The 576,716-nt window shown below is 44.7% G+C and overlaps 3 protein-coding genes across 9 annotated transcripts; 2 read left to right on the forward strand and 1 right to left on the reverse strand.

Moving 5' to 3' along the window:
• The first annotated feature begins 24,934 nt into the window (after positions 1 to 24,934).
• avl9 (AVL9 homolog (S. cerevisiase)) lies at positions 24,935 to 311,831 on the forward strand. Of its 2 annotated transcripts, XR_011885036.1 has the most exons (17): positions 24,935 to 25,039; positions 35,849 to 35,969; positions 69,315 to 69,400; positions 79,457 to 79,528; positions 97,093 to 97,182; positions 99,903 to 99,969; positions 124,572 to 124,612; positions 142,878 to 142,916; positions 160,633 to 160,702; positions 166,428 to 166,963; positions 183,254 to 183,388; positions 203,426 to 203,645; positions 224,662 to 224,779; positions 255,849 to 255,902; positions 270,351 to 270,423; positions 297,240 to 297,328; positions 310,691 to 310,780. XR_011885036.1 is itself a non-coding variant. In XM_072251628.1 (16 exons), the coding sequence occupies exons 1-16, from the start codon at positions 24,965 to 24,967 to the stop codon at positions 310,804 to 310,806; spliced, it is 1,929 nt and encodes a 642-aa protein (XP_072107729.1). In that variant the 5' UTR covers positions 24,935 to 24,964; the 3' UTR covers positions 310,807 to 311,831. The 2 variants fall into 2 exon arrangements, 1 of the variants encoding a protein (XP_072107729.1); XM_072251628.1 differs by lacking the exon at positions 270,351 to 270,423 and having other exon boundaries at positions 310,691 to 311,831.
• Positions 311,832 to 317,552: 5,721 nt separating this feature from the next.
• On the reverse strand, positions 317,553 to 395,570 carry kbtbd2 (kelch repeat and BTB (POZ) domain containing 2). Of its 2 annotated transcripts, XM_072251654.1 has the most exons (5): positions 395,418 to 395,570; positions 376,892 to 377,135; positions 348,455 to 348,918; positions 338,509 to 338,674; positions 317,553 to 320,004 (listed from the first exon to the last, which is right to left on the reverse strand). In XM_072251654.1, the coding sequence occupies exons 3-5, from the start codon at positions 348,622 to 348,624 to the stop codon at positions 318,466 to 318,468; spliced, it is 1,875 nt and encodes a 624-aa protein (XP_072107755.1). In that variant the 5' UTR covers positions 348,625 to 348,918; positions 376,892 to 377,135; positions 395,418 to 395,570; the 3' UTR covers positions 317,553 to 318,465. The 2 variants fall into 2 exon arrangements, with proteins under 2 accessions (XP_072107755.1, XP_072107745.1); XM_072251644.1 differs by lacking the exon at positions 376,892 to 377,135.
• A 30,531-nt stretch (positions 395,571 to 426,101) lies between these two features.
• Positions 426,102 to 518,445, forward strand: gpr141 (G protein-coupled receptor 141). 5 transcript variants are annotated; one of them, XM_072268764.1, is made up of 7 exons: positions 426,102 to 426,294; positions 426,541 to 426,780; positions 428,844 to 430,408; positions 452,763 to 453,063; positions 473,831 to 473,926; positions 482,755 to 482,865; positions 483,122 to 483,285. In XM_072268764.1, the coding sequence occupies exons 2-7, from the start codon at positions 426,552 to 426,554 to the stop codon at positions 483,250 to 483,252; spliced, it is 2,433 nt and encodes an 810-aa protein (XP_072124865.1). In that variant the 5' UTR covers positions 426,102 to 426,294; positions 426,541 to 426,551; the 3' UTR covers positions 483,253 to 483,285. The 5 variants fall into 5 exon arrangements, 4 of the variants coding, with proteins under 4 accessions (XP_072124865.1, XP_072123993.1, XP_072126286.1 ...); XM_072267892.1 differs by lacking the exon at positions 426,102 to 426,294 and adding an exon at positions 426,338 to 426,445; XR_011887596.1 differs by lacking the exons at positions 426,102 to 426,294; positions 426,541 to 426,780; positions 428,844 to 430,408; positions 452,763 to 453,063 and adding exons at positions 467,845 to 467,962; positions 516,948 to 516,995; positions 517,082 to 517,330.
• Positions 518,446 to 576,716: the final 58,271 nt, after the last annotated feature.

The raw sequence follows: 576,716 nt of genomic DNA on the forward strand, positions 1-576,716 counted from the left end.
TTTCAGTGCAGGAGTTTCAGAGGTCGAGTTTCAGTGCAGGATATTCAGTGGTTGAGTTTTGGGGCAGGAGTTTCAGGGGTCGGGTTTCAGGACTGTATTTTCAGGTGTCGAGTTTTAGGATGGGTTTCAGGGCAGGAGTTTTTGAGCTGGAGTTTCAGTGGTCGATTTTCAGGTCTGTATTTTCAGGGGTCGAATTTCAGGGCAGGAGTTTCAGTGGTCGGGGTATCAGGGAAGAAGTTTCAATGCAGGAGATTCAGGGCAGAAATTTCAGGGCTGGTGTTTAAGGACAGGAGTATCAGGCGTCGAGTTTCAGGGCTGCTGTTTCAAGGCAGGAGATTCAGGGCAGGAGTTTCAGGGGTCGAGTTCCAAGGCAGGAGTTTCAGAGGTCGAGTTTCAGAGTAGGAGTTTCAGTGGTCGGGTTTCAGGGCAGGAGCATCAGGACAGGAGTTTCAGTGCAGGAGTTTCACAGCAGACGTTATAGGGCAGGAGTTTCATGGCAGGCGTTTCATTGCAGGAGTGTCAGGGCAGGAGTTTTAGGTGTCGTGTTTCAGGGCAGGAGTTTCAGTGCTGGAGTTACAGGGGACCAGTTTCAGGGCAGAGTTTCAGGGGACCAGTTTCAGGGTAGGAGTTTCAGGGGACCAGTTTCAGGGCAGGAGTTTCCGAGGTCGAGTTTCAGGGCAGGAGTTTCAGGGGTCCAGTTTAAGGGCAGGAGTATCAGGGAAGGAGTTTCAATGCAGGTGATTTAGGGCAGGAGTTCCAGGGGACAAATTTCAGGACTGGCGTTTCAGGGCAGTGTATTCAGGTCAGGAGTTTCAGGACAGGAGTTTCAGGAGTCGAGTTCCAAGCAAGGAGTTTCAGAGGTCGAGTATCAGGGCAGGTGTTTCAGGTACGGTGTTTCACGGCAGTTGTTACAGGGCAGGAGATTCAGGGGTCGAGTTTCAGGGCAGGCGATTCAATGGTCGAGCTGCAGGCCAGGGGTTTCTGGGCAGGAAATTCAGGGCAGGGGATTCAGGGCAGGAGTTTCAGGAAAGGAGTTTCAGGGGTCGAGATTCAAGCAAGGAGCTTCAGAGGTCGAGTATCAGGGCAGGCGTTTCAGGTACGATGTTTCAGGACAGTTGTTACAGGGCAGGAGATTCAGGAGTCGAGTTTCAGGGCAGGCGATTCAATGATCGAGCTGCAGGCCAGGGGTTTCTGAGCAGGATATTCAGTGGTTGGATTTCAGTGCAGGAGTTTCATGGCAGGCGTTGCAGGGCAGGAGTTTCAGGGCAGGAGTTTTATGGCAGGAGTTTCAAGGCAGGGCTTTCAGTGGAGGAATTTCAGGCATGGGTTTCAGTGCGGGAGTTTCAGGGCAGGATTTTCAGAGCAGGAGATTCAAGGCAGGATTTTCAGGGGTCGAGTTTCAGTGCAGGAGTTTCAAGGCAGGGGTTTCAGTGCATGAGTTTCAGTGTAGGAGCTTACGGCACGTGTTTCAGGGGTCGAGTTTCAGTGCAGGAGTTTTAGCGCAGCAGTTACAGGGTTGGTGTTTCAGGGCAGGAGATTCAGGGAAGGAGTTACATTGCAGGGGTTTCAGGGCAGCTGTTTCAGGGGTCGAGTTTCAGGGAAGGAGTTTCAGGGCAGGGGTTTCAGGGTGGAGATTATGTGCAGCAGATTCATGGCAGGAGTTACAGGGCAGGATTTTCAGGTGTTGAGTTCCAGCGCAGGAGTTTCAGGAGTCGAGTTTCAGGGCAGGAGTTTCAGAGTAGGAATTTCAGTGGTCGACTTTGAGGGCAGGAGATTCAGGACAGAAGTATCAGGGAAGGAGTTTCAATGCAGGAGATTCAGGGCTGGTGTATAAGGAAAGGAGTTTCAGCGATCGAGTTTCAGGGCTGGTGTTTCAAGGCAGAAGATGCAGGGCAGGAGTAACAGGACAGGAGTTTCAGGGGTTGTTGTCTAAGGCAGGAGTTTCAGGGTTCGAGTATCAGGGCAGGAGTTTCAGGTGAGACGTTTCAGGGCAGGTGGTTCAGGGCAAGAGATTCAATGGTCAAGTTTCAGGCCTGGAATTTCTGGGCAGGAGTTTCAGGGCAGGAGTTTCAGTGCAGGAGTTTCAGAGTAGGAGTTTCAGAGTAGGAGTTACACTGCATGAGTTTTATGGCAGGCGTTTTGTTGCAGGAGTGTCAGGGCAGGAGTTTTAGGATTCGAGTTTCAGGGCAGGAGTTTCAGTGCTGGAGTTTCAGGGGATCAGTTTCAGGGCAGGAGTTTCAGAGGTCGAGGTTCAGGGCAGGTGTTTCAGGGCAGGAGCTTCAGGGTGGAAGATTCAGTGCAGGAGTTGCATGGCAGGAGTTTCATGGGTCCAGTTTCAGGGCAGGAGTATCAGGGAAGGAGTTTCAATGCAGGTGATTCAGGGCTGGAGTTTCAGGCGACCAGTTTCAGGGCTGGTGTTTCAGTGCAGGGGATTCAGAGGAGTTTCAGGACAGGAGTTTCAGGGGTTGAGTTCCAAGCAAGGAGTTTCAGAGGTCGAGTATCAGGGCAGGCGATTCAATAGTCGAGCTGCAGGCCAGGGGCTTTAGGGCAGGAGTATCAGGACAGGTGTTTCAGAGTAGGAGTTTCAGGGCAGGAGTTTCACGGCAGGCGTTGCAGGGCAGGAGTTTCAGGGCAGGTGTTTTAGGGCAGGAGTTTCAAGGCAGGACTTTCAGTGCAGGAATTTTAGGCATGGGTTTCAGTGCAGGAGTTTCAGGGCATGAGTTTCAGGGCAGGAATTTCAGTGCAGGAGTTTCAGGGGTTGAGTTTCATGGCAGAAGTTTCCTGGGTCGAGTTTCAAGGCGGAAGTTTCAAGGCAGAGGTTTCAGGGAAGGAGTTTCAGGGTAGGACTTTAGGTATCGAGTTTCAGGGCAGGATTTTCAGAGCAGGAGATTCAAGGCAGAATTTTTAGGGGTTGAGTTTCAGCGCAGGAGTTTCAAAGCAGGGGTTTCAGTGCATGAGTTTCAGTGTAGGAGTTTAGGGCAGCAGTTACAGGGATGGTGTTTCAGGGGTTGAGTTTCAGGTTAGGAGGTTCAGGGAAGGAGTTTCAGGGCAGGAGTTTCAGGGCTGGAGATTATGGGCAGCAGATTCACGGCAGGAGTTACAGGGCAGGATTTTCAGGTGTTGAGTTCCAGCGCAGGAGTTTCAGAAGTCGTGTTTCAGGGCAGGAGTTTCAGGGTAGGAGTTTCAGTGGTCGACTTTGAGAGCAGGAGATTCAGGTCAGAAGCATCAGGGAAGGAGTTTCAATGTAGGAGATTCAGGGCAGAAATTTCAGGGCTGGTGTTTAAGGACAGGAGTTTCAGGGGTCGAGTTTCAGGGCAAGTGTTTCAATGCAGGAGATGCAGGGCAGGAGTATCAGGACAGGATTTTCAGGGGTCGTTTTCCAAGGCAGGAGTTTTGAGACGTCGAGTTTCAGGGCAGGAGTTTCAGGGTTCTACTTTCAGGACAGGATTTTCAGGGGTCGAGTTTCAGGGTTCTACTTTCAGGGCAGGATTTTCAGGGGTCGAGTTTCAGGGCAGGAGCTTCAGTGTAGGCGTTTCAGGGCAGGAATTTCAGGGCAGGAGTCTTAGTGGTCGAGTTTCAGTGCAGGAGTTTCAGAGGTGCAGTGTCAGGGAAGGTGTTTCAGTGCAGGAGTTTCAGGGGTCGGGTTTCAGGGCAGGAGTTTCAGGGGTCGAATTTCAGGACTGTATTTTCAGGTATCGAGTTTTAGGGCAGGGGTTTCAGGGCAGGAACTTCAGGGCTGGAGTTTTCGAGCTGTAGTTTCAGTGGTCGATTTTCTGGTGTGTATTTTCAGGGGTCGAATTTCAGGTCAGGAGTATCAGGGGTCGAGATTCAGGGCTGTTGTTTCAAGGCAGGAGATTCAGCGCAAGAGTATCAGGACAGGAGTTTCAGGGGTCGAGTTCTAAGGCAGGAGTTTCAGAGGTCGAGTTTCAGGGCAGGAGCTTCAGTGGTCAGGTTTCAAGGCAGGAGTATCAGGACAGGAGATTCAGAGTAGGAGTTTCAGTGCAGGAGTTTCACGGCAGGCGTTTCAGGGCAGGAGTTTCAGGGCATGAGTTTCAGGGCAGGAATTTCAGTGTAGGAATTTCATGGGTCGGGTTTCATGGCGGGAGTTTCATGGGTGGAGTTTCAGGGCAGGAGTCCTGTCCTTAAACACCAGCCCTGAAACTTCTGCCCTGAATCTCCTCCATTGAAACTCATTCCCTGATACTCCTGAGCTGAACCTCCTGCCCTCAAACTCCAGCCCTCAAAGTCGACCACTGAAACTCCTACCCTGAAACTTCTGGCCTGAAATTCGACCCCTGAAAATACAGACCTGAAACTCGATCATTGATACTCCAGATCGCAAACTCTGCCGTGAAACTCTTGCAGTCTAACTCCTACTCTGAAACTCCTACTCTGAAACTCCTGCCCTGAAACTCCTACCCTGAAACTTCTGCCCTGAAATTCCAGGCCTGAAGCTCGACCATTGAATCTCTTGCCCTGAATCACCTGCCCTGAAGCATCTTACCTGAAACTCGTTCCCTGATACTCGAACACTGAAACTGCTGCCCTGGAACTCGACCTGTGAAACTCCTGGCTTGGAACTCGACCCTTGAAACACCAGCCCTGAAACTTCTGCCCTGAATCTCCTGTATTGAAACTCCTTCCCTGATACTCGAACCCTGAAACTCGACCTCTGAAACTCCTGACCAGAAACTTGACCCCTGAAACTCCAGCCCTGATAATAGATGCTTGAAACTCATTCCCTATCTGCTGTCCTGAATCTCCTGCTCAGAAACTCCTGGCCTGAAACTCGTCCATCGAAACTCCTGCCTTGAAACTCCTGCCCTAAAACTCCTGCCCTGAAACTCCTGCCCTGCAACGCCTGCCATGAAACTCCTGCACTGAAACTCCTACTCTGAAACTCCTGTCCTGATACTCCTGCCCTGAAACCCCTGGCCTGCAGCTCGACCATTGAATCACCTGCCCTGAAACTTGACCCCTGAACCTCCTGCCCTGCAACAACTGCCCTGAAATGCCTGCCTTGACACTGGACCTCTGAAACTGCTTGCTTGGAACTCGATCCCTGAAAATCCTATCCTGAAACTCCTGCCCTGAATCCCCTGCCCTGAAACACCAGCCCTGAAACCCTACCCCTGAAACTCCTGCCCTGAAACTCCTTCCCTGAAACTCGACCCCTGAAACAGCTGTCCTGAAACCCCTGCAATGAAACTCTTTCCTTGAATCTCCTGCTCTGAAACTCAACCTCTGAAACACCAACCCCGTAACTGCTGCCTTAAAACTCCTGCACTGAAACTCAACCTCTGAAACACGTGCCCTAAACTCCTACTCTGAAACTCATGCACTGAAACCCCTGCCTTGAAACTCCTGTGCTGAAACTCGACCCCTGAAACTCCTGCCTTGAATCTCCTGCTCTGAAAATCCTGCCCTAAAACTCAATATCTGAAAGTCCTACCCTGAACCTCCTTCCCTGAAACCCCAGCCTTGAAACTTCTGCCTTGAAACTCCTGCCCTGAAATTCGACTCATGAAACTTCTACTCGGAAACTCATACCCTGAAGCCCTTGCCTTGAAACTCCTGCCCTGAAACTCGACCCCTGAAACTCCTACACTGAAATTCCTGCCCTGGAACTCATGTCCCGAAACTCCTGCACTGAAACTCCTGGCCTGAATCTCGACCATTGAATCTCCTGCCCTGAAACTCGACCCATGAAACTCCTACACTGAAATTCCTGCCCTGAAACTCATGCCCTGAAACTCCTGCAGTGAAACCCATGCCTGAAATCCCTGCACTGAAAGTCCTGCCTTGAAACTCCTGCACTAAAACTCCTGCCCTGGAACTCCTGCCCTGCAATGCCTGCCCTGAAACTCCTGTCTTGAAAGTCGACCCCTGAAACTCCTGCCTTGAAACTCGACCACTGAAACTCCTACACTGAAACTCATGCCCTGAAACCCGTGACTTGAAACTCCTGCACTGAAACGCCACCCATGAAACCCCTCCCCTGAATCTCCTTCCCTGAAACCCCTGACCTGTAACTCGACACCAAAAACGCCTGCCATGAAACTCGACCTCTGAAACTCGTAGACTTAAATTTCAGCCCTATAAGTCCTAACCTGAAACTCCTGCATATAACTCCTGCCCTCAATATCCTGCCCTCAATCTCCTGCGCTGAAACTCGACCCCTGAAACTCCTGCACTGAAATGCCTGCCCTGAAACTCGACCCCTGAAACTCCAGCCCTGAAACTCCGGCCCAGAAATTCGACACCTGCAACTCCTGCCCTTAACCGCCAACCCTGAAACTGCTACCCTGAATCACCTGCATTGAAACTCCTTCCCTGATACTCCTGCCATGAAACTGGATGCCTGAAACTCCTGCCGTGCAACTCCTGCACTGAAACTCCTACTCTGAAGGTCCTGCCCTGAAATGGGTCCCCTGAAACTCCTGCCCAGAAATTCCAGGCCTGAAGCTCGACCGTTGAATCTCTTGCCCTGAACCCCTGCCCTGAAGCATCTTGCCTGAAACTCCTTCCCTGATACTCGAACCCTGAAACTGCTGCCCTGAAACTCGACCTGTGAATCTCCTGCCTTGGAACTCGACCCCTGAAACTCCTGTCCTGAAACTCCTGCCCTGAATCTCCTGCGTTGAAACAATAGCCCTGAAACTCGACCCCTGAAACTCCTGTCCTTAAACACCAGCCCTGAAACTTCTTCCCTGAACCTCCAGTATTGAAACTCATTCCCTGATACTCTTGAGCTGAACCTCCTGCCCTCAAACTCCAGCCCTCAAAGTCGACCATTGAAACTCCTACCCTGAAAATCCTGCCATGAAATTCGACCCCTGAAAATACAGACCTGAACTCAACCCCTGATACTCCAGCTTGCAAACTCTGCCCTGAAACACCTGTTCCCTGAAACTGGTCCCCTGAAGCTCCTGCCCTGAATCTCCTGCGTTGAAACACCAGCCCTGAAACTCTACCCCTGAAACTCCTGCATTGGAACTCGACCCCTGAAACTCCTGCCTTGGACCTCGACCCCTGAAACTCCTGCCTTGAATCTCCTGCCTGGACACACCAGCCCTGAAACTCGACACCTCTGAACTCCTGTCCTTAATCACCAACCCAGAAACTTCTGCTCAGATTCTCCTGCAATGAAACTCATTCCCTGATTCTCCTGAGCTGAACCTCCTGCCCTCAAAGTCGACCACTGAAACTGCTACCCTGAAACTCCTGCCCTAAAATTCGACCCCTGAAAATACAGACCTGAAACTCGACCCCTGATACTCCAGTTCGAAAACTCCTGCCCTGAAATTCCTGCAATGAAACTAGACCCCTGAATCCCCTGCCCTCAAACTCGATCCCTGAAACCCCTGCCCTGAGCCCCGTGCCCTGAAATCTCTGCACTGAAATGCCTGCCCTGAAACTCGACCCCTGAAACTCCAGCCCTGATACTAGAACCTTGAAACTCATTCCTGAATCTGCTGTCCTGAATCTCCTGCTCAGAAACTCCTGCCCTGAAATTCAACCCTGAAAATACAGACCTGAAACTCGACCCCTGATACTCCAGCTCGCAAACTCTGCCCTGAAACACCTGTGCCCTGAAACTGGTACCCTGAAATTCCTGCACTGAAACTCCAGCCCTGAAACTCGACACTCAAAACTCCTGACCTGAGACTCCTGCAATAAAACGTCTGCCGTGAAACTCCTGCAGTCTAACTCCTACTCTGAAACTCCTACTCTGAAACTCCTGCCCTGAAACTCCTACCCTGAAACTCCTGCCCAGAAATTCCAGGCCTGAAGCTCGACCATTGAATCTCTTGCCCTGAATCACCTGCCCTGAAGCGTCTTACCTGAAACTCGTTCCCTAATACTCGAACACTGAAACTGCTGCCCTGAAACTCGACCTGTGAAACTCCTGGCTTGGAACTCGACCCCTGAAACCCCTGTCCTGAAACTCCTGCCCTGCATCTCCTGCATTGAAACACGAGCCCTGAAACTCGACCCCTGAAACTCCTGTCCTTAAACACCAGCCTTGAAGCTTCTGCCCTGAATCTCCTGTATTGAAACTCATTTCCTGATACTCCTGATCTGTACCTCCTGCCCTCAAACTCCAGCCCTCAAAGTCGACCATTGAAACTCCTACCCTGAAACTCCTGGCCTGAAATTCGACCCCTGAAAATACAGACCTGAAACTCGACCCCTGATACTCCAGCTCGCAAACTCTGCCCTGAAACACCTGCCCTGAAACTGGTCCCCTGAAACTCCTGCACTGAAACTCCTGCCCTGAAACTCGACCTCTGAAACTCCTGCCTTGGAACTCGACCACTGAAACCCCTGTTCTGAAACTCCTGCCCTGAATCTGCTGCATTAAAACACTAGCCCTGAAACTCGACCCCTGAAACTCCTGTCCTTAAACACTAGCCCTGAAACTTCTACCTGAATCTCCTGTATTGAAACTCATTCCCTGATACTCCTGAGCTGAACATCCTGCCCTCAAACTCCAGCCCTCAAAGTCGACCATTGAAACTCCTACCCTGAAACTCCTGCCCTGAAATTCGACCCCTGAAAATACAGACCTGAAAGTCGACTTCTGATACTCCAGCTCGCAAACTCTGCCCTGAAACTGGTCCCCTGAAACTCCTGCCCTGAAACTCGACACCCAAAACTCCTGACCTGACACTCCTGCAATAAAACGACTGCCGTGAAACTCCTGCAGTCTAACTCCTTCACTAAAACTCCTACTCTGAAATTCCTGCACTGAAACTCCTACCCTGAAACTCCTGCCCTGAAATTCCAGGCCTGAAGCTCGACCATTGAATCTCTTGCCCTGAACCACCTGCCCTGAAGCGTCTTACCTGAAACTCGTTACCTGATACTCGAACGCTGAAACTGCTGCCCTGAAACTCGACCTCTGAAACTCCTGCCTTGGAACTCGACCCCTGAAACTCCTGTCCTGAAACTCCTGCCCTGAATCTCCTGCGTTGAAACACTAGCCCTGAAACTCGACCCCTGAAACTCCTGTCCTTAAACACCAGCCCTGAAACTTCTGCCCTGAATCTCATGTATTGAAACTCATTCCCTGATACTCCTGAGCTGAACCTCCTGCCATCAAACTCCAGCCCTCAAAGTCGACCATTGAAACTCCTACCCTAAAACTCCTGCCCTGAAATTTGACCCCTGAAAATACAGACCTGAAACTCGACCCCTGATACTCCAGCTCAAAAACTCTGCCCTGAAACACCTGTTCCCTGAAACTGGTCCCCTGAAACTCCTGCACTGAAAGTCCTGCCCTGAAACTCAACACCCAAAACTCCTGACCTGACACTCCTGCAATAAAACGACTGCTGTGAAACTCCTGCAGTCTAACTCCTACTCTGAAACTCCTACTCTGAAACTCCTGCCCTGAAACTCCTACCCTGAAACTTCTGCCCTGAAATTCCAGGCTTGAAGCTCGACCATTGAATCTCTTGCCCTGAACCACCTGCCTTGAAGCGTCTTGCCTGAAACTCCTTCCCTGATACTCGAACCCTGAAACTGCTGCCCTGAAACTCCTGCCCTGAATCTCCTCCCTCGACACACCAGCCCTGAAACTCGACTCCTGACACTCCTGTCCTTAATCACCAGCCCAGAAACTTCTGCCCTGAATCTCCTGCATTGAAACTCATTCCCTGATTCTCCTGAGCTGAACCTCCTGCCCTCAAAGTCGACCACTGAAACTCCTACGCTGAAACTCCTGCCCTGAAATTCGACCCCTGAAAATACAGACCTGTAAGTCGACTTCTGATACTCCAGCTCGCAAACTCTGCCCTGAAACTGTTCCCCTGAAACTCCTGCCCTGAAACTCGACCCCTGAAACTCCTGTCCTTAAACACCAGCCTTGAAGCTTCTGCCCTGAATCTCCTGTATTGAAACTCATTTCCTGATACTCCTGATCTGTACCTCCTGCCCTCAAACTCCAGCCCTCAAAGTCGACCATTGAAACTCCTACCCTGAAACTCCTGGCCTGAAATTCGACCCCTGAAAATACAGACCTGAAACTCGACCCCTGATACTCCAGCTCGCAAACTCTGCCCTGAAACACCTGCCCTGAAACTGGTCCCCTGAAACTCCTGCACTGAAACTCCTGCCCTGAAACTCGACACCCAAAACTCCTGACCTGACACTCCTGCAATAAAACGACTGCCGTGAAACTCCTGCAGTCTAACTCCTACTCTGAAACTCCTACTCTGAAACTCCTGCCCTGAAACTCCTACCCTGAAACTCTTGCCCAGAAATTCCAGGCCTGAAGCTCAACCATTGAATATCTTGCCTTGAACCACCTGCCCTGAAACGTCTTACCTGAAACTCCTTCCCTGATACTCGAACCCTGAAACTCCTGCCCTGAAACTCGACCTCTGAAACTCCTGCCTTGGAACTCGACCACTGAAACCCCTGTTCTGAAACTCCTGCCCTGAATCTGCTGCATTAAAACACTAGCCCTGAAACTCGACCCCTGAAACTCCTGTCCTTAAACACTAGCCCTGAAACTTCTACCTGAATCTCCTGTATTGAAACTCATTCCCTGATACTCTTGAGCTGAACCTCCTGCCCTCAAACTCCAGCCCTCAAAGTCAACCATTGGAACTCCTACCCTGAAACTCCTGGCCTGAAAATACAGACCTGAACTCAACCCCTGATACTCCAGCTTGAAAACTCTGCCCTGAAACACCTGTGCCCTGAAACTGGTCCCCTGAAACTCCTGCACTGAAACTCTTGCCCTAAATCTCATGCGTTGAAACACCAGCCCTGAAACTCGATCCCTGAAACTCCTGCCTTGGAACTCGACCCCTGAAACTCCTGCCTTGGACCTCGACGCCTGAAACTCCTGTCCTGAAACTCCTGCCTGGACACACCAGCCCTGAAACTCGACTCCTGAAACTCCTGTCCTTAATCACCAGCCCAGAAACTTCTGCCCTGAATCTCCTGCAGTGAAACTCATTCCCTGATTCTCCTGAGCTGAACCTCCTGCCCTCAAAGTTGACCACTGAAACTCCTACCCTGAAACTCCTGCCCTAAAATTCGACCCCTGAAAATACAGACCTGAAACTCGACCCCTGATACTCCAGTTCGGAAACTCCTGCCCTGAAATTCCTGCCATGAAACTAGACCCCTGAATCCCCTGCCCTCAAACTCGACCCCTGAAACTCAAGCCCTGAGCCCTGTGCCCTGAAATCTCTGCACTGAAACGCCCGCCTTGAAACTCGACCCCTGAAACTCCAGCCCTGATACTAGAACCTTGAAACTCATTCCTGAATCTGCTGTCCTGAATTCTCCTGCTCAGAAACTCCTGCCCTGAAATTCGACCCTGAAAATACAGACCTGAAACTCGACCCCTGATACTCCAGCTTGCAAACTCTGCCCTGAAACTGGTCCCCAGAAACTCCTGCACTGAAACTCCTGCCCTGAAACTCGACACCCAAAACTCCTGACCTGACACTCCTGCAATGAAACAACTGCCGTAAAACTCCTGCAGTCTAACTCCTACTCTGAAACATCTGTGCCCTGAAACTGGTCCCCAGAAACTCCTGCACTGAAACTCCTGCCCTGAAACTCGACACCCAAAACTCCTGACCTGACACTCCTGCAATAAAATGACTGCCGTGAAACTCCTGCAGTCTAACTCCTTCTCTAAAACTCCTACTCTGAAACTCCTGCCCTGAAACTCCTACCCTGAAACTCCTGCCCAGAAATTCCGGGCCTGAAGCTCGACCATTGAATCTCTTGCCCTGAACCACCTGCCCTGAAGCGTCTTACCTGAAACTCCTTCCCTGATACTCGAATGCTGAAACTGCTGCCCTGGAACTCGACCTGTGAAACTCCTCCCCTGAAACTCCAGCCCTGATACTAGATGCTTGAAACTTATTCCCTATCTGCTGTCCTGAATCTCCTGCTCAGAAACTCCTGGCCTGAAACTCGTCCACCGAAACTCCTGCCTTGAAACTCCTGCCCCAAATCTCCTGCCCTGAAACCCCTGCCCTGCAACGCCTGCCGTGAAACTCCTGCACTGAAACTCCTACTCTGAAACTCCTGTCCTGATACTCCTGCCCTAAAACCTCTGGCCTGCAGCTCGACCATTGAATCGCCTGCCCTGAAACTTGACCCCCGAACCTCCTGCCCTGTAACAACTGCCCTGAAACGCCTGCCTTGACACTGGACCTCTGAAACTGCTTGCTTGGAACTCGACCCCTGAAAATCCTGTCCTGAAACTCCTGCCCTGAATCCCCTGCTCTGAAACACCAGCCCTGAAAGTCCTGCCCTGAAACTCGACACCCAAAACTCCTGACCTGACACTCCTGCAATAAAACGACTGCCGTGAAACTCCTGCAGTCTAACTCCTACTCTGAAACTCCTGCCCTGAAACTCCTACCCTAAAACTCCTGCCCAGAAATTCCGGGCCTGAAGCTCGACCATTGAACCTCTTGCCCTGAACCACCTGCCCTGAAGCGTCTTACCTGAAACTCCTTCCCTGATACTCGAACCCTGAAACTGCTGCCCTGAAACTCGACCTCTGAAACTCGACCCCTGAAACTCCAGCCCTGATACTAGATGCTTGAAACTCATTCCCTATCTGCTGTCCTGAATCTCCTGCTCAGAAACTCCTGGCCTGAAACTCGTCCACCGAAACTCCTGCCTTGAAACTCCTGCCCTAAATCTCCTGCCCTGAAACTCCTGCCCTGCAACGCCTGCCGTGAAACTCCTGCACTGAAACTCCTACTCTGAAACTCCTGCCCTGAAACCTCTGGCCTGCAGCTCAACCATTGAATCGCCTGCCCTAAAACTTGACCCCTGAACCTCCTGCCCTGTAACAACTGCCCTGAAACGCCTGCCTTGACACTCGACCTCTGAAACTGCTTGCTTGGAACTCGACCCCTGAAAATCCTGTCCTGAAACTCCTGCCCTGAATCACCTGCATTGAAACTCCTTCCCTGATGCTCCTGACCTGAATCTCCTGCCCTCAAAGTCGACCACTGAAACTCCTACCCTGAAACTCCTGCCCTGAAACTCAACACCTGAAAATCCTGTCCTGTAACTCCTGCCCTGAATCTGCTGCCCATTATCTCCAGTCCTGAAACCCTACCCCTGAAACTCCTGCCCTGAAACTCCTTCCCTGAAACTCGACCCCTGAAACAGCTGCACTGAAACCCCTGCAATGAAACTTTTTCCTTGAATTTCCTGCTCTGAAACTCAACCTCTGAAACACCAACCCCGTAACTGCTGCCCTAAAACTCCTGCACTGAAACTTGACCTCTGAAACACGTGCCCTAAACTCCTACTCTGAAACTCATGCACTGAAACCCCTGCCTTGAAACTCCTGCGCTGAAACCCGACCCCTGAAACTCCTGCCTTGAATCTCCTGCTCTGAAAATCCTGCCCTGAAACTCATGTCCCGAAACTCCTGCACTGAAACTCCTGGCCTGAATCTCGACCATTGAATCTCCTGCCCTGAAACTCGACCCAGGAAACCCCTGCCATGAAACTCAACCCCTGAAACTCCTACACTGAAATTCCTGCCCTGGAACTCATGTCCCGAAACTCCTGCACTGAAACTCCTGGCCTGAATCTCGACCATTGAATCTCCTGCCCTGAAACTCGGCCCATGAAACTCCTACACTGAAATTCCTGCCCTGAAACTCATGCCCTGAAACTCCTGCAGTGAAACCCATGCCTGAAATCCCTGCACTGAAAGTCCTGCCTTGAAACTCCTGCACTAAAACTCCTGCCCTGCAATGCCTGCCCTGAAACTCCTGTCTTGAAAGTCGACCCCTGAAACTCCTGCCTTGAAACTCGACCACTGAAACTCCTACACTGAAACTCATGCCCTGAAACCCGTGACTTGAAACTCCTGCACTGAAACGCCACCCATGAAACCCCTCCCCTGAATCTCCTTCCCTGAAACCCCTGACCTGTAACTCGACACCAACAATGCCTGTCATGAAACTCGATCTCTGAAACACCCACACTTAAATTACAGCCCGATAAGTCCTAACCTGAAACTCCTGCACTAAATATCTTGCCTTCAATCTCCTGCCCTGAAACTCGACCCCTGAAACTCCTGCCCAGAAATTCGACCCCTGAAACTCGTGCCCTTAATCGCCAGCCCTGAAACTCCTACCCTGAATCACCTGCATTGAAACTCCGTCCCTGATACTCCTGCCATGAAACTGGACGCCGGAAACTCCTGCGGTGCAACTCCTGCACTTAAACTCCTACTCTGAAGCTCCTGCCCTGAAACACCTGCCCTGAAACGGGTCCCGTGAAACTCCTACTCTGAAGCTCCTGCCCTGAAACACCTGCCATGAAATTCCAGGCCTGAAGCTCGACCATTATATCTCTTGCCCTGAACCACCTGCCCTGAAACGTCTTACCTGAAACACCTGCCCTGATACTCGAACCCTGAAACTCGACCCTTGAAACTCCTGCCTTGGAATTCGACCTCTGAAACTCCTGTCCTGAAACTCCTGCCCTGAATCACCTGCATTGAAACTCCTTCCCTGATACTCCTGCCCTGAAACTCGACCCCTGAAACTCCTGTCCTGAAACTCCTGCCCTGCATCTCCTGCATTGAAACAGCAGCCCTGAAACTCGACCCCTGAAACTCCTGTCCTTAAACACCAGCCCTGAAACTTCTGCCCTGAATCTGCTGTATTGAAACTCATTCCCTGAAACTCCTGAGCTGAACCTCCTGCCCTCAAACTCCAGCCCTCAAAGTCCACCACTGAAACTCCTACCCTGAAACTCCTGCCCTGAAATTCGACCCCTGAAAATACAGACCTGTAAGTCGACTTCTGATACTCCAGCTCGCAAACTCTGCCCTGAAACTGTTCCCCTGAAACTCCTGCCCTGAAACTCGACACCCAAAACGCCTGACCTGACACTCCTGCAATAAAACGACTGCCGTGAAACTCCTGCAGTCTAACACCTACTCTGAAACTCCTACTCTGAAACTCCTGCCCTGAAACTCCTACCCTGAAACTCCTGCCCAGAAATTCCAGGCCTGAAGCTCGACCATTGAATCTCTTGCCCTGAACCACCTGCCCTGAAGCGTCTTGCCTGAAACTCTTTCCCTGATACTCGAACCCTGAAACTGCTGCCTTGAAACTCGACCTCTGAAACTCCTGCCTTGGAACTCGACCCCTGAAACTCCTGTCCTGAAACTCCTGCCCTGAATCTCCTGCGTTGAAACACCAGCCCTGAAACTCGACCCTTGAAAATCCTGCCTTGGAACTCGACCCCTGAAACTCCTGTCCTGAAACTCCTGCCCTGAATCTCCTGCGTTGAAACACCAGCCCTGAAACTCGACCCTTGAAAATCCTGCCTTGGAACTCGACCCCTGAAACTCCTGTCCTGAAACTCCTGCCTTGGAACTCGACCCCTGAAACTCCTGCCCAGAAACTTCTGCCCTGAATCTCCTGCATTGAAACTCATTCCCTGATTCTCCTGAGCTGAACCTCCTGCCCTCAAAGTCTACCACTGAAACTCCTACCCTGAAAATCCTGCCCTGAAATTCGACCCCTGAAAATACAGACCTGAAACTCGACCCCTGATACTCCAGCTCGAAAACTCCTGCTCTGAAATTCCTGCCATGAAACTAGACCCCTGAAACCCTGCCCTCAAACTCGACCCCTGAAAATCCTGACCTGAATCACCTGCCCTTAAACTTCTGCCCTGAAACTCCTGCTCTGAAAATCCAGACCTGAAACTCGACCACTGAATTTCCAGCCCTGAAACTTCTGACCTGACGTTCCTGCTCTGAAACTCCTGACCTAAAACTCGACCCCTGAAACTCCTGCCCTGAGCCCCGTGCCCTGAAATCTCTGTACTGAAACGCCTGCCCTGAAACTCCACCCCTGAAACTCCAGCCCTGATACTAGAACCTTGATACTCATTCCTGAATCTGCTGTCCTGAATCTCCTGCTCAGAAACTCCTGGCCTGAAACTCAACACCCAAAACTCCTGACCTGACACTCCTGCAATAAAACGCCTGTCGTGAAACTCCTGCACTCTAACCCCTATTCTGAAACTCCTACTCTGAAACTCCTGCCCAGAAATTCCAGGCCTGAAGCTCGACCATTGAGTCCCTTGCCCTGAACCACCTGCCCTGAAATGTTTTACCTAAAACTCCTGCCCTGATACTCGAACCCTGAAACTCCTGCATTGAAACAAGAGCCCTGAAACTCGACCCCTGAAACTCCTGTCCTTAAACAACAGCCCTGAATCTTCTGCCCTGTATCTCCTGCTTTGAAACTCATTCCCTGATACTCCTGAGCTGAACCTCATGCCCTCAAACTCGACCACTGAAAAGCCTACCCTGAAACTCCTGCCCTGTATCTCCTGCCCCTAAACTCCTGTCCTGAAACTCCTGCCCGGAAACTCCTGCCCTGAAACACCTGCCCTAAATCGCCTGCCCTGAAAATCATGCCCTGAATCCCATGCCCTGAAACTCGACCCCTGAAACTCCTGCCCTGAAGCTTGAAACCTGAACCTCCTGCCCTTAACCTCCAGCCCTGAAACTCATGCCCAGAATCTCCTGCCCTGAAACTCATTCCTGAATCTGCTGTCCTGCATCTCCTGCCCAGAAGCTCTTGACCTGAAGCTCGACCACTGAAACTCCTGCCCTGAAACTCGACCCATGAAACTCCTGCCCTGAAACACGACCCCTGAAAGACCTACCCGCAAACTCATGCCCTGAATCTCCTGCCCTTAAACGCCAGCCCTGAAACTGCTGTCCTGATACTAGAACCCTGAAACTCCTGCCCTGAATCTTGACCGCTGAAAAGCCAGACCTAAAACTCGACCCCTGAAACTACAGTCCTGAAACTCCTGCCCTGAAACTGGACCACAGTATCTCCTTCCCTGAAACTCAACCGCTGTATCTCCTGCCCTGAAACTTGACCCACGAAGCTCCTGCCCTGAAACTCATGGCCTGAAACTCCTGCCCTGAATCCGGTACCCTGAAACTCCTGCTCTGAAACTCCTGCCCTTAAATTCCTGCCCTGAAACTCCTGCCCGGAAAATCCTGCCCTGAAAATCCTGCCCTGAAATCCATGCCCTGAAATCTTTGCCCTGAAAGTCCTGCCCTGAAACTCCTGCCCAAAAACTCGACCCCTGAAACCCCTGCCTTGAAACTCCTGCACTGAAATTCGACCCTTGAAACCTCTGTCCTGAAAGTTCTTCCCAGAAACCCCTGACCTGTGACTCGAACCCAAAAATGCCTGCCATGAAACTCGACCCCTGAAACTCCTGCACTTAAATTACAGCCCTATAACTCGTAACCTGAAACTCCCGCCATAAAATTCCTGCCCTGAAACACCACCCCTGAAACTTGACCACTGAAACTCCTGCCCTGAAACACCTGCACTGAAACTCCAGCCCTGAAACTGCTGCGCTGAATCTCCTGCCCTGAAACTCCTGCCCAAGAACTCCTGCCCTGAAACACCTGACCTGAAACAGGTCCCCTGAAACTGCTGCCCTGAAACTCGACAGCTAAAACTCCTGCCCTGAAACGCCTGCCGTGAAACTCCTGCACTGTAACTCCTACTCTGAAACTCCTGCCCTGAAACTCCCGCCCTGAAACTGCTGCTCTGAAACTCGACCACTGAAACTCCTGCCCTGAAACTCCTGCCCAGAAACTCCTGGCCTGAAACTCGACCATTAAATCTCCTGCCCTGAAACTTGGCCCCCGAATATCCTGCCCTGAAACACCTTACCTGAAAATCCTGCCCTGATACTCGAACCCTGAAACTCCAACCCTGAAACTCGACTTCTGAAACTCCTGCCTTGGAACTCGACCCCTGAAACTCCTGTCCTGAAACTCCTGCCCTGAATCTCCTGCATTAAAACTCCTTCCCTGATACTCCTGCCCTGAATCTCCTGCCCTCAAACTCCTGCCCTGAAACTCGACCCCTGAAACTCCAACCCTGAAACTCGACTTCTGAAACTCCTGCCTTGGAACTCGACCCCTGAAACTCCTGTCCTGAAACTCCTGCCCTGAATCTCCTGCCCTGAAACTAAACCTCTGAAACTCCTGTCCTTAAACACTAGCCATGAAACTTCTGCCCTGAATCTCCTGCATTGAAACTCCTTCCCTGATACTCCTGCCCTGAATCTCCTGCCCTGAAACTCGACCCCTGAAACTCCTGCCCTAAAACTCCTGCCATGAAAGTCCTACCTTGAAACCCCTGCCCTGAAACTCGACCCCTGAAAATACAGCCCCGAAACTTGACCCCTGAAACTCCTGCCCTGAAGCTCGACTGCTGAAACTCCTGCACTGAAACTCCAGCCCTGAAACTCCTGCCCTGAAACCCGTGGCCTGAAAGTCCTGCCTTGAAACTCCTGCCCTGAAACACCTGACCTGAAACAGGTCCCCTGAAACTGCTGCCCTGAAACTCGACACCTAAAACTCCTGCCCTGAAACGCCTGCCATGAAACTCCTGCCATGAAACTCCTGCACTGTAACTCCTGCCCTGAAACTCCCGCCCTGAAACTCCTGCTCTGGAACTCGACCACTGAAACTCCTGCCCAGAAACTCCTGGCCTGAATCTCGACCATTAAATCTCCTGCCCTGAAACTCGGCCCCTGAATATCCTGCCCTGAAACACCTTACCTGAAAATCCTGCCCTGATACTGGGAGAAATTCAGAGTTCAGCAGAGGAGGACAAAGGGCTTAATTAGGAAGAGGGAAAAAAGATTATGAGAGAAAACTGGCAGGGAACATAAAAACTGACTGTAAAAGCTTCTATAGATATGTAAAAAGGAAAAGACTGGTAAAGACAAATGTAGGTCCCCTACAGACAGAAACAAGTGAATTGATTATGGGGAGCAAGGACATGGCAGACCAATTGAATAATTACTTTGGTTCTGTCTTCACTAAGGAGGACATAAATAATCTTCCAGAAATAGTAAGGGACAGAGGGTCCAGTGAAATGGAGAAACTGAGCGGAATACATGTTAGTAGGGAAGTGGTGTTAGGTAAATTGAAGGGATTAAAGGCAGATAAATCCCCAGGGCCAGATGGTCTGCATCCCAGAGTGCTTAAGGAAGTAGCCCAAGAAATAGTGGATGCATTAGTGATAATTTTTCAAAACTCATTAGATTCTGGACTAGTTCCTGAGGATTGGAGGGTGGCTATTGTAACCCCACTTTTTAAAAAAGGAGGGAGAGAGAAACCGGGGAATTATAGATCGGTTAGCCTAACGTCGGTGGTGGGGAAACTGCTGGAGTCAGTTATCAAAGATGTGATAACAGCACATTTGGAAAGCGGTGAAATCATCGGACAAAGTCAGCATGGATTTGTGAAAGGAAAATCATGTCTGACAAATCTCATAGAATTTTTTGAGGATGTAACTAGTAGAGTGGATAGGGGAGAACCAGTGGATGTGGTATATTTGGATTTTCAAAAGGCTTTTGACAAGGTCCCACACAGGAGATTAGTGTGCAAACTTAAAGCACACGGTATTGGGGGTAAGGTATTGATGTGGATAGAGAATTGGTTAGCAGACTGGAAGCAAAGAGTGGGAATAAACGAGACCTTTTCAGAATGGCAGGCAGTGACTAGTGGGGTACCGCAAGGCTCAGTGCTGGGACCCCAGTTGTTTACAAGATATATTAATGACTTGGATGAGGGAATTAACTGCAGCATCTCCAAGTTTGCGGATGACACGAAGCTGGGTGGCAGTGTTAGCTGTGAGGAGAATGCTAAGAGGATGCAGGGTGACTTGGATAGGTTGGGTGAGTAGGCAAATTCATGGCAGATGCAATTTGATGTGGATAAATGTGAAGTTATCCACTTTGGTGGCAAAAATAGGAAAACAGATTATTATCTGAATGGTGGCCGATTAGGAAAAGGGGAGGTGCAACGAGACCTGGGTGTCATTATACACCAGTCATTGAAAGTGGGCATGCGGGTACAGCAGGCGGTGAAAAAGGCGAATGGTATGCTGGCATTTATAGCAAGAGGATTCAAGTACAGGAGCAGAGAGGTACTACTGCAGTTGTACAAGGCCTTGGTGAGACCACACCTGGAGTATTGTGTGCAGTTTTGGTCCCCTAATCTGAGGAAAGACATCCTTCCCATAGAGGGAGTACAAAGAAGGTTCACCAGATTGATTCCTGGGATGGCAGGACTTTCATATGAAGAAAGACTAGATGAACTAGGCTTGTACTCGTTGGAATTTAGAAGATTGAAACATATAAAATCCTAAGGGGATTGGACAGGCTAGATGCAGGAAGATTGTTCCCGATGTTGGGGAAGTCCAGAACGAGGGGTCACAGTTTGAGGATAAAGGTGAAGCCTTTTAGGACTGAGATTAGGAAAAACTTCTTCACACAGAGAGTGGTGAATCTGTGGAACTCTCTGCCACAGGAAACAGTTGAGGCCAGTTCATTGGCTATATTTAAGAGGGAGTTAGATATGGCCCTTGTGGCTAGGGGGATCAGAGGGTATGGAGGGAAGGCTGGTACAGGGTTCTGAGTTGGATGATCAGCCATGATCATAATAAATGGCGGTGCAGGCTTGAAGGGCCGAATGGCCTACTCCTGCCCCTATTTTCTATGTTTTCTATAATACTAGAACCCTGAAACTCCAACCCTGAAACTCGACTTCTGAAACTCCTGCCTTGGAACTCGACCCCTGAAACTCCTGTCCTGAAACTCCTGCCCTGAATCTCCTGCCCTGAAACTAAACCCCTGAAACTCCTGTCCTTAAACACCAGCCATGAAACTTCTGCCATGAATCTCCTGCATTGAAACTCCTTCCCTGATACTCCTGCCCTCAAACTCGACCCCTGAAACTCCTGCCCTAGAACTCCTGCCATGAAAGTCGTACCTTGAAACTCCTCCCCTGAAATTCATACCCTATGCAAGGCTTATTGAGAAAGTAAGGAGGGATGGGATCCAAGGGGACCTTGCTTTGTGGATCCAGAATTGGCATGCCCACAGAAAGCAAAGAGTGGTTGTAGATGGGTCACATTCTGCAAGGAGGTCGGTGACCAGTGGTGTGCTTCAGGTATTTGTTCTGGGATCCCTTCTCCTCATGATTTTTATAAATGACCTGGATGAGGAAGTGAATGGTTGGGTTAGTAAATTTGTTGATGACACAAAGGTAAGGGGTGTTGTGGATTGTGTGGAGGGCTGTCAGAATTTAAAGTGGGACATTGATAGGATGCAAAGCTGGGCTGAGAAGTGATAGATGGAGTTCAACCCAGATAAGTGTGAAGTAGTTCATTGTGGTAGGTCACATATGATGGCAGAATATAGTATTAATGGTAAGACTCTTGGCAGAGTGAAGGATCAGAGGGATCTTGGGGTCCGAGTCCTTAGGCCACTCAAAGCTGCTGCGCAGATTGACCGTGTGGTTAAGAAGGCATATGGTGTATTGGCCCACATCAACCATGGGATTGAATTCAAGAGCTGAGTGGTAATGTTGCGGCTATATAGGACCCTGGTCAGACCTCACTTGGAGTACCGTGCTCATTTCTGGTCACCTCTCTATATAGAGGATGTGGAAACTCTAGAAAGGGTACAGAGGAGACTGACAAGGATGTTGCCTGAATTGGGGAGTCTGCCTTCTGAGAATAGGTTGAGTGAACTTGGCCTTTTCTCCTTGGAGCGATGGAGTATGAGTGGTGACCTGATAGAAGTGTATAAAATGATGAGAGGCATTGATCATGTGTGTAGTCAGAGGCTTTTCCCCAGGGCTGAAATGGCTAACACGAGAGGGCACAGTTTTAAGGTGCTTGGAAGTAGGTACAGAGGAAATATCAGGAGTGAGTGTTTTTCACAGAGAGTGGCGAGTGCGTGGAATGGGCTGCTGGTGACGATGGTGGAGGCGGTTAATAGGGTCTCAGAGACTCTTGGACAGGTAAAAGAGCTTAGAAAAATAGAGAACTATGGGTAACCCTAGGTAATTTCTAAAGTACAGCACAGCACTGGGCAGACATCACACCTCTCCGGGAAGTTCCGGGCATCTCCCACATATTGATAGCGGCTCCCTGACGCCCTAAATTGTATACAATATCCCGGAAATCGATTTTTTTGAGAGAGAGAGAGAGAGAGAGTGAGCATCCTGATTGGTCTCTCTTCTTGCTCAGTAGATGTGAGGTTGATGTTTTGGAGCATGTTGATATTAAGGGAGAGGAGGTGTTGGAGTTGTTAAAATACATTAAGACAGTTAAGTCCCCGGGACCTGACAGAATATTCCCCAGGCTGCTCCACGAGGCGAGAGAAGAGATTGCTGAGCCTCTGGCTAGGATCTTTATGACCTCGTTGTCCATGGGAATGGTACCGGAGGATTGGAGGGAGGCGAATGTTGTCCCCTTGTTCAAAAAAGGCAGTAGGGATAGTCTGGGTAATTATAGACCAGTGAGCCTTACGTCTGTGGTGGGAAAGCTGTTGGAAAAGATTCTTAGAGATAGGATCTATAGACATTTAGAGAATCATGGTCTGATCAGGGACAGTCAGCATGGCTTTGTGAAGGGCAGATCATGTCTAACAAGCCTGATAGAGTTCTTTGAGGAGCTGACCAGGCATATAGATGAGGGTAGTGCAGTGGATGTGATCTATATGGATTTTAGTAAGGCATTTGACAAGGTTCCACATGGTAGGCTTATTCAGAAAGTTAGAAGGCATGGGATCCAGGGAAGTTTGGCCAGGTGGATTCAGAATTGGCTTGTCTGCAGAAGGCAGAAGGTGGTGGTGGAGGGAGTAACTTCAGATTGGAGGATTGTGACTAGTGGTGTCCCACAAGGATCTGTTCTGGGACCTCTACTTTTCGTGATTTTTATTAACGACCTGGATGTTGGGGTAGAAGGGTGGGTTGGCAAGTTTGCAGACGACACAAAGGTTGGTGGTGTTGTAGATAGTGTAGAGGATTGTCAAAGATTGCAGAGAGACATCGATAGGATGCAGAAGTGGGCTGAGAAGTGGCAGATGGAGTTCAACCCGGAGAAGTGTGAGGTGGTACACTTTGGAAGGACAAACTCCAAGGCAGAGTACAAAGTAAATGGCAGGATACTTGGTAGTGTGGAGGAGCAGAGGGATCTCGGGGTACATGTCCACAGATCGCTGAAAGTTGCCTCACAGGTGGATAGGGTAGTTAAGAAAGCTTATGGGGTGTTAGCTTTCATAAGTCGAGGGATAGAGTTTAAGAGTCGTGATATAATGATGCAGCTCTATAAAACTCTGGTTAGGCCACACTTGGAGTACTGTGTCCAGTTCTGGTCACCTCACTATAGGAAGGATGTGGAAGCATTAGAAGGGGTACAGAGGAGATTTACCAGGATGCTGCCTGGTTTAGAAAGTATGCATTATGATCAGAGATTAAGGGAGCTAGGGCTTTAGTCTTTGGAGAGAAGGAGGATGAGAGGAGACATGATAGAGGTGTACAAGATAATAAGAGGAATACATAGAGTGGATAGTCAGCGCCTCTTCACCAGGGCACCACTGCTCAATCCAAGAGGACATGGCTTTAAGGTAAAGGGTGGGAAGTTCAAGGGGGATATTAGAGGAAGGTTTTTTACTCAGAGAGTGGTTGGTGCATGGAATGCACTGCCTGAGTCACTGGTGGAGGCAGATACACTAGTGAAGTTTAAGAGACTACTAGACAGGTATATTTAGGAATTTAAGGTGGGGGCTTATATGGGAGGCAGGGTTTGAGGGTCGGCACAACATTGTGGGCCGAAGGGCCTATACTGTCTGTACTATTCTAAGTTCTATGTTCTAGACCTATCAGTTTTCTCTGTGGGCGGGCTTTACAGTCAACCTCAAAAATAATGACAGTGTTGCTCGCTGCACTGTTTACAGCAGTGACTTTTCTATTGCCCATGGTGGGTTAAAATGTAAAAGACATGTTGAGGTGAGTTTAACAGGTGTCATTCGTTCATTGACATAGCTAACATTATTTAAACTGGCTGGGTAGCTGCCAAGGAGCTACACTGTTGATGTCCTATGTGATGAGGCCAAACTACCTGTAGACTTGCTTAAAGTTGTAATAGCATAAACATGATAATATAAGTACATATTTTAATGTCACATTTTCTGCATATACCCAACTTGGTTTACAGATTAGACAAAATCACTGAACAAAGTACTACATACACCCTTGCAGGTTGACTGGGTGGGGGGGGGGGTACAGTATAGGGTTGCAGGGGGTGGGGGTGCTACCTCCCTGAAATGAGTTTTTGTGGGGTGGGGTGGCATTGTGGGCCCAAGGGCCTGTATTGTACTGAGGATTTTCTATGTTTCCAGACAAGATGCAGATCTAGGCTAAGAAATGGTGATAAAGTTGAATTTGGAGAAGTGTGAAGTAATTCAGTTTGAAAAAGGTTAAATTTGAAGGCACAATACAGGGCTAATTGCAGAATTCGTATAAGTGTGGTGGAACAGAGGGAGCTAGGGATCCAAGTCCATAAATTCTATAGCCTCTGCCCTCCATTTCGTCCTGTCCTAACTGCAAAATGGTGCCTCGTATCCCAGGACGCTATTTATTGATTTCAGATCCGCGTTTAATACGAACATCCCTCAGTAGCTGGTCAGTAAATTGTCCTCAACAAATCTTTCTGTAATTGGATCCTGGTATTGACAGAAAGGCCACAGTCAGTCCATGTTGGCAGAAACATCCCACGCTCCGTCACGGCTCGACAGATATTGCAAACTCAAGAAAATCTGCAGTTGCTGTAAATCTAAATCAACACACACAAAATACAGAAGGAACTCAGCAGCATCTGTGGAAAAGAGTAAACGGTCGACTGCTCACTCCGTTCCATGACTGCTTCGTAAACTGCTGAGTCGGTCCAGCACTTTCTGCGCGCCGCCTTCCACAAACAAACATTGCTCCGGAGTCCGGACGCATTATGGAACGGACCACGTTTCCGGTAAGACGTGTGGACGCGATGACGCACTGACGCTCGGCCGGAGGAGGAAGCGGCTGCTGGGAATGGAGGAGTGCCCGGCCAAGCTGGTCGTGTTACACATTGTGGTGGTTGGCTTCCACCACAAGAAGGGCTGCCAGGTGGGTGCAGGCGGTGTTCACTGAGGCAACGGAGCAGTGTGGAGCAGAGGAGAGAGACAGGCGTCGGTGGGGAAGTCAGGAGCAGAGAGAGGAGGAGGAAAGGGAAAGTGGAGACGGAGGAGAGAGAGTAGAGGAGGTGGGACGTAGGTAGGGGAGAGTGAGAGAGTGGAGGCAGGTGAGGGGAGAGTGGATGGGGCGGGGCAAGGAGGGGGAGGATAGGCGGAATGGGAGGTGTGCAGGGAGAAGGAGGGGGAAGTTGGAGACGGAGGGGGAGTGGTGGCGGGGGAAGTGGGCGGGGCGAGAAGACCACAAGAAAACTATGCTGGTGAGGTAATAATGGGGGACCTAGAAATGGCAGATGAACTTAATGGTACTTTGTGGTAAAGAAGGCGAATGCAATGTTGGCATTTATTTCAAGATGATTAGAACTTATAAGCAAGAAGATAATACTGAGGCTTTATAGAACACTCGTCAAACCACACTTGGAGTATTGTCAACAGTTTAGGCCCTATATCTCAGGAAGTATGTGTTGTCATTGAAGGGAGTCCAGTGGAGGTTTAAGAGGATGATTCTGGGAAGGAAAGGGTTAACATGTGACTAAACACATTGATAAAGGTAGAGCAGTAGATGTAGTGTATATGGATTTCAGCAAGGCATTTGATAAGGTACCCCATGCAAGGCTTATTGAGAAAGTAAGGAGGCATGGGATCCAAGGGGACATTGCTTTGTGGATCCAGAATTGGCTGCTCACAGAAGGCAAAGAGTGGTTGTAGATAGGTCATATTTGCATGGAGGTCGGTCACCAGTGATATGCCTCAGGGATCTGTCCTGGGTCCCCTTCTCTTCGTGGTTCTTATAAATGACCTTAATGAGGATGTAGAGGGATGGGTTAGTAAATTTGCTGATGATACAAAGGTGTAAGGGATGGGTTAAGGTTCGGGGTGTTGTGGATAGTGTGGAGGGCTGTCAGAGGTTACAGCGGGACATCGATAGGATGCAAAACTGGGCTGAGAAGTGGCAGATGGAGTTCATCCCAGATAAGCGTGAGGTGGTTCATTTTGGTAGATCAAGTATGATGGCAGAATATAGTATTAATGGTGAGCCTCTTGGCAATGTGGAGGATCTGAGGGATCTTGGGGTCCAAGTCCATAGGACACTCATAGTCAACCTACGTAGCAGCTTTGTGGTTAGGAAGGCATATGGTGGGATTGAGTTTAAGAGCCGAGAGGTAATGTTAAAGCTATATAGGACCCTGGTCAGACCTCATTTGGAGTACTGTGCTCAGTTCTGGTCACCTCACTCAGGAAGGATGTGGAAACCACAGGAAGGGTGCAGAGGAGATTTACAAGGATACTTCCTGGATTGGGGAGCTTGCCTTCTGAGAATAGGTTGAGTGAACTCAGCTTTTCTCCTTGGAGCGGCGGAGGATGAGAGGTGACCTGATAGAGGTGTATAAGATGTGAGAGGCATTGCTTATGTGTATAGTCAGAGGCTTTTTCCCAGGGCTGAATTGGCTAACAGTCTTTAGGTGCTTGGAAGTAGGTACAGAGGAGATGTGAGGCCTCGCCAGTGCTTTTACAAAGCCTCAGCATTACATCCTTGCTTTTATCATCTCATCCTCTTGAAATTAATGCTAACATGTCATTGCTTTCCTCACCACAACCTGGAAATTAACCTTCAGGGAATCCTGCACAAGGGCTCCCAATTTCACCTCAGATTTTTGTATTGTCTCTCTATTTGGAAAATAGTCTACCCTTTTATTTCTTCTACCCAAGTGCATGACCACACACTTCTTGACACTGTATTCCATCTGCTACTTCTTTGCACATTCTCCAAATCTAAGTTCTCCTGTAGCGCCTCTACATCCACAAAGATGCCTGCCCCTCCACCTATTTTTGTATCATTTGCAAACTTTGCAACAAAGCCATCAATTGCGTCAATGAAATTATTGATATATAACGTAACAAGAATTTGTCGAAACACAGATCCCTGTGGAAAAGCCTCCCTTCATTCCCATCCATCAGGTAAAATCTTGCCTGACAAAGCTGTTGGAATTCTTTGAGGAGGTTACTCGTAGGATAGATAAAGGGCATGCAGTGGATGTTCTATTTTTGGACTTTCAGAAGGTCTTCGACAAGCTGCCACACGCGAGGCTGCTTACTAAGTTAAGGGCCCATGGTATTACTGGAAGGTTACTGGTATGGTTAGAGCATTGGATGATTGGTAGGACACAGTGAGTGTGAATAAAAGGATCCTTTTCTGATTGGCTGCCAGCAGGAGTTGGTATTGGGTCTACTTTTTCTGCTGTATATCATGATTTAAATGATAGATAAGAACATAAGAAATAAGAATGGTAGTAGGCCATCTGTCCTGTCAAGCCTGCTCCACCATTCAATAAGGTCACGGCTGCTCTTGCCATGGACTCATCTCCACGTACCTTCCTTTTCCCCATAAACCGTTAATTCCCCTACTATGCAAAAATCTATCCAACCTTGTCTTAAATATATTTACTGAGGTAACCTCCACTGCTTCATTGGACAGAGAATTCCACAGATTCAGCACTTCTCTGGGGAAAGCAGTTCCACTTCATCTCTGCCCAAATCTACTCCCCTGAATTTTGAGGCTATGTCCCCTAGTTCTAGTATGACCTACCAGTGGAAACAACTTTTCTGCCTATTATTTTACCTACCCCTTTCATGATTTTATATGTTTCTATAAGATCTCCTCTCATTCTTCTGAATTCCAGCAAATACAGTCCCAGGTGATTCAATCTCTCCTCATAGTCTAACCCCTCATCTCTGGAATCAACCCGGTGAACCCCCTCTGCACCACCTCCAAAGTCAGTATATCCTTCCTCAGTTAAGGAGACCAGAACTGTTTGCAGTACTCCAGGTGTAGCCTCACCAGTACCCTGTATAGTTGCAGCACAACCTTCCTTCTCTTAAATTCAATCCCTCTGCAATGAAGGCTAACATTGGATTTGCCTTCTTGATAGCCTGCTGCAGTTGTAAACCAACCTTTTGTGATTTATCCACAAGCACTCCCAAGTCCCTCTACACAGCAACATGATACAATTTTTACCATTTAAATAATAATCTGCTCTTCTATTTTTCCTTCTAAAATGTTCCTTGCATTTACCAACATTGTACACCATCTGCCAGACCCTTGCCCACTCACTTAACCTATCTATATCTCTCTGCAGACTCTCAGTACTTTCTGCACAATCTGGTTTTCCACTCAATTTTGTATCATCAGCAAACTTCAATATATTAGCTTGGTCCCCTCTTCCAGATAAGTAATATATATCATGAATAGTTGCAGGCCCAGCACTGACCCATAAGACCATAAAATATAGGAGCAGAAGCAGTTCGTTAGACCCATTGCGTCTGCTCTGCCATTCAATCATGGGCTGATCCAATTCTTCCAGTCATCCCCACTACCCTGCCTTCTCCCCATACCCTTTGATGCTCTGGCTAATCAAGAAACTATCTATCTCTGCCTTAAATACACCCAATGACTTGGCCTCCACAGCCGCTCCTGGCAACAAATTCCACAGATTTACCACCCTCTGACTAAAGTAATTTCTCCACATCTCAGTTCTAAATGGATGTCCTTCAATCCTGAAGTCGTGCCCTCTTGGCCTAGAATCCCCTACCATGGGAAATAACTTTGCCATATCTAATCTGTTCAGACCTTTTAATGGTTGGAATATTTCTATGAGATCCTCCCTCATTCTCCTGAACTCCAGGGAATACAGCCCAAGAGCTGCCAGATGTTCTTCATACGGTAACCCTCTCACTCCTGGAGTTATTCTTGTGAATCTTCTCTGAAACCTCTCCAATGTCAGTTAGGTATTAATATTGAAGCAGTAAAATGGATTCAGCAGTGGTTGGATGGGAGACGCCAGAGAGTAGTGGTGGATAACTGTTTGTCAGATTGGAGGCCGGCGACCAGTGGTGTGCCTCAGGGATCTGTACGGGGTCCAATGTTGTTTGTCATATACATTAATGATCTGGATGATGGAGTGGTAAATTGGATTAGTAAGTATGCAGATGATACTAAGATAGGTGGAGTTGTGGATAATGAAGTAGGTTTTCAAAGCTTGCATTGAGATTTAGGCCAGTTAGAAGAGTGGGATGAAAGATGGCAGATGGAGTTTAATGCTGATAAATGTGAGGTGCTACATTTTGGTAGGACTAATCAAAATAGGACATACATGGTAAATGGTAGGACATTGAAGAATGCAGTAGAAGAGAGGGAACTAGGAATAATGGTGCCTAGTTTCCTGAAGGTGGAATTTCATGTGGATAGGGTGGTGAAGAAAGCTTTTGGTATGCTGGCCTTTATAAATCAGAGCATTGAGTATAGGAGTTGGGATGTAATGTTGAAATTGTACAAGGCAGTGGTAAGGCCAAATTTGGAATATTGTATACAGTTCTGGTCACCGAATTATAGGAAAGATGTCAACAAAATAGAGAGAGTACAGAGAAGATTTACTAGAATGTTGCCTGGGTTTCATCACTTAAATTACAGAGAAAGGTTGAACAAGTTGGGTCTTTATTCTTTGGAGCATAGAAGGTTGAGGGGGGACTTGATAGAGGTATTTAAAATTATGAGGGGGATAGATAGAGTTGACACGGATAGGCTTTTTCCATTGAGAGTGGGGGAGATTCAAACAAGAGGACATGAGTTGAGAGTGAAAGGGCAAAAGTTTAGGGGTAACATGAGGGGGAACTTCTTTACTCAGAGAGTGGTAGCTGTGTGGAATGAGCTTCCAACAGAAGTGGTTAAGGCAGGTTCGATGTTGTCATTTAAAGTTAAATTGGATAGATATATGGACAGGAAAGGAATGGAGGATTATGGGCTGAGTGTAGGCCAGTGGGACTAGGTGAGAGTAAGAGTTCGGCACGAACTAGAAGGGCGGAGATGGCCTGTTTCCATGCTGTAATTGTTATACGGTTATATGATTGTCCTTTCTAAAATAAGGAGCCCAAAACTGCACACAATACTCCAGGTGTGGTCTCACGAGTGCCTTATAGAGGCTCAGCATCACATCCCGGCTCTTACGTTCTATACCTCTAGAAGTGAATGCGAACATTGCATTCTCCTTCTTCACCACCGACTTAACCTGGAGGTTAACCTTTAGGGCAGGGATTTCAAACTACCGGCCTGTGAAAGGGGTCCAACCTGGCCCGTGGGATGATTTGGGGAAAAAAATGTATATTCATGACTATTTATTATGTATCTGTACGGCAGCCGCTCTCTCTCCCACTGCTGTCTGTGCTGCCTGCTGCGCCAGCAGCTTGCTGTGTGTACTTAGAAAACAATAGGCGGCAGTTAACCACCCGCTGTGCATAAGCACCTACCACCCCGCACTGAAGACCACTAGGGTCCCACTTATGTCATCAGACACAGGGTACTCTGACAGAGTACTCAGGTAAGTAACACCTGTAGCAAGGCTGAGACTGTTTGCTGCTGTTGTTCAAAATGCTTTCCAAGAAAAGAAAAGTTGACATCGAAGGTCAGATATTCAACGATAATTGGAAAGATCGTTTTTTTTTCTGTGAGGTCAACGGCAAATCTGTGTGTCTGATATGCTGGCAACAAGTGGCTGTGGCAAAAGAATACAATATCAAACGACACTATGAGACGTCACACGGAGAAAAATATGACAAGTACACAGGATGACTCAGAATGCAAAAGGTAAACGAGCTTGAAGCAGCTCTGAAAAAACAGCAATCAGTGTTCACCAAAAGTTGAGAGACTCATGATGGAGCTGTCAAAGCCAGCTATATTATTGCCAACAAAATAGCTGCTGCGTCGAAGCCATACTCAGAGGGGGAATTCATCAAAGCATGCATGCTGACGGTGGCTGAGGTGGTGTGCCCTGAGAAGAGCCAGGCTTTTGGTAATATCAGCTTGTCAAGAAATACTGTGGCAGAGAGAATCGGGGACCTTGCAGGAGATTTGAACTGTCAACTAAAAGACAAAGTGAAGTCATTTATTGCCTTCTCTATTGCAATTGATAAGAGCTCCGATGTGACTAATGTTGCTCAAATGGGAATATTTATTCGTGGTGTTGATGCATCTTTGACCGTCACCGAGGAGTTTGTGGAGATGGTGCTCATGACAAATACCACAACGGCAAACGACGTTTTCTCCAGCCTAGTCGAGGTCTTGGACAGACTGGAGGCTGACTGGGGTCACACTGTCAGCGTGGCAACAGATGGCGCACCGTCCATGGTTGGGAAAAAGGCAGGTGTTGTTGTGAAACTCAGAGAGAAAGTTCAGACAGGGAATCCAGAGCAGGAATTCTGGAATTTTCATTGTATTGTACACCAAGAGGCGTTATGTAGCAGGAGCCTGAAAATGGACAATGTCATGGATGTGTGATCAAAACGGTTAATTTTATTAGAGCCAAGGGACTCAACCATCAGCAATTTGACACTGTTTTGTCCAAAAGTAATACTGGACATGGCCTACACTACCACTCTGAAGTCCGCTGGTTGAGCAGAGGGGTTGTGCTCATTTTCCATTTATGTGCGGAAATTGGACTATTCATGAATGAGAAAGGGAAGCCAGTGGCAGAGTGGCCACTGGCTTCATGATCTTGCATTTTTGGTGGATATAACAGAGCACTTAAATGTGCTTAATGTTAACATGCAAGGCTGCAGCAAACTTGTTACTGAATACTACAACAGCATTTGTGCCGTTCAGATTAAATTAGGAGATGCAGCTATCCCCGAGCAACCCAACTCATTTCCCCTCTTTGCAGTCTGTGCGTGTTGCTCGTGGGAATAATGACAACATGGACAGGTACAAGGACAAAATATCACAGCTGAAAAGTGAGTTTCAGAATCATTTCCAAGTCTTCACTCAGCTTGAGAAGGAATTCTCACTATTTTGCTCGCCGTTTGCCGTCAACGCAGCATCAGATGTGCCAGAGGAACTCCAAATGGAACTAACTGAAATTCAGTGTAACTCGGCTTTGAAATATAAATTTGAGACTGTGGGTCTGGACTCATTTTATCAATACCTGGGACCGATGTACCCCAAGATGGCAGACTTTGCCTCAAAGATCCTTTGCATGTTCGGGACAACATATCTCTGTGAGCAGGCATTCTCCATAATGAACATTAACAAATCCAAACTGCGCTCACAGCTGACACACAGACATCTAAATGACATTATGAAAATCACAACTGCCCAGCAACTGGTCCCTGATGTTGACAGGCTGGTTAAAGCCAAGAGATGTCAGGTGTCTGGAAGCAGCAAGTGAAAAATGAGTGACACTGTTCGATGCACTGCGTCATGTAAGCAAAATGCATTATGAAATATTGAAACCATAGAAACCATAGAAAAACTACAGCACAGAAACAGGCCTTTTGGCCCTTTTTGGCTGTGCCGAACCATTTTCTGCCTAGTCCCACTAACCTGCACACGGACCATATCCCTCCATACACCTCCCATCCATGTATCTGTCCAATTTATTCTTAAATGTTAAAAAAGAACCCGCATTTACCACCTAGTCTGGCAGCTCATTCCACACTCCCACCACTCTCTGTGTGAAGAAGCCCCCCGCTAATGTTCCCTTTAAACTCCCCCCCCCCCCCACCCTTAACCCACGTCCTCTGGTTTTTTTCTCCTCTTACCTCAGTGGAAAAAGCCTGCTTGCATTCACTCTATCTATACCCATCATAATTTTATGTACCTCTATCAAATCTCCCCTCATTCTTCTGTGCTCCAGGGAATAAAGTCCTAACCTATTCAACCTTTCTCTGTAACTGAGTTTCTCAAGTCCCGGCAACATCCTTGTAAACCTTCTCTGTACCCTTTCAACCTTATTTATATCCTTCCTGTAATTCAGTGACCAAAACTGAACACAATACTCCAGATTTGGCCTCACCAATACCTTATACAACCTCATCATAACATTCCAGCTCTTATACTCAATACTTTGATTAATAAAGGCCAATGTACCAAAAGCTCTCTTTACGACCCTATCTACCTGTGACGCCACTTTTAGGGAATTTTGTATCTATTCCCAGATCCCTCTGTTCTACTGCACTCCTCAGTGCCTTACCATTTACCCTGTTTGTTCTACCTTGGTTTGTCCTTCCAAAGTGCAAAACCTCACACTTGTCTGTATTAAACTCCATCTGCCATTTTTCAGCCCATTTTTTCAGCTGGTCCAATCCAAGTCCCTCTGCAGGCTCTGAAAACCTTCCTCACTGTCTACTACACCTCCAATCTTTGTATTATCAGCAAATTTGCTGATCCAATTCACCACATTATCATCCAAATCATTGATATAGATGACAAATAACAATGGACCCAGCACTGATCCCTGTGGCACACCACTAATCACAGGCCTCCACTCTGAGAAGCAATTCTCTACTACCACTCTTTGGCTTCTTTCATTGAGCCAATGTCTAATCCAATTTACCACCTCTCCATGTATACCTAGTGACTGAATTTTCCTAACTAACCTCCCATGTGGGACCTTGCCAAAGGCCTTACTGAAGTCCATGTAGACAACATCCACTGCCTTCCCTTCATCCACTTTCCTGGTAACCTCCTCGAAAAACTCCAATAGATTGGTCAAACATGACCTACCGTGCACAAAGCCATGTTGACTCTCCCTAATAAGTCCTTGTCTCTCCAAATGCTTGTAGATTCTGTCTCTTAGTACTCCCTCCAATAACTTATCCACTACCGACGTCAAATTTACCGGCCTATAGTTTCCCGGATTACTTTTCGATCCTTTTTTAAACAACGAAACAACATGAGCCACTCTCCAATCCTCCGGCACCTCACCCGTAGACACCGACATTTTAAATATTTCTGCCAGGGCCCCTGCAATTTCAACACTAGTTCCGTCAAAGTCTGAGAGAACACCCTGTCAGGTCCTGGCAATTTATCCACTTTAATTTTCCTCAAGATAGCAAACACCTCCTCCTTTTCAATCTGTACAGTTTCCATGATCTCACTACTTGTTTCCCTTAATTCCATAGACTTCATGCCAGTTTCCTTAGTAAATTCGGACGCAAAAAACCCATTTAAGATCTCCGCCATTTCTTTTGGTTCCACACATAGTCGACCACTCTGATCTTGAAGAGGACCAATTTTAGATAGATAGATAGATATACTTTATTGATCCCGAGGGAAATTGGGTTTTGTTACAGCCGCACCAACCAAGAATAGAGCATAAATATAGCAATACAAAAACCACAAACAATCAAACAACAAAGTGCAAACTATGCCAGATGGAAAATAAGTCCAGGCCCAGCCTATTGGCTCAGGGTGTCTGACCCTTCACGGGAGGAGCTGCAAAGTTCGATGGCCACAGGCAGAAACAACCTCCCGTGCCGCCCAGTGTTGTATCTCGGTGGAATATGGCCAAAGTCCAACAGCAAAAAGTTCAATATCCAGTCTACAAACACGTTCCTCGATCGTAATATCCCTCAATTTTATCCCTTACAATCCTTTTACTCTTAACATACCTGTAAAAGCTCTTTGGATTGTCCTTCACTTTGACTGCCAAGGCAACCTCATGTCTTCTTTTAGCCTGGTTTCCTTCTTAAGTATTTTCTTGCACTTTTTATACTCCTCAAGCACATTATTTACTCCCTGTTTCCTATACATGTTGTACAACTCTCTCTTCTTTATCAGAGTTGCAATATCCCTTGAGAACCAAGGTTCCTTATTCCTATTCACTTTGCCTTTAGTCCTGACAGTGTCATAATATTGTGATTCATTTTCTGACTATTCTATTATTGTAAATGTGATCACTTCAATAAGAATTAGAGGCTAACTGTGTTCATTGTCTGAGTTTGATTGCTGGAAGCAGGCTAATAAAAATTAGGTGTAGTTGTGTAGCCTACATTTACAATTTGTTTTGTTAGGTCTACATTTGTGTCTACTAATGTTCGATTTCAAATGGTTTATTAATGGAAAGGGTGTGGCTCCTAAAACAATCTTAGCCAAAATAGCATCGATTTTTCTCTCTCTCATCACAACTTTTTTGTAGCCTACGACTGTAAGTTAATACCAATCATAAAAATAATGCTTGCTTGGCAATCTTCTTCATAAGAAATGAAATTCGTAAAGGGAAACACTTTGTAGTTATAGCAGAGACTGAGATACATGAGAGCAGGTTGAAAAAACGAAGGCAATGAAAGCTGTGGGAGCACGCGTGCACAACTGATCCAGCCTGCGTGAAGTCGCATTTTGCCCAATCCGGCCCGTGACCTAAAATGAGTTTGACGCCCCTGCTTTAGAGTATCCTGCACGAGGACTCCCAAGTCTCTTTGCATCACTGCATTTTGATTTCTCTCCCCATCTAAATAATAGTCTACTTGTTTATTTTTTCCACCAAAGTGCATGACCATATGCTTTCCAACATTGTATTTCATTTGCCACTTTTTTGCCCATTCTGCTAAACTATCTAAGTCTCTTTGCAGGTTCTCTGTTTCCTCAACACTACCCATTCCTCCACCTATGACAAAGGAAGATATTCTCAATAATATCGGTGCACTAACCCAGCCAGTAATGAACCAAGAATACTGAAGAAATGGCAACTTTATTTTACAATTTCCTTTCTCACCTATTTAAGATTTTGAAAGGATCTGAAAAATTCTGTGGACTGGTGAGAGGCCCTCGTGACAAAATTCAAAGTGGTCACTAATTTCCAAACCAGGGAATTTTGTACTTGGCTTAATGGCAAGATAGCTTCTAATAGTGATCTTTACAAATACTTTGCAAATTATTCTTGATTCCATATTACTGTTCCATTATGAAATCCTGCAGGTTGAATTTTCATATCCACCGTTGGTTTCCGAAAAAGGACATGATGGTCACAGCTTACCTGAGGAATGGAAATACCTTCCATTTCTTGCTTTGCCGGATGGAGCACATAACTACCAGGAGGGTGAGATAATTCAGGAATCTATTCATATTTATGCATTGGGCAATTGTGATTATGCAGTAATTAATATTATTGATGGGAGCCAGGATGATATTGCTGAGGATGACCTAACAAGTTTACAAGTAGATGATGGGTGTAACATAAATATGAGGAAAGACAAGCCAATGATTGGGTACAAATGCAGGCAGAGCACTCACCACTCTGTGTGAAAAACTTGCCCCTGACATCCCATCGGTACCTATTTCCAAGCACCTTAAAACTATGCCCCCTTGTGTCAGCCATTTCAGCCCAGAGAAAAAGCCTCTGGTTATCCACATGATCAATACCCCTCATCATCTTATACACCTCTATGAGGTCACTTCTCATCCTCCATTGCTCCAAGAAGAAAACATAGAACGTAGAATAGTACAGCACAGTACAGGCCCTTTAGCCCACAATGTTGTGACGACCCTCTCACCCTGCCTCCCATATAACCCCCCACCTTAAATTCCTCCATATACCTGTCTAGTAATCTCTTAAACTTCACTGGTGTATCTGCCTCCACCACTGACTCAGGCAGTGCATTCCACACACCAACCACTCTCTGAGTAAAAAAAACCTTCCTCTAATATCCCCATTGAACTTCCCACCCCTTACCTTAAAGCCATGCCCTCTTGTATTGAGCAGTGGTGCCCTGGGGAAGAGGCGCTGGCTATCCACGCTATCTATTCCCCTTATTATCTTGTACACTTCTATCATGTCTCCTTTCATCCTCCTCCTCTCCAATGAGTAAAGCCCTAGCTTCCTTAATCCCTGATCATAATGCATACTCTCTAAACCAGGCAGCATCCTGGTAAATCTCTGTACCCTTTCCAATGCTTCCACATCCTTCCTATAGTGAGGCGACCAGAACTGGACACAGTACTCCAAGTGTGGCCTAACCGGAGTTTTATAGAGCTGCGTCATTACATCGCAACTCTTAAACTCTATCCCTCGACTTATGAAAGCCAACACCCCATAAGCTTTCTTAACTTCCCTATCTACCTGTGAGGCAACTTTCAGGGATCTGTGGACATGTACCCCGAGATCCCTCTGCTCCTCCACACTACCAAGTATCCTGCCATTTACTTTGTACTCCAAAGTGTACCACCTCACACTTCTCCGGGTTGAACTCCATCTGCCACTTCTCAGCCCACTTCTGCATCCTATCAATGTCTCTCTGCAATCTTCGACAATTCTCTACACTATCTACATCACCACCAACCTTTGTGTCGTATGCAAACTTGCCAACCCACCCTTCTACCCCCATATCCAGGTCGTTAATAAAAATCATGAAAAATAGCGGTCCCAGAACAGATCCTTGTGGGACACCACTAGTCATAATCCTCCAATCCGAAGGTACTCCCTCCACCACGACCCTCTGCCTTCTGCAGGCAAGCCAATTCTGAATCCACCTGGCCAAACTTCCCTGGATCCCATGCCTTCTGACTTTCTGAATAAAACTACCGTGTGGAACCTTGTCAAATGCCTTACTAAAATCCATATAGATCACATCCACTGCACTACCCTCATCTGTCTGCTTGGTCACCTCCTCAAAGAACTCTTATCAGGCTTGTTAGACACAATCTGCCCTTCACAAAACCATGCTGACTGTCCCTGATCAGACCATGATTCTCTAAATGTCCATAGATGCTATCTCAAAGAATCTTTTCCAGCAGCTTTCCCACCACAGATGTAAGGCTTACTGGTCTATAATTACCCGGACTATCCCTACTATCTTTTTTGAACAGGGGGACACCATTCACCTCCCTCCAATCCTCCGGTACCATTTCCGTGGACAGCGAGGACATAAAGATCCTAGCCAGAGGCTCAGCAAACTCTTCCCTCGCTTCGTGGAGCAGCCTGGGGAATATTCCGTCAGGTCCCGGGGACTTATCCGTCCTAATGTATTTTAACAACTCTAATACCTCCTCTCTCTTAATATCAACATGCTCCAGAACATCAACCTCACTCATATTGTCCTCACCATCATCAAGTTCCCTCTCATTGGTGAATACCGAAGAGAAGTATTCATTGAGGACCTCGCTCACTTCCACAGCCTCCAGGCACATCTTCCCACCTTTATCTCTAATCGGTCCTACCTTCACTCCTGTCATCCTTTTTTTCTTCTCATAATTGAAGAATGCCTTGCGGTTTTCCTTTACCATACTCACCAAAGCCTTCTCATGCCCCTTTCTTGCTCTTCTCAGCCCCTTCTTAAGCTCTAAATTTTCCTGTCCTCTCTGATTCGATCCTTTTCCATGATGATGCCAAAGGCCAGGGAACAGTGGTCACTGTCCTCCAGATGCTCACCCACTGAGATATGTGTGACCTGACCCGGTTCATTACCTGGTACTAGATCTAGTATGGCATTCCCCCTAGTTGGCCTGTCCACATACTGTGACAGGAATCCATCCTGGACACACTTAACAAAAAGGGCAAGTACACTCAACTTCTCATAGGGTATGCCCTTTAATCCAAGCAATATCCTTGTAAATCTCCTCTGCACTCTCTCTATAATATCCACATCTTTCCTGTAGTGAGGTGACCAGAACTGAACACAGGACTCCAAGTGGGGTCTGACCAAGGTCTTTCTTGTACAGCTGTAACATTACCTCACGGCTCTTGAACTCAATCCCACAGTTGATGAATGCCAATACACCATACGGCTTCTTAACAACACTATCAACCTGCACAGCAGCTTTGAGTGTCCTATCGACACGAACCCCAAGATCTCTCAGATCCTCCACACTGCCAGGAGTCATACCATTTATATTATATTCTAACTATGGTGCAATCCGTGGTATATTACGATCGAGGAACGTGTTTGCAGAATGGATATTGAACTTTTTACTGTTGGACTTCGGCCACATTCCACCGTGATACAACACTTGGCGGCACAGGAGGTCGTTCCTGCCTGTGGCCATCGAACGTGCAGCTCCTCCCATGGAGGGTCAGGCACCCTGAGCCATAGACTGGTCATGGACTTATTTTCCATCTGGCATAGTTTACATTTTGGTGTTTGATCGTTGGGGTTTTTTGTATTGCTATATTTACGCTCTATTCTTGGTTGGTGCGGCTGTAACGAAACCAAATTTCCCTCGGGATTAATAAAGTATATTTATCTATCTATCTATCTTCAAATTGGACCTATCAAAATGAACCACTTCACGCTTAACTGTGTTGAAGTCCATCTGTCACTTCTCAGCCCAGTTAGGCAGCCTATCGATGTCCCGCTAATCTCTGACAACCCTCCAGACTATCCACAACACTCCCAACCCTCTTGTGTCATCAGCAAACTTACTAACCACCCTTCTACTTCCTCATCCAAGTCATTTATAAAAATCACAAGGAGGAGGAATCCCTGCAAAACACCACTGGTCACCGACCTCTATGCAGAATGTGAACCACCTATAACCACTCTTTGCCTTCTGTGGGCAAGCCAGTTCTAGACCCACAAAGGAAGGTCTGCTTGGATCCCATGCCTCCTTACTTTCTAAAGGAGCCTCGCATGGGGTGCCTTATCAAATGCCTTACTAAAATCCATATACTCTACAGCCACTGCTCTACCTTCATCAATGTGTTTTATTACATCCTCAAAGAATTCAATCAGGCTCGTAAGGCATGACATGCCCTTGACAAAGCCATGCTGACTATCCCAAATCAGATTATGTCTTTCCAAATGCTCATAATTCCTGCCTCTCAGGACCTTCTCCAACGACTTGCCCACTACTGAAGTCAGACTCACTGGTCTATAATTTCCTGGGTTATCTCTACTCACTTTCTCGAACAAGGGAATAGCATTTGCAACCCTCCAATCCTCCGGTATTTCTCCTGTCTCTATTGATGATGCAAAAATCATCACAAGAAGCTCAGCAATCTCCTCCCTCGCTTCCCACAGTAGCCTGAGGTCATCCAGTCCCAGTGACTTATCTAATTTAATGCTTTTCAAAAGCTCCAGCACATCCTCTTCCTTAATTGTCTATATGCTCAAGCGTTTCAGTACGCTGTAAGTCATTCCCACAATTGCCAACGTCTTTTTCCCTTGTGAATACTGAAGCAAAGTATTAAGAACCTCCGCTACCTCCTCCGGCTGTATGCACACATTTCCACTATCGCACCTATTCTCACATGGCTCATCCTCTTGCTCTTCACATACTTGTAGAATGCTTTGGGGTTTTCCTTAATCCTACTCACCAAGGCCTTCTCATGGCCCCTTCGAGCTCTCTTGATTCCATTCTTAAGCTCCTTCCTAGCAACCTTGTAATTTTCTAGAGCTCTAACAGTACCTAGTTTCTGAACCTTTCGTAAGCTTTTCTTTCTTCTTAACTAGATTTTCTACATACTTTGTACACCATGGTAATTTAACTCTACCATCCTTTCCCAGCCTCAATGGAACATGCCTATGCAGAACTCTATGCAAATGTTCCCTGAGCATTTGCCACATTTCTGCCATGCATTTTCTTGAGAACATCTGCTCCCAATTTATATTCCCAAGTTCCTGCCTAATAGTACCATATTTCCCCCTACCCCAATTAAATGTTTTTCCAGATTGTCTGCTCCTATCCCTCTCCATTGCTATGGTGAAGGAGATAGAGTTGTGCTTGAACCTACTCAGGGAAAGGCTATCTTAGGAACCCTTCGGAGGCAGTGAGCGTAATATTGAATTCATACTGCAACTTGAGAGGGAGAAGCATAAGTCACATGTATTAGTATTGTAATGGAATAAAGGGAATTATGGAGGCATGAGAGAGGAGCTTGCCCAGGTGGATTGGAGGAGGATACTGGCGGGGATGATGGCAGAGCAGAGATGGCTGAAGCTTCTGGGAACAGATCACAAGGCGCATGGTAGGTATGTCCCACAGACGAAGCAGTTCTCAAGCGGCAGGGGTAGGCAACCGTGGCTGACAAGAAGTTAAGGACTGCATAAAAGCCAAATCAACGGGCATATAAGGTTGCAAAAGTGAGTGGGAAGTTGGATGATTGGGAAGCTTTTAAAATCCAACAAATGGCAACTAAAAAAGCTATAAGAAGGGAAAAGGTGAAATATGAAGGCAGACTAGCCAATGATCTAAAGCAGGATACCAAAAGTTTGTTCAGTTGTCTAAAGAGTTAAAGGGAGGTGAGAGTTGATATTGGACCACTGGAAAATGTTGCTGGTGAAGGTAGTAATGGGGGACAAAGAAATGGCAGATGAACGTAATGGGTACTTTACGTCTGTGCTTTGAGAGGTTGGTTATGACTAGACTGAACTCCTGCCTCAACAAAGACCTGGACCCATTGCAATTTGCCTATCGCCACAATAGGTCAATGGCAGATGCAATCTCAATGGCTCTCGACCACCTGGACAACACAAACACCTATGTCAGGATGCTGTTCATTGACTATAGCTCCGCATTTAGATTAGATTAGATTATGAGGACACTGAGTCCTCGTTTATTGTCATTTAGAAATGCATTAAAAAATGATACAATGTTTCTCCAAAATGATATCACAAGAAACACAGGACAAACCAAGACTAAAACTGACAAAACCACATAATTATAACACATAGTTACAACAGTGCAAAGCAATACCGTAATTTGATAAAGAGCAGACCATGGGCACAGTAAAAAAAAAAGTCTTAAAGTCCCGATAGCCTCATCATCTCATGCAGACGGTAGAAGGGAGAAACTCTGTCTGCTATGAACCTCCAAGCGCTACAAACTTGCCGATGCAGCACCATTGAGAGCACCCGACCGCAGCGGACTCTGAGTCCGTCCGAAAACTTTGAGCCTCTGACCAGCCCTTCGACACCGAGCACCATCCTCTGCCAAGAGCTTCGATCCTGCCCCGGCTGCCGAGCAACAAGCAAAACCGAGGACGTGAGGCCTTCCCCTCCGGAGATTTCGGACCACACAGTAGCAGCAGCAGTGAAGCAGGCATTTCAGAAGTTTCTCCAGATGTTCCTCCGTGCTGTTATGTCCGGCTCCATCAAATCAGGATTGTGCATGGCATCGTACTTGACAAATAACAGACATCACCACCGGAGTGGCCGCTGCAAACTACGTCGCGCCGCCATCTTCTCTCCTCCTACCATCATTCCCATAATCCTGATTGAGAAGTTACAGAACCTGGCCTCTGTACCTCCCTCTGCAATTGGATCCTTGACTTTGTAAGCGGGAGACCACAAGATAACATCTCCTTCTCGTTGATGATTAACACTAGTGCACCTCAGGGGTGTGTGCTTCGCTCACTGCTCTACTCTCTATATGCACGTGACTGTATGAGTAGACATAGCTCAAGTACCATCTATAAATTTGCTGATGTTACAACCATTGTTGGTAGAATCTCTGATGGTGATGAGAGAGGGTGTACAGGAACAAGGTATGCTGAGTGGTGTCGCAGCAACAACCTGGCACTCACTGTAAGTAAGATGAAAGAACTGAATGTGGACTTCAGGAAGGGTAAGATGAAGGAACACATACCAATCCTCATACAGGGATCAGAAGTGGAGAGAGTGAGCAGTTTCAAGTTCTTGGGTGTCAAGATCTTTGAGGAGCTAACCTGGTCCCAACATATTGATGCAGTTATAAAGAAGGCAAGACAGCAACTATACTTCATTAAGAGTTTGAAGAGATTTGGTATGTCAACAAATACACTCAAAAACTTCCATAGATGTACCCATGGAGAGCATTCTGACAGGCTGTGTCACTGTCTGGTATGGGGAGTGGGGGCTAATGCACAGTACTGAAAGAAGGTGCAGAAGGTTGTAAATTTAGTCAGCTCCATCCTGGGTACTAGTCTACAAAGTTAAGGAGTTCCAGCACCCAGGGCATGCCCTTTTCTCACTGTTACCATCAGGTAAGAGGTACAGAAGCCTGAAGGTACATACTCAACGATTCAGGAACAGTTTCTTCCCCTCTGCCATCCGATTCCTAAATGGACATTGAATGCTTGGACACTACCTCACTTTTTAAATATATATTATTTCTGGCTTTTTTTGCATGATTTTTAATCTATTACATATATAATATACTGTTGTTTATTTAATATTATTTTGTTTATTTTTTCCTATATTATGTATTGCATTGAACTACTGCTGCTGCTAAGTTAACAAATTTCATGACACGTGCCGGTGATAATAGACACTAGCTGTATGCCAGAGGTCCTTGAGTGTCAGGGAGCAGGAGTGAGTGCCAATGCTGATATAAAGGAAAAAGTGCAAGGCATCTCAAAGGTCGTAAGGTGAATAAGTCACCTAGACTAGATGGACTACATCCCAGAGTCCTTTGAAAGGTTGTTGAAGAGATAGTGGATGCATTGATCATGACGTTTCAAGAATCACATGATTCTGGCATGGTCCCAGAGGACTATAAGATGAAAAATGTCACTCCATTCTTTAAGAAGGCAGGAAGGCAAAAGAAAATAACTTATAGGCCAGTTAGCCTAAACTCAGTATGGTTTCTGTGAAGGGAAGTCTTGCCTGACAAATCTGTAGAGCCCATTGAGTCTGCTCCGCCATTCCATCATGGATGATCCCAGATCCCACTCAAACCCATATACCTGCCTTCTCGCCATATCCTTTGATGCCCTGACCATTTGGGAAACGATCAACCGCCTTCAGTATACCCATGGAATTGGCTTCCAATGTAGTCTGTGTCAGCATTCCATTATCTAAATCACTGACAAACAATGTGAAAAGCAGTGGTCCCAGTACTGACTGCTGAGCAACGCCACTAGTCACCAGCAGCCAACCAGAAAAGGCCTTGTTTATTCCCACTCGCGGCCTCCTGCCTGTCAGCAATTATATCCATGCCAGTATTTCCTGTAACGTCATAGGATTTTATCTTGTTGAGAAGCCTCGTGTGTGGCACCTTATCCAACACCTTCTAAAAATCCGAGAAAATGATATCCACACATTTGGTTGGAGGAATAACACCTTATATTCCGTTTAGGTAGACTCCAACCTGATGGCATGAACATCGACTTCTCAAACTTCCAGTAATGTCTCCCCACCCCCTTCACCATTTCCCATTCACTTGTCCTTCTCTCATGTTATCTCCTTGCCCGCCCATCTCCTCCCTCTGGTGCTGCTCTCCCCCCCCCCACCTGTTTTTTTTTCTTTCTTCCATGGCATTTTGTCTCTTTCATCAATCAACTTCCTTGCTCTTTGTTTCATCCCTCCCCCCTCCAAGTTTCACCTGTCAACTGGCGTTTCTCTCTCCCCTCCCCCCCCCCCCCCCCCCCCCCCCATCTTTCAAATCTACTCCTCAGCTTTTTTTCTCCAGTCCTGCTGGAGGGTTTTGGCCCGAAACGTCGACTGTACTTTTTTTTCCATAGATGCTACCTGGCCTGCTGAAATGACATCCACTCTGCTGTTACTTCCTCGAAGAACTCTTAACAGATTTGTCAGGCTAGATTTCCCGTCACAGAAACCATGCTGACCTTGACTTATTTTATCATTAGTCCCTAAGTATCTCGAAAACTCATCCTTATTAATAGACTCCAACACTTTCCCAACCACTGAGTTTGGGCTGACTAGCCTATAATTTCCTTTCTTTTGCTTTTCTCCCTTCTTAAAGAGTGATATTTGCAATCTTCCAGTCCTCCGGGACCATGCCTAATCAAGTGATTCTTGAAAGATCATGACCAATGCATCCATTATCTCTTCAGCAACCTCTCTCAAGACTCTGGGATGTGGTCCACCTGTCCCAGGTGACTTATCCACACTAAGACCTTTCAGTCTGCCTTGCACTTTTTCCTTTGTAATAGCAATAGTGCTCACTCCTGCTCCCTGACATTCACGGACCTCTGCCTTCCTGTTTCTAACTTCCACCCACAGACACTCCATAGATAACCCCTCCATTACTTCCTCCCTTTCTGCAGCAGTGACACTATGAGCAGTGCCTTGCTCCCACCTCTTGCCTCCCTCCCTGTCCTTCCTGAAACATCTAAAGCCTGGCACTGTAAGTAGCTATTCCCGCCCCTGAGCCATCCAAGTCTCTGTAATGGCCACAACATCATAGCTCCAAGTACTGATCTATGCTCTAAGCTCATCCGCTTTGTTCATGATACTCGTTGCATTAAAATAGACACATCTCAAACCATCAGTCTGAGCGCATCTCTTCTCTATCACCTGCCTGTCCTCCCTCTCACACTGTTTACAAGCTTTCTCGATTTGTGAGTCAACCACCCCTTCCTCCATCTCTTCAGGTCGGTTCCCCCCCCCCCCACCCCCAGCCCGCCGCAAATCTGGATTACTACCCTTGTGGTCCTACTTCTCGGCTTCTTTCCTAACTCCCTGTAGTCTGTTTTCAGGACAATATAATAGACAATAGTCAGTAGGTGCAGGAGTAGGCCATTTGGCCCTTCAAGCCAGCACCGCCATTCACTGTGATCATGGCTGATCATCCACAATCAGTATCCAGTTCCTGCCTTATCCCCATAACCTTTGATTCCACCATCTTTAAGAGCTCTATCCATCTCTTTCTTGAAAACATCCAGAGACTTAGCCTCCACTGCCTTCTGGGGCAGAGCATTCCACATATCCACCACTCTCTCGGTGAAAAAGTTTTTCCTCAATTCTGTTCTAAATGGCTACCCCTTATTCTTAAACTGTGGCCTCTGAGTCTGGACTCACCCATCAGCGGGAACATGCTTCCTGCCTGCAGCGTGTCCAATCCCTTAATAATCTTATATGTTTCAATCAGATCCCCTCTCATCCTTCTAAATTCCAGTGTATACAAGCCCAGTTGCTTCAATCTTTCAACATATAACAGTCCCGCCATCCCGGGAATTAACCTTGTGAACCTACGCTGCACTCCCTCAATAGCAAGAATATCCTTCCTCAAATTTGGAGACCAAAACTGCACACAATACTCCAGGTGTGGTCTCACCAGGGCCCTATACAGCTGCAGAAGGACCTGTTTGCTCTTAAACTCAATTCCCCTTGTTATGAAGGCCAGCATGCCATTAGCTTTCTTCACTGTCTGCTGTACCTGCATGCTTGCTTTCAGTGGCTGATGTACAAGAACACGTAGATCTCGTTGTGCTTCCCCTTTTCCTAACTTGACTTCATTTAGATAATAATCTGCCTTCCTGTTCTTACCACCAAAGTGGACCTCACATTTATCCACATTAAACTGCATCTGCCATGCGTCCACCCACTCACCCAGCCTGTCCAAGTCACCCTGCATTCTCATAACATCCTCCTCACATTTCACACTGCCACCCAGCTTTGTGTCATCTGCAAATTTGCTAATGTTACTTTTAATCCCTTCATCTAAATCACTAATGTATATTGTAAACAGCTGTGGTCCCAGCACTAAACCCTGCGGTACCCCACTGGTCACCGCCTGCCATTCTGAAAGGGACCCGTTAATCGCTACTCTTTGTTTCCTGTCAGCCAGCCAATTTTCAATCCATGTCAGTACTCTGCCCCCAATACCATGTGCCCTAATTATGCCCACTAATCTCCTATGTGGAACTTTATCAAAGGCTTTCTGAAAGGCTCTCCCTTGTCCATTTTCATAGTTACATCCTCAAAAAATTCCAGAAGATTAGTCAAGCATGATTTCCCCTTCGTAAATCCATGCTGACTCGGACCTATCCTGTTGCTGCCATCTAAATGTGTCGTAATTTCATCTTTTATAATTGACTCCAGTATCTTTCCCACCACTGACGTCAGGCGAACCAGTCTATAATTCCCTGTTTTCTCTCTCCCTCCTTTCTTGAAAAGTGGGACAACATTAGCCACCCTCCAATCCACAGGAACTGATCCTGAATCTATAGAACATTGAAAAATGATTGCCAATGCATCTACGATTTCTAAAGCCACCTACTTAAGTACCCTGGGATGCAGACCATCAGGTCCTGGGGACTTATCAGCCTTCAGACCCAACAGTCTATCCAACACCATTTCCTGCCTAATATAAATTTCCTTCAGTTCATCCATTACCCTAGGTCCTTTGGCCACTATTATATCTGGGAGATTGTTTGTGTCTTCCCTAGTGAAGACAGTTCCAAAGTACCTGTTCAACTCGACTGCTATTTCCTTGTTCCCCATAATAAATTCACCCTTTTCTGTCTTCAAAGGCCCAATTTTGGTCTTAACTATTTTTTTCCTTTTCACATACCTAAAGAAGCTTTTACTATCCTTATTTATATTCTTGGCTAGTTTACCTTCGTACCTAATTTTTTCTCCGCATATTACCTTTTTAGTTATCTTCTGTTGCTCTTTAAAAGTTTCCCAATCCTCCAGCTTCCCACTCATATTTGCTATGTTATACTTCTTCTCTTTTATCTTTATACTGTCCTTTACTTCCCTTGTCAGCCATGGTCTCCCCCTTACTCCCCTTAGGATCTTTCTTCCTCTTTAGAATGATCTGATTGTACACCTTCTGCATTATTCTAGAAATACCTGCCATTATTGTTCCACTGTTATCCCTGCTAGGGTATTGTTCCATTGAACTTTGGCCAGCTCCTCCCTCATAGCTCCATAGTTCCCTTTGTTCGACTGTAATACTGACACTTCCAATTTTCAAAGTCATAGCCATACTTTATTGATCCTGGGGGATATTGGTTTTCATTACAGTTGCACCATAAATAATTAAATAGTAATAAAACCATAAATAGTTAAATATTAATATGTAAATTATGCCAGGAATTAAGTCCAGGACCAGCCTATTGGCTCAGGGTGTCTGACCCTCCAAGGGAGGAGTTGTAAAGTTTGATGGCCACAGGCAGGAATGACTTCCTATGATGCTCTGTGTTGCATCTCGGTGGAATGAGTCTCTGGCTGAATGTACTCCTGTGCCCGACCAGTACATTATGTATTGGATGGGAGACATTGTCCAAGATGGCATGCAACTTAGACAGCATCCTCTTTTCAGACACCACCGTCAGAGAGTCCAGTTCCATCCCCACAACATCACTGGCCTTACGAATGAGTTTGTTGATTCTGTTGGTGTCTGCTACCCTCAGCCTGCTGCCCCAGCACACAACAGCAAACATGATCGCACTGGCCACCACAGACTCGTAGAACATCCTCAGCATCGTCCAGCAGATGCTAAAGGACCTCAGTCTCCTCAGGAAATAGAGACGGCTCTGACCCTTCTTGTAGACAGCCTTGTTGTTCCTTGACCAGTCCAGTTTATTGTCAATTCGTATCCCCAGGAATTTGTAATCCTCCACCATGTCCACACTGACCCCCGGATGGAAACAGGGGTCACCGGTACCTTAGCTCTCCTCAGGTCTACCACCAGCACCTTCGTCTTTTTCACATTAAGCCGCAGATAATTCTGCTCACACCATGTGACAAAGTTTCCTACCGCAGCCCTGTACTCAGCCTCATCTCCCTTGCTGATACATCCAACTATGGCAGAGTCATCAGAAAACTTCTGAAGATGACAAGACTCTGTGCAGTAGTTGAAGTCTGAGGTGTAAATGGTGAAGAGAAAGGAAGACAAGACAGTCCCCTGTGGAGCCCCAGTGCTGGAAGGACAAACTCCAAGGCAGAGTACAAAGTAAAGGGCAGGATACTTGGTAGTGTGGAGGAGCAGAGGGATCTGGGGGTACATATCCATAGATCCCTGAAAGTTGCCTCACAGGTGGATAGGGTAGTTAAGAAAGCTTATGGGGTGTTAGCTTTCATAAGTCGAGGGATGGAGTTTAAGAGTCGCAATGTAATGATGCATTTCTATAAAACTCTGGTTAGGCCACACTTGGAGTACTGTGTCCAGTTCTGGTCACCTCACTATAGGAAGGATGTGGAAGCATTGGAAAGGGTACAGAGGAGATTTACCAGAATGTTGCCTGGTTTAGAGAGTATGCATTATGATCAGAGATTAAGGGAGCTAGGGCTTTACTCTTTGGAGAGAAGGAGGATGAGAGGAGACGTGATAGAGGTGTACAAGATAATAAGAGGAATAGATAGAGTGGATAGCCAGCGCCTCTTCCCTAGGGCACCACTGCTCAATACAAGAGGACATGGCTTTAAGGTAAGGGGTGGGAAGTTCAAGGGGGATATTAGAGGAAGGTTTTTCACTCAGAAAGTGGTTGGTGCGTGGAATACACTGCCTGAGTCAGCGGTGGAGGCAGTTACACTAGTGAAGTTTAAGAGACTGCTAGACAGGTATATGGAGGAATTTATGGTGGGGTGTTATATGGGAGGCAGGGTTTGAGGGTTGGCACAACATTGTGGGCCGAAGGGCCTGTACTGTGCAGTACTATTCTATGTTCTATGTTTGCTGTCTTGAGGAAAATTAGTTGGATAAATCCCCAGGGCCTGACAATGTGTTTCTTTGGACCCTGTGGGAGGTTAGTGCAGGAATTGCAGGGGCCCCAGCAGAGATATTAAAATGTCTCAAATACCCTATTTGGTATTGTTGGAAGGAAAGATATCATTTTGAAGACTTCTGATTTGCACATTTTGGCTTTTATCTCTGTTATGGCTAGGAGGGCGCTTTTGTTTAAATGGAAGGATGCTGTTCCACCTAATCATGCTCAGTGGTTACGGGATGTTATGGCATGCCTAAATTTAGAAATGATTTGTTGTTCAATTTCTGAATCTAACCAAGATTCTCAAAATTTTTGAGGGCCGTTTTAAAATTATTTTCATAATCTTTGACTTCTTGTTAAAGTACAAAAGTTGGTTAATAGCATATTTTATTAACTGATAGGTTTTTTTTCCCCAAACAGCTTTGACTTTGGTAGTGGGTGTAGATTTTTTATAATAAAATTGTTTATATTCTAATACATAAATTAATCTAATATAGAGTAAGGAGTTCGTTAATGTGATTCAATATACTGTATCTGGTATTATTATATTTTTTCTTTTTTATAATATGTATTCTCTTGGACTCTGTACTCTTCTATATAAAAATCAAAAAAAAATATTGGAAAAGAAAAGAAAATGTTCTTAGCCACGGGTGAGGTGCTAGAGGATTGGAGGATAGTTAATGTTATTCTCAGTTGCTTGGCATTCAGATTTGATAATAAATTGGATTAGATATTGGCTTCGTGGAAGAAGCCAAAGAGTGGTAGTAGATGGTTGCTCCTGTGACTAGAGGCATACAATATTAAAAGCCAAAACGAGTTACTCAGAGAGTGGTAGCTGTGTGGAACGAGCTTCCAGCAGAAGTGGTTGAGGCAGGTTCGACGTTGTCGTTTAAAGTTAAATTGGACAGCTATATGGACAGGAAAGGAATGGAGGGTTGTGGGCTGAGTGCAGGTCGGTGGGACTAGATGAGAGTAAGAGTTTGGCATGGACTAGAAGGGCTGAGATGGCCTGTTTCTGTGCTGTAATTGTTATATGGTTATATGGATAAGGTAAATGCAATCAGCCTTTTTCCACTGAGGTTAGGTGAAACTAGATTCGAAATCATGGATTAAGGGTGAAAGGGGAAATGTTTAAGGGGAGCTTCACTCAGAAGGTGGTGAGAGTGTAGAATGAGCTGCCAGCAGATGCAGGGTCAATTTCATAGAAACATAGAAAACCTGCAGCACAATTACAGGACCTTTGGCCCACAAAGCTGTGCCAAGCATGTCCTTACTTTAGAACAACCTGGCTTATCCTTAACCCTCGAGTTTTCTAAGCTCCATGTACCCATCCAGGAGTCTTGTAAAAGACGCTTTCGTTTCCGCCTCCACCACCGCCATCGGCAGCCCATTCTACTCACCCTGACATCTCCTCTGTACCTACTTCCAAGCACCTTAAAACTATGCCCTCTCATGCTAGCCATTTCAGCCCTGGAGAAAAGCCTCTGACTATCCACACAATCAATGCCTCTCATCATCTTATACACCTCTATCAGGTCACCTCTCATTCTCTGTCGCTCCAAGGAGACAAGGCCGAGTTCACGCAACCTGTTCTCATAAGGCATACTCCCCAATCCAGGCAACATCCTTATAAATCTCCTCTGCACTCTTTCTATGGTTTCCATGTCCTTCTTGTAGTGAGGCGACCAGAATTGAGCATCACCCTCCACTTCCTCATCCAGGCATTGATAAGATACCCCATGCAAGGCTTATTGAGAAACTAAGGAGGAATGGGATCCAGGGGGACCGTGCTTTGTGGATCCAGAATTGGTTTGCCCACAGAAGGCAAAAGTGGTTGTACGTGGGCCATATTCTGCATGGAGGTAGGTGACTAGTGGTGTGCCTCAGGGATCTGTTCTGGGACTCCTTCTCTTCGTGATTTTTATAAGTGACCTGGATGAGGAAGCGGAGGGATTTGCTGATGACACAAAGGTTGGGGGTGTTGTGGATAGTGTGGGGGGCTGTCAGAGCTTACAGCGGGTCATTGATAGGATATAAAACTGGGCTGAGAAGTGGCAGATGGAGTTCAACCCAGATAAGTGCGGAGGTGGTTCATTTTGGTAGGAACTGATATGGGAGGTCAGGGGAGTAATGAATTAAAAGTATTGTATATGAATGCACGGAGTATAAGAAATAGAGTGGATGAGCTTGAGGCACAGTTGGAAATTGGTAAGTATGATGTTGTGGGAATAACAGAGACATGGCTTCAAGTGGACAGGGCCTGGGAAATGAATATTCAAGGGTATACGTCCTCTCAAAAGGACAGACTGATGGGCAGAGGGGTTGGGGTGGCTCTGTTGGTGAGGAATGATATTCAGTCCCTTGCGAGGGATGACATAGAATCAGGAGACGTAGAGTCAGTATGGATAGAACTGAGAAATTCTAAGGGTAGAAAGACTGTAATGGGAATTATCTACAGGCCCCTAAACAGTAGTCTGGATGTAGGGTGTAAGTTGAATCAAGAGTTAAAATTGGCATGTCGCAAAGGTAATGCTACAGATGGTATGGGGGACTTCAACATGCAGGTAGACTGGAGGAATCAGGTTCATGCTGGACCCCAAGAAAGGGAGTTTGTGGAGTCCCTCCGAGATGGATTCTTAGAACAGCTTGTACTGGAGCCTACCAGAGAGAATGCAATTCTAGATTTAGTGTTGTGCAATGAACCGGATTTGATCAGGGACCTCGAGGTAAAGTAGCCATTAGGAGGCAGTGACCATAATATGATAAGTTTTAATCTACAAGTTGAGAGGGAGAAGGGAAACTGGGAAGTGTCAGTATTACAGTTGAACAAAGGGAACTATGGTGCTATGAGGGAAGAGCTGGCCAAAGTTCAATGGAACAATACCCTAGCAGGGATGACAGTGGAACAGCAATGGCAAGTGTTTCTGGGAATAATGCAGAAGGTGCAGGATCGGTTCGTTCCAAAGAGGAAGAAAGATCCTAAGGGGAGTAAGGGGAGGCCATGGCTGACTAGGGAAGTAATGGACAGCATAAAAATAAAAGAGAAGTATAACATAGCAAAGACGAGGGGGAAGCCGGAGGATTGGGAAACTTTTAAAGAGCAACAGAAGGTAACTAAAAGGGCAATACGTGGAGAAAAAATGAGGTACGAAGGTAAACTAGCCAAGAATATAAAGGAGGATAGTAAAAGCTTCTTTAGGTATGTGAAAAGGAAAAAAAATAGTTAAGACCAAAATTGGGCCCTTGAAGACAGAAGCCGGTGAATTTATTATGGGGAACAAGGAAATGGCTGATGAGTTGAACAGGTACTTTGGATCTGTCTTCACTAGGGAAGACACAAACAATCTCCCAGATGTAATAGTGGCCAAAAGACTAGGGTAATGGATGAATTGAAGGAAATTTATATTAGGCAGGAAATGGTGTTGGATAGGCTGTTGGGTCTGAAGGCTGATAAGTCCCTGGGACCTAATGGTCTGCATCCCAGGGTACTTAAGGAGGTGGGTTTAGAAATCGTGGATGCATTGGTAATCATTTTCCAATATTCTATAGATTCAGGATCAGTTCCTGTGGATTGGAGGGTGGCTAATGTTGTCCCTCTCTTCAAGAAGGGAGGAAGAGAGAAAACAGGGAATTACAGACCGGTTAGCCTGACTTCGGTGGTGGGAAAGATGCTGGAGTCAATTATAAAAGATGAAATTACGACACATCTGGATAGCAGTAACAGGATTGGTTCGAGTCAGCATGGATTTACGAAGGGGAAATCATGCTTGACTAATCTGGAATTTTTTGAGAATGTAACTATGAAAATGGACAAGGGAGAGCCAGTGGATGTAGTGTACCTGGACTTTCAGAAAGCCTTTGATAAAGTCCCACATAGGAGATTAGTGGGCAAAATTAGGGCACATGGTATTGGGGGCAGAGTACTGACAAGGAAAACAAAGAGTAGCGATTAACGGGTCCCTTTCAGAATGGCAGGTGGTGACCAGTGGGGTACCGCAGGGTTCAGTGCTGGGACCGCAGCTGTTTACAATATATATTAATGATTTAGATGGGGGAATTGAAAGTAACATTAGCAAATTTGCTGATGACACAAAGCTGGAAGGCAGTGTGAAATGTGAGGAGGATGTTATGAGAATGCAGGGTTACTTGGACAGGCTGGGTGAGTGGGCAGATGCATGGCAGATGCAGTTTAATGTGGATAAGTGTGAGGTTATCCACTTTGGTGGTAAGAACGGGAAGGCAGATTATTATCTAAATGGAGTCAAGTTAGGAAAAGGGGAAGCACTACGAGATCTGGGTGTTCTTGTACATCAGTCACTGAAAGCAAGTATGCAAGTACAGCAGGCAGTGAAAAAAGCGAATGGCATGCTGGCCTTCATAACAAGGGGAATTGAGTATAAGAGCAAAGAGGTCCTTCTGCAGCTGTACAGGGCCCTGGTGAGACCATACCTGGAGTACTGTGTGCCGTTTTGGTCTCCAAATTTGAGGAAGGACATTCTTGCTATTGAGGGAGTGCAGCGTAGGTTCACAAAGTTAATTCCTGGGATGGCGGGACTGTCATATGTCGAAAGATTGGAACGACTGGGCTTGTATACTCTGGAATTTAGAAGGCTGAGAGGGGATCTTATTGAAACATATAAGATTATTAAGGGATTGGGCACGCTGCAGCAGGAAGCATGTTCCTGCTGATGGATGAGTCCAGAACCAGAGGCCACAGTTTAAGAATTAGGGGTAGGCCATTTAGAACGGAGTTGAGGAAAAACTTTTTCACCCAGAGAGTGGTGGAAATATGGAATGCTCTGCCCCAGAAGGCTGTGGAGGCCAAGTCTCTGGATGCTTTCAAAAAAGAGATGGATAGAGCTCTTAAAGATAGTGGAATCAAAAGTTATGGGGATAAGGCAGGAACTGGATACTGATAGTAGATGATCAGCAATGATCACAGTGAATGGCGGTGCTGGTTGGAAGGGCCAGATGGCCTACTCCTGCACCTATTGTCTATTGTCTATTGTCAAATATGATGGCAGAATATAGTATTAATGGTAAGGCTCTTGTCAGTGTGGAGGATCAGAGGGATCTTGGAGCCCTAGTCCATAGGACACTCAAAACAGCTGCGCAGGTTGACTGTGTGGTTAAGAAGGCATATGGTGTATTGGCCCTCATCAACCGTGGGATTAAGTGTAAGAGCCGAGAGGTAATGTTACAGCTCTTTAGGACCCTGGTCAAACCCCACTTGGAGTACTGTGCTCAGTTCTGGTCACCTCACTGCAGGAAGGACAAGGAAACCATAGAAAGGGTGCAGAGGAGATTTACAAGGATGTTGCCGATATTAGGGGGCATGCCCTATGAGAATAGGTTGAGTGAACTTGATCTTTTCTCCTTGGAGCGACGGAGGATGAGAGGTGACCTGATAGAGGTGTATGAGATGATAAGACTGTGGACTTCAGGAAGTGTAGGATGAAGGAACACATACCAATCCTTATAGAAGGATCAGAAGTGGAGAGAGTGAGCAGCTTCAAGTTCTTCGATGTCAAGATCTTTGAGAATCTAACCTGGTCCCAACATATCGATATAGTTATAAAGAGGCAAAATATCGGCTGTACTTCATTAGGAATTTGAAGAGATTTGGCATGTCAACAATTACACTCAAAAACTTCTATAGTTGTTCCGTGGAAAGCATTCTGACAGGCTGCATCACTGGTATGGAGGGGCTACTGCATAGGACTGAAAGAAGCTGCAGAAGGTTGTAAGACTAGTCAGCTCCATCTTGGGCACTAGCCTACAAAGTACCCAGGACATCTTTAGGGAGCGGTGCCTCAGAAAGGCAGTGTCCATTATTAAGGACCTCCAGCACCCAGGACATGCCCTTTTCTCACTGTTACCATCGGGCAGGACATACAGAAGCCTGAAGGCACACACTCAGTGATTCAGGAACAGCTTCTTCCCCTCTGCCATCCGATTCCTAAATAGATATTGAAGCTTTGGACACTACCTCACTTTTTTAATATACAATATTTCTGTTTTTGCACATTTTAAAAAATCTATTCAATATACGTCATTAATTTATGTGTTTATGTATTATGTTTTATTTTATTTATTATCATTATTTTTTTCTCTCGCTGCTAGATTACGTATTGCATTGAACTGCTGCTGCTAAGTTAACAAATTTCACGTCACATGCCGGTGGTGATAAACCTGATTCTGATTCTCAGAGGCATTGATCATGTGGATAGTCAGGGGCTTTTTTCCCAGGGCTGAAATGGCTAAGACAAGAGAACACAGTTTTAATGTGCTTGGAAGTAGGTACAGAGGAGATGTCAGGGGCAAGTATTTTACAGAGAGAGCATCACTCAGAACACGCTGGAGGAACTCAGCAGGTCGGGCAGCATCCGTGGAAACGGTGAGTCGACATTTTGGGCCAGAACCCTTCGTCAGGACTCCAGCATGTTGTGAGTGTTGCTTTGACCCCAGCAGCTGCAGATTATTTTATGGAGAGGGTGGTGAGTACGTGGTTGCGGGCAATGGTGGTGGAGGCGTATACGATAGGGTCTTTTAAGAGACTCCTCGATAGGTACATGGAGCTTAGAAAAATAGAGGGCTATGGGTAACCCTAGGTAATTTCTAATGTAAGTACATGTTTGGCACAGCATCTTGGGCCGAAGGGCCTGTATTGTGCTGTAGATTTTCTCTGTTTCTATTGGTCACACCATACTTAACCTTTTGATTCCTGATTTTGTTGGGGTCTTAATAACATTTGTCTCCACAACCTCTCCACTAACTGTTCTGGTTAGAATTTTCTCCCCAAGGTGCAAGTATCAATATACGAGACAGTAGAGGGGTGATTGATAAGTTCATGGCCTAAGGTAGAAGGACTCAATTTTAGAAAACCTAGCACATTTTATTTTTCGACATAGTCCCCTCCTACATGTACACATTTAGTCCAGCGGTTGTGGAGCATACAGATCCCTTCTTTGTAGAAGTGGTCCACAGCAGGGGTGATTGATAAGTTCGTGGCCTACGGTAGAAGGAGATGAATTATTAACTTCAAACTTTCCGCATAATAACTGAAAGCGTTGAACTGCACGTGCATGTAACGAGAGCATCTTGGACCTCCAGGTGGTCCACAGCAGGGGTGATTGATAAGTTTGTGGTCTAAGGTAGAAGGGGATGAATTATACAGCTCTCGTTACATGCACATGCAATTCAACTCTTTGAGTGAAAATGCAGAAAGTTTGAAGTTAATAAGTCATCTTCTACCTTCGGCCACAAACTTATCAACCCCCCTGCTGTGGACCACTTCTGGAGGTCCAAGACGCCGATTTCTACAAAGAAGGGATCCGTATGCTTCATGACCACTGGACTAAGTGTGTAAATGTAGGAAAAAATACATGTGCTAAGTTTTCTAAAATTGACATCCTTCTACCTTAGACCATGAACTTATCAATCACCCCTTGTAAGGTGAATGGGAAATTTTATAGTAGATTTACTAGTTGTAGAATGGAACTAACCTGGAATACAAAGGTTCATTTATTATCAAAGAATATAACTCTGAAATTCGTCTTTTCCAGATAGCCACAAAACTAAGAAAGAAAAGAACTGCAACCCAATCATCAACCCAAAAATCCCCACTCCCCTGCACAAAAAAACCAGAAAGATTGGGTGAAAAACACAGAATTTGAAAAAAAATATTAGACTGAATAATAAAGTCCATAGTCCAAGTCCACAATATGGAAAATGTCCGTAACAACCTGCAGGCACAGCAGCTGGCCACACCGTCTCCCTTCTCCGGCAGCAGAGCAATCCCACTAGCGATCAAAGGGCAGGGAGCCGGTGCTCACCTTCATGTCTTATGGTCTTATTCCATCTGCTACTTTGCCTATTCTCCTCATCTGTCTGAAGACTTTCTGCAGATGCTCTGCTTCCTCAAAACCACGTGTAATGTATAGATCTATTTCTTTTAGAACAATGACTTTTAGCACTATGTATGTAGTTTAGCTGTATGAACTAAATAAAAGTAGAAAAGGGATAAGTGAGGCAGCCATTGTCGGGAGTAGGCCAGTGGCGAGAGTAGAAGCGATAGGCTTTGGCTCAAAAGAGGCGTCGGCTCTGAAAAGTGTCTGTTAAGGTTTCCTTTATTATCTTTTTTCCCTCTCTTACTGTACCATTTAAGTGGCTGTGGTGTGTTCTTTGTGCCAGATGTTACGTGGGGAATTACATCTGTGTGAAGTGCATCTGCCTGCTCCTTGAAGACCGAGTTAGGAATTTGGATCAGCAACTGGATGACCATTGGCTTGTACGGGACAGTGAGGACATAATTGATCAAAGTTACAGGGAAGTAGTCACCCCAAAGTTACAGGAGGCGAGCAGCTGGGAAAGTAATCAGGAGAAATGGAAATAGGCAGTTAGAGCAGAGCACCCCCTGTGGCCATCCCCTCAAAAATGAGTATACTGCTTTGGAAACTGTTGTGGGGGATGACCTTCCCGGAGAATGCCATGGCGACCAGGTTACATGCACTGAGTATTGGTCTGTCATGATGAAGGGAAAGAGAAAGAAGGGAGCAGTAGTAATATAGTGAGGGAAACAGGAGACTTTGTGGATGTGCATGGGACAACCGGGTGGTATGTTGCCTCCCAGGTGCCAGGGTCAGGGTCAGGGATGTCTCAGATCACACGCACAACATTTTGGAGGTGGGGGGAGCAGCCAGATGTCTTGGTAAATATTGGTACCAATGAAATAGGAAGGAAAAGCAATGACGTCCTGAAAAGAGAATTTAGAAAGCTGAGAAGCAGGACTTCCAGGGTAATAACTTCTGGATTGCTGCCTGTGCCACATGCCATTGAGGGTAGAAACAGGATGATTTGGCAGATAAATGTGTGGCTGAGAAGCTGGTGCAGGGGGCAGGGCTTCGGGTTCTTGGATCATTGGGATCTCTTCTGGGGGAGGTATGACCGGTTCAAGAGTGACGGATTGCACCTGAACCTGAGGGGGACCAATATTCTCACGGGCAGGTTTGTTTGAGCTGTTGGGGAGGGTTTAAACTAACTTGGCAGAGGGACTGGGAACCGGAGTGAAGGGACTCAGGATAGAACGGATGGTAAAAAAAAATGTAGAGATAGCATGCAGTCAGACTGTCAGGAATGGCAGGCAGGTGATGGGATATAGCTGCAGCCAGTAGGCTGTGTATCAAAACATTAGCGGTGCAAAATCAGAAAGGATAGCAAATACGATACTCAAGGTGTTGTATCTCAATGCGCTTAGTATAAGAGATAAGGTGGATGATCTTGTTACATTATTACGGATTGCCAGGTATGAGGTTGTGGCCATCACTGAATCATAGCTGAAGTAGGGTTGTAGTTGGGAGCTGAATGTCTCTGACCGGGTGCACAACATCCTGGTACGAGAGGGAAAGCAACCAGAAGTCGCGATACATGTTGGTACCAACGACGTAGGCAGGAAGAGGGATGAGGTCCTGAAGTGTGAGTTTCGAGAACTAGGCAGAAGGCTGAAGAACAGGACCTCAAAGGTGGCGTTCTCAGGATTGCTGCCAGCGCTACGTGATAGTGATGGTAAGAATTGGAGGAGATGGCAGTTGAATGTGTGGCTGAGGAGTTGGTGCAGGGAGCAGGGCTTTAGATTTTTGGATCATTGGGATCTCTTCTGGGGAAGGTGTGACCTGTACAGATTGGGTGGGTTGCACCTGAACTCGAGGGGGAGCAGTATCCTTGCAGGTAGGTTTGCTAGCATGGTTCGAGAGGGTTTAAACTAATTTACAAGGGGGATGGGACCCGGAGCGATAAAGCAGTGAAAGAAGTGCATGGAGTAAAGCCAGATCTAACATATAGAGAGACTTTGAGGAAAGAGAAGCAGAATAAAGGGTGTAAAGGTAGTAAGGTAGAAGGGCTAAAGTGTGTGTACTTCAATGCAAGAAGCATCAGGAACAAAGGTGATGAACTGAGAGCTTGGATACATACATGGAATTATGATGTAGTGGCCATTACAGAGACTTGGCTGGCACCAGGGCAGGAATGAATTCTCAATATTCCTGGATTTCAGTGCTTTGAAAGGGGTGGGGGGTGGGGGGAAGGGGAGGGGGTGGCATTACTGATCAGGGATACTATTACAGCTACAAAAAGGGTGGGTAATGTAGCAGGATCCTCTTTTGAGTCAGTATGGGTGGAAGTCAAGGAACCGGAAGGGAGCAGTTACTCTATTGGGAGTATTCTGTAGGCCCCCTGGTAACAGCAGAGATACCGAGGAGCAGATTGGGAGGCAGATTTTGGAAAGGTGCAAAAATAACAGGGTTATTATCATGGGTGACGTTAACTTCCCTAATATTGATTGGCACCTGATTAGTTCCAAGGGTTTAGATGGGGCAGAGTTTAAGTGTGTCCAGGACGGATCCCTGTCACAGTATGTTGACAGGCTGACTAGGGGGAATACCATACTAGATTAGGTAACGAACTGGGTCAGGTCACAGATGTCTCAGTAGGTGAGCATCTGGGGGACAGTGACCACCGCTCCCTGGGCTTTAGCATTATCATGGAAAAGGATCGAATCAGAGAGGACAGGAAAATTTTTAATTGGGGAAGGGCAAATTATGAGGCTATAAGGCTAGAACTTGCGGGTGTGATTTGGGATGATGTTTTTGCAGGGAAATGTACTATGGACATGTGGTTGATGTTTAGAGATCTCTTGCAGGATGTTAGGGATAAATTTGTCCCGGTGAGGAAGATAAAGAATGGTCGGGTGAAGGGACCATGGGTGTCAAGTGAGGTGGAAAATCTAGTCAGGTGGAAGAAGGCAGTATACATGAGGTTTAGGAAGCAAGGATCAGATGGGTCTATTGAGGAATATAGGATAGCAAGAAAGGAGCTGAGAAGAGCAAGAAGGGGGCATGAGAAGGCCTTGGCAAGTAGGGTAAAGAAAAACCCCAAGGTATTCTTCAATTATGTGAAGAACAAAAGGATGACAGGGTTGAAGGTAGGACTGATTAGAGATAAAGGTGGGAAGATGTGCCTGGAGGCTGTGGAAGTGAGCGAGGTCCTCAATGAATACTTCTCTTCGGTATTCACTAATGAGAGGGAACTTGATGATGGTGAGGACAATATGAGTGAGGTTGATGTTCTGGAGCATGTTGATATTAAGGGAGAGGAGGTGTTGGAGTTGTTAAAATACATTAGGACGGATAAGTCCCCGGGGCCTGATGGAATATTCCCCAGGCTGCTCTACGAGGCGAGGGAAGAGATTGCTGAGCCTCTGGCTAGGACCTTTTATGTCCTCGTTGTCCACGGGAATGGTACCGGAGGATTGGAGGGAGGCGAATGTTGTCCCATTGTTCAAAAAAGGTAGTAGGGATAGTCTGGGTAATTATAGACCAGTGAGCCTTACGTCTGTGGTGGGAAAGCTGTTGGAAAAGATTCTAAGAGATAGGATCGATAGGCATTTAGAGAATCATGGTCTGATCAGGGACAGTCAGCTTGGCTTTGTGAAGGGCAGATCGTGTCTAACAAGGCTGATAGGGTTCTTTGAGGAGGTGACCAGGCATATAGATGAGGGTAGTGCAGTGGATGTGATCTATCTGGAGGACATTTGTAAGGCATTTGACAAGGTTCCACACGATAGGCTTATTCAGAAAGTTAGAAGGCATGGGATCCAGGGAAGTTTGGCCAGGTGGATTCAAAATTGGCTTGCCTGTGGAAAGCAGAGGGTGGTGGTGGAGGGAGTACATTCAGATTGGAGGGCTATGACTAGTGGTGTCCCACAAGGATCTGTTCTGGGACCTCTACTTTTCGTGATTTTTATTAACGACCTGGATGTGGGGGTAGAAGGGTGGGTTGGCAAGTTTGCAGATGACACAAATATTGGTAGTGGTGTAGATAGTGTAGAGGATTGTCGAAGATTGCAGAGAGACATTGATAGATTGCAGAAGTGGGCTGAGAAGTGGCAGATGGAGTTCAACCCAGAGAAGTGTGAGGTGGTACACTTTGGAAGGACAAACTCCAAGGCAGAGTACAAAGTAAATGGCAGGATACTTGGTAGTGTGGAGGAACAGAGGGATCTGGGGGTACATATCCACAGATCCCTGAAAGTTGCCTCACAGGTAGATAGGGTAGTTAAGAAAGCTTATGGAGTATTAGCTTTCATAAGTCGAGGGATGGAGTTTAAGAGTCGCGAAGTAATGATGCAGCTCTATCAAACTCTGGTTAGGCCACACTTGGAGTACTGTGTCCAGTTCTGGTTGCCACACTATAGGAAGAATGTGGAAGCATTGGAAAGGGTACAGAGGAAATTTACCAGGATGCTGCCTGGTTTAGAGAGTATGCATTATGATCAGAGATTAAGGGAGCTAGGGCTTTACTCTTTGGAGAGAAGGAGGATGAGAGGAGACATGATAGAGGTATACAAGATATTAAGAGGAATAGATAGAGCGGACAGCCAGCGCCTCTCTCCAGGGCACCACTGCTCAATACAAGAGGGCATGGCTTTAAGGTAAGGGGTGGGAAGTTCAAGGGGGATATTAGAGGAAGGTTTTTTACTCAGAGAGTCGTTGGTGCGTGGAATGCACTGCCTGAGTCAGTGGTGGAGGCAGATACACCAGTGAAATTTAAGAGACTACTAGACAGGTATATGGAGGAATTGAGGGTGGGGGGTTATATGGGACGCAGGGTTTGAGGGTCGGCACAGCATTGTGGGCCGAAGGGCCTGTACTGTGCTGTACTATTCTATGTTCTATGAATTTCCAAGGTTAAATATTATATTGGAGGAATAGGAAGGTAGGCAGAAGGGGTGATGTGGTTCTACTGGTAAAGAAACTGCAAGGGTAAAAGAATGTTGATTGCAGTAAAATACAGGCCTCCAAACAGTGGCTGGGAGGTGGACCACAGATTACAACAGGAAAGAGAAAAGGCGAATCAGAAAGGCAATGCTATGGTAGTCATGCGAGATTTTAACATGCAGGTCGATTGGGAAAATCAGGTTGGTAATGGATTTCAAGAGAGTGGGTTTGTTGAATGCCTAAGAGGTGGCTTTTTAGAGCAGTTTGTCGTTGAGCCTACTAGAATTTCAGCTATACTGGATTGGATGTTATGTAATGAACCGAAGGCGATTAGTGAGCTTAAGGTAAAAGAACCCTTAGGAGCCAGTGATCACAATATGATTGAGTTTATCTTGGAAATGTGATAGGGAAAAAGTAAAGTCTGATGTAGCAGTATTTCAGTGGAGTCAAGGAAATTACGGTGGTATGAGAGAGGAGTTGACCAAAGTAAATTGGAAGGAGCTGCTGGCAGGGATGTCAGCAGAGCAGCAATGGCGTGCGTTTCTGGGAAAAATGAGGAAGGTGCAGGACATGTGTATTCCAAAAATGCAGAAATACTCAAATGGTAAAATAGTACAACCGTGGCTGACAAGGGAAGTCAAAGCTATTGTCAAAGCAAAAGAAGGGCATACAACAAAGCAAAAATTGTGGAGATAGAGTATTGGGAGGTTTTAAAAAACCTGCAGAGATCATCTAAATAATCATTAGAAGGGAAAAGATGAAATATGAAAGCAAGCTAGCAAATAATATCAAAGTGGACAGTAAAAGTTTTTTCAAGTATGTTAAAAATAAAATAGAAATGAGAGTGGACATAGGACTGCTGGAAAATGAGGCAACCAATTTCCCCCGGGATCAATAAAGTATGACTATAAGAGAAATAATAACAAGGGACAAAGAGGTGGCTGATGAACTAAATGAGTACTTTGCATCAGTCTTCACTGTGGAAGACACTAGCAGTATGCCTGATGTTGTAGTGTATGAAGGAAGAGAAGTGGGTGCAGTTACTATTACAAGAGAGAATGTGCTCAAAAAGCTAGACCTAAAAGTACATAAGTAGCATGGATCAGATGAACTGCACCTCAGGGTTCTGAAAGAGGTAGCATTAGAGATTGTGGTGGCATTAGAAATAATCTTTCAAAAATCATTGAACTCCGGCATGGTGCCAGAGGACTGGAAAATCGCAAATGTTACTCCAGTGCTTATGAAAGGAGAAAGGCAAGCAGAAAGGAAATTGTCGACCAGTTAGCCTAACCTCAGTGGTTGGGAAGATGTTGGAGCCAATTGTTAACGATGAGTTGATGGAGTACTTGGTGACCCAGGACAAAGTCAGCATGGATAGATAAAAGGGATGCAGTGGATGTTGTATATTTAGACTTTCAGAAAACCTTTGACAAGGTTCCACACATGAGGCTGCTTGCCAAGTTCAGTGCTAATGGTATTGCAGTAAGGTTGCCAATTGTTGTTGTTGTTCGTCCATCGTTGACGTCAATGAGGACCACGACACCGTAATGATGGTGTCAAGACTAGCGCGTGATTTGGATTTAAGTGAGGGAGAGTTGCGCACCGTCAGCCTCACTCTCTCTTCCCAATTCCCATCTGGGTCCAGTGGCAAGACAGAGTCTAGACGGCTGGAGATGGGACTAGGCGCAGCGGATGACCAGGATGTCTTCTGTGTCTTGTCTTGCTCTACACGTTCCACAACGCTTGCAGAGACCGCCTTCTTGACCGTTGGTCCTTCCATTGGTCTCGTCCGCTCAATCCGCCGGAGTCTGTCTTCACGTGCTGGGATAGACAACTCCCTATCTCACCGTCGGCTACCCTCACTTGGTTTAGCCGGCTTGTCGAAGCCGTTACCCGGGGTGTGGCCGCTGTCGTATGCAAACAGCTACGAGGAGCCACAGGTGAGAGCTGAGTGCCAGGGGGGGACCAAAGGTGGACTAACCGCCCTGAAAAGGACGCGACATGTTCCCCCACCAGAGGTGCTACCCCTCCCTGACACCCCATATACCCCAAAGTTGCTAATATGGTTAGAGCATGGGCTGATTGGTAGGAGGCAGCGAGTGGGAATAAAAGGATTCTTTTCTGGTTGGCTGCCAGTGATTCGTGATGTTCCGCGGGGGCTGTTGTTGGGACCACTTCTTTTTATGCTGTACGTAAATGATTTAGATGAAGGAATAGATGGCTTTGTTGCTAAATTTACAGATGATACGAAGGTTGGTGCCCGGTCGTGTTGAGGGAATAAGTAGGATGCAGAATTTTTGAATTTTTTTTTGAATTGAATTGAATGATCTTTATTGTCATTATACATAGGTACAATGAAACTAGCTTCCTCTCAGGCAATTAAATAAAGTGGTAGATAAAAACAAGAGAGTAATAGAAAGACAGTATTAAATAGCAGAAAATAAGTTGTAACAGCACCAGAATATCACAGTAATGTACAAAGTGCTGTTAGTGCAAGTATTTGAGTCCTTGCGTATGCATGTGTGTGCTCACAGTTTCAGTCATTGTTCTGTGGGAGTGGTGTGATGGAGGCCACAGCTCTGGGATAGAAGCTGTTCCTCAGTCTATTTGTTCTGGCTTTTAGTGTCCTGAACCTGTTGCTGGACGGCAGCGGGTCAAACAGGGAGTGGCTAGGGTGTGTGGTCAGATTAGGAGAATGAGCAAGAGAGTAGCAAATGAAATACAATGTTGGAAAATGCATGGTCATGCTCTGGTAATAGAAATAAATGTGTGGACTATTTTCTAAACGGGGAGAAAATCCAAAAATCTGAGGTGCAAAGCAATTTTGGAGACCTTGTGCAGAAGACCCCGTAGGTTAACTTGCAGGCTGAGTCGACGCTGAGGAAGGCAAATGCCATGTTAGCATTCATTTCAAGGGGTCTAGAATATAAAAGCAAGGATGTGATGCTGAGGTTTTAAAAAGCACTGGTGAGGCCTCCCCTTGCGTATTGTGAACAGTTTTGGGCCCCTCATCTTAGGAAAGATGTGCTGGCATTGGAGAGGGTCCAGAGGAGGTTCACAAGAATGATTCCAGGAATGAAAGGGTTATCATAACCATAGGAACCATAGAAACTACAGCACAGAAACAGGCCTTTTGGCCCTTCTTGGCTGTGCCGAACCATCTTCTGCCTAGTCCCACTGACCTGCACACGGACCATATCCCTCCATACACCTCCCATCCATGTATCTGTCCAATTTATTCTTAAATGTTAAAAAAAACCCGCATTTACCACCTCGTCTGGCAGCTCATTCCATACTCCCACCACTCTCTGTGTGAAGAAGCCTCCCCCTAATGTTCCCTTTAAACTTTTCCCCCCTCACCCTTAACCCATGTCCTCTGGTTTTTTTCTCCCCTTGCCTCAGTGGAAAAAGCCTGCTTGCATTCACTCTATCTATACCCATCATAATTTTATATACCTCTATCAAATCTCCCCTCATTCTTCTACGCTCCAGGGAATAAAGTCCTAACCTATTCAACCTTTCTCTGTAACTGAGTTTCTCAAGTCCCGGCAACATCCTTGTAAACCTTCTCTGCACTCTTTCAACCTTATTTATATCCTTCCTGTAATTCAGTGACCAAAACTGAACACAATACTCCAGATTCGGCCTCACCAATGCCTTATACATATGAGGAACGTTTGATGGCTCGGGGCCTGTACTCAATGGAATTCTTAAAGATGAGGGGGGATCTCATTGAAACCTTTCGAATGTTGAAAGGCCTAAACAGAGTAGATGTGAAAAGGATTTTTCCCATGGTGGGAGAGCCTAGGACAAGAGGGCACAGCCTCAGGATAGAGGGGCGCCCTTTCAAAACAGGGTTGCGGAGAAATTTTTTTAGCCAAAGGATGGTGTATTTGTGGAATTTGTAGCCACATGCAGTTTTGGAGACCAGGATGTTGGGTGTATTTAAGGCAGAGATAGATAGGTTCTTGACTGGACATGGAGTCATAGGTTACGGGGAGATGGCTGGGAACTACTGGGGTTGAGGAGGAGAAAAAAAGGATCAGCCATGATTGAATGGCGAAGCAGACTCAATGGGCCAAATGGCCTAATTCTGCTCCTATGTCTTATGGTCTTATGGTATGGACTGATAACTTACCTATGCATATTGATCTGTTGTCTTCGCATGCTCCAAGGCAGAGTACAAAGTAAATGGCAGGATACTTGGTAGTGTGGAGGAGCAGAGGGATCTGGGGGTACATGTCCACAGATCCCTGAAAGTTGCCTCACAGGTGGATAGGGTAGTTAAGAAAGCTTATGGGGTGTTAGCTTTCATAAGTCGAGGGATAGAGTTTAAGAGTCGCGATGTAATGATGCAGCTCTATAAAACTCTGGTGAGGCCACACTTTGAGTACTGTGTCCAGTTCTGGTTGCCTCACTATAGGAAGGATGTGGAAGCTTTGCAAAGGGTACAGAGGAGATTTACCAGGATGCTGCCTGGTTTGGAGATAATGCATTATGATCAGAGATTAAGGGAGCTAGGGCTTTCCTCTTTGGAGAGAAGGAGGATGAGAGGAGACATGATAGAGGTATACAAGATAATAAGAGGAATAGATAGAGTGGATAGCCAGCGCCTCTTCCCCAGGGCACCACTGCTCGATACAAGAGGACATGGCTTTAAGGTAAAGGGTGGGAAGTTCAAGGGAGATATTAGAGGAAGGTTTTTTACTCAGAGAGTGGTTGGTGCGTGGAACGCACTGCCTGAGTCAGTGGTGGAGGCAGATACACTAGTGAAGTTTAAGAGACTACTAGACAAGTGTATGGAGGAATTTAAGGTGGGGGCTTATATGGGAGGCAGGGTTTGAGGGTCGGCACAACATTGCATGCCGAAGGGCCTGTACTGTGCTGTACTATTCTATGTTCTATGCACATTGGTGTCTCTCTCTCCCTGCAATGCGAATACACCAGCTATAGCCGTCCTGTATGTGTACTTTTATTTTAATTGATATGTACTGTATATGGATTTCAGCAAGGCTTTTGATAAGGAACCCCATGTAAGGCTTATTGAGAAAGTAAGGAGGCATGGGATCCAAGGGGCATTGCTTTGTGGATTCGGAACTGGCTTGTCCACAGAAGGCAAACAGTGGATGTAGATGGGTCATATTCTGCATGGAGGTCGGTAACCAGTGGTGTGCCTCAGGGATCTGTTCTGGGACCCCTACTCTTTGTGTAATCAGCAAATTTACTAACCCATCCCTCCACTTCCTCATCCAGGTCACTTATAAAAATCACAAAGGTTGGGGGTGGATAGTGTGGGGGGCTTTCAGAGGTTACAGCGGGACATTGGTAGTATGCAAAACTGGGATGAGAAGTGGCAGATGGATTTCAACCCAGATGATGGCAGAATATAGTATTAATGGTAAGGCTTTTGGCAGTTGACTCTGTGGTTAAGAAGGCATACGATGCATTGGCCTTCATCAACTATGGGATTGAGTTTAAGAGTAGAGAGGTAATGTTGCAGCTATGTAGGACCCTGGTCAGACCCCACTTGGAGTACTGTGCTCAATTCTGGTCGCCTCAGTACAGGAAGGATGTGGAAATCATAGAAAGGGTGCAGAGGAGATTTACAAAGATGTTGCCTAGATTGGAGAGCATGCCTTATGAGAATAGGTTGGGTGAACTTGGCCTTTTCTCCTTGGAGTGACGGAGGATGAGTGGTGACCTGATAGAGGTGTGCAAGATAATGAAAGGCATTGATCATGTGGATGGTCAGAGACTTTTTCCCATGGCTGAAATAGCTAACAAGAGAGGGCATAGTTTTAAGGTGCTTGGAAGTAGGTACAGAGATGTCGGGTATGTTTTTTACGCAGAGAGTGGTGAGTGTGTGGAGCGGGCTGCTGGTGGCAGTGGTGGAGGCGGAAACAATAGGGTCTTTTAAGGGACTCCTGGATAGGTACCTGGAGCTTAGAAAAATAGAGGGCTATGGGTAAGCCTAGGTAGTTTTAAGGTAAGGACATGTTCGGCACAGCTTTGTGGGCCGAAGGGCCTGTATTGTGCTGTAGGTTTTCTATGTTTCTATGTAATTATACAGACACAGTAAATTGGCGACAAGTATGAATCACAAAATGTTAGTTTGCAGGTGCAGCAGGCTAACAAGAAGGTAAGTGGAATGTTAGCCTTCATTTCTAGAGGGATTGAAATTAAGAGCAGGGAGGTTATGCTGCAACTGTACAGGGTTCTGGTGAGGCTGCATCTGGAGAAATGCATTCAGTTCTGTTCTCCTTACTTGAGGAAGGATATACTGGCTTTGGAGACAGTGCAGAGGAGGTACAGCAGGTTAATTCCAGAGATGAGGGGATTGGATTATGAGGAGAGATTGAGTTGCCTGGGACTGGACTCTGGAATTTGAAAAATGAGAGGAGATCTTATAGAAATACAAAATTATGAAAGGGGTAGACGAGATAGAGGCAGGAAAGTTGTTTCCACTGGTAGGTGAGACTAGAAAAAAGGGACCTAGCCTCAAGATTTGTGGGAGTAAATTTAGGACGGAGCTGAGGAGGAACTGTTTTTCCCAAAGAGTGATGAATTTGTGGAATTCTCTGCCCAAAGAAGTAGTGGAAGATACCTCAGTAAATATATTTAAGAGAAGATTGAAGAGATTTTTGCATAGTAGTGGAATTAAGGGTTATGGGGGAAAAGGCAGGAAGGTGGAGATGAATCCATGGTCAGATCAGCCAAGATCTTATTGAATGGTGGAGCAGGCTCGATAGGCCACATGCCCTACTCCTACTTCTTATATTCCCCATTTGCCCCGATGTTTCAATCTCCCTCATCATTTTAATTAGTGAACAATGGAATCTTTAATCAGCGAAAGGGAGTCAAACATTGACTCACCCCCCCCCCCCACCTCTGCAGCCTCCTCACCACAAGACTCGTGCTTGCTGCCTCCCAGAATCCTCTAGGAAACTGCAAAGCTCTGGATCACCCAGACTATCTCCAAACTGCAAATCACAGGCTCCAACGTTCTAGAAACACATTCAAGATGAAAGCCAGATGTAAAAAACATAGAAGAGGTGTAATAAATAGTTTTGAGGTCTATCCAGATGATGTTGACAGTGGGAGCAGGCACCATCTTGACTGGATATATGCGCTACTGGGGAGGTGATGGTAGCAGATCTGAGAGCAACATTTCACAGGCATTTAGATAGGCACATGGACAGACAGGGAATGGAGGGACTGTGGGTCCTGTGTAGGCAGTTGGCTGAAGGACCTATTGAAGTGCCGTGCTGTTTTCTGATTGTTCTTCTCTCTCCTTCAGATACAATTTACTTCCATTTGCCTCCAAGGACTGGGAATGAAAAGACAGTTTATGGTGTTTCCTGCTACCGCCAGATCGATGCCAAGGTCTGTTTTCCTTAATGAAAGTATAACTAATGATTTGTTTTGACAGCTGGTTTGCAAACTGTGTACAGGGAAAAGGCTAACTTGTCTAAAGCTTCAGCAGTCAATAGCATGTAATTTGTGAATTTTTCTGGAGTTATTGTCTGTAACTTTAACCAGCAGCCAATCTGGACATCAGAAGTTTGGAGAGGAGGGGACAACAATCAGGTCACTGCCCAAGGATAAAAAGGCAGCAGCTGGTCGCAGCAGCAGCAGTGCTTTGACCAGCGACCAATTGGCGTTTGGGATTGATTAGTAAGATTAAATTAAAGGAATGCAGCGGCTGTCGTCAGAATGGACATAGTCAGAGTGGCGATCTTGAGACTTCAGCTCTTTGAGGCTTCATCGAAGAGAGGCTTCAGTCAGGGAAAGCAAATGAAAGAAATGCTCCTTTTTTCCCTTTATATATGCTCAGCTCGGACAGTAGAAATGTCAGGCAGGATAGTGAAATGCTTGTCTTACGGGATGTAGGAAGGCAGGGAGATCGCCAATGTCCCTGATGACTACAACTGTGAGAAGTGCATCCAACTGCAGCTTCGAACAAAACGTGTTAAGGAGTTGGAGCTGGAACTGGATGAACTCCAGGTCATTCAGGAGGCTGAAGGGGTGATAGAGAGGACATGTAGAGAGATAGTTACAGCCAAGGTGAGGATGTAGGAAACTGGGTGACAGTCAGGAATGGGAAAGTGCAGAGTACACCTGTGACCATCCCCCTCAACAACAGGTGCATTACTTTGGATACTGCCGGAGGAGATGAAATAACAGAGGAAAGTCATAGTGATCAGTTCTCTGGCACTGAGTCTGCACCTGAACTGGAGGGGCACTAAAATCCTAGTGGGAAGATTTGTTAATGCTGCCCAGTGGGGTTAAACTAGAGTTGCAGGGGGATGGGAACCAGAGTGCTGGAACAGGTAGTGGAGAGGATGTGGAGACAGATGTTGGTAAAACCTCGGACAAAGTTATGAATCAGAAGGTTGAGCATGGTCCAACTAGTGCCCTGAGCTGCATATATTTCAATGCAAGGAGTATTGTAGGAAAGGCAGATGGTAGTGCTAAAGATGCAGTAGCTGGTTTACAAACAGAGGCAGTGCAGTGATGAGAGGCTGATGGTAGGGCTAAATTGCAATAGGATGAATTACAATGTAAAAAGCAGACAAAATCAAAAAGTGTGAAGATTGGCAGGTATGATGTTGGGGGCATCACTAATCATGGCTGAAAGAGGATAGAAGAGCACCTAATAAGTTAGGGGTGTATACAGTGGAGATGCTGGCAGTGTTGGTTGCGTTGCGATGGGTGGAGAAAGCTAGACAGTCAAAGTGTTGATATGCTCAGATTCATCCTCAGTTCTAGCAAGTTTAAGATCTTTTCACTTTAACAGTCGGCAAGATGTACTTTATGAAGTCCTTCAGTCAGTCACAAGAATTGCAAATCAGGGAGGTCAGGTAAAATTTCTATGGGTTCCAGCACATGTAGGGGTGAAGGGGAATGAGAGGGTGGATGAGTTGGCAAAGAGGGCGTTAAAGAAAGAAAATATAGAAATGCACATTAGTATCAGTAAAGCAGAGGTTAAGTGTGTAATCTGGGAAAAAATCAACCAAATGTGGCAAGAAAGATGGGACAGGGAGGGGAAAGGGAGGCATTTATATCAAATAGAAAAGAGTGTTGCAGGTACTAGGGTAGGTAGTGGATACAGAAGAGAGGAAACTGTGGACTAGGTTAAGGCGGGGGCACTGTGCATTAAACAAAACATTGAAAATGATAGGGAAACACCAGACAGGATTGTGTGAGGAATGTCAGGAAGAGGAGTCAGTAGAACATGTAGTTCTAAGTTGCAGGAAGTATGGGATACAGAGAGATGATGAGAATTAAGCTAAGGGAATTGGGGGTGCAGGAATTCACACTAAAAGGGTTGCTGGGCATGGGTGAGAGAGCACAGGTCAGGGTACTTTTAGCTTTCTTAAGAGATACAGGGGTTTTTTATAGGATATGATGGATAAGCAGGAATAGGGTACTAGGATGGCCAGAAATGGGAGGATAAAGTGTAGGTTAGGGTATGTGTGTGTGTGTGATTGGGTGAAGGGATTTAGAATGTAAGTCTATCGTACACTCTGGAGCAGAAGGTGGCGGTAATGCACCATTAAGCTGGGTACCAACCGCCATAAAACAAGAAGGAGAGTATAGCTGGGAGCTTAATATCCAAGGATACACATTATATCGAAAGGATAGGGATGAAGACAGAGGGGGTGTTGTTGCTCTATTGGTAAAAAATGAAGTAAAATCAATATAGAGAGGTGACATAGGGTTGGAAGGTGTAGAATCATTCTGGATAGATCAAAGGAACTGCAAGGGTAAAAAGGCCCAGATGGGAGTTGTATACAGACCCCAAAACAGTAGTAAGGATGTGGCCTACAAATTACAATGGGAGATAGAAAATGCATGCCAAATGGGCAATGTTACAATAGTCATTGGGAAAATCAGGTTGGTGATGGATTCCAGAAAGGGGAAACTTCTATAATGCTTATGAGAAAGCTTTTTAGAGCAGCTTGTGGTTGAACTCACTATTCTGGATTGGGTGTTGTGCAATATACCAGAATTCATTCAAGAGCTTAAGGCAAAATAACCCTGAGGGGCAAGTAATTATGCTATGATCAAATTCACCCTGAAATTTGCGAAGGAGAAGCTGAAGTCAGATGTATCAGTATTACAGTAGAGTAAAGGGAATTACAAAGGCATGAGAGAGGAGTTGGCCAGAATTGATTGGAGAAGAGCAGAAGGGGTGACAGCAGAGCAGTAATAGCTGGAACTTCTGGATGCAATTTGGAAAGCACAAAATGTATACATCCCAAAGAGGAAGAAGTATTGTAAAGGAAAGAAGATACAATTGTGGCTAACAAGAGGTCAAAGTCAAAGAAAGGGCATACAGTAGAGAAAAAATTAATGGGAAGTTAGAGGATTTGGAAGCTTTTAAAAACAAACAGAAAGTAACTAAAAGGTCATTAAGAAGGTAAAGATGCAATACAAAAGTAAGCTAGCCAGTAATATTAAACAAGATACCAAAAGTTTCTTCAGAGTCCTTTTACTAGGTGTAGGCTCCAAGTCAGGCTCTGGGTCTACCTGCACCTCTTGTCCCAGGGGCAGCAGGTGGTTCTGATGGAGAATCTAGAAACATAGAAAACCTACAGCATAATACAGGCCCTTCAGCCCACAAAGCTGTGCCGAACATGTCCTTACTTTAGAAATTACCTAGGGTTGCCTATAGCCCTCTATTTTTCTAAGCTCCATGTCCCTATCCAGGAGTCTCTTAAAAGTCTCTATCGTATCTGCCTCCATCACTGTCGCCAGCAGCCCATTCCATGCACTCACCACTCTGCGTTTAAAAAAAACTTACCCCGTCATCTCCTCTGTACCTACTTCCAAACACTTTAAAACTATGCCCTCTTATGCTAGCCATTTCAGACTTGGGAAAAAGTCTCTGACTATCCACATGATCAATGCCTCTCATCATCTTATACACCTCTATCAGGTCACCTCTCATCCTCCAAGATCCTTAGAACTCGGCTCTAAGGAGAAAAGACCTAGTTCACTCAACCTATTATCTTAAGGCATGCTCCCCATTCCAGGCAACATCCTTGTAAATCTCCTCTGCACCCTTCCTATGGTTTCCACATCCTTCCTGTAGTGAGGCGACCAGAACTGAGCACAGTACTCCAAGTGGGGTCTGACCAGGGTCCTATGTTCCTGCGACATTACCTCTCGGCTCCTAAACTCAATCCCATGATTGATGAAGGCCAATCCACCATATGCTTTCTTAATCACAGAGTCAACCTGCGCAGCAGTTTTGAGTGTCCTATGGATTTGGACTCCCAAGAACCCTCTGATCCTCCACACTCCCAAGAGTCTTACCATTAATACTATATTCTGCCATCATATTTGATCTACCAAAATGAACCACCTCACACTTATCTGGGTTGAACTCCATCTGTCACTTCTCAGCCCAGTTTTGCATCCTATCAATGTCCCACTGTAACCTCTGACAGCCCTCCACACTATCCACAACACCCGCAACCTTTGTATCATCGGCAAATTTACTAACCCACCCTCCACTTCCTTATCCAGGTCATTTATAAAAATCACAAAGAGTAGGGGTCCCAGAACAGATGCCTGAGGCACACCACTGGTCACCGACCTCCATGCAGAATATGACCCATCTACAACCACTCCTTGCCTTCTGTGGGCAAGCCAGTTCTGGATCCACAAAGCAATGTCCCCTTGGATACCATGCCTCCTTACTTTCTCAATAAACCTTGCATTTGGTACCTTATCAAATGCCTTGCTGAAATCCATATACACTACATCTATTGCTCTCCCTTCATCTACGTGATTAGTCACATCCTCAAAAAATTCAATCAGGCTCATGAGGCACAACCTGCCTTTGACAAAGCCATGCTGACTATTCCTAATCACATTATGCCTCTCCAAATGTTCATTAATCTTGCCTCTCAGGATCTTCTCCATCAACTTACCAACCACTGAAGTAAGATTCAATGGTCTATAATCTCCTGGGCTATCTCTACTCCTTTTCTTGTATAAGGGAACAATATCTGCAACCCTCCAATCCTCTGGAACCTCTCCCGTCCCCATTGATGATGCTAAGATCATCGCCAGAGGCTCAGCAATCTCCTCTTATGCCTCCCACAGTAGCCTGGGGTACATCTCCAGTCCCAGTGACTTATCCAACTTTGCAAACATGAGGAATTCTGCAGATGCTGGAAATTGAAGCAACACACATCAAAGTTGCTGGTGAACGCAGCAGGCCAGGCAGCATCTCAAGGAAGAGGTACAGTTGACGTTTCAGGCCTTGAGGGGTCTCATTAAGTACCTCTGCTATCTCCTCCAGTTCCACACACAGTTTTCCACTGTCACACTTGATTGATCCTATTCTCTCACATCTTATCCTCTTGCTCTTCACATACTTGTAGAATGCCTTGGGGTTTTCCTTAATCCTGTTGGCCAAGGCTTGGTTCTTCAGCTTCAACCGAGGCCACTCTTTCAGTAGTAGGAGCACGGAGGCGTACTTCGCCTTCTCCACCTGAGCACAAGTTGGTGGATCGTTGGGCAGCCACGCCCTATGTGGTGGAGAGCCAGATGCCGAATCTCCCTGTTTACCAGTGAGATCTGAGGATGGGAAGGGGTCTGTCAAGGTACTCCATCGGAACCACCTGTTGCCTCTGGGTCAAGAGGTGCAGGTAGACCGAGAGCCCAAATGGGAATTTATGGCTAGTACGAGGACTCTGCGAGGGCGCGGGGTGAGGGGAGATCCTGCTGCGAGAGAAACAGGGCCGGTCCCCACCCCGAAAGGGGATACATCATTGGAAGATGATGATTCGGACGTGTGGCACCTGTTTCCATTCGCTGACTCCCCGGTGCCGGAAGAAGAGGCTCCTGGCCCTTCCCCCAGTGAGTTAGGGGAGAGGAGGGAGGGTGTTACAGAGAGGCTTTGAGGAAAAAGCCGCAGAATAAACGGAGTAAAGACAGTAAGGTAGAAGGGCTGAAATGTGTGTACCTCAATGCAAGAAGCATCAGGAACAAAGGTGATGAACTGCGAACTTGGATACATACATGGAATTATGATGTAGTGGCCATTACAGAGACTTGGCTGGCACCAGGGCAGGAATGGATTCTCAATATTCCTGGATTTCAGTGCTTTAAAAGGGATAGAGAGGGCAGAAAAAGGGGAGGAGGGGTGACATTACTGGTCAGGGATACTATTACAGCTACAGAAAGGGTGGGTAATGTAGCAGTATCCTCTTTTGAGTCAATATGGGTGGAAGTCAGGAACAGGAAGGGAGCAGTTACTCTATTGGGGGTAATCTATAGGCCCCCTGGTAGCAGCAGAGATACAGAGGAGCAGATTGGGAGGCAGATTTTGGAAAGGTGCAAATAACAGGGCTGTTATCATGGGTGACTTTAACTTCCCTAATATTGATTGGCACCTGATTAGTTCCAAGGGTTTAGATGGGGCAGAGTTTGTTAAGTGTGTCCAGGATGGATTCCTGTCACAGTATGTGGACAGGCCGACCAGGGGGAATGCCATACTAGATCTAGTACTAGGTAATGAACCGGGTCAGGTCACCGATCTCGCAGTGGGTGAGCATCTGGGGGACAGTGACCACCGCTCCCTGGCCTTTAGCATTATCATGGAAAAGGATAGAATCAGAGAGGACAGGAAAATGTTTAATTGGGGAAAGGCAAATTATGAGGCTATAAGGCTAGAACTTGCGGGTGTGAATTGGGATGATGTTTTTGCAGGGAAATGTACTATGGACATGTGGTCGATGTTTAGAGATCTCTTGCGGGATGTTAGGGATAAATTTGTCCCGATGAGGAAGATAAAGAATGGTAGGGTGAAGGAACCAACCATGGGTGACAAGTGAGGTGGAAAATCTAATCAGGTGGAAGAAGGCAGCATACATGAGGTTTCGGAAGCAAGGATCAGATGGGTCTATTGAGGAATATAGGGGAGCAAGAAAGGAGCTTAAGGGGCTGAGAAGAGCAAGAAGGGGGCATGAGAAGGCCTTGGCGAGTAGGGTAAAGGAAAACCCCAAGGCATTCTTCAATTATGTGAAGAAAAAAAGGACGACAGGAGTGAAGGTAGGACCGATTAGAGATCAAGGTGGGAAGATTGAAAAGTATTGAATACTGAAAGGACTTGATAAAGTAAATGTGGAGAGTCTAAGAGCAGAGAATAGAACTTTAGAATAGAGGGGCGTCCTTTCAGAACAGAGATGAGGAGGGATTTCTTAACCAGAGAGTGGTGAATCTATGGAATTCTTTGCCACAGGCAATTGTGGCATCTTATGGTTTTATGGTCTTTACGTATATCAAAGGCAGAAGTTGATAAATTTTTGATTGTTCACAGCATTGAGGGATATGGGGAGAAGGCAGGAGATTGGGGCTGAGAAGAAAATTTGATCAGCCATGATAAAATTGTGGAGCAGACTCGATGGACCAAATTCTGCTGCTATATCTTATGGTCTTATGATCCCAAACTGTAATAGCATCATGCCAAGCAGTATGCCTATGTGGCGCCCAGTCGTGTGTTGATATAGGATAGTCAGCATGACTTTGCATGGGAGATCATGTATCCTGTAACTCCCTGAGCTCACTCTGCTGGATCTCATTACCCTTCCTGCCTGTCCGGTGTACTGATGTAGACCACAAATTTTGGCTTGATCCAAGACATCTCTTACCCTGGCATTTAGGAAGCAACATATCATCTGGAATCTCATTCTTGTCCACATAATCTTTTGTCTGCTCTGTTAATGAGTAAGTCCTTTATAACTACCGCAGTCCTCTAACACCTTCTCTTTCTTAATAAATAAAGGCATCCGTTAGTCTTACGAGACCATGGATCTGCGCCTGGAAAGTCTTCACTCTTGCACAGGCCTGGGCAAGGTTGTATGGAAGACCAGCAGTTGCCCATGCTGCAAGTCTCCCCTCTCCACAACACCATTGTTGTCCAAGGGAAGGGCATTAGGACCCATACAGCTTGACACCAGTGTCGTCGCAGAGCAATGTGTGATTAAGTGCCTTGCTCAAGGCCACAGCACTTTTTCTCGGCTGGGGCTCGAACTCATGACCTTCAGGTTGTTAGTCCAATGCCTTAACCACTTGGCCACGTGCCCACACATTCTCTTCCTTATCATCTACATTAGTGGTCACCAACCTTTTTAAGCCCAAGATGCCCTACCTTGACCTTAGTGAAAGGCAAGATCTACCTACTAAATCGTTTACAGAAAAAACAGCTCAGATTGTACTGCCAATTTGAGGTCTTTTATTTGGGCTAATTGTATTTGAATTACACAAAGTACTTTTGTCAAACTTTCAAATTAATTCAAACAAAAAAACACTGTAACTAGCATATCTTTAAAAATATCACAATACTTCACACCTTTAATTCTAAGTTTCATTATTTAATTTTATTTCAACACGAAAAATAAATGAATAAAAATTGACTGTTGCACTCAGTGTGATGACTGGGACTGAATACTTATTGCTCGTTCCCTGAAATTTGGCTCATAACTACAGGTAGCTAGTCTGAGACAGTCTGTGAGGTGTCTGTCAGTAGGACAGCTCTTGTACTTAGATTTAATAATTTTTCATCTGTGAAAATGCAATTTCACATTGGTAAGTTGACCCAAAGTAGGCACTGACTTTTAGTGCTATAAAACCAACGCTCACACTGCACGTTGCTGGGTCCCCATCAGTAGTAATTGCCACCAGTTTATGAATGGGGTTGTCATTTTCACGGATATATTTTTTAAACTCATTGTAAGTATCCTCACCTCTCATTCTCTCCTTTAATTGCAAAAGAGTGAGGAAGTCCACCTTTGTTGTAAAATCCTGGAAAGCCATTCTGACCAATACAACCAGCTGAGCTGTTTGCATTACATCCAGGGATTCATCGAATTGTAGTGAAAAATATCCACGTCCTCTGACGGTGACTCTACCCTCCTTGTCACTGTTGCAGGGCCAAGCAGTATATTATGTATTGCGGTTGTGATGTCGTTTTTGTTTTTAAAGTAATTAAAAACAGTCTCTGCGGCAATGGCCATTGCTTTCTTGAATAAATCGCCATCTGTATTCCCCTCCTCAACCACCCCATTCCCTGGCCTTCTCCCCGTAACCTTTGATGCGGTGTCCAGTCAAGAACCTACCAAGCTTTGCCTTAAGTACACCCAATGACCTGGCCTCCACAGCTGCCTGTTGGTAATAAATTCCACAAATTCACCACTGTCTGGCTAAGGATATTTTTCCCATCTCTGTTTTAAATGGATGCCTTTCTATCCTGAGGCTGTGCCCTTTTGTCCTAGATTCCCTCCATAGGAAACATCCTTTCCTCTTCCACTCTGTCTAGATCTTTCAACATTTGAAAGGTTTCAATGAGATCCCCCACCCCGCCCATCTTAAATTTCAGACCCAGAGCCATCAAGCATTCCTCATATGGTAACCCTTTCATTCCTGGAATCATCCTTGTGAACCACCTCTGAACCCTCTCTAATGCCAACACATCTTTTCTAAGATGAGGAGCCCAAAACTGTTCACTGTACTCAAGGTGAGGCCTCACTCGTGCCTTCTAAAGGCTCGGCATCACATTCCTGCTCTTGTATTCAAGCCCTCTTGAAATGAATGCTAACATTGCACTTACCTTCCTCACCATTGACTCTACCTGCAAGTTACCCTTTTGGGTGTTCGGCACAAGGACTCCCAAGTCCCTTTGCATCTCCGATTTTGGATGTAAATTTAGTTTACACATTTATTTCTACTACCAAAGCGCAGACCATGCATTTCCAACATTGTATTTCATTTGCCACTTTCTTGCCTATTCTCCTAATCTATCTAAGTCCTTCCGCAGCCTACCTGTTTCCTCAACACTACCTTCCCCTCCACCAGTCTTCATATCAATTGTAAACTTGGCAACAAAACCATCTACTTGGTAGTGTTCTCCTTGGAAGAGAAAAAATGAAGATAAATATTTCCCATTTGTGAAAGACTGAAAACCAGAAGTTGCAGAAAGCAGTGCTTTGCAGTAGAAACGAAAGTGATGAGAGAAATGTATTTTTATAATGCTGTGTATGATATAAAATGAATATAAATTTAATCTTGGTGTTCAAAGCAAACTAAGTACTCAAAGGAAATAAACAAACATGGAGATAGAGTGGAGGTGGGAGTGTTTGTTTTTCAATGGAACCGAACAGTCTCCATAGATTTGTTTGCTGCCAGTCACATTGTAACTGTGATTGTATGATTGTCTTGCAGTTGCGAGCTTATTCTTTCAAAGTCCATTGTACAGCTAGTGGAGAAATGATCTTGAATCAATGATTTACCAAGTTATTTTTGCACATTCTAATGTAGACCTGATGTTTTTCTTCCATTGACATGATTCATTTTATTTCTTTGTCAAGCCATGATAAACTAGCCCTTGTTTCTGAAAGGTCTCTAATCTTATTTTAATTTCAGATCCTGAAGGTTCGTCAAGCAGATGTCACAAGAGAAACCGTCCAAAAGAGTGTCTGTGTGCTCAGTAGGCTGGTAATTCATTACTTTTTTTCAATACACTTCAAATGCATCTTACTTAATAAAATAAATATAAAATTTTGGGAAGCAATGGGGAGAAAATGCCATTTCTTTGAACATTTTGTTCGATGTCTGGCTTGAAAGTAATAATGAACCCTTTAAGATATTCAGCAGATTTAATTTTATTTTTCCATTTATATTTTTTATAACTTTTCTGTTGCAGTCCATTGAATGAAATGGTAGCTTGCTTATGGGCCTCTACTGGGAAGCAATTCTTATCTAATGAAAAGGATTCGTTACAGTTGCTCAGAAGCAAACAAAAAACAGTAGATCTTTAGAAATAGATTCAGAATTAGGGTTGCCCATGGATCGTAGAGAAAGCATTCTGCCTGGAATTCAGTGATAAGTGGTGTTCTGCAGGGATCTGTTCGGGGATCCTGTTCTTTGTGATTTTTATTGAACACTTCTATGAGAAAATGGAAGACCTGGTTAATAAGTCTGCAGATAACATGTCGATAGTGTAGGAGGTTGTCATGCAATGGTATAGAAACAGGATGCAGAGCTGGGCTGAGAAGTGGCCAATGAAGTTCAACGTGAAAACGTGTGAAGTGATTTACTTTGGAAAGCTGAATTGTGTTGGCCTTCTACTGTATCTCCTTTGTCAACACTGCTTGTAATTTCCTTAAAAAATTGCAGTAGGTTAGTCAGGTAGGATTTCCATTTCAGGAAACCATGCTGGTGTTGGCATATCTTGTCATGCGCCTCCAGGTATTCTGTAATCTCATCCCTGACAGTCGATTCCAACAACTTCCCAACCACTCATGTCAGGCTAACAGGTCTATAGTTTCCTTTCCTGCTGCCTTTCACCCTTCTTTAATAGCAGAGTAACATTTGCAATTTTCCAGTCATTCGGTACAATGTCAGAATGTATCGATTCTTGATAGAGCATTGTTAATGCCTCCTCAATCTCTCCAGCTACTTCCTTCAGAACCCAAGGGTGCATCCCACCAGGTCCAGAAGATTTATCCACCTTGAGACCATTAGGCTTCCTGAGCACCTTCTCAGTCGTAATTTTCACTGCACATACTTAACTTCGCTAAAACTCTTGAATATCCAGTATATTGCAGATGTCTTCCACTGTGAAGACTGGTGCAAAATACACATTCAGTTCCTCTCCAGTCTCCGCATCTCTCATTACAATATCTCCAGCGTCATTTTCTATTGGTCCTATATCTACCCTCAACTCTCTTTTACCCTTGAAATACTTTAAAAAAAAAAGCTTTTAGTATCTTCTTTGATATTAGTCATCAGCTTTCTCTTATAATTCATCTTTTTCTTTCCTAATGACTTGCTTAGTTTCCTTCTGAAAATATTTAAAAGCTTCCCAATCCTCTATCTTCCCACTAGCTTTGGCTTCCTAGTGTGCCCTCTCTTTTGCTTTTACTTTGGCTCTGACTTCATTTATCAGCCATTCAAAAATTTCTTCTTATTTGGAATATATTTGTCTTGCGCTTCCTTCATTTTTCGCAGAAACTCCAGCCATTGCTGCTCTGCTGTCCTTCCTGCTAGAGTCCCTTTCCAGTCAACCTTGGCCAGTTTCCCTCTCATGCCATTGTAATTTTCTTTATTCCACTGTGTCACGTGTCCAGCAACAATGGATATGAAATTGAGTAAGGTTTTATAAACAAACAACTATATTTATTAACCTCTACTCAAAAACATAGAGAAGTAATCAAACTAGCTTAACCAGAAGTTAACCGTTATGCGGCTATCTCGAACAAATAGTCAAACTTAAAAATACTTCTAAAAGGGGTAAATTCAAACACGGTCTTAAAGTGGTAAATTCAAAAGTCCAAGTGATTTTTTGCAGTCTTTAAGGAGAGACTTTACTGCAGCAACAATTCCTCCGAAGAAAATAATGAATCTGTCAATTACAGTCGAGCGATGCCTTGTCCAAAGGAATCACACCTAATATAAAGTCATAAAGTAATTGACCTTTTCTTTCGGGAGGGTGGACACTGCACAAACTGTCCTGACCTTGCAGGGGTGTAACTCAAATGTTCATGCCACAATTTCCCGGAGGATTCTGATTCCAAACAGTCGATCACTTCCGAAACTCTGAATGTCATTAACTTTACCCAATCTTTTGGGTTCTCGTACTTTGGTAAGGTATTCACTCTCCAATACTAGGCTGTAAAGGTAAAACAAAGGTGCAACAAACAAAAACTGGCATCGATTGGTGAAACTGCCGGCAACAACGTGTTTGCACCTTGAAATAGAAAATAAAAAAAAATGCGTCACACTTTGGCGGGCTTCCTTAAATGCCATAGGAAACATGCCATCACGTGGCATAACATCACCCCACGGTCATGAGACAATTACATCCTCCCACTCACAAGACCATTACTTCATCCCTCTGTCCCATGATCAAACTGTAGGCATGTAACACCTCTCCCCAAAAAGGGAAAATTTTGGTCTATCATGAGCAAAATTTTAACAACTATTTACAAAAAATATACAAATGTATAAAATCTACAACGTACATAATATACATAGAATTATCATACAACATCTTACAAACTAATATACAGTCGGAGTGTTACAAATATTAAAATTCCACTCAAAGAAAAACATTGTAAATTCAACATATGGGACAGACAGTGGGTAATCACATTATCTTTGCCTTTAATATGAGTTATCAAAATATTATACTCCTGTAACATCAAACTCCCAATTCCGTAGCCTTCTATTTTTGTTTTTCATCATACTCAAAAATACTAATGGATTATGATCGGTGTAAACTATGAGTGGTTTCTGAGTTGCACCAACATACACATCAAAATGTTGTAAAGCCAAAACAAGAGATAATAATTCCTTTTCTATGGTTGAATAATTTCTTTGATGCTCATTAAATTTCTTATAAAAGTAAACTACCTGACGATCAACTTCATCACCATCATCCCTTGGAGTAACACTGCTCCTGCAGCCTCATCACTGGCGTCCATAACTAACGAAAATGTTTTTTTGAAGTCAGGTGACCTGAGCACAGGTTGATGACATAGCATAGTTTTCAATTTATCAAATGCCCCCTGACAAAGCACTGTCCACACAAACTTTTCACCCTTCTTCAAGAGGTTAGTTAATGGAAGGGCAATGTCAGCAAAATTCTTACAAAATTTTTGGAAATATCCTACCATTCCCAAGAATCTTCTGAGAGTCGTTTTACCAGTTGGAGTGGGTACCTCTAAAATTCCCTGAACTTTTACCTGAACAGGGGCTAATCTACCTTGACCCACAACATATCCAAGGTAGGTCACAGTGGCATGACCAAATTCACTTTTAGCTAAGTTAATAGTTAAGTTAGCTTTTGAAAGCCTTTCAGATAGTTTCTCCACTGCAGTAATATGTGCTTCCCAAGTATCATTTCCTGTAACTAAATCATCAATATAGGCATGAATTTAACCCATGAATCACAGAATTAATCATTCTCTGAAAAGTTCCTGGTGCATTCTTCATTCCAAACTGTAGAACATTATATTCATATAACCCAAATGGTATTATGAATGCAGAAATCTCACTACCTTTATCCGTCAGTGGAACACACCAATACCCTTTTAACAAATCAATCTTTGTAAAGAACTTTGCTTTTCCAACTTTGTCCACACAATCATCTACCCTAGGGATTGGATATGCATCTGTTTTTGTTACAGCATTCACCTTCCTGTAATCAGTACAAAACTGAATAATACCATCTGGTTTAGGTAACATGACACAAGGTGAACTCCAATTCGAAAACACAAAATGATCTGCAGATGCTGGGGTCAAAGCAACACTCACAACACGCTGGAGGAACTCAGCAGGTCGGGCAGCATCCGTGGAAACGATCAGTCAATGTTTCAGGCCGGAACCCTTCATCAGGACTGAAGAGGGAAGGGGCAGAGGCCCTATAAAGAAGGTGTAGGGAGGTTGGTAGGTGCCAGGTGAAAAACCGGTAAGGGGAAAGATAAAGGGGTGGGGGAGGGGAAGCTGGGAGATGATAGACAGGAAAGGTGAAGAAGGAATAGGGGAAAACCATGAGGGAGGTGGTAGGCAGCTGGGGGAGGGGGCAGAGTGAAATAGGGATAGGGGGAGGGAATTACCAGAAGTTGGAGAATTCTATGTTCATACCAAGTAGCTGGAGACTACCTAGACGGTATATGAAATGTTGCTTTTCCAACCTGAGTTTAGCCTCATCATGGTAGTAGAGGAGGCCAAGTATGGACATATCCGAATGGGAATGTGAAGCAGAGTTGAAGTGGGTGGCTACCGGGAGATCCTGTCTGTTGTGGCGGACGGAGCGGAGGTGCTCGATGAAGCGGTCCCCCCAATCTGCGTCGGGTTTCACCGATGTAGAGGAGGCCGCACCGGGAGCACCGGACTCCAATTCGAATTAGAAGGTCTGATAATATCATTCTCTAACATATACTTAATTTCTTGTTTAGCAAGTGCACATTTTTCCATTTTCATCGGATGTGGATGTTGCTTTATGGATTTGGCATCTCCCAACATCTACATCATGTGAAGCTACTGTGGTTCTTGTAGGAACGTCTGGAAATAAATCCCTAAATTTAAAAATTAACTGCTTCATCTGCTGCCTCTGCTCTGGCTGTAAATGAGCTAATTTCTCATCAATATTTTCCAGAATTGTCGAGTTTAGTAATCTGGCAGAAACAATTTTTGGTTTAAAATGAGTTTCAGATGAATCATCCATTAAGTTCCCAGAGGGATCAGGCTCATTATTACTGATCACAACAGTCATAGAAGCAGACTGTTTGTCATGATATGGTTTTATCATATTTGTATGACAAAGCTGTGTTGGCCTTCTTCGATCTGGTGTTTTTACCACATAATCTACATCATTAACTTTAGATATAATCTAATAAGGACTATGAAATTTAGCTTGTAATAGGTTTGTTTGCACCGGGAAAAGAATCAACACCTTATCTCCAGGCTTAAATGACCTCATTCTAGCTTCCTTGTCATTACCAAGATTTCATTTTCTTCTGAGCAGATTTTAAATTTTCCCTTGCTGAGCTACAAGCTTTTTGTAATCTTTCCTTAACTATTAAAACATAATGCAGCAAATTAGTATGTACTTCTGTGTTAATCCACTGTTCCTTTAACAATGCCAAAGGTCCTCGAACTCTGTGCCCAAACACAATTTCAAAAGGACTAAAACCTAGAGAGTCCTGCACTGACTCCCTTACTGCAAAGAAAAGTAAATGAATGCCCTCATCCCAATCCTTCTCATTTTCAACACAAAACATCCTAATCATGGTTTTGAGGGTAGAATGGAACCTCTCTAAGGCCCCTTGTGATTCGAGATGATACGCAGACGATGTAATCGGTTTCGCTCCCAGCTTATAAACTATCTGCTGGAACAATCCAGACATAAAGATAAAACCATGATCAGATTGGATCTCCTTAGGCAATCCAAAATAAGTAACAAATTTTATAAGAGCCTTTATTACAGTTTTAGCCATTATATTCCTAAGAGGTATTGTCTCTGGAAACCTAGATGTGGAACACATAGATACCATAGAAACCATAGAAACTACAGAACAGAAACAGGCCTTTTGGCCTTTCTTGGCTGTGCCGAACCATTTTCTGCCTGGTCCCACTGACCTGCACACGGACCATATCCCTCCATACACCTCCCATCCATGTATCTGTCCAATTTATTCTTAAATGTTAAAAAAGAACCCGCATTTACCACCTCATCTGGCAGCTCATTCCATACTCCCACCACTCTCTGTGTGAAGAAGCCCCACTAATGTTCCCATTAAACTTTTCCCCCCCTCACCCTTAACCCATGTCCTCTGGTTTTTTTTCTCCCCTTGCCTCAGTGGAAAAAGCCTACTTGCATTCACTCTATCTATACCCATCATAATTTTATATACCTCTATCAAATCTCCCCTCATTCTTCTACGCTCCAGGGAATAAAGTCCTAACCTATTCAACCTTTCTCTGTAACTGAGCTTCTCAAGTCCTGACAGCATCCTTGTAAACCCTCTCTGCACTCTTTCAACCTTATTTATATCCTTCCTGTAATTTGGTGACCAAAAGTAAACACGATACTCCAGATTCGGCCTCACCAATGCCTTATACAACCTCATCATAACATTCCAGCTCTTATACTCAATACTTTGATTAATAAAGGCCAATATACCAAAAGCTCTCTTTACGACCCTATCTACCTGTGACGCCACTTTTAGGGAATTTTGTATCTGTATTCCCAGATCCCTCTGTTCTACTGCACTCCTTAGTGCCTTACCATTAACCCTGTATGTTCTACCTTGGTTTGTCCTTCCAACGTGCAGTACCTCACACTTGTCAGTATTAAACTCCATCTGCCATTTTTCCGCCCATTTTTCCAGCTGGTCCAAGTCCCTCTGCAGGCTCTGAAAACCTTCCTCACTGTCTACTACACCTCCAATCTTTGTATCATCAGCAAATTTGCTGATCCAATTTACCACATTATCATCCAGATCATTGATATAGATGACAAATAACAATGGACCCAGCACTAAACTTATCGGCGTATGATTTCCTGGATTACTTTTCGATCCTTTTTTAAACAACAGAACAACATGAGCCACTCTCCAATCCTCTGGCACCTCACCTGTCGACAGCGACATTTTAAATATTTCTGCCAGGGCCACTGCAATTTCAACACTAGTCTCCTTCAAGGTCCGAGGGAACACCCTACCAGGTCCCGGGGATTTATCCACTTTAATTTTCCTCAAGACAGCAAGCACCTCCTCCTTTTCAATCTGTACAGTTTCCGTGATCTCACTACTTGTTTCCCTTAATTCCATAGACTTCATGCCAGTTTCCTTCGTAAATACAGACGCAAAAAACCTATTTAAGATCTCTCCCATTTCCTTTGGTTCCGCACATAGCCGACCACTCTGATCTTCAAGAGGACCAATTTTATCCCTTACAAACCTTTTGCTCTTAATATACCTGTAAAAGCTCTTTGGATTATCCTTCACTTTGACTGCCAAGGCAACCTCATGTCTACTTTTAGCCCTCCTGATTTCTTTCTTCAGTATTTTCTTGCACTTCTTATACTCCTCAAGCACCTTATTTACTCCCTGTTTCCTATACATGTCATACGACTCCCTCTTCTTCTTTATCAGAGTTGCAATATCCCTTGAGAACCAAGGTTCCTTATTCCTATTCACTTTGCCTTTAATCCTGACAGGAACGTACAACCTCTGCACTCTCAAAATTTCTCCTTTGAAGGCTTTTCACCTACCAATCACATCTTTGCCAGAGAACAACCTGTCCCAATCCACGCTTCTTAGATCCTTTCTCATTTCTTCAAATTTGGCCTTCTTCCAGTTCAGAACCTCAACCCTAGGACCAGATCTATCCTCGTCCATGATCAAGTTGAAACTAATGGTGTTATGATCACTGGAACCAAAGTGCTCCCCTACACAGACTGCTGTCACTTGCCCTAATTCGTTTCCTAACAGGAGATCCAATATTGCATCCCCTCTAGTTGGTCCCTCTGTATACTGATTTAGAAAACTTTCCTGAACACATTTTACAAACTCTAAACCATCTAGACCCCTAACAGTATGGGAGTCCCAATCAATGTATGGAAAATTAAAATCCCCTACCACCACAACTTTATGTTTCCTGCAGTTGCCTGCTATCTCTCTGCAGATTTGCTCTTCCAAGTCTCGTTGACTATTGGGTGGTCTGTAATACAATCCCACTAATGTGGCCATACCTTTCCTGTTTCTCAGCTCCACCCATAAGGACTCAGTAGACAAGCCCTCTAATCTGTCCTGCCTGAGCACTGCTGTAATATTTTCCCTAACAAGCAATGCTACTCCCCCACCTTTCATTCCTCTGCCTCGATCACATCTGAAACATCTGGAATATTAAGCTGCCATGTCCTGCCCCTCCTGTAGCCAAGTTTCACTAATTGCTACAACATCATAATTCCACGTGTCAATCCACGCCCTCAACTCATCCGCCTTCCCCGCAGTACTCCTAGCATTGAAATATATACACCTCAGAAGATTTTTACCACCACTCACAACCTTTCTATCAGTGGATTTGCTTAAACTTTCAATATCATTTATTTTCACCCCAGCCACACTGTCAGCTGTGGCACTCTGGTTCCCATCCCCCTGCAAATCTAGTTTAAAGCCTCCCCAATAGCACTAACAAACCTCCCTGAAAGGATATTGGTCCCCCTGTGGTTCAAGTGTAACCCATCTCTCTTGTACAGGTCCCACCTGCCCCAGAAGAGGTCCCAATGATCCTGAAATCTGAAACCCTGCCCCCTACACCAGTTCCTCAGCCACTTGTTCCTCCTCCAGAGCATCCTATTCCTACCCTCATTGGCACGTAGCACAGGTAGCAAACCTGAGATTACTACCCTTGAGGTCCTGCTTTTCAACTTCCTACCAAGCTCTCTATGCTCACTGTCCAGGACCTCTTCACTCTTCCTTGCTATGTCATTGGTATGGTCTTAAATTGAATGGTCTTAAAGTGGCTAAGTCACCTGGGCAAGATGGACTACATCCCAGAGTCCTGTGAGAGGTTGCTGAAGAGATGACAGATGTATTGGTCTTGACCTTGCAAGAATCACTTGATTCTGGCATGGCCATGGAGATCTGGAAGATTGCAAATGTTACTCCACTCTTTAAGAAGGGAGAAACAGAAAAGAAAGGAAATTATTGGCCAGTTACCCTAGCCTCATTGGTTGGGGAAATGTTGGAGTCTATTATTAAGGATGAGGTTTCAAGGTACTTCGAGACTAATGAAAAATAAGTCAAGGTCAGCATAAATCATAAATAACTCTCTGCAACAGGGGTTGGCAACCTTTTTGCCTCTGTGGGCCGGATCATGTATTAATGAGTGCACATTGGCCAGATAAATGCCATAAAAAAACTTGAAATATGGGAATTATCCATTTAAATACATCTAGTTATGTTTTGCCTCAAATTAATGAATAACGCATGCTAGGAAATCATTTGTGCTTCAGGTTGCCTACCCCTGCTCTATAATAAAAACAGTAATGTTAGAAAGACTATGGGAAGGACCTTTTGAAGTGGTGATTCCCCAGAACATTGCTGGGATGAAACCTGTCAATTGAGAGAAGGCAGGATAGGCTGTCTGTCTTTCTTTGAGTGGAGAAAAATGAGGGGGTCCTGATATTGGTACATATAATTAAAATGAGGGCCTCCTTCAGTCAGAGTTGACCATGGAGATTGCATCCTTGCTGTTTAGATACGCAAGCCTGGTATAATATGGAGAGCAAGCTGTTGCCCATGCAGCAATCTCCTCCTCTCCATGCATCTGATGAACCCAAAGGAATGGCAGAGACTATACAGTTTGGTACCAGCAGTGTTAAACTTCATTTTGACATCACAAACATGAGGAATTCTGCAGATGCTGGAAATTCAAGCAACACACATCAAAGTTGCTGGTGAACGCAGCAGGCCAGGCAGCATCTCTAGGAAGAGGTACAGTCGACGTTTCAGGCCGAGACCCTTCATCGGGAACTTCATTTCGACATGATTGCTATCATCTTCAACAGATTCTATTTCTAGACTTTGAAATATTTTCCTTACTTCAATTGTAAATTTTTATCTTAAGTTTTCTTCTTTTAATAATTGCGAGTAGTCAACGGATTGTTCAGATTTTTGCTTCTTTAGTTTTTTAAGTTGTACTTTTACATGACATATTACTGGGTTATGGTCACTATTACACTCTGAACCTGGATATGTTTTGCATTGAGTCACTGAGTTTCTAAATCTTTAGTTTATAGTAATAAAGTCAATTTGATTTCTGGTGCTATCACCTGGACTTTTCCAGGTCCACAAGCGTCTTGGATGGTTTTTAAAGTAAGTATTCATAATGACCTGATTATTCATCTTGCACCATTCTACCCATTTCTCACCTCTTTCATTTCTTTCCCCTAGTCCAAGTTTTCCTATGATATTTCCATCAGCACCTGATTAGTTCCAAGGGTTTGGACAGAGCAGAGTTTGTTAAGTGTGTCCAGGACGGATTCCTGTCACAGTATGTTGACAGGCCGACTAGGGGGGAATGCCATACTAGCTCTAGTATTAGGTAACGAACAGGGTCAGGTCACAGATCTCTCAGTGGGTGAGCATCTGGGGGACAGTGACCACCATTCCCTGGCCTTCAGCATTATCATGGAAAAGGATTAGAATCAGAGAGGACAGGAAATTTTTTAATTGGGGAAGGGCAAATTATGAGGCTATAAGGCTAGAACTTGTGGGTGTGAATTGGGATAATGTTTTTGCAGGGAAATGTGCTATGGACATGTGGTCGATGTTTAGAGATCTCTTGCAGGATGTTAGGGATAAATTTGTCCTGGTGAGGAAGATAAAGAATGGTAGGGTGAAGGAACCATGGGTGACAAGTGAGGTGGAAAATCTAGTCAGGTAGAAGAAGGCAGCATACATGAGGTTTAGGAAACAAGGATCAAATGGGTCTACTGAGGAATATGGGATAGCAAGAAAGGAGTTTAAGAAGGGGCTGAAAAGAGCAAGAAGGGGGCGGAGCTGCGGCTTTTAGGTCCGGACATACCAGCCGCTACACGGAATCCAGGCGTGAACTCCGGAAAGCCATTAAGGGCGCTAAGAGGCAATATCAAGCCAAGTTGGAAGCCCAGGCTAACCAAAGGGATGCCAGTAGACTATGGCAGGGTCTAAATGAGATCACTGGGTGCAAAGAAAAGGCTGGGAATATCAATAACTGTGGCGCTTCTCTTCCTGACGTACTTAACATATTCTACGCAAGATTCGAACAGAAGAGGAGCGTCTCACTCCCTCCGGATGAACCGGACCTGGTGGCATCGAGATTCATCATCACCGAGGAGGACGTTAGAAGGGCCTTCCTGAACATAAATCCAAGAACGGCGACGGGCCCAGATGGCGTCCCGGGATGGGTTCTCTGGGCCTGTGCAAGCGAGCTAGCTAGAGTATTTGCTGACATCTTCAACTGCTCCTTGCTTCAGTCTAAGATCCCCTCATGTTTTAAGAAGGCAACGATAATCCCAGTGCCGAAAATGAGCGAGGTGGCATGCCTGAATGACTATCAACCTGTGGCTCTGACATCAATTGCTATGAAGTGTTTCGAGAGATTGGTTATGGCACACATCAACCTCGACGTTTTGCAATTCGCCTACCGGAGCAACAGGACAACGGCAGATGCCATCTCTCTGGCCCTACATTCCTCCTTAGAACACCTGGAGAATAAAGACGCATACGTAAGGCTCCTTTTCATTGACCACAGCTCTGCCTTTAATACCATTATTCCAAATAAACTGATTCCTAAGCTTTGAAACCTGGGCCTTAGCATTCAGATCTGCAGCTGGATCTTCAACTTCCTCACGGACAGGACCCAGGCTGTAAAAGTAGGGGACAAGCTCTCCTCTACAATCAGTCTGAGCACCGGTGCCCCACAAGGCTGTGTACTCAGCCCCCTGCTGTACTCACTGTACACCTATGATTGTGTAGCCAAGTTTCCATCAAACTCAATATATAAATCAATACATGTCCACAGATCCCTCAAAGTTGCATCACAGGTGGATAGGGTAGTTAAGAAAGCTTATGGGCTGTTAGCTTTCATAAGTCGAGGGATAGAGTTTAACAGTTGCGATGTAATGATGCAACTCTATAAAACTCTGGTAAGGCCACACTTGGAGTACTCTGTCCAGTTCTGTGTCCAGTACTGTGCCTCACTATAGGAAGGATGTGGAAGCCTTGAGAAGACAGCTGAAACGTCTCAACCCAAGCAAGGCTGCAGGACCGGATGGTGTCAGTACCAGGGTGCTCAAAGTCTGTGCCCCTCAGCTATGTGGAGTACTTCGCCATGTATTCAACCTGAGCCTGAGGCTCCGGAGCGTTCCTGTACTGTGGAAGACGTCCTGCCTCATCCCTGTGCCGAAAACGCCGCATCCCAGCGGCCTCAATGACTACAGACCGGTGGCACTGACCTCCCACATCATGAAGATCCTGGAGAGACTTGTTCTGGAGCTGCTCCGGCCTATGGTCAGGCCACACTTAGATCCCCTCCAGTTCGCCCACCAACCCCGACTAGGAGTTGAGGATGCCATCATCTACCTGCTGAATCATGTCCACGCCCACCTGGACAAGCTAGCGAGCACTGCGAGGGTCATGTTTTTTTGACTTCTCCAGTGCGTTCAACACCATCCACCCTGCTCTGCTGGGGGAGAAGCTGACAGCGATGCAGGTGGATGCTTCCATGGTATCATGGATTCTTGATTACCTGACTGTCAGACCACAGTACGTGTGCTTGCAACACTGTGTGTCCGACAGAGTGATCAGCAGCACTGGGGCTCCACAGGGGACTGTCTTGTCTCCCTTTCTCTTCACCATTTACACCCCGGACTTCAACTACTGCACAGAGTCTTGTCATCTTCAGAAGTTCTTGGATGACTCTGCCATAGTTGGATGCATCAGCAAGGGAGATGAGGCTGAGTGCAGGGCTACGGTAGGAAACTTTGTCACATAGTGTGAGCAGAATTATCTGCAGCTTAATGTAAAAAAGACTAAGGAGCTGGTGGTAGACCTGAGGAGAGCTAAGGTACCGGTGACCCCTGTTTCCATCCAGGGGGTCAGTGTGGACATGGTGGAGGATTACAGATACCTGGGGATACGAATTGACAATAAACTGGACTGGTCAAAGAACACTGAGGCTGCCTACAAGAAGGGTCAGAGCCGTCTCTATTTCCTGCGGAGACTGAGGTCTTTTAACATCTGCCGGACGATGCTGAGGATATTCTACGAGTCTGTGGTGGCCAGTACGATCATGTTTGCTGTTGTGTGCTGGGGCAGCAGGCTGAGGGTAGCAGACACCAACAGAATCAACAAACTCATTCGTAAGGCCAGTGATGTTGTGGGGATGGAACTGGACTTTCTGATGGTGGTGTCTGAAAAGAGGATGCTGTCCAAGTTGCATGCCATCTTGGACAATGTCTCCCATCCAATACATAATGTACTGGTTGGGCACAGGAGTACATTCAGCCAGAGTCTCATTCCACCGTGATGCAGCACAGAGCGTCATAGGAAGTCATTCCTGCCTGTGGCCATCAAACTTTACAACTCCTCCCTTGGAGGATCAGACACCCTGAGCCAATAGGCTGGTCCTGGATTTATTTCATAATTTACTGGCATAATTTACATATTACCATTTAACTATTTATGGTTCTATTACTATTTATTATTTATGGTGCAACTGTAATGAAAACCATTTTCCCCCGGGATCAATAAAGTATGACTATGACATTGGAAAGGGTACAGAGGAGATTTACCAGGATGCTGCCTGGTTTAGAGAGTATGCATTATGATCAGAGATTAAGGAAACTAGGGCTTTACTCTTTGGAGAGAAGGAGGATGAGAGGAGACATGATAGAGGTGTACAAGATAATAAGAGGAATAGATAGAGTGGATAGCCAGCGCCTCTTCCCCAGGGCACCACTGCTCAATAAAAGAGGACATGGCTTTAAGGTAAGGGGTGGGAAGTTCAATGGGGATATTAGAGGAAGGTTTTTTACTCAGAGTGGTTGATGCGTGGAATGCACTGCCTGAGTCAGAGGTGGAGGCAGATACACTAGTGAAGTTTAAGAGACTACTAGACAGGTATATGGAGGAATTTAAGGTGGGTGCTTATATGGGAGGCAGAGTTTGAGGGTCAGCACAACATTGTGGGCCGAAGGGCCTGTACTGTGCTGTACTATTCTATGTTCTATAAGTTTGCTGATGACACAACAATTGTTGGCCGTATCTCGGTTAATGATGAGTTTGAGTACAGAGAGGAAATTAAGAACCTGGTGGCATGGTGCGAAGACAATAACCTGTCCCTCAGTGTCAGCAAGACGAAGGAATTGGTTGTTGACTTCAGAAAGAGTAGTGGACTGCACAACCCAATTTACATTGGTGGCGTGCAAGTGGAACAGGTCAAAAGCTTTAAGCTCCTCGGGGTCAATATCACAAATGACCTGACTTGATCCAACCAATTACAGTTCACTGCCAAGAAGGCCCACCAGCGCCTTTACTTCTTGAGAAAACTAAAGAAATTTGGCCTGTCCCCTAAAACCCTCACTAATTTTTATAGATGCACCGTAGAAAGCATTCTTCTAGGGTGCATCACAACCTGGTATGGAAATTGTCCTGTCCAAGACCGAAAGAAGCTGCAGAAGATCGTGAACGCGGCGCAGCACATCACAGAAACCAATCTTCCGTCTGTGGACTCACTTTACACCGCACGCTGTCGGAGAAGTGCTGCTAGGATAATCAAGGACACAACCCACCCAGCCAACAGACTTTTCATTCCTCTTCCCTCCGAGAGAAGGTTCAGGAGCTTGATGACTCGTATGGCCAGATTTGGGAACAGCTTCTTTCTAACTGTGATAAGACTGCTGAACGGATCCTGACCCGGATCTGGGCCGTACCCTCCAACTATCCGGATCTGCCTCTCAGTTTTTTTGCACTACCTTACTTACCATTTTTGTATTTTCTATTTATGATTTATAATTTAAATTTTTAATATTTACTAATTTTAACTATTTTTAATATTTAATATTTGTAATCCGGGAGTGTGAAGCGCAGATTCAAATATCGCTGTGATGATTGTACATGTGAATTTGCCCCTTCTCTTGCCAGTAAAAACAGTTCCATCGAGCTTAGTAGCTCAGCCACACGCGAAGGCCAGGAGCTGGACTTGGTTGTCAACAGCTATTTGAGGCCCACGCCTTTGGGAGTATTTAATAGGTAGTGGGAGCTTGTCCCCATACCACTCCCTTGTCAATGAAACATAGAAACATAGAAAATAGGTGCCAAGTAGGCCATTCGGTCCTTCGAGCCTGCACCACCATTCAGTATGATCATGGCTGATCATCCAACTCAGAACCCTGTACCAGCCTTCCCTCCATACCCCCTGATCCCTTTAGCCACAAGGGCCATATCTAACTCCCTCTTAAATATAGCCAATGAACTGGCCTCAACTGTTTCCTGTGGCAGAGAATTCCACAGATTCACCACTCTCTGTGTGAAGAAGTTTTTCCTAATTTCGGCCCTAAAAGGCTTCCCCTTTATCCTCAAACTGTGACCCCTTGTTCTGGACTTCCCCAACATCGGGAACAATCTTCCTGCATCTAGCCTGTCCAATCCCTTTAGGATTTTATACGTTTAAATAAGATCCCCCATCAATCTTCTAAATTCCAACGAATGTAAGCCTAGTCGATCCAGTCTTTCATCTATGAAAGTCCTGCCATCCCAGGAATCAATCTGGTGAACCTTCTTTGTACTCCCTCTATGGTAAGGATGTCTTTCCTCAGATTAGGGGACCAAAACTGCACACAGTACTCCAGGTGTGGTCTCACCGAGGCCTTGTACAACTGCAGTAGTACCTCCCTACTCCTGTACTCAAATCCTCTTGCTATGAATGCTAGCATACCATTCGCCTTTTTTGCCGCCTGCTGTACCTGCATGCCCACTTTCAGTGACTGGTGTATAATGACACCCAGGTCTCGTTGCACCTCCCCTTTTCCTAATCGGCCACCATTCAGATAATAACCTGTTTTCCTGTTTTTGCCACCAAAGTGGATAACTGCACATTTATCCACATTAAATTGCATCTGCCATGAATTTGCCCACTCACCTAACCTATCCAAGTCAACATGCATCCTCTTAGCATCCTCCTCACAGCTAACACTGCCACCCAGCTTCCTGTCATCCGCAAACTTGGAGATGCTACATTCTATTCCCTCATCCAAGTCATTAATATATATTGTAAACAACTGGGGTCCCGGCACTGAGCCTTGCGGTACCCCACTAGACACTGCCTGCCATTCTGAAAAGGTCCCGTTTATTCCCACTTTTTGCTTCCTGTCTGCCAACCAATTCTCTATCCACATCAATACCTTACCCCCAATACCGTGTGCTTTAAGTTTGCACACTAATCTCGTGTGGGACCTTGTCAAAAGCCTTTTGAAAATCCAAGTATACCACATTCACTGGTTCTCCCCTATCCGCTCTACTAGTTACATCCTCATAAAATTCTATGAGATTCGTCAGACATGATTTTCCTTTCACAAATCCATGCTGACTTTGTCTGATGATTTCACCGCTTTCCAAATGTGCTGTTATCACATCTTTGATAACTGATTCTAGCATTTTCCTCACCACTGATGTTAGGCTAACCGGTCTATAATTCCCCAGTTTCTCTCTCCCTCCTTTTTTTAAAAAAGTGAGGTTACATTAGCCACCCTCCTATCCTCAGGAACTAGTCCAGAATCTAAAGAGTTTTGAAAAATTATCACTAATGCAGCCACTATTTCTTGGGCTACTTCCTTAAGTACTCTGGGGTGCAGACCATCTGGCCCTGGGGATTTATCTGCCTTTAATCCCTTCAATTTACCTAACACCACTTCCCTACTAACATGTATTTCCCTCAGTTCCTCCATCTCACTGGACCCTCTTAAGATGACAATCTTAAGGAACACATAATTATGAAAGGCATAAATGAAGTAAAACTTTTCCTTGAGATGCCTAAAGCTTGAGCAGATAAGTTTAGGGTGATGAGAAGGAGTCTTAGAGGAGATAAAAGGAAGAAGTTTCTCAGCCAAACTGTTGTTGAAATCCAGAATGCAGACTTGATGATTTTGTTAGAGACTCTCAGAATGTCAGAAACATAGAAAACCTACAGCACAATACAGGCCCTTCGGCCCGCAAAGTTGTGCTGAACATGTCCCTACCTTAGAAATTACTAGGGTTACCATAGCCCTCTATTTTTCTAAGCTCCATGTACCTATCCAAAAGTGTCTTAAAAGACCCTATTGAATCTGCCTCCACCACCGTTGCCAGCGACCCATTCCACACACTCACTACTCTCTGCGTAAAAAAACTTACCCTTGACAACTCCTCTGTACCTACTGCCAAGCACCTTAAATCTGTGCCCACTTGTGGCAGACATTTCCATCCTGGGAAAAAGCCTCTGACTATCCACATCATCAATGCCTCTCATCATCTTACACATGTCTGTCAGGTCACCTCTCATCCTCTGTCTCTCCAAGGAGAAAAGGCCGAGTTCGCTCAACCTATTCTCATAAGGCATGCTCCTCAATCCAGGCAGCATCCTTGTAAATCTCCTCTGCACCCTTTCTATGGTTTCCACATCCTTCCTGTAGTGAGGTGACCAGTACTCTGAGTGGGGTCTAACCAGGGTCCTATATTTCAGCTGCAACATTACCTGTTGGTGAAGTATCTAGTAGAATGTAGAATAGCCAAAGTGTGGAAGGCTGTGCTGGACAAAGGGGTTGGTATAAATGGGTAATTGATGCCTGGCAAATATGTGAGGGGTCCATTCTCTGATGCTTGATTCTACTCTATTCTTGGTTGGTGCAACTGTAACGAAACCCAATTTCCCTCAGGATCAATAAAGTATGACTATGACTTAATTCCTCGAAGCTGCTCTATTATCTTTTGAATTAATTGACTTTATTGCAATATTTTTCTCTATAGCCACTCTATGGGTTGCTCCAAGCCAAACTGGAGCTCATCACACATGCTTATTTTGAGGAAAAAGATTTTTCACAGATTTCTATCTTAAAGGTGAGCAAATTAATGTTCTTTTTATTCTCAGTCAAAACCTTGCAAGAAAGAGGGATAGTCTTCCTTTAGTCTTCCTTTGCACACTGCACAGAGTTTGTGTTGGAATGTAGTATTGCCTTCATGCAACAAAACTGCAGTTTTATCATCAGAATGGTGCTAGAAGCCTGAAGTGACCCTATCACTCACCCTTCACCGGGCCCCTGACCAATCAAGCACCCTTCACCAGTCCCCGGCCCCATCAAGCACCCTTCGGTGGTTGCTGGGCCTGTTCGATGCCCGCTGCCCACTCCCTTGCTTGTCCCTTCAGTGGGTCTGCTACACGCCCTTCACTGGCTGCTGGCACCATATCTCACCCCTCACTGGGTGAAAAAGTTTTCCCTCATGTTCCTTAAACTTTTCAACTTTCATCCTTAACCCATCATCTTGTTGTCATCCAACCCATAGAAACATAGAAAATAGGTGCAGGAGTAGGCCATTCGGCCTTTCGAGCCTGCACCGCCATTTATTATGATCATGGCTGATCATCCAACTCAGAACCCCGCCCTAGCCTTCCCTCCATACCCCCTGATCCCCGTAGCCACAAGGGCCATATCTAACTCCCTCTTAAATATAGCCAATGAACTGGCCTCAACTGTTTCCTGTGGCAGAGAATTCCACAGATTCACCACTCTCTGTGTGAAGAAGTTTTTCCTAATCTCGGTCCTAAAAGGCTTCCCCTTTATCCTCAAACTGTGATCCCTTGTTCTGGACTTCCCCAACATCGGGAACAATCCTCCTGCACCTAGCCTGTCCAATCCCTTTAGGATTTTATACATTTCAATCAGATCCCCCCTCAATCTTCTAAATTCCAACGAGTACAGGCCCAGTTCATCCAGTCTTTCTTCATATGAAAGTCCTGCCATCCCAGGAATCAATCTGGTGAACCTTCTTTGTACTCCCTCTATGGCAAGGATGTCTTTCCTCAGATTAGGGGACCAAATCTTTCAGCTGATTTATTAATTTCTTCATGACGGCCTTGAACTCCCATGTGTTTTACCCACAATAACAATCATGGGACTCTTGTTACAATGTATTTTACAGGAAAGTACTGATAGTTCAGTCTGAATATGTGGCTGATTCATATATTGTGTACATTTTGTATTCATTATGTATAAAGTTTTGGAATCAAAAAGTTGCAAATGCTAGAAATCTGAAATAAAAACAAAATGATGAAAAGGCTCAGTAGATAAAGCAGAATCTGTCAAAGGGAAATGAGATGAATATTTCAGGTTCAAGACATATTATTCAACCTGATGGAAAGACTGAGTAGATAAAGCAGGATAAGATTTATGAAAGTGAAATGAAATGGATGTCTCAGGTTGAAGGTAGAATGTTCATAGGACTTTAAAGGCCAATGTTGACCTCAATGCACGTTTTTCGAGGTTTCACTGTTGTGATTTCCCTTGTCTTTGTCCACTTAAATGCAGCAAAGCTTATAACTATATTTCATTTCTAATGTGCAATGAGTAGATTCTTTTAAGTATAAATATCCTTTGAAATGATGTAAAATACGTAATATTTCACTGGAAATCTGTGTTAAAAGTTGCCCCTCATGTTTCCATTAACTCCCTGCCCCGTGACTTTAAACCTATGCCTCTTGATTCGCCAATTCTAAGGCAAAAGACTAGCATTGACCCCATCAAAGCCTCTCAGAATTATACCTCGGTAAGATCACCCACCCTTCAGTCTCCAATGCCCTAATGCATGGATTCTCATTTTTTTTTTATGCCATGGATCAATACTATTAAGTAAGAGTTCATGGAACCCAGGTTGGGAACCCCTGTTCTAATCTATAATGTCCCAGTCTGCTCAACCTCTCTCCATGACACAGTCCCTCAGATCCATCCTCATAAATTTTCTCCCAATAATTAATGACATCTTTCCTTTGTAGGTGACCAAAATTGAATAGAATTTTCCAAATACGGCCTCACCAAGGTCTTGTACAAAGAGTCTTTATAAGTTAAATGTCATTCTGTGGTTGAGTGGGAAGGAGAAACATAGAAAACCTACAGCGCAATACAGGCTCTTCAGCCCTCAAAGTTGTGCCAAACATGTCCCTACCTTAGAAATTGCTAGACTTACCGATAGCCCTCTATTTTTCTAAGCTACAAGCAACGCTACACATTCCGGATGGAGTTTGACATCGTCTGCCTTAATTTATTGGGTATCTTGGAGCCTTTTAAAATGTGAATACCAGACCCCCCCCAGTATTTCAGGTATCGTCACATATCCACTCTGCCAATTAGCAGTGAATTGGATGATCTGCCATTTGGTCTGCCTTCATTAAACTTTGAATTGGGCAGATTAGATACACCTGACTATTGAAAAGCATAAATTTCACTTGCAGCAGGTTTTTAGAATCAGAATCAAATTTATTATCAGTGTCATATGATTGAACTTTGTTGTTTTGTAAAAAAAATCTATATATCACAAAAGTAAATAGTTCAAAATGAAGGAATAATGAGATAGTATTCAAAAGGAGTTAGCTCCACCTTGTTTGTGTTAAAATTCTGCACTTAAGATCTGTCTTTGTGACTCAAGTAGTGAATTTTGTTACATTGCACTTAAGTAATAAGACATTTCGTACATTAAGCAAGGCAAAATGAAACATGGATTTGACATTAGAGTGCACAAGTTTGTTTGAATGCTTTTAACTTGTTTTTTTTAAATGATTAAACTAGGAACTCTATGAACACATGAACAACTCTTTAGGAGGAAATGCATTAGAAGGATCTCAGGCTTATTTGAGTAAGTAAGCACAGATCACATTATTAACACTGGAAGAAACAACAATATATTTTGTTACCTCTGAAGCATTCTCGAGCAGCATACCCAAGGTGTTCAAAGTAAGTCTATTATAGAAGTATATATATGTCACCGTGTACATCCCTAATAAAATCAACAAAAGACTGCACCCAACAGGATGGACAAACAACTTGAGTATGCCCTCAAGAAAATGAATCTCAGGATTGTATATGGTGACATGTATGTACGTTGATAACAAATTTACTTTGAAAGACAACAAACTGCAAATACAAAATAATAAGAAATAAATAAGTAATAAATATCAAGAATGTGAGATGAAAGATGAAGGTGAGTAAGTACATCCATGGAAAGGAATAAACAGTCGATATTTTAGGCTGAGACCCTGCATCAGGAAATTCCAGCATCTGCTGAGTCTCTTGTGTCTACTAAAAGCAGATGGAGTTCAATCCAGATAAGTGTGAAATGGTTCATTTAGGTAGGTCAAATTTAAAGACAGAATATAATATTAATGGTAAGACTTTTGGCAGTGTGGAGGATCAGTGAGATCTTGGGGTCCATGTCCATAGGACACTGAAAGCTGCTGTGCAGGTTGACAGTGTTGTTAAGAAGGCATATGGTGTGTTAGAAACATAGAAAACCTGCGGCACAATACAGGCCCTTTGGCCCACAATGTTGTGCGAACATGTACTTACTCAGAAATTATTTCCAAGGGTTACCCATAGCCCTCTATTTTTCTAAGCTCCATGTACCTGTCCAGGAGTCTCTTAAAAGACCCTATCGTATCCACCTCCACCACCGTTGCCAGCAGCCCATTCCTCACGCTCACCACTCTCTGCGTAAAAAAAACTTACCCCTGACATTTCCTCTGTACCTACTTCCAAGCACCTTAAAACTGTACTGTCCGTGTTAGCCATTTTAGCCCTGGGAAAAAGCCTCTGACTATCCACATGATCAATGCCTCTCATCATTTTATACGCTTCTATCAAGTCACCTCTCATCTTCCACCGCTCCAAGGAGAAAAGGGCGACTTCTAGACAGGTATATTGAGGAATTTAAGGTGGGGGGCTATATGAGAGGCAGGGTTTAAGGGTCGGCACAATATTGTGGGCCGAAGGGCCTACCTGTGCTATACTGTTCTATGTTCTATTCTCATAAGACATGCTCCCCAATCCAGGCAACGTCCTTGGATTTTTCGTCTTTTTTTTCATCGGTGTTCAGAGATGCGGGACTGTGCAGGCGTGTGACATCGGGCAGTAAAGTGCAGAAGATTTAAAAGGAACAGAGCCTTTTACAGCAGGCAGCGGAGTGAGCCGGGAGCAGAGTGAAGGCTTAAGGGCTTTGGCTCAACGGGCTTAGGCGGAAACGGGTGAGGGGAAGAGGGTTTGGTATTCATTTTTTGTTGTTATTTGAAGAGAGGGGAAGTATGAGTGTGAGGCCAGCTTGTTGTTCTCAGTGCGGGATGTGGGAGGTCGTGGAGTCTGCAAGCCTCCTGGATGTCCACATCTGCGCCAGGTGCGCCGAGATGCAGCTCCTAAGGGACCGCGTTAGGGAACTGGAGCTACAGTTTGATGACCTTTGTCTGGTCAGGGAGAGTGAGGAGTTGATAGAGAGGAGTTACAGGCAGATGGTCACTCCAAGGCCACGGGAGACAGACAAGTGGGTCACGGCTAGGAAGAGGAAGAGTCAGGTAATAGAGAGTACCCCAGTGGCTGTGCCCCTTGACAATAGGTACTCCTGTTTGAGTACTGTTGGGGGGGAACAGCTTACCTGGGGGAAGTGACAGTGGCCGTGCCTCTGGCACAGAGTCCAGCCCTGTTGCTCAGAAGGATAGGGAAAGGAAGAGGAGGGCAGTTGTAATAGTAAGGGGGTCAGATAGGCGATTCTGTGGACGCAGTCCAGAGATCCGGATGGTAGTTTGCCTCCCTGGTGCCAGTGTCGGGGATATTTCTAATCGCGTCCAAGATATCCTGAAGTGGGAGGGAGAGGAGCCAGAGGTCATGGTACATATAGGTACCAATGACATGGGTAGGAAAAGGAAAGAGGTCCTAAGAGGAGAATGTAGGGAGTTAGGAAGGGAGTTCAGAAAAAGGACTGCAAAAGTAGTAATCTTGGGATTACTGCCTGTGCTACGCAACAGTGAGAGTAGGAATGCAATGAGGTGGAGGCTAAATGCGTGGCTCAGGGATTGGAGCAGGGTGCAGGGATTAAAGTTTTTGGATCATTGGGACCTCTTTTGGCCCAGGTGTGACCTGTACAAAAAGGACGTGTTGCACTTGAATCCTCGGGGGACCAATATCCTGGCAGGGAAATTTGCGAGGGTTACTGAGGTGACTTTAAACTAGAATGGTTGGGGGGTGGGAATCAAATTAAAGAGACTAGGAGAGAGGAGGTTAGTTCACAAATAGAGAAAGCTAGTAGACAGTGTGTGAGATAGGATAGGCAGGGGACAGATATCAGGAGCACTCAGACCAAAGATGTAGGGGACAAGGACGAAAAAGATAACAAAGTTGTTTGCTCCATTAAGGATAAAAAGAGAGTAAAAGGTGGAGAGTTTCTTAAATGCATCTATTTTAATGCTAGGATCATTGTATGAAAGGTGGATGAGCTTAGAGCATGGATTGATACCTGGATATATGATGTTGTAGCTGTTAGTGAAACGTGGTTACAGGAGGGGTGTGATTGGCAACTAAATATTCCTGGATTTCGTTGCTTCAGGTGTGATAGAATAGGAGGGGCAAGAGGGGGAGGTGTTGCATTGCTTGTCAGAGAAAATATAACAGCAGTCCTCTGGCAGGATAGATTAGTGGACTTGTCCAGGGAGGCTATTTGGGTGGAATTGAGGAATAGGAAAGGTGTAGTGACGCTTATAGGGGTGTATTATAGACCACCTAATGGGGACTGAGAACTGGAGGAGAAAATTTGTAAGGAGATAGCAGATATTTGTAGTAAGCACAAAGTTGTGATTGTGGGAGATTTTAATTTTCCACACATGGACTGGGAAGCCCATTCTGTAAAAGGGCTGGATGGTTTGGAGTTTGTGAAATGTGTGCAAGATAGTTTTTTGCAGCAATACATGGAGGTACCAACTAGAGAAGGGGCAGTGTTAGATCTCCTGTTAGGGAATGAGATAGGGCAGGTGACAGAGGTATGTGTTGGGGAGCACTTCGGGTCTGGTGATCACAGTACCAGTAGTTTCAATATAATTATGGAGAAGGATAGGACTGGACCCAGGGTTGAGATATTTGATTGGAGAAAGGCTAACTTTGAGGAGATGCGAAAGGATTTAGAAGGAGTGGATTGGGACAATTTGTTTTATGGGAAGGATGTAATAGAGAAATGGAGGTCATTTAAAGGTGAAATTTTGAGGGTACAGGATCTTTTATGTTCCTATTAGGTTGAAAGGAAAGAAGGAAAGGTTAAAAATTTGAGAGAGCCATGGTTTTCAAGGGATATAGGAAACTTGGTTCGGAAAAAGAGAGGGATTTACAATAAATATAGACAGCTTGGAGTTAATGAGGAATATGCTCAAGGAATATAAAGAATGTAAAAAGAATCTGAAGAAAGAAATTAGAAAATTAGAAAAGCTAAAAGAAGATAGGAGGCAGCTTTAGCAAGTAAGGTGAAAATAAATCCAAAGGGTTTCTACAGTTATGTTAATAGCAAAAGGATAGTGAGGGATAAAATTGGTCCCTTAGAGAATCAGAGTGGACGGCCATGTGCGGAGCCAAAAGAGATGGGGGACATTTTGAACAATTTCTTCGGTATTCACTAAGGAGAAGGATATTGAATTGTGTAAGGTAAAGGAAACAAGAAGGGTAGTTATGAAAAGTATGACGATTAAAGAAGAGGAAGTACTGGCGCTTTTAAGGAATATAAAAGTGGATAAATCTCCGGGTCTGGACAAGATATTCCCCAGGACCTTGAGGGAAGTTAGTGTGGAAATAGCAGGGGCTCTGACAGAAATATTTCAAATGTCATTAGATCCTCATATGCCGGAGGATTGGCATATTGTTCATGTGGTTCCATTGTTTAAAAAGGGTTCTAAGAGTAAACCAAGCAATTATCGGCCTGTGAGTTTGACGTCAGTGGTGGGTAAATTGATGGAAAGTATTCTTAGAGATGGTATATATAATTATCTGGATAGACAGGGTCTGATTAGGAACAGCCAACATGGATTTGTGCATGGAAGGTCATGTTTGACAAATCTTATTGAATTTTTTGGTAAGGTTACGAGTAAAGTTGACGAGGGTAAAGCGGTGGATGTTGTCTATATGGACTTCGGCAAGGCCTTTGACAAGGTTCCACACGGAAGGTTAGTTAGGAAGGTTCAATCGTTAGGCATTAATATCGAAGTAGTAAAATGGATTCAGCAGTGTCTGGATGGGCGATGCCAAAGAATAGTGGTAGATAACCGTGTGTCAGATTGGAGGACGGTGTGTAGCGGTGTGCCTCAGGGATCTGTACTGGGTCCAATGTTGTTTGTCATATATGTTAATGATCTGGATGATGGGGTGGTAGATTAGTAAGTATGCAGATGATACTAAGATAGGTGGTGTTGTGGATACTGAAGTAGGTTTTCAAAGCTTGCAGAGAGATTTAGTCCAGTTAGAAGAGGGGCTGAAAGATGGCAGATGGAGTTTAATGCTGATAAATGTGAGGTGCTACATTTTGGTAGGGCTAATCAAAATAGGACATACATGGTAAATGGTGGGGCACTGAAGAATGCTGTTGAACAGAGAGATCTAGGAATAATGGTGCATAGTTCCCTGAAGGTGGAATCTCATGTGGATAGGGTGGTGAAGAAAGATTTTGGCATGTTGGCCTTTTTTCATCAGAGCATTCAGTATAGGAGTTGGGATGTAATGTTGAAATTGTATAAGGCATTGGTAAGGCCAAATTTGGAGTATTGTGTACAGTTCTGGTCACCGAATTATTGGAAAGGTGTCAATAAAATTGAGAGAGTACAGAAGAGGTTTGCTAAAATGTTGCCTGGGTTTCATCTCCTAAGTTACAGAGAAAGGTTGAACAAGTTTGGTCTTTATTCTTTGGAGCGTAGAAGGTTGAGAGGGGACTTGATAGAAGTGTTTAAAGTTATGAGGGGGATTGACAGAGTTGACGTGAATAGGCTTTTTCCATTGAGAGTGGGGGAGATTCAAACAAGGGGACATGAGTTGAGAGTTAAAGGGCAAAAGTTTAGGGGTAACATGAGGGGGAACTTCTTTACTCAGAGAGTGGTGGCTGTGTGGAACGAGCTTCCAGCAGAAGTGGTTGAGGCAGGTTCAATGTTGTCGTTTAAAGTTAAATTGGATAGATATATGGACAGGAAGGGAATGGAGGGTTATGGACCGAGTGCAGGTCGGTGGGACTAGGTGAGAGTAGGAGTTCAGCACGGACTAGAAGGGCCGAGATGGCCTGTTTCCGTGCTGTAATTGTTATATGGTTATATTTTATATGTTATATATAACTCTCCTCTGCGCCCTTTTTTATTGTTTCCACATCCTTCCTATAGTGAGGTGACCAGAACTGAGCATAGTACTCCAAGTGGGGTCTGACCAGGTTCCTATATAACTGTAACATTACCTCTTGGCTCTTAAACTCAATCCCACGGTTGATGAAGGCTAAGGCAGTGTATGCCTTCTTAACCACAGAGTCAACCTGCGCAGCAGCTTTGAGCGTCCTATGGACTTGGACCCCAAGATCCCTCTGATCCTCCACACTGCCAAGAGTCTTACCATTAATACTATACTCTACCATCATATTTGACCTACCAAAATTAACCACCTCACACTTTGGGTTGGCCTTCATCAACCATCGGATTGAGTTCAAGAGCTGTGAGGTAATGTTACAGCTATATAAGACCTTCGTTAGACCCCACTTGGAGTACTCTGATCACCTCATTACAGGGAGGATGTGGATGCTATGGAGAGAGTGCAGAGGAGATTTACAAGGATGTTGCCTGAATTGGAGAGCATGCCTTCTGAGAATAGGTTGAGTGAACCTGTCCTTTTTTCTTTAGAGTGACGGAGGATGAGAGGTGACCTGATAGAGGTGTATAAGATGATGAGAGGCATTGATCATGTGGATAGCCAGAGGCTTTTTCCCACGACTGAAATGGCTATCACAAGGGGGCATAGTTTTAAATTTTATGGAAGTAGGTACAAGGGGGTTGTTAGAGGCACGTTTTTTACACAGAGAATGGTGGGTGCATGGGATGCACTGCCAGCGAAGTTGGTTTAGGCAGATACAATAGGGTCTTTTAAGGAACTCTTGTGCCATGGAGCTTAGAAAAATAGCAATATGGTAGGGAAATTCTAGGCAGTTTCTAGAATAGATTACATGGTCGGCACAACATTGTGGGCCGAAGGGACTGTAATGTGCTGTAGATTTTCTATGTTCTAAACAGCGTTGTTTCAAATAGTCACATATATGTGACCGAGTATTAAAGGGCAACAACTTACACCAGTTTGTTTGGAGCTCTGACCAGCGATCAATCGGTGTTTGGGATTGATCAGCAAGAACAAATGAAAGGAAGACAGGGACAGGTGCAGCAGCCATCATTCAAGTGGTGATTTTGAGGCTTCAATCAGAGAAAGCAAAATAGAAAGTTTATAGGAAGGCTGAAGGGGTGATTGGTAGGACATATAGAGAGGTAGTTATACGCAATGTGCAGGACACAGGAAACTGGGTGACAGTCAGGAAAGGGAAAGTGGTTAAAGAGCCAGTGCAAAGTATTTCTGTGGCTGTCGCCCTCAATAACAGGTATATCACCTTGGATACTGTTGGGGGACTAGGGTGGGTGTCCTAGCAGAGAAAAATCACAGCAGTCTGGTCCATGGCACTGAATCTGGCTCTGTGACTCAGAAGGGAAGGGGAGAGAAGAAGTCTGCTGTGGTAGAACGTTGTGCCGACCCTCAAACCCTGCCTCTGCTATAACCCCCCACCTTAAATTCCTCGATATACCTATCTAGTAGTCTCTTAAATTTCACTAGTGTATTTGCCTCCACCACTGACTGAGGCAGTGCATTCCACGCACCAACCAAACCTTCCTCTAATATCCCCCTTGAACTTCCCACCCCTTATCTTAAAGCCATGTCCTCTTGTATTGAGCAGTGGTGCCCTAGGAAAGAGGCGCTGGCTATCCACTCTAGTTGTACACCTGTATCATGTCTCCTCTCATTCTCCTTCTCTTCAAAGAGTAAAGCCCTAGCTCCCTTAATCTCTGATCATAATGCATACTCTCTAAACCAGGCAGCATCCTGGTAAATCTCCTCTGTACCCTTTCCAATGCTTCCAAATCCTTCCTATAGTGAGGCAACCAGAACTGGACACAGTACTCCAAATGTGGCCTAACCAGAGTTTTATAAAGCTGCATCATTACATCATGACTCTTAAACTCTATCCCTGGACTTATGAAAGCTAATACCCCATAAGCTTTCTTAACTACCCTATCTACCTGTGAGGCAACTTTCAGCGATCTGTGGACATGTACCCCGAGATCCCTCTGCTCCTCCACACTACCAAGTATCCTGCCATTTACTTTGTACTCTGCCTTGGAATTTGTCCTTCCAAAGTGTACCACCTCACACTTCTCCGGGTTGAACTCCATCTGCCACTTCTCAGCCCACCTCTGCATCCTATCAATGTCTCTCTGCAATCTTCGACAATCCTCTACACTATCTACAACACCACCAAACTTTGTGTCGTCTGCAAACTTGCCATCCCACCCTTCTACCCCCACATCCAGGTCGTTAATAAAAATCACGAAAAGTTGAGGTCCCAGAACCGATCCTTGTGCGACACCACTAGTCACAACCCTCCAATCTGAATGTACTCCCTCCACCATGAGCCTCTGCCTTCTGCAGGCAAGCCAATTCTGAATCCACCTGGCCAAACATCCCTGGATCCCATGCCTTCTGGCTTTCTGATAGAGGATTCATTAGTTAGGGGAACATAAAGGTGGATCTGTGGGTGAGAGTGAGATTCCTGGATGGTATGTTGTCTCCCGGGGACCAGGGTCCGGGACGTCTTGGATTGAGTGCTCAGTATTGTCAGGTGGAATGGTGAACAGTCGTGGTCCATGTAGGTACTAATGACATGGGTAGGATGAATAACAAGGCTCTGCATAGGGATTTCAGGGAATAAGGGACTAGGTTAAAGGGCAAGGCCTCCAAGTTGTGATTTCAGGATTGCTACTACCTGCTAGCAAGGTCAGAACTGGGCAGATTATACAGTTTAATATGTGGCTAAGGAATTGGTGTAGGAAGGAGAGCATAAGATATTTGGATCATTTGGGTATCTTTTCAGGGAAGGTGGAACCTGTACAGAAGGGATGTTTTGCACATGAACTGGAAGGGGACTAATATCCAAGCAGGAAGGCTGTGTCGGGGAGCACTTTGGTTCCAGTGATCATAACACCATTAGTTTCAACTTGATCATGGACAAGGATAGATCTGGCCCTAAGGTTGAGGTTCTTAACTGGAAGAAGGCCAAATTTGAAGAAATGAGAAAGGATCTAAAAAGCGTGGATTGGGACAGGTTGTTCTCTGGCAAGGATGTGATTGGTAGGTGGGAAGCCTTCAAAGGAGAAGTTTTGAGAGTGCAGAATTTGTATGTTCCTGTCAGGATGAAAGGCAAAGTGAATAGGAATAAGGAACCTTGGTTCTCAAGGGATATTGCAACTCTGATAAAGAAGAAGAGGGAGTTGTATGACATGTATAGGAAGTAAGGAGTAAATAAGGTGCTTGAGGAGTATAAGAAGTGCAAGAAAATACTTAAGAAAGAAATCAGGAGGGCTAAAAGAGGACATGAGGTTGCCTTGGCATTCAAAGTGAAGGATAATCCAAAGAGCTTTTACAGGTATATTAAGAGCAAAAGGATTGTAAGGGATAAAATTGGTCCTCTTGAAGATCAGAGTGGTCGGCTATGTGCGGAACCAAAAGAAATGGGGGAGATCTTAAATAGGTTTTTTGCGTCTGTATTTACTAAGGGAACTGGCATGAAGTCTATGGAATTAAGGGAAACAAGTAGTGAGATCATGGAAACTGTACAGATCGAAAAGGAGGAGGTCCTTGCTGTCTTGAGGAAGACTAAAGTGGATAAATCCCCGGGACCTGGTAGGGTGTTCCCTTGGACCTTGAAGGAGACTAGTGTTGAAATTGCAGGGACCCTGGCAGAAATATTTAAAATGTCGCTGTCTACAGGAGAGGTGCCGGAGGATTGGAGAGTGGCTCATGTTGTTCCGTTGTTTAAAAAAGGATCGAAAAGTAATCCGGGAAATTATAGGCCAGTAAGTTTAATGTCGGTAGTAGGTAAGTTATTGGAGGAAGTACTAAGAGACAGAATCTACAAGCATTTGGATAGACAGGGACTTACTAGGGAGAGTCAACATGGCTTTGTGCGTGGTAGGTCATGTTTAACCAATCTATTGGAGTTTTTCGAGGAGGTTACCAGGAAAGTGGATGAAGGGAAGGCAGTGGATATTGTCTACATGGACTTCAGTAAGGCCTTTGACATGGTCCCACATGGGAGGTTAGTTAGGAAAATTCAGTCGCTAGGTATACATGGAGAGGTGGTAAATTGGGTTAGACATTGGCTCAATGGAAGAAGCCAAAAGAGTGGTAGTAGAAAATTGCTTCTCCGAGTGGAGGCCTGTGACTAGTGGTGTACCACAGGGATCAGTGCTGGGTCCATTGTTATTTGTCATCTATATATTGATCTGGATGATAATGTGGTAAATTGGATCAGCAAATTTGCTGATGATACAAAGATTGGAGGTGTAGTAGACAGTCAGGAAGGTTTTCAGAGCCTGCAGAGGGACTTGGACCAGCTGGAAAAATGGGCTAAAAAATGACAGATGGAGTTTAATACAGACAAGTGTGAGGTATTGCATGTTGGACGGACAAACCAAGGTAGAGCATACAGGGTTAATGGTAAGGCACTGAGGAGTGCAGTGGAACAGAGGGACCTGGGAATACAGATACAAAATTCCCTAAAAGTGGCGTCACAGGTAGATAGGGTCGTAAAGAGAGCTTTTGGTACATTGGCCTTTATTAATCAAAGTATTGAGTATAAGAGCTGGAATGTTATGATGAGGTTGTATAAGGCATTGGTGAGGCCGAATCTAGAGTATTGTGTTCAGTTTTGGTCATCAAATTACAGGAAGGATATAAATAAGGTTGAAAGAGTGCAGAGAAGGTTTACAAGGATGTTGCTGGGACTTGAGAAACTCAGTTACAGACAAAGGTTGAATAGGTTAGGACTTTATTCCCTGGAGCGTAGAAGAATGAGGGGAGATTTGATAGAGGTATATAAAATTATGATGGGTATTGATAGAGTGAATGCAAGCAGGCTTTTTCCACTGAGGCAAGGGGAGAAAAAAACCAGAGGACATGGGTGAGGGGGGAGAAATTTAAAGGGAACATTAGCGGGGGCTTCTTCACACAGAGAGTGGTGGGAGTATGGAATGAGCTGCCAGGCAAGGTGGTAAATGTGGGTTCTTTTTTAACATTTAAGAATAAATTGGACAGATACATGGATGGGAGGTGTATGGAGGGATATGGTCTGTGTGCAGGTCAGTGGGACTAGGCAGAAAATGGTTTGGCACAGCCAAGAAGGGCCAAAAGGCCTGTTTCTGTGCTGTAGTTTCTATGGTTCTATGGTTAATACTGAACTGTGAGGTTTAGACTCTAGTTGCAGGGGGATGGGAACCAGAATGCCAGAACAGTTTGTGGAGAGGTTGTGGAGATAGATGTTAGTAAGACCTCAGACAAAGTCAGCAATGAAAAGGATGAGCATGATGTAACTATTGTCCTGAGCTGAATATAACGTGGGAAAGGCAGATGAGCGCAGGCCATGGATCAACACCCGGAATTATTATATTGTAGCCATTGTGAGACTTGGTTGCAGGAGGGGCAGGACTAGCAGCTCAAAATTTCAGGGTTCCATTGTTTTAGACCTGACAGAGTGGGAGTGATTAAAGGAGAAGGGGTGGAGTTACTAGTCCGGGAACATGTCACGGCAATGCTCCATCAGGACAGACCGGAGAACTCATCCAGTGAGATGTTTTGGTGGAGCAGAGAAATAAAAAAGGTATGACCACGTTGGTGGTGGTATCTGTTAGTCTCGTGAGACCATGGATCTGCGTCTGAAAAGTCTTGCTTCAGTCTGTGTTGGTAGAGCAGCATCTGTTGCGGCTGTCGAGATCCACACGGGAGTGACAGTCTCGGCTGCAGCAACTGCACTTGAAGATTCTGTCCTCCAGTGTTGTCTTGGTGCTGATTATTTGGCGAGTGCACTTTTCTTCAGCAGCAAGCCTCAGCTTCTCTTCTCCTCTTTTTAGACCTCTACGTAGTTCCAGCCTCCAGCAAGAGCGATTGCTTGTGATGTCCTCCCACCTCTCGATGTTAATGGGGCTATATTACCACCAAACAGTTCCAGGGATTTAGCGGAACAAATTGGTGAAGAACTTGCAGATTGTTGCAAGAAACATAAGGTTGCTCCTGGTGTGGCAAACACTAAACACATTCTCCCCCCCTCCGCCCCCCAACTTTGTACTTTCCACAGGGACTCCCTTGTCCATTTGTCCCTCCCCACTGATCTCCCTCCTGGCACTTATCCTTGCAGGCAGAATAAGTGCTATTCCTGCCCCTACACCTCCTCCCTCACTACCACTCAGGGCCCCAAACAATCCTTCCAGGTGAAGCGACACTTCATCTGCAAGTATGTTAGGATCATGTACTGTGTTTGGTGCTCCTGGTGTGGCTGCTTGTATATTGGTGAGACCCGATGTAGATTGGGAGACCACTTCGCTGAGCATCTATACTTCATTCACCAGAACAAGCAGGATCTCCCAGTGGCCACCCATTTTAATTCTACTTCCCATTCTGATATGTCCATCCATGGCCTCCTTCACTGTCGGGATGAGGTCACCCTTAGGATGGAGGAACAATACTTTGTATTCCGTTTGGGTAGCCTCCAATCTGATGTCACGATCATTGATTTTTCAAACTTCCAGTAATGCCTCCCCCCTACCCCCTTGTCTCTCGCTCACGTTATCTCCTTGCCCATCCATTGCAACCCACTGGTGCTCCTCCTACCCCTCCCACCCGTTTTTCTTTCTTCCATAGCCTTCTGTCTCATTCACCAATCAACTTCCCAGCTCTTTGCTTCATTCCTCCTCCTCCAAGTTTCACCTATCGCCTGGCGTTTCTCTCTCCCCTCCCCCCCACCTTTCAAATCTACTCCTCAGCATTTTTTCCTCCAGTCCTACCGAAGGGTTTCGGCCTGAAATGTCGACTGTACTTTTTTTCCATAGATGCTGCCTATTCTGCTGAGTTCCTCCAGCATTTTGTGTGTGTTGCTCGGCTTTCCAGCATCTGTAGATTTTCTCTTGTTTATAAGGTTGTTATAATAGGTGATTTTAACTTCCCACATATTTACTGCGACTATCATTCTGTTAAAGGACTAGATGGGATAGAATTTATTAAATGTGTTCAGGAAAGTTTCATTCATCAGTGCTGGGACCCCAGTTATTTACAATATATATTAATGACTTGGATGAGGGAATAGAATGTAGCATCTCCAAGTTTGCGGATGACAGGAAGCTGGGTGGCAGTGTTAGCTGTGAGGAGGATGCTAAGAGGATGCATGGTAACTTGGATAGGTTAGGTGAGTGGGCAAGTTCATGGCAGATGCAATTTAATGTGGATAAATGTGAAGTTATCCACTTTGGTGGCAAAAACAGGAAAACAGATTATTATCTGAATGGTGGCCGATTAGGAAAAGGGGAGGTGCAACGAGACCTGGGTGTCATTATACACCAGTCATTGAAAGTGGACATGCAGATACAGCAGGCGGTGAAAAAGGCGAATGATATGCTGGCACTTATAGCAAGAGGGTTCGAGTACAGGAGCAGGGAGGTACTACTGTAGTTGTACAAGGCCTCGGTGAGACCACACCTGGAGTATAGTGTGCAGTTTTGGTCCCCTAACCTGAGGAAAGACATCCTTGCCATAGAGAGAGTACAAAGAAGGTTCACCAGATTGATTCCTGGGATGGCAGGACTTTCATATGATGAAAAACTGGATGAACTAGGCTTATACTCGTTGGAATTTAGAAGGTTGAGGGGGGATCTGATTGAAACGTATAAAATCCTAAAGGGATTGGATAGGCTAGATGCAGGAAGATTGTTCCCGATGTTGGGGAAGTCCAGAATGAGGGGTCACAGTTTGAGGATAAAGGGAAAGCCTTTTAGGACCGAGATTAGTCAAAACTTCTTCACACAGAGAGTGGTGAATTTGTGGAATTGTCTGCCACAGGAAACAGTTGAGGCCAGTTCATTGGCTATATTTAAGAGGGAGTTAGATATGGCCCTTGTGGCTAAAGGGATCAGGGGGTATGGAGGGAAGGCTGGTACAGGGTTCTGAGTTGGATGATCAGCCATGATCATACTGAATGGCGATGCAGGCTCGAAGGGCCGAATGGCCTACTCCTGCACCTATTTTCTATGTTTTCTATGTTTTACAGAGAAGTCCCAATGAGAGAATGTACGATGCTGGACCTACTATTAGGGAATGAGACGAGGCATAGAACGTAGAACAGAAAATCTACAGCACTTTACAGGCCCTTCAGCCCACAATGTTGTGCCAACTGTGTAACCTACTCTAGATACTGCCTATAATTTCCCTACCGCATAGCCCTTTATTTTTCTAAGCTCCATGTACCTATATTCTGCCTCTTTTACCCTACCATCCTTTCCCTGCCTCAATGGAACATACCTATTCAGAATGCCGTGCAAATATTCCCTGAACCTTTGCCACATTTCTGCCATGCATTTCCTTGCGAACATCTGCTCCCAATTAATGCTCCCAAGATTCTGCCTAATAGCATCATATTTCCCCCTACCCTAATTAAATGCTTTCCCAAATTGTCTGCAATAGTAGAAATGTGTGCATGGAGACGGAGGAGATAGCAGAGGTACTTAATGAATACTTTGGTTCACTATTCACCAGGGAAAAGGACCCTGGCAATTGTGCAGATGACTTACAGTGGACTGAAATGCTTGAGCATAGAGGATGTGGATGTGTTGAAGCTTTTGAAAAACATGAAGTTAGATAAGTCACCGGGTCTGGACAAGATATACCCCAGGCTACTGTAGGAAGTGAGGCAGGGGATTGCTTAGCCTCTGGCGATGGTCTTTGCATCTGCTCCTATCCTGTTCCAATGCTATGATAGAGTTATAATTACTACCCATGCTCTCCCACTGAGAGATCTGACACCTGACTAGGTTCATTTCCCAATGCCAGATCAAGTACAGCCTCTTCTCTAATTGGCTTATCTACGTTTTGCATCAGGAACCCTTCCTGAACACAACGAACAAATTCCGCCCCATCCAAACCCCTAGCTCTAAGGAGATGCCAGTCAATATTAGGGAAGTTAAAATCACCTGCTACAACAACCCTATTATTATTGTACCATTCCAGAATCTGCCTCCCTATCTTCTCCTCGTGGGCAGGTGACGGAAGTTTATGTAGGGGGACACTTTGCATCTAGTGACCACGATAGTCTGGTCAGAGATGGCTGAAGTTTCTGGATGTAGTTCACAAGGTGCAGGAGAGATGTGTCCCACAGAAGAAGTTGTTCTCAAATGGCAAGGGTAAGGAACCGTGGCTGACTAGGGAAGTTGAGGGGTGCATAAAAAACCAAGGTAAGGACACTTCTCAGCCCACTTCTGCATCCTATCAATGTCTCTCTGCAATCTTCAACAATCCTTTACACTATCTACAACACCACCAACCTTTGTGTCGTATGCAAACTTGCCAACCCACCCTTCTACCCCCACATCCAGGTCGTTAATAAAAATCACGAAAAGTAGAGGTCCCAGAACATATCCTTGTGAGACACCACTAGTCACAATCCTCCAATCTGAATATACTCCCTCCACCATCACCCTCTGCCTTCTGCAGGCAAGCCAATTCTGAATTCACCTGGCTAAACTTCCCTGGATCCCATGCCTTCTGACTTTCTGAATAAGTCTACCATCAAATGCCTTACTAAAATCCATATAGATCACATCCACTGCACTACCCTCATCTATATGCCTGGTCACCTCTTCAAAGAGCTCTATCAAGCTTGTTAGACACGATCTGCCCTTCACAAAGCCATGCTGACTGTCCTTGATCAGACCATGATTCTCTAAATGCCCATAGATCCTATCTCTAAGAATCTTTTCCAACAGCTTTCCCAGTACAGACGTAAGGCTCACTGGTCTATAATTACCCGGACTATCCCTACTATCTTTTTTGAACAAGGGGACAACAGTCGCCTCCCTCCAATCCTCCGGTACCATTCCTGTGGACAACGAGGACATAAAGATCCTAGCCAGAGGCTCAGCAATCTCTTCCCTCGCCTCATGGAGCAGCCTGGGGAATATTCCGTCAGGCCCCGGGGACTTATCCGTCCTAATGTATTTTAACAACTCCAACACCACCTCTCCCTTAATATCAACATGCTCCAGAACATCAACCTCACTCATATTGTCCTCACCATCATCAAGTTCCCTCTCATTGGTGAATACCGAAGAGAAGTATTCATTGAGGACCTCGCTCACTTCCACAGCCTCCAGGCACAACTTCCCACCTTTATCTCTAATCAGTCCTACCATCACTCTTGTCATCCTTTTGTTCTTCACATAATTGAAGAATACCGTGGGGTTTTCCTTTACTCTACTCGCCAAGGCCTTCTCATGCCCCCTTCTTGCTCTTCTCAGCCCCTTCTTAAGCTCCTTTCTTGCTATCCTATATTCCTCAATAGACCCATATGATCCTTGCTTCCTAAACCTCATGTATGCTGCCTTCTTCCACCTGACTAGATTTTCCACCTCACTTGTCACCCATGGTTCCTTCACCCTACCATTCTTTATCTTCCTCACTGGGACAAATGTATCCCTAACATCCTGTAAGAGATCTCTAAACATCAACCACATGTCCATAGTACATTTCCCTGCAAAAACATCATCCCAATTCACACCCTCAAGTTTTAGCCTTATAGCCTCATAATTTGCCCTGCCCCAATTAAAAATTTTCTTGTCCTTTCTGATTCTATCCTTTTCCATGATAATGCTGAAGGCCAGGGAGTGGTGGTCACTGTCCCCCAGATGCTCACCCACTGAGAGATCTGTGACCTGACCCTGTTCGTTACCTAATACTAGATCTAGTATGGCATTCCTTCCTAGTCGGCCTGTCAACATACTGTGACAGGAATCCATCCTGGACACACTTAACAGACTCTGCTCCGTCCAAACCCTTGGAACTAATCAGGTGCTGATAAACTAATGTTTATGGAAACCTGCACGAGCACTCCCAAATCACTTTACACCTCACATTTTTGAACTTTCTCCCCATTTAGAAAATAGTCCATGGTTTTATACTGTCTAACAAAGTGCATGACCAAACACTTCCCAACACAATATTCTATTTGTCACCACTCTGCTCATTCTCCTAATTGGTCTAAGCCCTTCTTCAGCTTCTCTGCTTTTTCAACGCTACCTGGCTCGCCACCCACCTTAATATCGTCAGCAAACTTAGCCACGAAACCATCAATTCCATCATCCAAATCATTGACATATAACATCAAAGGAATTGGTCCCAACACAGACCCCTGTGGAACACCACTAGTCACTGGCAGCCAACCAGAAAGGGCTCCCTTTATTCTCACTCTTTGCCTCCTGCTAATCAGCCAATGCTCCACCCATGCTAGTATCTTTTCTGTAATACCATGGGCTCTTAACTTGTTAAGCAGCCTCGTGTGTGGCACCTTGTCAAAGAACTTTTGAAAATTCAATTGCACAACATCCACTGACTCTCCTTTCTCTTTCCTACAAGGCCATAAGATATAGGAGCCGAATTAGTCCATTTGGCCAATCAAGTCTGCTCCACCATTTCTTCATGGCTGATCCAATTTTCCTCGCAACCCCTATCTCCTGCCTTCTCCCTGTATCCCTTCATGCCATGGACAATCAAGAATCTATCAACCTTTATCTTAAATTTACAGTACATAAATTCCTCCTTATCTCCATTCACGGCTGGGCACCACAGTAGCATAGTGGTTAGAGTGACACTATTACAATTTGGGACTATATACCATATGATATAGGAGCAGAATTAGGCCATTTTGGTCCATTGAGTCTGCTCCACTATGGCTGATCCAATTTTCCCCTCGGTCTCAATCTCCTGCCTTCTCCCCATATCCCTTCAGGCTCTGACCAATCAAGAATCTATTAACTTCTGCCTTAAATATACATAAAGACTGGGCCTCCACAGCTGCCTGTGGCAGCAAGTTCCACAGATTCTCCACTCTCTGGCTAAAGAAATTCCTCCTCATCTCTGTATTAAAAGGACACCCCTCTATTCTGAGGCTGTGTAGCCTGGTCTTAGACTCTCTCACCATAGGAAACATCCTCTCCATATACATTCTATCAAGTCCTTTCACTGTTCAATAGGGTTACAAGACTACAAGACCAAAAGACATAGGAGTAGAATTAGACCATTTGGCACATTGAGTCTGCTCCACCATTTAATCATGGCTGATCCTTTTCTCCCCCCACTCCTCAGCCCCGCTCCTGGCCTTCTCCCTGTAATCATAAGGCCTTCAGACACAAGAGCAGAATTAGGCCTTTCAGCCCATCAAGTCTGCTCTGCCATTCCATCATACACCTGCCTTCTCGCCATTTCCTTTGATCCCATGACCAATTGGGAAACAATCAAACTCCGCCTTAAATATACACACAGACATCACCTCCACCGCAGTTTGTGGCAGAGCATTCCATACATTTACTACCCTCTGGCTAAATTGTATTAAAATTCCTCCTTAATTCTGTTCTAAAGGGTCACCCCTCAATTTTGCGGCTGTGCCCTTTAGTTCTGAATACCCCACCATAGGAAACATCCTCCCTACATCCACCCCATCTTGCCCCTTTCACCATTCAGTAAGTTTCAATGAGATCCCCCTGCGTTCTTCTAAATTCCAGTGAGTACAGGCCCAAAGGTGCCAAATATTCCACATATGATATGATGTGCACCTTTCCTCATTCCCTGTCACACACTGTTGAACTTGAACCCCCCCCCCCCCCCCCGTTGGCCGGTTCGCAAGAATATTATCAATATTAAACCGGTCTGCGGTGCGCAAAAAGTTGGGGACCCCTGTCTTAAAAGACCCTATTGTATCTGCCTCTACCACCTTCACTGGAAGTGCTTTCCATGCACCCACCACTCTCTGTGTGAAAAAACTTACCCCCGTGTACTTACTTCCAAGCATCTTAAAACTATGCCCCCCCCGTGTCAGCCACTTCAGCCCTGGGAAAAAGTGACTGGCTATCCACACGATCAATGCCTCTCATCACCTTCTACACCTCTATCAGGTCCCTTTGTCCTCCGTCACTCCAAAGAGAAAAGGCTGAGCTCACTCAACCTATTCTCATAAGGCATGCTGTCCAATCCAGGTAACGTCCTTGTAAATCTCCTCAGCACTCTCTATAGTATCCATATCCTTCCTGTAATGAGGTGACCAGAACTGAACACAGTACACCAAATGGCGTCTAACTAAGGTCTTTTACAGCTGTAACATTACCTCACGGCTCTTGAACTCAATCCCATGATTGATGAAGGCCAACACACCATACGCCTTCTTAGCAGCAGTCAGCCTGTGCAGCAGCTTTGAGTGTCTGAGGGACATGGACCCCAAGGTCCCTCTGATCCTCCACACTGCCAGGAGTCTTACCATTAATATTATATTCTGTCTTCAAATTTGACCTACCGAAGTGAACCACTTCACACTTACCTGGCTTGAACACATCTGCCACACCTCAGCCCAGTTCTGCATTCTATCAATGTCACACTGTAACCTCTAACAACTCTCTAGACTATCTACAACACCCCTAAGTCTTCAGCAAACTTATTAAACTACCCTTCTATTTCCTCATTAATAAAAATCAAAAAGAGGAGGGGTCCCAGAACAGATCCCTGCAGAACACCACTGGTCACCGTCCTCCATGCGGAATACGATCCATCCACAACCACCCTTTGCCTTCTGTGGGCAAACCAATTCCGGGTCCACAAAGCAAGGTCTCCTTGGACCCATGCCTCCTAACTTTCTGAATGAGCGTCACATGGGGAACCTTATCAAATGCCTTACTGAAATCCATATACACTACATCCACTGCTCTACCTTCATTAAATGCATTATGTTACATCCTCAAATAATTTGATCAGGTTCGTAAGGCAAGACCTGCCCTGGATAAAGCCATACTGACTATCCCAAATCAGATCATCCCTTTCCAAATGCTCATAAATCCTGCCTCTCAAGATCTTCTCCCACAACTTGCCCACCACTGAAGTAACACTCACTGGTCTATAATTTCCTGGGCTATCTCTACTCTCTTTCATGAACAAGGGAACAACCTTTGCAACCTTACATTTCTCTGGTACTTCTCCCGTCCCTATTGACAATGCAAAGATCGTCGCTGGAGGTCCAGCAATTTCCACCCTCGCCTCCCACAGTAGGCTGGGGTATATCTCGTCCATTTCTGGTGACTTATCTAACTTAATACCTTTCAAAAGCTTCAGCTCTTTTACCTCTTTCTTAATGTCTATATTATCAAGCATTTCAGTCTGCTGTATGCCATCCCCTCATTTGCCAAGGTCCTTTTCACTGGTGAATACTGAAGCAATAGTATTCATTAAGTACCTCCAATACCTCCTCCAGCTCCATGTACATGCTTTCACTCTCATTCCTGACTGGTCTTATTCTCACATGGCTCATCCTCTTGCTCTTCACATACTTGGAGGAAGCCGTGGGGGGTTTTCCTTAATCCTGCTCGCCAAGGCCTTCTCATAGCCCCTTCTAGCTCTCCAAATTTTTTTCTTGAGCTCCTTCCTGGCACGCTTGTAATTTTCTAGAGCTCTTAACAGTACCTATTGAAACTTTCATAAGCTTTTCTTCTAAACTAGATTTTCTACGTCCTTTGTACACCATGGTTCTTTTACCCTACCATCCTTTAACTGCCTCAAAGGAACTTAACTATGCAGAGTGCCATGCAAAAGTTCCCTGAACATTTGTCACATTTCTGCCGTGCATTTCCCTAATAACATCTGTTCCCAATCTATCTTCCCATAGAAAACCATAGAAAAAAACTACAGCACAGGAACAGGCCTTTTGGCCCTTCTTGGCTGTGCCGAACCATTTTCTGCCTCGTCCCACTGACCTGCACACGGGCCATATCCCTCCATACACCTCCCATCCATGTATCTGTCCAATTTATTCTTAAATGTTAAAAAAGAACCCGCATTTACCACCTCATCTGGCAGCTCATTCCATACTCCCACCACTCTCTGTGTGAAGAAGCCCCCCCAATGTTCCCTTTAAACTTTTCCCCCCTCACCCTTAACCCATGTTCTCTGGTTTTTTTCTCCCCTTGCCTCAGTGGAAAAAGCCTGCTTGCATTCACTCTATCTATACCCATCATAATTTTATATACCTCTATCAAATCTCCCCTCATTCTTCTGTGCTCCAGGGAATAAAGTCCTAATCTGTTCAACCTTTCTCTGTAACTGAGTTTCTCAAGTCCCGGCAACATCCTTGTAAACCTTCTGTGTACTCTTTCAACCTTATTGATATCCTTCCTGTAATTTGGTGACCAAAACTGAACAGAATACTCCAGATTCGGCCTTACCAATGCCTTATACAACCTCATCATAACATTCCAGCTCTTATACTCAATACTTTGATTAATAAAGGCCAATGTACCAAAAGCTGTCTTTACGACCCTATCTACCTGCGACGCCACTTTTAGGGAATTCTGTATCTGTATTCCCAGATCCCTCTGTTCTACTGCACTCCTTAGTGCCTTACCATTAACCCTGTATGTTCTACCTTGGTTTGTCCTTCCAAAGTGCAATGCCTCACACTTGTCTGTATTAACCTCCATCTGCCATTTTTCAGCCCATTTTTCCAGCTGGTCCAAATCCCTCTGCAAGCTTTGAAAACCTTCCTCACTGTCCCCTACACCTCCAATCTTTGTATCATCCACAAATTTGCTGATCCAATTTACCACATTATCATCCAGATCATTGATATAGATGACAAATAACAATGGACTCAGCACTGATCCCTGTGGCACACCTCTAGTCACAGGCCTCCACTCTGAGAAGCAATCCTCTACTACCACTCATTGGCTTCTTCCATTGAGCCAACATCTAATCCAATTTACCACCTCTCCATGTATACCTAGCGACTGAATTTTCCTAACTAACCTCCCATGCGGGACCTTGTCAAGGGCCTTACTGAAGTCCATGTGGACAACATCCACTGCTTTCCCTTCATCCACTTTCCTGGTAACCTCCTCAAAAAACTCTAATAGATTGGTCAAACATGACCTACCACGCACAAAGCCATGTTGACTCTCCCTAATAAGTCCCTGTCTATCCAAATGCTTGTAGATTCTGTCTCTTAGTACTCCCTCCAGTAACTTACCCACTACCGACGTCAAATTTACCGGCCTATAATTTCCCAGATTACTTTTCGATCCTTTTTTAAACAACGGAACAACATGAGCCATTCTCCAATCCTCCAGCACCTCACCTGTAGACACCGACATTTTAAATATATCTGCCAGGGCCCCTGCAATTTCAACACTGCTCTCCTTCAAGGTCCGAGGGAATACCCTGTCAGGTCCTGAGGATTTATCCACTTTAATTTGCCTCAAGATAGCAAGCACCTCCTCCTTTTCAATCTGTACGGTTTCCATGATCTCACTACTTGTTTCCCTTAATTCCATAGACTTCATGCCAGTTTCCTTAGTAAATACAGATGCAAAAAACCCATTTAAGACCTCCCCCATTTCTTTTGGTTCCGCACATAGCCGACCACCCTGATCTTCAAGAGGACCAATTTTATCCCTTACAATCCTTTTGCTCTTAATATACCTGTAAAAGCTCTTTGGATTATCCTTCACTTTGACTGCCAAGGCAACCTCATGTCTTCTTTTAGCCCTCCTGATTTCCTTCTTAAGTATTTTCTTGCACTTTTTATACTCCTCAAGCACCTTATTTACTCCCTGTTTCCTATACATGTCATACAACTCTGTCTTTTTCTTTATCAGAGTTGTGATATCCCTTGAGAACCAAGGTTCCTTATTCCTATTCACTTTGCCTTTAATCCTAACAGGAACATACAACCTCTGCACTCTCAAAATTTCTCCTTTGAAGGTTTCCCACTTACCGATCACATCCTTGCCAGAGCACCCTGTCCCAATCCACGCTTTTTAGATCCTTTCTCATTTCTTGAAATTTGGTTTCTTCCAGCTTAGAACCTCAACCCTAGGACCAGATCTATCTTTATCCATGATCAAGTTGAAACTAATGGTGTTATGATTACTGGAACCAAAGTGCACCCTACACACACTTCCGTCACTTGTCGTAACTCGTTTCTTAGTAGGAGATCTAATATTGCATCGCCTCTAGTTGTTACCTCTATATATTGATTTAGAAAACTTCCCTGAACACATTTTACAGACTCTAACCCACCTAGACCCCGAACAGTATGGGAGTCCCAATCAATATGTGGAAAATTAAAATCCCCTACCACTACAAGTTTATGTTTCCTGCAGTTGCCTGCTATCTCTCTGCAGATTTGCTCCTCCAATTCTTGCTGACTATTAGGTGGTCTATAATACAACCCCACTAATGTGGCCATACCTTTCCTGTTTCTCAGCTCCACCCATAAGGACTCAGTAGACAAGCCCTCTAATCTGTCCTGCCTGAGCACTGCTGTAACATTTTCTCTGACAAGCAATGCTACCCCCCCCCCCCACCTTTCATTCCTCTGCCTCTATCACATCTGAAACACCGGAACCCTGGAATATCAAGCTGCCAGTCCTGCCGCTTCTGTAGCCAAGTTTCACTAATTGCTATAACGTCATAATTCCACGTGTCAATCCACGCCCTCAACTCGTCTTCCTTCCCTGCAATACTCCTAGCATTGAAATGTAAACACCTCAGAAGATTTTTACCACCACTCACAACCTTTCTATTTGCGGCTTTGCTTGAACTTTTAACATCATTTATTTTCACCCCAGCCACACTGTCAGCTCTGGCACTCTGGTTCCCATCCCCTGCAAATGTAGTTTAAAGCCTCCCCAATAGCACTAACAAACCTCCCTGAAAGGATATTGGTCCCCTTGTAGTTCAAGTGTAACCCGTCTGTCTTGTACAGGTCCCACCTGCCCCAGAAGAGGTCCCAATGATCCTGAAATCTGAAACCCTGCCCCCTACACCAATTCCTCAGCCACTTGTTCATCCTCCAGAGCATCCTATTCTTACCCTCACTGGCACGTAGCACAGGTAGCAATCCTGAGATTGCTACCCTTGAGGTCCTGCTTCTCAACTTCCTACCAAGCTCTCTATACTCACTCTCCAGGACCTCCTCACTCTTCCTTGCCATGTCATTGCTACCAATGTGCACCACGACATCTGGCTGATCACCCTCCCACTTCAGAACATCATGCAAGCGATCAGGGACATCCTTGACCCTGGCACTCGGGAAACAACAAACCATCCTGGATTGTCTATCACTCCGACAGAACCTCCTGTCTGCACCTCTAACTATCGAGTCCCCTATCACTACTGCTCTCCTCTGTTTCCACCCTCCCTTCTGCACTGCAGAACCAGACTAGGTGCCAGAGATCTGGCTGCTGCAGCTTGTCCCAGGTAAGTCATCCCCTTCAACAGTATCCAATGCGGTATACTTGTTGTTGAGGGGAATGGCCACAGGGGAACCCTGCTCTGCCTGCCCTTTCCTCTTCCCTCGCCTGACAGTGACCCAATTTCCTGTGCTCTGCTCCTTTGGCGTAACTACCTCCCTGTAGCTACTATCTATAATCTCATTCTCCCGAATAATCTGGAGGTCATCCAGCTCCTGCTCCAGTTCCCTTAGGCGGTTTGTTAGGAACTGCAGCAGTTATATTTAAGGTCCTTGGCTCTTCTTGGTGTACAAGATAGAGTACATCTCCAATGTTCCGAAAATGTGAAACGCTCCCTCCTGCATCAACTTCTTAGCCACATGTTAAACTGTATGGTCTTCCTATTTCTGGGCTCACTAGCACATGGCACTGATGGAAATCTGAACATCACCACCCTGTCCTTTAACTTAGCACCTGACTCCAAAAGTCACTTTGCAAGACCTGGTTCCCCTTCCTACCCATGTCATTGGTACCGATGTGACAATGACTTCAAGCTGCTCACTCTCAAATCAGGACATTCTGCGCACATTTCCCTTGGAGACATTGGATTGTGCATAATTTATTTATTTACTGAAATTATAAAACCAGAGAAGTATGACTACTTTCATGGTTATTGGAAAGGGCAGGCACATATGTAGCAAAACAAAAGCTGGTTTCTTAGATGCGTCATTCCATGATTTCATGAATATGTCTAATGGAAAGAATGGATGATCTAAACTGTCAATTGTAATTATATTCATTAGTTAAGATTAAATTTCGATATTCCAATTTAATGTAAATTGGTTCTCTTTAGGTCTGTCTCCCCGTGACCTGGTTCTCCATTTCAGGCATAAGGTATGATATCCAATATAAAAGAACTTGTTTGCTGATGTGGTTTTGGATAGTTGTTGTTAATCTTGATATACGAGAATATGAGTGTTATTTTAGCCATTTGATTTAGATAGCCTCTCAATTTCTTCTGACACAATCACCAGTTCATCCAAGGTCGTCATCACATCCTTAACTTCAGAATACTGATACTAATTCATTAAATGAATTAATAATAGGTGATTTATTTTTTTCTCCTTATTGCTGTACTTTTTCCTCATTTCCATGTTGCAGCACTATCCTCCACATTTCTGTTCTGAGTTTCCCCTACATGTTCTTTACTGTTAGACTAGGTCTAGCATCAATTATTTGATTTCAGAATTTCTTCCCTGTTCTGTTTGCTAATTTATGATATTATGAAAGCTGCTCAAAGCAGCAATTTTTGCCCTGTGATTGACAGCCCTAATTTCACTTGGGTTCCTCAGTCGAATGCCTTGGATCATGTAATAATAGATGCCAAAAAACAAAATGGTGATGAAACATAATTTGTTCTGAATTTTAGTGAAAACTGTGCAGTTGGTGCCTGGCTTATTATAGCTGAAACATTTCAGTAATAATTTATTCATATTTGGCACCAACAGTAACGTAGCAGTTAGCATGATGCTATTACAGCTTGAGGCATCAGAGTTTTGAGTTCAAACCCTGCATCCTCTGTATGGAGTCTCTTTACATTCTCCATATGGAATGCCTGGGTTTCCTGTGGGTATTTTATGTTCCTCCTGCAGTCCAAAAGCCTACCAGGTAGGTTAATTGGTCATTGTAAATTATCCCGTGATTGGGTTTGGGTTAAATCGGAGTTGTCAGGGATTGCTAGAGTGGCATGGTTTAAAGGACTGAAAGAATCTATTCTGCACTGTATCACTAAATAAGTTAAGTATGTCATCAGAATTAGTCTGGAGAACAGCATCTGAAGAAAATTTGGTATTATTTCAAAACTTTTTTGTTATAGACTATGAAGCAGTAGTAAATCAAGGCAACTGGACTTGCTATGTTGTCTAGAAGATATTTCACCTCTCATCTGACAGGCAGCTTCAGTTCTGATCCATAGTGGGTAGTTTTCCAGCTTATAAACTCTGAGTTGTTTAAAGGTATAGCAGTCACATGATGGTCATTAAAAGTTGTAAAGGTAATGAGAGTTCAAGACTCCACTGTATATCTACACTTAAAGGACAAAAGACAGGGAGGACAGGTGGTTTGAAAGAGCGGTTAAAGAAGCCATCTTTGCCAAACTGGAAAACCCATATGACACCACTTATCAGCTACTTACAACACAGTCCTAACATCTCTACCCCAGTATCTCCACAACAGTTCACACCTCCATTCATGCAAAAGTAAGACTAATGAACCTTTCATACCTCTATGACTCTTAATGACTCTCATGTGATTGGCATACCTTTGAACAACTCAGAGTTTATAAACCAGAATATACCCACCAAGGATCAATTCTGAAGAAGCCTCTCAGATGAGTGGTGAATCATTTTCCAGACAACACAGCAAGTCCAGTTGCCTTAGAACGCAGGACATAGAAAATCTAGTGCACATTGGCCCTTCGGCCCACGACGTTGTGCCGACCATGTAACCTACTCTAGAAACTGCCTAGAATTTCCCTACTGCATTGCCCTCTAGATTTCTAAGTTCCATGTACCTATCTAAGAGTCTCTTAAAACATCCGATTGTATCTGCCTCTACCAACTTCGCTGGCAGTGCATTCCACGCACCCACTACTCTCTGTGTGAAAAACTTACCTCTGACATCCCCCTTGTGCCTACTTACAAGCACCTTTAAACCATGCCTACTTGTGCTAGCCATTTCAGCCCTGGAAAACCTCTGGCTATCCACACGATCAATGCCTCTCAACGTCTTATACACCAGTCAGGTCACCTTTCATCCTCCGTAACTCCAAGTAGGAAAAAGGCCAACGTCACTCAGACTGTTCGCATAAGACACACTCTCCAATCCAGGTAACATCCTTGTAAATCTCCTCTGCACGCTCTCTCTAAGACAAGAGGGCACAACTTTAGGATTGAAGGACGTCCACTTAGAACTGAAATGCGGAGAAATTACTTTAGTCAGAGAGTAATAAATCTGTGGAATTTGTTGCCACGAGTGGTTGTGGAGGCCAAGTCATTGGGTGTATTTAAGGCAGAGATAGATAGGTTCTTGATTAGCCAGGGCATCAAAGGGTATGGGGTGAAGGCAGGGGAGTGGGGATGACTGGAAGAATTGGATCCACCGATGATTAAATGGTGGAGCAGACTCGATGGACTGAATGGCCTACTTCTGCTCCTATATCTTATGGTCTTATGGCCTTATAGTATCCACATCCTTTCTGTAAAGAGGTGACCAGAACTGAACACAGCAATCCATGTGGGTTCTAACTAAGGCGTGATATAGCTGTAACATTACTTCATGGTTCTTGAACTCAATCCCATGGTTGATGAAGGCCAACACACCATATGCCTTCTTAACAACACTGTCAACCTGCACAGCAGCTTTGTGTGCCCTATCAACATGGACCCCAAGAATTCACTGATCCTCCACACTGCCAAGAGTCTTAACATTAATATTATATTCTGTCTTCAAGTTTGACCTATGGAAATAAACGATCATGCTTATCTGGGTTGAACTCAGCCCAGTTTTGCATCCTATTGATGTTGTGCTGTAACCTCTGACAACCCTCCAGACTATCCACAACACCCTCAACTTTTGGGTCATCAGCAAACTTAATAACCCACCCATCTACTTCCTCATACAGATCATTTATAAAAATCACAGATAGGAGGGGTCCTAGAACAGATCCCTGAGGAACACAACTAGTCACTGTCCTCCATGCAGAATACGAACAATCCACAACCGCTCTTTGCCTTCTGTGGGCAAGCCAATTCTGGATCCACAAAGCAAGGTCTCTCCGGATCCCATGCCTCATTACTTTCTGAATGAGCCTCTCATGGGGAACTTTATCAGATTATGTCTCTCCAAATGCTCAGACATCCTGCCTGTCAGGATCTTCTCCAACAATTTTCCCACTCCTGAAGTAAGACTCACTGGTCTATAATTTCCTGGGCTATCTCTACTCTCTTTCATGAGCAAGGGAACAACCTTTGCAACCTTCCAATCCTCTGGTCCTACTTCTGTCCCTATTGATGATGCAAAGATCATTGCCAGAGGCTCAGCAATCTACCCCCTCACTTCCCTGGGGTATATCTCATCTGGTCCCGGTGACTTATCTAACTTAATACCTTTCAAAAGCTCTAGCACATCCTCTTACTTAATGTCTATAGATGCAACCGTTTCAGTCTGCTGTAACTCATTCCCCCAATTGCCAAGTTCCTTTACCCTGGTGAATACTGAAGGAAAGTATTCATTAAGTATCTCCGCTCCCTCCTCCGACTTCATGCACATGTTTCCAGCATCACACCTGAATGGTCCTATTCTCACATGACTCATCCTTTTACTCTTCACATACTTGCAGAATGCCTTGGGGTTTTCCTTAATCCTGTTTGCAAGGCCTTCTCATGCCCCGTTCTAGCTCTCCTAATTTCATTCTTGAGCTCCTTCCTGGCACCCTTGTAATTTTCTAGAGTTCTAACAGTAGCTGGTTTCTTGAACCTTTCATAAGCTTTTTACTTTTTAACTAGATTTTCTACATCCTTTGTACTCCATGGTTCTTTTATCCTACCATCCTTTTCCTGCCTCAATAGAACATGCCTATGCAGAACACCCTGCAAATGTTCCCTGAACACTTTTGCCACATTTCTGTCGTGTATTTCCATGAGAACATATGCTTCCAATTTATGTTCCCAAGATTCTGCCTAATAGTATCATATTTCCCCCTACCCCAATTGAATGTTTTCCCTGATTGTCTGCTCCTATCCCTCTCCAGCGCTATGGTAAAGGAGATAGAGTTGTGATCACTACCTCCAAAATACTGTCCCACCGAGAGATCTGATGCCTGGCCAGGTTTATTTCCCAATACTATATCAAGTACAGTCTCTCCTCTAGTTGGCTTATCTACATATTGGTCAGGAAACACACCTAACAAACTCCACCCCATCTAAACCCCTTGCTCTAAAGAGATGCCAGTCAATATTAGGAAAGTTAAAATCACCCATCACAACAACTTATTATTATTGCACCATTCCAGAATCTGCCTCCCTATTTGCTTGATGTCTCTGTTACTGTTGGAGGGTCTATAAAAAACACCCAGTAGAGTTATTGCTCCCTTCCTGTGTCAGACTTCCCACCCACAATGACTCAGAAAACAATCCCTCCAGGACTTCCTCCTTTTCTGCAGCTGTTATACCATCCCTGATTAGCAGTGCCTCTTCCCCATCTCTTTTGCCTCCCTCCCTCTCCTTTTTGAAACATCTATAGCCTGACACAGTCAGCAGTCATTCTTGCCCCTGAGACATTCCAGTCTCTATGATGGCTGCATCATCATACTTCCATGTATTGATCCACACTCTAAGTTCATCTGCCTTGCTTATGGTACCCCTTGCATTAAAATATACACATCTCAAACCATCAGGCTGAATGCATCTTTGCTCTGTCATTTGCCTATCCTTCCTCATAAACTACTTGTGCGCCAATCGCCCCATCCTCTGCCTTTTCACTTTGGTTCCCCCCCACCCCGCAAATCTTTTAACCCTACCCAATGGCATTAGCAAACCTCCCTCCCAGGATATTACGCAAACAACAGGAATTCTGCAGATGCTGGAAATTCAAGCAACACACATCAAAGTTGCTGGTGAACGCAGCAGGCCAGGTAGCATCTCTAGGAAGAGGTGCTGCCTGGCCTGCTGCGTTCACCAGCAACTTTGATGTGTGCTCCCAGGATATTAGTTCCCCTCCAGTTCAGGTGCAATGTGTCCCACTTGTACAGGTCACCCCTCCCCCAGAAAAAGTTCCAATTATCCAAGAAACCTAAAACCTTGTCCCCTGCACTATCTCCTCAGCCACTCGTTCATCTGCGTTATGCTCGTGGCACTGGGAATAATCCAGAGATTACCACCTTGGAGGTCCTGCTCTTCAGTCTCCTTCCTAACTCTCTAAACTTATTCCACAGGACTCCTACCCCTCTCCTGCCTATGTCATTGGTAGCAACATGTACTACAACGTCCAGCTGCTCACCGTCCCCTTCAAGAATATTCTGCAACCACTCAGTGACATCCTGGACCCTAGCACCTGGAGGCAACACACTATCCTGTTGTCTCTTTTGCTGCAGCAGAATCTCCTATCTGTCCCCCTAACTATACTTTATACTTTATTGTCGCCAAACAATCGATACTAGAACGTAGAATCATCACAGCGATATTTGCTTCTGCACTTCCCGCTCCCTGGATTACAAATATTAAATATTAAAAATAGTAAAAATTAGTAAATATTAAAAATTTAAATTATAAATCATAAATAGAAAATAGAAAAATGGAAAGTAAGGTAGGTCAAAAAAACCGAGAGGCAGGTCCGGATATTTGGAGGGTACGGCCCAGATCCGGGTCAGGATCCGTTCAGCAATCTTATCACAGTTGGAAAGAAGCTGTTCCCAAATCTGGCCGTACGAGTCTTCAGGCTCCTGAGCCTTCTCCCGGAGGGAAGAGGAACGAAAAGTGTGTTGTCTGGGTGGGTCGTGTCCTTGATTATCCTGGCAGCACTGCTCCGATAGCGTACGGTGTAAAGTGAGTCCACGGATGGAAGATTGGTTTGTGTGATGTGCTGCGCCATGTTCACGATCTTTTGCAGCTTCTTTTGGTCTTGGACAGACAACTTCCATACCAGGTTGTGATGCACCCTAGAAGAATGCTTTCTACGGTGCATCTATAAAAATTAGTGAGGGCTTTAGGGGACAGGCCAAATCGAGTTCCCTCTGACTATTGTTCTGCCTGACTTCACCCTACCCTTCTGAGGTTCAGAGCCGACCGTAGTGCTGTTGGTCTGGCTGCTGCTGCCTTGCCCAGATAGGTCACTCCCCACAGCAGTATCCAAACGGATATACTTGTTGCTCAGGGGAATGGCTACAGGGGGACCATGCACTGACTTCCTTCTCCCTTTACCTCTCTTGGTTTTCACCCATCTACTGCCCAAATTCTGCACTCTGGGTGTAACCACTTGCTGAAATGTCGTATCTATCAACTGCTCTCCCTCCCAGATGATCCTAAGTTCATCCAGCTCCATTTCTGGCTCCTTAATGTGGTCTTTCATGAGCTGGACTTGGCTGCACCTCCCGCAGCTGTAGTCATCGGGGGACTATCAAGTTTTTTTTTGTAATTTATTTCTTATTGAGTTTCATCATCAAACAAACATTTCCATAGGATGTATTTCAGATACTGTACATATATATCATATAATCATATTTGTCACAAATCTCCACATAATATTTATCTGAAGTATACTCTTATAGAAAGAAGAGGAAAGAAAGAACAATCAAAAGAAGAAAAGTATGTACAGAGTAGGGAGTGATTTTTTAACAACATATTCATTGATAGTGAAAATAAAATCAGGCCTATGAGATGTTATGTCGTTAAACCATTTTTCCAGTATGAATAAAATTGTTCCAACTTATGATTAACAGATGTTGTTATCTTCTCCATTTTGTAAATGCCCATTGTAATTTCCATCCATACATTTAGAGTTGGGCTCTCCTGAGATAACCATTTCCTGGTAAGGGTCTTTTTACCAGCCACCAGCAGTACATTCATTAAATATTTACATTTTCCTCTTTTCAACCATTCTTGAGGTATATACCTAAAATATATGTTCTTACACTCTGTGTATTTATCTGTTAGTATATCATTGAAATTTGCAGAATATAACTTAATCAATCTACTCCCTGAACAAATAAGAACCACGAAAAGTGAATAATAAAAAGAAAGGTAAGAAGGTGTGGTTCCGAGGTTGGGGTCTCTAGATGACCCTGGGTTGAGCTAGAAGAAAAGTCTAGCCGTGGGGGATGGCCCCTCCTACCTGTGGGTTGAGGGCCCCCGCTGCAGTACCTGTAAAAGTAAGTTTAAAAAAAAATGTCCATTACACAGAAATGATTTCCCTGTGTATTCCTCCCTGTGTATGAATATATTCTCTTTTAGGTGGGGAAAAAAGAATGAATAAATGATTTTTTAAAAAAATTGAGTAATATAAAATCCACATTATAGCACGTATTTCCCGAGATAGGTCTATCACCATCTATTTTTGCTTCAGTTTAGTTTCTCAGCACTTTTAAAATTAGCCAAACCTTATGGCACTTCTGGAGGAGGTGAGGGCTGCCCTCGGAGAACTGACAGTCTCTTCCTAAAATCCTTCCCTCGTCCTGTTCCAGTCCCCTGCTTTCTAGGTTCTCTTACTATTTCCCAAGCAGTTCGGGATAACTGCTCAGCCAGAGTTTCCCTTGGTTTGACCACGCTAATGGACAGTCCTCTGTTGTTCATGTCTGTAGTCGCCTCTTCCACTGTCTGGTACAGTCGCATCCCTTCTTGGTAAAATACCCTCAGTTTAGCAGGGTACGGGGTTTGGAATTTAATCTTTTCTTGCTTTAATATTCGTTTTGCTTTGGAATACTCCTTCCGTTCCTGTAGGACCGCCGGGGGGTAATCATGATTGAAGTATATTAACTTCCCGTTCCAAAACACCCTCTTCTTACCTCAGGCCCTTCGTACAATGTCCGCCTTGCTCTTGAATTGAAGGAATCTAAGTACAATGGAGCGCGGTTTACCTTCTCTGTCTCCGGGAGACCACTGGACAAGCGAACGGTGTGCCCTTTCAATTTCAATCTCCGTAATCTGAGGAATCTCCAGCGCTTCCCGCAGCAGTTTGTCTACAAAGTCCATCATCGACAATCCCTCCGCTCCTTCGGGAACATTATAAATCCTGATATTTTCCGTTGTGATCTTCCCTCCTGGTCAAACAACTTACTTTCCTGTTGATTTAATATTTTTATCGTCTTACTTAGTATCTGTTCCACTTTTTGCACACGATCTTCCACCTCCTCAATTCGAGTCTCTGCCACCGCTATTTCCTGATTGATGTTGGTGAGCTCTGGCTTTATATCGAGTTGCTGCTTTATGTCTTTCTGGACTTCCCTTATCTCTTCCAAAATCCTTATCAGATTTCCCGCTTCACCTGAATGAGGCCCTGCGTCAGCCTCGCTGCCACGTACACGTGTAGGAGAGCCGCGTGCTGCACCTCTCTCTTCCATAGGCTCCGCAGTGGTGCTTTTTTTTTATCTCAATTCTTTCTCTCCATTCTTGCCTCCCTTATCAATTCAGATATTTTCAAAAGATCTTATATTTGATGGATTAACGGGGCAAGATATGCGTTTTTCCGGAGGAGCTGTTGATTGAAGCTGCCATTCTGAACGATGATGTCACCGGAACCCGAGGTCTATCAAGTTCCATGTATTCCCACATCCTAAAGGAGGAGCTTTCCACTGCCATATCTGCCATCCTGCCTGTGCTGTACAATGGACAACCAAGACCAACTCCTCTAAACTGTTTCTTTGGCTTTAGCCTCTTCTTGTTGAAGCCTTTTGAGTCAAAGCCTGATATTCCTACTCTCACTGCTGGTCTACTCCCAACAATGGCCGCCCCCTCCTGCCCCTGCTGTACTTTTATTTAATTTGCAGTGCTCTGCTCCTGACGCTGATTGGAGCTCTGGAATGTCTGAACGCCCGCGAAGCTCTCCTTTTATATTAGCTTTCCCAACCGGCAAGTAAACTCTTTGAAGTGCTCTGCTCCAGATGCTGATTGAACACAGTACCCTAAATGGGGACTGACCAAGGTCTTGTATAACTGTAACATTACCTCACAGCTCTTGAACGCGATCCCACCTTTCATTCCTCTGCCTCAATCACATCTGAAACATTGGAAACCTGGAATATTAAGCTGCCAGTCCTGCCCCTCCTGTAGCCAAGTTTCACTAATTGCTACAACATCATAATTCCACGTGTCAATCCACGCCCTCAACTCATCCGCCTTCCCCGCAATACTCCTAGCATGGAAATATATACACCTCAGAAGATTTTTACCACCACTCACAAGCTTTCTATCAGCGGATTTGCTTAAATTTTCAATATCATTTATTTTCACCCCAGCCACACTGTCAGCTGTGGCACTCTGGTTCTCATCCCCCTGCAAATCTAGTTTAAAGCCTCCCCAATAGCACTAACAAACCTCCCTGAAAGGATATTGGTCCCCCTGTGGTTCAAGTATAACTTGTCTCTCTTGTACAGGTCCCACCTGCCCCAGAAAAGGTCCCAATGATCCTGAAATCTGAAACCCTGCCCCCTACACCAGTTCCTCAGCCACTTGTTCATCCTCCAGAGCATCCTATTCTTGCCCTTATCTCGACCCATAAGGATTCTTTGTAGTATCTTACAATCAAATGCCTTGTAATTCTCATAGTAGACAGGAATTGCTTGTGTGTTTGCAGACAACACAAAAATTGATGGAGTTGCAGGTATTGAAGAAGTTTGTCAGGATACAGATTAATTGCAAATATGGACAGAGAAATAGTAAATGAAGTTTAATCTGGGCAATTAGAGCATAGAACATCGAACAATACAGCACAGTTATAGGCCAGTCACCCCACAATGTTGTACCAAACTAGCTAAAATGCAAATCAAAAACACCCAAACACTAATCTCTCCCCTACCTACACAATGTCCATATCCCTCCACCTTCCTTTCATCCATGTGGTATCCAAACGTCTCTTAAAAGCCTCTAATGTATTCGCCTCTACCACCATACCAGGCAGTGCATTACAGGCACCCACAACTTTTTGAGTTAAAAAAAAACTTAACCTTCACCCCCCCCCCCTTTGAACTAACCCATATCTCCTTCAATGCATGCTACCTGGTATTAGTGGTGTCAACGCTGGGTATCAGATACTCTCTGACTACTCTGTCTATGCCACTCATAATCTAGTAAACCTCTATCAGATCTCCTCTCAGCCTTAGGTGCTCCAGAGAAAACAACCCAAGTTTATTCAGCCTCTCATGATAGCACACGCACCTCTAAAAGATGAGAAAATCTGCAGATGCTGGAAATCCAAGCAACACAAACAAAATGCTGGAGGAACTCAGCAGGCCAGACAACATCTATGGAAAAGATGATTTGCCAGATTAATACATGGCTGAGAAGCTGGGGCAGGGGGCAGGGCGTTAGGTTCTTGGATCATTGGGATCTCTTTGGGGGGAGGTATGACCTGTTCAAAAGTGACTGTTGCACCTGAACCCGAGGGGGACCAATGTTCTTGTAGGCAGGTTTGTTAGAGCTGTTGGGGAGGGTTTAAATTAATTTGGCGGGGGGTGGGAACCGGTATGAAAGGTCTCGGGATAGGATGGATGGTAAAAAAAGCAAAGATAGCATGCAGTCAGACTGTCAGGAAAGGTTGGCAGATGATAGGACAAAATTGCAGCCAGCAGGGTGAGTATCAGTGCATGAATGATGCAGAATCAAAAAGGGTAGCAAATGCAGCATTCAAAGTGTTGTACTCCATGCATTGAGATATAAGAAATAAGGTGGATGATCTTGTTGCACTATTACAGATTGTCATGTATGATGTTGTGGCCATCACTGAATTGTGGCTGAAAGATGGCTGTAGTTGATGTCCAAGGTTACCCGTTGTATCGGAGGGATACAAAGGTTATGTGGCTCTGCTGGTAAAGAATGGCATCAAATCAGTATAAAGATGTGACATAGGATTGGAAGATGTTGAATCCTTGTGGGTTGAGTAAATAAACTGTAAGAGTAAAAGACCGTAAGACAAAGGAGCAGAAGTAGGCCATTCGGTCCATCGAGTCTGCTCCGCCATTTTATCATGAGCTGATCCATTCTCCTATTTAGTCCCACTCCCCCGCCTTCTCACCATAACCTTTGATGCCCTGGCTACTCAGATACCTATCAATCTCTGCCTTAAATACACCCAATGACTTGGCCTCCACTGTTGCCCGTGGCAACAAATTCCATAGATTCACCACCATCTGACTAAAAAAATTTCTTCGCATTTCTGTTCTGAATGGGCGCCCTTCAATCCTTAAGTCATGCCCTCTCGTACTAGACTCCCCCATCATGGGAAACAACTTTGCCACATCCACTCTGTCCATGCCTTTCAACATTCGAAATGTTTCTATGAGGTCTCCCCTCATTCTTCTAAACTCCAAGGAATACAGTCCAAGAGCGGACAAACGTTCCTCATATGTTAACCCTCTCATTCCCGGAATCATTCTAGTGAATCTTCTCTGTACCCTCTCCAACGTCAGCACATCCTTTCTTAAGTAAGGAGACCAAAACTGCCCACAGTACTCCCAAGTGAGGTCTCACCAGCGCCTTATAGAGCCTCAACATCACATCCCTGCTCCTATACTCTATTCCTCTAGAAATAGATGCCAACATTGCAATCGCCTTCTTCACTACTGACTCAACGTGGAGGTTAACTTTAAGGGTATCCTGTATGAGGACTCCCAAGTCCCGTTGCATCTCAGAACTTTGAATTCTTTCCCCATTTAAATAATAGTCTGCTCGTTTATTTTTTCTGCCAAAGTGCATAACCATACACTTTCCAACACTGTACTTCATTTGCCACTTCTCTGCCCATTCTTCCAATCTATCCAAGCCTCTCTGCAGACTCTCCATTTTCTCAGCACTACCGGCCCCTCCACCTATCTTCGTATTGACAACAAACTTAGCCACAAAGCCGTCTATTCCATAATCCAAATCGTTGATGTACAATGTAAAAAGTAGCGGCCCCAACACTGATCCCTGTGGAACACCACTGGTAACCGGCAGCCAACCAGAATAGGGTCCCTTTATTCCCATTCTCTGTTTCCTGCCAATCAGCCAACGCTCTATCCACGTGTGTAACTTTCCCGTAATTCCATGGGCTCTTATCTTGTTAAGTAGCCTCATGTGTGGCACCTTGTCAAAGGCCTTCTGAAAATCCAAATATACAACATCCACTGCATCTCCCTTGTCTAGCCTACTGGTAATTTCCTCAAAAAATTGTAATAGGTTTGTCAGGCAGGATTTTCCTTTAAGGAATCCATGCTGAGTTCTGCCTATCTTGTCATATGCCTCCAGGTACTCTGTAACCTCATCCTTGACAATCGACTCCAACAACTTCCCAACCACGGATGTCAAGCTAACAGGTCTATAATTTCCTTTTTGCTTCCTTACCCCCTTCTTAAATAGCGGAGTGGCATTTGCAATCTTCCAGTCTTCCGGAACCATGGCAGAATCTGTTGACTTTTGAAAGATCATCGCTAATTCCTCCGCGATCTCCACAGCTACTTCCTTCAGAGCACGAGGGTGCATTCCATCTGGTCCAGGAGATTTATCTACCTTTAGCCTATTCAGCTTCCTGAGCACTTTCTCTGTCGTAATTGTGACTGCGCACACTTCCCTTCCCTGCCACCCTTGAGTGTCCGGTATACTGCTGATGTCTTCCTCAGTGAAGACTAATGCAAAATACTCATTCAGTTCCTCTGCCATCTCTTTATCTCCCATTACAATTTCTCCAGCATCATATTCTATCGGTCCTATATCTACTCTCACCTGTCTTTTACTCTTTATATACTTGAAAAAGCTTTTAGTATCCTCTTTGATATTATTTGCTAGCTTCCTTTCATAGTTAATCTTTTCTCTCAATGACCTTCTTGGTTTCCTTTTGTAAGGTTTTAAAAACTTCCCAATCTTCTGTCTTCCCACTAATTTTTGATTTCTCGTATGCCCTCTCCTTTGCTTTAACTTTGGCTTTGACTTCTTTTGTCAACCATGGTTGCATCCTTTTTCCACTTGAAAATTTCTTCTTTTTCGGAATATACCTGTCTTGCACATTACTCAATTCTCGCATAAACTCCAGCCACTGCTGCTCTGCTGTCTTTCCCGCCAGTGTCCCTTTCCAGTCAACTTTGGCCAGTTCTTCTCTCATGCCACTGTAATTTCCTTTACTCCACTGAAATACCAACACATCAGATTTCGGCTTCTCTTTTTCTAATTTCACAGTGAACGCAATCATGTTATGATCACTGTCTCCTAAGGGTTCCTTCACCTCAATCTCTCTAATCACCTCCGGTTCATTACACAATACCCAATCCAGTACAGCCGATCCCCTAGTGGGCTCAACAACAAGCTGTTCTAAAAAGCCATCTCGCAGACATTCTACAAATTCTCTCTCTTGAGATCCAGTGCTGACCTGATTTTCCTAATCTACTCGCATGTTAAAATCCCCCACAATTATCATAACACTGCCCTACTGACAAGCCTTTTCTATTTCCAGTTGTAATTTGTAGTCCACATCCCTGCAGCTGTTTGGAGGCCTATAAGTAACTGCCATCAGGGTCCTTTTACCCTTGCTATTTCTTAGCTCAACCCATAAAGATTCTGCACCTTCTTGCATTTGAAGTTTTAAAAAAAACTGCCTTCCTTCAGAATTCAGCTCCCACGATGCTCTGTAGTCCCGATCAAAAGGAATATACTGATTGGATGGCAGTTATATACAGGCCTTCCAACAGTAGCTGGGATGTGGACCACAGATTACAATGGAAAATAGAAAAGGTGTATCAAAACGGCAGTGTTATGATAGTCAAGGGAGATTTCAACATGCAGGTCAATAGGGAAAATGAGGTTGGAAATGGATCTCAAGAGAGTGAGTTTGTTTAATGCCTACAAAATGGCTTTTTAAAGCAGTTGGTTATTGAGCCTACTAGGGGTTCAGCTATATTGGATTGGGTGTTCTGTAATGAACCTAAGGTGATCAGGGAGTATAAGGTAAAAGAACCCTTAGGATGCAGTAATCACAATATGATTGAGTTCAACTCGAAATTTGATAGAGAGGAGGTAAAATCTGACATAGCAGTGTTTCAGTGGAGTAAAGGAAATTATGAGAGAGGAGTTAGCCAAAATAAATTGGAAGGAGCTGCTGGCGAGGATGACAGCGGAGCGGCAATAGAAACATAGAAATCTACCGCGCATTCCAGATCCTTTGGCCCATATTGTTGTGCTGACCATATAACCTACTCAAGAAACTGCCTAGAATTTCCCTACCGCGTAGCCTTCTATTTTTCTAAGCTCCATATACCTATGAGTCTCTTAAAAGACCCTATAGTATCTGCCTCTACCACCTTCGCTGGCAGTGCATTCCATGCACCCACCACTCTTACATCTGACATCCCCCTTGTACCTACTTTCAAGCACCTTAAAGCTATACCCCGCTTATGTTAGCCATCTTAGCCCTGGGAAAAAGCCTCGGGCCATCCACACAATCAATGCCTCTTATCATCTGATACACCTCTATCAGGTCACCTCTCATCCTCCGTCACTCCAAGGAGAAAAGGCCAAGTTTATGTTTGGCATGTTTTCCAATCTAGGTAACATCCTTATAAATCTCCTCTGCACTGTCTTTAGTATCCACATTCTTCCTGTAATGTGGTGACCAGAACTGAACACAATGGGGTCTAACTAAGGTCTTGTATAGCTGTAATGTTACCTCACGGCTCTTGAACTCAGTCCCACGGTTGATGAAGGCCAACACACCATACGCCTTCGTAACAACACTGTCAACCTGCGCAGCAGCTTTGTGTGTCTTATGGACATGGACCCCAAGATCTTGCTGATCCTCCACACTGCCAAGAGTCTTACCATTAATATCATATTCTGTCTTCAAATTTGACCTACCAAAATGAACCGCTTCACACTTATCTGTGTTGAACTCCATCTGCCACTTCTCAGCCCAGTTCTGGGAAAAATGAGGAAGGTGCATATTAAATGTATTCGAAATACAAAGAAATACTCAAATGGAAACATACTACAATGTGGCTCATAAGGGAAGTCAAAGCTAATGTAAAAGCAAAAAAGAGGGCATACAACAATGCAAAAATTGGTGGTAAGACAGATGATTGGGAAGCTTTTAAAAACCTACAGAGAATAATGAAAAAATCATTAGGAGGCAAAAGTTGAAATATTAAGCAAGCTAGCTAACAATACCAAAGTGCATAGTAAAAGCTTTTTCAAGTATGTACAAAAACAATTTTTAAAAGAAGATGAGAGTGAATATAGGACAATTAGAAAATGAATCCAGAGAAATAAGGTGCTCAAAATGCTGAAAGACCTAAGGGTACATAAGTCACCCGAACCAAATGAACTGCACTCTAGGGTTCTGAAAGAGATAGTGATAGAGATTGTGGAGGCATTAGTAATGATCTTTCAAAAATCATTGGACTCTGGCCTCGTGCCAGAGGACTGGAATATTGCAACTATCACTCCACCCTTTAGGAAAGGAGGAAGGCAGCAGAAAGGAAATTATAGACCAATTAGCCTGACCTCAGTGGTTGGGAAGATGTTGGTGTCAATTGTTAAAGGATGAGGATGTGGAGTACTTGGTGACACAGGACAAGATAGGACAAAGTCAACATAGCTTCCTTCAGGGAAAATCTTGGGTGACAAACATGTTGGAATTCTTTGAACATAAAGGGGATGCAGTCAATGTATATTTTTATTTTCAGAAGGCTTTGACAAGATGGCACACGTGAGGCTGCCTACCAAGTTAAGAGCCCATGGTATTACAGGAAAAAAAGGCTGCCAGGGACTAGTGGTGTTCTACAAGGGTCGGTGGGACAACTTATACTGTATATCAGTGATTTAGATGATGGAATAGATGGCTTTGTTGCCAAATCTGCCGATGATACAAAGATTGTTGAGATGTATTAGATGTAGTGTTGAGGAAACAGGAAGGGTGCCAAAGGACTTAGACAGATTAGGAGAATGGGCAAGAAAGTGGCAAATGAAGTACAATGTTGGAAAATGCATGGTCATGCACTTTGGTAGTAGAAATAAATGTGCAGACTATTTTCTAAACGGGGAAAAATCCAAAACTCTGAGTTGCAAAAGGACTTGGGAGTCCTTGTGTAGAAAACTCTAAAGGTTAACTTGCTGGTAGAGTTGGTGGTGAGGAGGCAAATGCAATGTTTGCATTCATTTCAAGAGGTCTAGAATACAAGAGCAGGGATGTGATGCTGTGGCTTTATAAGGCACTGGTGAGGTCTCACCCTGAATGTTGTTAACAGTTCTTGGCTTCTCATCTAAGAAAAGATGTGCTGGCATTGGCGAGGGTCCCGAGGAGGTTCACAAGGATGATTCTGAGAATTATCACATGAGGAATGTTCGATAGCTCCGGTTGTGTACTTGCTGGAATTTAGAAGGATGAGGGGGGGATTTCGTTGAAACTTTTCAAATGTTGAAAAGTCTCGACTGAGTAGATCTGGAAAAGATGTTTCACATGGTGGGGGAGTCTAGGACAAGAAGGCACAGCCTCAAGGTAGAGGGGCGTCCATTAAAAACAGAGGTGGTGAGAAATTTCTTTAGCCAGAGGGTGGTGAATTTGTGGAACTTACTACCACAGGCAGCTGTGGAGGCCAGGTCGTTGAGTGTATTTAAGTTGGAGCTTGACAGATTCTTGATTATGGGGAGCAGGCTGGGGAGTGGGGCTGAGGAGGGGAAAAAAAAAAGGATCAGCCCATGTTTAAATGGCGGAGCAAACTGGATAGGCCAAATGGATTAATTCTACTTCTAACGTGTTATGGTCTTAAGGTCTAAATGAGTAAACACTCAAGTAAGAGTGAAGGGCCAGGACCCTTCATCAGGACTGACCATACTCCAGAGTTAACCCGACCCTAACCAGAGTTTTAAAAAGTTGCAACATAACTTCCTGACTTTTGAACTCAATGCCTCAACTATTAAAAACAAGCATTTCATAAGCCGCCTTAACCACCTATCGACAGGAGTATTGCAGGGATGTATGCTCAGTCCTCTGCTCTACTTGCTTTACACCTATGACTGAGTGGCAAAGTACAGCTCCAACAATATATACACGTTAGCTGATGACACACTGTTGTGGGTTGTATCAAAGGGGGTGATTAATCAGCATATAGGAGGGAGACTGAAAACTTGGCTGAGTGGTGTAATAACAACAACCTCTGACTCAATGTCAATAAGATCAAAGAATTGATTGTAGACTTCACAAGTTCCTTGAAAGTAGCATTACAACTAGATAGGATAGTGAAGAAGCTTCATTGGTGGGGGCATTGTGTATAAGAGCCAGGAAGTAAATGTGCAGCTCTATATAACTGATTAAGCCACACTGGAGTATGGTATGCAGTCCTGATCACTCCTTAACAGGACTCAGACCCCAAGATCCCTCTGATCCTCCACACTCCCAAGAGTCTTACCATTAATACTATATTCTGTCATCATATTTGACCTACCAAAATGAACCACTTCACAGTTATCTGGGTTGTACTCCATCTGCCACTTCTTAGCCCAGTTTTGCATTCTATCAATGTCCCGTTGTAACCTCTGACAGCCCTCCACACTATCCACAACATCCCCAACCTTTGTGTCATCAGCAAACTTACTAAGCCATCCCTCCACTTCCTCATCCAGGTCATTTATAAAAATCACGAAGAGAAGTGGTCCCAGAACAGATCCCTGAGGCACACCACTGGTCACTGGCCTCCATGCAGAATATGACCCATCTGCAACCACTCTTTGCCTTCTGTGGGCAAGCCAGTTCTGGATTCACAAAGTAATGTCCCCTTGAATCCCATTCCTCCTCACTTGCATGGGGTATTTTATCAAATGCCTTGCTGAAATCCATATACAGTACATCTACTGCTCTTCCTTCATCAATGTATTTAGTCACATCCTCAATATGTGGAGTCTTCAGAGAGCAACAGAAGAGATTCACCAGTGTGCTGCCTGGATTATAGAGTATTAACTGTAAGGAAATGTGAATCAAACTTAAGTTAATTTCTTTGCAGCATTGGAGACTGCCGGGAGACTTGATGGAGGTTCATAAAATAATCAGTTGCATAGATAGGGTATACAGGGTCCTTTTCCTAGGGCAGAAAGAGGGGGAAATTTAAAGATGTGTGCAATGGAAACAGACATGATAGTGGTATTTAAGAGGCATTTAGTCAGGTGAATGAAAACATGGGAATGGAGCAATCTATTTTATTGGGGTAGAGAGGTTTGTTTTATTTGTCATTTTGGTTGGTTCAGACTTTGTGGGAAGAAAAACCTGTTCTTGTGCTATGTGCAGAAAAGGTGATGGAATATTTTAGTGCTACGTTAGTACAAATTTTGTAATGAATTATTTGTTGAAAATTCACCCATTGTTATCACAAATTCACTAATAGTTATATTCTGTGGAGTTTTAATAAAATATTTATCTGAGGCTTTTGTTTTTGCAGATAATAATTCTCTTCAAAATGATTCTTTTAGAGAAAAGGGTAAGTAGCCTGGCGAGTCTTAAATTGCTGATACTTGTACATTTTTCTCTTGTGTTCAGAATACTTGTGTATACAGGAGTGTTCACTGATTTGATAATAAAAAAATTAGGTTACAGGATGTTGTCAGGACAAAGGGACCTGAGTTATAGGGAAAGGTTGAATAGGTCAGGACTTTATCCCCTGGAGCATAGGAGAATGAGGGGAGATTTGATAGAGGCATAAAAAATTATGAGGAGAGAAGACAGGGTTAATGCAAGCAGGATTTTTCCACTGAGGTTGGGTTAAATTAGAACCAGAGATTGTGGGTTAAAGGTGAAAGTTGAGAAGTTTAAGGGGAACATGATGAGAAACCACTTTATTCGGAGAGTGGTGAGAGTGTGGAATTAGCTACCAGCAGAAGTGGTGGATGTGGGGTCAATTTCAACGTTTAAGAGAACTTTGGACAAATATATGAATGGGAGATGTATGGAGGGCTATGGCCCAGGTGCAGGTTGATGGCACTACTCAGAATCACTGCAATGCATCAGAGCTTTCCAACTTCAAATATTTAATTATACTTTGCTGAAATGCAGTGGAATCTTATTATTCGCAATGTGGCTATCATTGGCAAAGCAAATTCTTACCATCAGTGTTCTTGTGAAGATGTTGTTAGAACCTTCTTGAAACACTTTAGTCAGAGGCATAGAGACGTGCAGTGCAGATGCAGGCCATTTGGCCCATATAGTCATGCTAAACCATTTAAGCTGCCAACTCCCATCGACCTGCACTGGGATTATAACCCTCCATATCCCTACTATATAGTCATAGAACACTATGCATGTACCTATCCAAACTTCTCTTGAAATCGAGCTTGCTGCATGTGCCACTTTTGCTGACAGCTTATTCACAACCCTCTGAGGGAAGAAGTTTCCCCTCATGTTCCCCTTAAGTTTCTCAGCTTTAACCCTTAACCCATGACCTCTGGTTGTAAATCTACCGAACCTCAGTGCAAAAAGCCTGCTTGCATTTACTCTAGTTATACCCTTCATAATTTTGTATACCTGTATAAAGTCTCATCTCAACACCAGTAGTGAGGATCAAGAAAATATGGACAAGGGAGGCACAGGAGAGCTTACAGGACTGCTTTGAATCGGTGGACTTCACTGTATACAGTGGTTTATCTTTGAATTTGGATGAGTATTCTGAATTTGTTACTGACTTCATTAAAACCTGTGTGCACATGTGCGTGCCTACAAAAACTTGTACATTTCCAAACCAAAAGCTGTGGATGAACCAGGAGATATGTCATCTGCTCGGGCTAGATCTGTGGTGTACAAGTCTCGTAACCCAGGTCTGTTTAAAAAAAAAACAGGAATGACTTGCAGAGGCCTATTTCAAGAGTGAAGAGACAATTCAGAGTGAAATTGCAGGTGACATTGGATGCATATCCAATGTCACCTGTAGTGTAGGGTTTGGAAGACATTACTTCCTGCAACGCGAAACCCAATAGCATGAATGGCAGCCATCCTTCACTACCAGATGAGCTCAAAGGCTCCTATGCCTGCTTTGAAAGGGAGAGTATAACTACATCTGTGAAGAGTTCCGCTGCATCCAGTAACCCTGTGATCTCGGACTCAGAGGCCAATGTTAGGCTGTCTTTAAGGAGGGAGAATGGCAGGCCCCGATGGAGTAACTGGTAAGGCTCAAAAAACTTGTGCCAACTATCAAATGGGAATATTCAAGGACATTTTCAACCTCTTACTGCTATGTTGGAAGTTCCACTTGCTTCAAAAAGACAACAATTATACCAGTGCCTAAGAAAAGTAGTGTGAGTAGTACAGATTCACTACTCTTTGGTTAAAAAAAATTCCTTCTTAACACTGTTTTAATTTTGAAGCTGTGCCCTCTAGTTCTGGACACCCCAACCGAAGGAAACATCCTCTCCACATCCACTTTATCTAGCCCTTTCAACATTTGGTAGGTTTCAATGAGATCATCTCCACATTCTTCTAAATTCCACTGAGTACAGGCCCAAAGTTGCTAAATGCTCCTCAAATATGTTGACAATACTCCAGCAACATTGTATTTGCCTTCTTTACCACAGACTGAACCTATAAGTTAACCCTCTGGGAGTCTTGCATGAGGACTCCGGTCCCTCTGCACCTCTGATGTTTGAATTTTCTCCCTATTTAGATAATAGTCTGCATTATCATATTCCCCAACACTGTATTCCATCTGTATTCCATGTGTTCACCAGCAACTTTGATGTGTATTGCCTGTATTCCATCTTCCACTTTTTTGCCAATTCTTCCAATTTGTCTAAGTCCTTCTGCACATTGCTTCCTTAGCAATAACTTCCCTCCAGATGCCAGGGTCGGAGATGTCTTTAGACACGTCCACAATATCCTGTAAAGGCAGGGTAAGCCGCCAAAATCCATGGTACATATTGGTACCAACGACAAAGGAAGAAAAAAGGAGGAGGTCCTGAAAAAAGAATATAGGGAAGCTGAGAAGCAGGACCTCAAGGTTAGTAATCTCGGGACTACAACCTTGGGACTGAAACTTGGCTACAGGAGGGGCAGGACTGGCAGCTTAATATTCCGGGGTTCCGATGTTTCAGATGTGATCGAGGCAGAGGAATGAAAGGTGGGGGAGTAGCATTGCTTGTTAGGGAAAATATTACAGCAGTGCTCAGGCAGGACAGATTAAAGGGCTTGTCTACTGAGTCCTTATGGGTGGAGCTGAGAAACAGGAAAGGTATGGCCACATTAGTGGGATTGTATTACAGACCACCCAATAGTCAACGAGACTTGGAAGAGCAAATCTGCAGAGAGATAGCAGGCAACTGCAGGAAACATAAAGTTGTGGTGGTAGGGGATTTTAATTTTCCATACATTGATTGGGACTCCCATACTGTTAGGGGTCTAGATGGTTTAGAGTTTGTAAAATATGTTCAGGAAAGTTTTCTAAATCAGTATATAGAGGGACCAACTAGAGGGGATGCAATATTGGATCTCCTGTTAGGAAACGAATTAGGGCAAGTGACGGAAGTCTGTGTAGGGGAGCACTTTTTTCCAGTGATCATAACGCCATTAGTTTCAATTTGATCATGGACAAGGATAGATCTGGTCCTAGGGTTGAGGTTCTGAACTGGAAGAAGGCCAAATTTGAAGAAATGAGAAAGGATCTAAAAAGTGTGGATTGGGACAGGTTGTTCTCTGGCAAAGATGTGATTGGTAGGTGGGAAGCCTTCAAAGGGGAAATTTTGAGAGTGCAGGGTTTGTATGTTCCTGTCAGGATTAAAGGCAAATTGAATAGGAATAAGGAACCTTGGTTCTCAAGGGATATTGCAACTCTGATAAAGAAGAGGGAGTTGTATGAAATGTATAGGAAACAGGGGGTAAATCAGGTGCTTGAGGAGTCTAAGAAGCGCAAGAAAATACTGAAGAAAGAAATCAGGAGGGCAAAAAGAAGACATGAGGTTGCCTTGGCAGTCAAAGTGAAGGATAATCCAAAGAGCTTTTACAAGTATATTAAGAGCAAAAGGATTGTAAGGGATAAAATTGGTCCTCTTGAAGATCAGAGTGGTCGGCTTTGTGCGGAACCAAAGGAAATGGGGGAGATCTTAAATAGGTTTTTTGCGTCTGTATTTACTAAGGAAGCTGGCATGAAATCTATGGAATTGAGGGAATCAGGTAGTGAGACCATGGAAACTGTACAGATTGAAAAGAAGGCGGTGCTTGCTGTCTTGAGGAAAATTAAAGTGGATAAATCCCCGGGACCTGACAGGGTGTTCCCTCGGACCTTGAAGGAGACTAGTGTTGAAATTGCGGTGGCCCTGGCAGAAATATTTAAAATGTCGCTGTCTGTGGGTGAAGTGCCGGAGGATTGGAGAGTGGCTCATGTTGTTCCGTTGTTTAAAAAAGAATCGAAAAGTAATCCGGGAAATTATAGGCCGGTGAGTTTAACGTCAGTAGTAGGTAAGTTATTGGAAGGAGTACTAAGAGACAGAATCTACAAGCATTTGGATAGACAGGGACTTATTAGGGAGAGTCAACATGGCTTTGTGTGTGGTAGGTCATGTTTGACCAATCTGTTGGAGTTTTTCGAGGAGGTTACCAGGAAAGTGGATGAAGGGAAGGCAGTGGATATTGTCTACATGGACTTCAGTAAGGCCTTTGACAAGGTCCCGCATGGGAGGTTAGTTAGGAAAATTCAGTCGCTAGGTATACATGGAGAGGTGGTAAATTGGATTGGACGTTGGCTCGGTGGAAGAAGCCAGAGAGTGGTGGTAGAGAATTGCTTCTCTGAGTGGAGGCCTGTGACTAGTGGTGTGCCACAGGGATCAGTGCTGGGTCCATTGTTATTTGTCATCTATGTCAATGATCTGGATGATAATGTGGTAAATTGGATCAGCAAGTTTGCTGATGATACAAAGATTGGAGGTGTAGTAGACAGTGAGGAAGGTTTTCAGAGCCTGCAGAGGGACTTGGACCATCTGGAAAAATGGGCTGAAAAATGGCAGATGGAGCTTAGTACTGACAAGTGTGAGGTATTGCACGTTGGAAGGACAAACCAATGTAGAACATACAGGGTTAATGGTAAGGCACTGAGGAGTGCAGTGGAACAGAGGGATCTGGGAATACAGATACAAAATTCCCTAAAAGTGTCGTCACAGGTAGATAGGGTCGTAAAGAGAGCTTTTGGTACATTGGCCTTTATTAATCGAAGTATTGAGTATAAGAGCTGGAATGTTATGATGAGGTTGTATAAGGCATTGGTGAGGCCGAATCTGGAGTATTGTGTTCAATTTTGGTCACCAAATTACAGGAAGGATATAAATAAGGTTGAAAGAGTGCAGAGAAGGTTTACAAGGATGTTGCCAAGACTTGAGAAACTCAGTTACAGAGAAAGGTTGAGTAGGTTAGAACTTTATTCCCTGGAGTGTAGAAGAATTGAGGGGAGATTTGATAAAGGTATATAAAATTATGATGGGTATAGATAGAGTGAATGCAAGCAGGCTTTTTCCACTGAGGCAAGGGGAGAAAAAAACCAGAGGATATGGGTTAAGGGTGAGGGGGGAAAAGTTTAAAGGGAACATTACGGGGGGGGCTTCTTCACACAGAGAGTGGTGGGAGTATGGAATGAGGTGCCAGACGAGGTGGTAAATGCGGGTTCTTTTTTAACATTTAAGAATAAATTGGACAGATACATGGATGGGAGGTGTATGGAGGGATATGGTCCGTGTGCAGGTCAGTGGGACTAGGCAGAAAATGGTTCGGCACAGCCAAAAAGGGCCAAAGGGCCTGTTTCTGTGCTGTAGTTTCTATGGTTTCTAACCTATGCCAAGCAACAATGAGGTTAGGAATAGAATGAGGTGGTAGATAAATGCATGGCTGAATAATTGGATTGGGGGCAGGGATTCAGATTTCTGGATAATTGGGACCTCTTCTGGGGCAGGTGTGACCTGTACAAAAGGGATGGGTTGCACTTGATTCTGAGAGGGACCAATATTCCTGTGGGCAGATTTACTAGAGCTGTTGGGAGGTTAAACTAATATGGCAAGGGGATGGGAACCAGGATGACAGAGCTGAATTTGAGCCAGCAGGTTTACAAGTAAATGATGGTTGTAACATGAATGTAACGAAGGATAAGCCAATGATTGGGTACAAATGCAGACAGAGCAAAGAGTTAAATTGTACCAGTGAGGCAAAATTCAAAAGGGCGAAGAACGTAGACTGAAAGTGCTGTATTTAAATGCGCGTAGCATTTGGAATAAGGTGAATGAACTTGTGGTGGAATTGGAGTTTGGATGGTATGTTGTTGTGGGCATCAGTGAGTCGTGGCTGAAAGGCCATAGTTGGGATCATAATGTCAAAGGATATACTTTATATCAAAAGGACAGGCAGGAAGTCATAGGCGGTGTTGTGGCTCTGTTGATAACAGATGGAATTACTTCTTTAGAAAGAGGTGACGTAGAGTTCGAGAATGTTGAATCTTTGTGGGTAGGGTTAAGAAATTGCAAGGGTACAAAAAACATTATGGGAATCATATCTTGGCCTCTAAATGGTAGCCAAGATGAGGGGTTGAGATTGCAAAGGGAGCTGGAAAAGGCATGTGATAAGGATACTGTCACAATTGTAATGGAGGACTTCAATATGCAAGGGGATGAGGAAAATCAGGTTGGTGTCGGATCACAAAAGAGGGAATTTGTTAAATGCCTACGAGATGGCTTTTTAGAGCAGCTTGTGCTTGAGCCTACTTGGGGAAAGCTATCTTTGATTGGGTGTTGTGTAATAACCCAGATCTTATTAGGGAGCTTAATGTAAAGGAACCCTTAGGAGGCAGTGATCATAATCTGATTCAATTCATCCTGTAATTTGAGAAGGAAAAGCATAAATCAGATGTATCAATATCGCAATGGAATAAAAGAAATTACAGAGGCATGAGAGAGGAGCTTGCCCAAGTGGATTGGAGGAGGATGATGATGGCAGAGCAGAGATGGCTGAAGTTTCAAGCTTACAAATCGCAGAACAGATGTCCTGCGGAGGAAGTTGTTCTCAAATGGCAGAGATAGGCAACTGTGGCTGACAGAGAGGGTTAAGGACTGCATAAAAGCCATGGAAAAGGTATATAAAGTAGCAAAAGTGAGTAGGAAATTGGATGATTGGGAAGCTTTTAAATTCCAATAAAAGGCAACTAAAAAAGTGATAAGGGAAAAGAGGTAAAGGGAGTAGGATGTCAGTGCAGGGTCCTCCTGTGGCCATTCCCCTCAGCAACAGTATGTTGCAAGCATGTGACTGGCGACGAACTCAAGTGCAGGACACAGGCGCTGAGGCAGAGTCGTGAGCACCGCCGTGAACGGGGAACCGGTATCCAAGAGAGTCTTTACACAGAGACAAGGGTCACGTAGAGTATCCAGGAAATGATGCGGATTTTAGAACTGACAGTTCTCAGGAATCAGGAATTGAGGTTTACTCACACTAGAGTCGACCAACAAACTAGCAGCTCCTTGTTGTGATCACAGGGTCTTTATCCTGCATTTTCTGGTGGAAAGCAGGTGTGTGTAGTTAGTGGAACCTGGGAATGATTGGAAATTCAACAAGGGGATTGAGGCCCAGTTCCTGAGGTAACTAGCAAGGTGGGGGATTGCCAGAAGGGACCAAGACACAGTACCCTTTGGATACTGCTGTGGGGGATGACCTTTCTGGGCAAGGCAGCAGCAGCCAGACCAATAGCACTGCGGTCAGCTCTGAGTCTCAGAATGGAAGGGTGAAGTTAGGCGGAGCAATAGTCATAGGGGTCTTGATAGTTGGGGGGCCAGATAGGAGAATCTGTGCCAGCAAAAGAGGCACCATAATAGTGTGTTGTCTCCCAGTTGCTAGGGTCCAGGATATCTCTGAGCGGTGGCAGAAGAGGCTGAGCAGCCAGAGGTCGTGGTACATGTTGGTACCAATGACATAGGCAGGAGAGGGGTAGAGTGCAGTGAGCTTAGGGGGATAGGGCAGAGGTTCCATCAGTGGTGGGAGCAGAGCACTGTGAAGAGGTTTCTCGCAGGTCGGCGACGCTAATTTAAAAGGAGAACTTCGCAGGCATTTGGCCATTGTAGAGGCCTTATCAACTGCCATTGTTGGGAGTAGGCCAGCAGAAGCGTCAGGCTTCGGCTTGGAGGAGATGTTGGCTCGGGGCAAGCTTACGTTCAGGTTTTCTTTTTGCTTTTCTCTTACTATACCTGTTGTAGTAAATGGCGGTTGTGTGTTCTTCGTTCTGGATGTTGGAGAACTCTCCTGGGGAACTACATCTGTGTGAAGTGCATCGGGCTGCAGCTCCTTCAAGACCGTGTTAAGGATCTGGAGCAGCAACTGGATGACCTTTGGCCTGTATGGGAGAGTGAGGACATGAGAGATAGTGTCACGGCTGAAGAAAAGGTGAACGTCATGGAGGGTTTGTCTACGGGGTCTCTGTGGGTGGAGGTTAGGAACAGGAAGGGATCAATAACTTTACTGGGTGTTTTTTATAGGCCGCCCAGTAGTAACAGGGATATCAAGGAGCAGATAGGGAAACAGATCCTGGAAAGGTGTAATAATAACAGAGTTGTCGTGGTGGGAGATTTTAATTTCCCAAATATCGATTGGCATCTCTCTAGAGCAGTGGTCCCCAAATACCAGGTCACAAAGCATGTGCTACCGGGCCGCAATGAAACAATATGATTTGGTGATATGAAAAGAAGGCAGGGGAGTGGGACTAAATGGGAAAATGGATCAGCTCATGATAAAATGGTGGAGCAGACACGATGGGCCGAATGGCTGACTTCTGCTCCTTTGTCTTATGGTCTTATGGAAACGATATGAGTCAGCTGCATCTTTCCTCCTTCTCTGTCACACAGTATTGAACTTGAACACCACCACCGCCCCCCCCCCGCCCGTCGGCTGGTCCGCAAGAATATCGTAAATATTAAACCAGTCTGCAGTGCAAAAAAGGTTGGGGACCCCTGCCCTAGAGCAAGGGGTTTAGATTGGATGGAGCTTATTAGGTGTGTTCAGGAAGGTTTTTGACACAATATGTAGATAAGCCTATAAGAGGAGAGGCTGTACTTGATTTGGTATTGGGAAATGAACCTGGTCAGGTGTCAGATCTCTCAGTGGGAGAGCATTTTGGAGATAGTGATCATAATTCTATCTCCTTTTATTACAATAGCATTGGAGAGAGATCGGAATAAACAAGTTAGAAAAGGGTTTAATTGGAGTAAAGGGAATTATGAGGCTATCAGGCAGGAAGCTTAAATTGGAAACATATTCTCAGGGAAAAGTACGGAAGAAATGTGGCAAATGTTCAGGGGATAGTTGTGTGGAGTTCTGCATAGGTACGTTCCAGTGAGACAGGGAAGTTATGATAGGGTACAGGAACCGTGGTGTACAAAGCTGTAATAAATCTAGTCAAGAAGAAAAGAAAAGCTTACAAAAGGTTCAGAGAGCTAGGTAATGTTAGAGATCCAGAAGATTATAAAGCTAACAGGAAGGAGCTTCAAAAGGAAATTCGGAGAGCCAGAAGGACCCATGAGGAGGCCTTATCGGGCAGGATTAAGGAAACCCCAAGGCATTCTACAAGTATCTGAAGAGCAAGAGGATAAGACGTGAAAGAATAGGACCTATCAAGTGTGACAGTGGGAAAGTATGTATGGAACCGGAGGAAATAGCAGAGGTACTTTACTTCAGTATTCACTATGGAAAAGGATCTTGGTGATTGTAGTGATGATTTGCAGCAGACTGAAAAGCTTGAACATGCAGATATTAAGAAAGAGGATGTGCTGGAGCTTTTGGAAAGCATCAAGTTGGATAAGTCGCCAGGACCGGATGAGATGTACCCCAGGCTACTGCAGGAGGCGAGGGAGGAGACTGCTGAGCCTCTGGCAATGATCTTTGCATCATCAATGGGGACGGGAGAGGTTCCAGAGGATTGGAGGGTTGCGGATGTTGTTCCCTTATTCAAGAAAAGGAGTAGAGATAGCCCAGGAAATTATAGACCAGTGAGTCTTACCTCAGTGCTTGGTAAGTTGATTGAGAAGATCCTGAGAGGCAGGATTTATGAACATTTGGAGAGGTATAATATGATTAGGAATAGTCAGCTTAGCTTTGTCAAGGTCAGGTTGTGCCTTACGAGCCTGATTGAATTTTTTGAGGATGTGACTAAACACGTTGATGAAAGAAGAGCAGTAGATATAGTGTATATGGATTTCAGCAAGGCATTTGATAGGTACCCCATGCAAGGCTTATTGAGAAAGTAAGCAGGCATGGGATCCAAGGGGACATTGCTTTGTGGATCCAGAACTGGCTTGCCCACAGAAGGCAAAGAGTGGTTGTAGACAGGTCATATTTAGAGAATTTAGAGAGCTAGGTAGAAAGCTGAGAAGCAGGACTTCCAGGGTAGTAATTTCTGGATTGCTGTCTGTACCACACACCAGTGAGGGTAGAAACAGGATGATTTGACAGAAAACTGGCAGGGAACATAAAAACTGACTGTAAGAGCTTTTATAGATATGTGAAAAGAAAAAGATTGGTTAAGACAAATGTAGGTCCCCTACAGACAGAAACAGGTGAATTGATTATGGGGAGCAAGGACGTGGCAGACCAATTGAATAATTACTTTGGTCTGTCTTCATTAAGGAGGACATAAATAATCTTCCAGAAATAGTAGGGGACAGAGGGTCCAGTGAGATGGAGGAACTGAGGGAAATACATGTTAGTAGGGAAGTGGTGTTAGGTAAATTGAAGGGATTAAAGGCAGATAAATCCCCAGGGCCAGATGGTCTGCATCCCAGAGTGCTTAAGGAAGTAGCCCAAGAAATAGTGGATGCATTAGTGATAATTTTTCAAAACTCTTTAGATTCTGGACTAGTTCCTGAGGATTGGAGGGTGGCTAATGTAACCCCACTTTTTAAAAAAGGAGGGAGAGAGAAACTGGGGAATTATAGACCGGTTAGCCTAACATCGGTGGTGGGGAAACTGCTAGAGTCAATTATCAAAGATGTGATAACAGCACATTTGGAAAGCGGTGAAATCATTGGACAAAGTCAGCATAGATTTGTGAAAGGAAAATCATGTCTGACGAATCTCATAGAATTTTTTGAGGATGTAGCTAGTAGAGTGGATAGGGGAGAACCAGTGGATGTGGTATATTTGGGTTTTCAAAAGGCTTTTGACAAGGTCCCACACAGGAGATTAGTGTGCATGGTATTGGGGGTAAGGTATTGATGTGGATAGAGAATTGGTTGGCAGACAGGAAGCAAAAAGTGGGAATAAACGGGACCTTTTCAGAATGGCAGGCAGTGACTATTGGGGTACCGCAAGGCTCAGTGCTGGGACCCCAGTTGTTTACAATATATATTAATGACTTGGATGAGGGAATTAAATGCAGCATCTCCAAGTTTGCGGATGACACGAAGCTGGGCGACAGTGTTAGCTGTGAGGAGGATGCTAAGAGGATGCAGGGTGACTTGGATAGGTTAGGTGAGTGGGCAAATTCATGGCAGATGCAATTTAATGTGGATAAATGTGAAGTTATCCACTTTGGTGGCAAAAACAGGGAAACAGATTATTATCTGAATGGTGGCCGATTAGGAAAAGGGGAGGTGCAACGAGAGCTGGGTGTCATTTTACACCAGTCATTGAAAGTGGGCATGCAGGTACAGCAGGCGGTGAAAAAGGCGAATGGTATGCTGGCATTTATAGCAAGAGGACTCGAGTACAGGAGCAGGGAGGTACTACTGCAGTTGTACAAGGCCTCGGTGAGACCACACCTGGAGTATTGTGTGCAGCTTTGGTCCCCGAATCTGAGGAAAAACATCCTTGCCATAGAGGGAGTACAAAGAAGGTTCACCAGATTGATTCCTGGGATGGCAGGACTTTCATATGATGAAAGACTGGATGAATTAGGCTTATACTCGTTGGAATTTAGAAGATTGAGGGGGGATCTGATTGAAACGTATAAAATCCTAAAGGGATTGGACAGGCTAGATGCAGGAAGATTGTTCCCGATGTTGGGGAAGTCCAGAACGAGGGGTCACAGTTTGAGGATAGAGGGGAAGCCTTTTAGGACTGAGATTAGGAAAAACTTCTTCACACAGAGACTGGTGAATCTGTGGGATTCTCTGCCACAGGAAACAGTTGAGGCCAGTTCATTGGCTATATTTAAGAGGGAGTTAGATATGGCCCTTGTGGCTACGGGGGTTAGGGGGTATGGAGGGAAGGCTGGGGCGGTGTTCTGAGTTGGATGATCAGCCATGATCATACTGAATGGTGGTGCAGGCTCGAAGGGCCGAATGGCCTACTCCTGCACCTATTTTCTGTTTCTATGTTTCTATAAATGTGTGGCTGAGAAGCTGGTGCAAGGGGCAGGGCTTCAGATTCTTCGATCATTGGGATCTCTTCTGAGGGAGATATGACCTGTTCAAAAGTGATGGGTTGCACCTGAACCCAAGGGGGACCAATATTCTTGTGGGCAGGTTTGTTAGATCTGTTGGGGAGGGTTTAAACTAATTTGGCAGGGGGGTGGGAACCGGAGTGATGGGACTCAGGATAGGATGGATGGTTTAAAAAAAAAAGTAAAGATAGCGTGCAGTCAGACTGTCAGGAAGGGCAGGCAGGTGATGGAACATAGTTGCAGCCAACAGGGTGAGTATCAGTACATTAGGGATGCAGAATTAAAAAGGGTAGCAAATACGGTAGTCAAGGTGTTGTATCTCAATGCGCGGAGTACAAGAAATAAGGCGGATGACCTTGTTGCACTATTACAGATTGCCAGGTATGATGTTGTGGCCATCACTGAATCATGCCTGAAAGACGGTTGTAGTTGGGAACTGAATGTCCAAGCTTACACGTTGTATCAGAGGGATAGGAAGGCAAGCAGAGGGGGAGGCCTGGCTCTACTGTAGCAAACCTGTAGAGAGATAGCAGACTGAAGTAAGAAACAGAAAGTTGTAATAGTAGGGGATTTTAACTTTCCACATATTTACTGGGACTCCCACACTGTGAAAGGGCTAGATGGCTTGGAGTTTGTCAGATGTGTTCAGAAAAGTTTTCTAAATGAATATATAGAGGTACCTACGAGAGAGGATGCAATACTTGATCTCCTATTAGAGAACCAGACAGGTTAGGTGACAGAAGTATGTGTAGGGGAACATTTTGGGTCCAGTGACCATAATGTCATTAGTTTCAAGTTAATTATGGATAAGGATTGATCTGGTCCTCGAATTGAGGTTGGTTCTAAATTGGAGAAGGGCCAATTTTGTGGAAATGAGAAAGAATCTAGGAAGAGTGGATTGGGATAAGTTGTTTTCTGGCAAGGATGTGTTCAGTAAGTGGAAGGCCTTCAAAGGCGAAATTTTGAGAGTGCAGAATTTGCATGTTCCTGCCAGGATTAAAGGTAAAGTTAACAGGCATAGGTAACCTTCGTTTTCAAGGGACATTGGCGATCTGGTTAAGAAAAAGAGAGGAGTTTTCCAGGTATAGGCATTAAGGAACAAATGAGGTACTTGAACAGTATCGAAAATCTAAGAAAATACTAAATCATGAAGGCAAAAAGAAGACATGAGGTTGCTCTGGCAGATAATGTGAAGGTAAACTCGAAGGGTTTCTACAAGTATATTAAGAGTAAAAGGATAGTAAGGGACAAAATTGGTCCCCTAGAAGATCAAAGTGGTCGTCTATGTGTGGAGCCTCACAAGATGGGGGAGATCTTTTTGTTTTTTTGCATCAGTATTTACTCAGGAAACTGGCATAGCATATATGGAAGGAAGGGAAACAAGTAGTAGTGTCATGGAACATATATAGATTAAAGAGGAGGAGGTGCTTGCTGCCCTACAGCGAATAAAGGTAGATAAATCCCCCGGGCCTGACATGATATTTCTTCGGACCTTGAGAGAGACTAGTGTAGAAATTACAGGTGCCCTGGCAGAACTATTTAAAGTGTCCTTAGCCACAGGTGCAGTGCTGGAGGATTGGAGGGTAGCTCATGTTGTTCCATTGTTTTAAAAAGGCTCCAAAAGTAAACCAGGTAACTACAGGCCGGTGAGCCTGACATCAGTAGTAGGTAAATTATTGGGTGTTCTGAGAGATCGGATATACAAGTATTTGGACAGCCAAGGGCTGATTAAGGATAGTCATCATGACCTTGTGCGTGGTAGATCGTGTTTAATGAATCTTGTAGAGTTTTTCGAGGAGGTTACCAAGAAAGTAGTTGAAGGAAAGGCTGTGGATGTTGTCTACATGGACTTTAGTAAGGCCTTTGACATGGTCCCACATGGGAGGTTAGTTCAGAAGGTTCAGACACTAGGTATCTATGGAGAGCTTGTAAACTGGATTTGAAATTGGCTGTGTGGGAGACAGAGAGTGGTAGTGGATGATTGCTTCTCAGACTGGAGGCCTGTGACTGGTGGTGTGCCTCAGGGATCTGTGCTGGGATCATTGTTGTTTCTTGTCTATATCAATGATTAGATCAGCAAGTTTGCTGATGACACTAAGATTGGAGGTGTTGTGGACAGCGAGGAAGGCTTTCAAAGCTTGCAGAGGGATCTGGACTAACTGGAAAAATGGGCCAGAAAATGGCAGATGGAATTTAATGCAGATAATTTAATGCCCAGCAGCAATAGTAGCCTCGCTTCATGTTCCTCCAAGGTGGATTCAAACACTGTGAGGTCATTCAGATACACCAATACCTCAGAAAGTTCATATCCCCCACCATTTTTTCCATGACATGCTGGAAGGTTGCAGGGGTTCCCGATATGTCCTGGGGCACCCTTTCAAACTGAAAGAATCCCAGTGGACATATAAATGCCATCTTCTCTTTGTCAGCCTCACTCATGGGGATCTGGTAAACACAAAATACTCTGCAGGTGCTGGGATCAAAGCAACATGCACAACACACTGGAGGAACTCAGCAGGTCGGGCAGCATCCGTGGAAACAAACAGTCAACATTTCGGGCCGAGACCCTTCGTCAGGACTGAAGAGGGAGGGGGCAGGGGCCCTATAAAGAAGGTGGGGTGAGGGTGGGAGGGAGAAAGCTGGTAGGTTCCAGGTGAAAAACCAGTAAGGGGAAAGATAAAGGGGTGGGGGAGGGGAAGCAGGGAGAGGATAGGCGGGAAAGGTGAAGAAAGTATAGGGGAAAGCACAATGGGTAGTAGAAGGAGGCGGAACCATGAGGGAGGTGATAGGCAGCTGGAGGAGGGGGCAGAGTGAAACTGGGATGGGGGAAAGGAAGGGGAGAGAATTACTTGAAGTTGGAGAATTCAGTGCTCGTGCTAAGAGGCTGGAGACTACCCAGACAATATATGAGGTGTTGCTCCTCCAACCTGAGTTTGGCCTCATCATGGCAGTAGAGGAAGCCATGTATGGACATATCCGAATGGGAATGTGAAGCAGAGTTGAAGTGGGTGGCAACCGGGAGATCTGGTCTGTTGTGGCGGACGGAGCAGAGGTGCTCGTTGTTCGTCTCCTATTATCTCTGACCATAACCCAAACACTGCTTCTACAGAAAGACCATTATGTTAGCAGTGAAACCTTTTCCAGGGTGTTACAACAGTAAGTATAAGACCATACGACATAGGAGCAGAATTAGGCCATTCAGCCCATCGAGTCCTCTCCACCATTTTATCATGGCAGATACCAGATCCCATTCAATCCCATGCACCTGTCCTCTCACTATATCTCGACCATTCAGGAAACTATCAACTTTCACTTTGAATATACCCATGAACTTGGCCTCCATTGCAGTCTGTGGCAGAGCATTCCACAGATTCACCACTCTTTGACTAAAAAAATTCCTCCTTACTTATGTTCTAAAAGGTCATCCCTCAATTTTGAGACCGTGCCCTCTAGTGCTGGATACCCCCACCGTAGGAAACATCACTCCAAATCCACCCTATCTAGTCCTTTCAACATTTGGTGGATTCCAGTGAGATCCCTGTGGGTTCTGTTAAATTCTAATGAGTACAAGTCCAGCTGGTGGTGTAGTGGCATCAGCATTGGACTCAAGGCAAATGGTCCTGAGTCCAAACCCAGCAGGATCCCAACCTGGGCAGCAGCAGTATCTGCGTGGAAGAAAGGCCTGGCAGTCTAATTCCATATCTTGCCATGAAAACCCTATGGACCTTATGGTCCATGAGGTCGCGAAGAGTTGGACTCGACTTAATGACTGATCAACAAACTTAACGACATTCCCCTCCCTCCCCTAATGGCTGAACAACAAACAAGCCCAAAGTTGCCAAATTATCCTTGTGAAACTTATCTGAACTTTGTCCTATGACAATGCATCCTTTCTGAGTTAAGAGGGCCAAAACTGCTGATGTTACTCCAAGTATGGCATGACTAGTGTCTTATAAAGCTTCAGCATTATCTCCTTGTTTTTGTATTCTATTCCCCTTGAAATAAATGCCAACATTGCATTTGCCTTCTTTACCACAGACTCAAGCTGTAAATTAACCTTCTGGGAGTATTGCACGAGGACTCCTAAGTCCCTCTGCATTTCTGATGTTTGAATTCTCTGCCCATTTATATAATAGTCTGCACTATAGTTCCTTTTACCAAACTGCATTATCATACATTTCCCAACACTGAATTCCATCTGCCACATTTTTGCCCATTCTTCCAACTCGTCTTTCAACAAATTCTCTGTCTTGTGATCCGACACGAACCTGATTTTCCCAATCTCCTTGCATATTGAAGTCCCCCATTACAATTGTGACATCACCCTTATTACATACCTTTACCAGCTTCCTTTGCGATCTCAACCCCACATCTTGGCTACTATTTGGAGTCCTATTTATGATTCTCATAATGGTTATTTTTACTGTTACAGTTTCTTAACTCCACCCACAAAGATTCAACATTCTCTGGCCCTATGTCACTCTTTAATTCCACCTCTTACTAATGAAACCACACCACCCCTTATGCCTTCCTGCCTGTCCTTTCAATACAAAGTATATCCTTTGATATTAAACTCCCAACTTTGACCTTCTTTCAGCCATGACTCAGTGATGCGCCACACATTTGTCCACCTTAATCCGAGTGCTATGCCCATTTAAATGCAATGTCTTCAGTCCTGTATTCTTTGCCTTATGAATTTTGGCTCTGTGGTACAACCTAATGCTTTGCTCTGTCTGCAGTTGTACCCAATCATTGGCTTGTCCTTCCTTGCGTTCATATTACATATTACATCATCTACTTGTAAACCTGCTGGCTTATCCTCAGTTCTATCATACTGGTTCCCATCCCCCTGCCATATTAGTTTAAACCACTATAATATGTATTGTAAATAGATTAGAAATTGTGCATAAACAAAAGTAATATGTATTTTAAAAGCAAAGTGAGATAGTGTTCATGGGTTCAATGTCAGTTTCAGAATTGGATGGCAGAGGGGAAGAAGCTGTTCCTGAATCGCTGAGTGTGTGTCTTCAGGATTCTGTATCTCCTACCTGATGGTAACAGTGAGAAAAGGGCATGCCCTGGGTGCTGGAGGTCCTTAATAATGGATGCTGCTTTTCTGAGGCACCGCTCTGTGAAGACATTCTGGGTACTACAGAGGCTAGTACCCAAGATGGAGCTGACTAATTTTACAACTTTCTGTAGCTTTCTGTCCTGTTCAGTAGCCCTCCCCCACCCCCATACCAGACAGTGAAGCAGCCTGTTGTAAGTTTTTGAGTGGTTTAGGTGACAAACCAAATCTCTTCAAACTCCTAATAAAACATAGCCACTTTCTTGTTGCCTTTATAGCTACATCGATATGTTGGGACCAAGTTAGATACTCAGAGATCTTGACACCCAGGAACTTGAAATTACTCATTCTCTCCACTTCTGATCCCTCTTTGAGGATTGGTTCATGTTCCCTCGTCTTACCCTTCCTGAAGTTCATAATTAGCTCTTTCCTCTTACTGACATTGAGTGCAAGGTTATTGCTGCAACACCAGTCAACTAGCTGGTATTTCTCCTGCACACCCTCTCATCTCCATCTGATTCTACCAACAATGGTTGTATCATCAGCAAACTTAGAGGTGGTATTTGAGCTGTATCTCAGTCATGGGTATAGCGGGATTAGAGCAGTGGGCTAAGCACACACTGCTGAGGTGTGCCAGTGTTAATCTATGACAAAGCATAAACGATTACATTTATTATACAGATTGTTCATGATTTAAGATTTGTTGCATTTGTTTTGAGTGAGTTGGTAAAACAGCTACTGTCTTTTCAGGTTCTGTTTTACTTGTCACCGGTGAACCGTCTGGTTGGGACTCTGATGACTGTACTGTCACTTTTTCCAGGTTAGTATCAACACATTTTGGTAAACTTCCTATTTAATCATTTTTCAATATCCCAAACACTTCCCAGCCAATGAACTATCCAAGACAGGTTTATTATCACTGACATATCCTGTGAAATTTACATTTGCAGCGCAAATAGTTTTTTTTTCTTGGAGAAATATAGAGATCAATTTCTATACAGAAAATCCCACAAACGGTAAGGAAGGCTGAGGGAATGGGAAAGTTCCTCATCTCTTTTTTTGGTCATGGAATGTTTTCAGTTCATTTGAGAGGTAGACAGATATTTGGCTTGATGTCAACTGAATGAAAGCACATCTGGCATCCTGGAAACACCACTTAATTCTATGAAACATAGAAACGCAGAAAACCTACAGCACAATACAGGCCCTTTGGCCCACAAAGTTGTGCCAAACATGTCCTTACCTTAGAAATTACTAGGGTTACCCAGAGCCCTCCATTGAATCAAAATGAACAAGAAAAATTGTTTAATTACTAACCATAGAGAAGCTGGCCTCTTTCATTTACAAACCTACTCCCGATTGTCTTTGATCAGTGTGCATTTGGAGCTCCCCTGTATTTCATGTACAAACCTTGGAGGTACATGATAAAGTAGGTCATAGTCAGTGTGGTTTCCTCAAGGGAAAATCTTGCTTGACAAATCTGTTGGAATTCTTTGAAGAAATAGCAAGCAGGATAAAGAAAGGAAAATTGGTTAATGTTGTATACTTGGATTTTCAGAAGGCCTTTCACAAGGTGACATACGCGAGGCTGTTTGATAAGCTACGAGCCCATGGTATGGCAGGAAAGATTCTAGCATGGATAAAGCAGTGGCTGATTGGCACAAGACAAGGTGTGGGAATAAAAGGAGTCTTTTCTGGCTGGCTGCCGCTGAGAAGTGGTATTCCCCAGAGGTCTGTGTCGAGACCTATTCTTTTTACGTTATATGTCAATGAAATTGATGGTTTTGTTGCAAAGTTCTCAGAAAATATGAAGATGGATGGAGGGGCAGGTCCAGTGGTGCTAGAAAGTTTGTGAACCCTGGAGAATTTAGAAGAATGCATAGGGATCTCATTGAAACCTACTGGATGTTGAAAGGACTAGATAGGGTGGATGTGGAGAGGATGTTTCCTATGGTGGGGGTATCCAGAACTGGAGGGTACAGCCTCAAAATTGAGAGGTAACCCTTTAGAACAGAGGTAAGGAGGACTTGTTTTAGACAGAGAATAGCAAATCTGTGGAATGCTCTGCCACAAACTGCGGTGGAGGCCACGTTCATGGGTATAGTTAAGATGGAAGTTGATCATTTCCTGATCGGTCAGGGTATCAAAAGATATGGTAAGAAGGCAGGTGTATGGGGTTGAGTAGGATCTGGGATCAGCCATGATGGAATGGTGGAACAGACTCGATGGGCTGAATGGCCTAATTCTTCTCCTAAGTCTTATGGAAAGACAGCACAGAAGAAACCACTACTCTCCAAAAAAAAGTCATTGCTGCACGTCCCAAGTTTGCAAAAGACCACCTGGATGTTCTATAATGCTTTTGGGACAATGTTCTCTGGACAAATTAGGCAGAAGTTGAACCTTGACCAGGAGACAGCCGCACGAGTTGGGGATTTCATACTGTCACCACCCCCCCCCGCCCCCGAAGAAGGCAAATATGCAGCATTCAAAGCACTGCTCATAGAGACCTTTGGCCTCTCACAGTGTGAGTGGGGTGCCCACTTGCTGCACCTGGACGGCTTGGGAGACAGGCCGCCGTCAGCATTAATGAACAAGATGCTGGCCCTGGCTGAAGGACACAAGCCCTGCCTCATGCTTGAGCAGGCGTTCCTAGAACAACTACCCGAGGACATACATCTGCTGCTGGCCAACACGGATTTCAGTGACCCCCGGAAGGTAGCGGCTCAGGCAGACGTGCTGTGGAAAGCCAAGAGGGAGAGCTGGGCATCCGTCGGACAGATTACCAAGCCACGCGCCCAACAGCAGGCCAGACCAGGCCCGGCAACGGAGCGCACACAACTCAGAGGCAGGAGTGAGGAAGCCAATGAACAGTGGTGTTTCTACCACCAGCGGTGGGGCACAGAAGCCCGCCGTTGTCGCCTGCTCTGCAAGTTCCCGGGAAACGCCAGGGCCATCTGCTGCTAATGGCTATGGCAGCTGGCCACCAGGACAGCCTCCTGTACGTCTGGGACATGCAGTCGGGACGCCGCTTCTTGGTCGACACCGGAGCAGAGATCAGCGTCTTACCCCCGACGGGGTACGACACCTGCAACAGGGAGCTGGGGCCCACCCTGAGGGCCGCAAATGGCAGCACGGTTCGGACCTACGGCACCCACACAGTGCAGTTGCAGTTCGGCACCAGCCAGTTCACGTGGGACTTCACACTGGCCACTGTGGCCCAACCACTCCTGGGGGCGGACTTCTTGCGAGCCCACAGCCTGCTGGTTGACTTGCAAGGGAAAAGACTGGTCCATGCCAAGACTTTCCAGGCGTTCTCACTGGGTGAAGCCAAGTTGCCGGCCCCACACCTAGACGCCATCACTCGTCTGACAACGAATTCACCAGAATCCTGGCGGACTTTCCATCGGTTCTGGCACCGCAGTTCACAGCAGCCATGCTTAGACACGGAGTATAGCACCACATTCCAACCGAGGGACCACCCCTCCATGCCTGCGCACGAAGGCTCCCCCCGGACAAGCTCCGCCTGGCAAAGGAGTTCAAGAGGATGAAGGAATTGGGGATTGTACGGCGGTCCGACAGCCCATGGGCCTCCCCCTTGCACATGGTGCCCAAAGCAGCCGGGGGCTGGAGACCATGCGGCGACTACCGCAGACTGAACAAGGCTACAACTCCAGACCGCTACCCCGTGCCGCACATACAGGACTTTGCAGCAAACCTGCATGGGGCAAGCACCTTTTCCAAAGTAGACCTCGTCCGGGGGTACCATCAAATCCCGGTACTCCCTGAAGACATCCCTAAAACAGCACTCATCACCCCGTTCGGCCTGTTCGAATTCCTCCGAATGCTGTTCGGCCTGAAGAATGCTGCACAGACGTTCCAGCAACTAATGGATGTGGTGGGACACGACCTGGACTTTGAGTTCATCTATTTGGATGACATCCTCATAGCCAGCAGTAGTCGTCAGGAGCATCTGTCCCACCTCCGCCAGCTCTACTCCCGCCTGAGTGGTTTCGGTCTCACGATCAACCCGGCCAAATGTCACTTTGGGCTCGACACCATCGACTTCCTGGGCCACAGGATTACCAAAGACGGGACAACACCTCTGCCCGCCAAGGTAGACGCGATCCGCCACTTCGCCCGGCCCAACACAGTCAAAGACCTGCAGGAGTTTGTTGGTATGGTGAACTTCTACCACTGCTTCCTCCCTTCAGCAGCCCGTATCATGTGCCCTTTATTCACCCTGATGTCGGGTAAAGGCAAGGACATTACTTGGGACGAAGAGGCCGCGGCCGCTTTTGTTAAAGCCAAGGAAGCCTTGGCAGACGCCGCGATGCTGGTGCACCCCAGAACGGACGTTCCAACCGCTCTCACAGTGGATGCATCCAGCACAGCAGTCGATGGGGTGCTGGAGCAACTCATCAAGGGGTACTGGCAACCCCCGGCGTTCTTCAGCAGGCACCTACGGCCACCCGAACTCAAGTACAGTGCCTTCGACCGGGAGCTGTTCGCACTATATCTGGCAATCCGGCATTTCAGGTGCTTCTTAGAAGGCAGGCTGTTCACCGCATTCACCGACCACAAACTGTTGACCTTCATGTTCACGAAGGTGTCCGATCCCTGGTCGGCCCGCCAGCAGCGACATCTGTCCTACATCTCCGAGTACACGACGGACATCCAGCATGTCTCGGGAAAGGACAATGTCATGGCGGACGTGCTCTCCAGACCATCAGCAGGCAGACGACGAGATGCACAGCTACAGGACCACAGTCTCGGGTTTGCAGCTGCAAGACTTCCTCGTAGGCCCAAGTGAGAGGACCCTCCTGTTTGACGTGGCTGCCGGCCAACCTCGCCCCATTGTCCCAGCAGCCTGGCGGCGGCAAGTTTTCAACTCCATACACGGCTTGGCGCACCCATCTATCAGGACAACCACCCGGATGGTCTCCAGCAAGTTCATATGGCACGGACTTCGCATTAGGGTCAGCGAATGGGCCAAAACGTGCACGCAGTGCCAAACAGCCAAGGTGCAGCGGCACACTTGCTGGAGGTTCGACCACATCCATGTGGATATCGTGGGGCCCTTGCCAGTGACGCGAGGAGCGCGGTACCTCCTAACTATGGTAGAACGGTTCACGAGATGACCAGAGGTGGTCCCGCTCAATGACACCACTGCTGATTCCTGCGCCCGAGCACTGATTGCAACCTGGGTAGCACGCTTCGGGATACCAGCCCACATTACCTCCGACAGGGGCACCCAGTTCACCTCCAGCCTGTGGTTGGCTGTGGCCAGCCTGTTGGAAACACAATTACACCACACAACTGCCTACCACCCACAGTCGAACGGACTAGTGGAACGCTTCCACCGTCACTTAAAGTCGGCTCTCATGGCTCGCCTGAAAGGGCCAAACTGGGTGAACGAGCTTCCCTAGGTCCTGCTCGGAATCCGCACAGCAATCAAAGAGGATCTGTACACCTCGTCGGCCGAGCTGGTGTACGGTGCACCCCTGGTCGTCCCAGGAGAGTTCATACCAGCCTCAAGGGGGCAAGAGGAAGAACCCACAGCAGTCCTGGACAGACTACGTGAAAGGCTTGGCAACCTGGCCCCTGTACCGAGTTCACAGCACAGACAGATCCCGACCTGTGTACCCAAAGACCTGCAGAACTGTAAGTTCGTATTCATACGAAGGGGCGCACACCGGGCACCGCTACAGTGGCCGTACGAGGGGCCATTCAAGGTGATCAGTAACAACTGGTCCACGTACATTCTGGACATTGGGGGGAAAGAGGAGGTTTTCACGGTGGACCAACTCAAACCGACCCATGTGGACTTGGCGCAGCCGGTCGAGGTTCAGGCACCGTGGCGCAGAGGCAGACCGCCCAAACAGAGACTGATCCAGACTGTGGACACTGGGGGTGTATCGCTGGTTCTGGGGGGCGGTTATGTGGCGACCCACTTTCTACACAAGCGAACCGGCTCACAAAATAGCCCGCGCGCGGGGAGAGACTTTTGTAATCACCTCTGACGTCATTTCCGCCCGTGGAGGGCTGGAAGGGAACTGCTTAAAAGCCAGTGCCACGAAGTTTGAATAAACGAGTCTCGAGTGCAACTTACAGACTGCGTGTCGTTATTTCTAGCTCTCTGTGTAGCACATCACTACAATACAAGAGGACGTGGCTTTAAGGTAAGGGGTGGGAAGTTCAAGGAGGATATCAGAGGAAGGTTTTTTACTCAGAGAGTGGTTGGTGCGTGGAATGCACTGCCTGAGTCAGTGGTGGAGGAAGATACACTAGTGAAGTTTAAGAGACTACTAGACAGGTATATGGAGGAATTTAAGGTGGGGGGTTATATGGGAGGTAGGGTTGTGGGCCGAAGGGCCTTTACTGTGCTGAGCTATTCTATGTTTCGTTTTTTAAAAAGCTAAGTTATGTATCTCAGTGGTCTCATGAGGAACATCGGACATATTTGTTCTGTTAATGGCTAATTCTTTGTATGTAAAGATTAGACTATATTCAATTTACAATCTGCTTTTATTTTGTACTTTTTTTAGGAATGATAGAACATGGTTTAGCAGATTCATCACAATATAAACCACGCAAGAGCACTTCCGAAGATGTTTTCCAGGAACATGGTCTAAATACTGAAGAATTTGTTTCCATTTCAGTGTCAGATGTTGCTGGAGTTACTTCAGAATTTGGTTTAGAAGCAAAATATTCAGCAGGCGATGATGAGACAAATGTTCCAGCAAAGGTGGTAACCTTTTCAGATGTACAAAGGTCTGAACAAGGGGATGATAGACTGCAGCTGCAATTACCACCTCCAGCACATATTTCACCTAACTCATCTGAAAGTGATTGGGAAACTTTGGACACAAGCGTTCTTGACGCAGACAATGGGACAAAGGAAGAGAGACTGAATGATAAGACCAACCAAAAAGAAGTTTTTATCTCAGATTCTATAGTTTCGCAGTTTTTACCAATCACTGTGCAACCACAAGCAAATACAGTTGAGACTGTGACAGCACCAGGTCTAATATCTGGTCTCAAGGAAGACCAGTATGGAATGCCTTTAGCTGTCTTTACAAAGGTAACTTTTATAAATATTCTCATTTAAATTTGACTAATTTAATCCAAGAAAGACTTGCTATGAACTTTATATTAGGCAGAAATATTTTAAATCTCAAAATTGTGGTACCAGTAGATAGTTTCTGTGAATCTATATTCTAAAAATGTAGTTTAAGTAAACAAATTAAAAATATGTGCAATACCATCAGCATGGCTTTGTCAAAAGCAGGTTGTGCCTTGCTAGCCTGATTGCATTTTTTGAGGATGTGACTAAACACATTGATGAAGGTAGAGCAGTCAATGTAGTGTATATGGATTTCAGCAAGGCATTTGATAAGGTACCCAACGCAAGGCTTATAGAGAAAGTCAGGAGGCATGGGGTCCAAGGGAACATTGCTTTGTGGATCTAGAATTGGCTTGCCCACAGAAGGCAAAGAATGGTTGTAGACAGGCGACCAGTGGTATGCCTCAGGGATCTCTCCTGGGACCTCTTCTTGTCGTGATTTTTATAAATGACCTGGATGAGGAAGTGAAAGGATGGGTTAGTAAATTTGCTGATGACACAAAGGTTGGGAATGTTGGGGATAGTGTGGAGGGCTGTCAGAGGTTACAGCGGGACATTGATAGGATGCAAAACTGGGCTGAGAAGTAACAGATGGAGTTCAACCCAGATAAGTGTGAGGTGGTTCATTTTGGTAGGTCAAATTTGAAGACAGAATATAGTATTAATGGTAAGACTCTTGGCAGTGTGGAGGATCAGAGGGATCTTGGGGTCCAAGTCCATAGGACACTCAAAGCTGCTGCGTAGGTTGACTGGGTAAGAAAGCATTGGCCTTCATCAATCATGAGATTGAGTTTAAGAGCTGTGAGGTAATGTTGCAGCTATATAGAACCCTGGTCAGACCCCACTTGGAGTACTGTGCTCAGTTCTGGTCACCTCACTACAGGAAGGGTGTGGAAACTATAAAAAGGGTGCAAAGGAGATTTACAAAGATGTTGCCTGGATTGGGGAGTATGCCTTATGAGAATAGGTTGAGTGATTTTGTCCTTTTCTCCTTGGAGCGATAGAGGATGAGAGGTGACCTGATAGAGGTGTATAAGATGAAGAGAGGCATTGATCGTGTGGATAGTCAGAGGTTTTTCCCAGGGCTGAAATGGCTAACACGAGGTGGCATAGTTTTAAGTTGCTTGGAAGTAGGTACAGAGGGGATGTCAGGGGTAAGTTTTTTATGCAGAGAGTGGTGAGTGCATGGAATGGGTTGCCGGTGACTGGTGAGGTGGATACAGTAGGGTCTTTTAAGAGACTCTTGGATAGGTACATGGAGCTTAGAAAAATAGAGGGCTATGGGTAACCCTAGTAATTTCTAAAATAAGTACATGTTTGGCACATCATTGTGGGCCGAAGGGCCTGTATTGTGCTATAGGTTTTCTATGATTCCATCTAAATAATCTTTCTTAATGCATTATGCATTTTTTGCCAAGATACTGTAAAATGTCAGACAGGGTACAGAGGAGATTAACCAGGTTATTGCCAACAAGGAGGAATTTTAGTTGGGAGAAGGTATTGGAAAAATCAGGACTGTTCGGAGGAGCTTAAGTGGTATCTTAATGAGAAGTTTTGACAGAGTGGAAAGGACTTCCAACATCTTTCCAGGTTAAGATATTTTGTGTCTTTCAAACTCGATAACATGCATCAAATCTCTCTAAGACAAAAAAACTGCCTGCTGGAGATACTGAGCAGGTCAGGCAATATCTGTGGAGGGAAATGGATAGGCAATTTTTTTGGTCATGACCTTTCATCTGGACTGAAAGAACAGAGGAGATAGAGCTGGTATAAGCATTCAAGAAACACACATCAAAGTTGCTGGTGAACGCAGCAGGCCAGGCAGCATCTCTAGGAAGAGGTACAGTCAACGTTTCAGGCTGAGACCCTTCGTCAGGACTAACTGAAGGAAGAGTTAGTAAGAGATTTGAAAGTGGGAGGGGGATGGGGAGATCCAAAATGATAGGAGAAGACAGGAGGGGGAGGGATGGAGCCAAGAGCTGGACTGGTGGTTGGCAAAGGGGATATGAGAGGTTCATGGGACAGGAGGTCCGGGGAGAAAGACAAGGGGGGGGTGGGGAAACCAGAGGCTGGGCAACGGGTATAGTCAGAGGGACAGAGGGAGAAAAAGGATGGGGTACGAGGGGGAGGTGGGGCATTAGCGGAAGTTAGAGAAGTCAGTGTTCATGCCATCAGGTTGGAGGCTACCCAGACGGAATATAAGGTGTTGTTCCTCCAACCTGAGTGTGGCTTCATCTTTACAGTAGAGGAGGCCGTGGATATCTTTACAGTAGAGGAGGCCGTGGATATTTTTACAGTAGAGGAGGTCGTGGATAATGCCCCACCTCCCCCTCGTACCCCATCTGTTATTTATTTTTATACACATATTCACTCTCCTTTTTCTCCCTCTGTCCCTCTGACTATACCCCTTGCCCATCCTCTGGTTCCGCCCCCCCCCCTTGTCTTTCTCCCTGGACCTCCTGTCCCATGATCCTCTCATATCCCCTTTGCCAACCACCAGTCCAGCTCTTGGCTCCATCCCTCCCCCTCCTGTCTTCTCCTATCATTTTGGATCTCCCCCTCCCCCTCGCACTTTCAAATCTCTTTCTAACTCTTCCTTCAGTTAGTCCTGATGAAGGGTCTCGGCCGGAAACGTCCACTGTACCTCTTCCTAGAGATGCTGCCTGGCCTGCTGCGTTCACCAGCAACTTTGATGTGTGTTGCTTGAATTTCCAGCATCTGCAGTATTCTTGTTATAAGGATTCAAGATGTCATTTCTTGTACACATGTGCAAGGAGAACAAAGTAATCGTTTCTCTGGATCAGGTACAGCATAAAAAATAACAGAATACGATAAAGAACACAATAATAAAAAAATACACATGATATATATAAATACATAAGATAGCTCTTATACATAGATTGATTGTGTGTTTCTAAAATGACTTTTCCTAGATACTGCCTGGCCCGCTGAGTTCCTCCAGCATTTTGTGTGTGATACTAGGATTTTCAGTATCTGCAGGATTTTCTCTTGTTTGTGAAGGGACGGAGAGGTTATAGATTTCAGTAAAAACTTCTGTCAGCTAGTCAGTGCAGTCCCTGAGGACCCACCCAGGTATGCCATCTGGTGCAGCAGCTCTGTGTGCGTTAATACTACAGAGAATATGCCTCTCCTCATGTCCTCAGCTTCAGTGCTGTGTTCTTGGGTGTTAATATGTTCATATCTGCTTCGTTATTGTCCCTGTCAAACCGAGCAAAAAAGTTGTTTAGCTCCTTAGTTGGTGTGGCGTCACTGTTAGCAGGGCAGGAGATATTTCCTTTGTAGTCAGTGATGGACATGATGCCTTCCCACATGTATCCGGGGTTGGTGGCATTATTGAAGGCATGTATCTATCTGTTGTGCAAATCTGTACTTGGCGGTTTTGATGCCTCTTTTAAGGTTTGATTGGCTTTGCCGTATGCTGCAGCATCACTGGATCTGTAAGCAGCATCCCGAGCCTTGAGTAGGTTCTGGATTTTGTTGTTTATCCATGGCTTCTGATTCAGGAATACACGGATGTTTTTATTACTGGTGATGTTGTCTACACAGTATTTGATATAGTGCATGACCATGGTGTGTATTCCTCAAAGTCATTTCCCGAATCGTGCATTGCTTGGCATGCAAATAGGTTCTAGTCTATGCACGTGAAGTAGTCCTGAAGGCGTGAGACAGCTCCTTCAGGCCATACTCTCACTGACTTGGTAATCGGTTTTGCCTTTCCTATCACTGGTCTTTAGGCCGGAATTAGAAATAAAGACTAGTAGTCAGACAGTCCCAGATTAGGGCATGAATATGCCCTGTATGCGCCTATAATATTGGTGTAAAAAATGTTGGAGTACTGCCTTTGCTGTCCAGTTTCTCCCTTAGCTTGATCTGGAATATTTCTCGGAGACCAAAGGGCTATATCCATCTGGAGTATCTTCGACCGTGGGCCCCTTTTCCTTATTTCCAGCTTGATAGCTAGTCTGATTTTCGCCCTGTTCAGTCTGTGATATGTTTAACAGTTTGTGCTTGACATGACCCTGGTCTGTAGAACATCCAACACATCCTTTCTGTACACCAGGATGCAGTCCAGGAGGTGACGGTGTTTGGATCAGAGGTGTCTCCAGTTTGTCTTGAACCTGGCTTTCTGTTGAAACTGTGTATTTGTTATAACCAGGCCTAATACTGTGCAGAGCTCCAGGAGCGTCCTCCTGTTGTCATTGCAGTTTCCAACACCATGATAACCAAGACTCCCAGCCATACCTCGACATCTCTATCCACCCTGGCATTGAAGTCTTGTCTACCTTATATGTTTCCAATAGGAGGGACTTCAGCTCCCCATAGAACATCTCTTTGGCAGCTGGATCTGCTTGCAGTATGGAGGTGTAGACACTTACAAGGTTGACAATTGGTTGTCTTTCAGCGGGAGTCATAGCAACATAAGTCGATCTGAGTGTTCGACTTGTAGGCTTTGAAGCTTATTTACGGTGATATATTTGTCCATGAAGCCTATCCCGGAGAGTCTATTCTCTTGGCTGCTTCTGCTGACCAGAAGAGAGCGTAGCCTGCACTATGCTTGATCAAAGATCCTCGATCAGCAAAACGTACTTTGCTTATAGCAGAGATGTCAATGTCCAGCTGAGCTAGTTCTTGTACCACGAGCGCTGAGTGTTGGGGTTGGTCACCTTCAGTAGAATCCTGCATTGTCTGTTCATTCCAGCATGCGATTTTGAGATATGTTGACTAATTTATTTTCCTTTCTCTTACTGCTTGACTGAGATGCCTGTTGGCTGTGGCACGCCAACCAGTTGGTGGTGAGGCAAGCTTTTTTCTGGACCACCTTTTTTAGGTACATCTCCATCCGGAGCAAGCAATGCTATCCCTGAAGAGGGCAGCTTGGTCACTCAGAGGGGTGCCAAATGTTGTTGCCTCAGGTCAACAGACAGACGACCCATGGGTCTGAACCGCCTACGTGCAGAGTTGACACTGCGACTTACAGTGTCATCTAACACCTGTCGTTTTGCCCCAAAGATACGGCTGTCGAGGTAGTTGGGTACTCCTCAAGAAGAAATGAGGACTGGTTTGATGAAAGTGATGTTGAAATTCGGAACCTGCTTGTGATGGAATCTTAAGTTTTATTCATTATGGAATGTCCCTTCAAGAATCATGCCTGTGAGAGAGAGAGAGAGAGAGAGAGAGAGAGAGAGAGAGACGTACAGTGCAAGTAGCTTGCTGGAGAGAGAGGGAGGGGGGGGGAGAGAGAGAGAGAGAGGGAGAGGGAGAGGAAAAAAAAAAAAAAGAAAGAAAGAAAGAAAGAAGCTACATGAAGGACAGCTGGTGATCGGCACACCGGTATTTAAACTAGCGTAATTGCCTCTTTGGCAGGACATGCAGACGCCACTTAACTTTTAAGTGCCCACAAGGGTGGGGCTGAGGATCGATTAAGGGGAATCAATCCGTGACTATCAGTGCGTGTAGGGGCGACCCTGTAGAATCTACCGGTGTGTCTAACCCTTGCCTGGGTTGGTAGATATCACTTGAAGATGGCGCTCTTAAGTTGGTCAAGTTTAGCTAACTTGGAAGATTTGGAGGACATCGAGGAAGATCGACGACACCTGTTTACTTGGATTACAAATCTCTTTCTCTCACTTCAATCCCATGGACTGAACTGATTTCCCTCACCACACCATCGTAAGACTGTATCACTTACCACCCTTGCTTTGAAGAAGCTTGGGGATTTATCTATACACCTATATGTGCATAACACCATTAACTCTTGATTTACCTGGTTTAAGTTACTATCTGACATAGTTACTAATAAAGTAGTGTTTTGTTAACAGTAAAACCAGACTCTGGGTGTGTTCTATTGCTGCTGATACTTTTACAGGGTTGCGTGTACGTGACACTGCTGAAGAAGAAACGTGCTTCCCATCAAGTGGTGCTGTCTAGACCTGACGACCAGACGGCCAAGGCAGAATACAGAGCTGCATTTTGCACCTGTCCAAGCTGAGCTGAGACAGGTGCAAAATGATTGGTGGACTACCCGAGCAGAACAAGCGTAGCACTATTCAGACACCGGCAACGCTCAAGCTTTCTGCGAATGGCTGCATGTAGTGTATGGTTTCGTCAGGTTCAAACTCCTCTATGGTCATCCGATTTCTTCAGCCCACTGACAAACAGGAAGCAATCATGAGGCAATGGACAAAGTACTATGAGAACCTTTTTGGGGATAATCATCAAATATGAAAAGCATCCATTGAAATGATTCCCCCAGCATGAGGTCAGGCTTAAGCTTGATGGCCCACCAGCTCTGGACGCAGTCAGTCACTATTTCTAAGCTAAAATGCCATAAAGCTCCAGGCATTGATGGAATTCTAGCGAAAACGTACAAAATGGACAGAGACATTCTTCTGAGTGAACTCACAAACCTGTTCACACTCTGTTAGGAAAAAGGTTCAGTCCCCAATGATCTAATTGATGTTTTAATTGTTTCCCTGTACAAGAACAAAGGGGGGAAATTGGATTGCTCTAACTACAGAGGCATTACCTGCTGTCCCCTGCTGGGAAGATTCTCACCAGAATTCTCTTGGACAGAATCATCCCTACCATTGCCGAAGGCAACCTCACAGAGCGAATAGAGGCACATCGACATAATCGTCATCCTGAACCAGATACAGGACAAGTGGCTTGAACAGAACAAGGGACTGTACACGGCTTTCATTGACCTGACCAACGCCTTTGATACAGTCAGCCACGATGGTCTCTGGAAGATTCTGTTGAAACTTGGCTGTCCCCCGAAATTCCTCACCATCCTGCAGCAGCTCCATGAAGGCCAAGGCAGTCAGGTTAAACACAACAGCGACCTGTCTGACCCATTCCCTATCAGTACTGGCATAAACTAAGCCTGTGTTTTGGCAGCATTGCTCTTCACCATCTTTTCAGCATGGTGCTACGGGAAGCGAAAGAGACCACTTCGGAGAGCATCTACATTCTGTTCTGTTCTGCTCCGACGGAAATATTTTCAACTTCCTCTACCTTCTCACCCAAACGAAAACCATGCAAGAGCCCATTCTCGAAGTGACTATATACAGACGACTGTGTTCTCACACACACACAGGATGTGCTACAGCCTGCAGTCATTCAGTTTGCCCAGGCTGCAGGGGCTTTCGGGTTAGTGGTCTGTCTGAAGAACACAATGATCCCACATCAGGAGTCCCCTCGTGGCGTGTGTTACCAGCCTCAGATCACCATTGACGACCACCCCCTCACCAGGTTGAGCAGTTCACCTATCTGGGCTGCGTCATCTCCAGCGATGCTACAGTAGTACGGGGTGTTGACAGTTGACTCACCAGAGGCAGCAGTGGCTTTGGACACTTGCAGAAACACAATGATCCCACATCAGGAGTCCCCTCGTGGCGTGTGTTACCAGCCTCAGATCACCATTGACGACCACCCTCTCACCAGGTTGAGCAGTTCACCTATCTGGGCTGCGTCATCTCCAGCGATGCTACGGTAGTACAGGCTGTTGACAGTTGACTCACCAGAGGCAGCAGTGGCTTTGGACACTTGCAGAAACATGTAGAAGAACCATCAGCTGCATCTATCCACACAAATCCGGGTGTACAGGGCTGCTGTTATCACAACACTGCTATAAGGTTCTGTAGCCTGTGTCTTGCATCACAAGCAAATCCAGTTGTTTGAGCGCTTCCGTCGGCACTGCCTCTGTTCCATCATGGGTACTGGCTGGCAGGATCATGTATCCAACAATGAAGTCCTGGACAAGGCTCAACTTCCAAGCATTGAAGCCACTTTGCTGGTCAAGTAGCTCTGCTGATCAGGCTATGTGTCTCACTTAGACAACTCCAGGTTACCGAAAGCAGTACTCTACGAAGAACTCTCTCAGGGGAAGGGAAATTATGGTGCCTCGCACAAGAGATACAAAGACCAACTTAAGCCACAGTTCTCTCGGGCAAATATTGAAGTCAATGAGTGGCAGCAGCTGGCTTGTGACAGGGGCTGCTGGAGAACACTGATTGATGGAGGAGCCAAGAATTTTGAGGAATCCAGGAGCACGACTGCTGAAGAGAAGAGGAGATGCAGGAAGGGTCCTACTACCCAAGAGCCTCCATCCCAGCTGTTCCCATGTCCCTGCTGCTCCAGAGTCTGCAGATCCAGAATTGGCCTCTACAGTCACCAACGATCGTGCCATCGCTCCCGAGGACTCTTCTTCCCTCCTGATCTTTGCAAGTGAAGAACCAGCTATCATGATCAGTGGGGGAGATGTTGCTTAGGGAAAGTAACTGTGTTTGAGTCTGGTGGTCCTGGTTTGGAGGCTACAAAGCATCCTCCCGGATGGGAATGGGACTAACAGTCCTTGACCAGGGTAGGTGGGTTCCTTCATGATGTGGCAGATCTTTGTGCAGGGGAACACTTTGCATCTAGTGATCATAATTACATTAGTTTCTTGGTAAATATGGGAAAAGATCTGGTCTGTCAGTTGATAACCTAAATTGGGAAAAGGCCAATTTTGATGAAATCAGAAAGGATCTGGCAAGTGGATTTGTACAGGCCATTTTCTGGCTAAGGTGTACTTGGTAAGTGAGAGGCCTTCAAAAGAGAAATTTTGAGAGTAATAAGCTTGTATGTACCTGTCAGGATAAAGGTGATGACAACATTTGCAGGGAAACTTGGTTTTCAAGAGATATTGAGGCCCTGGTTAAGAAAAAATGGTGGTGCATAACAGATATAAGCAGGTAGGAACAAATGATGTGCTTATGGAGTATATGCAATGCAAGAGGGCACTTAAGAAAGAAATCAGGAGGGCTAAAGGAAGGCATGTGGTTGCCCAGCAAACAAGTTGAAGGAGAATCCTAAGGGATGCTACAGATATGTTGTATCAAAAGGATTGTAAGGGACAAAATTGGTCATCTGGAAGATCAGAATGGTAATCCATGTGTGGGGCCAAAAGAGATGGGGGGATCTTAAATGAATTCTTTGCATCTTTATTTACTGAGAAGACGGACATAGAGACTATAGAAGTGCGGCAAAGTGGCATCAACTTCGTGCATCAGTGGGTGGAGATGTTGCTCAGGTTTACTGCTTGGTGAATTACAGGGATTACAGAAGAGGCGATGTTTGCTGTTCTGAGGCAAATCAGGGTGGATAAATCCCCAGGGCCTGACAAGTTGTTCACTCAGACCCTGTGGGAGGTAAGTGCAGAAATTGCCAAGGACCCTAGCAGAAATATTTAAATCATCCTTAGTGATGGGTGAGGTACCAGAGGATTGAAGGATAGCAATGCTGTTCCACTGTTTAAGAAAGACTTTAAAAATAAACCAGGAAATCATAGGCTGGTTAGCATGACGTAAGTAATGGGAAAGTTATTGAAGGGTATTCTGAGGGACTGGATATATGAGTGTTTGGATAGACATGTATTGATTAAGCATAGTCAGCTTGGCTTTGTGCATGGTAGGTCATGGCTAACCAAAGAGTTTTTCGAGGAAGTTACTGGGAAAGTTGATGAAGGCAAGACAGAGGATGTTGTCCACATGGACTTTAGCAAGGCATTTGACAACGTTTGCATGGAAGGTTAGTCAAGAAGGTTCAGTCGCTCGGCATTCATGATGGTGATGTAAATTGGATTAGACATTGGCTTTTTGGGAGAAACCAAAGAGTGGTAGTAGAGGGTTGCCTCTCTTACTGGAGGCCTGTGACAATTAAGAGTGCGACAGGGATCAATGCTGGGTCTGTTACTGTTTGTCACCTATATCAAACGTGGCTAACTGGATCAGCAAATTTGCAGATGACAACAAGATTGGAAGTGGCTGTTGAAATTTAATGTAGACAAGTCTGAGGTGTTGCACTTCAGTAGGACTAACCAGGGTAGGTCTTACACAGTGAATGGTAGAGCACCGAGGAGTGCAGTAGAACAAAAGGATCTGGGAATACAGGTACAGAATTCATTGAAAGTGGCATCACAGTTAGATAGGGTCATAAAGAAAGCTTTTGGCATATTGGCCATCATAAATCAAAGTATAGAGTACAGGAGATGGGGCGGTATGTTGAAGTTGTATAGGACATAGTTGAGGCCTAATTTGGAGTGTGTGTGCAGTTTTGGTCACTTACCTACAGGAAAAATGTAAATAATTTTTTTTTTCCACTGAGGTTTGGTGTGGATACAACTAGAGGTGAAGCGTTAAGGGTAAAAGGTGAAAAGTTTAAAGGGAACATAAGGGGAAGCTTCTTCACTCAGAGGGTCATGAAAGTGTGGAACGAGCTGCCAGCTCAAGTGGTGCATGCGAGCACAATTTGAACATTTAGACCATAAGACAAAGGAGCAGAAATCGGCCATTCGGCCCATCGAGTCTGCTCTGCCATTTTATCATGAGCTGATGCATTCTCCCATTTAGTCCCACTCCCCACCTTCTCACCATAATCTTTGATGCCCTGGCTACTCAGATACCTATCAATCTCTGCCTTAAATACACCCAATGACTTGGCCTCCACTGCCGCCCGTGGCAACAAATTCCATAGATTCACCACCCTCTGGCTAAAAAAATTTCTTTGCATCTCTGTTCTGAATGGGTGCCCTTCAATTCTTAAGTCATGCCCTCTCATACTAGACTCCTCCATCCTGGGAAACAACTTTGCCACATCCACTCTGTCCATGTCTTTCAACATTCAAAATGTTTCTATGAGGTCTCCCCTCATTCTTCTAAATTCCAAGGAATACAGTCCAAGAGTGGACAAATGTTCCTCATATGTTAACCTTCTCATTCCCGGAATCTTTCTAGTGAATCTTCTCTGTACCGTCAGCACATCCTTTCTTAAATAAGGAGACCAAAATTGCCTACAGTACTGCAAGTGAGGTCTCACCAGCGCCTTATAGAGCCTCAACATCACATCCCTGCTCCTATTCCTCTAGAAATGAATGGCAACATTGCATTCGCCTTCTACACCACCAACTCAACCTGGAGGTTAAGGGTATCCTTCACGAGGACGCCCAAGTCCCGTTGCATGTCAGAACTTTGAATTCTCTCCCCATTTAAATAATAGTCTGCTCGTTTATTTCTTCTGCCAAAGTGCATAACCATACACTTTCCAACATTGTATTTCATTTGCTACTTCTTTGCCCATTCTTCCAATCTATCCAAGTCTCTCTGCAGATTCTCTGTTTCCTCAGCACTACCGGCCCCTCCACCTATCTTCGTATCATCAGCAAACTTAGCCACAAAGCCATCTATTCCATAATCCAAATCGTTGATGTACAATGTAAAAAGAAGCGGCCCCAACAAGGACCCCTGTGGAACACCACTGGTAACTGGCAGCCAACCAGAATAGGATCCCTTTATTCCCACTCTCTGTTTCCTGCCAATCAGCCAACGCTCTATCCACGTATGTAACTTTCCTGTAATTCCGTGGGCTCTTATATTGTTAAGTAGCCTTATGTGTGGCACCTTGTCAAAGGCCTTCTGAAAATCCAAATATACAACATCCACTGCATCTCCCTTGTCTAGCCAACTTGTAATTTCCTCAAAAAATTGTAATAGATTTGTCAGGCAGGATTTTCCTTTAAGGAAACCATGCTGAGTTCTGCCTCTCTTGTCATGCCTCCAGGTACTCCTTAAGGGAGCTAGGGCTTTACTCTTTGGAGAGAAGGAGGATGAGAGGAGACATGATAGAAGTGTACAAGATAATAAGAGGAATAGATAGAGTGGATAGCCAGCGCCTCTTCCCCAGGGCACCACTGTTCTATACAAGAGGACATGGCTTTAAAGTAAGGGGTGAAAAGTTCAAGGGGGATATTAGAGGAAGGTTTTTTACTCAGAGAGTGGTTGGTGCGTGGAATGCACTGCCTGAGTCAGTGGTGGAGGCAGATACACTAGTGAAGTTTAAGAGACTACTGGACAGGTATATGGAGGAATTTAAGTTGGGGGCTTATACGGGAGGCAGGGTTTGAGGGTCAGCACAATATTGTGGGCTGAAGGGCCTGTACTGTGTTGTACTATTCTATGTTCTATGTAACCTCATCGTTGTCAATCGACTCCAACAACTTCCCAACCACCAATGTCAAGCTAACAGGTCTATAATTTCCTTTTTGCTTCCTTGCCCCCTTCTTAAATAGCGGAGTGACATTTGCAATCTTCCAGTCCTCTGGAACCATGCCAGAATCTCTCGACTTTTGAAAGATCATTGCTAATGCCTCCGCAATCTCCACAATCTCCACAGCTACTTCCTTCAGAACACGCGGGTGCATTCCATCTGGTCCAGGAGATTTATCTACCTTTAGCCTATTCAGCTTCCTGAGTACTTTCTCTGTCGTAATTGTGACTGCGCACACTTCTCTTCCCTGCTACCCTTGAGTGTCCGGTATACTACTGATGTCTTTCTCAGTGAAGACTGATGCAAAATACTCGTTCAGTTCCTCTGCCATCTCCTTATCTCCCATTACAATTTCTCCAGCATCATTTTCTATCAGTGCTATATCTACTCTCACCTGTCTTTTACTCTTTATATACTTGAAAAAGCTTTTAGTATCCTCTTTGATATTATTAGCTAGCTTCCTTTCATAGTTCATCTTTTCCCTCTTAATGACCTTCTTGGTTTCCTTACAAGCTTTTAAACACTTCCCAATCCTGTCTTCCCACTAATTTTTGCTTCCTTGTTTGCCCTCTCCTTTGCTTTAACTTTGGCTTTGACTTCTCTTGTCAGCCATGGTTGCATGCTTTTTCCGTTCGAAAATTTCTTCTTTTTCAGAATATACCTGTCTTGCACCTTCCTCACTTCTTGCATAAACTCCAGCCACTGCTGCTCTGCCGTCCTTCCCACCAGTGTCCCTTTCCAGTCAACTTTAGCCAGTTCCTCTCTCACGTCACTGTAATTTCCTTTACTCCACTGAAATACCGACACATCAGATTTCGGCTTCTCTTTTTCTAATTTCACAGTGAACTCAATCATGTTATGATCACTTCAGGGTTCCTTCACCTCAATCTCTCTAATCACCTCCAGTTCATTACACAATACCCAATCCAGTAGAGCTGATCCCCTAGTGGGCTCAACAACAAGCTGTTCTAAAAAGCCATCTCGCAGACATTCGACAAATTCTCTCTCTTGAGATCCAGTGCCGACCTGATTTTCCCAATCCACTGGCATGTTAAAATCCCCCACAATTATCATAACACTGCCCTTCTGACAAACCTTTTCTATTTCTTGTTGTAATTTGTAGTCCACATTGCTGCAACTGTTTGGAGGCCTGTATATAACTGCCATCAGGGTCCTTTTACCCCTGCGATTTCTTAGCTCAACCCGTAAAGATTCTGCACCTTCGATCCTATGTCACCTTTTTCTAATGATTTAATATCATTTCTTACCAATAAAGCCATGCCACCCCCTCTGCCTACCTTCCTATCCTTCTGATACACCGTGTATCCTTGGACGTTCATCTCCCAGAGGCATACATCCTTTAGCCAGGTCTCAGTGATGGCCACAATATCATACCTGCCAATCTGTAGCTGTACGACAAGGTCATCCACCTTATTCCTTATGCTGCATGCATTTAAGTACAACACCTTAAGACCAGTATTTGGTACTGCAACTTTATTGCACCGCAACTCACCCAATGGCTACAAATTTGCCCCATCACCTGCCTGTCTTTCCTGACATCTTTACTGTTCACTATCTTAGATTTCTGTTTTCCACTTCCTCCTCTCTATCATTCCGGTTCCCACCCCCTGCCAAATTATTTAAACCCTCCCTAACAGCTCTATTAAACCTTCCCGCCAGGATATTGGTCCCCTTCGGGTTCAGGTGTAACCCATCCATTTTGAACAGGTCATACTTCCCCCAGAAGAGATCCCAATGATCCAAGAACCTGGAGCCCTGCCCCCTGCACCAGTTTCTCAGCCACGCATTCATCTGCCTGATCCTACTATTCTTGCCCTCGCTAGCACATGGCACAAGTAGCAATCCCGAGATTACTACCCTGGAGGTCCTGCTTCTCAGCTTCCTTCCTAACTCCCGGAAATCTCTCTTCAGGACTTCCTCCCTTCTCCTATCTATGTCATTGGTACCATCATGTACCAAGACAACTGGCTGCTCGCCCTTTCCCTTCAGAATATTCTGGACCCGATCCGAGACATCCCGTACCCTGGCACCTGGGAGGCAACACACCATGCGGGTATCCCTATCAGGTTCACAGAATCTCTTGTCTGTTCCCCTGACTATGGAATCCCCTATGACTACCGCATTCCTCTTTTCCCTCCTTCCCTCCTGCACAACAGTGCCAGGCTCAGTGCCAGAGACCAGGTCACCGTGACCAGCCCCTGTCAGGTCATCCCCCTCAACAGCATCCAGAACAAGATATTTGTTGCTGAGGGGGACAGCCACAGGGGTGCTCTCCACTATCTGGCATTTTCCTTCCCTCTCCTGACAGTCACCCAGTTTTCTGACCCCTGTAGCATCGGGATGACTATCTCCCTGTAGCTCCTGTCTATCACCTCTTCACTTTCCCTGATAAGCAGTAGGTCATCAAACTGCAGCTCCAGATCCCTAACACAGTCGAGGTCTCCCAGGATTCCCACATCTGACACCCTGAACAAAGCACTAACCCTGCAGGCACGCTATCTAATTCTACAGGAATGAAGCAGGAAAAACAAGTCTACTCACCCACTTACCTCGACAAACATGCAAACTTTTTAAACCATTAGCTCATACCATTAGCTGTGTGAGCCCTGCTGTTCCTGTCTGTCTGGGCCGATTCACCAAGGGGGAAAAAAAGAGTTGGTGCTTTGCTCTCACCTCTTCCCGTTACCACCAAAGCCCTACACTCTGCTGCCACTCACTCCGCTGCCCGCTCTGACTGCTGCCCAGTGGTCTCCTTTTTAAACTCTCTGCGCTGTCCTGTTACGTCACGCGCCTGCGCAGTCTCATCCTTCTTGCACTCGAAGAAGTGAAGTGAAGTTTGGATAGATGCATGGATAGTAGGGGTATGGAGGGCTATTGTCCCGGTGCAGGTCGATGACAGTAGGCAGTTTAAATGGTTTGACATGGACTAGATGGGCTAAAGGGCCTGTTTCTGTGTTGTACTTTTCTATGACTATGACTCTTGATTGTGTTGAATGTGTTTTGGGACTATGAGAGGTTGTGTGAGATGTGCTCGAGTTGATGGGGAAGGGTGAGGCAAGTGCTGGCAATTGACAGGCAGATCCAAGCGAGCAGAGATTGATTGGCAAATGGAGTCTGAAAGATAAAGCAGACAGCATGTTGCTGTTAGCTTAGGACTTGCCATTCATAATGACAAACCAAAAAAATTGAAAAAAAACAATGACTTGCTAGTCTATTTTCATAAATTTTGTTGTTTAACTATGAAACTAATTCTGCATTAAAGTTGTGTGAAACAGCAATGTACACTCAGTGTCCACTTTATCAGGTACACCTATACACCTCATTAATGCAAATATCTAATCAGCTAGTCATATGACAGCAGCTCAATGCATAAATTCATGCTGACATGGTCAAGAGGTTCAGTTGTTGTTCAGACCAAACACGAGAAATGGGAAGAAATGTGATCTGTGACTTTGACCGTGGAATGATTGTTGGTGTCGGTCGGGGTTGTTTGAGTATCTCAGAAACCACTGATCTCCTGGGATTTTCACACACAACAGTCTGTAGAGAATGGTGCAAAAACAAAAAAAATGCAATGAGCAGCTTTTCTGTGGGTGAAAGTGCCTTGTTAATGAGAGAGGTCAGGAGAATGGCCAGTTGACAGTAACTCAAATAACCACATGTTACAACAGTGGCATGCAGAAAAGCATCCTGAATGCACAGCACATTGAACTTTGAAGAAGATGGGCTACAGCAGCCCAAGACCACACTGGGTTCCACTCCTGTACCTAATAAAGTGCCCACTGCATGTAAATTGGAATTCATTTTCAAAAGTTTACGATTTATTTAACAATTTTAACTAACTAACACTTTTCTTGCTAGTTTGGCTTTCTTGATGGTTTTGGAATTGCAGTAAAAATGTAGATATAACCACATTATATACTTTTGGTTTAATTAATTTCATTAACCAACGGGACAGAACTGGTTAATTTTATCAGAAAGTCACATGAGGGAGGGGAGTTTTTTCTAATTCTTAAGGTTTCTCTAAACAAGGACATTATTTGCAGATTGGAAAGCTACATGTTTTGTTTTCCATTGGCATTGTTATCTACATTTGAAAATTAGTGACAGGAATTTTTCTTGCAGGGTTATCTTTGTTTACCATATATGGCCTTGCAGCAGCATCACCTTCTCTCTGATGTCTCCGTGCGTGGATTTGTTGCTGGGGCAACAAATATCCTTTTCCGACAGCAGAAACACTTGACTGATGCGGTTATTGATGTAAGTGTCATGCTGCAAATGGTTTGCTGCAAGAAATGTATGGAGTCTAACAGTGCATTAGAAGTATTAAAAAATTCTGATATATTCATATGCAGAACTGGTTATACTGAAAAATGAAGGGAAATAAGATAACTTTGATACACCATTAACTTGCTAACAGAACACCACGACTTATGTATTCTGAACTCAAATTAATCAGTTATATTTGCCACAGTGTTTCTATAAGTTAATTGTATTTTGCTCTTACAACGTGTACCTGTACTGTTTATGAATTGGATAAGCTAAGAATGATGAAGAGCTATACATTTTTTGTCTTCTTAATTGTATACAAATAAAGAATCTCTCTATAATGATAAAATTAATTTTTGGAATGACATGGAATATAAGAATGTAACAGGGGCAGCAGAAAGCCATTCAGCTTCTCTATCCTGCCCTGACATGCAGAAGAGTCATCCTGAAATTCTCTGGATAATCCATAACATTTAATTCATTTGATATACAACAGTATCAATATCACTGTAAATTTCTATTCTCTCATAATGGCTTCTCTATAATCCACTTCAACTACTTCCTGTGGTAGTCACAAATTCCAAGTTCTCTCTACTCCAGTGAACAAGCTTCTGAATTCCCTTTTATTTTTGTAACTGGCTGCCTTGTAGATCATAAGGCAAAAGAGCAGAATTAGGCCAACTGTCCCATCAAGTCTACTCCACCATTCTATCATGGCTGATCAATTATTCCTCTCAACCAATTCTTCTGCCTTCTCCCCATAATCTTTGACACTCTGACTGATCAAGAACCTATAAACCTCCACTTTAGATATCCCCAATGACTTGATAAGCCTCCAAAGTCACCCGGAGTTTATACAGCTCCAGCTCCTATTCCTTAATACCCTCTGAAAGAAACTACAGCTGGATATACTTCTCGCAGGTGTAGTCATCAGGGACTCTGGAAGTCTCCCTGCCTTTCCACATCCTACAAGAAGGGCTTTCCACTATCCGTCCTGGCATTCCCACTGCTCTTAACTGTGCAATAAGAATTTTTTTCCTCATCTCAGTTCTAAATGGACTTCCTTCAATTCTGAAGCTGTGTTCTCTAGTCCAAGACTCCTCCATTATAGGAAACATAGAACATAGAAAAGTACAGCACAGTACAGGCCCTTCGGCCCACAATATTGTGCCGACCCTCAAACCCTGCCTCCCATATAAGCCCCCACCTTAAATTCCTCCATATACCTGTCTAGTAGTCTCTTAAACTTCGCTAGTGTATCTGCCTCCACCAGTGACTCAGGCAGTGCATTCCACGCACCAACCACTCTCTGAGTAAAAAACCTTACTCTAATATCTCCCTTGAACTTCCCACCCCTTACCTTAAAGCCATGTCCTCTTGTATTGAGCAGTGGTGCCCTGGGGGAGAGGCACTGGCTATCCACTCTATCTATTCCTCTTATTATCTTGTACACCTCTATCATGTCTCCTCTCATCCTCCTCCTCTCCAAAGAGTAAAGCCCTAGATCCCTTAACCTCTGATCATAATGCATACTCCCTAAACCAGGCAGCATCCTGGTAAATCTCCTCTGTACCCTTTCCAATGCTTCCACATCCTTCCTATAGTGAGGTGACCAGAACTGGACACAGTACTCCAAGTGTGGCCTAACCAGAGTTTTATAGAGCTGCATCATTACATCGCGACTCTTAAACTTTATCCCTCAACTTATGAAAGCTAACACCCCATAAGCTTTCTTAACTACCCTATCCACCTGTGAGGCGACTTTCAGGGATCTGTGGACATGTACCCCCAGATCCCTCTACTCCTCCACTCTACCAAGTATCCTGCCATTTACTTTGTACTCAGCCTTGGAGTTTGTCCTTCCAAAGTGTACCACCTCACACTTCTCCAGGTTGAACTCCATCTGCCACTTCTCAGCCCATTTCTGCATCCTATGAATGTCTCTCTGCAATCTTCGACAATCCTCTACACTATCTACACCACCACCAACCTTTATGTCATCTGCAAATTTGCCAAACCATCCTTCTACCCCCACATCCAGGTCGTTAATAAAAATCACGAAAAGTAGAGGTCCCAGAACAGATCCTTGTGGGACACCACTAGTCACAATCCTCCAATCTGAATGTAGTCCCTCCACCATGACCCTCTGCCTTCTGCAGGCAAGCCAATTCTGAATCCACGTGGCCAAACTTCCCTGGATCCCATGCCTTCTGACTTTCTGAATAAGCCTACCGTGTGGAACCTTGTCAGATGCCTTACTAAAATCTATATAGATCACGTCCACTGCACTACCCTCATCTATATGCCTGGTCACCTCCTCAAAGAACTCTATCAGGCTTGTTAGACACGATCTGCCCTTCACAAAGCCATGCTGACTGTGTCTGATCAGACCATGATTCTCTAAATGCCCATAGATCCTATCTCTAAGAATCTTTTCCAACAGCTTTCCCACCACAGACGTAAGGCTCACTGGTCTATAATTACCCGGACTATCCCTACTACCTTTTTTGAACAAGGGGACAACATTCGCCTCCCTCCAATCCTTTGATAGCATTCCCGTGGACAGCGAGGACATAAAGATCCTAGCCAGAGGCTCAAATCACATCCCCTTCACATCCACTCAATTCAGACCTTTCAATATTCAATCAGTTTCAATGAGATTCTCCATCATTCTTCTAAATTCCAGTGCATACAGGCCCTAAGGTTGTCATAGCTTGGGGGTGGTAGTGGGGATAAGCTCCCACTACCTATTAAGGGCTCCAAATGGCGTGCATCTCTAACAAGCAAGTCCAACCCTTGGCCTTTACGTGTGGCTCAGCGACTAGGCCCGGAGGAACTGTTTCTACTGACAAGAGAAAGGGCAAACGCGGACCTCTGGCACCTTAAAACCGGCTGCTTCGGACAAGTGGAGCTCGTCAGCCTTGGACGGCAGCCCGCCTAGGAGAAGGAAAACTCTGATTTTACACTTCCTCTGCCTTGCAGCCATACCCACCCATGGGAAAGGCTTCGGGAGTAAACCCTAAAGAAGAAATCCGGAGCCGGGGTCCCTAAGGCAGTTTGATGTTGTTTACAACTTCACTTTGGCAACCTCAGTGACGACACTGGTACCAAACTGTATTGATGCTTGTCCTTCCCTTGGACTACATCAGTGATGTGGAGAGGGGGAACCCGTTGCATGGGCAACAGCCGGTTCTTCAAACCTTCCTGCCCAGGCTTGTGCCCTGGAGAGGGCATAGTCCACCAGAGGCACAAACCCATGATTCCGTGGGATCAACTTCTGCCTACTACTACAGGCCCAAAGCCATCAAGCATCAAAGCCATCAACTTTAATTCCTGGGATTATTTTTGTGAACTTCCTCCGGATCCTCTTCAACGTCAGCACATATTTTCTTCGATAAGGGCTCAAAACTGCTCAAAAGTACAGTCCAACTGCTGCCTTGTAAAGCCCCAGCATCACATCCTTTTGAATTTCGGTGGATGATGTGTACCTGGATTTGCACAAAATCTTTGACAAGGTGCCACGCCTGAGGCTGCTGAACAAGTTAAAAATCCATGGTATTAGAGCATTGGCAGATTGACAGGAGGCAAAGAGTGGGAATAAAGGGAACTTTTTCTGTTTGGCCGACAGTGACTAGTGAATCAGAATCAGGTTTATTGTCACCGGCATGTGACGTGAAGTTTGTTAACTTAGCAGCAGCAGTTCAATGCAATACATAACAGAGAAGAGAAAAACAAATAATAATAATAAATAAAATACAAATAATAAAAAATAAGTAAATCAATTACAGTATATGTATATCGAATAGATTTTAAAAAGTGCTAAAAACAGAAATACTGTATATTAGGCTTCTGTACCCCCTGCCTGATGGTAACAGTGAGAAAAGAGCATGCCTTGGGTGCTGGAGGTACTTAATAATGGATGCTGCCTTTCTGAGACACCACTCCCTGAACATGTCCTTTGTAGGCTAGTATTCAAGATGGCGCTGACTCGATTTACAACCCTCTGCAGCTTCTCTCGGTCCTGTGCAGCAGCTCCCCCCATACCAGACAGTGATGCAGCCTGTCAGAATGCTCTCTACGGTTCATCTATAGAAGTTTTTGGGTGTATTTGTTGACACACCAAATTTCTTCAAATTCCTAATGAAGTACAGCCGATGTCTTGCCTTCTTTATAACTATATCGACATGTTGGGACCAGGTTAGATCCTCGGAGATCTTGAAACTGCTCAGTCTCTCCACTTGTGATCCCTCTATGAGGATTGGTATGTCTTCCTTCGTCTTATCCTTCCTGAAGTCCATAATCTGCTTTTTCGTCTTACTGACATTGTGCCAGGTTGTTCCTGCGACACCTCTCTACTAGTTGGCGTATTTCATTCCTGTACTTCCTCTCATCACCATCTGAGATTCTACCAACAATGGTTGTATCATCAGCAACTTTATAGATGGTATTTGAGCTATGCCTATCTACACTGTCATGGGTACAGACCGAGTAGAACAGTGGGCTAAGCACACACCCCTGAGGTACACCAGTGTTGATCATCAGCGAGGAGGAGATGTTATCACCAATCCGCACAGATTGTGGTCTTCCAGTTAGGAAGTCGAGGATCCAATTGCACAGGGAGGTACAGAGGCCCATGTTCTGCAACTTCTCAATCAGGATTGTGGGAATGATGGTATTAAATGCTGAGTATATTCGATGAACAGCATCCTGACATAGGTGTTTGTGTGTTCCAAGTGATCTAAAGCCTGGTAGAGAACCATTGAGATTGCATCTGCCATTGACCTCAATAAATCAACAGAGATGATAGAAAGGACAGGCAGGAGACAGAAACATACATAGAAAACATAGAAAACCTACAGCACGATACAGGCCCTTTGGCCCACAAAGCTGTGCTGAACATGTCCTTACCTTGGAAATTACCTAGGATTACCCATAGCCCTCTATTTTTCTAAGCTATATGTACCTATCCAGGAGTCTCCTAAAAGACCCTATCATATCGGCCTCCATCAGCGTTACCGGCAGCCCATTCCATTCACTCACCACTCTCTGCATGAAATACTTACCCCTGACATCTCCTCTGTACCTACTTCCAAGTACCTTAAAACTGTGCCCTCTCCTGCTAGCCTTTGACTATCCACACGATCAAGGCCTCTCATCATCTTATACACCTCTATCAGGTCACCTCTCATCCTCCATCACCCCAAGGAAAAAAGGAGGATGAGAATAGGTCCTTCATCAACCTATTCTCATATGGCATGCTCCCCAATCCAGGCAACATCCTTGTAAATCTCCTCTGCACCCTTTCTATGGTTTCCACAGCCTTCCTACAGTGAGGCGACCAGAATTGAGCACAGTATTCCAAGTGGGGTCTGACCAGGGTCCTATATAACTGCAACATTACCTCTCGGCTCCTAAACTCAGTCCCACGATTGATGAAGGCCAATGCACCATATGCTTTCTTAACCACAGAGTCAACCTGTGCAGCAGCTTTGAGTGTCCTATGGACTCGGACCCCAAGATCCCTCTGATCCTCCACACTGCCAAGAGTCTTACCATTAATACTATATTCTGCCATCATATTTGACCTACCAAAATGAACCACTTCACACTTATCTGGGTTGAACTCCATCTGCCACTTCTCAGTCCAGTTTTGCATCCTATCAATGTCCTGCTGTGATCTCTAACAGCCCCCCACACTACCCGCAACACCCCCAACCTTTGTGATTTTTATAAATAACCTGGATGAGGAAGTGGAGGGATGGTGACTGACCTCAATGCAAAATATGACCTGTCTACAACCACTCTTTGCCTTCTGTGGGCAAGCCAGTTCTGGATCCACAAAGCAATGTCATCTAATGCTCTACCTTCATCAGTGTGTTTAGTCACATCCTCAAAAAATTCAATCAGGCTCGTAAGGCACGACCTGCCTTTCACAAAGCCATGCTGACTATTCCTAATCATATTATGCTTCTCCAAATGTTCATAAATCCTGCCTCTCAGGATCAACTTACTAACCACTTAAGTAAGACTCACTGGTCTATAATTTCCTGGGCTATCTCTACTCTCTTTCTTGAATAATGGAACAACATCCGCCAATCCTCCGGAACCTCTCCCATCCCCATTGATGATGCAAAGATCATCACCAGAGATTCAGCAGTCTCCTCCCTCGCCTCCCACAGTAGCCCGGGGTACATCTCATCCGGTCCCGGTGACTTATCCCACTTGATGCGTTCCAAAAGCTCCTGCACATCCTCTTTATTAATATCTACATGCTCAAGCTCTTCAGTCCACTGTCAGTCATCCCTACAAACGCCAAGATCCTTTTCTGTAGTGAATACCGAAGCAAAGTACTCATTAAGTACCTCTGCTATCTCTCCAGTTTCATACACACTTTTCCACAGTCACATTTGATTGGTCCTATTCTCTCACATCTTATCCTCTTGCTCTTCACATACTTGTAGAATGCCTTGGGGTTTTCCTTAATCCTATCCGCCAAGGCCCCTTCTGGCTCTCCTAATTTCTTTCTTAAGCTCCTTCCTGCCAGTTTATAATCTTCTAGATCTCTATCATTATGTAGTTTTTTGAACCTTTCGTAAGCTTTTCTTTTCTTTTTGACTCAATTTACAACAGCCTTTGTACACCACGGTTCCTGTGCCCTATCGTCCTTTCCCTGTCTCATTGGAATATACCCATGCAGAACTCCACGCAAATATCCCCTGAACATTTGCCACATTTCTTCCGTACATTTCCCTGAGAACATCTGTTCCCAATTTATACTTCCAAGTTCCTGCCTGATAGCTTCATATTTCCCCTTACTCCACTTTCCTAACTTGTCTGTTCCTATTCCTCTCCAATGCTATGGTAAAGGAGATAGAATTGTGATCACTATCTCCAAAATGCTCTCCCACTGAGAGATCTAACACCTGACCAGGTTCATTTCCCAATACCAAATCCAAATTAAAATCTCCTATCTCGACAACCCTGTTATTATTACACCTTTCCAGACTGTATCTCCCTATCTGCTCCTCGATGTCCCTGTTACTTTTGGGTGGTCTATAAAAAGCACCCAGTGAAGTTATTGACCCCTTCCTGTTCCTAACGTCCACCCACAGGGACTCCGTAGACAATCCCTTCATGTCTTCCTCCTCTTCTGCAGCCATGACCCTATCTCTGATCAACAGTGCCACACTCCCACCTCCTTTTGCTTCCCTCCCTGTCCTTTCTGAAACATCTAAAGCCTGGCATTCGAAGTAACCATTCCTGCCCCTGAGCCATCCAAGTCTCTGTAATGGCCACAACATCCGAGCGAGCTCCAAGTAATGATCCACGCTGTAAGCTCATCTGCTTTGTTCCTAATACTCCATCGGTTTGAGTGCGTCCCTTCTCTATCACCTGCCTATCCTCTCTCTCACACCGTCTCCAAGCTTTTGTGAGCCAACCACCTCTTCCTCTTGTCTCTTCAGTTTGGTTCCCACCCACCCAGCAATCCTAGTTTAAACTCTTCCCAGTAGCCTTAGCAAACCTCCCCGCCAGGATATTGGTCCCCTGGGATTCAAGTGCAACCTGTCCTTTTTGTACAGGTCACACCTGCCCCAAGAGAGGTCCTGATGATTCAGAAATCTGAATCCCTCTCCCCTGCTCCAATCCCTCAGCCATGCATTTATCCTCCACCTCACTCTATTAAACTCACTGTCACGTGGCAGAGGCAGTAATTCTGAGATGACTACCTTTGTGGTCCTGCTTCTCAACTTCTTTCCTAACTCCCTGCAGTCTACTTTCAGGACTTCCTCCTGTTTCCTGCCTATGTCGTTGGCTCTGAGGCAGCTTCTTCCACCAGGCCATCAGACTGATTAATTCATGTTAATACAACTGTATTTCTATGTTATATTCACTATCCTATTGTACATACAAGAAGGAAGTATGAGAATCGGAGCGGGAGTGCGGAGGAAGAGATTTTTGAATTTTTCGGGTTTTTTTCCATCGGCGTTCAGAGAGGCGGGACTGCGCAGGCGTGTGACGTTGGGCAGTGAAGCGCGGAAGATTTAAAAGGAACAGAGCCTCATACAGTGGGCAGCGTAGTTTGCGGGCGGCGGAGTGAGCCGGGAGCAGAGTGAAGGCTTAAGGGCTTCGGCTCAACAGGCTTAGGCGGAAACGGGCGAGGCAAGGAAGGTTTGGTATTCATTTTTTGTTGTTATTTGAGGAGAGGGGCAGTATGATTGTGAGGGCAGTTTGTTGTTCTCGGTGCCGGATGTGGGAGGCCCTGGAGTCTCCAAGCCTCCCGGACGTCCACATCTGCACCAGGTGCGCCAAGATGCAACTCCTAAGGGATCGCGTTAGGGAACTGGAGCTGCAGCTCGATGACCTTCATCTGGTCAGGGAGAGTGAGGAGTTGATAGAGAGGAGTTACAGGCAGGTGGTCACTCCGGGGCCACGGGAGGCAGACAAGTGGGTCACGGTTAGGAGGGGGAAGGGAAAGAGTCAGGTAATAGAGAGTACCCCGGTGGCTGTGCCCCTTGACAATAGGTACTCCTGTTTGAGGGAGGGAAGGGAGGCAGGGAGGTGATAGGCTTCTCCAACTTCCGGTAATTCCCTCCCCCATCCCTATGTCACTCTGCTCCCTCCCCCAGCTGCCTACCACCTCCCTCTTGGTTCCGCCTCCTTCTACTACCCATTGTGTTTTCCCCTATTCTTTCTTCACCTTTCCTGCCTGTCACCTCCCTGCCTCCCTTCTCCCACCCCTTTATCTTTCCCCTTACTGGTTTTTCACCTGGAATCTACCAGCCTTCTCCTTCCCACCCTCCCCCCACCTTCTTTATAGGGCCTCTGCCCCTTCCCCCTACAGTCCTGACGAAGGGTTCCGGCCCGAAATGTCAAGCGATCTTTTCCACAGATGCTGCCCGACCTGCTGAGTTCCTCCAGTGGTTGTGAGTGTAGCTATTAGTGAAACATGGTTGCAGGAGGGATGTGATTGGCAACTAAATATTCCTGGATTTCATTGCTTCAGGTGAAATAGAATTGGAGGGGCAAGAGGGGGAGGTGTTGCATTGCTTGTCAGAGAAAATATTACAGCGGTGCTTTAGCAGGATAGATTAGAGGGCTCGTCTAGGGAGGCTATTTGGGTGGAATTGAGGAATGGGAAAGGTGTAGTAACGCTTATAGGGGTGTATTATAGACCACCTGAAGGGGAGCGAGAATTGGAGGAGCAAATTTGTAAGGAGATAGCAGATACTTGTAGCAGGCACAAGGTTGTGATTGTGGGAGGTTTTAATTTTCCACGCATAGACTGGAAATCCCATTCTGTGAAAGGGCTGGATGGTTTGGAGTTTGCAAAATGTGTGCAGGATAGTTTTTTGCAGCAATACATAGAGGTACCAACTAGAGAAGGGGCAGTGTTGGATCTCCTGTTAGAGAATGAGATAGGTCAGGTGACGGAGGTATGTGTTGGGGGGCACTTCAGGTCCAGTGATCACAATGCCATTAGTTTCAATATAATTATGGAGAAGGATAGGACTGGACCCACGGTTGAGATTTTTGATTGGAGAAAGGCTAACTTTGAGGAGATGCGAAAGGATTTAGAAGGAGTGGATTGGGACAATTTGTTTTATGGGAGGGATGTAATAGAAAAATGGAGGTCATTTAAAGGTGAAATTCTGAGGGTACAGAATCTTTATGTTCCTGTTAGGTTGAAAGGAAAGGTTAAAAGTTTGAAAGAACCAAGGTTTTCAAGGGACATTGGAAACTTGGTTCAGAAAAAGAGAGATATCTACAATAAATATTGGCAGCTTGGAGTAAATGAGGTATTCGAGGAATATCAAGAATGTAAAAAGAATCTTAAGAAAGAAATTAGAAAAGCTAAAAGGAGATATGAGGTTGCTTTGGCAAGTAAGGTGAAAATAAATCCAAAGGCTTTCTACAATTATATCAATAGCAAAAGGATAGTGAGAGATAAAATTGGTCCCTTAGAGAATCAGAGTGGACAGCTATGTGCGGAACCAAAAGAGATGGGGGAGATTTTAAACAATTTCTTTTCTTCGGTATTCACTAAGGAGAAGGATATTGAATTGTGTAAGGTAAGGGATACAAGTAGGGTAGTTATGGAAACTATGATGATTAAAGAAGAGGAAGTACTGGCGCTTTTAAGGAATATAAAAGTGGATAAGTCTCCAGGTCCTGACAAGATATTCCCTCGGACCTTGAGAGAAGTTAGTGTTGAAATAGCAGGGGCTCTGACAAAAATATTTCAGATGTCATTAGAAACAGGGATGGTGCCAGAGGATTGGCGTACTGCTCATGTTGTTCCATTATTTAAAAAGGGTTCTAAGAGTAAACCTAGCAATTATCGGCCTGTAAGTTTGATGTCAGTGGTGGGTAAATTAATGGAAAGTATTCTTAGAGATGGTATATATAATCCGATTAGGAAAAGGGGAGGTGCAACGTGACCTGGGTGTCATTATACACCAGTCATTGAAAGTGGGCATGCAGGTACAGCAGGCAGTGAAAAAGGCGAATGGTATGCTGGCATTTATAGCGAGAGGATTTGAGTACAGGAGCAGGGAGGTACTACTGCAGTTGTACAAGGCCTTGGTGAGACCACACCTGGAGTATTGTGTGCAGTCTTGGTCCCCTAATCTGAGGAAAGACATCCTTGCCATAGAGGGAGTACAGAGAAGGTTCACCAGATTGATTCCTGGGATGGCAGGACTTTCATATGAAGAAAGACTGGATGAACTGGGCTTGTACTCGTTGGAATTTAGAAGATTGAGGGGGGATCTGATTGAAACGTATAAGATCCTAAGGGGATTGGACAGGCTAGATGCAGGAAGATTGTTCCCGATGTTGGGGAAGTCCAGAATGAGGGGTCACAGTTTGAGGATAGAGGGGAAGCCTTTTAGGACCGAGATTAGGAAAAACTTCTTCACACAGAGAGTGGTGAATCTGTGGAATTCTCTGCCACAGGAAACAGTTGAGACCAGTTCATTGGCTATATTTAAGAGGGAGTTAGATATGTCCCTTGTGGCTACGGGGGTCAGGAGGTATGGAGGGAAGGCTGGGGCGGTGTTCTGAGTTGGATGATCAGCCATGATCATAATAAATGGCGGTGCAGGCTCGAAGGGCCGAATGGCCTACTCCTGCACCTATTTTCTATGTTTCTATGTTTCTATAATTATCTGGATAGACAGGGTCTGATTAGGAACAGTCAACATAGATTTGTGCATGGAAGGTCATGTTTGACAAATCTTATTGAATTTTTTGAAGAGGTTACTAGGAAAATTGACGAGGGTAAAGCGGTGGATGTTGTCGATATGGGCTTCAGTAAGGCCTTTGACAAGGTTCCACACGGAAGGTTAATTAGGAAGGTTCAATCGTTAGGTATTAATATTGAAGTAGTAAAATGGATTCAACGGTGGCTGGATGGGAGGTGCCAGAGAGTACTGGTGGATAACTGTTTGTCAGATTGGAGGTTGGTGACTAGTAGTGTGCCTCAGGGATCTGTACTGGGTCCAATGTTGTTTGTCATATACATTAATGATCTGGAGGAAGGGGTGGTAAATTGCATTAGTAAGTATGCAGATGATACTAAGATAAGTAGCGTTGTGGATAATGAAGGAGGTTTTCAAAGCTTGCAGAGAGATTTAGGCCAGTTAGAAGAGTGGGCTGAAAGATGGCAAATGGAGTTTAATGCTGATAAGTGTGAGATGCTACATTTTGGTAGGACTAATCAAAATAGGATATACATGGTAAATGGCAGGGCATTGAAGAATGCAGTAGCATAGAGGGATCTAGGAATAATGGTGCATAGTTCCCTGAAGTTGGAATCTCATGTGGACAGGGTGGTGAAGAAAGCTGTTGGTATGCTGGCCTTTATAAATCAGGCATTGAGTATAGGAGTTGGGATGTAATGTTAAAATTGTTCAAGGCATTGGTAGGGCCAAATTTGGAGTATTGTGTACAGTTCTGGTCACCGAATTATAGGAAAGATGTCAACAAAATAGAGAGAGAAAAGCGGAGATTTACCAGACTGTTACCTGGGTTTCAGCACCTAAGTTACAGAGAAAGGTTGAACAAGTTGGGTCTTTATTCTTTGGAGCGTAGAAGGTTGAGGGGGGACTTGATAGAGGTATTTAAAATTATGAGGGAGATGGATAGAGTTGACGTGGATAGGCTTTTTCCATTGAGAGTGGGGGAGATTCAAACAAGAGGACATGAGTTGAGAATTAAGGGGCAAAAGTTTAGGGGTAACACGAGGGGAAACTTCTTTACTCAGAGAGTGGTAGCTGTGTGGAACGAGCTTCCAGTAGAAGTGGTAGAGGCAGGTTCGATTTTGTCATTTTTTTAAAAAATTGGATAGGTATATGGACAGGAAGGGAATGGAGGGTTATGGGCTGAGTGCAGGTAGATGGGACTAGGTGAGAGTAAGCGTTCGGCACGGACTAGAAGGGCCGAGGTGGCCTGTTTCCGTGCTGTAATTGTTATATGGTTATATGGTTACTCCAACGATAGTCACCTCGACAAACAAACGTTGCTGATCTGCAAGAAATCTGTCATCGTGGCCTGCTCCTGCTGCATATTGGGCTGTCGGAATGCAGTTCGGTGGAAGAAATAAAAGTATAGACTATTTTCTAAGTGGAGAGAAATTTCAAAGTGTTGAGGTGCAAAGGGACTTGGGAATCCTCATGCAGGATTTCATAAAGGTTAATTTGCAAGTTGAGTGTGTGGTGATGAAAGCATATTTCAAGCATTCATTAGCATTCATTTCAAGAGAACTATAATATTTCAAGGGTGTAATGTTGAGGATTTATAAGTCAATTGATTAGGCTGCACTTTGAACTGTGAGCAGCTTTGGGTCCATTATCTGAGAAAGAAGATGCTAATCTTGGAGAGGGTTCAAAGGAGTTTCACAAAAATGATTCCAGGATTGAAATGCTTATCATATGTGGAGAGCTTGGTGGCTCTGGGATAGACTCACTGGAATTCAGAAGAATGAGGGGTAATCTCTTTGAAACCTATGGAATGTTGAAATGCTTCGATAGAGTGGATGTTTCCTATTTTCGGGTAGTCTTAGACTAGTGGACGCAGCCTCTGAATAAGGGACATCCATTTAGAATGGAGATGAGGAGTAATTTCTGTAGCCAGAGAGAGGTAAATCAGTGGAATTCGTTGCTATGGGAAGCTGTGGAGGCCAAGTCTTTGGGTAGATTTAAGGCAGAGGTCAATAGAGTCTTGATTTGTCTGGACATTAAAGGATGTGGTGAGAAGGCAGGGGATTTCAGCAATACATCCCAAAGCTGTAGTCTGTGTGATCTTCAGCATCTGCAAGTAAACACCAAATCCCAGTTTCTCTGTTTTGAAGACATAACCATCTTGATTTCAGAATATATCACTGTTATTTTATGGTCACTTGTCAAAAGATTGGAGTTCCATACTGAGCAGCTATGTGCTTGTACCTATTTTCACCACTGCAATTGCAGTGGTTTAAGAAAATGGCTGACTATCAGCTTATTAAGGGCAATGAAAAACATAGACCACTACAGCACAGTAAAGGCCCTTTGACACACAAGGTGCTGACCTTTTAACCTACTCTAAGATCAATCTAACTCTTCCCTCAGATATAGCTTTCCTTTTTTCTTTCATGTGTCTATCTAAGAGTCTCTTGAATTTCTCTAATGTATCTGCCTGTACCACCATCCCTGTCAGGGTGTTCCACACACATGTTCTTTTATTTAATATTTCATTAAGACTTGAGTAATGTTGTAAATATATTGTTTGATTAAGCATTCCTTGTTTACATAATTTATTACAGGTTATACATTATTGCATATATTATTACATCACCATGTCATAAGTGCGCATCTTGCTAAAAGTAAAAACGAAGAATACACTTTTGTCTCAGTCTCCCTATATTTTTCTTCCAGTTAATTTTATGTCCTGGAGTAACAAAACATAACAGCACCTGCCACGCTTTGTGTAAAGAACATGTCTCTGGCATCCCCTCCCCCATACCTTCCTCCAGTCACTTTAAAATGATGTCCCCTGGTATTAGCCATTCATAAAGTGTAAAAGAGATGCAAGAGTGAATACCCGACTGCTGGAAAATGATGCTGGAAAAGTAGTAATGGGGGACAATGAAAGGCAGATAAAGTAAATAAGTATTTTGTGAATAATCTTCATGGTGGAAGACGCTAGCAGCATAGGGTCATAAAGTGTGTGAGGTTACCAGTACTGGAGAGAAGATTCTTGGGAAACTGAAAGGTTTGAAAGTACTGTACCAGCGACCCGGCTTCAGTTCCCGCCACTGCCTGTAAGGATTAGGATTAGGTACATTCTCCCTGTGACTGTGTGGGTTTCCTCCGGATGCTCCAGTTTCCTCCCACAGGGTGGTGGTGGAGGGAGTACATTCAGATTGGAGGATTGTGACTAGTGGTGTCCCCACAAGGATCTGTTCTGGGACCTCTACTTTTCGTGATTTTTATTAACGACCTGGATGTGGGGGTAGAAGGGTGGGTTGGCAAGTTTGCGGACGACACAAAGGTTGGTGGTGTTGTAGATAGTGTAGAGGATTGTCAAAGATTGCAGAGAGACATCGATAGGATGCAGAAGTGAGCTGAGAAGTGGCAGATGGAGCTCAACCTGGAGAAGTGTGAGGTGGTACACTTTGGAAGGACAAACTCCAAGGCAGAGTACAAAGTAAATGGCAGGATACTTGGTAGTGTGGAGGAGTAGAGGGATCTCGGGGTACATGTCCACAGATCCCTGAAAGTTGCCTCACAGGTAGATAGGGTAGTTAAGAAAGCTTATGGGGTGTTAGCTTTCATAAGTTGAGGGATAGAGTTTAAGAGTCGCGATGTAATGATGCAGCTCTATAAAACTCTGGTTAGGCCACACTTGGAGTACTGTGTCCAGTTCTGGTCACCTCACTATAGGAAGGATGTGGAAGCATTGGAAAGGGTACAGAGGAGATTTACCAGGATGCTGCCTGGTTTAGAAAGCATGCATTATGATCAGAGATTAAGGGAGCTCGAGCTTTACTCTTTGGACAGAAGGAGGATGAGAGGAGACATGATAGAAGTGTACAAGATAATAAGAGGAATAGATAGAGTGGATAGCCAGCGCTTCTTCCCCAGGGCACCACTGCTCAATACAAGAGGACATGGCTTTGAGGTAAGGAGTGGGAAGTTCAAGGGGGATATTAGAGGAAGGTTTTTTACTCAGAGAGTGGTTGTGCGTGGAATGCACTGCCTGAGTCAGTGGTGGAGACAGATACACTAGTGAAGTTTAAGAGACTACTAGACAGATATATGGAGGAGTTTAAGGTGGGGGCTTATATGGGAGGCAGGGTTTGAGGGTCGACACAACATTGTGGGCTGAAGGGCCTGTACTGTACTATTCTATGTTCTATGTTAGTCCAAGGACATACTGGTTGGTAGGTTAATTGGTCATTGTAAATTCTCCTGTGATTAGGGTAGGAGTAAATAGGAGGAATGGGCGGCACAGCTCAAAGGGCTGGAAGGGTCTATTCCGCAGTAAGTCAATAAATATTTGCAGACTGTACCTTTACTCGCTACAGTTTGATTGCATTTGTTCACCTGACCAGGAGAAAAGGCCTTACATATTTAAATAATTGAGATCATCTACAATTTTCCAATTTTTGGATGATATCTGTATGCTATTTCAATTGCAATTTAATTAGCTTGGCTAACATGCAGAAACCAACAATCTACCAATAACTGAGTGGAGCTGAGGTGTTTTAAGCTGACATAAATTGGTTTTTAAAATCCATCTTAAATTATGTGGAATTTTTTCAAGAAAATATTGAATAAAAGTTTGAAATATTGTCAAGTCTGTACAGAACTTGAGAACATTAGAAACCATAGAAACTACAGCACAGAAACAGGCCTTTTGGCCCTTCTTGGCTGTGCCAAACCATTTTCTGCCTAGTCCCACTGACCTGCACACGGACCATATCCTTCCATACACCTCCCATCCATGTATCTGTCCAATTTATTCTTAAATGTTAAAAAAGAACCCGCATTTACCACCTCGTCTGGCAGCTCATTCCATACTCCCACCACTCTCTGTGTGAAGAAGCACCCCCCAATGTTCGCTTTAAACTTTTCCCCCGTCACCCTTAACCCATGTCCCCTGGTTTTTTTCTCCCCTTGCCTCAGTGGAAAAAGCCTGCTTGCATTCACTCTATCTATACCCATCATAATTTTATATACCTCTATCAAATCTCCCCTCATTCTTCTACGCTCCAGGGAATAAAGTCCTAACCTATTCAACCTTTCTCTGTAACTGAGTTTCTCAAGTCCTGGCAACATCCTTGTAAACCTTCTCTGCACTCATTTAACCTTATTAATATCATTCCTGTAATTTGGTGACCAAAACTGAACACAATACTCCAGATTTGGCCTCACCAATGCCTTATACAACCTCATCATAACATTCCAGCTCTTATACTCAATACTTTGATTAATAAAGGCCAATGTACCAAAAGCTCTCTTTACAACCCTATCTACCTGTGATGCTACTTTTAGGGAATTTTGTATTTGTATTCCCAGATCCCTCTGTTCCACTGCACTCCTCAGTGCCTTACCATTAACCCTGTATGTTCTACCTTGGTTTGTCCTTCCAACGTGCAATACCTCACACTTGTCTGTATTAAACTCCATCTGCCATTTTTGAGCCCATTTTTCCAGCTGGTCCAAGTCCCTCTGCAGGCTCTGAAAACCTTCCTCACTGTCTACTACACCTCCAATCTTTGTATCATCAGCAAATTTGCTGATCCAATTTACCACATTATCATCCAGATCATTGATCTAGATGACAAATAACAATGCGTTAACAAATAACAGGGATCAGCACTGATCCCTGTGGCACACCACTAGTCACAGGCCTCCACTCAGAGAAGCAATTCTCTACTACCACTCTTTGGCTTCTTCCATTGAGCCAACGTCTAATCCAATTTACCACCTCTCCATGTATACCTAGTGACTGAATTTTCCTAACTAACCTCCCATGCGGGACCTTGTCAAAGGCCTTGCTGAAGTCCATGTAGACAATATCCACTGCCTTCCCTTCATCCACTTCCCTGGTAACCTCCTCGAAAAACTCCAATAGATTGGTCAAACATGACCTACCACGCACAAAGCCATGTTGACTCTCCCTAATAAGTACCTGGCTATGCAAATGCTTGTAGATCCTGTCTCTTAGTACTCCCTCCAATAACTTACCTACTACCGACGTTAAACTTACTGGCCTATAATTTCCTGGATTACTTTTTGATCCTTTTTTAAACAACGGAACAACATGAGCCACTCTCCAATCCTCCGGCACCTCACCTGCAGACAGCGACATTTTAAATATTTCTGCCAGGGCCCCTGCAATTTCAACACTAGTCGCCTTCAAGGTCCGAGGGAACACCCTGTCAGGTCCCGGGGATTTATCCACTTTGGCAAGGACCTCCTCCTTTTCGATCTGTACAGTTTCCATGGTCTCACTACTTGTTTCCCTTAATTCCATAGACTTCATGCCAGTTTCCTTAGTAAATACAGACGCAATAAACCTATTTAAGATCTCCCCCATTTCCTTTGGTTCCGCACATAGCCGACCACTCTGATCTTCAAGAGGACCAATTTTATCCCTTACAATCCTTTTGCTCTTAATATACCTGTAATAGCTCTTTGGATTATCCTTCACCTTGACTGCCAAGGCAACCTCATGTCCTTTTTTAGCCCTCCTGATTTCTTTCTTAAGTATTTTCTTGCACTTCTTATACTCCTCAAGCATCTTATTTACTCCCTGTTTCCTATACATTTCATACAACTCCCTCTTCTTTATCAGAGTTGCAATATCCCTTGAGAACCAAGGTTCCTTATTCCTATTCACTTTGCCTTTAATCCTGACAAGAACATACAAATTCTCCACTTTCAAAATTTCTCCTTTGAAGGCTTCCCACCTACCGATCACATCCTTGCCAGAGAACAACCTGTCCCAATGCACGCTTTTTAGATCCTTTCTCATTTCTTCAAATTTGGCCTTCTTCCAGTTAAGAACCTCAACCCTAGGACCAGATCTATCCTTGTCCATGATCAAGTTGAAACTAATGGTGTTATGATCACTGGAACCAAAGTGCTCCCCTACACAGACTTCCGTCACTTGTCCTAACTCGTTTCTTAACAGGAGATCCAATATTGCATCCCCTCTAGTTGGTCCCTCTGTATATTGATTTAGAAAACTTTCCTGAACACATTTTACAAACTCTAAACCATCTAGACCCCTAACAGTATGGGAGTTCCAATCAATATATGGAAAATTAAAATCCCCTACCACCACAACTTTGTTTCCTGCAGTTGCCTGCTATCTCTCTGCAGATTTGCTCTTCCAATTCTCGTTGACTATTGGGTGGTCTGTAATACAATCCCACTAATGTGGCCATACCTTTCCTGTTTCTCAGCTCCACCCATAAGGACTCAGTAGACAAGCCCTCTAATCTGTCCTGCCTGAGCACTGCTCTAATATTTTCGCTAACAAGCAATGCTACTCCCCCACCTTTCATTCCTCTGTCTCGATCACATCTCAATGCGGTATACTTGTTGTTGAGGGGAATGGCCACAGTGGAACCCTGCTCTGCTTGCCCTTTCCTCTTCTCTCGCCTGACAGTGACCTAATTTCCTGTCCTCTGCTCCTTTGGTGTAACTACCTCCCTGTAGCTACTGTCTATAATGTCCTCATTCTCCCGAATGATCCGCAGGTCATCCAGCTCCTGCTCCAGTTCCCTAACGCGGTTTGTTAGGAGCTGCAGCTGGATGCACTTCTTGCAGGTGTCGTTGTCAGGGACACCGGAGGGCTCCCTGACTTCCCACATCCTGCAAGAGGAGCATTGCAACATCCTGCCCGGCATTTTCTCTACACTAGACAATCTGAATAAAAAACTTACCAGAACCTACCCTGGCCTCTGCCTGTTCTCACCGAAGCCTGTTGAGCCAAAGCCGTCCGAATCTGACTCAGTCCACTCCGACGATGGCCGCTGTATATGGTGGTCTGCTTTTTAAACCTTGGCGTGCTACGTCACGCGCCTGCGCACTGCAGACCCTTCTCCCCGAGCAGTGTTTAAGGGAAAAAAAATGACTTTTTCTCCCCGAATTCTTCCACTCTCTTCTTCAGCTGCTTGCTTCGACTGAAACAAGAACCATTGAAATTTTCTCTTTTTAAACCTTGGCGTGCTACGTCACGCGCCTGCGCACTGCAGACCCTTCTCCCCGAGCAGTGTTTAAGGAAAAAAATGACTTTTTCTACCCGAATTCTTCCACTCTCTTCTTCAGCTGCTTGCTTACTTGCATGATTACTTGCATCACTATAGGAAGGATGTGGAAGCATTGGAAAGTGTACAGAGGAGATTTACCAGGATGCTGCCTGGTTTAGAGAGTATGCATTGTGATCAGAGATTAAGGGAGCTAGGGCTTTACTCTTTGGAGAGAAGGAGGATGAGAGGAGATATGATAGAGGTGTACAAGATAATAAGAGGAATAGATAGAGTGGATAGTCAGCGCCTCTTCCCCAGGGCACCACTGCTCAATACAAGAAGACATGGCTTTAAGGTAAGGGATGGGAAGTTCAAGGGGGATATTAGAGGAAGGTTTTTCACTCAGAGAGTGGTTGATGCGTGGAATGCACTGCCTGAGTCAGTGGTGGAGGCAGATACACTAGTGAAGTTTAAGAGACTACTAGACAGGTATATGGAGGAATTTAAGGTGGGGGGTTATATGGGAGGAAGGGTTTGAGGGTCGCCACAACATTGTGGGCCAAAGGGCCTGTAATGTGCTGTACTGTTCTATGTTCTATACTTCCATCAAATCTGAATAGACATTGTAAGTGTTGTTACTTCAATGTAGTTGTGTTATTTCTGTTGTATAATATAACAATAAAAAGATTTTAAAAGAAAAGAAATCTGAAGGTAAAAGCCATTTCTTCAGGATGAAAAGAATGCAGCTTGTGGGAGTTCTTTTATCTTGTGTATTGCTTTTACAGATTGAGGAATCTGCCATACAAATACATGATTCAGAATTACGCAAAGTATTAAACCTCACCACAGCAGACTTGCGTTTCGCAGACTTTCTGGTGAAGCATGTAACTGAAAATAGGGATGATGTGTTTCTCGATGGGACCGGTTGGGAAGGAGGAGATGAGTGGATCCGGGCGCAGTTTTCACTCTATATTCATTCCCTTCTTGCCACAACTTTGCAGCCAGGTGAGAATTCAACTTTAAACTTAATTAAAAACTGTTTTTAACAACTAGTAGTATCATCAATAGGATGGATCTCCATGTATCTGCATAATGTATTTGATGTTTCCAGGCACTTTGTGTCTGAACAGTCCTGACCCCTGCCCAGGCAAATTGGTTCTTTTCTTACATTGAATATTTTGTCTGCTTTGGCCTGTTTGGGTTTAGCTGCCCTGACTGTTTTTTGGTAAATGAAAACCATGGGGTCTAGTCCAACTGGTCCAGGTGACTTATCTACCTTCAGAGTTTTCTGCTTCCCAAGCATCTTCTCCTCAGTATCAACATCACTCACTCCTGACCTCTGACACTCTTGAATTTCTGGAATACTGCAGTTGTCTCCCACAGCGAAGATTGATTCAAAATACTTATTAAGTTCCTCTGCCATTTCTTTGTCCCCCATAACTACCTCTCCAGCGTCATTTTCCAAAGGTCCGATATCTACTCTCACCTTCCTTTTACCTTTCTTTTACTCTTTATATATCTGAAAAAGCTTCTTTTATATTATCGGCTAGCTTAACTTCATATTTCATCTTATCTCTCTTTATAGCTTTTTAGTTGCCTTCTGTTGGTTTTTAAAAGCTTCCCAATCTTCTAGCTTCCCACAAATTGTTGCTATTTTGTATGTCCTCTCCTTTCCTTTTTTGCTGCCCTTGACTTGCCTTGTCAGCCACAGTTACCTCTTCCTCCCTTTAGAATACTTACTCATCTTTGGAATGTATCTATCCTGTGCTTTCTGATTTCCCCCAGAAATTCCAGCCACTACTGTTCCCCGCTTTGTCCCCTTCCAATCAACTATGGACAGCTAACAACAGGAATTCTGCAGATGCTGGAAATTCAAGCAACACACATCAAAGTTGCTGGTGAACACAGCAGGCCAGGCAGCATCTCTAGGAAGAGGTACAGTTGACGTTTCAGGCCGAGACCCTTCGTCAGGACTAACTATGGACAGCTCCTCTCTTATACCTCTGTAATTTCCTTTACTCTAGTACTGATACATCTGACTTTCTCTTCTCCCACTCAAACTGCAGGGTTAATTCTATTGTATTATGATCACTTGCCTCCAAAGGATTCCTTTACCTTAAGCTCCCTAATCAAATCTGATTCGTTACACAGCACCCAGTCCAGAATTGCAGTTCCCAACTGATCTTAACCACAAGCTGCTCTAGAAGACGGCCATCTCCATAGGCATTCTACAAATTCCCTCTATTGGGATCCAGCACCAACCCAATTTTCCGAATCTACCTGCATATTGAAATCCCCCATGACTATTGTAACGTTGCCTTTTTTACAGGTGTTTTTTTATTTCCTGTTGTAATTTATATACCACATCCTGACTACTGCTCAGAAGTCTGTATATAACTCAAATCAGGGTCTTTTTACCCATGCAGTTTATTAACTTTACCCACAAGGATTCTGTATCTCCTGATCTTATCTAAACTCTTTCCAAAGTTTTGAATTTATCCTCTGCCTACCTGCCAGTCATAAGATCATAAGACCATAAGATATAGGAGCAGAAGTAGGCCATTTGGCCCATCAACTCTGCTCTGCCATTCATAGAACATAGACGTAGAATAGTACAGCACAGTACAGGCCCTTCGGCCCAGAATGTTGTGCCTACCCTCAAACCCTGCCTCCCATATAAGCCCCCACCTTAAGTTCCTCCATATACCTGTCTAGTAGTCTCTTAAACTTCACGAGTGAATCTGCCTCCACCACTGACTCAGGCAGTGCATTCCACGTGCCAACCACTCTCTGAGTAAAAAACCTTCTTCTAATATCTCCCTTGAACTTCTCACCCCTTACCTTAAAGCCATGTCCTCTTGTATTGAACAGTGCCCTGGGGAAGAGGCGCTGGCTATCCACTCTATCTATTCCTCTTATTATCTTGTACACCTCTAATAGGTCTCCTCTCATCCTCCTTCTCTCCAAAGAGTAAAGCCCTAGCTCCCTTAATCTCTGATCATAATGCATACTCTCTAAACCAGGCAGCATCCTGGTAAATCTGCTCTGTACCCTTTCCAATGCTTCCACATCCTTCCTATAGTGAGGTGACCAGAACTGGACACAGTACTCCAAGTGTGGCCTAACCAGAGTTTCATAGAGCTGCATCATTACCTCGCGACTCTTAAACCCTATCCCTCGACATATGAAAGCTAACACCCTATAAGCTTTCTTAACTACCTTATCTACCTGTGACGCAACTTTAAGGGATCTGTGGACATGTACCCCCAGATCCCTCTGCTCCTCCACACTACCAAGTATCCCGCCATTTACTTTGTACTCTGCCTTGGAGTTTGTCCTTCCAAAGTGTACCACCTCACACTTCTCCGGGTTGAATTCCATCTGCCACTAACTCAGCCCACTTCTGCATCCTATCAATGCCTGTCTGCAATCTTCGACAATCCTCTACACTATCTACAACACCACCAACCTTTGTGTCGTCTGCAAACTTGCCAACCCACCCTTCTACCCCCACATCCAGGTCGTTAATAAAAATCACAAAAAGTTGAGGTCCCAGAACAGATCCTTGTGGGATACCACTAGTCACAATCCTCCAATCTGAATGTACTCCCTCCACCACCACCCTCTGTCTTCTGCAGGCAAGCCAATTCTGAATCCACCTGGCCAAACTTCCCTGGATCCCATGCCTTCTGACTTTTTGAATAAGCCTACCGTGTGGAACCTTGTCAAATGCCTTACTAAACTCCATATAGATCACATCCACTGCACTACCCTCATCTATATGCCTGGTCACCTCCTCAAAGAGCTCTATAAGGCTTGTTAGACACGATCTGCCCTTCACAAAGCTAAGCTGACTGTGTCTGATCAGACCATGATTCTCTAAATGCCCAGAGATCCTATCTCCAAGAGTCTTTTCCAACAGCTTTCCCACCACAGATGTAAGGCTCACTGGTCTATAATTACCCGGACTATCCCTACTACCTTCTTTGACCAAGGGGACAACATTCACCTCCCTTCAGTCCTCCAGTACCATTCCCATAGACAACGAGGACTTAAAGACCCTAGCCAGAGGCTCAGCAATCTCTTTCCTTGCCTCGTGGAGCAGCCTGGGGAATATTCTGTCAGGCCCTGGGGTCTTATCTGTCCTAGTGTATTTTAACAACTCCAACACCTCCTCTCCCTTCATATCAATGTAGTCCAGAACATCAACCTCACTCATATTGTCCTCACAGCCATCAAGTTCCCTCACATTGGTGTACCGAAGAGAATTATTTTTGAGGACCTCGGTCACTTCCACAGCCTCCAGGCACATCTTCCCACCTTTAACTCTAATCAGTCCTACCTTCACTCCTGTCATCCTTTTTTTCTTCACATAATTGAAGAATGCCTTGGGGTTTTCCTTTACCCTACTCACCAAGGCCTTCTCATGCCCCCTTCCTACTCTTCTCAGCCCCTTCTTAAGCTGCTTTCTTGCTACCCCATATTCCTCAATAGACCCATCTGATCCTTGCTCTGTAAACCTCATATATGCTGCCTTCTTCCACCTGACTAGATTTTCCACCTCACTTGCATCCGTGGTTCCTTCACCCTACCATTCTTTATCTTCCTCACCAGGACAAATCTATCCCTAATATCCTGCAAGAGATCTCTAAACATCGACCACATGTCCATAGTACATTTCCCTGCAAAAACATCATCCCAATTCATACCCGCAAGTTTTAGCCTGAAGCCTCATATTTTGCCCTTCCCCAATTAAAAATGTTCCTGTCCTCTCTGATTCTATCCTTTTCCATGATAATGCTAAAGGCCAGGGAGCGGTGGTCACTGTCCCCCAGATACTCACCCACTGAGACATCTGTGACCTGACCCGGTTCGTTACCTAATACTAGATTTAGTATGGCATTCCCCCTCGTCGCCCTGTCAACATACTGTGCCAGGAATCTGTCCTGGACACACTTAACAAACTCTGCCCCGTCCAAACCCTAGGACCTAATCAGGTGCCAATCAATATTAGGGAAGTTAAAGTCACCCATGATAACAACTCTGTTATTTTTGCACCTTTCAAAATTTGCCTCCTAATCTGCTCCTCAGTATCTCTGCTGCTACCAGGGGGCCTATAGAATACCCCCAGTAGAGTAACTGCTCCCTTCCTGTTCCTGACTTCCACCCATACTGACTCAAAAGAGGATCCTGCTACATTACCCACCCTTTCTGTAGCTGTAATAGTATCCCTGACGAGTAATGCCATCCCTCCTCCCCTTTGCCCCCCGTCTATCCCTTTTAAAGCACTGAAATCCAGGAATATTGAGAATCTATTCCTGCCCTGGTGCCAGCCAAGTCTCTGTAATGGCCACTACATCATAATTCCATGTATGTATGCAAGCTGTCAGTTCATCACCTTTGTTCCTGATGCTTCTTGCATTGAAGTACACACATTTCAGCCCTTCTACATTACTACTTTACTCCCTTTACACCCTTTATTCAATCATGGTTGATCCAATTCTTTCAGTCATCCCCACTCCCCTGCCTTCTCCCCATACCCTTTGATGCCCTGGCTAATCAAGAACCTATCTATCTCTGCATTAAATGCACCCAATGACTTGGCCTCCACAGCCGCGGGTGTCAACAAATTCCATAGATTTACCACCCTCTGACTAAAGTAATTTCTCTGCATCTCAGTTCTAAAAGGACGTCCTTCAATCCTGAAGTCATGCTGTCTTGTCCTAGAATCCCCTACCATGGGAAATAACTTTGCCATATCTAATCTGTTCAGGCCTTTTAAAATTTTGAATGTTTCTATGAGATCCCCCCTCATTCTCCTGAACTCCAAGGAATACAGCCCAAGAGCTGGCATACGTTCTTCATACGGTAACCCTTTCATTCCTGGAATCGGTCCTTTTGATACAGTATGTATCCTTGGATGTTAAGTTCCCAGCTACGATTTTCTTTCAGTCACTTTTCAATGATGCTCACAATACCATACCTGCTAATCTCAAGTTCAAGTTTGTTTAATTTTCATTCAACCATATATGAATACCCAAGAATACAGCCAAGGTGCAAAACACATGCCAAGATGCTTACAGCACAAGGCCCAAATATGATATCAGTATTCATATAGTCACACAGCAAAAAACATAATATAGCCAATTCCCTGAGTGACGTGTCCTGTAAATTGATGGTGCATGGGTGTTATTGGCAGGAACAAGCAGCCATCAGCGGTATACAGACAAACATACACGCAATCCAGCTTGATTTTCACCGAGTGAAAACTGAAATATAGCACCAACTGGAGGGGCCAGACCCAATCTAGCACTACCTCGGTGTATCCCCTCCTGGACTGCTGCAACAGCTAGCCTGTGGCATGAGCGCTAGTGCTCGCTACAACTGAGGCAGTAATTTACATTACCAATGTCCCAACAGGGTCTTGAAATCGCAAGAAAAATGTTCAAGACAATCACTGGCTATTAGACCGTACAACGACTCTGATATCTATCTGAAGCAGGTAGCAACGTGGTCCGCAGCAGTCCAGCTTCTCCACCAATGAGTCGCTTGCTGATGGGGTAGACCTGCAGTACACCAAGTTTTTAATGCCCAAGCTTGTCCTGCAGTTGTAAAAAAGACAAAGACACCTTTAATTGGCATCAAGGAGCTGACTGTGTCTGAGCACAGCTCCATACAAGACCATAAGATACAGGAGCAGAATTAGGCCATTTGGCCCATGGAGTTTGCTCCGCCATTTCATCATGGCTGATCCGATTTTCCTCTCAGTCCCAATATCCTGCCTTCTCCCTGTATCTCTTAATGCCCTAACCAATCAAGAATCTATCAACCTCTGCTTTAAATATAATATTAGTGGTAAGACTCTTGGCAGTGTAGAGGATCAGTGAGATCTTGGGGTCCATGTCCATAGGACTCTCAAAGCTGCTGTGCAGGTTGGCAGTGTTGTTAAGAAGGCATATGATGTGTTGGCCTTCATCAACCATGGGATTGAGTTCAAGAGCTGTGAGGTAATGTTACAGTTATGCAAGACCTTAGTTAGACCCCACTTTGGAGTACTGTGTTTAGTTCTGGTCATCTCACTACAGAAAGAATATGGATGCTTATAGAGAGAGTGCAGAGGAGATTTGCAAGGACGTTGCCTGGATTGGAGAGCATATCTTATAAGAATAGGTTGAGTGAGATTGGCCTTTTCTCCTTGGAGTGCTGGAGGATGAGAGGTGACCTGATTGGTGTATAAGATGATGAGAGGCATTGATTGTGTGGATAGCCAGAGGCTTTTTCCCAGGGTTGAAATGGCTAACACGAGGGTCACAGTTTTAAGGTGCTTAGAAGTAGGTACAAGGGGGATGTCAGAGGTAAATTTTTCACACAGAGAGTGGTGGGTGCGTGGAATACACTGCCAGCAAAGGTAGTAGAGGCGAGTACAATAGGGTCTTTTAAAAAACTCATAGATGGGTACATGGAGCTTAGAAAAATAGAGGGCTATGTGGTAGGGAAATTCTAAAGAGCTTCTAGAGTAGGTTACATGGTTGGCACAACATTTTGGGCTGAAGGGCCTGTAATGTCCTATAGATTTCAATGTTTCATAGAACATAGAATAGTACAGCACAGTACAGGCCCTTCGGCCCACGATGTTGTGCCGACCCTCAAACCCTGCCTCCCATATAAGCCCCCACCTTGGATTCCTCCATATACCTGTCTAGTAGTCTCTTAAACTTCACTAGTGTATCTGCCTCCACCACTGACTCAGGCAGTGCATTCCACGCACCAACCACTCTCTGAGTAAAAAACCTTCCTCTAATATCCCCCTTGAACTTCCCACCCCTTAACTTAAAGCCATGTCCTCTTGTATTAAGCAGTGGTGCCCTGGGAAAGAGGCGCTGGCTATCCACTCTATCTATTCCTCTTATTATCTTGTACACCTCTATCATGTCTCCTCTCATCCTCCTTCTCTCCAAAGAGTAAAGCCCTAGCTCCCTTAATCTCTGATCATAATGCATACCTTCTAAACCAGGCACCATCCTGGTAAGTCTCCTCTGTACCCTTTCCAATGCTTCCACATCCTTCCTATAGTGAGGTGTATTTAGTATATTTCTATACTAAATATACATAAAAACTTGCCCTCCACAGTTGCCTGTAGCAAATAATGCCCACAGATTTGATACTCTCTGGCTAAAGAAATTCTTCCTCATCTCTGTTCTAAAAGGATGCCCCTCTATTCTGAGGCTGTGTCCTCTGGGCTTAGAAACACCCATTCTATTAAGCCCTTTCACCATTCGATTGGTTTCAATGAGGTCATCCCTCATTCTTCTGAATACCCAGAGCCATCAAACACTGAATAACAAGCCATTCAATCGTGGATAATTTTCGTGAGCCATCTTTGAACTCTCTCCAATTTCAGCACATCCTTTTTAAGACAATGGGCCCAAAACACCTCACAATACTCCAAGTGATGCCTCTCCATTGCTTTATAAAGTTTCAACATTACATCCTTGCTTTTATATTCTAGTCCGCTTGAAATGAATGGTAACATCGTATTTGCCTTCCACATCGCAGGTTCGTCCTGCAAGTTAACCTTTAGGAATTCTGCACAAGAGCTCCCAAGTCCCTTTGTGCCTCGGTTTTTTGTATTTTCTTTCCATTTAGAAAATAGTCAACCTTTTCATTTCTACCAAAGTGCGTGACCATACACTTCCCGACACTGTATTCTATCTGCCACATCTTTGCTCATTCTCCTAATCTATCTGTTTCTGTAGCCTGTCTACCTTCTGAACACTCTGCCCCTCAACGTATCTTTGTATTTTCTGTAAATTTTGCAATAAAGCCATGAATTCCATCATCTAAATCATTAACATATAACGTAAAAAGAATTCCAACAGAAAGCAACTAAAAAAGTCATTAAGAAAGTGAAGGTGGAAGATAAAAGTAAGCTAGCCAATAATATTAAAAAGCATACCAAAGGTTTCTTCAGATACATAAAGTGTAAATGGGAGGCAAGAGTGGATATCAGAATGTTGGAAAATGATGCTGGAGAAGTTGTAATGGGATAATGAAATGGTGGATGAACTGAATAAGTATTTTGCATCTGGCTTCTCTGTGGGAGACGCTAGCAGCATTGTGGAAGTTCCAGGTGTCATGGGCATGAAGTGTGTGAATTTACCATAACTAGAGAGAAGGTAATTGGGAAACTGAAAGGTGTGAAGGTAGATAGGTCACCTGACCAGATGGTGTACACTCCAGAGTTCTGAAAAAGGTAGCTGAAGAGATCATGGGGCATTATTCGTGAATTGAATTGACTTTATTTCTTACATGCTTCACATACATGAGGAATAAAAATCTTTACATTACCTCTCTGTCTAAATGTGCAATCATAGTAATTTATGTAACTCTCAGTTTGGCTAGCAACCTAATATAGGGGATGATAGCCCCCGGCCCAGCCAAACTTAAGAAATCTCATTTGGGTGGATACTGCACGATGTGTCCCCTGTTACAAATCAGTACAACGAAATAACAAACAGTACACAATATGCGATTAATCAACTGGAGCTTTATAATTCTTAATTTGACTATATGGTTAGTAAAGAAAAGGGGCCATCCTCATGAAACAGTTTAATACGCATCGTTGGAACTCACTGATAAGGCTATTCGTCCACCATCGGCCTCCTCCGATCGTCACTGACCTTTGGACCCTCGGTCTAAGTCCACCCCGTCCGGCGGTCTACCAACTCTCTGCATTCGTGTCTTCTTTCCTTATCTCCCCCCGGCAAAAGACTGCGAATTCCTGACTCCCAGACACACAAGAAAGAACAACATCCCACTCATTGTCTAACGTGCCCCATTATCCCTAGTCATAACCCAAACATTGCTGCTACAGAGAAACCATTACTTAGCAGTGGAACATTACAGAGAAGCCATTACATTAGCAGTGAATCCTTACAGCGTGTTACATTTATAATAATTTATAGTAAATAGAACAGGCAATGTAACAATGATCTTTCAAGAATCACTCCACTCTTCAAGAAGGGAGAGAGGCAGAAGAAAGTAAACTATAGGCCAGTTAGTCTGATCTCAGTGGTTGGGAAGATGTTGGAGTCGATTGTTAAGTATGACGTCTCTGGGTACTTGGAGGCACATGGTAAAAAAGACCTTAGTCAGCATGGTTTTCTCAAGGGAAATTTGCTTGATAAATCTCTTGGAATTCTTTGAAGAAATAACATGCAGGGTAGGCAAAGCCGAATCAATTCTTGTTGTGTGCTGGGATTTTCAGAAGGTCTTTCACAAGGTGCCACACGTGAAGCTGCTTAACAAGCTACGAACCCAAGGTATAACAGGAAAGGTTCTACGATGGATAACGCTTTGGCTGACTGGTAGGAGGCAAAGAGTGGGAATAAAGGGAGCCTTTTCTCTCTGACTTCCGGTTACTAGTGGTGTTCCACAAGGGTCTATATTGGGACCGATTCTTTTTATGTTATGTGTCAATGATTTGGATGATGGAAATGATGGCTTTGTTGCAAAGTTTGCAAATAATTATAAATATAGGTGAAGAGATAGCTAGGTTTGAGGAAGTAGAGATAGGTTTGAGGAAGTTGCTGAAGGAGAATGGTCAAGGAAATGGCAAATGGAGTGTATGGTGATGAACTTTGGTAGAAGAAATGAAAGGGTTTGCTATTTTCTAAATGGAGAGAAAATACAAAAATCTTGGGTGCAAAGGGACTTGGGAGTCCATGTGCAGGACTCCCTAAAGGTTAATTTTCGTTAATTTGCAGATAATCCAAAGAGCTTTTACAAGTATATTAAGAGCAAAAGGATTGTAAGGGATAAAATTGGTCCTCTTGAAGATCAGAGTGGTCGGCTTTGTGCGGAACCAAAGGAAATGGGGGAGACCTTAAATAGGTTTTTTGCATCTGTATTTACTTAGGAAGCTGGCATGAAATCTATGGAATTGAGGGAATCAAGTAGTGAGACCATGGAAACTGTACAGATTGAAAAGGAGGAGATGCTTGCTGTCTTTAGGAAAATTAAAGTGGATAAATCCCCAGGACCTGACAGAGTGTTCCCTCGGACCTTGAAGAAGACTAGTGTTGAAATTGCGGGGACCCTGGCAGAAATATTTAAAATGTCGCCGTCTACGGATGAAGTGCTGGAGGATTGGAGAGTGGCTCATGTTGTTCCGTTGTTTAAAAAAGGATCGAAACGTAATCCGGGAAATTATAGGCCGGTGAGTTTAATGTCAGTAGTAGGTAAGTTATTGGAGGGAGTACTAAGAGACAGAATCTACAAGCATTTGGATAGCCAGGGGCTTATTAGGGAGAGTCAACATGGCTTTGTGCGTGGTAGGTCATGTTTGACCAATCTGTTGGAGTTTTTCGAGGAGGTTACCAGGAAAGTGGATGAAGGGAAGGCAGTGAATATTGTCTACATGGACTTCAGTAAGGCCTTTGACAAGGTCCCGCATGGGAGGTTAGTTAGGAAAATTCAGTCGCTAGGTATACATGGAGAAGTGGTAAATTGGATTAGACATTGGCTCGATGGAAGAAGCCAGAGAGTGGTGGTAGAGAATTGCTTCTCTGAGTGGAGGCCTGTGACTGGTGGTGTGCCACAGGGATCAGTGCTGGGTCCATTGTTATTTGTCATCTATATCAATGATCTGAATGATAATGTGGTAAATTGGATCAGCAAATTTGCTGATGATACAAAGATTGGAGATGTAGTAGACAGTGAGGAAGGTTTTCAGAGCCTGCAGAGGGACTTGGACCAGCTGGAAAAATGGGCTGAAAAATGGCAGATGGAGTTTAATACTGACAAGTGTGAGGTATTGCACGTTGGAAGGACAAACCAAGGTAGAACATACAGGGTTAATGGTAAGGCACTGAGGAGTGCAGTGGAACAGAGGGATCTTGGAATACAGATACAAAATTCCCTAAAAGTAGCGTCACAGGTAGATAGGGTCGTAAAGAGAGCTTTTGGTACATTGGCCTTTATTAATCGAAGTATTGAGTATAAGAGCTGGAATGTTATGATGAGGTTGTATAAGGCATTGGTGAGGCCGAATCTGGAGTATTGTGTTCAGTTTTGGTCACCAAATTACAGAAAGGATATAAATAAGGTTGAAAGAGTGCAGAGAAGGTTTACAAGGATGTTGCCGGGACTTGAGAAACTCAGTTACAGAGAAAGGTTGAATAGGTTAGGACTTTATTCCCTGGAGTGTAGAAGAATGAGGGGAGAATTGATAGAGGTATATAAAATTATGATGGGTATAGATAGAGTGAATGCAAGCAGGCTTTTTCCACTGAGGCAAGGGGAGAAAAAACCAGAGGACATGGGTTAAGGGTGAGGGGGGAAAAGTTTAAAGGGAACATTAGTAGGGGCTTCTTCACGCAGAGAGTGGTGGGAGTATGGAATGAGCTGCCAGATGAGGTGGTAAATGCGGGTTCTTTTTTAACATTTAAGAATAAATTGGACAGATACATGGATGGGAGGTGCATGGAGGGATATGGTCCGTGTGCAGGTCAGTGGGACTAGGCAGAAAATGGTTTGGCACAGCCAAGAAGGGCCAAAGGGCCTGTTTCTGTGCTGTAGTTTCTATGGTTCTATGGAGTCTGTGGTGAGGAAGGCAAATGCAATGTTCATTTCAAGAGGACTAGAATATAAAAGCAAGGGTGTATTGCTGAAACTTAATAAAGCACTGATGAGGTCTCACTTGGAGTATTCTGAGCATATGTGTGCCCCTTATCTTCGAAAGGATGTGCTGAAACTGGAGGGGTTTCAAAGGAGCATCACTAAAATGATTCCAAGATTGGATAGTGTGTCATATGAAGAGCATTTGATGGCTCTGGGCCTGTATTCACTAGCATTCAGAAGAAGAGTGGTGACCTTATTGAAACCTATCAAATGATGAAAAGCCTTGATAGACGAAATGTAGAGAGGATGTTTCCAATTGTGGGAGAGTATAGGACCAGGGGGCAGAACCTCAGCATAGAGGGACATTCATTCAGAGTGGAGATGAGGAGTAGTTTCTTTAACCAGAGAGTGCTGAATCTGTGGAATTATTTGCCACAGGCAGCTGTGGAGGCCAAGTCTTTATGTATATTTAAGACAGAGGTTGATAGATTCTTGATTGATTTGGGCATGAAGGAATATAGGGAGAAGGCAGGAGGAGGCGGCTGAAGTGGCAGAGCAGACTCGATGGGCCAAATGGCCTAACTCTGCTCCTATATCTTATGGTCTGTTTGCTTTTATGTTGGCTTTGACTTCTCTTGTTAGCCACAGTTGTGTCAATTTGTCTTGGAATACGTCTTCCTTTTTAGGATGTATATATATCCTGTGCCTTCTGAATTGCTTCCAGAAATTCCAGCCATTGCCACTCTGCTCTCATCCTGTTGTGTTCTTCATTCAGTCAGTTCTGGCCAACTCTTCTCTAATGCCTCACCTCTGTAATTCCCTTTGCTCCACATAATTCTGATGCATCTGACTTTAGCTTCTCCTTTTCAAAATTAAGGGTGAATTTCAATCATGATCACTCTCCCCCTTAGGTTATTTTACCTTCAGCTCTCTAATCAATTCTGGTTCATTGCATAGCTCCTGATACAGAATAGCTGATCAACTGCGAGCTGCTCTAAAAACCCATCTCATTGCGCATTCTGAAATTCCTCCTCTTGGATCCAGCACCAACCTGATTTTCTACACCTACCTGCATATAGAAATCCCCCTGACTATTGTAACATTGCCCTTTTTGCAAGCATTTTCCACCTCCCATTGTAATTTGTAGACCACATCCTTGCTACTGTTTTGGGGTCTGTATACCAGGGGTCCCCAACCTTTTTCGCACTGCGGACCGGTTTCATATTGACAATATTCTTGCAGACCGGCCGACCGGGGGTGGTGGTGGTAGGGTTGCCAACGGACACGAGTAGCCGTCAAATACGCTGGGTTTACCCGGAGAAAGACTACAATGACCATGAAGCCTTGCGCGGGCACCAGCGCGCATGCGTGACTTGTGCATGTGTGTACGTTTTTATTCTACAAATTGTTTTTGGCGATTCTGTTCGGGGCGGGTTAATCACGACTGGAATATAGATGATAAGTGGCTAATACAACTCAATTTCCTTTCTAAAAGGGTTTATCTAAGGGTTAATATTAAACACTCAGCGCATATTTTCCTCGCATGAATATAGTGATAAGTCAATTATCAGGGGAGCTTGAAGTAAGTGTTGAACGAACTTCCAGTAGAAGTGGTAGAGGCAGGTTCGATATTATCATTTAAAGAAAAATTGGATAGGCATATGGACAGGAAAGGATTGGAGGGTTATGGGCTGAGTGCAGGTCGGTGGGACTCAGTGAGTAGCATTCGGCACGGACTAGAAGGGCCGAGATCGCCTGTTTCCGTGCTGTAATTGTTATATGGTTATATAAGTAAGTCAATAGCATCATAACATTTTAAGTAACGTTTGGATATTAAACACGCAACGCATATTTTCCCAGTATGAACATATAAAATCATTGCAACACACCAATATCGCTGAATCAGTGGGAGCCCTGGGCTTGTTTTCCTGCAACAAGACGGTCCTATCAAGGGGTGATGGGAGACAGCGATACTCGAAGGGGGTTCTTTATGTCCAGTCTATTTCGCAATTTAGTTTTTGTTGCATTCATTGCAGAGATATGTTGGAAATGGAAGCAACGTTTTCAGTTGTTTCGTGGCTATCTCAGGATTTTTAGCCTTGACTTTGATCCGGAATGCCGGCAGAGATGTTATGTCAGACATACTTTTCAGCCCGTCGTCATTTGCAAGCTTGAGGAGTTGATCTCCATCCCGCGCTGACATGGATGACGTAATGACCTCGCGTGCGTAATGGCTCAACAGTGGCCATGACAGGGAATGAGGAAAGGTGCAGCTGACTCCTATCGCCAAATCATATCGCTTCCTCACAGCCCGGTAGCGCATGCTTTGCGGCCCGGTGGTTGGGGACCGCTGCTGTATACTACCCCCATAAGTGGCTTTTTACCCTTGCAGTTCCTTTGCTCTATCCACAATGATTCAACGCCTTCTGACCTTATTTCAGCTCTTTCTAATGATTTGATTTCATTTTTTACCAACAGAGCAACACCAGCCCCTCTGCCTCCTTGCCTGTCCTTTCGATACAATATGTATCCTTGGACATTAAGCATCCAGCTATAATCTTCTTTCAGCCATGATTCAGTGATGCCTACAACATCATACATGCCAATCTGTAACTGTGCTACAAGTTCATCTACCTTATTCTGTATACTGCGTACATTTAAATATAACACTTTCAGTCCTGTATTCGCCTTTTTGATTTTGTCTACCTTTTACGTTGCAGCTCACTCTGTTGACTGCAATTTTGCCTATTATCAACCTCACCTTGCTGGGGATCTCACTACACATAAGACATAGGAGCAGAACTAGGCCATTCAGCTCATCGAGTCTGCTTCACCAGATCCTCTGATGCCCTGACTGATCAGGAAACGATCAGCTTCCGCCTTAAATATACCCACGCTCTTGGCCTCCACTGCAGTCTGTGGCAGAGCATTCCACAGATCTACTACTCACTGGCTAAAAAAATTCCTCCTTACCTCTCTTCTAAAGGGTTACCCCTCAATTTTGAGGCTGTGCCCTCTAGTTCTGGATTCCCCACCAGAGGAAACATCCTCTCCACATCCACCCTATCCAGTTCTTCCAACATTCAGTAGGTTTCAATGAGATCCCCTTGCGTTCTTCTAAATTCCAGTGAGTTCAGGCCCAAAGCTGCCAAACACTCCTCATATGTTAATTCCTTCATTCTTGGAATCATCCTCCTGAACCTCCTGTGGGCTCTGTCCGATAACAGGACATCCTTTCTGAGATAAGGAACCCAAAACTGTTGAAAATACTCCCAAGTGTGGCCCGACTAGTGTCTAATAAAGGCTCAGCATTATCTCCTTGATTTTATAATCTATTCCTTTTGAAATAAATGCCCTTATCTTATCCCTTTGAACCTTCACTCCATTTACCAAAATGCATTATCATAATTTCCCAAGTGTATTTGCCATTTTTTTGCCCATTCATCCGATTTGTCTACGTCCTGCTGCAATTGCATTGCTTCCTCAGCACTACTAACCCCTCCACCTATCTTCGTATCATCCGCAGACTTTGCCTCAAAGCCATCAATTCCATTATCTAAATTATTGACAAACAATGTGAAAAGTAGTGGTCCCAATACTGACCCCTGAGGAATACCATTAGTCACCGTCAGCCAACCAGAAAAGGCCCCTTTTATTCCTACTTGCTGCCTCCTGCCTATCAGCCATTCCACTCTCCATGCCAGTATCTTTCCTATAATGCCATTGGATTTTATCTTGTTAAGCAGCCTCATGTGTGACACCTTATCAAGCGCCTTCTCCATCCACTGCCTCTCCTTTGGCTACCCTGCTTGTTACTTCTTCGAAGATCTCTAATAGATTCGTCAGGCAAGATTTCCTTTACAGAAACCATAAGACCATAAGACAAAGGAGCAGAAGTCGGCCATTTGGCCCATTGAGTCTGCTCCACCATTTTTTCATGAGCTGATCCGTTCTCCCATTTAGTCCCACTCCCCCTCCTTCCCACCATAACCTTTGATGCCCTGGCTATTCAGATACCTATCAATCTCTGCCTTAAGTACACCCAATGACTTGGCCTCCACTGCCGCCCGTGGCAACAAATTCCATAGATTCACCGCCCTCCGGCTAAAAAAATTTCTTCGCATTTCTGTTCTGAATGGGTGCCCTTCAATCCTAAAGTCATGCCCTGTCGTACTAGATTCCCCCATCATGGGAAACAACTTTGCCACATCCACTCTGTCCATGCCTTTCAACATTCAAAATGTTTCTATGAGGTCTCCCCTCATTCTTCTAAACTCCAAGGAATACAGTCCAAGAGCGGACAAATGTTCCTCATATGTTAACCCTCTCGTTCCTGGAATCATTCTAGTGAATCTTCTCTGTACCCTCTCCAGCGTCAGCACATCCTTTCTTAAATAAGGAGACCAAAACTGCCTACGGTACTCCAAGTGAGGTCTCACCAGTGCTTTATAGAGCCTCAACATCACATCCCTGCTCCTATGCTCTATTCCTCTAGAAATGAATGCCAACATTGCATTCACCTTCTTCACCACCGACTCAACCTGGAGGTTAACCTTAAGGGTATCCTGTACGAAGACTCCCAAGTCCTGTTGCATCTCAGAACTTTGAATTCTCTCCCTATTTAAATAATAGTCTACCCGTTTATTTCTTCTGCCAAAGTGCATAACCATACACTTCCCAACATTGTATTTCATTTGCCACTTCTTTGCCCATACTTCTAATCTATCCAAGTCTCTCTGCAGACTGTCCGTTTCCTCAGCACTACCGGCCCTTCCACCTATCTTCGTATCATCAGCAACTTAGCAACAAAGCCATCTATTCCATAATCCAAATCATTGATGTACAATGTAAAAAGAAGTGGCCCCAACACGGACCCCTGTAGAACACCACTGGTAACCGGCAGCCAACCAGAATAGGATCCCTTTATTCCCACTCTCTGTTTCCTGCCAATCAGCCAACTTATCCATTTATGTAACTTTCCCGTAATTCCATCGGCTCTTGTTAAGTAGCCTCATGTGTGGCACCTTGTCAAAGGCCTTCTGAAAATCCAAATATACAACATCCACTGCATCTCCCTTGTCTAGCCTACTTGTGTATTCCTCAAAAAATTGTAATAGGTTTGTCAGGCAGGATTTTCCTTTAAGGAATCCATGCTGAGTTCTGCCTATCTTGTCATATGTCTCCAGGTACTCTGTAACCTCATCCTTGACAATCGACTCCAACAACTTCCCAACCACGGATGTCAAGCTAACAGGTCTATAATTTCCTTTTTGCTTCCTTGCCCCCTTCTTAAATAGCGGAGTGACATTTGCAATCTTCCAGTCCTCCGGAACCATGCCAGAATCTATCGACTTTTGAAAGATCATCGCTAATGCCTCCGCAATCTCCACAGCTACTTCCTTCAGAACACGCGGGTGCATTCCATCTGGTCCGGCAGATTTATCTACCTTTAGGCTATTCAGCTTCCTGAGTACTTTCTCTGTCGTAATTGTGACTGCGCACACTTCTCTTCCCTGCCACCCTTGAGTGTCTGGTACGCTGCTGATGTCTTTCTCAGTGAAGACTAATGCAAAATACTCGTTCAGTTCCTCTGCCATCTCCTTATCTCCCATTACAATTTCTCCAGCATCATTTTCTAACTTTGCTAACTTTGCTAAACCATGCTAACTTTGATTTATTTTATCATTAAGAACCTCGAAATCTCATCCGAAATAATAGACTCCAACACTTTCCCAGCCACTGAGGTTAGGCTAACTGGCCAATTATTTCCTTTCTTTTGCCTTCCTACCTTCTTAAAGAGTGGATTGACATTTGCAATCTTTCAGTCCTCTGGAGCTGTGCTAGAATTAGGTGATTCTTGAAAGATCATATCCAATGCATCCGTTATCTCTTCAGTAACCTCTCTCAGGACTGTGGGATGTAGTCCATCTGGCCTAGGTGACTTATCCACCGTAAGACCTGGAGTTTGCCCAACACTTTTTCCTTTGTAAGAGCAATGGCACTCATTTTGCTCCCTGACACTCATGAACCTCTGGCACACGGCTAGTGTCTTCCACAGTGAAGACTGATGCAAAGAACCCATTAAGTTCATCTGCCATTTCTTTGTCCCCCATCCTACCTCACCAAAACTGGAAAAAAAACTTTTGGTATCTTGCTTTATATTATTGGCTAGTCTGCCTTCATACTTCATCTTTTCTCTTTCTTATAGTTTTTTGGTTGCCTTTTGTTGGATTTTACAAGCTTCCCAATCATCCAACTTCCCACTTATTGTAAATCAACTGCCACATTGCCTCTGTTTGTAAATGAACTGCCTCATTTTCAGCACTATGACTCCATCCTCCTGCCAAATTAGTTTAAAGGCACCTTAATCAACTCTAGCCAATCTGCCTACAAGGATAGTGGAACCCATCAGGTTCAGATGTAACTCGACCCTTTTGTACAGGTCGTACCTTCCCCAGAAATTATCCAATGATCGATAAATCTGAACCCAGCACCAGTTCCTCAGCCACACATTCACCTGCCAAATCATTCTGTTCTTCCCCTCACTGGCACATGGCACAGGTAGTAATCCAGAGATTTCTGCACTGGAAGTTCTGTTTCTCATCGTTCTACCTAGCCCCCTAAAATCTCTCTTCAGGACCTCCTCACCTTGTCTATCTATGTCATTGGTGCCAATATGCACCAAGGGTTCTAGCTGCTCACCATTGCCCTTGATAATGCCATGAATCCGATCCGAGACATCCCTGATCTCATACCAAGTAGGCAACATACCATCCGGATGTCTCTATTGTGCCCACAGAACCTTGTCTCTGTTCTTCTGACTAACAGCTCTCCCATCAACTCTTCCGTACTCTTCATCTCTCTGCCCAGATTCACTGTGGCTCCGCCCAGTAGGTCATCCTCCTCAACAGTTGAATAGTATCTAAATATAAATAAGAGCATTTGTACTATCCACTCCTCCCCGCTTCATGGAGTCAATGACCAGCTCTTTTGTTTTGCTCACGCCAAGGGAAAAGTTGTCAAGATATTTTAAATCATCCTTAGCAATAGGAGAAGCAGAAAAGTTGTTTCCACTAATTGGTGAGACAAGAACTAGGGGACATAGCCTCAAGATTCGGGGGTGTAGGATGGAGATGAGGAGGAACTGCTTTTCCCAGGGGGTGGTGAATCTGTGGAATTCTCTGCCCAATGAAGCAGTGGGGGCTACTTCAGTAAATGTATTTAAGACCAGGTTGGATAGATTTTTGCTTAGTAGAGCAATTGAGGATTATGGGGAAAAGGCAGGTAAGTAGAAGTGAGTCATGGCCAGATCAGCCATGACCTTATTGAATGGTGGAACAGACGCAATGGGCCAGATGGCCTTCTCCTGCTCCTATTTCTTATGTTCTTAGAGAATTGAAGGATAGAAAATGTTCTGTTTAAAAAAGCGTCCAAACATAAACCAGGAAATTAAAGGCCAGTAAGTCTGACATCAGTTGTGGGAAAGTTATTGGAAGGTATTCTGAGAGACTGGATATGTAATTATTTGGAAAGACATGGCTGATTAAGGTTAGTTAGCAGGGCTTCATGCATGGTAGATCATGTCTAACCAATCTTATAGAGTTTTTCGAGGAAGTTACCAGGAAAGTAGATGAAGGCAAGGCAGTGGCTGTTGTCTACATGGACTTTGGCAAGGTTCTGCATGGGAGGTTGGTCAGAAAGGTTCAGTTGCTTGGCATTCAAGATGAGGTAGTAAACTGGATTGTGCATTGGCTTTGTGGGAGAAGGCAGAGAATTGTAGTAAGAGTGTTTCCTGTCTGACTGGAGGCCTGTGACTAGTGGTGTGCCACAAGGATCAGTGCTGGGTCCTTTGCTGTTTATCATCTATATCAACAATCTGGATGATAATGTGGTCAAGTGGATCAGCAAATTTGCAGATGATACCAAAATTGGCAGTGTAGTGGACAGCGAAGAAGGCTATCATGGCTTGCAAAGGGATCTGCATCAGCTTGAAAAATGGGTTGAGAAATGGCAGATGGGATTTAATCTGATGTTTTGGGCAGGGCCATCCAGGGTAGCTCTTGCACAGTGAACGGTAGGGTAGTGTGGTAGAACAAAGGAATCTGGGAATCAATGTCCAAATTTGTTGAAAGTGGCTTCACGTGTAGATAGGGTCGTAAAGAAAATTTCTGGCACATTGGCCTTCATAAATCAATGTATTGAGTACAGGAAATGGGATGTTATGTTGAAGTTGTATAAGACGTTGGTAAAACCTAATTTAGAGTACTGTGTGATTTTTTTTGGTGCCTACGTATAGGAAAGATGTAAACAAGGTTGAAGAGTAAAGGGGAAATTTACAAGAATATTCTGGGTCTGGAGGATTTTAGTTATAGGGAAAGATTGAATAGGTTAGGACTATATTCCACAGAACATAGAAGATTGAGAGGAGACTTGATTGAGGTACAGTGTATACAAAATTACAAGGGGTATAGATAGGATTAATACAAGCAGGCTTTTTCCAGTGAGGTTAGATGTAATGGGTTAAAGGTGAAAGGTGAAAAATTTAAGGGGAACATGAGGGGAAGATTCTTTTCTCAGAGGGTCCTGAGAGTGTGGAATGAAGTGCCAGTGCTAGAGGTGAATGTGAACTGGATTTCAATGTTTAAGAGAAGCTTAGATAAGTACGTGGATAGTAGGGGTATGGAGGGCTATGGTCCCTGTGTACGTTGATGGGAGTAGGCAGTTTAAGTGGCTCTCTATGGACTAGATGGGCCAAAGGGCCTGTTTCTTTTCTGTACTTTATGACATCATGCCACCAGGCTTTGCATCTCCTTCCTGTACTCTGAGATCCAGTCCATTACACTGGTGTCATCTGTAAACTAGCAGATAAAGTTAGAGCAAAACCTGTTCACACAGAAGAATAAGGGCTGAGGACACAACATTGTGGGGACCAGTACTGAACTAGGTCACAGAACTAGTTGAAAAGAGAAATAGTGACCTTGAAATGATAATAGTGCCATGAAATCTCTTTGATTATTTTACATTGTTTTTCTTTATCCTTTCCTCATTTGGACTTAGGTTTAAGTTGCTTAGGGAAGGAACCAAAGACCATTGGAAAAATTATGTTGTTTGTGTAGTATGCTTAACATTTGGACTGTGTGGTCTGACTGTAAGAATGGCTAGACTCACTTGTGGCTTACAAAAGGAAATAAATTTTAGTGGTGTGGGAAAGCCAACCGGTGAGCAGGGCTGATGGGAAGGTATTTTTGGCCTTTTCACTGCTGTTGCCTTCTGTAACTCCATGAATTATGGCATTACATTAATATTCAATTGTTTATCATATTCTGACTGGATTGCTGGCTGAATGTTATTTACAGTTGTGATAAAGCAATATATCTAAATATCTCTGCTTGCTCTGTAGATAATGAAAGAATGTTGGCAGACTATGGCCTCCCGTTTGTTGCTGCCTGGAGGAATACACACAACTTCAGAGTGTGGCACAGCAACAAGTACCCTGCTATAACTCAAGTTCATCCTGGGTAAGCTCATCTCACTTATTTCAAATCTTTCTCTGTTCAGAAACGCAAGTGATCCTGTAGATGCTGAAAATACAGATAAACACACACAAAATGCTGGAGGAACTCAGCAGGTCAGGCAGCATCGAAGGAGGGACATAATCTGTCAGTATTTCAGGCCGAGACTCTGATGTGGAGAGTCCTGATGAAGGGTTGTGACCCAAAACATCGACTGTTTATTCCCCTCTTTAGATGCTGCCTGACCTGCTGAGTTCTTAATGCTATTTGTGTATCTTTCACTATTCAGTTCCTGTTGAGGATTATGTGGAATGAATAAAGCAATGGAAAAGTACAGCATTGAAACAGGCCCTCTGGGCCAATCTGCTCATGCTGAACCATTTAAACTGCCTCGACCCCATCGGCCTGCACCCAGGCGTTAGCCACCCATATCTCTGTTATCGATGCACCTAGCCAAACTTCTCCTAAACGTTGAAATCAAGCTGACTTACACTACTTGCACTGGCAGCTTGTTCCATATCCTCACGACCCTCTGAGTGAAGAAGTTTCCCTTCATGTTCCCATTAAATTTTTCACCTTTCACCTTTAACCCATGACTTATAGTTGTAGACCGACTCACCTCAGTGAAAAAAGACTGCTTGCATTTACCCTATCTGTACCCCTCATAATTTTGTATACCTCTTTCAAATCTCCCCTCAATCTTCAATGTTATAGTCACTATTCTGTAGATTTGCTGAGTATGCCTGCAGGAAGATGAATTTCAGAGTTGTATATGGTGGCATATGGATATTTTGATAACAAAATTTACTTTGAACTTTGAAATTTTCCAAGGAATAAACTCCCAACTTATTCAATCTTTCCAGAAAATGCAGGCCCTCTAGTCTAAGCAACATCCTTGTAAATTTTCCCTGTACTCTTTCAATCTTGTTTACATCTTTCCTGTAGGTATGTGGCAAAAACTGCACACAATACTCCAAATTAGGCCTCAACAACATCTTATGCAACATCAACACAACATCTCATCTCCAGTGCTCACTACTTTGATTTATGAAGGCCAATGTTTCAAAAGATTTCTTTATGATTCTATCTACCTGTGATGCCACTTTCAACGAATTAAGGACCTGTATTCCCAGATCCCTTTATTCTACCCCACTCCTCAATGCCCAGCTTTTCAATGTGTAAGATCTACCCTGGTTGGTTCTACTGAAGTGCAACACCTTGGACTTGTCTACATTAAATTCCCTCTGCCATTTTTCAACCTATTTTTCTAGCTGGTCTAGATCTCACTGCAAGTTCAAATGATCTTCCTCAGTGTCCACTACACCCCAAACCTTGGTTTCGTCTGCAAATTTGCTGATCTAGTTAACCACATTATCAACCAGATCACTGATATAGATAACGAACAACAACAGACCCAGCACCAATTCCTGTGGGACTTGACTAGTCAGAGAGGTGACCTTCTACTACCATTCTCTGACTTCTCCCGCAAAGTCAATGTTAATCCAATTGAATGAGAAGCTTCTGACCAACCTGTAACTTTCCCACTACTGATGTCAGGCTCATCGGCCTATAATTTCCTAGCCATTTCTTGAACTTGATGTTCTATACTTGGATTTTCAGAAGGCCTCTGAAAAGGTGCCACACATAAGGCAGCTTAACAAGCTATGAGCCCATGGTATTACAGGAAAGATTCTACAAGGATAAAGCAGTGGCTGATTGGGAAAAAGGGAGCTTTTTCTCATTGGCTGTCAGTGACTAGTGGTGTTCCACAGGGGTCTGCGTTAGGACTGATTCTTTTTATGTTATGTCAAAGATTTGGATGATGGAATTGATGGCTTTTTTGCAAAGTTTGCAGATGATATGGAGGAGCAGGAAGTTTTGAGGAAGCAGAAAGGCTATAGAAGGCCATAGACAGATTATGATTATGAAGACACGTAGTCCTCTTTTATCGTCATTTAATAATGCATGCATTAAGAAATGATACATTATTTCCTCCAATGTGATATCACAAAACAGAGGACAAACCAAGACTGAAAAAACTGACAAGACCACATAATTATAACATATAGTTACAACAGTGCACAATACCATAACTTGATGAAGAAAGTCCGTGAGCACAGTAAAGTTCAAAGTTTCTCAAATGTCCCACATCTCACGCAGACTGGAGAAGGAAGAAAAATTCTCCCTGCCATGCCGAACACAATCCGACTCTGAGTCATCCAAAAACTTCGAGCTCCGATCAGCTCTCCGACACCGAGTACTGAGCGCCATCTCTGTCTGAGCAATTCGACCTCCTTCTCGGTCACCAAAAGTAGGCAAGGCCGGGGATTTTGAGGGCTACCCTCTGAAAGATTCATGACCACACAGTAATGACAGCAGCGAATGGGCGTTTCAGAAATTTCTCCAGATGTTCCTCTGTGCTTTCACGTCCATTCTCCATCACATCAGAATTGTCCACGGCCCCTATTTAATGGATATGATATCATTTTCACCGGAGAGCTGCGCACATGTGGCATGCCACCATCTTCTCCTCCTGCCTGTCAAAAATGGGCAAAGAAATGGCAGATGGAATACAGTGTCAGGAAGTGAACGGTCATGCCCTTTGATAGAAGAAATAAAAGGGTTGATTATTTTCTAAATGGAGAGAAAATACAAAAAACTGAGGCACAAAGGGATTTGGGAGTGCTTGTGCAGGATTCCCAAAGGGTTAATTTGCAGGTTGAGTCTGCAGTGAGGAAGGCAAATTTTACATTCATTCCAAGAGGTCTAGAATATAAAAGCAAGAATGGGAGTTTATAAAGCACTGGTGAAGCCTCACTTTGGAGTATTGTGAGCTGGTTTGAGCCCCTTATCTTAGAAAAGATGTGCTGAAACTATAGAGGATTCAAACGAGTTTCACAAAAAAGATTCCAGGATTGAATAGGAATGAGAGGGTTACCGTATGAGGAACGTCTGCCAGCTCTTGGGCTATATTCCCTGGAGTTCAGGAAAATGAGGGGGGATCTCATAGAAACGTTCCAGTTAAAACGCCTGAACAGATTACAAACGTTTGTGGATGTGGCAAAGTTATTTCCCATGGTAGGAGATTCTAGGACAAGAGGACATGACTTCAGGATTGAAGGACATCCTTTTAGAATAGAGATGCAGTGAAATTACTTCAGTCAGAGGGTGGTAAATCTGTGTAATTTGTTGCTACAAGTGGCTGTGGAGGCCAAGTTATTGGGTGTATTTAAGGCAGAGATAGATAGGTTCTTGATTAGCCGGGCATCAAAGGGTATGGGGTGAAGGCAGGGGAGTGGGAATGATGGGAAGAAATGTATCAGCCCATGATTGAATGGTGGAACAGACTTGATGGGCCGAATGGCCTACTTCTGCTCCTATATCTTATGGTCTTATGGAATAGAGTTTGAAGGCTCTGGGCCTGTATTCACTAGAACTCAGAAGAAAGAGGGGTGAACTCAATGAAATCTATCAAATGACGAAAGGCCTTGATGGAGTGGATGTGGAGAGGAAATGCTAACATTGTATTTGCCTTCCTCACCACAGACTTGGCCTGCAAATTAATCATTAAGGAATCCTACACAACAACTCCCAAGTCCCTTTGCACCTAAGTTTTTTGTATTTTCTTTCCATTTAGAAAATAGTCAACCCCTTTATTTCTTAGGACCATAAGACATACAGTGGCATGCAAAAGCTTGGGCACCCCTGGTCAAAATTTCTGTTACTGTGAATAGCTAGGCGAGTAAAAGATTATACCTGATTTCCAAAAGGCATGAAATTAAAGATGACACATTTCTTTAATATTTTAAGCAAGAATACTTTTTTATTTTCATCCTTTACAGTTTCAAAATAACAAAAAAGGAAAAGGGCCCGAAGCAGAAGTTTGGGCACCCTGCATGGTCAGTACTTAGTAACACGCCCTTTGGCTAGTATCACAGCTTGTAAATGCTTTCCGTAGCCAGCGAAGAGTCTTTCAATTCTTGTTTGGGGGATTTTCGCCCATTCTTCCTTGCAAAAGGCTTCTAATTCTGTGAGATTCTTGGGCTGTATTGCATGCACTACTTTTTTGAGGTCTATCCACAGATTTTTGATGATGTTTAGGTCAGGGGACTGTGAGGGCCATGGCAAAACCTTCAGCTTGTGCCTCTTGAGGTAGTCCGTTGTGGATTTTGAGGTGTGTTTAGGATCATTATCCTGTTGTAGAAGCCATCCCCTTTTCATCTTCAGCTTTTTTACAGACGGTGTGATGTTTGCTTCCAGAATTTGCTGGTATTTAATTGAATTCGTTCTTCCCTCTACCAGTGAAATGTTCCCCGTCCCACTGGTTGCAACACAAACCCAAAGCATGATCGATTCACACCCGTGCTTAACAGTTGGAGAGGTGTTCTTTTCATGAAATTCTGCACTCTTTTCTCTCCAAACATACCTTTGTTCATTGTGGACAAAAAGTTCTATTTTAACTTCATCAGTCCACAAGACTTGTTTCCAAAATGCATCAGGCTTGTTTATATGTTCCTTTGCAAATTTCTGAAGCTGAATTTTGTGGTGAGGACGCAAAAGAGGTTTTCTTCTGATGACTCTTCCATGAAGGTCATATTTGTGCAGGTATCGCTGCACAGTAGAACAGTGCACCACCACTCCAGAGTCTGCTAAATCTTCCTGAAGGTCTTTTGCAGTCAAAAGGGGGTTTTGATTTGCCTTTCTAGCAATCTTATGAGCAGTTCTCTCGGAAAGTTTTTTTGGTCTTCCAGAACTCAACTTGACCTCCATTGTTCCTGTTAATTGCCATTTCCTAATTACGTTACGAACTGAGGAAATGGCTACCCGAAAACGCTTTGCTATCTTCTTATAGCTATCTTCTTAGAGCACCCCTGTAGCCATTCCCCTGAATAATAAGTTTACCGTCCTGGATACTGTTCGCGGGGACGACCGGCCAGGTGTGAGCCACGGTGGCAGGGCCTCTGGCACTGAGTCTGACCCTGTGGTACAGAAGGGTGGGACGGAGAAGAGGAGAGCTGTCGTCATTGGAGACTCTATAGTCAGGGGAGCAGACAGGAGATTTTGTGGACGTGAAAAGGACGCCCGCATGGTTTGTTGCCTCCTGGGTGCCAGGGTCCGGGATATCTCTGACCGGGTGCACGACATCCTGGTACGAGAGGGAAAGCAACCAGAAGTCGTGATACATGTTGGGACCAACGACATAGGCAGGAAGAGGGATGAGGTCCTGAAGTGTGAGTTTCGGGAATTAGGCAGAAGGCTGAAGAACAGGACCTCAAGGGTGACGTTCTCAGGATTGCTGCCAGTACTACGTGACAGTGATGGTAAGAATTGGAGGAGATGGCAGTTGAATGCGTGGCTGAGGAGTTGGTGCAGGGAGCAGGGTTTTAGATTTTTAGATCACTGCGATCTCTTCTGGGGAAGGTGGGACCTGTACAGATTGGATGGGTTGCACCTGAACTCGAGGGGGAGGAATATCCTTGCAGGTAGGTTTGCTAGCATTGTTCGGGAGGGTTTAAACTAATTGGCGAGGGGGATGGGACCCAGAGCAATAGAGCAGTGAAAGAAGTTTGCCTTGGCAGTCAAAGTGAAGGATAATCCAAAGAGCTTTTACAAGTATATTAAGAGCAAAAGGATTGTAAGGGATAAAATTGGTCCTCTTGAAGATCAGAGTGGTCGGCTTTGTGCGGAACCAAAGGAAATGGGGGAGATCTTAAATAGGTTTATTGCGTCTGTATTTACTAAGGAAGCTGGCATGAAATCTATGGAATTGAGGGAATCAAGTAGTGAGACCATGGAAACTGTACAGATTGAAAAGGAGGAGGTGCTTGCTGTCTTGAGGAAAATTAAAGTGGATAAATCCCTGGGACCTGACAGGGTGTTCCCTTGGACCTTGAAGGAGACTAGTGTTGAAATTGCGGGGGCCCTGGCAGAAATATTTAAAATGTTGCTGCCTACGGGTGAAGTGCCGGAGGATTGGAGAGTGGCTCATGTTGTTCCGTTGTTTAAAAAAGGATCGAAAAGTAATCCGGGAAATTATAGGCCGGTGAGTTTAACGTCAGTAGTAGGTAAGTTATTGGAGGGAGTACTAAGAGACAGAATCTACAAGCATTTGGATAGCCAGGGGCTTATTAGGGAGAGTCAACATGGCTTTGTGCATGGTAGGTCATGTTTGACCAATCTGTTGGAGTTTTTCAAGGAGGTTACCAGGAAAGTGGATGAAGGGAAGGCAGTTGATATTGTCTACATGGACTTCAGTAAGGCATTTGACAAGGTCCTGCATGGGAGGTTAGTTAGGAAAATTCAGTTGCTAGGTATACATGGAGAGGTGGTAAATTGGATTAGACATTGGCTCGATGGAAGAAACCAGAGAGTGGTGGTAGAAAATTGCTTCTCTGAGTGGAGGCCTGTGACTAGTGGTGTGCCACAGGGATCAGTGCTGGGTCCATTGTTATTTGTCATCTATATCAATGATCTGGATGATAATGTGGTAAATTGGATCAGCAAGTTTGCTGATGATACAAAGATTGGAGGTGTAGTAGACAGTGAGGAAGGTTTTCAGAGCCTGCAGAGGGACTTGGACCAGCTGGAAAAATGGGCTGAAAAATGGCAGATGGAGTTTAATACTGACAAGTGTGAGGTATTGCACGTTGGAAAGGACAAACCAAGGTAGAACATACAGGGTTAATGGTAAGGCACTGAGGAGTGCAGTGGAACAGAGGGATCTGGGAATACCGATACAAAATTCCCTAAAAGTGTCGTCACAGGTAGATAGGGTCGTAAAGAGAGCTTTTGGTACATTGGCCTTTATTAATCGAAGTATTGAGTGTAAGAGCTGGAATGTTATAATGAGGTTGTATAAGGCATTGGTGAGGCCGAATCTGGAGTATTGTGTTCATTTTTGGTCACCAAATTACAGGAAGGATATAAATAAGGTTGAAAGAGTGCAGAGAAGGTTTACAAGGATGTTGCCGGGACTTGAGAAACTCAGTTACAGAGAAAGGTTGAATAGGTTAGGACTTTATTCCCTGGAGCGTAGAAGAATGAGGGGAGATTTGATAGAGGTATATAAAATTATGATGGGTATAGATAGAGTGAATGCAAGCAGGCTTTTTCCACTGAGGCAAGGGGAGAAAAAAAACCAGAAGACATGGGTTAAGGGTGAGGGGGGAAAAGTTTAAAGGGAACATTAGTGGGGGCTTCTTCACACAGAGAGTGGTGGGAGTATGGAATGAGCTGCCAGACGAGGTGGTAAATGCGGGTTCTTTTTTAACATTTAAGAATAAATTGGACAGATACATGGATGGGAGGTGTATGGAGGGATATGGTCCGTGTGCAGGTCAGTGGGACTAGGCAGAAAATGGTTTGGCACAGCCAAGAAGGGCCAAAGGGCCTGTTTCTGTGCTGTAGTTTCTATGGTTCTAAGTGCATGGAGTAAAGCCAGATCTAACATACAGAGAGGCTTTGAGGAAAGAGAAGCAGAATAAATGGTGTAAAGGCAGTAAGGTAGAAGGGCTGAAATGTGTGTACCTCAATGCAAGAAGCATCAGGAACAAAGGTGATGAACTGAGAGCTTGGATACATACATGAAATTATGATATAGTGGCCATTACAGAGACTTGGCTGGCACCAGGGCAGGAATCCATTCTCAATATTCCTGGATTTCAGTGCTTTAACAGGGATAGAGAGGGTGGAAAAAGGGGAGGAGGGATGGCATTACTGGTCAGGGATACTATTACAGCTGCAGAAAGGGTGGGTAATGTAGCAGGATCCTCTTTTGAGTCAATATGGGTGGAAGTCAGGAACAGGAAGGGAGCAGTTACTCTATTGGGGGTGTTCTATAGGCCCCCTGGTAGCAGCAGAGATACAGAGGAGCAGATTGGGAGGCAGATTTTGGAAAGGTGCAAAAATAACAGGGTTGTTATCATGGGTGACTTTAACTTCCCTAATATTGATTGGCACCTGATTAGTTCCAAGGGTTTAGATGGGGCAGAATTTGTTAAGTGTGTCCAGGATGGATTCCTGTCACAGTATGTGGGCTGGCCGACCAGGGGGAATGCCATACTAGATCTAGTACTAGGTAATGAACCGGGTCAGGTCACAGATCTCTCAGTGGGTGAGCATCTGGAGGACAGTGACCACCGCTCCCTGGCCTTTGTAATTATCATGGAAAAGGATAGAATCAAAGAGGACAGGAAAATTTTTAATTGGGGAAGGGCAAATTATGAGGCTATAAGGCTAGAACTTGCGGGTGTGAATTGGGATGATGTTTTTGCAGGGAAATGTACTATGGACATGTGGTCGATGTTTAGAGATCTCTTGCAGGATGTAAGGGATAAATTTGTCCCGGTGAGGAAGATAAAGAATGGTAGGGCGAAGGAACCATGGGTGACAAGTGAAGTGAAAAATCTAGTCAGGAGGAAGAAGGCAGCATTCATGAGGTTTAGGAAGCAAGAATCAACTGGGTCTATTGAGGAATATAGGGAAGCAAGAAAGGAGCTTAAGAAGGGGCTGAGAAGAGCAAGAAGGGGGCATGAGAAGGCCTTGGCGAGTAGGGTAAAGGAAAACCCCAAGGTGTTCTTCAATTATGTGAAGAAAAAAAGGATGACAGGAGTGAAGGTAGGACCGGTTAGAGTTAAAGGTGGGAAGATGTGCCTGGAGGCTGTGGAAGTGAGTGAGGTCCTCAATGAATACTTCTCTTCGGTATTCACCAGTGAGAGGGAACTTGATGATGGTGAGGACAATATGAGTGAGATTGATGTTCTGGAGCATGCTGATATTAAGGGAGAGGAGGTATTGGAGTTGTTAAAATACATTAGGACAGATAAGTCCCCGGGGCCTGACAGAATATTCCCCAGGCTGCTCCACGAGGCAAGAGAAGAGCTTGCTGAGCCTCTGGCTAGGATCTTTATGTCCTCGTTGTCCACGGGAATGGTACCGGAGGATTGGAGGGAGGCGAATGTTGTTCCCTTGTTCAAAAAAGGTAGTAGGGATAGTCCGGTAATTATAGACCAGTGAGCCTTACGTCTGTGGTGGGAAAGCTGTTGGAAAAGATTCTTAGAGATAGGATCTATAGGCATTTAGAGAATCATGGTCTGATCAGGGACAGTCAGCATGGCTTTGTGAATGGCAGATCGTGTCTAACAAGCCTGATAGAGGTCTTTGAGGAGGTGACCAGGCATATAGATGAGGGTAGTGCAGTAGATGTGATCTATATGGATTTTAGTAAGGCATTTGACAAGGTTCCACACGGTAGGCTTACTCAGAAAGTTAGAAGGCATGGGATCCAGGGAAGTTTGGCCAGGTGGATTCAGAATTGGCTTGCCTGCAGAAGGCAGAGGGTGGTGGTGGAGGGAGTACTTTCAGATTGGAGGATTGTGACTAGTGGTGTCCTACAAGGATCTGTTCTGGGACCTCTACTTTTCGTGATTTTTATTAACGACCTGGATGTGGGGGTAGAAGGGTGGGTTGGCAAGTTTGCAGACGACACAAAGGTTGGTGGTGTTGTAGATAGTGTCGAGAATTGTCAAGGATTGCAGAGAGACATTGATAGGATGCAGAAGTGGGCTGAGAAGTGGCAGATGGAGTTCAACCCGGAGAAGTGTGAGGTGGTACTCTTTGGAAGGACAAACTCCAAGGCAGAGTACAAAGTAAATGGCAGGATACTTGGTAGTGTGGAGGAGCAGAGGGATCTCAGGGTACATGTCCACAGATCCTCGAAAGTTGCCTCATGGGTGGATAGGGTAGTTAAGAAAGCTTATGGGGTGTTAGCTTTCATAAGTCGAGGGATAGAGTTTAAGAGTCGCGATGTAATGATGCAGCTCTATAAAACTCTGGTTAGGCCACACTTGGAGTATTGTGTCCAGTTCTGGTCACCTCACTATAGGAAGGATGTGGAAGCATTGGAAAGGGTACAGAGGAGATTTACCAGGATGCTGCCTGGTTTAGAAAGTATGCATTATGATCAGAGATTAAGGGAGCTAGGGCTTTACTCTTTGGAGAGAAGGAGGATGAGAGGAGACATGATAGAGGTGTACAAGATAATAAGAGGAATAGATAGAGTGGATAGCCAGCGCCTCTTCTCCAGGGCACCACTGCTCAATGCAAGAGGACATGGCTTTAAGGTAAGGGGTGGGAAGTTCAAGGGGGATATTAGAGGAAGGTTTTTTACTCAGAGAGTGGTTGGTGCGTGGAATGCACTGCCTGAGTCAGTGGTGGAGACGGATACACTAGTGAAGTTTAAGAGACTACTAGACAGGTATATGGAGAAATCTGAGGTGGGGGCTTATATGGGAGGCAGGGTTTGAGGGTCGGCACAACATTGTGGGCCGAAGGGCTTGTACTGTGCTGTGCTATTCTATGTTCTATGTTCTCCTGTTTTGTGGACATCATTTATTTTAATTTTCAGAGTGCTAGGCAGCTGCTTCGAGGAGCCCGTTGCTGCTGATTGTTGGGACAAGGTTTGAGGAGTCAGGTTATTTATAAAACTTTGAAATTTGCATCACCTGGCCTTTCCTGACAATGACTGTGAGCAAGCCATACCCCTATCAAGCTAATTAAGGTCTGAGACCTTGGTTATCTGAGAGCTCAAATCTCTTGGGGTGCCCAAACTTTTCCATGGTGCTCCTTTCCTTTTTTTCACTCTAAAATTGTACAAAACAAAAATAATACACTAATCTTGCTTAAAATGTTGAAAAGAATGTTTCATCTTTAACTTTATGACTTTTGGAGATCAGTTCATCTTCTACTCACTTAACTGTTCACAGTGACAGAAATTTTAACTGGTGGTACCCAAGCTTTTGCATGCCAGTGTCGGAGCAGAATTAGCTCATCTGGCTTATCGAGTCTGCTTCGACATTCAATTATGGCTAATCCTTTTTCTTCTATCTCCTCCTCAACCCCAGTTCCTAGCCTCCTTCCTGTAACCTTTGATGCCATGTCCGATCAAGAACCTATCAATCTCTGCCTTAAATACACCCAGCGATCTTGCCTCCACAGCTGCATGTGGCAACAAGTTTCACAAATTCACCACCCTTTGTCTAAAGAGATTTCTCCATATCTCTCATTTTGAAAGGGCGCCCCTCTATCCTGAGGCTGTGCCGTCTTGTCCTAGACTCTCCCACCATGAGAAACATCTTTTCCACATCTACTCTGTCTAGGCCTTTCAAGATTCAAAAGGGTTCAATGAGATCTCCCCTCATCCTTCTGAATTCCAGCGAGTACAGACCCAGAGCCATTAAACATTCCTCAATGCATTTGATAAGGTACCCCATGCAAGGCTTATTGAGAAAGTAAAGAGGTATGGGATCCAAGGGGACATTGCTTTGTGGATCCAGAACTGGCTTGCCGACAGAAGGCAAAGAGTGGTTGTAGACAGGTCATGTTCATGGAGGTCGGTCACCAGTGGAGTGCCTCAGAGATCTGTTCTGGGACCCTTACTCTTCGTAATTTTTAGAAATGACCTGGATGAGGAAGTGGAGGGATGGGTTAGTAAGTTTGCTGATGACACAAAGGTTGGAGGTGTTGTGGATAGTGTGGAGGGCTGTCAGAGGTTACAGCGGGACATTGATAGGATGCAAAACTGGACTGAGAAGAGGCAGATGGAGTTCAACCCAGATAAGTGTGAGGTGGTTCATTTTGGTAGGTCAAATATGATGGTAGAATATAGTATTAATGGTAAGACTCTTAGCAGTGTGGAGGATCAGAGGGATCTTGGGGTCCGAGTCCATAGGACACTCAAAGTAGCTACGCAGGTTGACTCTGTGGTTAAGAAGGCGTACGATGTATTGGCCTTCATTAATTGTGGAATTGAATTAAGAAGCCGAGAGGTAATGTTGCAGCTGGTCAGACCCCACTTGCAGTACTATGCTCAGTTCTGGTCGCCTCACTACAGGAAGGATGTGGAAGCCATAGAAAGGGTGCAGAGGACATTTACAAGGATGTTGCGTGGATTGGGGAGCATGCCTTATGAGAATAGGTTGAGTGAACTCGGCCTTTTCTCCTTGGAGCGATGGAGGATGAGAGGTGACCTCATAGAGGTGTATAAGATGATGAGAGAATAGTCAGAGGCTTTTTCCCAGGGCTGAAATGGTTGCCACAAGAGGACACAGGTTTAAGGTGCTGGGGAGTAGGTACAGAGGAGATGTCAGGGGTAAGTTTTCTACTCAGAGAGTGGTGAGTGCGTGGAATGGGCTGCCGGCAACAGTGTTGGATGCCAATACAATAGGGTCTTTTAAGAGATTTTTGGATAAGTACACGGAGCTTAGAAAAATAGAGGGCAAAGGTAAACCTAGAAATTTTTAAGGTTGGGACATGTTTGGCACAACTTTGTGGGCCGAAGGGCCTGTATTGTGCTGTATATTTTCTATATTTCTATATTTCAGAGCCCTAGGGTGCAGTTCTTCTGGTCTGGGTGACTTATGTACCTTTAAGTTTTTCAGCTTTTTGAGCATCTTCTTTCTTGTAACAATAACTGCACCCACTTCTCTTCCTTCACACACTACAATATCAGGCATACTGCTAGTGTCTTCCACAGTGAAGACTGATGCAAAATACTGACTTAGTTCATCAGCCATCTCCTTGTCCCCCGTTATCATTTCTCCTCCCTCATTTTCTAGCGGACCTATATCCACTCTCATTTCTCTTTTATTTTTAACATACTTGAAAAAACTTTTACTATCCACTTTGATATTATTTGCTAGCTTGCTTTCTTATTTCATCTTTTCCCTTCTAATAACTTTTTTAGTTGCTCTCTACAAATTGTTAAAAACTTCCCAATCCTCTATCTTCCCACTAATTTTTCTTTTACAAAAGCTTTGATTCCCTTGTCAGCCACGATTGTACTATTTTACCATTTGAGTATTTCTTCATTTTTGGAACATACATGTTCTGCACCTTCCTCCTCCTACTGAAGTGCATGGTCATACACTATTCCATTCGCTACTTTGTTGCCCGTTCTTGCAATCTGTGTCCTTTTGTAGTCTCTCCTTCCTGAAAACTACCTGCCCTCCATTTATCTTTGTATCGTCTGGAAACTTTGCAACAAAGCCATCAATTTCATCATCCAAATCATTAACATATAATGAGGCAGCCATATCTGCACCCGGTGTGTCGAGCTGCAGCTCCTGCGGGACTGAGATAAGGAACTGGAGATGCAGCTCAATGACCCTTCCTCTGGTCAGGGAGAGTGAGGAGATGATAGAAAGGAGTTATAGGCAGGTGGTCACACCGGGGCCACAGGAGACAGACAAGTGGGTAACAGTCAGGAAGCGGAAGGGGAAGAGTCAGGTACTAGAGAGTACCCCAGTGGCTGTACCCCTTGACAATAAGTACTCCTGTTTGAGTACTGTTGGGGGGACAGCCCACCTGAGGGAAGCAACAGTGGCCGTGCCTCTGGCACAGAGTCCGGCCCTGTGGCTCAGAAGGGTAGGGAAAGGAAGAGGAAGGCAGTAGTGATAGGGGACTCTATGGTTAGGGGGTCAGACAGGCGATTTTGTGGACGCAGGAAAGAAGCTCGGACGGTAGTTTGCCTCCCAGGTGCCAGGGTAGGAAAAGGGAAGAGGTCCTGAAAAAAGACTACAGGGAGTTAGGAAGGAACTTGAGAAGCAGGACCACAAAGGTAGTAATCTCAGGATTACTGCCTGTGCCACGCGACAGTGAGTATAGGAATAGAATGAGGTGGAGGATAAATGCATGGCTGAGGGACTGGAGCAGGGGGCAGGGATTCAGACTTCTGGATCATTGGGACCTCTTCTGGGGCAGGTGTGACCTGTACAAAAAGGACAGGTTGCACTTGAATCCCAGGGGGACCAATATCCTGGTGGGGAGGTTTGCTAAGGCTACTGGGGAGAGTTTAAACTAGAATTGTTGGGGGGGTGGGAACCGAACTGAAGAGACTGGGCAAGAGGCGGTTGGCTCACAAATAGAGAAAGCTGAGAGACAGTGTGTGAGGGAGGATAGGCAGGTGATAGAGAAGGGATGCGCTCAGATGGACAGTTTGAGATGTGTCTATTTTAAAGCAAGGAGTATTGTGAACAAAGCGATGAGCTTAGAGCGTGGATCAGTACTTGGAGCTATGATGTTGTGGCCATTACAGAGACTTGGATGGCTCAGGGACAGGAATGGTTACTTTAAGGGCCAGGTTTTAGTTGTTTCAGAAAGGACAGGGAGGGAGGCAAAAGAGGTGGGGGCGTGGCACTGTTGATCAGAGATAGTGTCAGGGCTGCAGAAAAGGTGGACTTCATGGAGGGATTGTCTACGGAGTCTCTGTGGGTGGAGGATAGGAACAGGAAGGGGTCAGTAACTTTATTGGGTGTGTTTTATAGGCCGCCCAATAGTAACAGGGATATCGGGGAGCAGATATGCAGTTCATAGACTTCAGTTCAGCATTCAACACAATCATTCCCCAGAAACTGATTGGAAAGCTGAGCCTACTGGGCCTGAACACCACCCTCTGCAACTGGATCCTAGACTTCCTGACTGGGAGACCTCAGTCAGTCTGGATTGGAAGCAGCATCTCCAACACCATCACACTGAGCACGGGGGCCCCCCAGGGCTGTGTGCTCAGTCCACTGCTGTTCACTCTGCTGACCCACGACTGTGCTGCAACACACAGCTCGAACCACATCATCGGGTTCGCCGATGACACGACGTAGCTACAACTTCAGCTAATTCATAAGCCTTTTTCAGCTCCTTTCTCATATAAAACGCATACTTCAGATAAGTCTTCGGTGGTAGATCTTCCTTGCCAGTCCCAAGACAGTGGTTGACAGGCAACCTCGCCTCGCGCCCAAAAATCACATAATATGGCGAGTACCCAGTAGCTTCATTTTGTGTACAGTTGTAACAGTGGACCAGATGTCCAATATGTTGACTCCACTTGTCCTTTTTGCTGGTCTCCAAGGCTCTGAGCATGTCTAGCAAGGTCTGATTAAATCTCTCAGGCCAGGAATCACCCTGCGGGTGATAAGGCGTAGTCCTCAACTTCTCGACCCCAGGCATGCTCATTTGCTCATGTATGAGCCTACTTGCGAAATCTCGTTCCTTATCACTACATATCTGCCTGGGGGGGCCAATAATAAATGAAATACTTCTCCCATAACACTTTGGCCACTGTGACGCACTCCGATCCTTGGTAGGGAAGGCTTGTGCATATCTGGTGTAGTGATCCATAGTGACCAAGACATTCACCGTGTTGCTGGCATCTGGCTCTATTGACAGGAAATCCATGCAACGTCTTCATCCAGTGCCAGTAGAACTGATCTTTGAGCACTCCATAGGCCAGAATCACCGTGAAGCGACTTCAACACAATCCTCCGATACTTCTCGGGCAGAACCAGCCGAGAATGCCAAGGCCAGTCCAGAGGCAACATGACCCGTATAGGATCTGGTTCCTCAACTCCAATCTGGGCTATTTTCTCAGTAATTGAGACACCGCAGTGTGTTTTGTCCTATCCGCTCGGGCCATATCTCCTTTTTCGACCACTGACCAAATGGTACCGATGCCCGGGTCATCTCGTTGAGCAGCTGCCACTTCCTCTGGACTCAATTCTGGCAACTGGTTTGTCTTCAGAGCAGACAGATTATAGTAAACTTGTGGAATGGTGCCATCAGGAGCTCCCAATTGATCTACCGCTCGATCCTGCCCTTGCCTTTCCTCTGCCTTCACCGTGACGGAAAACTGGCACATGGCTTTCACTCCCAGGACAGGAACACTCTCCCACTCTCTGTCCCCGTCCAGCCCGTCATACACACATCGGGGCATTGCATCGGCATCAATGTTCCTACTTCCCAGCCAGTGCTTCAGGCTGAAGTCATATGCAGACAATGGCACCAAACACCAGTGGCTTGTGGCATCCAATTTCGCTGAGGTCAGGATACAAGTTAGGGGATTGTTATCTGTCCTCATCTCAAACTTGGCACCATAGAGATAGTCACTCAGTCACTGGGACATCTCAGTTCTCAACTCTGCCACGATCTCCTTTACCACCCCCTGGGGTCACTTCAGCATAGGGGGCTACTACCAAGGACTGTACCCTGTTGACGGAGGCCCCCAGCTCCTCTGACGCTTTCTCCTCCTCTCTTACTTCTCTGGTCAGCTCAACAAACGAGGGAAACAGTCAGAGACCCCAAGCGATCTGGTTCTGGAACTGGGCGCCTTTTGCTATTTTGTCCATTCTTAACTGATTCACCTCAGCGATCTGAATGGCCCCTCTTCACCGCTAGCAATTTAGCTGCTTCTCTAGCCGAAAAATGTAGGCAGAAAGCTTCTCCCCCTTTTCCTGAAACATGTTCTGAAACCCCGTCTCATACTCCTTTTTCCCCTCGGCAGTAAGCTTCACCCCTGAGAACATTCTCAGCTTTTGATAACTAGGACCCTCAGCCTGTGCACTGGGCCATTTATTCACCAGGGAGGTAAGGGCTGATACCAACTCAGAATTCTCACTCTTCACTGGGGGACTCATTAGACATTTCAAATTAGACCACTCCTTCCCCTTGCTCCGCAGAAACAAGAGCACCCTGTCTTTGAAGTCTCTGCCCCCAGCTATGTGAGACTTGGCTTGCGATTCAGTCTGCTCTCCGACACTCTCCTCCTCCCCAGAAAGTATGGACAGCCCACGGCACCCCCTCTCCCAGGGCCCCAATAGTACCAGGCAGTTCCACCATCATTACGTCTGTGCTAGTCTGAACTAAAACAAAGTCTTTGCTCGCCATGTTATCAAACCTCTGCTCTACAATCATAACTGTTCCTGCTGCTTTAATGGTACTTAAAGTTCGAATTAACAATTCATCAGGAATACGAATGTCTACCGCATTCAAAACACACGCATTCGTAACCTGAGCCCCTTGGATTCGCACCACTACTCAACCCCTGCAGCCTCCATAACCACCCATCATAATTACTTTACCGGACAATAGTTTAGCACAGACTTAAACACACAACCCACTGGATCAATGCTTGGGGCAATCACACAGCATCCAACGAAATCTATCCTGGATGATACCCCACAATGAATCCCCCTGGTTTCCTTGGCTGTGTAAGTCTAGGGAAGACGACCTCTGGCCCCGCCAAACTTGTGTGATTCAGGTGCTCTCCCACCCCAAACCCCTGTTGTGTGGATGCTGTGTAATTTGCCACCGTTTCAAATTAGTGCCACAAAATAACAGACAGTACACTGCATATGATTAAAAGATTATATTTATGAATCTTAATTTGACTTAAAGGGTTAGTAAAGAAAAGAACAAAAAAAAAGGAAAAGGGCCCACTTTAATGAAATGGTCAAAGGTGCACAAGTTGGAGCTCAAAGTTCCTCCATTGTCACCGATCCTCCATCAATCGTGCCACGGGCTGCCTTGAATCGTGGTCTCACTCCGGATTGAATCCTACGACCTCTTCTCTCCTGCATCTTCCCGCTTCATCTCCTCTTGAACAGAACAAAAAGCCGTAAGTCCAACTTTAGTGTCCCTCACCAGAGAAACCTCCCCTTAATTCGACCATCCTAATTGGGTGGCACACATTTCTCCTCATCTCTTATCTTCAACAATAACCCAAACAAGCTGAAAACAGAACAGACTAAATGAAATACAAACAGCATAACAGTAAAAATATGAACCAGGGCATTACATTAGTGATTCCTGTAAATTCATTATTAATGCCTCCACAATCTCTTCAGCCAGTTCCTTCAGAACCTAGGGATGTACAACATCTGGTCCAGATGACTTATCTACCTTCAGACATTTCAGTATCCCAAGAACCTTTTCTATGGTTCTGTTAACTTCACACACTTCTTGCCCCCTGACACTTGGAACTTCCACCAAACTCCTAGTGCCTTCTGCAGTGATGGATAATGCAAAATACCTATTCAGTTTGTCTGCTATTTCATTCTCCCCCATTACTACCTCTCCAGCACCGTTTTCCAGCAGTCTGATATCCACTGTTGCCTCTCTTTTACACTTTATGTATCTGAAGAAACTTTTAGTATCCTCTTTAATATTATAGGCTAATTTTCTTTCGTGTTCCATCTTTACCTTCTTAATGCCCTTTTTAGTTGCCTTCTGTTGGTATTTGAAAGCTTCCCAATCCTTTAAGACCATAAAACCATAAGACAAAGGAGCAGAAGTCGGCCATTCAGTCCATCGAGTCTGCTCCGCCATTTTATCATGAGCTGATCCATTCTCCCATTTAGTCCCACTCCCCCGCCTCACCATAACCTTTGATGCCCTGGCTACTCAGATACCTATCAATCTCTGCCTTAAATACACCCAATTAACTTCCCACTAATATTTGCCGTATTATATAGAAATATATAAACATAGAAAACCTACAGCACAAACACGAGGAAATCTGCAGATGCTGGAATTTCAAGCAACACATATAAAAAATGCTGCTGAGTGCAGCAGGCCAGGCAGCATCTATAGGAAGAGGTACGGTCGATGTTTCGGGCCGACACCCTTCGTCAGGACTAACTGAAAGAAGAGCTAGTAAGAGATTTGAAAGTGGGAGGGGAGGGAGATCCGAAATGATAGGAGAAGACAGGAGGGGGAAGGGATGGAGCTACGAGCTGGAAAGTTGATTGGCAAAAGGGATATGAGAGGATCATGTAACGGATGGTAGGGAGAAAGAAAGGGGTAGGGGGGAAGCCCAGAGGATGGGCAAGGAGTATGGTGAGAGGGAACGAGGGAAAAAAAGGAGAGAGAGAAAAAAAATTATTAATAATAAAAGATAAATAAATAACAGATGGAGTACGAAGGGGAGGGGGGCATTAGCGGAAGTTAGAGAAGTCGATGTTCATGCCATCAGGTTGGAGGCTACCCAGACAGAATATAAGGTGTTGTTCCTCCAACCTGAGTGTGGTTTCACCTTGACAGTAGACGAAGCCGTAATGGGACGTGGAATTAAAATGTGTGGCCACTGGGAGGTCCTGCTTTCTCTGGTGGACAGAACGCAGTCTACGGCACAGTACAGGCCCTTCGGCCCACAAAGTTGTGCCGAACATGTCCCTACCTTAGAAATTACTAGGGTTACCCATAGCCCTCTATTTTTCTAAGCTCCATGTACCTATCCAAAAGTCTCTTAAAAGACCCCATCGTATCCGCCTCCACCACCGTTGCCGGCAGCCCATTCCACGCACTCACCACTCTCTGCGTAAAAAACTTACCCCTGACATCTCCTCCCAAGCACCTTAAACTTGTGTCCTCTTGTGGCAGCCATTTCAGCCCTGGGAAAAAGCCTCTGACTATCCACACGATCAATGTCTCTCATCATCTTATACACCTCTGTCAGGTCACCTCTCATTCTCCGTCGCTCCAAAGAGAAAAGGCCGAGTTCACTCAACCTGTTTTCATAAGGCATGCTCCTCAGTCCAGGCAACATCCTTGTAAATCTCCTTTGCACCCTTTCTATGGTTTCCACATCCTTCCTGTAGTGAGGAGACCAGAACTGAGCACAGTACTCCAAGTGGGGTCTGACCAGGGTCCTATGTAGCTGCGACATTACCTCTCGGCTCCCAAATTCAATTCCACGATTAATGAAGGCCAATTCACCGTATGCCTTCTTAACCACAGAGTCAACCTGCGCGGCTGCTTTGAGTGTCCGATGGACTCGGACCCCAAGATCCCTCTGATCCTCCACACCACCAAGAGTCTTACCATTAATACTATATTCTGCCATCATATTTGACCTACCAAAATGAACCACTTCACACTTATCTGGATTGAACTCCATCTGCCTCTTCTCAGCCCAGTTTTGCATCCTATGAATGTCCCGCTGTAACCTCTAACAGCCCTCCACGCTATGCACAACACCCCCAACCTTTGTGTCATCAGCAAACTTACTAACCCATCCCTCCACTTCCTCATCCAGGTCATTCATAAAAATCACGAAGAGTAAAGGTCCCAGAACAGATCCCTGAGGCACACCACTGGTCACTGACCTCCGTGCAGAATATGCCCTCTCTTTGGCTTTTATGTAGGCTTTGACCTCTCATGTTAGCCACAGTTGTGTCATACCTTTAGAATACTTCTTCCTGTTAGGGATGTTCAAAGCCTATAAAAAGTATTCTCACCCGCTTGGAAGTTTTCATGTTTTATTGTTTTACAAAATTGAATCACAGTGGAGTTAATTTGGCTCTTTTGGCACTGGTCAAATGAAAGAGACTCTGTGTCAATGTGAAAACAGATCTCCACAAGTGAAGATGTAAATTAATAATTTGTAAATTAATTACAAATATAAAACACAAAATAATTGATTACATCTGTATTCACCCACCCTTTAAAATGATACACCAAATCATCACTGGTGGAGCCAGTTTGTTTCAGAAGTCACATAATTAGTTAAATTGAGATCTGTTTTTGGAAACCTGTGTGCAGTCAAGGTGTTTCAATTGATTGTAGTAAAAATATACCTGGATCTGGAAGGTCCAACTGCTGTTGAGTCAGTATCCTGGCAAAAACCACAGCATGAAGACAAAATAACACTCCAAGCCACTCCGCTAAAAGGTTATTGAAAAACACAAGTCAGGAGATGGATACAACAAAATTTCCAAGTCCCTGAATATCCCTTGGAGTACAATTAAGTCAATCATCTAAAAATGGAAAGAATATGATTGGTGAGTACCGAAGAGAAGTATTCATTGAGGACCTCGCTCACTTCCACAGCCTCCAGGCACATCTTCCCATCTTTATCTCTAACCCGTCCTACCTTCACTCCTGTCATCCTTTTTTTCTTCACATAATTGAAGAATGCCTTGGGGTTTTCCTTTACCCTACTCGCCAAGGCCTTCTCATGCCCCCTTCTTGCTCTTCTCAGCCCCTTCTTAAGCTCCTTTCTTGCTTCCCTATATTCCTCAGTAGACCCATCTGATCCCTGCTTCCTAAACCTCATGTATGCTGCCTTCTTCCACCTGACTAGATTTTCCACCTCACTTGTCACCCATGGTTCCTTCACCCTACCATTCTTTATCTTCCTCACCGGGACAAATTTATCCCTAACATCCTGCAAGAGATCTCTAAACATCGACCACATGACAGTGTGGCTGGGGTGAAAATAAATGATGTTAAAAGTTCAAGCAAATCCGCTAATAGAAAGATTACGAGTGGTGGTAAAAATCTTATGAGGTGTATATATTTCAATGCTTTAGTATGAGTACTGCGGGGAAGGCGGATGAGTTGAGGGCATGGATTGACACGTGGAATTATGACATTATAGCAATTAGTGAAACTTGGCTACAGGAGGGGCAGGACTGGCAGCTTAATATTCCAGGGTGCGGATGTTTCAGATGTGATCGAGGCAGAGGAATGAAAGGTGGGGGAGTGGCATTGCTTGTTAGGGAAAATATTACAGCAGTGCTCAGGCAGGACAGATTAGAGGGCTTGTCTACTGAGTCCTTATGGGTGGAGCTGAGAAACAGGAAAGGTATGGCCACATTAGTGAGATTGTATTACAGACGACCCAATAGTCAACAAGAATTAGAAGAGCAAATCTGCAGAGAGATAGCAGGCAACTGGAGGAAACATAAAGTTGTGGTGGTAGGGGATTTTAATTTTCCATATATTGATTGGGACTCCCATACTGTTAGGGGTCTAGATGGTTTAGAGTTTGTAAAATGTGTTCAGGAAAGTTTTCTAAATCAATATATAGAGGGACCAACTAGACGGGATGCAATATTGGATCTCCTGTTAGGAAATGAGTTAGGAGAAGTGACAGAAGTCTGTGTAGGGGAGCACTTCGGTTCCAGTGTTCATAACACCATTAGTTTCAACTTGATCATGGACAAGGATAGATTTGGTCCTAGGGTTGAGGTTCTTAACTGGAAGAAGGCCAAATTTGAAGAAATGAGAAAGGATCTAAAAAGCGTGGATTGGGGCAGGTTGTTCTCTGGCAAGGATGTGATCGGTAGGTGGGAAGCCTTCAAAGGAGAAATTTTGAGAGTGCAGAATTTGTATGTTCCTGTCAGGATTAAAGGCAAAGTGAATAGGAATAAGGAACCTTGGTTCTCAAGGGGTATTTGCAACTCCGATAAAGAAGAAGAGGGAGTTGTATGACATGTATAGGAAACAGGGAGTAAATCAGGTGCTTGAGGAGTATAAGAAGTGCAAGAAAATACTTAAGAAAGAAAACAGGAGGGCTAAAGGAAGACATGAGGTTGCCTTGGCAGTCAAAATGAAGGATATTCCAAAGAGCTTTTACAAGTATATTAAGAGCAAAAGGATTGTAAGGGATAAAATTGGTCCTCTTGAAGATCAGAGTGGTCGGCTATGTGCGGAACCAAAGGAAATGGGGAAGATCTTAAATAATTTTTTTGCGTCTGTATTTACTAAGGAAACTGGCATGAAGTCTATGGAATTAAGGGAAACAAGTAGTGAGATTATGAAAACTGTACAGATCAAAAAGGAGGAGGTCCTTGCTGTCTTGAGGAAAATTAAAGTGAATAAATCCCTGGGACCTGACAGGGTGTTCCCTCGGACCTTGAAGGAGACTAGTCTTGAAATTGCAGGGGCCCTGGCAGAAATATTTAAAATGTCGCTCTCTACAGGTGAGGTGCCGGAGGATTGGAGAGTGGCTCATGTTGTTCCGTTGTTAAAAAAAGGATCGAAAAGTAATCCGGGAAATTATAGGCCAGTAAGTTTAATGTTGGTAGTAGGTAAGTTATTGGAGGGAGTACTAAGAGACAGAATCTACAAGCATTTGGATAGACAGGGACTTATTAGGGAGAGTCAACATGGCTTTATGTGTGGTAGGTCATGTTTGACCAATCTATTGGAGTTTTTCAAGGAGGTTACCAGGAAAGTGGATGAAGGGAAGTCAGTGGATATTGTCTACATGCACTTCAGTAAGGCCTTTGACAAGGTCCCACATGGGAGGTTAGTTAGGAAAATTCAGTCGCTAGGTATACATGGAGAGGTGATAAATTGGATTAGACATTGGCTCAACGGAAGAAGCCAAAGAGTGGTAGTAGAGAATTGCTTCTCCGAGTGGAGGCCTGTGACTAGTGGTGTGCCACAGGGATCAGTGCTGGGTCCATTGTTATTTGTCATCTATATCAATGATCTGGATGATAATGTGGTGAATTGGATCAGCAAATTTGCTGATGATACAAAGATTGGAGGTGTAGTAGACAGTGAGGAAGGTTTTCAGAGCCTGCAGAGGGACTTGGACCAGCTGGAAAAATGAGCTGAAAAATGGCAGATGGAGTTTAATACAGACGTGTGAGGTATTGCACGTTGGAAGGACAAACCAAGGTAGAACATACAGGGTTAATGGTAAGGCACTGAGGAGTGCAGTGGAACAGAGGGATCTTGGAATACAGATACAAAATTCCCTAAAAGTAGCATCACAGGTAGATAGGGTTGTAAAGAGAGCTTTTGGTACATTGGCCTTTATTAATCAAAGTATTGAGTATAAGAGCTGGAATGTTATGATGAGGTTGTATAAGGCATTGGTGAGGCCGAATCTGGAGTATTGTGTTCAGTTTTGGTCACCAAATTACAGGAATGATATTAATAAGGTTGAAAGAGTGCAGAGAAGGTTTACAAGGATGTTGCCAGGACTTGAGAAACTCAGTTACAGAGAAAGGTTGAATAGGTTAGGACTTTATTCCCTGGAGCGTAGAAGAATGAGGGGAGATTTGATAGAGGTATATAAAATTATGATGGGTATAGATAGAGTGAATGCAAGCAGGCTTTTTCCACTGATGCAAGGGGAGGAAAAAACCAGAGGACATGGGTTAAGGGAGGGGGAAAATGTTTAAAGGGAACATTAGGGGGGTCTTCTTCACACAGAGAGTGGTGGGAGTATGGAATGAGCTGCCAGACGAGGTGGTAAATGCGGGTTCTTTTTTAACATTTAAGAATAAATTCCACAGATACATGGATGGGAGGTGTATGGAGGGATAAGGTCCGTGTGCAGGTCAGTGGGACTAGGCAGAAAATGGTTCGGCACAGCCAAGAAGGGCCAAAAGGCCTGATTCTGTGCTGTAGTTTCTATGGTTTCTATGTCCATAGTACATTTCCCTGGAAAAACTTCATTCCAATTCACACCCGCAAGTTCTAGCCTTATAGCCTCATAATTTGCCCTTCCCCAATTAAAAATGTTCTCTCCTCTCTGATTCTATCCTTTTCCATGGTAATGCTAAAGGCCAGGGAGCGGTGGTCACTGTCCCCCAGATGCTCACCCACTGAGAGATCTGTGATCTGATCCGGTTCATTACCTAGTACTAGATCTAGTATGGCATTCCTCCTACTCGGCCTGTCCACATACTGTGACAGGAATCCATCCTGGACACACTTAACAAATTCTGCCCCATCTGAACCCTTGGAACTAATCAGGTGCCAATCAATATTAGGGAAGTTAAAGTCACCCATGATAACAACCCTGTTATTTTTGCACCTTTCCAAAATCTGTCTCCCAATCTGCTCCTCTGTATCTCTGCTGCTACCAGGGGGCCTATAGATTAACCCCAATAGAGTAACTGCTCCCTTCCTGTTCCTGACTTCAACCCATATTGACTCAAAAGAGGATCCTGCTACATTACCTACCCTTTCTGTAGCTGTAATAGTATCCCTGACCAGTAATGCCACCCCTCCTCCCCTCTTTCCGCCCTCTCTATCCCTCTTAAAGCACTGAAATCCAGGAATATTGAGAATCCATTCCTGCCCTGGTGCCAGCCAAGTCTCTGTAATGGCCACTACATCATAATTCCATGTTTGTATCCAAGCTCTCAGTTCATCACCTTTGTTCCTGATGCTTCTTGCATTGAGGTACACACATTTCAGCCCTTCTACCTTACTGTCTTTACACCGTTTATTCTGCTTCTCTTTCCTCAAAGTCTCTCTATATGTTAGATCCGGCTTTACTCTGTGCACTTCTTTCACTACTCTATTGCTCTGGGTCCCATCCCCCTTGCCAGTTAGTTTAAACCCTCCTGAACCATGCCAGCGAACCTACCTGCAAGGATATTGCTCCCCCTGGAGTTCAGGTGCAACCCATTCAATCTGTACAGGTCCCACCTTCCCCAGAAGAGATCCCAATGATCAAAAAATCTAAAACCCTGCTCCCTGCACCAATTCCTCAGCCATGCATTCAACTGCCATCTCCTCCAATTCTTACCATCACTGTCACGTAGCACTGGCAGCAATCCTGAGAACGCCACCCTTGAGGTCCTGTTCTTCAGGCTTCTGCCTACTTCCCGAAATTCACACTTCAGGACCTCATCCCTCTTCCTGCCTATGTCGTTGGTCCCAACATGTATCACGACTTCTGGTTGCTTTCCCTCTCGTACCAGGATGTCGTGCACCCGGTCAGAGACATCCCGGACCCTGGCGCCCGGGAGGCAACAAACCATGCGGGTGTCCTTCTCACGTCCACAAAATCTCCTGTCTGCTCCCCTGACTATAGAGAATATTGAGAAGCTTTCAAGCAACAAACAGCATCAAGTTTCACATTGATTTATCGACTTTTTGCGTTAAAATTTTCTTTTTTATTATACTTAATTTACCACCATTCAATGCATCAAGTTCATACGTTTTATGTTTAAAGATTCTTTGTGTTCTCTTAATAGATTCAAAAGATGCCTTGATTGAAATAAATTGCAACTAAACTGAGTTCTTTGATTACTAATTGGCATCCTTGGTTAAGCACAAATGATTTTCTAGCATGTGTTATTCATTAATTTGAGGCAAAACATAACTAGATGTGTTTAAATGGATAATTCCCATATTTCAAGTTTTTTATGGCATTTATCTGGCCCACCGTCCGCTCATTAATACGCGTTCTGGCCCACAGAGGCAAAAAGGTTGCCGACCCCTGTTACAGAGCTTCAACATCACATCCCTGCTCTTTTATTTTATATAACAAGAAATGAATGCCAACACTGCATTCACGTTCTTCACCACCAACCTGGAGGTTAACCTCTAGGGTATCCTGCACAAGGACTCCCAAGTCCATTTGCAACTCTGCATTTTGAATTCTCTCCCCATCTAAATAGTAGTCTGCTCATTTATTTCTTCTACCAAAGTGCATGACCATACACTTTCCAACATTATATTTCATTTGTCACTTCTTTGCCCATTACCCTAAACTAAGTCTCTCTGCAGGCTCTCTGTTTCCTCAACACTACCCGCTCCTCCACCTACCTTTGTATTATCGGCAAATTTAGCCACAAATCCATTAATCTCATAGTCTTAAGTCATTGACATACATTGTAAAAAGCTGCAGTCCTAACACCGACCCCTGTGGAACTCCACCTGTAACCAGCAACCAGCTAGAATAGGATCCCTTTATTCCCACTATCTGTTTTCTGCCGATTAGCCAATGCTCCACCCATGCTAGTAACTTCCATGTGACTCCATGGGCTCTTACCTTGCTAAGCAGCCTCATGTGCGGCACTTTGGTTAAAGGTCTTCTGAAAATCCAAGTACACCACATCTACCGTATCTCCTTTGTCTACCCTCCTTGTAATTTCCTCAAAAAATTGCAGTGGATTGATGTAGTCCATCTGCCCCAGGTGGACCAATCCACCTTAAGAACTTTGAGTTTGCCTAGCACTTTTTTCTTTGTAACCTTCTTCCTTTGTAGGACATGTCTGTCCTGCGCCTGCTGAACGATTCCCAGAAACTTCTGGCATCTCTGCTCTGCCGGCATCCCTGCCAGTATTCTCCTCCAATCCATCTGGGCAAGCTCCTCTCTCATGCCTCTAATTTCCTTTATTCATTCCATTGGGATAGATACATCTGAGTTATGCTTCTCCCTTTCAAATTGCAGTATCAATTCAATCATATTATAATCACGGTTTCCTAAGGGTTTCTTGATGCTAAGCTCCCTAATAAGATCTGGGTTATTACAGAAAACCCAATCTAAGATAGCCTTTCACCGAGTAGGCTCAAGCACAAGCTGCTCTAAAAAGCCATCTCGTAGGCATTCAGCAAATTCCCTCTCTTGTGATCCAACACAACCTGATCTTCCCAATCCCCTTGCATATTGAAGACTCCCATTACAATTGCATCATTACCCTCATTACATGCCTTTTCCAGCTCCCTTTGCAATCTCAACCCCAGATCTTGGCTAATATTTGGAGGCCTATATATGATTTCCATAATGCATTTTTTACCCTTGCAATTTCTTAAATCCACACACGAAGTTTCAAGCTTCTCTGATCCTATCTCATCTCTTTCTAAAGTTGTAATACCATCTCTTACCAAAAGAGCCACACCACCGCCTACACCTTCCTGCCTGTACTTTTGATATGAAGTATATTGATGTTAATCTCCCAATTATGGCTGCCTTTCAGCCACAACTCAGTGATACCCACAGTGTCATACCATCCATTCTCAAATTGCACCATGAGTTCATCCACCTTATTCCGAATGCTATGCGCATTTCAATACAGCACCTTCAGTCCTGCATTCTTCGCCCTTTTGAATTTTGTCTTTGTGGTACAATTTAACTCTTTGTTCTGTCTGCATTTGTACCCATCATTGGTGTGTCCTTCCGTACATTCATGTTACACCAAGTGGAGTGAGCTCAGCCTGGTTGAGTGAACTCGGCCTTTTCTCCTTGGAGCGACGGAGGATGAGAGGTGACCTGATAGAGGTTTATAAGATGAGGAGAGGCATTGATCTTGTGGATAGTCAAAGGCTTTTTCCCAGGGCTGAAATGGCTGCCACTAGAGGGCACAGGTTTAAGGTGCTTGGGAGTAGGTACAGAGGAAATGTCAGGGGTAAGTTTTTTACGCAGAGAGTGGTGAATGCGTGGAATGGGCTGCCAGCAATGGTGGTGGAGGTGGATACGATAGGGTCTTTTAAGAAACTTTTGGATAGGTACATGGAGCTTAGAAAAATAGAGGGCTATGGGTAACCCTAGTAATTTCTAAGGTAGGGACATGTTTGGCACACCTTTGTGGGCCAAAGGGCCTGTATTGTGCTGTAGGTTTTCTATGTTTCTGTGTTTCTATCTACTTGTAAACTTGTTGGCTCATCCTCAGCTTGATCATCCTAGTTCCCATCCCCCTGTCATATTAATTTAAACCACTTCCAACAGTTCTAGTAAATCTGCCCACCAGAATATTGGACTCCTTGGATTCAAATGTAACTCATCCCTTTTGCACAGGTCCCACCTGTCCCAGGAGTGGTCCCAATTAATCCGGAAATCTGAATCCCTGCCTCTGCCCCAATTCTTCAACCACACATTTATCTGCCACCCCAGTCTATTCCTATCCTCACTGTTGCATGGCACAGGCAGCAATCCCAAGATTACTACCCTTGAGGTCCTGCTTCTCACCTTCCTTCCTAACTCCCTCTATTCTTTTTTTTCAGGACCTTCTCCCTTTTTCTACCTATGTCTTTGGTACCAATATGTATCACAACACCTGGCTGCTCACCTTCCTTTTCAGGATATTGTGATGCATCCAGATACATTTCAGGCCCTGGCACCTGGGAGGTAAACTACCATCCGTGTTTCCTTTTTGTGCCACAGAATTGTCTATCTGTCCCCCTGACTATAGAGTCCCTGTTACTGCTGCCATACTCTTCAGTTCCCTCCCCTTCTGAGCCACAGGGCCAGAGTCAGTACCAGAGGTATGGCAGCTGTTGCTTCCATAGAAACCATAGAAAGTACAGCACAGAATCAGGCCTTTTGGCCCTTCTTGGCTGTGCCGAACCATTTTCTGCCTAGTCCCACTGACCTGTACACGGACCATATCACTCCATACACCTCCCATCCAGGTATCTGTCCAATTTATTCTTAAATGTTAAAAAAGAAACCGCATTTACCACCTCGTCTGGCAGGTCATTCTATACTCCCACCACTCTCTGTGTGAAGAAGCCCCCACTAATGTTCCCTTTAAACTTTTCCCCCCTCACCCTTAACCCATGTCCTCTGGTTTTTTTCTCCCTTTGCCTCAGTGGAAAAAGCCTGCTTGCATTCACTCTATCTATACCCATCATAATTTTATATACCTCTATCAAATCTCCCCTCATTCTTCTACGTTCCAGGGAATAAAGTCCTAACCTATTCAACCTTTCTCTGTAACTGAGTTTCTCAAGTCCTGGCAACATCCTTGTAAACTTTCTCTGCACTCTTTCAACCTTATTAATATCATTCCTGTAATTTGGTGACCAAAACTGAACACAATACTCCAGATTCGGCCTCACCAATGCCTTATACAAGCTCATCATAATATTCCAGCTCTTATACTCAATACTTTGATTAATAAAGGCCAATGTACCAAAAGCTCTCTTTACAACCCTATCTACCTGTGATGCTACTTTTAGGGAATTTTGTATCTGTATTCCCAGATCCCTCTGTTCCACTGCACTCTTCAGTGCCTTACCATTAACCCTGTATGTTCTACCTTGGTTTGTCCTTCCAACGTGCAATACCTCACACTTGTCTGTATTAAACTCCATCTGCCATTTTTGAGCCCATTTTTCCAGCTGGTCCAAGTCCCTCTGCAGGCTCTGAAAACCTTCCTCACTGTCTACTACAGCTCCAATCTTTGTATCATCAGCAAATTTGCTGATCCAATTTACCACATTATCATCCAGATCATTGATATAGATGACAAATAACAATGGACCCAGCACTGATCCCTGTGGCACACCACTAGTCACAGGCCTCCACTCAGGGAAGCAATTCTCTACTACCACTCTTTGGCTTCTTCCATTGAGCCAATGTCTGATCCAATTTACCACCTCTCCATATATACCTAGCGACTGAATTTTCCTAACTAACTTCCCATGCGGGACCTTGTCAAAGACCTTACTGAAGTCCATGTAGACAATATCCACTGCCTTCCCTTCAGATAGGTCATTCCCTCCCCCACCCAACAGTGCTCAAAATGGAGTACTTATTGTTGAGGGGGATCTATAATTTCTTCGGCCATCTCTTTCAGATCCTTGGTTGAAGTGTCTTCCACAGTGAAGATTGTTGGAAAATACTTATTTAGTTCATCTGCCATTTCCTTGTCCCTATTACAATCTCTCCAACATCATTTTCCAGTGATCTGATGTCCATTCTCACCTCTCTTTTACACTTTGTATATCTGAAGAAACTTCTGGTATCCTCTTTAATATTATTGGCTAGCTTAATTTCATATTCCATCTTTGCCTTCTTAATGACTTTTTTGTTACTTTTTGTTGGTTTTTAAAAGCTTCCCATTTATCTAACTTCCCACTAATTGTTGCTCTTGTAGGCATTCTGAAAATTCTTCCTCTTGTAATCCAGCACAACCTGATTTTCCCAATCTACTTGCATATTGAAATCCCCTCGTGACTATTGTAACATTGCCCTTTTGACATGCATTTTCTGTCTCATGTTGTATTTGTAGACCACATCCTTGCTACTGTTTAGGAATCTGTATGCAAGTCCCATCAGGGTTTTTTTTTTACCCTTGCAGTTCCTTAGCTCTATCCACAATGATTCACCCCAATTCTTCTAAACTCTCACAAGTACAGACCCAGAGCCATTCAATGCTCATCATACATTAACTCTGTCATTCCCAGGATCATTCTTGTGAATCTCTTCTGGACTCTCTCCAATGCCAGCACATCTTTTCTTGGATAAAGGGCCCAAGCTGCTCTTAGTACTCCAAGTGTTGTTTGACAAAAGCCTTATAAAGCTCAGCAATACATCCTTGCTTTTGTTTTCTAATCCACTAGAAATGAATGCTAATATTGTGTTCGCCTTTCTTTCTACTGACTCAACCTACAAGTTAACCTTGAAAGAATCCTGCTCAAGGACTCCCAAATTGCCACGTATCTCTGATTTCTACATTGTCTCTCGTATTACCAGAAATATTACCAGGAAATTAAATTGTGTTTAATTTAGAAATCTTCAATTTTGCTTATTCAAAATCTGCAACAGACTCTGAAATGAATGTGGCAATGGGTTTTAAATGAGTTCATACTTGAAAAATATTAAACAAAGCTTTTAATAAATTAATAAAATATGAATGTTTGATTATGTCAGAGCCAAATTAGTGTTCCTAAGGATAATTAAGTTGAAAGTATCTGCATCTGATTTAGACAGCATAAATGAATTGCAGGAGATGATTCTTTAAAATTTTGCATTTTTTTTCTCTTACAGCCATCCATTTCAGGGGCAGTACAATGTATCAGATGTCAAATTAAGATTGTCACAGTGAGTAGTCTCAAAGTAGAGATTTTTATGCTTCCAAATGCTGAATTGATTTAGACTTTAGAAAAAAATATTTATTTGGCAGTTCTGAAGTTACTTTTTTCATCGTTTTTTCATCTTCTCACATAAACGTGTTGATCACGCAGGCATGTGAAGTTAGCCAGTAGAGCGGGAAAAGTTTAAAAAGAAGACCGACATATCTAGCGGGCAACATTCGGAGTGGGCAGCGGAGTGAGGGGGTAGCAGAGTGATAGGGCTTTAGCTCAACGGGCTTAGGCAGTAACGGGACGAGGCGAGGTGGGTTTACCTGTGTTAATTGCGGAAAGGAAATATGTATGTGAGGCCGGTGTTCTGTGCTCGGTGTCAGATGTGGGAAGTCCTGGATTCTCCCAGCTTCCCGGACGGCCATATCTGCGCATGGTGTGTCGAGCTGCAGCTCCTAAGGGACCAAGTTAGGGAGCTGGAGATGCAGCTCAATGTCCTTCATCAGATCAGGGAGAGCGAGAAGGTGATAGAAAGGAGTTATAGGCAGGTGGTCACACCGGGGCCATGGGAGACAGACAAGTGGGTAACAGTCAGGAGAGGGAAGGGGAAGAGTCAGGTACTAGAGAGTACCCCTGTGGCTGTCCCCCCTGAACAATAAGTACTCCTGTTTGAGTACTGTTGTGGGGGACAGCCTACCTGGGAGAAGCGACAGTGGCCGTGCCTCCGGCACAGAGTCCGACCCTGTAGCTCAGAAGAGTAGGGAAAGGAAGAGAAAGGCAGGTGCCAGGGTCAGGGATGTTTCAGATCGCGTCCACAATATCCTGCAGTGGGAGGAAGAACAGCCAGAGGTCATGGTACATATTGGTACCAATGTCATAGGTAGGAAAAAGGAAGAGGTCCTGAAAACAGACTACAGGGAGTTAGGAAGGAAGTTGAGAAGCAGGACCGCAAAGGTGGTAATCTGGGGATTACTGCCTCTGCCATGTGACAGTGAGAAAAGGAATAGAATGAGGTGGAGGATAAATGCATGGCTGAGGGATTGGAGCAGGGGGCAGGGATTCAGATTTCTGGATCATTGGGACCTCTTCTGGGGCAGGTGTGACCTGTACAAAAAGGACGGGTTGCACTGAAATCCCAGGGGGACCAATATCCTGGCGGGGAGATTTGCTAAGGCTACTGGGGAGAGTTTAAACTAGAATTGTTGGGGGGGGTGGGAACGGAACTGAGGAGACTGGGGAAGAGGTGGTTGGCTCACAAATAGAGAAAGCTTGGAGACAGTGTGGGAGGGAGGTTATGCAGGTGATAGAGAAGGGACGTGCTCAGACCGAAGGTTTGAGATGTGTCTATTTTAACGCAAGGAGTATTGTAGAAACATAGAAAATAGGTGCAGGAGTAGGCCATTCGTCCCTTCGAGCTTGCACCGCCATTCGGTATGATCGTGGCTGATCATCCTACTCAGAACCCTGTACCAGCCTTCCCTCCATACCCCCTGATCCCTTTAGCCACAAGGGCCATATCTAACTCCCTCTTAAATATAGCCAATGAACTGGCCTCAACTGTTTCCTGTGGCAGAGAATTCCACAGATTCGCCACTCTCTGTGTGAAGACGTTTTTCCTAATCTCGGTCCTACAAGGCTTCCCCTTTATCCTCAAACTGTGACCCCTCGTTCTGGACTTCCCCAACATCGGGAACAATCTTCCTGCATCTAGCCTGTCCAATCCCTTTAGGATTTTATACGTTTCAATAAGATCCCCCCTCAATCTTCTAAATTCCAATGAGTATAAGCCTAGTCGATCCAGTCGATTTGTGAACGAAGCGGATGAGCTTAGAGCGTGGAACCGTACTTGGAGCCATTACAGAGACTTGGATGGCTCAAGGACAGGAATGGTTACTTCAAGTGCCGGGTTTTAGATGTTTCAGAAGGACCAGGGAGGGAGGAAAAAGAGGTGGGGGCGTGGTACTGTTGATCAGAGATAGTGTCACGGCTGCAGAAAAGGTGGACGTCATGAAGGGATTGGCCTACAGTGTCCCTGTGGGTGGAGGTTAGGAAGAGGAAAGGGTCAGTAACTTTACTGGGTGTTTTTTTTAGGCCGCCCAATAGTAACAGGGTTATCGGGAAGCAGATAGGGAAACAGATCCTGGAAAGGTGTAATAATAACAGAGTTGTCGTGGTGGGAGATTTTAATTTCCCAAGTATCAATTGGCATCTCCCTAGAGCAAGGGGTTTAGATGGGATGGAGTTTGTTCAGGAAGGTTTCTTGACACAATAGGTAGATAAGCCTACAAAAGGAGAGACTGTACTTGATTTGGTATTGTGAAATGAACCTGGTCAGGTGTCAGATCTCTCAATGGGAGAGCATTTTGGAGATGGTGATCACAATTCTATCTCCTTTACAATAGCATTTGTAACGTTCCGTTATTTTGGCTCGTGTATGTCTAGGGGAAATCCCGCCCAGCACCTGCTTCAGCAGTCCCCTCAGGGTCAATCGTCGCCCGAATCAATCACAAACATCAATCATCAGCCAGCACACCCAGTAAATTTTAACACATACACTTTATAGATATTACTAATTCTAGGGCATTAATATACATGTGATACAGAGAGGAAAGTAATGAAAAAAAAGGCGCCAACACTTATTCAAAGTCCAAGTTCTTCGCGCGCTACCGTTGGAGCTCAAGTTCGACGTCAGACGACCACCCGAATTCCGTCGACCCACGGCTCGGGACCACCCGAAGTGATCGACCGGAGCCTCTCCGCACGTCCGCCGTCCTCCTCGTCTCTCCTCCCGACTCCCCGCCAAAACTCAGTCCACAGTCATATCATACAGCATGGCATCCGAAAACAAAATGATACATAACCACCCATTGGCTAATAGCACCCTCTTATCACCCTCTAAACCACAATAAACTGCTAGCGCAAACTCTCTGCAGCGTTAAAACACAACAAAGCCGCATTCCACAGATTAACATAACAAAAATCGCCATTTTAAATGTAACAAAAGAAAGACCCCGTACACTCTCCCCCCACCTAAAAAAAGTCATGCCCTCATGACGTTAACAGAATTCACTAGTACTCCTTGTAAAACACAAAACCCAACCCAGGTGCATAAAGCAGTGACATAACTTTGCAGGGCAGTAGAGATTACACCCTGCTCTCCCGGCGCTATATAAGTGAGTCTTTCCGGGGGATGCCTACTCCTCTGAGGCCTCAGGACTTCCTCTGTGGACTCTCCCTGTTCAGACACCCCAGGTGACCCCTCGAGCCGATCTGTCGGACCTTCCCCTTCACCGGGATCCCTCTGCCCCGGTGAGCCCTCTGGCTCGGGTTCTGCCTCCACCCTCTCCTCCCCCAATTCCGGCTGTAATACAGGCGGCTCTGCAACACCCTCCCTCGGTCCCCCTGACTCAGTGATGGAAGGGCCAAGAGTCTCTTCTCCCCGCACCGGGGAATCAGCGAACGGAAGCAGGTACCACACGTCCGAATCATCATCTTCCGATGACGTATCCCTTCTCGAGGTGGGGACCGGCCCCGTTTTCTTCGCAGCGGCCTCTTCCCGCGCCCCGCGCCCTCGCAGAGTCCTCGTACTAGGAGTAAACTCCCATTCGGACTCTAGGTCCATCTTCACCTCTCGACCCAGAGGCAACAGGTGGTTCCGATGGAGTACCTTGACAGGCCCCTGCCCGCCCTCAGGTCTCACCCGGTAAACCGGGAGATTCGGCATCTGACTCTCCACCACATATGGGGTGGCTGCCCAACGGTCCGCCAACTTGTGCTTACCCTGTAGTCCTAAATTCCGGATGAGGACTCGGTCTCCCGGCAATAGCTGGACGAACTTTACCTTCTGATCATACCTCCTTTTATTCCGCTGGTTCTGCTTGGTGGCTGCCGCCTCAGCCAACTCGTACGCCCTTTTCAACTCTCTCCTCATATCGGACACGTACTTCAGACATGGCTTCGAAGGTATTTCCCCCGCTTCAGTCCCAAAACACAGATCAATGGGCAACCTCGCTTCCCGTCCGAACATCAGATAGTAGGGCGAGTACCCCGTAGCATCATTGCGAGTACAATTGTAACAATGAACCAAATGGGCGATGTGCTGACTCCACTTACTCTTCCGTCCAATCTCCAAGGTGCCGAGCATGTCCAGCAGGGTCCGGTTAAACCTCTCGGGCTGAGGATCACCCTGAGGGTGATAGGGGGTGGTTCTGGACTTTTCAACCCCAAGCATATCCAGCAATTCATGGATAAGCCTGCTCTCGAAGTCCCGTCCCTGATCACTGTGGATCCGCCGGGGAAGGCCATAATGAACAAAGTACTTCTCCCATAACACCTTCGCCACTGTAGTCGCTTTCTGATCCTTAGTAGGAAAAGCCTGCGCATATCTAGTGTAGTGATCCGTGAGGACCAAAACATTCGCGGTATTGCTGGTGTCCGGCTCAATAGACAGGAAATCCATACACACCAGGTCCATGGGTCCTGCACTCTGCAAGTGGGATAACGGAGCCGCCTGCGCAGGCAAGGTCTTCCTCCTGACGCAACGGCTACAGGTCTTACAGTATTCTTCCACCTCCCCCCTCATCCGGGGCCAGTAAAACCGGTCCTTGACTAATCCATAGGTCTTCTCTACCCCTAAGTGCCCGGAATCATCATGTAGAGCCTGAAGCACAGCCTTTCGATACTTCTCGGGCATGACCAGCTGCCAGCGCCGGGGGTGGTCCGGAGGCGAAGTGACTCGGTACAGGACGTGGTTCTTCAGCTTCAACCGGGGCCACTCCTTCAGTAGTAGAGGAACGGAGGCATGTTTCGCCTTCTCCACCTGCCCCATATCACCCTGGCTAACCGCGTACCAGATAGTGCCAAGGCTTGGGTCATCACGCTGAGCCGCCTGTACTTCCTGGTGACTCAACTCCGGCAGCTGCCGGTTCCTCAGAGCAGTCACATTACAGTAACCAGTGGGCAGCGCGTCACCGTCAGCCCCCAGTTGATCTACTGCCCGATCCGTTCCCATCTGTGCTCCTACTTCCCCGTCGCTCCCAACTTGACACATGGCCTTTACTCCCTGGGCAGGGACACTCTTCCACTCCTCGGCCGTGCCCGACTCGTCGTGCGCCCGACGAGACAGGGCATCTGCATCGATGTTCCGACTCCCCGGGCGGTACTTCAGGCTGAACTCATAGGCAGACAAGGCTGCTACCCACCGGTGCCCAGTAGCGTCCAGCTTCGCCGAAGTCAGGATATAAGTGAGGGGGTTGTTATCAGTTCTCACTTCAAACTGGGCCCCGTATAGGTAGTCACTCAACTTGTCTACCACCGCCCATTTCAATGCCAAGAACTCCAGCTTGTGAGTGGGATAGTTTCTCTCAGATGGCGACAAGCTCCGACTGACAAACGCCACTGGCCTCAATCCGTTTCCCTGTTCCTGGTACAGAACAGCCCCAAGACCCTCGTGACTGGCATCAGTGTGTAGAACATACGGCTTCCGGGGATCAGCAAAAGCCAACACTGGGGCCTGTGTCAGCGCCCTTTTTAGAGATTGGAACGCCTCCTCACATTGAGCATCCCACCTCACTCCAAAAGGCTCCCCCGGGTTCAAGTATCCTCCTACCTCCGACCCTCGGTCTCCCTTCCTCCTCCTCCCCCCCATAGGTGGATAGCCACACAACAGCTGGTTCAATGGATGACTCATTTTCGCATATCCTTTCACGAATCGCCGGTAATATCCGCAAAACCCCAAAAACGAGCGTAAGGCGCTCACCTTCTGAGGTCTCGGCCAGGTGGTGACTGCGGCTATCTTATCCGGATCGGTGGCCACTCCATTTCGCGAGATTATGTGCCCAACATAACTGACTGACGTCTTACAGAACTGGCATTTATCCAGGGAAAGTTTTAACCCTTCCTCTTTCAGCCGACTCAGCACCTTCAGCAGCCGCTCCTCATGTTCCTCCAACGTAGATCCGAACACTATCAGGTCGTCCAGGTACACCAATACCTCCAGCAGGTTCATGTCCCCCACTGTCCGCTCCATGAGCCGCTGAAAGGTGGCTGGGGCCCCCGAGATACCTTGGGGCATTCGTTGGAACTGGAAAAACCCCAGGGGACAGATAAAGGCTGTCTTCTCCTTATCAGTCTCGCTCATCGGAATCTGGTAATACCCACTCCGCAAATCCAATACACTGAACCACTGTGCACCACTTAGACAGGCCAATGCATCTTCCACCCTCGGGACCGTATATTGGTCGGGAACAGTGCGGCGGTTCAGGGTCCTATAGTCCACGCACATGCGTACCTTCCCATTTTTCTTCCTTGCCACCACTATGGGGGACGCATATGGGCTTCGGGCCTCCGCAATAATCCCGGCATCTTTCAACTGCCGCAAGTGCTGCCGCACATCCTCCACATCTGCTGGGGCCAACCGCCGCGACCTCTCCCTAAACGGGGTGTCATTTGTTACCCGAATGGTGTGCCGAGTGCTCTTGGAAAACCCTACATCAAACTCGCCCTGAGAAAAGACATCCCCTAACTTCAGCATCTTCTCCACCAGCCTGCTCTTATACGCCGGCGGTACAGGGGAGTTTTCAAAATTAAAGGCCTCCTCGGTCAGCCGCCCCCCGTCTCCCAATAGTTCTCTTCCAGTGGGCTTCACAGGGGCGCTGGACATCACCGTCACCGGGAACAAGTGCGCGAGGGGCATCCCGCGCTTAAAGGTGATCTCCCTCTCCGTTATGTTCCGTATCATCACCCCCATCCGCCGTGCCTGTACAGCTGAGGGCCTCTGCAATTCAGGTCTCACCAGCGCCCCAGCCGGGAACCAGAACTCCCTTTCCAGGTCGTCGGGGGCGTCTACTAGCAGGGCCTCTCCCGGCGGCAATCCGGGGAATCTGGGGGTTCCCATCACTAATGCCGCCTCCCCTGGCTGTATCACCTTAGGCCTCGCCTGAGTGCACCACACCGTCCCTCGTTTGCACTCCGGGTCCAGCCCCTGGGGGTCACTCACTCCTTCGTACACTCCTCGGAACACGGGGTGTACCGAGAGGGTCTCCAAAAAGTTCTCCCCCCCCTTCTTCTTACAGGCTCCCAAGAGCCGTCGCACCAGAGGGGAGTTAGTCCCCACCAACAGGGCAGCACCACCGGTCTCCACCGGATCCGGACAAACCAACACCAGCGTCTCAAAGGCTTCCGATACTCCCACATCTCCCTCTGAAAATTCCACTCTCACTGACAAGTATCCATCGTACGGGTAATCACCATCACTTATGCCCCAAATCTCCAATGCGTTAAACGGAGTTACTGCCAAATGCTTCAGATATTGGTTGTAGAACGACCGGTACAGTAAGGTAACCTGCGACCCGGTGTCAAGGATGGCTTTCGCAAAGATCCCCTCTATCCGTAGGGACACGCTGGAACGGGGTCCCACCAGCCCATCAGGAATTTGGGCTTGTTTGTTCCGGGGTTCCATAGGGGTTTTCTGGGAACGTGTTCCTCCCGAGACTCCAGTCCGTTCCCTCACTGAGCCTCTCTTAAGTTTCCCGACACCTCTCCCTTCTTGGTGGCCTGGGGGCCCTCCCCCCTCGGCGCATTTCGTCTCTCACAATCCTTCCGTAAGTGGCCAGCTTCCCCACAGTGGTAGCACGCCCCCGGCCACTCACATTCCCGGCGGAAATGCCCCTCTCTCCCACAGTTATAGCACCCACTACTCGCCGCCTCTCTCCTCCCGATACGGGCCCCCGAGGACCCCTTGGATTTCTCTGGTCTCATCCCGGCTACCACCTCCTGAACCGCTGAAAACCGTCCCTGAGGGTCCGAGCCCCCTGGTCGGCCCAAAGCACACTCCTCGGCCCGTACCTCTCGGATCAGCCGTCCGAATGATGGAGGGGAGCTCTGCTTAAATGACTGCCGTACACTCCAAGCCACCCTGTCATCCTCCCGGGAACCGCTACATATCTGGCTCATCCTTAACTCCGCCACATCGTCCTCCCTCACTATACCTCGTCGCAGCAACCCCGTAAGCTTTCCTTCCAGCCTGAAAGCATAGTCGGAGAGCTTTTCCCCTCTTCTCTGCCCCATCCGTTGAAACTCTGCTAAATGCCGCCAGGGATCCCCTGACAGTCCAAACACTTCCTCCAAAGCGTCTAAACACTCCGATAGGGAAGCCAAGGGGCGTGCCGCTCTCAGATCGCGGACCACCCGGGCTGCCCCGCCCCTTAAGCTTTCCACCAATCGCTGTCTCTTTTCCTCATCCGAAACTGGCCACACCTCTAACAATTGGGATGTATCTTCAACCCAGGTCTCATAGTCATCCTCCCCTTCCGGGGTGGGCTTGGCTCCCGAGAAAATTCTCAGCTTCGGGCGGTGCACCTCAACCCTTCTCGCCAGGGAGATAATGGCAGCCGTTAACTCGGCAGTCTCCTCAAGCCCATGGGGGCGAGGCCTGGCCAAACCTTCCCACTCCGCACCTCTACCTCTTGCTACGGGCACCCGGCCGGGGGCCTCAACTAGCTCCTCCGGCACCTCCTCACTTGCGTCCTCGGGGAGGGTATGGAGACCCCACGGCCCCGCCTCCCCCTGGACATGGACTGTCGCTGGTAATTCTAAAGCCATGACGTCGGCACTCGCCCGCACCAACATCCAGCAAGCCTCCAGTTCTTTCCCACCCCTTCTAGCTACAAGTTCTACCTGCCCGATACCTTTAATCAAACTCAACCCTCGCACCAGTACCTCTGCCGGAATGCGATAATCGACCCCGCTTACCACACACGCATGATTCACCGGTACCTCCTCCATTTCACACCAACTTACAATCTTATCTCGCTCCATCTTCACACCACTTACCGCAACCACAAGTACAACTTTCCCGAAAAAAAATCCAAATCCCGGACGAGCCCCCACTTGTAACGTTCCGTTATTTTGGCTCGTGTATGTCTAGGGGAAATCCCGCCCAGCACCTGCTTCAGCAGTCCCCTCAGGGTCAATCGTCGCCCGAATCAATCACAAACATCAATCATCAGCCAGCACACCCAGTAAATTTTAACACATACACTTTATAGATATTACTAATTCTAGGGCATTAATATACATGTGATACAGAGAGGAAAGTAATGAAAAAAAAGGCGCCAACACTTATTCAAAGTCCAAGTTCTTCGCGCGCTACCGTTGGAGCTCAAGTTCGACGTCAGACGACCACCCGAATTCCGTCGACCCACGGCTCGGGACCACCCGAAGTGATCGACCGGAGCCTCTCCGCACGTCCGCCGTCCTCCTCGTCTCTCCTCCCGACTCCCCGCCAAAACTCAGTCCACAGTCATATCATACAGCATGGCATCCGAAAACAAAACGATACATAACCACCCATTGGCTAATAGCACCCTCTTATCACCCTCTAAACCACAATAAACTGCTAGCGCAAACTCTCTGCAGCGTTAAAACACAACAAAGCCGCATTCCACAGATTAACATAACAAAAATCGCCATTTTAAATGTAACAAAAGAAAGACCCCGTACACATTGGAGAGAGATAGGAAGAGACAAGTTAGAAAAGCGTTTAAATGGAGTAAGGGGAATTATGAGGCTATCAGGTAAGAACTTGGAAGCTTAAATTGGGAACAGATGTTCTCAAGGAAAGCTACGGAAGAAATGTGGCAAATATGCAGGGGATATTTGTGTGGAGTTCTGCATAGGTACATTCCAATGAGACGGAAGTTACGGTAGGGTACAGGAACCGTGGTGTACAAAGGCAGTAGCAAATCTAGTTAAGAAGAAAAGAGAAGTTTACAAAAACTTTAGAGAACTAGGTAATGTTAGAGATCTAGAAGATTATAAGGCTAACAGGAAGGAGCTTAAGAAGGAAATTAGGAGAGCCAGAAAGGGCCAGGAGAAGGCCTTGGCGGGCAGGATTAAGGAAACCCCAAGACATTCTACAAGTATAGAAACATAGAAACATAGAAAATAGGTGCAGGAGTAGGCCATTCGGCCCTTCGAGCCTGCACCGCCATTTATTATGATCATGGCTGATCATCCAACTCAGAACCCCGCCCCAGCCTTCCCTCCATACCCCCTGAGCCCCGTAGCCACAAGGGCCATATCTAACTCCCTCTTAAATATAGCCAATGAACTGGCCTCAACTGTTTCCTGTGGCAGAGAATTCCACAGATTCACCACTCTCTGTGTGAAGAAGCTTTTCCCTAATCTCGGTCCTAAATGGCTTCCTCTTTATCCTCAAACTGTGGCCCCTCGTTCTGGACTTCCCCAACATCGGGAACAATCTTCCTGCATCTAGCCTGTCCAATCCCTTTAGGATTTTATACGTTTCAATCAGATCCCCCCTCAATCTTCTAAATTCCAATGAGTACAAGCCCAGTTCATCCAGTCTTTCTTCATATGAAAGTCCTGCCATCCCAGGAATCAATCTGGTGAACCTTCTTTGTACTCCCTCGATGGCAAGGATGTCTTTCCTCAGATTAGCAGTTTTGAAAAATTATCACTAATGCATCCACTATTTCTTGGGCTACTTCCTTAAGCACCTTGGGATGCAGACCATCTGGCCCTGGGGATTATCTGCCTTCAATCCCTTCAATTTACCTAACACCACTTCCCTACTAACATGTATTTCGCTCAGTTCTTCCATCTCACTGGACCCTCTGTCCCCTACTATTTCTGGAAGATTATTTATGTCCTCCTTAGTGAAGACAGAACCAAAGTAATTATTCAATTGGTCTGCCATGTCCTTGCTCCCCATAATCAATTCACCTGCTTCTGCCTGCAGGGGACCTACATTTGTCTTTACCAGTCTTTTCCTTTTTACATATCTATAAAAGCCTTTACAGTCAGTTTTTATGTTCCCTGCCAGTTTTCTCTCATAATCTTTTTTCCCCTTCCTAATTAAGCCCTTTGCCCTCCTCTGCTGAACTCTGAATTTCTCCCAGTCCTCAGGTGAGCCACTTTCTCTGACTAATTTGTATGCTTCTTCTTTGGAATTAATATTATCCCTAATTTCTCTTGTCAGCCACGGGTGCACTACCTTCCTTGATTTATTCTTTTGCCAAACTGGGATGAACAATTGTTGTAGTTCATCCATGCAACCTTTAAATGCTTGCCATTGCATATCCACCGTCAATCCTTTAAGTGTCATTTGCCAGTCTATCTTAGCTAATTCACGTCTCATACCTTCAAAGTTACCCCTCTTTAAGTTCAGAACCTTTGTTTCTGAATTAACTATGTCACTCTCCATCTTAATGAAGAATTCCACCATATTATGGTCACTCTTACCCAAGGGGCCTCTCACGACAAGATTGCTAATTAACCCTTCCTCATTGCTCAAAACCCAGTCCAGAATAGCCTGCTCTCTAGTTGGTTCCTCGACATGTTGGTTCAAAAAACCATCCCGCTTACATTCCAAGAAATCCTCTTCCTCAGCACCTTTACCAATTTGGTTCACCCAATCTACATGTAGATTGAAGTCACCCATTATAACTGCTGTTTCTTTATTGCACACATTTCTAATTTCCTGTTTAATACCATCTCCGACCTCACTACTACTGTTAGGTTGCCTGTACACAACTCCCATCAGCGTCTTCTGCCCCTTAGTGTTACGCAGCTCTACCCATATCGATTCCACATCTTCCCGGCTTATGTCCTTCCTTTCTATTGCGTTAATCTCTTCTTTAACCAGCAACGCCACCCCACCTCCCCTTCCTTCATGTCTATCCCTCCTGAATATTGAATATCCCTGAATGTTGAGCTCCCATCCTTGGTCACCCTGGAGCCATGTCTCTGTGATCCCAACTATATCATAATCATTAATAACAATCTGCACTTTCAATTCATCCACCTTATTACGAATGCTCCTTGCATTGACACACAAAGCCTTCAGGCGCTCTTTTACAACTCTCTTAGCCCTTATACAATTATGTTGAAAAGTGGCCTTTTTTAATGCTTGCCCTGGATTTGTCGGCCTGCCACTTTTCCTTTTCTCCTTAGTACTTTTTGCTTCTACCCTCACTTTACACCCCTCTGTCTCTCTGCACTGGTTCCCATCCCCCTGTTGTGAACTAACCTCCTCACGCCTAGCCTCTTTAATGTGAAGACCAAGAGGATAAAACGTGAAAGAATAGGACCTATCAAGTGTGACAGTGGGAAAGTGTGTTTGGAACAGAAGGAAATAATAGAGGTACTTAATGAATACTTTACTTTAGTATTCACTACGGAAAAGGATCTTGGTGATTGCAGTGATGACTTGCAGCGAACTGAAAAGCTTGAGTATGTAGATATTAAGAAAGAGGATATGCTGGAGCTTTTGGAAAGCATCAAGTTAGATAAGTCGCCGGGACCGGATGAGATGTACCTCAGGCTACTGTGGGAGGCGAGGGAGGAGATTGCTGAGCCTCTGGCGATGATCTTTGCATCATCAATGGGGATGGGAGAAGTTCCGGAGGATGGGAGGGTTGTGGATGTTGTTCCCTTATTTAAGAAAGGAAGTAGAGATAGCCCAGGAAATTATAGACCAGTTAGTCTTACTTCAGTGGTTGGTAAGTTGATGGAGAAGATCCTGAGAGGCAGGATTTATGAACATTTGGAGAGGTATGATATGGTTAGGAATAGTCAGCATGGCTTTATCAAGGGCAGGTCGAGTTTGTTAAGTGTGTCCAGGACGGATTCCTGTCACAGTATATGGACAGGCCAACTAGGGGGAATGCCATACTAGATCTAGTACTGGGTAATGAACCGGGTCAGGTCACAGATCTCTCAGTGGGTGAGCATCTGGGGGACAGTGACCACCGCTCCCTGGCCTTTAGCATTATCATGGAAAAGGATAGAATCAGAGAGGACAGGAAAATTTTTGACTGGGGAAGGGCAAATTATGAGGCTGTAAGGCAGAGAGTGGTGAGTGCGTGGAATGGGCTGCTGGCAACGGTGGTGGAGGCAGATATGATAGGGTCTTTTAAGAGAATTTTGGATAGGTATATGGAGCTTAGAAAAATACAGGGATATGGGTAAACCTAGTAATTTCTAAGTTAGGGACATGTTCGGCACAACTTTGTGGGCCGAAGGGCCTGTATTGTGCTGTAGTTTTTATATGTTTCTAGTTGTACCTGTGTTTGGAAATCTATTGTAGTTTGTAAATATTTTGTAATTCTGAAATCTTTTATAAATTAGGAATCCCCTGTGTATGTTAAATGTGTGTTAAGAATTATTCATCCGAATTTAAACATGTATCATTAAAAATAACATAGTTCTTTAAACTACTTTGTTAGCCAGATGGATCTCTGCCTTCATAAAAGGGTGGGGAATTTGCCATTCAAGCATCACCACAGAGACTAGACAGGGAAGCAAGCTAGTCTTTGAAGAGTGGGTGAATACAGTATAACCTCCGTATATTGAGGATACCCATAGATATCTCTATGGGATAGGGATTAAAGTCACCTTTTGAGTTTAGAAGTTTGCAGACAGCAATCCAATACCATCACAGAACTATGACCAACATCTGTGTGTGGGGGTGGGGGGGTAGAGGCAGTTTGAATGTGTTTTTGGGAAAGTTTTACTTACTATCATCACAAAGGGACTTGGGAGTCCATGTGCAGGATTCTCTAAAGGTTAATTTCCAGGTTGAGTCTGTGGTTAGGAAGGCAAGTGCAATATTAGCACTCATTTCAAGAGGGACTAGAATATAAAAGCAAGGATGTAATGTTGCGACGTTATAAAGCACTGGTGAGACCTCACTTGGAGTATTGTGAGCCATTTTGGGCCCCTTATCTTTGAAAGGATGTTCTGAAACTGGAAAGGCTCAAAAGAAGTTCACAAAAATGATTCCAGGATTGATTGTTTGTCATATGAATACACTTTGATGGCTCTGGGCTGTATTCACTAGAATTCAGAAGAATGACGGGTGACCTCGTTGAAACTTATCGAATGGTGAAAAGCCTTGATTGAGTTGTTGTGGAGAGTATGTTTTCTATAGTAGGAGAGTCTAAGAACAAAGGACACAGCCTCAGAAAAGAGAAGCGTCCTTTTAGAATGCAAATGAGGAGGAATTTCTTTAGCCAGCAAACGGTGAATCTGTGGAATTCTTTGCCACAGGCAGCTGTGGAGGCCAAGTCTTTATGTGTATTTAAGGCAGAAGTTGATAGAGTCTTGATTCGTCAGGGCATAAAGGGATATGGGGAGAAGGCAGAAGATTGGGGCTGAGAGGGAAAATGGATCAGCCATGATGAAATGGTGGAGCAGACTCGATGGACCAAATGGTCCAATTCTGCTCCTACATCTTATGGGCTAAACCTTAAAAGAGGCATTAAACCTGCCAAGTACAAATACAAACAACAGATAAAGAACACTTCAATAATGCGACCAGCCCCCAACGTGTGTGGGAAGGCATCAGATCCATCACTGGCTCTGAAGGAAAGATCTCCTGCCCTGCAAACAGCGATGCCACATCAGCCAAGAAGCTAAACAACTTCTTTGCTCGGTTTGACAGGGACAATAACGGACCAGTGATGAAGGCATTGACACCTGAGGAGGACACAGCACTGAAACTGAACACACACGAGGTGAGACGTACTCTCTGCGGTATCAACACACACACAGCTGCTGGACCAGATGGCATATCCGGGCGTGTCCACAAGGACTGTGCTGACCAGTTGACAGAGGTTTTTACTGAAATATATAACCTCTCTCTATCCCTTGCTGTGCTCGTTGCATGCTTCAAAACATCAACCATCACACCAATCCCAAAGCAGTCAGCAGTAGCATGCCTCAACTCTACACACCGGTTGCACTCACCCCCATAGTCCACCAGTACCTGGAGAGACTGGTTATGTCCCACATTAAGAAGGCAATTCCTGCTACTCTGGATCAGACCTAGTTTGCCTACATGGCAAACAGATCAACCAAGGATGCTATCTCCATTGCTGTCCACATCACACTGGAACACCTGGAGCATAAGGACACCTATGCCTGAATTCTTTTTATCAACTGCATTTCTGCCTTCAACACCATACTCTCCAACAGGTGTACTGTTCAACTACCCAATCTGGGACTCAATACATCAATTTGCAACTGGATTCTGGACTTTTCCATTTGCACCCAGACAGTCAGACAAGGCAAGTACACATCCACCTCCCTGACCCTGAACACAGGTGCACCGCAGGGATGTGTACTGAGCCCACCCGTTTACACGCTTTTCATCCATGACCGTGCCCCTGCCTATCCACCAACTCCAGCACCACATTTGCAGACAAAGCCACAGAGATTGGACTAATTACAAATAAAAGTGAAACAGCATACAGAGAGGAGGTGAAGAAATTGTCTGAATGGTGCAGTAACCATAACCTTCCACTCAACGTAAAAAAAAAACAAATGATTAACAACTTCAGGAAATCAAGAAGGTATGAGCACGCTCCACTAGTCAAACAGTGGACCAGTGGAAAGGGTTTCCAGCTTTCAGTTGGTGAGAATGAACATCACCTAGGAGCTCTCTTGGACCACCAACACCTCCTTGATATTAGGGAAGGTTCAGCAACACTAATACTACCTTAGGAGTTTAAAGAAAACAAACCTGCTGGTAAACCTTTATTAATGTTTAATTGCGAGCTTACTGACCTACTTGGCATGACAGAATGGTACACTAGCTGCAACAGGTTTGACCAGAGAGCACGTCAGTCAGTGATCAGGACTGCACAGAACATTGGGACACAGCTACCAGATATGGAACCCATCTACAACTCACAATGTCTGTGGTGGGCTCGCAAAATCATGATGTATTCTTCCCACCCAAGTATTCATCTGTTCAAACGCCTACCATCTGGTGTGAGGCACAGAAATATCTCTGCATGGACATCCAAACTGAAAAACAACATCTTCCCCATTTTAAAGTTGTTTGTTTTTAATTCAGTTGTAACAGAGGTGTTCCTCTAAATAACTCAGACATTATTTTAAATTCAGTCACTGTATTTTTAATAATGGAAAAGGATAGAATCAGAGAGGACAGGAAAATTTTTAATTGGGGGAGGGCAAATTATGAGGCTATAAGGCTAGAACTTGCGGGTGTGAATTGGGATGATGTATTTGCAGGGAAATGTACTATGGACATGTGGTCGATGTTTAGAGATCTCTTGCAGGATGTGAGAGATAAATTTGTCCCAGTGAGGAAGATAAAGAATGGTAGGGTGAAGGAACCATGGGTGACAAATGAGGTGGAAAATCTAGTCAGGTGGAAGAAGGCAGCATACATGAGGTTTAGGAAGAAAGGATCAGATGGGTCTATTGAAGAATATAGGGAAGCAAGAAAGCTTAAGAAGGGGCTGAGAAGAGCAAGAGGGGGACATGAGAAGGCCTTGGTGAGTAGGGTAAAGGAAAACCCCAAGGCATCCTTCAATTATGTGAAGAAAAAAGGATGACAGGAGTGAAGGTAGGACCGATTAGAGATAAAGGTGGGAAGATGTGCCTGGAGGCTGTGGAAGTGAGCGACGTCCTCAATGAATACGTCTCTTCGGTATTCACCAATGAGAGGGAACTTGATGATGGTGAGGACAATATGAGTGAGGTTGATGTTCTGGAGCATGTTGATATTAAGGGAGAGGAGGTGTTGGAGTTGCTAAAATACATTAGGACGGATAAGTCCCTGGGGCCTGACGGAATATTCCCCAGGCTGCTCCATGAGGCGAGGGAAGAGATTGCTGAGCCTCTGGCTAGGATCTTTATGTCCTCGTTGTCCACGGGAATGGTACCGGAGGATTGGAGGGTGGCGAATGTTGTCCCCTTGTTCAAAAAAGGTAGTAAGGATAGTCCGAGTAATTATAGACCAGTGAGCCTTACGTCTGTGGTGGGAAAGCTGTTGGAAAAGATTCTTAGAGATAGAATCTATGGGCATTTAGAGAATCCTGGTCTGATCAGGGACAGTCAGCATGGCTTTGTGAAGGGCAGATTGTGTCTAACAAGCCTGATAGAGTTCTTTCAGGAGGTGACCAGGCATATAGTTGAGGGTAGTGCAGTGGATGTGATCTATATGGATTTTAGTAAGGCATTTGACAAGGTTCCACACGATAGGCTTATTCAGAAAGTCAGAAGGTATGGGATCCAGGGAAGTTTGGCCAGGTGGATTCAGAATTGGCTTGCCTGCAGAAGGCAGAGGGTCGTGGTGGAAGGAGTACATTCAGATTGGAGGATTGTGACTAGTGGTGTCCCACAAGGATCTGTTCCGGGACCTCTACTTTTTGTGATTTTTATTAACGACCTGGATGTGGGGGTAGAAGGGTGGGTTGGCAAGTTTGCAGACGACCCAAAGGTTGGCAGTGTTGTAGATAGTGTAGAGGATTGTCGAAGATTGCAGAGAGATAGGATGCAGAAGTGGGCTGAGAAGTGGTAGATGAAGTTCAACCCAGAGAAGTGTGAGGTAGTACACTTTGGAAGGACAAACTCCAAGGCAGAGTACAAAGTAAGTGGCAGGATATTTGGTAGTGTGGAGGAGCAGAGGGATCTGGGAGTACATGTCCACAGATCCCTGAAAGTTGCCTCACAGGTAGATAGGGTAGTTAAGAAAGCTTATGGGGTGTTAGCTTTCATAAGTCGAGGGATAGAGTTTGAGAGTCACGATGTAATGATACAGCTCTACAAAACTCTGGTTAGGCCACACTTGGAGTACTGTGTCCAGTTCTGGTTGCCTCACTGTAGGAAGGATGTGGAAGCATTGGAAAGGGTACAGAGGAGATTTACCAGGATGCTGCCTGGTTTAGAGAGTATGAATTATGATGAGAGATTAAGGGAGCTAGGGCTTTACTCTTTGGAGAGGAGGAGGATGAGAGGAGACCTGATAGAGGTGTACAAGATAATAAGAGGAATAGATAGAGTGGATAGCCAGCGCCTCTTCCACTGCTCAATACAAGAGGGCATGGCTTTAAGGTAAGGGGTGTGAAGTTCAAGGGGGATATTAGAGGAAGGTTTTTTACTCAGAGAGTGGTTGGTATGTTCTGTGTTCTATAAGCTTTTCTTTTCTTCTTGACTAGATTTACAACAGCCTTTGTACACCACGGTTCCTGTACCCTACCATCCTTTCCCTGCCTCATTGGAACGTACCTATGCAGAACTCCAAACAAATAATCCCTGAACATTTGTCACATTTCTGCTGTACATTTACCTGAGAACATCTGTTCCAAATTAATGCTTCCAAGTTCCTGCCTGGTAGTTTCGTATTTCCCCTAACTCCAATTAAATGCTTTCGTAACTTGTCTGTTCCTATCTGTCTCCAATGCTATGATAAAGGAGATAGAATTGTGATCACTATCTCCATAATGCTCTTTCTCTGAGAGATCTGACACCTGACCAGGTTCCTTTCCTAATACCAGATCAAGAACAGCCTCTCCTCTTGTAGGCTTACCTACACATTGTGTCAGGAAACCTTCCTGAACACACCTAACAAACTCCACCCCATCTAAACTGTTGCTCTTGGGAGATGCCAATTGCTATTTGGGAAATTAAAATCTCCCACCATGACAACCGTGTTATTATTATACCTTTCCAGAATCTGTCTCCCTAACTGCTCCTTGATGTCCCTGTTACTATTTGGTGGTCTATAAAAAAAACACCTAGTGGAGTTATTGACCCCTTCTTGTTCCTATCTTCCACCCACAAAGACTCAGGAGACAATCCCTCCTTTACTTCCTCCTTTTCTGCAGCCGTGACACTATCTCTGATCAGCAGTGCCATGCCCCCATCTCTTTTGCCTCCTTCCCTGTCCTTTCTGAAACATCTAAAGCCTGGCAGTCTAAGTAATCATTCCTGTCCCTGAGTCATCCAAGTCTCTGTAGTGGTCACAACATCATAGCTCTAAGTACTGATCCACACTCTAAGCTCATCCACTTTGTTTATGATGCTTCTTGCATTAAAATAGACACATCTCAAATATCAGTCTGAGCGGATCCTTTCTCTATCACATGCCTATCCTCCCTCTCGCACTGTCACCATGCTTTCTCTATTTGTGAGCCAGCCACTCCTTTCTCTATCTCTTCAGTTCAGTTCAGTTCCAACCCCCACCCCAGCGATTCTAGTTTAAGCTCCCCCCATTCGCCTTAGCAAACCTCCCTGCCAGGATATTGGCACCCCTCGGATTCAAGTGCAACCTGTTCTTTTTGTACAGGTCACTCCTGCCCCAAAAGAGGTCCCAATGATCCAGAAATCTGAATCCCTGCCCCTGCTCCAATCCCTCAGCTACGCATTTATCCTCCACCTCACTCTATTCCTCTACTCACTGTCATGTGGCACAGGCAGTAATTCCGAGATTACTACATTTGAGGTCCTGCTTCTCAACTTCCTTCCTAACTCCCTGTAGTCTGTTTTCAGGACCTCCTCCCTTTTCCTGCCCATGTCGTTGGTACCAATATGTACCACGACCTCTGGCTGTTCTCCTTCCCACTTCAGGATATTGTGTACGCGATCAGAAACATCCCGGACCCTGGCACCAGGGAGGCAAACTACCATCCGTGTTTCTTTCCTGTGTCCACAGAATCGCCTGCCTGACCCCTTAACTATAGAGACCTTATTACTACTGCCTTCTTCCTTGCCCTACCCTTCTGAGGCACAGGGCCAGACTCTGTGCCAGAGGCACAACCACTGTTGCTTCCCCCAGGTAGGCCGTCACCTCCAACAGTACTCAAACAGGAGTACTTATTATTAAGGGGAACAGCCACAGGGGTACTCTGACTCTTACCCTTCCCTCTCCTGACTGTTACCCACTTTTCTGTCTCCCGAGACCCCTATGTGACTACTTTCGTCTGGCTCCTCTCTATCACCTCCTCACTTTCCCTGACCAGACGAAAGTCATCGAGCTGCATCTCCAGTTCCCTAACCCGGCCCGTAAGGAACTGCAGCTCGACACACCTGGTGCAGATGTGGCCGTCTGGGAGGCTGGGAGTCTCCCGGACTTCCCACATCTGACACCCAGTACAGAACACCAGCCTCACACACATACTTCCCGTTTCTATTCTTCACAGATAAGCTACCTGGCCTTGACCCATTATCGCTGAAGCCCCGTTGAGACAAAGCCCTCCTATGCTGATTCCCTGTACTCCGTCGCCCGCTCCTTGTATGCCCGCTCTATAAAGCCGGCTCCTTTTAAACTCTTCGCGCTGGTCTAACTCGCTAACGTCCATGCACTTGCGCAGTCGTCCCTCGACCAAACCGCTGAAGAAAAACTGTCTCCTTTTAAACTCTTCGAGCTGATCTAACTTAATCCATACGTTTATGCTATGTATTCCAAGTAAGAAGAAATTTGCGAGTGGAAGAAGGACACTAGCGTGGCTGACAAGTGGTCAGAGCCAATGTAAAAGCAAAAGAGAGGGCATACAATGAAGCCAGAGCTCGTGGCAACACGGAGGATTAGAAAGCTTTTAAAAATTTGCCGAAGGAAACTAAGTAGGAAGGAAAAAATGAAAAATTGCAAATGCTACTCTGCTATTTAAGAAGAGTGGGAGGCAGCAAAAAAGAAACCAGAGACCTGTCAGCCTGACATCAGTGGTTGGGAAGTTGTTGGAATCGATTGTTAGTGATGAGATTACAGAGTAACTGGAGGCACATGACAAGATAGGCCAAAGCCAGCGTGGTTTCCTGAAAGGAAAATCCTGCCTGACAAACTTATTGCAATTTTTTGAGGAAATTACAATCAAGGTAGACAAAGGAGATGCAGTGGATGTGGTGTACTTGGATTTTCAATAAGCCTTTGACAAGGTGCCCGCACAGGAAGGTGCTTAGCAAGATAAGAGCACATGGAATTACAGGGAAGCATGAGTGGAGCATTGGCTGATCAGCAGAAAGCAGAGAGTGGGAATAAAGGGATTCTGTTCTGGCTGGCTGCCGGTTACCAGTGGAGTTTCACAGAGTTTGGTGTTGGGACTGCTGCTTTTTGCTTTTTGTCAATGATTTGGACTATGGGATTAATGGATTTCTGGCTAAATTTGCTGATGATACAAAGATAGGTGGAGGAGTGGGTAGTGTTGAGGAAACAGAGAGACTTAGAAGTTTAGGGGAATGAGTAAATGAAATACAATGTTGGAAAGTGTATGGCCATGCACTTTGGTGGAAGAAATAAACGGGCAGACTATTATTTAGATGGAGAGAGAATTCAAAATGCAGAGATGCAAAGGGACTTGGGAGTCCTTGTGCAGGGTACCCTAGAGGTTAACCTCCAGGTTGAGTCAGTGGTGAAGAAGGCAAATGCAGAAGTGGGCTGAAAAGTGGCAGATAGAGTTCAACCCAGAGAAGTGTGAGGTGGTACACTTTGGAAGGACAAACTCCAAGGCAGAGTACAAAGTAAATGACAGGATACTTGGTAGTGTGGAGGAGCAGAGGGATCTGGGGGTACATGTCCACAGATCCCTGAAAGTTCCCTCACAGGCAGATAGGGTAGTTAAGAAAGCTTATGGGGTGTTAGCTTTCATAAGTCGAGAGATAGAGTTTAAGAGATGCGAGGTAATGATGTTTAGAGAGTATGGATTATGATGAGAGATTAAGGGAGCTAGGACTTTACTCTTTGGAGAGAAAGAGGATGAGAGGAGATAAATAATCTTCCAGAAATAGTAGGGGACAGTGGGTCCAGTGAGATGGAGGAACTGAGCGAAATACATGTTAGTAGGGAAGTGGTGTTAGGTAAATTGAAGGGATTGAAGGCAGATAAATCCCCAGGGCCAGATGGTCTGCATCCCAGGGTGCTTAAGGAAGTAGCCCAAGAAATAGTGGATGCATTAGTGATAATTTTTCAAAACTCGTTAGATTCTGGACTAGTTCCTGAGGATAGGAGGGTGGCTAATGTAACTCCACTTTTTAAAAAAGGAGGGAGAGAGAAACCGGGGAATTATAGACCGGTTAGCCTAACGTCGGTGGTGGGGAAACTGCTGGAGTCAGTTATCAAGGATGTGATAACAGCACATTTGGAAAGCGGTGAAATGATCGGACAAAGTCAGCATGGATTTGTGAAAGGAAAATCATGTCTGACGAATCTCATAGAATTTTTTAAGGATGTAACTAGTAGAGTGGATAGGGGAGAACCAGTGGATGTGGTATATTTGGATTTTCAGAAGGCTTTTGACAAGGTCCCACACAGGAGATTAGTGTGCAAACTTAAAGCACACGGTATTGGGGGTAAGGTATTGATGTGGATGGAGAATTGGTTAGCAGACAGGAAGCAAAGAGTGGGAATAAACGGGACCTTTTCAGAATGGCAGGCGGTGACTAGTGGGGTACCGCAAGGCTCAGTGCTGGGACCCCAGTTGTTTACAATATATATTAATGACTTGGATGAGGGAATTAAATGCAGCATGTCCAAGTTTGCGGATGACACGAAGCTGGGTGGCAGTGTTAGCTGTGAGGAGGATGCTAAGAGGATGCAGGGTGACTTGGATAGGTTGGGTGAGTGGGCAAATTCATGGCAGATGCAATTTAATGTGGATAAATGTGAAGTTATCCACTTTGGTGGCAAAAATAGGAAAACAGATTATTATCTGAATGGTGGCCGATTAGGAAAAGGGGAGGTGCAACGTGACCTGGGTGTCATTATACACCAGTCATTGAAAGTGGGCATGCAGGTACAGCAGGCGGTGAAAAAGGCAAATGGTATGCTGGCATTTATAGCGAGAGGATTCGAGTACAGGAGCAGGGAGGTACTACTGCAGTTGTACAAGGCCTTGGTGAGACCGCACCTGGAGTATTGTGTGCAGTTTTGGTCCCCTAATCTGAGGAAAGACATCCTTGCCATAGAGGGAGTACAGAGAAGGTTCACCAGATTGATTCCTGGGATGGCAGGACTTTCATATGAAGAAAGGATGGATGAACTGGGCTTGTACTCGTTGGAATTTAGAAGATTGAGGGGGGATCTGATTGAAATGTATAAGATCCTAAAGGGATTGGACAGGCTAGATGCAGGAAGATTGTTCCCGATGTTGGGGAAGTCCAGAACGAGGGGTCACAGTTTGAGGATAGAGGGGAAGCCTTTTAGGACTGAGATTAGGAAAAACTTCTTCACACAGAGACTGGTGAATCTGTGGAATTCTCTGCCACAGGAAACAGTTGAGGCCAGTTCATTGGCTATATTTAAGAGGGAGTTAGATATGGCCCTTGTGACTACGGGGGTTAGGGGGTATGGAGGGAAGGCTGGGGCGGTGTTCTGAGTTGGATGATCAGCCATGATCATAATAAATGGCGGTGCAGGCTCGAAGGGCCGAATGGCCTACTCCTGCACCTATTTTCTATGTTTCTATGTTTCTATGATAGAGGTATACAAGATATTAAGAGGAATAGATAGAGTGGACAGCCAGCGCCTCTTCCACTGCTCAATACAAGAGGACATGGCTTTAAGGTAAGGGGTGGGAAGTTCAAGGGGGATATTAGAGGAAGGTTTTTTACTCAGAGAGTGGTTGATGTGTGGAAGTGCTGTGGTGGCCAGTGCTATCATGTTTGATGTTGTGTGCTGGGGCAGTAGGCTGACGGTAACAGACACCAACAGAATAAACAAACTCATCCATAAGGCCAGTGATGTTGTGGGGATGGAACTGGACTCTCACAGTGGTGTCTGAAAAGAGGATGCTGTCTAAGTTCCATGCAATCTTGGTCAATGTTTCCCATCCACTACATAATGTACTGAGTGGGCACAGGAGTACATTCAGCCAGAGACTCATTCCACTGAGATGCAACACAGAGTGTCATAGGAAGTCATTCCTGCCTGTGGCCATCAAACTTTATAACTCCTCCCTTGGAGGATCAGACACCCTGAGCCAATAGGCTGGTTCTGGACTTATTTCATAATTTACTGGCATAATTTACATATTACTATTTAACTATTATGGTTCTATTACTCAAACAACAGGAATTCTGCAGATGCTGGAAATTCAAGCAACACACATAAAATTTGCTGGTGAACGCAGCAGGCCAGGCATTATCTCTAGGAAGAGGTGCAGTCGACGTTTCAGGCCGAGACCCTTCGTCAGGGTCTCGGCCTGAAACGTCGACTGCACCTCTTCCTAGAGATGCTGCCTGGCCTGCTGCGTTCACCAGCAACTTTTACATGGTTCTATTACTATTTATTATTTATGGTGCAACTGTAATGAAAATCAATTTCCCCCGGGATCAATAAAGTATGACTATGAGTATGAATGCACTGCCCGAGTCAGTGGTGGAGGCAGATACACTAGTGAAGTTTAAGAGACTACTAGACAGGTATATGGAGGAATTTAAGGTGGGGGGTTATATGGGAGGCAGGGTTTGAGGGTCGGCAGAACGTTGTGGGCTGAAGGGCCTGTAATGTGCTGTACTATTCTATGTTCTGTGTTCAATGTTGGCATTCATTTGTAGAGGTATAGAATATAAGAGCAGGAATGTGATGTTGAGGCTCTATCAGGCACTCGTGAGACCACCCTTGGAGTATTGTGTGCAGTTTTGGGCTCCTTATTTTAGAAAGGATATACTGACATTGGAGAGGGTTCAGAGAAGATTCAATAGAATGATTCCAGGAATGAAAGAGTTACTGTATGAGGAATGTCTGGCAGCTCTTGGGCTGTATTCCCTGGAGTTCAGGAGAATGAGGGGAGATCTAATAGAAACATTCTGAATGTTAAAAGGCCTGAACGGATTAGATATGGCAAAGGTATTTCCCTTGGGAGGGGAGTCTACAACAAGAGAGCACGACTTCAGGATTGAAAGATGTCCTTTTAGAACTGAGATGCGGAGAAATTACTTTAGTCAGAGGGTGGCAAATCTGTGGAATTTGTTGCCACGAGCAGCTGAGGAGGCCAAGTCATTGGGTGTATTTAAGGCAGAGATTAGCCAGGGCATCAAAGGGTATGGGGAGAAGGCAGTGGAGATGGGATGACTGGAAGAATTGGATCAGCCATGATTGAATGGTAGAGCAGACTCAATGGGCCGAATGGCCTTAAACTTACCGAATGTTGAAAGGACTAGATAGGTTGAATGTGGAGAGGATGTTTTATCTGGTGGGGGTATCCAGAACTAGGGGGCACAGCCTCAAAATTGTGGGGCGACCCCTCAGAACAGAGGTGAGGAGGAATTTTTTTTATCCAGAGAGTAGTAAATCTGTGGAAGGCTCTGCGGTGAAGGCCGAGCCCATGGGTGTATTTAAGGTGGAATTGATTGTTTCATGATTGGTAAGGACATCAAAGGATCTGGCAAGAAGGCAAGTGTGTGGGGTTAAGTGAGATCCGGGATCAGCCATGATGGATTGGCTGAATGGCTTAATTCTGCTCCGATATCTTATAGTCTTATACCTAGCTGAGCAGATATAAAGAAGGGAAGTGGAAAAAGAAGCTTAACCTTGAGCTCTTCTTTCTCTGACTGAAGTTTGTCTTGGTGGAAGCCTTGAAGAACTAAAGCCTCAAGATCACCACTCTGACTCTGTCTGCTGCAACGACAGCCCTTGCTCTTACCCTTGCCTGACTTTAATTTGCTCTTGCTAATCAATCCCAAATGTCAATTGGTCACTGGTCAAAGCTCTTTTTTGCTGTAGCGACCCACTACTGCAGACATCCCAACTATCCCAGAAGTTCCAGGAGCCTCCCGCAGATGAATAGTGGCTCCCTGACGCCCGCAAATTATATACAATATCACAGAAATCAATTTTTTTGGAGTGAGCAAGCGAGAGAGCGCGTGAGATCAAGAAAGCGAGAGCACGAGAGAGAAAGCAAGCGAGAGCGCGAGAGACCACGAGAGAGAGCGCGAGCAAGAGAGAGAGCGAGAGCGCACCATGGCAGAGTGTTCCAAAAAAAATAAAACATACGTCACCCCAGACTACACTAAAGTGTACCCCTGCCTAATAGGGGTCAAAAATAATGACAGTGTTGCTCGCTGCACTGTTTGCAACAGTGACTTTTCTATTGCCCATGGTGGGTTAAGACTGTAAAAGACATGTTGAGGTGAGTTTAACAGGTGTCATTCGTTCATTAGCATAGCTAACGTTATTTAAACTAGCTGGCTAGCTGCTAAGGAGCTACTCTATTGCAGACATCCCACCTCTCCCGGAAGTGTGTGATGTTGGAAGATTTAAAAAGAACACAGCCTCATACAGCAGGCAACATAGTTTGTGGGCTGCGGAGTGAGCCGGGAGCAGAGTGAAGGTTTAAGGGCTTAGGCGGGAACGGGAGAGGCGAGGAAGGTTTGGTATTCATTTTTTGTTGTTATTTCAGGAGAGGGGCAGTATGAGTGTGAGGGCAGCTTGTTGTTCTGGGTGCCAGATGTGGGAGGTCGTGGAGTCTGCAAGCCTCCTGGACGTCCACATCTGCGCCAGGTGTGCCGAGCTGCAGCTCCTAAGGGACCACGTTAGGGAACTGGAGCTGCAGCTCGATGACCTTCGTCTGGTCAGGGAGAGTGAGGAGTTGATAGAGAGGAGTTACAGGCAGGTGGTCACACCGGGGCCACGGGAGGTTAGTGGGTCACGGTTAGGAGGGGGAAGGGGAAGAGTCAGGTACCCTGGCTGTGCCCCTTGACAATAGGTACTCCTGTTTGAGTACTGTTGGGGGGGACAGCTTACCCGGGGGAAGCGACAGTGGCCATGCCTCCGGCACAGAGTCCGGCCCTGTAGCTCAGAAGGGTAGGGAAAGGAAGAGGAGGGCAGTTGTAATAGGGGACTTGATAGTAAGGTGGTCAGGTAGGAGATTCTGTGGACGCAGTCCAGAGACCCGGGTGGTAGTTTGCCTCCCTGGTGCCAGGGTCCGGGATATTTCTGATCGCCTCCAAGATATCCTGAAGTGGGAGGGTGAGGAGCCAGAGGTCGTGGTACATATAAGTACCAATATACCTCATTACATATAGGTAGGAAAAGGGAAGAGGTCCTGAAAGGAGAATATAGGGAGTTAGGAAGGGAGTTGAGAAAAATCTCGGGATTACTGCCTGTGCCACGCGACAGTGAGAGTAGGAATGCAATGAGGTGGAGGATAAATGCGTGGCTGAGGGATTGGAGCAGGGGGCAGGGATTCAAGTTTTTGGATCATTGGGACCTCTTTTGGCACAGGTGTGACCTGTACAAAAAGGATGGGTTACACTTGAATCCTAGGGGGACCAATATCCTGCAGGGGAGATTTGTGAGGGCTACTGAGGTGACTTTAAACTAGAATGGTTGGGGGGTGGGAATCAAATTAAAGAGACTAGGAGAGAGGAGATTAGTTCACAACAGGGGGATGAGAACAAGTGCAGAGAGTCAGAGGGGTGTAAAATGAGGGTAGAAGCAAAAAGTAGTAAGGTGAAAAGTAAAAGTGGCAGGCCGACAAATTCAGGGCAAGCATCAAAAAGGGCCACTTTTCAACATAATTGTATAAGGGCTAAGAGTGTTGTAATAGTGAGCCTGAAGGCTTTGTGTGTCAATGCAAGGAGCATTCGTAACGTGACTGAATTAAAAGTGCAGATTGTTATTAATGCATATGATATAGTTGAGATCACAGAGACATGGCTCCAGGGTGACCAAGGATGGGAGCTCAACATTCAGGGATATTCAATATTCAGGAGAGATAGACATGAAAGAAAAGGAAGTGGGGTAACATTGCTGGTTAGAGAGGAAATTAACACAATAGAAAGGAAGGATATTAGCCAGGAGGATGTGGAATCGATATGGGGAGAGCTGCATAACACTAAGGGGCAGAAAACGCTGGTGGGAGTTGTGTACAGGCCACCTAACAGTAGTAGCGAGATTGGGGATGGTATTAAACAGGAAATTAGAAATGTGTGCAATAAAGGAACAGCAGTTATAATGGGTGACTTCAATCTACATATAGATTGGGTGAACCAAATTGGTAAGAGTGCTGAGGAAGAGGATTTCTTGGAATGTATGCGGGATGGTTTTTTGAACCAACATGTCGAGGAACCAACTAGAGAGCAGGCTATTCTAGACTGGGTATTGAGCAATGAGGAAGGGTTAATTAGCAATCTTGTCGTGAGAGGCCCCTTGGGTAAGAGTGACCATAATATGGTAGAGTTCTTCATTAAGATGGAGAGTGACATAGTTAATTCAGAAACAAAGGTTCTGAACTTAAAGAAGGGTAACTTTGAAGGTATGAGACATGAATTAGCTAAGATAGACTGGCAAATGACACTTAAGGGGTTGACGGTGGATATGCAATGGCAAGCATTTAAAGATCGCATGGATGAACTACAACAATTGTTCATCCCAGTTTGGCAAAAGAATAAATCGGGGAAAGTAGTGCACCCGTGGCTGACAAGGGAAATTAGGGATAGTATCAATTCCAAAGAAGAAGCATACAAATTACCCAGAAAAAGTGGCTCACCTGAGGACTGGGAGAATTTCAGAGTCCAGCAGAGGAGGACAAAGGGCTTAATTAGGAAGGGGAAAAAAGATTATGAGAGAAAACTGGCAAAGAACATTAAAACTGACTGTAAAAGCTTTTATAGATATGTGAAAAGAAAAAGACTGGTAAAGAGAAATGTAGGTCCCCTACAGACAGAAACAGGTGAATTGATTATGGGGAGCAAGGACATGGCAGACCAATTGAATAATTACTTTGGTTCTGTCTTCACTAAGGAGGACATAAATAATCTTACGGAAATAGTAAGGGACAGAGGGTCCAGTGAGATGGAGGAACTGAGCGAAATACATGTTAGTAGGGAAGTGGTGTTAGGTAAATTGAAGGGATTGAAGGCAGATAAATCCCCAGGGCCAGATGGTCTGCATCCCAGAGTGCTTAAGGAAGTAGCCCAAGAAATAGTGGATGCATTAGTGATAATTTTTCAAAACTCTTAGGTTCTGGACTAGTTCCTGAGGATTGGAGGGTGGCTAATGTAACCCTACTTTTTAAAAAAGGAGGGAGAGAGAAACCGGGGAATTATAGACCAGTTAGCCTAACATCGGTGGTGGGGAAAATGCTAGAGTCAGTTATCAAAGATGTGATAACAGCACATCTGGAAAGCGGTGAAATCATCGGACAAAGTCAGCATGGATTTGTGAAAGGAAAACTATGTCTGACGAATCTCATAGAATTTTTTGAGGATGTAACTAGTAGAGTGGATAGGGGAGAACCAGTGGATGTGGTATATTTGAATTTTCAAAAGGCTTTTGACAAGGTCCCACACTGGAGATTAGTGTGCAAACTTAAAGCACACGGTATTGGGGGTAAGGTATTGATGTGGATAGAGAATTGGTTGGCAGACAGGAAGCAAAGAGTGGGAATAAACGGGACCTTTTCAGAATGAGAGACAGTGACTAGTGGGGTACCGCAAGGCTCAGAGCTGGGACCCCAGTTGTTTACAATATATATTAATGACTTAGATGAGGGAATTAAATGCAGCATCTCCAAGTTTGCGGATGACACGAAGCTGGGCAGCAGTGTTAGCTGTGAGGAGGATGCTGAGAGGATGCAGGGTGACTTGGATAGGTTAGTTGAGTGGGCACATTCATGGCAGATGCAATTTAATGTGGATAAATGTGAGGTTATCCACTTTGGTGGCAAAAACAGGAAAACAGATTATTATTTGAATGGTGGCCCTTAGGAAAAGGGGAGGTGCAACGAGACCTAGGTGTCATTGTACACCAGTCATTGAAAGTGGGCATGCAGGTACAGCAGGCGGTGAAAAGGGCAAATGGTATGCTGGCATTCATAGCAAGAGGATTCGAGTACAGGAGCAGGGAGGTACTACTGCAGTTGTAGAAGGCCTTGGTGAGACCACATCTGGAGCATTGTGTGCAGTTTTGGTCCCCTAATCTGAGGAAGGACATCCTTGCCATAGAGGGAGTACAAAGAAGGTTCACCAGATTGATTCCTGGGGTGGGAAGACTTTCATATGATGAAAGACTGGATCGACTAGGCTTATATTCGTTGGAATTTAGAAGATTGAGGGGGGATCTTATTGAAACATATAAAATCCTAAAGGAATTGGACAGACTAGATGCAGGAAGATTGTTCCCGATGTTGGGGAAGTCCAGAACGAGGGGTCACAGTTTGAGGATAAAGGGGAAGCCTTTTAGTACCGAGATTAGGAAAAACTTCTTCACACACGGAGTGGTGAATCTATGGAATTCTCTGCCACAGGAAACAGTTGAGGCCAGTTCATTGGCTATATTTAAGAGGGAGTTAGATATGGCCCTTGTGGCTGAAGGGATCAGGGGGTATGGAGGGAAGGCTGGTACAGAGTTCTGAGTTGGATGATCAGCCATGATCGTACTGAATGGCAGTGCAGGCTCGAAGGGCCGAATGGCCTACTCCTGCACCTATTTTCTATGTTTCTATAAGTCTCCTGCAAATTGATGGTGCTACCTCCCTGAAATCAGTTTTTGCAGGGTGGGATGTCTGCTATTGGCTTTTCTACTCTGATCTGGATGTGGTTTCGGGGTACTTGGAGGTACATGACAAAATAGGCTGTAATCAGTATGGTTTCCTCAAGGGAAAATCTTGCCTGACAAATATGTTGGAATTCCTTGGAGAAATAACAAGCAGTATAAACAAAAGAGAATTGGTGGATGTTGTGGATCTGGACTTTCAGAAGGCCTTTGACAAGGTGCCTTACGAGGCTGCTTAACAAGTTAAGAGCCCATGTTATTACAGGAAAGTTACTAGCATGGATAAAACAGTGGCTGATTGGCAGGAGGGAAAGAGTGGGAATAATGGAACTGCAACTCCAGCCTTGAACTCCAGGCCGGGTCTTTATGTGCTGCTATTTTGACTCCCGTCTCCCCTTCCCCCACCACCACTCTGCAACCCTGTCTCCCTCAGATCCCACTGTCAGCTCCTGGGCCCTCAGGGGCTCCATCTTCCTCTCACCCCAACCCTCCCCTCTCCACTGACACCCCCAGCCTCCCCCCTCCCCTCTCTGATCCCAGCTCTCATCCGTGCCGGGTCTTTACCATCCCCTCCGACCTTCAACTGTCGGAGGCAGAATGCTCTGTCCTCAGTAAGGGCCTCACCTTTGTCCCCCTTCACCCACACCTCAGCAAGTTCTGCGTTCGCCATGATGCGGAACTCTTCTTCCGCTGTCTCCGTCTCCGAGCCTACTTCTTCGACAAGGACTCTTCCAACCCCACTGATGACCGCTTCTCCCGTCTTCAACCCTCCTCTTCTTCATGGACACCCCGCTCTGGTCTTCTGCCTGCTCTGGATCTCTTTATTGCTAACTGCCGACAGGACATTAACGGTCTCGATTTCACCGCACCTTGTTTCCATTCCAACCTTACTCCTTCCGAACGCTCTGCTCTCCACTCCCTCCGCACTAATCCTAACCTTACTATTAAACCCGCCGATAAGGGAGGTGCTGTTGTAGTCTGACGTACTGACTTCTACCTTGTCGAGGCACAGCGACAACTTGCGGATACCTCCTCTTATTTACCCCTCGATCGTGACCCCACTAAGGAGCATTAGGCCATTGTCTCCCACACCATCACCGACTTTATCCGCTCAGGGGATCTCCCATCCACTGCTACCAACCTTATAGTTCCCACACCTCGCACTTCCCATTTCTACCTCCTACCCAAGATCCACAAACCTGCCTATCCTGGCAGACCTATTGTCTCAGCTTGCTCCTGCCCCACCAAACTCGTTTCTGCATACCTCGACACGGTTTTATCCCCCCTTGTTCAATCCCTTCCTACCTATCTTCGTGACACTTCTCACGCTCTTAAACTTTTCAATGATTTTAAGTTCCCTGGCCCCCACCGCTTTATTTTCACCATGGATGTCCAGTCCCTATATACTTCCATCCCCCATCGGGAAGGTCTCAAAGCTCTCCGCTTCTTTTTGGATTCCAGACCTAATCAGTTCCCCTCTACCACCACTTGCTTTGTCTAGCAATTAGTCCTTACTCTTAATAATTTCTCTTTTGGCTCCTCCCACTTCCTCCAAACTAAAGGTGTAGCTATGGGCACCCATATGGGTCCTAGCTATGCCTGCCTTTTTGTTGGCTTTGTGGAACAATCTATGTTCTGAACCTATTCTGGTATCTGTCCCCCACTTTTCCTTTGCTACATCGACGACTGCATTGGCGCTGATTCCTGCACACATGCTGAGCTCGTTGACTTTATTAACTTTGCCTACAACTTTCACCCTGCCCTCAAGTTTATCTGGTCCATTTCCAACACCTCCCTCCCCTTTCTAGATCTTTCTGCCTCTATCTCTGGAGACAGCTTATCCACTGATGTCTACTATGAGCCTACTGACTCTCACAGCTATCTGGACTATTCCTCTTCTCACCCTGTCTCTTGCAAAAATGCCATCCCCTTCTCACAATTCCTCCGTCTCCGCCGCATCTGCTCTCAGGATGAGGCTTTTCATTCCAGGACGAGGGAGATGTCCTCCTTTTTTAAAGAAAGGGGCTTCCCTTCCTCCACCATCAACTCTGCTCTCAAACGTATCTCCCCCATTTCACGCACATCTGCTCTCCATAAGACCATAAGACAAAGGAGCAGAAGTAGGCCATTCGGCCCATCGAGTCTGCTCCGCCATTTTATCATGAGCTGATACATTTTATCCTATTTAGTCCCACTGCCCCGCCTTCTCACCATAACCTTTGATGCCCTGGCTACTCAGATACCTATCAATCTCTGCCTTAAAGACACCCAATGACTTGGCCTCCACTGCTGCCCGTGGCAACAAATTCCATAGATTCACCACCCTCTGACTAAAAAAATTTTTTCGCATTTCTGTTCTGAAAGGGCGCCCTTCAATCCTGAAGTCATGCCCTCTTGTACTAGACTCCCCCATCATGGGAAACAACTTTGCCACATCCACTCTGTCCATGCCTTTTAACATTCGAAATGTTTCTATGAGGTCTCCCCTCATTCTTCTAAACTCCAAGGAATACAGTCCAAGAGCGGACAAGCGTTCCTCATATGTTAACCCTCTCATTCCCGGAATCATTCTAGTGAATCTTCTCTGTACCCTCTCCAACGTCAGCACATCCTTTCTTAAATAAGGAGACCAAAACTGCCCACAGTACTCCAAGTGAGGTCTCACCAGCGCCTTATAGAGCCTCAACATCACATCCCTGCTCCGATACTCTATTCCTCTAGAAATGAATGCCAACATTGCATTCGCCTTCTTCACTACCGACTCAACCTGGAAGTTAACTTTAAGGGAATCTTGTACGAGGACTCCCAAGTCCCGTTGCATCTCAGAAATTTGAATTCTTTCCCCATTTAAATAATAGTCTGCCCGTTTATTTTTTCTGCCAAAGTGCATAACCATACACTTTCCAACATTGTACTTCATTTGCCACTTCTCTGCCCATTCTTCCAATCTATCCAAGTCTCTCTGCAGACTCTCTGTTTCCTCAGCACTACCGGCCCCTCCACCTATCTTCGTATCGTCAGCAAACTTAGCCACAAAGCCATCTATTCCATAATCCAAATCGTTGATGTACAATGTAAAAAGAAGCGGCCCCAACTCTGATCCCTGTAGAACACCACTGGTAACCGGCAGCCAACCAGAATAGGATCCCTTTATTCCCACTCTCTGTTTCCTGCCAATCAGCCAACGCTCTATCCACGTATGTAACTTTCCTGTAATTCCATGGGCTCTTATCTTGTTAAGCAGCCTCACGTGTGGCACCTTGTCAAAAGGCCTTCTGAAAATCCAAATGTACAACATCCACTGCATCTCCCTTGTCTAGCCTACTGGTAATTTCCTCAAAAAATTGTAATAGGTTTGTCAGGCAGGATTTTCCTTTAAGGAATCCATGCTGAGTTCTGCCTATCTTGTCATATGCCTCCAGGTACTCTGTAACCTCATCCTTGACAATCGACTCCAACAACTTCCCAACCACCGACGTCTAGCTAGCAGGTCTATAATTTCCTTTTTGCTTCCTTGCCCCCTTCTTAAATAGCGGAGTGACATTTGCAATCTTCCAGTCCTCCGGAACCATGCCAGAATCTATCGACTTTTGAAAGATCATCGCTAATGCCTCCGCAATCTCCACAGCTACTTCCTTCAGAACACGAGGATGCATTCCATCTGGTCCAGGAGATTTATCGACCTTTAGCCTATTCAGCTTCCTGAGTACTTTCTCTGTCGTAATTGTGACTGCGCACACTTCTCTTCCCTGCCACCCTTGAGTGTCCGGTATCCTGCTGTCTTCCTCAGTGAAGACTAATGCAAAATACTTGTTCAGTTCCTCTGCCATCTCCTCATCTCCCATTACAATTCCTCCAGTATCATTTTCTATCGGTCCTATATCTACTCTCACCTGTCTTTTACTCTTTATATACTTGAAAAAGCTTTTAGTATCCTCTTCAATATTATTTGCTAGTTTCCTTTCATAGTTAATCTTTTCTCTCTTAATGACCTTCTTGGTTTCCTTTTGTAAGGTTTTAAAGACTTCCCAATCCTCTGTCTTCCCACTAATTTTTGCTTCCTTGTATGCCCTCTCCTTAGCTTTAACTTTGGCTTTGACTTCTCTTGTCAACCACGGTTGCATCCTTTTTCCACTCGAAAATTTCTTCTTTTTTGGAATATACCTGTCTTGCACATTCCTCATTTCTCGCATAAACTCCAGCCACTGCTGCTCTGCCGTCTTTCCCGCCAGTGTCTCTTTCCAGTCAACTTTGGCCAGTTCCTCTCTCATGCCACTGTAGTTTCCTTTACTCCACTGAAACACCGACACATCAGATTTTGGCTTCTCTTTTTCTAATTTCACAGTGAACTCAATCATGTTATGATCACTGTCTCCTAAGGGTTCCTTCACCTCAATCTCTCCAATCACCTCTGGTTCATTACACAATACCCAATCCATTACAGCCGATCCCCTAGTGGGCTCAACGACAAGCTGTTCTAAAAAGCCATCTCGCAGACATTCTACAAATTCTCTCTCTTGACATGCAGTGCCGACCTGATTTTTCCAATCTACTCGCATGTTAAAATCCCCCACAATTATCATAACACTGCCCTTCTGACAAGCCTTTTCTATTTCCAGTTGTAATTTGTAGTCCACATCCCTGCAGCTGTTTGGAGGCCTGTAAATAACTGCCATCAGGGTCCTTTTACCCCTACTATTCCTTAGCTCAACCCATAAAGATTCTGCACCTTCCGATCCTATATCACCTCTTTCTAACGATTTAATATCATTTCTTACCAATAAAGCCACGCCTCCCCCTCTGCCTACCTTCCTATCCTTCCGATACACCGTGTATCCTTGGACGTTCAGCTTCCAGAGACATGCATCCTTTAGCCAGGTCTCAGTGATGGCCACAATATCATACCTGCCAATCTGTAGCTGTACAACAAGATCATCCACCTTATTTCTTATGCTGCGTGCATTTAAGTACAACATCTTAAGACCAGTATTTGATACTTTTTGCTTTGATTTCACTGCAACTTTATTGCACTGCAACTCATCCCAATGGCTACACATTTGCCCCATCACCTGCCTGTCTTTCCTGACATCTTTACTGCTCACTATCTTAGATTTACTTCTGTTTTCTCCTTCCTCCGCTCTATCATTCTGGTTCCCATCCCCCTGCCAAATTAGTTTAAACCCTCCCTAACAGCTCTATTAAACTTTCCCGCCAGGATATTGGTCCCCTTCGGGTTCAGGTGTAACCTGTCCTTTTTGAACAGGTCATACTTCCCCCAGAAGAGATCTCAATTATCCAAGAATCTGAAGCCCTGCCCCCTACACCAATCTCTTGAGCCAGGCATTCATCTGCCTGATCCGACTACTCTTGCCCTCGCTAGCACATGGCACAGTTAGCAATCCCGAGATTACTACCCTGGAGGTCCTGCTTCTCAGCTTCCTTCCTAACTCCCGGAAATCTCTCTTCAGGACCTCCTCCTTTGTCCTATCTATGTCATTGGTACCAACATGTACCAAGACAACTGGCTGCTCACCCTCCCCCTTTAGAATATTCAGGACCCGATCCGAGACATCCCGTACCCTGGCACCTGGGAGGCAACACACCATGCGGGTATCTCTGTCAGGCTCACAGAATCTCCTGTCTGTTCCCCTGACTATGGAATCCTCCACGACTACCGCATTTCTCTTCACCCTCCTTCTCTCCTGCACAACGACGCCAGGCTCAATGCCAGAGACCCGGTCACCGTGGGCATTCCCTGTCAGGTCATCCCCCTCAACAGCATCCAGAACAAGATATTTGTTGCTGAGGGGGACAGCCACAGGGGTGCTCTCCACTATCTGGGCATTTCCCTTCCCTCTCTTGACAGTGACCCAGTGTTCTGACCCCTGTAGCCTAGGGATGACTACCTCCCTATAGCTCCTGTCTATCCCCTCTTCACTTTCCCTGATAAGCACTAGGTCATCAAGCTGCAGCTGCAGATCCCTAACACAGTCTCTGAGGAGCTGCAACTCGGTGCACCTGGCGCAGATGTGGCCATCAGGGAGGCTGGAAGTCTCCCAGGATTCCCACATCTGACACCCTGAACAAAGCACTAACCCTGCAGGCATGCTATCTAATTCTACACGAATGAAACAGGAAAAATGTGTCTACTCACCCACTTACCTCGCCAAACAGACAAACTTTTTAAACCATTAGCTATAAGAGCCCTGCTGTTCCTGTCTGTCCGGGCCGATTCGTGAAAGGGTTGGGGGGGGGGGGCGGGAGAGAGAAAAAAAGAGTTGGCGCTTCGCTCTCGCCTCTTCCCGTTTATCGCCGAAGCCCGTTGAAGCCAAAGCCCTACACTCTGCTACCGCTCACTCCGCTGCCCGCTCCAACAGCTGCCCGCTTTATAGGGTGGTCGCCTTTTTAAACTCTCACTCCATCCTCCCGCCACCCCACTAGGAATAGGGTTCCCCTGGTCCTCACCTACCACCCCACCAGCCTCCTGGTCCAACATATTATTCTCCGTAACCTCTGCCACCTCCAACGGGATCCCACCACTAAGCACATCTTTCCCTCCCCCCGCACCATGCTTTCCACAGGGATCGCTCCCTACGCGACTCCCTTGTCCATTCGTTCCCCCCCATCCTTCCCCACTGATCTCCCTCCTGGCACTTATCCTTGAAAGCGGAACAAGTGCTGCACATGCCCTTACACTTCCTCCCTTACCACCATTCAGGGCCCCAGACAGTCCTTCCAGGTGAGGCGACACTTCACCTGTGAGTCGGCTGGGGTGATATACTGCGTCCGGTGCTCCCAATGTGGCCTTCTCTATATCGGCGAGACCCGATGCATACTGGGAGACCGTTTTGCTGAACACCTACGCTCTGTCTGCCAGAGAAAGCAGGATCTCCCAGTGGCCACACATTTTAATTCCACATCCCGTTCCCATTCTGACATGTCTATCCACAGCCTCCTCTACTGTAAAGATGAAGCCACACTCAGGTTGGAGGAACAACACCTTTTATTCCGTCTGGGTAGCCTCCAACCTGATGGCATGAACATTGACTTCTCTAACTTCTGTTAATGCCTTTCCTCCCCCTCGAACCCCATCTGTTATTTATTTATATACACACATTCTTTTTCTCTCTCTCCTTTTTCTCCCTCTGTCCCTCTCACCCCTTGCCCATCCTCTGGGTTTTTCCCCCCACCCCGCTTTTCCTTCTCTCTGGGCCTCCTGTCCCATGATCCTCTCATATTCCCTTTGCCAATCACCTGTGCAGCTCTTGGCTCCATCCCTCCCCCTCCTATCTTCTCCTATCATTTTGGATCTCACCTTCCCCCTCTCACTTTCAAATCTCTTACTTACTCTTCCTTCAGTTAGTCCTGACAAAGAGTCTCGGCCTGAAACGTCGACTGTACCTCTTCCTAGAGATGCTGCCTGGCCTGCTGCGTTCACCAGCAACTTTGATGTGTGTTGCTTGAATTTCCAGCATCTGCAGAATTCATCTTGTTTGTGGGAATAATGGAAGCCTTTTCTGGTTGTCTGCTGCTGACTAGTATTGTTCCTCGAGTCTGTGTTGGGACAAATTCTTGTTACGCCAATATGCCAATGATGGGAGTTGATGGCTTTCTGGTCAAATTGGCAGATGAAATGAAAATCGCTGGAGGGGCAGATAGTTTTGTGGAAGTAGAGAGGCTTTTAGAAGGATTTAAATCGGATTAAGAGAATGGACAAAGTGGCAGATGGAATACAGTGATGAGAAGTGTATTTTGCACTTTGGTAGTAGAAATAAAGAGGTAGATTATTTTCTAAGTGGGGAGAAAATTAAAAAATCTGTAGAGGGAGGGGACTTGGGAGTCCTTGTGGAGGATTCTGTAAAGATTAGTTTGCGAGTCTAGTCGGCGGTGAGGAAGGCATATGCAATGTTAGCATTTGTTTCAAGAGGGCTAGTATATAAAAGCAAGGATGCCATGCTGAGACTTTATAAAGCACTAGTGAGGACTCACTTGGAGTATTGTGCGAAGTTTGGGCCCCTTATCTATGAAAGGATGTACTGATATTGGAGAAGGTTCAAAGGAGGTTCTCGAAAATGTAACATGAAGATTTTTTGATGGTTCTTGGCCTGTACTCACTGGTATTCAGAAGAATGAGGTTGACCTCAATGAAACGTGACAAATGTTGAAAGGCCTTGTTAGAGGATGTTTCCTATGTGGAGGAGTTTAGGACCAGAGTACACAGCCACAGGAAATCGTGGAGGCCAAGTCTTTATGTGCATTTAAGGCAGAGAGTTGATAGATTATTGATTAGTCAAACGTAACTGGGAGAAAGCAGGAGATTGGGGCTAAGAGGGAAAATTGAATTAGCCATAATGGTATGGCGGAGCGGACACCTAATTCTGCTGCTATATCTTACGGTCTTACATAGAGACTCGAGTTTACAGACGTTGGTGCGAGGAACAGAAAATGTCTGAAACCATAGAAAAACTACAGCACAGAAACAGGCCTTTTGGCCCTTCTTAGCTTTGCCGAACCATTTTCTGCCTAGTCCCACTGACCTGCACACGGACCATAACCCTCCATACACCTCCCATCCATGTATCTGTCCAATTTATTCTTAAATATTAAAATAGAACCCGCATTTACCACCTCGTCTGGCAGCTAATTCCATACTCCCACCACTCTCTGTGTGAAGAAGCCCCCCCAATGTTCCCTTTAAACTTTTCCCCCCTCACCCTTAACCCATGTCCTCTAGTTTTTTTCTCCCCTTGCCTCAGTGGAAAAAGCCTGCTTGCATTCACTCTATCTATACCCATCATGATTTTATATACCTCTATCAAATCTCCCCTCATTCTTCTACGCTCCAGGGAATAAAGTCCTAACCTATTCAACCTTTCTCTGTAACTGAGTTTCTCAAGTCCCGGCAACATCCTTGTAAACCTTCCCTGCACTCTTTCAATCTTATTTATCTCCTTCCTGTAATTTGGTGACCAAAACTGAACACAATACTCCAGATTTGGCCTCACCAATGCCTTATACAACTCATCATAACATTCCAGCTCTTATACTCAATACTTTGATTAATAAAGGCCTATGTACCAAAAGCTCTCTTTACGACCCTATCTACCTGCGACGCCACTTTTAGGGAATTTTGTATCGGTATTCCCAGATCCCTCTGTTCTACTGCACTCCTCAATGCCTTACCATTAACTCTGTATGTTCTACCTTGGTTTGTCCTTCCAACATGCAATACCTCACACTTGTCTGTATTATTCTCCATCTGCCATTTTTCAGCCCATTTTCCAAGCTGGTCCAAGTCCCTCTGCAGGCTCTGAAAACCTTCCTCACTGTCTACTGCACCTCCAATCTTTGTATCATCAGCAAATTTGCTGATCCAGTTTACCACATTATCATCCAGATCATTGATATAGATGACAAATAACAATGGACCCAGCACTGATCCCTGTGGCACACCACTAGTCACAGGCCTCCACTCGGAGAAGCAATTCTCTACTACCACTCATTGGCTTCTTCTATTGAGCCAATGTCTAATCCAATTTACCACCTCTCCATGTATACCTAGCGACTAAATTTTCCTAACTAACCTCCCTTGCGGGACCTTGTCAAAGGCCTTACTGAAGTGCATGTAGACAATATCCACTGCCTTCCCTTCATCCACTTCCCTGGTAACCTCCTTGAAAAACTCCAATAGATTGGTCAAACATGACCTACCACGCACAAAGCCATGTTGACTCTCCCTAATAAGTCCCTGTCTATCCAAATGCTTGTAGATTCTGTCTCTTAGTACTCCCTCCAATAACTTACCTACTACCGACGTTAAACTCACCGGCCTATAATTTCCCAGATTACTTTTTGATCCTTTTTTAAACAACGGAAGAACATGAGCCACTCTCCAATCCTCCGGCACCTCACCTGTAGACAGCGACGTTTTAAATATTTCTGCCAGGGCCCCTGCAATTTCGACACCAGTCTCCTTCAAGGTCCAAGGGAACACCCTGTCAGGTCCCGGGGATTTATCCACTTTAATTTTCCTCAAGACAGCAAGGACCTCCTCCTTTTCCATCTGTACAGTTTCCATGATCTCACTAATTGTTCCCCTTAATTCCATAGACTTCATGCCAGTTTCCTTAGTAAATACAGACGCAAAAAAACTATTTAAGATCTCCCCCATTTCCTTTGGTTCCGCACATAGCCGACCACTCTGATCTTCAAGAGGACTAATTTTATCCCTTACAATCCTTTTGCTCTTAATATACCTGTAAAAGCTCTTTGGATTATCCTTCACTTTGACTGCCAAGGCAACCTCATGTCTTCTTTTAGCCCTCCTGATTTCTTTCCTAAGTATTTTCTTGCACTTCTTATTTACTATACATGTCATACAACTCCCTCTTCTTCTTTATCAGAGTTGCAATATCCCTTGAGAACCAAGGTTCCTTATTCCTATTCACTTTGCCTTTAATCCTGACTGGGAGATACAAACTCTGCACTCTGAAAATTTCTCCTTTGAAGGCTTCCCACCTACTGATCACATCTTTGCCAGAGAACAACCTGTCCCAATCCACACTTTTTAGATCCTTTCTCATTTCTTCAAATTTGGCCTTCTTCCAGTTCAGAACCTCAACCCTAGGACCAGATCTATCCTTGTATGGTGAGTAGCAGTTCTGTGGGTGAAAATGCCTTGTTAATGAGAGGTTAGAGACTGGCCAGACTGGGTCAGGCTGACAGGAAGGTGACAGTAACTCAGATAACAGCACATTACGACATTGGTGTGCTGAAGAGCATCTCTGATCACACAATATGTCAAACAACAGCAGAAGATCACACTGAGTTCCACTCCTGTACCTACTAAAGTGCCATTGAGTGTATGCAGTTCCCTTATGCAGATCATTAATATATTGTGGATAACTGTTACTCAAACCTTCATACCCTTTCATAGCCCACTAATTGATACTTGCCAACTGAGGAATAAATTACTTTTTGGAATGCAATTAGATGCTTCTATAGTGACATAATCTGCAACAACCTTGAATCAATGCATATGTTTAGTCACTTGCTGAAGAAAATAACTGATTGAATATTTGTTTGCTTTAGTTCTGTGCAGAACAGTGAACGCGGGAAGAAGCTGGGAAATGCAGTGATTTCCACAAGTCGCAGTGTGATGCAGACAGGAAAAGCAGTCGGTAAGTCCACTAACCGTTACTTCCCATGATTACTCCACAGCTCGCTGTGAGATTGGCAAGTTTCTCAGTTGCAGTCCCACTTGCCCCCTCCCTTTTGGAAGAACCCACCATTAACCCCAGTTATCCTTACTAATTACCAGTTCTATACCCAATACTCTTCCATTAGCATTACTTCAATATATTGTTACCTATCAGCCCATGCCTATTTTCCTCAAACTTGCTGTTTGAATCACTTTAATGACATTTTGAATGCTTAGAAAATAGCAATCAAAATCAAAAATAACATCCAACGTTACGGCCCACGATTTGCTTTGTAATAGGAGGAGAATGATATTGGCCAAGAGGTGGTGACTGTGTCACCGGAGGTGTACTGCGGGGGCTGCTGCTTTTTCTTACATACATAATGATTTAGATGACAACAAAGGTGGGTGGGTTAGCAAGTTTACTCACAACAGAAAAAATGTTGAAGTGAAGGAGGTTGTGAAAGGATACAGATGGATATAAATCTTAGTAGTTGGGAAGATGTTGGAGTCAATTGTTAAGGATGAGCTGATGGAGTACTTGGTGACAGAGGAGAAGATAGTACAAAGTCAGCATGGTTTCCTTCAGGGAAAATCCTGCCTGATGAACCTGTTGGAATTGCAAACATGAGAGGACACAGCTTTAAGGCGCTTGGAAGAAGCTACAGAGGAGATGTCAGGGGTAAGTTTTTTACAAGAGTGTGGTGAGTGCATGGAATGGGCTGCTAGCAACTGTGGGAGGCGGATACAACAGGGTCCTTTAAGAGACTGCTGGACAGGTACATGGAGCTTAGAAAAATAGAGGGCTATGGGTAACCCGAGGTAATTTCTAAAGTTCAGCACAGCATTCTGGGCTGTGTATTCAGCTGTAGGTTTTTAGTGTGTTTCTGTGAATTCTTTGAGGAGATTACAAGTAAGATAGATAAAGGGGATGTGGGGGATGTTGTATATTTGGACTTTCAGAAGGACTTTGACAAAGTGCCACACATGAGGCTGCTTACCAAGTTAAGAGCCCACGGTATTACTGGAAAGTTACTAACATGGATAGAGCATTGACTGATTGGTAGGAGGCAGTGAGCGGGAATAAGAGGATCCTTTTCTGGTTGGGTTTGGTGTTGGGACCACTTCTTTTTGTGCTGTATATAAATGATTTAGATGATGAAATAGATGGCTTTGTTGCCAAGTTTGCAGATAATACAAAGATTAGTGGGGGGGCAGGTAGTGTTGAGGAAACAGGATGCAGAAGGACAGACAAGTTAGGAGAATGGGCAAGAAAGTGGCAAATGACATACAACTTTGGTAGTAGAAATAAATGTGCGGACTGTTTTCTAAACAGGGAGAAAATCCAGGAATCTGAAATGCAGAGGATTTTGAGAGTCCTTGTGCAGAACACCCTGAAGGTTAACTTGCAGGTTGAGTTAGTGATGAGGAAGGCAAATGCCATGTTAACATTCATAGAAACATAGAAAATAGGTGTAGGAGTAGGCCATTCGGCCCTTTGAGCCTGCACCGCCATTCAGTATGATCATGGCTGATCATCCAACTCAGAACCCTGTACCAACCTTCCCTCCATACCCGCTGATCCCTTTAGCCACAAGGGCCATATCTAACTCTCTCTTAAATATAGCCAATGAACTGGCCTCAACTGTTTCCTGCAGCAGAGAATTCCATAGATTCACCACTCTCTGTGTGAAGAAGTTTTTCCTAATCTCGTCCTAAAAGGCTTCCCCTTTATCCTCAAACTGTGACCCCTCATTCTGGACTTCCCCAACATCGGGAACAATCTTCCTGCATCTAGCCTGTCCAATCCTTTTAGGATTTTATACGTTTCAATAAGATCCCCCCTCAATCTTCTAAATTCCAATGAGTATAAGCCTAGTCAATCCAGTCTTTCATCATCTGAAAGTCCTGCCATCCCAGGAATCAATCTGGTGAACCTTCCTTGTACTCCCTCTGTGGCAAGAATGTCGTTCCTCAGATTAGGGGACCAAAACTGCACACAATACTCCAGGTGTGGTCTCACCAAGGCCTTGTACAACTGCAGTAGTACCTCCTTGCTCCTGTACTCGAATATTCTTGCCAGCATACCATTTGCCTTTTTCACCGCCTGCTGTACCTGCATGCCCACTTTCAATGGCTGGTGTATAACGACACCCAGGTCTCGTTGCACCTCCCCTTTTCCTAATCGGCCACCATTCAGATAATAATCTGTTTTCCTGTTTTTGGCACCAAAGTGGATAACTTCACATTTATCCACATTAAATTGCATCTGCCATGAATTTGCCCACTCACCTAACCTATCCAAGTCACCCTGCATCCTCTTAACATCCTCCTCACAGCTAACACTGCCGCCCAGCTTCGTGTCATCCGCAAACTTGGAGATGCTGCATTTAATTCCCTCATCTAAGTCATTAATATATATTGTAAACAACTGGGGTCCCAGCACTGAGCCTTGCAGTATCCCACTAGTCACTGCCTGCCATTCTGAAAAGGTCCCGTTTATTCCCACTCTTTGCTTCCTGTCTGCCAACCAATTCTCTATCCACATCAATGCCTTACCCCCAATACTGTGTGGTTTAAGTTTGCACACTAATCTCGTGTGGGACCTTGTCAAAAGCCTTTTGAAAATCCAGATACCACATCCACTGGTTCTCCCCTATCCACTCTACTAGTTACATCCTCAAAAAATTCTATGAGATTCGTCAGACATGATTTTCCTTTCACAAATCCATGCTGACTTTGTCCGATGATTTCACCGCTTTCCAAATGTGCTGTTATCACATCTTTGATAACTGACTCTAGCATTTTCCCCACCACCAATGTTAGGCTAAACGGTCTATAATTCCCCAGTTTCTCTCTCCCTCCTTTTTTAAAAAGTGGGGTTACATTAGCCACCCTCCAATCCTCAGAAACTAGTCCAGAATCTCATTTCAAGAGGTCTAGAATACAATAGCAAAGATGTGATGCTGAGGCTTTTTAAGGCACTGGTGAGGCCTCACCTTGAGTATTGTGAACAGTTTTGAGTCCTTCATCTTAGAAAATATGTGCTGGCATTGGACAGGGTCCAGAGGAGGTTCACAAGGAAGATTGCATAAATGAAAGGGTGATCATAGGACGAATGTTTGATGGCTCTAGGCCTGTACTCGCTGGAATTCAGAAGGATGAGGGGGGATTTCATTGAAACCTTTCGAACGTTGAAAGGCCTAGACAGAGTAGATGTGGAAAGGATGTTTCCCATGGTGGGAGAGTCTGTGACAAGAGGGCACAGCCTCAGGATAGAGGGGCGCCCTTTCAAACCAGGGATGCAGAGTAATTTCTTTAGCCAAAGGGTGGTGAATTTGTGGAATTTGTTGCCATATGCAGCAGTGGAGGCCAAGCCATTGAGTGTACTTAAGGCAGAGATTGATAGATTGTTGATTGGGCACGACATCAGATGTTACAGAGAGAAGGCCGGGAACTGGGGTTGAGGAGCTTAAAAAAAAAGAATCAGCTATGATTGAATGGCTGAGCAGACTCGGTGGGCCAGATGGTCTAATTCTGCTCCTATGTCTTATAGTCAAAGTCAACTGGAAACATAAAAACATAGAAATCTACAACACATTACAGGCCCTTCAGTCCACAATGTGGTGCTAACCATGTAACCTAGTCTAGAAGCGGCCTAGAATTTCACTACCGCATAGCCCTCTATTTTTCAAAGCTCAGTATACCTATCTGAGTCTCTTAAAACATCCGATTGTACCTGCCTCTAACACCTTCGCTGGTAATGCATTCCACGCACCCACCACTCTCTGTGTGAAAAACTTACCTCTGACATCCTTCTTGTAACTATTTCCCAGCACTTTAAAACTAGGCCCCCTCGTGTTAGCCAATTCAGCCCCGGGAAAGTTGGGTGGAGTGGTGGCAGATGGAATTATTTTTTATTACTTAAAAGATGTGTCTGAAGAATTGGACCGGGGGTGCAGGAATTCAGATTTCTGGACAATTGGCACCTGTTCTGGTGTAGCTGGGATCTACTTGTACAAAAAGCACGGGTTGCTCTTGAATCCAGGGGGGACCAATACTCTTGCGTGCAGATTTACTAGATCTGTTGAAAGTGGTTTAAAATAATATTGCAGGGGGATGGGAACCAGGATGATAGAGCTGAGGATGAGCCAACAGGTTTAAAAGTAGATGATGGGTGTAACATGAATATAAGGAAGGACAAGCCAATGATTGGGTACAAATGCAGACAGAGCGAAGGGGTAAATTTGTACCACAGAGGCAAAAGTCAAAGGGCAAAGAATGCAAGACTGAAGGTGCTGTATTTAAATGTGCTTAGCATTTGGAAGAAGGTGGAGGAACTTGTGGCCCAATTGGAGATTGGTCAGTATGACATTGTGGACATCACTGAGTCGTGGCTGAAAGAAGGCCATAGTTGGGAGCTTAACAACAAAGGATATATTTTGTATCATAAGGACAGGCAGGAAGGCATAGGCGATGGTATGGCTGTACAGTATTCATGTAGCGCAGGATATAAGTGGCTGACAAAGGAAGTTAACAACTACATAAAAGCCAAGGAAAGGGCATATAAAGTAGCAAAAGTGGAGTGGGAAGTTGGATGATTGGAAAGCTCTTAAAATCCAACAAAAGGCAACTAAAAAGCTCTAAGAAGGAAAAAGTTGAAATATGAGGGCAGACTAGCCAATAATATAAAGCAGGATACCAAAAATTTCTTCAGTAATATAAAGACTAAAAGAGAGGTAAGAATCTATATTAGACCACTGGAAAATGATGCTGGTGAGGAAGAGTTGAAGAAACCTAACCAGTTCCCCTCTACCACCACTCTGCTCCATCTAGCGGAATTAGTCCTTACTCTTAATAATTTCTCCTTTGGCTCCTCCCACTTCCTCCAAACTAAACATGTAGCTATGGGCACCCTCATGGGTCCTAGCTATGCCTGCCTTTTTGTTAGCTTTGTGGAACAATCTATGTTCCAAGCCTATTCTGGTATCTGTCCCCCACTTTTCCTTCGCTGCATTGGCGCTGCTTCCTGCACGCATGCTGAGCTCGTTGACTTCATTAACTTTGCCTACAACTTTCACCCTGCCCTCAAGTTTACCTGGTCCATTTCTGACACCTCCCTCCCCTTTCTAGATCTTTCTGTCTCTATCTCTGGAGACAGCTTATCTACTGATGTCTACTATGAGCCTACTGACTCTCACAGCTATCTGGACTATTCCTCTTCTCACCCCGTCTCTTGCAAAAATGCCATCCCCTTCTCACAATTCCTCCGTCTCCGCCGCATCTGCTCTCAGGATGAGGCTTTTCATTCCAGGACGAGGGAGATGTCCTCCTTTTTTAAAGAAAGGGGCTTCCCTTCCTCCACCATCAACTCTGCTCTCAAACGCATCTCCCCCATTTCACGCACATCTGCTCTCACTCCATCCTCCCACCACCCCACTAGGAATAGGGTTCCCTTGGTCCTCACCTACCACCCCACCAGCCTCCTGGTCCAACATATTATTCTCCGTAACTTCCGCCACCTCCAACGGGATCCCACCACTAAGCACATCTTTCCCTCCCCCCCACCACCATGCTTTCCACAGGGATGGCTTCCTACGTGACTCCCTTGTCCATTCGTCCCCCCCCCATCCCTCCCCACTGATCTCCCTCCTGGCACTTATCCTTGTAAGCGGAACAAGTGCTGCACATGCCCTTACACTTCCTCCCTTACCACCATTCAGGGCCCCAGACAGTCCTTCCAGGTGAGGCGACACTTCACCTGTGAGTCGGCTGGGGTGATATACTGCGTCCGGTGCTCCCAATGTGGCCTTCTCTATATTGGCGAGACCCGATGCATACTTGGAGACCGTTTTGCTGAACACCTACGCTCTGTCTGCCAGAGAAAGCAGGATCTCCCAGTGGCCACACATTTTAATTCCACATCCCATTCCCATTCTGACATGTCTATCCACGGCCTCCTGTACTGTAAAGATGAAGCCAACTCAGGTTGGAGGAACAACACCTTATATTCCCTCTGGGTAGCCTCCAACCTGATGGCATGAACATTGACTTCTCTAACTTCTGTTAATGCCTTTCCTCCCCCTCGTACCCCATCCGTTATTTATTTATATACACACATTCTTTTTCTCTCTCTCCTTTTTCTCCCTCTGTCCCTCTCACTATACCCCTTGCCCATCCTCTGGGTTCCCCCTCCCCCTTCTCCTTCTCCCCAGACCTCCTGTCCCATGATCCTCTCATATCCCTTTTGCCAATCACCTGTCCAGCTCTTGGCTCCAACCCTCCCCCTCCCCCTCCCCCTCCCCCTTTCAAATCTTTCACTAGCTCTTCTTTCAGTTAGTCCTGACGAAGGGTCTCGGCCTGAAACGTCGACTGTACCTCTTCCTAGAGATGCTGCCTGGCCTGCTGAGTTCACCAGCAACTTTGATGTGTGTTGCTGGTGAGGAACTAATGGGGGACAAAGAAATAGCAGAATGAACCTAATGAAAGACACCAGGAATAAGTGCCATTGTTATTACAAAGGGAAAAAATGCGAGTCAAGCTCAAAGGTCTGAAGGTGGATAAGTTACCTGGACCAGATGGACTACATCCCAGAGTCCTGAGAGAGGCGGCTGTGGGAGATAACAGATGCATTGGTCATGATCTTTCAAGAATCACAAAGGTTGGGGGTATTGTGGATAGTCTAGAGGGTTGTCAGAGATTACAGTGGGACATTGATAGGATGCAGAACTGGGCTGAGAAGTGGCAGATGGACTTCACTGTGCAAGACACCAACAGTGTGCCAGATGTTGAAGGGTGCGAGGGAAGAGAAGTGAGAGCAGTTACTATTACAAGGGAGCAGGTGCTCAAAAAAGTTGAAAGAGCTAAGGGTACAGAAGTCACCTGGACCAGATGAACTGCACCCGAGGACTCTGAAAGAGGTTGCATCAGCAATGATCTTTCAGAAATCATGGGACTCTGGCATGGTGCCGGAGGACTGAAAAATTGCAAGTGTCACTCCACTCTTTAAGAAAGCAGGAAGGCAGCAGAAAAGGAAATTATAGACCAGTTAGCCTGACCTCAGTGGTTGAGATGATGTGGAGCCAATTGTTAAGCATGGACAAGGTAAGACAAAATCAGCATGGCTTATAACGGAAAATCTTGCCTGACGAATCTGTTGGAATTCTTTGCGGAGAATACAAATAGGATAGATAAAGGGGATGTAGTAAATGTTGTATATTTGGAATTTCAGAAGGCCTTTGACAAAGTACCACACATGAGGCTGCTTGCCAAGTTAAGAGCCCGTGGTATTACAGGAATTTCAGGAATTTTTTGGCATGGTTAGTGCATTGGTTGATTGGTAGGAGGCAGCGAGTGGCATTAGCGGAAGTCAGAGAAGTCAATGTTCATGCCCTCGGGTTGGAGGCTATCCAGACGGAATATAAGGTGTTGTTCCTCCAACCTGAGTGTGGCTTCATCTTGACAGTAGAGGAGGCCATGGATAGACATAACAGAATGGGAATGGGACATGGAATTAAAATGTGTGGCCACTGGGAGATCCTGCTTTCTCTGGCAGACAGAGCGTAGGTGCTCAGCAAAACGATCTCCCAGCCTGCGTCAGGTCTCGCCAATACATAGAAGGCCACATCAGGAGCACCGGACACAGTATATCACCCCAGCCGACTCACAGGTGAAGTGTTGCCTCACCTGAAAGGACTGTCTGGGGCCCTGAATGGTGGTGAGGGAGGAAGTGTAAGGGCATGTGTAGCACTTGTTCCGCTTACAAGGCTAGGTGCCGGGAGGGAGATCGGTGGGAAGGGATGGGGAGGATGAATGGACAAGGGAGTCATGTAGGGAGCGATCCCTGCGGAAAGCAGAAAGCGGGGGAGGGAAAGATGTGCTTGGTGGTGGGATCCCGTTGGAGGTGGCAGAAGTTACAGAGAATTATATATTGGACCCGGAGGCTGGTGGGGTGGTAGGTGAGGACAACGGGAACCCTATTCCTAGTGGGGTGGCAGGAGGATGGGGTGAGAGCAGATGTGCGTGAAATGGGAGAGATGCGTTTGAGAGCAGAGTTGATGGTGGAGGAAGGGAAGCCCCTTTCTTTAAAAAGTAAGACATCTCCTTCGTCCTGGAATGAAAAGCCTCATCCTGAGAGCAGATGTGGTGGAGACGGAGGAATTGCGAGACGGGGATTCCCTTGCAATTTCTCTGTCGACTGTACCTCTTCCTATAGATGCTACCTGGCCTGCTGCGTTCCACCAACATTTTGTATGTGTTGCTTGAATTTCCAGCATCTGCAGATTTCCTAGTGTTTGGGAATAAAAGAATCCTTTTTTGGTTGGCTACCAGTGACTAGTGATGTTCTGCAGGGTTCTGTATTGGAACTGCTTTTCATGTTATATATATCTCAATGATTTAGATGATGGAATAGATGGCTTTGTTGCCAAGATTGCACATGATACGAAGTTTGGTGGAGGGGCAGGTAGTGTTGAACATTACAGGGTTGCCAACCATGTAACCTGCTCTAGAAGCTGCCTAAAATTTCCCTACCGTATAGCCCTCTATTTTTCTACCTCCATGCTGCTGTCTAAGTCTCTGAAAAGACCCTATTGTATCCACCTCTACCACCATTGAACCATAGAAACTACAGCACAGAAACAGGCCCTTTGGCCCTTCTTGGCTGTGCCGAACCATTTTCTGCCTAGTCCCACTGACCTGCACACGGACCATATCCCTCCATACACCTCCCATCCATGTATCTGTCCAATTTATTCTTAAATGTTAAAAAAGAACCCGCATTTACCACCTCGTCTGGCAGCTCATTCCATACTCCCACCACTCTCTGTGTGAAGAAGCCCCCCCCCTAATGTTCCCTTTAAACTTTTCCCCCCTCACCCTTAACCCATGTCCTCTGGTTTTTTTCTCCCCTTGCCTCAGTGGAAAAAGCCTGCTTGCATTCACTCTATCTATACCCATCATAATTTTATACACCTCTATCAAATCTCCCCTCATTCTTCTACGCTCCAGGGAATAAAGTCCTAACCTATTCAACCTTTCTCTGTAACTGAGTTTCTCAAGTCCCGGCAACATCCTTGTAAACCTTCTCTGCACTCTTTCAACCTTATTTATATCCTTCCTGTAATTTGGTGTCCAAAACTGAACACAATACTCCAGATTCGGCCTCACCAATGCCTTATACAACCTCATCATAACATTCCAGCTCTTATACTCAATACGATTAAAAAAGGCCAATGTACCAAAAGCTCTCTTTACGACCCTATCTACCTGTGACGCTACTTTTAGGGAATTTTGTATCTGTATTCCCAGATCCTTCTGTTCCACTGCACTCCTCAGTGCCTTACCATTAACCCTGTATGTTCTACGTTGGTTTGTCCTTCCAACGTGCAATACCTCACACTTGTCAGTATTAAACTCCATCTGCCATTTTACAGCCCATTTTTCCAGCTGGTCCAAGTCCCTCTGCAGGCTCTGAAAACCTTCCTCACTGTCTACTACACCTCCAATCTTTGTATCATCAGCAAACTTGCTGATCCAATTTACCACATTATCATCCAGATCATTGATATAGATGACAAATAACAATGGACCCAGCACTGATCCCTGTGGCACACCGCTAGTCACAGGCCTCCGCTCAGAGAAGCAATTCTCTACCACCACTCTCTGGCTTCTTCCATCGAGCCAATGTCTAATCCAATTTACCACCTCTCCATGTATACCTAGCGACTGAATTTTCCTAACTAACCTCCCATGCGGGACCTTGTCAAAGGCCTTACTGAAGTGCATGTAGACAATATCCACTGCCTTCCCTTCATCCACTTTCCTGGTAACCTCCTTGAAAAACTCCAACAGATTGGTCAAACATGACCTACCACGCACAAAGCCATGTTGACTCTCCCTAATAAGCCCCTGTCTATCCAAATGCTTGTAGATTCTGTCTTTTAGTACTCCCTCCAATAACTTAACTACTACTAACGTTAAACTCACCGGCCTATAATTTCCCGGATTACTTTTCGATCCTTTTTTAAACAACGGAACAACATGAGCCACTCTCCAATCCTCCGGCACTTCACCCGTAGACAGCGACATTTTAAATATTTCTGCCAGGGCCCCGCAATTTCAACACTAGTCTCCTTCAAGGTCCGAGGGAACACTCTGTCAGGTCCTGGGGATTTATCCACTTTAATTTTCCTCAAGACAGCAAGCACCTCCTCCTTTTCAATCTGTACAGTTTCCATGGTCTCACTACTTGATTCCCTCAATTCCATAGATTTCATGCCAGCTTCCTTAGTAAATACAGACGCGAAAAACCTATTTAAGATCTCCCCCATTTCCTTTGGTTCCGCACAAAGCCGACCACTCTGATCTTCAAGAGGACCAATTTTATCCCTTACAATCCTTTTGCTCTTAATATACTTGTAAAAGCTCTTTGGATTATCCTTCACTTTGACTGCCAAGGCAATCTCATGTCTTCTTTTTGCCCTCCTGATTTCTTTCTTAAGTATTTTCTTGCACTTCTTATACTTCTCAAGCACCTGATTTACCCCCTGTTTCCTATACATTTCATACAACTCCCTCTTCTTCTTCATCAGAGTTGCAATATCCCTTGAGAACCAAGGTTCCTTATTCCTATTCAATTTGCCTTTAATCCTGACAGGAACATACAAACTCTGCACTCTCAAAATTTCCCCTTTGAAGGCTTCCCACCTACCAATCACATCTATGCCAGAGAACAATCTGTCCCAATCCACGCTTTTTAGATCCTTTCTCATTTCTTCAAATTTGGCCTTCTTCCAGTTCAGAACCTCAACCCTAGGACCAGATCTATCCTTGTCCATGATCAAATTGAAACTAATGGTGTTATGATCACTGGAACCAAAGTGCTCCCCTACACAGACTTCCGTCACTTGCCCTAATTCGTTTCCTAACAGGAGATCCAATATTGCATCCCCTCTAGTTGGTCCCTCTATATACTGATTTAGAAAACTTTCCTGAACACATTTTACCAACTCTAAACCATCTAGACTCCTAACAGTATGGGAGTCCCAATCAATGTATGGAAAATTAAAATCCCCTACCACCACAACTTTATGTTTCCTGCAGTTGCCTGCTATCTCTCTGCAGATTTGCTCTTCCAAGTCTCGTTGACTATTGGGTGATCTGTAATACAATCCCACTAATGTGGCCATACGTTCCCTGTTTCTCAGCGCCACCCATAAGGACTCAGTAGACAAGCCCTCTAATCTGTCCTGCCTGAGCACTGCTGTAATATTTTCCCTAACAAGCAATGCTACTCCCCCACCTTTCATTCCTCTGCCTCAATCACATCTGAAACATCGGAACCCCGGAATATTAAGCTGCCAGTCCTGCCCCTCCTGTAGCCAAGTTTCACTAATTGCTACAACATCATAATTCCACATGTCAATCCACGCCCTCAACTCATCCGCCTTCCCCGCAATACTCCTAGCATTGAAATATATACACCTCAGAAGATTTTTACCACCACTCACAACCTTTCTATCAGTGGATTTGCTTAAACTTTCAACATCATTGCTGGCAGTGCATTCCACGCAATCACCACTCTGTGTGAGAAGCCTTTCTTCTTCCAAACACCTTAAAACTATACCCCCTCATGTTAACCATTTCAGTCCTGGAAAAAAGCCTCTGGCTATCCACATGATCAATGCCTCTCATCATCTTATACACTTCTATCAGGTCACCTCTCATCCTCTGTCACTCCAAGGAGAAAAGGCCAAGTTCACTCAACCTATTCTCATAAGGCATGCTCTCCAATTCAGGCAACATCCTTGTAAATCTCCTCTGCACTCTTTCTATCATATCCAGATCCTTCATATCGTGAGGTAACCAGAAATGAACACAGTACTTCAAGTTGGGTGTAACTAAGGTCTTATAGATCTCTAACATTATCTCATGGCTCTTGAACTCAGTCCCACGGTTGATGAAGGCCAACACACCATACGCCTTCTTAACTACATTGTCAACCTACGCAGCAGCTTTGAGTGTCCTTTGAATGCAGACCCCAAGATCTCTCTGATCCTCCACACTGCCAAGAGTCTTACCATTAATATTATATTCTTTCTTCAAATATACAAGATAGGACTAACCCTAACCCAAAATGAACCACTTCACATTCATCTCGGTTGAACTCCATCTGCACTTCCCAACCCAGTTCTGCATCTTATCGATGACCTGCTGACAACCCTCCAGACTATCCACAACACCCCCAACTTTTGCATCATCAGCAAACTTACTAAATCACCCTTCTACTTCCTCATCCAAGTCATTTATAAAAATAACACGACGAGGTGGGGTCCCAGAACAGATCCCTGCGTAACACCGCTGGTCACCGACCTCCATGCAGAATTCGAACCATCTACAATTACCCTTTGCCTTCTGTGGGCAAGCTAATTCTGGATCCACAAAGCAAGGTCTCCTTGGGTCCCATGCCACCTTACTTTCTGAATGGGCCTGGAATGGGGAACTTTATCGTGCCTTACTGAAATCCAGATACACTACATCCACTGCTCTACCTTTATCAATATGTTTTGTCACACCCTCAAAGAGTTCAATCAGGCTCGTAAGGCACAATCTGCCCTTGACAAAGCCATGCTGACTATCCCTAATTAGATTATGTCTCTCCAAACGCTCATAAATCCTGCCTCTCAGGATCCTCTCCTACAACTTGCCCACCACTGAAGTAAAACTTACTGGTCTATAATTTCCTGGGTTATCTGTACTTCCTTTCTTGAACAAGGGAAAAATCCTCTGGTCCTTCTCCCATCCCTATTGATGATGCTAAGATCATCGCCAGAGGCTCAACAATCTCATCCCTCATTTCCCACAGTAGCCTGGGGTACATCTTGTCCGGACCTGGTAACTTATCTAATTGAATGCTTTTCAAAAGCTCCAGCACATCCTCTTTCTTAATGTCTATATGATCAAGTGTTTCAGTCCACTGTAAGAAGACTGGGGCTGAGAAGGGGAAAAAGGATCAGCCATGATTGAATGGTGGAGCAGACTCACTGGCCAAATGGCCTAATGCTGCTCCTGATCTTAATATTTCATGCCGTAGACTTTTTCCCAATTCTGACAATGGGTCTAGAATCTGAAATGTTAAGTTTCTAGAACATAGAAAACCTACAGCCTGCGATGCTGTGCTGAACAGTAATTAGTTGCTGTGATGTTGTTTCTCTTTCCATTGATGCTGTTTAACCTGCAGTTTCTAGCATCTTTAGTTCTTTTTTCTGATATATTTTCTTTAATAAAGAACAAATTTTCAAGATCAATTCCAATTCACTGATCATATTTCCTTTCACAACAGGTCAATCTGTAGGAGGGGCACTCACAAGTGCCAAGTCTGCCATGAGCTCTTGGTTTTCCACATTCAACCAACAATCTGCTGGACCCTTCTCTGAGAAGCAAACAGGGAAACACTGAGCACATCAGGTGCAAGGATTACTGCATGTATTGCACATTCCAATATTATTCTGCAGGGAGTTGGAACCCATTAATAACCAGGACTTTTACTGATAAATCGCAATGTATGTTCCCCTTTTCCAGTGCAGGTAACGGATCAGATCAATTTTGCATATAGCTTCAGTTTGAGACCAATGGTGTTTCCATTATTAGATACTTGTTGGTTTATGTAGTATGTGTACTTTAGCCAACCTTCACTGAGTTGTATTCCTTATTTTACCTCAACACAGCAGAGGCTGTAGATAAATAATAATGTTCGCCTGTTTGGGATTAACTGTTAAAGTGGTCAAATATATTTTTCTTTCATGTTTTTAAAAAATTTTCCTTGAATCATAAGGATGCTCTAGTAAACATAATCACTACCGTAATTAAACCCATTTCTGTTCTTATTGATTCTACCAAAGAGATGCTGTGGAGTTTCCGTGTAGGACTGGGGTTCTTGGCATAAAAAAGGTTGGGAACCCCCGGAGTACAATCTATAGAGTAGCTGGGATGTAAATTTTTAATCTGTTCAATTTTAAGCAATTCAGATATTGCAGAGCTTGTCTACGGAACAACCCTGCTTCTGATTTAAATTGCATTTAAATAAAAAGAAACTGTTCTGGGTCCAATAGCTCCATCTTTCATCCAAGTAGTTAGTTTTAAATACTGAACTGCAATTTATCATGAAAATTAACACTTAATATTTATGCTTGTAATGACTCTTGATTTCAAACTATCAAATATGTAACAGCTTATAGTAATTCATTTATAAAGAATTCATTTTAAAATGTACTCAAAAATGAAATACACTTGTAAATATGATTACCTGGGTAAACTGCTAAATTAACTTTTTCGTTGCTGAAATTAAAAGTTTCATTTTATCTGATCCAGAAAACTGATACTGCTTTTAATGCAGCCTTTCAATTAGCACATCCTTAAAGCAAAGTATTCTAGAAGAATGGAGCATACAAGTGAATTTAGAATAAATTTTACATCTCAAGCCATTTCTGCATTGTTTTCTTTTGAAAGAAGTAGAAATGAATGTATTTTTGTTTTGCAATATAGTGCAGTTCTGTTCATTGGATTAAAATCTCTTTGGAAGCAGCTAAAGCCAATTACAAAATCTAACAGCACACATAAAAATTGCTGGTGAATGCAGCAGGCCAAGACCCTTGTCAAGATAACTGAAAGAAGAGATAGTAAGAGATTTGAAAGTGGAAGGGGGAGATCCGAAATGTTAGGAGAAGACAGGAGGGGGAGGGATGGACCAAGAGCTGGACTGTTGATTGGCAAAAAGGGTATAAGAGGATCATGGGACAGGAGGCCCAGGGAGAAGGAAAAGGGGGAGGGGGAAACCCAGAGGATGGGCAAGGAGTATGGTGAGAGGGACAGAGGGAGAAAAAGGAGAGAGAAAAAAAATTATTAATAATAAAAGGTGAATAACAGATGGCATATGACGGGGAGGTGGGGCATTAACAGAAGTTAGAGAAGTCAATGTTCATACCATCAGGTTGGAGGCTACCCAGACCCATCCATAAGGTGTTGTTCCTCCAACCTGAGTGTGGCTTCATCTTAACAGTAGAGGAGGCTGTGGATAGACATTTCAGAATAGGAATGGGATGTGGAATTAAAATGTGTTGCCAGTGGAAGATCCTGCTTTCTCTGGCGGACAGAGCGTAGGTGTTCAGCGAAATGATCTCCCAGCCCACATCGAGTCTTGCCAATATATAGAAGGCCACATCAGGGGCACCGGACGCAGTATATCACCCCAGCCCACTCTCAGGTGAAGTGTTGCCTCCCCTGGAAGGACTGTCTGGGGCCCTGAATGGTGGTGAGGGAGCATGTGTAGCACTTGTTCCGCTGACAAGGATAAGTGCCAGGAGGGAGATTGGTGGGAAGGGGTGGGGGGACGAATGGACCACGGAGTCGCGTAGGGAGCGATCCCTGTGGAAAGCTGGGGGGGGGGGAAGATGTGCTTGGTGATGGGAAAGCTTGGGGGTGGGGGAGATGTGCTTGGTGATGGGATCCCATTGGATCCCCACCTCCCCTTCATATCCCGTTATTTATCTTTTATTATTATTAATTTTTTTTCTCCCTCTGTCCCTCTCACCATACTCCTCATCCTCTGGGCTTTCCCCCTCCCCATTTCTTTCTCCCTAGGCGTCCCGTCCGTCTCATGATCCTTTCATAACCCTTTTGCCAATCAACTGTCCAGCTCTTGGCTGCATCCCTCCCCCTCCTGTCTTCTATCATTTTGGATCTCCCTCTCCCCCTTCCACTTTCAAATCTCTTACTAGCTCTTCTTTCAGTTAGTCCTGACGAAGGGTCTCGATCCAAAACATCGACTGTATCCTTTTGATGCTACCTGGCCTGCTGCGTTCCCCAGCAATTTTTATGTGTTGCTTGAAATTCCAGCATCTGCAGATTTCCTCGTGTTTACAAAATCTAACTATGACTTTAGAAGGATGCAAGCTCATCATAGACAATATGGACAAAAGCATCACTACATTTGATCTGTCATCCAAGTTTGTGAATGCAGAATCATTGGAACAGCTCATTTTATGTGGTTTTATGCCTATTTTCAGAATATTTTGTTTTATGGAACTGCTCAGCTGTTGTACTAAATTCTAGTGCGATTCCATGGGAAATAGCTTTGCACATTATTTGCTATAAAACCATCTTCAGGAGTGTTAGGACAATAACCAAATATTGACTTAGTTCAGCTCTGATAACTCTGTGAACACTGTGGGTCATCCATGCTGTTTTCAGTTGCTAATTAATAGGCACAATGTCAGAGGGGGGAAAGCAAAGGCAGCAGACAGGTAGTGCAGAGCACCCCTATAGCCATTCCCCTGAATAACAAGTTTACCGTCCTGGATATTGTTGGCGGGACGACCGACCAGGTGTGAGCCACGGTGGCAGGGCCTCCGGCACTGAGTCTGACCCTGTGGTGCAGAAGGGTGGGACAGAGAAGAGGAGAGCTGTCGTCATTGGAGACTCTATAGTCAGGGGAGCAGACAGGAGATTTTGTGGATGTGAAAAGGACACCCGCATGGTTTGTTGCCTCCCGGGTGCCAGGGTCCGGGATGTCTCTGACCGGGTGCACGACATCCTGCTACGAGAGGGAAAGCAACCAGAAGTCGTGATACATGTTGGGACCAACGACATTGGCAGGAAGAGGGATGAGGTCCTGAAGTGTGAGTTTCAGGAACTAGGCAGAAGGCTGAAGAAAAGGACCTCAAGGGTGACGTTCTCAGGATTGCTGCCAGTGCCTTGTGACAGTGATGGTATGAATTGGAGGAGAACCAGTTGAATGCGTGGCTGAGGAGTTGGTGCAGGGAGCAGGGTTTTAGATTTTTAGATCATTGGGATCTCTTCTGGGGAAGGTGGGACCTTTACAGATTAGATGGGTTGCACCTGAACTCGAGGGGGAGCAATATCCTTGCAGGTAGGTTTGCTAGCATGGTTCAGGAGGGTTTAAACTAATTTGCGAAGGGGATGGGACCTAGAGCGATAGAGCAGTGAAGGAAGTGCATGGAGTAAAGCCAGATCTAACATACAGAGAGGCTTTGAGGAAAGAGAAGCAGAATAAATGGTGTAAAGACAGTAAGGTAGAAGAGCTGAAATGTGTGTACCTCAATGCAAGAAGCATCAGGAACAAAGGTGATGAACTGAGAGCTTGGATACATACATGGAATTATGACGTAGTGGCCATTACAGAGACTTGGCTGGCACCAGGGCAGGAATGGATTCTCAATATTCCTGAATTTCAGTGCTTTAAGGAGGGGTGGCATTACTGGTCAGGGATACTATTACAGCTACAGAAAGGGTGGGTAATGTAGCAGGATCCTCTTTTGAGTCAATATGGGTGGAAGTCAGGAACAGGAAGGGAGCAGTTACTCTATTGGGGTTAATCTATAGGCCCCCTGGTAGCAGCAGAGATAGAGAGGAGCAGATTGGGAGGCAGATTATGGAAAGGTGCAAAAATAACAGGGTTGTTATCATGGGTGACTTTAACTTCCCTAATATTGATTGGCACCTGATTAGTTCCAAAGGTTTAGATGGGGCAGAGTTTGTTAAGTGTATCCAGGACGGATTCCTGTCACAGTATATGGACAGGCCGACCAGGGGGAATGCCACACTAGATCTAATACTAGGTAATGAACTGGGTCAGGTCACAGAACTCTCTGTGGGTGAGCATCTGGGGGACAGTGACCACCGCTCCCTGGCCTTTAGCATTATCATGGGAAAGGATAGAATTAGAGAGGACAGGAAAATATTTAATTGGGGAAAGTCAAATTATGAGGCTATAAGGCTAGAACTTACGGGTGTGAATTGGGATGATGTTTTTGCAGGGAAATGTACTATGGACATGTGGTTGATGTTTAGAGATGTCTTGCGGGATGTTAGGGATAAATTTGTCCCGGTGAGGAAGATAAAGAATGGTAGGGTGAAGGAACCATGGGTGACAAGTGAGGTGGAAAATCTAGTCAGGTGGAAGAAGGCAGCACACATGAGGTTTGGGAAGCAGGGATCAGATGGGTCTATTGAGGAATATAGGGAAGCAAGAAAGGAGCTTAAGAAGGGGCTGAGAAGAGCAAGAAGGGGGCATGAGAAGGCCTTGGCGAGTAGGGTAAAGGAAAACCCCAAGGCATTCTTCAATTATGTGAAGAAAAAAAGGATGACAGGAGTGAAGGTAGGACCGATTAGAGATAAAGGTGGGAAGATGTGCCTGGAAGCTGTGGAAGTTAGCAAGGTCCTCAATGAATACTTCTCTTCAGTATTCACCAATGAGAGGGAACTTGATGATGGTGAGGACAATATGAGTGAGGTTGATGTTCTGGAGCATGTTGATATTAAGGGAGAGGTGGTGTTAAAACACATTAGGACAGATAAGTTCCTGGGGCCTGACAGAATATTCCCCAGGCTGCTCCATGAGGCAAGAGAAGAGATTGCTGAGCCTCTGGCTAGGATCTTTATGTCCTCGTTGTCCACGGGAATGGTATCGGAAGATTGGAGGGAGGCGAATGTTGTTCCCTTGTTCAAAAAAGGTAGTAGGGATAGTCCGGGTAATTATAGACCAGTGAGCGTTACGTCTGTGGTGGGAAAGCTGTTGGAAAAGATTCTTAGAGATAGGATTTATAGGCATTGAGAGAATCATGGTCTGATCAGGGACAATCAGCATGTGTTTGTGAAGGGCAGATCGTGTCTAACAAGCCTGATAGAGTTCTTTGAGGAGGTGACCAGGTATATAGATGAGGGTAGTGCAGTGGATGTGATCTATGGATTTTAGTAAGGCATATGACAAGGTTCCACAAGGTAGGCTTATTCAGAAAGTCAGAAGACATGGGATCCAGGGAAGTTTGGCCAGGTGGATTCAGAATTGGTTTGCCTGCAGAAGGCAGAGGGTGGTGGCGGGGGGAGTACATTCGATTGGAGGATTGTGACTAGTGGTGTTCCACAAGGATCTGTTCTGGGACCTCTACTTTTCGTGATTTTTATTAACGACCTGGATGTTGGGGTAGAAGGGTGGGTTGGCAAGTTTGCAGACGACAAAGGTTGGTGGTGTTGTAGATAGTGTAGAGGATTGTCAAAGATTGCAGAGAGACACTGATAGGATGCAGGAGTGGGCTGAGAAGTGGCAGATGGAGTTCAACCCAGAGAAGTGTGAGGTGGTACACTTTGGAAGGACAAACTCCAAGGCAGAGTACAAAGTAAATGGCAGAATACTTGGTAGTGTGGAGGAGCAGAGGGATCTCGGGGTACATGTCCACAGATCCCTGATAGTTGCCTCACAGGTGGATAGGGTAGTTAAGAAAGCTTATGGGGTGTTAGCTTTCATAAGTGGAGGGATAGAGTTTAAGAGTCACGATGTAATGATACAGCTCTATAAAACTCTGGTTAGGCCACACTTGGAGTACCGTGTCCAGTTCTGGTCACCTCACTATAGAAAGGATGTGGAAGCACTGGAAAGAGTACAGAGGAGATTTACCAGGATGCTGCCTGGTTTAGAGAGTGTGGATTACGATCAGAGATTAAGGGAGCTACGGCTTTACTCTTTGGAGAGGAGGAGGATGAGAGGAGACATGATAGAGGTGTACAAGATAATAAGAGGAATAGATAGAGTGGATAGCCAGCGCCTCTTCCCCAGAGCACCACTGCTCAATACAAGAGGACATGGCTTTAAGCTAAGGGTTGGGAAGTTCAAGGGGGATATTAGAGGAAGGTTTTTTACTCAGAGAGTGGTTGATGCATGGAATGCACTGCCTTAGTCAGTGGTGGAGGCAGATACACTAGTGAAGTTTAAGGGACTCCTAGACAGGTATATGGAGGAATTTAAGGTGGGGGCTTATCTGGGAGGCAGGGTTTGAGGGTCGGCACAACATTGTGGGCTGAAAGGAGGTACTGTGCTGTACTATTCTATGTTCTAATGCAATTAGTTGCCAAACTACTGACCAAATTTCATCGAGAAATGGGGAACTACAATTAATCTGGAAAATAATTAGTAACATGTAAAACAAAAGTGTGTGGTAAATGAGACTTCAAAATTTTACTTGAGCATAGCTAACTTAAGTTGAAGTTGCAAAAGAAATTAAATTATTTTGTTTTTTTTTGCACTCTGGACACTTCAGTGTTTTAACAGGTGGAAGAGGAGAGAGGAAATCGTATTTGTTATAAATACAGTTTATATGAATCACAAAAATGAAAACAAACATTTCCTTTTGTGAAGGTTTTTAATAAATTAAGTTAATTCAAACGACAGTGCCAAAGGAACACAAATGTAGCTGAACATGCACCTGTGCTCCTATTAGAATGGAAAGCCCAGCAACTGCCAGTGGTTCCAGGGAGTTATGCCAGAGCAGTGCTGGGTCCGTTCCATTCTGCTCCCTTGCACGCAGGAAACATTTTCACTCAAATCAACTGTATTAAAAACCCAACAGCTAGGATACCTCTACACAATCACACTACAGTAACAGTTGCCTTATTAAATTAATGAATACAAAATAAAGACCTGGTTGTTACTCACCAAAATTTGTCTTAAGTGACAATTCAGCAGCAGGAAATTGTAATGTGGATGAGCCTATGTTACTTGCAATGTGGAGACATTGAGTATTGAAACTCCACAGACCCGCACGACAAGAGACCGGCAGTCAATCTAGAATGGTAGTGACTGCTCCACTAATGTACACCTGGTAAATAACCAGCCATTTGGTAGTTTTATTACCTGGGGTTACTTCTATGGATACTGGTTTATGTGTATCTAACAAATCCAATGTTTCGACTGAACCTGCAGTCAGCCACTCGCAGCAGCCAGCCTAGTTTTACTGGGAAGATCTACAATATCTCTTATCTTCATAGTCAAATCCAGAGATATGTGTAAGTAAAACAAGTTCTTTTGAAAACTAGTCACACTGTAACAATATGATAATCTCTTTAGCAGAACACAGTATCTAGGAGTAGAAGATATAACACAACTCATTTCTCAGTTATTTATACAATACTATGCAAACTTAGTGACAAGCTGTGCTGAATATGGGTACAGCTTATAAACCCCATCCTGATCTGGAAGCTTGAAGACATGCACTCTGCTGTGCTCTGTATGTCCTTGCAATCCACAGCATCTGTGCCCTCATTTGGCTAACTGTTCAAAGGCAAGGTAACCATCTCCCCATCCAATTCAAACTCATCTGCTCCATCTTGCGAAAACAGAGATGGTGGAGGCTTCCAAAGAGATTCTTCCAGACACGAGGGGTAAAGTTTCCCCATAGTGCACCGAAAATCTTTGCCAAGATCCCAGAGAACTCTCTCGGAAATGGACTGACGCAATATCCATTGGTCCAGCTCCATATTGTACTGATAGATTGCATACTTGGGTTTTTCATTCATGTGAGTATCTCTCATAAACACACATAAGCAGTTCAAGACCACTACTGCCCTCACACATGGGTCAGAGTAGCGTTTTGCAGGGATATTAGTTGCTATTTTCCACTCATTTTTCATCACATCGTATACTTCAACAGTTACAGAAGAACCATCAACAGTGCTTGAAGGAATTCGGATGCCTGAGTTATTTCCAATATGCAAACCACCAATGTAGAAAATTTTATCTCCAAAGGCTGCAGCTGAGGCAAAACACCTGCTTGTGTGACGAGCAGCCATTTCCACCCACGTGTCGGTACGTGGGCAGTAGCAGAATGTTAGATTGTGTGCCATGACGTAAATGTAGTCTTCCACAGCCACTGCTGCATTCCATTGCCAGGCACAAGGCAAGGGATTCACTAACGTCCATTCATCTGCTTCACAATCGTACCTCTCTACGGTCCGTTTGTTCATTTCCCCAGCAACATTGTCCCCTCCGATTGCATAGATATAGCCTTCACAGCAAACCAGTGAAGGCCGGTTGCGAGCACACAGCATTGGAGACTTTGGAACCCATGTATTCAGCTGAGCATCAAACAGGTAGAAACAATTGACAGGTCTATATGCAGCCTGAAGTTTAGTTGCTTTACTATTGTTGGTGATAGACGTTTTCAGAGGTACCTGTCCACCTGCAATGTAAATATCATTATCAGGAGTGACCAGAGTCCCCACTCTCTGGAGATCCCCAGGGGGATTACACAGCTTGTATACCTTCTCAGCCTGAGGACTGTAACAAACTGCACAGAAGGAAGAACGAGGATTTTCACCAGTGACTTCAGTGAATATAAGCATCTCTTCTTTTGTCATACCAAGTCGTGGTTTGAAGAATTTTGGCATAGATTTGTACAGTCCTTGCACCACAACAGACTTGTCGTTCGGTGGTAAGCCTTGGAACCAAGCTCTCTGTGTTACCTCAGAAAGTGCATCAATCCTTATTTGGCCAAGGACTGAAGATAAATACTGGGATCGTGATTCAGTATCATATTCAAGCCACAGCATGGCAGCTTCACGAACCGTCTCTTCCTTCTCAACGTTTAAATTGTCACTGCTAAGGATATCAATCAGTAGATCATGTGATAACTGCAAAAATGCTTCTTGATGATAAACAGTGGTGAATTTATGCTCTACCATTCGCTTTGCACTCAGTTTGAGCTCTTCACAGTTGTACATGTCTGCGAAGCTGAGTAATCGAACACAGTTCTCAGCATTCACCTTTTTTATTAAATATTCCCGACAACGCTGAGATATATTTTCCACCTGCACAAAGAAATATTTAAATTCATTTTACATTCAGCACTTAAATTTATAGAATATGAATTAAACTAATAGCAAATGCAAAATGTTGCTCAGTAACACAATATATTTAGGTTGTGTATTGAGTTCAAGACGTTAAATTAATATTTAAGTAAAGAACATCTCAAACTTAAATGCTTGAATTCACTATAGTGGTTCAAAGGGGATGAAACAAACAGGCAAGTGAACTGCATGAAAACAGTTTTGTGTCCTTGTCTCTCAGCTAGAAATTAGAAAAGTTTCACTTCAAGATTTGTGTCAAGAACATAACCAAAAAGATATATGGGTAGATGCAATCACGAAAATGATTCCAGGTTTGAATGCCTTGTCATATGAACAGATCTTGATGACTCTGGGCCTGTATTCACTAGAATTCAGAAGAATGAGGGGTGACCTCATTGAAACCAATCGAATGGTGAAAGGCCTTGATAAGAGTGGATGTGGAGAGTATGTTTCCTAAGGGTGGTAATGTCTTAGACCAGAGAACACTGCCTCAAAATAGAGGGGTGGCCTTTTCGAATGGAGATGAGGGGGCATTTCTTTAGCCAGAGAGTGGTAAATCTGTGGAATTCTTTGCCACAGGCAGTTGTGGAGGCCAAATCTTGGGGAGAGGAAATGGATCTGTGTAGCAGCTGCAATGGGAAGAGTGACAGAATACAAATTAATGTCATGTCATAAAAAAACAATCAGTTAATGATTACCTGAAGAGTATTGTAGATTTTTTTTTGCTCAGCAGTCTGGCCTGAAATACCACTGACAGCAAAGAGCAAAACTAATACTGGTAACTGAAAATCAAAAGAAAAACTTACTTGTTTTTTCAATTACACAATCTAAAAGATGGCATTGGTGGAGCTTTTGCAAATAGATGAGGTTCCTGCAAACTGTGCAGCTAACAGCAAGAAGCACAGAGGAAACTAAGCAATAAACTCTTCTCTGGCTTCAAGCCAGATACAGATATTGGTAACTGACGTTTTGATGACAAACTCTGCCATCTTCTTCAGGGGTGAAGCCTGGCCATGTCTAGTCCACTGATATTTATACTCATAAGACCATAAGATATAGGAACAAAGTAGGCCATTCAGCCCATCGAGTCTGCTCTGCCATTCAATGCTTAGCCAGGTAGCAAGTTGGATAATCTATCCCACTAACAATAGGCCTTGGGGGGTACCTTCCTTGTATATCTTAGGGAGCCCGTAAAGTCTAGCTGGTATCGGCATCTGAGGCAGAAGTGTCTTGCATGTCTCTGGGAGTCCGGATTTCTTCAGTAAATCAAATTTTTACTTTGATTATCCATGCAAAAACTTTTGGGCCCGAAGAGTCTCCCTGAGGAAATACGAAGATTATGCACAATATTCCTACAGAATGGGTACAAGGTGAAGGACCTTAAGAGGGCTGACAGGAAAACCAGGAAATCTAACAACGAGGAGGAACCTGTCGCTACCACCTGTCTTCCTCATGGTTTCTAGGACTGCCAGGATCCTAAAGAAATACCAGATCAGGAGACTGCGCCTGTCTGTAAATGCAGTTTTTGTGCTGCTCCCAGTTTTGTTCCTTTCCCCTTAGTTTAAACTTAGAATTTAAAATTTTTATTTGCTGATTCTTGAAGGGGAACTTCTCCTACGAGAAGTAGGAAGAACTTGTCTGAACCTAGTGATAAAGGTAATGGGAAAGGAAAGATGCAAAAGGAAGATCTGACGAAATGCCACCATGTGCTGAAGATATGGTTCGGACACAGGAACTGACAAGGGAAATTAGGGATAGTATCAATTCCAAAGAAGAAACATACAAATTAGCAAGAAAAAGCAGCACACCTGAGGACTGGGAGAAATTCAGAGTACAGCAGAGGAGGACAAAGGGCTTAGTTAAGAAAGGAAAAAAAGATTGAGAAAGCTGGCAGGGAACATAAAAACTGACTGTAAAAGCTTTTATAGATATGTGAAAAGAAAAAGATTGGTTAAGACAATTGTAGGTCCCTTACAGTCAGAAACAGGTGAATTGATCATGGGGAACAAGGACATGGCAGACCTATTGAATAACTACTTTGGTTCTGTCTTCACTAAGGAGGACATAAATAATCTTCCAGAAATAGTAGGGGACCGAGGGTCTAGTGAAATGGAGGAACTGAGGGAAATACATGTTAGTAGGGAACTGGTGTTAGGTAAATTGAAGGGATTGAAGGCAGATAAATCCCCAGGGCCAGATGGTCTGCATCCCAGAGTGCTTAAGGAAGTAGCCCAAGAAATAGTGGATGCATTAGTGATAATTTTTCAAAACTCTTAGGTTCTGGACTGGTTTCTGAGGATTGGAGGGTGGCTAATGTAACCCTACTTTTTAAAAAAGGAGGGAGAGAGAAACCGGGGAATTATAGACCAGTTAGCCTAACATCGGTGGTGGGGAAAATGCTAGAGTCAGTTATCAAAGATGTGATAACAGCACCTCTGGAAAGCGGTGAAATCATCGGACAAAGTCAGCATGGATTTGTGAAAGGAAAACCATGTCTGACGAATCTCATAGAATTTTTTGAGGATGTAACTAGTAGAGTGGATAGGGGAGAACCAGTGGATGTGGTATATTTGAATTTTCAAACGGCTTTTGACAAGGTCCCACACGAGATTAGTGTGCAAACTTAAAGCACACAGTATTGGGGGTAAGGTATTGATGTGGATAGAGAATTGGTTGGCAGACAGGAAGCAAAGAGTGGGAATAAACGGGACCTTTTCAGAATGGGAGACAGTGACTAGTGGGGTACCGCAAGGCTCAGTGCTGGGACCCCAGTTGTTTACAATATATATTAATGACTTAGACGAGGGAATTAAATGCAGCATCTCCAAGTTTAGATAGATATAGACTTTATTGATTTGTGGATGACACGAAACTGGACGGCGGTGTTAGCTGTGAGAAGGATGCTAAGAGGATGCAGGGTGACTTGGATAGGTTAGGTGAGTGGGCAAATTCATGGCAGATGCAATTTAATGTGGATAAATGTGAGGTTATCCACTTTGGTGGCAAAAATAGGAAAACAGATTATTATCTGAATGGTGGCCGATTAGGAAAAGGGGAGGTGCAACGTGACCTGGGTGTCATTATACACCAGTCATTGAAAGTGGGCATGCAGGTACAGCAGGCGGTGAAAAAGGCAAATGGTATGCTGGCATTTATAGCGAGAGGATTCGAGTACAGGAGCAGGGAGGTACTACTGCAGTTGTACAAGGCCTTGGTGAGACCACACCTGGAGTATGGTGTGCAGTTTTGGTCCCCTAATCTGAGGAAAGACATTCTTGCCATAGAGGGAGTACAAAGAAAGTTCACCAGTTTGATTCCCGGGATGGCAGGGCTTTCATATGATGAAAGACTGTATCAACTAGGCTTATACTCTCTGGACTTTAGAAGATTGAGGGGGGATCTGATTGAAACGTATAAAATTCTAAAGGGATTGGACAGGCTAGATGTAGGAAGATTGTTCCCGATGTTGGGGAAGTCCAGAACGAGGGGTTACAGTTTGAGGATAAAGGGGAAGCCTTTTAGGACCGAGATGAGGAAAAGCTTCTTCACACAGAGAGTGGTGAATCTGTGGAATTCTCTGCCACAGGAAAACAATTGAGGCCAGTTCATTGGCTATATTTAAGAGGGAGTTAGACATGGCCCTTGTGGCTAAAGGGATCAGGGGGTATGGAGAGAAGGCAGGTGCAGGGTTCTGAGTTGGATGATCAGCCATGATCGTACTGAATGGCGGTGCAGGCTCGAAGAGCCGAATGGCCTACTCCTGCACCTATTTTCTATGTTTCTATGACACTGAATTCAATTAAATATCAAAATGGGTCAATTAAAGACCAACTGGAAAAGAACAGTAATGAAATGAAGTCATTTCTGGGAAAACTTAAAGACCTGGAAACTCAAGTTATTACACATGCGAAGAGGAATTGAAGATAACTAAGCAAAAATTGTTTGAAGCTACAACTTGTTTGGAAAGATATCAAAATAAGATTATAGACCTGGAAACTAGGTCTTGCCGAAGGAATATACGAATTGTTGGGCTGCAAGGAGCCGAAGATGGAGATTTAACTGCTTACTTTGGTAAGCGTTCTCATACCTTATTTCCTACCATATTATCACAATCGCCTACTATAGAAAGAGCGCACAGAGCTTTTACTTCGAAATCTAAAGATCCAAATAAACTAAGGTCTGTTTTGGTTTGTTTTCATCACTTTAAAATTAAAGATCAAATAATGCGACAGGTAAAAAAACAGTTTTTAGATTTAAGGAATCTGAGCTCCATTTTTATGAGGATTATCCAAAGGAGGTAATGGAACAAAGATCAAAATTTGCTCTGGTAATGAAAGAGGCATATGATAAGAAACTGTTCCCTTCCTTGTGTTACCCAACAAGAATTAAATTTTTTCCTAATTCTCCTCCTCGTATATTTTTTGATCCTAAAGTTGCACTGACGCTCGCTCAAACTATACCTGCTGCAGCTGCTGAATGAACTGTCTGAAAGGTTGTTTGGCTATCTGTATATTATTGGCATTTCAGAAAGAAGATTTATGAAGGTTACTTGGACATTTCATTGAGAGACTATTAAAAGAAGATAAGGGGATTTGTTCATTATTGCATATCATTGGTTTTGTTGGAAAGAAGATCTATGGTTCAAGTATGACTGTTTAAATGGTTATTCGGACATTCGACTGAGAAAAAGAAGATAAAGGGACTTGTTCCTTTAACCTTGTATCTGGTTTGATGATTTTTTTGGTTCTTTCTTAATTAATTGTTTTTCCTACTAATGGGGCTTTTTTATATATATATTTAAGGGAGGGTTCAATTACTTATACAATATTACTAGTTGGTATTTTTGAAAATTTAGTTGGGTTAAATATGCTATTAACTTTATTTTTGCTTTATTATAGTGTCTTATAACCGAATTTAAAGCTTTTTTTTTAGGGATTTTGTTAAAGTTTAAATGGCGCTTGTTTTTTTTCTTTTTAAGAGATAATATTATTTCAGTTCTTTTTGTTTAAAAATGATTAAATATAAACATGGTATAGTTTGTAGATGCTGGAATGTAAACAATTTCCTTTGCTGAGACTTTGTTGCTCCTGTTACAAGGTCAGTGGGTTTCGGTGTTTTTTTTTAATAACGAGGGGGAGGGAGAGAGAACCTTTTTAAATTTTTTTTGTACAGACAGAGCAGTCCCTGGCTTCGTATTCTATCACAGGGTGCCTGCTTTTTTTTTTTTTTTTTCGGGCTATGGGGGGAGGGGGGGGTTAGAGTTAGGGTTTTTTTTCCCCATTGGATGGTTCCGGAGCATGCGTGTTTTCTATGTGGTTGTATTCTTCATCGCCGCTATTTTTGAACATCCCATATTGGTATGTGTTCTGCTCATGTGTAAAGTAGAATAAAATTATAGTATGGTATTTAGAACATTGAATAGTACAGCACAATACAGGCCCTTCGGCCCACAATGTTGTGCCAACCCTCAAACCCTGCCTCCTATATAAGCCCCCACCTTAAATTCCTCCATATACCTGTCTAGTAGTCTCTTAAATTTCACTGGTGTATCTGCCTCCACCACTGACTCAGGCAGTGCATTCCACGCACCAACAACCCTCTAAGTAAAAAATCTTCCTCTAATATCCCCCTTGAACTTCCTACCCCTTACCTTAAAGCCATGCCCTCTTGTATTGAGCAGTGGTGCCCTGGAGAGAGGCGCTGGCTGTCCACTCTATCTATTCCTTTAAACGGATTAATGTAATAAGTTGGAATGTACGTGGTTGGAATCATCCTATCAAACGAAAAAAGACTTCTAAAGTTATTAACTGATTCCAACCTGATATAATTTTTGCCCAAGAGACACATGTCAGGGCAGGAGACCAAAATAGATTTTTTGGATGGTGGAGGGGTTTGCAATTTCACTCCACTTCTCAGAGTAAAACTAAGGGGGTGTCCATCTTTATTAAATCCTCTGACTCAAGAGGATATTGAGTCAGATTCTAATGGTAGATTTTTAATTGTTAAAAGAGTAATCTGTAACAGAAAAGTTGTTCTGGTCAATCTGTATGGTCCTAACTTAGATGATTCTTTTTTTTTAAAAAAGGTATTTGCTTTACTGCCTGATTTAAATAAATATATGTTAATAATGGGTGGGGATAGAGGGGAAGCCTTTTAGGACCGAGATTAGGAAAAACTTCTTCACACAGAGAGTGGTGAATCTGTGGAATTCTCTGCCACAGGAAACAGTTGAGGCCAGTTCATTGGCTATATTTAAGAGGGATTTAGATATGGCCCTTGTGGCTACGGGGGTCAGGGGGGTATGGAGGGAAGGCTGGGGCGGGGTTCTGAGTTGGATGATCAGCCATGATCATAATAAATGGCGGTGCAGGCTCGAAGGGCCGAATGGCCTACACCTGCACCTATTTTCTATGTATGTTTCTGTACCTGGAGAAACTGGCAGTAGCTGAACATTGCATTTGCAATGGCCATAGGATTGACTTTAACAGCACAAAACTACTGTGCCGCGCCAATGGCTTTCGGGATCGCCTGGTAAGGGAAGCCATTGAAATAAAACAACAGGAAAAGAATTTTAACAAAGATGAAGGTCTTGCTCTAAGAACTGCAATTAGACTGTAAACAAGGTGGGAGAGTGGAAACCTGATTGGATGAGGACTAACCAATCAGGAGGGATGGAATACATGGGTACCTCTGGACTAGATATCCCCAGGCATCAACCCTGAAGATGACGGCAGAGTTTGTCATCAAAACGTCAGTGGTAATAATACCTGCACCTGGCTTGAAGCCAGAGAAGAGTTTATTCATCATTTTCACCTGGAAAGCACTAGAAACTAACCAATGTTCATTATGTCAAGGAATATAGAAGTGCGAGGAAATTAGTACTGTATCCATGATTCTCAAAGGTAGTGTTACTTGCCTACTGATTGTATCAGGGTTAAAGATAATATTGGGTAGCAGAGGAACTTGGGATTAAATGAGAGGATCTAATAGTCAGATGCTGTTGAGAGTGCACAATAGCCTAAATTCTTTATTAACAAGCAGAAACGAAAAGTATTAATCTATGGGATACTACCTAAACTGCCTGAAAAAGACACAGATTTGGAGTTGATTTACCAACATCTTGTACAGCCGCAACATGACAACTCAAATCAGCGTCCACACCAATGATGGCAAAAAGGGCTAAAAGCCACTTTCACCACCCTCTGTACCTGAGTGACCACTTCCAGTAAACTATATACTTGTACCCTGAGGTCTCGGCTCCACAATGCTCTCTCGGGCCCTTCCCTCTATTGTGCAAGTTCTACAATCACTTAGAAACATCCCAAAAATTTCAATCTTGAGTTGCACTGCAACCAATCGCCGGGCAGCAGGATGTAAATACAGCTACCTTTTCAGTGAGGTCCACGATCAAAATTTAAAAGGCTGAGCTTCACAGCAGTTTCTCGGAGTTGCATTGCAACCATTCACTGAACACAAATAAAAATAATGCAAGTGCAAGGGGAGCAGCCATTATTTTAAATGTGCCAGAGTTCAGAGGAGCTTTTGTTTTTATTTGTTCATTCCTCATCTGTTAGGCAATAGTAGTGTAGTGAGAATGGTGTCAGGGCAATGTCTTCTACTTTCAAAGAAATTCTGGGAGTCCTGGATGAACACATCTGCACCAGGTGCACCGAGCTACAGCTCCTGAGAGCCGTATTAAAGAACTGGAGCTACAGCTCGAGGACCTTCAGCTCATATGGGAGAGTGAGGTGACAGATAGCTACAGGGGGTAGTCACCCTGCGCCTACAGGAGACTGCTAACTGCAGCCATTTACCTCAATGACTATACCACTACTGTTGATGGGGACGATCTACCAGGGTGGGGGGGGGGGTGTAGCCACAGTGATGGTGCTGTGCCTCAGAAAAGCAGATGGATGAAGAGGACCGCAGTGTTGATAGGAAATTTCTTTATCAGAGGAACAGGGGTGAGGTTCTGTGGCCGTGATAGACACCCGGATGCTATGTTAATAATACAACCATGGGTGACAAGGGGAGTCAAAGCTAATGTAAAAACAAGAGAGGGCATAAAACAAACCAAAAATTAGCAGAAAGATAAAGGATTGGAAAGCTTTTACAAACCTACGGAGAGCAACTAAAGGAATCATCAGAAGGGAAAAGATGAAATATGATAGCAAGCTAGCAAACAATATCAAAGTGAATAGTAAAAGCTTTTTCAAGTCAGTATAAAATAAAAGAGAAATTAGAATGGACATAGGACCGCTAGAAAATGAGGCCGAAGAAATAATAACAGGGTACAAGGTGATGGTGTCTTCACTAGCAGTGAGCCAGATGTTGTAGTGTGTGAAGGAAAAGAAGTAGAGGCAGTCACTATTACAAGTGAGAAGGGGCTCAAAGAACTGAAAGACCCAAAGGCCAGATGACATGCACCCTAGGGTTCTGAAAGAAGTAGTGTCAGAGACTGTGGAGACATTAGCAACGATCTTTCAAAAATCATTGGATTTACAAAGGGGAAATCGTGCTTGACTAATCTTCTGGAACTATGAAAATGGACAAGGGAGAGCCAGTGGATGTAGTGTACCTGGACTTTCAGAAAGCCTTTGATAAAGTCCCACATAGGAGATTAGTGGGCAAAATTAGGGTACATGGTATTGGGGGCAGAGTACTGACATGGATTGAAAATTGGCTGGCTGACAGAAAACAGAGTAGCGATTAACGGGTCCCTTTCGGAATGGCAGGTGGTGACCAGTGGGGTACCGCAGGGTTCAGTGCTGGGACCGCAGCTGTTTACAATATATATTAATGATTTAGATGAGGGAATTAAAAGTAACATTTGCAAGTTTGTCGATGACACAAAGCTGGGTGGCAGTGTGAAATGCGAGGAGGATGTTATGAGAATGCAGGGTGACTTGGACAGGCTGGGTGAGTGGGCAGATGCAGTTTAATGTGGATAAATGTGAGGTTATCCACTTTGGTGGTAAGAACGGGAAGGCAGATTATCTAAATGGAGTCAAGTTAGGAAAAGGGGAAGCACAATGAGATCTAGGTGTTCTTGTACATCAGTCACTGAAAGCAAGCATGCAAGTACAGCAGGCAGTGAAAAAAGCTAATGGCATGCTGGCCTTCATAACAAGGGGAATTGAGTATAAGAGCAAAGAGGTCCTTCTGAGCTGTACAGGGCCCTGGTGAGACCACATCTGGAGTACTGTGTGCAGTTTTGGTCTCCAAATTTGAGGAAGGACATTCTTGCTATTGAAGGGAGCGCAGCGTAGGTTCACAAGGTTAATTCCAGGGATGGCGGGACTGTCATATGTCGAAAGATTGGAGCGACTGGGCTTGTATACTCTGGAATTTAGAAGGCTGAGAGGGATTCTTATTGAAACATATAAGATTATTAAGGGATTGGACACGCTGCAGGCAGGAAGCACGTTTCCGCTGATGGGTGAGTCCAGAACCAGAGGCCACAGCTTAAGAATTAGGGGTAGGCCATTTAGAACGGAGTTGAGGAAAAACTTTTTCACCCAGAGAGTGGTGGATATATGGAATGCTCTGACCCAGAAGGCTGTGGAGGCCAATTCTCTGGATGCTTTAAAAAAACACATGGATAGAGCTCTTAAAGATAGTGGAATCAAAGGTTTTGGGGATAAGGCAGGAACTGGATACTGATAGTGGATGATCAGCCATGATCACAGTGAATGACGGTGCTGGCTCGAAGGGCCGAATGGCCTACTCCTGCACCTATTGTCTATTCTCTATTGACTTTGGTACGGTGCCAGAGGACTGGAAAATTGTAAGTGTCACTCCACTCTTTAAGAAAGGTGGAAGGCAGCTGAAAGGAAAAGCAGGGAGTGTTCAGGAAACAGGTAGGCTGCAGAAAGACTTAGACAGATTAGAAGAATGGGAAAGAAAACAGCCAATGAAATACAACATTGGAAAAGTGGGGAAAATGCTAGAGTCAGTTATCAAAGATGTGATAACAGCACATTTGGAAAGCGGTGAAATCATTGGACAAAGTCAGCATAGATTTGTGAAAGGAAAATCATGTCTGACAAATCTCATAGAATTTTTTTGAGGATGTAACTAGTAGAGTGGATAGGGGAGAACCAGTGGATGTGGTATATTTGGATTTTCAAAAGGCTTTTGACAAGGTCCCACACAGGAGATTAGTGTGCAAACTTAAAGCACACTGTATTGGGGGTAAGGTATTGATGTGGATAGAGAATTGGTTGGCAGACAGGAAGCAAAGAGTGGGAATAAACAGGACCTTTTCAGAATGGCAGGCAGTGACTAGGGGGGTACCGCAAGGCTCAGTGCTGGGACCCCAGTTGTTTACAATATATATTAATGACTTAGATGAGGGAATTAAATGCAGCATCTCCAAGTTTGCGGATGACACGAAGCTGGGCGGCAGTGTTAGCTGTGAGGAGGATGCTAAGAGGATGCAGGGTGACTTGGATAGGTTGGGTGAGTGGGCAAATTCATGGCATATGCAATTTAATGTGGATAAATGTGAGGTTATCCACTTTGGTGGCAAAAACAGGAAAACAGATTATCTGAATGGTGGCCGATTAGGAAAAGGGGAGGTGCAACAAGACCTGGGTGTCATTATACACCAGTCATTGAAAGTAGGCATGCAGGTACAGCAGGCGGTGAAAAAGGCGAATGGTATGCTGGCATTCATAGCAAGAGGATTCGAGTACAGGAGCAGGGAGGTACTACTGCAGTTGTACAAGGCCTTGGTGAGACCACACCTAGAGTATTGTGTGCAGTTTTGGTCCCCTAATCTGAGGAAAGACATCCTTGCCATAGAAGGAGTACAAAGAAGGTTCACCAGATTGATTCCTGGGATGGCAGGACTTTCATATGATGAAAGACTGGATCAACTAGGCTTATACTCGATGGAATTTAGAAGATTGAGGGGGGATCTGATTGAAACGTATAAAATCCTAAGAGGATTGGACAGGCTAGATGCAGGAAGATTGTTCGCGATGTTGGGGAAGCCCAGAACGAGGGGTCACAGTTTGAGGATAAAGGGGAAGCCTTTTAGGACCGAGATGAGGAAAAATTTCTTCACACAGAGAGTGGTGAATCTGTGGAATTCTCTGCCACAGGAAACAGTTGAGGCCAGTTCATTGGCTATATTTAAGAGGGAGTTAGATGTGGCCCTTGTGGCTAAAGGGATCGGGGGTATGGAGGGAAGGCTGGTACAGGGTTCTGAGTTGGATGATCAGCCATGATCATACTGAATGGTGGTGCAGGCTCGAAGGGCTGAATGGCCTACTCCTGCCCCTATTTTCTATGTTCTCTGTGTTCTATGAAAGGGCTCCCCTGTCCTTAGGCTGTGCCCTCTTGTCCTAGACTCTCCCACCACGGGAAACATCCTTTCCACATCTACACTGTCTAGGCCTTTCAACATTCGAAAGGTTCAATGAAATTCCCCCTCATCCTTCTGAATTCCAGCAAGTACAGACCCAGAGCCATCAAATGTTCCTCGTATGATAACCCTTTCATTCCTGGAATCATACTTGTGAACTTCCTCTGGACCCTCTCCAATACCAGCACATTTTTTCTAAGTTGAGGAGCCCAAAACTGTTCACAATACTCCAGGTGAGGCCTCACCAGTGCCTTATAAAACCTCAGCATCAGATCCTTGCTCCTGTATTCTAGACCTCTTGTAAAGAATGCTAACATGGCATTTGCCTTCCTCACCACCAAATCAACCTGCAAGTTGACCTTCAGGGTGTTCTGCACAAGGATTCCGAAGTCCCTCCGTATCTCAGATTCCTGGATTTTCTCTCCGTTTAGAAAGTCATCTACACATTTATTTCTATTACCAAAGTGCATGACTATGTATTTTCCAACATTGTATTTTATTTGCCATTTTCTTGCCCACTCTCCTAATCTGCCTAAGTCATTCTGCATCCTACCTATTTCCTCAACACTACCTGCCCTCCAATCTTGGTATCATCTGCAAACTTGGCAACAAAGCCATCTATTCCATCATCTAAATCATTGATATATAGCATAAAAAGTAGTGGTCCCAACACCGACCCCTGCGGAACACCACTAGTCACTGTAGCCAACCAGAAAAGGATCCTTTTATTCCCACTCACTGTGTGCTACCAATCAGCCAATGCTCTAACCATGTTAATAATTTTCCAGTGATACCATGGGCTCTTAACTTGGTAAGCAATATCATGTGTGGCACCTTGTCAAAGGCCTTCTGAAAGTCCAAATATATAACATCCACTGCATCCTTTATCTATCCTACTTGTAATCTCAAAGAATTCCAACAGGTTCATCAGGCAGGATCTTCCCTGAAGGAAACCGTGCTGACTTTGTACTACCTTGTCCTGTGTCACCAAGTACGCCATCGCCTCATCCTTAACAATTGACTCCAACATCTTTCCAACCACTGAGGTCAGGTCTGTAATTTCCTTTCTGCTGCCTTCCTCCTTCCTTAGAGTGCAGTAACATTTGCAATTTTCCAGTCCTCTGGGACCATGCCAGAGGCCAATCATTTTTGAATTATCATTTCTAATGCCACCACAATCTCTAACGCTGTATGTTTCAGAACTCTAGGCTGCAGTTCCTCTGGCCCGGGTGACTTATGTACTTTTAGGTCTTTCAGCATTTTGAGCACCTTCTCCCTTGTAATACTAACTGCACCCTTCTCACACTTCGTGGAGACCTGCCTGATGGAGGAGATGCCGGATCATGCCATCGAGCCTTCTGGGTTCTCCCTATTCTGGGCAGAAAGGTCGAGAAACCTCACTGGGAAGAGTAAAGGAGGAGTAGTATGCTTCATGGTCAACAATGTTTGGTGCAACCCCCAGAATGTGCATGCACTCAAAACCTTTTGTTCCCCAGACCTGGAGTACCTGGTGCTGCTGTGCAGACCCTACCGGCTGCCTAGGGAGTTCACGGCTGTTATCATCACAGTGATGTACATTCCATCACAGATTGATACTGCTCTGGTTCTCAAGGGACTGTATGAGACCATCAACACGCCGGAGACTGCACACCCAGAGGCTGCCTTCATTGTCGCCGGTGACTTTAATCAAGCGTCGCTGACGGAAGTCTGTCAGCACATCCAGGTGAGCACTCATGAAGATAAAATACTTGACCACTGCTACAACGCTTACAACGCTTACTGCAACGCTTACAAAGCTCCCCTTCGCCCAGCTTTTGGAAAATCAGATCACTCTTTGATCCTGCTTTTGCCGACATACAGGTAGAAGCTGAAACAAGAGGCGGCCATAGTTAAAACCGTCCACTGTTGGTCCGACCAACCGGCCTCCATGCTGCAGGACTGCTTCGATGACGTCGACTGGAATGTCTTTATTAATGAGGGTGTCTCCAAGTTCACTGATGAGAGTCTCGTGCTTCATCCGGAAGTGCATCGACAATGTTGTCCCCCAGAAGCTGGTCAGAAAGCCTGGATCAATAGTTCCGTGTGAACTATAACTTACAGCGCAACATTGAGCTTACATCGCCGGCGAACAACTAGAGCTCAAGAACAGCACCTATAATCTGCACAAAGCTATCAAGGCTGTGAAATAATATAGGGTCAAGATTGAGTCAAGATTCACAACGAGTAACACGCATGACTTGTGGTGAGGGCTGCATACCATTGCAGACTTCAAAGCCGAACATTGTGGTGCCGCCAACATCGCAGCCTCTTTCCCAGATGAGCTCAATCGCTTTTATGCTCGGTTCGATGTCACTAACTCTGAGCCTCCGAGGAAAGCCACCGCTACAACCTGCAACCTGGTCATCTCTGACGCTGAGGTATGCAGGTGTTTCCAACGAGTGGACAGTCACAAGGCTGCGGGTCTGGACAGCATCCCAGGGCGAGTACTCAAGATGTGCGCAGCACAACTGGCATGTGTGTTTACTGACATCTTTAATCTCTCCCTCTCTCAGTGTAGAGTGCCCTCCTGCTTCAAATTATCCACCATTGTCACTATACCAAAAAAGACCAAGGTAACATACCTGAACAACTGGCATCCTGTCGCACTCAGCTCAATAATAAGCAAATACTTTTGAGAGGCTGGTCAAGGACTACATCTGCAGCTTGCTACCACCCAAACTGGATAGCCTACAATTCACCTAACAACACAACCAATCAACAGGCGATGCAATAGCCACTGCTCTGCATACCGTCCTTACATACCTGGAGAAAAAGGATGCTTATGTCAGAATACTGTTCTTGGACTACAGTTCAGCATTCAACACCATAATTCCATCCAGGCTCGACAAGAAGCTCAGAGACCTTGGCCTTGACCCTGCCACGTGCAGCTGGATACTGGACTTCCTGTCAGATCGCCAGCAGGTTGTAAGAGTGGGTTCCCTCACTTCCAACCCTCTGACTCTCAATACAGGAGCCCCTCAGGGCTGTGTACTAAGTCCCCTCCTTTACTCCCTGTATACTCATGACTGTATCGCCATCCAGAGCTCTAATCTGCTAATTAAATTTGCCAACAAGGTGGCCTACAGAGAAGAAGTCATCTCTCTGACACAGTGGTGTCAAGAAAACAACCCCTCCCTCAATGATAGAGGTGTACAAGATGATGAGAGGCATTGATCTTGTGGATAGTCAGAGGCTTTTTCCCAGGGCTGAAATGGTTGCCACAAGAAGACACAGGTTTAAGGTGCTGGGGAATAGGTACAGAGGAGATGTCAGGGGTACGTTTTTTTACTCAGAGTGGTGAGTGCCTGGAATGGGCTGCCAGCAACGGTGGTGGAGGCAGATATGAATGGATCTTTTAAGAGACTTTTAGATAGGTACGTGGAGCTTAGTAAAATACAGAGCTATAGCTAAGCCTAGTAATTTCTAAGGTAGGGACATGTTCGGCACAACTCAGTGGGCTGAAGGGCCTGTACTGTGCTGTAGGTTTTCTATGTTTCTTATGTCACAAAAACAAAGGAGCTGGTTGTGGATTACAGGAGGAATGGAGACAGTTTAACCCCTATTGACATCAATGGATCTGGGGTTGAGAGAGTAAACAGCTTTAAGTTCCTCGGCATCCACATTACTGAGGACCTCACATGGTCTGTACACACTAGTTGTGTGGTGAAAAAGGCACAACAGCACCTCTTTCACCTTACACTGTTTAGGAAGTTAGGGCCCCCAGATCCTCAGAACTTTCTACAGGGGCACAACTGAGAGTCTCCCGAGTGGCTGCATCACTGCCTGGTATTGGAACTGTACCTCCCTTAATTGTAGGACTCTGCAGAGAGTGGCGCAGACAGCCCAGCACATCTGTAGTTGTGAACTTCCCATGATTCAGGACATTTACAAGGACAGGTGTGTAAAAAGGGCCCATAGGATCATTTGGGGACCCGAATCGCCCAACCACAATCTATTCCAGTCACTACCGTCCGGGAAACGGTACCGCAGCATAGAAGCCATGAAAGCCAGGGCCAACAGGCTCCAGGACAGCTTCTTTCACCAGGTCATCAGACTGATTAATTCACGCTCATATGAGTGCACTTTTTATTACATTGACTGTTCTATTTATTATAAATTATTATAAATTACCATGATTGCACATTGCACATGTAGACTGAGACGTAACATAAAGATTTTCATTCCTTATGTGAAGGATGTAAGAAATAAAGTTAATTGAATTCAATATCAGCATACTGCTAGTGTCTTCCACAGTGAAGATTGATGCAAAATACTCATTTAGTTCATCAGCCATCTCCTTGTCCCCCATTATTATTTCTCCTGCCTCATTTTCTAGCGGTCCTATATCCACTCATTTCTCTTTTATTTTTAACATATTTGAAAAAACTTTTACTATCCACTTTGATATTACTTGGTAGTTTGCTTTCATAATTCATCTCTTCCCCTCTAATGATTTTTCAGTTGCTCTCTGTAGGTTTTTAAAAACTAATTTTTGCTTTGTTGTTTGCCCTTTCTTTTGCTTTTACAATAGCTTTGACTTCCCTTGTTAAGGATATTAAGGATGAAGTCTCAGGGTGCTTGGAGGCATATAATAAAATAGGCCTCCGTCAACATGAATTGCTCAGAAGAAAATCTAGTCTGACAAACATGCTGGAATTCTTCGAAGAAATAACAACCAGGATAGACAACAGGGAATCAGTGGATGTTGTGTGGGGTGCCACATGAAGCTGCTTAACATTTAAGAGCCCATGGTATTACAGGAAAGATACTAGCATGGATAAAGCAGTAGCTGATTGGCAAGAGGCAAAGAGTGGGAATAAAAGGACCATTTTTTGGTTGGCTACTGGTGACCAGTAGTGGTATTCCACAGGGGCCTGTGATGGACCCACTTATTTTTACGTTATATGTCAAAGACTTGGATTACAGAATTAATGGCTTTGTTGCAAAGTTTGTGGACAATGCAATGAAAGGTGGAGGGGAAGGCAGTTCTGAGGATATAGGGAGGCTACAAAAGGACTTAGACAGATTAGGAAAATAGGCAAAGAAGGAAGATGGAATACAGTGTTGAAAAGTGTACAGTCATGCAATTTGGTGGAAGAAATAAAAAGGTAGATCATTTTCTAAATGTAGAGAAAATTCAAAAATCTGAGGTGCAAAGGGACTTGGGAGATCTTATGCAGGTTTCCCTAAAGGTTAATTTGCAGGTTGAGTCTGTGGAAAGGAAGGCAAATGCAATGTTAGCATTCATTTCAAGAGGATTAGAACACAAAAGCAAGGATGTAATGTTGAGGCTTGATAAAGCACTGGTGATGCCTCACTTGGAGCACTGCGAGCAGTTTTGGGCCCCTTATATTTGAAAGTATATGCTGGCATCGGAAAGGGTTCAAAGGAGGTTCACGAAAATTATTCCAGAATTGAACGGCTTGTCATGTGATCAGCATTTGATGGCTCTGGGCCTGTATTCACTGGAATTCAGAAGAATGAAGGATGACCTAAATAAAACCTATCAAATTTTGTATGGTCTTGATGGAGTGGATGTGGAAAAGATGTTTCCTATGGTGGGAGAGTCTAGGACCAGAGCTCACAGCTTCAGAATAGAGGGGACATCCTTTTAGAATGGAGAGGAGGAGGAATTTCTTTAGCCAGATTGTGGTGAATCTGTGGAATTTGTTGACACGGGTGGCTGAGGAGGCCAAGTCACTGAGTATATTTAAGGCAGAGGTTGATAAATTCTTGATTGGTTAATCATGAAGGGATACAGGGAGAAGATAGGAAATTGGGTCTGAGAGGGGAAATGGATCAGCCATGATGAAATGGCAAAGCATACGGTCTTATCTCCTTTCCTGAGTCAACTTTGAATATCTTGCTTTTGTGTGGATTGGAAATGTGCCAGAAAACTGGATAACAACTTTGCAGTGCACCCAGGTACAATCCATGGGAGTTACCCACAACTTCTAGCTGCCTGTCACTTTAATCCCAATCCCTGTCTAACCTGTGGCCTCCTGCAATGTTCCATCAAGGCCCACTGTAAACTTGAGAACAACACCTAAGTTACTCATGTGACCATGTCCTAGACTGCAAGACTTCACATTCAGCTGTTTCAGATACTCACTTTTTGTATCACCGTATCTACTCTGGGTTAGCAGTCTATAATATCTGCAGTGTTTTCCACCTTACTGAAATTTGCATTTCATAGTTTTTACATGGTTCCTTCTTTCTAACTACTCCATTATATGAAGGGTGTGGAGGTTTTTGAAGATGTTTACCAGTTAGCTGACTAGATTAGCTATAAGGAGAGGCTGTCTTCTGTGGTGTGCCAGAGGCAAAGAGGCAATCCGATCAAAGTAGATAAATTTGAGAAGTATGGACAGGGAGGCAGCCTTTTTCTCTCTTGGATGGAAAAAGTCAAGTATGAGATGGCATAGCTGTGAAGTAAAAGGGGAATGGTTTAAGAAATTTGAGCGCTAGATGACTAGACTGTGCTGTGGGGGAGTTGGAAGAAGCAGAGACATTTGGACAGCCACATTAACATCTGCCTGTATGTGATCCATATCACTCATGGGAAATTTAAATTGGCACCATGGTTAGCACATGGACTTAAGGGCCCGTCCCTGTGCTGCTCTAAAACTGTACCATTTTATATCACCTCTTCACATTCTTCAGAGGAAAATGAGTCACTTCATGCTGTGTAAATTTCACACCTTTCGTATACCTGTCCACTTTACTATTGTGGCCTATATCTGTAAATTTGAGATCAGGTAATGTGGACTGAGTTAGTAAAACATTAAAAATATGGTGGTCCTAACATACTAATAAATACTTTCCACAAGTTTAAAAAGGGCATTCCTCTCTGCCTTCCATGCATGGGGCATGAGTGGCAAGGGCCGAATTTGGGGGAAGCAAGCTTTTATTCTCAAATACAATGTACTTAATGTCCAGTATGTTACTTTATACTCTATTGGGGAAAACAGAGTTGAATTGAACCCAGTAGAAACATTTTAAACACACTTTAAAAAACTTGCAAACAAGGAGAAAGAGTCAGGAAATATACTTACCTGCAGAAAAGATGACGTCTCATAGAGCTGCTCCACAGTGCTGTCATTTATTATCAGGTTACCCGTGTATGCGTATCCAATGATTATCTCAAGTGTCGGTGCATGGACATTTTGCAAATGAACATGTGTCTGTTTGCTTTCACTTAATCCACTCATAAACATTGCCCTGAAGAAACATCCAAAACAATTCACTAACTTGAAACATTATGAAGATAGGAGTTGTTGATCTAACAGTATTTTCACTTATATTTTGTTCCAAATTCCATCCTTTTGCAGTAAGTCTTAGTGCTCCCCTGCCTTGCTATTTTATCACAAAATGGTGCATATTAGCTAATGTAAAAACAAGAGAGAAGGCATAACAGCACAAAGCAAATATTAGTGGGAAGATAGAGGTTGGGAAGCTTTAAAAAACCTACAGAGAACAACTAAAAGAATCATTAGAAGTTAAAAGATGAAATAGAAACATAAAAACAGAAAACCTGCAGCACAATACAGGCCCTTTGGCACACAAAGCTATGCCGAACATTTCCTTACCTTAGAAATTACCCATAGCCCTCTATTGTTCTGAGCTCCATGTACCTGTCCAAGAGTCTCTTAAAAAACCCTATCGTATCCGCCTCCACCACCATCACCGGCAGCCCATTCTACACACTCACCACTCTCTGCATAAAAAAACCTACCCCTGACGTCTCCTCTGTACCTGCTTCCAAGCACCTTAAAACTGTGCCCTCTCGTGCTAACCATTTCAGCCCTGGGGAAAAGCCTCTGATTATCTACACGATCAATACCTCTCATTATCTTATACACCTCTATCAGGTCACCTCTCATCCTCCATCGCCCCAAGGAAAAAAGGCTGAGTTCACTCAACCTATTCTCATAAGACATGCTCCCCAATCCAAGCAACATCCTTGTAAATCTCCTCTGCACCCTTTCTATGGTTTCCACATCCTTCCTGTAGTGAGGCAATCAGAACTGAGCACAATACTCCAAGTGGGGTCTGACCAGGGTCCTCTATAGCTGCAATATTACCTCTTGGTTCTTAAACTCAATCCCATGATTGATGAAGGCTAATGCACCATATCCCTTCTTAACCATAGAGTCAACCTGCACAGCAGCTTTGAGTGTCCTATGATACCCCTGATCCTCCACACTGCCAAGAGTCTTACCATTAATACTATATTCTGCCATCATATTTGACCTACCAAAATGAACCACCTCTCACTTATCTGGGTTGAACTCCATCTACCACTTCTCAGCCCAGTTTTGCATCCTATCACTGTCCTGTTGTAACCTCTCACAGCCCTCTACACTATCCACAACACCCTCAACCTTATTGTCATCAGCAAATTTACTGACCCAATCCCCAACTTCCTCATCCAGGTCATTTATAAAAATCACTTAGAGTAGGGGTCCCAGAACAGATCCCTGAGGCACACCACTGGTCTCCGACCTCCATGCAGAATATGACCCGTCTACAACCTCTCTGTGCCTTCTGTGGGCAAGCCAGTTCTGGATCCACAAAGCAATGTCCCCTTGGATACCATGCCTCCTTACTTTCTTAACAAGCCTTACATGGGTACCTTGTCAAATGCCTAAAATATGAAAGCAAACTAGTAAACAATATCAAAGTGAACAGTAAAAGCTTTTTCAAGTATGTAAAAAAAAAGAAATGGGATTGCTAGAAAATGAGGGCAAAGAAATAATAACAGGGGACAAGGAGATGGCAGATGAACTAAATGAGTACGATGAACTAAATGATAACCTAAAGACAGCAAAGAGGAAATAATAGACCAGTTAGCCGGACCTCAGTGGTTGGGAAGTTGCTGGAGTTAGTTGTTAAGGATGAGGTGATGGAGTACTTGGTGACACTGGACAAGATAGGACAAAGTCAGGATGGTTTCCTTCAGGGAAAGTCTTGCCTGACGAACCTGTTTTAATTCTTTGAGGAGATTACAAGTAGGATAGATAAAGGAGATGCAGTGGATGTTGTATACTTGGACTTTCAGGAGGCCTTTGTCAAGGTGCCATGCACGAGGCTGCTTACCAAGTTAAGAGCCCATGGTATTACAGGAAAGTTACTAATATGGTGAGAGCATTGGCTGATTGGTAGGAGGCAGCAAGTAGGAATAAAAGGATCCTTGTCTGCTTGGCCGCCAGTAACTACTGGTGTTCCAAAGGGGTCAGTGTTCAGACCACTTCTTTTCATGCTGTACATCAATGATGGACTTGTTGGCTTTGTTGCCAAGTTTGCAGATGATATGAAGATTGATGGAGGGGCAGGTAGCATTAAAGAAACAGGTAGGCTGCAGAAAGACGAAGATTAGCAGAATGGGCAAGTAAGTGGCAAATGAAACACAACATTGGAAAATGCATGGTCAATTTGGTAGTATAAGTAAGTGCGCAGACTATTTTCCAAACAGGGAAAAAAATCCAAAAATCTGAGATGCAGAGGGAGTTTGGAGTCCTTCGGCAGGTTAACTTGCAGGTTGAGGCTGTGGTGAGGAAGTCAAATAGAATGTTAGCATTCATTTCCATAAGTCCATAAGACAAAGGAGCAGAAGTAGGCCATTCGGCCCATCGAGTCTGCTCCACCATTTTTATCATGAGCTGATCCATTTTATCCTATTTAGTCCCACTCCCCTGCCTTCTCACCATAACCTTTGATGCCCTGGCTACTCAGATACCTATCAATCTCTCCCTTAAATACACCCAATAACTTGGCCTCCACTGCTGCCCGTGGCAACGAATTCCATAGATTCACCACCCTCTGTCTAAAAAAATTTCTTCGCATTTCTGTTCTGAAAGGGCGCCCTTCAATCCTGAAGTCATGCCCTCTTGTACTAGACTCCCCCATCATGGGAAACAACTTTGCCACATCCACTCTGTCCATGCCTTTTAACATTCAAAATGTTTCTATGAGGTTTCCCCTCATTCTTCTAAACTCCAAGGAATACAGTCCAAGAGCGGACAAACTTTCCTCATATGTTAACCCTCTCATTCCCGGAATCATTCTAGTGAATCTTCTCTGTACCCTCTCCAACGTCAGCACATCCTTTCTTAAATAAGGAACCAAAACTGCCCACAGTACTCCAAGTGACGTCTCACCAGCACCTTATAGAGCCTCAACATCACATCCCTGCTCCTACACTCTATTCCTCTAGAAATGAATGCCAACAGTGCATTCGCCTTCTTCACTACTGACTCAACCTGGAGGTTAACTTTAAGGGTATCCTGTACGAGGACTCCCAAGTCCCGTTGTATCTCAGAACTTTGAATTCTTTCCCCATTTAAATAATAGTCTGCCCGTTTATTTTTTCTGCCAAAGTGCATAACCATACACTTTCCAACATTGTACTTCATTTGCCACTTCTCTGCCCATCTTTCCAATCTATCCAAGTCTCTCTGCAGACTCTCCGTTTCCTCAGCACTATCGGCCCCTCCACCTATCTTCGTATCGTCAGCAAACTTAGCCACAAAGCCATCTATTCCATAATCTAAATCGTTGATGTACAATGTAAAAAGAAGCGGCCCCAATACTGATCCCTGCGGAACACCACTGGTAACCGGCAGCCAACCAGAATAGGATCCCTTTATTCCCACTCTCTTTTTCCTGCCAATCAGCCAACGCTCTATCCACGTATGTAACTTTCCCGTAATTCCATGGGCTCTTATCTTGTTAAGTAGCCTCATGTGTGGCACCTTGTCAAAGGCCTTCTGAAAATCCAAATATACAACATCCACTGCATCTCCCTTGTCTAGCCTACTGGTAATTTCCTCAAAAAATTGTAATAGGTTTGTCAGGCAGGATTTTCCTTCAAGGAATCCATGCTGAGTTCTGCCTATCTTGTCATATGCCTCCAGGTACTCTGTAACCTCATCCTTGACAATCGACTCCAACAACTTCCCAACCACGGATGTCAAGCTAACAGGTCTATAATTTCCTTTTTGCTTCCTTGCCCCCTTCTTAAATAGCGGAGTGACATTTGCAATCTTCCAGTCCTCCGGAACCATGCCAGAATTTATCAACTTTTGAAAGATCATCACTAATGCCTCCGCAATCTCCACAGCTGCTTCTTTCAGAACACGAGGGTGCATTCCATCTGGTCCAGGAGATTTATCTACCTTTAGCCTATTCAGCTTCCTGAGTACTTTCTCTGTCGTAATTGTGACTGCGCACACTTCTCTTCCCTGCCACCCTTGAGTGTCCTGTATACTGCTGTCTTCCTCAGTGAAGACTGATGCAAAATACTTGTTCAGTTCCTCTGCCATTTCATCTCCCATTACAATTTCTCCAGCATCATTTTCTATCGGTCCTATATCTACTCTCACCTGTCTTTTACTCTTTATATACTTGAAAAAGCTTTTAGTGTCTTCTTCGATATTATTTGCTAGCTTCCTTTCATAGTTAATCTTTTCTCTCTTAATGACCTTCTTGGTTTCCTTTTGTAAGGTTTTAAAAACTTCCCAATCCTCTCTCTTTCCACTAATTTTTGCTTCCTTGTATGCCCTCTCTTTTGCTTTAACTTTGGCTTTGACTTCTCTTGTCAACCACGTTTGCATCCTTTTTCCACTCGAAAATTTCTTCTTTTTTGGAATATACCTGTCTTGCACATTCCTCATTTCCTCAAGTCTTGAATGTAAGAGCAGGAATATGATGCTGAGGCTTTATAAGGCACTGGTGAGGCCTCACCTTGAGTGTTCTGAACAGTTTTGGACTCCTCATCTAAGAAAAGATGTGCTGGCATTACAGAGGCGTCAGGGGATGATTCCAAGAATGAAAGAGTTATCATATGAGGAACGTTTGATAGGTCTGGGTCTGTAACTCGCTCAAATTTAGAAGAATGAGGGGGAATCATTGAAACTGTTCAAATGTTGAAAGGCCTAGATAGAGTAGATGTGGAAAGGATGGTTCCCATGTTGGGGGAGTTTAGGACAAGAGGGCACAGCCTCAGGATAGAGGGCATTCATTTAAAACAGACATGCAGAAAAATTTCTTTGGCTAGAGGGTGGTGAATTTGTGGAATTTGCTACCACAGGCACCTCTGGGTGCCAAGTCATTGGGTGTATTTAAGGCAGAGATTGATAAGTTCTTGATTGGACAAGGCATCAAAGGTTACAATAGGCAATAGGTACAGAAGTAGACCATTCGGCCCTTTGAGCCTGCACCACCATTCTGAGATCATGGCTGATCATCTACTATCAATACCCGGTTCCTGCCTTGTCCCCATAACCCTTGATTCCCCTATCCATAAGTTACCTATCTAGCTCCTTCTTGAAAGCATCCAGAGAATTGGCCTCCACTGCCTTCTGAGGCAGCGCGTTCCACACCTCCACAACTCTCTGGGAGAAGAAGTTCCTCCTCAACTCTGTCCTAAATGACCTACCCCTTATTCTTAAACCATGCCCTCTGGTACAGGACTCTCCCAGCATCTGGAACATATTCCTGCCTCTATCTTGTCCAATCCCTTAATTATCTTATATGTTACCCTCCCCTTCTGAGTCGAGGGTCCAACCTCAGTGCCAGAGACAGGACCACGGCAAACTTGCTGATGTTACTCATACTGCCTTCCTCTAAATCATTGATGTAAATCGTAAACAGCTGTGGTCCCAATACCGAGCCCTGTGGCACCCCACTAGTCACCACCTGCCATTCCGAGAAACACGCATTCACTGCTACCCTTTGCTTTCTATCTGCCAACCAGTTTTCTATCCATGTCAATATCCTCCCCCCAATGCCATGAGCTCTGATTTTACCCACCAATCTCCTATGTGGTACCTTATCAAACGCCTTCTGAAAGTCAAGGTACACCACATCCACTGGATCTCCCACGTCTATCTTCCTGGTTACATCCTCGAAAAACTCCAATAGATCAGTCAAGCATGATTTGCCCTTGGTAAATCCATGCTGGCTCGGCCCAATCCTATCACTGCTATCAAGATATGCCGCTATTTCATCTTTAATAATGGACTCTAGCATCTTCCCCTCTACTGATGTTAGGCTAACAGGGCGATAGTTCTCTGTTTTCTCCCTCCCTCCCTTATGGAGAGAGGGCCGTCGAATGGAGTTTGGGGGTGGGGGGGGGGAAGGATCAGTCATGTTTGAATTATCAACTTCAGGTTATCAGGTTATCAACTTCGGTGGCAAAAACAGGAAAACAGAATATTGTTTGAATGGTGGCCGATTAGGAAAAGGGGAGGTGCAATAAGACCTAGGTGTTATTATACACCAGTCATTGAAAGTGGGCATGCAGGTACAGCAGGCGGTAAAAAAGGCGAATGGTATGCTGGCATTCATAGCAAGAGGATTCGAGTACAGGAGCAGGGAGGTATGACTGCAGTTGTACAACGCCTTGGTGAGACCACACCTGGAGTATTGTATGCAGTTTTGGTCCCCTAATCTGAGGAAAGCCATTCTTGCCCTGGAGGGAGTACGAAGAAGGTTCACCAGATTAATTGCTGGGATGGTAGGACTTTCATATGATGAAAGATTGGATCGACTAGGCTTATACTCACTGGAATTTAGAAGATTGAGGGGGGATCTTATTGAAACATATAAAATCCTAAAGGGATTGGACAGGCTAGATGCAGGAAGATTGTTCCTGATGTTGGGGAAGTCCAGAACGAGGGTTCACAGTTTAAGGATAAAGGGGAAGCCTTTTAGGACTGAGATGAGGAAAAACTACTTCACACAGAGAGTGGTGAATCTGTGGAATTCTCTGCCACAGGAAACAGTTGAGGCCAGTTCATTGGCTATATTTAAGAGGGAGTTAGATATGGCCTTTGTGGCTAAAGGGATCAGGGGGTATGGAGAGAAGGCAGGTACAGGGTTCTGAGTTGGATGATCAGCCATGATCATATTGAATGGCGATGCAGGCTCGAAGGGCCGAATGGCCTACTCCTGCACCTATTTTCTATGTTTCTATGAATGGTGGCGCAAACTCCATGGGCCAAATGGCCTAATTTTGTTTCTGTGTCCTCTAGTCCTTATAATTCCATTTTTCCCATTGTGCCTTTTACATTGTTCAAATAACAAAGAGAAAGTCTCTAGACAGGGTTTAAGATCATCTGTAAAGTTCCTCAATTAAAAGTAATTGTCAGAAAATGCCTGTTTAAAATTTGAGCTCAAATATCTTGAAACAGATGGAAACATCTCAGCCTGAAACGTCAACAGCACTCTTTTCCATACATGCTGCCTGGCCTGCTGAGTTCCTCCAGCATTTTCTGTGTGTTGCTTGGAATTCCAGCATCTGTAAATTTTCTCTTATTTGTCATTGAATTAACCTTCCATGATCTACCTAACCTAGTCAACAAGTTATAGGTTCTCACTATCTTCAGCCTGTGCCATACTGACACAAAAGTCTATGTCTTCATACATCCATAGGATGGAGATATCCAAACGAAATGACCAGCACTTTACTCTGTGACAGGGAATTACTACAGGTCTACCCTGTGCGTCAGTGACCAGGACACCTCACTCCGACAGGCTGAATGTCTTTTACACCTGGTTTGATGCAAAGAGTAAAGTGCGCTTGCCTGACAAATCTGTTGGAATTTTTAAAAGAAATAACAAACAGGATAGACAAAAGAGCATTGGTTGATGTGTGTACTTGGATTTTCCGAAGGCCTTTAACAAGGTGCCACACGAGGCTGCTTAACAAGCTACAAGCCCATTGTATTATAGGAAAGATTTTAGCATGGATAAAGCATTGGTTGATTGGCAGGAGGCAAAGAGTGGAAATAAAGGGAGCAATTTCTGGTTGGCTGCTGCTGACCAGTGGTGTTCCACAAGGGTCTGTGCTGGGACCAATTCTTTTTACATAATTTGGATGATGGAATTGATGGCTTTGTTGCAAAGTTTGCAGATGATATGATGATAGGTGGAGGGGCAGGTGGTTTTGAGGAACATAAAATAGTACAGCATATTACAGGCCCTTCAGCCCACAATGTTATGCCGACCATTAAACCCTGCCTCCCATATAACCCCCCACCCTAAATTCCTCAATATACATGTCTAGTAGTCTCTTAAACTTCACTAGTGTATCTGCCTCTACCACTGACTCAGGCAGTGCATTCCACGCACCAACCACTCTCTGAGTAAAAAACCTTCCTCTAATATCCCCCTTGAACTTCCCACGCATTACTTTAAAGATTCTGTCTCTTAGTACTTCCTCCAATAACTTATCTACTACTGACGTTAAACTCACCAGCCTATAATTTCCCGTATTACTTTTCAATCCTTTTTTAAACAACGGAACAACATGAGCCACTCTCCAATCCACCGGCACTTCACCCATAGACAGCGACATTTTAAATATTTCTGCCAGGGCCCCCGCAATTTCAACACTAGTCTCCTTCAAGGTCCGAGGGAACACTCTGTCAGGTCCCGGGGATTTATCCACTTTAATTTTCCTCAAGGCAGCAAGCACCTCCTCCTTTTCAATCTGTACAGTTTCCATGGTCTCACTACTTGATTCCCTCAATTCCATAGATTTCATGCCAGCTTCCTTAGTAAATACAGACGCAAAAAACCTATTTAAGATCTCCCCCATTTCCTTTGGTTCCGCACAAAGCCGACCACTCTGATCTTCAAGAGGACCAATTTTATCCCTTACAATCCTTTTGCTCTTAATATACTTGTAAAAGCTCTTTGGATTATCCTTCACTTTGACTGCCAAGGCAACCTCATGTCTTCTTTTAGCCCTGCTGATTTCTTTCTTAAGTATTTTCTTGCACTTCTTATACTCCTCAAGCACCTGATTTACCCCCTGTTTCCTATACATTTCATACAACTCCCTCTTCTTCTTTATCAGAGTTGCAATATCCCTTGAGAACCAAGGTTCCTTATTCCTATTCAATTTGCCTTTAATCCTGACAGGAACATACAAACTCTGCACTCTCAAAATTTCCCCTTTGAAGGCTTCCCACCCACCAATCACATCTTTGCCAGAGAACAACCTGTCCCAATCCACGCTTTTTAGATCCTTTCTCATTTCTTCAAATTTGGCCTTCTTCCAGTTCAGAACCTCAACCCTAGGACCAGATCTATCCTTGTCCATGATCAAATTGAAACTAATGGTGTTATGATCACTGGAACCAAAGTGCTCCCCTACACAGACTTCCGTCACTTGCCCTAATTCTATATGTTCTATATATAAACCTTCCAGGTGCAGGTGTATTTTTACTACAATCAATTGAAATACCTTGACTGTACACAGGTGATCTCCACTTAACTAATTATCTGACTTTTAATACAATTGGCTGCACCAGTGATGATTTGGTATGTCATAGTAAAGGGGGTGAATACTTTTGCAATCAATTATTTTGTGTTTCATATTTGTCATTAATTTAGATCACTTTGTTGAGATCTGTTTTCACTTTGACACGGAAGAGTTCTTTTCTGTTTGACCAGTGTCAAAAAAAGCCAAAATAAATCCCGTGATTCAAAATAAAACAATAAAACATGAAAACTTACAAAGGGGGTGAATTTCATAGGCACTGCATATGACAAAGACACAACACTGGTTCCTATGGCACACCACCGGTCACAAGCTTCTAATATAAAAACTATTTCTCTGTGGCTCTTACCACCATGCCAATTTTGTATCAAATTGGCTAGCAATGTGCTGACTGGCAACTCCTGCGACGCCGCTGGTGCCAAACTGTATCAGCATCTGCCATTCCTTTCATGCTGCAAACTTTCCCATCGGGGGTAATGGCAAAGTGAAATCCAAGAGCCAAACTACACACTTCTTTTCTAAAGTTACATATTATGGGCATAATCATTTCTCCAACAGATGTCATGAACTATCTTAAATCTCAATATCTTCACCATGCATCCTTTTAGCAATGGTTTAATTTAACCATACAAAGCAGAAAAATCTGAGGCCTTTCGCAATGGTTTAATTTAACCATATGAGACAGAAAAATATGAAGATCACCAATTTACCTGAAATAAGAGCTACACGTAGCAAGAACCATCTTATGGCACGAGAACTCAGTGCTCTCTGCAATTAGGACAATGTCGGTCAACAATTGCTGATCATAGAAGCATTTCAGCTGCTCCAACAAAGATACAGCATATTCGCAATTGATGAGCTGCTCTTCCTTAATGGACATGATTGCATTTCATTAAAGTCCTCCAGCAACTTGCAATACAACTTGAAAAGGTGATTCTTGTCGCAATAACCAATGAGCAGTGATTTTCAATATTACTTTGAAGCTGTACACTAACAGGACAGTAGAATTTTCCAGATTTTGAAACAGCACTGAATCATGTTATACAATCACAAATTTTGTATTCCAGATGACGAGCTGCAGTATTTCCACTGGGGCAAATTGCATCACATGAAGAAATCTGAGGTAGTGTAAATTGAGTACACAAATAATCCAGGTGTTAAACAGTATCAGTGCCTAAAATAAAAAAGAAACATTAGGAAGTTATATAATCCATTATACAACATGGCCACATTGATCATACAAAATCACTTCCTTATCCTAATTTACATAGAATATTTGCAACATGGGCAAGGTGCACCTGAATATTTAAAGAACATGCCTGAATTTGGACTAGTTTATAAATACAAAGCACTACTCTACCAGTGACAGTGTAGAGCAAGCAGAGCTACTGCTTCGACCCAACAACCCAGTTCCTAACCTGATCTCAAGTATTGTCTGGAATTTGCACATTCTGCATATGACCACACACATCACACATAGACACTGTAAATTTTCCCTATTATGTAGGTCAGTGGCGGAATCTGGGAAGGGAGTTAATAGGATATGTGCAGAGAATAAAAATAGGATTAGAACAGAAATAGTGTAAATGGGGGCTTAATGGAACAGAACATACTTAGTGGAATGAAGAGCTAAATCTCATTTTAACTGAACACAAAATCAGTTAAGTCGGGAGTTCCCAACTCTTTTTAAGCCATGGAGACTTACCTTATCCAAGGAGTCTGTGGACCCCAGATTGGGAACCACTGACTTAAAAGGATAGAAAGTTACTTCAACTGCAGTCAGCTATTCATTAGGTACGCGATCTCCAATATCAAAGATATAAAATAAGTACATTCCACACAAGGCACTGAACTATACTGCAGTGACTGGGACTCCCCTCACAGGGAATGCAAGGCAACACACTCAGCTGTAATAAAACTTCTTTTGCCTTAATCTTCAAATCACACATAAAAGCCAAGGAGAGGGCATATAATACTACAAAAGGTAGAGGATTGGGAAACTTTTAAAAACCAACAGAAAACAACTTAAAAAAGTCATTAAGGAAAATATGGCATATGAAAGTAAGCTGGCCTATAATATTAAAGAGGATACAAAAGTTTCTAAAGATACATAAAGTATAAAAGATAAGTGAGAGTGGATATCAGATCACTGGAAAACGTAGCTGGAGAGGAAGTAATGGGGGGATAATACCATAAGACATTGCAGCAGAATTAGGTCATTCATCCCTTTGAGTTTGTTCTGCCTTTCCATCATGGCTGATCCCGGATCCTACTCAACCCCATACACCTACCCTCTTGTCATATACTTTGATGCCCCGCCCGATCAGGAAGCTATCAACTTTTGCTTTAAATATTCCCACAGACTTGTTACCTACCCCTCTACTCATCTTTATATCATCCACAAACTTTGCCACAAAGCCATCAATTCCATTAGCCAAATCATTGACAAACAATGTGAAAAGTAGTGATCCCAATACTGACCCGTGAGGAACACCACTAATCACCGGCAGGCAACCAATAAAGGGTCCTTTGTTCCCAGTCACCGCCCTGCCTGTCAACCATACCACTGTCAGTACGTGCAATTTGGTAGAAGGGATAAAAGGGTAGATTATTTTCTAAATGGACAGAAAATTCAAAAATCTGAGATGCAAAGGGACTTGGGAGATTTCCCTACAGGTTAATTTACAGGTTGAGTCTGTGGTAAGAAAGGAAAATGTGATGCTAGCATTCAAAACCCTGAAACAATGGTGTCAAGAAAACAACCTTTCCCTCAATGTCGTAAAAACAAAGGAGCTGGACTACAGGAGAAATGGAGATGGTCTAACCCCTATTGACATCAATGGAAACAACAGGAATTCTGCAGATGCTGGAAATTCAAGCAACACACATCAAAATTGCCAGGCAGCATCTCCAGGAAGTGGTGCAGTCGACGTTTCAGGCCGAGACCCTTCGTCAGGGCCATGAGGAAGGGTCTTGCCCTGAAACGTCGACTGCACCTCTTCCTAGAGATGCTGCCTGGCCTGCTGCGTTCACCAGCAACTTTGATGTGTGTTGCTTGACATCAATGGATCTGGGGTTGACAGGGTGAACAGCTTTAAGTTCCTCAGCATACACATCACAAAAGATCTCACGTGGTCTGTATGTACCGGCTGTGTGGTGAAAAAGCACAACATCTCTTTCACCTCAGACAGTTGAAGGCCCCCATATCCTGAGAACTTCTTACAGGGGCAATAAGTATTCCATTTTAAGTACTGTTGGATGGGGGGGGGGGGGCTGAGGGATTTAGCTGTGCCTCTGACACTGAGTCGGACCTTGTCACTCAGAAGGGTAGGGATCCAGTGATACAGGACTCTACAGTTAGGGGGAACAGATAGGCGATTCTGTGGATGCAAAAAAGAAACACGGATGGTATTTGCCTCCCAGGTACCAAGGCCCTCAATGTTTCTGACGGCATCCACAATATCCTGCACAGGGAGGGTAAGCAGCCAGAGTTCATGGTACACACTGGTACCAAAGAGATTGGTAGAAACAAGGAGGAGAGTCCTGAAAACAGAATACAGGGAGTCAGATTAGATTAGATTCAACTTTATTGTCATTGTGCTGAGTACAGATACAAAGCCAATGAAATGCAGTTAGCATCTAACCAGAAAAGCAAAGAATAGTGTTATTTACAAAATAACTGCAAATAAAAAGTAAGTGCTACAGCACACAAATATAAAAGTACTGAGACAGCACAATATGGGTGCAATACTGCTTAGCGCTGTGATGTGAGGTTCAGCAGGGTCACAGCCTCAGGGAAGAAGCTCTTCCTGTGCCCGCTGGTGCGGGAGCGGAGGTTCCTGTAGCGCCTACCGGATGGGAGGAGAGTAAAAAGTTCATGAGTAGGGTGAGAAGCATCCTTGATAATGCTTTTCACCCTGCCCAGGCAGCGTTTATGGTAGATGTTCTCAATGGTGGGCAATTGGGTGCCGATAATCGGCTGGGCAGTTTTCACCACACGCTGGAGTGCTTTGTGGTCCGATACGGGACAATTGCCATACCACACTGAGATGCATTTGGTGTGTATCCTCTCAATGGTACAGCGGTAAAAGTCCATCAGTATCCTGGGACAGAGGTGAGATTTCTTGATGCTCTGCAGGAAATAAAGGCGCTATTGTGCCTTTTTGATCAGGATGGAGGAGTTCAGGGACCAGGTGAATTCCTTGGAAATGTGGACACCAAAGAACTTGAAGCTTGATACACGCTCCACTACAGCTCCGTTGACGCGAGTGTGGCTCCTAGCATGCCTGAAATCCACAATGATCTCCTTGGTCTTCTGGGTGTTAAAGGCCAGGTTGTTGTCGGCACACCAGACGGCCAGGTGCTGGAACTAATCCCTGTAGGCCATCTCGTCATCCCCTCTGACCAGGCCAACCACCGTAGTGTCGTCTGCGAACCAACACCGTCATAAGTGAAAAGGGAGTAAAGAAGAGGGCTCAGCACACAGCCTTGAGGCACGCCGGTGTTCAGGGTGAGAGTGGAGGAGGAGAGGTTGTCTAACTTAACTGATTGGGGTCTGTTAGTCAGAAAGTCCAAGGTCCAATTGCAGAGGGATACGCTGATACCAAGCTGGCGAAGTTTGGCGATCAGTTTGGAGGGGATCACAGTATTGAATGCCGAACTAAAGTCAATGAACAGCATTCTGACGTAAGAGTTGGGGTTGTCCAGGTGGGTCAGGGCAGAGTGAAGTGCCGTGGAGATGGCGTCCTCTGTTGACCTGTTGGTGTGATCAGCAAATTGATGAGGGTCCAGGGTAGTGGGCAGACAGGATTTCAGATGTGATGGAACCAGTCTCTCAAAGCACTTTGCAATGATGGGGGTGAGTGCAACTGGGTGGAAGACATTCAGGCCCGTGGCAGTGGAATGCTTCAGCACTGGCACGATGGTGGCGATCTTGAAGCTTGTGGAGACAACTGCCTGGGCCAGGGACAGATTAAAGATGACTGTGAAGACCCCGGCCAACTGCCCTGCACAGACTCTAAGCACACGGCCAGGTATTCCATCCAGACCAGCTGCCTTCCGTACATTCACCCTGCTCAGGAGGGAAGTTGAGAAGCAGGATCTCACGGGTAGTAATCCCAGGATTGCTACCTGTGCCACAGGACAGTGAGGGTAGGAATAGATTGAGATGGCAAATAAATTCCTGGCTGAAGAATTGAAGAACTGGACCAGGGAGGCAGGGGTGACCTGTACAAAAGGGACAGGTTGCACTTGAATTCAAGTGGGACCAATATCATTGCCGGCAGGTTTGATAGAGCTGTTGGGAGTGGTTCAAACTAATATGCCAGGGGACAAGAGAAAATCTGCAAATGCTGGAAATCCGAGCAACACACACAAAATGCTGGAAAAACTCAGCAGGCCATGCAGCACCTATGGGGAAAAAAAGTACAGTCGACATTTCGGGCTGAAACCCTTCAGTAGAACTGGAGAAAAAAAACTGAGTAGAAGATTTGAAAGGTGGGGGAGGGGAGAGAGAAATACCAGGCAATAGGTGAAACTTGGAGGGGGAGGAATGAAGCAAAGAGCTAGGGTTGATTGGTGAAAGAGACAGAAAGCCATGGAAGAAAGAAAATAAAGTGGGGGGGGGGGGAGGAGAACCAGAGGGAGGCAATGGGCAAGCAAGGAGATAACATGAGAGAGGGACTAGCGGGTGGGAAATGGTGAAGGGGGTGGGGGGGGGGGGAGGCACTACTAGAAGTTTGAGAAATCGATGTTCATGCTATCAGGTGTTGGTCCTCCAACCTAAGTGTGGCCTTATACCGAAAGTGGGTGAGGCTTTGGATGGACATATCGGAATGGGAATGGGAAGACAAGTTAAAATGGGTGGCCACTAGGAGATCCTGACTGCGCACAGATGCTCAACAAAGCAGTCTCCCAATCCACGTTGGGTCTCACCGATATACAAGAGGGCACACTGGGAGCACCGAACACAGTATATAACCCCAATAGACTCACAGGTGAAGTGTCGCCTCACCTGGAAGGAATGTTTGGGGCCCTGAATGGTAGTGAGGGAGGTGGTGTAGGGGCAGGTGTAGCAATTGTTCCATTTGCAAGATAAGTGCCGGGAGGGAGATCAATGGAGAGGGACGAATGGACAAGGGAGTCACGTAGGAAGCGATCTCTGTGGAAGTCAAAGTGGGGGTGAGGGAAAGATGTGTTTGGTGGCGGGAGGTAGCAGAAGTTTTGGAGAATTATGTGCTACATGCGGAGGCTAGTGGGGTGGTAGGTGAGGACAAGAGGAACCCCATCCTTGGCAGCGTAGCAGGAGGATGGGATAAGATCAGATGTGTGTGAAATGGAAGCGATGCAGTCAAGGGCAACTTTTATAGTGGAGGAAGGAAAGCCCCTTTCTTTGAAAAGGACATCTTCTTCGTTCTGGAATGAAGGCTTGGAAGCTTAACATCAAAGGATATACTTTGTATCGAAAGCACAGGCAAGAAGGCATAGGTGGCGGTGTGGATCTATTGGTTAGGGATAGAACTACATTTTTAGAAAGAGGTGACAAAAGGTCAGAGAATGTGGAGTCTTTGTGGGTAGGGCTAAGAAACTGCAAGTGTAAATAAAACATTAAGGAATCATATATATGCCTCCAAATATTAGCCAAGATGTGGGGTTGAGATTGCAAAGAGAGCCGGAAGGACACAGGCACGGGAAGCGCAGAGGCATCAGCAGCAGCGGAAGACAGGCAGAGCACCAACAAACACCACGGGTTCTTTTTCTGTGGGAATTTTTCTTATAAACTCTAGTCAATGTGCAGGCATGGGAAACATCAGAAGCATCAGCGGCAAAAAAAAGGTAGGCGGAGCACCAAACGTGGTGAGTTCTTTCTCCTTGCATGGGAATTTTTCCTACTTTTTAAACCATAAAACACAGATTGGGTCTAGCGGTGCGGCCATCATCAGAGTGGGGCTAGAGTCAGAGTGAGATCTTAGAAGGTTTGACAAGAGACAGGCCAAAGAAACAAGTACGAAGGGTACTTTTTCCTTTTGCTATTGCCCATTTGCTACTGGTTGCCCATAGTACAGTGCAGGCAGGATGGCAGGTATGGCAGAGGAACGTTCCTCTTGTGGGATGTGGAATTCACGGAACCTGATGGTCTCCATGATGCAGGAAGTACAGCCAACTCCAGCTCATGAAAGACCACATTAAGGAGCTGGAGTTGGATGAACTAAGGATCATTCTGGACCAGAGCAATTGATAGATAAGACTTCTGAGCAGGTGGTTACACCCACAGTGCAGAATTCAGGGAGTAGATGGGTGAACACCAAGAGGGGTAAAGGGAGAAAGGAGTCAATGCATGGTTTCCCCCTATGCCCATCCCCCACAGCAACAGGTATACCCCTTTGGATACTGCTGAGGGGGATGACCTACCTGGGCAGGGCAGCAACAGCCAGACCAACAGCACTGTGATCTCCGAGCCTCAGCAGGATAGGGTGAAGTCAGGCAGAGCAATTGTCATAGGAGACAGATAGGAGATTCTGGGGCAGCAAGAGACGCCAGGATAGGGTCTGCCTCCCGGGTACTGGGGCCAGGATTTCTCTGAACAGTTGCAGAATATTATTCATGGGAAGGGCGAAAAGCCTTAGGTCATGGTACCTAGACAGGACAGAGGTAGAGGTCCTGTGCAGTAAGTTTAGGGAGTTAGGAAGGAGGCTGAAGAGCAGGATCTCCAAGGTGGTAATCTCCAGATTACTCCTGGTGCCACAAGCTAGGGAAGGTCAGGACAGGAAGAGAGCGCAGATGAAGGAGTGGCTGAGGAGATGGTGCAGGGGGCAGGGTTTCAACTTCTTGGATCATTGGGACCTTTCCTGGGGGAGGGGTGACTTGTACAAGTGGGGCGGGTTGCACATGAACTGGAGGGAACAAATATTCTGGGAGGGATGTTTGCTCAAGCTATTGGGGAGGGTTTAAACTAGATTTGCAGGGTGCTAGGAACCAAAGAGCAGAGGCAGAGGATGGGGCAGTTGGCACACAAGTAGAGACAGCTTGCAGGGAGTTTATGAGGAAGGATAGGCAGATGACAGAGCAAAGATGCATTCAGCCTGATGGTTTCAAGATGTCTATTTTAATACAAGGATTATTAAAAAAGGATGAACATAGAGCGTGGATCAATACGTGGAACTATGACATTGTGGCCATTACAAAGCCTTGGATGTCTCGGGGCAGGAACAGCTGCTGAGCGTGCCAAGGCTTTAGGAGTTTCAAAAAGGACAGAGAGGGAGGCAAAAGAGGTGGAGAAGTGGCACTGCTAATCAGGGATAGTATCACGGCTGCAAAAAAGGAGGAAGTCATGGTGACATTGTCTACTGAGTCATTGTGGGTGGAAGACAGAAACAGGAAGACAGCAATAACTCTTCTGGGTGTTTTTTTTTAAAAATATAGACCTCCCCAATAGTAGGGTTACTATTAATACCAGAGAGATCAGGGAGCAGATAGGGAGGCAGATTCTGGAACGGCGCAATAACAATAGCATTCTTGTGATGGGTGATTTTAACTTTCCTAATATTGACAGGCATCTCTTCAGAGCAAGAAACTTGGATGGGGTGGAGTTTGTTAACTGTGTTCAGGAAAGTTTCATAAGAACATAAGAACTAGGAGCAGGAGAAGGCCATCCGCCCCATCAAGCCTGCCCTGCCATTCAATAAGATCATGGCTGATCTGTCTGTAAACTTAGCTCCATCTACCTGCCTTTTCCCTATAACCCTTAATTCCCCTATATAAAAATCTAACTATCTTAAATATATTTAGTGAAGAAGCCTCAACTGCTTTGCTGGGCAAAGAATTCCACAGATTCACCACTCTCTGGGGAAAAACAATTTCTCCTCATCTCCGTCCTAAATCTTCTCCCCTGAATCCTGAGGCAATGTCCCCTAGTTCTAGTCTCACCCACCAATGGAAACAACTCTCCTACTTCTATTTTATCTATCCCTTTCAAAATGTTGTATGTATCTATAAGATCCCCTCTCGTTCTTTTGAACTCCAGAGAGTATAATCCCAGACGACTCAATCTCTCCTCATAGGTTAACCCCTTCATCTCTGGAATCAACCTGGTGAACCTCCTCTGCACTGCCTCCAAAGCCAGTACATCCCTCCTCAAGTACGGAGACCAGAACTGCACACAGTACTCCAGCTGCGGCCTTACGAGTACCCTGTATATTTGCAGCATGACCTCCCTGCTCTTGAATTCAATCCCTCTAGCAATGAAAGCCAACATTCCTTTTGCCTTCTCAATAACCTGTTGTACCTGCAAGTCAACTTTTTGCGATTCATGAACAAGCACACCTAAGTCCCTCTACACAACAGCATGCTGCAACTTTTCACCATTTAAATAATAATCTGCTCTTCTATTATTCCTTCCAAAGTAGATGATCTTGCACTTACCAATGTTGTATTCCACCTGCCAGACCTTGGCTCACTCACTTAACCTATCTATATCCCTCTGTAGACTCTCCACATCCTCTGTACAATTTGCTTTTCCACTCACTTTAGAGTCATCAGCAAATTTTGCTACGCTACACTCAGTCCCCTCCTCCAAATCATCAATGAAAATAGTAAACAGCTGCAGGCCCAGCACCGCCCCTGCGGCACCCCACTCACCACTGACTGCCAACTGGAGAAACACCCATTTATACCAACTTTCTGCCTTCTATTGGTTAACCAATCCATTACCCATGCCAATACACTTCCTCCGACTCCATGCATCCATATCTTATTTATAAGTCCCTTGTGCGGCACCTTATCGAACGCCTTTTAGAAATCCAAGTACAGGTTTCCCCCGTTATCCGAAGGTACAGCGTTCCTATGAAACGGTTCGTAAGCCGGAATGTCATAAAGTGAAGAAGCAATTACCATTTATTTATATGGGAAAAATTTGTGAGCGTTCGCAAACCCTAAAATAGCCTATCAAGTCATGCCAATAACACATAAAACCTAAAATAACAGTAACATATCATAAAAGCAGGAATGATATGATAAATACACAGCCTATATAAACTAGAAATACTTCTCTACAATCATTGCCGCACTGTTCTCCGTAGCGAAAACCTCACGCAAGCGCTCTCAGCAGAAACACTCTCCCCAGTAACCTTTAAGCTATGAAGCTGCCAAATCATACCAAATAACTCATAAAAATACACAGCCTATATAAAGTAGAAATAATGTATGTACAGTGTAGTATCACTTACTAGAATCAGGAAGACAGCGCCGAGCACACTGATGATGGTGTATTAAGCTGAGTCGGAGGTTGGGGTGATGCAGTGGTCCCCATCCTCCGGGCAGCCGACCGATACTGATCCGCGAAGAATGCAGCGGTACAGCGGTGGCCAGAATGCACCCAGCACATCTTTAAGAAAAAAGCCGAAATAAACAAGCTAATTAATTAGGTGCTGCCCAGCACGTAATTAATTAGCTTGCTTATTTCAGCTTTTTTCTTAAAGATGTGCTGGGTGTGTCCCGGCTACCACTGCATTCTCTGCGGCAATGTATTGGTCCGCGGCCCAGGGGTTGGGGTGGTGGGACACTGGGGTGTCATCTCATCGATCGGGGCAGGCAGCTCATCTTCTTCTATGTCTGCCTGCCTTGATGTTGAAGGTCGAGGTTCGTCATCTGCTGTGGCTGATGTGGAAGGCTTGCTCAACTGCTTAGCCTCGCGCATTTTGTATTATATAGTTCTTTGTAAGCACTCAAACCATTTTGCAAATTTGCCCTAACCCTACATACCCTTTCAAAATTAAAGTTGTACTTTATCATTGCAGTGAAAATCTCACGCAGTTGCTTCACGTTCAGTTCCTGGATGACTTCACTTTCCGTCCGTGCATTTGGTTTCGATTCTTATCCTTTTCTCTTCCAATTGTATCATCTCTTCATCTATCAGATCTTGGTCATGGGATGCCAAAACCTCTTCAACATCATCTTCATCAACTTCCACAAGCCAAACTCACTTTGTCCTTACTTCGTTCACCACAATCGAAACGCTTAATTATGTCGTTTTATGCTAAGTGTAACACCCTTACGAGCTCTTTTAGGCTTTTCCGATACCTTAGAACTCATCTTGCAAACAGCTGCTCACAGGCATGTGTTTAAGCAATGCCGGCGAGAATGCCGTTCTGGGGGAGGAGCTTGGCTGCTTTTTATCGCATGCTGCTTTTATCGCGCACTACTTTTCGTAACAGTGAAAACACCTTCCGTTAGTGAAAACAGGTAACTAAGGTAGGTCTTTCGTAACACTGAGGTTTCGTAAAGCGAACGTTCGAAGAGCGGGGGACACCAGTATACAACATCCACCTGTTCCCCTCTATCCACTGCACTCATGTCCCCAAAGAACTCCAGTAAGTTTGTCAAACAGGACCTGCCCTTTCTGAATCCACACTGCATCTGTCTAATGGAAACACTCCTTTCTAAATGTTTCGCTATTTCTCCCTTAATGACAGCTTGAAGCATTTTCCCAACTACAGATGTTAAGCTAACTGGCCTATAATTGCCCATCTTTTGCCTACATCCTTTTTTAAAAGGTGGCATGACATTTGCTGTCTTCCAATCCGCCGGGACCTGCCCAGAGTCCAGAAAATTTTGGTAAATAATTACCCAACGCGTCTACTATAACCTCCGCCAATTCCCTCAGCACCCTGGGATGCATCCCATCAGCACCAGGGGACTTATCTACCTTCAGACCCTCTAGTTTGCTCATCACTATCTCTTTAGTGACAGTGATTTTATCAAGGTCCTCACCTCCCATTTCGTCCATAACATCATTCTTTAGTATATTAGACATGTCCTCCACCGTGAAGACCGACACAAAATAGTCCTTCAATGCCTCAGGCATTTCCTTATCACCCAATATCAATTTCCCCTTATCGTCTTCCAAGAGACGTACGTTGACTTTAGCCACCCTCTTCCGCTTTATATATTCATAAAAACCTTTGCTATCTGTTTTTATATTTTGTGCTAATTTACTTTCGTACTCTATCTTCCCTTTCCTTATTTCTTGTTTAGTTGTTCCTTGTTGCTTTTTAAAGTTTTCCGAATCCTCCAGTCTCCCACTACTCTTTGCGACTTTGTACACCAGCTTTTAATTTGATACTCTTTTATTTCCTTAGTTATCCAAGGCTAGCTCTCCCCACACTTACTGTCCTTACTTTTCACTGGAATATACTTTTGTTAAGCACTGTGAGAAATCTCTTTGAAAGTATTCCAATGCTCTTCAACTGTCCTACCAAATAGCCTGTGCTCCCAATCCATATTAGCCAACTCCTCCCTCATCCTGTTGTCATCTCCCTTGTTCAAGCATAATACACTAGTTTTAGATCTAACTATTTCATAGAACATAGTACAGCACAGTACAGGCCCTTCGGCCCACAATGTTGTGCCGACCCTCAAATCCTGCCTCCCATATAAGCCCCCAACTTAGATTCCTCCATATACCTGTCTAGTAGTCTCTTAAACTTCACTAGTGTGTCTGCCTCCACCACTGACTCAGGCAGTGCATTCCACGCACCAACCACTCTCCGAGTAAAAAACCTTCCTCTAATATCCCCCTGAATTTCCCACCCCTTACCTTAAAGCCATGTCCTCTTGTATTGAGCAGTGGTGCCCTGGGGAAGAAGTGCTGGCTATCCACTCTATCTATTCCTCTTATTATCTTGTACACCTCTATCATGTCTCCTCTCATCCTCCTCCTCTCCAAAGAGTAAAGCCCTAGCTCCCTTAATCTCTGATCATAATGCATACTTTCTAAACCAGGCAGCATCCTGGTAAATCTCCTCTGTACCCTTTCCAATGCTTCCACATCCTTCCTATAGTGAGGTGACCAGAACTGGACACAGTACTCCAAGTGTGGCCTAACCAGAGTTTTAAAGAGCTGCATCATTACATCGCGACTCTTAAACTCTATCCCTCGACTTATGAAAGCTAACACCCCATAAGCTTTCTTAACTACCCTATCCACCTGTGAGGCAACTTTCAGAGATCTGTGGACATGTACCCCAAGATCCCTCTGCTCCTCCACACTATCAAGTATCCTGCCATTTACTTTGTACTCTGCCTTGGAGTTTGCCCTTCCAAAGTGTACCACCTCACACTTCTCCGGGTTGAACTGCATCTGCCAATTCTCAGCCCACTTCCGCATCCTATCAATGTCTCTCCGCAATCTTTGACAATCCTCTACACTATCTACAACATCACCAACCTTTGTGTCGTCTGCAAACTTGCCAACCCACCCTTCTACCCCAACATCCAGGTCGTTAATAAAAATCATGAAAAGTAGAGGTCCCAGAACAGATCCTTGTGGGACACCACTAGTCAAAATCCTCCAATCTGAATGTACTCCCTCCATCACAACCCTCTGCCTTCTGCAGGCAAGCCAATTCTGAATCCACCGGGCCAAACTTCCCTGGATCCCATGCCTTCTAACTTTCTGAATAAGCCTACCATGTGGAACCTTGTCAAATGCCTTACTAAAATCCATATAGGTCACATCCACTGCACCACCCTCATCTATATGCCTGGTCACCTCCTAAAAGAACTCTATCAGGCTTGTTAGACACAATCTGCCCTTCACAAAGCCATGCTGACTGTCCCTGATCAGACCATGATTCTCTAAATGACCATAGATTCTAAGAATCTTTTCCAACAGCTTTCCCACCACAGACGTAAGGCTCACTGGTCTATAATTACCCGGACTATCCCTACTACCTTTTTTGAACAAGGGAACAACATTCGCCTCCCTCCAATCCTCTGGTACCATTCCCATGGAGAACGAGGACATAAAGATCCTAGCAATCTCTTCTCTCGCCTCTTGGAGCAGCCTGGGGAATATTTTGTCAGGCCCCGGGGACTTATCTGTCCTAATGTATTTTAACAACTCCAATACCTCCTCTCCCTTAATATCAACATGCTCCAGAACATCAACCTCACTCATATTGTCCTCACCATCATCAAGTTCCCTCTCATTAGTGAATACCGAAGAGAAGTATTCATTGAGGACCTCGCTCACTTCCACAGCCTCCAGGCACATCTTCCCACCTTTATCTCTAATCGGTCCTACCTTCACTCCTGTCATCCTTTTTTTCTTTACATAATTGAAGAATGCCTTGAGGTTTTCCTTTACCCTACTCGCCAAGGCCTTCTCACGCCCCCTTCTTGCTCTTCTCAGCCCCTTCTTAAGCTCCTTTCTTGCTTCCCTATATTCCTCAATAGACCCATCTGATCCTTGCTTCCTAAACCTCATGTATGCTGCCTTCTTCCACCTGACTAGATTTCATCCTCCATCTGCATGCGAAATTCAATCATACTGTGATCACTTTTCCAAGGGGATCCCTGAGTACAAGATCGTTAATCTTACCTGTCTCATTGCACAGGACAAGATCTAAGATAGTATTTTCCCTTGTAGGTTCACTAACATGTTGCTCAAGAAAGCTATCAACGATGCATTCTATGAAGTCCTCCTCAAGACTTCCTTGACCAACCTGATTCACCCAATCTACGTGGAAGTTAAAATCCCCCATGACAACTGGCCTTCCATTCTTACAAGCCTCAGTTATTTCTTGGTTAATCGCCTCTGCTACTGCAATGTTTTTATTAGGTGGCCTATAGACAACACCCACCAGTGATTTTTTTTCCCTTTACTATTCTTAATCTCTACCCAGATGGACTCAGCATTCTGTTCCGTAGATCTTATATCGTCCCTCACAATCGCCCTGATCTCATCCTTAAGGCGTCATCCCACCTCCTTTGCCTTCCTGCCTATCTTTCTATATTACCTGATACCCTTGGATATTTAGTTTCCTGACGCAACATGCAGATAAGCCAACTGGAGGAGAGGCTGTACTTGATCTGGTATCAGGAAAAGTAACTGGTCAGATGCCCAATCTCTCAGTGGAAGAGAATTTTGGAGGTAGTATCATAACTCTATCTCCTTTATCATAGTGCTAGAGAGGAATAGCAATTTGAGAAACATTTAATTGGGGTAGGAGGGTAATATGATGCCATTAAGAAGAAATTTGGGAACAGCAATTGGGAGCAGATGTTCTCAGGGAAATGCACAGCAGAAATATGGCAAATATTCAGGAACATTTGCATGGTGTTCTGCATAGGCATGGGAAAGGATGGTAGGGTAAAAGAAGCATGGCATACAAGAATGTAGAAAATTTAGTGAAGAAGAAAAGCTTACGAAACGTTCAAAAAACTAAGCAGCCTACACTTGAGCTTACTAGGGGAAAGGGATGTACAGAGAGTGCAGAGGAGACTTACAAGGATGTTGCCTGGATTGGGAGGCATGCCTTATGAGAATAGGTCAAGTGAACTTGGCCTTTCTTCTTTGGAGCGATAGAGGATGAGCTATGACCTGATAGAAGTGCGTAAGATGATGAGAGGCACTGATAGTGTGGATAGCCAGAGGCTTTTTCCCAGGGCTGAAATGGCTAACATGACGGGGCACAGTTTTAAGGTGCTTGAAAGTAGGTACGGGGGACACACATGGAATGCACTGCCAGCGACAGTGGTAGAGGTGAAAACAACAGGGTTTTTTTAAAGAAACTTAGATAGGTACATGGAGCTTAGAAAAATAGAGGGCTGTGCAGTAGGGAAATTCTAGGCAATTTCTAGAGAAGGTTACATGGTCAGCACAACATAGTGGACCAACGGGTCTGTAATGTGCTGTAGACTTCTATGTTCTATGTCAGCGGTCCCCAACCACCGGGCTGCGGACCGGTACCGGTACTGCAAAGCATGTGCAAGGAAACGATATGATTTGGCGATATGAGTCAGCTGCACTTTTCCTCATTCCCTGTCACGCCCTGTGTTGAGCTTGAATGCACGCGAGGTCATTACTCACGCGTCAACTATGTCAGCGCGGGAAGGAGATCAACTCCTCAAGCTTGCAAATGATGGCGTGCTGAAAATTATGTTTGACATAACATCTCTGCCAGCATTCTGGATCAAAGTCAAGGCTAAATATCCTGAGATAGCCACAAAAGCACTGAAAACGTTGCTTCCATTTCCAACATATCTCTGCAATGAATGCAACGAAAACTAAATTGCGGAATAGACTGGACATAAGGAACCCCCTTCAAGATTCACTGTCTCCCATCATCCCTTGATGGGACCGTCTTGTTGCAGGAAAACAAGCCCAGGACTCCCACTGATGCATCGACATTGGTGTGTTGCAATGATTTTATATGTTCATATGGGGAAAATATGTGCTGTGTGTTTAATATCCAAATGTTACTTAAAATGTTATGATGCTACTGACTTATAAGTGACTTAAATAACCATATAACAATTACAGCACAGAAACAGGCCATCTCTGCCCTTCTAGTCCGTGCCAAACGCTACTCTCACCTGACCCACCGACCTACACTCAGCCCATAACACTCCATTCCTTTCCTGTCCATATACCTATCCAATTTTTTCTTTAAATGATAATATCGAAACTGCCTCTACCACTTCTACTGGAAGTTCGTTCAACACTTACTTCAAGCTCCCCTGTCCTCCCCTGATAATTGACTTACCACTATATTTATGCCAGGAAAATATGCGCTGTGTGTTTAATATCAAATTCATTAGATAAACCCCTTTAGAAACAAAATTGAGTGTATTAGCCACTTATCACCTGTATTCCAGTCGTGATTAACACCCCCCCACCCCCGAACAGAATTGCCAGAAACGATTTGTAGAAAAAAATCAGCACGATCACGCATGCGCACTGGTGCCCGCGCAAGGCTTCCTGGTCATTGTAGTCTTTCTCGGGGTAAACACAACATATTTGACTGCTACTCTTGTCCATTGGCAACCCTACCCACCCCCCCCCCCGCCCCCCGGGGTCAGCTGGTCCGCAAGAATATTGTCAATAATAAACCGGTCCCTGTTGCAAAAAAGGTTGGGAACCCCTGTTCTATGTCTCCCTGATGACTACACCTGCAGGAAGTGCAGCCAATTCCAGCCCATAAAAGACCCCGTCAAGGAGCTGGAGCTGGATGAACTGAACATCATCCAGGAGGTAGAGCAATTGATAAATAAGACTTTTGAGCAGGTGGTCACATGCGGAGTGCAGAATTCAGGGAGTAGATGGCTGAACACCAAGAGAGGTAAAGGGAGAAGGAAGTCTGTGCAGGAGCCCCCTATGGCCATTCCCTTCAGCAACAGGTATACCACTTCGGATACTGATGAGGGGGATTCCTATCTGGGCAAGGCAGCAGCAGTCAGACCAATCGCACAGTGGTCGACTCTGAGCCTCAGGAGAGTAAAGTGAAGTCAGGCGGAGATATGGGATAGTCATATGGGACTCGATAGTTTGGGAGATAGACAGGAGATTCTGTGGCAGCAAAAGAAGCGCCAGGATAGTGTGTTGCGTCCTGGGTGCTAGGGTCCAGGATGTCTCCGAGCAGTTGCAGAATATTCTTGAATGGGAAGGTGAGCAGTCAGTGGTCGTGGTACATATTGATACCAATGACATTCAGGAGAGAAGTAGAGGTCCTACACAGTAAGTTTAGGGAGCTAGGAAGGAGGCTGAACAGCAGGATCTCAAAGGTGGTAATCTCTGGATTATTCCCAGTGCAAGAAGCTAGGGAAGGTCAGAACAGGTGAATAGCAGACGAATGAGTGGCTGAGAAGATGGGGCAGGGTTTTAAGTCTTGGACCACTGGAACCTTTTCTGGGGAAGGAGTGACTTGTACAAGTGGGATGGGTTGTGCCTGAACTGGAGGGGAATGAATATCCTTGGAGGGAGGTTTGCTAATTCTATTAAGGAAGGTTTAAACTAGATTATCAGGGGAGTGGGAACCAAAGTGAAGAGCCAGAGGATGGGCCAGTTAGTACACAAGTCGAGACAGCTTGTAGGGAGTTTGTAAGGAAGGATAGGCAGATGATGGGCAAAGATGCCCTCAGCCAGATGGTTTGAGATGTGCAAGGAGCATCATAAATAAGGCAAATGAGCTTAGAACCTGGATTAACTCGTAATAGCCATTACAGGGACTTGCATGTCTCAGGGGCAGAAATGGCTGCTGAATGTGCTGGGCTTTAGATGTTTCAAAAAGGACAGGGAGGGTGGCAAAAGATGTGGGGGAGTGACATTGCTAATCAAGGGATAGTATCACAGGTGCAGAAAAAGAGGAAGTCATGGAGGGATTGTCTACTCTGTCATTGTGGGTGGAAGTCAGAAACAGGAAAGGGGCAATAACTCTACTGGGTGTTTTTTATAGACCCCACCCCAATCATAACAGAGACATTAACAAGCAGAAAGGGAGGTAAATTTTGGAACTGTGCAATAATAATAGGGTTGTGGTGATAGGCCATTTTAACTTTCCTAATATTGACTGGCAACTCCTTAGAACAAGAGGTTTGGATGGGGTGGACTTTGTTAGGTGTGTTCAGGAAGGTTTCCTGATGCAATATGTAGATAAGCCAACTCAAGGAGAGGCTGTACTTGATCTGGTATTGCAAAAGGAACCAGTTCAGGTGTCTCTCGGTGGGAGACTATTTTGGAGTTAGTGGTAACAACTCTATCTCCTTTACCATAGCACTGGAGAGGGATAGGAACAGAAAATTTGGGAAAACATTTAGCTGGGGTAGGAAGAACAATGATGCTGTTCAGCAGAATCTTGGCAGAAGTCCTCTGGGAAATGCACTGCAGAAATATGGCAAATGGACTACCAGCGATAGTGGTAGATGGAAACAATAGGGTCTTATAAGAGACTCTTAAATAGGTATATGGAGCTTAGAAAAGTAGAGGATTATGCAGTAGGGAAATTCTAGGCAGTTTCCAGAGCAGATGGTTGGCACAACATTGTGGGCCGAAGGGCCTGTAATGTGCTGAAGATTTCTATGTTCTATGTATTCACTGGAATTCGGAAGAATGCAGGGGGATCTCATTGACACCTACTGAAAGTTGAAAGGATTAGATATGGTGGATTATGGAGAGAATATTTCCTATTGTGGGAGTGTCCAAAAATAGAAGGCACAGCAACAAAATTGAGGGGCGACCCTTTAGAAAAGAGGTAAAGAGAAATTTATTTTAGCCAGGGAGTCGTGAATCTGTGGAATGCTCTGCCACAGACAGCTGTGGACACCTTGACCATGGGTATATTTAAAGCGAAAATTGATAGTTTCCTGATTGATCAGGGCATCATAGGTTATGACAAGAAGTCAGGTGCATGGGGATGAGTGGGATCTGGGATCAGCCATGATGGAATTACGAACAGACCTTATGGGCTGAATGGTCTAATTCTGCTCCTACGTCTAATGGTTGTATGGTCTGCAGCAGCAGGCAAGCCCAAGATTTGAGGCCTAGTCCTCGCTAAACCGAGGCCACACAGCTCCTTTGTCATCTATCCCTCCAGCAGACAAGGGTAACAGGCCTGCAGCAATTTACATTATCACTCGTGAACTTGAGATCACAAGTGAAATGCCCGAGACAGTCTTCCACGGTTACACTACACCAGCTACAATGCTTCCGAGTGGCGGGCAGCAACCTCATCTGTTGCCACACCAACTCCTCCATACCCAAATTAGCTCCTCCGACATACTGGCGGACTCCTCCGATATCCCAACCGGCTTCTTCTCCACCATCCAGGTTGGTCCCTTCCACACCTCAGCCGGCTCCACACCGACACCAGTCTAGCTACTCCAATCAACAAGCAGCATACTAATGAAATAGCATTGCAGTACCCAATGTTCTTAGAGTTGAATTGTCTTTGGATCATAAAAAAAATGAATTTTACAAAGTAAAAAGCACCTTTGTGTCTGCCCCCTAGAAGCCGCTGCATTTGCACACACCGCCTTCTGACCGGAGAATACTGATAGAGACAGAGGTTGATAGATTCTTGACTTGTCAAGGAATGAAGGGATACCGAGAGAAGGCAGAAGATTGGGCATGAGAGGAATAACCATTGGGGAATCAGCCATGATGAAATGCTGGAGCAGAATGGTTTAAATCTATTCCTCCACCTATGGTCTTTTGTCAAGACACTTTATTTAGAGACAGGAATTAAACCAAAAACATTTTAACATCACAATATTACAATATATAACCCTTTTAAGAAAAATCAGAACCAATTAACTTTTGGCATTAGGTAAGGAGAAATATGAAGCTAAGGCGGGAGGATAAAATGGTTGTGCGACGCAGCGCGCGCAGCTCTCCAGTGAAATATCATATCTGTTAAATAGGGGCTGTGGACAATTCTGATTTGATGGAGACAGACGTGAGGAGCACAGAGGAAACATAGAAAATAGGTGGAGTAGGCCATTCAGCCCTTCAAGCCTGCACCGCTATTTATTATGATCATGGCTGATCATCCAACTCAGAACCCTGCACCAGCCTTCCCTCCATACCCCCGATCCCCGTAGCCACAAGGGCCATATCTAACTCTCTCTTAAATATAGCCAATGAACTGGCCTCAACTGTTTCCTGTGGCAGAGAATTCCACAGATTCACCACTCTCTGTGTGAAGAAGTTTTTCCTAATCTCGGTCCTAAAAGGCTTCCCCTTTATCCTCAAACTGTGACCCCTCGTTCTGGACTTCCCCAACATCGGGAACAATCTTTCTGCATCTAGCCTGTCCAATCCCTTAAGGATTTTATACGTTTCAATCAGATCCCCTCTCAATCTCCTAAATTCCAACGAGTACAAGCCCAGTTCATCCAGTCTTTCTTCATATGAAAGTCCTGCCATCCCAGGAATCAATCTGGTGAACCTTCTTTGTACTCCCTCTATGGCAAAGATGTCTTTCCTCAGATTAGTGGACCAAAACTGCACACAATACTCCAGGTGTGGTCTCACCAAGGCCTTGTACAACTGCAGTAGTACCTCCCTGCTCCTGTACTCGAATCCTCTCGCTATAAATGCCAGCATACCATTCGCCTTTTTCACTGCTTGCTGTACCTGCATGCCCACTTTCAATGACTGGTGTATAATGACACCCAGGTCTCATTGCACCTCCCCTTTTCCTAATCGGCCACCATTCAGATAATAATCTGTTTTCCTATTTTTGCCACCAAAGTGGATAACTTCACATTTATCCACATTAAATTGCATCTGCCATGAATTTGTCCACTCATCCAAACTATCCAAGTCACCCTGCATCCTCTTAGCATCCTCCTCACAGCTAACACTGCCGCCCAGCTTCGTGTCATCCGCAAACTTGGAGATGCTGCATTTAATTCCCTCATCCAAGTCATTAATATATATTGTAAACAACTGGGGTCCCAGCACTGAGCCTTGCGGTACCCCACTAGTCACTGCCTGCCATTCTGAAAAGGTCCCGTTTATTCCCACTCTTTGCTTCCTGTCTGCCAACCAATTCTCTATCCACATCAATATCTTACCCCCAATACCGTGCGCTTTAAGTTTGCACACTAATCTCCTGTGTGGGACCTTGTCAAAAGCCTTTTGAAAATCCAAATATACTACATCCACTGGTTCTCCCCTATCCACTCTACTAGTTACATCCTCAAAAAATTCTATGAGATTCGTCAGACATGATTTTCCTTTCACAAATCCATGCTGACTTTGTCCGATGATTTCACCGCTTTCCAAATGTGCTGTTATCACATCTTTGATAACTGACTCCAGCAGTTTCCTCACCATCGACGTTAGGCTAACCGGTCTATAATTCCCCAGTTTCTCTCTCCCTCCTTTTTTAAAAAGTGGGGTTACATTAGCCACCCTCCAATTCTCAGGAACTAGTCCATAATCTAACGAGTTTTGAAAAATTATCACTAATGCATCCACTATTTCTTGGGCTACTTCCTTAAGCACTCTGCGATGCAGACCATCTGGCCCTGGGGATTTATCTGCCTTCAATCCCTTCAATTTACCTAACACCACTTCCCTACTAACATGTATTCCGCTCAGTTCCTCCATCTCACTGGACCCTCTGTCCCCTACTATTTCTGGAAGATTATTTATGTCCTCCTTAGTGAAGACAGAACCAAAGTAATTATTCAATTGGTCTGCCATGTCCTTGCTCCCCATAATCAATTCACCTGTTTCTGTCTGTAGGGGACCTACATTTGTCTTTACCAGTCTTTTCCTTTTTACATATCTATAAAAGCTTTTACAGTCAGTTTTTATGTTCCCTGCCAGTTTTCTCTCATAATCTTTTTTCCCCTTCCTAATTAAGCCCTTTGCCCTCCTCTGCTGAACTCTGAATTTCTCCCAGTCCTCAGGTGAGCCACTTTCTCTGGCTAATCTGTATGCTTCTTCTTTGGAATTGATACTATCCCTAATTTCTCTTGTCACCCACGGGTACACTACCTTCCTTGATTTATTCTTTTGCCAAACTGGGATGAACAATTGTTGTAGTTCATCCATGCAATCCTTAAATGTTTGTCATTGCATATCCACCATCAATCCTTTAAGTGTCATTTGCCAGTCCATCTTAGCTAATTCACGTCTCATACCTTCAAAGTTACCCCCTTTAAGTTCAGAATCTTTGTTTCTGAATTAACTATGTCACTCTCCATCTTAATGAAGAATTCCACCATATTATGGTCACTCTTACCCAAGGGGCCTCTCAGGACAAGATTGCTAATTAACCCTTCCTCATTGCTCAAAACCCAGTCTAGAATAGCCTGCTCTCCAGTTGGTTCCTCGACATGTTGGTTCAAAAAACCATCCCGCATACATTCCAAGAAATCCTCTTCCTCAGCACCTTTACCAATTTGGTTCACCCAATCTACATCTGGAGAAATTTCTGAAATGCCCAGTTCACTGCCACTGCTACTGTGCGATTGAGAATCTCCGGAGGGAAGGCCCCAAAATCCCTGGCTTTGCCTGCTGCTGGCTACCGAAGCGGGGTCGAAACATTCGGCGGAGATGGTGCTCGGTACGCGGTGTCGGAGGGCTGAACAGAGTTCGAAGTTTTCGGACGACTCAGAGTCGGACTGTGGTCCGGCATGGCAGGGAGCGTTTTCTTCTTTCTCCCGTCTGCGTGAGATGTGGGACTTTCGAGAAACTTGGGACTTTCGAGAAACTTTGAACTTTTTTGCTGTGCCATGGCCTGTTCTTCATCAAGTTATGGTATTGTTGCACTGTTGTAACTATACGTTGTAATTATGTGGTTTTTGTCAGTTTTTCAGTCTTGGTCTGTCCTGTGTTTCTGTGATATCACACCGGAGGAATATTATATCATTTCTTAATGCACGCATTGCTAAATGACAATAAAAGAGGACTGCGTGTCCTCATAATCTAATCTAATCTAATCAAGTAGGAACTTGGAAGTATAAATTGGGAACAGATGCTCTCTGGGAAATGTACAACAGAACTGTGGCAAATGTTCAGGGGATATTTGTGTGGCATTTTGCATAGGTGTGTAAGTGAAAAGGGGGTTGGAGTATGAGATAGGAAGGGTTAAATGGTGTATGTGACCTGGAAAATATAGCAGGGGCGGGAACTAGACAACAGAACCGGGCACAGTTAGGATGTTGCAACTGCATGCTCATCTCTTAGAATAGAAGCGCTTACTGACCTGTACCTCTGCACGTGAAGCTGTTGTGACCATGATGAAATTGCTAACCACAAAACCATAAGCGTGGACAGGGGAAACAGGTGCTAACTGAAACCTTTTTCTCTGGATATAAATGTAACCTTGCACTCGTGCTAGGCAGAGTTGATTGCCAGACGCTGCAGATCAAATTAAATAAAGAATTGATTGAGCGAAAACAAGGCCTCAGTGTTTTCTCCGACTGAATAACGAATCAGTATGGACATAGGTACGTTCCAATGAGACATGGAAAAGATGACAGGGTACAGGAACCATGGTGTACAAAGGCAGTTGAAAATCTAGTCAAGAAGAAAAGCTTACAAAAGGTTCAAAAACCTAGGTAATGATAGAGATCTAGAAAACTATAAGGCTAGCAGGAAGGAACTTAAGAATGAAATTAGCCAGAAGAGCCATGAGAAGGCCTTGGCAAGCAGGATTAAGGAAAACCTCAAGGCATTCTACAATTAATTACAAATATAAAACACAAATCAGTCACTTTGTAGAGATCTGTTTCCACTTTGACATGAAAGTCTTTCTCTGTTGTTCAGTGTCAAAAAAGCCAAATTAAATCCACTGTGATTCAACGTTTTAAAACAATAAAACTAGAACTTCCAAAGGGGTGAATACTTATTTTTTTTTAAATAGGCACTGTATCTTCATGATGTTTTTAGCCCTATCCCCATCTATCTTATACTTTATTGTCGCCAAACAATTGATACTAGAACGTACAATTATCACATATTTGATTCTGCGCTTCCCACTCCCTGGATGACAAATCAATTGCAAATATTAAAAAATTTAAATTACAAATCATAGAACAGTACAGCACAGTACAGGCCCTTCGGCCCACAATGTTGTGCCGACCCTTAAACCCTGCCTCCCATATAAGCCCCCAACTTAAATTCCTCCATATACCTGTCTAGTAGTCTCTTAAACTTCACTAGTGTATCTGCCTCCACCACTGACTCAGGCAGTGCATTCCACGCACCAACCACTCTCTGAGTAAAAAACCTTCCTCTAATATCCCCCTTGAACTTCCCACCCCTTACCTTAAAGCTATGTCCTCTTGCATTGAGCAGTGGTGCCCTGGGGAAGAGGTGCTGGCTATCCACTCTATCTATTCCTATTATCTTGTACACCTCTATCATGTCTCCTCTCATCCTCCTTCTCTCCAAAGAGTAAAGCCCTAGCTCCCTTAATCTCTCATCATAATGCATACTCTCTAAACTAGGCAGCATTCTGGTAAATCTCCTCTGTACCCTTTCCAATGCTTCCACATCCTTCCTATAGTGAGGCGACCAGAACTGGACACAGTACTCCAATTGTGGCCTAGCCAGAATTTTATAGAGCTGCAACATTACATTGCGACTCAAACTCTATCCCTCGACTTATGAAAGCTAACACCCCATAAGCTTTCTTAACTACCCTATCTACCTGTGAGGCAACTTTCAGGGATCTGTGGACATGTACCCCGAGATCCCTCTGCTCCTCCACACTACCAAGTATTCTGCCATTTACTTTGTACTCTGCCTTGGAGTTTGTCCTTCCAAAGTGTACCACCTCACACTTCTCCGGGTTGAACTCCATCAGCCACTTCTCAGCCCACTTCTGCATCCTATCAATGTCTCTCTGCAATCTTCGACAATCCTCTACACTATCTACAACACCACCAATCTTTGTGTTGTCTGAAAACTTGCCAACCCACCCTCCTACCCCCACATCCAGGTTGTTAATAAAAATCACAAAAAGTAGAGGTCCCAGAACAGATCCTTGTGGGACACCACTAGTCACAATCCTCCAACCTGAATGTACTCCCTCCACCACCACCCTCTGCCTTCTACAGGCAAGCCAATTCTGAATCCACCTGGCCAAACTTCCCTGGATCCCATGCCTTCTGACATTCTGAGTAAGCCTACTGTGTGGAACCTTGTCAAATGCCTTTAATCCAGTAAAAAGTTTCCGGACATGGTGAGGCAGAAATGGATGAAGATTCAGAATTTAACTTGGCCACAGATTTTGATATTGGGCACTTTTTCCATGAGAGAACAGCACCTAAATCATAAATAGAAAATAGAAAAATGGAAAGTAAGGTAGTGCAAAAAAATCGAGAGGCAGGTCTGGATATTTGGAGGGTACGGCCCAGATCCGGGTCAGGATCCGTTCAGCAGTCTTATCACAGATGGAAAGAAGCCGTCCCCAAATCTGGCTGTATGAGTCTTCAAGCTCCTGCGCCTTCTCCGGAGGGAAGAGGGACGAAAACTGTGTTGGCTGGGTGGGTCGTGTCCTTGATTATCCTGGCAGCACTGCTCTGACAGCGTGAGGTGTAAAGTGCTTAATGCTGTTTTCCAGCACTACTCCCAGCTATCTTCATCCTCAATGTTTTCCAGTACTATCCCCAGCTATTTAAATATCCATGGATCTTTGTTACCCATCTTACGTACAACATAGAACAAATACCAGTGCAGGCCTGTCAACACACAATACTGTGCCAACCTCTTAACCTACTGAAGAATCTTAAAAAGGTACTGCACAAAAGACTGCTCAACAAGATAACAGCCCATGGTATTACTGAAAAGATATTAGCATGAATAGAAGATTGGCTGACTAGCAGGAGGCAAAGATTAGGAGTGAAGGGGGCCTTTTCAGCTTGGCTGCCACAGATTAGTGGTGTTCCACAGAGTTTCATGTTGGGTCAGCTTCTTTTCACATATATGTCAACGATTTGGAGACAGAACTGATGGCTTTTATAGCCATGTTTGTGGACGATACGAAGATATGTGGAGGACCAGGTAGTGTTGAGGAAAGAGGGAGCCTGCAGAAGGACTTAGATTACAAAGTAAACTTCAAATTACATTTATGACCAAAGTATGTACATCATGCACAACTTTGACATCCATCTTCTTGCAGGCAGCCATAAGACAAAGGAACACAATAAAATCCACAAAAAGAAACCCACACAACAAAGACCAAACATCCAATATTGGGGGGGGGGGGGGGGGAATGTCACATCCTCAAAAAATTCGAACAGGCTCATAAGGCATGATCTGCCCTTGACAAAGCCATGCTGACTATTCCTAATCATATTATACCTCCCCAAATTTTCATAAATCCTGCCTTTCAGGATCTTCTCCATCAACTTACCAACCACTGAGGTAAGACTCACTGGTCTATAATTTCCTGGGCTATGTCTACTCCCTTTCTTGAATAAAGGAACAATATCCGCAACCCTCCAATCCTCCAGAACCTCACCCGTCCCCAGTGATGACGCAGAGATCATCGCCAGAGGCTCAGCAATCCCTTCCCTCGCCTCCCACAGTAGCCTGGGGTACATCTCATCCAGTCCCGGGGACTTATCCACTTGATGCTTTCGAAAAACTCCAGCACATCCTCTTTCTAATATCTACATGCTCAAGCTTCTCAATCTGCTGCAATTCATCACTACAATCACCAAGATCCTTTTCCATAGTGAATACTGAAGTAAAGTACCTCTGTTATTTCCTCCGGTTCCATATATACTTTCTCACTGTCACACTTGATAGGTCCTATTCTTTCACTTCTTATTCTCTTGCTCTTCAGATACTTGTAGAACGCCTTGGGGTTTTCCATAATCCTGCCTGCCAAGGCCTTCTCATGGCCCTTTCTGGCTCTCCTAATTTCCTTCTTAAGCTCCTTCCTATTAGCCATATAATCTTCTAGATCTTTAACACTACCTAGCTCTCTGAACCTTTTGTAAGCTTTTTTCTTTTCTTCTTGACTAGATTTATTACAGCCTTTGTACACCACGGTTCCTGTACCCTATCATAACTTCCCTGTCTCACTGGAACGTACCTATGCAGAACTCCACACAAATATCCCCTGAACATTTGCCACATTTCTTCCATACTTTTCCCTGAGAACATCTGTTTCCAATTTAAGCTTCCAATTTCCTGCCTGATAGCCTCATAATTCCCCTTACTCCAATTAAACGCTTTACTAACTTGTTGGTTCCTACCTCTCTCTAAAGGAAAACAACAGGAATTCTGCAGATGCTGGAAATTCAAGCAACACACATAAAAGTTGCTGGTGAACGCAGCAGGCCAGGCAGCATCTCTAGGAAGAGGTCCTGACGAAGGGTCTCGGCCTGAAACGTCGACTGCACCTCTTCCTAGAGATGCTGCCTGGCCTGCTGCGTTCACCAGCAACTTTTATGTGTGTCTCTCCAAAGGAGATAGAATTATGATCACTATCTCCAAAATGCTCTCCCACTGAGAGATCTGACACCTGACCAGGTTCATTTCCCAATACCAAATCAAGTACAGCCTCTCCTCTTGTAGGCTTATCTACATATTGTGTCACGAAACCTTCCTGAACACACCTAACAAACTCCACCCCATCTAAACCCCTTGCTCTAAGGAGTTGCCAATCGATATTTTGGAAATTAAAATCTCCCATCATGACAACTCTGTTATTATTACACCTTTCCAGGATCTGTTTCCCTATTTGCTCCTCGATATCCCTGTTACTATTGGGCGGCCTATAAAAAACACCCAGTAAAGTTATTAACCCTTTCCTGTTCCTAACCTCCATCCACGGCGACTCCGTAGACAATCCCTCCATGGCGTCCACCTTTTCTGCAGCCCTGACACTATCTCTAATCAACAGTGCCACATCCCTACTTCTTTTGCCTCCCTCCCTGACCTTTCTGAAACATCTAAAATCCGGCACATGAAGTAACCATTCTTGTCCCTGAGCCATCCAAGTCTCTGTAATGGCCACCACATCATATCTCCAAGTACTGACCCATACTCTAAGCTCATCCGCTTTGTTCACAACACTTCGATCTGAGCGCGTCCCTTCTCTATCACCTGCCTATCCTCCCTCTCGCATTGTCTACAAGCTTTCTTAATTTGTGAGTCAACCTCCTCTTCCCCAGTCTCTTCAGTTCGGTTCCCACCCCCAACAATTCTAGTTTAAACTCTCCCCAAACATTGAAATTGAGCATCCAATTCCAAGATGGTGCCGCGTTCAGTGGCCGTGTTGTGAGCTCTGTTTCTACTTTACAGTATACTGCAAATTTCTGAGATTTCCTTCGCAATTCTTGTTCAAGAAGCTGAGGATAGACTGACTCTTCTGAACATCAGGAAGACAGCATTTACCCACTACATGCCGCCTTTTCTAACTGCGAACCCCTACTTACGCGATCCATGGGAGGCTCATTTATTACACCATCGCTACCCCGGAAGCGGCGAAGACGAGGAAGAAGGGCCGGCGCCCTGGTGAGGTTGAGAGGGCGTGCTAATTGGCCGCCGCTCCCTAGCATAATCCTGGCTAATGTTCAGACCCAGGACAATAAACTGTGCGAACTGACAGCCAGAATCTCCTACCAGCAGGAAACAAAGGAATGTAACGTTTTGTGCTTCGTGGAGACCTGACTGTAAGATGAGATACCAGAACAAGCCATCGAGCCCTCTGGGAAGAGTAAAGGAGGTGGGCAATAATGCTTGGTGCAACCCCTAGAATGGGCGTGCCCTCAAATCCTTTTGTTCCCTGTATCTCGAGTACCATGTGCTGCTGTGTAGACCTTTCTGGCTGCCTAGGGAGTTCATGGCTGTTATTTTCACAGCTATGTATATTCCGCCATAGGCTGATACTGACCTGGCTCTCAAGGAACCATACAAGACCCTCCAGAAGCTGCCTTCATCGTCGTCGGTGACTTTAATAGAGCATCGCTGACTAAAGTCTCTCCAAAGTTTTGTCAACATATCCAGGTGAGCACACGGGAGACAGCATACTCGACCAATGCTACTATCTCTTTCACAACGCTTACGAAGCACTCCTTAACCCACCATTTGGAAAATCGGATCACTCCATCTTGCTGCTGCTGAGGTACAGGCAGAAGCTGAAACAAGATGAAGCCATATTTAAAACCATTCACTGATGGTCTGACCAATCAGCCTCCATGCTACAGGTTTGATGACATCGACTGGAATGTCTTTCACGATGAGGATGTCTGAGTTTCAGGAAGGGGTCACGTTTCATCTGGAAGTGCATCGCGGACGTTATCCCGCAGAAATTGGTCCGGGTCTAGCCAAACCAGAAACTCTGGATCAACAGTTCCATGCGAGCAGCAGTTACCTACCGTGCAACACCGAGCTTAAGTTGCCGGTGACCAACAGGAACTCAAGAAATGCAGCTACGATCTGCACTAAGTCATCAAGGCAGCGAAACAATACAGGGGCAAGATTCAGACACAACTCTCCACCCGCATTTACCACCTCGTCTGGCAGCTCATTCCATACTCCCACCACTCTCTGTGTGAAGAAGCCCCCCCAATGTTCCCTTTAAACTTTTCCCCCCTCACCCTTAACCCATATCCTCAGTTTTTTTTCTCCCCTTGCCTCAGTGGAAAAAGCCTGCTTGCATTCACTCTATCTATACTCATCATAATTTTATATACCTCTATCAAATCTCCCCTCATTCTTCTACGCTCCAGGGAATAAAGTCCTAACCTATTCAACCTTTCTCTGTAACTGAGTTTCTCAAGTCCTGGCAACATCCTTGTAAACCTTCTCTGCACTCTTTCAACCTTATTTATATCCTTCGTGTAATTTGGTGACCAAAATTGAACACAATACTCCAGATTCGGCCTCACCAATGCCTTATACAACCTCATCATAACATTCCAGCTGTTATGCTCAATACTTTGATTAATAAAGGCCAATGCACCAAAAGCTCTCTTTACGACCCTATCTACTTGTGACGCCACTTTTAGGGAATTTTGTATCTGTATTCCCAGATCCCTCTGTTCTACTGCACTCCTCAGTGCCTTAACATTAACCCTGTATGTTCTACCTTGGTTTGTCCTTCCAACGTGCAATACCTCACTCTTGTCTGTATTAAACTCCATCTGCCATTTTTCAGCCCATTTTTCCAGCTGGTCCCTCTGCAGGCTCTGAAAACCTTCCTTACTGTTTACTACACCTCCAATCTTTGTATCATCAGCAAATTTGCTGATCCAATTTACCACATTATCATCCAGATCATTGATATAGATGACAAATAACAATGGACCCAGCACTGATCCCTGTGGCACACCACTAGTCACAGGCCTCCACTCAGAGAAGCAATTCTCTACCACCACTCTTTGGCTTCTTCCATTCAGCCAATGTCTAATCCAATTTACCACCTCTCCATGTATACCTAGCGACTGAATTTTCCTAACTAACCTCCCATGCGGGACCTTGTCAAAGGCCTTACTGAAATCCATGTAGACAATATCCACTGCCTTCCCTTCATCCACTTTCCTGGTAACCTCCTCGAAAAACTCCAATAGATTGGTCAAACATGACCTACCATGCACAAAGCCATGTTGACTCTCCCTAATAAGTCCCTGTCTGTCCAAATGCTTGTAGATTCTGTCTCTTAGTACTCCCTCCAACAATTTACCTACTACCGACATTAAACTCACCGACCTATAATTTCCCGGATTACTTTTCGATCCTTTTTTAAACAACGGAACAATATGAGCCACTCTCCAATCCTTCGGCACCTCACCTGTAGACAGCGACATTTTAAATATTTCTGCCAGGGCCCCCGCACTTTTGCACTCAGACAGAATCCTGATAAAACTCCACTGCACCTTCTCTGAAGCTTCCACATCCTTCCGAAAATGGGGCAACCAGAACGGAGCAGTATTCCAAGTGTGGTCCAACCAGGGTGTTTCTACCAGAACGGAACACAGTATTCCAAGTGTGGTCCAACCAGGGTGTTTTTACCAGAACGGAACACAGTATTCCAAGTGTGGTCCAACTGGGGTGTTTTTACCAGAACGAAACATAGTATTCCAAGTGTGGTCCAACCGGGGTGTTTTTACCAGAACGAAACACAGTATTCCAAGTGTGGTCCAACCAGGGTGTTTTTACCAGAACGGAACACAGTATTCCAAGTGTGGTCCAACCAGGGTGTTTTTACCAGAATGGAACACAGTATTCCAAGTGTGGTCCAACCAGGGTGTTTTTACCTGCAACATTACCTTGCGGTTTTTGAAAGCCTTATACTTTCTTAACCGTCCTATCAACTTGCATGGCGACTTTGAGGAATCCATGGATGCAGACGCGAGAACCCTCTTCCTCCACACTGCTAAGAATATTGCCATGAACCCTGTATTCTGCCTTCATTTCACACTGTTCCAGGTTTGAACTCCATCAGCTACTTCTCAGACCAGCTCTGCATCCAATTGTTTATAAAAATAACGAAGAGCATGGTCCCAGAACACCACTTGCCACTGACCTCCAGGTAGCATATGCTCCATCTACAACCATCCTCTGGCTTTTGTGGGCAAACTAATTCTGTATCCCCACACAAAGCCAGATTCATAGTAACATAGAAAACATACAACACAATACAAGCCCTTCAGCCCACAAAGCTGTGCCAAACATGTCCCTACCTTAGAACTACCGAGGCTTTACCCAAAGCCCTCTATTTTTCTAAGCTCCATGTAGCCATCCAGGAGTCTCTTAAAAGACCCTATCATTTCCACCTCCACTGGCAGCCCATTCCACACACTCATAAGGACATAAGAAATAGGAGCAGGAGTAGGCCATCCGGCCCATCAAGCCTGCCCCGCCATTCAACAAGATCATGGCTGATCTGTCCATAAACTCAGTTCCATCTACCTGCCTTTTCCCCATAACCCTTAATTCGATTACTATGTAAAAACCTATCTGTTTCTTAAATATATTCAGTGAGGAAGCCTCAACTGCTTCCCTGGGCAGAGAATTTCACAGATTCAATACTCTCTGCGTGAAAAACTTACCCCTGACATCTCCTCTGTACCTACTTCCAAGCACCTTAACACTATGCCCTCTCATGCTACCCATTTCAGCCCTGGGGAAAAGCCTCTGACTATCCACACGATCAACGCCTCTCATTATCTTATACACCTCTATCAAGTCACCTCTCATCCTCCGTCACTCCAAAAAGAAAAGGCCGAGTTCACTCAACCTATTCTCATAAGGCATGCTCCCCAATCCAGGCAACATCCTTGTAAATCTCCTCTGCACCCTTTCTATGGTTCCCACATCCTTCCTGTAGTGAGGTGACCAGAATTAAGCACAGTACTCCTGATGGAATCTAACCAGGATCCTATATAGCTCCAACATTATCTCTCGGCTTTTAAACTCAATCCCACGACTGATGAAGGCCAATGCACCGTATGCCTTCTTAACCACAGAGTCAACCTGCACAGCAGCTTTTGAGTGTCCTATGGACTCGGACCCCAAGATCCCTCTGATCCTCCACACTGCCAAGAGTCTTACCATTAATGCCATATTCTGCCCTACATGACCTACCAAAATGAACCTCCTCACACTTACCTGGGTTGAACTCCATCTGCCCAGTTTTGCATCCTATCATCACACACAAAATGCTGGTGGAACACAGCAGGCCAGAGAGCATCCGTAGGAAGCACAGAAGACTGTGTTTCTTCCTATGGCTGCTGTCTGGTCTGCTGCGTTCCACCAGCATTTTGTGTGTGTTGCTTGAATTTCCAGCATCTTGTGTTTGCATCCTATCATGTCCCGTTGTATCCTCTGACAGCCCTCCACAACACCTCCAACCTTTGTGTCATCAGCAAACTTACTAACCCAACACTCCACTTCCTCAACCAGGTCATTTATAAAAATCATGAAGAGTAAGGGTCCCAGAACAGATCCCTGAAGCACACCACTGGTCACCAGCCTGCATGCAGAATATGGCCCATCTACAACCACTCTTTGTCTTCTGTGGGCAAGCCAATTCTGGATCCACAAAGCAAAGTCCCCTTGGATCCCATGCCTCCTTACTCAATAAGCCTTGCATGGGGTACCTTATCAACTGCCTTGCTGAAATCCACATACACTACATATACTGCTCTACCTTCATCAATCTGTTTAGTCACATCCTCAAAAAATTTAATCAGGCTCGTAAGGTACGACCTGCCTTTGACAAAGCCATGCTGACTATTCCTAATCATATTATACCTCTCTAAATGTTCAGAAATCCTGCCTCTCAGGATGTTCTACATTAACTTACCAACCACTGAAGTAAGACTCACTGGCCTATAATTTCCTGGGCTATCCGTACTCCCTTTCTTGAATAAGGGAACAACATCCACAACCGTCCAATCCTCCTGAACCTCTCCCGTCCTCATTGATGATGCAAGGACCATTGCCAGAGGCTCAGCAATCTCCTCCTTCACTTCCCAGAGTAGTCTGGGGTACATCCCATCCGGTCCCGGTGACTTACCCAACTTGATGCTTTCCAAAAGCTCCAGCACATGCTCTTTCTTAATATTTACATTCTCAAGTTTTTCAGTCCACTGCAAGTCATCCCTACAATAGCCAAGATCCTTTTCCATAGTGAATACTCAAGCAAAGTATTCATTAAGTACCTTTGCTATTTCCTCCGGTTCCATACACACTTTTCCACAGTCACATTTGATTGGTCCTATTCTCTCACGTCTTATCATCTTGCTCTTCACATACTTGTAGAATGCCTTGGGGTTTTCCTTAATCCTGTCCGCCAAGGCCTTCTCATAGCCCCTTTTGGCTCTCTTAATTTCATTCTTAAGCTCCTTCCTGCTAGTCTTATATGAATCTAGATTCATATCATTACCTAGTTTTTTGAACCTTTTGTAAGGTCTTCTTTTCTTCTTGACTCGATTTACAACAGCCTTTGTGCACCACGGATCTTGTATCCTACCATTCTTTCCATCTCTCATTGGAACGAATCTACGCAGAACCCCACGCAAATATCCCCTGAACATTTGCCATATTTCTTTGGTACATTTCTCTGAGAACATCTGTTTCCAATTTATGCTTTCAAGTTCCTGCCTGATAGCCTCATAGTTCCTCTTACTCCAATTAAACATTTCCCTACCTTGTCTGTTCCTATCCCTCTCCAAAGCTATGGTAAAGGAGATAGAATTGTGATCACTATCTTCAAAATGCTCTCCTACTGAGAGACCTAACACCTGACCAGGTTTATTTCCCAATACCATATCAAGTACAGCCTCTCTTCTTGTAGGCTTACCTACATATTGTGTTGAGAAACCTTCCTAAACACACCTAACAAACTCCACCCCATCTAAACCTCTCAATCTAGGGAGATGCCAATCATTACAGGTTATATATTATAGGTTCTTAACCTATAATTATTATAGGTTATGGTGAGAAGGCAGGGGAGTGGGACTAAATGGGAGAATGGATCAGCTCATGATAAAATGGTGGAGCAGACTCGATGGGCCAAATGGCCAACTTCTGCTCCTTTGTCTTATGGTGTAATATTTGGAAAATTAAAATCCTTCATCACAACAACCTGTTATTATTACTCCTTTCCAGAATCTGTCTCCCTATCTGCTCCTCGATGTCCCTGTTACTATTGGGTGGTCTATAAAAAACACCCAGTAGAGTTATTGACCTCTTCCTATTCCTAACTTCCACCCACAGAGACTCCGTAGACAACCCCTCTATGACTTCCTCCTTTTCTGCAGCCGTGACACTATCTCTGATCAACAATGCCATGCCTCCATCTCTTTTGCCTCCCTCCCTGTCCTTCCTGAAACATCTAAAGCCTGGCACTTGAAGTAGCCATTCCTGCCCCTACACCATCCAAGTCTCTGTAATGGCCACAACATCATAGCTCCAAGTGCTGATCCACGCGCTAAGCTCATCCACTTTATTCATGATACTCCTCGCGTTAACATAGACACATCTCAAACCTTTGGACTGAGCGCGTCCCTTCTCTATCACCTGCCTACCCTCCCCTTCACTCTGTCTCCAAACTTCCTCGACTTGTGAGCCAACCTCCCTTTCCTCCGTCACTTCAGTTCGGTTCCCACCTCCCAGCATTGGATTCCATGCCTCTTGACTAAAAATCAGACTATAAAATCCATATAAGCGCTCATCAATTTTTGTCATTTCTTCAACCAGAATACAGGTCTAATTTTTCATAACTTGACCCTCACAATGGCATACTGACTACCCTAAATCAGACGATGCTCTTTCAAATGATTGTGAATCCAAAGTCTGTAAGAATCATCTTCAATATTATACCCAACACTGATGTCAGGCTCACCGGTCTACAATTCCCCAGGATTATCCTATTACATTTCTTGTACACAGGAACAACATTTATCACCACCCCCCCCAAACTTCTTATTTATCACCCTCTCATTTATCATGAAACCTTCCCCACCCATGTTCTTGTCTAATTGCAGTTTAACCCTTTCCTAGCCACAGATATGGAAAGGTACAGCACAGAAACAAGCATTTCCAGCGCAGGTGCCCACAAGACTGCGCCCTTAGCCACTACTTTCCTGTGTGAACAGGTTCTGCTCTCACTTCATCTACTAGTTTACAGATGACACCAGTGTAATGGACTGGATCTCAGAGTACAGGAAGCAGAAGCAAAGCCTGGTGGCATGATGCCATAAAGTACAGATAAGAAACAGGTCCTTTGGCCTATCTAGTCCATAGAGAGCCATTTAAACTGCCCTCCCCCACCACCTGCCATTCAAACATCTCTTAAACATTGAAACCAGGCTCGCATAAGACCATAAGACAAAGGAGCAGAAGTAGGCCATTCGGCCCATTGAGTCTGCTCCGCCATTTTATCATGAGCTGATCCATTCTCCCATTTTCTCCACTCCCTCGCCTTTTCACCATGCCCTGGCTACTCAGATACCTATCAATCTCTGCCTTAAATACACTCAATGACTTGGCCTCCACTGCTGCCCGTGGCAACAAATTCCATAGATTCACCACCCTCTGACTAAAAAAATTTCTTTGCATTTCTGTTCTGAATGGGCACCCTTCAACTCTTAAGTCATGCTCTCTCGTACTAAACTCCCCCATCATGGGAAACAACTTTGCCACATCCACTCTGTCCATGCCTTTCAACATTCGAAATGTTTCTATGAGGTCTCCCCTCATTCTTCTAAACTCCAAGGAATACAGTCCAAGAGCGGACAAACATTCCTCATATGTTAACCCTCTCATTCCCGGAATCATTCTTGTGAACCTTTTCTGTATCCTCTCCAACGTCAGCACATCCTTTCTTAAATAAGGAGACCAAAACTGCCCACAGTGCTCCGTGAGGTCTCACCAGCGCCTTATAGAGCCTCAACATCGCATCCCTACTCCTTTACTCTATTCCTCTAGAAATGAATGCCAACATTGCATTCGTCTTCTTCACTACTGACTCAACCTGGAGGTTAACTTTAAGGGTATCCTATACGAGGACTCCCAAGTCCCATTGCATATCAGAACTTTGAATTCTTTCCCCATTTAAATAATAGTCTGCCCGTTTCTCTTTTCTGCCAAAGTGCATAACCATACACTTTCCAACACTGTACTTCATTTGCCACTTCTCTGCCCATTCTTCCAATCTATCCAAGTCTCTCTTCAGACTCTCCGTTTCCTCAGCACTACCGGCCCCTCCACCTATCTTCGTATCGTCAGCAAACTTAGCCACAAAGCCATCTATTCCATAATCCAAATCGTTGACGTACAATGTAAAAAGAAGCGGCCCCAACATGAACCCCTGGGGAACACCACTGGTAACCGGCAGCCAACCAGAATAGGATCCCTTTATTCCCACTGTGTTTCCTGCCAATCAGCCAACGCTTTATCCACGTATGTAACTTTCCCGTAATTCCATGGGCTCTTATCTTGTTAAGTAGCCTCATGTGTGGCACCTTGTCAAAGGCCTTCTGAAAATCCAAATATACAACATCCACTTGTCTAGCCTACTTGTAATTTCCTCAAAAAATTGTAATAGGTTTGTCAGGCAGGATTTTCCTTTAAGGAATCCATGCTGAGTTCTGCCTATCTTGTCATATGCCTCCAGGTACTCTGTAACCTCATCCTTGACAAACAACTCCAACAACTTGCCAACCACCGATGTCAAGCTAACAGATCTATAACTTCCTTTTTGCTTCCTTGCCCCCTTCTTAAATAGCGGAGTGATATTTGCAATCTTCCAGTCTTCCGGAACCATGGCAGAATCTATCGACTTTTGAAAGATCATCACTAATGCCTCCATAACCTCCACAGCTACTTCCTTCAGAACACGAGGGTGCATTCCATCTGGTCCAGGAGATTTATCTACCTTTAGCCTATTCAGCTTCCTGAGTACTTTCTCTGTCGTAATTGTGACTGCGCACACTTCTCTTCCCTGCCACCCTTGCGTGTCCGGTATACTGTTGATGTCTTCCTCAGTGAAGACTGATGCAAAATACTCGTTCAGTTTCTCTGCCGTCTCCTCATCTCCCATTACAATTTCTCCAGCAACATTTTCTATCGATCCTATATCTACTCTCACCTGTCTTTTACTCTTTAAATACTTGAAAATCCTAGAGATGCTGCCTGGCCTGCTGTGTTCACCAGCAACTTTGATGTGTGTTGCTTGAATTTCCAGCATCTGCAGAATTTCTCGTGATTGGGTATTCTGTATTGTTCCTAAGGAAAGAATTGGGACTGGGGATCCCAGTCAGGAGAGGTGGCCACCGCTACCTGACGGATTTGACCATATCAGCTGCCTCCCGATAATATGGCCGGTTGAAATTGATTAAGGGGGAGGCAGACTGGCTAAATTTCTCACCCAGTGGCTTGTGTCTAGGCCCTTGTGTTGTGTATTTTGTGCCTATAAGCTGTTTGTCTCATCAGTTTGTCTGTGTTTCGTGTATTTGTGATTTTGGCTACTTGCTTTACTTTGTACAGCACTTTGGTCAACGTGGTTGTTTTTAAATGTGCTATATACTTGACTTGATAATTAAGAACAACTGATAATGCCAATAATGGGACAGGCCCTTGATACAGCTATGTGTGAACGAACACCGGATAAGAAAAGAACCTCCAGATGTTAAGTGCAGCGCTAACAAAGAAACTAGAGGAACAGTGTGGCCACCAGGGGAAACAAGCAGTAAATTTAATTTGGGAAAAGAATTGCGATAAAAAGTGGAAATCATTAATTAAAGTATGGAAAGGTACAGCCTATACTAAATGGAATGGTACCTTACTGGCCAGCTAGAGAAATAATGAATGTGATAAAGGGATAGAGGTATGTACGGCAGAAGGGACTCCCAAGAGTTGGGAGACACTGCAGGCAGAGTGGAGTGCTAATGGGTAGAAGGGAGAAGAAAGAGAGAACGAGAAACAAAGAAAACAGGCAAAAGCAGATATGGACAGACAGGAAGGTTTAAAATCGGCAGTGCCGCGCGCTAAGATCTAAGGCCAATACAGGATCCCAAAACCATATCTGGCATACCGACCCTATTTAAGGACAATGACCGCGATGAGGATTGGGCACCCACCTTACCAGAGGCCAAGTGCACCCAGTGCTTCCGAAACTCAATCCTCCCAGTATTCAGATACGGTGGCCGCTCGGGTAAAACAGCAGCGGTAGGGAAGGGAAGGCTCCCTATACCCTGAGATCCAGAAAGGGAAAGGGATTATTCTGAGACAGGGAGGGAAGAATCCAATAAAACCTCAGAGTTAAGGGCTCCACAGAGACAAGTGCCTACCCAAATGCCGCCTAGTCCACGAGCAGCCGAGGAGGGACAGCCCTCCGTAATTCTTGTATGCACCCTGGAAGCCCCAACAGATGGTAACGATCATGAATCAGGCTCCCGATAGAAAAGAAAAACCAGCACAGTTTGCCTGGTATGTCCGTAGTACTATACAAATGTATAATGCGACCCCACAAGATTTATTTGGTCTTTGCTGCATGATTCACTCCTCTGATGAGGGGTGGGAATGGAAGGCGGAATTAAGATACCAAACTTACCAGGATTGGAGAAGGCTCTCCAACAACCTGCAAATATCACTAAAGTACTTGAATGCAAACCTTAGCCTGGGAAATCGAGACCAGACTATTGGGAGCGATTTATGGCCTGCTACGGCACTTTCACAGGAGACCAAGCCTTTAATAATGGGAATTCGTTCCCCCAGTTTAATGCCCTACTGCTCAAGTGCTTACCAACTAAGTTAGCCAACAGGATTAAAACTAGTAATATGGATTGGCCTGACAATGACCGAAATCGAATGCGACGAGCTTTGACATATTACTGGGACCCAGCTTTCGAATCCCGATCAACCCCAAAGGGAACTAACATTAAAGGTGAATATGTTCAGTAGGAACAAGGATGCTTCCTACTGTGAGTACCATCCCTCAGGAAGAGCCCAATATAATATTGCAAGATGCTGCAATTCTAATTCCGTTTATGAGGGTATAGGAAAAGGGTTACCGGCTATCAGACGCTGCAATCACTCTGGGCTCAAAGGCACGGAATGTACATATTCACGTACCCAGCCACTGCAAGTGAAATTCCAAGGGGACTCAGTGTGGGGTTTAATTTACAGTCACCACCATTCTGAGGTATAATCTAGCAGAGTGAGATTTGCTCTGTCCATTGGAAGTCGAGATTCTATGCACGGACAAGAGTATCACCCTGGGACGAGCAAACAACCAACCGCCCAGTGGTGGGCACTTAATTTGGACTCCACTTCGTTTGAACCCTCTCTGCCACAGACAGACCCTAATGTGACTCTGTGCTATGATCCTACAGGGTGCTCCACTGAGGAAAACCAGTATTATGCACCACCCAAGGGACAGAAGTTCCCAGTCACGGTGATTGGAGAGGTTAAAGGAAGAGGGGGCAGTGCATTACTGGCCGAAGTTCTGGATTTCCTTTGGCGACAGACAGGACCGGTGGTTCCCCATTCCACCGTTAGGCTTTGCCCTGGGTCCAAGCCAAACAGCCTGGGTTCCTTGCCTAAACCCTGACGAAACAAACCTCCAGCACCGAGGGAGACCGGTGGGACTTGGCCGCGGGCCAACTCCGATACTGGAAGGAGTCAAGTTGAAGAAGGGACATCTGGTAAGACACTCTTTTAAAACTGACTGAACCCAAGACGTTGTACCCCATCTCTAGGCAATTTCAGGCCATGAAGTCGGTCGCACCAACTGCAACCTCCCCCCCCCCACCATGAAAGAAGGACAGACTCTCCCATCCCTTCCACAATACCCCCTCAAGTCCAAGGCAACGTTTTATGAGGATAGAAGCTCTTTTGTGGATCCAGCAGGAAAACTATGTTCTGGCTATGCGATAAGTGACGACAGTGAACTAATTGAGCAAGTCTCCTTTGCAGCAGCTGTCTCCACCCAGAAAGCTGAGCTACTTGCTCTGACTCATACCTGAATCTTAGCAACAGACTAGTCTAACAGCGTACTCAGTTCTGATTTTGAAGAATCCACTACAGAACCAATTCTTTGTAGAAGACCTTAAAAAAAACACCAAGTCATAAATGAAGATGACTTTGAAGAGGGAGTCCACAACTATTTGGAACAAAATAAAAAGAGCCTGTATGAGGGCTTCAGTGGAGGAGCCAAAAGTACAAGCCTAAACTGGTATCCTCTCTGATTAATGTTTCGAATTTTAAAATGAAAAAGCCTGTGGAAAAGAAATCTCAAACAGATTAAAGTGCGAACTTTTACACAGACTCCCGTTATGCCCTGACTACAGAACTCTGGGGATTCCTGACTTCCTCTGCCCCCCCATTAGTAATGCTACCTTTGTAAACAACTTACTCATTGCTCTACAGCTACCTCGAGTTTTGGCTATTATTAGATGTGCAGCCCATACTGGGGAATCTGATGAGATACTTAAGGGTAATGCTCGGGCTGGTGTACCAGCAAAATAGACAGCCTTGGACCCCACACTTTTAGTCCCCTGAGCCTAACAAGTTCTTATTATACAAAAACCTAAGGATGGGTATGCCAGATATGGGGGAAAATACGTAAATTGCAGGGAGACGCCCTGAAGGAGAGCGCAAACTATGGTCCGAAATGGGTTGCCACCTTGAACCTCAGACTAATTTATGGGTAACCCCTGCAGGACAGGTTTGTCTTTCCTCTATGTTCTTATCAATCTTGATAGATGATGTAAATAATCGTACACACTTGGGCAAGGAGGGAATGGTTAATATCTTGGTGGCAGTGGCACCCTGATTTCCAGCAAGCAGTTGAAAAGTGAGCCACAGCATGTGAAAAAAACGAATGCTGGAAAGGGAATGCCTTGTGTTTCTGGAACTACCTCCTTGTCTGGTGGACCTTTTTCTTGTCTGCAACTTGATTTTGTAGAACTACCTAGAGTACATTGTTGTAAATATTGCTTGGTAATAGTAGATGTATTTAGCAGATAGAGGCTATACCCACTACTGATAATAATATTGTAAAAATATTATTGAGAAGTGATTCCCCATTATGGATTACCTGAATCAATAAGCTCAGACAATGGACCTCATTTTATTGCTAAGATAAATGAGAAAATCTGTAAAAGAACTGGCAATAAAACAGCAGTTTCACTGTGCTCACCATCCAAGATTTAGTGGAACGAGCAAATGTAACCTTAAGGGAAAAGTTAACTAAACTTATGCAAGAAACCGGGCCAACCTGGCTTAAGGTTCTACCCTTGGCCTTGTTCCACATGAGAATCACACCCTCAGTTAAAACGGAGTTATCCCCCGTCGAGATTATCAACGGGAAGCCCATGTGAACCCCATAGGGGTCGGAACTGGCCCGACCTCCCCTTCTTGAAAGGATGGACATGCATACCTTAGGAGAGGAGATGGGAAAATATTTATACAAGTTAACTAAAACTCTCCAAAGCTTGCATTCACAGGTACGACAGGCCAATAGGGAGGACGACACCCAGCCTAAGGGTGACTACCCCACCATTGAGCCTAGAGATTTTGTCCTGATTAAGAACTGGGATCATAAGAAGTTGGAACCAAGGTGAAAAGGACCATACCAAGTGCTACTGACAGCACCTACTGCAGTGAAGGTGGAAGGGCAGCTCCAGTGGATACATCGAACGGACTGTAAACACGTTACTGGTGGAAATGATAAGGACTGAAAAATGCAGTGGTTAATGATGACTTTAATGACCCTAAGGGGACCTGCCTCTGTTTCGGGAGGCCCCCACATTGACACTTTTCTGTCCCTCCTACGCTAAGCAAGTAGAATAGGGAGTATGTTGGGTATGTTTTGTATCATGTTGCAGAAGCAACAATCTGTTCTGAAAAGTTATTATGTGATGATAAAAAGGAGGGAATGATAAAGCTTAAGGGAATGGGGAATTCTCAAGATTCCTGTAAACAATGGATTCAGTACTGACTATATCTGTGACTGCAGTGATTTTGAATAATGTCTCACAGCTGCTTTCTTTGGAGTAAGGTAAGGGTTAAAGTTCACCCAGATCCACATAGATGTCTCTGGGCTTTTCACACCTTTTGATTTTGACAAAAAGCAGTACCTGATGGAAATTAGACAGAACATTCCTTTCTTAATTAAAGCATAAATTTGACAGATGTGCTCATCTTTGTAATTAAATTGTGGCTCCAGCAAACCAGGTAGGACATTCTTTTCTTTAATTAAGGTGGCTGGAGTGTCTAACAAATTGATTGTACTTTTGTATCAATAGTCCATTGACTTGGCCAGAATAGTTATCAAACTGATTGTTCTCTGTATCAATAGTCCATTGACTTGACTTGACTGGAATGGTTATCAAACTGATTGTTCTTTTGTATCGGTGGCCTTATAACTTCTGACAATTCTGACATCGGGCAGTGAACTTGTACAACCACCGGGGAGATGAGAAAGGGTCTCTCCCTGATGTCGGGTACAAGTTCACTCGCCGGCTGAGCTCAAAGAAATAAACGGGTGAAAAGATAAGTAACAATCTTTTTGTGCTGTCGTTATTTGATCCAGCAAAGTTACGTTTACAGACCGATCACTAAGCTGTCAGCTTCTGCCTTAAATATACTCATGGACTTGGCCTTCATTGCAGTCTGTGGCAGAGCATTCCACAGATTCACTACTCTCTAGCTAAAAAAATTTCTCCTGATCTCGGTTCTAAAATTTCGTCCCTCAATTTGAGGTGTTGCCCTCTAGTTCTGAATACCCCACCATAGGAAACATCCTCTTTTCATCCACCCTATCTAGTCCTTCCAACATTTGGTAGATTTCAATGTGATAGCCATCTATTTTTCTAAATTCCAGAGAGTGCAGGCCCAAAGCTGCCAAATTATCACATTAACCCCTTCATTCCCAGAATCATCCTTGTGAACCTCCTGTAGACTCTCCAATGACAACACGTCCTTTCTGAGATATGGAGCCCAAAACTGTTGACAATACTCCAAGTATGGCCTCACTAGTGTCTTATAAAGGCTCAGCATTATCTCCTTGCTTTTACATTCTCTTCCCTTTGAAACAAATGTCAACATTGCATTTGCTTTCTTTACCACAGGTTCAACCTTTAAATTAACTTTCTGGCAGTCCTGCACGAGGACTCTGCAACTCTGATGTTTGAACCTTCTCCCCATTTAGATTATAGGTTGCACTACTTCTCCTTTGATCAAACTTTGTCACAAGTCCATCAATTCCATTATCCAAATCACTGACAATGTGAAAAGTAGTGACCTCACTACTGACCCCTGAGGAACACCACTAGTCACTGACAGCCAACCAGAAAAGGCCTTCTTTATTCCCACTCGCTGCGTCCTGCCTGTCAGCCATTCCTCTATCCAAGCCAGTACCTTTCCTGTAATGCCACAGGATTTTATCTTGTTAAGCAGCCTCATTTGTGGTACCTTATCAAATGCCTTCTGAAAATCCAAGTAAATGACATCCATTGCCTCTCCTTTGTCCACCCTGCTTGTTACTTCCTCAAAGAACTCTAACAGATTTATCAGGCAAGATTTCCCTTTACAAAAACCATGCTGACTTTGACATATTTTATCTTTAATCTCCAAGTACCCCAAAACCTCATCCTTAATAGTAGACTCCAACACTTCCCAACCACTTAGGCTAACAGGCCTATAATTTCCTTTCTTTTGCCTTCCTCCCTTCTTAAAGAGTGGAGTGATGTTTGCAACCTTTCAGTTCTCCAGTACCATGCTAGAATCAAGTAATTTGTGAAAGATCATGACCAATACATCCATTATCTCTTCAACAATCTCTCTGAGAAATGTGGGATGTAGTCCATTTGGTCCAGGTGACCTTAAGACCTTCCAGTTTGCCTAGCATATTTTTTTTGTTTGTAATAGCAATGGCACTCACTCCTGCTCTGACACTCATGGACCTCTGGCATGCTGCTTGTCTTTCAGTGAAGACTGATGCCAGGGTCCTTTAACCCTTGCAGTTTCTTAACTCAACCCACAGGTATTCAACATCTTCCAATCCTATGTCACATTTCTACTGATTTGATGCCATTCTTTACTAGCAGAGCCACACCACCCTCTCTGCCAACTTTCCTAACCCTCCGATACAACATGCAGCCTTGGACATTCAACTCCCAACTACGACAAGCCTTCAGCCATGATTCAGTGATGGCCACAACATCATACCTGGCAACCTGTAATAGTGCAACAAGATATCCACCCTATTTCTTACACTGTGCCCATAGAAATATAACACTTTGAGTACTGTGTTTGCTAGCCTTTTTGATTCTGCATCCCTAATGCACTGATACTCACCCTGCTGGCTGCAATTTTGTCCTATCATCTGCTGCCCTTCCTAGAAACTTGATTGCACGCTACTTTTGCTTTTTTACCATCCGTCCTATCCTGAGTCCCTTCACTCCTATTCCCAGCCCCTCCCAACAGCTCTAATGTTTAGAAAATAAAGGGGTAGACTATTTTCTAAACCAAGAGAAAATTCAAAAATCAGGTGTAAAGGATTGCACAGGATTCCCTAAAGGTTAATTTGCAGGTTAAGTCAGTGGTGAGGAAGGCAAATGAGATGTCAGCATTCATTTCAAGAGGATTAGAATATAAGATCAGGGGTGTAATACTGAGGCTTTGGCTCTCTCTGTTCTACATCACTTTCCAGGGCCCTGCTATTTATATGTGCGTCCAACTGTGGTTAACCGAAATGCAACACTCACATTACTTTTTTTTCCTTTAAAGTAATACTACCATTAATTACCCTTGACAACAATAGCTAAACTGCATTTCAGGTTGATTTTTTCTGCCTTTAACATGTATAACTACAAACCACACATTCTTTCATTGTTGGCCATAGTTCCCCACATACCCATAGACAACTTACATCTTCACTGATCCATTGACTACATTCAAAGAGCTTTTATACAAAGGGATCATGAAGGATTCCCCCCCCCCCACTCTGTTCATTGCTATTTGTCACATTCTCATCAGGGAGGAGGCTACGTAGCATCCACACCAGGACCATCAGTCTCAAAAAACAGTTACTTTCCCCAAGCAGTAAGGCTGATCACATGCAGATGTCACTCATTTTGGATTGGCAACATATTCTCCACAATCTCCATCAGCAAAGGTGCACCACAAGGCTGTGTGCTTAGCCCCCAGCTCTACTCGCTTTACACTTATGACCATAATGGCTAAGCAGAGTTCCAATGCCATATTAAGTTCACTAACAACACCACTGTCATAGGCCAAATGAAAGGTGGTGACGAATCAGCTACAGGAGGGGACTGAACATCCAGCTGAGTGGTGCCACAACAACATCTTACTTAATGTCAGCAAGACCAAGGAGCTGGCTACTGACTTCAAGAGAAGGAAACCACAGGTCCATGAGCCAGTCCTCAGAGGATCAGAGTTGGAGAGGGTCAGCAAATTTGAATTCCTCAGTGTCATCATCTCAGAGGACCAGTCCTAGGCCCAGTGCCCAAATGCAATTACACAGAACCTCTACTTCCTTAGGAGTTTGCATAGATTCTGCATGACATCGAATACTTTGACAAACTTCTACAGATGTGTGGTGGAGAGTATACTGGCTGGCTGCATCACAACCTAGAATGGAAACACCAATACCCTTGCACAGAAAATCCTACAAAAAGTAATGGATAAAGCGAAGTCCATCACAGGTAAGCTCTCCCCATCATTGAGCGCATCTACATGGAGCATTGTCGCAAGAAAGCAGCATTTTCAAGGACACTTACTACCCAGGTCACGCTCTCTTCTCACTGCTACCACCAGGAAGGTGGTACAGGAGCCTCAGGACTTACACCACCAGGTTCAGGAACAGTTCCTATCCCTTAACCATCAGGATTTTGAACCAAAGGGAATTAACTTCACTTGCCCCATCATTGAAATGTTCCCACAACCTATGGACTCACTTTCAAGGACTCTGCATCTCATATTCTCTATATTTATTGCTTATTTATTATTTCTTTTTGTATTTGCACAGTTTTTGTCTTTTGCACACTGGTTGAACACACAAATTGGTGCAATCTTTCATTTATTCTACTGTGGTTATTATTCTATTATGGATTTATTGAGTATGCCTGCAAGAAAATGAATCTCGGGGTTATACGTGGGGAATTATGTGTGCTTTGATAGTAAATTTTGTTTGGACTTTGATTAACATCTCTAGGCTCCCAAGCACTACTGCTTTATCATTTCTGATCAGTCACCTTATTTACATCTGTGCATACTTTACTGACAGACAATGTATAAAAGTTCTTATTTATTTATATTTACAGCTTTTTAAAAAATTTTTATCCCGTTCTTTATTCTTTATATGTTGGTATTGTACTGCATTGGATCAGGAATAATTATTTCATTCTCCGTTAAACTTGTATACTAGAAATTATATTAAACAATCTTGATGAACTTTGTCCTTCAAATTACTAGATTTCTCCTTAGCAGATCACTCATGTCATGACCATTATTGGCGTCAGTATCCAATGAACTGAAACCTATTTATTTCAATAGTGAGCCGCATATTCAGCTGCCAGTTTTATTTACTTAATACAAAACGATACATTTATGACAGAGCTGCAAAATAAAAGAGCCAAAATAATAGTTTAATCAGTGGAACAGGCTCAGGGAGCTGATTTCCCGCGCCTGTTTATTTCAAATCTAACTAGCAGCATTTTAACGGGTACAAAGAACAATCCGCCCTTTAAACCAGGACCTGGCCGCAGGATGGGCAACGCCAGCGAGATCCTGTTCTCAGGACAGGCTGCTGCCCCACCACACACCGGCAGGAAAAGCCAAGCTCCGGCCCTGGGGGAGCGGCCTGGCCCGGAGCGCGGCCTCGGCCCCCACCTGACCACCGCCGTGCTAACGCACTCCGCTATGACCATGCCGAGGCCTACCTTGGTGCGGAAAGAGTCAGCAACATGCTCAGCCCTCGCACAGAGAATCACCCTGGGCGTGAGGCGTAGGCCAGCGAACACAAACATCGGAGTCAGCCCGTACAACAGACAACCGGGCTCACCGCCATCACCGGCCCAACTGCCGTCTCTGCGTCACGCCGCACCACAGTGATGACGTCGGGTCAAGCTAGGGAACATGAGCGGCGCGCTCACTCGCTCCGGGATACGCGCGCTGTGTCTTCAGCTGCAACCCGATTCCAGACCAGTAGGGGGCGGCAGCGTCAGAGCCGCCGCTGGTGGGGTGGGGGAGGGAAATTGGGGGATTGGAGACGGGGGTTGGATGTGGGAATAGGCGGAGAGGAGGGATGGAGCGAGACTCGAGAGTGTGGAATGGCAGATAGACGAGACGGAAGGAGTGGGGGAGGGGATAAAGGGATTGGAGAGGTGGGGATAGACGGAGAAAGGGGACGGGAGCGGAGGGGCATGGAATGAGATTCGAGAGCATAGGATGGGGATAGGGTAATGGAGGAGGGGTGATAGAGGGGATAAGAGGATTCGGGAGAGGGGGTTAGAATAAGATTTGAGAGCGTAGGATAGAGGATGGGGTAATGGGAGGGGGGTATGTGAGTTGAGTTGGGGATAATGGGGGATGGGAGGAGGGGGAATGGAGGGATGGGGAGAATGGAGTGAGATTCGAGAGCATAGGATGGTGAGGCGGAAGACGGCTGGGGAGGAGGATGGGGAGAGGGGAAAGAAGGGAGGATGGGGAGTGGAGTTTGGGGATTGGGAGAGAGGGACGATGGGGAGAGAGGTGCTGGGGATGGGGGAGGAGCCGAAGGGAGAGGGGTGATGGTGGATAGGGGAAGTGGGTGGGATTGGGGGAGAGGGATGTTACACTTATTTACCATCCTATTTTCTTTATCACATCCCCCACCCCTGTATTTTCTGTTCTCCTATTGGGCTTCTTCTGTTCCTGCCATGTGCTTCCTTTTATTTCTTTAACCATTTCTTGAAGTGCCTTAATATCCTGGATTTTCTCAGACTTTCGCACTTCTGGAAATATATTGACCCTGGATCTCATTATTTCACTTTTAAGTGCCCAATGCAGACCCCCCCCCCCACAAGTTGTCTACATTTGCCAGCTCCTGATTCATGATATTGAAATCGGCCTTCATCCAATTCATAGAACATAGAATAGTACAGCACAGTACAGGCCCTTTGGCCCTCAATGTTGTGCCGACACTCAAACCCTGCCTCCCATATAAGCCCCCACCTTAGATTCCTCCATATACCTGTCTAGTAGTCTCTTAAACTTCACTAGTGTATCTGCCTCCACCACTGACTCAGGCAGTGCATTTCACGCACCAACCACTCTCTGAGTAAAAAACCTTCCTCTAATATCCCCCTTGAACTTCCCACCCCTTACCTTAAAGCCATGTCCTCTTGTATTGAGCAGTGGTGCCCTGGGGAAGAGGTGCTGGCTATCCACTCTATCTATTCCTCTTACTATCTTGTACACCTCTATCATGTCTCCTCTCATCCTCCTTCTCTCCAAAGAGTAAAGCCCTGGCTCCCTTAATCTCTGATCATAATGCATACTTTCTAAACCAGGCAGCATCCTGGTAAATCTCCTCTGTACCCTTTCCAATGCTTCCACATCCTTCCTATAGTGAGGTGACCAGAAATGGACACAATACTCCAAGTGTGGCCTAACCAGAGTTTTATAGAGCTGCATCATTACATCGCGACTCTTAAACTCTGTCCCTCGACTTATGAAAGCTAACACCCCATAAGCTTTCTTAACTACCCTATCCACCTGTGAGGCAACTTTCAGGGATCTGTGGACATGTACCCCGAGATCCCTCTGCTCCTCCACACTACCAAGTATCCTGCCATTTACTTTGTACTCTGCCTTGGAGTTTGCCCTTCCAAAGTGTACCACCTCACACTTCAGGAAGAGGTGCAGACGACGGCCTCTTGGCCTGAAACGTCGACTGCACCTCTTCCTAGAGATGCTACCTGGGAAGGGTCTCGGCCTGAAACATCGACTGCACCTCTTCCTAGAAATGCTGCCTGGCCTGCCAGCAACTTTTATGTGTGTTGCTTGAATTTCCGGCATCTGCAGAATTCCTGTTGTCCACCTCACACTTCTCCGGGTTGAACTCCATCTGCCACTTCTCAGCCCACTTCTGCATCCTATCAATGTCTCTCTGCAATCTTTGAAAATCCTCTACACTACCTACAACACCACCAACCTTTGTGTCGTCTGCAAACTTGCCAACCCACCCTTCTACCCCCACATCTAGGTCGTTAATAAAAATCACGGAAAGTAGAGGTCCCAGAACAGATCCTTGTGGGACACCACTAGTCACAATCCTCCAATCTGAATGTACTCCCTCCACCACCACCCTCTGCCTTCTGCAGGCAAGCCAATTCTGAATCTACTTGGCCAAACTTCCCTGGATCCCATGCCTTCTAACTTTCTGAATAAGCCTACCATGTGGAACCTTGTCAAATGCCTTACTAAAATCCATATAGATCACATCCACTGCACTACCCTCATCTATATGCCTGGTCACTTCCTCAAAGAACTCTATCAGGCTTGTTAGACACGATCTGCCCTTCACAAAGCCATGCTGACTGTCCCTGATCAGACCATGATTCTCTAAATGCCTATAGATCCTATCTCCAAGAATCTTTTCCAACAGCTTTCCCACCACAGACGTAAGGCTCACTGGTTCAGGACCTCAAGTTCAAGTTTATTGTCATCAAAGTTCAAAGTACATTTATTATCAAAGTATGCATAGATTATACAACCTTGAGATTCATCTCCTAACAGGTAACCACAAAACAAAGAAGCCCAAAAGAACCCAGAACAAAAGAAGACCATCGAGCACCCAATTTGCAGAGAGAATAAAAATAATTCAGGTAAACACTAAACGCAAACAAATAGCATTCTGCACTAAAAAATAGGGTCAGTCCACCCAGTGCATCCCTTAGACATTCTACAAATTCTTTCTCCTGACGTCCAGTACTGACCTGGTTATCCCAATCTACTTTCATGTTAAAATCCCCAACGACTATCATGACATTGCCCTTCTGACACGCCTTTTCTATCTCCTGCTGTACATTCAAATACAACACTTTCATGTCCAGTATTTGTTGCTTTCTGTTTTAACTGCACCACGCCTCTACTGCCCTGTAACTCATCCCACTGGCTGTGATTATGCCTCATCTCCTGTCTGTCCTTTTTCTATCATCTCTGTTGCACGCTATCTCTGATTTATTTCTGTTTTCCCCTTCCTCAGCCCTATCACTCTGGTTCCCATCGCCTGCCAAATTAGTTTAAACCCTCCCTAACAGCTCTATTAAACCTGCCTGCTAGGATATTGGACCCCTTTGGTTTAAGGTGTAACCCATCCTTTTTGTACAGGTCGTACCTCCCCCAGATGAGGCCCCAATGATCCAGGAATCTGAAGCCCTGCCCCCTACACCAGTCTCTCAGCCACTCATTAATATGCCTGATCATGCTATTCTTGTGCTCGTTAGCACGTGGCACAGGCAGCAATCCTGAGATTACTACCCTGAATTCACAGACAAATTAATTCACGCTGATAGAATTGTATTTCTATGTTATATTGATTGTCCTGTTATACATACTATTTATTACAAATTGCTATAAATTGCACATTGCACATTTAGTTGGAGACATAACATAAAGATTTTTACTCCTCATATATGTAAAGGATGTAAGTAATAAAGTCAATTCAATTCAATTCCATAAATAAGTTAGTAAAGTTTAATTTCAAATTGCATGTGTTGCACGGCACAAGTAAACAGTAAACAGCTAGCTGTCCTCGCCGTCACATCCTGGAGAAGATGCTGTTACCCAGACTGGCAGTCCTTGTCCTGATGCTTCTGTACCTCCCTCCTGACAGTAAAGGGTGAAAGATACTATGTCACATGCTAAACGCTGGAGAAACTCAGTAGGTCAGTCAGTATCTGTGGAAATGAATAAATAATCAATGTTTTGGAGAGACCCTTCTTCAGGATGGGAAAGGAAGGGAAAAGAGGACAGAATAAAAAGGTGGGAGGAGGGGAAAGTTTTGCGAGAAGGTGATAGGTGAAGCCAGGTGGGTAATAGTGGTAGGAATCCTTCACAATGCTTCAGGCCCTTCATATGCAATGCTCCCAGTAAATGTCACACACATCGATTTGAGACCCCGGTGATCCTATCAGCAGCTTTTACTGTCCCCTGTCGGGTAGTTTCAAGACCATTCTTATCCCTCACCAAAACCATGAAGTGGCAGAGTTCTGGCATCTATCCCTAAAATGCCCTGTCATTGACACTTTAATCAATTACCAGGATACTTCAGCTGAGATGCAGCCTGGTATTGCCTTTTCCCTGCTAGGACTTACAGCAAACTGGCTGAAAACTCTCTCTTGCATGGTTCAAAAGAATTTCATCCACTTGACACATTTCAGGCAAAAATGATCCATTTGATATTGCTGAGATTGAAATCCCCTACTCATAGAGTTTCATAAAGTATTACACATAGAGTCGAGTCCAGAGGACTATAGGACATTCGAGTCTGTTTCACCATTCCATCATGGCTGATTTATTATCCCTCTTAACTGATTATTGTGCCTTCAGCCCTGTAACCTTTGTGCCCTGACTAATCAAGAACCTATCAACCTCCACTTTAAATATAACCAATAGCTTAGCATCCACAACCATCTATGGCAATGAATTCCACAGATTCATCACATTCCACCTTAAGGATGAAGTTTCACGGTACTTGGAGACTACTGATAAAATAAGTCAAAGTCAGCATTGTTTCTGTAAAGGAGAATCTTGGGTGATAAATCTGTTAAGAGTTCTTCAAGGAAGTAACATGCAGGGTGAACAAAGAGGGGCAGTGGATGTCATTTACTTGGATTTTCAGAAGGCATTTGATAAGGTGCTTTACAAGGCATAATCCTGTGGGGTTACAGAAAAGATACTGTCATGGCTAGAGGAATGGTTGACTGACAGGAGGCAGCAAGTGGGAATAAAAGGGGCCTTTTCTGGTTTGCTGCTAGTGGTGTTCCTCAGGGATCAGTATTGGTGAACGCTACTTTTGATATTGTTTGCCAGTGATTTGGATTATGGAATTGATGGCTTTGTGGCAAAGTTTGCTGATGATACAATGATAGGTGGAGTGTAGCTAATGCTGAGGAAGCAATGTGTTTGCAATGGACAGGCAAATTGGGAGAACAAGCAAAAAAGTGGCAGATGGAATATAGTCTTGGGAAAAGCATTTTGGTATAAGGAACAATGGTGCGGACTATTATCTAAATGGGGAGAAGGTTCAAACATCAGAGGTGCAGAGGGACTTAGGAGTCCTCGTGCAAGACTCCCAGAAGGTTAATTTTCAGGTTGAGTCTGTGGTAAAGAAGGCAACTGCAATGTTGGCATTTATTTCACGGGGAATAGAACATAAAAGCAAGGAGATAGTACTGAGCTTTATAAGACACTAGTCAGGCTGCACTGAAAGTACTCTCAACAGTTTTGGGCCCCATATCTCAGAAAGGATGTGTTGTCATTGGAGAGAGTCCAGAGAGGTTCACGATTCGGTAGGTTTCAACATATGGTAGTTTTCAATGAGATCCCCCTGCATTCTTCTCAGTTCCAGTGAGTGCAGGCCCAAATCTGCCAAACACTCCTCATATGTTAACCCCTTCATTCCTGGAATTATCCTCGTGAGCTTCTCTGCAAACATGGCCACAAAGCTATTAATTCTGCCATCCAAATCATTGACCTATAATGTAACAAGAACACAGACCTCTATGGAACATCACTAGTTACTGGCAGCCAACCAGAAAAGTCCACCTTTTTTCCCACTCTATGGCTTTTGCCAATCTACCAAACCTTTATCCATGCTGGATATCCTCTTCCTTGTAATACCATGGGCTTTTAACTTGTTGGGCACGTGGCCAAGTGGTTAAGGCGTTTGTCTAGTGATTTTGAAGGTCACTAGTTCGAACCTCAGCTGTGGCAGTGTGTTTGTGTCCTTGAGCAAGGCACTTAACCACACATTGCTCTAGTTTGTGCGAGGAGTGGCGCCCCACACAGACTTCCAATCTGCGCCTTGTAAGGCATGAAAATGACGGATGCAGGCCTCTCATGGTCTGAGTCGACATTCCCTCCCTTCCCTCCTTTAACTTGTTAAGCAGGTTCATGGGTGGCACCTTGTCAAAGGCCTTTTCAAAAATCGAAGTACACAATGTCCACCAATTCTCCTTTGTCTATCCTGATTGTCATTTCTCCAAAAAATTTCAACAAATTTGTCAGGCAAGATTTAAATAAAAGAGAGATGAGAGTGGATATAGGACCGCTAGAAAATGAGACCAGAGAAATAATAACAGGGGCCAAGGAGATGGCAGATGAACTAAATGAGTATTTTGCATCAGCCTTCATTGTGGAAGACACTAGCAGTGTGCCAGATGTTGAAGGGTGTGAGGGTAGAGAAGTGAATGCATTTGCTATTACAAGGGAGAAGGTGCTCAAAAAGCTGAAAGACTGAAGGGTACGTAAGTCTCCCGGACCAGATGAACTCTATGCTAGGGTTCTGAAAGAGGTACCTCTAGAGATTGTGGAGATCTTTCAAAAATCATTGGACAAGCATGGAAAACTCCACTCTTTAAGAAAGGAGGAAGGCAGCAGAAAGGAAATTATAGACCAGTTAGTCTGACCTCGGTGGTTGGGAAGATGTTGGAGTTAATTGTTAAGGATGAGGTTATGGTGATCTTGGTGACACAGGACAAGATAGGACAAAGTCAGCATAGTTTCCTTCAGGGAAAATCTTGCCTGACGAACCTGTTGGAATCCTTTGAGGAGATTACACTAGAAGAGATAAAGGGATGCAGTTGATATTGCATATTTGGACTTTCAGAAGGCCTTTGACAAGGTGCCACGCATGAGTCTGCTTATCAAGTTAAGAGCCCATGGTATTACAGGAAAGATACTAATATGGTTAGAGCATTGGCTGATTGGTAGGAGGCAGCAAGTGGGAATAATAAGATCCTTTTCTGTTTGACTGCCAGTGTTGAATGGAGTTCTGCAGGGGCTGGTGTTGGAACCGCTTCTTTTTATGCTGCATATCAATGATTTAGATGATGGAATAGATGGCTTTGTTGCCAAGTTTACAAATGACACGAAGATTGGTGGAAGGGCAGGTAGTGTTGGGGAAACAGGTAGGCTGCAGAAGGACTTAGACAGATTAGGAGAATAGAAACATAGAAAACCTACAGCACAATACAGCACCTTCGGCCCACAAAGCTGTGCCGAACATGTCCTTACCTTAGAAATTACCTAGGGTTACCCATAGTCCTCTATTTTTCTGAGCTCCATGTACCTGTCCAGGAGTTTCTTAAAAGACCCTATCGTATCTGCCTCCAGTACCGTTGCCGGCAGCCCGTTCCACACACTCACCTCTCTCTGCCTAAAAAACTTACCCCTGACATCTCCTCTGTACCTACTTCCTACTGCGTACTCTGTACTTACTGTGCCCTCTCGTGCTGGCAATTTCAGCCTTGGGGAAAAGGCTTCTGACTATCCACACGATCAATGCCTCTCATCATCTTATACACTTCAATCAGGTCACCTCTCATCCTCCGTCACTCCAAGGAAAAAAGACTGAGTTCACTCAACCTATTCCCAGTCCAGCTCCCCATGCTCCCCAATCCAGGCAACATCCTTGAATATCTCCTCTGCACCCTTTCTGTGCTTTCCACGTCCTTCCTGTAGTGAGGTGACCAGAACTGAGCACAGTAGTCCAAGTGGGGTCTGACCAGGGTCCTATATAGCTGCAACATTACCTCCCGGCTCCTAAACTCAGTCCCATGATTGATGAAGGCCAATACACCATATACTTTCTTAACCAGAGAGTCAACCTGTGCAGCAGCTTTGAGTATCCTATGGACTCAGACCCCGAGATCCCTCTGATCCTCCACACTGCCAAGTGTCTTACCATTAATGGGCAAGAAAGTGGCAAATGAAATGCAATGTTGGAAAATGTATGGTCATGTACTTTAGTAGTAGAAATAAATATCCAGACTATTTTCTAAATGGGGCAAAAATCCAATAATCTGAGATGCAAAGGGACTTGGGAGTCCTTGTGCAGAACACCCAAAAGATTAATTTGCCGGTAGAGTCGGTGGTGAGGAAGGGAACTGGAATGTTGGCATTCATTTCTAGAGGTCTGGAATACAAGGGCAGGGATGTGATGCTGAGGCTTTATAAGGCAATGATGATGCCTCACCTTGAGTATTGTGAGCAGTTTTGAACTTATCATCAAAGAAAAGGTGTGGTGGCATTGGAGAGGGTTCAGAGGAGGTTGACAAGAGTGATTCCAGGAAAGAAAGGGTTATAATGCAAGGAATGTTTGAAAGGGTTAAGGTTAGTTCCGTTGCCCTGACCCCCATGGTGATGAAATGTTTTGAACGGCTTGTCAAGCCTCATATCACAGCCAGCCTCCCCTCATCACTGGATCCTCTACAGTTTGCTTATCGTCCATATCACTCTACAGAGGACGCAATATCCACCACACTGCACACAGTTCTCTCTCACTTGGACAACAAAGACACTTATGTCAGAATCCTATACATTGATTTCAGTTCAGCGTTCAATACCATCATCCTGCAGAGACTAGTGGAGAAACTGTCGCTGCTTGGCCTTAACACTGCCATGTGTCGCTAGATTCTGGATTTCCTGACAGAGAGACCACAGTCAGTCTGTGTTGGCAGGAACATCTCTGACTCCATCACACTGAGCACTGGATCCCCACAAGGCTGTGTGCTTATCCCATTGCTGTTTACGCTGCTAACACATGACTGTGCAGCCAGATTCAAGGAGAACCTGATCATTAAATTTGCAGATGATACCACAGTGGTGGGGCTCATCAGCAAAAATGATGAAACAATGTACAGGGAGGAGGTCAAACACCTAGAGAGCTGGTGCAGGGATAACAACTTGATGCTTAATGTCACCAAAACCAAAGAGGTGATCGTCGATTTCAGACGGTCTCACCCTGAGCACACACCCCTCAGCATCAGCGGCTCCACAGTGGAGAGAGTGGAAAACATCAAGTTCCTTGGGGTGCAGATCTCGGACAATCTCACCTGGTCCAGGAACACCACTGGGATTGTGAAACGGGCCCAACAGAGATCGCATTTTCTGAGGAAGCTTAAACAAGCATCACTCCCCACTAACATCTTAACTACATTCTACAGAGGTGTGGTTGAGAGTGTGCTGACCTTTTGCATCACAACCTGGTACTCCAGCTGCAGTGTTGTCGACCAAAAAGCCTTCCAGAGGGTGGTTAGGGGAGCAGAGAAGGTTATTGGGGTCTCCCTACCTTCTGTGCAAGACCTCTTTCAGATTTGATGCCTCCAGAAGACATGGTACATCATTAAAGACCCCTCACACCCTCTCCATGAACTGTTTGTTCTTCTGCCATCACGCAAATGTTACAGGAGCATCAAATCTAAAACCACAAGGCTACTAAACAGCTTCCTCCCACAGGCAGTCAGACTGCTAAATAGCTGCTCTAACTGACTCTGCTTTGGACACTTTTAACTTGCACTGGACACTTATAACTTGATTTTAACTGACATCTGGCTGTTGTGTTTTATTACTTATTGTTATGTTTATTATTTAGTGTTGCGTTTGTTATGTTATGATTGCACTGCTCCTGGGAAGCGCTGTCTCATTCTGCCCTGCAGAGCTGATGTACGGTTAGAATGACAATAAAGTTTTTTGAATCTTTGAATCTTTGAATAGCTCTGGGTCTGTACTCACTGGAATTTAGAAGGATAAGGTCGGGGGAGGTTCTCATTGAAACTTTTCGAAAGTTGAGAGGCCTCGACAGAGTAGATATGGAAAGGATGTTTCCCATGGTGGGGAGTCTAGGACAAGAAAGCACAGCATCAGGATAGAGGGGCGTCCATTTAAAACAGATATGCAGGAAATGTCTTTCACCAGAGGGTGGTGAATTTGTGGAATTTATTACCACAGGCAACTATGGAGACCAGGTCATTGGATGTATTTAAGGCTAGGTTGATAGGTTCTTGATAGGACATAGCATCAAAGGTTACAATAAGAAGGCTGGGGAGTGGGGCTGAGGAAGGGAAAAAAGGATCAGCCATGTTGAATGGCAGGCAGAACTGACTTGATGGGCCAAATAGCCTAATTTTGCTCCTATATCTTGGTCTTATGGTCTAAGATTTTCCCTTGTAGAAACCATGCTGACTATGGCTTGTCTTATCGTGTGCTACCAAGTACCCCAAAACCACAGCATATAACTCAGTTCATCCTCCATTACTACCTCTCCAGCATCATTTTACAGTAGTCTGCTATCCACTCTCCCCTCTAATTTACATCTTATATATCCAAAGAAACTTTTGGTATCTTTTTTAATATTATTGGCTAGCTTACTTTTGTATTCCATCTCTTTGTTCTTTATGGCTTTCTTAGTTGCCATCTGTTGGTTCTTAAAAGCTTCCCAATCCTCTAACATCCTACTATTTTTGCTCTATTATATGCCCTCCCTTGTCAGCCACGGTTGTTCAAAGGTTCATTTATTATCAAAGCATACAAATCTGAAATTCTTCTTCTCCAGATATTCACAAAACCAAGAAATAAAACAAAAGGTAGCATGATCATAAGACCATAAGATATAGGAGCAGAAGTAGGCCACTCGGCCAATCAAGTCTGTTCCACCATTCAGTCATGGGCTGATCCAATTTATCCAGTCATTCCCACTCCCCTGCCTTCACCCCATACCCTTTGATGCCCTGGCTAATCAAGAATCTATCTATCTCTGCCTTAAATGCACCCGATGACTTGGCCTCCACAGCCGCTCATGGCAACAAGTTCCACAGATTTACTACCCTTTGACTAAAATAATTTCTCTGCATCTCAGTTCTAAATAGACATCCTTCAAGGCTCAGTGCTGGGACCCCAGTTGTTTACAATATATATTAATGACTTGGATGAGGGAATTAAATGCAGCATCTCCAAGTTTGCGGATGACACGAAGCTGGGCGGCAGTGTTAGCTGTGAGGAGGATGCTAAGAGGATGCAGGGTGACTTGGATAGGTTGGGTGAGTGGGCAAATTCATGACAGATGCAATTTAATGTGGATAAATGTGAAGTTATCCACTTTGGTGGCAAAAATAGGAAAACAGATTATTTATCTGAGTGGTGGCCGATTAGGAAAAGGGGAGGTGCAACGAGACCTGGGTGTCATTATACACCAGTCATTGAAAGTGGGCATGCAGGTACAGCAGGCAGTGAAAGAGGCGAATGGTATGCTGGCATTTATAGCGAGAGGATTCGAGTACAGGAGCAGGGAGGTACTACTGCAGTTGTACAAGGCCTTCGTGAGACCACACCTGGAGTATTGGGTGCAGCTTTGGTCCCCTAATCTGAGGAAAGACATCCTTGCCATAGAGGGAGTACAAAGAAGGTTCACCAGATTGATTCCTGGGATGGCAGGACTTTCATATGAAGAAAGACTGGATGAACTGGGCTTGTACTTGTTGGAATTTAGAAGATTGAGGGAGGATCTGATTGAAACGTATAAAATCCTAAAGGGATTGGACAGGCTAGATGCAGGTAGATTGTTCCCAATGTTGGGGAAGTCCAGAACGAGGGGTCACAGTTTGAGGATAAAGGGGAAGCCTTTTAGGACCGAGATTAGGAAAAACTTCTTCACACAGAGTGGTGAATCTGTGGAATTCTCTGCCACAGGAAACAGTTGAGGCCAGTTCATTGGCTATATTTAAGAGGGAGTTAGATATGGTCCGTGTGGCTACGGGGATCGGGGGTATGGAGGGAAGGCTGGTGCAGGGTTCTGAGTTGGATGATCAGCCATGATCATAATAAATGGCGGTGCAGGCTCGAAGGGCCGAATGGCCTACTCCTGCACCTATTTTCTATGTTTCTATGTTTCAATCCTGAAGTCGTCCCCTCTTGTCCTAGACTCCCCTACCATGGGAAATAATCTGTTCAGGCCTTTTAACAGTTGGAATGTTTCTATGAGATCCTCCCTCATTCTCCTGAGCTCCAGGGAATACAGCCGAAGAGCTGCCAGACGTTCCTCATACGGTAACCCTTTCATTCCTGGAATCATTCTCGTGAATCTTCTCTGAACCCTCTCCAATGTCAATATATACTTTCTAAAATAAGGAGCGCAAAACTGCACACAATACTCCAAGTGTGGTCTCACAAGTGCCTTATAGAGCCTCAACATCACATCCCTGCTCTAATATTCTATACCTCTAGAAATGAATGCCAACATTGCATTTGCCTTCTTCACCTGGAGGTTAACCTTCAGGGTATCTTGCACAAGGACTCCAAGGTCCCTTTGCATCTCTACATTTTGAATTCTCTCTCCATCTAAATAATAGACTGCCTGTTTATTTCTTCCACCAAAGTGCATAACCATACACTTTCCAACATTTTATTTCATTTGCCACTTCTTTGCCCATTCTCTTAAACTATCTAAGTCTGTCTGCAGGCTCTCTGTTTCCTCAACACTACCCGTTCCTCCACCTATCTCTGTATCATCAGCAAATTTAGCCACAAATCCATTAATCCTATAGTCCAAATCATTGACATACATTGAAAAAAAGCAACGATCCCAACATTGACCCCTGTCGAACTCCACTGGTAACTGGCAGCCAGACAGAATAGAATCCCTTTATTCTTGCTCTCTGTTTTCTGCCAATCAGCCAATGCTCCACCCATGCTAGTAACTCCCCTATAATTCCACGGGCTCTTATCCTGCTAAGCATCCTCATGTGCAACACCTTGTCAAAGGCCTTCTAAAAATCCAAGTACACCACATCTACTACATCTTCTTTGTCTACCCTGCTTGTAATTTCCTCAAAGAACTGCAGTAGGTTAGTCAGGCAGAATTTTCCTTTCGGGAAACCATGCTGGCTTTGGCCGATCTTGTCATGTGCCTCCAGGTATTCCATAATCCCATCCCTAACAATCAATTCCAAAAGCTTCCCAACCACTGATGTCAGGCTAATAGGTCTATAGTTTCCTTTCTGCTGCCTCCCACCCTTCTTAAGTAGTGGAGTAACATTTGCAATTTTCCGGTCAACCAATGCAATGCCAGAATCTATCGATTCTTGAAAGATCATTGTTAATGCCTCCTCAATCTCTCCAGCTGCTTCCTTCAGAACCCGAGGGGGCATTCCATCAGGTCCAAGAGATTTATCCGCCCTCAGATCATTAAGCTTCCTGAGCACCTTCTCTGTCGTAATTTTCACTGCATGTACTTCACTTCCCTGACACCATAAGACCATAAGACCATAAGACAAAGGAGCAGAAGTCGGCTATTCAGCCCATCGAGTCTGCTCTGCCATTTTATCATGAGCTGATCTATTCTCCCATTTAGTCTCACTCCCCCGCCTTCTCACCATAACCTTTGATGCCCTGGCTACTCAGATACCTATCAATCTCTGCCTTAAATGCACCCAATAACTTGGCTTCCACTGCCGCCCATGGCAACAAATTCCATAGATTCACCACTCTCTGGCCTTTCAACATTTGAAATGTTTCTATGAGGTCCCCCCTCATTCTTCTAAACTCCAAGGAATACAGTCCAAGAGCGGACAAACGTTCCTCATATGTTAACCCTCTCATTCCCGGAATCATTCTTGTAAATCTTCTCTGTACCCTCCCCAACGTCAGCACATCCTTTTTTAAATAAGGAGACCAAAACTGCCCACAGTACTCCAAGTGAGGTCTCACCAGCGCCTTAGAACATAGAACATAGAATAGTACAGCACAGTACAGGCCCTTCGGCCCACAATGTTGTGCCGACCCTCAAACCCTGCCTCCCATATAAACCCCACCTTAGATTCCTTCATATACCTGTCTAGTAGTCACTTAAACTTCACTAGTGTATCTGCCTCCACCATTGACTCAGGCAGTGCATTCCACGCACCAACCACTCTCTGAGTGAAAAACCTTCCTCTAATATCCCCCTTGAACTTCCCACCCCTTACCTTAAAGCCATGTCCTCTTGTATTGAGCAGTGGTGACCTGGGGAAGAGGCGTTGGCTATCCACTCTATCTATTCCTCTTATTATCTTGTACACTTCTATCATGTCTCCTTCTCTCCAAAGAGTAAAGCCCTAGCTCCCTTAATCTCTGATCATAATGCATACTCTCTAAACCAGGCAGCATCCTGGTAAATCTCCTCTTTACCCTTTCCAATGCTTCCACATCCTTCCTATAGTGAGATGACCAGAACTGGACACAATACTCCAAGTGTGGCCTGCATCATTACATCGCGACTCTTAAACTCTATCCCTCGACTTATGAAAGCTAACACCCCATAAGCTTTCTTAACTACCCTATCCACCTGTGAGGCAACTTTCAGGGATCTGTGGACATGTACCCCCAGATCCCTCTGCTCCTCCACACTACCAAGTATTCTGCCATTTACTTTGTACTCTGCCTTGGAGTTTGTCCTTCCAAAGTGTACCACCTCACACTTCTCCGGGTTGAACTCCATCTGCCACTTCTCATCCCACTTCTGCATCCTATCAATGTCTCTCTGCAATCTTTGAAAATCCTCTACACTACCTACAACACCACCAACCTTTGTGTCGTCTGCAAACTTGCCAACCCACCCTTCTACCCCCACATCTAGGTCGTTAATAAAAATCACGGAAAGTAGAGGTCCCAGAACAGATCCTTGTGGGACACCACTAGTCACAATCCTCCAATCTGAATGTACTCCCTCCACCACCACCCTCTGCCTTCTGCAGGCAAGCCAATTCTGAATCCACTTGACCAAACTTCCCTGGATCCCATGCCTTCTAACTTTCTGAGTAAGCCTACCGTGTGGAACCTTGTCAAATGCCTTACTAAAATCCATATAGATCACATCCACTGCACTACCCTCATCTATATGCCTGGTCACCTCCTCAAAGAACTCTATCAGGCTTGTTAGACACGATCTGCCCTTCACAAAGCCATGCTGACTGTCCCTGATTGGACCATGATTCTCTAAATGCCCATAGATCCTATCTCTAAGAATCTTTTCCAACAGCTTTCCCACCACAGACGTAAGGCTCACTGATCTATAATTACCCAGACTATCCCTACTACCTTTTTTGAACAAGGGAACAACATTCGCCTCCCTCCAATCCTCCGGTACCATTCCTGTGGACAACGAGGACATAAAGATCCTAGCCAGAGGCTCAGCAATTTCTTCTCTCACCTCTTGGAGCAGCCTGGGGAATATTTTGTCAGGCCCCGGGGACTTACCTGTCCTAATGTATTTTAACAACTCCAATACCTCCTCTCCCTTAATATCAACATGCTCCAGAACATTAACCTCACTCATATTGTCCTCACCATCATCAAGTTCCCTCTCATTGGTGAATACTGAAGAGAAGTATTCATTGAGGACCTCGCTCACTTCCACAGCCTCCAGGCACATCTTCCCACCTTTATGTCTAATCGGTCCTACCTTCACTCCTGTCATCCTTTTTTTCTTCACATAATTGAAGAATGCCTTGAGGTTTTCCTTTACCCTACTCGCTGCCTTCTCATGCCCCCTTCTTGCTCTTCTCAGCCCCTTCTTAAGCTCCTTTCTTGCTTCCCTATATTCCTCAATAGACCCATCTGATCCTTGCTTCCTAAACCTCATGTATGCTGCCTTCTTCTTCCTGACTAGATTTTCCACCTCACTTGTCACCTATGGTTCCTTCACCCTACCATTCTTTATCTTCCTCACCGGGACAAATTTATCCCTTATATCTCACAGGAGATCTCTAAACATCGACCACATGTCCATAGTACACTTCCCTGCAAAAACATCATCCCAATTCACACCCGCAAGTTCTAGCCTTATAGCCTCATAATTTGCCTTTCCCCAATTAAAAATTTTCCTGTCCCCTTTGATTCTATCCTTTTCCATGATAATGCTAAAGGCCAGGGAGCGGTGGTCACTGTCCCCCAGATGCTCACCCACTGAGAGATCTGTGACCTGACCCGGTTCATTTCCTAGTACTAGATCCAGTATGGCATTCCCCCTGGTCGGCCTGTCCACATACTGTGACAGGAATCCATCCTGGACACACTTAACAAACTCTGCCCCATCTAAACCCTTGGAACTAATCAGGTGCCAATCAATATTAGGGAAGTTAAAGTCACCCATGATAACGACCCTGTTATTTTTGCACTTTTCCAAAATCTGCCTCCCAATCTGCTCCTCTGTATCTCTGCTGCTACCAGGGGGCCTATAGATTAACCCCATTAGAGTAACTGCTCCCTTCCTGTTCCTGACTTCCACCCATATTGACTCAAAAGAGGATCCTGCTACATTACCCACCCTTTCTGTAGCTGTAATAGTATCCCTGATCAGTAATGCCACCCCTCCTCCCCTTTTTCCGCCCTCTCTATCCCTCTTAAAGCACTGAAATCCAGGAATATTGAGAATCCATTCCTGCCCTGGTGCCAGCCAAGTCTCTGTAATGGCCACTACATCATAATTCCATGTATGTATCCAAGTTCTCAGTTCATCACCTTTGTTCCTGATGCTTCTTGCATTGAGGTACACACATTTCAGCCCTTCTACCTTACTGTCTTTACACCGTTTATTCTGCTTCTCTTTCCTCAAAGCCTCTCTGTATGTTAGATCTGGCTTTACTCCATACACTTCTTTCACTGCTCTATCGCTCTGGGTCCCATCCCCCTCGCAAATTAGTTTAAACCCTCCCGAACCATGCTAACAAACCTACCTGCAAGGATATTGCTCCCCCTCGAGTTCAGGTGCAACCCATCCAATCTGTACAGGTCCCACCTTCCCCGGAAGAGATCCCAATGATCTAAAAATCTAAAACCTTGCTCCCTGCACCAACTCCTCAGCCACACATTCAAATGCCATCTCCTCCAATTCTTACCATCTCTGTCATGTAGCACTGGCAGCATCCTGAGAACGTCACCCTTGAGGTCCTGTTCTTCAGCCTTCTGCCTAATTCCCGAAACTCACACTTCAGGGCCTCGTCCCTCTTCCTGCCTATGTCGTTGGTCCCAACATGTATCACGACTTCTGGTTGCTTTCCCTCTCGTACCAGGATGTCATGCACCCGGTCAGAGATATCCCGGACCCTGGCACCCGGGAGGCAACAAACCATGCGGGTGTCCTTCTCACGTCCATAAAATCTCCTGTCTGCTCCCCTGACTATAGAGTCTCCAATGACGACAGCTCTCCCCTTCTCCGTCCTACCCTTCTGCACCACAGGGTCAGACTCAGTGCCTGAGGCCCTGCCACCGTGGCTCACACCTGGTCGGTCGTCCCCGCCGACAGTATCCAGGATGGTAAACTTATTATTCAGGGGGATGGCTACAGGGGTGCTCTGCACTACCTGTCTGCTCACCTTCGCTTTCCCCCCTCTGACTGTCACCCAACGACCTGCTTCCGACAGCCTCGGTGTGACTACCTCCCTGTAGCTCTCATCTATGACTGCCTCATTCTCCCTTATGAGTTGAAGGTCATCCAGCTGCCTTATAGAGCCTCAACATCACATCCCTGCTCCTATACTCTATTCCTCTAGAAATGAATGCCAACATTGCATTCGCCTTCTTCACCACTGACTCAACCTGGAGGTTAACCTTAAGGGTATCCTGCACAAGGACTCCCAAGTCCCATTGCATCTCAGAACTTTGCATTATCTCCCCATTTAAATAATCGTCCGCCCGTTTATTTCTTCTGCCAAAGTGCATAACCATACACTTTCCAACATTGTATTTCATTTGCCACTTCTTTGCCCATTCTCCCAATCTATCCAAGACTCTCTATAGACCCTCTGTTTCCTCAGCTCTACCAGCCCCTCCACCTATCTTTGTATCATCAGCAAACTTAACCACAAAGCCATCTATTCCATAATCCAAATTGTTGATGTACAACGTAAACAGAAGCAGCCCCAACACGGAGCCCTGTGGAACACCACTGGTAACCGGCAACCAACCAGAATAGGATCCCTTTATTCCCACTCTCTGTTTCGTGCCAATCAGCCAACGCTCTATCCACGTATGTAACTTTCCCATAATTCCATGGGCTCTTATCTTGTCAAGCAGCCTCATGTGTGGCACCTTGTCAAGGGCCTTCTGAAAATCCAAATATACAACATCCACTGTGTTACGTAACCGGCAACAATGAATTCAATCGAGACAGGTTATATAAAAATTACTTAACATTTATTAAACACGGATAAAGGATAAGGAAAAAAAAACAAACAAAAACTTTAACCGGATGTTAACAGATAGGCAGCCATTCACCAACTCGTCACTTGGCTCTGGTTCTTAAAGCGTTAAATGCAAAAACAGTTCTTAAGGCGATGCAGTCAGATATAGTTCTTAAAGCGATAACTTCGAAAGTCCAACAGATTTACACATTCAATTGGGAGAGACTTCTCTGGAGAAGGATTTCTTCACAGACGCAACTTTACTGCTGGTTCTGTCCACAGGATTCACGGTGCCGAAAATAAACAGTTTAAATCGACTGACCTTAAATTCCTTTAGAGAGAATTCCTTTTTGCATGAACTCTTTGCTCTTTTTGGCAAGAGTTATCTCGATGCAGGTAGCTACTCCTCTCACAAAGCCTCAATAAGGTCGGTCCTTTATTAAACTGCCAAATGATGCCGACTGCTCTCGATCCTTCGATTCTGTAACTTCGGTAAATTCTTCACTCTCCCTTCGAATGTTGGAATTGGGTAAATCAACACATCTAGCAAATATTTCCAGTCCAAATAATAAGGTATTTTGCAACAGAACGCACAACAGTTTTAAAAATGAAACTGCATCTCCAAAAACAAACATGCAACAGAAACGGAGATACAGCACGTTCTACCTGGAAATCTACAAACTCAAAAACCAACTGCGTCACCTGGGTTGACCCTTATATAGTCACGGGGCACATGTCATCACGTGACCTCACATCAGCGGGAAAATCACATCAGGTGACCTCCTAAAGAACAACTGCATCTCCCTTGTCTAGCCTACTTGTAATTTCCTCAAAAATTTGCAATAGGTTTGTCAAGCAGGATTTTCCTTCAACACTATCACCGTCTTTATCCACTCAGGGGATCTCCCATCCAATGCTATCAACCTTATAGTTCCCACACCTCGCACTTCTCGTTTCTACCTCCTACCCAAGATCCACAAACCTGCCTGTCCTGGCAGACCTATTGTCTCAGCTTGCTCCTGGCCCACCAAACTCGTTTGTGCATACCTCGACACGGTTTTATCCCCCCTTGTTCAATCCCTTCCTACCTATGTTCGTGACACTTCTCACGCTCTTAAACTTTTCGATGATTTTAAGTTCCCTGGCCCCCACCGCTTTATTTTCACCATGGATGTCCAGTCCCTATATACTTTCATCCCCCATCAGGAAGGTCTCAAAGCACTCCGCTACTTTTGGATTCCAGACTTAATCAGTTCCCCTCTACCACCACTCTGCTCCGTCTAGCAGAATTAGTCCTTACTCCTAATAATTTCTCCTTTGGCTCCTCCTACTTCCTCCAAACTAAAGGTGTATGGGTCCTAGCTATGCCTGTCTTTTTGTTGGCTTTGTGGAACAATCTATGTTCCAAACCTATTCTGGTATCTGTCCCCCACTTTTCCTTCGCTACATCGACGACAGCATTGACGCTGCTTCCTGCACGCATGCTGAGCTCGTTGACTTCATTAACTTTGCCTCCAACTTTCACCCTGCCCTCAAGTTTACCTGGTCCATTTCCAACACCTTCCTCCCCTTTCTAGATCTTTCTGTCTCTATCTCTGGAGACAGCTTATCTACTGATGTCTACTATAAGCCTACTGACTCACAGCTATCTGGACTATTCCTGTTCTCACCCTGTCTCTTGCAAAAATGCCATCCCCTTCTCGCAATTCCTCCGGCTCCGTCGCATCTGCTCTCAGGATGAGGCTTTTCATTCCAGGACGAGGGAGATGTCCTCCTTTTTTAAAGAAAGGGGCTTCCCTTCCTCCACCATCAACTCTGCTCTCAAACACATCTCCCCCATTTCATGCACATCTGCTCTCACTCCATCCTCCCATCACCCCACTAGGAATAGGGTTCCCCTGGTCCTCACCTACCACCCCATCAGCCTCCGGGTCCAACATATTATTCTCCTTAACTTCCGCCACCTCCAACGGGATCCCACCACTAAGCACATCTTTCCCTCCCCCTCCCACCTCTGCTTTCCACAAGGATCGCTCCCTACGCGACTCCCTTGTCCACTCGTCGCCCCCCCATCCTTCCCCACTGATCTCCCTCAACAGACAATAGACAATAGACAATAGGTGCAGAAGTAGACCATTCGGCCCTTCGAGCCTGCACCGCCATTCTGAGATCATGGCTGATCATATACCCTCCTGGCACTTAACTTTGTAAGCGGAACAAGCCTGTTCCTGTGCTGTAGTTTTTCTATGGTTTCTAAGTGCTACACATGCCCTTACACTTCCTCCCTTACCACCATTCAGGGCCCCAGACAGTCCTTCCAGGTGAGGCGACACTTCACCTGTGAGTTGGTTGGGGTGATATACTGCGTCCGGTGCTCCTGATGCGGCCTTCTATATATTGACGAGACCCGACGCAGACTGGGAGATCGTTTCACTGAACACCTACGCTCTGTCTGCCAGAGAAAGCAGGATCTCCCAGTGACCACACATTTTAATTCCACATCCCATTCCCATTCTGATATGTCTATCCACGGCCTCCTCTACTGTGAAGATGAAGCCACACTCAGGTTGGAGGAACAACACCTCATATTCTGTCTGGATAGCCTCCAACCTGATGGCATGAACATTGACTTCTCTAACTTCCACAAATGCCCCACCTCCCCCTCGTACCCCATCCGTTATTTATTTATACACACACATTCTTTCTCTCGCTCTCCTTTTTCTCCCTCTGTCCCTCTGACTATACCCCTTGCCCATCCTCTGGGTTTTTCCCCCCCTCCCCCTTTTCCTTCTCCCTGGGCCTCCTGTCCCATGATCCTCTCATATCCCTTTTGCCAATCACCTGTCCAGCTCTTGGCTCCATCCCTCCCCCTCCTGTCTTCTCCTATCATTTTGGATCTCCCCCTCCCCCTCCCACTTTCAAATCTCTTACTAGCTCTTCTTTCAGTTAGTCCAGACGAAGGGTCTCGGTCTGAAACGTCAACTGTACCTCTTCCTAGAGATGCTGCCTGGCCTGCTGAGTTCACCAGCAACTTTGATGCATGCTGAGTTCTGCCTATCTTGTCATATGCCTCCAGGTACTCCGTAACCTCATCCTTGACAATTGACTCCAACAACTTTCTAACCACCGATGTCAAGCTAACAGGTCTATAATTTCCTTTTTGCTTCCTTGAATCTTGAATGTCCGAATGTCCGGTATACTGCAGATGTCTTCCACTGTGAAGACTGATACAAAATATGTATTCAGTTCCTCTGCCATCTCTGTGTCTCTCCTTACAATATCTCCAGCGTCATTTTCTATTGGTCCTATATCTACCCTTTTACCCTTTATATACGTAAAAAAGCTTTCAGTATCTCGTTTTGGTATTAGTTGCCAGCTTCCTTTCATAGTTTATCTTTTCCTTTCTCATGACCTTCTTAGTTTTCTTCTACAAGTTTTTAAGTGCTTCCCAATCCTCTATCTTCCCACTTGCTTTGGCTTCCTTGTGTGCCCTCTCTTTTGTGACGATCGGGCCTAAATATCGACCGAATGTTTTTCCATTAATGCTGCCTGGCCTGCCTTGTTCCTCCAGCATTTTGTGTATGTTGCTCGGATTTCCAGCATCTGCAGATTTTTCTTGTTTGTAAAAACGTAACAGACACATCGACCTTCAAATCCCCCTCTCCTGCACACAAAAATATAAGAAAGATTGGGTGAAAACTCAGAAGATAAAAAAACTATAAGACTGAAGAAAATGTCCGTTGTCTAAGTCCATATCCAAAATACAGAAAACCTGGGTAAGAATTTCTGGGCCCAGCGGCAGGCTCTCCTGTCTCTGGCAGCAGAGCAATTCCACCAGCGATCAAAAGGCACTCTCCCCTCTCCGACAGCAGACAATCCCACCTCTCCAGCAACAGAGTGGTCCCACCAGTGATCAAAAGGCAGGCAGCCTGCGCTCCACTTGTGCATTCATCTCGATGTTTCAGTCTCCCTCATCACTTTAATTGGTGAACAATGGAAGCTATAATTGGCAAAATGTAGTTGATCATCGGCTTGTGAGCCGTCCTACAGCCTTCTCGCCTTCTCGCCACAAGGTTAGCGTATGCCACCTGCGCCTCCCAGAATCCTCTCGGAGACTGCAGAGTGATGAAACAGCCTAACGATCTCCTAACTGCCAAGCATCAGTTCCAGAATCACATTCAAGATGAAAAGCAAACACAAAAGACATAAGTGAAATAAATGGTTTCATGGTCTATCTAGAAGATGTCAGCTGTGGGAGCATTGTACACAGGCGCTCTCTTGACCGGAAGTCATCCTGCCTTTAGAATTCTTCTTATTGAGGGGAATAAATCTCTCTGGATGCAGCATGGTTTCCTGAGTTCCTCCAGCATTTTATGTGCAATGCCCCTTAAAATTCTGCATCGCCCTGTCAGGTCCCAATCATTGTCCTCTGCTTTAAGGAAAACAAATTCAAGTAAACAGCTTCACTCTCCATTCCAGTCAACATCACACAAATTTTTTTCCTTTTATCTCTGAGTGATTTGCCAATCTATCCGCTGACTGCTGGACCCCTCAGTAAAGTTTTCTGATCTGTTTTGTGCTAATTGCATTTTGAGTTGTATTTAGTCTTCCCATGTTTTCTGTTTACTCTGTGAGGACCATGTACTGTGTTCTATCTAACAATATTCACACACAATGCTGGAGGAAATCAGTAAAGTAAGCAGCATCTATGGAAGAGAGTACAGTCGCTATTTCCCCAGTCCTGATGCAGTAACTTGGCCCGAAACGTCCATTGTACTCTTCTCCATAGATGCTGCCTGGACTGCTGAGTTCAGAATCAGAATCAGGTTTATTATCACCGGCATGTGACATGGAATTTGTTAACTTAGTTAGCAGTTCAATTCAATGCAATAAACAATCCAGAAGAGAGAAAAAAAATGAATAAAATTTTAAAAAATAATAAATAAACAAGCAAATCAATTACAGTATATGTATATCGAATAGATATTAAAAATTTAAAAAACCAGAAATACTGTGTATTAAAAAAAGTGAGGTAGTATCCAAGGGCTAAATGTCCATTTAGGAATCGGATGGCAGAGGGGAAGAAGCTGTTCCTGAATCGCTGAGTGTGAGCCTTCAGGCTTCTGTACCTCCTACCTGATGGTAGCAGTGCGAAAAAGGCATGCCCTGGGTGCTGCAGGTCCTTGATAATGGATGCTGCCTTTCTGAGGCACCGCCCCTTGAAGGTGTCCTGGGTACTTTGTAGGCTAGTACCCAAGATGGAGCTAACTAGATTTACAACCCTCTGCGGCTTCTTCCGGTCCTGTGCAGTAGCCCCTCCATACCAGATTGTAATGCAGCCTGTCAGAATGCTCTCCAAGGTACAACTATAGAAGTTTTTGAGTGTATTTGTTGACATGCCAAATCTCTTCAAACTCCGAATGAAGTATAGCTGCTGTCTTGCCTTCTTTATAACTACATTGACATGTTGGGACCAGATTAGATCCTCAGAAATCTTGACACCCAGGAACTTGAAACCATGAAGGGTCTCGGCCTGAAACGTCGACTGTACCTCTTCCTAGAGATGCTGGCTGTCCTGCTGCGTTCACCAGCAACTTTGATGTGTGTTGCTTGAATTTCCAGCATCTGCAGAATTCCTCGCGTTTACTATTCATTCTCTCCACATTTGATCCCTCTATGAGGATTGGCATGTGTTCCTTCATCTTACCCTTCCTGAAGTCCGTAATCAGCTCTTTTGTCTTACCGACGTTGAGTGCCAGGTTGTGCTGCAGCACCACTCCACTATTTGGCATATCTCACCCCTGTACACCCTCCCATTACCACCTGAGATTCTATCAACAATGGTTATATCATCAGCAAATTTATAGATGGTACTTGAGCTATGCATAGCCACGCAGTCATGTGTATATAGAGAGTGGGCTAAGTACACACCCTGAGGTGCACCAGTGTTGATCGTCAGCAAGGAGGAGATGTTATCACCAATCCACACAGATCGTGGTCTTCTGGTTAGGAAGTCAAGGATCCAATTGCAAGGAGAGGTACAGAGACCCATGTTCTGCAACTTCTCAATCAGGATTGTGGGAATGATAGTATTAAATGCTGAGTATAGTTGATGAACAGCATCCTGACATAGGTGTTTGTGTTGTCCAGGTGGTCTAAAGCCATGTGGAGAGCCATTGAGATTTCATCTGCCATTGACCTATTATGGTGATAGGCAAATTGCAATGTGTCCAGGTCCTTGCTGAGGCAGGAGTTCAGTCTAGTCATGACCAACCTCTCAAAGCATTTCATCACTGTCGATGTGAGTTCCTCCAGCATTGTGTAAATGTTGTTTGGATTTCCAGCATCTGCAGATTTTCTCTTGTTTGTATATGACAATATAGAAACATAGAAACATAGAAAATAGGTGCAGGAGTAGGCCATTCGGCCCTTTGAGCCTGCAACGCCATTCAGTATGCTCATGGCTGATCATCCAACTCAGAACCCTGTACCAGCCTTCCCTCCATACCCCCTGATCCCTTTAGCCACAAGGGCCATATCTAACTCTCTCTTAAATATAGCCAATGAACTGGCCTCAACTGTTTCCTGTGGCAGAGAATTCCACAGATTCACCACCCTCTGTGTGAAGAAGATTTCCTAATCTCGGTCCTAAAAGGCTTCCCCTTTATCCTTAAACTGTGACTCCTCGTTCTGGACTTCCCCAACATCGGGAATAATCTTCCTGCATCTAGCCTGTCCAATCCCTTTCGGATTTTATATGTTTCAATAAGATCCCCCCCTCAATCTTCTAAATTCCAACGAATATAAGCCTAGTCGATCCAGTCTTTCATCATATGAAAGTCCTGCCATCCCAGGACTCAATCTGGTGAACCTTCTTGTACTCCCTCTATGGCAAGAATGTCTTTCCTCAGATTAGGGGACCAAAACTGCACACAATACTCCAGGTGTGGTCTCACCAAGGCCTTGTACAACTGCAGTAGTACCTCCCTGCTCCTGTACTCGAATCCTCTTGCTATGAATGCCAGCATACCATTTGCCTTTTTCACCGCCTGCTGTACCTGCATGCCCACTTTCAATGACTGGTGCATAATGACACCCAGGTCTTGTTGCACCTCCCCTTTTCCTGATCAGCCACCATTCAAATAATAAACTGTTTTCCTGTTTTTGCCACCAAAGTAGATAACCTCACATTTATCCACATTAAATTGCATCTGCCATGAATTTGCCCACTCACCTAACCTATCCAAGTCACCCTGCATCCTCTTAGCATCCTCCTCACATCTAACACTTACTTTCTCAATAAGCCTTGCATGGGGTACCTTATCAAATGTCTTGCTGAAATCCGTATACACAACATCAACTGCTCTTCCTTCATCAATGCGTTTAGTCACATCCTCAAAAAATTCAATCAGGCTCGTAAGGCACGACCTGCCCTTGACAAAGCCATGCTGACTATTCCTAATCATATTATACCTCTCCAAATGTTCATAAATCCTGCTTCTCAGGATCTTCTCTAGTCATAGTCATAGTCATACCTTATTGATCCCGAGGGAAATTGGGTCTCGTTACAGTTGCACCAACCAAGAATAGAGTATAGATATAGCAATACAAAACCATAAATAATTAAATAATAATATGTAAATTATTTCAGGAAATAAGTCCAGGACCAGCCTATTGGCTCAGGGTGTCTGACCCTCCAAGGGAGGAGTTGTAAAGTTTGATGGCCACAGGCAGGAATGACTTCCTATGACGCTCTGTGTTGCATCTCGGTGGAATGAGTCTCTGGCTGAATGTACTCCTGTGCCCAACCAGTACATTATGTAGTGGATGGGAGACATTATCCAAGATGGCATGCAACTTGGACAGCATCCTCTTTTCAGACACCACCGTCAGAGAGTCCATCCCCACAACATCACTGGTCTTACGAATGAGTTTGTTGATTCTGTTGGTGTCTGCTATCCTCAGCCTGCTGCCCCAGCACACAACAGCAAACATGATAGCACTGGCCACCACAGACTCGTAGAACATCCTCAGCATCGTCCGACAGATGTTAAAGGACCTTAGTCTCCTCAGGAAATAGAGAAATTTAAGCCTGCAATTTCCTGCCTGATAGCCTCATGATTCCCCTTACTCCAATTAAACACTTTTCTAAATGTCTGTTCCTATCTCTCTCCAATGCTATTGTAAAGGAGATAGAATTATGATCACTATCTCTAAAATGCTCTCCCACTGAGAGATCTGACACCTGACCAGGTTCATTTCCCAACACCAAATCAAGTACAGCCTCTCCTCTTGTAGACTTATCTACATATTGTGTCAAGAAACCTTCCTGAACACATCTAACAAACTCAACCCCATCTAAACCCCTTGCTGTAGGGAGATGCCAATCGATATTTGGGAAATTAAAATCTCCCATCAATACAATCTGTTATTATTACACCTTCTCAGGATCCGTTTCCCTATCTGCTCCCCGATATCCCTGTTTCTATTGGGCAGCCTATAAAAAACACCCAGTAAAGTTATTGACCCCTTCCTGTTCCTAACCTCCACCCAGAGAGACTCCATAGACAATCCCTCCATGGCGTCCACCTTTTCTGCAGCCCTGACACTATCTCTGATCAAAAGTGCCACGCCCCCACTTCTTTTTCCTCCCTCCCTGGTCCTTCTGAAACATCTAATACACGGCACTTGAAGTAACCATTCCTGTCCTTGAGCCATCCAAGTCTCTGTAATGGCTCCAAGTACGGTTCCACGCTCTAAGCTCATCCACTTTGTTCACAACACTGCTTGCGTTAAGATAGACACATCTCAAACCATAGGTCTGAGCGCATCCCTTCTCTATCACCTGCCTAATATGCCTCTCTCACCATCTCCAAGCTTTCTCTATTTGTGAGCCAATTGCCTCTTCCTCTGTCTTTCTGTTCAGTTCCCACCCCTCAACAATTCTAGTTTAAACTCTCCCCAGTAGCCTTAGCAAACCTCCGCGCCAAGATATTGGTCCCCTGGGATTCAAGTGCAACACGTCCTTTTTGTACAGGTCACACCTGCCCCAAAAGAGGTCCCAATGATCCAGAAATCTGAATCCCTGCCCCCTGCTCCAATCCCTCAGCCACGCATTTATCTTCCACCTCATTCTATTCCTTTTCTCACTGTCGCGTGGCATAGGCAGTAATCCCGAGATTACTACCTTTACGGTCCTGCTTCTCAACTTCCTTCCTAACTCCCTGTAGTCTGTTTCAGGACCTCTTCCCTTTTCCCACCTATGTCGTTGGTACCAATATGTACCATGACCTCTGGCTGTTCTCCTTCCCACTTCAGGATATCGTGGACGTGATCTGAAACATCCCTGGCACTGACACCTGGGAGGCAAACTACCATCTGAGTTTCTTTCTTGCGTCCACAGAATCGCCTGTCTGACCCCTTAACTATAGAGTCCCCTATCACTGCTGCCAACCTCTTCCTTTCCCTACCCTTCTCAGCCACAGGGCCAGACTCTGTGCCGGAGGCACGGCCACTGTTGCTTCCCCCAGGTGGGCTGTCCCCCCAGCAGTACTCAAACAGGAGTACTTATTGTCAAGGGGCACAGCCACAGGGGTACTCTCTAGTACCTGACCCTTCCCCTTCCCTCTTCTGACTGTGACCCACTTGTCTGCTTCCCGTGGCTCCGGTGTGACCACCTGCCTGTAACTCCTCTCTATCAACTCCTCACTCTCCCTGACCAGACGAAGGTCATCGAGCTGCATCGCCAGCTCCCTAACGCGGTCTCTGCAGCTACAGGAGAAAGTGAAAAGACAGGTTACTGGGGCCTTAAAACCAGTTGCTCTGGGCAGATGGGGCTCATCAGCCGTGGTTGGCAGCTCATCAAGGAGAAGAAAAACTCTGATCTGCACTGCCTCGCAGTTATACCCACTCATGGGAAAGGCTTCAGGAGTAACCGGGGAGAAATCCGGTGCAGTCCTACATTGAGTACAATGAATTGAATTGAATTGACTTTATTACTTAAATCCTTTATATGCATGAAGAGTAAAAATCTTTACGTTACGTCTCCATCTAAATGTGCAATTTATAGTAATTTATAATAAATAGTATGTACAACTGGACAGTCAATATAACATAGAAATACAGTTGTCAGCATGAATTAATCAGTCTGATAGCCTGGTGGAAGAAGCTGTCCCAGAGACTTTTATGCTGTTGGTCCTGGCTTTTATGATGGTAGCAGCTGGAACAGTTTGTGGTTGGGGTGACTCAGGTCCCCAATGATCCTTTGGGCCCTTTTTGCACATGGTCTTTATAAATATCCTGAATAGTGGAAAGTTCACATCTACAGATGAGCTGGGCTGTCCGCACCACTCTCTGCAGAGTCCTGCGATTTAGGGAAGTACAGTTCCTGTATCAGGCAGTGATGCAGCCAGTCAGGACTGGCAATTCCAGTAACACTGCTGGTGCTTAACTGTATCAGTCTCTCCGATCCTCTTGGATCACCCAGCTGCATGGAGGGGTGAAGCCGCTACATGAGCCACAAACAGTTTGGTCTCCATATCATGCTGTCCTGGCTTGATGCAATATGGGTGGAAATGAGGATTGTTTCTGGGAATGAAAGGATTAACATATGAGTAGCATTTCGTTGCTCTGGCCTGTACTCTCTGGAGTTTAGAAGAATGGGAGGGGATCTTATTGAAAACTATCGAATATTGAAAGGCGGATAGAATGGATGTGGAGAGGATATTTCCTATAGATCAAGATTCAAGATTGTTTAATGTTATTTCTTGTACACAAGTGGAAGGAGAACAAAGTAATTGTTACTTTGGATCTGATGCAGCACAAAAAAACCCACAAAAGATTAAGAACACAATAACAATAATACTTCTGAAAAACAAACAACAAATGTAAATGTACAAGACAGCTTATGCACATCGATTGATTGTATGTCCATAAAGTGACGTTAGGCGGTACGTAAGGTGACTGTTGGGAAGTAATATAGTAGTAATGGAGTTAGTAGGTGGAGGTCAGTGGGAGTGGGCGAGTCTAGCACCGTAGGACACAGGCTCAGAATAGAGGAACATCCACTTAGAACAGAGATGAGAAGGAATTTTTGTTAGTCAGGGGATGGTGAATCTGTGGAACTCATTGCTACAGATGCTGTGGAGGCCAGGGTATATTTAAAGGGAAGGTTGATAGGTTCTTGATTAGTCAGTGCATCAAAGGGTATGGGGAGAAGGCAGGAGAATGGGGTTGAGACGGATCATAAATCAGCTCTGGTGGAAGAGGATCAATAGGCTGAATAACCTAATTCTCCTCCTATGCTGTCTTGAGGCAAATTAGGGTGGTTAAATCCCTAGAGCCTGACAAGGTGTTCCCTCAGACCCTATGGGAGGCAAGTGCAAAAATTGCAGGTGCCCTAGCAGAGATATTTGAATCATCCTTAGTGACAGGTAAAAAATACCAGAGGATTAGAAAATAGCTAATGTGTTCAGCTGTTTAAGAAAGGCTCTAAAAATAAACCAAGAAATTATAGGCCAGTGAGGCTGATATCAGTAATGGGAAAGTTATTGGAAGGTATTGTAAAGTTCTAGATGTATGAGTATTTGGATGGACATGGATGGATTAGGAATCATCAGTATAGCTAAGTGTGGGTCAGAAAAGTCATGTCTAACCAATCTTATAGAGTTTTTTGAGGCATTTACCAGGAAACTTAATGTAAGCAAGGCAGTTGATGGACTTTAGCAAGGCTTGGGAGGCGAGCTCCCACATGGGAGGTAGATTAATAAGGTCCAGTTATTCAACATTCAAAATGAGGTAGTAAATTGGATTAGACATTGGCTTTGTGAGAGAAGCCAAGGAGTGGTAGTAGATGTTGCCTCTCTGACTGGAGGCCTGTGACTAGTAGAGTGCCTCGAGGATGTTTGCTGGATCTGTTGTTGTTTGTCATTTATATCAATGATCTGAAATTATAATGTGGTTAACTGGATCATCAGATTTGCCAATGACACAATGATTGGGTGTGGAGGACTATGGTCCAGGTGCAGGTTGATGGGAGGATGCAGTTTAAATGGTTCAGCACAGACTAGATGGGCTGAAGGGCTTGTTTCTGTGCTGTACTTCTATATGACTATAACTTTAAACCAATTTAAAGATGAATTGCCAGCAGTACAGCAGGGAAGGGTTACAAGGTGTGCAAGACAATGCAGGTCCAACGAAAAGTTACACAAGATCCAATCATCAGAAATGTTGACCATAGTGACGGGGCAATTGAACAAAATGGATAAAAGAAAAAAATGTGGCGGCTGGAAATCCAAAATAAAAATCTGAAATTGTTTCTAATTACTCTTAGTTTGACCTAATCACAGTTACTTCCGTTGGCAAGAAGCAGTTCTCGGTAGTAGAAGGCATAAAGTTTCCACACCTGTTGAACATTTACACCACCGTCACGTTTGTCTGAAAGTAACGCCAGAAAGTTGTGGAATAAGCCGTAGCCATAACTACTGCATGAAGTCGGAGTGGTCAGCATAAAGCGCAGGGAGTGGAGAGTCAGAGCTGTCAGTGAAATTAAAGGATTCACCTGACTGGCTGCTTGTTGGCCGCTAATTGATAAATGCACGGTTCTCGGCGAACTAAGGTAGGGAAGGTTGTTCTGTGTGAGGATCAGGCTGATGGGGGGTTTCCAAAGCGAATGATATTTGCTTTCTCTCTAGTCTTTGGTTTAAATACGGAGTTTGAAGTACATGGTGTGTTTGCTGTTTCAAAATCACGACCAGAATTGCTCCTAGGTGTTTATATTTAAAATAATCTTATTTCCTATTGTGTGGAAGTGTGTTTAGTAATGGGTTTGGAAGTTCTCTATATATTTCACTTTTTTTTCCAGTTGGAGCTCCGATGAATCTGCCACGGATCCCAGATAGTTGGATTTTAACTTTAATTGTTTGCTTGTCACGAGTCGCTATGAATTCTTCACCAAGCTACCAGAGGACGGAAGATGGCCTCCCGCCCAATCAGAACCGCTCCTTCTTCTTCCAGCCACTGCCGCCACCACAGATGTTTGTACCTCCCGTGTCTCATTTCATGCACCCTCCCTCCTTCCACCCGTACTTCTACCCGACTGTAGGTGAGTAGATTCGCCGTCGCATACATTTTTGAGAGGAGAGATGTGTATTCTCATGTAACTGTGAGATGGCAGATGTGTGGTTTGTTAAAACGCTGGTGACACGAGAAGCCACAGGCGCTGGGATCTTGAGTACAAAACAACACTCAGTGGGTTGCCCAGTGTCTGTGGAGGCAGAGGGGTAGTCAGCTGCATCGAGACTCGGTTCATATACGGTTGAACGTCCCTCTGCCATCGCCGACGCTATTCGGCCCGTTGAGTTCCTCTAGCGGTTAATTTCATCTGTCACTTTAATCGCTTGATTCATGCGTTTATTTTAATTGTTGCAGTGGATTCATAATCAACGGATTAATTGTATAAACGCCGCTCTATCCCGGGTTCAGTTCAGCCTTTAACCTGCGTTCAGCACTGGTAGTTAAGGGAGGATGCAGGAGGTGAAGGGCTCTGGTTTGAGTGTCTGGGACCACCACTCTTACTCCTGACGATCAGTGTACTGTCGTGTAAACAATCGAAAGGGAGTGGTCGTCTCTTTGGCCGGAGGTAGGTCGTAGCTTTGTCATTTGTTTAACTGGAAGGTGACTTGGTGTTTATTGGGTCATGCCCAGGGACACATTGCGCTGTCCATCGTTTAAATGTTGATATAGACTGGCTGCCTCTGGGTCAGGCCCCCCCCCCCCCCACTGTCATCTGCACTGACAGGGGTGGTAGAACATGGCACAGCAACAGGCCTTTCTGTCCACAATGTGCTCATCCAATTAAATTAGAAATCAAATGGCTAAGTAATCCCCTCTCACACAATGTCCTTATCTTTCATTTTCCTCACATCCATGTGCCTATCTAAATGTCTCTTTAAAAAATGTCCCTAAAGTATCTAACTCTACCACAAACCCTGGCAGCACATTCCAGGCACTCAGTTTTTTCAAAAAAAAAACTTTGCCCCTCACAACTGTTTTGGACTTGCACCTCTCACCTTAAGTATATGCCCCCGGCAATGGGCACTTCAACCCTGGGGAAAAGATATTGTCTGTCTTGTCTATCTATGCCTCTCAATCTTATAAACCTCTACTACACGGGGTCATTTCAGAAACTCTTGGGCACATGGATGATAGAAAGATAGAGGGCTGTGTGGGAGGGAAGGGTTAGATTGATCTTGGAATAGGTTTAAGGTTGGCACAACTTTGTGCAAAAAGCCTGTATTCTGCTGTTAGGTTTGATGTTCTAAATTCAGATAGTTTTTCTAAGCCCATTTGCAGCACTTGCCTGTATCAAAATACATTTGTGGGATGGCTGGATCCTTCTGAAGCACCAGCAGATTCTATTCAGTGTCTAGTACCATCTGGATTTGGCCACGTGTTGCCTGCACAGAAATAAGCCCTTCAACTCATCGATGAGGTGGATGGTGAGAATCTTGATCCCATTACTGAAACATTTAAAACCTGAGATGGGTTTGAGTACACAGGGCGAACAGTTAAGATTTTGTTCTCACCAAGAGCATGATGGTGGTGTTAACTATGTATGGAGGTATGTACTTGGACAACATCTAAATCTGAGGCACTGCTTGAATTCTCAAAGCACTTGAGACAATGGACCCAGTGTAACGAATAAAATTAAGCACAGTAAGCATAGTTATGGTGTCTTCTACAAGATTGGTTTTTGAGCTTTATGTCACTAACACTCGACCAACATCATCTAGTGATGGGTAGTAAATGCTAACTTTGGTGACATCCATATCCCAAAATTAATTAAGTAGTGGCCAAACTAATTTTCCATTAAGGGGATGCAATTCTGATTTGAATTCTTCCATTGTCACATCTGTTTGACATTGCAACTTGCCTCCTTTTGTTACCATTTTGTTTGACTTTCTGATTTGTTTAAATTTAATATTTGTCAGGTGCTGGCCATAAACATTACTGTTATGTGAAGGAATGTCTCCTTTAAAATTACTTGGAATTTTCAGTTCCCAAAATGCTAGGTAGAATTGTGGTGTGGATTAAGAACCTTGCAATTTGTTTGTAGGGATTAATTATTGGTTATATGAAAGTAATTATTGTCTCTTTTCCTGTTAGAAATTGGTGGTAGTTTGTATTACCCTGTGTGTCCCATGCCATTCCCAAGAAGCTATGGCCCACAGTCACCAATGGCTCACACGAATTTGAGGAGACCCTATTTTAATTCTTTTGTCGCTCGACCGGCGTTTTATCACTCTGCCCGATTCCGGCACTATCCCTTCCGAAGAAATGTGACTAATTCAGAAGTCCAAACAGACACAAGTGAAACCAATCCAACCCAACCCAAAAGGACTGATGTGGTTACTGAAACTACGGCATGTAGCAGTCAAGCAGCTGTAATAAGGCACCAGCAGCCCCCTGGTACTGAATCAGCCTCTAACCCTGTTGAGATCCTCCAAGAAAGAGGCCTGCAACAAGGATTACAAGGAGAGTCTAATGAGACAGAAGAAACAGCTGTTACAGCCAAGAGCACCAAAACAGGTGGCTATGCTTTACAAAAGGAAAAGATAAGGATAGAGTGCAGTGAAGGAGCACCTTCAATCAATGTGTGGAGGTCATTCGAAGCAACTGTTCCCTTGTATAACACACCTAAAAAAAAGGTAGAAGATGGTATTCAATGTGAAGTGTGGTCTGTTAGTGCCTGTGATAGTGGGGTGCCCTTTTATGGCCCATTTGAAGCTGACAAAATAATCAAGAAAACTGAAGTTCCAGAAGAACGTACTCTTCCAAGCAAGTCACAAAGAATTTTGCAGGATTCAAACAAATTTCCAGAAACTGGGTTTGAAACTAGAACGAAAGATGAGGCTTTGCGCTGCCCAGGCAGGCTTGGCAAAGTGGACAGCCTGCTCAGCAAAAACAATAAAAGCTGTAAGTTTCTAGCAAATGAGTTTGTGCCTGAGGTGTCTGAAAAGTCTCCATTGCACAGGAGCCCAAGTAGACTTGTTCGTCAATGTGGAATGGAAGAAAAGAATGCAACTAATAAAGAAAATGAGCCCATTAGTTCAACAGAGCCATTAAATGAAGAAAAGGTGTGTGAGCTATTGAAAAGTGATGTTTCCCTTGAGTCAGCTGAAGAATATATACCTTCTGCAAGTGTCCTGGCATGGCTCCAAGACAAAGCAAGAAGCAGCTACTGTAAAAGTGGTCTTTCTCCAACATTGCAACATCAACCAGGAGACCCCAGTGGATCTTTTGAAGAGATCTCCTCAAAGGATGAGGAATCGTCACTTGATCTCTTTGATGTCATACACGGAAAAAGGCAGGTGTCATACTCTCACTTGATGTGCAATCCCTATTCTTCATCCTTCTGCCCAGCATCCTCTGCCTGCAGTGACGATGTTGGTGGTAAAGGGAACCAACACCTTTCTGAGAGAAAGCAATTTTGCAGTGGTTGCAGAAAAGACCTTCTAAAAGGAAAAGGCGCAAAGCATGTTTGCAGAAATAACTCTGCTACTTGGAATATCAGTAGTGATGCCTTGTCTGAGAAAGAGGATTTGAAAAAGGACCATTTAACTCATGGGACTTCAGTGTCCAATGTATGGCGACGATGTCGCAGGATTTCCAGAGAATCACTCAGAACAAGCAGAAACAAAAAATCTCGTTACTCTTCAGATTCCATAGAGGTAATAATATTTTAACAATTAGTGAAACAGTGTGGGGCAGCAAATAGCTTTAATTGTAGTTGATTACTTCAACTGTTTCGAGATGGGAAAGTTCAGCTCAGTTTAATTTGGGTAAGTTATTGGAATACATTGAGGGATCAGAGGGAATATTTAAGTTTTCAAATGGTTATGGATAAGAAGACTAAGGATTGGGGAAAGGTTAATGCTGATACTATTGGGCAGGAACTGAAGCAGCAGTTTGGAGGCAGCTTTTACTAGGTAAATTGAACATGGGGACCATTTAAAAACCAGTGGGTCAATGCAGGAACAATGAGATGGCAAAGATCTGGCATCTTTCATGTTGAAAATTTAGTCAAGAGAAGCAAAGCAAGTTTTGGTGATCTAGAATCAGATGGACTCTTAGGAAGGCAGGAGAGAAGTGAAGCAGGGTATTGGGAAGGCTAAAAGGAGACAAATTGTACTTGGAAAGTAAGAATTACAAGCCTTTTATACTTGAAAAGGCAAAAGATAGGACTACTAGACGACAGAATGTATCTACCAAATAATGAAGGCTTAGATAGAATGGACATGGAGAAGATATTTCCTATGGTGAGGGGGGGGGGGGGTCTAGGACCAGAGGCCATAGCCTCAATAGAGGGACATCCATTTAGAACAGAAATTAGGAATTTCTTTAGCCAGAGGGTGGTGAATTCATTGCCACTGACAGCTGTGGAGGCCAAGGCATTGGGTATACTTAAAGTAGAGGTTGATGGTTTCTTGATTAGTAAGGATGTCAAAAATGATAGGTGTTAATTCTTGTAACTCCAAAACAAAACTAACTGAAAGAAAAGCATGGAGCTAGGAATAACATGTACTTCATTTTATTTTAGTGAGGCACACACATGATGTGCAGGTGTGATGAAATATACTGTTCATATATCTTTACAAACCTATTATGAATTGTGTAAACAAATGTTTAATATATTTACAATATTACTGAAATATTAAACAATTGTGAAAGCTGGTGAATAGGGTTGAAACTGGCTTTGAGGGCACGGATGCTTTCATAACTTCAGTTCTGAATATTATTTGCTTTTATTTGCATGGTTTGTTTTTTTAACATTGGGTGTTTCACTTTTTTTTAATGAGTTTCTTTGTTTTGACTGCCTGTATAAATACTTGGATAATGTACTTGAACTTTTGAACTTTGAGGGGGTAAAATCAAGCATGATCAAATGGTGGAGCAGACTCAATAGGCTGAATGGTCTAATTCTGCTGTGTACATTATCATGTGGCTGGAGCCAGAGAGCAAGATGTTAATGAGCACTTTACATCAGCATTTATCCAGGAGAAGGATGTTGAGGATACTGAGGTCAGGAAAGGGATGCTCGTGTGCCATAGAATGATGATAGCAAAACAAGGTGGTATTGTTTAGTTGTCTCCAAGGCCAGTGAGCTTTGCATCAGTGGTAGGAAAATGAAGAATTGGAGTGAAGGATGTATTTGGATTTAAGAAAGTGTGGATTTGAGCGATAGCCTACATGTCTTCCAAACTTGAGTTTTTGAAAAAATGACGAAAGAAAGAAAGGCAGCACTTGAGACAAACATAGCAAACCTACAGCACAATCAATACAGGCCCTTTAGCCCACATGGAACATGTACGTACTTTAGAAATGACCAAGGGTTACCCATAGCCCTCTATTTTTCAAAGCTCCATGAGTCCAAGAGTCTCTTAAAAGATCCTGTGTCACTGGCAGCCCATTCCATGCACTCACCTCTGCGTTTCTCAAGGAAAACTTACCCCTGACATCTCATCTGTAACTACTTCCAAGCACCTTAAAACTGTGCCCTCTCGTGCTAGCCAATTCAGCCCTGGGGAAAAAGCCTCTGACTATCCATGTGATCAATGCCTCTCATCTTATACACCTCTTTCAGGTCACCTCTCATCCTCTGTCGTTCCAAGGAAAAAAGGCCGAGTTCACTCAGTCTGTTCTCATAAGGCATGCTCCCCAATCCAGGCAACATCCTTGTAAATCTCCTCTGCACCCTTTCTATGGTTTCCACATCCTTCCTGTAGTGAGGTGACCGGAACTGAGCACAGTATTCCAAATGGGGTCTGACCAGGGTCCTTTATAGCAGCAACATTACCTCTCAGCTCTTAAACTCAATCCCACGATTGATGAAGGCCAATGCACCGTATGCCTTCTTAACCACAGAGTCAACCTGTGCAGCAGCTTTGAGTGTCTCCCTGATCCTCCCCACTGCCAAGAGTCTTTTCATTAATGCTATATTCTGCCATCATATTTGACCTAATAAAATGAACCACCAATGGTTGAACTCCATCTGCCACTTCTCAGCCCAGTTTTGCATCTTATCAATGTCCTGCTGTAACCTCTGACAGACCTCTACACTATCCACAACACCGCCCTCCGCCAACCCCCCCCCCACCTTTGTGTCATCAGCAAATTTACTAACCCATCCCTCCACTTCCTCATCCAGGTCATTTATAAAAATCATGAATACTGACTGGCCTGTTGAGTACCTCCAGCATTTTGTGTTTTGCTTGGATTTCCAGCTTCTGCAAATTTTCTCAAATATGAAGGTAGCTACCCAATAATATTAAAGGGTATACCAAAAGTTCTTTTAGATAAAGTGGATATCAGACTGCTGGAAAATGATGGTGGACAAGGAAATGACAGAGGCAAAATTGTTATTTTGCATAGGTGCTCACTGTTGAGGACACTAGCAGTATGCTGGAAGTTCAAGAATGTTGGGGGGTAGAAGTGCATGAAGCTGTCATTACTTGAGAAGGTTCTTGGGAAACTGAAAGATCTGAAGGAATAGAAGTCACCTGGACCAAATGGTGTACACTCCAGGGTTCTGAAAGAGGTTATGGAGACAATGATCTTTCATGAATTAAGATTCTAGCATCGTTCTGATGGACTAGAAAATTAGCCATAGTCAGCATGGTTTCCTTAAGGGAAAATCTTGCCTGACAAATCTGTTGGAATTCTTTGAAAAAATTAACAATCAAGATTGATGAAGGAGATTTGGTGGATGTTTTGTACTTGGGTTTTCAGAAGATCTGGCAAGGTGTAAGACAAGGCTGTTTAACAAGTTAAGAGCCCATGGTATTTCAGGCAAGACCATGAGATATAGGAGCAGAATTAGGCCATTTGGCCCATTGAGTCTGTTCTGCCATTTCATCATGGCTAATACAGTTTCCCTCTTAGTCTCAATCTCCTGCATTTGAAGTGTATTTTCATATGTCTTTGGTTAACAAGGAAGTCAATAAGATGTATAAGTGCATGAGCACTGAGGCAATGCTGGAATTTTGTATAATACCAGTTACTCTACAGGTCATTGTATGTAAAAATGATTTTAAATTTCCTTCTGTTCTTTCCTGGTTCAGTTCAGGACATTTGCATATGTATTTGCAAACAGAGGAGCTGACATGTCTGTTCAAGGCCACAAGAAAATACTTCATTAGGACCAGCACAAATGCAATACAGAAAGAAAAAACAAATGCCAACAGTAGTGGTACAGAAATCAAAAGAATACTTATCTACTAAGCAAGCTGACTTGGAGTGCACCATATATCTGACAATCACATGCAGCCTGCTTTCTTTCTTTCTGTTTCTCACTCTCTTGCACTCATAACAAAGGAAATGCCCCTTTTCATGCCCTTCAAAACCCCTAACATGGGTACTTTTCCATGCATTTGGTGCCTACACCTCCATAATGACCTCTCCTTCCCCAGAAAGTTTTTCACCATTTTCCACTGTTTGGCTGTGGACTTGAACTCCCTTAACTTTCTCAAAACATTACTGTGGATTTGTTTTCTTGTACTTTCCAAAGCAATTCCTCTCTAAGCTAACAGTACTTTTCCATAGAATCATAGAGAACTGCAGCATAGAAACAGGCTATTCTGCCCATCCAGTCTGTACTGGACCATTAAACTGCCTACTCTTATCAACCATAGCCCTCATATCTCTCTGATCCATGTACCTATCCAAACTTTTCTGAAACATTGAAATCAAGGTTGCATGCACCATTTGCACTGGCAGCTCGTACACTATCATGACTCTGCGTGAAGGTTTCTCTTCATGTTCCCCTCAAACTTCAATTGGGAGAAGTGCACAAATACAGTATAATTGCGCAAGGCCACTGGGGAGGTTCCAGGATAAAAGGGAGACATTGCCTAGTGGAGCAGTTGTTGGAGTGGTGGGGCTTTGGCGAGGATGGGCCTAGACAAGGTAAGGAGATGAGACTGCCTCCCAGCTGCCAGGGTTCATGATGTTTTTGAGCGCATTCACAATATCCTGAAATGGAAGAGTGATAACTAGAGGTCATGGTATGTATTGGTACCAATGCCATTGGTAGAAAAAGGGAGTTGGGAAGGAAGCAGAATGTCCAGGGTATGAATCTTGGGATTGCTGCCTGTGCCACACAACAGTGAAGATAGGAATGGAATGAGGTGATGAATAAATGTGTGGCTAAAGAATTGGAGCGGGGCAGCAATTCAGATTTCTGGATCATTGGGACCTCTTCTGGGGCAGGTGTGACCTGTACAAAAAGGGTGTGTTGCATTTGAATCCGAAGGATGCCAATATCCTGGTGGGGAAGTTTGCTAATGCTATTGGGGAGGGTTTAAACTAGTTTTGCAAGGGAGTGGGAACTGAAGTGAAAAGGCAGAGGATGGGGTGGTTGGCACACAAGTACAGGGAACTTGTTGGGAGTTTGAGGAAGGATAGGCAGATGATAGTGCAAAGATGCACTCAGTGTGATGGTTTTGATGTGTGTACATTTTAAGGCAAGGAGTATCATAAACAAGGCGGATGAATTTGGAGCATGGATCAACGTGGAACTATGACGTTGTGACTTGGATGTCTCGGGGGCAAGAATGGCTGTGGAGTACCAGGCTTCATGTGCTTCAAAAAGGATGGGGGGTGGGGGGGCAAAAGAGGTGGTATTGCTAATCAGGGATAAGTGTCATGGCTGCAGAAAAGGAGGAAGTCAGAGTGATTATCTACTGAGTCATTGGGGGTTCAAGTCAGAAATTAGAGTTAAAAGGAGCCATGGAGTTAAGGGTGAGGGGGGAAAAGTTTAAAGGGAACATTGGGGGGGGCTTCTTCACACAGAGTGGTGGGAGTATGGAATGAGCTGCCAGACGAGGTGGTAAATGCGGGTTCTTTTTTAACATTTAAGAATAAATTGGACAGATACGTGGATGGGAGGTGTATGGAGGGATATGGTCCGTGTGCAGGTCAGTGGGGCTAGGCAGAAAATGGTTCGGCACAGTCAAGAAGGGCCAAAAGGCTGTAGTTTTTCTATGGTTTTTAATAGGGTCTTTTAAGTGCCTCTTAGATAGGTACATGGAGCTTGGGAAAATAGAGGGCTATATGGTAGGGTAATTTTAGGCAGTTTCTCGAGTAGGTTACATGGTCAGTGAAATATTGTAGGCTGAGGGGCCTGTACTGCGCGGTAGATTTCTATGTTCTTTGTTCAAACTTTTCGCCTTTCATCCTTAACCAATGACTTTTAGTTTTAGTCCTACCCAACCTCTGGGAGACAGGGACGGGAAGCCTGCTTGTATTTACTCCATCTGTACCTGTCATAATTTTGTATACTTCTATCAAATGTCCTCTCAATACTCTGCGTTCCAAAGAATAAATCTGAACCAATTCAATCTTTCGTAATGATTCAGGTCCTTCAAACCTGGCACCATTTTTCTGAATTTTTTGTGCTCTTTCAATGTCATTTACAGCTTTCCTGTAGGTAGGTGCTGCATACAATACTCCAAATTAGGCCTCTCTAATGTCTATTCAACTTCAACATAACATCTTATCTCCTGTACTCAATACTTTGGCCTATAGGCCAATGTACCAAAAGATTTCTTTTATTACCCTATCTGTCTGTGACACGACTTTCAATGAATCATGGACGTCTATTCCCAGATCCCTTTGTTCTACCACACTACTCACTGTGTAAATTCTACCCTGTTTGGTTCTAATGAAGTGCAAGACCTTGCACTTGTCTGCATTAAATATTCCATCTGCCATTTTTCAGTCCATTATATCTTGCTGGTCCAGATCCTGCTGAAGTATTAGTCTGGGTAGGGGAGCACTTTACATCCAATGACCACAATGCGATTAGTTTCAAAGTAACTATGCAAAGAGATGGGTCTGGTGTGCGGGTTGAAATTCTAAATTAGTGAAACACTAATTTTGATGGTATCAGAAATGATCTGGCAAGTGTAGATTGGGACAGGCTGTTTTCTGGCAAAGATGTACTTGGAAAGTGGGAGGCCTTCAAAAACAAAACATTGAGAGTACAAAGCTTATACAAGTGTGCCTGTCAGAATAAAGGGTAAAGTCAACAAGTGTAGGAAACCTTATTGTTCAAGGGCTATTGAGGCCCTGGTTAAGAGAGAAAAGGAGGTGCAATGCAGGTATAGGCATGTCGGAGCAAATGAGGTGCATATGGAGTACAAGAGAACACTCAAAGAAATCAGGAAGGTTAAAAGAAAGCATGAAGTGCTTCAGCAGGCAAGATGAAGGAGAATCCCAAGGTGAAGGAGAATCCCAAGGGATTCTTCAGGTAACTGGCACAAAATGTAAGAGGAACTCAGCTGGCTCGACAGCTTCTATGGAAAAGAGTAAACAGGACATTTCAGGTGGAGTCACTTCATCAGGACTGGTGTAGGCCTGGCCTCTGCCTGAAACATTGACTCTACTCGATACAATTGCTGCCTGGCCTGCTGGTTCCTGGGGCACTTTGTGTGTGCTGCTTGGATTTCTAGCATCTGCAGATTTTCTCATCTTGATTCTACAGGTATGTTAAGAGCAAAATGATTGCTAGGGACAAAATGGTCCTCTGGAACACCAGAATGATAATCCATTAGTGGAGCCAAAACAGATGGGGGTGATCTTAAATGCATTCTTTGCAGCTGTGTTTGTGTGGGAGACCCACAATTTATAGAAGTGAGGCAAAGTAGCATCAACTTCAGATTGGAGGAGGAAGAGGTGTTTACTATCCTGAGGCAAATCAGGGTGGATAAATCCCCAAGGCCTAACAAGGTGTTCCCCCAGACCCAATGAGAGGAAAGTGCAGAAACCGCTGTGCCTTAGCAGAGATATTTAAAACACTTTTAGCAATAGGAGAGATGCCGGAGAACTGGAGGATTGCCAATGTTGTTCCACTCTTTAAGAAAGGTTCTAAACATAAACTAGGAAATTATAGGCTCGTGAGTCTGACATTAGTTATGGGAAAATTATTGAAGGTATTCTAAGGGACCAGAGATGTAGTGCCCCCCAATCCTTTGTTCACAAAGCTTTTGTCCTCTCTTTTAAGAAAGGAGGAAGGCAACAGAAAGGAAATTATAAATCAGTTAGTCTGACCTCAGATGTTAGTCAATTGTTAAGGATGAGGTTATGGAATACTTGGTGACACTGGACAAGGTAGGACAAAGTCAGCACGGCTTCCTTCAGGGGAAACCCTGCCCGACGAACCTGCTGGAATTCTGAGGAGACTGCAAGTAGGGTAGATAAAGGGGATGCAGTCAGTGGATGTTGTATATTTGGACTTCCAGAAGGCCTTTGACAAGGTGCCACACGCACCTTGATCCTTTCCTGGTTCTGCAGCAGTTGGTGGAGGGGCAGGTCATGTTCAGGAAACAGGTAGGCTGCAGAAGGACTTGGTCAGATTTGGCTAATGGGCAAGATAGTAGCAAACGAAATACAATGTTGGAAAATGCATGGTCATGTGATTTGGTAGTAGAAATAAATGTGCAGACTCTTTCCTAAATGGGGGGTGGGGGGGGGGAATCCAAAAGTCTGAGTTGCAAATAGACTTGGGGGTCCTTGTGCAGAACACCCTAAAGGTTAACTTGCAGGTAGAGTCAGTGGTGAAGAAGGGAACTGCAGTGCTAGAATTCATTTTAAGAGGTCCAGAATACAAGAGCAAGGATGTGATGCTGAAGCTTTATGAGCCACTGTTGAGCCCTCATCTTGAGTATTGTGAACAGTTTTGAACTCCTCAAAGAAAAGCTGTACTGGCATTGGAGAGGGTCCAGAGGTGATTCACAAAGCTGATTCCAGGAATGAAAGGGTTGTCATATGAGACTCTGGGTCTGTACTCACTGGAAATTAGAAGGATAAAAGGGGGGGATCTCATTGAAACCTTTCAAATATTGAAAACTCTAGACGGTAGACGTGGCAAGGATGCTTCCCATGGTGGGGGAGTCTAGGACAAGAGGGCAAATCCTAGGGGGACCAATATCGTGGCAGGGAGATTTGTGAAGGCTACTGAGGAAACTTTAAATGAGAATGGTTGTGGGGGTGGGAATCAAATTGAAGAGACTAGGAGAGAGGAGGTTAGTTCACAAATAGAGAAAGCAAGTACACAGTGTGTGAGGGAGGATAGGCAGGGGACAGATCAGGAGCACTCAGACTGAAGATGTAGGGGAGAAGGAAAAAAAGATGAAGTTGTTTGCTCAATTAAGGATAAACAGTAAGAGGTGGAGAGTTTCTTAAATGCATCTATTTTAGTGCTAGGAGCATTGGAAGAAAGGTGGATGAGCTTAGAGCGTGGATTGATACCTGGAAATGTGATGATGTAGCTATTAGTGAAACCTGGTTGAAGGAGGGGTGTGAGTGGCAACTAAATATTCCTGGATTTCGTTGCTTCAGGTGTGATAGAATCAGAGAGGCAAGAGGGGGAGTGTTGCATTGCTTGTCAGAGAAGATATAACTGTCCTCTGGCAGGATAGATTAGTAGACTCGTCTAGGGAGGCTATTTGGGTGGAATTGAGGAAGGGGAAGGTGTAGTGATGCTTATAGGGGTGTATTATAGACCACCTAATGGGGAACAAGACTTGGAGGAGCAAATTTGTAAGGAGATAGCAGATATTAAGGAATAGGGTTGTTATCATAGGTGACTTTAACTTCCCTAATATTGATTGGCACATGATTAGTTCCAAGGGTTTAGATGGGGCAGAGTTTGTGTGTCCAGGACGGATTCCAGTCACAATATGTGGACAGGCCGACCGGGGGAATGCCATACTAGATCTGGTACTAGGTAATGAACCAGGTCAGGTCACAGATCTCTCAGTGGGTGAGCATCTGGGGGACAGTGACCACCACTCCCTGGCCTTTAGCATTATCATGGAAAAGGATAGAATCAGGGAGGACAGGAAAATTTTTAATTGGGGAAAGGCAAATTATGAGGCTATAAGGCTAGAACTTGCGGGTGTGAATTGGGATGATGCTTTTGCAGGGAAATATACTATGGACATGTGGTCGATGTTTAGAGATCTCTTGTAGGATGTAAGGGATAAATTTGTCCCTGTGAGGAAGATAAAGAATGGTAGGGTGAAGGAACCATGGGTGACAAGTGAAGTGAAAAATCTAGTCAGGTGGAAGAAGGCAGCATACATGAGGTTCAGGAAGCAAGGATCAGATGGGTCTATTGAGGAATATAGGGAAGCAAGAAGGGAACTTAAGGGGCTGAGAAGAGCAAGAAAGGGACATGAGAAGGCCTTGGTGAGTAGGCTAAAGGAAAACCCCAAGGCATTCTTCAATTATGTGAAGAAAAAGATGACAGGAGTGAAGGTAGGACCGATTAGAGATAAAGGTGGGAAGATGTGCTTGGAGGCTGTGGAAGTGAGCGAGGTCCTCAATGAATACTTCTCTTCGGTATTCACCAAAGAGAGGGAACTTGATGATGGTGAGGACAATATGAGTGAGGTTGATGTTCTGGAGCATGTTGATATTAAGGGAGAGGAGGTGCTGGAGTTGCTAAAATACATTAGGACAGATAAGTCCCCGGGGCCTGATGGAATATTCCTCAGGCTGCTCCATGAGGCGAGAGAAGAGATTGCTGAGCCTCTGGCTAGGATCTTTATGTCCTCATTGTCCATGGGAATGGTACTGGAGGAATGGAGAGAGGTGAATGTTGGCCCCTTGTTCAAAAAAGGTAGTAGGGATAGTCCAGGTAATTATAGACCAGTGAGCGTTATGTCTGTGGTGGGAAAGCTGTTGGAAAAGATTCTTAGAGATAGGATCTCTGGGCATTTAGAGAATCATGGTCTGATCAGGGACAGTCAGCATGGCTTTGTGAAGGGCAGATCATGTCTAACAAGGCTGATAGGGTTCTTTGAGGAGGTGACCAGGCATATAAATGAGGGTAGTGCAGTGGATGTGATCTATATGGATTTTAGTAAGGCATTTGACAAGGTTCCACATGGTAGACTTATTCAGAAAGTCAGAAGGCATGGGATCCAGGGAAGCTTGGCCAGGTGGATTCAGAATTGGCTTGCCTGCAGAAGGCAGAGGGTGGTGGTGGAGGGAGTACATTCAGATTGGAGGATTGTGACTGTTGGTGTCCCACAAGGATCTATTCTGGGACCTCGACTTTTTGTGATTTTTATTAACGACCTGGATGTGGGGGTAGAAGGGTGGGTTGGCAAGTTTGCAGACGAGACAAAGGTTGGTGGTGTTGTAGATAGTGTAGAGGATTGTCAAAGGTTGCAGAGAGACATTGATAGGATGCAGAAGTGGGCTGAGAAGAGGCAGATGGAGTTCAACCTGGAGAAGTGTGTGGTGGTACATTTTGGAAGGACAAACGCCAAGGCAGAGTACAAAGTAAATGGCAGGATACTTGGTAGTGTGGAGGAGCAGAGGGATTTCGGGGTACATGTCCACAGATCCCTGAAAGTTGCCTCACAGGTGGATAGGGTAGTTAAGAAAGCTTATGGGGTGTTAGCTTTCATAAGTCGAGGGACAGAGTTTAAGAGTCGCGATGTAATGATGCAACTCTCTAAAACTCTGGTTAGGCTACACTTGGAGTACTGTGTCCAGTTCTGGTCACCTCACTATAGGAAGGATGTGGAAGCATTGGAAAGGGTACAGAGGAGATTTACCAGGATGCTGCCTGGTTTAGAAAGTATGCATTATGATCAGAGATTAAGGGAGCTAGGGCTTTACTCTTTGGAGAGAAGGAGGATGAGAGGAGACATGATAGAAGTGTACAAGATAATAAGGGGAATAGGTAAAGTGGATAGCCAGCGTCTCTTCCCCAGGATACCACTGCTCAATACAAGAGGACATAGCTTTAAGGTAAGGGGTGGGAAGTTCAAGGGGGATATTAGAGGAAGGTTTTTTACTCGGAGTAGCCTGAGTCAGTGGTGGAGGCAGGTACACTAGTGAAGTTTAAGAGACTACTAGACAGGTGTATGGAGGAATTTAAGGTGGGGGCTTATATGGGAGGCAGGGTTTGAGGGTCAACACAACATTGTGGGCCGAATGGCCTGTGCTGTACTATTCTATGTTCTATATTTGTAGTAAGCACAAGGTTGTGATTGTGGGAGATTTTAATTTTCCACACACAGACTGGGAAGCCCATTCTGTAAAAGGCTGGATGGCTTGGAGTTTGTAAAATGTGTGCAGGATAGTTTTTTTTTTTTTTGCAGCAATACTTAGAGGTACCAACTGGAGAAGGAGCAGTGTTGGATCTCTTGTTAGGGAATGAGATAGGTCAGGTGATGGAGGTATGTGTTTGGGGAGCACTTTGGGTCCAGGGATCACAATACCATTAGTTTCAATATAATTATGGAGAAGGATAGGACTGGACCCAGGGTTGAGATATTTGATTGGAGAAAGGCTAACTTTGAGGAGATGCGAAAGGATTTAGAAGGAGTGGATTGGGACAATTTGTTTTATAGGAAGGATGTAATAGAGAAATAGAGGTTATTTAGAGGTGAAATTTTGAGGATACAGGATCTTTGCTCCTGTTAGGTTGAAAGGAAAGGTTAAAAGTTTCAGAGTGCCATGGTTTTAAAGGGATATTGCAAACTTCTTTCAGAAAAAGAGAGGGATCGACAATAAACATAGGCAACTTCGAGTTAATGAGGTGCTCGAGGAATATAAAGAATGTAAAAAGAATCTTAAAGAAATTAGAAGAGCTAAAAGATGACATGAGGCTGCTTTGGCAAGTAAGGTGAAAATAAATCCAAAGGGTTTCTATAGTTATATTAATAGTGAAAGGATAGTGAGGGATAAAATTGGTCTCTTAGAGAATCAGAGTGGACGGCTATGTGCGGAGCCAAAAGAGATGGGGGACACTTTGAACAATTTCTTCAGTATTCACTGAGGAGAAGGATATTGAATCGTGTAAGGTAAAGGAAACAAGAAGGGTAGTTATGAAAACTATGATGATTAAAGAAGAGGAAGTACTGGTGCTTTTAAGGAATATAAAAGTGGATAAGTCTCCGGGTCCTGACAGGATATTCCCCAGGATCTTGAGGGAAGTTAGTGTGGAAATAGCAGGGGCTCTGACAGAAATATTTCAAATGTCATTAGAAACGGGGATGGTGCTGGAGGATTGGCGTATTGCTCATGTGGTTCCATTGTTTTAAAAAGGGTTCTAAGAGTAAACCTAGCAATTATCAGCCTGTGAGTTTGACGTCGGTGGTGGGTAAATTCATGGAAAGTATTCTTAGAGATGGTGTGTATGTATATATGTGTGTGTGTGTGTGTATGTGTATGTATGTGTATATATATATATATATATATATATATATATTTATAATTATCTGGATAGACAGGGTCTGATTAGGAACAGTCAACATGGATTTGTGCGTGAAAGGTCATGTTTGACAAATCTTATTAAATTTTTTGAGGTTACTAGGGAAGTTGATGAGGATAAAGCGGTGGATGTTGTCTATATGGACTTCAGGAAGGCCTTTGACAAGGTTCCACACGGAAGGTTAGTTAGGAAGGTTCAATCATTAGGTATTAATATTGAAGTAGTAAAATGGATTCAGCAGTGGCTGGATGGGAGACGCCAGAGAGTGGTGGTGGATAACTGTGTGTCAGATTGGAGGTTGGTGACTAGTGGTGTGCCTCAGGGATCTGTACTGGGTCCAATGTTGTTTGTCATATATATTAATGATCTGGATGATGGGGTGGTAAATTGGATTAGTAAGTATGCAGATGATACCAAGAAAGGTGGAGTTGTGGATAATGAAGTAGGTTTTCAAAGCTTGCAGAGAGATTTAGGCCAGTTAGAAGAGTGGGCTGAAAGATGGCAGATGGAGTTTAATGCTGAAAAATATGAGGTGCTACATTTTGGTAGTACTAATCAAAATAGGACATGCATGGTAAATGGTAGGGCACTGAAGAATGCAGTAGAACAGAGGGATCTAGGAATAATGGTGCATAGTTCCCTGAAGGTGGAATCTCATGTGGATTGGGTGGTTAAGACCATAAGACAAAGGAGCAGAAGTCAGCCATTCGGCCCATCGAGTCTGCTCCGCCATTTTATCATGAGCTGATCCATTCCCCCATTTAGTCCCACTCCTCTGCCTTCTCACCATAACCTTTGATGCCCTGGCAACTCAGATACCTATCAATTTCTGCCTTAAATACACCCAATGACTTGGCCTCCACTGCTGCCCATGGCAACAAATTCCATAGATTCACCACCCTCTGACTAAAAACATTTCTTTGCATTTCTGTTCTGAATGGGCGCCCTTCAACCCTGAAGTCATGCCCTCTCGTACTAGACTCCTCCCCATCATGGGAAACAACTTTGCCACATCCACTCTGTCCATGCCTTTCAACATTCGAAATGTTTCTGAGGTCTCCCCTCATTCTTCTAAACTCCCAAGGAATACAGTCCAAGAGCGGACAAACGTTCCTCATATGTTAACCCGCTCATTCCCGGAATCATTCTCGTGAATCTTCTCTGTACCCTCTCCAACGTCAGCACATCCTTTCTTAAATAAGGAGACCAAAACTGCCCACAATACTCAAGTGAGGTCTCACCAGTGCCTTTTAGAGCCTCAACATCACATCCCTGCTCCTATATTCTTCCTCTAGAAATGAATGCCAACATTGCATTCGTCGTCTTCACTACTGACTCAACCTGGAGGTTAAATTTAAGGGTATCCTGTACAAGGACTCTCAAGTCCCGTTGCATATCAGAACTTTGAATTCTTTCCCCATTTAAATAATAGGCTGCCTGTTTATTTTTTTCTGCCAAAGTGCATAATCATACACTTTCCAACATTGTACTTCATTTGCCACTTCTCTGCCCATTCTTCCAATCTATCCAAGTCTCTCTGCAGACTCTGTTTCCTCAGCACTACCGGCCCCTCCACCTATCTTTGTATCGTCAGCAAACTTAGCCACAAAGCCATCTATTCCATAATCCAAATCGTTGATGTGCAATGTAAAAAGAAGCAGCCCCAACACGGACCCCTGAAGAAAGCTTTTGGCCTTTATTAATCAGAGCATTGAGTATAGTAGTTGGGATGTAATGTTGAAATTGTATAAGGCATCGGTAAGGCCAATTTTGGAGTATTGTGTACAGTTCTGGTCACTGAATTATAGGAAAGATGTCAATAAAATAGAGTACAGAGGTGATTTACTAGAATGTTGCCTGGGTTTCATCTCTGAGGTTACAGAGAAAGGTTGAACAAGTTGGGTCGTTATTCTAGAAGGTTGAGGGGGACTTGATAGAGGTATTTAAAATTATGAGGGGGATAGATAGAGTTGACATGGATAGGCTTTTTCCATTGACAGTGGGGGAGATTCAAACAAGAGGACATGAGTTGAGAGTCAAAGGGCAAAGGTTTAGAGGTAACATGAGGGGGAACTTCTTTACTCAGAGGGTGGTAGCTGTGTGGAACGTGCTTCCAGCAGAAGTGGTTGAGGCAGGTTCAATGTTGTCATTTAAAGTTAAATTGGATAGATATATGGACAGGAAAGGAATGGAGGGTTATGGGCTGAGTGCAGGTTGGTGGGACTAGGTGAGAGTAAGAGTTTGGCATGGACTAGAAGGGCTGAGATGGCCTGTTTCCATGCTGTAATTGTTATATGGTTATACAACACCAAGGTTGCTGGTGTTGCAGATAGTGTAGAGGATTGTTGAAGATTGCAGAGAGACATTGATAGGATGCAGAAGTCAGCTGAGAAGTGGCAGATGGAGTTCAACCTGGAGAAGTGTGAGGTGGAACACTTTGGAAGGACAAACTCCAAGGCAGAGTACAAAGTAAATGGCAGGATACCTGGTAGTGTGGAGGAGCCGAGGGATCTGGGGTTATATGTCCACAGATCCCTGAAAGTTGCCTCACAGGGAGATAGGGTAGTTAAGAAAGCTTATGGGGTGTTAGCTTTCATAAGTCGAGGGATAGGGTTTAAGAGTCGTGATGTAATGATGCAGCTCTATAAAACTCTGGTTAGGCCACACTTGGAGTACTATGTCTAGAGTGGTCGCCTCACTATAGGAAGGGTGTGGAAGCATTGGAAAGGGTACAGAGGAGATTTACCAGGATGCTGCCTGGTTTAGAGAGTATGCATTATGATCAGAGTTTAAGGGAGCTAGGGCTTTACTCTTTGGAGAGGAGGAGGATGAGAGGAGACATGATAGAGGTATACAAGACAATAAGGAATAGATAGAGTGGACAGCCAGTGCCTCTTCCGCAGGGCACCACTGCTCAATACAAGAGGACGTGGCTTTAAGGTAAGGAGTGGGAAGTTCAAGGGGGATATTAGAGGAAGGTTTTTTACTCAGAGAGTGATTGGTGCATGGAATGCACTGCCTGAGTCAGTGGTGGAGGCAGATACACTAGTGAAGTTTAAGAGACTACTAGACAGGTATATGGAGGAATTTAAGGTGGGGGTTTATATGGGAGGTAGGGTTTAACGGTTGGCACAACAGGCCCTTCGGCCCACAATGTTATGTGCTGTACTGTTCTATTTTAAAATCTACCTTGCGGGGGGGGGGGTTGCGGTGGAGGTATTTTTTCAGGTGATCCCACATGCGTCTGTATTTACTGAGGAAACTGGCATGAAGTCTATGGAGTTAAGGGAAACAAGTAGTGAGATTATGGAAACTGTACAGATTGAAAAGGAGGAGGTGCTTGCTGTCTTGAGGAAAATTAAAGTGGATAAATCCCCGGGACCTGACAGGGTGTTCCCTCGGACCTTGAAGGAGACTAGTGTTGAAATTGCAGCGGCCCTGGCAGAAATATTTAAAATGTCGCTGTCTGCAGGTGAGGTGCCGGAGGATTGGAGAGTTGCTCATGTTGTTCCATTGCTTAAAAAAGGATCGAAAAGTAGCCCAGGAAATTGTAGGCTGGTAAGTTTAACGTTGGTAGTAGGTAAGTTATTGGAGGGAGTACTAAGAGACTGAATCTACAAGTATTTGGATAGACAGGGACTTATTAGGGAGAGTCAACATGGCTTTGTGTGTGGCAGGTCATGTTTGACCAATCTGTTGGAGTTTTTCGAGGAGGTTACCAGGAAAGTGGATGAAGGGAAGGCAGTGGATATTGTCTACATGGACTTCAGTAAGGCCTTTGACAAGGTCCGGCATGGGAGGTTAGTTAGGAAAATTCAGTCGCTAGGTATACATGGAGAGGTGGTAAATTGGATTAGACATTGGCTCAATGGTAGAAGCCAAAGAGTGGTAGTAGAGAATTGCTTCTCCGAGTGGAGGCCTGTGACTAGTGGTGTGCCACAGGGATCAGTGCTGGGTCCATTATCATCCAGATCATTGCTATAGATGACAAATAATAATGTGGTAAATTGGATCAGCAAGTTTGCTGCTGATACAAAGACTAGAGGTGTAGTAGACAGTGAGGAAGGTTTTCAGAGCCTGCAGAGGGACTTGGACCAGCTGGAAAAATGGGCTGAAAAATGGCAGATGGAGTTTAATACAGACAAATGTGAGGTATTGCACGTTGGAAGGACAAACCAACGTAGAACATAAGGGTTAATGGTAAGGCACTGAGGCATGCAGTGGAACAGGGGGATCTGGGAATACAGATATAAAATTCCCTAAAAGTGGCGTCACAGGTAGATAGGGTCGTAAAGAGAGCTTTTGGTACATTGGCCTTTATTAATCGAAGTATTGAGTATAAGAGCTGGAATGTTATGATGAGGTTGTATAAGGCATTGGTGAGGTGGAATCTGCAGTATTGTGTTCAGTTTTGTTCACCAAATTACAGGAAGGATATCAATAAGGTTGAAAGAGTGCAGAGAAGGTTTACAAGGATGTTGCCAGGACTTGAGAAACTCAGTTACAGAGAAAGGTTGAATAGGTTAGGACTTTATTCCCTGGAGCGTAGAAGAATGAGGGGAGATTTGACAAGAAGTATATAAAATTATGATGGGTATAGATAGTGAATGCAAGTAGGCTTTTTCCACTGAGGCAAGGGGAGAAAAAAAAAGCCAGAGGGCATGGGTTAAAGGTGGGGGGGGGGAGAGTTTAAAGGGAACATTGGGGGGGGGCTTCTTCACACATAGTGGTGGGAGTATGGAATGAACTGCCAGACGAGGTGGTAAATGCGGGTTCTTTTTTAACATTTAAGAATAAATTGGACAGATACATGGATGGGAGGTGTATGGTGGGATATGGTCCGTGTGCAGGTCAGTGGGACTAGGCAGAAAATGGTTTGGCACAGCCAAGAAGGGCCAAAAGGCCTGTTTCTGTGCTGTAGTTTTTCTATGGTTTCTATGGGAGGCTGGTCAAGAAATATCGGTTGCTCGCTATTCAAGATGAGTTAGTAAGCTGCATTAGACATTGACTTTGTGGGAAAAGCCAGAGAGTGGTAGTAGAGGTATTCATCTCTGACTGGCAGCCTATGACGAGTGGTCTGCCACAGGGATCAGTGCTGGGTCCTTTGTTTGTGATCTATGTCAATGATCTGGATGATAACATGGTTAATTGGATCAGCAAATTTGAGGATGACAACAAGATTGGGGGTGTAGTGGACAGTGAGGAGGGCTATCGGGGCTTGCAGAGGGGTCTGCATCAGCTGGAAAAATGGCAGATGAAATTTAATACAGACAAGTGTGAAGTTTTGTACTATAGTATGACAGTGAACAACAGGGACTGAGTGGTAGAACAAAGAAATCTGTGAATGTAGGTTAATAATATGTCACGGGTAGTAATTGTTGTAAAGAAGGCTTTTGGAAAATTGGCCTTCATAAATCAATATTGAGTACAGAAAATGGGATGCTATTTTGAAGTTGTATAATGTGTTGGTGAGACCGATTTTGGAGTATTGTGTGCCGTTTTGGTCACCTACCTACAGGAAAGATGTAAACAAGGTTGAAAGGGTACAGAAAAAATTTACAAGGACGTTGCCAGTTCTGGAGGACCTGAGTTATAAGGAAAGATTGAATAGATTAGAACTGTATTCTTTAGAACTTAGAACGTTGAGAGAAGATTTGATAGGTTTACAAAATTGAGGGGTGTAGTGCAAGCAACCTTTTTTCCACTTTGTTGGGTGGGACTACAGCTAGAGGTCATGAGCTAATGATGAAAGGTGAAAATTTTAAGGGGAACATGAGGGGAAAACTTCAGAAGTTTGAGTGCAGAATGAGCTGCCAACACTAGTGAGCCACGCAAGATCAAATTCAATATTTAAGACAAGTTTGGATAGGTACATGGATAGTAGAAATATGCAGGGCTATGATTCAGGTGCAGGTTGTTGAGTAGGCAGCTTAAATAGTTTTGGCTTGTGCTAGCTGGGCCAAAGGGACTGTTTCAGTGCTGTTTTTCTGACTCTTGACTCTGTCTCTTCTACCTTTCCTACAATAATACTTGCATTCTTGCAGCTCAGGATGCTAATCACACCATGCTCAACCTTGTTAATCCTTTGCCTTCCTGACTTTCAGGTCTTAACAACTGTTTCCAACTTTTCCACTATCTGCTCTGGTTCTCATCCAAACTGCAACTTTACCACACCTCCCTCTGCCCCCCCCCCCAACATCTTGTAAACTTCCATTTTATTTTAGCATATACTAAGGAGGAATTACGTGAACTCTTTCCTTATAGTCATAGAACACTACAGCACAGAAATAGGCTCTTCAGCCTGCGTAGTCTGTACCAAACAGTTATTCTGTGCAGTCCTGTTGATCTGCACCTGGCCCACAGTTCTCATACCCCTCCCATCCATGTACTTAACCAAATTTCTTGAATATTGCAATTGAAACTACATCTACCATTTCTCATGCAGCTCATTCCACTCTCACCACCCTTGGTGAAGAAGTTCCCATGCAGGTTTCCCTTAAATATTTCACCTTTTGCCCTTAACCCTAATGATTCCAGGATTGAATGGTTTGTCATATGAAGACTACTTGATGGCTCTGGGCCTGTATTCACTAGACTTCAGAAGAATGAGGTGTAACCTTATTGAAACATTTCAAATGGTGAAAGGCCTTGATAGTAGAAGTGAAGAGGATATTTCGTATGGTGGGAGAGTCTAAGACCAGAGGACACAGCCTCAGAATAGAGGGGCATCCTTTTAGAATAAAAATGAGGGTGTTTTCGCCAGAGAGTGGCAAATCTGGAATTATTTGGCCTCCACAGCTGCCTGTGGCAAGCCTTTATGTACATTTAAGGCAGAGGTTGATGGATTCTTGATTGGTCAGGGCATGAAGGGATATGGGGGAAAAGGCAGGAGATTGGGACTGAGGAAAATTGGATCAGCCATGATGAAATAGAGCAGACTCAATGGGCCAAATGGCCTAATTCTGATCCTTTATCTTATGGTCTTAACCTATGATCCTTTGTACTACTCTCACTCAACCTCAATGGAAAGCATAATTTTATATACCTCTACCATATCTCCTTTCTGGCCTGTGCTCTATGGAATAAAGTCCTAACCTACTCAACCTTTTTCTATAACTGAGGTCCTCAAGTCCTGACAGTATTCATGTAGCTTTTTTCTGCACTCTTTCAATCTTGTTTATATCTTTCTGGTATATAAGTGATAAGAACTGCACACAATTCTCCAAATTTGGCCTCACTAGTATCTTGTACAACTTCGACACAACATCCCAGCTCCCGTGCTATATACTCTCCTTTAGGAAAGGCTACCCTATTTACCTATGATGGCCGGTTTCAAGGAAATGTAGACCTTTATTCACAGATCCCTCTGTACTATTACATTCCTTAATGCCTGCCTTCCCTTTGTTCTACCATACTACCCAGTGCCCTCCTCCTCACTATCGGTCCTGCCTCACACTTGAACTCCATCTGTCATTCTTTGGCCCCCTTTTCCAGCTGGCTCAGATTCTGTTGCAAGTTTTGAAGCCTTGACAGTCGTCTTCACTGTCCACCACACCTCCAATCTTGGTGTCATCTGCAAATCTGCTGATCCAAGTTTACCATATCATCATCCAAATAACATTGGACCCATCACCGATCCCTGTGGCACTTCACTCTTCACACCTCTCCAGTCAGAGAGGCACCATCTACTGTCATTCTCTGGCTTCTCCCACAAAGCCAATATTGAATTCATTTACTACCAGAATGCCAATCGACCGAACCTTCTTGACCAACATCCCATGCGTGACTTTGTCAAAGGCCTTGCCAAGTCCATGCAGAAAATATTCACTACCTTCCCTTCATCACCTTTGCTAACAAAATCCTTGAACAATTTTAAGACTAGTTAGATATGACATAGCATGCACAAAGCCAAGTTTACTATCCTTAATAACACAAAATGCTGGAGGAACTCAGCAGGCCAGGCAGCATCTATGGAAGAGTACAGTTGACGTTTCAGGCTGAAACCCTTCAGTGGAGCTGGAGGAAAGAAGATGAGTCAGAGTTAGAGAGTGTGAGGCCTATCTCTAATCTGGCTCTGTTCTATTCAAATGCTCGTACATCCATTCCCTTGGAATACCTACCAATAATTTATCCACTATTGGGATTGGGTTCTCTGGCTGACAGTTTTCCAGCTTATTCTTAAAGCCTTTCTTGAACAACTGAACAATATCAGCTACCCTATAATCCTCTGGCACCTCACCCATGGTTAAAGGTGTTTCAAATATCTCTGCTAGGACCTCTGCTATTTCTGCACTTGCCTCCCACAAGGTCTAAGGGATCACCTTGTCAGGCCCTGGGGATTTCTCCACCCTAATTTGACTCAAGAAAGCAAGCACCTCTTGCTTTGTACTCCTTGACTAGTGTGGTAGCCCTGGCAACATCCTCAGTACACTTGCCAGTATAATAGTAGAATTGACTAAAGTTAGCAGAATAAAGACTGTTCAAAGTTCCTTTCATTAAAACAGGAAGTAAGGATGTTGAGAGGCCGAGATAAGGTGAAGGACAGGAGATATGAAAAATGTTTCGACACTGAGAGGTACTCCAAATTCAAAACTCACTGTCTGAAAGAGTGGAGGAGTTAGAAAACCTTGTATCTAATGGGCTTGTATGCATTCTTGAAGAGCCTTGAAACCTAGTGTTCAAAACAATGTTATCAGATGAACTAGCTTCACCGAATCATTGTTGTGTATTTCATAGTCACAGGCTGTTTTGGCCAGCTTCCATGATGGTAAAACCTATCTATGCTCCTCATATTTTCTTGTATCCCTCTACCTTCCCTCTTCTTTCATGTTTGTAGTACCTGTCCAAATGACTTTTAAATATTGCATTTGACTGCATTACCTCTTGTGACTTATTCCAGATATTCCTCACCCATTGTGCAAATACTTGCCCCTCAATCTCCTTTACATTTCTCCCTTGTGTCCTCTAGTTCTTGCCTGTCCCTGAGGGTAGGTTGGGGTGGGGGAAGTGATTCTATCCATTGTTTCAATGCCACTGAATTTTATATAATTGTAAAACTTACATTCTATTAAGAATAAATGTGAGCTGTTGAATCTCTCCTTGTAACTAAATTTGCCAATTCCTGGCAACATTGTGATGTATTTCTTCTGCACTTCCTTGCTCCCCTTCCTGTATTGTTGAACTAGAACTGAAGGGTATACTAACCTTTAAAGGGGACATGATATCCCAACTCTATACTCAATGCTTCAGCTGATGAAGGCAGTCATGTAAGCTGCCTTTTTCACTATCCCATCCACCTGTGTTGTCACTTTCAGGGAACTCTGGACTTGTACCTCAAAGTTTCCTTTTACATCTGTGTTCCTAAGGTCCGCTATCTACTCTGACCCACTGGATTTTGAATTCGCAGAGCTTTACGCTACTTGTCTGGATTAAACTCAATTTGTCACTGCTCTGCCAATTTTTTTCCAGCTGATCTTTTTCCCACTATTTTTAAATAACCACCTTTTTTGTTAGGGTTAACTTAATAACTTAGTTACTTAATAACTTAAGTAATTTTTTGCCATCTGAAGACTTGCTAAACTTGACCTCTGCATTCTTAATTATGTCTTTCTATAGAAGGTCCCACCACAGATCCCTGCAATACCATGCTTGTAACATTTGTGGTTGGAAAAAATACTCCTACACTCTGCCTCCTATCCCTTGGACAATCTTGGATCCAGTTTGCTGATGCATCTTGGATAGATGGGTTATGTCTTCTGGCACAACTTGTGATATTTTTCAATTCCAACCAGGTTTCAGAGGAGCATGATGATTCCAGGACAAGAATTCCAGGAAAAGTAAAGGCTAGGCTTTTGCATAAGAGAATTCGGGGTTCACCAAAGATCTCTGCACTTCAGATCTCAAATCGGTTGCAACAAGAAAAACTGAGGGCAAAGAGAAGACAAGAGATGTCTAAGTATATCATTCACCGACGAGAGCAAGGTAAAGAGGGAGCTGAACACCAGGAGTGCCAAAATTCTGGACAAATCTCAAGACTAGAAAGAAAACACAAAGTAGGAAAAAGATACAAATGTGCAAGAGAAACAATGAATGGTAAGGATTCATTGTACTATTGAACTGGGTGGTTTTTTAAAAAAAAGAAGTTTACTGGATCTATTTGTCTCAACTAAACATGATGTCTGTTGTGTCCAAGAATCTGTTCAACTTGTCATGCTTGATCTAACAAAGAGCTTTGACTCAGTTTAGAACTCCAGCCCTGCTATTTTCCCACCTGTGTTTCTGTTGCTCTTTTTTTTTTTTTAAAAAAGAAAAATCTACTGAAGCTGCACCTGTCACATTTGCCTATGATGCTCGTTTTTTAGCCAAATATTTCAAATTTGCATTTACTGACTTTTCGTACCTTTTGCCATTGGGGCCTGATTCTTTACACCTGAAATCCTCCTTGAACATCTGTCAAGATCTCTAATCTTGCAGTGAATAGAGGGAAATAGATGGACATTATTTACTTGGATTTCCAGAAGGCGTTTGATAAGGTGCCGTATTAAAGACTTGTCCATGAGATAAGGATGCATAGAGTTGGGTGTTATGTATTGGCATGGATAGAGGATTAGTTGATTAATAGAAAGCAGAGAGTTGGAATACATGGATGTTACTCTGGTTTGCAATCAGTGGTGAGTGGTGTGCCACAGAGGTCGGTGCTGGGCCCAAACTGGTCATGATTTACATTAACGATCTGGAAGAAGGGACCAATATTGAGTGGAAAAGCAAATTGTGCAGAAGATAGTCTGCAGAGAGATATAGATAGGTTAAGTGAGAGAGCAAGGGTCTGGCAGATGAAGTACAATGTTGCTAAATGTGAGGTCATCCACTTTGGAAGGAAAATTGAAAGAGCAGATTATTTAAATGGTTTAAAAAAAAATTACAGTATGCTGCTGTGCAGAGGGACTTGGAAGTGCTTGTTCATGAATCACAAATGGTTTGTAGGTAAAGCAGATTATCAAGAAGGCAAATGAAATGTTGGCCTTCATTGCTAGGGGATTGAATTTAAGAGCAGAGAGGTTATGCTGCTACTGCAGGGTACTGGTGAGGCCGAACCTGGAGTACTGCGTGCAGTTCTGGACTCATTACTTGAAGCATATACTGGCTTTGGATGTGGTGTGGAGGAGGGTCACCAGGCTGATTCCAGAGGTGAGGGGGTTAGACTGAGGAGAGACTGAGTTGCCTGGGACTGTACTCGTTGGAATTCAGAAGTATGAAGGGAGATCTTGTAGAAACATACAAGGGGTGATTGATAAGTTTATGGTCTAAGGTAGAAGAAGTCATTTTTAGAAAACATGTAGACACTTAGTCCAGTGGTTATGGAACATACAGATCCCTTCTTTGTAGAAGTGGTCCACAGCAGGGGTGATTGATAAGTTTGTGGCCTAAGGTAGGAGATGAGTTATTAACTTCAAACACTCTGCATCATCACTCAGAGTTGAACTACATGTGCACATAATGAGAATGTCTTGGACCTTCAAGAGATCCACAGCAGGGGTGATTGATAAGTTCGTGGCCCAGGGTAGACGATGAATTATACAGCTCTCGTTACATGCACGTGCAGTTCAACTCTGAGTTATTATGCAGAAAGTTTGAAGTTAATAACTCATCTCCTTCTACCTTTGGCCACGAACTTATCAATCACCCCTGCTGTGGACCACTTCTGGAGGTCCAAGATGCTGACTTCTACAAAGAAGGGATCCGTATGCTCCACAACTGCTGGACTTAAAGTGTGCAAATGTAGGAAAAAAATGTGCTAGGTTTTCTAAAATTGATGCAACACTCAAAGTTGCTGGTGAACGCAGCAGGCCAGGCAGCATCTCTAGGAAGAGGTACAGTCGACGTTTCGGGCCAAGACCCTTCGTCAGGACGCCAAGACCTGACGAAAGGTCTCGGCCCGAAACGTCAGCTGTACCTCTTCCTAGAGATGCTGCCTGGCCTGCTGCGTTCACCAACAACTTTGTGTGTTGCTTGAATTTCCAGCATCTGCAGAATTCCTGTTGTTTGCGTTTCCAAAATTGACTCCTACTTTAGGCTGCAAACTTATTAATCACCCCTTGTATAAAAATTATGGAAAGGATAGATAAGATAGAGGCAGGAAAGCTGTTTCCACTGGTTGGTGAGACTAGAACAAGGGAACATACTCAAGATTTGGGGGAGTAGATTTAGAATGGAGATGAAGAGGAACTACTTTTCCCAGAGGGTAGTGAATCTGTGGAATTCACAGCCCAATGAAGCAGTGGAGGCTACCTCAAAAAATGTATTTAAGATCAGGTTGGATAGATTTTTTGCATGGTTGGGGAATTAAGGGTTATGGGGGCAAAAAGGCCAGTAGGTAGAGATGAGTCTGTGGCCAGATCAGCTGTGATCTTACTGAATGGCAGAGCAGGCTCAAAGGGCCAGATGACCTACTCCTGTTTCTATTTCTTTTGTTCTTGTATCTCTGCTTTCACATCACCAACTTTATCTCCATATCTGAAGCTCCCAAAGTTGTTCCATTTTAATTCAAAGTATTTGCTATCTTTAAGTGTTAAATATTGCAATAATTGTTTTAAAGTAAGTTTTGTATTGTCTATTACCTTCAGATTTGTGTACACATTCTAGGCCTTGTATTCACTTTCATTTCTGTAAGAATGAGAAATTGTAGTAACTTCATGCTGATGCTCCACACTGTTGTTGATGGCACAACATGGTTTCAGTGTAAATCACTTAAAGTGAGGCAACCATCTACCACCATTCTAGGGCTTCTCCCACAAAGCAAATATTTAATCTAATTTACTACCTCCTCTTAAATGCCGAGCGACTGAACCTTGATCAACCCCATGCAGGACCTTGTCAAATGCTTTGTTGAAGTCCATGTAGACAATATCCACTGCCTTGCCTTCATCAACTTTCCTGGTAACTTCCTCAGAATGATCTAAGATTGGTTAGACATGACCTACTACGCATGAAGCCATGTTGCCTATCCTTAATCAGTCCATGTCTATCCAAATACTCGTATCCAATCCCTTAGTACCTTCCAATAGCTTTCCCACTACTGATGTCAGACTCGCAGTCTATAATTTTCTGGTTTGTTTGGAGCCTTTCTGAAACAGTGGAACAATGATGGCTATCCAATGCTCTGGTATCTTTCCTGTGCTAAGGATGATTTAAATATCCCTGCTAGGGTCCAGGCCTCACTTACCTCACGTAGAGTCCAAGGGAACACAGTGTCAGGACCTGGGGATTTATCCACCTTGATTTCCTTCAGGATAGCAAACACCTCTTCCTCTATAACTTGTACAAGGTCCATAAAGTTGATGCCACTTTGCCTCACTTTTGTGGACTGTCCATCTCCTGAGTAAATACAGAATTTTTTTTAATGATCTCCTCCCATTTCTTTTGGTATCACACATGGATTACCAATCTGATCTTCAAAAAGACCAGTTTTGTCTCTTGCTAACATTTTTTGCAGAGTATGACCACATTCCCTACACTTGTTATCTTTTTATTCTGACAGGTCCATACAATCTTTGTACTCTCAAAAATTTCACTTTTGAAGGCCTCCCACTTCCCAAGTACACCTTGGCCAACAAACAGCCAGTCCCAGTCCACCCTTGCCAGGTCATTTCTTACAGCATCAAACCAGACCTATCTTTTTCCAGTTTTACTTTGAAACAAATGGTACTGTGTTCCCCTACACAAACTTCTGTCCCCTGCCCTGTCTCATTCCCTGATAGCAGTTCAAGTATCACAGTTTCTTTGGGACTTCTATGTACCAAGGAGCAATCTTTCCAGAACACATTTGACACAAACTATCCCAACTAGTCCTTTCACAGTATGGGAGTCTGTCAATATGTGGAAGGTTAAAATCGCCTACTATAATAACCTTGTGTTTCTTGCAATAGTCTGCAATCTCTCCACAAATTCGTTCCTCTAAATTCCTTTAGCTGTTGGGTGGTCTGTATTATAGCCTATTTAACATGGTCGTACATTTCCACGCATAACACTACACTAGACACCAGAATACTACAGCACAGTGAGGCCCTTCGGCCCTTGATGTTCTGCTGACCCATATATTCCTTTTTTAAAAAAAGGTTCTAAACCCACACTACCTGTAACCCTCTATTTTTCTTTCATCCATGTGCCTGTCCATGTGGTTTGTCCATCGTCATCGATGAAGACCTGGACACCATTAGTCACTTTGAGACTGGATGAGGTGTGTCTGAAGATGACTGGTCAGGCCAATTTGGGCACAGATTGTCCTGGCACATGTTGGGCAGACGTGTAGGCACTACAGTTGTTACACTGGTGGCTCTGGACTTGTGCAGCTCGTGCTTATGTTGTGTTTCAGCAGTGCGCCTTGCTTCGTAAGCTTGACAGCCCTTGTGGATGAGGCCGCGCCAGGTAGTCATAGTCATATTTTATTGATCCTGGGGGAAATTGGTTTTCGTTACAGATGCTCCATAAATAATAGTAATAGAATCATAAATAGTTAAATAGTAATATGTAAATTATGCCAGGAAATAAGTCCAGGACCAGCCTATTGGCTCAAGGTGTCTGACCCTCCAAGGGAGGAGCTGTAAAGTTTGATGGCCACAGGCAGGAATGACTTCCTATGATGCTGTGCTGCATTTCGGTGGAATGAGTCTCTGGCTGAATGTACTCCTTTGGTAGGGCGGTTTTGTGCCAGTGTTTCCTAAGAGGTTGTGTCTATGTCAAATGACTTCAGGGAGGCTTTTAGTGTGTCTTTATAACATTTCTTCTGCCCTCCATGTGAGCGTCTTCTAGCAGAGAGTTCCCCCAAAAAGAAGCTGCTTGGGTATGCGCTCGTCCAGCATATGGATGACATGACCTGCCCACCGGGTCTGTGCTCTCATCAGTGTGTGGACTGATGGTAGACTTGCTCTGGAGAGAACTTCAGTGTCTGATACTTGTCTTGCCATCTGATGCCTAATATTCTGTGAAGACAAGTCATGTGAAAATGGTTGCAACACACATCAAAGTTGCTGGTGAACGCAGCAGGCCAGGCAGCATCTCTAGGAAGAGGTACAGTCGACGTTTCAGGCGGAGACCCTTCGTCAGGATGTGTGTTGCTTGAATTTCCAGCATCTGCAGAATTCCTGTTGTTTGCGTTATGTGGAAATGGTTGAGCTGTCTTGCATGCCTTCAATGCACCGTCCACGTTTCACGGGCATACAGGAGGGTAGTGAGTACCACAGCTCTGTGGACCTTCAGTTTTGTTGCTGGGCTGATTCCTCGGCGTTCTCACACAGTGGAGCGCAGTCTACCGAAAGCAGAGCTTGCCTTTGCTATTCTGCAGTTAACTTATGTATCAATAGTCACTGCTCGGGAGAGGGTGCTGCCAAGGTAAGTAAGTTACCTTACCACCGACTCAAACTGCAAGTTAACCTTTAGGGTGTTCTGCCCTTTTATTCCTGGAATCATTCTGTCACCCTCCTCTGGACCCTCTGCAGTGGCGGTGCCAGAGATCTTTTCTTGCTGGTGCTACAGTGGGGCTGAATTATTAGTGATGGTGCTGAGGGATGTACCCTATGGCAGAGGTCCCCAACCTTTTTTGCACTGCGGACCAGTTTAATATTGACAATATTCTTGCCAACTGGGGGGGGGATGGGTAGGGTTACCAATGGACAAGAGTAGCAGTCAAATGTTGTTTATCCCAAAAAAGACTACCATGACCATGAAGCCTTGCGTGGGCACCCATGTGAGCATGCATGATATGTGGGTACGTGCCCATTTTTCTCTACAAATCGTTTTTGGCAATTCTGTTCAGTGAAACTACACTGTACATACATTATTTCTACTTTATATAGGCTGTGTATTTATCATATCATTCCTGCTTTTCAACAGAAAAACACAACACTAATCCATAATGTCCACTGCTATTCGCATTACAAAGACAATGCCAAAAGATACACTGTTATTAAAGTCAAATAAGGCAAACAACAGATGCAAGGCTTTACCAGGAGTTGGACAAATCATACTCTGACCATACAATACCTCAATTAATTTGGCTACTGAATTTAAAACAAAGATCAACAGAATCACTGCTTGGAAGTCTAAGCAAAACCAATAGGCTTAATAGCAGTAAATGTAATAGTTTAGGATTTGCAGGAAACATAAGGACTATGGGGTATCCACCACAAAATAATAATAATCAGCATTAGTCTTGGCCTAAATTTTAAAATCAACTGCCCTCACCATTGTTCTCAGAGAAGCACAATCCGTCTCTTGTGATTGGTGACGAAAGCATCAATGATTTTCTGGATGTCAGGTGCTTTGGTCCTCCAGCTGTTTATGGCCAATAAGGCCAAGTTGCTGTTCCGAGCATCATCGCTGCTATTCCTTGGGTAGTTTTTGAGGCGGCTGAGGCAAGAGAAACTCTGTTCGCATGAGGCAGATGTCACAGGTAGAGTCAGTGATATGCAGATGAGTTTGTATAAATCTATAAATGCATCGCGGTAGGGTCTCATTGGAGCTAGAAATTCCACTGTGTCATTCACTGTCTGTCCTTGCTAGAGACTCAACCACAGCTCGCATACTCACAATCTTTGCATGTCCTTTGTCAAGCATATTTCCCAATCTTGAACAGTCTTGTTTTCTCAATCTGAATTCGGCCCATGTCTCCATCGCAAACCTATGAGCTGCACTTACATGGTGGGTTTTGAAAGCCGTTGTAGCTTTCCGCCAGTTGCGGTAACCGGTGACAGTGAAGGTAGACTCAGTATGGAACCCATGTCCTCCACCCAGGAAATGCCTGCATGTGAACCAGAATGTAGTATCTTTCATGATCGAATATTCCAGTCAGTCAAACCAGCCACGAATAAAACTCCTTTGCTGATTGCCAAACTTGTTGTGAGCAGCGAAGGGTACTTTCTCAATGCTGGCCATCGGGGTCCTTCCTCAGGCTGCTGGCTGACATCACTAACAGTATTCCCACTAGCACTAGGAGCAGCTTTATCCATGTTCTCTTCCGAATCCCACTCCGTTTCTTGTTCCTCTACTTCGCCCTCACACTCCTTCAATGAACTGCTGTCGTCCTCATCCCCACTTACTACTTTCTTCATGTCACTTTCAATTAAGACAGGCTCAGGTTGAGATCACTGATTCCTCTGGATGAGGTCGTTTTCTCACTAAAGAGCGATCCATTTTTCACGTCGGCCAAAATAATGCACGTGCCAGGCTGATCCTAGCTTGTAAAAGGTGTGTGTGTTCGATCTGTTAGTCTCGTGAGACCATGGATCTGCGCCTGGATGTATACTATCAATCTCTCGCAAGAGTGAGTGACGTCACCACCTGAAGTGATCTTAGATCAGTTTAATTGATCTGAGGACAGCAATGCCAAGACATTGACAATGAACGAATAAGCAGAAGTGTAGAGTGCATCTGGCAGAGTTTATAAGTTTATTGCCGCGTGGGTGCTATTGTAATTGGGGGTGCAGTCAACTGGAGAAACAAGCTGTATTCAAAACTATACAGAAAGCAAAGCAGCCGAAATTAGTATGTGAAATTTCAGTTTAATTTCTTTGGTGCTATGCTGGTGCTATTGCAATTTTTGCTGGGGCTATAGCACCAGCTAGCACCACCTTAGCGCTGCCCCTGAACTTCTGCAATGCCACTACATCTCTTCTAAGATGAGGAGTCCAAAACTGTTCACAATACTTAAGCTGAGGCCTCACCAGTGTTTTCTAAACCCCCAGCACCTCATCCCCACTCTTGTATTCTAGACCAGTGGTCCCCAACCTCCAGGCCATGGACCGATACGTTGCCGCGAATAATACAGCAGTGCAGTGGTAGCCGGAACACACCCACCACATCTTTAAGAAAAAAGCTGAATTCTAGACCACTTGAAATGAATGTTAACATTGCATTTGCCTTCCTCACCACTGTCTCGACCTGCATGTTAACCCTCAATGTATGCTGCACATGGGCTCCCAAGTCCCATTGCGTCTCAGAGTTTTGGATTTCCTTCCAGTTTAGAAAATAGTTTGCACATTTATTTCTACTACAAAAGTGCATGACCATGTATTTGTCAACATTGTGTTTAATTTCCCACTTTTTTGCCCATTCTCCTAATCTGTCCAAGTCCTGCATCCTACCTGTTTCCTCAACACTATCTGCCTCTCCACCAATCTTCGTATCATCTGCAAATTTGACAACAAAGGCATCAATTTCATCATATAAATCATTTATATACAGCATAAAAAGAAGTGGTTCCCACACTGACCCCCTGCGGAACACCACTAGTCACTGACAGCCAACCAGAAAAGGATCCTTTTATTCCCACTCGCTGCCTCCTACCAATGCTCTAACAATGCTAGTAGCTTTTCTGTAACGCCATGGGCTCTTAACTTGGTAAGCAGCCTTGTGTGTGGCACCTTGTCAAAGGCCTTCTGAAAGTCCAAATATACAACATCCATTGCATCCTCTTTGTCTATCCTACTTGTAATCTCCTGAAAGAATTCCAACAGGCTTGTCAGGCATGATTTTTCCCTGAAGGAAACCATGCTGATTTTGTACTATCTTGTCCTGTGTCATCAAGTACTCTGTAACCTCATCCTTAACAATTAACTCTAACAGCTTCCCAACTACTGTGGTCAGGTTAATTGGTTTATAGTTTCCTTTCTCAAAGAGTGGAGTAACACTTGCAATTTTCCAGTCCTCTGGCACCATGCCAAAGTACAATGATTTTTGAAAAATCATTTCTAATGTCACCACAATCTCTAACTCCACGTCTTTCTGAACTCTAGTGTGCAGTTCATCTGGTCCGGGTGACTTGTGTACTTTTGGGTGTCTCAGCTTTTTGAGCACCTTCTCCCTTGTAATCGTAACTGCACCCACTTCTCTTCCTTCTCATACAACAACATCCACCACTCTGCTAGCATCTTCCACAGTGAAGTCTGATGCAAAGTACTGACTTAGTTCATCAGCCATCTCCTTGTCCCCCCATTATTATTTCTCCTGCCTCGTTTTTGAGTGGTCCTGTATTCACTCATTTCTTTTTTTTAACATGAAAAAACTTTTGCTATCCACTTTGATATTATTTGCTAGCTTGCTTTCATATTTCATCTTTTCCCTTCAATGATTCTTTACTTGCTCTCTGTAGGTCTTTTTAAAAACTTCCCAATCCTCTATCTTCCCACTAATTTTTGATTTGTTGCGTGAACTTTGTTTTTACAATGGCTTTGACTTCCCTTATCAGCCACGGTTGTGTTATTTTACTGTTTGAGTGTTTCTTCATATTTGGAATACACATGTCCTGTACCTCCCTCATTTTTCCCAGAAACACATCATTGCTGCTCTGCTGACATCCCTGTCAGCAGCTCCTTCCAATTAACTTTGGCCAACTCTTCTTTCATTCTAGTTCTTACAGAAACATCTGCATGATGCTAAGCTAGGGCACATCATCAGTGATGCTACCTGGGGTTGTTAAGTGTTTCGGGTCTTTCAACATCATACACCCTCGCCCAGGTGACCCGACTGGGGTTGATCAGACCATGGCCTGTACCCTAGCAGCAACCCACCGATCTGCTCTCTTTATCCAGAGCCATCTTGACACTTGCTGCATCTGTGGTGGTAGAAATGGCTCTCCTTCTCTCTCCCATGATTCCAAGTGCAATATATACCTTGCAGAGCGACTGGCCTGCAAAGCCATGACACCCGACCTTCATGGGCCAACACTTTGCTCTCCAGCCTCTTTGGCAGTTGTTCTTCAGATCTTCATACTTGGCTCTTTTCTGCTCGTAGGCCTCCTCCATGCGTTCTTCCCACGGCACGGTAAGCTCGAACATGAGAACGTGCTTCGATGAGTTGGACCACAACACAATGTTGGGCCGCAATGTAGTCTCTGTGATGTGGGGAGGAAACTGCAGCTGTTTTCCCAGGTCTGCTTTCAGCTTCCGGTCCTGCACAGTGAAGAGCAACCCGGTTGCTTTCTGGTGTTCTGTTGGTCTTTCCCCTCTGACAAAGCAGATGGTGTTCTCGACCAGTCTTGTTTTCCGGCAGATGTTAAGGGTGCTGCAGATTGTCTCAGCAAGTGACTGGAGGACCTGGTCATGCCGCCACCGATAATGACCATTGGCAAGAGCTCTGGGGCAGCAGCACAGAATATGCTCTAGTGTACCGGTCTTCTCACAGAGGGGGAAAGTTGGTCATTCTGCAGGGCCCAGCAGTGCAGGTTGGATGGACTAGGATGGATGTCATAAACAGCCTGGATGAGGAACTTGATGCGGTGTGGATCCACCTTCCAGAGATCATTCCATGTGATCTTTCACTCGATCACCTGCTCCCATTTGGTCCAGGCTCCTTGCTGTTTCATTGCCACTGCTCTGCTGATCCTCTCCCCCGCCACAGCTGCCCTTACTTCATTCTGGACCAGTTCTCATCACTCTTTCCCTTGTACTTCGTCAAAATGGGGGACTTCAAGGCTTCCAGGTCCAGCTCTTCCCTTGGTGACTGCCCCCACCAGCACTTTTTGTGGTGCAGTCGCGCCTCAGCTTCTTCCACTACAGCTCCTGCTCTCCACTCTCTTCCAGTTCTCACTGCCACTCCTGCTCTGGCAACCTTTGGATCTGAAGATTCCTGGAATAGCAGCACCTCTCTTGCTCACAAAACCTTGAACTCCTCCTCGATGGATTTCAGGGGGAGCCTCGGTTTGCAGTTATTCCTGTACAGAGTGATGCTGCTGATGTTCCTTGGTAAACCCAGCCATTTTCGCAGGAACTGGCTGACTATCCTCTCTAATTCAGCAAGAGTGGAAACTCGAAACTCTTAGAGAAGCAGTGGCCAGAGGATTCTTGGTAGTGTACTGTGCTGGTAAATCCATGCCTTAAACCGCCCAGGAAGGCCCGTCCTGTCAACCTCCCGCAACCATTGTTCAAACTCCCCACAGGTGTTTCTTATTGCCGCCTTATCTCTGAGTGTTGCATCAAACATCTTCCCAAGACTTTTAACAGGGTTCTCTGAGATGGTAGGAATTGGAATGTCCTCAATAGAGAAACAAAATTTCTCCTGTACTCTTCCCTTCTTCAGCACTGCAGATCTTGATTTTGCAGGGCTTGAAGGACATCCTTGCCCACCTCATCAACCTTTCCAGCCCCTTAAAAATCCACCTAGCACCAGGCACTGACTCTGTAGTGATAGTCAGATCTTCCATGAAGGCTCATATTGGTGGTTGGCAGAGCCCAGATCTTGATTTCGGGCCTTGACACTGGCTCTGCAGATTTTACCAGCGTGTTCATTGCCAGGGTGAGGAGAATGACTGAGATAGTGCAGCCTGTGATGATACCAATCTCCAGCCTGCACCAGTCTGATGTTATTGGTCCTGTTGAGACTGAGGTGGAACCTGTTGTAGTAGTCCATAAGGAGGCCTCTGATTCCTTCAGGAACATGGTGCCTTCTCAGCGTCTTCAACAACCTTGTGGGGGATCGACGCATAGGCATTGGCCAAATCCAACCACAAAACCACTAAGTCACCCTTATTCTCTCTGGCCTCCCTCAGGAGCTGTGTGCTGCAAGCAGCCTGGTACCCCTGGAACGCCACCCTTCTGGACGGACGTGTCGATGTAATTGTTCCTCAGGAAGTATTCCGTTAGGTGCTTTGCCACCACGCTGAAGAAGATCTTCCCTTCAACACTCAGCAAGGATATTATCCTAAACTGGCTGATGTTCTCGGAGTCCTCTACTTTTGGAATCCACACTCCATTTGCATACTTCCATTGCTTGGGCACTTTGCCTTTCTTCCAGATGACCCTGAGGATTCTCCACAGCCGTCGGAGAAGCCAGGGGCAGCATTTGTAGATGTTGTAGGTGGTGCCATTCAGACCAGGTGCTGAGCCAGCACTGGCTTTCTTGACTACTTGCTGAGCCTCCTTGAAGAGAGGCTCTCGAAGGTTGAAAGCCTCTGTTGGTTCTGCAAGCATGATGAGGACATCAGTCTCCCAGTTCTCTGTTCAGGTTACTGAAGGTGCTTCGAAGATGGTGGTCCATCTGTTCCTTTGTGCAGGGCAGATTTCAGCTTCTCTTCTGATCCAGCAGCTGTTTGGTGAACTGAAATGGGTTACTGATAAATTCAGATCTTTCCTGTGCTGCTCTTCTCCTGTGCTTCAGATGTTGCTTCGCTCTTCTCAGAGTTATGAACCTTCTCCTCCGCATCACACGCAGTTCTTCCGGTGGTGCCCTTTCCTCATGGTTTGCCAATTTATGTTGTTGCTTGATCGCCTTGAGTTCTTTCCGGATGTTGTGAATTTTGGAGGCTGTTGTTTTTAACATATGGCTGTTTGGCCTACTTCACCTCCTTGGTACCAAATCTTTCTGCTGCCAGAGTTATGATCCCTGTTGTCATCTGTAATCTCCTCTCCACACCAGCTTTGGCCACTGTTTCCAATACTAGATCTACGTCCTCAAATCGTTGCCACTCTGTCTGACAGGCTTTGGGCCATCTGATCCGCACGGTCTGAGATGTGATGTTGGGATGCACAGCTTGCACCACGCAGAAGCTCTGGGTTCCATGAGGTGCTTCTTGACCCTGCTCCTCCTCTGTCTCAATCTGCACATTGTGGAGCTCTCTGTTGCTCTTTACACTTCACCCTTGACCGGTGGATTTTCAAGCCTCTCTGGTTCTTACAAATTTTGTCACAGATGTACTGCGTACTCGTTGATTGTCCATTGCACTGGGTCGGTAGCCTTATGTCCGTCTGCCTGGGAAGTTCTTTCGCGTACCACCCCCCCCCCGCCCCCGGGCTTCCCCTGGGGGTATCTTTCCATTCTTTGATCTGTAGCCGCCTTGGGTACTTTACAGGAGCTGCAGTTAGGGCTGCCAACCCACCCTCTCCCCGGTTTGCTGTCTTTCCAGGCTGTCAACTGTCTTTCCAGTTGTTACCAAACTTGCTGTCAACCAGACTCTTCCTGGTGGTCACTGGTGTCCCAGGAAGTAGTTCTTACAGAAACATCTGCATGATGCTAAGCCGGGGCACATCAGTGATGTTACCTGGGGTCGTCAGGTGTTTCGGGTCTTTGAACATCATACACCCTCACCCAGGCGACCTGACCAGGGTTGATCAAACCCCAACCTGTGCCCTAACAGCAACCCATGGATCTGCCTTCTTTATCCAGAGCCAGCTTGGCACTTTCTCTGCTGCATCTGTGGTTGTGTGGTAGAAATGGCTCTCCTCTCTCTGTAATTTCCCTTACTCCACTGAATACTGCTACGTTTCTCGAGATCCATTACCAACTTGAGAGGCAGGATTTGTGAAAATTTCGAGAGGCATAACATGATTAGGAATAGTCAGCATGGCTTTTTCAAAGGCAGGTTGTGCCTTATGAGCCTGATTGAATCTTTTGAGGATGTGACTAAACACATTGATGAAGGAAGATCAGTAGATGTAGTGTATATGGATTTCAGCAAGGCATTTGATAAGGTACCCCATTCAAGGCTTATTGGAAAAAGTCAGGAGGTATGGGATCAAAGGGGACCTTGCTTTGTGGATCCAGAATTGGCTTGCTCACTGAAGGCAGAGTGGTTGTTTACAGGTTATATTCTGCATGGAGGTCGGTCACCAGTTCTGGGACCCCTTCTCTTCGTGATTTTAATAAATGACCTGGATGAGGAAGTGGAGGGATGGGTTAGTAAGTTTGCTGATGACACAAAGGTTGGGGGTGTTTTGGATAGTGTGGAGGGCTGTCAGAGGTTATGGCGGGACATTGATAGGATGCAAAACTGAGTTGAGAAGTGGCAGGTGGAGCTCAACCCAGATAAGTGTGAAGTGGTTCAGTTTGGTAGGTCAAATATGATGGCAGAGTATAGTATTAATGGAAAGACACTTGGCAGTGTGGAGGATCAGAGGGATCTTGGGGTCTGAGTCCATAGGGCACTCAAAGCTGCTGCGCAGGTTGACTCTGTGGTTAGGAAGGCATATGGTGCATTGGCCTTCATCAATCGTGGGATTGAGTTTAAGAGCCAAGAGGTAATGTCACAGCTATATAAGACCCTGGTCAGACCCCATTTGGAGTACTGTGCTCAATTCTGGTCACCTCACTACAGGAAGGATGTGGAAACCGTAGAAAGGGTGCAGAGGAGATTTACAAGGATGTTGCCTGGATTGGGCAGCATGCCTTATGAAAGTAGGTTGAGTGAACTTGGCCTTTTTTCCTTGAGTGGTAACCTGATAGAGGGGTTTCAAATAATGAGAGGCATTGATCATGTGGCTAGTCAGAGGCTTTTTCCCTGGGCTGAAATGGCTAGCAGGAGAGGGCACAGTCGCAGAGAGTGGTCAGTGTGTGGAATGGGCTGCTGGTGAGCAGATACAATACGTTCTTTTAGGAAACTCTTGGATAGGTACATGAGTTTAGAAAAATAGAGGGCTATGTGTAACCCTAGGTAATTTCTAAAATAAGTACATGTTCAGCACAGCATCGTGGGCCGAAGTGCCCGTACAGTTTTGTGCTGTAGGTTTTCTATGTTTCTAGTGTGCAGGTGTATATTTTATTTCCAGCCAACACCAGGAGACTAAAAGGTTTTGCTACTTAGATATATATTGGGGTGCGATAGGAGGGAGGTGGGGAGTGGATCTTCTTTCTGTGGTCTGTGTACTTCCTGTACCTAATAAAGTGGCCACTGAGTGTAAATTCATTGTTTTCTGCTGCTGCAGCGCATCCTCTTCGGGTTTGACGTGCTGTGTGTTCACAGATGCTGTTCTGCATACCACTGTTATAACACGTGGTTACTTGAGTTACTGTTGCCTTCCTATCAGCTTGAACCAGTCTGGCCATTCTGTTCCATCTTCTTAAAAAGATATTTTTACCCACAGAGCTACTGCTCACTGGATGTTTTTTGTATTCTGCACCATTCTCTATAAACTCGAGAGACTGTTGTGCATGAAAATTCCAGGAGATCAGCACTTTCTGAGATACTCAAACCACCCCGTCTGGCACCAAAAATCATTCTGCAATCAAAGTAAGTTACATCACACTTCCCCATTCTGATTTTTTTTCTGATCAAGTTAATTCCTTGACCATATCTGCATGATTTTATGATTGAGTTGCCTGATTGACTTATTAGATATTTGCATTAATGAGCAGGTTTGCAGGTGTACCTAACCCCAGGTAATTTCTAAGTACGTACGTGTTCGGCACAGCACTGTGGGCCAAAGAGCCTGCATTGTGCTGTAGGTTTTCTATGTTTCTAACCTGATCTTCCCAATCAAACTGCATATTAAGATCTCCCATGTCTATCATTACCTTGCCCTTTTGACTCGCCTTTTCTATTCCCTGTTGTAACCTGTGGTCTACCTCCTAGCCACTGTTGGGATGCCTGTATATACCTGCCATCAGGGTTCTTTACCCTTGCAGTTTCTTAATTCGATTCACAAGGATCTAACATTTGATCCTATGTCACATCCTTCCACCGATTTGATGCCATTCTTTACCAGCAGAGTCACACCACCCCGTCTGCCTACCTTCCTATCCCTCTGATAAAATGTGTAACCTTGGACATTCAGCTCCCAACTACAACCGTCCTTCAGCCACGATTCAGTGATGGCCACAACATCATATCTGGCAATCTGTAATAGTGCAACAAAATCATCCACCGTATTTCTGATACTGCATGCATTGAGATACAACACCTTGAGTACCGTATTTGCTACCCTTTTTAATTTTGCATCCCTAATGTACTGATACTTGCCCTGTTGGCTGTGACTAAGTCCCATCACCTGCCTGCCCTTCCTGACAGTCTGAATGCACGCTACCTTTACTTTTTTAAAACCATCCATCCTGCGTCCCATCACTCCGGTTCCCACTCTCCCTGCAGAGTTAGTTAAAATCTTCCCCACAGCCCGAACAAACTTGCCCGAGAGAGTATTTGTCCCACTCGGGTTCAGGTGAAACCCATCACTTTTGAACAGGTCATATCTCCCCAGAAGAGATCCCAATGATCCAAGAATATGAAGCCCTGCCCCCTGCACCAGTCTCTCAGCCACACATTTACCTGCCAAATCATCCTGTTTCTACCCTCACTGGTGTGTGGCACAGGCAACAATCCAGAAATTTCTACCCTAGAGGTCTTGCATCTCAGCCTTCTATCTAGCTCTCTAAATGTTCTTTTCAGGACTACTTTGCTTTTCCTTCCTATGCCATTGGTACCAATATGTACCAAGACATCTGGCTGCTCTCCCTCCCTCTCCAGAATGTTGTGGATGCAATTTGGGATGTCCCTGACCCTGGCACCTGGGAGGCAACGTACCATCTGGGTGTCCTGTTCACATCGACAGAATCTCTGTTTGTTGTTCTTACTATTGAATCATCTATCACTATTGCTCCCTTCTCTCTCTCTTTCCCCTCTGCACCACGGACCCATGTTAACCTTATTTATATACCCACAGACTTGGCCTCCTCTGCAGTGTATTGTAGAGCATTCCACAGATTCACTATCCTGGCAAAAAAATCCCTCCTTGCCTCTGTTTTAAAATGTTGCCCCTCAATTTTATAGCTGTACTTTTTAGTTCTGGATAACCCTACCATAGGAAATGTTGCCTTCATGTCCACCCTGTCTCATTATTGCAAGATTCAGTATGTTTCAATGAGATCCCTCTGCATTCTTCTAAACTTCAGTGTGTACAGGCCCAAAGCTGCCAAATGCTCCTTGTGTGTTAATCCCTTCATTACTAGAACCATTAGAGTGAACCTCCTCTAGATCTTCTCCAATGCCAACACAACCTTTCTGAGATATGGGGCCCAAAACTGTTGACAATACTCCAAGTGTGGACTGGCTAGTCTCTCATAAAGGCTTATTATTGTATCTTTGCTTTCATATTTCCCTCAAAAATAAATGCCAGCTTTGCATTTGCCTCCTTTACCACAGGCTCAACCTGTAAATTAACCTCCTGGAAGTCTTGCACAAGGACCCTGAAGTCCCTCTACACCTCTGTTTCAACTTTCTCCCCATTGAGATAATCCACACTATTGTTCCTTTCCCAGCACTGTGTTCCACCTGCCACTTTTTGCCCATTCTTCTAATTTGTCCAAGTCCTGCTGCAATCACATTGCTTCTTTGGCACTACCCCTCCCTCCACCTATCTTTGTATCATCTGTAAACTTTGCCACAAAGCTATCAATTCCATTATCTAAATCATTGACAAACAATGTGAAAAGTAGTCCCAATATTGACCCCTGAGGAACACCACTAGTCACTGGCAGCCAACCAGAAAAGGACCCTTTTCCACTTGCTGCCTCCTGCCTATCAGCCATTCTGATATCCATGTCAATATCTTTCCTGTAACACCATCAAGTTTGACCTTGTTAAGCAGCCTCGTGTGGCACCTTATCAAACACCTTCTGAAAATCCAAGTAAATGACATCCTCTCCTTTGTCCACCCTGCTTGTTACTTCCTTGAAGAACTCTAACAGATTTGCCAGGCAAGATGTCCCTTTACAGAAATCATCCTGGTTTTGATTTATTTATCATTAGTCTCCAAGAACACAGAAACCTCATCCTTAATAATAGACTCCAACATTTTCCCAGTCACTGAGGTTAGGCTAACTGATCTATAATTTCCTTTCTTCTGCCTTTCTCCCTTCATAAACAGTGGAGTGATGTTTGCAATCTTCTAGTCCTGAGACTATGCCAGAATCAAGTGTTTCTTGAAAGATTATGACCAAGCATCTGTTATCTCTTCAGCAACCTATCTAACTCTCATTTGAAGAGACTACAAGTAGGATAGATAAAGGGTTTGCAGTGGATGTTGTATATTTGGGCTTTCAGAAGGCCTTTGACAAGATGCTACGCATGACACTGCTTACCAAGTGAAGAGCCCATGGTATTATAGGAAAGTTACTAACACATTTAGGTGTTGGCTGATAGGTAGGAGGCAGTGAGTGGGAATAAAAGGATCATTTTCTGATTGATGCCAGTGACTAGTGCTGCTGCATAGGGTTGGTGTTGGGACCACTTTTTATGCTATATATAAATGATTTAGATGATGGAATAGATGGCTTTGTTGCCAAGTCTGCAAATAATACAAATATTGGTGGAGGGGTCAGTAGTGTTGAGGAAATGGGTAGGATGTGGAAGGATTTAGACAGATTAGGAGAATAGCTAAGAAAGTGGCAAATTAAATGCAATGTTGACAAATACATGGTCATTTACTTTGGTGGTAGAAATAAATGTGTGGACTATTTTCTAAATGGGGAGGAAATCCAGGAATCTGAGATGCAGACGGATTTGGGAATCCTTGTGCAGAACACCCTGAAAGTTAACTTGCAGGTAGAGTTGGTGGTGAGGAAGGTAAATGCCATGTTAGCATTCATTTCAAGAGGTATAGAATACAAGAGTAGGGATGTGATGCTGAGGCTTTATAATGCACTGGTGAGGCCTCATCTTGAGTATTGAACAGTTTTAGGCTCCTCACCTTAGAAAAGATGTGCCGGCATTGGAGAGGGTCCAGAGGAGGTTCACAAGGATGATTCCAGGAATGGAAGGGTTATCATACGGGGAATTTTGATGGGTCTATACTCACTGGAATTCAGAAGGATTGGGTGGGGGGTGGGGGGGGGTGAAATATCATTGAAACCTTTTGAATGTTGAAAGGCCTAAACAGAGTAGATGTGGAAAGGATGTTTCCCATAGTGGGAGAGTCTAGGACAAGAGCGCACAGCCTCAGGATAGAGGGGTGTTCATTTAAAACAGATACAGAGAAATTCCTTTAGCCAAAGGGTGGTGAATTTGTGTAATTTGTCACGTGCAGTGGTGGAGGCCAGGTCGTTGAGTGTATTTAAGGCAGAGATTGATAGGTTCTTGATTGGACATGGCATCAAAGGTTATGGGGAGAAAGCCGAGAACTTGGGTTGAGGAGGAGATAAATGATCATCCATGATTGAATGGCAGAGCAGACTCGATGGGCCAGATGGCCTAATTTTGCTCCAATGTGATTTTAATTATCTGTCTCTTGTAGCCTTGGAGGGGGGGAGGGGAGGGGGGGGGAAGAGTGTGGTTACTACCTCGTTGTAGCTCCTGTCTATCACTGCTTCACTTTCCCTAACAAGCTGATGGTCTTTGAGCTGCAACTTCAGTTCCCTAACACAGTTTCTAAGGAGTTGCATCTCAATGCAGATGTGGCCATTGCAGAGGCTGGTAGTCTCCTGGAAATAGTCATAGTCATACTTTATTGATCCCGGGGGAAATTGGTTTTTGTTACAGTTGTACCCACCATAAATAATAAATAGTAATAAAACCATGAATAGTTAAATAGTAATATGTAAATTATGCCAGGAAATAAGTCCAGGACCAGCCTATTGGCTCAGTGTCTGACCCTCCGAGGGAGGAGTTGTAAGTTTGATGGCCACAGGCAGGAATGACTTCCTATGACGCTCTGTGTTGCATCTCGGTGGAATGAGTCTCTAGCTGAATGTACTCCTGTGCCCACCCAGTACATTATGTAGTGGATGGGAGACATTGGACAGTATCCTCTTTTCAGACACCACTGTCAGAGAGTCCAGTTCCATCCCCACAACATCACTGGCCTTACGAATGAGTTTGATGGTTCTGTTGGTGTCTGCTACCCTCAGCCTGCTGCCCCAGCACACAACAGCAAACATGATAGCACTGGCCACCACAGACTCATAGAACATCCTCCGCATCGTCCGGCAGATGTTAAAGGACCTCAGTCTCCTCAGGAAATAGAGACAGCTCTGACCCTTCTTGTAGACAGCCTCAGTGTTCTTTGACCAGTCCAGTTTATTGTCAATTTGTATCCCCAGGTATTTGTAATCCTCCACTATGTCCACCCTGACCCCTGGATGGAAACGGGGGTCACCGGTACCTTAGCTCTCCTCAGGTCTACCACCAGCTCCTTAGTCTTTTTCACATTAAGCTGCAGATAACTCTGCTCACACCAAGTGACAAAATTTCCTACCATAGCCCTGTACTCAACCTTATCTCCCTTGCTGATACATCCAACTATGGCAGAGTCATCAGAAAACTTCTGAAGATGACAAGACTCTGTGCAGTAGTTGAAGTCCGAGGTGTAAATGGTGAAGAGAAAGGGAGACAAGACAGTCCCCTGTGGAGCCCCAATGCTGCTGATCACTCTGTCGGACACACAGTGTTGCAAGCACATGTACTGTGGTCTGCCAGTCAGGTAATCAAGAATCCATGACACCAGGGAAGCATCCACCTGCATCGCTGTCAGCTTCTCCCCCAGCAGAGCAGGGCGGATGGTGTTGAATGCACTGGAGAAGTCAAAAAATATGACCCTCACAGTGCTCGCTGTCTTGTCCAGGTGGGCGTAGACAACATCTGACACCCACAATAGAAAAGACTTTGCAGCCATACCCCCTGTTCTCTCAAGAATTAAATAAGAAAAAGATGTGTATCAGCCAGTAACCCTTTGAAAGGTTATGGGGAGAAGGCAGGAGAAAAGTCTAATCTTAGTGGTAGCATTAAAAGGGAAATAAGTCTCTGAAAGAGAAGTTGAAGAGCCAAGTTGTGTTCAGGGAAGTGGGTCTAGCTGGTTTACTCTTGCATTCAATGGGCCCATCAATAACATGGCATAACAGTTGCTCTACAGGTTCTGCAAAAATAAAACCCATTTTAAAAATTGCATTAGATTTGGACAAAACTGAATATTCAAATAGCACTTGTAAGTATGATGCTTAACAATGATAATTGCCTACACTTTTAAGTTATTCCTCCCATAGAAGGGCAAGAGTTACATGTATCACTAGCTTCCCAAGTATCAAATTAGTGAGGACTAATCAGGTCTACTTAACGATGACTTTATGAATATTTTCAATACTGATTCATTCATCTCTCAATCTGGTGTTGAAGTACAAAATGCAAGTGAAGATTCTGTGGATGAATATTGGAATAAAGTCGGTGCGAAACCCAAGTCAGCTACTCAGTCACTTGATGATGCAGAGTACGGTAAGAAGACATTTACCTTTTAATATGGCTATAGATTTCATTTATGCATGACCTAATTTAAGTTGATTTTGCATTTTTGGTGACTGAGTTCATTGATCTCAGAGATAATCCAATTAGAGCAGCAGCAGGTGATACTGGGATAGGAGTGAAAGATGTCAGTGAAATGTGAAAAGCAGGACCTCGAGGGTGGTAATCTCAGGATTGCTACCTGCTAGTGAGGGTAGGAATAGGATGCTCTGGAGGATGAACAAGTGGCTGAGGAACTGGTGTAGGGGGCAGGGTTTCAGATTTCAGGATCATTGGGACCTCTTCTGGGTCAGGTGGGACCTGTACAAGAGAGACGGGTTACACTTGAACTACAGGGGGACCAATATCCTCTCAGGGAGGTTTGTTAATGCTATTGGGGGGGCTTTAAACTAGATTTGCAGGGGGATGGGAACCACAGTACCAGACCTGACAGTGTGGCTGGGGTGAAAATAAATGATGTTAAAAGTTTAAGCAAATCCGCTGATAGAAAGGTTGTGAGTGGTGGTAAAAATCTTCTGAGGTGTATATATTTCACCTTTAGAACTAGGAGTATTGCTAGGAGTATTGTTGGGAAGGCGGATGAGTTGAGGGCATGGATTGACACGTGGAATTATGACGTTGTAGCAATTAGTGAAACTTGGCTACAGGAGGGGCAGGACTGGCAGCTTAATATTCCAGGGTTCCGCTGTTTCGGATGTGATCGAGGCAGAGGAATAAAAGGTGGGGGAGTGGCATTGCTTGTTAGGGAAAATATTACAGCAGTGCTCAGGCAGGACAGATTAGAGGGCTTGTCTACTGAGTCCTTGTGGGTGGAGCTGAGAAACAGGAAAGGTATGGCCACATTAGTGGGATTGTATTACAGACCACCCGATAGTCAAAGAGAATTGGAAGTGCAAATCTGCAGAGAGATAGCAGGCAACTGCAGGAAACATAAAGTTGTGGTGGTAGGGGATTTTAATTTTCCATACATTGATTGGGACTCCCATATTGTTAGGGATCTAGATGGTTTAGAGTTTGTAAAATGTGTTCAGGAAAGTTTTCTAAATCAATATATAGAGGGACCAACTAGAGGGGATGCAATATTGGATCTCCTGTTAGGAAACAAGTTAGGACAAGTGACGGAAGTCTGTGTAGGGGAGTACTTTGGTTCCAGTGATCATAACACCATTAGTTTCAACTTGATCATGGACAAGGATAGATCTGGCCCTAAGGTTGAGGTTCTTAACTGGAAGAAGGCCAAATTTGAAGAAATGAGAAAGGATCTTAAAAAGTGTGGATTGGGACAGGTTGTTCTCTGGCATGGATGTGATTGGTAGGTGGGAAGCCTTCAAAACAGAAATTTTGAGAGTGCAGAATTTGTATGTTCCTGTCAGGATTAAAGGCAAGGTGAATAGGAATAAGGAACCTTGGTTCTCAAGGGATATTGCAACTCTGATAAAGAGGAGGAGGGAGTTGTATGACGTGTATAGGAAGCAGGGAGTAAATAAGGTGCTTGAGTATAAGAAGTGCAAGAAAATACTTAAGAAAGAAATCAGCAGGGCTAAAAGAAGACATGAGGTTGCCTTGGCAGTCAAAGTGAAGGATAATCCAAAGAGCTTTTACAGGTATATTAAGAACAAAAGGATTGTAAGGGATAAAATTGGTCCTCTTGAAGATCAGAGTGGTCGGCTTTGTGCGGAACCAAAGGAAATGGGGGAGATCTTAAATAGGTTTTTTGCGTCTGTGTTTACTAAGGAAACTGGCATGAAGTCTATGGAATTGAGGGAAACAAGTAGTGAGATCATGGAAACTGTACAGATCGAAAAGGAGGAGATCCTTGCTGTCTTGAGGAAAATTAAAGTGGATAAATCCCCAGGACCTGACAGGGTGTTCCCTCAGACCTTGAAGGAGACTAGTGTTGAAATTGCAGGGGCCCTGGCAGAAATATTTAAAATGTCATTGTCTACAGGTGAGGTGCCGGAGGATTGGAGAGTGGCTCATGTTGTTCCGTTGTTTAAAAAAGGATCGAAAAGTAATCCGGGAAATTATAGGCCAGTAAGTTTAATGTCGGTAGTAGGTAAGTTATTGGAGGGAGTACTAAGAGACAGAATCTACAAGCATTTGGATAGACTGGGACTTATTAGGGAGAGTCAACATAGTATTGTGCGTGGTAGGTCATGTTTGACCAATCTATTGGAGTTTTTCGAGGAGGTTACCAGGAAAGTGAATGAAGGGAAGGCAGTGGATATTGTCTACATGGACTTCAGTAAGGCCTTTGACAAGGTCCCGCATAGGAGGTTAGTTAGGAAAATTCAGTCGCTAGGTATACATGGAGAGGTGGTAAATTGGATTAGACATTGGCTCGATGGAAGAAGCCAGAGAGTGGTGGTAGAGAATTGCTTCTCTGAGTAGAGGCCTGTAACTAGTGGTGTGCCACAGGGATCAGTGCTGGGTCCATTGTTATTTGTCATCTATATCAATGATCTGGATGATAATGTGGTAAATTGGATCAGCAAATTTGCTGATGATACAAAGATTGGAGGTGTAGTAGACAGTGAGGAAGGTTTTCAGAGCCTGCAGAGGGACTTGGACCAGCTGGAAAAATGGGCTGAAAAATGGCAGATGGAGTTTAATACTGACAAGTGTGAGGTATTGCATGTTGGAAGGACAAACCAAGGTAGAACATACAGGGTTAATGGTAAGGCACTGAGGAGTGCAGTGGAACAGAGGGATCTGGGAATACAGATACAAAATTCCCTAAAAGTGTCGTCACAGGTAGATAGGGTCGTAAAGAGAGCTTTTGGTACATTGACCTTTATTAATCGAAGTATTGAGTATAAGAGCTGGAATGTTATGATGAGGTTGTTTCAGGCATTGGTGAGGCCGAATCTGGAGTATTGTGTTCAGTTTTGGTCACCAAATTACAGGAAGGATATAAATAAGGTTGAAAGAGTGCAGAGAAGGTTTACAAGGATGTTACCGGGACTTGAGAAACTCAGTTACAGAGCAAGGTTGAATAGATTGGGACTTTATTCCCTGGAGCGTAGAAGAATGAGGGGAGATTTGATAGAGGTATATAAAATTATGATGGGTATAGATAGAGTGAATGCAAGCAGGCTTTTTCCACTGAGGCAGGGGGAGAAAAAAACCAGAGGACATGGGTTTAGGGTGAGGGGGGAAAAGTTTAAAGGGAACATTAGTGGGGGCTTCTTCACAGAGAGTGGTGGGAGTATGGAATGAGCTGCCAGATGAGGTGGTAAATGCGGGTTCTTTTTTAACATTTAAGAATAAATTGGACAGTTACATGGATGGGAGGTGTATGGAGGGATATGGTCTGTGTGTAGCTCAGTGGGACTAGGCAGAAAATGGTTTGGCACAGCCAAGAAGGGCCAAAGGCCTGTTTCTGTGCTGTAGTTTCTATGGTTTCTATACTCCTATGTAAGCAAGACGAGTTGGATTTCAAAGGCCTTGGCTGCTTGTATTTCAATACTGTGTGGTTCTTGTTGACATAGTCTTCTGCCGTTCGCAGAGAGAACTGCAACAAGACTGAACTTCAATAGCTATGCATATTCATAACTTCTGCCCTGGTGAAAACAGACCAGGCAATCACAAGTGTGGTAGAAGTACTAGAGCAGAAAACGGACTTCAGGCTTGAAGCATCAACTCCACACCACTGTTTAGATCTGTTTAGATTGCTTTGAGCTATAATGCAATATGACATTTAAGAAAATTGGCATGCTTTTTAGCATCTTTGACTGAGTTAAAGGTTGAATTCTACCCACCAGGGAGATTTCTATCTCTTCTATCCTAGCAGCTGGTGCCACTCTATGTGGATTCTCCCCTGCAAATTAACAAGCCAGGCCTGCTTATGCATTTGTTTGGAATGGAGAGCTTTGTATAGAAAGCATGAACACAGAACATAGAAATCTGCAGCACATTACAGGCTCTTCGGCCCACAATATGTGCCAACCATGCAGCCTACTCTAGAAACTGCCTTGAATTTCCCTAGCGCATCGCCCTCTATTTTTCCAAACTCCATGTACCCATCTAAGAGGCTCTTAAAAGACCCTATTGTATCAGTTTCTTCCTCCTCCACCACCAGCAATGCATTCCATGCACCCACCACTCTGTGGATAAACCTGTTCCTGACATCTCCTTGGTATCTATGATCTGATTAGTACATCAAAGTACAGATATTGAAGTTCTCCTGAAAGTTTAATATCATTTAATGATAAACTCAAAATTCAGTTTTGTTAATGTTTGCTGCTGTTTGGAGAGGATGTTGGGTCAAATATTTGACACCATGCTATACCAGCAAGCGTGTATCAGCACTTTAACTGCACTTCAGATCGATACTTTATTGATCCCCAAAGAAATTAGTGTCACAGTAGCATTACAAATGCACAGATAGACAAATATTAGAAGAGATGTAAGAAAGAGTGGAAAAAAATAAGTAAACTTAAAAAAAAAAAAAAAAAAAAAAAAAAAAATAAGATGCACAAAGTTTCCAAGTTCACACTGATGATATGGTAGTGCAAGAATTACCAAAATATGATGCAGTATTGGGTGAACAATCACACTGTCCATTTAAGCAGTGATGGTCGTGTTGCACAGGGTGCGTTAAACAGCTAAATGGAGACAAAGGAGTAATGGTGGATGTCATTTACTTGAATTTTCAGAAGGCATTTGATAAGGTGCCACACGACGATGCTTAAGATAAAATCCTATGGCGTTACAGGAAAGATGCTGGCATGGATAGCAGAATGGCTGATAAGCAGGAAGCAGCGAGTAGGAATAAAGATTCCCTTTTCTGGTTGGCTGCCTGTGACTACTGATGTTTCTCAGGGGTTAGCATTGGGACTGCTACTTTTCAGTTTGTAAATGATTATTTTAGATAATAGAATTGACAGCTTTGCGGCAAGGTTTGTGGATGATACCAAGATAGGTGGAGGGGTAGGTAGGGCTGAGGAAGCAATGCAATTCCAGCTGGACTTGGACTAAATGGAAGAATGGACAAACAAGTGGCAGATGGAATACAGTGTTGGGAAATGTACAATAATTCATTTTGGTAAAAGGAACAATAGTGTGGATTATTATCTAAATGGGGAGAAGGTTCAAACATCAGAGGTGCTGAGGGACTTGGGAATCTGGCAAGACTCCCAGAAGGTTAATTTACAGGTTGAGTCTGTGGTAAAGAAATCAAATGCAATGTTGGCATTTATTTCAATGGAAGTAGAATATAAAAACAAGGAAGTGATGCTGCACCTTTATAAGATACTGGTCAGGCCGCACTTGGAATATTGTCAACAGTTTTGGGTCCCTAATCTCAAAGGATGTGTTTTTGGAGCTTTTGGCAGCTTTGGTCTATGCCTATTGGAATTTAGAAGAATGCAGTGGCGTCTTATTGAAACCTACCGAATGTTGAAAGGAGTAGATAATGTGGATTTGACAGGATTTTTCCTATGGTGGTGGGGGGGGGGGTATCCGGAACTAGAGCACAGTCTGAAAATTGAGGGCTGACCTTTTAGAACAGAGGTCAGGAGGAAATTTTTTAGCCAGTGGGTAGTGAATCTGTGGAATGCTCTGCCACAGACTGCTGTGGAGGCAAAGTCTATGGGTATATTTAAAGCAAAACTTGAGTTTCCTGATTGGTCAGGGCATCAAAGGCTATGCCGAGAAAGCAGGTGTATGGGGTTGAGTGGGATCTGGGATCATCCATGATGAAATGGCAGAGCAGACTCTATGGACTGAATGACCTAATTCTGCTTCTGTCTTGTGGTTCAAGTCTGTTATTCAGGAGCACCCCCAGGTAATCGTAGGTCCTCACCAGCTCCATGTTCTCACCATCAAAAGTAACGGAGCCTTGCAGCTTTGCCTTCCTAAAGTCCATCACCATCTCCTTTGTCATACTGATGTTGATCTGCAGATGATTCAACTTGCACCATTTGATAAAGACCTCCACCAGGGTCCTGTATTCATCCTCATGTCCTCCCTTTATACACCCAATTATTGCTGACTCAGAATTTCTGCAAATGACATGATTCTGTTGTATCTAAAGTCCAAGATGAACAGGAAGGGAGCCAATACAGTTCCTACTGGGGCCCCAGTGCTGCTTATAGTGATATCTGACACACAGTTCTGAAGCTGCACAAATTGTGGTCTGCCAGTCAGGTAGTTGGGAAGTGCCAACCTGCATTGAACAGAGCTTTCCCCCCAGCAATGAGGGCACTATGGTACTGACCAAGTGGGAGTAAGCTCTAGATGTAGGTGCTAAACCAGGTTTGAAACTTGACACCATTTTGGAATCTCTTAGTATTTGAAACTATATTGCTAAAGTTTCAGTGCTGGTCCTCAACTGGATCTATTGACTTGGATCAGAATCAGCTTTATCATTTTCTTGTGATGTGGAACTTCATTTATTGAGTTTTAAATTTTGGTAGTGCAGTCACTCGAGTACGATGTTCTCTACAGGAACTGTTATTAACAGGCACTCGGGTGGCTGTAGAAGCCAGTCTTTGATCCGCGTTCTGGTGCGGTGTGGGAAAGAGTAGATGGTGGCTATGGTTTGTGGTTGGGTCTTTTGGTTGTTCAGTCTCTTCTTTCACAGCTGGCCTTGATATTTTGCAGAATAGCAGCAAATTTGTAGAACAGAATATTGACAAGGATGTTGCTGGGACTTGACACCTGAGTTGTAGAGTAAATTTGAATGAGATTCTGCAAACGCTACTCCAGTCCTGACCTGCTTTCCTCCAGCATCTTGTTATATAGGGAAAGGCTGAATAAGGTAGGACCTTAGTTCAGGTTTAATTATCATTCAACCATACATGAATACCCATGAATACAGTTGAATGAAAGTGTTCCACTGGGGTCAAGGTATAAAACAGTACCAAAAGCCATAGACAGCACAAAGCACATAAGATAGAAAGTAAACGGTCACATGTATTCCAAGTCCAGACAACATATCCTGTAAATTGATGGTGCATGACATTATCAAGAACAAGCAGTTCTGAGCAGCCTGCATTTCACTTGTCACCAGCCGTTCATTTCACTGATCAAACACTGGATGGTAGTACTGATGGGAGCGGTCAGCACCCCTCCCCATCTCCCCCCCCAAACAGGTATGGATGCCATCTTACCATCTCCGGCATCGCCCCTCTTGGACTGCAGCTATAAGCAAGCCTACAGTTTGAGGCCTGAGGCCTAGTCCTCCCTACAAGCAAGGCCATGCAGCTCCTCTGTCTCGCCAATAAACCAAGGGGACGGACTTGCAGCATCTTGCATCACAAATATGCAACAGGGTCTTGCGATCACAGGCGAATCATCCAGGATACCCTATCGCTGTTAGACGACCCACTGGACTCGCACACTGACTTCAGTGCAATTTTGTAGTAGGCAGTAACAGGGTTCACACCGTCCAGCTCTTCTGCCAATGAGCAGTTCACTGATGGGGTAGACTGCAGTACCTGAAGTTCTTAATGCCCAGCATTGTCTTGCGATCATAATGATCTGTTAAACAGATAAAAACACCTTTGGTTGGCCCCCAAGAAGTCACTGCGACCAAACATGCTGCCATCTTACTGGAAGACTTTATTCCTATAGCATAGCAGAATGAAGGGAAATTGACTATAGGTAGAGAAAACTGAAAGTGGTCAAAGGAGATTCACAAAATTGATTCTGGAAATGGAGGGGTCATCATATGAGTGTTTGATGGCTGTGCCTCTACTCGCTGGGATTCAGAAGAATGGTGGGGGGGGGGAATGAACTTATTGAAACACAACAAATAACTTTGATAGTGATTCTGGAGAGGGTGTTTCCTTGGTGGGAGAGTCAAAGACCAGAGGGCACAACCTCAGAATACAGCAATCTCCATTTAGAATGGAGATGAGGAATTTCTTTGGCTAAAGAGTGGTAAATCTGGAATTTGTTGCCACAGGTGGCCGTGGAGGCAAAGTCGTGGGGTATATTTAAGGCAGAGGTTGATGGATCTTGATTAGTCAGGGTATGAAGGGATATGGGGAGAAGGCAGGAGATTGGGGCTAAGAAGGAAAATGGATCAGCCATGTTGAAAAGATGAAGCAGAGACACAGAACACATTAACTTGATGGACTAAATGGCCTAATTCTGCTCCTAAATCTTAGGGAGACTTTAATGAAGTATCAAAGAGTTCTATCCTCAATTCTTGCTGTTCCCCTTAAAACAGTATGTCATTAACACATTTGATTATCACAATTGGGTGCCTTCACTCATTTACACCTTGCAACTCTAAAACTGAACTTGCACAAAGTTGATTGTGGTTTCTACCTCTGGGCTCTGCGTTTGACTTTTGACAAGATAATTAATTTTTGGTTAAAAACCTGGAACTCTGTGCCACACCAGTGGTATTTTTTTTAAATAAAAAAAACATGCCACTTTTTTGCTAGGAATAGGAAAGGTTCAGAAATGAGTTTATTGTCACTATCGTGTGGTGTGAAATTTGTTTTGTGGCAGTATTGGAGTGTAATACATAAAACTATACAAAAGTATAAATGATACAAGGAGAAAAATATGAGGTGATGTTCATAGACCATTTAGTAATCTGATGGCAGAAGTTGTTCCTGAATTGTTGACTGTGCAAATAGAACTAGATTGAATGGGTTTCTTGATCAGTATGAATCAGTTGGACAAAAGGCCTGTTTCTGTGCTCTAACTATGTAACTTGGAATAGTTAATTAAACAATGACACAGCCTATGAGTTCACCATACTTCTATTTTAAGTAGTGCCTATTTAGCATTGTGCAGGTGACAATTGAATTTGTATATTGATGTATTTTGTTTCTGTACAGAGAAACTGCAAGAAGTAAAATCCAGCTGCAAATCAGTCCCTCGGAAGAGAGCTGCTCCGAAGCTACATGAAATGGATTTCTGGGATTTATCAGATTTACGTGGGCTTCAAGGTGATCAACTAGTGACCTACCATTAAATGTGCAAGTGTCACAATTCAAGGGGATAATAATCGTGATTTGATATGCCAAGTTATTTTCTAATTGAGAATGTGCACTAGTACTTGTCAAAGTACAAATACCTTGACACATCAATTACTTCAACCCATCACTGGAAACTACTTTTTTTAAAAAAGCTGAATCTTAGTGAAAATGCTGGAGTATAAAGTTTGACACTTTGAACCTTGACTTTCTTTCCTTGTACTTTTAGGAAATGTACTGAGGAGAGGGAGGACTAAAAGTGCCAAGAAGGTTGCACCTTTATACCAGGTCAACAAACAGCACTCGGATACAATTCAAAAATACTCCAATTATTGGAAATGTCTTCACAATGTGGAATGATGAAACACTTATAAATAAACTGGTGCAAAAGCAGTACGTACTGTTCTGATTGTTCTGTTTAAATTTCTAGCCTTTTTAAATTTTATATTCAAAATTGAAATATGTAAATCTGAGTTTATAGAATTTTGTGGCACAGAAACAGTTTCCACCTCCTGGAATACAGCAACAACTTGATTTTTCCAAAATTACCTGCATATTGAAATCCTCCACAATTATTGTAACATTGCGCTTTTGGCATGCATTTTCCACCTTCCATTGTAATTTGTAGGCCACATCCTCACTGTTTGGGGGTCAGTATACAACTCCCATCATGGTCTTTTTACCCTTGCAGTTCCTTAGCTCCACTGACAACAATTCTTCACCTTTTGATCCTATGTCAGCTTTCTAATAATTTAATTTCTTTTTAAAAATGGAAACACCCTATCCTCTCTGCCAGTCATTTTGATACAATGTGTATCCTTGGGTGATAAGCTCCCAGCTATGATTCTCTTTCAGCCATGATTCGGTGATCTCTACAACATGCATGCCAGTCTGTAACTATACCATAAATTACACAGAAACAAAATCTACAGCCCATTACAGGGCCTTCAGCTCACAATGCTGTGCTGACCATGTAACCAACTTGAAGTTGCCTAGAATTTCCCTACTGCCTAGCCCTTTATTTTTCTAAGCTCTATGTACCTATTGAAGAGTCTTTTTATTTTTAAAAAAAAAAAAAAAAAAAAAAAAAAAAAAAAAAAAAACCTCATCATATCTGCTTCCACAACTGGCTGACATCCTCTTTGTACCTACTTCCAAGCACCTTAAAATATGCCTCCTCATGTTAGGCATTTTTGCCTGGGGGGAAAAAGCCTCTGACTATCTACATGATCACAATGATTCTCATCATCTTGTACACCTCTCAGGTCACTTCTCATCCTCCATTGCTCCAAGGAGAAAAGGTCAAGTACACTCAACCTATTCTCATAAGGCAACATCCTTGTAAATTTCCTCTGCACTCTCTATATAGCACCCATATCCTTCCTGCAGTGAGGTGACCAGATCTGAACACAGTACTCCAAGTGGGGTCTTGTATAGCTGTAACATTATCTCACGGCTCTTGAACTCAATCCCATGGTTGATGAAGAGCAACACTCAATCTGTGCAGTGGCTTTGAGTGTCCTGTGGATATTGGCCCAAGATCTTGCTGATCTTCCACACTGTCTTACCATTAATATTATACTCTGTCTTCAATTATGACCTATGGAAATGAACCACTTCATACTTATCTGGGTTGAACTCCATCTGCCACTTCTCAGCCCAGTTCTGCATCCTATCGATGTCGCACTATAACCTCTGACAACTCTCCGCACTATTCACAACACCCCAACTTTTGTATCATCAAACTTACTAACCCACCCTTCTTCCTCAACTGCGTCATTTATAAAAGTCACAGAGGAGGGGACCCAGAACAGATCCCTGTGGAACACCACTGGTCATCGTCCTCCATGCAGAGAATGAACCATTCACAACCACCCTTTGCCTTCTGTGGGCAAGCCAATTCTGGATCCACAAAGCAAGGTCTCCTTGGATCCCATGTCTCATTACTTTCTGAATGAGCCTCACATAGGGAACTTTATCAAATGCCTTACTGAAATCCATATACACTATCTACCTTCATGAATGTGTTTTACATCCTCAAATAATTCAATCAGGTTTGTAAGGCATAACCTGCCCTTGACAAAGTTATGCTGACTATCCCTAATCAGACTGTGTCTCCAAATGCTCATAAATCCTGATCTCAGGATCTTCTGCAAGTATTTGCCTACCACTGAAGTCAGACTTACTCATCTACAACTTCCTGGGTTATTGCTACTCCTTTTCTTGATCAAGGGAACAATGTTTGCAAACTTCCCATCCTCTGGTGGTACTCCCATCCCTATTGATGGTGCAAAGATCATCTTCAGAGGCTCCGCAATCTCCTCCCTTTCTTCCCACAGTAGCTTGGGGCATGCCTCATCTGGTCCTCGCAACTATTCATGCTTAATACCTTTCAAAAGCTCCAGCACATCCTCTTTCTTGAAGTCTATACACTCAGGCGTTTCAGTCTGCTGTGAGTCATCCCCACAATGGCCAGGGAACTTTTCACTCTTGAATACTGAAGCAAAGAATTCATTAAGTACCTCAGTTACCTCCTCCGGTTCCATGCACTTGCTTCCACTCTCACCCCTGACTGGTCTTATTCTCACACAGCTCATCCTCTTGCTCTTCACATACTTGGAGAAAGCCTTGGGGGTTTTCCTTAATCCTGCTCGCCAAGACCTTTTCATGGCCCTATCTATCTCTCCTAATTTCATTCTTGAGCTCCTTCCTGGCACCTTTGTAATGTTCTAGAGCTCTAACTGTACCTAATTTCCTAAACTTCTCATGAGCTTTTCTTTTCTTCTTTACTAGATTTTCTACATCCTTTATATAGCATGGTTCTTTTACCCTACCAAACTTTCTGTGCCTCAATGAATATTTGTAACATTTCTGCCATGCATTTCCCTGAGAATATCTGCTCCCAATTTATGTACCCAAGTTCCTGCCTAACATTTTCCCCTTAGCCCAATTCAGAATCGGGTTTATTATCACCGGCATAGGACGTGAAATTTGTTAACTTAGCAGCAGCAGTTCAATGCAATACATTTTCTAGCAAAGAAAAGAAATAATAAATAAAATAAAAATAATTAAGTAAATCAATTATGTATTTTGAAGAGATTAAAAAAACCTGCAAAAACAGAAATACTGTATTTTTAAAGAAAAAGTGAGGTAGTGTCCAAAGATTCAATGTCCATTTAGGAATCAGATGGCAGAGGGGAAGAAGCTGTTCCTGAATCACTGAATTTGCACCTTCAGGCTTCTGTATCTCCTACCTGATGGTAACAGTGAGAAAAGGGCATGCCCTGGGTACTGGAGGTCCTCAATAATGGACGCTGCCTCTCTGAGACACCGCTCCCTAAAGATGTCCTGGGTACTTTGTAGCCGCTGTCTTGCCTTCTTTATAACTACATTGATATGTTGGGACCAGGTTAGAAATTCCCAGGGATCTTGACACCTGGGAACTTGAAACTGCTCACTCTCTCCACTTCTGATCCCTCTGAGGATTGGTATGTGTTCCTTCATCTCACCCTTCCTGAAGTCCACAATCAGCTCTTTCATCTTACTGACATTGAGTGCCAGGTTGTTACTGTGGCACCATTTCACTAGTTGGCATATCTCACACCTGTATGCCCTCTCATCACCACCTGAGATTCTACCAACAATGCTTGTATCCTCAACAAACTTTTAAATGTTTTCCAAAATTTTCTGCTCCTATCCCTCTCCAACACTATGGAAAAGGAAATAGAGTTGTGATCACAACCTCCAAAATGCTCTCCCATTGAGATATATGACACCTGACAAGGTTCATTTCTCAATACCAATTCTCAAGTACAGCCTCTACATGTTGTTGTTGTTCGTCCTTCGTAGTCGAAGATGACCATGGCTTCAAAGTCAAATGGGAGATTGGTGGCTGTGGGTGCGGAGGTGACTGATGAGGCCAATCCGGGCCCTGAAGGCTCGCCCACATGTGGGACACAAGTGGGTGGGTGCTGTCGTGGCAGTCGATGCTACTCGGGCCTTGCGCACAGCACGCTTTCGATGCGCCTCGATGATGCGCCTGACTTCAGCTGCACGGGCTCCTGTGGTGATCTTGCTGCGCCAAGCTGGACGGTCCAGGGCAAGCGTCTCCCACGTGTTGATGTCGACACCCAGGCCTTTGAGGGACGCTTTGAGGCAGTCTTTGTAACATTTCTTCTGCCCCTGGACTGAGCGCTTGCCCTGACACAGTTCTCCGTACAGCAGCTGCTTAGGCAATCGGCTGTCTGGCATTCTGACCACATGTCCAGCCCACCTGGCTTGGGCTTTCAGCAGGAGGGTGCAGACGCTGCAGAGCCCAGCTCCTTCCAGGATTTCCGTGTCGGGGACTTTGTCCTGCCACCTGATGTGGAGGAGTCTGCGGAGACAGCTCAGGTGAAAGTGGTTGAGCTGTTTGGCGTGTCTGCTGTAGACAGTCCAGGTCTCGCTGGCGTAAAGGAGGGCGGTAAGGACCACTGCACAGTAGACCTTCAGCTTGGTGGTAAGGCTGAGTCCTCTCCACTCCCAGACGTTCTCACGGAGTCTCCCAAAGGCGGCGCTGGCTTTGGCAATCCTGTTGTTGACCTCAGCGTCTATGTTCACTGCGCGAGAGAGTATGCTGCCCAGGTAGGTGAAGTTGTCGGCTGCCTGGAGGTTCTGGCCCTTCACCGTGATGCGCGGCTCCTGGTATGGCTTTCCTGGGGCAGGCTGGCACATAACTTCGGTCTTTTTGGTGCAGATAGTGAGACGGAAGTTGTCGCAGCCTTGTGAGAAGCAGTCCATTTCACTCTGCAACTCCTGCTCTGTGCTGGCGTTGAGTGCACAGTCATCAGCAAACAAGAAGTCTCTGATGACAGTCTCTCGCACCTTTGTAACTGCCTGCAGGCGCCTAAGGTTGAACAACCTGCCGTTAGTCCTGTACCTGACGTGGATTCCTTCTTCATAGTTATGGAAGGCATCTGTCAGCATGGCAGAGAATACCATACTGAACAGAGTCGGGGCAAGTACGCAGCCTTGTTTGATGCCATTTGTCACTGGGAAGGCCTCCAACTCGTTGTCGTCATCCAGAACTTTCACCATCATACCTTCGTGGAACTGCCGGACGATTGTGATGAACTTGCTGGGACAGCCAAACTTCTCCATGATCTTCCACAAGCCTTCTCTGCTGACCGTATCGAAAGCCTTGGTTAGATCGACAAAGGTCACGAAGAGGTCGCTGTGTTGCTCCTGGCATTTTTCCTGGAGTTGGTACGCAGCAAAAATCATGTCCGCGGTCCCACGCTCAGCACGGAAGCCGCACTGGCTTTCTGGGAGCAGACCTTGCTCAAGATGTTGGAGAAGGTGGTTGAGCAGGACGCGGGCCAGAATCTTCCCCGCAATGGACAAGAGGGAGATGCCTCGGTGGTTGTCGCAAGACTGGCGGTTGCCTTTCCTCTTGTAGATGTGGACTATGCTGGCATCTTTCAGCTGTTGTGGGACCTGTCCCTTTTTCCACATGGACTGGAAGAAAACAGTCAGCTCTTGCATCATGACAGGGCCTCCTGCTTTGTATACCTCAGCAGGAATTGCATCAGGTCCTGGCGCTTTGCCACAGGAGAGTTGCTTCACTGCCTTCCTGACTTCATCTACCGTGGGGAGGATGTCGAGGTTCTTGTTGATCTCTACCTGGGGCAGGCGGGCAACGACCTCGTCGTTGATGTCGGCAGGGCGGTTAAGGACGTTGTTAAAGTGCTCAGCCCACCGATCCAGAATCTGCTTCTTCTCTATCAGCAGCTGCGTCTCATCTGCGTTGAGGAAGGGTGACCAGGTTCATTTCTCAATACCAATTCTCAAGTACAGCCTCTCCTCTAGTTGGCTTATCTACATATTACGTCAGTCATAGTCATAGTCTTACTTTATTGATCCGGGGGGGGGGGGGAATTGGTTTTCGTTACAGTTGCACCATAAATAAATAGTTAAATAGTAATATGTAAATTATGCCAGTAAATTATGAAATAAGTCCAGGACCAGCCCATTTGGCTCAGGGTGTCTGACCCTCGAAGGGAGGAGTTGTAAAGTTTGATGGCCACAGGCAGGAATGACTTCCTATGACGCTCTGTGCTGCATCTCGATGGAATGAGTCTCTGGCTGGATGTACTCCTGTGCCCACCCAGTACATTATGTAGTGGATGGGAGACATTGACCAAGATGGCATGCAACTTAGACAGCATCCTCTTTTCAGACACCACCGTCAGAGAGTCCAGTTCCATCCCCACAACATCACTGGCCTTACGAATGAGTTTATTGATTCTGCTGGTGTCTGCTACCCTCAGCCTGCTGCCCCAGCACACAACAGCAAACATGATCACTGGGCACCACAGACTCGTAGAACACCCTCAGCATCGTCCAGCAGATGTTAAAGGACCTCAGTCTCCTCAGGAAATAGAGACGGCTCTGACCGTCTCTATTGTAGACAGCCTCGTCAGGAAACCTTCCTGAATACACCTTACAAAGCAGCCAGAGCGTGAGTGGGCCAGTGAAGGAGTGGAGCTTTGTGGCTTTGACTCGAGAGGCGGAGGACAAGCTAGATCGCAGTTAGTTTTTACAATGTCTCCTGAGATGGTGATGTGCCTCTCATGTGAGATGTGGCAGTCTTGGGGGAACTCCCCTCTCCCGCAGATTCACATCTACCAGAAGTGCATACGGCTGGGCGATCTGGAAGACCGTTTAAGGAATCTGGAGCAGCAGCTGGATGACCTTCGACTCATAAGGGAGAATAAGGCAGTCATAAATGAGAGCTACAGGGAGGTAGTCACACCTAGGCTGTCTGAAGCAGGTCGTTGGGTGACAGTCAGAGGGGGGAAAGCGAAGGTGAACAGACAGGTAGTGCAGAGCACCCCTGTAGCCATTCCCCTGAATAACAAGTTTACCGTCCTGGATAATGTTGGCGGGACGACCGACCAGGTGTGAGCCACGGTGGCAGGGCCTCGGGCACTGAGTCTGACTCTGTGGTGCAGAAGGGTGGGACGGAGAAGAAGAGAGCTGTCGTCATTGGAGACTCTATAGTCAGGGGAGCAGACAGGAGATTTTGTGGACGTGAGAAGGACACCCGCATGGTTTGTTGCCTCCTGGGTGCCAGGGTCCGGGATGTCTCTGACCGGGTGCACGACATCCTGGTACGAGAGGGAAAGCAACCAGAAGTCATGATACATGTTGGGACCAACGACATAGGCAGGAAGAGGGATGAGGTCCTGAAGTGTGAGTTTCAGGAATTAGGCAGAAGGCTGAAGAACAGGACCTCAAGGGTGATGTTCTCAGGATTGCTGCCAGTACTACGTGACAGAGATGGTAAGAATTGGAGGAGATGGCAGTTGAATGCGTGGCTGAGGAGTTGGTGCAGGGAGCAGGGTTTTAGATTTTTAGATCACTGGGATCTCTTCTGGGGAAGGTGGGACCTGTACAGATTGAATGGGTTGCACCTGAACTCGAGGGGGAGCAATATCCTTGCAGGTAGGTTTGCTAGCATGGTTCGGGAGGGTTTAAACTAATTTGTGAGGGGGATGGGACCCAGAGCGATAGAGCAGTGAAAGAAGTGCATGGAGTAAAGCCAGATCTAACATACAGAGAGGCTTTGAGGAAAGAGAAGCAGAATAAACAGTGTGAAGACAGAAAGGTAGAAGGGCTGAAATGTTTGTACCTCAATGCAAGAAGCATCAGGAGCAAAGGTGATGAACTGAGAGCTTGGATACATACATGGAATTATGATGTAGTGGCCATTACAGAGACTTGGCTGGCACCAGGGCAGGAATGGATTCTCAATATTCCTGAATTTCAGTGCTTTAAAAGGGATAGAGAGGGCAGAAAAAGGGGAGGAGGGGTGGCATTACTGGTCAGGGATACTATTACAGCTACTGAAAGGGTGGGTAATGCAGCAGGATCCTCTTTTGAGTCAATATGGGTGGAAGTCAGGAACAGGAAGGGAGCAGTTACTCTATTGGGGGTATTCTATAGGCCCCCTGGTAGCAGCAGAGATACAGAGGAGCAGATTGGGAGGCAGATTTTGGAAAGGTGCAAAAATAACAGGGTTGTTATCATGGGTGACTTTAACTTCCCTAATATTGATTGGCACCTGATAAGTTCCAAGGGTTTAGATGGGGCAGAGTTTGTTAAGTGTGTCCAGGATGGATTCCTGTCACAGTGTGTGGACAGGCCGAGCAGGGGGAATGCCAAACTAGATCTAGTACTAGGTAATGAACCGGGTCAGGTCACAGATCTCTCAGTGGGTGAGCATCTGGGGGACAGTGACCACCGCTCTCTGGCCTTTGTAATTATCATGGAAAAGGATAGAATCAAAGAGGACAGGAAAATATTTAATTGGGGAAAGGCAAATTATGAGGCTATAAGGCTAGAACTTGTGGGTGCGAATTGGGATGATGCTTTTGCAGGGAAATGTACTATGGGCATGTGGTCGATGTTTAGAGATCTCTTGCGGGATGTAAGGGATAAATCTGTCCCGGTGAGGAAGATAAAGAGTGGTAGGGTAAAGGAACCGTGGGTGACAAGTGAGGTGGAAAATCTAGTGAGGTGGAAGAAAGCAGCATACATGAGGTTTAGCAAGCAAGGATCAGATGGGTCTATTGAGGAATATAGGGGAACAAGAAAGGAGCTTAAGAAGAGGCTGAGAAGAGCAAGAAGGGGGCATGAGAAGGCCTTGGTGAGTAGTGTAAAGGAAAACCCCAAGGCATTCTTCAATTATGTGAAGAAAAAAAGGATGACAGGAGTGAAGGTAGGACCGATTAGAGATAAAGGTGGGAAGATGTGCCTGGAGGCTGTGGAAGTGAGTGAGGTCCTCAATGAATACTTCTCTTCGGTATTCACCAATGAGAGGGAACTCGATGATGGTGAGGACAATATGAGTGAGGTTGATGTTCTGGAGCATGCTGATATTAAGGGAGAGGAGGTGTTGGAGTTGTTAAAATACATTAGGACAGATAAGTCCCCGGGGCCTGACGGAATATTCCCCAGGCTGCTCCACGAGGTGAGAGAAGAGATTGCTGAGCCTCTGGCTAGGATCTTTATGTCCTCATTGTCCACGGGAATGGTACCGGAGGATTGGAGGGAGGCGAATGTTGTTCCCTTGTTCAAAAAAGGTAGTAGGGATAGTCCGGGTAATTATAGACCAATGAGTCTTACGTCTGTGGTGGGAAAGCTGTTGGAAAAGATTCTTAGAGATAGGATCTATAGGCATTTAGAGAATCATGGTCTGATCAGGGACAGTCAGCATGGCTTTGTGAAGGGCAGATGGTGTCTAACAAGCCTGATAGAGTTCTTTGAGGAGGTGACCAGGCATATAAATGAGGGTAGTGCAGTGGATATGATCTATATGGATTTTAGTAAGGCATTTGGCAAGGTTCCACACGGTAGGCTTATTCAGAAAGTTAGAAGGCATGGGATCCAGGGAAGTTTGGCCAAGTGGATTCAGAATTGGCTTGCCTGCAGAAGGCAGAGGGTGGTGGTGGAGGGAGTACATTCAGATTGGAGGATTGTGACTAGTGGTGTCCCACAAGGGTGTGTTCTGGGACCTCTACTTTTCGTGATTTTTATTAATGACCTGGATGTGGGGGTGGAAGGGTGGGTTGGCAAGTTTGCAGATGACACAAAGGTTGGTGGTGTTGTAGATAGTGTAGAGGACTGTCAAAGATTGCAGAGAGACATTGATAGGATGCAGAAGTGGGCTGAGAAGTGGCAGATGGAGTTCAACCCGGAGAAGTGTGAGGTGGTACTCTTTGGAAGGACAAACTCCAAGGCAGAGTACAAAGTAAATGGCAGGATACTTGATAGTGTGGAGGAGCAGAGGGATCTGGGGTTACATGTCCACAGATCCCTGAAAGTTGCCTCACAGGTGGATAGGGTAGTTAAGAAAGCTTATGGGGTGTTAGCTTTCATAAGTCGAGGGATAGAGTTTAAGAGTCGCAATGTAATGATGCAGCTCTATAAAACTCTGGTTAGGCCACACTTGGAATACTGTGTCCAGTTCTGGTCACCTCACTATAGGAAGGATGTGGAAGCATTGGAAAGGGTACAGAGGAGATTTACCAGAATGCTGCCTGGTTTAGAGAGTATGCATTATGATCAGAGATTAAGGGAGCTAGGGCTTTACTCTTTGGAGAGAAGGAGGATGAGAGGAGACATGATAGAGGTGTACAAGATAATAAGAGGAATAGATAGAGTGGATAGCCAGCGCCTCTTCCCCAGGGCACCACTGCTCAATACAAGAGGACATGGCTTTAAGGTAAGGGGTGGGAAGTTCAAGGGGGATATTAGAGGAAGGTTTTTTACTCAGACAGTGGTTGGTGCGTGGAATGTACTGCCTGAGTCAGTGGTGGAGGCAGATACACTAGTGAAGTTTAAGAGACTACTAGACAGGTATATGGAGGAATTTAAGGTGGGGGCTTATATGGGAGGCAGGGTTTGAGGGTCAGCACAACGTTGTGGGCCAAAGGGCCTGTACTGTGCTGTACTATTCCCTGTTCTATATTCTATGTTCAAACTCTTCTCTATCTAAACCCCTTGCTCTAAGGAGATGCCAGTCAATATTAGGAAAGTTAAAATCAATCATCACAAGAACCCTATTATTATTGCATCATTCCAGAATCTGCCTCTCTATCTGCTCCTTGATGTCTCTGTTACAAATGAGGGTTCTATAAAAAGCATCCAGTAGAGTTATTGCCCTCTTCCTGTTTCTGACTTCTTCCCACAATGACTCAGAAGACAATCCCTTCATGACTTCCTCCTTGTCTGCAGCCTTCATCTACTTTATTCCGTATATTGTATGCGTTCAAGTATAATACCATTTTTTATTTTTGTCTGTCTTCTATGCTGCAACTCATCCCATTGACTGCAATTTTGCCCTACCATCGGCCCCTCTTGGTAGCAGTCCTACTACGCACAGCTTCTGTTTGTAAACCAGCTATCCCATGCACAGCCCTATCACTCTGGTTTCCATCCCCCACCAAATTAGTTTAAGCTCTCCAGAACAGCTCTAGCAAACCTGCCCATGAGATTACTGGTCCCCCTCGGGTTTAGGTGTCACTTGTACAGGTCATGCCCTATGCACCAATTCCTCAGCCACGCATTCATCTGCCAAATCATTGAGGCAAGTTGCCATATTCCTCTTAAACACCAGTATAATTGAATCCTGCTTGAAGCAGTTGGGTAGCTAAGACTGCTGAAGCATGAGACTAAAGATCTCAGTGAACACTCCAGCCAGTTAATCAGTACAGGTTTTTCATAGTTGGCCAGGTACCCCATCTGGGCCAGGGGGTTTCATCCTCCTACAGGCTGATTGCACATCGACCTCAGACTGAAATCACAGGACCATCGGAGGCTGTGGGAGTTCATGATGTTTCCTCTGTTTTGATGAACAAAGTGAGCAGAGAAGGCATAGAGCTAATCTGGAAGCAAAGCCTTGTTGTCACCTATGTTGCTTGATTTAACTTTATAGGAGGTGATTGTATTCAAGCCCTGCCACAACTGTGGAGTATCCTTATTGATTCAAGTTAAGCCATGAGATGGCTTCCTGTAGATCATACCTTGAGCTCTTCTAACTCTCTTGTTCACCAGACTTGAATGCCTCCGATCTGCCATCAGCATATTGTGGATCTCGTGGTTGATCCAGGGCTTCTGATTGGGGAAGACTGAATGTTTTTCTGGGGATACACTCATCTACAACTGATTTTATGAAGTCCATAACAACTATAGATCATAGATCATGGTGATAGAGGTGTACAAGATAATAAGAGGAATAGATAGAGTGGATAGCCAGCGCCTCTTACCCAGTGCACCACTGCTCAGTACAAGAGGACATGGCTTTAAGGTAAGGGGTGGGAAGTTCAAGGGGGATATTAGAGGAAGGTTTTTTACTCGGAGAGTGGTTGGTGCGTGGAATGCACTGCCTGAGTCACTGGTGGAGGCAGATACACTAGTGAAGTTTAAGAGACTACTAGACAGGTATATGGAGGAATTTAAGGTGGGGGCTTATATGGGAGGCAGGATTTGAGGGTCAGCACAACATTGTGGGCCGAAGAACCTGTACTGTGCTGTACTCTTCTATGTCTAAGTCCCTATACTCCCTGTGCAGAACCTTTTTCCCCTTTATAGCTGTGCCGTTGCTATCAATGTCAACCACAATCTCTGACTGAATATTCACCCCCTTGAATATTCTGAGATCTTGTACCTGGGAGGCAACACAGCATCATGGCATCTCTTTCACAGCCATAGAATCTGCAGTTTGCTCTCCTAACTATCGAGTCTTCTCTGCATACTGGAAAATTGAGCTACACAGGATGGATACTGCTCCTCTGGCCCAACTTATCAATGCCGACAAAGTTTCCTATCTGAGCTATTCCCAATTGCCTGTGTTTGGTCTGTATCCCTCCAAACATAAATGTTTTTATGTTGACATTGTATGTACCTCCTACCATTTCAATTTGGGGCTCATTCCACATGACCACTACCTTCCCTTTGTTACCTTAAACCAATATACCCTAGCATGTTCCATCTGATCTTCTCCTCTGACAATTTTATGACCTCTGTAAAGTCACCCCTCAGCCCTCCTCCCTCCCAGTGAAAACAGCTGTAGCTATCCAGTATCTCGCCCTCACTCAAGCCCTTCGTTCTCGGTATCATCTATGTCGAGGATTCGTCCTACTGTTTTGCTCAAAACAATCCACTGTAAAAACCTCAGTGAGCAAGTAAAATTCAGACCCAATTCCTCATCCTATTTACTATACAGTGGACTCCAGAGGTCCATGAGTGTCAGGGAGCAGGAGTGACTGCCATTGTTATCACAAAGGAAAAATTGCTAGGTGGGTTGTAGATGAGTCATATTCTGCATGGAGGTCAGTGACGAGTGGTGTGCCTCAGGGATCTGTTCTGGGACTCCTACACTTGGTGATTTTTATAAATGACCTGGATGAGGAAGTGGAGGGTTGGGTTAGTAAGTTTGCTGATGACACAAAGGTTGGAGATGTTGTGGATAGCGTGGAGGTCTGTGAGAGGTTACAGCGGGACATTGACAGGATGCAAAACTGGGCTGAGAAGTGGCAGATGGAGTTCAATCCAGATAAGTGTGAGGTGGTTCATTTTGGTAGGTCAAGTATGATGGCAGAATATAGTATTAATGGTAAGACTCTTGGCAGTGTGGAGGATCAGAGGGATCTTGGGGTCCGAGTCCATAGGACGCTCAAAGCAGCTGCGCAGGTTGGCTCTGTGGTTAAGAAAGCATACAGTGTATTGGCCTTCATCAATCGTGGAATTGAATTTAGGAGCGAGAGGTAATATTGCAGCTATATAGGACCCTGGTCAGACCCCACTTCGAGTACTGTGCTCAGTTCTGGTCACCTCACTACAGGAAGTATGTGGGAACTATAGGAAGGGTGCAGAGGAGATTTACAATGATGTTGCCTGGATTGGGGAGCATGCCTTATGAAAACAGGTTGAGTGAACTAGGCCTTTTCTCCTCGGAGTGACGGAGGATGAGAGGTGACCTGATAGAGGTGTACAAGAAGATGAGAGGCATTGATCATGTAGATAATCAGAGGCTTTTCCCCAGAGCTGAAATGGTTGCCACAAGAGGACACAGGTTTAAGGTGCTTGGGAGTAGGTACAGAGGAGATGTCAGGGGTAAGTTTTTTACTCAGAGTGTGGTGAGTGCGTGGAATGGGCTGCCGGCAACCGCGGTGGAGGCAGGTACGACAGGGTCTTTTAAGAGACTTTTGGATAGGTAAACAGAGCTTAGAAAAATAGAGGGCTATGGGTAAGCCTAGTAATTTCTAAGGTAAGGACACATTCGGCATAACTTTGTGGGCCGAAGAGCCTGTATTGTGCTGTAGGTTTTCTATGTTCTATGTTCTAAACTCAAATGTCTTAAGGTGCATAAGTCACCTGGGCTAGATGCACTGCAGCTCAGAGACCTGAGAGGGGTTGTTGAAGAGATTATGGATGCATTGGTCATGATCTTTGAAGAATCACTTGATTCTGGCATGGTCCTGGAGGACTGGAAGATTGCAAATGTCGCTCCACTCTTTAAGAAGGGAGGAGGGCAAAAGAAAGGAAATTATAGACCAGTTAGCCTAAACTCAGTGGTTGGGAAAGTGTTGGAGTCTATTGTTAGGGATGAGGTTTCAGAGTGCTTGGAGACTAATGATAAAATGTCAAATTCAGCAAGGTTTCTGTAAAGGGAAATCTTGCCTGACAAATCTGTTAGAGTTCTTCGAGGAAGTAACAAGCACAGTGGACAAAGGAGAGGCAGTGGATGTAATATTCTTGGATTTTCAAAGGCATTTGATAAGGTACCACACATGAGGCTGTTTAACAAGATAAAATCCTATAGTGTTTCAGGAAGATCCTGGCATGGATAGCGGAATGGCTGACAGGCAGGAGGCAATGAGTGGGAATAAAAGGGTTCTTTTCTGGTTGGCTCTCAGTAACTAGTGGTGTTCCTCAGGGTCAGTATTGGGACTGGTTCTTTTCACATTGTTTGTCAGTGATTTAATTAACGGAATTGATAGCTTTGTGACAAAATTGTGGATTATACGGATAGGTGGAGAGGTAAGTAGTGCTGAGGAAATAATGTGATTGCAGAAGGACTTAGACAAATTGGAAGAATGGGAGTTCTTGTGTAAAGCTTTCAGAAGGGTAATTTTCAGGTTGAGTTTGTGGTAAAGAAGGCAAATGCAATTTTAGCATTTATTTCAAGGGGAATAGAATAGAAAATCAAGGAGATGATGCTGAGCCTTGATAAGACAATAGTCAGACTGCACTTAGAGTATTGTCATCAGTTTTGGGCCCAATATCTCAGAAGAGATGTGTTGTCATTGGAGAGAGTCCAGAGGAGGTTCACGAGGATGATTCTGGTAATGAAGGGGTTAACACATGAGTTGTGTTTGGCAGCTTTGGGCCTGTACTCACTGGAATTTAGAAGAATGCAGGGAGATGTCATTGAAACCTATCGAATGTTGAAAGGACTAGATAGGGTGGATGTGGAGAGGATGTTTCCTGTGGTGGGGTTATCATGAACTAGAGAGTACAGCCTCAGAATTGAAGAGTGACCATTTAGAACAGAAGTAAAGAAGATATTTTTTAGCCAGGGAGTGTTAAATCTGTGGAATGCTCTACCACAGACTGCAGTGGAGGCCAAGGTGGAAGTTGATCGTTTGCTGATCGGTCAGGGCATCAAAGGATATGGCGAGAAGGCGGGTGTATGGGGTTGAGTGGGATCCGGGAATCAGTCATGATGGAATGGTGGAGCAAACTTGATGGGCTGAATAGCTTAATTCTGCTCCTATGTCTTGTGGTCTTATGAGCTCTGGTGAAAAATAACTCTGTCTCTGTTGTGCTGTACAAGGTGTTAAGTTGTTTTGCAGCCTGAAACAGAAAGGCAAAACATTGTCAATAATCAGAGAAAAAATACTTTATATGTTGACTAAAATAAATTTAATCTTCAACAAAGCATAACTGGAAAGAGGCACCGGGAAAATGTATAGTGTGATGTCAACTCAGCAATGAGGGAAAGGCGGGGTCCACTCAATGAGCCAAATGATCCAATTCTGCTCGGTTGTCTGATGGTCTAACTGAAGGTCCCCAAAGTGTAAGCCATAGTGGCACAACCAGGAAGCAGATTTCATCTATGTCAGTTTCATAACAGTCTCTGTGTATTAGAACATGAAACACAGCTCTGTGAGGAGGTACCCTCCACCACCACCACCCCCCTAACAGCAGAATCAGATATATGATTTTAGATTTTGTAAGGATGATATTTTTGTATATTTCCAGCTAAAATGCAAGAATTGGCAGGTTGTTTTTAATACAACTATTTAAACCTACCAAAACAGTATTTTAGCTCCTGTTAAAACCAATGGACATATTTAGACTGCTTATTTCCTCTGGTCTTGACTGCAGTAAAAAAAAGGAAGTCCCTCTTTAGCTGGTGACATATTTTGCACTTGAGAAGCTGTTGTCAACGGGCAAGCATAAAGTTCACCTTTCAGCTTTGATCACAAGCCTCAAGGTAAGACAATGTGTTTGATGCAAAGTTTAATTCAAATGGAGATGGAAAGAGAACAAAGAAAATAAGCAGCAATTTCCTCAAAGCTGTCTTTCTTTAAAATTATTTTAGTTATTGTATTTTTGTCTTTCTCATATTTCGACTTTGGGGTAGGAGTTCCAGGATTTATTTTGCGGAGTTAAACCTGATCAGGACATACACAGTAATTGGCGGCCCCCTTGAGAGTGCTATAGAAACTGAGACAATGTAGGATTTGGCCAAGTCAAGATAGTTATCAGTCAGACACTCCTGCGCCAAGCATTGCTTTACAGACATATATAAGCTATCGAACATACTTATATATATTGTGCTTTTTTATTATTGTGGTGGGCAAGTTATTGGAAAAAATCCTAAGAGGCAGGATTTATGAGCATTTGGAGAGACATAATCTGATTAGGGATAGTCAGCATGGCTTTGTCAAGAGCACGTTGTGTCTTAAGAGCCTGATTGAATTCCTTGAGGATGTAACAAAACAGATTGATGAAGGTAGAGCAGTGGATGTAATGTTTATGGATTTCAGTAAGGCATTTAATAAGATTCCCCATGCTAAGCTCCTTCAGAAAGTAAGGAGGTTTGGGATCCAAGGAGACCTTGCTCTGTGGATCCAGAATTGGCTTGCCCACAGAAGGCAAAGAGTGGCTGTAGATGGTTCGTATTCTGCATGGAGGTCGGTGACCAGCGATGTTCCATGGAGATCTGTTCTGGGATCTCTCCTCTTTGGGATTTTTTATAAATGACCTGGATGAAGAAGTAGAAGAGTAGAAGTAAGTTTGCTGATGACAAAAAGGTTGGAGATGTTGTGGATAACCATATAACCATATAACAATTACAGCATGGAAACAGGCCATCTCAGCCCTTCTAGTCCATGCCGAACTCTTACTCTCACCTAGTCCCACTGACTTGCACTCAGCCCATAACCCTCCATTCCTTTCCTGTCTATATATCTATCCAATTTAACTTTAAATGACAACATCGAACCTGCCTCAGCCACTTTTTCCGGAAGCTCGTTCTACACAGCCACCACTCTCTGAGTAAAGAAGTTCCCCCTCATGTTACCCCTAAACTTTTGCCCTTTCACTCTCAACTCACGTCCTCTTGTTTGAATCTCCCCCACTCTCAATGGAAAAAGCCTATCCACGTCAACTCTATCTATCCCCCTCATAATTTTAAATAGCTCTATCAAGTCCCCCCTCAACCTTCTACGCTCCAAAGAATAAAGACACAACTTGTTCAACCTTTCTCTGTAACTTAGGAGATGAAACCCAGGCAACATTCTAGTAAATCTCCTCTGTACTCTCTCAATTTTATTGACATCTTTCCTATAATTCGGTGATCAGAACTGTACACAATACTCCAAATTTGGCCTTACCAATGCCTTGTACAATTTCAACATTACATCCCAACTTCTATACTCAATGCTCTGATTAATAAAGGCCAGCATACCAAAAGCTTTCTTCACCACCCTATCCACATGAGATCCCACCTTCAGGGAACGATCCCTCTGTTCTACTGCATTCTTCAGTGCCCTACCATTTACCATGTATGTCCTACTTTGATTAGTCCTACCAAAATATAGCACTTCACATTTACCAGCATTAAACTCCATCTGCCATCTTTCAGCCCACTCTTCTAAGTGGTCTAAATTTCTCAGCAAGCTTTGAAAACCTACTTCATTATCCACAACTCCACCTATCTTAGTAACATCTATCATCTGGATAATGTGGAGGGTTGTCACAGGTTACAGCGGGACATCAATAGGACGCAGAACTGGGCTGAGAAGTGGCAGAAGGACTTCAACTCAGATAAGTGTGCAGTGGTTCAGTTTGGTAGGTCCAATTTGAAGACAGAATACAATATTAATGGTGAGACTCTTGGCAGTGTGGAGAATCTGAGAGAGCTTGGGGTCCATAGGGCACTCAAAGCTGCTGCACAGTATGACAGTGTTGATAAGAAGGCATATGGTGTGTTGGCATTTATCACCTGAGGGTTTGAGTTTAAGAGCCGTGAGGTAATGTTACAGCTACTGTATATAAGACCTTAGTTAGACCTCACTTGGAGTACTGTGTTCAGTTCTGGTCATCTCACTACAGGAAGGATGTGGATACAATAGAGAGATTGCAGAGGAGATTTACAAAGATGTTTCCTGGATTGGAGAGCGTACCTTATGAGAATAGGTTGAGTGAACTTGGCCTTTTCTCCTTGGAGTGATGGAGGATGAGAGGTGACCTGACAGAGGTGTATAAGATGATGAGGGGCATTGGTCGTGTGGATAGCCAGAGGCTTTTTTTCAGGGCCGAATAGGCTATCACAAGTGGGCATAGGTTTAAGGTGGTTGGAAATAGGTACCAAGGGGATGTCTGATGCGAGCTTTGTGTGCCCAGACCAAGCTGTTTTGTGTCATGGTCCATAAACTCTGTGTCACACAAAAAGCTGCATTCTTTCAATACATCAAATACAGCGGCAAAAGGAGTGTGGCCATAATTGTACAAAGGTATTTTTGGTACACTGGAGGAGGATAAGAATTCCACCATGGACAGTCCCAATCCCGGCTGTGAAAGGAGGCAAGTTGGGAGGCTGGCAACCCTATCCCTTAAAGAGTGTGGCAGAAAAATCGAGGGCTATGTGCTAGGGAAATTCTAGGCAGTTTCTAGAATAGGTTACATGGTCGGCACAACGTCATGGGCCGAAGGGCCTGTAATGCACAACAGTCTCTCGAGTTTATAGAGAATGGTGCAGAATACAAAAAACATCCAGTGAGCAGTAGCTCTGTGGGTAAAAATATCTTTTTAAGAAGATGAAACAGAATGGCCAGACTGGTTCAAGCTGATAGGAAGGCAACAGTAACTCAAGTAACCACGTGTTATAACAGTGGTATGCAGAACAGCATCTGTGAACACACAGCACGTCAGACCCGAAGAGGATGCGCTGCAGCAGCAGAAAACAATGAATTTACACTCAGTGGCCATTTTATTAGGTACAGGAGGTACACAGACCACAGAAAGAAGACCCACTCCCCACCTCCCTCCTATCGCACCCCAATATATATCTAAGTAGCAAAACTTTTTAGTCTCCTGGTGTTGGCTGGAAATAAAATATACACATGCACACTAGAAACATAGAAAACCTACAGCACAATACTGTACAGACACTTCGGCCCACGATGCTGTGCCGAACATGTACTTATTTTAGAAATTACCTAGGGTTACACGTAGCCCTCTATTTTTCTAAGCTCACGTACCTGGCCAAGAGACTCTTAAAAGACTCTATCATATCCTCCTCCACCACTGTCACCGGCAGCCCATTCCATGCACTCACTACTCTGCGTAAAAAAAATGCCCCTGACATCTCCTCTGTACCTACATCCAAGCACCTTAAAATAGTGCCCTCTCGTGTTAGCTATTTCAACCCAGGGAAAAAGCCTCTGACTATCCTCTGATGGAGGATAAGATGATGAGAGGCATTGATCATGTGGATAATCAGCGGCTTTTCCCCAGGGCTGAAATGGCTAGCACGAGAGGGCACAGTTTTAAGGTGCTTGGAAGCAGGTACAGAGAAGATGTCAGGGTTAAGTTTTTTTACGCAGAGTGTGGTCAGTGCATGAAATGGGCTGCTGGCAATGGTGGTGGAGGCGGAAATGATAGGGTCTTTTAAGAAACTCCTGGATAGGTACATGGAGCTTAGAAAAATAGAGGGCTATGGGTAACCCTAGGTAATTTCTAAGGTAAGGACATGTTTGGCACAGTGTTGTGGGCCGAAGGGCCTGTATTGTGCTGTAGGTTTTCTACGTTTCTGTGTTCTACGTTTCTAGGTATTTTTTTACCCTTGTAATTTCTTAAATCCACACACAAAGTTTCAATTTTCTCTGATCCTATGTCATCTCTTTCTAAAGATGTAATTCCGTCTCTTTCCAAAAGACCCACTTCACTGCCTATGTCTTCCTGCCTGTCCTTTCGATACGAAGTATATCTGATGTTAGGCTCCCAACTATGGCCTTCTTTCAGCCACAACTCAGTGATACCGACCAATCTAAAATTACGCCATGAGTTCATCCACCTTATTCTGCATGCTATGCGCATTTAAATACAGCACCTCAGTCCTACTATTTGGAGTCCTATCTGTGATTCCCATAATGTTTTTTTTTAACCTTGCAGTTCCTATGCATATTTGTGTGCATGTGTCTGTATATATCTGTGCGTGCGAGTGTGTGTGTATGTGTCTGAGAAAGCACAAGTTTTGAGTTGTAAGGTGGAAGTACTGTAAGAAGTACAGCCTGCACGAGGGAGTTCCGGAGGGCAAGGTCCCTACAGAATACTGAAAGAAGAATGATATATCTGGTGGTGAAAGAGGAAGGAAGTGTCTTTTTTAAGGTGTATAAATTACAGAGAACAATTGGTTTAAGGTAGAGGCTGGTGGAATGGAATAAATAGAATAGGGAAATCTATTTTTGTTCTGTCTAAGAGGAGAGGGGTGAAGGCAGAAGCAGAGGTAATGGACAAGATATGGTCAACTTCTTTCACAACAGCGGAGGGAAAATGTCTCTGAAACATTTTCATTTAGATACATCCTCTCTCTCTATTCTACCTTTCCTACAGCTTTATCAGTTTCCAATTCTGAAGAAGGATCTTCAGTCTGTGGTCTGCCTGCTGAGGAGTTCCAGCACTTCTTTTGTCTTTATTTTAGATTTCCAGCATCTAATTTTTTTTTATTTTCAATAGAATGTAGGGTAGAGTTCTGCAAAATGGGATAAGGTTAGAGTTTTTTTTTTGGCCAGGATAAACCTAATGGGACACATTGCCTTCCTCGTGTGCAAAAATCTTAGGAACAGGTAAAAACATTCTGTAAAGTGAAGATGCTTTCAAATATAAAGAAATGAAAAGTTTCTAAAGATCAGAGAATTGTGATAAAGATCAGCAGGTGGAAAAAACAATATCAAATCAATATTTGGTGTGACCACCCTTTGCTTTTAAAACCGTATCAATTCTCTGAAGTACACTGTCATGCAGTTCTATGAAAAAATTGGCTGGTAGGTTGTTCCAAACATCTTGGAGAGCTTGTCAGAGTTCTGCAGATTTTGACAGTCTTGATGGCCGGTTGCATGCATCACTTGCGCTAGAAACTCATTGCACATGCTCTCAACCATCTGAGTGAAGATGCTTCCCTTCATGTTCCTCTAAACTTTTCAAATTTCATCCTTAACCCATGACCTCTAGTTGTAGTACGACCCAACTTCAGTGGGAAAAGCCTGCTTGCATTTATCTGTTCTAATTTGTATACCTCAATCAAATCTCCCCTCAATCTTCTTCGTTCCAAGGAATGATGTCCAAACCTGTTCAATCTTTCCTTGTAATTCAGGTCTTGCAGTCTTGGCAACATTCTTGTAAATTTTCTCTGCAGTCTTTCAAACTTACTTATAGTGGGTAGATAACCAAAAGTGCACGCAATATTCCAAATTGGGCTTCACTAACATCTTCTACAACTTCAACACAACATTTCATTTCCTGTACTAACTACTTTGATTTATGAAAGGCAATGTGCCAAAGGCTTTCTTTTCCTGTGCTGTCACTTTCAATGAATAATGGACCCATATTCACAGATCCCTCAGCCCATTTTTCCAGCCAGTCCAGATCCCATGCAAGTTCTGATAGACTTTCTTGCTGTCAACTATGCCCCCAACCTTGGTGTTATCCGCAAATTTGCTGATCCAGTTAACCACATTATGATCCAGATCATTGGTATAGATGACAAACAACAATAGACCCAGCACCGATCCTTTCATCACTCCACTAGTCACAAGCCTCCAGTAAGAAAGACAATAATTTACTGCCACTTTTTGGCTTCTCCCACAAAGCCAGTATATAATCCAATTGTCAAACAAGAGAAAATCTGCAGATGCTGGAAATCTGAGCAACAGACACAAAATGCTGGAGGAACTATGCAGGCCATGCAGCACCTATCAAAAAAAGTACAGTTGACATTTCGGGCCAAAACCCTTACATCATCTTGAATGCTGAGCAGCTGGACCTTCCTGACCAACCTCCCATGCACGTCTTTGTCAAATGTCTTACTAAAGTCCATGTAGACAACAACCACTGCCTTGCTGTCATCAGCTGTCCTGGTAACCTCCTTGGTTAAACATGACTTATCATGCACAAAGCCATGCTGACTATCCCTAATCAATCCCTGTACATCCAAATACACATATATCCCATCCCTTGGGATACCTTCCAACAACTTTCCCACTACTGATGTCAGGCTCACAAGCCTATAATTTCCTGGTTTATTTTTAGAGCCTTTCTTAAACAACAAAACAACATTAGCTATCCAATCCTCTGGTACCTCACTTGTCATTAAGGATGATTTAAATGTCTCTGCAACTTTTTCACTTGGCTTCCACAAGGTTCAAGAAAACACCTTGCCAGGCCCTGGGGATTCATCCACCCTATCCACAATGATGCAACACATTCTGACTGTATGTCACCTCTTTCTAATGATTTAATTTCATTTTTTACCAACAAAGCCACGCCACCTCCTCTGCCTTCCTGCCTATCCTTACTGTCCAAAGATACAATGTGTATCCTTGGACATTCTGCTCCCAGCTACAATCTCCTTTCAGCCAAAATACAGTGATGCCTATGACATAGTACTTGTCAAACCGTAACTGTGCTAAAAGTGAATCAACCTTATTGCGCGTACTGCGCACATTCAAATATAATGCCTTAAGCCTGCATTCTGCCTTTTCCATTTTGTCTGTTTTTACGTTGCAACTCATTCGGTTGTCTGCAAGTTTGCCCTATCATCAGCCTCTCCTCGCTAAAAGTCTCACTACCCATTGGCTCTGTTTGTAAACCAACTACCTTGAGCATGTAGATATTAAGAAAGAGGATGTGCTGGAGCTTTTGGAGAGCATCAAGTTGGATAAGTTGCCGGGACCGGACGAGATGTACCCCAGGCTACTGTGGGAGGCGAGGGAGGAGACTGCTGAGCCTCTGGCGATGATCTTTGCATCATCAATAAGGACCAGAGAGGTTCCAGAGGATTGAAGGTTTGTGGGTGCTGTTCCCTTATTCAAGAAAGGGAATAGGGATAGCCCAGGAAATTATAGACCAGTGAGTGTTACTTCAGTGGTTGGTAAGTTAATGGAGAAGATCCTGAGAGGTAGGATTTATGAACATTTGGAGAGACATAACATGATTAGGAATAGTCAGCTTGGCTTTGTCAGAGGCAGGTCATGCCTGACGAGCCTGATTGAATTTTTTGAGGATGTGACTGAACATATTGATGAAGGTAGAGCCATAGATGTAATGTATATGGATGTCAGCAAGGCATTTGACAAGGTACAACCATGCAAGGCTTATTCAGAAAGTAAGGAGGCATGGGATCCAAGGGGCCATTGCTTTGTGGATCCAGAACGGGTTTGCCCACAGAAAGCAAAGAGTGGTTGTAGATGGGTCCTTCAGCCATGATTTAGTGATGGCCACAACAACATCATACCTGACAATCTGTAATATTGCAACAGGATATCCACCTTATTTCTTATGTAATGCCTTGGTAAATGTTTCACTGCTAACAGTGTAAGGTATTTCATGTAATGGTCTTTTTGTAGTAGCAGTGTTTGGGGTATTGTTAGAGTTGCTTAGGAATGTAGCCATCCAATCGGGAGAGAAGGCTGGGGGAGTGGGCTTCGTTTTGTGCTGGATTCTGGTGAGAATCTTGGCCTTGGTTTGGCTGGAGATGAAGAGAGTAGACCCAATTCCATCTGGTGGGGATTGTGATTCGATGGAGCCAAGGATCGGGAGTTTACTGGGGAATCAGTGAATATGATTTTTGGAAGATTTCAGCTCCAACCTGTGCACATTTGACTGTTTAATTATAATGGTCCCTTTTTATTTTTATTTTTTCTCTCTACTAACTCTTTAGTTTTGTTAGTGTTATGCAATGAGTTTTAACAGGTATTCCATCCGGACCAGCTGCCTTCCGTACATTCACCCTGCTCAGGGTGGCGCAAACATCAGAGGTGGAAAGTGAGAGAGGCGGTTCAGCAGGTGGGAGATCCGCTTTGAGGGTGACCTCCTTGTTCTCTCGGTCAAAGCGAGCGTAGAAGTAATTGAGCTCATCGGGGAGGGAAGCAGAGCTGGAAGGGGGCACAGTACTAGGTGGTTTGAAGTCTGTAATGATCTGTATGCCATCCACATGCGCTGGGGTCCGAGGAGTTGAAATGCTCCTCGATTCTCTGTTTGTATGTGTGTTTAGCCTGAGAGATTCCCCTCCTCAGGTTGTCCCTGACCCTCGCACCTGGGAGGCAACATACCATCCGGGTGTCCCGTTCATGGCCACAGAATCTCCTGTCTGTTCCTTTGACTATTGAGTCCCCTATTACTACTGTTCCCTTCTTCTGCCTCTTTACCTTCTCATCATGGACTCATGCTCCACGGCATTCCCCTGGGAGATTACCCCCCCACAACCGTATCCAAAATGTTCTTATCATTGAGGGGAATGGCCACAGAGTGCTCTGCCCAAACTGCCTATTCACATTTCCAATTCTCCTGATGGTCACCTAGCTACTCGTCTTCTGCACCTCCGGGGTGACTACTTTGTTGTAATTCTGATCGATGATCTTCTCACTCTCCTGTAGAAGCCAAAGGTCATCCAGCTGTAACTCCAGATCCCAAACACTGTCTTAAAGGAACTGCAGCTGGATGTACTTCACACAGATCTAGTTCCCTGGGAGACTCCAACATCTGGCATGAAGAACATGCAACGGTTATTTACTAACCTAAGTAGAGCAAGGCAGAGAAAAAAAGGAACCTTAACAGAGAGTGACAAGTGAAATAGTATGTTGGAAAATGCATGGTCAAGCACTTTGACAGTAGAAGTAAATGCCCAGGCTGTTTTCTAAATGGGGAGAAAATCGAAAATCCGAGATGGAAAAGAACTTGAGAGTCCTTGCGCAGAACACCCAACTTGCAGGTAGAGTAGGTGGTGAGGAAGGCAAATGCAATGTTTGCATTCATTTCAAGAGGCCTTGAATACCAGATCATAGGGATGTGATGCTGCGGCCATAAGACATAGGAGCAGAATTAGGCCATCTGGCCCATTGAGTCTGCTCTGCCATTCAATCATGGCTGATCCTTTCTTCTATCTCCTCCTCAACCCCAGTACCCAGCCTTCTCCCCGTAACCTTTGATGCAATGTCCAGTCAAGAACCTATCAATTTCTGCCTTAAATACACCCAATGACCTGGCCTCCACAGATGTACGTGGCAACAAATTCCTCAAAATCACCACCCTTTAGAACATAGAACACAGAATAGTACAGCACTACTCTGAACATCTTCTGAATCCTCTCCAATGCCAGCACATCTTTTCTTCGATGAGGAGCCCAAAACTGTTCACAATACTCAAAGTATGTTTCCTATGGTAGGAGAGTCTAGGACAAGAGGCCACAGCCTCAGGATAGAGGAACATCCATTCAAAACAGAGATGCAGAGAAATTAGAAATTAAAAGACCCTATTGTATCCAGGAGTCTCTCAAAAGACCCTGTTGTATCAAAAGACCCTATTGTATACCGTATCCACAGTCGCTGGCAGCCCGTTCGAGGCACTCACCCAATCTTACCCCTGACATCTCCTCTGTATCTACTTCCAAGCACTTTAAAACTGTGCCCTCTCATGTTCCTATGTCCTATGGTCTTAATATTTGCCCCCTTCGGGTTCAGGTGCAACCCATCACTTTTGAACAGGTCATACCTCCCCCAGAAGACATCCCAATGATCCAAGACCCTGAAGCCCTGCCCATTGCACCAGCTTCTCAATCTCGCATTAATTTGCCAAATCATCCTGTTTCTACTGTCACTGATGCATGGCACAGGCAGCAATCCAGAAGTTACTACCTGGGAGGTCCTGCTTCTCAGCTTTCTACCCAGATCTCTAAATCCTCTTTTCAGGACCTCTCTGCTTTTCCTTCCCATGTCATTGATAACAACATGTACCAAGACATCTACCTGCCCTGCCTCCCTCTCCAAAGTGTTGTGGATGTGATCCGAGGTGTCCCTGACCCTGGCTCCTGGGAGGCAATATACCATAAGACCATAAGATATAGCAGCAGAAGTAGGCCATTCGGCCCATTGATTCTGCTCCGTATTCAATCATGGGCTGATCCAACTCATCCAGTCATCCCCACTCCCCTGCTTTCACCCCATACCCTTTGATGTCCTGGCTAATCAAGAACCTATCTATCTCTTCCTTAAATGCACCCAATGACTTGGCCTCCACAGCCACTGGTGGCAACAAATTCCACAGATTTACCACCCTCTGACTAAAGTAATTTCTCTGCATCTCAGTTCTAAATGGACATCCTTCAATCCTGAAGATGTGCCCTCTTATTTTAGAATCCCCTACCATGGGAAATAACTTTGCCACATCTAATCTGTTCAGGTCTTTTAACATATGGAATCTTTCTGTGCGATTCCCCATCATTCTCCTGAAATCCAGGGAATACAGCCCAAGAGCTACCAGACGTTCTTTATGAGGTAACCCTTTCATTCGTGCAATCATTCTCGTGAATCTTCTCTGAACCCTCTCCAATTTCAGTATATTCTTTCCAAGATAAGGAGCCCAAAACTGCATACAATACTCCAAGTGTGGTCTCACGAGTGCCTTATAGATCCTCACCATCACATCCCTGTTCTTATATTCTATTCCTCTCGAAATGAATGCCAACATTGCATTCGCTTTCTTCATCACCGACTCAACCTGGAGGTTAACCTTTAGGGTACCTCGCACAAGGACTCCCAAGTCCCTTTGTATCTCTGCATTTTGAATTCCCTCCCCATCTAAATAATAGTCTGCCCATTTATTTTTTGCATCAAAGTGCATGACCATACACTTTCCGACATTGTATTTCATTTGCCACTTCTTTGCCCATTCCCCTAAACTATCTAAGTCTCTCTGCAGGCTCTCTGTTTCCTCAACATACCTGAGTGTCCCATTCATGTCCACAGAATCTGCTGTCTGTTCACCTGACTATTGAATCCCCTATCACTACCGCTCCCTTCTTCACCGCCTTCCCTTCTGCACCACGGACCTGTGCTCCTGCGAGCTTTGTACTATCAAAATTCACTTTTGAAGGCCTCCCATTAATGGGATTATAATCGCATGATGCAAAGTGTTCCCCTACACAAACTTCTTTCACCTGTCATCTCATTCCCTAATAGAGATCAAGTATCACTAACTTTCTCATTGGGACTTCTATTCTATGTACTGATTCTATTTCCTGAACACATTTGACAAACTCTATCCCACCTTGTCCTTTACAACACGGGAGTCCCAGTCAGTATGCAGAAAGATAAAATCACCTACTATCATAACCCTATATTTCCTGCAACAGTCTGCAATCTCTCAACAAATTTGCCCCTCTAAATCCCGCGGACTATTGGGTGGTCTAAAATATAGCCCCACTAACATGGTCATGTCTCTCCTATTCCTCAGTTTTAACCATAAAGCCTCACTATATGAGATTTTGCAGTGTGTCCTGACTGAGAACAACTGTGACATTTTCGCTGACTAGTACTGCCACCCTTCACCCTTTAATCCCTCTTGCTCTGTTGCATCTAAAACAAAGGAACCCTGGAATTTTGAGCTGCCAGTCCTGCCCCTCTTGCAACCAAGTCTCACCCATGGCTACAACGTCATAATTCCAGGTGTTGATCAATGTTCTGAGCTCATCTACCTTCCCTACGGTCGTTCTTGCATTAAAATATACACAGCTCTGAACATTGATTGCACCATGCTCAACCTTTTAATTCCTGACTTTGTCTGAGATCTTAACAACATCTGTCTCCACAGCCTCTCCACTATCTATTCTGCAACTCTGGTTCCCATCCCCCTGCAACTCCTGATTAGCTCCCAACCCCTGCACAGCACTTTGGAAACCTTCCTGCTTGGATATTCATCCCTTCCAGCTCAGTTACAAACTGTCTCTTTTGTACTGATCCCACCTTCCTTGGAAGAGAGGCTCATAACCTAAAACTCTGATGCCTTCCCTCCCGCACCAACTCCTTGGCCATGTGCTAAACTCTTTGATCTATTTCTGGTCTCAGCAGCACAATGCATGCATAGCAACCCTGAGATCACAATTCTGGAGGTCCTGTCCTCTAACTTAGCATCTAACTCCATGAACTCCTTTTACAGAACCTCGTCACTCTTCCTACCTATGTCATCAGTACCTACATGGCCTCTGACTACTCACCCTCCCACTTAAGAATGCTGTGGATTCTAACAGAGATGATCTGGACCCTGGCATCTGGAAGGCAACATACTATCCGGATATCTCATTCTTGTCCACAGAACCTCCTTTCTGTTATCCTACCTCCACAGTTCATCTCTTCTCTCCCCTTCCCTTGAGAGTCACTGAGCCAGACTCAGATCCAGAGACCTCACACCTATGGCTTTTCTCTGCTAGGTCATCCCCACTCCCCCCAAACAGTATCTAAAGTGGTCTACCTGTTGTTGAGGGGAATGGCCACAGGGATACTCTGCACTGGCTCCTTAACCCCTTTCCCCTTCCTGATTGTCACCAATTCCTGACTCCATAAGACCAAAAGACCATAAGATATAGGAGCAGAAGTAGGCCATTCAGCTCATTGAGTTTGCTCCACCATTCAATCATGGGCTGATCCAATTCTTCCAGTCATCCCCACTCCCATGCTGCCTTCTCCTCACACCCAAGTTACAAGTTACAAGATGATAGTTACATCAAAGTCCTGCACCTTGGATGTAACTATCACTCTAAATGTCCTATCCATCATCCTCTCAGACTCCCAAATGATCCAGAGTTCATTTATTTCCAGCTCTAACCCTCTAACACGGAGTGTTAGAAGCCAAATTAACAAATTTCAGGACACATGCCGGTGATAATAAACCGGATTCTGAGTCTTCAGCTGGATGCACTTCTTGCAGGTGGTCATCAGGGACACTGGAGGTCTCCCGGTCTCCCCACATCCCACAAGAAGAGCATTCAACTATATTACCTGGCATCTCTACTGTTCTAACTGAGCAAATAATATAAGGAAGAAAACAATAAATAAACTGCAGAATGAAATCTACCTACAACTTTCTTGACTTCTGTCTGCTCCTCACTGAAGCCTTGAAGAGCTAAAGCCTCAAACATCTTCTTGAATGCTGTCGTCTCCAATAAAGGCCGCCCTATAATGGCCACTTTGCTTTCCCTGCCTTATTTTATTTATTCTTGCCATTCAATCCTGATTGCTGATTGGCCACTACTCAAACACCAAACTGCTGCAAATTGATGCCATATGACCTCATTCGATGAACCTGAATGAGCTACATCTTCTCTACATTTTTGCTGAAGATAGTACTTTATGACCATGGTCGTGTGTTTGGTGTCAATGTTCTGCAGCAGAATACAGTTGGGACTGAACAGATGCCTCTCTAACGGTATTGTAATGACTGAGAATCTGCTTCTACCTCAGCACTGAGGATTCCATTAATTCTGACCAGATCACCAACTTTATTTACATAAATGCAGTTCCAAACCTGCAGAGAACCTCCACCATGCTTCGCTGTTGGCTGCAGCACTCATCCATGTAGCGCTTTCCATCTCTTCTATGGACAAACTGCTACCTGTTGGAGCCAAAGATTTCAAATTTTAACTCATCAGTCCAGAGTACTTGCTGCCAATTTTCAGCATCCCAGTTCTTGTGTTTTTGTGCATAGTTGAATCTCTTTGTTTCCACTTTGGCGGAATGGCATTTTGGCAGCAGCTCTTCCATGACTGTAGAGGGGCATCCTTGGGTTCCAAAGGTTTCTGTGAGTTCAGAGCTGATAGCAGTGTTAGACTTCTGATTTAGAAGGAATGTCAGTTTGATGTATCTCTCATTTGCTAAACTCATTTTCCATGCCTGAGCACTGCATTTCTGGTCCTCATCCTTGCCTATTTCTTTCTGCTTCTTCAGAAGAGCTTGGAGAGCACATCTTGAAGCTCCTGTCTGCTGCAAAATTTCTGCTTGGCAGAGATGTTGGTGATGCAGTTGACCACTTTGTGTCTTGTTGCTATGCTCACTCTTACCATGGTGTAGGAATTGATGATTTGAAAGTTAAACTGTCACATCTCCCACAGCCTCACCTTTTAGTTTGGTTGTCCTTCGTCCAGTTTGATTCCTTCTACACCCATTCCTGTTTCAGTTAATCAGAAAAAGAATGGTTAGAAATCTAAAATTTGCTCTTTTCTACTGACACACTAATGCAGAAGACAAAAATATAAAATTTTAAAACAAAGTTTATATAAAAATCTAGGGTGCCTGAGACCTTTGCAGTTCATAATGTGGCCAAAACTCCACATCACTCTAGGGTCCATGCAAGATTCAATACAGCTGAAGTATAACTACCCTGCATTTCAGTTCTAGTAACTTGGTGGCCTTACTGTTCTGCAGTGCATCTTTCGGTGAGTGGTGTAAATATCTGAGATCCCTCTGTCCCTCTACCCACCTAACATTGAAGACTGTAAAATTGAATAGCCAAAAGACCCAACCACTAATCACAGCCACTACTTGCTCTTGTCCACACTGCACCAGAATATGTGGATCCCTGAACAGGCTCTACAGCCACCTGAGGACCCACCAATAGACAACTCCTATGTTCCAGATGAGCTCAATGCCTTCTATAATCGCTTTGACTGACAAACCATGGAGGAGCCATCACAAATTCCCACAGCCCCTGATGATCTGGTGATTTCAGTCTTTGCGGCTGACGCGTGAGCAGCCTTCGGGGGGTGAACCCATGAAAAGCATCTGGCCCAGTACGAAGTACCTGGCCACGTACTAAAGACCTGTGCTGATCAACTGGCTGGAGTGTTCACTGAGATCTTTAACCTTTGTTGGAGAAGATCCCAAGAGGCAGGATTTATGAGCATATGGAGAAATGTTATCTGATTAGGGATAGTCAGCATGGCTTTGTCAAAGGCAGGCCATGCCTTACGAGCCTAATTGAATTATTTGAGGATGTAATGAAACACATTGATAAAGGTAGAGCAGTGGATGTAGTGTATATGAATTTCAGTAAGGTTCCCCATGCAAGGCTCATTCGATAAGTAAGGAGGTATGGGATCCAAGGGGACATTGCTTTGTGTATCTAGAGTTGGCTTGCCCATAGAAGGCAAAGGGTGGTTGTAGATGGTTCATATTCTGCATGGAGGTTGGTGACCAGTGCTGGGCTTCAGGCATTTGTTCTGGGACTCCTCCTCTTTGTGATTTTTATAAATGACCTGGATCAGAAAGTAGCAAGGTGGGTTAGTAAGTTTGCTGATGACACACAAGTTGCGGGTGTTGTGGATAGGCTGGAGGGTACAGCAGGACATTGGTAGCTGCAGAACTGGGCTGAGAACTGGCATAAGGAGTTCAAACCAGATAAATGTGAAGTGGTTAATTTTGGTAGGTCAAATTGAAGACAGAATATAGTATTAATGGTAAGACTCTTGGCAGTGCAAAGGATCAGAGAGACCTCGGGGTCCGTTTCCATAGGAACCACTGTGCAGGTTGACAGTGTTGTTAAAAAGGCGTATGGTGTGTTCGCCTTCATCAAATGTGGGATTGAGTTCAAGAGCCGTGAGGTAATGTGACAGCCATATGAGTCCTTGGTCAGACCCACTTGGTGTACTGTGTTCAGTTCTGGTCACCTCATTACAGGAAGGATGTGGATGCTATAGAGAGTGCAGAGGAGATTTGCCTGGATTGGAGAGCATGCCTAATAAGAATAGGTTGAGTGTCAAGCTGAAGATTATCTTTACCTGTCACATGTGCTTCAAAACATACAGTGAAATGTGTCATTTGTGGCAATGATCAACACAGTGCAAGGATGTGCTGGGGCAGGCCACAAGTGTCGCCATGCTTCCAGCACCAATATAACTTGCTAGATTCTGGACTAGTTCCTGAGGATTGGAGGGTGGCTAATTTAACTCCACTTTTTAAAAAAGGAGGGAGAGAGAAACTGGGGAATTATAGACCGGTTAGCCTAACGTCGGTGGTGGGGAAACTGCTGGAGTCAGTTATCAAGGATGTGATAACAGCACATTTGGAAAGAGGTGAAATGATCGGACAAAGTCAGCATGGATTTGTGAAAGGAAAATCATGTCTGACGAATCTCATAGAATTTTTTGAGGATGTAACTAGTAGAGTGGATAGGGGAGAACCAGTGGATGTGGTATATTTGGATTTTCAAAAGGCTTTTGACAAGGTCCCACACAGGAGATTAGTGTGCAAACTTAAAGCACATGGTATTGCGGGTAAGGTATTGGAGAATTGGTTAGCAGACAGGAAGCAAAGAGTGGGAATAAACGGGACCTTTTCAGAATGGCAGGCGGTGACTAGTGGGGTACCGCAAGGCTCAGTGCTGGGACCCCAGTTGTTTACAATATATATTAATGACTTGGATGAGGGAATTAAATGCAGCATCTCCAAGTTTGCGGATGACACGAAGCTAGGTGGCAGTGTTAGCTGTGAGGAGGATGCTAAGAGGATGCAGGGTGACTTGGATAGGTTAGGTGAGTGGGCAAATTCATGGCAGATGCAATTTAATGTGGATAAATGTGAAGTTGTCCACTTTGGTGGCAAAAATAGGAAAACAGATTATTATCTGAATGGTGGCCGATTAGGAAAAGGGGAGGTGCAACGAGACCTGGGTGTCATTATACACCAGTCATTGAAAGTGGGCATGCAGGTACAGCAGGCGGTGAAAAAGGCGAATGGTATGCTGGCATTTATAGCGAGAGGATTCGAGTACAGGAGCAGGGAGGTACTACTGCAGTTGTACAAGGCCTTGGTGAGACCACACCTGGAGTATTGTGTGCAGTTTTGGTCCCCTAATCTGAGGAAAGACATCCTTGCCATAGAGGGAGTACAAAGAAGGTTCACCAGATTGATTCCTGGGATGGCAGGACTTTCATATGAAGAAAGACTGGATAAGCTGGGCTTGTACTCGTTGGAATTTAGAAGATTGAGGGGGGATCTGATTGAAACGTATAAGATCCTAAAGGGATTGGACAGGCTAGATGCAGGAAGATTGTTCCCGATGTTGGGGAAGTCCAGAACGAGGGGTCACAGTTTGAGGATAGAGGGGAAGCCTTTTAGGACCGAGATTAGGAAAAACTTCTTCACACAGAGAGTGGTGAATCTGTGGAATTCTCTGCCACAGGAAACAGTTGAGGCCAGTTCATTGGCTATATTTAAGAGGGAGTTAGATATGTCCCTTGTGGCTACGGGGGTCAGGGGGTATGGAGGAAAGGCTGGGGCGGGGTTCTGAGTTGGATGATCAGCCATGATAATAATAAATGGCGGTGCAGGCTCGAAGGGCCGAATGGCCTACTCCTGCACCTATTTTCTATGTTTCTATGTTTCTATAGCATGCTCACAACTCACTAAAAACTAACCCGTACATCTTTGGAATGTGTGCGGAAACTGGAGCAAACGGTGGAAACACATGCAATCACAGGAGGACATATAAACTTCTCACAGGCAGCGGCAGGAATTGAACCACAATCGCTGACACTGCAAAGCATTATGCTAACTGCCGGATGTACAGCATGCTGGATTGACCAAGTGGATAGTTTGTGAGGGAACCCATTCCTTCTACCAATTACACCAGGGTTCTGGGAGCTCCCATTGCACATTGCTGGTGGTCAATGCCACACAATATGTTGTATTACACTTTAGAACGTTGAATGCAACAACACAGTGCAGCCCCTTTGGCTCACAACTTTGTGCCGACCTTTTAACCTATCCTAAGATCAACCTAACTCTTTCCTCCTACATAGCCCTCCATTTTTGTATCATCTACATAAGACCATATAGTTGTCATATTTTTCAGCAGCCATGGCCCCATTAGTAATGGGCACTGATATACAATGATTAGTATTTAATGTGTTCCATTGTTTTAATTATTATATCTTAAATCTTTTCTTTCAGGTTTCAAAACCAACAAGGTTAATGCAGTTGACTACAAACAACTTATCTGTGAGTTCTGCAACAATGTTGTTGATTAGCTCCTTTTCAGTACATTTTCCAGAGGTGTGTGGATAATTTCTTCATTCCTTTTGCAGAAAACTCTTCGCTTTATTACAAACAAGTTACTTGTTCTTGAAGGATCTGCAGAATGACTAATATAACAACGAAAGACACCTGTGATCTTTTGCAAAACTCTGCTCAGAAAATTTTAATAGGAATTTATGGGCTTGTGTTAGTGGGAGGTTCTGCTGGTGCTTTCGTCATGATATGGAAGATCAAAAATGATAAAAAGTCAGTGACATCGATTGCTGTCATCAATCTCATGTCAGTGCACACAATCTTTATCTTAACTCTGCCTTTCCGCTTCTCCTATTATGCTTTGAATAAATGGAGCTTCAGCCAGATATTCTGTAAGATAGTGAGTGCGATGATTCATGTCCACATGTACCTGTCCTTTGTGTTTTATGTCATTATAGTTGTCATAAGGATGTCCAGTTTCTTTGGAGGAAAGAAGTCAATGCGATTTTACCAACCTTGGCACTCCAGTGCTGTCAGCCTGGCAATCTGGGCACTGGTGTTTCTTGCCATCCTCCCACTGTTTTTCAGTTTCTATGGTGCTTCAAAGGTGTATAACACAACTGAATGCTTCCAGTTCCAAAAAGAAATTAGTGAAGGATATGTAAAATCTGTGAACTACATTCTTATTGCTGTTGTACTAACAACAATTTGTATCTTGCTTGCCATTGAGATGAGGATAATAATAAAATTAGCAGCTAAGCACACCAGGACCTTACACAAACGACAGGAATTTGGAGCACAGAAAAAGACATTGTTGATTTTATTTCTTATGATCACATGTTTTTTGCCCTACCTTGTCTACAGGTTGTTCTACATTCAGCAAGATAAGTCTTGTTATATTATTAATGAAATATTCTTAGCTCTAACAACAATGAGCTGCTTTGATGGGCTGATCTTCTTTTTCACTGCGCATTAAAAAATTAGTCTGGTCTAGCTTCAAATGAATGCAAATTAATTCTCATGTACAATAAAGATGTTCAAAATTACTAACTGCAAAATGTTTTGGTTATTGAATTATGGACATTGTACATACATTTTAAATCGTGGACAATAAGTGCTGTAGAAATGTGGTTGCATAGTGTGCTTTGTAAATGTGATAATTCATATAAAATTAAGATATCTAAAATTATTGAAAATTGTTTGTGATTCTGTCATATGCTTGCAGATATGAGTATCATAGCAGTTACCATTACACTGTTACAGTGCCAGTGACCAAGGTTCAATTCCTGCTAAAGGCTGTAAGGAGTTTTTACGTTCTCCTCATAACCACATGGGGCTCCTCAGGGTGCTCTAGTTTCCCCCCACATTCCAAAGATGTATGGGTTAGCAGATTAATTTGTCACATAAGTGTAATTGGACGGCAAAGGCTTGTTGGGCCATAAGAGCCTATTATTGTGTTGTATCACTACATAAAATAAATAAAATATTTTAAATACGTGGGAGAGGGTGAACTGAGTTTCATTCATGTTTTTAAATACAATCCATTTGGCATTGCTGATACAATAAATGCTGAATACTAGCAAGAGATTGTTCATTAGTACAGTGATCCGAACTGGATTTTGACCAAAGTTTTCCAAATGGACTGTGACCTGCAGAATGCCAAAGCAATGCAGGCAGACCTGTTCACCATCTTTTCCATTTTGTGCCTATTCAGTGCCTTTAAAATATCGAAACATATGCTGCAATATTATGTTTAATTAACTATTGATAACATAGCACGATGATCTGGTGTAAACTCTGGACTCGTGACACAAATCACAGACTTTCCACAATACTACACCACAATTTATCAGAGTCTCTAACACATTCATTTGAATCAAGCAACATGATCATCTTTATTTTGAAAGAAAGATTAATTAAGGCTATTTGGTATGGTGTCAAGTAAAGGTCAAAGGAAGAGTGATCAGACCATAACAGGATTTCTCATATACATAGCTGGAGAAATGCATAGAATAATAACCATAACAGAATCAAAGAAAGACCATCCAAATTGGATGCTCAACCAGTGTTCGGAAGACAACAAACTGTGCAAATACAAAATGAAAGAAGAAATAATAATAAATAAACAAATAAGCAATTAATATTAAGAACATGAAATGAAGAGTCCTCAAAAGTGAGTTCATTGCTGTGGGAACATTTCAAAGATGAGGCAAGTGAAGCTATCCACTTTGGAATACGGTGTCAGGAAGTGTATGGTCATGAACTTTGGTGGAAGAAATAAAAATGTACAGTATTTTCTAAATGGAGAGAAAATACAGAAATCTGAGGCACAAGGGGATTTGGGAGTTCTCGTGCAGGATTCCTTAAAGGTTAATTTGCAAGTTAAGTCAGTGGTGAGAAAAGCAAGTGCAATGTTAGCATTCATTTCAAGAGGACTAGAATATAAAAGCTAGAATGTAATGTTGAGGCTTAATAAGGCACTGATAAGGCCTCATTCGGAGAATTGTGAACAGTTTTAGGCTCCTTATGTAAGTAAGGATGTGTGACATTGGAGGGGGTTCACAGGAGGTTCACGAGAATGATTTTGGGAATGAAAGGATTACCATATGAGAACTGATTGATGGCTCAGGGCCTGTACTCACTGGAATTCTGAATAGTGAGAAATGATCTCATTGAAACCTATTGGATATTGAAAGGCTTCGAATGGATGTGGAGAGGATGTTTGGTGGGGTGTCTAGAACCAGAGGGCGCAGCCTCAGAATAGAGGGACATCCATTTAGAATGGAGATGAGGAGAAATTTCTTCAGCCAGAGAGTGGCGAATCTACAGAATTCATTGCCACTGGTGGTTGTGGAATCCAAGTTATTGGGTATATTTAAGGCAGAGGTTGATAGATTCTTGATTTGTCATGGCATGAAGGGATATGGAGAGAAGGCAGGAGATTGGTGCTGGGAAAGAAATAGATTGGCCTTGATGAAATGACAGAGCAGACTCAATGGGCCATATGGCCTAATTCTACTCCTATATCTTATGGTCTTATGGTATTTGGTTCAAGAGACTGATGGCGGGGGGATAGTAACTGGTGGTGTGAGTCCTGAGACTCCTGTACTCTCTTCCTGATGGCATCAGCGAGAAGAAAGCATGCCCTGGTTGGTATGGGTCCCTGATGATAGATGCTGCTTTCCTACAACAGCATTTCATGTAGATGTGCTCAATGGTGGTCTTTACCTCGGCTGACAACACACACAAAATGCTGGAGGAACTCAACAGGCCAGGCAGCATCTATGGAAAAGGGTATAGTCGATGTTTTGGGTGAGACCCATGAAAGGTCTCAGCCCGAAACATCGACTGTACTCTTTTCTATAGATGCTGCCTGGCCTGCTGATTCCTCCCAGCATTTTGTGTGTGTTGCTTGGATTTCCAGCATCTACAGATTTTCTCTTGTTTGTGATTTACCTAAGCTGGACAGGGCCGTATCCACTACTTCTATGAATTTCCATTGCAGGACATTGGTGTTTCCATATCAGGCTGTGACACCCTTACCTATCAATCTGCATACTTACTCATCCAAATTACCACCCCCTCAATCTATCAATCCCTGATTAAATATACCCAAAGACTTGGTCTCCACAGCTGCTCTTGAGAGTTATTAGATAGGAAGAGGTTTAAGACAAGGTCCCACATGGAAGGTTCAATTGTTAGGTATTAATGTCCAACTTTATTCACCATCTTCATTGCGACAATCGTCCAGATTATCAAGGACGACCTACCCCCAGGAATCGAAATTGCCTACAGAACAGATGGCAGACTTTTCAATCTTGCCCGTCTCAAATCCAAAACAAAGACATCAATGAGTTCCCTCATCGAGTTCCAATACGCAGATGACAACAGTGTTGCAGCTCTTTCAGAAAACCACCTACAACAGAGTCTGACTGCCTTCAACCGTGCATACACGAAACTTGGACTTACCGTCAATTTCAAGAAGACTCAGATCATCTATCAACCGTCACCAATTGAGACAAATCGGATAGAACCATCAATTCAACTTGGCGAAACAACCCTGAAAAACGTGGACCACTTTCTGTATCTTGGAAGTCACCTCTCCTCCAATGTCGATGTTAATGACGAGATCCAACATCGTCTTAAATGCGCTGGAACAGCTTTTGGACGTCTCCGAATAAGAGTCTTTCATGATCGTGACATCCGAACAGACAGCAAAATGTTAGTGTACAAAGCAGTGGTATTCCCAACGCTCCTGTATAGAACATAGAACATAGAATAGTACAGTACATTACAGGCCCTTCGGCCCACAATGTTGTGCTGACCCTCAAACCCTGCCTCCCGTATACCCCCCCCACCTTAAATTCCTCCATGTACCTGTCTAGTAGTCTCTTAAACTTCACTCGTGTATCTGCCTCCACCACTGACTCAGGCAGTGCATTCCACGCACCAACCACTCTCTGAGTAAAAAACCTTCCCCTAATATCCCCCTTGAACTTCCCACCCCTTACCTTCAAGCCATGTCCCCTTCTACTGAGCAGAGGTGCCCTGGAGAAGAGGCGCTGGCTATCCACTCTATCTATTCCTCTTATTATCTTGTACACCTCTATCAATTCTCCTCTCATCCTCCTTCTCTCCAAAGAGTAAAGCCTTAGCTCCCTTAATCTCTGATCATAATGCATACTCTCTAAACCAGGCAGCATCCTGGTAGATCTCCTCTGCACCCTTTCCAATGCTTCCACATCCTTCCTAGTATGCATTAGAAACCTGGACAACTTATCAACATCATCTGAAGGCACTTGAAAAGTTTCATCAACGCTGTCTTCGAAACATCTTAAGCATCAGCTGGGAAGATAGAAGAACCAATGTCAGTGAGATAAATGAAGCAAAAACAACAAGCATTGAAGCCTATGTCATCAAGAACCAACCAAGATGGAGCGGTCATGTTGTTTGGATGAAAGACTGACATCTGCCGAAACAAATCTTCTACTCCCAGCTTAAAGAAGGCAAACGTAAAAGAGGTGGACAATAGAAGAGATTCAAAGATGTCTTAAAAGCCAACATGAAGAAATGTAGCATCAACATCAACAATTGGGAAACCAATGCCAAGGACAGGATACTCTGGCAAGCCATCATCCGAGAAGGAACAGCAATTTTCAAAGCCAACAGATGTGCAGAATTAGAAGAAAAGCGAAGAAAATGGAAAGAGAGGCAGCAACAACCAAAGCCCGATCTGCCATCTGGAACCACCCGTCCTGAATGCGGAAGAACTTTCAAAGCCAAGATTGGACTCATAAGCCACTTGAGAGCCCATAAGTAGATCAACAGATGGAAGACCATCATCCTCAACCTCAAGGGATAGCCACAACGACAACGACAATTAATATTGAAGTAGTAAAATGGATTCAGCAGTGGCTGGATGGGAGACGCCAGAGAGTGGTGGTGGATAACTGTTTGTCAGATTGGAGGCTGGGGACTAGTGGTGTGCCTCAGGGATCTGTACGGTGCCCAATGTTATTTGTCATATACATTAATGATCTGGATGATGGGGTGGTAAATTGGATTAGTAAGTATGCAGATAATACTAAGATAGGTGGAGTTGTGGATGACGAAGTAAGTTTTCAAAGCTTGCAGAGAGATTTAGGCTGGTTAGAAGAGTGGGCTGAAAGATGGCAGATGGAGTTTAATGCTGATAAGTGTGAGGTGCTACATTTTGGTAGGACTAATCAAAATAGGACATACATGGTAAATGGTAGGACATTGAAGAATGCAGTAGAACAGAGGGATCTAGGAATAATGGTGCGTAGTTCCCTAAAGATGGATTCTCATATGGATAGGGTGGTGAAGAAAGCTTTTGGTTAGCTGGCCTTTATAAATCAGGGCATTGAGAATAGGAGTTGGGATGTAATGTTGAAATTGTACAAGGAATTGGTGAGGCCAAATTTGGAGTATTGTGTGCAGTTTTGGTCAAAGAATTGTAGGAAAGATGTCAACAAAATAGAGAGAGTACAGAGTAGGTTTACTAAAATGTTACCAGGGTTTCATCTCCTAAGTTATAGAGAAAGGTTGAACAAGTTATGTCTTTATTCTTTGGAACGTAAAAGGTTGAGGGGGCACTTGATAGAGGTATTTAAAATTATGAGGGGAATAGATAGAGTTAACGTGGATAGGCTTTTTCCATGCCTCAACCACTTCTGCTGGAAGCTTGTTCTACACAGCTACCACTGTCTGAGTAAAGAAGTTCCCCCTCATGTTACCCCTAAACTTTTCAAATATTTCTGTCAGAGCCCCTGCTATTTCCACACTAACTTCCCTCAAGGTCCTAGGGAATATCCCGTCAGGACCCAGAGACTTATCCACTTTTATATTCCTTAAAAGCTCCAGTACTTCTTCTTAATGTAACCCCGCTTTTTAAAAAAGGAGGGAGAGAGAACCGGGGAATTATAGACCGGTAAGCCTGACATCGGTGGTGGGGAAAGTGCTAGAGTCAGTTATCAAAGATGTGATAACAGCACATTTGGTAAGCAGTGAAATTATCGGACAAAGTCAGCATGGATTTGTGAAAGGAAAATCATGTCTGACGAATCTCATAGAATTTTTTGAGGATGTAACTAGTAGAGTGGATAGGGGAGAACCAGTGGATGTGGTATATTTGGATTTTCAAAAGGCTTTTGATAAGGTCCCACACAGGAGATTAATGTGCAAACTTAAAGCATACAGTATTGGTGGTATGGTATTGATGTGGATAGAGAATTGGTTGGCAGACAGGAAGCAGAGTGGGAATAAACGGGACCTTTTCAGAATGGCAGGCAGTGACTAGTGGGGTACCACAAGGCTCAGTTCTGGGATCCCAGTTGTTTACAATATATATTAATGACTTAGATGAGGGAAGTAAATGCAGCATCTCCAAGTTTGCGGATGACACAAAGCTGGGCGGCAGTGTTAGCTGTGAGAAAGATGCTAAGAGGATGCAGGGTGACTTGGATAGGTTAGGTGAGTGGGCAAATTCATGGCAGATGCAATTTAATGTGGATAAATGTGAGGTTATCCACTTTGGTGGCAAAAACAGGAAAACAGATTATTATCTGAATGGTGGCCGATTAGAAAAAGGGGAGGTGCAACGAGACCTGGGTGTCATGGTACACCAGTCATTGAAAGTGGGTATGTAGGTACAGCAGGCGGTGAAAAAGGCGAATGGTATGCTGGCATTCATTGTAAGAGGATTCGAGTATAGGAGCAGGGGGGTACTACTGCAGTTGTACAAGGTCTTCGTGAGACCACACATGGAGTATTGTGTGCAGTTTTTGTCTCCTAATCTGAGGAAAGACATTCTTGCCATAGAGGGAGTACAAAGAAGGTTCACCAGATTGATTCTTGGGATGGCAGGATGATGAAAGACTGGATCGACTAGGCTTATACTGTCTGGAATTTAGAAGATTGAGGGGGGATCTTATTGAAACGTATAAAATTCTAAAGGGATTGGACAGGCTAGATGTAGGAAGATTGTTCCCGATGTTGGGGAAGTCCAGAACAAGGGGTCACAGTTTGAGGATAAAAGGGAAGCCATTTAGGACCGAGATGAGGAAAAACTTCTTCACACAGAGAGTGGTGAATCTGTGGAATTCTCTGCCACAGGAAACAGTTGAGGCCAGTTCATTGGCTATATTTAAGAGGGAGTTAGATATGGCCCTTGTGGCTAAAGGGATCAGGGGGTATGGAGAGAAGGCAGGTACAGAGTTCTGAGTTGGATGATCAGCCATGATCATACCGAATGGTGGTGCAGGCTCGAAGGGGTGAATGGCCTACTCCTGCACCTATTTTCTATGTTTCTATGTTTCTCTAATCATCATAGTTTCCATAACTTCCCTACCTGTTTCTCTTACCTTACCCAATTCAATATCCTTCTCCTTAGTGAATACCGAAGAAAAGAAATTGTTCAGAATCTCCCCCATCTCTTTTGGCTCCACACATAGCTGTCCACTCTGAATCTCTAAGGGACCAATTTTATCCCTCACTATCCTTTTGCTGTTAATATAATGGTAGAAACCCTTGGAATTTATTTTCACCTTACTTGCCAAAGCAACCTCGTATCTTCTTTCAGCTTCGATAAAATGTTGGTGCAGACTAGGTGGATCAGCCATGATAAAATGGTGGAGCAGACTAGATGGGCCAATTGGCCTAATTCTGCTCCTATATCTTATTGTCTCATGGATAGTTCTCCAGGGCCTAATAGAATTTACCCCAGGTTACTGAAGGAAGTAAGAGATAAGATTGCTGGTCTCTTAACCAGTATCTTTGTGTCCTCTCTAGCTACAGTTGAGGTCCTGAAGGACTGGCGAGTGGCTAATGTTGTACCTCTGTTTACGAAGAGGACAGGAAAAAATCCTGGGAACTATAGACCGGTGAGCCTCACATCAGTTGTAAAGAAATTGCTGGAAAAAATCCTAAGGAATTGGATATATGAGCATTCGGAAATGCATCGCTTAATTAGGAAAAGTTAGCATGGCTTTCTGTGTGCCAGATCATGCCTTACCAATTTGACTGAGTTTTTTGACAGGGTGATGAGAGGGCAGCCGATGTTGTCTACATTGATTTTAGTCAGACGTTTGAACTTGACCATGAGACACAGCAGCAGAATTTGGCCCATTGAGCCTGCTCCACCATTCCATCATGGTTGATTCCAGATCCCATTCAACCCATGTACCTGCCTTCTTGCCATATCCTTTGAAGCTCTGACCGATTAGGAATCAATTTCCACCTTAAATATACCCATGGAGTAGGCCTCCACCACAGTCTGTGGCAGAGCTTTCCACAGATTTACTACTCTCAGGCTAAAAAAATTCCTCCTTACCTCTCTTCTAAAAGGTCACCCCTCAATTTTGAGGCTGTGCCTTCTAGTTCTGGATACCCCCACCGTAGGAAACATCCTCTCCACTTCCACCTTATCTAGTCCATTCAGCATTCAGTAGGTTTCAGTGAGATTCCCCCACAATCATAGAACATAGAGAGCTACAGCACATTACAGGCCCTTCGACCTACAGTGTTGTGCTGACCATGTAACCTACTCTAGAAGCTGCCTAGAGTGTCCCTACTGCATAGCCTTCTATATTTCTAAGCTCCACATACCTTCCTAAGAGTCTCTTAAAAGATCCTATTATATCTGCCTCTACCACTGTCACCGGCAGTGCATTCCACACACCCAGCACTCTCTGTGTGAAAAACATACTTCTGACATGCCCCCTGTACTGCTTCCAAGCACCTTAAAACTATGCCCACTCGTGTTAGCTATCTCAGCCCTGGAAAGAAGCTTCTGACTATCCACACGATCAATGCCTCTCATCATCTTATACAGCTCTATCAGTTCACTGCTCATCCCCATCTCTCCTAGAAGAAGAGGCCAAGTTCACTGAACAAAAGGAATTCTGCAGATGCTGGAAATTCAAGCAACACACATCAAAGTTGCTGGTAAACGCAGCAGGCCAGGCAGCATCTATTGGAAAAGTTTCAGTCGACATTTCAGGCCGAGACCCTTCGTCAGGACTAACTGATCTCACTCCATCCTCCCGCCGCCCCACTAACAATAGGGTTCCCTTGGTCCTCACCTACCACCCCACCAGCCTCCGGGTCCAACATATTATTCTCCACAACTTCCGCCACCTCCAACGGGATCCCACCACTAAGCACATCTTTCCCTCCCCCCCTCTATCTGCTTTCCGCAGGGATCGCTCCCTACGCGACTCCCTTGTCCATTCGTCGTACCGCCCCCTGCCCCCATCCCTCCCCACTGATCTCCCTCCTGGCACTTATCCTTGTAAGCGGAACAAGTGCTACACATGCCCCTACACTTCCTCCCTTACCACCATTCAGGGCCCCAGACAGTCCTTTCAGGTGAGGCGACACTTCACCTGTGAGTCGGCTGGGGTGATATACTGCGTCCGGTGCTCCCGATGTGGCCTTCTATATATTGGCGAGACCCGACACAGACTGGGAGACCACTTTGCTGAACACCTACGCTCTGTTCGCCAGAGAAAGCAGGATCTCCCAGTGGCCATACATTTTAGTTCCACGTCCCATTCCCATTCTGACATGTCCACCCATGGCCTCCTCTACTGTAAAGATGAAGCCACACTCAGGTTGGAGGAACAACATCTTAGATTCCATCTGGGTAGCCTCCAACCTGATGGCATGAACATCGACTTCTCTAACTTCCGCTAATGCCCCACCTCCCCCTCGTACCCAATCCGTTATTTATTTTTATACATACATTCTTTCTTTCACTCTCCTTTTTCTCCCTCTGTCCCTCTGACTATACCCCTTGCCCATCCTCTGGGTTTCGCCCCCTGTCTTTCTCCCCGGATCTCCTGTCCCATGATCCTCTCATATCCCCTTTGCCAATCACCTGTCCAGCTCTTGGTCCCATCCCTCCCCCTCCTGTCTTCTCCTATCATTTTGGATCTCCCCCTCCCCCTCTGACTTTCAAATCCCTTACTCACTCTTCCTTCAGTTAGTCCTGACGAAGGGTCTCGGCCTGAAACGTCAACTGAAACTCTTCCAATAGATGCTGCCTGGCCTGCTGCGTTTACCAGCAACTTTGATGTGTTGTTGCTTCAAGTTCACTCAATCTATTCTCATAAGCCATGCTCTCCAATCCAGGCAACATCCTTGTAAAACTCTCCCGCACTCTGTCTATAGTATCCACAACCTTTCTGTAGTGAGGTGACCAGACTCTACATAGCACTCCAAACGAGGTTGAATCAAGGCTGTCACATTACCTCATGGTTCTTGAACTCAATCCCACAGTTGATGTGGATCAACACACTATATGGCTTCTTAACAACACTGTCAACCTGTACAGCAGCTTTGAGTGTCCTATGGACACGGACTCCAAGATCTCTCTGATCTTCGACACTGCCAAGAGTCTTACCATGAATATTATATTCTGTCTTCAAATTTCACCTACCGAAATGAACCACTTCACACCTATCTGTGTTGAACTCCATCTGTCACTTCTCAGCCCAGTTCTGCATCCTTTCAATGTCCTGCTGTAACCTCTGACAACCCTTCAAATTGTCCACAACCCCCCCCCCCAACTTTTGTGTTATCAGTAAATTTACTAATCCACCTTTTTACTTCCTCGTCCAGGTCATTTATAAAAATTCACAAAGAGGAGGGGTCCCAGAACAGATCCCTGCAGAGGTCCACTGGTCACTGACCTCCATACAGAACACGAATCATCTACAACCACCCTTTGCCTTCTGTGGGCAAGCCAATTCTGGATCCACAAAGCAAGGTCTCCTTGGATCCCATGCCTCCTTACTTTCTGAATGAGCCTTGCATGGGGAAACATATCAAATGCCTTACTGAAATCCATATACACTGCTCTACCTTCATCAATGTGTTTTGTTACATCCTCAAAAAATTCAATCAAGTTCATAACAACCTGCTCTTAACAAAGCTATGCTGACTATCCCTAATAAGATTATGTCTCTCCAAATGCACATAAGTCCTGCCTCTCAGGATCTTCTCCAACAACTTACCCACCACTGAAGTAAGACTCACTGGTCTATAATTTCCTGGGTTAGCCTTGCTTGAACAAGGGAACAACATTTGCAACCGTCCAATTCTCCGGTTACTTCTCCCATCCCTAGTGATGATGCAAAGATCATCGCCAGAGGCTCATCGATCTCCTCCCTCACTTCCCATAGTAGCCTGGGGTACATCTCATCCGGTCCTGGTGACTTATCCAACTTGATGCTTTTCAAAAGCTCCAGCAAATTCCCTTTTTTAGTGTCTATATGCTCATGTTTCAGTCTGCTGTAAGCTAGCTCTACAATTGCCAGGGTCTTTTTCCCTGGTGAATACTGAAGCGAAATATTCATTAAGTACCTCTGCTACTACTTTCTCCAACTCCATAACACCATAAAACCATAAGATATAGGAGCAGAAGTAGGCCATTCGGCCCATTGAGTCTTTTCCGCCATTCAGTCATGGGCTGATCCAATTCTTCCAGTCATCTCCACTCCCTTGCCTTCTTCCCATACCCTTTGATGCCCTGGCTAATCAAGAAACTATCTATCTCTGCCGTAAATGCACCCAATGACTTGGCCTCCACAGCCACACATGGCAACAAATTCCATAGATTTACCACCCTCTGACTAAAGTAATTTCTCCGCATCTCAGTTCTAAGTGGACGTCCTTCAATCCTGAAATTGTGCACTCTTGTCTGAGACTCCCCTACCATGGGAAATAACTTCACCATATCTAATCTGTTCAGGCCTTTTAACATTCGGAATCTTTCTGTGAGATCCCCCCTCATTCTTCTGAACTCCAGGGAATACAGCCCAAGAGCTGCCAGACGTTCCTCATACGGTAACCCTTTCATTCCTGTAATCATTCTCGTGAATCTTCTCTGAACCCTCTCCAATGTCAGTATATCCTTTCTAAAATAAGGAGCCCAAAGCTGCACACAATACTCCAAGTGTGGTCTCACGAGTGCCTTATAGAGCCTCAACATCACATCTCTGCTCTTATATTTTACACCTCTAAAAATTAATGCCAACATTGCATTCACCTTCTGCACCACCGACTCCACCTGGAGGTTAACCCTTAGGGAATCCTGCACAAGGACTCCCAAGCCTCTTTGTATCTCTGTATTTTGAATTCTCTCCCCATCTAAATAATATTTTCCTATTTATTTCTTCCACCAAAGTGCATGACCATACACTTTCCAATATTGTATTTCATTTGCCACTTCTTTGCCCATTCCCCTAAACTATCCAACTCTCTCTGCAGACTCTCTATTTCTTCAACACTACCTGCTCCTCCACCTATCTTTGTATCATTGGCAAATTTAGCCACAGAATCTATTAATCCCATAGTCCAAATCATTGACATACATTGTAAAAAAGCAGCGGTCCCAACACCGACCCCTATGGAACTCCACTGGTAACCGGCAGCCAGCCAGAATAGAATCCCTTTATTCCCACTCTCTGCTTTCTGCTGATCAGTCAAAGCTCCACTCATGCTACTAACTTCCCTGTAATTCCTTGGGCTCTTATCTTGCTAAGCAGCCTCATGTGCGGCACCTTGTCAAAGACCTTCTGAAAATCCAAGTACACCACATCTACTTCATCTCCTTTGTCTACCCTACTTGTAATTTCCTCAAAAAATGCAGTAGGTTAGTCACTATAAGCCTATGGTGACTACTATAAGCCTACGGACTCTCACAGCTACCTGGTCTATTCCTCTTCCCACCCTGTCTCTCGCATAAATGCCTTCCCCTTCTCGCAATTCCTCTGGCTCCGTCGTATCTGCTCTCAGGATGAGGCTTTTCATTCCAGGAAGAAGGCAATGTCTTCCTTTTTTAAAGAAAGGGGCTTCCCTTCCTCCACCATCAACTCTGCTCTCAAACACATCTCCCCCATTTCATGCACATCTGCTCTCACTCCATCCTCCCGCCACCCCACAAGAGATAGGGTTCCCGTTGTCCTCATCTACCACCCCACCAGCCTCCGGGTCCAACATATTATTCTCCGTAACTTCCGCCACCTCCACCGGGATCCCACCACCAAGCGCATCTTTCCCTCCCGCCCCCTTTCTGCTTTCCGCAGGGATCGATCCCTACACGACTCCCTTGTCCGTTCATCCCCCCATCCCTTCCCACTGATCTTCCTCCTGGCACTTATCCTTGGAAGCGGAACAAGTGCTACACATGCCCTTACACTTCCTCCCTCACCACCATTCAGGGCCCCAGACAGTCCTTCCAGGTGAGGCAACACTTCACCTGTGAGTTGGTTGGGGTGATATACTGCGTCCGGTGCTCCCGGTGAGACCTTCCATATATATTTTATACTTTATACTTTATTGTCGCCAAACAATTGATACTAGAACGTACAATCATCACAGCAATATTTGATTCTGCAGTTCGTGCTCCCTGGAGTACAAATCGATAGTAAATATTAAAAATTTAAATTATAAATCATAAATAGAAAATAGAAAAGGGAAAGTAAGGTAGTGCAAAAAAACCGAGAGGCAGGTCCAGATATTTGGAGGGTATGGCCCAGATCCGGGTCAGGATCCATTCGGCAGTCTTATCACAGTTGGAAAGAAGCTGTTCCCAAATCTGGCCGTACGAGTCTTCAAGCTCCTCAGCCTTCTTCCGGAGGGAAGAGGGACGAAAAGTGTGTTGGCTGGGTGGGTTGTGTCCTTGATTATCCTGGCAGTACTGCTCCGACAGCGTACGGTGTAAAGTGAGTCCAATGATGGAAGATTGCTTTGTGTGATGTGCTGGGCTGTGTTCACGACCTTCTGCAGCTTCTTCCGGTCACCCCATCCTCCTGCCACCCCACTAGGGATAGGGTTCCCTTTGCCCTCACGTACCACCCCCTCAGCCTCCGGGTCCAACATATAATTCTCCGCAGCTTCCGCGAGACCTGATGCAGACTGGGAGACCATTTTGCTGAACACCTACGCTCTGTCGGCCAGAGAAAGCAGGATTTCCCAGTGGCCACACATTTTAATTCCACATCCCATTCCCATTCTGATATGTATATCCACTGCCTCTTCTACTGTCAAGATGAAGCCACACTCAGGTTAGAGGAACAACACATTATCTTCCATCTGGGTAGCCTCCAACCTGATGGCATGAACATGGACTTCTCTATCTTCCGCTAATGCCCCATCTCCCCCTTTGTACCCCATCCCTTATTTGTTTGTTTGTTTGTTTGTTTATTTATTTATTTATCTAACTATCTATCTATTTCATTTTTCCCCTTTCTTTCTCTCTCTTTTTTCTCCCTATGTCCCTCTCTTCCTCTGGTGCTCCCCTCCCCCTTTTTCTTTCTCCCTAGGCCTCCTGGCCCATCATCCTCTCCCTTCTCCAGCCTTGTATCCCTTTTGCCAATCAACTTTCCAGCTCTTGGCTCCATCCCTCCCCTTCTGTCTTCTCCTATCATTTCAGATCCCCCCTCCCCCTCCCACTTTCAAATCTCTTACTAGCTCTTCCTTCAGTTAGTCCTGACAAAGGGTCTTGGCCTGAAACGTCAACTGTACCTCTTCCTAGAGATGCTGCCTGGCCTGCTGTGTTCCACCAGCATTTTGTGTGTGTTGCTTGAATTTCCAGTATCTGCAAATTTCCTCATGAGTAGCTTAGTTAGGCAGTATTTCCCTTTCAGGAAATCATTCTGGCTTTGGCCTATCTTGTCATGTGCCTCCAGGTATTCCATAATCTTATCCCTAACAATCAATTCCAACAACTTCCCAACCACTGATGTCTGGCTAACAGGTCTATAGTTTCCTTTCTGCTGCCTCCCACCCTTCTTAAATAGGAGAGTAACATTTGCAATTTTCCAATCATCTATCAATTCTTGAAAGATCATTGTTAATGTCTCCTCAATCTCTCCAGCTGCTTCCTTCAGAACCCAAGGGTTCATTCCATCAGGTCCAGGAGATTTATCCACCCTCAGACCATTAAGCCTCCTGAGCACCTTCTCTGTCATAATTTTCACTGCACATACTTCACTTCCTTGACACTCTTGAATGTCCGGTATACTGCAGATGTATTTCACTGTGAAGACTGATGAAAAATGCGCATTCAGTTCCTCTGCCATCTCCACGTCTCTCATTACAATACCTCCAGTGTCATTTTCTATTGTTCCTATATCTACCCTCTACTTTCTTTTACCCTTTCCATACAGTACTTAAAAAAGCTTTTAGTATCTTCTTTTATATTAGTTGCCAGTTTCTTTTCATAATTCATCTTCTCCTTCCTAATGACCTTCTTAGTTTCCTTCTGCAAGTTTTAAAAAGCTTCCCAATCCTCTATTTTCCCCACTAGCTTTGGCTTCCTTGTATGCCCTCTCTTTTGCTTTTACTTTGGCTCTGACTTCACTTGTCAGCCACGCTAGTGTCCTTATTTGGAATATATCTGTCTTGAACATCCCTCATTTTTCACTGAAACTCCAGCCATTGCTGCTCTGCTTTCCTTCCTGCTAGTGTCCCTTTCCAGTCACCTTTGGCCTGTTCCCCTCTCATGCCATTGTAATTTCCTTTATTCCACTAAAATACCGACACATTGGTCGCCTCACTACAGGAAGGATGTGGAAGCCATAGAAAGGGTTCAGAGAAGATTTACAAGGATGTTGCCTGGATTGGGGAGCATGCCTTATGAAAACAGATTGAGTGAACTCGGCCTTTTTTCCTTGGAGCGACAGAGGATGAGAGGTGACCTGATAGAGTTGTATAAGATGATGAGAGGGATTGATCATGTAGATAGTCAGAGGCTTTGCCCCAGGGCTGAAATGTCTGCCACAAGAGGACACAGGTTTAAGGTGCTGGGGAGCAGGTACAGAGGAGATGTCAGGGATAAGTTTTTTACTCAGAGAGTGGTGAGTGCGTGGAATGGGCTGCCGGCAATGGTGGTGGAGGTGGATACGATAGGGTCTTCTAAGAGACTTTTGGATAGGTACATGGAGCTTAGAAAAATAGAGGGCTATGGGTAATCCTAGTAATTTCTAAGGTAGGGACATGTTTGACACAACTTTGTGGGCTGAAGGGCCTGTATTGTGCTGTAGGTTTTCTACGTTTCTATGTTTCTACATTGGAATTTAGTTTCTCCTTTTCAAATTTTCAAGTGAACACGATCATATTGTCATCACTTTTGCTTAAGGGTTCCTTAACCTTAAACTTTCTTATCACTTCCGGATCATTGTACAACACCCAATCCAGCACAGCCAATCCCCTAGTGGGCTCAACAACAAGCTGTTCTAAAAAGCCATCCCTTAGACATTCTGCAAATTCTGTCCCTTGAGATTCAGTACTGACCTGGTTTTCCCAATCCACTTTCATGTTAAAATCTCCAACGATTATCATGACATTGCCACATCATGATATGAGGAGCGTTGGGCAGCTTTGGGCCTGCAACTCACTGGAATTCAGAAGAACGTGTAGCAATCTCATTGAAACATACCAAATGTTGAAAGGACTAGATAGGGTGTATGTGGAGAGAATATTTTCTATGTGGGGGCATTCAGGACTAGAGGCCTCGTCCTCAAAATTGAGGTCGACCTTTTAGAACAGAGGTAAGGAGGAATTTTTTTTTTGATAGAGTGTAGTGAAACTGTGGAATGCTCTGCCACAGACTGCGGTGGAGGCGAAGTCCATGGGTATACTTAAGTAAGAATTTGATTGTTTCCTGTTCGTCAGGACATCAAAGGATATGGCGTAGTCAGGTGTATGGTGTTGAGTGGGAACTGGGATCTGCCATGATGGAATGGAGGAGCAGACCCGATGGGCTGATTGGCCTCATTCTCGTCCTACATCTTATGGTCTGATGGAATCAACAGATGGGGAACTAGGTTAGTAAGAATGGTGCAGACCTAGGAAATCAAACATGGTCCTGAGTAGCATAGCAAATACGAAGCGAAGAATGGGCTACTCCTTTTCTCAGTTTTTCCTTTCTTCATCCATATCTTTCTGCTCAGTGGATATTTCCAGTTATAATTTTCCATAAATTCTTAGCTAAAATTCTCACCTGCAGCTCCTGAGAGAACATATTAAGGCTCTGGGAGAATGAGAAGGTAATAGACAGGGGCTACAGGGAAGTGGTGACCCTCGATTGCAGGGGACAGGTAGCTGGGTAACTGTAAGAAGAAGGAGGGGAAATGCCGAGCTAGTGCAGAGTACCCCGTGGTCATTCCCCTCAATAATAAGTATACAAATTCCGATATGATTCAGGGTGACAACTGAACAGGAGGGCAAGCCAAAAGGATTATGTTACAATACTCATGAGGGATTTCAATATGCAGGTAAAAAAGGGAAATTAGGTTAGTGCTGGATTCCAAGAGAGGAAATTTCTAGAATGCCTACAAAATGGCTTCTTAGAGCAGATCGCAGTTGAGCCCACTAGCTAATCTGGATGGGGTGTTGTGGAATGAACCAGAATTGATTAGAGAGCTTAAGGGAAAGTGATCATAATAAGATTGAATTCAGAAAGAAATCTGAGAAGGAGAAACTAAAGTCAGATGTATATTACAGCAGAATAAAGTTGATTTCAAAGGCATGAGAGATGAGTTTGCCAGAATTTATTGGAAAATACCGTGTCAGGGATGATGGCAGAACGGTAATAGCTGGAATTTCTGGAAGCAATTTGGAAGGCACAGGATATATCCATTGCAAAGAGGAAGAGGTATTCTAAAGGCAAGATGACACAACTGTGGCAAATAAGAGAAATCAAAGCAAACATAAAGACCATAAGACACAGGAGCAGAATTAGGCCATTTGGCCCTTTGAGTCTGCTCCACCATTCAATCATGGTTGATCTTTTTTCCCCATTTTCCAGAATTCTCCCCACAATCTTTGATGCCATATTCAATTAAGAGCCCATCGATCTCCGCCTTAAATACTCGAACAACCTGGCCTCCACAGCTGCATGTGGTAATAATTCCACAAATTCACCACTCTCTAGCTTAAAATAAAATTCTCTACATCTCTGTTTTAAATGGATGCCCCCTATCCTGAGGCTGTGCCCTCTTGTCCCGGACTTCCCCACCATGGGAAACATCCTTTCCACATCTTCACTGTCCAGGCCTTTCAACATTCAAAAGGTTTCAATCAGAACCCCCCTCATCCTTCTAAATTCCAACGAATACAGACCCAGAGCTACGAAATGTTCCTTGTATGGTAACCGTTTCATTTCCGGAACCAAAACTGTTCACAATATTCAAGGTGAGGCCTCACCTGTGCCTTCTAAAGCCTCAGCATCACTTCCCTGCTACTGCATTCAGGACCTGTTGAAATGAATGCTAACATGGCACATGCCTTCCTCATCACTGACTCAACCTGCACGCTCTGTACAAGGACATCCATGTCAGGTTTCTTGATTTTCTCCTCACTTAGAAAATAGTCTGTATGTTAATGTCTACTACCAAAGTGCATGACCATGCATTTTCCAAATTTGCATTTCATTTGCCACTTTCTTGCCCATTTCACCAATCTAAGTCCTTCTGCATCCTACCTGTTTCCTCAATACATAGAAACAGAAAACCTACAGCACAATACAGGCCCTTCGGCCCACAAAGCTGTGCTGAACATGTCTTTACCTGAGAAATTAACCTAGGGTTACCCATAGTCCTCTATTTTTCTGAGCTCCATACACCCATCCAGGAGCCTCTTAAAGGACCCTATCATTTCTGCCTCCACCACCGTCGCCTGCAGCCCATTCCACACACTCACCACTCTCTGCGTAAAAAACTTACCCCTGACATCTCCTCTGTAGCTACTTCCAAGCACGTTAAAACTGTGCCCTCTTGCGCCAGCCAGTTTCAGTCGTGGGAAAAAGCCTCTGACTATCCACATGAACAATGTCTCTCATCATCTTATACACCTCTATCAGGTCACCTCTTATCCTCCGTCGCTCCAAGGAAAGAAGGCTGAGTTCACTCAACCTATTCTCATAAGGCATGCTCCCCAATCCAGGCAACATCCTTGTAAATCTCCTCTGCACCCTTTCTATAGTTTCCACATCCTTACTACAGTGAGGTGACCAGAACTGAGCACAGTACTCCAAGTGGGGTCTGACCAGGGTCCTATATAGCTGCAACATTACCTCTCAGCTCTCAAACTTAATCCCACGACTGATGAGGGCCAATGCACCTTACGCCTTCTTAACCACAGAGTCAACCTGCATAGCAGCTTTAAGTGTCCTGTGGACTCGGACCCCAAGATCCCTCTGATCCTCCACACCGCCAAGAGTCTAACCATTAATGCTATATTCTGTCACCATATTTGACCTCCCAAAATGAACCACTTCGCACTTTTCTGGGTTGTTCTCCATCTGCCACTTCTCAGCCCAGTTTTGCATCCTATCAATGTCCCGCTGTAACCTCTGACAGCCCTCCACACTATCCACAACACCCCCAACCTTTGTGTCATCAGCAAATTTACTAACCCTTCCCTCCACTTCCTCATCCAGGTCATATATAAAAATCACAAAGAGTAGGGGTCCCAGAACAGATCCCTGAGGCACACCACTGGTCACCGACCTCCATGCAGAATATGACCCGTCTACAACCATTTTTTGCCTTCTGTGGGCAAGCCAGTTCTGGATCCACAAAGCAATGTTCCCTCGGATCCCATGCCTCCTTACTTTCTCAATAAGCCTTGCATGGGGTACCTTATCAAATGTCTTGCTGAAATTTATATACACTACATCTACCACTCTACCTTCATGAATATGTTTAGTCACATCTTCAAAAAATTCAATCAGGTTCATAAGGCACGACCTGCCTTTGACAAAGCCATGCTGACTATTCCTAATGCCTCTCCAAATGTTCATAAATCCTACTTCTCAGGATCTTAATATTAGAGTTTTCTCTATTGAAATGATCAGCAGTTAAACATAGAAACATAGAAAATCTACAGCACAATACAGGCCCTTTGGCCCACAACGCTGTGCCAAACATGTCCTTACCTTAGAAATTACCTGGAGCTATCCATGACCCTCTATTTTACTGAGCTCCATGTACCTGTCCAGGAGTTTCTGAAAAGACCCTATCGTATCCACCTCCACCACTGTCGCCAGCAGCCTATTCCACACACTCAGCACTCTCTATGTAAAAAATGTACCCCTGACATATACAAGCCTACAAAAGGAGAGACAGTACTTGATTTGGTATTGGAAAATGAATGTGGAGTATTGTGAACAAAGCTGATGAGCTTAGAGCGTGGATCAGCACTTGGAGCTATGATGTGGTGGCCATTACAGAGACTTGGATGGTGTAGGGGCAGGAATGGCTACTTCAAGTGCCAGGCTTTAGCTGTTTCAGAAAGGACAGGGATGGAGGCAAAAGAGGTAGGGCATGGCACTGTTGATCAGAGATAGTGTCATGGCTGCAGAAAAGGTGGACGTCATGGAGGGATTGTCTACAGAATCTCTGTGGGTGGAATTTAGGAATAGGAAGGGATCAATAACTCTACAGGGTGTTTTTTTATAGACTGCCCAATAGTAATAGGGATATCAAGGAGCAGATAGGGAAACAGATCCTGGAAAGGTATAATAATAATAAAGTTGTCGTGATGGGAGATCTTAATTTCCCAAATATTAATTGGCATCTCCCTAGAGTGAGGGGTTTAGATGGGATGGAGTTTGTTAGGTGTGTTCAGGAAGGTTTCTTGACACAATATGTAGATAAGCCTACAAGAGGAGAGACTGTACTTGATTTGGTATTGGGAAATGAATCTAGTCAGATGTCAGATCTCTCAGTGGGAGAGCAATTTGGAGATAGCGATCATAATTCTATCTCCTTTACAATAGCATTGGAGAGAGATAGGAACAGACAAGTTAAAAAAGCATTTAATTGGAGTAAGGGGAATTACGAAGCTATCAAGCAGGAACTTGGAAGCTTAAATTGGGAATGTATGTTCTCAAGGAAAGGTACGGAAGAAATGTGGCAAATGTTCAAGGGATATTTGTGTGGAGTTCTGCATAGGTACATTCCAATGAGACAGGGAAGTTATGATAGGGTACAGGAACCGTGGTGTACAAAGGCTGCAGTAAATCTAGTCAAAAAGAAAAGAAAAGCTTACAAAAGGTTCAGAGAGCTAGGTAATGTTAGAGATCTAGAAGATTATAAGGCTAATAGGGAGGAGCTTAAGAAGGAAATTAGGAGAGCCAGAAGGAGCCATGAGAAGGCCTTGGTGGACAGGATTAAGGAAAACCATTCTACAAGTATGTGAAGAGCAAGAGGATAAGACATGAAAAAATAGGACCTATTAAGTGTGACAGAGGGAAAGTGTGTATGGAACCTGAGGAAATAGCAGAGGTACTTAATGAATACTTTACTTCAGTATTCACTATGGAAAAGGATCTTGGTGATTGTAGTGATGACCTGCAGCAGACTGAAAAGCTTGAGTATGTGGATATTAAGAAAGAGGATGTGCTGGAGCTTTGGGAAAGCATTAAGTTGGATAAGTCACTCGGACCGGATGAGGTGTACCCCAGACTACTGTGGGAGGCGAGGGAGGAGATTGCTGAGCCTCTGGCGATGATCTTTGCATCATCAATGGGGACGGGAGAGGTTCCAGAGGACTGGAGGGTTGCGGATGTTGTTCCTTTATTCAAGAGAGGAAGTAGAGATAGCCCAGGAAATTATAAACCAGTGAGTCTTACTTCAGTGGTTGGTAAGTTGATGGAGAAATCCTGAGAGGCAGGATTTATGAACATTTGGAGAGGTATAATATGATTAGGAATAGTCAGCATGGCTTTGTCAAGGGCAGGTCATGCCTTACAAGCCTGATTGAATTTTTTGAGGATGTGACTAAACACATTGATGAAGGAAGAGCGGTAGATGTAGTGTATATGGATTTCAGCAAGACATTTGACAACGTACCCCATTCTTATTGAGAAAGTAAGGAGGCATGCGACCGAAAGGGACATTGCTTTGTGGATACAGAACTGACTTGCCCACAGAAGACAAAGAGTGGTTGTAGATGGGTCATATTCTGCATGGAGGTTGGTCACCAGTGGAGTGCCTCAGGGATATGTTCTGGAACCCCTTATTGTTCGTGATTTTTACAAATGACCTGGATGAGGAAGTGAAAGGATGGATTAGTAAGTTTGCTGATGACACAAAAATTGGGGGTATTGTGGATAGTATGCAAGGTTGTCAGAGGTTACAGCAGGACATTGATAGGATGCAAAACTGGGCTGAGAAGTGGCAGATGGAGTTCAACCCTGATAAGTGTGAAGTGGTTCATTTTGGGAGGTCAAATATGATGGCAGAATATAGTATTAATGGTTAACCCTCTTGGCAGTGTGGAGGATCAGAAGGATCTTGGGGTCCAAGGCAATAGGATGCTCAAAGCAGCTGCGCAGGTTGACTCCGTGGTTAAGAAGGCATACGGTGTATTGGCCTTCATCAACTATGGAATTGAATTTAGGAGCTGAGAGGTAATGTTGCAGCTATATAGGACCCTGGTCAGACCTCACTTGGAGTACTGTGCTCAGTTCTGGTCGCCTCACTACAGGAAGGATGTGGAAACCATAGAAAGGGTGCAGGGGCGATTTACAAGGATGTTGCCTGGATTGGGGAGCATGCCTTATGAAAACAGGTTGAGTGAATTCGGCCTTTTCTCCTTGGAGCGACGGAGGATGAGAGGTGACCTGATAGAGGTGTATAAGATGATGAGAGGCATTGATCGTGTAGATAGTCAGAGGCTTTTTTCCCCAGGGCTGAAATGGCTGCCACAATCTAGCAACATCCTTGCAAATAACCTCTACACCCTTTCTGTGGTTTCCACATCCTTCCTACAACGAGGCCTGGAGGTTAACTTTAAGGGAATCACTAAGGAGGACATAAATAATCTTCCAGAAATAGTAGGGGACAGAGTGTCCAGTGAGATGGAGGAACTGAGCGAAATACATGTTAGTAGGGAAGTGGTGTTAGGTAAATTGAAGGGATTGAAGGCAGATAAATCCCCAGGGCCAGATGGTCTGCATCCCAGGGTGCTTAAGGAAGTAGCCCAAGAAATAGTGGATGCATTAGTGATAATTTTTCAAAACTCGTTAGATTCTGGACTAGTTCCTGAGGATTGGAGGGTGGCCAATGTAACTCCACTTTTTAAAAAAGGAGGGAGAGAGAAACCGGGGAATTATAGACCGATTAGCCTAACGTTGGTGGTGGGGAAACTGCTGGAGTCAGTTATCAAGGATGTGATAACAGCACATTTGGAAAGCGGTGAAATCATCGGACAAAGTCAGCATGGATTTGTGAAAGGAAAATCATGTCTGACGAACCTCATAGAATTTTTTGAGGATGTAACTAGTAGAGTGGATAGGGGAGAACCAGTGGATGTGGTATATTTGGATTTTCAAAAGGCTTTTGACAAGGTCCCACACAGGAGATTAGTGTGCACCTTAAAGCACACAGTATTGGGGGTAAGGTATTGGTGTGGGTGGAGAGTTGGTTAGCAGACAGGAAGCAAAGAGTGGGAATAAACGGGACCTTTTCAGAATGGCAGGCGGTGACTAGTGGGGTACTGCAAGGCTCAGTGCTGGGACCCCAGTTGTTTACAATATATATTAATGACTTGGATGAGGGAATTAAATACAGCATCTCCAAGTTTGCGGATGATACGAAGCTGGGTGGCAGTGTTAGCTGTGAGGAGGATGCTAAGAGGATGCAGGGTGACTTGGATAGGTTGGGTGAGTGGGCAAATTCATGGCAGATGCAATTTAATGTGGATAAATGTGAAGTTATCCACTTTGGTGGCAAAAATAGGAAAACAGATTATTATCTGAATGGCGGCCGATTAGGAAGAGGGGAGGTGCAACGAGACCTGGGTGTCATTATACACCAGTCATTGAAAGTGGGCATGCAGGTACAGCAGGCGGTGAAAAAGGCGAATGGTATGCTGGCATTTATAGCGAGAGGATTCGAGTACAGGAGCAGGGAGGTACTACTGCAGTTGTACAAGGCCTTGGTGAGACCACACCTGGAGTATTGTGTGCAGTTTTGGTCCCCTAATCTGAGGAAAGACATCCCTGCCATAGAGGGAGTACAGAGAAGGTTCACCAGATTGATTCCTGGGATGGCAGGACTTTCATATGAAGAAAGATTGGATGAACTGGGCTTGTACTCGTTGGAATTTAGAAGATTGAGGGGGGATCTGATTGAAACGTATAAGATCCTAAAGGGATTGGACAGGCTAGATGCAGGAAGATTGTTCCCGATGTTGGGGAAGTCCAGAACGAGGGGTCACAGTTTGAGGATAGAGGGGAAGCCTTTTAGGACCGAGATTAGGAAAAACTTCTTCACACAGAGAGTGGTGAATCTGTGGAATTCTCTGCCACAGGAAACAGTTGAGGCCAGTTCATTGGCTATACTTAAGAGGGAGTTAGATATGGCCTTTGTGGCTACGGGGGTCAGGGGGTATGGAGGGAAGGCTGGGGCGGGGTTCTGAGTTGGATGATCAGCCATGATCATAATAAATGGCGGTGCAGGCTCGAAGGGCCGAATGGCCTACTCCTGCACCTATTTTCTATGTTTCTATGTTTCTATGTTTAATCCTGTACGAGGACTCCCAAGTCCCGTTGCATCTCAGAACTTTGAATTCTTTCCCCATTTAAATAATAGTCTGCCCGTTTATTTTTTCTGTCAAAGTACATAACCATACACTTTCCAACATTGTACTTCATTTGCTACTTCTCTGCCCATTCTTCCAATCTATCCAAGTCTCTCTGCAAACCCTCCGTTTCCTCAGCACTACCGGTCCCTCCACCTATCTTCGTATCGTCAGCAAACTTAGCCACAAAGCCATCTATTCCATAATCTAAATCGTTGACGTGCAATGTAAAAAGAAGCGGTCCCAACACTGATCCCTGTGGAACACCACTGGTAACCGGCAGCCAACCAGAATAGGATCCCTTTATTCCCACTCTCTGTTTCCTGCCAATCAGCCAACGCTCTATCCACGTATGTAACTTTCCCGTAATTCCATGGGCTTTTATCTTGTTAAGTAGCCTCATGTGTGGCACCTTGTCAAAGGCCTTCTGAAAATCCAAATATACAACATCCACTACATCTCCTTTGTCTAGCCTACTGGTAATTTCCTCAAAAAATTGTAATAGGTTTGTCAGGCAGGATTTTCCTTTAAGGAATCCATGCTGAGTTCTGCCTATCTTGTCATATGCCTCCAGGTACTCTGTAACCTCATCCTTAACAATTGACTCCCAACAACTTCCCAACCACTGACGTCAAGCTAACAGGTCTATAATTTCCTTTTTGCTTCCTTGCCCCCTTCTTAAATAGCGGAGTGATATTTGCAATCTTCCAGTCTTCCGGAACCATGCCAGAATCTATCGACTTTTGAAAGATCATCGCTAATGCCTCCGCAATCTCCACAGCTACTTCCTTCAGAACACGAGGGTGCATTCCATCTGGTCCAGGAGATTTATCGACCTTTAGCCTATTCAGCTTCCTGAGTACTTTCTCTATCGTAATTGTGACCGCGCACACTTCTCTTCCCTGCCACCCTTGAGTGTCCGGAATACTGCTGTTGTCTTCCTCAGTGAAGACTGATGCAAAATACTTGTTCAGTACCTCTGCCATCTCCTCATCTCCCATTACAATTTCTCCAGTATCATTTTCTATCGGTCCTATATCTACTCTCACCTGTCTTTTACTCTTTATATACTTGAAAAAGCTTTTAGTATCCTCTTTGATATTATTTGCTAGTTTCCTTTCATAGTTAATCTTTTCTCTCTTAATGACCTTCTTGGTTTCCTTTTGTAAGGTTTTAAAGACTTCCCAATCCTCTGTCTTCCAACTAATTTTTGCTTCCTTGTATGCCCTCTCCTTAGCTTTAACTTTGGCTTTGACTTCTCTTGTCAACCACGGTTGCATCCTTTTCCATTTGAAAATTTCTTCTTTTTTGGAATATACCTGTCTTGCACATTCCTCATTTCTCGCATAAACTCCAGCCACTGCTGCTGTGCCGTCTTTCCCGCCAGTGTCCCTTTCCAGTCAACTTTGGCCAGTTCCTCTTCCATGCCACTGTAATTTCCTTTACTCCACTGAAACACCGACACATCAGATTTTGGCTTCTCTTTTTCTAATTTCACAGTGAACTCAATCATGTTATGATCACTGCCTCCTAAGGGTTCCTTCACCTCAATCTCTCCAATCACCTCTGGTTCATTACACAATACCCAATCCAGTACAGCCGATCCACAGTGGGCTCAACAACAAGCTGTTCTAAAAAGCCATCTCGCAGACATTCTACAAATTCTCTCTCTTGACATCCAGTGCCAACCTGACTTTTCCAATCTACTCGCATGTTAAAATCCCCCACAATTATCATAATACTGCCCTTCTGACAAACCTTTTCTATTTCCAGTTGTAATTTGTAGTCCACATCCCTGCAGCTGTTTGGAGGCCTATAAATAACTGCCATCAGGGTCCTTTTCCCCTGCTATTCCTTAGCTCAACCCATAAAGATTCTGCACCTTCCGATCCTATATCACCTCTTTCTAACGATTTAATATCATTTCTTACCAATAAAGCCATGCTTCCCCCTCTGCCTACCTTCCTATCCTTCCGATACACCGTGTATCCTTGGACGTTCAGCTCCCAGAGACATGCATCCTTTAGCCAGGTCTCAGTGATGGCCACAATATTATACCTGCCAATCTGTAGCTGTATGACAAGATCATCCACCTTATTTCTTATGCTGCGTGCATTTAAGTACAACACCTTAAGACCAGTATTTGATACTTTTTGCTTTGATTTCACTGCAACTTTATTGCACTGCAACTCATCCCAATGGCTAAACATTTGCCCCATCACCTGCCTGTTTTTCCTGACATCTTTGCTGCTCACTATCTTAGATTTATTTCTGTTTTCCCCTTCCTCCGCTCTATCATTCCGGTTCCCACCCCCCTGCCAAATTAGTTTAAACCCTCCCTAACAGCTGTATTAAACTTTCCCGCCAGGATATTGGTCCCCTTCGGGTTCAGGTGTAACCTGTCCTCCTTAGTGAGTACAGAACCAAAGTAATTATTCAATTGGTCTGCCATGTCCTTGCTCCCCATAATCAATTCACCTGTTTCTGTCTGTAGGGGACCTACATTTGTCTTAAACAATCTTTTTCTTTTCACATATCTATAAAAGCTTTTACAGTCACTTTTTATGTTCCCTGCCAGTTTTCTCTCATAATCTTTTTTCCCCTTCCTAATTAAGCCCTTTGTCCTCCTCTGAATTTCTCCCAGTCCTCAGGTGAGCCACTTTTTCGGGATAACTTGTATGCTTCTTCTTTGGAATTGATACTATCCCTAATTTGCCTTGTCAGCCACGGGTGCACTACCTTCCTTGATTTATTCTTTTGCCAAACTGGGATGAACAATTGTTGTAGTTCATCCATGCGATCTTTAAATGCTTGCCATTGCATATCCACCATCAACCCTTTAAGTGTCATTTGCCAGTCTACCTTAGCTAATTCACGTCCTATACCTTCAAAGTTACCCTTCTTTAAGTTCAGAACCTTTGTTTCTGAATTAACTATGTTACTCTCCATCTTAATGAAGAATTCCACCATATTATGGTCACTCTTACCCAAAGGGCTTCTCACGACAAGATTGCTAATTAACCCTCCCTCATTGCTCAATACCCAGTCTAGAATAGTCTGCTCTCTAGTTGGTTCCTCGACATGTTGGTTCAAAAATCATCCCGCATACATTCCAAGAAATCCCCTTCCTCAGCACCTTTACCAATTTGGTTCACCCAATCTACATGTAGATTGACGTCACCCATTATAACTGCTGTTCCTTTATTGCACACATTTCTAATTTCCTGTTTAATACCATCCCCAACCTCACTACTACTATTAGGTGGCCTGTACACAACTCCCACCAGCGTTTTCTGCCCCTTAGTGTTATGCAGCTCTACCCATATTGATTCCATATCCTCCCGGCTTATGTCCTTCCTTTCTATTGCGTTAATCTCCTCTCTAACCAGCAACGCCACCCCACCTCCTTTTCTCTGTACCTACTTCCAAGCACCTTAAAACTGTGCCCTCTCGTGCTAGCCCTTTCAGCCCTGGGGAAAAGCCTCTGACTATCCACACAATCAATGCCTCTCATCATCTTATACACCTCTATCAGATCACCTCTCATCCTCCTTCGCTCCAAGGCAAAAAAGGCCGAGTTCACTCAACCTATTCCCATAAGGCATGCTCCCCAATCCAGGCAACATCCTTGTAAATCTCCTCTGCACCCTTTCTATGATTTCCACAACTTTCGTGTAGTGAGGAGACCAGAACTGAGCACAGTACTCCAAGTGGGGTCTGACCAGGGTCCTATATAGCTGCAACATTACCTCTCGGCTCCTAAACGCAATCCCACGATTGATGAAGGCCAATACACCGAATGCCTTCTTAACCACAGAGTCAACCTGTTAAATAACTAATAGCTTAAAATAACTGTAGTCAGGCCATGGAAGCATGAGAGAGGAAAACCCAATGTGTCTACCCAATTCAACCAGTCAAACCTCCCCAAAAATACAAATACAGTACAGCAACAAGAAATGTGCAGAATATTAGCTACCAAGTCACATATATTTCACATAGCCTGATGACCTTATCAAAGTCATTATCCGCTTTCATCCTGAACTGGTTGTCGCTGTCAATTTCCAAATGTTTCTCATCTACACATTGCCACCATCATATACAAAGCTTTAACAATACCAAAAACACTTGAAAATTTCTACAGATGTATAGTGAGGAGTATTTGAACTGTTTGCACCAGTGTCTGGCATGAAGGGATCAGCAAACTCTGCCGGCTCCATCGTGGGCACTGGCCTTTCCAGCATTGAGGACATCTTCAAAAAGCAATGCCTCAAAAAGGTGTCATCCATCATTAAAGACTGAGGACATGCCCTCTTCTCATTGCTACAATCAGGGAAGAGGTACAGGAGCCTGAAGGCACACATTCAACTTTTCAGAAACAGCTTCATCTCCTCAGATTTCTGAATGGACAATGAACTCATGTACACCACCCCACTATTATTTCTTCTTTCGGAAAGAAGCTGGAATTTCCTTTATTTATTTAAGGTACCCTATGCAAAGCTATTGAGAAAGTAAGGAGGCATGGAATCCAAGGGGACCTTGCTTTGTGGATCCAGAATGTTGTAAAACCATATAACCATATAACAATTACAGCATGGAAACAGGCCATCTCGGACCTTCTAGTCCGTGCCGAACTCTTACTCTCACCTAGTCCCACCGACCTGCACTCAGCCCATAACCCTCCATTCCTTTCCTGTCCATATAGCTGTCCAATTTAACTTTAAATGACAACATCGAACCTGCCTCAACCACTTCTGCTGGGAGCTCGTTCCACACAGCTACCACTCTCTGAGTAAAGAAGTTCCCCCTCATGTTACCCCTAAACTTTTGCCCCCAACTCTCAACTCATGTCCTCTTATTTGAATCTCCCCCATTCTCAATGGAAAAAGCCTATCCACTTCAACTCTATCAATCCCTCTCATAATTTTAAACACCTCTATCAAGTCCCCCCTCAACCTTCTACGCTCCAAAGAATAAAGACCTAACTTGTTCAACCTTTCTCTTTAACTTAGGAGATGAAACCCAGGCAACATTTTAGTAAACCTCCTCTGTACTCACTCAACTTTATTGACATCTTTCCTATAATTCGGTGACCAGAACTATACACAATACTCCAAATTTGGCCTTACCAATGCCTTATACAATTTCAACATTACATCCCAACTCCTATACTCAATGCTCTGATTAATAAAGGCCAACATACCAAAAGCTTTCTTCACCACCCTATCCACATGAGATTCCACCTTCAGGGAACTATGCACCATTATTCCTAGATCCCTCTGTTCTACAACATTCTTCAATGCCCTACCATTTACCATGTATGTCCTATTTTGATTAGTCCTACCAAAATGTAGCACCTCACATTTATCAGCATTAAACTCCATCTGCCATCTTTCAGCCCACTCTTCTAACTGGCCTAAATCTCTCTGCAAGCTTTGAAAACCTACTTCATTATCCACAACGCCACCCATCTTGCTATAATCTTCTTACTTACTAATCCAATTTACTACCCCATCATCCAGATCATTAATATATATGACAAACAACATTGGACCCAGTACAGATCCCTGAGGCACACCACTAGTCACCGGCCTCCAATATGACTCACAGTTATCCACCACTACTTTCTGGTGTCTCCCATCCAGCCACTGCTGAATCCATTTTACCACTTCAATATTAATACCTAACAATTGAACCTTCCTAACTAACCTCCCGTGTGGAACCTTGTCAAAGGGCTTACTGAATCCACATAGACAACATCCACCGCTTTACCCTCGACAACTTTCATAGTAACCTCATCAAAAAATTCAGTAAGATTTGTCAAACATGAACTTCCATGCACAACTCCATGTTGACTGTTCCTAATCAGACCCTGTCTATCCAGATAATTATATATACCATCTCTAAGAATACTTTCCATCAATTTACCCACCACTGACGTCAAACTCACAGGCCGATAATTGCTAGGTTTACTCTTAGAACCCTTTTTAAACAATGGAACCACATGAGCAATACGCCAATCCTCCAGCACCATCCCCATTTCTAATGACATTTGAAATATTTCTGTCAGAGCCCCTGCTATTTCCACACTAACTTCCCTCAAGGTCCTAGGGAATCTCTCGTCTGGACCCCGAGACTTATTCACTTTTATATTCCTTAAAAGCGCCAGTACTTCCTCTTCTTTAATCGTCATACTTTCCATAACTACCATTCTTGTTTCTTTTACCTTACACAATTCAATATCCTTCTCCTTATTGAATACCGAGGAAAAGAAATTGCTCAAAGTGTCCCCCATCTCTTTTGGCTCCGCACATAGCCGTCCACTCTGATTCTCTAAGGGACCAATTTTATCCCTCACTATCCTTTTGCTATTAATATAACTGTAGAAACCCTTTGGATTTATTTTCACCTTACTTGCTAAAGCAGCCTCGTATCTTCTTTTAGTTTTTTTAATTTCTTTCTTGAGGTTCTTTTTACATTCTTTATATTCCTCGAGCACCTCATTAACTCCAAGCTGCCTATATTTATTGTAGATCCCTCTCTTTTCCCAAACCAAGTTTCCTATATCCCTTGAAAACCATGGATCTCTCAAGCTTTTAACCTTTCCTTTCAACCTAACAGGAACGTAATGATTCTCTACCCTCAAAATTTTTCCTTTAAATGACCTCCATTTCTCTATTACATCCTTCCCATTAAACAAATTGTCCCAATCCACTCCTTCTAAATCCTTTCGCATCTCCTCAAAGTTAGCCTTTCTCCAATCAAAAATCTCAACCCTGGGTCCAGTCCTATCCTTCTCCATAATTATACTGAAACTAATGGTATTGTGATCACTGGCCCCGAAGTCCTCCCCAACATATACCTCCGTCACCTGCCCTATCTCATTCCCTAACAGGAGATCCAACACTGCCCCTTCTCTCTAGTTGGTACCTCTATGAATTGCTGCAAAAAACTATCTTGCACAAAAAACAATAAACAAGAAAACTACAAAGTTGGGGGGGGGGGTGATCACTTTCTATAGGCACTGTATGTAGCCTCACACCGGGCTCATATGGAAACTTGGCTCGTTGCCTGCCACACTAACAGCCACGGAACTCGTCGGTGAGAAAACCACCTTTCATAAACAATAGGTGCCCACGGTCAGTATGATTTGGAGTTGAACCAAACAGGAATGTTATGATGTTCCAATCAAAGAAACCTCCATTTGAGCAAATGCTGCATAAATACTGCCATACACAATTGTTGGTCAGCAAGCTATAATAAATTGTACACTGTGGCGACCCACTTTCCAGCGCACTCGAACCGGCTCACGAAACAGCACGCGCCGGTAGAGAGGCCGGCCCCAAAAAGGGCACCAGGCCATCTTCACCAGCAGGAGGAAAATCCTGCGCGGGAAGGGTCTGGGAATATGCTTTCCCCACAGCAGTCCCGCCCAGGGAGGGAGGGAACAGGAAGGCTTTAAAGGAGGCCGCGAAGTTTGAATAAATCTTCTTATTGCAACTCCAACTCACCGACTACGTGACGTTATTCTAGCCCTGTGTGTAGCACACCACTACAACACTGCATAAAGTTATAAAGAAAGTATATTTACAAATTTCAGCTTTTTCTAACAGTTAGTAGGAAAAATGAAACGGCAAAAAAAAGTGCCCAGAACAATTAAACCAGTCCCAATGTGCACATCAGTAGAGCTCATCTTGAAATTGTCTTTTACCCACATTCTGGACCCAGTCTGAGTGAAAGCATACACCACATCTGACCATCGCTGGAAATCCATCTTGAACAAACGGTCATTCTCTCTTGCGTATTGGCTGTTCCTCTTTGGGTTCATTCATCTACACAAAACATCTTGTTCAATGGGGACATCCTTCCCACAACATCCTCAGCCATTCTCCCTCCTGTCCTCTCTGAACTTCCCACCAAAAAAGACCACAAACCACACGTCAGTGTCTGTCACAAATCTCTCTCCACCCTGCTTTCCCTAGAACCTTCTCCAAATTCCACCACCCTGACTGGCTGACACAGCATTCCTAATTTGAACATCATAGTGCCCTTACCTTTCACCAAAAATCCAAATGTGCTAAAAGCAGAACAAACTGCTTTTACAGAAATGCTAAAATGAAATACCTATAGCATAGCTGCAAAAATCTTAACTAGGGCATTACACCAAAAATTTCCTTTCTCTTGAAATTGAGAATGCAGCAGCAAATCTTTTCTTTCAATGGACCAACATCTCTTACCTCCTGCCTTTTGAATGTAAATCCTTGCAAAGATGGTGTTGATTGCACAGCAAACACATCCTTGCAGTTGCAAATGTGACCCTGAGCTTCCAGTTTATTTAGAAACATAGAAAACCTACAGCACAATACAGGCCCTTTGGCCCACAAAGTTGTGCCGAACATGTCCATACCTTAGAAATTAGTAGGTTTACCTATAGCCCTCTATTTCACTAAGCTCCATGTACCTATCCAAAAGTCTCTTAAAAGACCCTATTGTATCCGCCTCCACCATCGATGCCAGCAGCCCATTGCACGCACTCACCACTCTCTGCGTAAAAAACTTACCCCTGACTTCTCCTCTGTATCTACACCCAAGCACGTTAAACCTGTGCCCTCTTGTGGCAGCCATTTCAGCCCTGGGAAAAAGCCTCGACCTATTCTGATAAGGCATGCTCCCCAATCCAGGCAACGTCCTTGTAGATCTCCTCTGCACCCTTTCTATGGCTTCCACATCCTTCCTGTAGTGAGGTGACCAGAACTGAGCACAGTACTCCAAGTGGGGTCTGACCAGGGTCCTATATAGCCGCAACATTACCTCTCGGCTCCTAAACTCAATCCCACGATTGATGAAGGCCAATGCACTGTATGCCTTCTTAACCACAGAGTCAACCTGCGTAGCAGCTTTGAGTGTCCTATGGACTCGGCCCCCAAGATCCCTCTGATCCTCCACACTGCCAAGAGTCTTACCATTAATTCTATATTCTGCCATCATATTTGACCTACCAAAATGAACCACTTCACACTTATCTGGGTTGAACTCCATCTGCCACTTCTCAGCCCAGTTTTGCATCCTATCAATGACCCTCTGAAAGCCCGCCACACTATCCACAACACCTCCAACCTTTGTGCTATCAGTAACTTACTAGCCCATCCCTCCACTTCTTCATCCAGGTCATTTATAAAAATCACAAAGAGTAAGGGTCCCAGAACAGATCCCTGAGGCACTCCACTGGTGACCGACCTCCATGCAGAATATGACCCATCTACAACCACTCTTTGCCTTCTGTGGGCAAGCCAGTTCTGGATCCACAAAGCATTGTCCCCTTGGATCCATGACTTCTTACTTTCTCACTAAACCTTGTATGGGATACCTTATCAAATGCCTTGCTGAAATCCACATACACTACATCTACTGCTCTTCCTTCATCAATGTGTTTAGTCACATCCTCAAAAAATTCAATCAGGCTCATAAGGCATGACCTTTTTTTTTTATTAAGTGCAATCATGAACAATAGCCAGATCAAAAATGCTTATCAAGTCAACTAATTCCCAAAGAGAACTCTGATAAGCCAATCAGGTGGTTCACTGCTGGTCAGTGATAAAACACAAAAAAAAAATAACAGGCACAAGGGTCGCTCGCCCCTGTACCCCAGAAACACACCTGAGCAGTGCGGCGGAGGCATGTGCTATGCATGACTTGATCTGAAAGCATCATGTTGACTCATAACAGATCGTGTTCATGGTGAAACAGTTTAGTCAATGATTGGGTGATCAGCAGAGATGGACAAAATATACCTCCACTACCCCTGTAGGAGACCAGCCCTTGACAAAGCCATGCTCACGATTCCTAATCATATTATACTTCTCCAAATGTTCATAAATCCTGCCTCTCAGGATCTTCTCCATCAACTTACCAACTACTGAGGTAAGACTCACTGGTCTATAATTTCCTGGGCTATCTCTACTCCCTTTCTTGAATAAAGGAACAACATCCGCAACCCTCCAATCCTCCAGAACCTCTCCCGTCCCCAGTGATGATGCAAAGATCATCGCCAGAGGCTCAGAAATCTCCTTCCTCATCTCCCACAGTAGCCTGGGGTACATCTCATCTGGTCCCGGCGACTTATTCAACTTGATGCTTTCCAAAAGCTCCAGCACATCCCCTTTCTTAATATCTACATGCTCAAGCTTTTCAGTCTGCTGCAAGTCATCACTAGAATCACCAAGATCCTTTTCTGTAGTGAATACTGAAGTAAAGTATTCATTAAGTACCTCTGCTATTTCCTCTGGTTTCATACACACTTTCTCACTGTCACACTTGATAGGTCCTATTCTTTCATGTCTTATCCTCTTGCTCTTCACATACTTGTAGAATGCCTTGGGGTTTTCCTTAATCCTGCCTGCCAAGGCCTTCTCATGGCCCCTTCTGGCTCTCCTAATTTCCTTTTTAAGCTCCTTCCTATTAGCCTTATAATCTTCTAGATCTCTAACATTACTTAGCTCTCTGAACCTTTTGTAAGCCTTTCTTTTCTTCTTGACTAGATTTATTATAGCCTTTGTACACAATGATTCCTGTACACTGCCATAACTTCCCTGTCTCATTGGAACGTACCTATGCAGAACTCCACACAAATATCCCCTGAACATTTGCCACATTTCTTCCGTACTTTTCCCTGAGAACATCTGTTCCCAATTGAAGCTTCCAACTTCCTGCCTGATAGCCTCACAATTCCCCTTACTCCAATTAAACGCTTTTCTAACTTGTCTGTTTCTATCTCTCTCCAATGCTATTGTAAGGGAGATAGAATTATGATCACTATCTCCAAAATGCTCTCGCACTGAGAGATCTGACACCTGACCAGGTTCGTTTCCCAATACCAGATCAAGTACAGCCTCTTTGTTCAAGTGTCGGTATACTCTCTGGATCTATCTTTTGTATCTAAAGTTAAAAGTAAATGTATTGTCAAAGGACATATGTCACCATATGTAACTCTGAGATTCAGTTTCTTGCGGGCATTCACAGTAAATACAAATAAACACAATAGAATTAATGAAAGACTGTACCCAACAGAACAGACAAACAACCAATCTGCAAAGGTCAACAAACTAAATAGAAATGAAAGAAAAAATAAATGACTTTTAATAAATAAGCATAAATATCGAGAACATGAGATGATGAATATTTGAAAGTGAGTCCTTAGGTCAGTGGTCCCCAACCACTAGGCTGCAAAGCATGTGCTACTGGGTGGCAAGGAAACGATATGATTTGGCGATATGATACGATATGAGTCAGCTGCACCTTTCCTCATTCTCTGTCATGCCCACTGTTGGAATTTGAATGCACGCGAGGTCATTACGCATGCAAGGTCATGACGCATGCGTTATCCATGTTAGTGCGGGAAGAAGATCAACTCCCCCAGCTTGCAAATGACGGTGGGCTGTAAAGTAAGTTTGACCTAACATCTCTGCTGGCAAGGCTGAATATCCTGAGATAGCCAAGGAAGCACTGAAAATGTTGCTTCCATTTCCAGCACATCTCTGCGAAGCGGGTTTTTCTGCAACGAATGCAATGAAAACTAAATTGCGAAATAGACTGGACATAAGGAACCCCCTTCGAGTATCGCTGTCTTCCATCATCCCTCGATGGGACTGTCTTGTTGCAGGAAAACAAGCCCAGGGCTCCCACTGATTCAGCGATATTGGTGTGTTGCAATGATTTTATATGTTCACACGGGGAAAATATGTGCTGTGTGTTTAATATTAAATTCATTAGATAATCCCTTTTAGAAATGAAATTGAGTGTATTAGCCACTTATAAGTGACTTAGTTGACTTATCATTTATATTCCGGTCGTGATTAACACCATACCCAACCCCCCGTCGGCTGGTCCGCAAGAATATTGTCTGCAGTGCAAAAAAGGTTGGGGACCCCTGTCTTAGGTTGTGGACAGTTGAATGATAGGGGTGAGTGAAGTTGAGTGGAGTTATCCCTAACGGTTCAAAAGCCTGATGGTTGAGGGGTAATAATTGTTCCTGGCTCTGATGTGAGTCCTGAGGCTCCTGTACATCTTTCTTGATGTCAGCAAACGAGAAAAGATTGAAATTAAAGAGATGTAACTCAAAGGTTATCGGGAGAAGGCAGGAGAATGGGATTGAGAGGGATAATATATCAGCATGAATGAATGGCAGAACAGACTCAATGGGCTGAATGGCCTAATTCTGCTCCTATGTCATGGTCACACAAATTAAACTCAAAATGAGCTCAAGAAGCTACAGTTTTTCAGATGATGGGGCACTTTCTAGTTTCCATGCTAATTGTTCAGGTCAGCAGTGTCAAGTTATAGCAATAATTCTGGTGTAATCACTTGGAATCTCTGTTTCTTTTCTTGACTTATTGCCATCTTTCTATGCCTTGTGTGCTTAGCTTTGTCAGGTATGGTCCAAATGGGGGGGATGGGGGGAGAAGACAGAGAGGAGAAAGGGGGAGAGACAGAGGAGAGAGGAAAGAGGAGAGAGGAGAGAGGGGGAGAGGGGAGAGGGGAGAAGGGAGAGGGAGAGAAAACTGGAGAGAGGAGGGACACTACTTCCTACAAAATGAAACCCAATAGCACGAATGTCAGTGATGCTTCACTACCAGATGAACTCAACACCTTCTATGCCCGCTTTGAAAGGGAGAACACAACTACAGCTGTGAAGATCCCTGCTGCACCTGATAACCCTGTGATCTCCATCTCAGAGGCTGATGTTACCCTGTCTTTAAAGAGAGTGAACCCTCGCAAGGTGGAAGGTCACAATGGAGTATCTGGTAAGGCTCAGAAAACCTGTGCCAACCAACTAGTGGGAGTATTCAAGGACATTTTCAACCTCTCACTACTATGGGCAGAAGTTCCCACTTGCTTCAAAAAGGGAACAATTATACCAGTGCCTAAGAAGAATAATGTGACCTGCCTTAATGACTGCCATCTGGTAGCACTCACATCTACAGTGATGAAATGTATTGAGAGGTTGGTTATGTCTAGACTGAACTCCTGCCTCAGCAAGGACCTGGACACATTGCAATTTGCGTATCGTCACAATAGGTCAATGGCAGACGCAATCTCAATGGCTCTCCACACAGCTTTAGACCACCTGCACAATACAAACACCTGCAGCAGGATGCTGTTCACCAACTATAGCTCAGCATTTAATACCATCATTCCCACAATCCTGATTGAGAAGTTGCAGAACCTGGGCCTCTGTACCTCCCTCTGCAATTGGATCCTCGACTTCCTAACCGGAAGACCACAGTCTGTGTGGATTGCTGATAACATCTCCTCCTCGCTGATGATCAACACTGGTGCACCTCAGGGCTGTGTGCTTAGCCCATTGCTCTACTCTCTGTATACACTTGACAGTGTGGCTAGGCATACCTCAGCTACCCTATATAAATTTGCCGATGATACAACCACTGTTGGTAGAATCTCAGATGGTGATGAGAGGGCGTACAGGAGTGAGATATGCCAACTAGTGGAATGGTGACGCAGCAACAACCTGGCACTCAACGTCAGTAAGATGAAAGAGCTGATTGTGGACTTCAGGAAGGGTAAGACGAAGGAACACACACCAATCCTCATCGAGGGATCAGAAGTGGAGAGAGTGAGCGGTTTCAAGTTCCTGGGTATCACGATCTCTGGGGATCTAACCTGGTCCCAACATATCGATGCAGTTAAGGCAGGACAGCGGCTGTACTTTATTAGGAGTTTGAAGAGATTTGGCATGTCAACAAATACACTCAAAAACTTCTACAGTTGTACCATGGAGAGTATTCTGACAGGCTGCATCACTGTCTGGTGTAGAGGGACTACTGCACAGGATTGAAAGAAGTTGCAGAAGGTTGTAAATCTAGTCAGTTCCATCTTGGGCACTAGCCTGCAAAGTACACAGGACATCTTCAGGGAGTGGTGTCTCAGAGAGGCAGTGTCCATTATTAAGGACCTCCAGCACCCCCTTTTCTCACTGTTACCATGAGGTACGAGGTACAGAAGCCTGAAGGCACACACTCAGCAATTTAGGAACAGCTTCTTCCCCTCTGCCATCCGATTCCTAAATGGACACTACCTCACTTTTTTTTTAATATACAGTATTTCCATTTTTGCATGTTTTTTGATCTATTCAATATACATAATTGATTTACTTGTTTATTTATTACTTTTTAATTTTATATATTATTATCATTGTTATTATTTTTCTCTGCTAGATGATGCATTGCATTGAACTGCTGCTGCTAAGTTAAGAAAGTTAAGAATTGACTCTAGAATTTTTCCCAACACCGATGTTAGGCTAACCGGTCTATAATTCCCCAGTTTCTCTCCCCCTCCTTTTTTAAAAAGTGGGGTTACATTAGTCACCCTCCAATCCTCAGGAACTAGTCCAGAATCTAAAGAGTTTTGAAAAATTATCACTAATGCATCCACTATTTCTTGGGCTACTTCCTTGAGCACTCTGGGATGCAGACCATCTGGCCCTGGGGAATTATCTGCCTTTAATCCCTTCAATTTACCTAACACCACTTCCATAGAACCATAGAAACTACGGCACAGAAACAGGCCCTTTGGCCCTTCTTGGCTGTGCCGAACCATTTTCTGCCTAGTCCCACTGACCTGCACACGGACCATATCCCTCCATACACCTCCCACCCATGTATCTGTCCAATTTATTCTTAAATGTTAAAAAAGAACCCGCATTTACCACCTCGTCTGGCAGCTCATTCCATACTCTCTGTGTGAAGAAGCCCCCCCCCTAATGTTCCCTTTAAACTTTTCCCCCCTCACCCTTAACCCATGTCCTCTGGTTTTTTTCTCCCCTTGCCTCAGTGGAAAAAGCCTGCTTGCATTCACTCTATCTATACCCATCATAATTTTATATACCTCTATCAAATCTCCCCTCATTCTTCTACACTCCAGGGAATAAAGTCCTAACCTATTCAACCTTTCTCTGTAACTGAGTTTCTCAAGTCCCGGCAACATCCTTGTAAACCTTCTCTGCACTCTGTCAACCTTATTTATATCCTTCCTGTAATTTGGTGACCAAAACTGAACACAATACTCCAGATTCGGCCTCACCAATGCCTTATACAACCTCATCATAACATTCCAGCTCTTATACTCAATACTTTGATTAATAAAGGCCAATGTACCAAAAGCTCTCTTTACGACCCTATCTACCTGTGACGCCATTTTTAGGGAATTTTGTATCTGTATTCCCAGATTCCTCTGTTCCACTGCACTCCTCAGTGCCTTACCATTAACCCTGTATGTTCTACCTTGGTTTGTCCTTCCAACGTGCAATACCTCACACTTGTCAGTATTAAACTCCATCTGCCATTTTTCAGCCCATTTTTCCAGCTGGTCCAAGTCCCTCTGCAGGCTCTGAAAACCTTCCTCACTGTCTACTACACCTCCAATCCTTGTATCATCAGCAAATTTGCTGATCCAATTTACCACATTATTATCCAGATCATTGATATAGATGACAAATAACAATGGACCCAGCACTGATCCCTGTGGCACACCACCAGTCACAGGCCTCCACTCAGAGAAGCAATTCTCTACCACCACTCTCTGGCTTCTTCCGTCGAGCCAATGTCTAATCCAATTTACCACCTCTCCATGTATACCTAGCGACTGAATTTTCCTAACTAACCTCCCATGTGGGACCTTGTCAAAGGCCTTACTGAAGTCCATGTAGACAATATCCACTGCCTTCCCTTCATCCACTTTCCTGGTAACCTCCTCGAAAAACTCCAACAGATTGGTCAAACATGACCTACCACGCACAAAGCCATGTTGACTCTCCCCAATAAGCCCCTGTCTATCCAAATGCTTGTAGATTCTGTCTCTTAGTACTCCCTCCAATAACTTACCTACTACTGACGTTAAACTCACCGGCCTATAATTTCCCGGATTACTTTTCGATCCTTTTTTAAACAACGGAACAACATGAGCCACTCTCCAATTCTCCAGCACTTCACCCGTAGACAGCGACATTTTAAGTATTTCTGCCAGGGCCCCCGCAATTTCAACACTAGTCTCCTTCAAGGTCCGAGGGAACACTCTGTCAGGTCCCAGGGATTTATCCACTTTAATTTTCCTCAAGACAGCAAGCACCTCTTCCTTTTCAATCTGTACAGTTTCCATGATCTCACTACTTGATTCCCTCAATTCCATAGATTTCATGCCAGCTTCCTTAGTAAATACAGACGCAAAAAACCTATTTAAGATCTCCCCCATTTCCTTTGGTTCCGCACAAAGCCGACCACTCTGATCTTCAAGAGGACCAATTTTATCTCTTACAATCCTTTTGCTCTTAATATACTTGTAAAAGCTCTTTGGATTATCCTTCATTTTGACTGCCAAGGCAACCTCATGTCTTCTTTTAGCCCTCCTGATTTCTTTCTTAAGTATTTTCTTGCACTTCTTATACTCCTCAAGCACCTGATTTACTCCCTGTTTCCTATACATTTCATACAACTCCCTCTTCTTCTTTATCAGAGTTGCAATATCCCTTGAGAACCAAGTTTCCTTATTCCTATTCAATTTGCCTTTAATCCTGACAGGAACATACAAACTCTGCACTCTCAAAATTTCCCCTTTGAAGTCTTCCCACCTACCAATCACATCTTTGCCAGAGAACAACCTGTCCCAATCCATGCTTTTTAGATCCTTTCTCATTTCTTCAAATTTAGCCTTCTTCCAGTTCAGAACCTCAACCCTAGGACCAGATCTATCCTTGTCCATGATCAAATCGAAACTAATGGTGTTATGATCACTGGAACCAAAGTGCTCCCCTACACAGACTTCTGTCACTTGCCCTAATTCGTTTCCTAACAGGAGATCCAATATTGCATCCCCTCTAGTTGGTCCCTCTATATATTGATTTAGAAAACTTTCCTGAACACATTTTACAAACTCTAAACCATCTAGACCCCTAACAGTATGGGAGTCCCAATCAATGTATGGAAAATTAAAATCCCCTACCACCACAACTTTATGTTTCCTGCAGTTGCCTGCTATCTCTCTGCAGATTTGCTCTTCCAAGCCTCGTTGACTATTGGGTGGTCTGTAATACAATCCCACTAATGTGGCCATACCTTTCCTGTTTCTCAGCTCCACCCATAAGGACTCAGTAGACAAGCCCTCTAATCTGTCCTGCCTGAGCACTGCTGTAATATTTTCCCTAACAAGCAATGCTACTCCCCGACCTTTCATTCCTCTGCCTCGATCACATCCGAAACATCGGAACCCTGGAATATTAAGCTGCCAGTCCTGCCCCTCCTGTAGCCAAGTTTCACTAATTGCTACAACATCATAATTCCACGTGTCAATCCACACCCTCAACTCATCCGCCTTCCCCGCAATACTCCTAGCATTGAAATATATACACCTCAGAAGATTTTTACCACCACTCATAACCTTTCTATCAGTGGATTTGCTTAAACTTTCAACATCATTTATTTTCACCCCAGCCACACTGTCAGCTCTGACAGTCTGGTTCCCATCCCGCTGCAAATCTAGTTTAAAGCCTCCCCAATAGCACTAACAAACCTCCCTGAAAGGATATTGGTCCCCCTGTAGTTCAAGTGTAACCCGTCTCTCTTGTACAGGTCCCACCTGCCCCAGAAGAGGTCCCAATGACCCTGAAATCTGAAACCCTGCCCCCTTATACCAGTTCCTCAGCCACTTGTTCCTCCTCCAGAGCATCCTATTCCTACCCTCACTGGCACCTAGCACAGGTAGCAATCCTGAGATTACCACCCTCGAGGTCCTGCTTTTCAACTTCCTACCAAGTTCTCTATACTCACTCTCCAGGACCTCCTCACTCTTCCTTGCTATGTCATTGGTACCGATGTGCACCACGACATCTGGCTGATCACCCTCCCACTTCAGAATGTTATGCAATCGATCAGAGACATCCTTGACCCTGGCACCTGGGAGGCAACAAACCATCCTGGATTCTTTGTCACGACCACAGAACCTTCTATCTGCACCTCTAACTATCGAGTCCCCTATCACTACTGCTCTCCTCTTTTCCCCCCTCCCTTCTGCACTGCAGAGCCAGACTCAGTGCCAGAGATCCGGCTACTGCAGCTCGTCCCAGGTAAGTCATCCCCCCCAGCAGTATCTAATGCAGTATACTTGTTGTTGAGGGGAATGGCCACAGGGGAACCCTGCTCTGCCTGCCCTTTCCTCTTCCCTCGCCTGACAGTAAACCAATTTCCTGCCCTCTGCTCCTTTGGCGTAACTACCTCCCTGTAGCTACTATCTATAATCTCCTCATTCTCCCGAATGATCCACAGGTCATCCAGCTCCTGCTCTAGTTCCCTAACGCGGTTTGTTAGGAGCTGCAGCTGGATGCACTTCTTGCAGGTGTCGTTGTCAGGGACACCAGAGGGCTCCCTGACTTCCCACATCCTGCAAGAGGAGCATTCCAACATCCTGCCTGGCATTCTCTCTACGCTAGACAATCTGAATAAAAAACTTACCAGAACCTACCCTGGCCTCTGCCTGTTCTCACCGAAGCCTGTTTGAGCCAAAGCCGTCCCACTCTGACTCAGTCCACTCCAACGATGGCCGCTACAACGATGGCCGCTGTATTTGGTGGTCTGCTTTTTCAACCTTTGGCGCGCTACGACACGCGCCTGCGCAGTGCAGACCCTTCTCCCCGAGCAGTGTTTAAAAAAAAAGACTTTTTCTACCCGATTTCTTCACTCCTTCTCAGCTGCTTGCTTCGACTGAAACAAGAGGTTTCAGTATACTAACATGTATTTCCCTCAGTTCCTCCATCTCACTGGACCCTCTGTCCCCTACTATTTCCAGAAGATTATTTATGTCCTCCTTAGTGAAGACAGAACCAAAGTAATTATTCAATTGGTCTACCATGTCCTTCCTCCCCATAATCAATTCACCTGTTTCTGTCTGTAGGGGACCTACATTTGTCTTAACCAATCTTTTTCTTTTCACATATCTATAAAAGCATTTACAGTCAGTTTTTATGTTCCCTGCCAGTTTTCTCTCATAATCTTTTTTCCCCTTCCTAATTAAGCCCTTTGTCCTTCTCTGCTGGACTCTGAATTTCTCTCAGTCCTCAGGTGAGCCACTTTTTCTGGCTAATTTGTATGCTTCTTCTTTGGAATTGATACTATCCCTAATTTCCCTTGTCAGCCACGGGTGCACTACCTTCCCTGATTTATTCTTTTGCCAAACTGGGATGAACAATTGTTGTAATTCATCCATGCGATCTTTAAATGCTTGCCATTGCATATCCACCGTCAACGCTGTAAGTGTCATTTGCCAGTCTATCTTAGCTAATTCACGTCTCATACCTTCAAAGTTACCCTTCTTTAAGTTCAGAACCTTTGTTTCTGAATTAACTATGTCACTCTCCATCTTAATGAACAATTCCACCATATTATGGTCACTCTTACCCAAGGGGCCTCTCACGACAAGATTGCTAATTAACCCTTCCTCATTGCTCAATACTCAGTCTAGAATAGCCTGCTCTCTAGTTGGTTCCTCGACATGTTGGTTCAAAAAACCATCCTGCATACATTCCAAGAAATCCTCTTCCTCAGCACCTTTACCAATTTGGTTCACCTAATCTATATGTAGATTGAAGTCACCCATTATAACTGCTGCTCCTTTATTGCACGCATTTCTAATTTCCTGTTTAATGCCATCTCCAACCGCATTACTACTGTTAGGTGGCCTGTACACAACTCCCACCAGCGTTTTCTGCCCCTCAGCTCTACTCATATCGCTTCCACATCCTCCCGGATAATGTCCTTCCTTTCTATTGTGTTAATCTCCTCTCTAACCAGCAATGCTACCCCACTTCCTTTTCTTTCATGTCTATCCCTCCTGAATATTGAATATCCCTGAATGTTGAGCTCCCATCCTTGGTCACCCTGGAGCCATGTCTCTGTGATCCCAACTATATCATATTCATTAATAACAATCTGCATTTTTAATTCATCCACCTTGTTACGAATGCTCCTGGCATTGTGTTGGAGTTGTTAAAATACATTAGGACGGATAAGTCCCCGGGGCCTGACGGAATATTCCCCAGGCTGCTCCACGAGGTGAGGGAAGAGATTGCTGAGCCTCTGGCTAGGATCATCGCTGTCCACGGGAATGGTACCGGAGGATTGGAGGGAGACGAATGTTGTCCCCTTGTTCAAAAAAGGTAGTAGGGATAGTCCGGGTAATTATAGACCAGTGAGCCTTACGTATGTGGTGGGAAAGCTGTTGGAAAAGATTCTTAGAGATAGGATCTATGGACATTTAGAGAATCATGGTCTGATCAAGGACAGTCAGCATGGCTTTGTGAAGGGCAGATCATGTCTAACAAGCCTGATAGAGTTCTTTGAGGAGGTGACCAGGCATATAGATGAGGGTAGTGCAGTAGATGTGATCTACATGGATTTTAGTAAGGCATTTGACAAGGTTCCACACAGTAGGTTTATTCAAAAAGTCAGAAGACATGGGATCCAGGGAAGTTTGGCCAGGTGGATTCAGAATTGGCTTGCTTGCAGAAGGCAGAGGGTGGTGGTGGAGGGAGTACATTCAGATTAGAGGATTGTGACTAGTGGTGTCCCACAAGGATTGGTTCAGGGACCTCTACTTTTCGTGATTTTTATTAACGACCTGGATGTGGGGGGTAGAAGGATGGGTTGGCAAGTTTACAGATGACACAAAGGTTGGTGGTGTTGTAGATAGTGTAGAGGATTGTCAAAGATTGCAGAGAGATATTGATAGGATGCAGAAGTGGGCTGAGAAGTGGCAGATGGAGTTCAACCCGGAGAAGTGTGAGGTGGTACACTTTGGAAGGACAATCTCCAAGGCAGAGTACAAAATAAATGGCAGGATACTTGGTAGTGTGGAGGAGCAGAGGGATCTGGGGGTACCTGTCCACAGATCCCTGAAAGTTACCCCACAGGTGGATAGGCTAGTTAAGAAAGCTTATGGGGCGTTAGCTTTCATAAGTCAAGGGTTGGAGTTTAAGAGTCGCAAGGTAATGATGCAGCTCTATAAAACTCTGGTTAGGCCACACTTGGAGCACTGTGTCCAGTTCTGGTCGCCTCACTATAGGAAGGATGTGGAAGCATTGAAAAGGGTACAGAGGAGATTTACCAGGTTGCTGCCTGGTTTAGAGAGTATGCATTATGATCAGAGATTAAGGGAACTAGGGCTTTACTCTTTGGAGAGAAGGAGGATGAGAGGAGTCATGATAGAGGCATACAAGATTTTTTTTTTAGATTATGAGGACACAGTCCTCTTTTATTGTCACTTAGTAATGCATGCATTAAGTAATGATACAGTATTCCTCTGGTGTGATATCACAAAAACACAGGACAGACTAAGACTGAAAAACTAGCAAAAACCAGATAATTATAACATATAGTTACAACAGTGCAACAATACCATAACTTGATGAAGAACAGGCCATGGCACAGTAAAAAAAGTTCAAAGTCTCTCGAATGTCCCACATCTCACACAGACAGGAGAAGGAAGAAAACCCTCCCTGCCATGCCCAACCACAGTCCGACTCTGAGTTGTCCGAAAGCTTCGAGCCTCTGATCAGCCCTCCGACACCGAGTACTGAGCATCATCTCTATCCGAACGATTCGACCTCGGCCACGGTCGCCAGCAGCAGGCAAAGCCGGGGATTTTGGGGCCTTCCCTCCGGAAGATTCTCGATTGCCCAGTAACAGCAGCAGCGAACCGGCATTTCAGAAATTTCTCCAGATGTTCCTCTGTGCTTTCACGTCTGTCTCCATCAAATCAGAATTGTCCACTGCCCCTATTTAACAGAAATGATATCATTTTCACTGGAGAACTGCGCGCGCGCGTCGCGCTGCCATCTCCTCCTCCTGCCTATTGTGGGTAATAAGAGGAATAGATAGAGTGGACAGCCAACACCTCTTCCCCAGGGCACCACTGCTCAATACAAGAGGACATGGCTTTAAGATAAGGAGTGGGAAGTTCAAGGGGGATATTAGAGGGAGGTTTTTTACTCAGAGAGTGGTTGGTGCATGGAATGCACTGCCTGAGTCAGTGGTGGAGGCAGATACACTCTGGAAATTTAAGAGACTACTAGACCAGTATATGGAGGAATTCAAGGTGGGGGGTTATATGGGAGGCAGGGTTTGAGGGTCGGCACAACATTGTAGGCCGAAGGGCCTGTACTGTGCTGTACTATTCTATGTTCTATATTCTGTACAAGGACTCCCAAATCCCTTTGCATCTCAGATTTTTGGATTATCTCCCCATTTAGAAAATAGTCCGCATATTTATTTCCATTACCAAAGTGCATGATCGTGCATTTTCCCACATCGTATTTCATTTGCCACATTCTTGCCCATTCTCCTAATCTCTCTAAGTTCTTCTGCATCCTACCTGTTTCCTCAACACTACTTGCTCCCCCACCAATCTTCGTATCATAGAAACATAGAAACATAGAATAGTACAGCACAGTACAGGTCCTTCGGCCCACAATGTGGTTCCGACCCTCAAACCCTGCCTCCCATATAAGCCCCCACCTTAAATTCTTCCATATACCTGTCTAGTAGTCTCTTAAACTTCACTAGTGTATCTGCCTCCACCACTGACTCAGGCAGTACATTCCACGCACCAACCACTCTCTGAGTAAAAAACCTTCCTCTAATATCCTCCTTGAACTTCCCACCCCTTACCTTAAAGCCATGTCTTCTTGTATTGAGCAGTGGTGCCCTGGGGAAGAGGCGCTGGCTATCCACTCTATCTATTCCTCTTATTATCTTGTACACCTCTATCATGTCTCCTCTCATCCTCCTTCTCTCCAAAGAGTAAAGCACTAGCTCCCTTAATCTCTGATCATAATGCATACTTTCTAAACCAGGCAGCATCTGCAAACTTGCCAACAAAGCCATATATCCCATCATTTAAATTATTTATATACAGCATAAAAAGAAGTGTTCCCAACAACGATCCCTGTGGAACATCACTAGTCACTGCTAGCCAATCAGAAAAGGATCCTTTTATTCCCACTCGCTGCCTCCTACCAATCAGCTAATGCTCTAACCATGTTAGTAACTTTTCTGTAATACCATGGGCTTGTAGCTTGGCTTATTCATGGCACCTTGTCAAAGGCCTTCTGAAAGTCCAAATATACAACATCCACTGCATCCCCTTTATCTATCCAACTTCTGGTCTCCTCAAAGAATTCCAACAGGTTTGTCAGGCAGGAATCTCCCTTGAGGAAACCATGCAGATTTTGTCCTATCTTGTCCTGTGTCACCAGTACTCCATAACTTCATCCTTAGCAATTTACTCCAACAACTTCCCAACCATTGAGGACAGGCTAACTGGTCTAAAATTTCTTTTCTGCTGCCTTTCTCCTTACTTAAAGAGTGAAGTGACATTTGTAATTTTCTAGTCCTCTGGCACTATGCCAGAGTCCAATAATTTTTTGAAAGATCATTTCTAATGCCTCTACAATCTCTACTGCTACTTTTTTCAGACCCCTGTTCCATAGCCTGCAGTTCATAAGTGCAGTTCATCTAGTCTGGGTGACTTATGTACCCTTAGGTCTTTCAGCTTTTTGAGCACTTTCTCTCTTATAATAATAACTGCACTCACCTCTATTCCCTCACACCCTTCAACATCTGGCACACGGCTGGTGTCTTCCACACTGTTAGTGCCCGATGAAACTTGATTGAGGGAGCGGCAGGAATAGGTGATTAATGCACTAGTTTTTTGAATTTTTAGATAGATAGAGGAGGAGATAAGAAAAAGAGGGTGGACTTACACCACTAATCAAGGACAATATCGAAGCTGCACCAAGAGGAGGCATAACGGGGAGATCAGACACTGAGGGAACCTCAGCAACAAATATCTTGTTCTGGATGCTGTTGAGCGGGGTGACCTGACGGGGGATGCCCACGGTGACTGGGTCTCTGGCACTGAGCCTGGCGCTGTTGTGCAGGAGAGGAGGGAGAAGAGGAATGCAGTAGTCATAGGGGATTCCATAGTCAGGGGAACAGACAGGAGATTCTGTGAGCCTGACAGAGATACCCGCATGGTGTGTTGCCTCCCAGGTGCCAGGGTACGGGATGTCTCAGATCGGGTCCTGAATATTCTGAAGGGGGAGGGTGAGCAGCCAGTTGTCTTGGTACATGTTGGTACCAATGGCATAGATAGGACAAAAGGGGAGGTCCTGAAGAGAGATTTCCGGGAGTTAGGAAGGAAGCTGAGAAGCAGGACCTCCAGGGTAGTAATCTTGGGATTGCTACCTGTGCCACGTGCTAGCGAGGGCAAGAATAGACGGATCAGGCATATGAATGCGTGACTGAGAGACTGGTGTAGGGGGCAGGGCTTCAGATTCTTGGATAATTGGGGTCTCTCCTGGGGGAAGTATGACCTGTTCAAAATGGACAGGTTACATCTGAACCCGAAGGGGACCAATATCCTGGCGGGAAAGTTTAATAGAGCTGTTAGGGAGAGTTTATGCTAATTTGGCAGGGGGATGGGAACCAGAATGACAGAGCGGAGGAAGGGGAAAACAGAAATAAATCTAAGATAGTGAGCAGTAAAGATGTCAGGAAAGACAGGCAGGTGATGGGGCAAATTTGTAGCCATTGGGATGAGTTGCAGTGCAATAAAGTTGCAGTGAAATCAAAGCGAAAAGTATCAAATACTGGTCTTAAGGTGTTGTACTTAAATGCACGCAGCATAAGGAATAAGGTGGATGATCTTGTCGTACAGCTACAGATTGGCAGATATGATATTGTGGCCAACAGTGAGACCTGGCTAAAGGACGCATGTCTCTGGGAGCTGAATGTCCAGGGATACACGGTGTATCTGATGGCAGTTATTTATAGGCCTCCAAACAGCTGCAGGGATGTGGACTACAAATTACAACTGGAAATAGAAAAGGCTTGTCAGAAGGGCAGTGTTATGATAATTGTGGGGGATTTTAACATGGGAGTAGATTGGGAAAATCAGGTCAGCACTGGATCTTAAGAGAGAGAATTTGTAGAATGTCTGCGAGATGGCTTTTTAGAACAGCTTGTTGTTGAGCCCACTAGGGAATCGGCTGTACTGGATTGAGTATTGTGTAATGAACCAGAGGTGATTAGAGAGATTGAGGTGAAGGAACCCTTAGGAGACAGTGATCATAACATGATTGAGTTCACTGTGAAATTAGAAAAAGAGAAGCCGAAATCTGATGTGTCGGTATGTCAGTGGAGTAAAGGAAATTACAGTGGCATGAGAGAGGAACTGGCCAAAGTTGACTGGAAAGGGACACTGGCGGGAAAGACGGCACAGCAGCAGTGGCTGGAGTTTATGCGAGAAATGAGGAATGTGCAAGACAGGTATATTCCAAAAAAGAAGAAATTTTCGAGTGCAACCGTGGATGACAAGAGAAGTCAAAGCCAAAGTTAAAGCAAAGGAGAGGGCATACAAGGAAGCAAAAATTAGTGGGAAGACAGAGGATTGGGAAGTTTTTAAAACCTTACAAAAGGAAACCAAGCAGGTCATTAAGAGAGAAAAGACTATGAAAGGAAGCTAGCAAATAATATCAAAGAGGATATTAAAAGCTTTTTCAAGTATATAAAGAGTAAAAGACAGGTGAGAGTAGATATAGGACCGATAGAAAATGATGCTGGAGAAATTGTAATGGGAGATAAGGACATGGCAGAGGAACTGAATGAGTATTTTGCATCAGTCTTCACTGAGGAAAACATCAGCAGTATACCGGACACTCAAGGGTGACAGGGAAGAGAAGTGTGCGCAGTCACAATTACGACAGAGAAAGTACTCAGGAAGCTGAATAGTCTAAAGGTAGATAAATCTCCTGGACCAGATGGAATACACCCTCGTGTTCTGAAGGAAGTAGCTTTGGAGATTGCGGAGGCATGAGCGATGATCTTTCAAAAGTCGATAGATTCTGGCATGGTTCCGGAGGACTGGAAGATTGCAAATGTCACTCCGCTATTTAAGAAGGGGGCAAGGAAGCGAAAAGAAAATTATAGATCTGTTAGCTTGACATCGGTGGTTGGGAAGTTGTTGGAGTCGATTGTCAAGGATGAGGTTACAGAGTACCTGGAGGCATATGACAAGATAGGCAAAACTCAGCATGGATTCCTTAAAGGAAAATCCTGCCTGACAAACCTATTACAATTTTTTGAGGAAATTACCAGTAGGCTAGACAAGGGAGATGCAGTGGATGTTGTATATTTGGATTTTCAGAAGGCCTTTGACAAGGTGCCACACATGAGGCTACTTAACAAGATAAGAGCCCATGGAATTACGGGAAAGTTACATACGTGGACAGAGTGTTGGCTGATTGGCAGGAAACAGAGAGTGGGAATAAAGGGATCCTATTCTGGTTGGCTGCCGGTTACCAGTGGTGTTCCACAGGGATCAGTGTTGGGGCCGCTTCTTTTTACATTGCACATCAACGATTTGGATTATGGAATAGATGGCTTTGTGGCTAAGTTTGCTGACGATACGAAGATAGGTGGAGGGGCCGGTAGTGCTGAGGAAACAGAGAGTCTGCAGAGAGACTTGGATAGATTGGAAGAATGGGAAGAGAAGTGGCAAATGAAGTACAATGTTGGAAAGTGTATGGTTATGCACTTTTGCAGAAAACATAAACGGGCAGACTATTATTTAAATGGGGAAAGAATTCAAAGTTCTGAGATGCAACGGGACTTGGGAGTCCTCGTACAGGATACCTTTAAAGTTAACCTCCAGGTTAAGTCAGTAGTGAAGAAGGCGAATGCAATGTTGGCATTCATTTCTAGAGGAATAGAGTGTAGGAGCAGGGATGTGATGTTGAGGCTCTATAAGGTGCTGGTGAGACCTCACTTGGAGTACTGTGGGCAGTTTTGGTCTCCTTATTTCAGAAAGGATGTGCTGACGTTGGAGAGAGTACAGAGAAGATTCACAAGAATGATTCCGGGAATGAGAGGGTTAACATATGAGGAACGTTTGTCCGCTCTTGGACTGTATTCCTTGGAGTTTAGAAGAATGAGGGGAGACCTCATAGAAACATTTCGAATGTTGAAAGGCATGGACAGAGTGGATGTGGCAAAATTGTTTCCCATGATGGGGGAGTCTAGTACGAGAGGGCATGACTTAAGGGTTGAAGGGCACCCATTCGGAACAGAAATGCAAAGAAATTTTTTAGTCAGAGGGTGGTGAATCTGTGGAATTTGTTGCCACGGGCAGCAGTGGAGGTCAAGTCATCGGAGGTATTTAAGGCAGAGATTGATAGGTATCTGAGTAGCCAGGGCATCAGAGGTTATGGTGAGAAGGCGGGCGAGTGGGACTAAATGGGAGTATGGATCAGCTCATGATAAAATGGTGGAACAGACTCGATGGGCCAAATGGCCGACTTCTGCTCCTTTGTCTTATGGTCTTATGGAAGAGGGATGAGGTCCTGAAGTGTGAGTTTCGGGAACTAGGCAGAACGCTGAAGAACAGGACCTCAAGGGTGGCGTTCTCAGGATTGCTGCCAGTGCTCTGTGACAGTGATGGTAAGAATTGGAGGAGATGGCAGTTGAATGTGTGGCTGAGGAGTTGGTGCAGGGAGCAGGGCTTTAGATTTTTGGATCATTGGGATCTCTTCTGGGGAAGGTGGGACCTGTACAGATTGGATGGGTTGCACCTGAACTCGAGGGGGAGCAATATCCTTGCAGGTAGGTTTGCTAGCATGGTTCGGGAGGGTTTAAACTAATTTGAAAGGGGGATGGGACTCGGAGCGATAGAGCAGTGAAAGAAGTGCATAGAGTAAAGCCAGATCTAACATATAGAGAGACTTTGAGGAAAGAGAAGCAGAATAAAGGGTATAAAAGGCAGTAAGGTAGAAGGGCTGAAGTGTGTGTACCTCAATGCAAGAAGCATCAGGAACAAAGGTGATGAACTGAGAGCTTAGATACATACATGGAATTATGATGTAATGGCCATAACAGAGACTTGGCTGGCACCAGGGCAGGAATAGATTCTGAATAACCTGGATTTCAGTGCTTTAAAAGGGATAGAGAAGGGGGAAAAGGGGAGGGGGTGGCATTACTGGTCAGGGATACTATTACAGCTACAGAAAGGGTGGGTAATGTAGCAGGATCCTCTTTTGAGTCAGCATGGGTGGAAGTCAGGAACAGGAAGGGAGCAGTTACTCTATTGGGCGTATTCTATAGGTCCCCTGCTAGCAGCAGAGATACAGAGGAGCAGATTGGGAGGCAGATTTTGGAAAGGTGCAAAAATAACAGGGTTGTTATCATGGGTGACTTTAACTTCCCTAATATTGATTGACACCTGATTAGTTCCGAGGGTTTAGATGGGGCAGAGTTTGTTAAGTGTGTCCAGGACGGATTCCTGTCACAGTATGTTGACAGGCCGACTAGGGGGAATGCCATACTAGATCTAGTACTAGGTAATGAACCGGGTCAGGTCACAGATCTCTCAGTGGGTGAGCATCTGGGGGACAGAGACCCCCGCTCCCTGGCCTCTAGCATTATCATGGAAAAGGATAGTATCAGAGAGGACCGGAAAGTTTTTAATTGGGGAAGGGCAAATTATGAGGCTATAAGGCTAGAACTTGCGGGTGTGAATTGGGATGATGTTTTTGCAGGGAAATGTACTACGGACATGTGGTCGATGTTTAGAGATCTCTTGCTGGAGGTGAGGGATAAATTTGTCCCAGTGAGGAAGATGAAGAATGGTAGGGTGAAGGAACCATGGGTGAAAAGTGAGGTGGAAAATCTAGTCAGGTGGAAGAAGGCAGCATACATGAGGTTTAGGAAGCAAGGATCAGATGGGTCTATTGAGGAATATAGGGAAGCAAGAAAGGAGCTTAAGAAGGGGCTGAGAAGAGCAAGAAGGGGGCATGAGAAGGCCTTGGCGAGTAGGGTAAAGGAAAACCCCAAGGCATTCTTCAATTATGTGAAGAAAAAAAGGATGACAGGAGTGAAGGTAGGACCGATTAGAGATAAAGGTGGGAAGATGTGCCTGGAGGCTGTGGAAGTGAGCGAGGTCCTCAATGAATACTTCTCTTCAGTATTCACCAATGAGAGGGAACTTGACGACGGTGAGGACAATATGAGTGAGGTTGATGTTCTGGAGCATGTTGATATTAAAGGAGAGGAGGTGTTGGAGTTGTTAAAATACATTAGGATGGATAATTCCCCAGGGCCTGACGGAATATTCCCCAGGCTGCTCCATGAGGCGAGGGAAGAGATTGCTGAGCCTCTGGCTAGGATCTTTATGTCCTCGTTGTCCATGGGAATGGTACCAGAGGATTGGAGGGAGGCGAATGTTGTTCCCTTGTTCAAAAAAGGTAGTAGGGATAGTCCAGGTAATTATAGACCAGTGAGCCTTACGTCTGTGGTGGGAAATCTGTTGGAAAAGATTCTTAGAGATAGGGTCTCTGGGCATTTAGAGAATCATGGTCTGATCAGGGACAGTCAACATGGCTTTGTGAAGGGCAGATCGTGTCTAACAAGCCTGATAGAGTTCTTTGAGTAGGTGACCAGGCATATAGATGAGGGCAGCGCAGTGGATATGATTTATATGGATTTTAGTAAGGCATTTGACAAGGTTCCGCACGGTAAGCTTATTCAGAATGTCAGAAGACATGGGATCCAGGGAAGTTTGGCCAGGTGGATTCAGAATTGGCTTGCCTGCAGAAGGCAGAGGGTCGTGGTGCAGGGAGTACATTCGGATTGGAGGATTGTGACTGGTGGTGTCCCACAGGGATCTGTTCTGGGACCTCCACTTTTCGTGATTTTTATTCATGACCTGGATGTGGGAGTAGAAGGGTGGGTTGGCAAGTTTGCAGACGACACAAAGGTTGGTGGTGTTGTAGATAGTGTACAGGATTGTCAAAGATTGCAGAGAGACATTGATAGGATGCAGAAGTGGGCTGAGAAGTGGCAGATGGAGTTCAACCCGGAGAAGTGTGAGGTGGTACACTTTGGAAGGACAAACTCCAAGGCAGAGTACAAAGTAAATGGCAGGATATTTGGTAGTGTGGAGGAGCAGAGAGATCTGGGGGTACATGTCCAGAGACCCCTGAAAGTTGCCTCACAGGTGGATAGGGTAGTTAAGAAAGCTTATGGTGTGTTAACTTTCATAAGTCAGGGGATAGAGTTTAAGAGTCGTGATGTAATAATGTTGCTCTATAAAACTCTGGTTAGGCAACATTTGGAGTACTGTGTCCAGTTCTGGTCGCCTCACTATTGGAAAGATGTGGAAGTATTGGAAAGGGTACAGAGGAGACTTACCAGGATGCTGCCTGGTTTAGAGAGTATGCATTATGATCAGAGATTAGGGGAGCTAGGGCTTTACTCTTTGGAGAGAAGGAGGATAAGAGGAGACATGATAGAGGTGTACAAGATAATAAGAGGAATAGATAGAGTGGATAGCCAGCGCCTCTTCCCCAGGGCACCTCTGCTCAATGCAAGAGGACATGGCTTTAAGGTAAGGGGTGGGAAATTCAAGGGGGATATCTTTTACTCAGAGTGGTTGGTGTGTGGAATGCACTGCCTGAGTTAGTGGTGGAGGCAGATACACTTGTGAAGGTTAAGAGACAACTAGACAGGTATATGGAGGAATTTAAGTTTGGGGGGTTATATGGGAGGCAGGGTTTGAGGGTCGGCACAACATTGTGCGCCGAAGGGCCTGTAATGTGCTGTACTATTCTATGTTCTATGTTCTATGTCAGTTGTAGGGAAATTGCTGGAGGAAATTCGTAGGGATTGGATACATGAGCATTTGGAAACCCATGGCTTAATTAGGGGGAGCTATCATAGCTTTGTGTGTGGCAGGTCGTGCCTTACCAACTTGGTTGAGCTTTTTGACAAGACAATGAGAGAGGTTGATGAGGGTAGGGTAGTAGATGTTGTCTACATGGATTTTCATGTGGCATTTGATTCAGTCCCTCAAAGGAGACTTATTCAGAAGATTAAGATGCTTGGTATCCATGGTAAATTGGCTCTTTGGATTCGGAACTAGTTTGTTCAAAGAAGACAGAGGGTAGTTTTTGAAGGGACTTATTGAGCTGGAGGTCTGTAATTAGTGGTGTTCCACAGGGATCTGTTCTGGGAGCTCTGCTGTTTGTGATGTATATAAATGACCTGGATGAAAATGTAGATAGGTGGATTATTAAGTCTGTGGATGATACCAAAATTGAAGGAGTGTAGAAGACTGGCAAAGAATACAGCATGATATAGATCAATTGCAGATATGGGTAGAGAAATGACAGATGGAGCTTAACCCAGATAAATCTGAGATGTAGCTCAGTAGTGCAAATACAAGGAGACAGTACACTGTTAAGGGTAAGGTCTTTAATGGTGTTGCTGAGCAGAGAGATCTTGGGATGCACTTGCTCCTTGAAACTGGCTACACAGGTTGATAAGGTGGTTAAGAAGACTTATGGAATGCTTCATTAGTTAAGGCATTGAGTTCAAAAGTCATGAGGTTATGTTGCAACTTTATAAAACTCTGGTTAGGCCGCATCTGGAGTATTGTGTACAGTTCCGGTCGCCCCATTATGGGAAGGAATATGAGGCTTTGGAGAGGGTGCAGGAGAGGTTTACTTACCAGGATGCTGCATGGTGTAGAGGGCGTGTGCTATGACGAGAGGCTGGACAAACTTGAGTTGTTTTCTCAGGAGCGTCAGAGGCTGAGAGATCTGATGGAGGTTTACAAGATTATGAGGGGCAGAGAGTACCTGTTTCCCAGGGTTGAAATGTATAATGCCAGAGGGCTTGCATTGAAGATGAGAGGGGGTAGGTTCAAGGGGGATGTGAGGGTAAGTTTTTTAACTCAGAGATTCATGAATGCCTGAAATGTACTGCTTGGTATGGTGGTAGTGGCAAATATATCAGAGGCTTTTAAGAGATGTTTGGATATAACATAGAAACATAGAAAACTTACAGCACAATACAGGCCCTTTGGCCCACAAAGCTCTGCCAAACATGTCCTTACCTGAGAAATTATCTAGGGTTACCCATAGCCCTCTATTTTTCTGAGCTCCATATGCTCCTTGCATGACTTTGTCTAATATCTTGCCAACATCTATCTCCACAACCTCTCCACTAACTGTTCTGCTTCTTTGGTTCCCATCCCCCTGCAACTATTGTTTAAACCCTACGGTACAGCGTTAGCACACCTTCCCCTAGGATATTAGTCCCCTTCCAGTTCAGGAGCAAACCATTTCTCTGTACAGGTCCCCCCTTCCCTGGAAGAGAGCCCACTGATCCAAATACCTTATGTCTTCCCTCTTGTACCAACTCCTTAGCCACATGTCAAACTGTATAATCTTCCTACTTTTACCCTCACTAGCACATGGGATGGGTTTGTTAGTTACACAGACCTGAGGGGATGTTTATTAGTTACACAGATATGCGAAGATGTTTGTTATTTACACAGACCTGAGGAGATGTTTATTATATTTATTGGGTGTTCTGTAATAACCCAGACCTTAAGAGGGAGCTTAATGTAAAGAAACCCTTAGGAGACAGCGATCATAATATGACTGAGTTCGTACTGCAGTTTGAGAGAGAGAAGCATAATTCACATGTATCAGTATTGCAATGGAATCAATGGAATTACAGAGGCATGAGAGAGGAGTTGACAGTAGTTGTATCAGAGTGATGCTCTCCCTCCCTGCCATCCTCCTGTGGGAGCGGAGAAGCCTTGGCAGTTTGCGGTGACGGGCCGGGATGCATGGCTCCATCGTGATTACTGCTGTTACATTCCGAGCACTTTGCGGGGAATGCACACTCTTTAGCGAGCTGGGAGGTAGAGGAACAGCACTTATTCTTTTTTCCTTGAGAAGGGCCTTTCTTTCCTCAAAGGGTTTGTTTTGAAACATTCTGCATTTTTTGAGGGTGTGGGGTTTGTTGTGCAATGGATAATTCTTGCTAGGGTCATCGTTGATTGCGGAGACTTCGCTTTTATGCACTGAGATGGGTTTATTGATGACAAAATTGTTCAAAACGGGTTTGACTGGGTTGGTGTGAGTTGTGATGCTGCCTTGACTCATGAAGCTAGGGGTCGTTTCGCCTCTTCGCCAGCTTGCACACAAACCTACTAAAATACTCAAAGCGAGAGAATCGACCACCGTTCTCTTCCTTGTACTCCGAGCCAGTAGACACCCATCTTTCCTGCAGCCCAAATGGAAGTTTGTCCACAATTGGTCCAACTCCACGTGAGGTATCCACATACGACAGGCCAGTTAAATAGCCTTCTTCTTTAGCACCTTGAATCTCCATAACTAAATCTCCGAGTTCTCGTAATTTTGTGTGGTCCTTGGCTGACACCCTAGGAAAATTGTCCAACCATTGAAATAGCGCCCTCTCAATAATTTCAGGGGCCGCATAGCAGTCCCGAAGTCTCTCCCATGCTTTGTGCAAGGCTAGCTTGGGGTTGTTGACGTACACTGAGCGTATGCGTTTCACCTGTTCACTTGATTCCTTTCCCAGCCATTTAGTCATAAGGTCCAACTCTTGGGTTGCTGTGAGCTGGACTCTGCCGGTGGCACTGGTGAATGAGGAGTACCACACATGGTAATTTTCAGGCTTATTGTCAAACTGGTACAGTCCTGAATTGACGAGGTCTCGTCGCACTAAATACTGTGCCAAGGGTTCTGTTGCAGGTGGCGTGTTAGCTGGGGGAATATGTTGGGGAACATATGACTGAGCGTGTACGTTCATGATGGGATTTGCTGTTCTGACTTCAGCCTTTGTCTCTGATCTCGCCGGATCTGGTAAGTTTGGTGTCGGGAAGTATTCGTAGTCAGCCCTTTCATACTTGAGTTTGTGGCAAAGTTGCAAAGTTGTCTTCCCCAAGTGGACGCGATGCAACGAAGCTTCCCTGTAATTTCACATAAGATGGGACGCCAACAGGCAAGTATGGAGAGGGAGAATGAATCTACAGATCAATTTGAGATTAGACATATTCAATGGTGCATCCCAGTTTGGCCCTTTCTGACATAGGTTTTCCTGTTTCGTCTGGAATGTGCATTTCTTCAGCGTTTTCCATCACTTGTGCTTCCACCGCGGCCAGATCAGCTTCTCGTTGTGGTGTCAGCACTTCTAACTCTGTGTCTATCCTTGCCATTCCAACTGGTTTTCCTTTTCTCTGGCAGCCTTTTCCATTTTCAGTTTTGCTTCTTGGTTAGCGTATGACACTCGCACCTTGGCGGCTTCTGCTTTAGCTCTTGCGAGGACAGCCACACTTGTCGACGTCCTACTGCTCTTGGCGCTGGATTCAAGCGACTTGGTGCTTGATCGTGAAGCCATCGTACCACTTGTCGAAATGTAATGATTTCGCCTTTTCACTGTAGTGTTCTCATGCAGTGTTTTGAAACTCTGACTAAACACCAAGTTAAACCGAAGCCAAAGAAGACAGAGTATTAGTAAGGTTAACCATTTACTGTTCACTCTTCCACATTAACATCATATGGTGAAAAGGCGTTGCTTCTATAATGTTTCTTAGTGGGTAGAAATGGAACTCTTCAAGGTGAGGGAAATACATGTTAGTAGGGAAGTGGTGTTAACCACAGGAGTACTCAGC

This window comes from Mobula birostris, chromosome 1, assembly GCF_030028105.1.
Source record: "Mobula birostris isolate sMobBir1 chromosome 1, sMobBir1.hap1, whole genome shotgun sequence".
Taxonomy (NCBI): Eukaryota; Metazoa; Chordata; class Chondrichthyes; order Myliobatiformes; family Myliobatidae; genus Mobula; species Mobula birostris.

Bases quoted from the DNA above. Each gene is read 5' to 3' on its own strand.
- avl9 (XM_072251628.1), top strand. From the start codon at position 24,965: ATGGAGGAGTGCCCGGCCAAGCTGGTCGTGTTACACATTGTGGTGGTT. The intron at 99,970-124,571 runs GTAAGTAAGCAC...GGTTCTCTTTAG, and splicing joins AGGATCTCAGGCTTATTTGA to GTCTGTCTCCCCGTGACCTG. The intron at 224,780-255,848 runs GTAAGCTCATCT...TTTCTCTTACAG, and splicing joins ATAACTCAAGTTCATCCTGG to CCATCCATTTCAGGGGCAGT.
- kbtbd2 (XM_072251644.1), bottom strand. From the start codon at position 348,624: ATGTCCATTAAGGAAGAGCAGCTCATCAATTGCGAATATGCTGTATCT. The intron at 338,675-348,454 runs GTAAATTGGTGA...ATGTTTCTTCAG, and splicing joins ACGTGTAGCTCTTATTTCAG to GGCAATGTTTATGAGTGGAT. The intron at 320,005-338,508 runs GTAAGTATATTT...TTCTTTGTGCAG, and splicing joins AGACGTCATCTTTTCTGCAG to GTGGAAAATATATCTCAGCG.
- gpr141 (XM_072267892.1), top strand. From the start codon at position 426,349: ATGATATTTGCTTTCTCTCTAGTCTTTGGTTTAAATACGGAGTTTGAA. The intron at 426,446-426,540 runs GTGTTTATATTT...TTTTTTTTCCAG, and splicing joins ACGACCAGAATTGCTCCTAG to TTGGAGCTCCGATGAATCTG. The intron at 482,866-483,121 runs GTGATCAACTAG...TTGTACTTTTAG, and splicing joins AGATTTACGTGGGCTTCAAG to GAAATGTACTGAGGAGAGGG.